At 38.7% G+C, this 576,716-nt stretch overlaps 7 protein-coding genes, 1 long non-coding RNA gene and 1 other non-coding gene across 16 annotated transcripts in view; 5 read left to right on the top strand and 4 right to left on the bottom strand.

Annotated features, from left to right (window-relative positions):
* The first annotated feature begins 137,130 nt into the window (after positions 1-137,130).
* LOC125237727 (KH domain-containing, RNA-binding, signal transduction-associated protein 3-like) lies at positions 137,131-413,084 on the top strand. Of its 2 annotated transcripts, XM_048144892.1 has the most exons (11): positions 137,131-137,385; positions 141,121-141,269; positions 364,465-364,562; positions 380,326-380,442; positions 383,004-383,150; positions 398,518-398,649; positions 401,808-401,897; positions 402,017-402,086; positions 402,421-402,507; positions 408,928-409,081; positions 412,724-413,084. In XM_048144892.1, exons 2-11 carry the CDS (start codon positions 141,173-141,175, stop codon positions 412,797-412,799), a joined length of 1,068 nt encoding a protein of 355 aa, XP_048000849.1. In that variant the 5' UTR covers positions 137,131-137,385; positions 141,121-141,172; the 3' UTR covers positions 412,800-413,084. The 2 variants fall into 2 exon arrangements, with proteins under 2 accessions (XP_048000849.1, XP_048000850.1); XM_048144893.1 differs by lacking the exon at positions 402,421-402,507.
* Positions 260,896-260,967, bottom strand: Trnat-ugu. The gene has a single exon. It is a non-coding gene; the product is annotated as a tRNA-Thr (tRNA).
* On the bottom strand, positions 338,464-339,042 carry LOC125237731 (36.4 kDa proline-rich protein-like). Its single transcript, XM_048144900.1, has one exon. The coding sequence runs from the start codon at positions 339,000-339,002 to the stop codon at positions 338,622-338,624; it is 381 nt and encodes a 126-aa protein (XP_048000857.1). The 5' UTR covers positions 339,003-339,042; the 3' UTR covers positions 338,464-338,621.
* Positions 413,085-427,675: 14,591 nt separating the features above from the next.
* LOC125237723 (myrosinase 1-like) lies at positions 427,676-448,662 on the top strand. Its single transcript, XM_048144886.1, has 12 exons — positions 427,676-427,779; positions 429,880-429,983; positions 430,486-430,633; positions 432,375-432,541; positions 433,383-433,509; positions 439,759-439,889; positions 441,522-441,610; positions 442,806-442,953; positions 444,788-444,951; positions 445,228-445,380; positions 446,067-446,155; positions 448,098-448,662. Exons 1-12 carry the CDS (start codon positions 427,751-427,753, stop codon positions 448,249-448,251), a joined length of 1,503 nt encoding a protein of 500 aa, XP_048000843.1. The 5' UTR covers positions 427,676-427,750; the 3' UTR covers positions 448,252-448,662.
* Positions 448,663-455,583: 6,921 nt separating this feature from the next.
* Positions 455,584-465,631, bottom strand: LOC125237720 (zinc finger protein 665-like). 4 transcript variants are annotated; one of them, XM_048144881.1, is made up of 5 exons: positions 465,135-465,631; positions 464,236-464,538; positions 459,942-461,509; positions 456,026-456,041; positions 455,584-455,904 (listed from the first exon to the last, which is right to left on the bottom strand). In XM_048144881.1, the coding sequence occupies exons 2-5, from the start codon at positions 464,501-464,503 to the stop codon at positions 455,693-455,695; spliced, it is 2,064 nt and encodes a 687-aa protein (XP_048000838.1). In that variant the 5' UTR covers positions 464,504-464,538; positions 465,135-465,631; the 3' UTR covers positions 455,584-455,692. The 4 variants fall into 4 exon arrangements, with proteins under 4 accessions (XP_048000838.1, XP_048000836.1, XP_048000837.1 ...); XM_048144879.1 differs by having other exon boundaries at positions 455,619-456,041; XM_048144880.1 differs by lacking the exon at positions 465,135-465,631 and having other exon boundaries at positions 455,619-456,041; positions 464,236-465,060.
* A 178-nt stretch (positions 465,632-465,809) lies between these two features.
* On the top strand, positions 465,810-483,957 carry LOC125237724 (zinc finger protein ZFP2-like). 2 transcript variants are annotated; one of them, XM_048144889.1, is made up of 9 exons: positions 465,810-465,848; positions 471,397-471,486; positions 472,077-472,199; positions 472,482-472,608; positions 473,031-473,099; positions 473,632-473,688; positions 476,133-476,195; positions 482,636-483,651; positions 483,727-483,957. In XM_048144889.1, exons 2-9 carry the CDS (start codon positions 471,481-471,483, stop codon positions 483,730-483,732), a joined length of 1,467 nt encoding a protein of 488 aa, XP_048000846.1. In that variant the 5' UTR covers positions 465,810-465,848; positions 471,397-471,480; the 3' UTR covers positions 483,733-483,957. The 2 variants fall into 2 exon arrangements, with proteins under 2 accessions (XP_048000846.1, XP_048000845.1); XM_048144888.1 differs by having other exon boundaries at positions 482,636-483,656; positions 483,732-483,957.
* A 26,788-nt stretch (positions 483,958-510,745) lies between these two features.
* Positions 510,746-558,474, top strand: LOC125237722 (snake venom 5'-nucleotidase). Of its 3 annotated transcripts, none has more exons than XM_048144885.1 (15): positions 510,746-510,931; positions 537,087-537,204; positions 540,477-540,584; positions 541,201-541,287; positions 542,979-543,145; positions 544,295-544,393; positions 544,983-545,105; positions 546,012-546,177; positions 547,444-547,622; positions 548,610-548,765; positions 550,877-551,056; positions 552,177-552,301; positions 554,667-554,774; positions 557,102-557,198; positions 558,132-558,474. In XM_048144885.1, exons 1-15 carry the CDS (start codon positions 510,866-510,868, stop codon positions 558,213-558,215), a joined length of 1,863 nt encoding a protein of 620 aa, XP_048000842.1. In that variant the 5' UTR covers positions 510,746-510,865; the 3' UTR covers positions 558,216-558,474. The 3 variants fall into 3 exon arrangements, with proteins under 3 accessions (XP_048000842.1, XP_048000840.1, XP_048000841.1); XM_048144883.1 differs by lacking the exon at positions 510,746-510,931 and adding an exon at positions 512,893-513,106; XM_048144884.1 differs by lacking the exons at positions 510,746-510,931; positions 547,444-547,622 and adding exons at positions 512,894-513,106; positions 547,930-548,108.
* On the top strand, positions 522,707-525,724 carry LOC125237732. Its single transcript, XR_007178367.1, has 4 exons — positions 522,707-523,762; positions 524,225-524,362; positions 524,809-524,945; positions 525,396-525,724. It is a non-coding gene; the product is annotated as an uncharacterized LOC125237732 (long non-coding RNA).
* Positions 558,475-575,776: 17,302 nt separating the features above from the next.
* Positions 575,777-576,716, bottom strand: part of LOC125237729 (protein SYS1 homolog) — a 2,690-nt gene continuing 1,750 nt past the window's right edge. The window contains exon 3 of the mRNA XM_048144898.1: positions 575,777-576,186. Coding sequence (XP_048000855.1) covers positions 576,000-576,186 — 187 coding nt within the window. The 3' untranslated portion in view covers positions 575,777-575,999. The remainder of the gene's footprint in view (positions 576,187-576,716) is intronic.

The following is a 576,716-nucleotide window of genomic DNA, read 5'->3' as shown; positions in this document are numbered from 1 at the left end:
CCAGAGTGGGGTCGTTAGGGCTACATGCCCCAGGGGTGGAAGTGAAAATTTGCATAAGACGCGAGTTGGTACAGTGGCTTAACGGCCACTGGGCAGAAAGCGGTGTACACCTCTCGACACCCTTGAGTTCTCACACCGGTGTTGCCCTTGAGCCATCTTGGATGTCGCTTTTTGTGGGGGCCCATCTTGTGGGGACGAGTCACCGTCTGCCGGAAATAAAATTGGATACCGTTTTATTAGGCAGGCGTCCGGTTTTTTATCCATAGCCCAGTATTTAGTCCATCACTTTCATCAAAATAGACCAGTTCATTTTAGATTCCATTAACTCTCAAATAGTCCTTACACCCTGGCGGGTGTTGCCTCTGCGTGTGTCCCATGATACGGGCAAGGGCAACATCCGCTCGGTGTACCCCTTACATTTCATTAAAGTGTCGAAAGGGCCTCTACGCGTTGGCTTCGGCCCCGCGCACGCCTCCCAAAGGTCCGGAACACCATTGTTCCGTGATGGGAAAGACATACAATAATAATATTCTAATTGAGATTTTTTGGCATTTGGCTTTTACTATATGTTGTAAAATTTATGCATGTTAGATTAATATTTAGATGTAGTACATTCAGACACAATTGTTATTGTTCATGAATAAATAAATAAACAAAAAAATAAAAACACAAGAAAATATTTTGGCCACTTCCAGGCTGCGAAACAGCGCCATCTAGTTTTAAGCCTAACAGGCCCATGCATTTCAGGTACGCTTTTTGTATGGGCTTTGCCTGTCCCGGTATTGTATCGTCCTTGGTCATACTATAGAGCTCCTTAAGACTAAATATCATCAGAACAGAACTGCAACAAATCTTTGAATCAAGATCAGCCCCCTGCCCTGAGCTTTTAGTTTGAACCTCGCCCAGTTGTTGTCCCAATCTCGAACCATCCATCATACAAGTCAAATTGCCCGTTTGACTTCATAACTCGACAGAGATAAAAGTTTTCGCTGCGATAAGACCCTTTAGCACGAGTCTTTGGCGTTTTAGAAAACGTTACGCTCGATAGATTGAACAAAACAAAAAAAAAGTTCAATAGTTCAATAGTTTTATTGAACTATAATTAAAAAAAAAAAAAGATAAATTCGCACACATACCTAAAGCAGGCATCCGTGGCTTATTATTATTATTAAATCTTAAAATTGTATTGTATCCATTTATACATTAATGTTAGCTACATGTGTATGCTTATGTAGTTGGTCAGACCAGCTGGACAGGCAATCCAGAAGATCGCAGGTTCAAGGCCTGTCGAAGATGTGAATTTTTAATTATAAAATTTTCTTTTAATCTAATAATATTATGTAGTCATTATCGCTCGCAGACGATTATGCATGACTAGTTTTTACCCGCGGCTTCGCTCGCATTAGAAAAAGACAAAAAGTAGCCTATGTCACTTTCCATCCCTTCAACTATCTCCACTTAAAAAATCACGTCAATTCGTCGCTCCGTTTTGCCGCGAAAGACGGACAAACAAACAGACACACAGTTTCCCATTAATTTATAATATTAGTGTGAATATAAAATAAGTCGCAAAAAAATGTATGTAATGTTTGGTATGTTATGCACCTAAGTTTAATCATTGAAACTGTTTCTTCAATATATAATTGGAGATATTGCATATTTAACATTTTGTATTAATTTGACGAGTATTGTATATGTATAATAGTTTTTCATACTTATTTGAATATCACACGGATGTCATGTTATACAATTTGTATCTTTATGAAACCTTGATAATTTTGGGAAAGTCCTTAAAATTCAGACAAAAAGATTTCTTGGTCAGATTAAGAACATTTATAAAAGTTATATAAGACAAGTCCTCATTCCGCGCCATAGATTTTTATGGAGCTGAGAAAAATGGACGACATTAATAATGTTTTAATGAGGTTTTATAAGAGCACTAGGAAACCTAGGAACTGTGAAATTAAAAGGGGAAATATCGTTGATATCTTCAGTTGGGATTACTTGAAGAAGCTCCTTCATTTGTGCTCTCTTTATGGATCCTAAATATTCTTACTTCTTCTTCTTCAGGTGCCATATCCTAATCGGATGTCGGCTACCACAGTCCGGAACTCCTCTCTATTTGCAGTTTTTCTGCCTAGCACATAATATATAAATAATATTCTTACTTGCTCACTCGATAATATGCACGGTGTAACATTAGGAAACCGAATAATTTTAACAGCGTATTCCTCGTCATATTAGAAGACTAAAATGTCATATGTATAAACTTTTCTGGATTTCGCCTACTTTCAGAGTTACAAGCTTTAAAAAAATAACAATTACTTAATATTTCTCAAAACGCTATTATATATATACTTTTTATGTGAAATTGCATACACAGCACTTTTTTGGCGAAATTTGTTGACGTCATATAAATTTTATTTTTATTTTGCCCTCAGAAATACGTATTTAAAATCTTTCGGTTCCCTCAAGTTACAACGTGTATTTACAGTACATTGGCGCTATATTACCACACTTGTTAGGTAACGAACTCATTGCACAATTATGTTAAAAGTTTAAATGATCCACTGTGAAAAGTTTTACGATATATGTGCGAATAAGTAATTCGCAACTTGTGTCAATTTAAAACACTCTCTACGTTCGTGTTCTAATTTATCACGACTTGTATCGTAATAAACTATTATGTATATGATTAAATAAATGTTAAAAAGCCTATCCTTGAGCAATTTCCGGCAACTTTGTACATACTCAAGCCACGTCAGCAAATTTTAATTGATCCTATTTTGTTACCAACATTTAGTAATATAAGTCGACTTTCGTAAGATATATACGGGTTAATTGTTATAATTAAGAAAATATAGATACTAGAGAACATTAATGACGAAATAAATCTTAATAAAATCTCAATTCATCAACAAAATCTTGGTAACAAAATAGGAATTGATAAAAACAAATTTAACTTTTTCCTTAATTTTTGTACAAACTTTTCCTTACCTAAAAGTAACGCTCAAGCTCCCTGAGTTATTCTATGGCAAAAGTAACGATTTTTCTACGACACTTAAATTAGAATTACATGTCCATCTTTGGGTCACAGGTTTACATATGTGTGCCAAATTTCAAGTTAATCGGTTTGGTAGTTTCGGAGAAAATTGGCTGTGACAACGGACAGACAGACAAACGAGTGATCCTGTAAGGGTTCCGTTTTTCAACCCTAAAAAAGGGTAGTAAATTCTTAGCCCTTCATATAGTAATAGACATAGCTTTTTCCACATAATGACCCCTTGCACTATAAAGATTCCAAGTAATCTAAGTAGAGCAATAAAACTTGAATGGAGGTAGAGTCGGACGCAATAAACATGTTCCGACATCCTCACACATCTCACGTAGCCGAGTTCTCTCCTCCGTGGACAAGTTGGGACAAGTCATAAGCTATACGCGGGTTAACATAAGCGGTAGCGACTTTATTTTATTTTTATTATAAAATATATTTACCTCATGTATGCAAGTTCTCTCGTTCGTGGATAAGTTGGAACAAGCCATGAGCGATGAACGAGTTGGTATAAGCGGTAGTGACTTGAAATCCATCTATCAGACATCTCACGGTAGTCAAATTCTCTCCTTCGTGGCCAAGTTAGAACAAATCATGAGCGATGAGCGGGTTGGTATAAGCGGCAACGGCTTGAGGTTTACCGTTGAAACATCTCACATAGCCTAGGCATAAGCGACAGCGGTTTGATACCAATCGGTCAAATATCTATTCTCCGGACAAAAACGTACTTTATTTTAAACAATTTTTTTAAATACCTAAAAATAGTAGTGTAACTGAGCTAAAACACCTAAAACTTATTGGGGTGCACTGGGGTAATTTCGAAAGTCGTTTAATTTCGTTTAAAGTCACACAAAAATCGCTATTATTTATCAAGATTGCCCTTTAGAAATTACCAGAGCATTTCTGTGCTTCTAAATTACCCCAATGCACCTTAAGTTGTTATTACCTACAATACCTACTAGTAATTCAAGTTCGTTAAATCTCTCTTAAGGAAAAAAACACAAAATATAGCATTAACAAATAAAAAAAAATATCGAAATGAGATTTGAACTTTTTAGTACAGAAGGCTCACTCCTTTGATGTTCACAAAATGCCGCCATTCTAAATTCTTACCTACATTAACAAACAGACAGAACGCGAGCAGCCGACAAATGTCATTTGATATTTGCCAGTCGCTTTTCGGTGAAAGAAAACATCGTGAGGAAACCAGACTAATTTCAATAAGGCCTAGTTACCCTTCGAGTTGGAAGGTCAGATGGCAGTCGCTTTCGTAAAAACTAGTGCCTACGCCAAATCTTGGGATTAGTTGTCACAGTGGACCCCAGGCTCCCATGAGCCGTGGCAAATGCCGGGGCAAGGAGAATGATGATATAATAGTACAAGTACAGAAGGCTCACTCCTTTGATGTTCGCCGCGCGAAGGATGTCACCACTGAATGGGCCGCGAACTCGCGGCCGCCGGCATGTACTTGTAGCACGGCGATAGAATCACAGAGTGAGCCGCCCCTGCTTAAAATTTCAAATATTTTAAAGACGTTGATAATATACAGTGGTTTAATGTGAATACGTGTGTGGTGAATATTTCCGACATATATTCTTCATATTTCGAAGCCTTGAGTTGAGCGGTTATCATCGAAACTATTCACGTGTGCAACTTTAGCTCTCATATCTGTTTTCCGCGGTCGTAAGTCATGAGCGACAAGCGGGGCCACAAGCGACAGCGATTTAGGTTAAAAAATACCTTTTCAGTACAAATCGTGTTTTGTTTACACACTAGTGCGAGAAGTGGTTCATTATATGCCAGGTCGAAACTTCGGAGGGCCATCTGTACTGAAAAACGTTGTACGATACACATGTGAAAAGGAAATTCGTAACTCGTGTCGATTTAAAACACTCCCTACGGTCGTGCTCGTGTTTTAAACTATCGCCACTCCTCTCTTTCCTTTTTTCGCACTTGTATCGCAATGTTACTATTTTATGAAGGGTGCTTGAATTTGATCTATGTGTATGTAGTATTTTTGGTGAACTGAGTAGTGTGTGTATTTTTATTCGTTTATTTTTCTTTCAAAGATTCAAAGAATTTATTTGCATAGAACACAGTTATAAGGTGTTACAAAATAAATAAATCCGTGCGTTCAGTCTGCCTTCAGGGGGCCGATTTTTGAGTCTCACTGTCACTAAAATACCGGTTGAAAACGGTGAATTGAAAAAATTGTGAACGGTGAATTATTTTCAGTGACAATTTTCTGAATTCGAACGCCGTGAGACTCAAAAATCGGCCCCCAGGCGTGCAAATATTTGGAAAACAGGCAGTTAATATTTAAAAAATCATGTCAATATAATAATTAAAAAAAAACAGCTTCTAGACTAAACTTAAACTAAAAATAAATTAAACAATGTCATGGGTGTCTAAGTTAGAATCTCAAAATCTCTTCTGCAAGATTCCACGATTATTTCAAACCGTTATCAATTCTCAAACCAGGTCGAACTATAACTTAAAAAACCTTCTGAAAGCATGTCCCCCGTGCAACTATAGCTATAATACGGCCAACTTAAACTGGCAAACTTCGCCACTTTGTCCTCAACTAGGGCGGCATTCCGGTCCAAGCAGTAGTTTTTTCATTGGGCTACTTTTTTGTGATTTTAGAAAAAAATGATGGTATGTGACGTGTAAAAGTGCCCCTGTGGCCTATTTACTGAATAAATATTTTGATTTTAGTTTTTTTTTTGTGTTTTCAATATCCGCGTTCTGGACAAAATTAACACAAAATGGGACAATAACCTTATAAAGGTTTCATTATTTCATAATTATTATTTGTCACTAGGATGTACCTATTATGTTAAGAGTGCGGAAAAGAGGAAGTTCGAAATGAGTCGCGATAAATTAAAACACGACGAATTTCCTCTTTGCTCGTGTATTAGTATTGTACAGTGTTTTCAGTGCTTTTCGCCCTATACATTTTCGACATTGACAAGAAATGTACTATTTTATGCACAAGTGCAGAAAAGAAACCACCATATACGGCATATACACTGGAAAAAAGTTAGTTTTCAGCGGGTTATTTTATCACAGTGACATTGACAATAGGCTAGTTTCCTACTAGTCAAATCAGCTTCTTTTTAAGAACTGTCAAAACGATATGGAATTACTATGAAATACTGAGGAGTGACGTCACGGTCAATTCATTTACTTTATATTTTGCTCTTTGACTCTTTAAATGGAAATTATGTTTAAACATAACCACTGTCCATATTTTTCTTCTAATTATGTGGTGCTTTATTTCGTGCTAGCCTATTCCGTGCCTATTTCTGTGTTGATAAGTAACATTGTTACTCAGCGTCAATATTTCCTTTTTGAACAGGCAATGAACAGCGAACTGTCACTGTCGGGCGACAATTGTTAATATTGAGAAATAGACCACAGTTATCGCATCAAATTCAGATTCCTAAAATTCGAAGGCCACCCGTAGTTTTTGCTTCTCCGCCGTAAATTTCAAACTCTAAGTCCCACTTAAATTAAATAACGTGTGTATAATCTTACCGATTTTATCTCACTGCTCTGAGAACAGACAATTGTTTTAAACAAGAAAATACGCTACACAGTTCCAGATGGCCAAGTTTATAGTATCGTTTTAAACTTTAAAGTTTCTCAGTTACTTAGTGACAAAAATATCAAAAGTTAAGGCTACAAATTCTACAATTTACAATTTACAGAGTGTAAATCTAAAACGGGCGAATCTTTTCTCGGTGGTTAGTATAGAACATAAGAAATGTAATAGGAAAAAAATCTTTCAAATCAAGTCACCTTCTGGGCGAGTTCGCTCCATCGTAGGCCACGTCTTCGCCTCGGCTAGTCTGTGGCCAAGAGTAAGCACATTATAATAATAATCCTAACTAACGAAAATAAATAAAGGGAATATAATAATAATAAATACAAAAATAAGGCGTAGGGATGTGACGATGGGCCCACTGGTTTTAGTGCAACGGCAGCTTGTGGCCAGCTTTTGGGGAACAGCGACCCCACGTACCCGAGTGCTCCTGGGGAGTTCTGTTACCCGTAAGGCGGGTGGGTAGGACGGGACTATCTACCTCTGGCTTACCTTGGCTGTCCGTCCAGAGTGGAGTTGTTAGTGAAAATTTGCATAAGACGCGAATTGGTACAGTGGCTTGACAGCCACTGGGCAGAAAGCGGTGTACACCTCTCGACACCCTTGAGTCCTCACACCGGTGTTGCCCTTGAGCCATCTTGGCTGTCGCTTCTTGTGGGGGCCCATCTTGTGAGGACGAGACACCGTCTGCCGGAAATAAAATTGGATACCGTTTTATTAGACAGGCGTCCGGTTTTTTATCCGATAGCCCAGTATTTAGTCCATCATATCACTTACATCCAATAGCCCCGTTCATTTTAGATTCCATTAACTGTCAAATAGTTCTTACACCCTGGCGGATGCTGCCTCTGTGTGTCCCATGATACGGGCAAAGGCAACATGTACTCGGTGTACTCCTTATATTTAATTAAAGTGTTAAAAGGGCCTCGACGCCTTGGCTTGGGCCCCGCGCACGCCTCCGAAAGGTCCGGAACACCATTGTTCCGTGTTGGGAAAGACATATAAATACAAAAATAACATAAAACTAAAATCTTGATGAGAATCTCATTCAAAGATTTTAAGCCTGTAATAAAATCGAACACGGCCGTATCTCCGATAAAAGAGCTTTCTTCGTGGACCCAGTAAATACAGTAACCATTAAAAAGTATTGAAAAAACGCGAAAACGCTTTTTATTAGAAATAAAAGATGAATCGGAGGGATTTGCGGGATATCTTATCTTATGCTGTGATGAATGGCTGGGTTTACACGACTGTCAATAATGTCTGTTTATTCTTAAATAGATTTTCTTTTGTCGCAAATTGGTTTTGTTTTGTTTTCTTTTGTTTTTGAATATGGAACCTTTTATTACTGTATAAAAATTAAATATGTATGTACCAAAATTTGTACACGAGGACTGAAGAGGTTATGTATGTATAATTTTATTCACACAGGCAGTTCACTAATAAAAATAAACACATGTCTACGAGTATTTTATCTCTTTTGAAGCTTTTGTATCAAACATCAATATTTCAACGATATTATTTGACACTAATACCACATTCACAAACCCTCTACAAGTAACAGTGGGTATTTGAATTCGATTCTAATATTACAACTTGTTACAGTATTGATTTATTTTACTACCTACCTTAACCACGAATGTGAACGAAGTGATTTCGTTGTTTTATTCATGTTATAAATAAATATTATAGGACATTCTACACAGATTGACTGAGCCCCACGGTAAGCTCAAGATGGCTTGTGTTGTGGGTAATCAGACAACGATATATACAAATACTTATATAGTTACATAGAAAACATCCATGACTCGGGAACAAATATCTGTGCTCATAACACAAATAAATGCCCTTACTTGTACTTTTCATGACATCCTTAAATTGTGCGTATTTATTTATTTATCTGTGTTTCTGTCATAAGCTGTCATCGCACATAGGTTTACACTCATCACACTTATGTTTACATTTTACATTACATCGGATGTAAGAAGCGCCTGGTATCCGTTGGCTAGTTGAATGGACGACATTCGAACGAAGCGACGGGCACTTCTGGATGAGATTAGCCCAGGACCGGGATAAGTGGCGTACATGAAGGGAGGCCTGTGCTCAGCAGTGGGCGATTAATGGCTGAAATGATGATCATGATGATTACATTACATTGAGCATTTAGAGCCCCCGCACATTGGCCACTTAGTGGCGGCCACTAGTAGCTGCGGACGCGTTTCTCCATACATTTTGTATAGCATCGGCACACACCGAGCGTGTGAGTGGCCGCGTCTGAGCCTGACCAAATCACTGGTGGTCGCGTTTAGTGGTGGCGACTAGTGGCCATTGTGTGCGGGGTCGCTTAAGTTTTTCAAAAATTAATTCAAAACTAACTTGAAACACCTCATATTCATTGATAACACTAATGAATTGTTCGTCTAGTTTTATTTATCGCCAGTATAAGGCTTGCTAGTTGCTACACACTGTATATCCCGGTCAATATCAGGCTATTAAGAATGACGGTAAATAATTATTAGAGAGCGGATTTCATGTAGCGATTTAAATATTAATATGGATATGACTCGCATAATTTATTATTTTTTCTACACACAAAAAATGTATAAAAGTAAAACCCTTTTTGGATGCTTTTGTGAATATTGGGCAAAAATAATAATCATAATATAATGAATAAATAAAAAAATGTTTGTATATTTTTAATAATTTATTTATATAAATTCTTGTGAAAACTTCTATATTACGACTCAAAAAATAGAAAAATTAAAAGAATTCGCTTCCTGTATACAAACTCCTTTATTTAGAATGAAATACTTTTCTTTAAATGTAGATATTTACAAAAATAATTACATTTAAAGAAAATAACATTAATTTAATCTAATTAGTCAGCGAAGTTTGCGGTGTGCGATGTAGATGCGATATAATATAATATAATATAATCCACATGACATGTATTTAAAAAAATGCACTAATCATATCCATATTAATATTTAAATCGCTACATGAAATCCGCTCTCTAATAATTATAAACTCTTTTTGTCCACATTATTTATATCAACATCATTGTAACAAATTTTCAAAGCAGAATTAAGCTCTTATTTTCTACGTGGGTCGAAGTGTGGGCGTCTCGATATCACCCACGCAATGTTAAATTCCTCTCTGTACAAATTCTAATATAGGTTACAAGTCAGGTCCGGTAAAAAGGGACCTAATGAGGGCTTATCAATATTATACGGACATCGTAAGGGTCGTCATGGGAACTAAGAATTTTGACCCCCCCTTTCCTTCCGTGGGTGTCAAGAAGTTGACTGTGGGCTATGAATATGAGTTATGTCCGATAATAAAGAGCTTGATTGACATATCTGTAAGTTTCAATTAGTTTAATAAAGTTTATAATCAACTAGCTTTTACCCGCGGCTTCGCCCGCGTAATAAAAGTATTCATTAAGATTTTCATTTGGATCCTTAGGTTTCTCTGGTATATTTATCTGCGATTATTTCGATTGCACATAATGATTGTAGAAATATTACACATCGACCACAGCGTAGGTAATTCTATATACGCTGGGGAAACCTTTATAAACATCCCACATAGCCCGTATTTCGACACTGTGATCGGTGGGTAAAAAGTACTTTTTTCTATTATCCCTTAAAAATGTTTACATTTTGCTTATACTTATCGCAAACGTAATCTTCAAGCAAGCAAACAACGATCGTCTTAGAGCACATTGATTGTAAGAGACCGCCTACCGATTATCCGTATCCCTCTAACGATACCCCTATTATCCGTATCCGTACCCGTATCGCTATCCCTATCCCTATCCCTATCCCTATCCCTATCCCTATCCCTATCCCTATCCCTATCCCTATCCCTATCCCTATCCCTATCCCTATCCCTATCCCTATCCCTATCCCTATCCCTATCCCTATCCCTATCCCTATCCCTATCCCTATCCCTATCCCTATCCCTATCCCTATCCCTATCCCTATCCCTATCCCTATCCCTATCCCTATCCCGATCCCTATCCCTATCCCTATCCCTATCCCTATCCCTATCCCTATCCCTATCCCTATCCCTATCCCTATCCCTATCCCTATCCCTATCCCTATCCCTATCCCTATCCCTATCCCTATCCCTATCCCTATCCCTATCCCTATCCCTATCCCTATCCCTATCCCTATCCCTATCCCTATCCCTATCCCTATCCCTATCCCTATCCCTATCCCTATCCCTATCCCTATCCCTATCCCTATCCCTATCCCTATCCCTATCCCTATCCCTATCCCTATCCCTATCCCTATCCCTATCCCTATCCCTATCCCTATCCCTATCCCTATCCCTATCCCTATCCCTATCCCTATCCCTATATCCCTATCCCTATCCCTATCCCTATCCCTATCCCTATCCCTATCCCTATCCCTATCCCTATCCCTATCCCTATCCCTATCCCTATCCCTATCCCTATCCCTATCCCTATCCCTATCCCTATCCCTATCCCTATCCCTATCCGTTATCAAGATGTTCAATGATTTCTTATCAAGTGCGAAAATATAAAGTTTCATGGTTTTATCTTTTAAAATTAAGAAATCCCATACAAACTTTCAACCTCTTTTTCAACCCCTTCATCCCTTTTTTTCGAAATAAAAAGTAGCCTATGTTCTGTCTCAAGGTCTAAAGATTGTCTGTTCCAAATTTCATCAAAATCGGTTGCGTGGTTTAAGCGGGAAAGCGTAACAGACAGACAGACAGACAGACAGAGTTACTTTCGCATTAGTATGGATTCAATTCAAAATCAGAAACAAATAAAAAAACATTTATATCATCAACTATTTTACAACATAACACTCGCAGTTTGAGACTTCCTAGTACTTAAGTCTTGTACATATTTATAATACCTGTGACAGGAAGCCCCGCTCAAACACAGTTTTCAATTACATTTATTTGTACACAGTTAGCGATTTGAGATATAAAATAAAAGAATAATAATGGCAAAGTAGTAAAAGAATAATAATAGTAAATTCAAATAGTGAACAAATCAAATTATTTTATTGTATATTTTTGATTTATTCTTTTTCAAGTAGTCACACTACTATATATGAATTGAAATACACATCATACACGAAAGAAAAAACGACAAGGCCCGCTAGTGGCCGAGCCGGGAATCGAACCCGGGTCTTCAGCTTACGCGGCTAACGTCATTACCACTAGACCACCGCTGGCGGCCGGGAGTGTGTTGGCGGACGGGTGGTCTAGTCGTTTTTTCTTTCGTGTATGATATCTATTTTAATTTATAATAAGTTGTTTGACCTAAAATAGCTCCCTCTACCCCCATCTTAAAGATTGGCTGTACAAAAAATGCGATAATAATAAAATATACTCTCATTTTTTAGTCTGAATGTAGGAATTAAAAAAAAGAACAACATTTTAATCCTACTCTTTTATAATAGAGCATCCTACGCATTTCCAGCTCCTTGGTCCGGATATTTGCGAGTCGGTTCGGAAAATGAAACGGACGTTAAAAAGTTATTGTTATGAATTTGCTCAATGTCGAGTCCATTGTTTAAAAATGTATCTTATTTAGATTGTACGTAAAACAGTCTGACCATAAGACTGACACTCTTATGTTTGTTGTCAATTATGTTTGTTGTCATATATAAAATCCGCCTTTCTAAATGAGCGAAAATATTTCACATCACCTATTCAAAAATGGGTTTTCGTCCCTGAAATGAGGGATCACAATGGCACTTTTGCCAGTAAAATATTAGTGAAACGTACATATGTAAACATAAGTATAATGTATAGCAAATTTATTCTTATTTATTATGTTACAAGGACAAAATAAATACCTACATGATCTGTGAAAATTTGAAATGTCTAAGTTATCGGATCGTTTAATGTGAAAAGGCCTCTTTAAGGGTCCTCGTAGCGCTGACAAAGTTAGGCGTGTCAAGGGCCGGGCTAACAAGGCTAAACAATCCGCAGACTGGGCTAAGTTTAGCCCTAACATGTAGAAAGCTGTTTCCAACAGAATCAAGGCGAGCAGTGTTGCCAGGACTTAAGTGCTACAATGCGTTTTGACACGGCACAAATTTAGTAAGGCTCTAAATATTTCGTTTTCAAAATCAAATAAAAGTTGAATTTCCCACACAAAAAAGAAAAAACATAAACAAAAAAAATATATTATACTAGCTTTTACCTCGCATTAAATTCAAAAATTGCGGAATGCTCCATGAAAACTTCCACCCCCATTTTAAGGAAGTGGGGGTTAGAAAGAGATACAGACAGACAAACAGACGGACAGAGCAGTATCATAGGGGTTCCTTTTGTACCTTTTATGGTACGGAACTCTAAAAAAGCACCTATATCAGTCTCCATCCCTTCAACTATCTCCACATAAAAAAATACTTCAATTCGTCGCTCCTTTTTGCCGTGAAAGACGGATAAACGAACAAACAAACACTCTTTCCCTATTATAATATTAGTAAATAACAAAGACATATGTAACTCCGTATAGACGGATAAGGTCTAAGAAAAAAACGTACCTCAAAGCCCTAGAGAAAAAGGTACGGTGGCCTAGATGGCGTTACACCTTTGGGGAACGCTCGCCTAGATGACGCTAATATTAATATTTGACATTTTAACACATATCAAGCTAACAATATGGGCCAACTTGTCAAAACTGAGGTTCAAAAGTTTTAAGCTTGTGTCGAGAGATGGCAGTCTATGCACTGTGATTACACATTTACTTTGTATAATAGTATAACTGTAACTCTCTATAATACTGGATCCTCTTTAGTAAGTACCTAAGTAAAAGTATGGATGGATGTATGTGTGAGTGCAGAGGCTAGTCGCATGTAAGCTGTAGGAACTACAGCGGACTTGCTCAATTTAAACTTTCGCTAACTACCCTCGAAGTTGCGGAAAAACGGCTTTACGGGGGAAACAATACAAAACAATGCTCAGAATATAGCCGCTGGGCGAGTTGAGTAAGTAGGGAAGTTACTGACGTACTCAAATGACTCTTTTTTACTCAAATGACGTTTATTACGTTTATTACTAACCGTATTCGAATAATGTTTACAGAATTCATAGGGATACGATACCAATCTGTCTGAGTTGAAATTTTTTTTTTAAATAAAAACCTTCTTCTTGATCCTGATTACTGACACGTGTCGCTCTGACAGCTTTTCATAGTATTTGATCAGAATAATATAATTCCGTTAAATATTAAAATTAATAATCAATAACTGTTTACTCACACTATGGTGTTTCCCATGCTCACTGTGAATAAACGTAGTTAATAATGAAAATCTAAGGTACAGCGGGACAAATATCGACTGGAGGGCAATTGTAACTAATCCATTTTTAGGGTTCCGTAGTCAACTAGGAACCCTTATAGTTTCGCCATGTCTGTCTGTCCGTCCGTCCGTCCGTCCATCCGTCCGTCCGTCCGTCCGTCCGTCCGTCCGTCCGTCCGTCCGCGGATAATCTCAGTAACCGTTAGCACTAGAAAGCTGAAATTTGGTACCAATATGTATATGAATCACGCCGACAAAGTGCAAAAATAAAAAATGGAAAAAAATGTTTTATTAGGGTACCCCCTACATGTAAAGTGGGGGCTGAATTTTTTTTTCATTCCAACCCTAACGTGTGATATATTGTTGGATAGGTATTTAAAAATGAATAAGGGTTTGCTAAGATCGTTTTTTGATAATATTTTTATTTTCGGAAATAATCGCTCCTAAAGGAAAAAAAAGTGCGTCCCCCCCCCTCTAACTTTTGAACCATATGTTTAAAAAATATGAAAAAAATCACAAAAGTAGAACTTTCTAAAGACTTTCTAGGAAAATTGTTTTGAACTTGATAGGTTCAGTAGTTTTTGAGAAAAAAACGGAAAACTACGGAACCCTACACTGAGCGTGGCCCGACACGCTCTTGGCCGGTTTTTCCATTATTACACTATGATGTTGAGTCTACATGTACCCACTGAACACGCCTACCATATATAACCGTTGGACACTCTATTTAATAATGCAAACATTGTAAAACATGGAAAAATGTACCAGTTATATTTGCCCCCCAGTCAAGATTTGCTCCGCTGTACCTCATATAATTTTGGTTGTGAAAACTTCCGCTGCTGTTGCTCTGAATTGTAATTTTTTTGGGACTTAGTGAATAGAGTTCCTTCTGCGTAAAAATAACATGGAAGCTTCTTTTTTCTTCCTTTTGCAAATAAGCAATAGCGACAGAGACGAAAGAAAATCGCAAGACATTAAAAAAAAGGTTTTTTTTCGTGCACCAAAAGTTTTTCTTAAGAACGGCTATTTTTTGATAAAAGTTATTTAAGTATCACATCAATTTGTGCACAGTTTAAAACCTCACTTGAAGTAAATTTAACGACGCCATTTTGTTTATCGCTACTTTTACTACAAAGTGGGAAGATTTACTACGAGAACCTATCAGTGGTTAAGTAATACTTTTTAGTATTTAGATTGGTAATATTTTAGAGTCCTGTAAAACTTTATAATATGATGTTTTTCGTGACAATAGTGAACCCCCATTTTAGGAAAGTGGGGGGTTATGAAGAGACAAAAAGTAGCCTATCCATCCGTTCAAGTATCTTCACTTAAAAAATCAAATCAATACATTGCTCCGTTTTGCCGTGAAAGACGGACAAACAAACAGACAGTCATACACTTTTCCATTTATAATATTAGTATGAATTAAGATGCCAAAGGCTCTTTGAAAACTGAATAAAACATTTACAATGACAATTTAATCACAAGAAATTTCGTATTTAACTTCTTAAATTTAAAATTCATATTTCACCCTAAACAATACAATAATTATGTTACAACGTAAAGCGAAGGCCTCATAGGATTAATACAACAAATTACCCCAATATCCCAACTGCCTCGCGACAAACGAAGCTGTAACCAGGTAACAGCGTTACCCCATTACCGCGCGCCATATCCCGTATCAAAGCCGGAGTTGGTAGAGTCACCTCCAAGTTGTCACCGAGAGGTTAGTCGTGCGGGGTACGTAGCCAAATGCACAAAAGCTTACGATAATGTTTCTAATGTTTTGACATGCAATTTTGTATAGTATAAAGTGACTTGTATATCCATACTAATATTATAAATGGGAAAGTGTGTGTGTCTGTTTGTTTGTCCGTCTTTCACGGCAAAACGGAGCGACGAATTGACGTGATTTTAGGTGGAGATAGTTGAAGGGATAGACAGTGACATAGGTTACTTTTTGTCTCTTTCTAACGTGAGCGTAGCCGCGGGCAAAAACTAGTATGTAATAACCTAACTTTTAAGCGCTTGGTGTTTACTGTAAGCTTATTTATTTTGTGAATAAATAAATTGAAAAAAAATCTCATTATTGTAGCTACAGTCTGTATTTTTAGGCATTTAAAGAGCGTAAACAAAATCTACTCTCAAAAGGCTCCTTATGCCCGTTAAGGGTACCTAAATTTAAACATTACACGGCTAAATAAGAAAGTTAAAGAAAGGCTCAGTGATAAATCCGCTTGGTTTTTGTATTTGGTTGGTTAATCGATAAATTTTGTAACACTTGCGTATAAACTTTACATATTATTTGTTCACGTTCTTTTAAATACCTGAAAGTACAGAGTATTGCTATTTCTATCTCTCTTCCATATCTCCTACACTTCGGACACTGGCGATCAAATATATGAAAGAGGCGCGTTCCTAGCACACAGTCTAAGCTCGTGTAAATAGGTGAACGCTTACTATGCTTGTATGAGTAAAATACCTCTATGACAGGTCGACTGTTCTCGTTTTTGACATGCGGTAACTGTGAGGTAACCGAGAGGAGGGGGACACTTTCAGCGGGGAGCGGGAGTGGCCATACTGTACGATATAGTACTCTTTATTATACTGTGGTATTGGCGTGACAGAGCCAGCCTGCGTTTCAATCGGCGTCTAGCGTCAACGTTTGTCATTTGGCTAGGCCGGTAGAGAACAATATTTAGTTTAGTCGTGCGGTGAACATTGTGAACAATACATACTTAGTTTAGTTAATAGTAACCGTGAACAATTCGTTTTGTTTGTATTGTTTGTCGGATAAGCTGAGTTGATTAAATGTTTGTTGTGGATTAGAGCGGCAATAATTGTTTGTGTAAGGGTAGTTTAGGGTTACGAGTTAGTTTAAAGTATTAAGGGGTTGGTTAACACATGTGAGACTTGAAAATTAAGAACTGTGTTATTTAATTATGATATGATTTTAGCTATTTTGCAAGACAATTGTGGCCTTAACATCTCTGAGCATTTTCTACCAGTCAAAAAGAATTAATATATTTGCAGTTAGCGAATATTTTGGGAAACTATACGAAAATGATTTTTTACTTGTATTTACGTTTATTGTACAATAATCTGCCATGGAAATTAGAACTTAAACATTGACTTGATTTCATATTGATTGATTACTTGACATATGTATTCCGGGCTAAGTATCGCAAGCAGTCGAATCATAATGTATCAATATCAAAACCGAACGCAATTCAACAACTTTATATCCAATTCTTTCCATTTTTAACCGACTTAAAAAAAAAGAAGGGGTTCTCAATTCGACTGAATGTTTTTTTTTGTATGTATGTATGTTATTCGATATCTCCGAGAATCGTGGACTGATTTTCAAATTTTTTTTTTCAATCGATCAGGTATAACCCCGAGATGGTCCCATTGGCACCAAGTCGGGATCTGATGATGGGATCTTGGAGATATCGAGGGAACTCTTCAAATGTTATAGGCACATGTAATGTGTTTAGTGTATTTTTTCCTGTTATCTTTTTCAGTACCTACCTATTTCATCAACTCTTAATCGACATTTCAAATCACTTCGACAGAAATCCCCAAAGGAACCAAGTATTCTCCTAAATGATACGGGTATGTCGATAATAGAATAGATACAGTATAAAAGGAAGCTGTGATCTCTAGAGGAATTGATTCATGTTAATAAAGTCTTTTCAGATTAAATTTGTTAACGTTTGATGAAAAACATCGAGAATTTACTTGGATCACCTCATTCGCTTTGGCGAAGTTCGTATGCTTAGGCACGGATCCGTGCGTGGGAATTTTAATCTATTGTTTTAAATGTCAAGGTAATTTTTTCAATGATAAAAATTGTCAGGCCGCGTACGAGGGCTTAATTTTAATTTTGAGTATAATGCTTGTATGGCAGTAGAAGTCGCTACAGGTTCCATTGACATGTTACGTTGAAAAATTTGGCTGGTGTGGTTGAAATCTTGGTGGCTGAGTTGGCAGAGCGCTGGAGTATCGATCCAGAGGCCGTGAGTTCAAGTCTCATCCAAGGCAGTACATTTCCGATAACGGTTACTCTGAATAATGTCTCAGAAACTACTGGCTCAGAAATACATATGTACGGGTGCATTGGGGTAAATTCGAAGTACAGAAATGCCCGGGTAATTTCGAAAGGGGAATCTTAATAATAAAACTACCGTGAGACACTGACATATTAAACACGTAAAATCGGGTAACTCACCTAAAATTGTCGAATGTTGTCGCCGAGTCAATTGCCGTTGACTCGGCGCGGGGGTCGGCGGCGGCGGCGTGCTCAATGAAAATGCTCCTCGTTACGGAGCGAAACATGTCGAGCGACCTTCGACAATTTTAGGTGAGTTACCCGATTTTACGTGTTTAATAAAGGGGAATCTTATATTATAATACAACTGATAGGTTCTCGTGTTAAATCTTGCTACTCGGCACTAGCGATAAAACATGTCGTTAAAACTTGCTGGAAGTGCCGTTCGGAACTGCGTACGTGATATCTTAAGTCGTCGCTTGAAAACTGCATTTTATCTTCTAGAGAGGCAAAATAGTTTTATCTTGAATGGATTCTCCAATAAAGACGGATAGCGTTTTGAATAAAATATTTTTTTTAGGTACTTTAGAAATCAAACAGCCATTTACAAATACGGTTTACAAAAAGATATATAAATCTAAGCCTATAGAGTTTCCTACATTACTGGATAATTAAATTCAAGTAAAGTAAAAATAGTAAACAAAATTACACACGCAGTAGTTGAGTACACACGCAAGGTTGCATCTTATCTACTTAATGAAAAAATAATACAATTAACAAGAAAACAGTAATTGCCAATCTTGTTCTTGAAACTGGACACATTAATTAATTATGTCTCCGTTATCTGTTAAATAATCTTTAGTCTTTTTTCTAAATATATAAAAGAAGAAGCTGACTGACTGACATATCAACGCACAGCCGAAACCGCTAGTCCTAGAGATTTCAAATTTGGCACGTAGGTTCCTTATGTAGTGTAGAGGAGCACTAAGAAAGGATTTTCCAAAATTCACCTCCTAAGGGGGTCAAATGGGGGTTCAAAGTTTGTATGGGGAACAAGATTAGTTTGACTATTTTATTCGAAACTTCACAGGAAGATTCCTTAAGACATATGACTGAATACGTGTTTCAGGTTTTTTGAAAATTTAACCCCTAAAAGGGTGATAAGGGGGTGATAAAGTCAAAAAATCAATATGGGTATCGTTTTTATGGTTTATCGGGTCGCTGATCACGATAAATACAACGTTTTTAAAATCTAACGAGGCGGAAGTGAAATACCTTCTCCCCTGTTGTGGTGCAATGGGGTTTAAATATCAAAAATATATATAAAAGAAGATATTAACTGACTGACTGACATATCAACGCACAGCCGAAACCGCTGGCCCTAAGAGATGTCAAATTTGGCACATAGGTTCCTTATATAGTGTAGAGGAGCACTAAGAAAGGATTTTTCAAAATTCGCCTCCTAAGGGGCTCAAATGGGGGTTCAAAGTTTGTATGGGGAAACAAGATTAGTTTGACTATTTTATACGAAACTTCACAGGAGGATTCCTAAAGACATATGACTAAATACATGTTTCAGGTTTTTTGAAAATTTGACCCCTAAAGGGGTGCAAAGGGGGTAAAGTCAAAAACTCAATATGGGTATCGTTTTTATGGTTTATCGAGTCGCTGATCACGATAAATACAACGATTTTAAAATCTAATGAGGTGGAAAAGAAATTTTCTCCCCTGTTGTAGTGCAATAGGGTTAAAATATCCAAAATAGCCATAAGAGGAGCATTAAGAAAGGATTTTTCAAAGTTCACCTCCTAGCATGATAATTTGACAGGGGCAAGGACAGGGACAGGGATAGGGACAGGGACAGGGACAGGAACGGGATAGGGTTACGATTAGGGTTAGGGATAGGGATAGGGATAGAAATAGGAATAGGGGACGGGGATAGGGATAGGGGAGGGACGGGGATAGGGATAGGGATAGGTATAGATAGGTATAGGGATAGAAATAGGGATAGGAATAGGGGACGGAGACGGGGATAGGGATAGGGGAGGGACGGGGGGATAGGGATAGAAATAGGGATAGAAATAGGAATAGGGGACGGGGACGGGGATAGGGATAAGGGAGGGACGGGGATAGGGATAGGGATAGGTATAGATAGGGATAGGGATAGAAATAGGGATAGGAATAGAGGACGGGGATAGGGATAGGGGAGGGACGGGGATAGGGATAGGGATAGGGATAGAAATAGGGATAGAAATAGGAATAGGGGACGGGGACGGGGATAGAGATAGGGACGGGGATAAGAATAGGGATTGGGGTCGGAATAATCGGTCGGCAATCGATATCTAGGCAGTGTAAAATGCAGGTGGCTCAGTGGTAAGGGATTAAGTACGTAGGCATCGGCGAGTATCCTGCATCCGTGATAACTATTATATTCAATGTGCCGTAAGAAGATCGTTGTTTGCTTGCCTTTTATATGTTTACGTTTGCAATAAGTATAAGCAAAATGGAAAAAATTGTAAGCGATAATGCAAGGAAGTACTTTTTACCCTACCGACCATAGCGTCGAGATACTGGCTATGTGGGTTGTATGAAGTTTCCCCAGTATAAATATTTATATAGGTAAAATACATACATATTCGTACCTACTACCTACGCTGTGGTCGCTGTGTAACAATTCTACAATCATTGCAAGAATTTCTTTTAAAACAATAGTAATATGTGTAAGGTACAGTCAGCCAAAAAGCAGTGTAAGGTTCTTGGCTGACTGTACAGAAAATAGATCAGTTACAATGGCCCCCCAGTCAAGAATTGCCCCGCTTTACCTTAATCGAAATAATCGCGGACAGATGTACCTACAAAGAAACCTACGGATCCAAATGAAAATCTTATTTTTTGTAAACGTTTCAATAAGAATACTTTTATTACGCGGGCGAAGCCGCGGGTTAAAGCTAGTACTAGTATATACATCATATACATATAGATTCACACCTGACCCTTTAGCACAACTTGCCTTGTCGCGCGCGAGTCCATACTTGAAGTCGCGCTTATATTATTGTAAAATCTACTTATTTTAGGAACTTCAATATTACGATTTTATGTACCTGAGCTATTTTTTTTTTCAAATTGTTTACCCCACTTTTCTTGTTACATGGGTATTTTTACGCGATTCATACTCAGAATCGCGAGGTATTTCGATCCTGATAAGCGAAAAAAAGTCCCAGGATTTCCATACAGTTTTCGAACCTTCCATTGTTCCATTCCGTTACCGCCATACTAAATATATAAAAAAATGGTAACTGAATGGGAAACAACCTTGGGACACTTTTTTCTCCTATTGGGATTGAAAGAGCTCGCGATTCTGAGTGGAAACCACATAAAAAGTGGGGTGGACGACTTTGAAAAAAAAATGGCCCGCCTATTTTTTCTTAAATCGTTAACAAAAAGTAGATAACTCAAAATAAAACGCTTTAACTAAACTCGCCGTTTCCCTCGCGGTTCGAAAAACAAACTTTTGAATTTAAAATATGGAAGTTGACAAGTTTCGGCCGCGAGTGTACGGAATGCGAAACTTTAGTTTGGCCGCAAGTGTACAGGGAGTTTAAAAATATTGTGCCGGGGCACCGTTTCTCCTTTGTTACTTTTACGAGTTACGGCCCATTTAGATGCTGACTCAATGACTGTCGGTTGCGGGACGTTGGACCTTCAACAGCTCCTGAGGATGCCTCGTAGAGAAGCGAAACACGTATCCAGTTTTGTATTTTTGGTGGCGGTTATATTTTTTTTGAAGTGGCAACGTCTAATAACTGTGAAGCGCTGGTAGGCCACCAGCGGTAAGAGCGTGCGACTTTCGATCCGGAGCTCGCGGGTTCAACCCGGCTATTACCAATGAGTTTTTCTGAACTATTGTGCGAAATGTCATTTGATATTTGCCAGTCGCTTTCCGGTGAAGGAAAACATCGTGAGAAAGACCGGACTAATTCCAATAAGGTCTAGTTACCCCCAGGATCCCATGAGCCGTGGAAAATGCCGGGATAACGCAAGGAGGATGATGACAACGTCTAATAACTCGTTACTGCGGGCTGCATGCACGAAAAAAATTACGTCATAAGTCTCACGCGTCCGAATTCAGAAAATTGTCACTGAAAATAATAAGCTAGTCAGCTAGAAAATAATAAGTAGTGACAAAATCCCGTATGCGAGATTCAAAAATCGCCCTCATTGTCCCGTTCCGCAAGCGAGAGCGCGGCACGGTTCACGTTGTCACGTCAAACTACCGTCCGTAAACCAACATTACACACTTTGTTCGGTTCTCGTTTGTTTCTTTTCTTGTAGTTAATATTTTGATTGCCTATACGATTTTGACTCTTGGAGACCCTATACATCTCTAAGGATAATTAGATTAAGTATAGGTACCTACATGTTGTCTTTAATTGTGACATTTAGAGTCATTTGCATCTCTAAAGAAATTTTAGACTTCTTTTTTTTGTATTTGTACGTTTCTATAATTATTATGTGTAGTTTTTAGTTGAATATCGACGTTTAGAGACCTTATACATCTCTAATCATTGTAGTAGCGTAATACTTTAGTTAGAACTTAGAATTAGTATTATCAATTATAATTTCAGTTCAACTTGTATATTGACGTGTAAAAGTGCCCCTGTGGCCTATTTGCTGAATAAATGAAAAAAAATGAAAATGAAAAATGAAAAAAGTTTATTATATAAATTAACAATTACAGAAAATCGCGACTCTGTGTCCTGAGCTAGGAAACCCTGTGTTACAGGACGCAGTTTCATCGCACTAGTGCCTTAACCTATATTATAAAACTATACTATAATTCGTAGAGCGAGTTGCATAAGGAAAATGATTTGTAATTTGTAACTTATAATTTGTAATTTACACACAACCAATTTTGCGTTATTATTTTTGCGGTGGGAGGGTGGAAAATATTTATTGCATGTATAAAATACGCAAGTAAGTAGAACAGGTTAGCACTGATTGACTTGCAAATTATCTATTCGCGGAGTAGCAAAGGAATGTTCTAGAATTTGATTGACATGGACTTCCGGAAAGTAACGCATGTTTCCATCGATTATTCAAGTGAAAACATCTGTTAAAGATACGACTTTCAAGTAATCATATACGGATCCGGTGCGACTTGAACCTGCAAACTCTGGATTTTGTCCATTGCTCTTAACCACTTGTCCTTTTTCCACTTCTGACTTTCTGACTTTGTTTTTTACAGGTACGAAAGGGACACAACACACAACGCAATGATGAATATTATACATACATTGCACTAAAAACTTGAAGGTAACTAAATTTGAATGAGCTCCCTGCCGAGGTATTCCCGATGAACTACAGTATGGGGTCCTTCAAAAAAGGAGTGTACATGTTTCCAATGGGTCGTCAACGCGCATGTGACACCCTTGAGTTGCAGGCGTCCATAGGTGGCGGTGACCGCTTTCCATCAGGCGGACCGTATACCTGTTTGCCACCGACGTGGTGTAAAAAAATCGTTTCAAGTATTTAAAAGTGATTGACTAAGTTCATATCTAATTAAAACTTAAATCTTGTAATCTAAATGTATAGTGGCCCTACTTTAAAAGGTATAGGAAACTGTTTCTAGTACTCTTAATAAGGAACCCTGTTAGTGTAAGTAAGTAGAAAAGCAATACGGATTATCAGTAAAACTCATTCGCTTAAGCGGATTGGGTGCAAACAAAATGGCCGCCGGGCAAAACAAGATGGCGGCTGTACAAGCTTCGTTGTTAGTTTTTTCCTTATTGCAGGGGTTCTCAACCTTTTTCAGTACGTCGTGGCGCCCGTGCCAAATTACAATTAAAGTCTCTTACGGGTAGAACCACAGATATTATGAAGGAAAGAGATCGGACATGACGGGCGATTTGTATTGAATTCATACGCCTGTCGCAAGTACCAATGAGTTTTTCGGAATCTTGTGCGAAATGTCATTTCGTATTTGCCAGTCGCTTTTCGGTGAAGGAAAATATCGTGAGGAAACCGGACTGATCCCAATAAGGCCTAACCCTTGGGAGTTCAGATTGTGCCTACAGCAAATCTTGGGATTAGTTAAGCATTAAATAAATGTCATATACAAAGTAAAAGTGACCAAGGCCTCCAACGCCATCTCTCTTCGCTAGCTCTTAATCACATGTGTTGATTCAGTTAGGAGGTCGAACTAGTTTCGGTTCTACCTCAGAGATGGCCGGGGGCGCCATAAGCCTCCGGTAATTGTGTCATATACTTGGAAATTTCGACCCTTTGTTTTCGTGGTCCGATGGCCGAGTGGTTTTACAGGCATTCGTCCGGTTAACGGAGTACGCTGGTTCGATTCCAGCTCGGAACACTTGGAGGCCTTTTTCACTTTTTCTTTGTATATGACATTTATTTAATGTTTTATAACTATAACAGAAGTGTTACTACTTAAAAAATACAAATTAAAATATTTTCAAATGAAAATAATTTGATTTGATCTAAGATTTTGGGATTCGTTGTCAAAGCGGACCCCAGGATCCCATGAGCCGTGGCAAATGCCGGTATAACGCAAGGAGGATGACGCCTGTCGCCAGTTCTTGAACCCACGCACTTGCAGATAGACGCTCTTATTGCTCAATACACACTCATCATTTCCGTACCTGTGTGCATGCGAACGACCAGCGAATCATGTCATCACGCTCGCACACAACTCTGTGTTCAATCAGCTAACATGTCATGTGTATAAACTGAAATAAATGTCATATAAGAGAAAAACTGACCAAGGCCTCCAAGTGTTCAAAGCTGGATTCGAACCAGCGTCCTCGGTTATCGCGACGGATGCCTGGAACCACTTGGCCATTTGGACACGGTGGCGAGGGTCGAAATTTTCAAGCATATGACACAATTACCGAAGGCTTATGGCGCATCCCCGCCATCTCTGAGATCTTAAATTATTTTCTATGAGGATAAATTAATTTGTTCTAAGAATGTCATGTGTATGCTCTGTAGACCTAGCACATGATTGCCGCGAGAGTATGTCGCCGCGAGATAGATGCCACGTCTTCTTCTAACAATATTAATGACATAAGGACGGCTAGTCTATCTCGCGGCGACATACTCTCCATGTGCTAATCCTGCTGAGGGTAGAACGCAATTAACTAACAATTTTCAACTTTTTCGACGTTTCAACCTGGACCTCTGGCCGTCACGGGAAATTGACATTCTTATAAACTGACTGTTTTAGTGTGTTTCTACTGGTGTCTACTGATTTCCCAGTCCTCTTTCCGCGTCTATGCTTTTCTTTCTCTATAGAATAAAATGCTATTGTTCTAAGAGTTCCAACACTCCTTCTAATGTATAATTTCCCCTCTCTTGCTTTTTATTCCCATAAGATAGCTCTCCCAACTGATCAAGAATCCGCAAGAAACCGATCACGACCTGCAAAGGATTTCTCTCTACTCTCAACCTTGACACTGGCAAAATTGTCCCAATGGACAGACGCCATGAGAACTAAAAACTGCACTGAACTGGTGTCTATTGGTGCGACAGAGTCAGTTGTGTTTCCTTCGCGACGGATTATGCAAGATTGTCAATTTGTCACTTCGCCTATTAGGCTAGCATGGCGCAAAGTTTGAGAACCCGTGCCTTAATGCATTTGGTTTTGGTAGTATATTTTGTTTTCTTTTGTAAGTGTTGTGCGGTGGTGGGTTTTATTTAGAGGTGAGGCGAACCGAGGTAAATGCATCAGGATTATCGTGTTTGTTTTGTTCTTTCTTGAATACGGTCGGTCCGAATGCTTTCTATTGGTAGTATTCGAACAATTGAAGCTACCATATAAAAACCTATTTTTTTTTCATGAGATGATGGGATTTTTATTCATAATATTAACAGTAAGTACATAATAGAGAGTGTCACATTACCTTTTTAATTAAAACTGTCTTAAAGGGCCTCTGCGCAATTGGCTTCGGCCCCACGCACGCCTCCCAAAAGTCCGGAAGTCCGAGAATTGGCAAAGAAAATCAATAAAATAAGTCCTTAAATAAAGCTACAAACTACAACTAAAATTTTAACTTATAAATAAACTATAAATAAAAAACTGCCCCAAATCGCTGTCCACTGGCAACGTGCCCAGGAGGCTAGCAGCATTGCCACGATGTATGGCAATGCTGATCCGCTGTGCCAGATATGACCCAGCCCTCTGGTCACGTGTTAATTCGACATGCTTGCGGCTGCATTCTTTAAAAACCCTGTGGGCGCCATCCCCCCAGGATCTCAACCCCAAACGGCTCAAATCAAATATATGCCTTATTATTATTTATTTATTATTTAGAGCCTAATGTGTCCCACTGCTGGGCAAAGGCCTCCCCCCTCTTTTTCCACTCATCCCTGTTTGGAGCAACATCTGGCCAATCTTTCAAAAAGGAGTCCAAGTTATCCCGCCATCGCCGACGTGGTCTGCCGGTTCCCCGGTTTGACTCGCCTTATAAATAAATAAGGCCCGAAATATATGCCTTATGAAAAAAAAATGTTTTTCTAAGTAAACCGGCGTGGTACCGGTTTGAAATACCGGTCCAAACTACTTTTTGATTGTGATTAAAACTTTTCAGGTTCTTGGCGCTCCAGGGAGTTAAGGTCGCACAGTTCGTGTCCTGCGTGCGTAGCCGAGTGCACAAACGCTCACGATAATATCTCTTTCGTAGCTATCTATCCCTATCGCTCTTGCGTATTGGCGCGACAGAGCCAGACTACCTTTCGCGGCGTTTCGTTTTCGTTTCGCGTCGTAGAAATGCCATTCGGCTACGGGGCCTGCACAGCACAGTTCAGTCGAGCGCGAAACTTACTGACGCCGCGGTGGCGGGGAAAACAGAATGGTTAACGTAAACGTTTTACCTACCGACTGAGGCACATGTATAAATTTATAAGGTCAATCAGGTATTGGGTGGTAGAAAACTAAATAGCAAGTAGTGTTTAAAGTTAAAACCAGACTTTTTTTTACTAAAAATGTCTTACTCATGGCCACTTGCCGACACTTGACGACGTGTCATATAAAAAGTTTTTCTGTTCGCCTCTGAATCCTTCGTGTGCTCGGATGTTAATTTCTTTAGGCATAAAATCCTAATTTTGTTCCGTAGCAAGACAATAATTTTATTTCAACAACACTATAATTATATTATACTAGCTTTTGTCCGCGGCTTTGCTCGCGTTAGAAATAGACAAAAAGTAGCCTAGATATGACTCCATCCCTTCAACTATCTCCACTTAAAAAATCACGACAATTTGTCGCTCCTGTTAGACGCGCACCTGGCTCACTACACAACGTCATGACTACGTCATCGAGATACGTCACAGCGTCGCATCATCAACACTGCATCACGCCTGCGTATGCGCCGCACGTCACCATGATGTCACCCCGCGCCCGCGCATCGCATCTTCGATATTGGGCAATTGGTCCAACTGTGTTAATAAAACGGAAGTGCAAGCTCACTCTGAGCCTTTTTGACACCTAACATCGGGTCTTAGGACAACTCGTTAGATTAAGTTATAAATGTAATCTTTAATATTTTAATTAAATCTCTTATATCCGACGCAATCTTGTAATTTATCTCCTCCACTGCTGCCTCCCTATATAATTGGCGCAGTCGTGAGTCGAGTCGATTCGGTACGCGAAATCTAGCATCGATATCCCGTCCAGAGCACGAATCTACGTGTATATCGACTCTACCTCTACAAAGAACCGAGCAGCACAGACGAGGAGATCTATCTACAGTTGGCGCTTGAATACCTCTAGAGAAGAAGGAAACGTGAAATGTGGTGGTGAGTACACATAGGGTTTGGTTGCATTCCTGTGTATTTCCCCCTTTTCCGAAATTCTTCGTCCATCTTCCGCCTTTTCTAGAGATAGAGATTTCAGTGCATCGAGCACATTGATTTATTTATGAACTTAGATAGTAGGCTTCGGCGCATCGAGCGTATTGATTTATTTAGGAATTTAGATAGGATTATAGAAGAAGACGAAATGGCAAACAATGATTTTAATGACATTTTTAAAGCCCTTAAGGTTGTTCCAGAATTTGATGGAAACCCTAATGTTTTAGTTAGATTTATAAATATATGCGATCAGATAATTGCTAGGTATGTGAGAGCAGAGGCTGGAAATGAATTAAATAATTTGTCAGTCTTAAATGGGCTATTAAATAAAATCACAGGTTCCGCAGCGAGAACCCTAACAAATAACGGAATTCCCAGCACCTGGGCAGGGATTAGAGATTCCTTAATAAATAACTTTTCCGATCGCAGAGATGAAACAGCACTATATACAGATTTATCTATGATGACGCAAGGTAGGGACACACCACAGGTGTTTTACGAGAAATGTCAGCACATGCTTTGTACGATAGTGACTTATGTCCAATTGCACGAAAATATAGAAACCACTATAACAGCAAAAAGAGATTTGTACAAAAAGCTCACATTAGAAACATACCTGAGAGGTCTAGCTGAACCTCTTGGATCTCGATTGAGATGCATGAAACCCGACTCTATGGAACAAGCCCTCGAATTTGCACAAAAAGAACTTAACGTCATTTATTTACAAAATAAAAATAAAAACTACGAAATTGCGCAGAAATCTTACCCTACTAACAAAAAACACAGCTTTTCACCGAATGCTAATACTTATCCAATTAACTATAATCAGCCGCAGTATCAAAATCAGCAGCAGCAGCAGCAGCAGCATCAACCTAATAATAACACCTATCAATTTAGACCTTCCACTAATAATACTAACCCACAGCAAGCTGGCCCGTCTAGGACCCAGCAAATGCTCCGAGCGTTACCTCGCTCAAATATGTCTACAGGATTTAGGATTCCGCAGAGAACACAAGTTCAGCAGCAAAATAATACTCAACCAATGAGCGGTGTAAGCCACCCCGTAGCTCGCACTCTAGCCCCAACTAGAAACAACTGGAATCAACCCTCTCGTAATAACAATACAGCCGAGACGAACATGCACGAATTACAATCTTACTATGACTACGACTATGACAATAACTATGAGTGTCAACCCCCAGAACAATTTTTGCCATCGGCAGGAAATTTTGAAATAGAACAACCGCAAGAATTTGACCCCCATTCCGATAGTATAAATGACTCGATTTTTTTGCCAGGATCTTGTGAAAAACTCACCAAGATAGAAATTAATATTCAAAATCAACAACAGTTACCTTACATACAGATACGGAACCCTCCTCTTAAAATACTGATCGATACGGGCGAAAATAAAAGTTTCCTCAGCCCCAAAGCCGTCAAACAATCTTACGCTCAATACTCATTACAATACGATCCATTTATTGTTACCAACGTACATGCTTCAACTATCCACAAACACTCAGTAACAATACCTTCTTTCCCGGAACTTAACAATGGCGAACCATTGAAGTTATTTGTGTACAAATTTCATGATTATTTTGATGGTCTTATTGGATCCGATTTACTTGATTTGTGGCAAGCTGATATAAGCTACAGAACCCGTCAGTTGATAACCCCATTGTCTACCAACCCTATACATATGTATACATCCGGAAATGTCAATTTACTCGAAACAATAATACCGGCTAATTCGTCACAATTAATTGAAGTACCAGTAAACATAACAAATGGTGATATATTCGTGGAACAACAGGTACATTGCAATTGCATCGTAAGTAATTGCATAAGTACTGCAAACAATAACATAAGTACAGTCGAAATTTGCAATAATTTCTCACGCGATATGATATTCACGCTAACTCAGCCGATTAGCGTTGAGTTATTCAATTCGGAGACTGAGTGCTACCGTAGCGGTGACTCACAACAATTCTCACGTGTCGACCATGTACTCTCCCGATTGCGCACAGATCATTTAAATACAGAAGAGACAGCTAATTTAAAACGACTTTGCACTAAATATGCCGACGTTTTTTATGTTGAAGATGAACCACTCACGTTTACTAATCAGATAAAGCACCGAATAAAAACAACCGATGAAATACCTATTTATGCGAAGACATATAGATACCCACAAATCCATAGGCAGGAAGTTAAATCTCAAATTGCAAAAATGTTAGAACAGGGAATAATTCGACCATCGACATCAGCCTGGAGTGCACCTATCTGGGTCGTTCCGAAAAAAACAGACGCTTCTGGTAAAATTAAATGGAGATTAGTTGTGGATTTTCGGAAACTAAACGCCAAAACTATAGACGACAAATATCCTATCCCCAACATAAACGATATATTGGACAAATTGGGTAAATGCCAGTACTTTTCAACTTTAGATTTAGCCAGTGGGTTTTACCAAGTAGAGATGCACCCTGAAGACATCCACAAAACCGGTTTTAATGTAGAAAACGGGCACTATGAATTTCTTAGAATGCCAATGGGAACAAAAAACGCTCCATCAACATTCCAGCGCGTAATGGACAATGTTCTACAAGGCCTACAAAATTCCATATGTCTAGTTTACCTGGACGACATTTTAGTCTTTTCCACTTCCCTCCAAGAGCATATTAACAATCTAGAAAAAATATTTCAAAGATTACGCGAATCTAATTTCAAAATTCAAATGGATAAATCCGAATTTATGAAACAGGAAACCCCTTATCTAGGACACATCATTACCCCCAACGGTGTTAAACCGAACCCTGACAAAATCTCAGCAATTGAAAAATACCCCTTACCACAAACAACGAAACAAATTAAACAGTTTCTAGGTTTACTTGGCTATTACAGGAAATTCATACCAGATTTCGCTCGCATAACGAAACCCTTGACACAATGCTTGAAGAAAGGTGTAGGTATAAATATTAATCAGGAATACATAGAGTGCTTTGAAAAATGTAAAACTTTACTCATGAACGATCCTATTTTGACATACCCGGATTTTTCAAAGGAATTTATTCTTAGAAGTGATGCTTCTAACGTTGCGATTGGTGCCGTATTATCTCAGGGACCTTTAGGTTCGGATAAACCTATTTCATATGCATCACGCACATTAAATAGTAGCGAACAAAATTATAGCACAATCGAACGGGAATTGTTAGCAATAGTATATGCAACCCGCTATTTTCGCCCATATCTATTTGGCCGTAAGTTCAAAATAGTAACAGATCACAAACCTTTGCAATGGATGATGAATCTGAAAGAACCGAATGCAAGAATAACCCGATGGAGTTTACAACTCTCAGAATATGATTTTACCGTAATATATAAAAAAGGCAAGTCAAATACAAACGCGGACGCCTTATCACGTATAGAGATACATAATGAAGTTAGCTCCATTATACCAAATTCACCCGAAATACCTAATGTCCATGAACTAGGAAGCAGATCAACTGAGACAAACCACACAAGTGATGAGAGCCCCATCTTAGAAATTCCAATTTCCGATGAACCACTAAATAAATTTACGAAGCAAATAGTCATCCGTATTCTTGACCGTAAACCACGTATATCCGATACTGTTACAAAACCATTTGAGACACATTCAAGAACATATATCGAAATCTATGAAGGGAATTTAGAACAAGAATTAGTCACCTCAATTAAAAAACATGTAAACCCCAAACACCGCACCGCAATATTAGTCCAACCTTTAGAAAAAATGTACGCTATAGTCCCTATAATTCAAAAAACCTTTAAAAATTCATCCATGAAATTAATATTAGTAAAATCAGAAATCGAAAACATTAACAGTTACGAAAGACAACAAGAAATTATCCGGAACTACCACGAAGGTAAAACAAACCACCGTGGTATAAATGAGTCATACTTAGCATTATCACATAAATACTTCTGGCCGAAAATGCGCGAGAGCATTTCCAAGTACATAAATGAGTGTATTGTTTGCGGACAAGCAAAATACGAACGTAATCCAATTCATCCACAATTCCAGGTAGTGCCACCTGCAAGCAAACCTTTCGAAATCATTCACGCTGACACTTTAACTGTTGAAAATATTAAATATTTGACAATTATAGACTCTTTTACCAAATATGCCCAAGCATATCGATTACCAGATGGTACTGCACCCAGTATAGTTAAAGCTCTATTAAACTATTGTACGCACCATGGCTTACCTTTGACTTTAATAACAGACCAAGGCACCGAGTTCTCAAACCAGTTACTAGCCGAATTCTTAAGAGTTCACAAAGTAAACCACCATAAAATCGCAGCTAACGCACCAAACGAAAACGGATTAATAGAAAAATTCCACTCGACTATACTAGAACATTTAAGAATATTGAAGTTAAAAAACCGGGACCAACATTCTAAACATTTAATTCCGTACGCTTTGCTAGCATACAACAGTTCAATACACAGTTTAACAAAATGTAGGCCCTTTGATTTAATTACCGGACATTTTGACCCAAGAGACCCGATAGACATAGACACAACGGAACTGCTAATACAAAACTACATCAACGACCACCGAAACAAAATGAAAACTGTATACGATCTTGTACATGACACTTCCTTAACCCAGAGAGAATCTAACATGGAGAGATTAAACAAAAATAGAGACCCGATAATAGATTACTCCCCCGACCAAGAAATATATATACGAAATCCTGCAGCGGATAGACAAAAGTTAGCCCCTAGATATACTCACGACAAGGTCACAGAAAACTTACCTGTTCATATATACACTTCAAAAAAGCGAGGCCTTGTCCCAAAGTCCCGATTAAAAAAAGTACGTAAATCTCAATTGTTACAGGCCCCTGTTACTGACGTGGACATGCATCAACCTGGCCCTAGCTCAAGAGATCCGACTTGAAAGCTACGATAATGGACCCGGACTAGTACCATTCAAAATGGGACCCACTAAAGTTGTATCCCATTTTCACACATTTTTACAAAATATCAATCTCGACAATTTTCGCGACAACATTGACTTAATTAGAGCCGAACTCACTAATGCAAGTAACTCCCTAACAAATAATACTTTTAATTTATTTAAATTTCACATAAAATATTTGTATGCTAAGCTTGAAAAGGCTTCGGCGCAGTTGAGTACTTTTTCTAGCAAAAGGGTTCGTCGAGGGCTCATCAATCCATTAGGTTCAGTTATAAAAAGTATAAGTGGCAATTTAGATTATAATGATGCCATAAAGTATGATCATGCTATTAAAATGCTCAAAAGTAACGAAGGAAAAATATCTAAAAACTTTAATGAGCACATAAGCTTATGTAAAAATTGGATCCTCGAACAAAAGAAAATCTTATCTACGTTATCTAGTAATCATCAGATTCTAAATAACGAACTACTAAATTTGAAAAACAGTACCATTAAATCATTCAAATTACTACACTTAACGCAATTGTTCAGCATTATTAATGAAAATGTCAACGACTTGTATTTAGAGTTATTACGTATAGAAAACATACTAGCTTTTAGTAGACTAGGTAACGTGCACCACTCGATTTTAAGCATTAATGCACTTAAAGAAATGATTAAAACATTACACGAAATCTATGATAAAAATCATATTTTAGATTTAGATATAAGAGAATATTATAATTTTATTAATATAGGTTCGTATTTTTCAAGAAATGAGTTAGTCGTTGTCCTAAAAGTACCAATTATTTATCAAGGCTCATTCGATTTGTATAAGTTATGTCCTTTGCCAAATAAAAACGGGCGAATCCTTATCCCTCCATATCCTTTCATAGCAACCAACTCTGTAGAATATGTGTACACGGAGGCAGAATGCCCTAAATCTGGCGATTGGTATATCTGCGAACAAAAGCTCAGCCATCAAATACGCACTGAACAAGACTGCATCCAGAAACTTATTCACTCTCAGGAGATAGATGAAACGTGTGTAACCACGCCTATCTCTCTGACAAAGGAGGCTCTGCTAGAGCTGGACGATCAACATTACGCCGTAACTTTTCCGCTTCCCACCAAAGTTAAAACCAGCTGTCAACAAGAACAACACCTTATATTAAAAGGAAGCTATATCGCGACCATACCACAACATTGCTCTATAAGGTCTCCACATTTCACCATAATAAATATAAACAACAAGATCCGTGGGCAACCACTAAAAATAATGTCAATACCTCTGGAGAGTAAACAAGATGATTCCAACACTGTCCTGAAAATGAGCTCCATAAACTTGGGAAACCTCGATATTATTGAACAGAAGCTATCTATGGAGAAACCGATCGAAATTAACGAAACCTTATCCCCAAGTTTCTATCATACTACAATACCATTATACCTCATCTTACTACTCGGAGCAAGCGCAACAGCTTTTATAGTTTATAGAAGATATCGAGCTACCAAAAAGGTGAACATAAATAAAGCAGAAGACTTAGAACTACAGAAAGCCGCAACATTTGCACTAAACCTAGCAAATAGTTGCTCTACTTAGAGGGGAGGTGTTAGACGCGCACCTGGCTCACTACACAACGTCATGACTACGTCATCGAGATACGTCACAGCGTCGCATCATCAACACTGCATCACGCCTGCGTATGCGCCGCACGTCACCATGATGTCACCCCGCGCCCGCGCATCGCATCTTCGATATTGGGCAATTGGTCCAACTGTGTTAATAAAACGGAAGTGCAAGCTCACTCTGAGCCTTTTTGACACCTAACATCGGGTCTTAGGACAACTCGTTAGATTAAGTTATAAATGTAATCTTTAATATTTTAATTAAATCTCTTATATCCGACGCAATCTTGTAATTTATCTCCTCCACTGCTGCCTCCCTATATAATTCTCCGTTTTGCCGTGAAGGACGGACAAAAAAACAGACACACACACTTGATATATTAATTTACAGTGTGCATGCGCGCGTGTGTGCGTGTGCATATTGTTTGTGTGATAAATAGGAAGACACATGAGGTGTTCCCCTTGCGCTATGACATGGGGTTCTTCAAGAAGCAGGTATTTAGGGTTCTCAAAGGTCGGCAACGCATAAGTGGCTCCCCTGATGTTGCTTATGTCCATGGGCGGCGATGACTGCTTACCATCAGGCGGCTCGTCTGCTCGTTTGCTGCCTATTTCATAAAAAAAAGACACGTTTCTTACAATAATAAATCCTTTAGAGAAAATGTATCTTCTACCAATCATTAGAAAAATAAATAAATAAAAGTAAATATTACAGGACATTCTTACACGGATTGATTGAGCCCCACAGCAAGCTCAAGAAGACTTGTATTATGGGTACTCAGACAACGATATTATACATAATATACAAATACTTACATGATAGAAAACGTCCATGACTCAGGAACAAATATCTGTGCTCATCACACAAATAAATGCCCTTACGGGGATTCGAACCCTGGACCACGGTTTAGCAGGCAGGGTCACTACCGACTGAGCCAAACCGGTTGTCACAGACACAATATAACTTTTGATTCCATCAAATAACCGTTTAAGGGTCCTATCAATTCCTCCATGAAATAAATGTCATACACTTTACATAGGTACGTAAGAAACGTATTTCATAATGTCTTTTTTACTCAATTTGCTTGCACCCTCGACTTAATAACATTAATGTAGTCGCCCAGGCAAATAATACAATATATTACGAGCATAATACACTGATGTAACAGGCGGAACATTTATTGTATTAAATTCATTCTATCGTGTAATTTCATAATATTGTGTCGGTAAAATAAACAGGGACGCATTTGTGTTAAAATAGAGATGTACCTGTTATGTATGTATGTATGTGTGTATGCATTGTGTATGTTTGTGTACATGATATTTTATTTTTATTTATTTATTTTTAATATTGGTGTATATAATTATTTAACTTAGTGTATGTGTAATTTTCCTATTCCTTTAATTATTTCTTGCACTACCATTTTCAAAATGTCTATTATTTATTTCCTGCTACCCTAAGGTTGTCTGGTAGAGATCGCTTACAGCGATAAGACCGCCTGTTGCTATGTTTAATGTCTGCTATTTGTAATCTGTTATCCTTGTGGTGCAATAAAGAATATTTACTTACTTACTTACTTACCTTAACATGTTTGTATGAAGCACAGTCACGGTTGCTTTTGGTAGCTCTAGTTACCAGCTGTCACCTTTATTTTACTGGACAATAACGTCAACTGAAAGCTTGTTAAGTACACAGCAAATAGGGAGTGTAGAAGTTCCAAGGAGGGTTTGGGTTGCCGACGACTCAAAGGACAATAGACGGAACAAATTAGTTCCGTACGTAGGTCCTCCCGTCACCAGCACACCGCACCCTCGTTGAGCTCTGGCAGCCTTACTCACTTAGTTTGATAATTTAGACTTAATATTTTCTTCATTTTTGATAATTATGTGTTCCACTCGGTGGCAAAATTTGTTTAACCTACGTGTCTTGAAACCCTCGCAATGCTCAAGATTCCATATTCTGATCCATTGGCTACGCTTAAGGTAAGGTAATGTTGGAATTTTTCGCTTGCCTGGGTGTAAATATTGGCACGGGTGCGGTTAAACAACAACTTTGCCCCCTTGTAAAGTGAAAAGTTGAAAGTTGTTGTTGCCATTGATTCGTAAGTTTCATCTGATTTCATATTATGTATAATTATGTATTTTACATGTATTTGTATTAATATTATGTATGTATTTTGTGTATGTTTATATATTATGCATTATTTATGGTTGTATGTATTGTGTCCTAAAAGTACCAAATTATCTTGTTTTAATCACGTTTTGCACCGCCTACAACTTTTCTGCTTTGCCCAATGGTTGACTGGTAGAGAATGCCTTACGGCATTAAGTTCGCCTTTTGTACGCTGTTTTATTTTGTGCAATAAAGATTAAATAAATAAATAAATAAAGCAAATAATTATTTTTTCACTCCGTAGTTAGGTACTTCTTATGTTATCCCAAAACAGCGTTACATTTATTTCACTAAACCTAGAGGTTAGAACAAAAAATAAACCCTCTCGCGGTCTGGCGATTTAAAAACGTGAGAAATGGCGGGCGTCGAGAGATAAATGTTCTCGACTGTATCAAGAATAAGGTGAAGGAAAACTTAGTGTTTTGAGTTAAGGTATTATTTTACTTGTAGAAATCGGTAATGAGTGGGTTGTGGATTAGATAAAAAGTATCTACGTTAATTCAATGAGTTAAGGCTACTCTGGCCTAGTGGTTAGTGACACTGCTAGTTGCCTTCTAAGCCGCGGTCCTGGGTTCTAATCACGGTAAGAGCATTTGTTTGTGTGATTAGCACAGATATTTGTTCCTGAGTCATGGCTGTTTTCTGTGTAGTTACTCGTAGGAGTGCAAATTGTCTTACCGAAATTAAAAAAAAAAGAGATATGTGGTTGTATTATAATTACGTGAGTAAGTGTTTGACATTACGTCTACGGCAATTTATATAAATACAAGGCAAAAGTGCCGCACTTTAAGAACCTATTTCTTGGCGTTAGTCAATAATATATTACCTCCTTATTATTAGCCTTGCTAAGCTAAAAATTATATCTTAAATGTAAATGTAACCTTAAAATCTTGCTCTAAAAGTTCCGTATCCAAAATAATTTGTTTCTGAGATACCACCTTTTAGCTCCGGAGGGAAGATTCAGGGCCCGTTCATACAAATCAGGGCTGTCGGAAAAGCGCCGTAACTGAGTTTGGGCCTAAATTACTTCCAGAACTAATAACTATAAACGGAGAACAGCCTAGTTGAAGGAAAGAAAACGAGCGTTTCTTCTTTATTTTTGTCTTTAACCCCCGACGCAAAAGCGACGGGGTGTTATAAGTTTGACGTGTCTGTTTGTCTGGCTGTCTGTCCGTCTGTCTGTGTGTGTGTCTGTCTGTGGCTCCCAAACGGATGAACCGATTTTGATTTAGTTTTTTTTTGTTTGAAAGCTGAATTAGTCGGGAGTGTTCTTAGCCATGTTTCATCAAAATCGGTCCACTATGTCTGGGGTTTTTCAAAATTTTAATTTTGTGGTTAGGTTATTATGTCTTTTTTATGATTATTATTATGGCATGGAAGTGACAAGTATTTGTATCTGTATAACGATATTACGGATGTAAACATGAATTTTATTGCATGTAGGTATAAAATACGCAAGTGACTAGGTCTAAGGGGTTAGCACTGATTGCCTAGCACGTTATCTATTCGCGGATTAGCCTTTGCTATCTTCTAGGTTTTGACCAGCATGGATGTCCGCAAAGTAACGTCTGTAAAGGTGGATTTTTTAACGGTGTCTATAACATACGTCTCTAATTATTTTTTAGAAATGTACACGTACTTGTACACATCTTTTAAAAAAGTTGAGCAAAAAACAAATATTCGTATTTTCGTGAAATATATTTAGAGCAGGACCAATGTAACGTTCATTAAAATTAAAACCGAATAATATTGACGAAATGTTGGTTTTTATGTCATTTAATTCCATTTCTTTCACAATGAAAAAAGCGTCAGGCTCAGCCTCAGGCACCAGAGGACTTGGTCACTTTTTCTTTCATATGTGTAATTTATTTCGGTTTTAATGAAAAAAGCGTGTTTCCTTTTTTTTACCCTGTCGGTGGCATTTATACGGCCCGCCTGATGGAAAGCGGTCACCGCAACCTATGGACCCCTGCAACTCAAGGGGTATCACATGCGCGTTGCCGACCCATTAGAAACTTGTACAGTCGACTACAAAGACATGTATCCATTTTTTCACCTTATTGTATACATATCTTTGTAGTCAACTGTACACTCCTTTTAAGAATGTTTTAAATATATTTAATAACAGGGTTTAAAGCCCGAGGTTAACCCACCATTTTCGGTGGTGCAAGTGTCCCTAAGGGTTATTATTTTATTGACATCCTGTGATATCAATACATGCTCTTTGAAATCTAGAATGGGTTAGTTTCGTCAGGGATAAAGACTAGAAACCTGAATAATTATGAATAAGTGTCTATTGTCCTTTGAGTCGTCGGCAACCCGAACCCTCCTTGTACAAGGAGTGTACTTAACACAGCAAAAGGGAATGTACAAGTTTCTAATGGGGTGGCAACGCGCATGTGACACTGTTTGAGTTGCAGGCGTCCATAGGTTACGGTGACCGCTTTACATCAGGCGGGCCGTATGCTTGTTTGCCACCGACGTAGTATTAAAAAAAAAAAGTGTGTGTGCTGTTCTCTCTAGGCAGTTACAGTTCGTCGAAGGAAATCCGACATGTCAGTAAATTACTCGTGACTTGGGGGCGGGACATCTATGATTTGTACTTCTCACATTGAAATGGTTCCCGTGTGGTGTCGTGTTAGGGACCGTCCCCACTCAAGAGACGCATGTCCTGAGGACGCGCAAGAGACGTACGTCTCTTGGCGCGCTCCAGTAGGCGCGGCGCGCGTCAAGCGACGCGTCGCCTGGGGGCGCGTCTTACGTCTTTCCTATCCAAAATGTACTGAGGAGACGTTTTTTAAATTACATTCAGGCGGCGTGGCGCGGACGTCCGTTCCGCGCCTCAGGACATGCGTCTCTTGTGTGGGGATGATCTCTTGAATTTCACCACCCAGTGTACTCTAGTGAGTGTCGTAAAAGTCGACTGTGGGTTATGGGTTCAATATTTTGTGGTGCGGGCGACGGGCTAGCAACCCGTTATTCCAATAATATCATGATTTTTTAGGCAGGTAAGGAAAAGTTTCGAAGGCTCTGCTTGTCGAAATAGAGGCACAAAATAAAGACAAGAAAATATTGAAATAAAGTATTTTCAAGTAACCGCTATTTTGTTACAAAATTGTACTTATTGCCAAATGCTTTTACTCAGTCCCCCTTTTCATTGGCCACGTCGTTCTAAAATCAAAATATCAGGGGTCCTATTTTATGGAGCGCTATGTCACGCTTCAGGAAGTAAATGTCATAAAATTCAAATTTGTCCTTCACTACCAAAATAATAAACTTGTGAGACAAACGAGATACAGAAATCACGACCCATTAAACAATACAGTAAGGTTCTTATTCTATAATCGTGGTAAAATTTTATTCTGGACTAATTTAGAAAATAATGATCCTACGTACATTAAAATTAAGTACAGTTTGGACTTTTTGCGTCCAAAATGACGGAATAACGAGAAATATTCAGATTCCGTATAAATGTTAGGAGTATTTGCTATTGCCCTCATTATAAATTGTTGGAAATTTATTATAGAATAGAGACCAAATGGATTATATTACATTTTTTAGTAATTAAATTAAATTAAAAATTTTATTTCGGGAGTGTCCCCATAATTGTGTTACGTACTTTTTTCTGTTACTAGTAACAGAAAAAAGTCCTACCTACTCTATGTTAGTATTATATATAAATAAAATAATACAAAATATAAATTATAGATTAACATATGAATAAATTTTTACACATCAATAAATCAATATAATTCTTTTTTTTTCATTTTGCAATGAAAAGTATTTTTTTATATACTTTAAAGATTGTTAGGTTAAGAAAATTTGATTAGATTCGATTCTGATAAAAAAAGCTCTCACTTAGGCACTGGTCTCACCGCGAGCTAGTAAGCTATGAGCTATCGGCTATAAAAACGAACAAAAGATAAGCACTCCCGTGCAAATAAAAGAGACACGGCGATTTTGATAGCTCACCGCTGGGCGAGTAACTATAAACATCGCCGTGTCTCTTTTATTTACACGGGAGCGACTATCTTTTGTTCGTTTTTATAGCCGATAGCTCATAGCTTACTAGCTCGCGGTGGGACCAGTGCCTTAAACACTAGTGGCATTCAGTTCGTCTACTAAATGATGACGGTGTTTCTTATCTGCAATTTCTATTTTTCCTCATCAAATGATATCTTTAAACGGTGTCCTTACTTTAAGTGATATCCTACAGGTGTTGATTCTTAATACTTAACATCATATTTTTAAAAAGGAAAAACGGATAAATCCACACCTGCAGGTATTAAACCTGCGACCTCTGGCCTTGCCGGGGCCATCACGCTCCCAACTGCGCCACGGGGGCCTGCTGGATGTGTGCGAACTTATCCGAGTCTTCCCCCAATTCTCAAACGCCTTAGTGCGTTTTCACGTGGTTTTCACATTATCTGGATATGTAGCCGAATGGCACGAAACGCTCTCGAAACGAAACGCTCGAAGATATCTATCTCCATCGCTCGTGCGTATGTCGCGTCAATACGCACGAGCGATGGAGATAGATATCTACGAGCGTTTCGTTTCGAGAGCAAGACTACATTTCTCGGCGTTTCGTTTTCGTTTCGAGTCGCAGAAATGCCATTTGGCTACGGGGCCTGATGATCGGATGTAGGACCAATATACCATACATTACAGGCGCCATCTTGGATTTTTTCCATTTGAAATCCTTCCGACATCCGATATCGGAACGGATAACGTATAAACACACTACGGGTAGCGTATAGCACACATCTACCCAAAATATGTAATATCGCTCGCAGGCGTTTCTGAAAAACAAACTTAATAACACCCTCTATCTAATAAACTAGAGTTGTGCTAGAGTCTACTCTACAGTATATTTGTGTCTTCTATTTACATATTTACTATTCTCTCTCGCAGAGACGTCTCTATGTCAATTAATTATCTTGAAGCAATCAAACTAGTATTTTCCCCGAATATAACGTTTGTACAGGCTCGTTATAAGAGTTTTGAATGATTCACGGTTATTTTCATTAGACTTATATTGACCGGGATATAGACCGTGATTACCTTTTTGATTTTTGTCGAGCTCCCGATATTTCGACGCAGTTGCATGCATCATGATCACGGAAAACTGACGAAGGCGGGTGGATGTTAAAATTGTATAGACAGCGAGCGATCTACCCTCCTTCGCGCGCGTCGGCTGCATTCACTTTCAGCGTTACCACTGGTCGCGTTCACACTCGATGGTCTGTCCAAACACACTACACTCACAGTGTCACTACGTTTGTTCAATTCTGACTTCACCGGTTTTTTACACAAACAAATCACTGGATTCCATACATTAGATAGTTTGAAGCCATCCTCACGATTGAAATTTTTATATTTGTGAATCTCAATGGCTTCTCTTACCAATCTCGGTATGTAGTGGCGTTCCGTCGAAATTACCTTAGGACTATGCAACTCGATCCAATGATTTGCACCCGACTCAATGAGATGTTGAGCAATAGCAGACTTGCGAGTATCGTTCTTTTTGACTGCAGCAATGTGTTCTTTAATTCTAATATCGGGAGCTCGACAAAAATCAAAAAGGTAATCACGGTCTATATCCCGGTCAATATAAGTTATAGTATCGCTGAACAAACATCATGACATACAGATACGTATGTATATTATGTAAAATAGGAATGTTGGAAAAGCGCTGGTGGCCTAGCGGTAAGAGCGTGCGACTTTCAATCCGGAGGTCGCGGGTTCTAACCCCGGCTCGTACCAGTGAGTTTTCCGGAACTTATTTGCGAAATGTCATTTGATACTTGCCAGTCTCTTTTCGGTGAAGGAAAACATCGTAAGGAAACCGGACTAATTCCAATAAGGCCTAGCTACCTTTCGGGTAGGAAGGTCAGATGGCAGTCAATTTCGTAAAACTAGTGCCTATGCCAAATCTTGGGATTAGTTGTCAAAGCGGACCCCAGGCTCCCATGAGCCGCGGCGAATGCCGGGATAACGCAAGGAGGATGATGAGGAATGTTGACTGTGTTGATGTTGAAAGATACCAGGATACAGGCCATATCAGTTGTTTTTTCAACTGCCTGCCTGAATTATATAAATAATAATAATAATAATAATAATAATTTAGAAATCGACTAATTTTAAAGTAGAGACGACGCCTGCAAGCGATTCTATACAATTATTACGGAACCCGAAATGTCGGACCAGGTATCGGAAAAATGCGGAAGTGGAAGTGCTGACATTATCCGATCCGCGATCGGATGTCGGACCGATTATTATTTACGCCGCCATCTTTGATTTTTTACTTTGAAATCCTTTCTACTTCCGATATCGGATAGGATAATGTGAAAACAGACTAAGGCGCTTAAGACCATATTTTGTGCATTAGTAGTGATGATGTATGCAAGTAGTATATTAAATTTCAAGCCGCATTTTAAAGCTTTTTCGATAAATATAATCTGTTTTTCCTATTAAATTGAAATGCTTTGTTTTTCGTATTAATACAAATGCATTTTTAAAGTACTTTTTCAACTGATACGGAATGAAGCTTTCATTTTTTTTCCTGTATTTATTAATGGCTGACTGAGTCACAAAGAGTCTGAATTTTGAAATAAAAACATGGATTATATTATTTAATGCAAACTATCATTTTTAGCTGAAAAATCTGCTTTTAATTCACCGAACAGAAATTCAATTTGGCAATTAATAAAACTAAAAGTCCCGAGCCTAACCACGACATTTTAACGTATTATGATTATTTCTAAAATCACAGATATTACGGAAAATTTAATTTTGGTTCCATTAAGGGCCGGTTGCATCAAACCATCTGTCATCGTTAAAGCGTTCGTTAAATTTTATTGTATGGGAAGTTCCATAGACGTCTGCTGCGTGACGATGATTTGTGTCTGTCAAATGTGGTTGATACAACTGGCCCTAAGTAAGTAATCGTCACAGCCATGGAGTATATTGAAAAGTACGGTATAGAGTTATCAGTCAAGATTTTTGAATGCAGCGCCAAACATATGCTAAGTACATCGGATTTACTATTTCCTTTGACTGAAAACACCGTGGTCACAGCTATATAAGCGTTTTCACATTATCCGATCCGATATCGGATATCGGACCGATATCCCATACTTAACAGGCGCCATCTTAGATTTTTCCATTGAAATCCTTCCGACATCCGATATCGGATCGGATAATGTGAAAACGGACTAACAGTTCTATTTTCTTTCAAGTCCTTTGTGTGATTTAAGTGGCCCTGAATCTTGTTTCATGTACTCTGTCTACCCTATCATTTCAACCTAAAGACGTCCACGGCTGGGCATAAAATTGGGGCAAATATGATTTTGGACACTTCCAGGCTGCGAAACAGCGCCATCTAGTTTTGAAACCCATACATTTCAGGGGTACGTTTTGTCTGTCCCGGTATTATATGGTCCTTGGTGACTAAATATTCTTTATTTGTCTTCTGAACTCTAAAAGGAGCATGATGAACTATCCCGTATACAAACGCATTAATATTTCGTATGTCGCGATTTCTTTTTTCAGCGTTTGAAGCAGGTGATAATTTTTATGGCCATACTTCTGCACATTGTCTTAGAAAATATCCTCATACTCATCCTTTATACAGTCAACCAATTGGAACCCTAGGCCACTCTATAACCATGTCAAAATGACAAGCAGTAACAGATTTCTTACAATCTGATTTATAACTTCACTACTTATGACACAGTTCTACAGTGGCTACAAATAAAAAGCGATGTAGTCATATAGGTATTTTGAGAACGTTTATTTGAATGAACTGTAACATGGTAACTATGTTTTGCAAATGGATGCATGGCTCATTAGTAAGTATGCCGTACACAATCTCGTTAGTGGGGGTTGATTAGGGGCGAATTCGAACATCGATTTTGAATAACAAAATGACATTTTGCTATATTTGTGACGTAAAAGGTGGCTGTGGGGCTTAATAGATCTGAACGATGTCTAATAATTAATTAATTGCATATAAGGTACAGCGGGGCAAATCTCGACTGGGGGACAAATGTAACTGGTCCATTTTTTCCATGTGTTACAATGTTTGCATTAGTAAATAGATTGTCCACCGGTTATATAGGTTAGGTAGGTTAGGTTAGGTAGGCGTGTTCAGTGGATACATGTAGAACTCAACATGAAGTGTAATAATGGAAAATGGATTAGTTACAATTTACCCCGAGTCGAGATTTGAAAACAAATGAAAATGAAAATGAAATATTTATTTTTCAAGTAGGCATATTACAATTTGCCCCGCTGTACCTTAAGGTTGATTACGAATTAAAGTTATACAGTATGTAAACCAACGAAAACCATTTACTGAAGCCTGTTAATATTTAAGTTACACAGAGCAACTTTTACTATGGGACCAACACCCAAAACGCGAAATAAAAATTTACTCTCCCATAGGAAATACTTACTATAAAATAAAACTACCTATGAAACTGTCAGAAGATATTTTCGTGATTTCGGGGTTGATCCCATAGTAAAAGTTTCTCAGTATCACCTGGACATTTACGGGTTACAGTAAATGGTTTTCGTTAGTTTACATACTGTATAGAATTAAGCGTCTTGTTAACAAGCGATAAGGACCCTTTTTAAAGACCTGTAAATTTTAATGACCGGTCGTCAAAAATCGGTTACATGAAAAAAAAAAACCGAATAAAATACTGAACTCAAATAGGTGGGAAGTAGAGTCGGACCAAATTAAGTTGGAAGCGATTTTGAAAGTTTAGCCGTTGCAATTATTATTAAAGTATTTCATTGAAGTTTCAAGTTAAATGTCAATATCTACCTTTTTATCTTGGTCAGGGTTTAGTTAATGTTAAATATGTACAAAATACTTGTAGCTTATACTGGTAGCCTAGCGGTAAGTACGTGCGACTTTCGTTCCGGAGGTCGCGGATTCGAACCCCGGCTCGCACAAATGAGTATTTCGGAATTTATGTGCGAAATGTCATTTGGTATTTGTCAGTCGCTTTTCGGTGAAGGAAAACATCGTGAGGAAACCGGACTAATTCCAATAAGGTCTAAGTTTACCCTTCGGGTTGGAAGGTCAGATGGCAGTCGCTTTCGTAAAAACTAGTGCCTACGCCAAATCTTGAGATTATTTGTCAAAGCGGACCCCAGGCTCCCATGAGCCATGGCAAATGCCGGGATAACGCAATGAGGATGATGATGTACAAAATACTTATAGTGCATGATCTTATTCTCTTATTCTTATTCTTATTCTAGTACTTTTTGTATTGCATGATATGCTCGCTCGTGAGTGTTCGTGAAAATGCGAAGGAAAAACATTTCGCACCACATCTGAAGTGGCCAAACTTACCAACTAATAATACGATTGTGTCGATTGCAGTGTTAGTCATACCTTTTGCAATTTTAGTTTTTAACCCCCGACGCAAAAAACGACGGGGTATTATTAGTTTGACGTGTCTCTGTCTGATTGTCTGTCTGTGTGTGTGTCTGTAGCATCGTAGCTCCCGACCGGATGAACCGATTTGGATTTAGTTTTTGTCGTCTGAAAGCTGAGTTAGTCGGGAGTGTTCTTAGCCATGTTTCATGAAAATCGGTCCACTATGTCGCGGTCGGGGGTTTTTTCAAAATTTTAATCTTGTGGTTATTAAGTTTATCATGAACCAATATTTTGATTGGTTGATTCATAACGCTCCGCTTGCCTCGTCATGGTGACAGCACTACGTGCCACAGATTATACAAATTTTGCACATTCAAAATGTAGTTTTGTACACTAGTGACGACGAGAATTGATCGATCTCCATCCATTTGTATTCCTGGCACGCACGTGGTCGATTCCTGGCCGGGCCGGCAATTTGCACAGCTTAACGACCACATTGCTGCCGCACGTCTTGCGGAATGATTCGAAGCTACATAGAAACTAGTGGCTCTGTGAGTTCAGAGTTTCAGTTTTAGAGGGTCATTCTCAGAATTAGGCGTTCTCAGCCTCAACTCCGTCTTGATTTTGTACAGTATATTTACTGCTATATTATGTATAAAATACGAATCATTGAGCTATTTACATCATTTATATATTTTTGTCCCTCATATTATATCTATTAGTTAACATTTTGTAAGCCATTGTTTTTTTTTTACCAAGACGGAGTTGAGAATGTTGCGACGGAGTTGATATATTTTATACGGAGTTTAGAAATATGATATGGAGTTGATGTGTACAGTGCTTTCAAACCTGAATGGTACGTTATATATTTTAATATGAAATATTAAACACAGTTTGAAAAGAAAAATAACAGCATTGAAATGAAATGAAATGAAATGATTTATTTATGCATGTGGAGAATGGGTTACAATTAGGTTCTATTTGCTACTCAAGTAGTCTCACCAAACTGTACCTTTACAGGCGTACATACATTTTAGGACGATACACACAATTCACACTACAATTATAATACCAATTCATATAACAAGAAAACTAAAACTAACCTTAATAAATAGAATCTAATTACAATGTCATCATAAAATTATTCAACCCTAGAAAATATCATTCAAAAAATCATTTATACAGTAATAACATTTTTGTATGAGCCATTGCTTGACTAATTTCTTAAATTTACTAAAATTATTACAGTCTTTAAACATGTCCGGTAACTTATTATAAATGGTAATACACATACAGTATGCATTTTTGGAGGAGAGTGCTAGCTTGACCGCGGGTTTATATAATTTGTGCTTGTATTGCTCCCGGACTTGACGGGGTCGCAGCTGCTGTACTTCCATGAACTGGCTCTTATACTTATACACGAATAATGCAGCCTCCAAAATGTAAATACATGGGAAGGTAAGAATGTTATTATCAATAAAAATTGGGCGACATGAGTCCAATTGATGCATTCCGAAAATTGATCTAATACAGCGTTTTTGTATGAGGAATAACTGGTCTCTGTTCGTACTATTACCCCATAATACTACACCATAGCGGAGAGTTGAGTCTACGTACCCATGGTATGCAACTATTGCTGCTTGTATAGAGACCGTTCTTGCTATCCTACCTATTGCAAATATAAAACTACTTATCCTAGAGCAGACATTATCCACCTGCTTTAGCCAGTTACAGTGGCAGTCAATTATTATCCCTAAAAACCTTGTATGATGGACTTCTTCAATAGGATTAGAGGAATTAGGATTAGAGACATCTTCAGAGACTATATTAAGATTTTGTGAGATGCCACGGTCAGTATGGAATTGCATATAATTTGTCTTACTTAAGTTTGCCTTTAAATTATTCATATTTAACCATTTAATTGTTTCATCTAATGTCCTATTTATGTCATCATTATATGTTGATATGTCTTTAGATTTGATTATGATAGAAGTGTCATCTGCGAATAAGATGCATTCCTGAGACAAATATTTTGGCAAATCATTAATATATAGCAAGAAGAGTAAAGGTCCCAATATGCTTCCCTGTGGTACGCCATAGTTATTATTAACATACGATGATTTATATGATACTACAGTTTTTGACTTAGGACAATATTTCAGTGTCTCTACACATTGGCATCGATTAGTAAGGTAGTCTCGAATCCAGTCAAGCGCTGGGCCACGAATACCATATCTATATACTTTGGATAAAAGCCGCTCGTGACTCACAAAATCAAACGCCTTACTCATATCCATAAATAGGACTGTAACTGGTACCTGATCATCTATAGCTTTTAATACGCTTTTTATCAACTTAAATGTTGCCAAAGAGGTACATCTAGCTTTTCGAAAACCATGTTGTTGGTCGTCTAGCACATTCTTACTTTCTAAAAATTTTATTATTTTATTATACATAACCTTTTCATATATTTTAGAGAAAATAGGAATGAGCGTCACTGGTCTATAGTTACTCCTTTCGCTTCTGTCGCCCTTTTTATAGAGGGGTTTTACCACAGATTTCTTAAGGATTTCAGGAAAACTACCTTGCATTAATGATAAATTCAGTACATGAGTAAGCGGTTCTGCAATAAGATACATACTTTGTTTAATAATGTCTGTCCGTATGCCATCATAACCTACAGCTTTTGAGTTTTTAAGGTCTTTAATGACTTTCAAAACATCGTTTGGATTTAACGGGTTTAGATATATTGTTGAATCGCAATTAGGAATATTAATGTCATTGCAACTGGTTGTTGTTACATTATACAGTTGTTACAGAGTCTATGAAATATTGGTTGAAACATTCAGCAATTGTTTGTGGATCTTCAATGTGGTTATTATCTATTATAAGTTTTTCCACTGATCTACTACTGTAATCGGAAGTATATTTTTTTATGATGTTCCAAACTGCTTTGCACTTATTGCTGTTATTATTAATATATTTCAAATTTTGTGCCCTCTGATGATTCAAAATACATTTTTTTAAAAGACGAGTGTAATTATTGTATCGAATCTTGCCATGTTTTGAATGTCTACTTAATAAATAAAGTTGCCTTTTTTTTCGGCATGATTTTCGCAATGCCGAAGTTAAATTTTGGTTACATCTATTTGTAATTTTAACACGAATTATAGGAAAACATAGATTAAAAAAGAGTAAAAAGAGATCGTAAAATTTATGAAATGCTTGGGTCGCATCCATTTCATTAAATACGAGTACATCATTGAATCCTAAAGATGACAGGCAGTTCATAAATTTCGCCTGATTATCACGATGGAAGTCCCTCTTCGTTTCATACCACCATTTTAGTGGAGGAACGACCCGCTTTTGTACAGGCACTTTACATAATTGTGCTGTATGGTCAGACAGACCCAGATCATATACTTTTACAGTGGAGTCAGAACCAGAGTGAAACAGACATACACACTTTCCCATTTATAATATTAGTATGGATTATTGTTCTGAATGTTTCTATCGTGATTATTTCTCATTATTTTTACAACAAAAGGGTCATTTGTTTTAATCTTTTGTTTCATTTCAATGTTTACCTTGACTTAAAAGGAAAATTTAACAATATAAAATGTACTTAAAGCTGAAAAGTTAAAAAACCTAATGTGTTTGCTTTAAACCCTTTTCACATTTGATGAGTGGGACCATTTTTAACGTAAGTACACAAAAATATACTTTTACATTAAAATGTTTCGTTTTCTAGTGCGAAGGCTGAAGGGTGGAATTTGCTCGTATATTTTAATACGAATTACCTGTTAAGACCATACAGGAGGGGTCAATTCTCCATACAAACGCTCTCGACTGTTTCCTCCCTGGTTTTTGAAGTTTTTTTCAGCACAGATTACTACTATTTTTATCTCTGTCGGACCGTTTTGATTTTTTTGATATTTTTATTTTTAAAGACGCTAGAGCCAATCAAAAATTTCCAAAAACTGCCTTTTTCATTATGGTGCAAAAAAAGGTTTGATGCTCAAGATTGGTAACAATTAGCCAAAAAATCTAAACGGTCTGACACAGATTATTTCATTGTTATTCAGATTCTCAAATTTCGTTCCGTTGAAATAAGTTTTGAAGTAGGAAACAGACGAAAGCGGAACCTCGATTTTAAAGATTTTTTTGCAATATATTTTAACGGAGTTGTTCTTAATGGACATTTTATTTTCGACAAATCTGGTTAATAATAGTAGTATATTTAACTGAAATTCCCAAATTGAAAGGGGGACTCCTTTCCATTTTAGCATTTTCGCTCCCGTAGCGTGTTAAGCATCCGTACTTTTCCAAGAAAATGAATTCAACTCCGTATTTTTATTTTTGAACTCACTTTTTCGTAGCAAAATTACTCTTAACCTTTGAGCAACTGAGACAGATAAATAGGAAATGGTAGTCAGACACGCATTTAATTCTAAACTATATAGCGGCCCGCCCGCCTACGCACGGGGTTATCATAAACATGGTTATGATCAATTATCCGTAGAAGATAGACATATGCCATTATAAACGTTTTTGCAGATCTATGAGAGAGACACAATTTCGCCATACATTGTTTTGATATAGCTCAAACGGTTCGAGCAGCGTTTTTGATTAAAGCTCTCAGCCAGCGGAATATTGTCCGACTTGATTAGCAAATATTGTGATATTTCAACTAATTCAAACAAAATCACAAGAAATTATACAGCTAAATCTTCCTCAAGAACTACTACATTTATTGGTGAAAAACGCATGAAAATCCGTTCAGTAGTTTTTGAGTTCGCGAACACACACAGACAGACGCGGCGGGTGTAGAGGTAAATTTATCAACACGGGAAATCATTCCCGCGCCATTTCAATTAGGTAATACTATTTCATATCTCCAAAGCAAGTTACGCAATTTCGGGCCCGACCCACCCACGCTCCCAAACGAGCGTGCGCAGACAGAGAGCGGTCTGGAGTTCTGCGTTCCGCGTTCAGAGTTCCGCGTTCTTTAGAATGTACCGAGTATGTAGCAGCAACGCACACAGCGGGCAGTCTGCCCGCGGCGGTCAAAGCGGAACGCCGCGTTCTAGCGTTCTTTTCCCGCCGAGACAGAGAACGCCGGAACGCGGGGATGACCGAGGTTGCAAACACAGAAAAAATAATGAATTTGTTAGGAAAAGGAAGGATTTCTGAGGTCGAATCTACGGATAGTACACGACGAAATGCTGTTATGTTTATTTTATCCTTAATAAATAATTACAATGCCCTAAAAATACAGCCAGCCTTTATTTTTCTGAATTAATTAAACTAGTCATCGACATGCGAATAAAAATATCGAATCGCTGTTCATCTGTAAGGAGAATTTAATAAGTGTAATTTTTGAGCAATAATTCTTCATAGGAAAACGAACTTTCCAGTGACATGTTGCATGTACAAAGACACAAACGAAACCAGAACGCGAGACTTTGAACGCCGCCTGTGTGCGATGGAACTCTCGAGCGGTCAACGGTCACCAGAACGCGGAACTCTGACAGAACGCAGACCGCTCTCTGTCTGCGCAAGTGCTTAAGGGTAAGTGCATTGTGTAGCCATCAAATATATCTGAGCTACCAGAGCTCTCACAAACATCGGAACACGCCTCTATTGGGTAGGTAAAGTTATTTAAGATAGGCAAATAATATATAGGCTGAAATAACAGAAGGGAGATTTAATACAAGGATGAGGTGACTGAATTGGGGCATTTTCAGAAATTGGGGCCCCCCAATTAGAGTAAGTTTTCAACAAAAATTAACTCACTGTCAGTTTTGTGACGATAATTAAGCATGAAATTTCTATAAAAATATTGTTTTTGTGTTAATTACATAAACTTTAAGCAATAATCTACATTCAGAATGTGAAAAAAGTGAATTTTTATACAGATTTTATGCTTAATTGTCGTCACAAAACTGACAGCGAGTTAATTTTTGTTAAAAACTTACGCTAATTGGGGGGTCCCAAAAAAACACAAACACCAATGACAACTAAGTGACGCTGACAGTTGACATCGCTTTTTTTTCCAATTTCATACATTCAGCACGCGCAAAGGCATTGTCACCTCATCTGCTATTAAATATCACAAACGTCATTTCGGTCACTTAAAAAAGATAATACATAAATTATAAGAAATAATAATATAAGACCCACATTTCCGTGATTGTTATAACGTATTCTATCAGAAAAATATATTATTAGCCTGTCTTCAAAAAACTTTACCTACCCAACTGTCAAGACGATGGTGCGTGCACTGAGAGAAATTTGCATTGTGAATTTAACAAGTTCGACTTGTTGCGGTTTATCCGTTTGAATCAGCCAAACGTATGTTTAAAACAATATGTGTCAGGTTGTTTTTATAAAATCGACTTGTTGATTCAAATATATTGCCGACTCAAATGACAAGTAGCTTGTTGTTTGAACCAAAGAGCACGTAGGCGCTATTTAAACCAAAAAACTTGTTGAACGAATATGAAAACTGGTTGTATTTTCTCTCAGTGTGGTCTGAAATTTCTTTATTCTTTCTTTATTGCACCATGGTAATTACAATATGTTTTTTACATGCGAAATAGAGGCCTTACCTCATGGACCCAAGATGGGTATGGCAATTCAAATCTTAAAATTAACTTATGTGCTAATACATATGTACATGTACCTCTATATCATTAAAATTAAATTAGAATTAAAATGAATAAAATTAACATAATTATATTAAAATAAAATTTAAATTAAATTAAAATTATCAAAAATATGAACATAATTATTAAAATACTAACATCATTAGTAATAGCAACATAGTTAATTATTACAAATAGAACAGAATGTGATAATCAATTTCATAGTATTAAAATAGTAATAGGTATAATTAATCAGTGCTCATGCTATGATTGCTCCGATATTTGTTTAGATTAGATGTATTTGATGGTGACTATATAAGTGTACAATGTTACAATGTTCTGTTTAATTGCCTAGCTTACCTTTTGTGCTTTGTATTCCCTAATTTGATACGCGGGATCCATATGAATGACTAATATTTTCAATCTTTTTCATGTTAATTTGCGAGTTCGTAAAACTTTTAGGGGTTGAATTACTTATGTAGGTACTAGTATAATATACATGGTTTACTCCTGTGACGCATGCCCGTATTCCCAGATTAGGTAGACAGTGCACATGAAACTTCTCAGGTTGTTGTTGAAAGAAACCGGAATTGCGATATTGCAGTGACAGGTTGCCGTTTATCGCCACACCACGTGTTTTGAACACATACCCCGCAGCCGACTTCTACGACACCCACAGAAAAAAGGGGTGGTGAAATTCTTAACCCTTCATCACACAAGTTTCCTAATATTGTATCTTCTTAGAAAAGCAAACTCAATTTCGGTGTTAGAGTGACCCTTGTAAATTCGGCGAGGTAACGATATTGACGGAGATTAATTGTGTGGCCGACAGGGGGCGACTAAGGTAGCTTTAACCAAAAAAATATGGGTTTACAGGAAAAATTTCTTGATGGATTTCAGCATTTAACACATTTATAATGGGTGTCCATCTCAAAAACCGCGACATAATGTGATAACTAATGAGATGTCCTATCACCCATTTTCATTTTGGCGTTGGTTTTAGGGACACAGGGTTGCAAAAAAACGGTTTTTTTTCTGACTTGAAAAAAAAATTTTTTCTAAAGGACGAAATTTCCAAATTTGCAAAATAGTTAATACTTTTATACGGTTTTTTAGACTTTATGTTAACTTTTAAACGAATTTAATTTAATAACTTTAATTTCTGGTTTTATAAAACTAACATTTACACAATCTGTAGTTAGTAGTTGTCGCTATTTACTGTTGGCAACACCACCGCCTCTCCACGCTCCACGCCGCATCGGGGATTCCCCAAACAACGTTTGCATACTGAATGTTTATCGAATTAAAATATACTTTACTTTTACTGAAATGTTACAAATCACGAAAAACCTTTATCGTCGTATTATTTGTTCATCTGAAAAAAACCATATTTAGAAAAAAAACCATGGTGCTTGGTTTTTTTTTCATGTTTTTTTTCATACTTCTGAAAAAAAAACATTTGGTTTTTTTTCTATTTGCAACCATAGCTACCATGTATATAAAGCACTAGCTTTTTCCCGCGGCGACGCCTGCGTACTAATCTAATCTTATTTTCCCATACAAACTATACACCCCCATTTTACCCCTTTAGGAGGTGATTTTTGAAAAACCCTTCCTTAGTGCTCCTCTACACCTTATAAGGAATCTCTAGGACCAGTGGTTTCGGTTTTTTTTTTATACTACGTCGGTGGCAAACAAGCATACGGCCCGCCTGATTTAAAGTGGTCACCGCAACCCATGGACGTCTGCAACTCAATCAGTGTCACATGCGCGTTGCCACCCCATTAGAAACTTGTACATTCCCTTTTGCTGTGTTTTAAGTACACAGCAAAAAGGAGTGTTAAAGTTCAAAGGAGGGTTCGGGTTGCCGACGACTCAAAGGACAATAGACGGAACAAGTTAGTTCCGTAAGTCATCCCGTCATCAGCATACCGCACCCTCGTTGAGCTCTGGCAGCCTTACTCACCGGCAGGAACACAACACTATGAGTAGGGTTGTGCGTTGAAATGTCAGTCAGTCAGTTTTTTCTTTTATTATTTATATTAACCCATCGATTATTTGTAGATTGGCGTTAAGTGTCACTTTCGAGCCATAAATCTATGTCAAACGTGACACTTAACGCCATCTACAAGTGTGTCGCTTAACTTCAAACTTGGGTAAGTCAATTCTGTTTGAAGTTAAGCGACACAAGTATAATCGAAAGCTACAAGACATTTATTTGTGGCGCCATCTATGTGTGGTGTAGTATATGCGCGTTCTTAGGCGGTCGCATTTTAATACAGTATGGGATGATACTTCTTATATTTAATCTATGATTAACAAGAGAGATCAGATACAAAGTTAAATGTTAAACTACAACTAACTTGTCAATAAAATTAAACGGAATTAAAACTACAACCACTAAGTAAATACTCTCAAAGACTTAAAGTAAAAAAAAAAGAAACTTATTTTAAAATTTTCATCGTCATCAAAAACCCTAAAGTTTGACAAATACTTTTAAGAACACATACTAAACATAATTTACATTGTACATACATACATACATACAATCACGCCTGTGTCCCACGAAGGGGTAGGCAGAGCACATGAAACTACTCAGGTTTCAGTGCCACTCTTGGCAAATAAGGGGTTGAAAGAAAACGAAACTGTGACATTGCAGTGACAGGTTGCCAGCCTCTTGCCCACGCCACAATTTAACCCATATCCCACAGTCGCCTTCTACGACACCCACGGGAAGAAAGGGGGTGGTGAAATTCTTAACCCGTCACCACACGGCGGATTTACATTGTAATCTATAATTTTAGTAATTTGACCAGCTATCCTACCACTTGGCAACACTGCGGAGTAACAAATAGCTTCAATTAGCGCGTTGAAGCATGAAATAGTCTATTATTGCGTAGACAATACTGACAAGAGACATATAGGAAGGAGATAGGGGGGCAAATGGGAGATATTAGTCTGAGAAAGGGACCATCGCCTTTCTTACCAACTGTGGTCTATTTCAAAACACTGACAATTGTCATGTATGTTTTCTATGTATACAGCGTGTAAACGTTATACGGGCGATAAATATATAAATAAAATAAATATTATAGGACATTCTTACAGAGATTGACTGAGTCCCACGGTAAGCTCAAGAAAGCTTGTGTTGTGGGTACTCAGACAGCGATATTTATAATATAAAAATAATTGTATACATAGAAAACATCCATGACTTAGGAACAAATATCTAAATAAATAAATGGAACCAAGTATATATAATTTTATTCTTTAGTGTTATCATTAATTGAGAGGTGTTTTTGAGTTACTCTTAATTTTCATCCCATAATGGATTTTTGAGACATTTCCCAGCAGCAATGTAACTGCAAACGAGGTTGCGATGACAGACAGTAACAACTGTCAACGTGCGTTTCACGCGAGTGTTTACATTACATTGCCGGCCGAATCATTTTGTATGGATAAAAGAAATATTTCATTTTTAAGTAAAAGTTATCTAATTACATTTCTTTTGTCCTGGGGGGTTACCATGACGTGCTAAAGCCGTTCAGTTTAGGTTGAGAGAGAGGGACGGAGCTATGTAACTGCTATAGCTGTGTCCCTTTCTCTCAACCTAAACTGAACGTCTTTAGTACGTCATGGTAACCCCCCTGTACTCATCACCGTTAAGAGATTCGCCCGTATTAGGTTTACACCCTGTATAAGTATGTGTATATTATGTTATATCGTTGTCTGAGTAACCACAACACAAGCCTTCTTTAGCTTACCGTGGACCTCATCAGTCAATCTACCTCTATGTATGAATGTCAATATTTATTATTTATTTATTTAACCATATTAACTTTTACCATAGGACCTAACATGTACAGGGTGGCTAGCCGAATGGCACAATCGCTCACGAAACGCTCACGAAACGAAGCGCTAGTAGATATCTATCTCTATCGCGCTTGTGTATTGGCGCGACAGAGCCAGCGGCGTATCGCTTTCGTTTGGCGTCGGAGAAATGCCATTCGGCTACGGGGCCCGATCCCCTTTAGTAACTATTGCTCATGACTATACACACACTGTTGACATTACATATATCAAAGTTACAGGGTGCCCTAAGGCGTCAATAGATTGGATAAATATTAGATTTTACAAACACCCCGTAGGCCAAAGTTTACTGAACCGCAATCATATCAACTAGGGATCGATTCTGATGTTCACAATTTGTTAAGGTTTTGAACTTTCTTTCCGATGTTCTTGATATCTTGATATCAGTTGATCACACTAGTGTGCAAAGTGATACTTTATGTGCTTATGTCGAAATTTCAAAGGGCATTGTGTATGTGTACTGAAAAACGTCGTACAATACACGTGCGAAGTGGAAATTCCTAACTCGAGTCGATTAAATCACCATCGAATGGAGTGGAGTGGCTTATTCGCACTTGTAACGTGACTAATTTGTAGGTCATCACGAAATTACAAAAACGGGTTACCCACGTTTTTTAATAAAGTAAAAATAACGCTCACTTACTCTATTATATACATCACTAAATTCACTAACTCTTGTTTTTTTTTTAACTTTCAGGTACTTACTGACCCATTTTAAAAGGTGCTCTTTGGGAATCTTAAAAGGTTGGTCAATTCAGCGAATGTCTTAAAAAATAGCACAAATAATCAAATTTTGCGTGAATCGTTTACATTTCATTTATCGAACAATAAATTGAATTATAAATAATATTGTAAACTTGTACAACAATAATATTGCTGGTGAGTATGGTTGCTAGTGTTCAACTAATCCCTGGGTCAACAATGCAGCAGGTATGACCTCTGTTACAGAGATCCATAAATATAATATATTTTACAAGTAGGCATATTACAATGCGCTTATGAACGCCAAATAAAGCTACGCCGGCTCTAACCTTACGCCTCAGCCTCGAGAAGATTTCAGTCCCCCCTCAGTTGGAGGGGGTATCCACCAATAGGTCTGGCAAGAAAGTCTACACGTTTTAAAATGACACTGACGCTGTTTAAAAAGACTAGCTGTTGCCCGCGGCTTCGCTCGCGTTAATTTTGCGGAAGTAGGGGGTCAGGAAGAGACAAAATAAAGCCTATGTCACACTCCATCCCTCCAACTACTTCCACTTAAAAAATCACGCCAATTCGTCGCTCCACTTCGCCGTGAAAGACGGACAAACAAACAGACACACACACTTTCCCATTTATAATATTAAGTATAGTATAGTATGGATAAATAAATAAATAAATATTATAGGACATTATTACACAGATTGACTGAGGCCCACGGTAAGCTCAAGAAGACTTTGTGTTGTGGGTACTCAGACAACTATATATGTAATATACAAATACTAATATAGATAGAAAACATCCATAACTCAGAAAGAAATATCTGTGCTCATCACACAAATAAATGCCCTTACCGGGATTCGAACCCGGGACCGCGGCTTAGCAGGCAGGGTCACTACGCGCTAGGCCAGACCGGTCGTCAAATAGTAAGGCTATATTAGTATGGATAACATTTCACTCCCGTTAACAAATTCTTATGGTTTGTAAAGAGACTAATAGCCGTTTAGGTCAATAATGGCTATATCGTTGAAGGCCGGAAGCCAAAAGGGCTTTGTGCGGAGCCAATGGGGCTCGCACAATAGGGCCCGAATAGCCATCGGGCCTTGTTATGAGTTTTAGGGTTATAGGGCTTATTTTTGGGCTCTTTTTTATGTAAGCGTATTGAGTACGTTTAGTGTCTTTCATGATTCGGAACAATTCGTTTTAATAAAATAATTTCTCCGTAAAGAGACCTAATAAATAAACGTTCTTAAAATAGGAGTATTTATGGAAGTACCCACTATTTAATACGTTATAAAACCCCCTCCTTAGCCCTGTCCCATTATCACACTTCCTATCTGATAACACTTTCCATTTCAAAACGTCTAAATTACTCACAATGATAATGTCACTTAAGCCCTTTTAATACAATGTCCGTACAGTTTGCATGCAGATGGGGGGAATGAATCGCGTGCAATGTAAGGAAAGTGGTAAAATATTAATTAATCATAGATTATGACTAAATGAAGCCTGGAAGAGATCGCTTTTAAGATAAGACCGGTTGTTGTTTATGCACCCATTCATAAGATAGATAGATAGATAATAGGGTGGATCAAAAAAACACTTTTTTGGAATTCTCTTCTTCTCTTCTTCTTTGTCTTTGCCTTTATCCCATTATTTGGGGTCGGCTCTCCTCGTTCTCATGCGCCAGGACTTTCTGTCCTGGGTTGTCGTTGTTGACAGTTGGGCTCGCTCCAAATCCTTGGACATTGTGGACCACCATGTAGCAGGCGGTCGTCCAGCGCCTCTCTTAGCATTGGGCAGGTCTAATGCTTTTTTCACCACATGGTCGTCATCACGTCTCATAATGTGTCCGTACCATCTCATCCGCTGCTCTGTTAGTTTTTCCGGGATGGGCGCAACTTTAAAACTGCCTCTGATGTATTTATTACGTACTTTGTCGAGTCTAGTTACACCTGCTGCCCATCTCAGCATCTTCATTTCGTTGGTATGAACTTTTGCTTCGTGAACTTTTTTGATCGCCCAACATTCCGAACCGTACATCAAGGCAGGTCTTATCGCAGTCTTGTATACTTTCCCTTTGGTCTTTATGGGCATTCGTCGATCACATAAAACTCCCGTAAGGGCGCGCCATCGTTGCCACGCGACGTTGATTCGATGATTTACATCAGATTCAATGTTAGCATCTGATGTCAGCATGGACCCGAGATACTTAAACTGTGGCACTTTCGGAACTGGGATATCTCCCAGTCGTATAGAGTTTGGACCTTGTCTTTGGGGTTGGTATAGACATTCTAGGTGCTCTGTTTTACTTCTGCTGATTCGAAGTCCGTTACTTTCCAAAGCATATCTCCAGGATTCCAGAGTTGCCTCCAGTTTTTGCACACACTTGTCCACCAAAACCACGTCGTCAGCATAGAGTAGGCACCACGGTAGAGGTGACTGTATGGTTTTAGTGAGGAAGTCCATTACGACATTAAACAGCAACGGACTTAGTGCCGATCCCTGATGTACTCCCACAGTCACCTCAAATGGCTCACTGATTCCTGCCGGACTTCTGACCCTAGTACTGATGCTGTCATACATGTCTTGAACTACTTTGACGAGTGTCTCTGGCACTCCTTGAACTCTCATGGCATGCCAGACTAACTTTCTAGGTACGCGATCGAACGCTTTCTCCAGGTCTATGAATACCAGATGCAGATCTTCCCTGTTGGAGCGATGCTTTTCCATGACAATTCTGACAGCCTGGATAGCGTCAGTTGTTGATTTTCCGGCAGTGAAACCAAACTGATTCTCCGATATAGACACTAAAGCTAAAAGCCGATGGTTTATGATCCTTTCCCATATTTTTAGAGTGTGAGATGTAAGTTTAATGTCCCTGTAATTTCCACATATGCTGACATCATCACCTTTGTTTTTGAAAAACGGTACTAGGAAGCTTTGGCGCCAGGAGTTTGGGATATTTGTGGTGGATAATATTACATTAAATAGTCTTAGAAGCCATTGCCATCCAGTAGGACCAACTTTCTTCCAGAGGTCTGCTGGTATCTCATCCGGACCAACAGCCTTGTGGTTTTTCATTTTGGTAACCGCTATCTGGACTTCATTTATAGTGATTTCTGGGAGAGGTCCCAAGATTGGTGCAATGCATTGCAATGGTTGACTGGGGAATTCCTCGTTCAATAGTTCATTATAATACTGTCTCCATCTGTTTTTAATGTCTACATTTGATGTCAGTAGCTGTCCGTCAGCATTCCGGATGTATTTGTTAATTTTTATGTCCAACGTAGACTTGTTTCGCTGCTTTGCAATTTTGAATACTTCAACATCTGTTTTGGCATCTTCAAGTCTACGGTAGAACTGTTCTTTTGAATCCGCTCTCGATTGAGCCACTTTACGTTTCGCCGAGTTTTTAGAAATTTTATATGCCGACCAATCCTCTTGGAGCCCTGTAAATTGCCATATTTTAAATAGTTCTCGTTTGGTTTTGATTGCTTGCTTAACTTCGTCGTTCCACCATGTGGGGTCTTTAGCTGTGCTCAGCCCACCTTTTGAGATTCCCAAGATGTTTGCTGCTTTTTCCTTACAAAACCTTTCAAAGTTGGACCACATGAGTTCAGCGCTAGGGTATTCGGTGACATCGTTTGCCAGATAAGTTCTGAGAGACTTTTTTGGAATTAGCAAACCTAATAGTTATCAATCAATGAACCTTAGTCTATGAAGCCTTTGTGCAAAATTTCAGCTTTTTTAATCAACATCTTCAGCCCCCGCATTAGGTTTGAAATTTTGAAAATCTCATACAAACCTGAAAATTCAACTTTCAGATTTAAAAAAAAATTCGGCTGTATTATGTTAAGTATATGTTATTGATACATATCAATATAAGAAACTACCAAAAGTTGCGAAAATAGCATCAAAAATCGCCAAAGTTCGCCTAGTTTTAGTACATTTGCCGAAATAGCTACTAAAATACCGAAAATTTGCGATTTCTAACGCTATTTTCGCAACTTTTGGTAGTTTCTTGTAATAATATGTATCAATAATATATACTGAACATAATACTGCCGAAAGTTTTTTTTATCTGAAAGTTGAATTTTCAGGTTTGTATGAGATTTTCAAAATTTCAAACCTAATGCGGGGGCTGAAGATGTTGATTAAAAAAGCTGAAATTTTGCACAAAGGCTTCATAGACTAAGGTTCATTGATTGATAACTATTAGATTTGCTAATTCCAAAAAAGTGTTTTTTTGATCCACCCTAATAGATAAGTCATTTATTTGGCAGACTGCAAACACACACAATACAATACACAATTTAAAACACACAAATTAGGCGCAACATAAAAAAGAGACAGAACAGTAAAATACAATTGAGACAGTAAAAAAAAAACAACAATAACAAAAAAGAGAAAATTAAAAGAAAATACAAACTGTGTGCGTTGCAGCAGGACAAAAGGGTCGCGGCTCAGTGATACGCTTCGCTCTTTCGACAGAAGCACTGATTTTCTGCCGGAATTAAATTGGATAGTTTGTGTGTCTGTTTGTCTGAATTTCACGGCAAAACGGAGCGACTAATTGACGTGATTTTATTAAGTGGAGATAGTTAAAGGGGAAGTGGGGGGTTAGAAAGAGACAAAAAGTAGCCTAATATGTCACTCTCCATCCCTTAAATTACTACCTGCAGGGTTAGCACATGATTGCCTCGAGAGTATGTCGCCGCGAAATAGACTACCCGTCCTTATGTCATTAATACAGAGAAGAAGACGTGGCATCTATCTCGCGGGGACATACTCTCGCGGTCATCATGTGCTAGGCCTACTGCTTACGTTTGTAATTTACATAACCACTCTACACTGGACCGCTGTTAATCTACCTACTACATTGTCAACGCTATATGGGGTTCAGAGATAATACATATCCTGAACAAATCCCTTCTGACAGTCACCCTGTTGTTACTGTAGCAGGCGATTCGCCTCAGAACCAATGAGACGTTACCTACGTTGTGATTCAGACTGATCATCAATTTTGGCGGAATAGGAAGATGATTTTTGTACGAGAACTTGAACAATTATGATTGAGATGATGAAAACATTTCGAACCGAATCCTCCATAGTTCAAAAATCGATGATTAATTGTTTGCCCCGCTAATTAAATTAGCCCCAGTTTACGGTATTGCAACAGTGACATTACATTACTGCCACATTTCCACGTTTTACGAACAACGGTCCGGCTTAGTGGGCCAGACCAGTGATTCTGTCTTCGAAGTTGATGGTCCTGGGTTTGAATACCGATGTGAGGAAGAGTGCCTATTTTTATTAATTTACATACATACATACAATCACGCCTGTATCCCATAAAGGGGTAGGCAGAACACATGAAACTACTAAAGCTTCAGTGCCACTCTTGGCAAATAAGGGGTTGAAAGAAAACGAAACTGTGACATTACAGGTTGCCAGCCTCTCGCCTACGCCACAATTTAACCCATATCCCATAGTCGCCTTCTACGACACCCACGGGAAGAAAGGGGGTGGTGAAATTCTTAACCCGTCACCACACAGGCACAGGCATTTATTAATTTGTAGTAAAATATGTCCAAAGAATATAATACTCATTAGGGGAAGAACGCCAACTTCATACAAAAAATGCCCCCTTCCAGTCACACACACACTTACACAACCTTCACACGTTTATACTAGTGGCGGTCTCAAATAAAATCCAACGGACATTAATGGAACTAAAATTGACAAAATATGTTAACCGTCCAATTACTACATGCGCAATACAAGGGGTCTTATATTTATAAGAGTTAACAGGCCTTGAATATGGCACATTGTCAATTAATAGAGAAATGCGATAAAACTTCTACAATATTCTTGCGACGTAGTGCCAAAAACATTACTGCTACAAATGTCAAAAATCAACGTTTCTATCAACCTACGCACTAACCTACACAAGTACACACAGACAAAAGCTATACCCCTATAATATTGCTTTCCTTGATCAAGTACTCGTATAACAACACTATCAACAGTGTTATTGGCAGTTCTCCAACCCAGCGACATGTTTGAACAACAAACGTTCCACCTGTCACAGGGATTAGGGAACACACTGTACACCTTACATTTTACTGTGACAGTACCACATTTTGGGATTAGCGCGTCTGGTATCGACTCCTTATTAACTTCTTGGGTAAACTTATTGAAGTGGCAGGAATTTATGGCTGCCAATTACATTATTTTAAGAAAATGAAAGTCGTCTATAATATTGACTGACTATTTATTTGTGTTAAAAATGCCACTTGTATTTAAACCTCGACCTCGCGGTAGGTACACATTAGTTTAATTCCATAGAATCAGATTTAGATAGAAGAAACAAGTTCATCTAATTTGTATGGACAAACCGGCGGGTGTATTCTGCGACTTGTCCAAAGCCTTTGACGTTATAAACCATAACTTACTGTTAGAAAAGTTAGAAAACTATGGAATTGCAAATAACACTCGAAAACTATTCAAATCGTTCCTTGAAAACAGACGGCAGACAGTCGAGGTCAAAATAAAGGGCAAAAATGTTAAATCCGATGCAGGTATATTAGAACAAGGTATACCCCAAGGCTCAGCGCTCGGGAATTCCTTATTTTTGGTATTCATAAACGATCTCCCTTGCTCAGTTGCTGAAGGTAAGATGGTGCTATTCGCTGATGACACCACCGTGGTAGTGAAGGCGCAGACGTATTCGCAGCTCGAGGAAAAAATAGGAAACACGTGCAACCAACTGCATGACTGGTTCTCGGCAAACGGTCTCATCCTCAACGTCACAAAATCCAATATCATCCTTTTTTCGGCCAGTCCTTCAATGAATATTCCACAAATAAAATCGCAAATTCCAAGCTGTGATTCGTGCAAATTCCTTGGATTTACCGTTGACGCAAGACTAAAATGGAAAGAACACATAAATAAGCTATGCGAAAGGCTTAGTAGTGCTATATTTGCGATGCGTAAACTCAAGCCAATTATTTCAAAAAAGTCACTACTCCAAATCTATTACTCATATTTCCAATCACTCATGGCGTACGGTATTATCTTATACGGAAATTGTACAGAATCAAACAGGGTGTTTATCTTACAGAAAAAAGCCCTACGTGTACTAGCAGGTGTACATCCCAGACACCCCTGTCGACAGCTCTTCAAGGAATATAATATAATGACGCACTACTCCCTCTATGTATATGAAATTATCATGTTCACACGCCGAAATATCGACTCATTTAAACGCATAAACATGCCTGGCAGAATAACCCGCCAGACCGGCCGATTACAGTCCGTGCCGCGGCGCCTTGCGTTGCTCGACAAAAACCCACGCGTAATAGGCCCGTCGTTTTACGAACGTCTACCCGCCACTCTCAGAAATGAAACATCGGATGATGTATTTGGGCGTCGACTAAAGGAATTGTTATTGAACAAAACGCTTTATTCTGTCAAAGAATATAAAGAATAAAATATGTACAATTATTTATTTTCATTTTAAATAAAATATATATGTAACTTTGATTGACATTACCTAGGAGGTCCTAGCCGAATATAGTTATACTCGTAGTTATTTGTCACTTTTGATATATGATAGGTATTTTGTTGTATATTTTTTATATTTTTTATTTTTTCCTGTATACTTAATTTTACTACTGACATCGAATGATTTAGATTTTAGACCATTATTATAATTTATTATTATTTTGATATTGTGTAATGACGATCTTTTTGTGAATGCATTTTATTTTATTGACATGTAAAATTTAATGTACATTTTCAATGAGAAATAAATTAATCTAATCTAATCTAATCTAATCTATAGTTAGGGGCCGAGTGTGTCAGATTTTGTACTGAAGTTGTTACTTGCCTGTGATTTTAAATATGCCAGGCCCTTGAGTGTTCATAATTTTTGTGTTGTTGCAATTAAATATCACGTAACGAGGCATTTTTTATGTTTTTGTTGATTTCAACTTACAAAAATTGACGCCCGAGAGCTGAAGCTGCGATTAAAGTCCGTCTTTAAACTCAGTGGATTTTATTGAGTTCATTTGACACGCTAAGTAGATACGTTTGCTTGATCTATGGTATATATGATATCTGTGTTTTGTTCGGTTTATTTCGCTTAGTTGTTTGGCCACCAACGAGTGGGCTGTCAACGGCCATTAGTCAAGTAAGCGCTGACATGTCTGAACTGACGTTCATATGACGTTTATATTCATTGTTTGCTTCTTCTGCGAACGACTAAAAATATATTTTAAAACTTGTTGAAATTTAACGTATTACGTACAAAGTAAATGCTAAATAGATAAGTATTTTCAAAGTAAAATATGTTGCCACAGTGTTAACGCAATGCCATCTTTCGACACAGAAAACATAACGTTAGTTTTGACAATTTGACTCGTATCCTACTTAATGTGTCAAAATTGTTAAATGCATATAACGGAGTAAATATGCGAAACATGACAACTACATAGTACCGATGTCTTTGATATACTACTACTAGGTACTTACAATCTTGCTGTTCAGTTCAGATACAGGGATATTATCAGCGTCAGCTGAATTTTGCAATAAAATGTCAACTTTAATGATTAACTTTTTGAGTTGACATTTAATTGCAAAATGCATGTGGGATGACACATTACTTATTGCGTATCAGCATCACTGTCAGAAGCCCCGAGTAAAGTAGCTTAAAAACCACAACATCAGGGGCCCATTTCCCAAAACTGAAAGTTGCAAGTTACAAGCGGAAATCTCTTTCCAACTTGTCATATACTTCAGTCATATTAGACATTGACTACCTACTTGTAAAATTGTAACCTGTAGCTTCGAGAAATGGGCCCCTGGTACGTACCTACGTACGTACCTGGTACGAAACAATTCGCTTAAGTGATTTAATTAGACATTAAAATACTTCTACGATTTATTAATGAAGCCAATCGTATTTTAACGACATTCATTATGTAACAGTCACATAAGTTTTAGCACCCGATTATGTGTCGACAACAATACGACGCATATAGAAACAATTAGTGATGACATGATTTTATATTACAGCAGTTGGCAGACGATCTTGCAGCTGATATATTTAGTATGTTAAATGCTGATTAGTATTCTCAAAGAGGATCAAGTATACACAAACACGGTGTAACATAAGGGAACTGAAAGATTTTAAGTACGCATTTTTGAGGGCAAAATAAAGATAAAATGTTTTATGACGTCAAACTAATTTCTCCAAAAAAAAAATTTTTTGTGTAATTTTTTTTATGTATTTTCACATAAAAAATAAATGTTATTGGTAAAACGGACACTTAAAATAATAATTAACCTTTTCTAAAGAAATATTTCTTTGTAATGCTACTAGTTATTTTTTGACATCTATTAACGATGATAGTTAGATTAGGTCCGATAACGGCATCATCGAAATCAAAATAGCTTTTTGTTCTGAGAATAAAAAGTGTTTTTTTTTTAAATGCTTATAACTCTGAAAGGAGACGAAATCCAGAAAAGTTTATATGATAATTATTTTACTCTCATAATTGTGATGTAATACGCTGTTAAAATTATTTGGGTTTGCAATCTTACACCGTGTATAAAGAATTACTGTCAAAGTAAAACGTATTATGTAGTACATACCTAGTATAAACAAGTATGTCAGTGTGAGAGTGACAGATGTCTTATCCACGTTGATAAGTGATAAAATTGGAGGCATAATACTCCGTAAGCCATAATACGTCTATTCAGGAAACCGTGAATATTTCAACAGTTACCGTAGCCATGTAAATAACAGTTCAAATATAAGATGAAAGTCGCAGCCATCATCGGCCGGTGGGGAAGCGATTTGTACACTTCAAAGAGTTTATATGTAAAAAACTAAATAAATTCGCTTTTGTAACAGTTATGAATTGTTTTGTCTGCAACTGTGAAGCGTAGATGTTTTAATATTAGATGCGTCGTATTTAAAGTTTGACAGTTGGGTCAGTTGGTAATTTGTGAAATGACATCCATTTGTCATCCATACTAATATTTTATATGGGAAAGTGTGTGTGTCTGTTTGTTTGTCCGTCCTTCACGGCAAAACGGACCGACGAATTGTGATTTTTTAAGTGGAGATAGTTGAAGAGATGGAGAGTGACATAGGATACTTTTTGTCTCTTTCTAACGCGAGCGAAGCCGTTCGGCTGTCCCAGATCAAAGCCTAGTTTAAAATATATTATTTTCATAATAATACACATTGGTTTTTCGTCTTCGTAGAGCGTTGTCTCTTTCTTGCTTATGTAACGATAATTTTCTCTTTCCAAATACCTATGTGCATTCTTTATGGCCGTTTACTGTACATACCTGTATTAGAGGACACCTTACACAGATTAACCCAGCCCCAAAGCAAAGCTAATACTATGGAGTATGGATGCTAGGCGACAAATATATAACACATATACTTACATAGAAAACATCCATGACTGAAATATGTATTCAACACACAAAGTTATACCTACCCTCACCGGGTTTCGAACTCGGGACCATCAGCTTAGCAGTCCTTTTCTGTTTTTTTTCAATATCTCAAAAACCATGACATTTTAATTAAGATCAAATTCACTTAATAGAACCGTTTTTCCCCCGAAGGGTAAAAAACGGATATTTAGGTTCCTGCCGAAGCTTGAACCACTAATGAGATTAACACCTTCATAACTCGGCCCTAATCGAGTGAATTCCTCGATTAGTAGCGCCATCTGGCGCGCCAGTCAAGTACTAGTGTCGCCCGGTTACCAGCGCTCGGCTGCTTTTTCCTCAGTACCTTTAGCCGGCAAGGCCCTTAAGGGTGGTTCAAGCTTCGGCAGGAACCTAAATATCCGTTTTTACCCTTCGGGGGAAAAACGGTTCTATTTAGGTGTCCGTGCCTTCGCTTGAACCACTAATGAGACGTGTTTAAACCTCTGCCGGCGCTGGTTAGGGCGTACTGTGACTGATATACTTTATTTATACAGAAATGTCATAATAAGAAATAGGAAGGTATACTAAGGGATGTTTCAAAATTTAGCCACTAAGGTTTCATGAGTTGAAACTGACTCCACACAGCGCAGTACAGTTATCCATTATGACTCCATGATGGTGGTGAATCACTTAATTTATGTATAACATAAAACCGACAGGAAGCCAGTAGTTAGTAGATCGGTATTACAATATTTACGGAAATAAAACCTGTTATTTCAATAACATTTTTGTGAGAAAATATGTGTAGCAACCCAAACTTTGAAGAGCTTCCCCTTCATCAATGGTGTTACATCAACGTCGGCAAAATTTGTCTCACGTTTCCCTTACAACAGTCCCTAGTCAGAACAAGATCATATACATGTTTTTTGTCTTGTAAATTCACCAAGATACTAGTCTTCTTCTGCTTAAGATAACTATAATTATATCATGTAACTATAATACACAATTATATCATAGCACTGCCATGAGCATTATGACATTATGTTGAAATTTTTATTTTTCATGTAAATTGATTACTGTACCATAAGTAATGCGCCTATATTTATCTCCGAATATGCACATATTATTGTTAGTATACTGAGTAATAAGCAATATTGACATAGCTTAAACATTGTCTTACATAGCCCACTGCCAAATGTCAACATTTCCCATTGCATAATGTGTTATGAATTCTGTATATGAAATATACATTTGCCAAAACAATTGAAATGGACGCTTGAGTTGGAAGAAATTGCACGCTATCATATGTTAATTTGTATTGTATACCCACATCACGATAATGTATGCGTTACTGCTGGACTGGTAGCAAAACTGCAAATAAGATGATAATACATTTTCGGCTTCTGACTGAATTGACAATACCATGGCCATGATTAGCTAAGGATCCATATAATAAAAGGTAAGCTCCTACTCAAAGTCTTTACGAGAACGGAAACTATGCAAATTTTTCCTATTAAATTAAAATGGGTCAACTGAGCAAAAAGCTTTGGGATACAAGTGATTGAAACGAATCAATGATCTAATGAGTCACACATACTTAGGCGAAGATCAAATGAAGGCAATCATTTCTAATTAAATTGACTTTGATACTTCCATGAATATTGTGGCTTAAAGCCAGCAGATATTAAAAGATGGGCAATGGACTGTACTAAATATGAAGTAAAAAGTAATGCTGTACTACCGCATATGGAGCTAGTGGGCTTACCTGTGATGCGGCGACAGTTGCGGCGGCAGAGGCCTCTGCTATTTCTGGTTGCACGGATATAATTATGTTAGTATTTTACTGTTTTTGCTTTCTCTCGTATTTTTCACTTGGTGACACTGACTTGACTTGTAGTAGTTGACAAGACATGTGATTTTGATTGACAGGCCAGTAGCCGCACTAAACCCAATGAGGTAGTACAGCGGCATAAATAAAAAGGTTATATACTAAACACCCCCCACCGAAAGCACTATGTGGCTTTCTCATTAAATATAAGAAAAATAAAGAAATAAAGGAAACAGAATTTGCGCATTCTGAGGCGCGAGAAATAGAATCTAAGCAGTTCATGTAAAGAAAAGAGGGAATTTAGTAAGTATAGGGTAGAGGACACAGTTTATTAACAGGCCTCAGGAAAGAATTGTTGGCTTTAGAGCGCAGAGTAACCTTGCGCACAATGCCGTCTAAGCCGGGGTGAGTTTGTTGGACAATTGCAAGCGGCCAACTACAAGGAGAAACTCGATCGTCTTTGACCAACACTAAGTCTCCTACATTAATATTGGGAGGCGAGGTGAACCATTTTGACCTTTGTTGTAAGGTATTTAGATAGTCTTGGCTCCATTTCTTCCAAAACAGTTGGGAACAATTTTGCAAATATTGCCAACGTGATAGATGATTTACAGGTACAGACTGCAAATCATATTCTGGCACCGCTGTAAGACTCTTGCCTATCAGAAAGTGTCCAGGCGTTAAGACATTAAATTCACGGGGATTATCACTAGCCGGTAGTGCGCATAGTGGTCGTGAGTTCATAATGGCTTCAATCTTACAGAAAATTGTCGTGAGTTCCTCAAACGTCAAGGCTTTGTCGCCGACAGCCCGCACGAGATGATATTTCGCAATGCGCACGCAGCTCTCCCATAAACCACCCATATGAGCAGCACTAGGAGGATTGAACTGCCAATTAATCAAGCGCTGAGCACAGCCGTTCAAAATATCATTTTGGTTGCCCTTGTCAGACATAAATTTCTGAACATCGGCAAGATGTTTGCTAGTTGCTGTGAAATTCGTTCCACAGTCGGAATAAAAGCACGCCGAGAGGCCGCGTCGAGACACAAATCGATCTAGAGTAGCCAAAAAGCAATCAGCAGATAGAGATGACAGCGTTTCCAAATGCACGGCTTTAGTTGAAAAGCAAACGAAGACCGCTAAATAAGCCTTCTCTATCTTCGCGTTGCGCCGTAAACTTTCCTTTATGTAGAAAGGTCCGGCCAGGTCTACACCTACATGCTCGAACACTTTATTTGGCAACAGCCGAGTTGATGGAAGATCACCCATTTTAGGCTGAAGCAGAGTTGGCTTACATTTAAAGCAGTTTTTGCACTTTCCGTGAATTGATCGAATAAGGCTACGAGCAGACAAGATCCAATATCTCTGGTTAAGAATATTTTGTAAATTCTGCGGACCCGTGTGCAAATATATTTTATGAAAATATTCAACCAAGAGCTTCGTAAATCTACTTTGCTTCGGCAATAATAAAGGATGCTTCGCATTATATGGTAGGTCAGAGTGCGGGATACGACCCCCCACCCTGAGGAAGCCACGATCGTCAAGGAAGGGTGCAAGCTTCCTTAACGAAGGGATGTACGTGATACCCCTTTTCAAAGAGTCGATTTGCTCTTTGAAGTAAGCGGCTTGTACTAATTTAATCAAGCTATCATGGGCTTGATTCAAGTCTTTAGTCGTTAAGACTTGGTTACAAATAGCAACGTCACCGCGGGATCGTCGCAGTAAACTCAAGATCCAGGCGATGCTCCTTTGCATTCTAGAATAAGAAGAGAACTGATTGCATACGCGATCAACAAATTCCAGTTTGTCTTCTTCTCCCGTTTGTTGGGATAGCAAATTAAACGTATTTGTGTTTGATTTCATCTCTGGGATTTGTATTTCGTTTTTGTTTACGAACGGAGACACAGGCCAATTCTCACGATCGCCATACATCCAGGCGGGCCCTTCAAACCACTGAGAGCTATCAGCCACGAACTGCGACGGAGAAATACCTCGGGAGGCGACGTCTGCCATATTGTTTTCGCTATTCACATGACACCACGCGTGAGGAGGTATGGACTCTGTAATTTGCGTAACACGGTTACACACAAATGTTTTTAACTTATAAGCGTCAGTTTGTAGCCACGTCAAGACAATAGACGAATCTGTCAAAGCTGTGATTTTAGTCACATTAACCCGAGTTAAACTCTCACAGGCATACTTCATAAGTTTTGCAAGAAGAGCTGCAGCCATAAGTTCCATCTTCGGGATAGTTTGAACTTTGACAGGTGCCACCTTTGTCCTTGCCATTAGCAATCTGCACTTAACGTCTGACTGATGTCGTGATATGACATAAATGCAGGCAGCGTACCCTCGAGAAGACGCGTCGCTGAATCCAACTAGTTCGCATTCCGTTACATTTGGAAGCAAGATATGACGCTGAATTTGCAACTCGGATAGTCGGGGTAGGTCTTCAATAAACGCCAACCATTGTTCACATACATCTTGAGGAAGTGGATCATCCCAGCCGAGACCCACCTTCCAAAGGTCCTGAAGAATGCTTTTTGCAACAAATGTGCATGGAGCAATGTATCCAACTGGATCATAAATCGACGCAAGTGTTTTCAATACAGAGCGCTTAGTATTGACGGTATCCTTCTTATTCATAGAAAAGCTGAACGAATCAAACACCGGAGACCATTTCAAGCCTAAAAGCTTTATCGAAACGTCATCTCTGTCCTTCTGGAAAGTGACAGTAGTTTCACGGTGCTCAGCAGGAACGCGCTCAAATAATTGTTCACAGTTGCTAGACCACTTCTTAAGTACGAGTCCTCCGCACTGTAGCATATTAATCAATTCGTCCTGTAATGCACATGCTTGAGAAAAGGTCGCGCATGACCACAGGATGTCATCCATGTAGATGCCTTGACGTACAACTTCAGCAGCGGAAGGGAAACGTTCGCCTTCATCACTGGCTAATTGTAGCAAAGTGCGTATGGCTAGAAATGGACTTGAACTTACGCCATATGTAATTGTTTTTAATTCATATACTTTTATCGGCTCATCGACGGACGATCGATATAAAATGTGTTGATATTTTCGATCAGACTCGCGCACAAGAATTGCGCGATACATTTTGCAAATATCACTTGCAAAACAGTATTCGAATAATCGAAAATTTGTTATAATGGCACCTATATCACGGTATAGGGTTGGACCCGTCAGCTGGGTGTCATTAAGAGAGACGTTTGTAGACGTTTTCGCACTAGCATCAAAGACGACGCGGAGAGGTGTAGAAGTGCTGCTTGGCCTTAAAATGCTGTGATGAGGTATGAGATATTTACTCGGCTCGCGTCCAGTGTACAATTCCATGTGATCCAGTTTTTCATACTCCAGCATGAAATCATTGTAGGCTTGTTGCAGCACTGGAGAGCACGCAAGTTTGCGCTCCGTTGCCAGCAGTCGACGCTCTGCAGCAGCACGAGAGTCTCCGAGTATTGGCGCATCAGGAACAAACGGCAGCGGCACGATATACCTCCCCCCCTCATCACGGGAGTGATCACGCACGTAGATATCTTCAGCTAGTTGATCTTGAGGGCTGAGCACAGGTTTGCACGGCAATTCCTCTACTTCCCAAAAGTCACGCAGCGTTTTGTCCAAAGTCTTCTCTAAAGAAATCGTCAAATGGAAACTCTCCGTTTGTTGTTCGGTGTCGTTGTACAATCTTCCGCTAACGACAAAACCAAAAATTGTTTCAATCACTTTGGGAATGTTCGGTTTGACTGTAGTAGGCTTGTCCATAATCAACTCTGATACGACGCCATTATCCAGTAGAATATCCACAGATGACTTCTCGAAAAACAAAGGATCAGCTAATTCAAAGTCCTTATATTCTTCCACAACTTCTAGTGGAAACGAAACATTTGGCATTTCAGATGACACCTTCTCTACGACGACCATCTCTACCTGGAAACTCGGAACGTCCGATTTACACGGCTGCAAGTCGCATGTCACCATGCCAAAGTTTTTGACAAGTTCACCTCCTAGTCCTGACACAGTGTAAGGACATTTATTGCGAGGTAGGCCCAAACGTTGAGCGCAATTTAATGTAATAAATGAGCTTTGAGCTCCAGTATCTAGAACAGCACGGCAGTTCTGATGTTGACCAGTGACGTCAACAACTAGAGTCCTCGTAGTCCCCAACACTACACCGTAGGAACCTGAATGTTCACTCACGGAATGAAGATTCTCAGTTCCAGTTGGAGCGGGCGTCACACTCACGGAGCGCGGCGGCGTAGACCCCGCTGCATGCACGGCAGCGCGGGGCGTCTGCAGAGTCGGCACGGCCGGCGCCTGCAGAACACTTGCATCCCGATGTAGCAAATAATGATGAGGCTGAGAGCAAACTCCACAAGTCATGTTGCTCTTACAACTTGACGCTTCGTGACCACTTTTCAAACAGTTGCTGCATAGCTTCAAGGCGTTGACACGGTCAATCCTATCTTGAAGTGACAGTTTACGAAACTGTTCACAACGATAAATCAGGTGATTTGAGTTGCAATGCAGGCAAGTCATAAGTTTGTTATGGTTCGAATTATTTTGAGTATCATTACGAGAGACAGCTAATCCAACCTTTTGCGAAGACGAGGTCGCGTTCGAATATTTATAACTGGCAGGCCTATTATTTTGTTGTGTAAAGTTGACAGATGACTTCACTTTGACTTGTTGATTGTTTGTAGTCCGGGAGCTAGTACCAGAAAATATATGTTCCAATACTTTAATTTGTTTGTTCACAAATTTGATTAATTCCGCGAAAGTAGGTAATTTAGTTTGATCACGACTTTCTTCAAACAACTTCCGAGTATGACCGTCTAGTCCGCGAAGTGCCAGATGACAAAACAGATAGTCATCCAAGTTCTCAATCTGCAAGGCGTGAATCGCTTTCAAAGAATGATCGAAAGTTTCCACAAAAGACGTTAAATTCGCGGCACTGTCTTTTGTCAAAGGAGTAAAGTTCAGCATTTTATCAAGATACTTGCCGGTCAACGCTCTGACATCTTGGTACTTATCAAGCAAACTTTGCCAGACTAATGGATAGTTATAAGACGTGATCGGAAGACTCTTGACTATATTCAGTGCTGGGCCTTTGACACAAGACAGCAGATAATGAAATTTATCTATGTTCTCGAACTTGCGATTGTGAACCAAGGACACAAAAGTATCATGAAATGTGGCCCAATTCTCTACCTGACCATCAAATTCGAATAAAGTCAGCTTCGGTAAAAGCGGTCTAGCTAAACAGTCATCCTTCGTTTCAGTGAAATTTCGTGTTGGCTCCTGGACTATGCGGTTGCAGTTTAAAGCTACCTTTTTACATGCGAAATACAACTCGTCGAAACTGTCTAACGAGCTGGTTGAAGGTTTAGCTTTGGGGTTAGCTTGCATTTCCAGCGTGATAATCTCCATGACGATTTTTTCGAAATCGCAACGTGCGTCGTCAAGTTCTGCAAACTGGATCATGTAATTTTGAACCGAGTCGAGACTATCCAATTTCACCGTTTTGGATACATCATAGGCCTTTTGTATTTTGTTAAATAAATATTCTTTTTTGAGTGTCAATGTATTTATTTTCAATAACAATTGCACCTCGCCTTCCGCCATTGTTTTGTCACGGACAAAATATATGACAAATTGGATGCAAAATTGAATTGAATAACGTAAACCACGTAAATATAGGAAAACACAGGGTTAATATGCGAATACGATCCGCAAGGGAAAGAAACCTAGTTAGCCTATATAAGACAGGGGTTTTTGGGGAAAATAATTTTAGAAAAGGTTCAAAATTTTGGGAAAATTTAAAATCCGGCTCGAAGGACCAGAAAATGTGGCTTAAAGCCAGCAGATATTAAAAGATGGGCAATGGACTGTACTAAATATGAAGTAAAAAGTAATGCTGTACTACCGCATATGGAGCTAGTGGGCTTACCTGTGATGCGGCGACAGTTGCGGCGGCAGAGGCCTCTGCTATTTCTGGTTGCACGGATATAATTATGTTAGTATTTTACTGTTTTTGCTTTCTCTCGTATTTTTCACTTGGTGACACTGACTTGACTTGTAGTAGTTGACAAGACATGTGATTTTGATTGACAGGCCAGTAGCCGCACTAAACCCAATGAGGTAGTACAGCGGCATAAATAAAAAGGTTATATACTAAACAAATATACATGAATGTTAATGCGGGAATCCTCTCTACACTGTACGCGTCAACTTTATTTAGTCTTTTACTATGTCTAGCTAGTATGTTTTTTTTTTTTTCGATATTTGAAATATTTAATTTGTGTTTGAATAATTATGAATATGTGATGCATATATTTTTAGGCTTATCATTTTTATGACTTATGTGCTGATTAGCCGAATTTATAAAGGCAAAATCGTACGATTCATGAGCTAGTAATTCTAAAACATTACGACTTATGGCTCTTTAGTCCATTTCGATATTCTAATAAGAATGTAAGACGACAGATAACTCTTCAAATAAGGGTTAATGATGTACGATTACCCATTTATAATTAAAATTCAGTCATCAGCTTAAGATAGTAAATAGTTTTCTTTTCAGAACTTTCGTAATTTATCACCAAATTGCAAAGAAATATACTCTATATTGCTCTTTTGTGCGAATAATATAAATGTCTCACGTTCTTTATAAACTGATGTATACACATAAACATACGGGTTAATATTTACTGTATTCTTGCTTATTTCCCAAAATCCATATGCAGCGGGACTTCCTACCTGATTCTACAATTATACCGAGATGACAATTATTTATTTATCGTATGGCATATAATTAGAATTTTCTTAAAAGTCGTACGTGCGCACGGCTGTAGCATGTAGCGCCACGGACGATGATAATGGTATTTACACTTGCCTGTCATTCGAGACCAATAGGTCAAAATATCGTAGCTATAAGTACTGCGTACCTTAAGCGCTGAGCTTTTATTTTTCATTTAGGTTTAAAGACCTTACTTCCGATAAATATAGTTCATCAATATCTATTTAAACGGCAATAATTTTAAGTTTTCTGTTACCACTAGAAACCCATTTTGTCTAGAATCTGCGCTCCCCTTTATGTGTCCTAACAAATTCTTGTATGTCAGGTATATTAGGAGTCCGAAGTCTTCTAAATTAAGTCATAAGCACAGTAATGTTATAAACATCATATTTCTAGTTCCTTATACTAAATTCAATTGGGACTGGGACTCGTCCTCTGACCTTACGAACCGTTTTTGAATAAGTTGTGGCGTCTCCTCTGTTACTGACAAATAGTCGCGCCGCAAAATTCTAATAAATGGCGCTTAGTAAGCAACTGCGGAAATGTGTATCGATCCTACAACGCGCTAATGGAGTTCCAAAAGTTAATTGTAAATACACAACTTCTGTTAATCTCTCTAGGCCCCAGAAACCTATTCAGAAAACATTTGTCAAATGAAATAAACGGGAACTTTCTGTTAGTAATACCGCAGTAGCGGGTGATAATTTTAGGATGCGAGCGCCTCTTTATTTGTAAGAGGAAACTGTGGTCTAAAATAGAAAGAGATTCATCCTTCAATTTCCGTTTAATTTATTATTTCAGAAACAGGCCTCCACATTCAGTGACTACTTTTCAACATTTTATCCATAAGAGTGCCTTAGCAAATTGTTAAAATCGGCTTCTCTCGGAAAATGTATTGCCCTATTGGTTTTAATGAGCTTAAAGTGTTTTCGATATATCATACTCATACAACAAATAAGCACTTTGAATACAATTTACCTACACGGTTTCTTGCTTTGTTTTGTGTAGTTGTTTAAGTTTAGGACCAATTTCATTTACTTCGATCAAGAGATGTAAGCCATAGTTCTTCGCTGTAAATAGTTTGAGAATATTGTTCGGTCGTATCTTAAATCTAATTCGTTAGTTATTTATAGAAACATAGGATTCGTAACATTACGCCATCGAACTGGCCAACCGACAAATCCTTTTACGACGAGTCCGTCCTGAGTAACAATGCAACAAGGCATACTAAAATGCTACTGTACTAAATAACATATACTTTAAGTCATTTTGCCAAACTATCTACAAAATATCGTATATATTTGGGAGTCAGATTTCCGGTACGAGTTTGTTGTCTTTGTAATTAACCTCTTCAAGGATTGTCTGTAACCTTGGTCTAGTTAACGTTAGTAATAATGCATGATTGAGTATTCTAACCGTTGGTCGATTAACGGCAGTTTGAGGTCAATTTGTAGTACATATATGTATATATCGTACTTAGAAAACTTTCCGAGCTGTAGCTTTTTATTTCTAAATGAATTGGTTCAGAAGTCTCTACTGGGTCGATTGTTACAGAAGTAATACTTTTGTCAATTCGGTATACTGAACAACATATACTGGAACATTATCCGCCATTAGTCCGACTGGATGTTTCAGCCGGACAGCTATAAGTTTGCTGAAATACAGACGAATATCCAGGTTTCACAGAGTAATGAGCCTAGTACAAGAATTTTCCTTTGCGGTAAGTTATTTTGTAGCTAATAGTCAACATTTTCTAAGTACCTGAGTGGTTCTTCTGCATTTCTAAAGTCCGTATCAAGACCCAAGACCATGCGTCAATTATTGACGCCCGTGAGTTGATGAGACTAGAGCTCTAATCATTCATTTAAAAGAATCTGCACTCTAGGAATAGCGTAAAACAGTGGCATAAATCAATGGATTTTCTTTTTCCCATTGGTATCCTCGCCGCCCCCTCTCCCTTTCTGATTGGGCAAGAAGGGCTTTGTAATATAAAGTGGTTTTTCATTCTGTTTAGCATCACTATTATGTATATTTCTTAATTCGCTTAGTATCTGGCAACAAAGTGCTAGTTAATTGCTACCGAAGCTCCACCCACACGTTTTTAGATGTGGAAGTGAATTTTCACAACGTCAAACCTGCTAATAAACCTCTATCATGACGAGCATTCTAAAAGTTGGCATGACAAATTAGGTTGGCAATAACGGCGTTGCTTTACAGTAATTGGATCACACATTCGTCATCATTATGGCCGTTCAGATATTCACGAGTGAGAGAAATTTGGACATTCCTCACAATCATTCATCTGTTGGTCAGGTGACCACGCTGATTATGTATTAGCTAATTAGGCAACTGAGACGACGCCGATGTCGTTCACTTTACCTGTCTAAAACGACCCCACTTATGGGAACCCATCACGTGATGATTTTTGTATAATAAGACAATGACTAAACTGTGTAATTGTGTATGTCTCAGGTTAACACGTACGCTGTGGTTCTGATTCGAAAGACCTTCTACGAAGTACATATGTTTAGAAATACCTTATACAAAGTATGTTTATTTAAGCGTTGTGCTAATTACCGCAAAGTAGATGTTAAAGCGACATAATCTCATTGAGATTCGAGTACAAATACAACATTTTGCCTCGTGATCATAACGCTCGTCTCATGACACGAAAGGTGAATTAGTGCATAGCAATAGGTTCTCACAGGATGTCGTAAATCATCGCATAGGGCAACGAAATCCAAATTCCAAGTCGCTGCAAAGTTTAATCTTTTACGGGGCGACGCTTGTCAATTTATATGACAGTGTACTTTTTTGCACAGCACAACTTTACTCATGTTGTCTCTAATGACGAATCATGTCTGCACAATGAATGATCTCCTTTATCATATCACGAGGCGATGCCCTATCGGATCGTGGGCCCTATCTTTTCATAGGCCAGGTTATCTATGGGACCTCATCTGTCGTTTCAAGACATCTCTTGTGTCCTGTCACCTCACGAGGCGAAGCTATGACTTTTCAAGGGACGAATCTATGTCGTCTCACGGGACGTCGCTCTGTCTCGTCTTACGTGAGCGTGGCATTTGTCCCTTATATTCTTTATGACGGTGCATAGGATTACACTGCGTCCCATCGCTGACAATTTTCTTCATCGTCTCCATGCCACCACACAGGAACAACCCTGTCGTCTCGCGGGACAATGCAATGTCGTCTCATTGGTTGACGCCTGTCGTGTCACGGCACGACGCCATGTCGTTTAACGGGACGACGCCTGTCGTGTCACGGCACGACGCCATGTCGTTTAACGGGACGACACCTGTCGTCTCACGGGACGACGCTTGTCGTCTCACGGGACGACGCTTGTCGTCTCACGGGACTACGCCATGTCATCTCACTGGACGACGTCATGTCGTCTCACGGGACGACGTCTTTCGTCTCGGGACGATGTCTGTTGTCTCACGGGACGACATCTGTCGTCTCACAGGACAACGTCTATCGTCTTACGGGACGACATCTTTCGTCTCACGGGACGACCTCCGTCGTCTCACGGGACGACGTCTGTCGTCTCACGGGACGACGTCTGTCGTCTCACAGGACGACGTCTGTCGTCTCACGGGACGACGTCTGTCGTCTCACGGGACGACGCCATGTCAGTCTCACGTGAGTGAGGCATATGTATCCGCGTACTTATGACGGTGCCTATAGGAGGTCACTGCGTCTCGTCGCTGGGCCAAAGGCACCGAGCGGAATATCACGAAGTTAGAAGTAATCATAATCTTTTCGATGTTTTAAATTTCTCGAACTTTTTAAGACTTGCTTTTGTAAACGTGTTGCTCGGCCGAGTTACAAAAGCGTACTGAGGAAAAAGCAGCCGAGCGCTGGTAACCGGGCGACACTAGTACTTGACTGGCGCGCCAGATGGCGCTACTAGTCGAGGAATTCACTCGATTAGGGCCGAGTTATGAAGGTGTTAATCTCATTAGTGGTTCAAGCGAAGGCACGGACACCTAAATATGATAGCTGATGAGATGTTCTATGACCCCTTTTCGTTTTGGCGTTGGTTGTAGGGACACCCGGTACATTTTATGATTTTACTTTGACAATAATCCATACTAATATTATAAATGGGAAAGTGTGTGTGTCTGTTTGTTTGTCCATCTTTCACGGCAAAACGGAGCGACGAATTGACGTGATCTTTTAGGTGGAGATAGTTGAAGGGATGGAGAGTAATATAGGCTACTTTTTGTCTCTTTGTAACGCGAGCGAAGAGTCGGTTATTTTTGGTTCGAAGTTAGGACTTCCAGCACGTATCCACTAACTCATCTACTCTTTATACTCTCTTTGTGAAACTTGGTACAGAGAGGGTCAAGAAACACATTAGGAGTATCGCCAAGAGACAAGGTCAGGGCGACACTGTTACGATATCTTTGCTACTCTATTGGTATTGCAAGTCTGTAATCTTTACACACACTTAAAAAACGTAGGGGGTAGGGCATAGCGAATGATATTCCGCTTTGTATGGTAGGACACAGCACAGCGGATATCATCTCGCTCGAATCTAGAGCAGAGCCCAATCGGGGTAGTACCTTACAGAAGACCGCAGCCAAATAGCACTAGACCCTACTCATAGTGTTGTGTTTCTGCCGGTGAGTAAGGCTGCCAGAGCTCAACGAGGGTGCGGTGTGCTGATGACGGGAGGACTTACGGAACTGACTTATTTCGTCTATTGTCCTTTGAGTCGTCGGCAACCCGAACCCTCATTGGAACTTGTGCACTCCTTTTTCCTGTGTATTTAACACAGCAAAAGGGAGGGTGATTCTCCGAGACCCTAATTTTCAATGTCTGGAGGCTTATTTCACTGAAAACTTTAGTTTAAAATCCTGTTTTTTTTTCAGAGATACTTTATATCTCTAGTCGACTGGGACATCGATTAGCTTTAGTATAAGGTCATTGTAATTTTTTATATTAAAAAAATATATCCGTTATTCTTACTACTCTGTCGTGTCCGTTCTCCATTTTTCTCTAAACATGTGATGATAACTTCAATTCAGTTAACTTAACGAATATTTTGATTGAGTACATGGATACATTATTAGTTACTACATTACTAAAATTTAACAAGTATTTTTTTATCTATAATTTTGTATTTAAAATTTAGGAAATAAGAGATGTCCGCGACAATATTCTTATTTCTCTGGTGCGGGTTTTATTCGCCTGTATCGTAAACGTATTGAAGATTGTAGACAAACTGCCCCCCCGCGGGGAATAATCAGCCGCGCTCGGAACGTGGTACGAGATGGAAGTTTCGGCTGTTGCACGTGGCTCCGGAATTACGAAGGTAAATATCTTATTCCTCTGTCCGTGGTTCAGGTATCATTCTTATTACTCTGTTCGATTTTTTGGGATTTGTGTAACTTTTAAAAATGTACTTTATTGCTTAATTAATTGCTTTACGTACTATCTATTCATATTATTAACGACAGCCGCGTTGTATATACACATTATGAATCATTGGTTTTTTTTTCGATAATTTCTTATTCCTCTGTCCCTTATTCCTATGGATTTTGGACAATGGAATAAGAATTTTCTAAATTTTTCTTGTTTTTCTTAACTGACTTTCAAAAAGAAGAGTAGTTATCAAGTGATTTCCTATATTTTAAAGTACCTTAATAAAAAAAACTTAGATCTTTTTAAAAATATTAATAAAAAAATTTAGATCTTTTTAGCACCTAGTGCATTTACAGTCTGAATGTTATTAATAAAAATAAATATAAAAATATTCTAGAATACTTTTTTGATAGTTTTGTGAACAAAAGTACAATATATAATTTATAAATATACGGTTTTTTAACATTTTTGTTAACCTATCCTGACTTATCTTATTCCTCTGGGCCTAAATTTCTTATTCCTCTGGACCAAAAAGTTAAAATGAATTTATTTTAAGAATGAGTTCACAAAAATATGGGCCAAAACCATAGTTATGTCTAAAAATAAATCTATTTTCACAAGAGTATGTCCTTATTGGTCAAATTTCAAAAATAAAAAAGGACAGAGGAATAAGACAAAAATCGCTGTCTCGTAGAATGACCCGGGAATGTACAAGTTTCTAATGGGGTGGCAACGCGCATGTGACACTCTTTGAGTTGCAGGGGTCCATAGGTTATGGTGACCGCTTTCCATCAGGCGGGCCGTACGCTTGTTTGCCACCGATGTAGTATTAAAAAAAGTGTAAAATGCAAAATCTACCTTGAAAAGGGTCCTTATGCCAGTTGAGGGTAAATTAAAACATTACACGACCAAATAAGAAAGTTAAAGACTGCTCGGTTGTTCAGTTACATATCCGCTTGGTTTTGTATTTGGTTGGTTAACCGACAAATTTTGTAAGTACCCGACAATGTGCAAATTATTTGTTTACGTTCTTATAAATACCTAAAAGTACAGATGTTGATATTCATTTATAAAGATTGTGAAGGGAAATTGAATAAAAATACCTTCTAATATACATCGTGGGCTTGAATAACCCGAAAGATTTTAACCATACGTTTTTGATGTAAAAACAAGGAAAAAAATATCACATGACTTTTGTGATCTTTGGAGAAATTGAAATTGTTGTTTTGGAGTTTTACTCATATTTTTTTAAGAGTAAATGGATTTCTGGAAAAATCTTTTTTTTTAACCCCCGACGCAAAAACGACGGGGTGTTATAAGTTTGACGTGTCTGTCTATCTGTCTGTTTGTTTGTCTCTCTGTCTGTCTGTGGCATCGTAGCTCCCGAACGGGTGAACCGATAAAGATTTCGTTTTTTTTTTGTTTGAAAGCTGAGTCAGTCGGGAGTGTTCTTAGCCATCTTTCATGAAATCAGTGGTGTTTCGGGTGTCCATGGGCGGCGGTGATCGCTTACCATCAGACGACCTGTCTGCTCGTTTGCCTTCTATCCCATAAAAAAAAAAAAATACGGTCTACTATGTCGCAGTCGGGGGTTTTTTCAAAATTTTAATTTTGTGGTTAGGTTATTATAATATTCCTGACATTATCGTATTCTACTCTTTTTTTAGATTATGAATTTTAAGACTGTCTGTTGATGGCATAAGACAGTGTTTGTTGACATAATGTTCTACCTAAGTACTTACTTTATGTACCTATCCAAAGCTATGAATGCAACTTTAATGACTCATTATTAATGTTGGATGTGCTTTTAGGAAAGGAGGGGGAGGTAAGGATGGGGGGGAGGGACTTTACCAAGAGTGATTAACTACCCTCTACAATATTCACCAAGGTGATACGGCTAAGTTTACTAATGGGTGTGCAGGTATATTATTGTGTGGCTTTCCATGACGATAGGATCCTCGCTCTGTGCTTTATCAGAATTACAGTGGGACGTTTGGCTGAATAGGACCTTAAAACGAAAAAGAGGGAAAATGAAATTGATACCTACTTAAAATATCTTTCTGTAAAAATAAAACATTAGTTATTTGTTTTACAAGGGGGCAAAGTAGTTGTTTAACCGCACGTGCCAATATTGATACCCGAGCATGCGAAAGATTCAAATATTTAACCACGAGTGTAGCGAGTGGTTCAAAAAGTGTAATCTTGAGCGTTGCGAGGGTTTCAAGGCACGAAGGTTAAATAAACTTTGCCACCGAGTGAAACACAACCTAAATCAAATTCATCAATTTATTCAATATTTATGATTCAAAATCATCATTTTATAGGTAAATTATACCAGCCAGCTTAAGACATTAAGTTCAAATTTGTATGAAATTACTTTGCACTCTTGTGGATAAAATGCAATTCTGCTATTTGTTTTCGAATAGCAAAGTAAGCCGTTACCAGTTGGAGCGGTGAAATAGTTATTTGTTTTACAAGGGGGCAAAGTTGTTGTTTAACCGCACGTGCCAATATTGATACCCGAGCAAGCGAAAGATTCCAAAAAGTGGAATCTTGAGCGTTGCGAGGGTTTCAAGGCACGAAGGTTAAACAAACTTTGCCGCCGAGTGAGTGAGTTTTCACCACACCAACACGAACAAAATATTGACTATAAAACATGAAACTAAATCAAATCTATCAATGTAATCAATATTTATGATTCAAAATCATCATCTACACGTAAATTATACCAGCCGGCTCAAGACATCAAGTTAAAATTTGTATGAAATTACTTTGCACTCTTGTGGATAAAATGCAGTTTTGCTATCTGTTTTCGAATAGCAAAGTAAGCCTTTACCAGTTGGTGTGGTGAAAAATAATATAAACTATTTTAAAAAGCCCAGCCTCTGAAAAGTCGCTCAACCTACTCTTTCATACATTATAAAGTTGACATTCTTTGGTTCTACCGGAATCACGAAAAAGGTAACTTTTTAAACTGGAAACCCTTGCACTTAAAGATGTACCCTCTATCAAAGAGTATATAATAATAGAAGATACAACTAGAAGAAGATGTTGCAACTAGCAATTGCCGCTTTAATGTACAGCCATAGTATGGTTCGACCAAACGATGGAACGCTGCGGGTGCGATCTGGTGTACGACACTTTTCCTTTTTTCTATTCAATTAATTTAGTGTGTTCTGTTTGTTATTACTCTTTTATATATATATTTTTAGATCACAGTCTGTTGTTTATTTTTGTAACGTTTTCACTTTTATCTATTCTTTTTAACTGTTTGACCACTTTTCTTGTATATGTTTTGCATTTCTTCTGTGTTACTCTCCGTGAATCTTTCTCACTTGATGGTCTCATCGGAAGATCAGCGCTGGAAGTCACCAGCAACACGCTGAGGTGAGGCCATTTCGTGGCACTTCATTCCTTTCTGTCTTGTTGTTATTATGTGTATTTTGTCTTCCTGTGTTCACGAATAAATGTTTATTCTATTCTATTCTATTTTATATGGTCGTCGTCTAGCGAAATTATTAGACATGTACAGATTTAGTGCGAAAACTTCCTTCGTATTTTCCGAGAAACGTTTATTTGTCATGCTAGTTCAGTCAACGTCAGTACATCTTATACCGAGACTGACTGAAATAGCATGACACGTTCGTACCTTTCCGTAACGATACGAAGGCAAATCTTTTCGCACTACATCTGATTCTGTAAGGCATATTTTTTTTTTTTTTTTTTTTTATTATAAACTGGCCAGTGATTGACCTTAGTCGCACCTGATGGAAAGTGACGACAAGGCCGAGGTTGTAGCTCACTGGTTTTTTCAAAGAACAAGAAGTTTTTAACCCATAAATTGCTAAGGCCCACTTGCATCAACCATTTAACTGGGTTAGTGGGCTGTCATCTGTCAAATTCCATAAAAAAGAGCGGGTTAACCCGAGGGTTCATTTTTCTTTGGTGCAAGTGGCCCTAAGAGTAGTAATGAAACTCGAGAAGTTCCATGTGCTATTCCTACCTCTTTTAAGAATACAAGCGTGAGTGTATGTACGTATAAAATTGACTTAAGTATATATGTAGGTATGTACTAGTTATTTCCACTGGTGATATCAATTTTACACATTTTTATTTTGTCTTTGATTTTTTTTTGTCTGAGACTGGGACCCTTTGCCTCATCATATATTATAAGTTAACGATAGTTCTTAAGTTAAGTTAATAAGTTTAAGTTTGATTTGTTTGTTATTCTTACTTTTAAACTGTATAATGTATTGTATACTTAGTATTAAGATGTGGCAATAATAGTTATTTGTTATACAAGGGGGCAAAGTTGTATGTTATACAAGGGGGAAAAGTTGTATTTTAACGCCGAGTGTGGAATTGAAAAACGAGCAAGTGTAAGTGCGTTTTTACCCGCTGGTATTAAAGGACAAAACACGTGTTTCCGAACTAGTGAGGGGAAAACTTTTTTTTTGTCACCAACAGGGTTCGGACTCTCCCGGTCGAGCGATTTCGGCATGCTACTCGCATATGCTACGTAGCATATTGTTAGGGTTGGTACACCTTTACGTCCTTTTTCGTCCGCGAAAGCACAGTATAATAAAGAGTACTATCGTACAATATGGCCACTTCCGCTCCCCGCTGAAAGCGCCGCCCACCCCCTCTCGGTTACCTCACAGTTACCGCCTGTCAAAAACGCGAACAGTCAACCTGTCATATCTCACTCATACAAGCATGGTACGCGTTCACCTACACGAGCTTAGAATGTGTGCTAGGAACGCGCCTCTTTCATATGATTGATCGCCAGTGTCCGAGATGTGGCGAAAGGGATAGTACCATGCATTGGAAAAGGTCAACACGATGTAGATTGTCGAGGTGTTTTTAATTTAATTACTTTTTTTCTAAGGTACTGGCAGAATACCAGCGATGTGGCTTGCCACATCACAACGCTGAGCCAGCGCCTTTTGTACCACGACACATGTTTATTTATAATTTTGTTTCTTTTTTCTTTGGTTAGTTAAGTTAAGCGGTGTACTCACATTTCTTTTTGCCTGTTTATTATGTAAGCCTTTATATGTTGTGTTGTGGATACGAATAAAGTTATTTATCTATCTATATCAAACTACGGTTTTCTAAAAGTGTCCTTTCTGACCGTACTATTACTTATTCTCTGCCACCAGACACCTCATGAAAGATGTGTACGGAAGAAAGTAGGCCTCTTATTTAATATTGAACGGGGACTTAAGTTTTTTGCCGCGAGTTTAAGAGATATATGTCTGTGGAGCCGGAATTAGAGTGGTCTAGTCAACTGGAATATTAATGAGGTTGGGATTTCGCTTTTAAAAGAAAAATCTGCTTATCTTTAACCCCTGACGCAAAAACGACGGGGCGTTATAAGTCTGACATGTTTGTCTGTCTGTGTGTGTGTGTGTCTGTCTGTATCATCGTAGCTCTCGAACGGATGAACCGATTTAGATTTCTTTTTTTTTTGTTTGAAAGCTGAATTAGTCGGGAGTGTTCTTAGCCATGTTTCATGAATCGTCGGGGATTTCTCAAAATTTTAATTTTGTGGTTAGGTTATTAAAGGTAATATAGTAAAGTAAGTAGTAACGCAACACACACTCACAGTACAAGTATATTCGCATCTCCTCCGTTCGTGTTCTCCGCCAAACTAAGTACTTATTAATTAATATCCCATTTCATCTGGCTTCAAGATGTGGGTTTTAATCAAAACTTGAATAGTCTTGCCGACATTTACACTCACAGAAAGATAGTTAATATTAACTGTTTCACTACGTCTGTTACATCTTGAATATACAAGTCATTACATACAGAACATTACATACATACAGAATTTTGCGTCGGGAGTTAAAAATGGAGCAGTTGATAAATAATCTCTCGCATCGGACACATCATCATCATCCTCCTTGCGTTATCCCGGCATTTGCCACGTCTCATAGGAGCCTGGGGTCCGCTTTGACAACTAATCCCAAGATTTGGCGTAGGCACTAGTTTTACGAAAGCGACTGCCATCTGACCTTCCAACCCAAAGGGTAACTAGACCTTATTGGAATTAGTCCGGTTTCCTTACGGTGTTTTCCTTCACCGAAATCGCATCGGACTTGCATCGGTAATAATGATAATGATAATCATTAAAATAATTATGCATTCAAGGGTCAATATTTTATGGGGGTTCCTTTAATATCACCATTCCAAATAATATTCAACTAAAGGTCATACATTCATATGCAAATTTTAAATGCTGTGTGACTTGCTCGTAAACCTCTCCGTTTATTTATATACAGTGTGTTTTTATTGACTACCAAAAATTTAAGTTAGACTTTACAATATAACATATTACAATGTCATAAAATATGCCTGTATAACTCGTCATTTGCTTAGCATAGCATCCAAATTAATTGTGGTCGACGCAGCATGTATTTTTCTTCCATAAGTATCTCTCTCAAAAAAAAAAACAATAATTTATTCAGCAAATAGGCCACAGGGGCACTTTTACACGTCACATGTATATGTAGATGTAAAGGACTTACATAAACTAAGTAAATACGCAGCCGGCTGGGTGAAGAACTTAGATATTAACCTGTAAAGCGACAAATAAATTCTGATTGATGCCATACGACTAAATAAATAAATATACATATTTAGAAAAGATTTAAAATTAAATTGAAATTATAATTTATACTACTAATTCTAAATTCTAACTAAAGTATAACTCTACTACAATTAATTAGAGATGTATAAGGTCTCTAAATGTCGAATTACAACTAAGAACTGCACTTAATATAAAAAGTACAAATACAACAAAGTCTAAAATTACTTTAGAGATGCAAATGACTCTAAATGTCACAACTAAAGATAAAATGTATACTTAATCTAATTCTCCTTAGAGATGTATAGGGTCTCTAAGAGTCAAAATCATATATTTAAAATATTGACTAAAAGAAAGGAAACAAGCGAGAACCGAACAAAGTGTCCTGATGTAATATAAATCAGAATTAAAGTTACTAATTAGGTATAATAGCCCCAGTAAGCTTAAACAGACCGGTCTTCACAGACAGCACCCGTTCACGAGTATGACGTGTATCTCAGCCATCGCCTCCCTCAACCTTCATTCGGGAAGGTGGCGATCCGATCAACGACGCCACCGGACTCTATCGGACGTCATCTTTTCATTCACTTGCATTCGTTTCATACTTATTATCTATCTCATCCACCATTCTCCGTTTTCCTCTCCCGCTTCCTCCTTCCACATTCATTATTAATACTTTGCTGGTAACATTACTTTTCACCCTGTATGTATATTAAAATGAAATACTCGGTCAGTGGGCGAATGCTATTTTGACCTTTTTAATCGTCCATTGGTTTTAATATGTTTGTTTTCATTGCTGGCTATCACGTAGGAATTATTGCTCGTGAAATTTTTATAAAGGTCGTATGATAGAAGGTTATGATTACAGTTTCGATTAATTGGTATAGTCATATCGATCTTTTGCTCCTGAATGTATATTTCTGTGTCCCTAGATAAGTTTTGATATGTATAGATATTTATTCTATGGACCTTGAGTCTGAAATAAATGATTTTTTTTTAATAGACGTGACTGTACATGGATTCCATTTAAATTTTCAGCTCATTGTTATTATGACTGATAAATTAATAACTATTACAGAACATTCCTACAGAGATTGACTAAGTGAACGATACATTTAAATATTGTAAGTACACCATACTTAAATGCATACTTGCATAGCAAATATCCATGGTAATAAACAACTTTGCCCCTCACTAGCTCGGAAACACGTGTTTAGTCCTTCAATACAGTAATTTGACCTTGAATAAAGTCAAATTTACTGCTTTAAAATTGATAAAAGTAGGTAAATCTAGTAATAAAAATGATTTACCACCTGTGGAACTACTGGAAGCAGTGATAAACGCATTTTTCGCGTTGTAGTTTCTTCGCTGTAGTGAGGGGAAAAATTTTGTGTTACACTCGGGTGCAAATGTATTTTACTACAACTTTGCCCCCTTGTATAACAAATAACTATTGTCCACACAACCGGCTGATGACAATTCCGTTTTTCTTCACCCTTTAAATTACCAAGAGTAGCACTGAAACTTAATCAATGCATGTGCTCTGCCGACCCCGTTTGGGAATACTGGCGTGATTCCGTATGTAGGTATCTATGTACATATATAAGTTTGTGCACGTTATACCTATCCACAGTTGTAATCAGCCTCCTGGATATCAATCTGGCAATTTCCATACCAGTAATTACCACTCGCAACTTCGAGCCCTTGAAGCCTATTCAGATTTATCTCTTTGTCAACAATTTAAACCAAACATAATTTAAATATAAGCAATAATACATTTTAGAAGCGAAAAATTTGTTTTGACACAATTCCTTTAAAATATTTTCCTCGTAAAAGCTCCGCAATAGAATATAAATGAAGTACCCAAATTTATTTTCACCATACCAACTGCTTTCTTTGCTATTCGAAAACAGATAGCAAAATTGTATTTTATCCACAAGGGGGCAAAGTAATTTCATACAAATTTTAACTCGATGTCTTAATCTGGCTGCTAGATTTTACCAATAAATGATGATTTTGAATGATAAATATTGAATAAATTAATGGATTTTATTTATTTTGATGTTTTATATAGTCAGTATTTTGTTCATGTTGGTGTGGTGAAAAATGTTGTGTTTCACTCGGTAGCAAAGTTTGTTTAACCTTTGTGCCTTGATACCCTCGCAACGCTCAAGATTCTACTTTTTGAACCAGTGCGGTTAAACAACTACTTTGCCCCCTTGTAAAACAAATAACTATTTTCAAGGAAGCATATTACGTATGCATGTAATATGGAGACTCTTACGCAGATCGACCGTCCTACGGTCAGCTCAAAAAGGCTTGTGTTGCAGGCACTCGGACAACGATATATTTGATTTACTAGGTACCGTTTAATTTATCAAATAGACCAATCAGCATCAATCATTAATCTTTAAAGTCGTGTCGAAACAAGATCATAACCATATATACATAATTACAATTACATATACAATTACATACTGCAGCATATATAATTATGCTGTATATTATACATATGCTGTATAGTATAATATATATAATCATTTATGGTTATTTAGTAGGTATTCCATTTCTCGTCATTGCGATATTTCCTGCACCTATTAAGCTCTTATAGATCTCTATCTTTAGCCCAAAGGTTAGCTGGTAGAGAATGCCTTCTGGCATTTAGTTCGCCTTTTGTACATTTTTTTACTGTGCAATAAAGTTTAAATAAATAAGTAATCAGAATCGGCCCCCGATATTTGCTTAACGACCTTAATTACAGTTTCTGCTAGTTGAGATACGTTCTGGATATTTGTTCGAAACTTTACACATTTCGGACGGAAACTTAATTTAAGAAATATCGAGATATCGTACACAGTACACACCAACTTGTATATTAAAGGCCAGCACTTCTAGGACAGCACGTCGCACTAACGTATCTATTCTACAACAGCTTAATGTCAAGACTCGCCTCTCTGCTATCTGCCGGGAGAGAATTATAGGCTTCTTTGGCCATTTGGCCAGACGAGAACCTGACGGCCTTGAGAAGGCGTTGATAGTCGGACCAGGGGAGGGCTATCGCAAAAGAGCCGGATTACCCACGCGCTGGTTCAGCACAATAATGAAGGTCACACGCGTTGGGCTCCAGGGAAGGCAAAAAGCCGGCCGGCGTGGAGAGCACTGCAACGTACATCGACTTATGGTGGTCACGATTCTCAGTCACGAGGTTTCGACGAAGAAGAAGAAGATATTAAAGGCGCCTAGCCTTATCAGAGATAACATACACTAGAGGAATTTCGTCGGGTACCACGGCGGGTAGTCTAGTGGTGAAGACGTTAGCCGCGTAAGCTGAAGACCCGGGACCGATTGCCGGCTCGGCAACCAGTGGGCCTTATTGTTTTTTCTTTCGTGTATGATATCTATTTCAATTTGTAACTTTTATATTATTTATTTCAATTTATTCAGCTAAATTAAACCCATAGGCACAGTTGATTTCTACGACACCCACGGCCACGGGAGGAAAGGGGCAAGCAACTCGTTACAGCAATATGACTATTTCGTTTTTTTTAAAAGTGCCACTGGGCCATTTTTGTCTAAGTTGTCCACATCACTTTTTTTGTAACATGGGTATTTTTTACGCGATTCATACTCAGAATTGCGATGTCTTTCGATCCTGATAGGAGAAAAAAAATGTCCCAAGATTTCCATAAATTTTTCAAACCTTTCATTCCCCATACAAAATTTATGGAAAAAAAAATGATAACGGAATGGGAAAAAAACTTGGGACACTTTTTTCTCCTGTTAGGATTGAAAGAGCTCGCGATTCTGAGTGGAAACCACATAAAAATTTCCAAATCCAAAAAAGTGAACAAATTTGAAAAAGTTGGCCGCACTGAAACTTGAGTAGATTCATGCGCTCTGCCTACGCCTTTCGGGAATGCAGACGTGAGTTAATATAGCTATTTTATATCGCAGTCATGAAATTTGTAACTTAGCATCCCACAGGTATATTAAACATGTATGATTTAAAAATTTAATTTAAAAGTAAATTCTAACCGGCCGTCAAGTTAATATTGCCAGAAATTATTTAGCAATCAGATAAATTGCAACTTTCTCATCCGTTTTTGAAGAATAAACATAGCTTTTGCCAGTCGGATGGCACAAAAATATTCTATTATACTTTATGGCAGAAGCCCCGTAGAGATTACCGACCGTTTTGCGGAAATGGAGTTTAGACAACGCTAATGTCTTCTCATTTCCGGTTTTACTTTATTTCAGGACGGGCATTTTGTATTTTAATGAATAAATTTGGCTTATTATAATATGTTAACATACACCTACAGTAGGCTCTTTCACATGGACTGTTGAATAGAAAAATAATCATATGTAAAATTTGCATGTAGGTTTGTGTCAAGAAAACACCGGTAATTTTATGATTATGTCAATCAAAAGGGCCCCAAAAAATATTAACTCATTCTAAAACAGAACTTAACCTAACTGATCATACAAAGCAGAGATGTTTTTTTAGGGTTCCGTAGTCAACTAGGAACCCTTATAGTTTCGCCATGTCTGTCTGTCCGTCCGTCCGTCCGTCCGTCCGTCCGTCCGCGGATAATCTCAGTAACCGTTAGCACTAGAAAGCTGAAATTTGGTACCAATATGTATATCAATCACTCCGACAAAGTGCAAAAATAAAAAATGGAAAAAAATGTTTTATTAGGGTACCCCCCCTACATGTAAAGTGGGGGCTGATATTTTTTTTCATTCCAACCCCAACATGTGATATATTGTTGGATAGGTATTTAAAAATGAATAAGGGTTTACTAAGATCATTTTTTAGGGTTCCGTAGTCAACTAGGAACCCTTATAGTTTCGCCATGTCTGTCTGTCCGTCCGTCCGTCCGTCCGTCCGCGGATAATCTCAGTAACCGTAAGCACTAGAAAGCTGAAATTTGGTACCAATATGTATATCAATCACGCCAACAAAGTGCAAAAATAAAAAATGGAAATAAATGTTTTATTAGGGAACCCCCCCTACATGTAAAGTGGGGGCTGATTTTTTTTTCATTCCAACCCCAAGGTGTGATATATTGTTGGATAGGTACTTAAAAATAAATAAGGGTTTACTAAGATCGTTTTTTGATAATATTAATATTTTCGGAAATAATCGCTCCTAAAGGAAAAAAAAGTGCGTCCCCCCCCTCTAACTTTTGAACCATATATTTAAAAAATATGAAAAAAATCACAAAAGTAGAACTTTATAAAGACTTTCTAGGAAAATTGTTTTGAACTTGATAGGTCCAGTAGTTTTTGAGTAAATTACGGAAAACTACGGAACCCTACACTGAGCGTGGCCCGACACGCTCTTGGCCGGTTTTTTGATAATATTAATAGTTTCGGAAATAATCGCTCTTAAAGGAAAAAAAAGTGCGTCCCCCCCCCTCTAACTTTTGAACCATAAGTTTAAAAAATATGAAAAAAATCACCAAAGTAGAACTTTGTAAAGACTTTCTAGGAAAATTGTTTTGAACTTGATAGGTTCAGTAGTTTTTGAGAAAAATACGAAAAACTACGGAACCCTACACTGAGCGTGGCCCGACACGCTCTTGGCCGGTTTTTACCTTTTTATGAAGCCAGTTCGATTCCCAGACGAAGCAAGTAATTTTTAGAAAATGTTCCAATGCAAAAATACTTATAATTAAATAAAATATAGTCTTCTTTCAGCAAAATACCCTATTTACGATATTTAAGGTACTTTTCCTTTCATGTCCCACAATCTTGGGCCACCCTGTATATATGAAAGGGTAAATTGGTTATTAGAGCCCTTTTCTATATTTATTATTCCATCAAGCGTAGATAAAGGCCCGCTGCTACGTTTCTGTATGAAATATCTTTTATTACTTCGCCATAGAAAGATAAAGTAGCCATTTTATCTCCATCAAACGTTCGTTTACTTTTTTATGAAAAAAAATAACGCAGGTTTCATATAAATCCTAATACCATTTACGTAGCGTATTCTAATTTTTTTTATACTACGTCGGTGGCAAACAAGCATACGGTCCGCTTTATGGAAAGCAGTCACCGTAACCCACGGCCTGCATCTCAAGGAGTGTCACATGTTCGTTGCCAACCCATTAGAAACTTGTACACTCCCTTTTGCTGTGTTAAGTACATAGCAAAATGGAGTGTACAAGTTCCAAGGAGGGTTCGGGTTCCGACGACTCAAAGGACGTCAATAGACGGAACAAATTAGTTCCGTAGGTTCTTCCCTCACCAGCACACCGCACCCTTGTTGAGCTCTGGCAGCCTTACTCACCGGCAGGAACACTGCTATTTGGCTGCGGTCTTCTGTAAGGCGGAGGTACTTCCCCAGTTGGGCTCGGCTCTAGATTAGAAATGAAATTAAATATCAAAATCTCATAATCAAAGACATGATGAAGCCCAGTATGAGTGTGCACTCAAGCCTAAGTGCGTTTTCACATTATCCGACCCGATATCCGATCTAAGACCGATATCCCATACATTACCTTTTTTTTTATATACTACGTCGGTGGCAAACAAGTATACGGTCCGCCTGATGGAAAGCGGTCACCGTAACCTATGGACGCCTGTAACTCAAAGAGTGTCACATGCGCGTTGCCACCCCATTAGAAACATGTACACTCCCCTTTGCTGTGTTAAGTATAAGAACACAGCAAAAAGGAGTGTACAAGTTCAAAGGAGGGTTTGGGTTGTCGACGACTCAAAGAACAATAGACGGAACAAATTAGTTCCGTAAGTCCTCCCGTCGTCAGCACCCCGCACCCTCGTTGAGCTCTGGCCTACAGGCGCCATCTTGGATTTTTTCCATAGAAACCCTTCCGACATCCGATATCGGATCGGATAATGTGAAAAGGGGCTTACACTCAGTGTAAGACGAAATCGTCCTATTCCCACCCATCGATTAACATTTCCATTGTAAAGAGGTGAACGAGTGAATAATGAGTATTAATGAGTGATTATAAAAGACCATTATGTCTTAATGGGGGGTTATCTCTACGATTACCTTAATGGGGGGAGATTCATTAGCGACTAAGCTTGGTAGATTGTGAAGAATTATACGGAGTGTTTCATGTAACACGAGCAAAATTAAAATACTGGTATATTTTTTAAAGGACCTTTATAAAAATTACATATCGGCCCTGTCAGTCTGCTTTTCATGGCCTCAAACCTCAAATTACATTGTTCAGAATAGCGTCCGACAACCTATACACCATATTCGCTGTGTCTGATGTTGGTTTACTCAAAATGTGTATAAAGGCGCCCTGGTATTGTCTTGGATGATTCCGTTTTTTGTGAACTTAAATTCGTCCCACACTCGGTTTGTCATCCGTCCGTCCGTCAGTCTTTTTCGTATTTCGGCTTAAATCAACGCGAGAAAACTGGCCTAATCTCAACAAGGCCTAACTTAACTACTAAGTTCGAAGGTAAGATGGTAAGTCATTTTTGTAAAAACTAGTGCCGACGCCAAATCTTTATATTAATTGCCAAGCGAAGCCTGAGGTTTCATAAACTGTAAAAAAAACCGCAGTAACGCCGACTATAATAACAAAGATATAATCAAATTAATTTTCACTTATTACATTTTCGGTGTGTGTAACAGCATCCAATATTCGCCACCAAAATAATCAGCCTTTATCTGATCGCCAAATTAAAATTTAAAATCGTTCATTATTTTCAGAACCGTTACCATGGGTTTTTTGACTTGACATTAAACCTCTCGGAAATACATAGTTTATTTATTTTACAAGGGGGCAAAGTTGTCGTTTAACCGCACGTGCCAATAGGCGAGACGACTAAAAAAAACTAATTAGTCCGTCTGTTAGATTATCAAAGAATTTTAGACACGTATTTTTTTTTTCTCGTAAACGAAAAATGACGAATCACGTACAGTGCGTTGAAGTTTCGCGTGACGTCACGCCTAGGTACAATTTTTACTTAGAAGTGACGTCACAGGCCCCCACTCCGGAACTTTGATGCTTTATATCTTTGTATTTTTTCATTAATTAGAAAAAGCGAAAAATATGTGTTAAGTATTTTTGGACGATCTAACTGACGGACTAAACCGAATGCCATTTTTAGGGTTCCGTAGTCAACTAGGAACCCTTATAGTTTCGCCATGTCTGTCTGTCCGTCCGTCCGTCCGTCCGTCCGTCCGTCCGTCCGTCCGTCCGTCCGTCCGTCCGTCCGTCCGTCCGTCCGTCCGTCCGTCCGCGGATAATCTCAGTAACCGTTAGCACTAGAAAGCTGAAATTTGGTACCAATATGTATATCAATCACGCCAACAAAGTGCAAAAATAAAAAATGGAAAAAAATGTTTTATTAGGGTACCCCCCCTACATGTAAAGTGGGGGCTGATTTTTTTTTTCGTTCAAACCCCAACGTGTGATATATTGTTGGATAGGTATTTAAAAATGAATAAGGGTTTACAAAGATCGTTTTTTGATAATATTAATATTTTCGGAAATAATCGCTCCTAAAGGAAAAAAAGTGCGTCCCCCCCCCTCTAACTTTTGAACCATATGTTTAAAAAATATGAAAAAAATCACAAAAGTAGAACTTTATAAAGACTTTCTAGGAAAATTGTTTTGAACTTGATAGGTTGAGTAGTTTTTGAGAAAAATACGGAAAACTACGGAACCCTACACTGAGCGTGGCCCGACACGCTCTTGGCCGGTTTTTTTTTATATAGTCGTGATCCCTATTGATACCCGACCCGAGTAAGCTAAAGATACCAATATGAACCGCGAGCGTTGCGAGGTATTCGAGAAGTGGAATCTTGAGCGTTGCGAGGATTTTAAGTTACGTTGAAACATGAATAAATAAAATGTAAAACATCAAACTAAATCAAATTCATCAATTTTTTCAATATTTCATTCAAAAACATCATGTTAAAATTAGTATGAAATTGCTTTGCACTCTTGTGGATTAAATGCAATTTTGCTATCCGTTTTCGAATAATCAAGAGAACGCGCGTCAGTTGGTTGGTGATAATGACAACTTCAGCAGTTTTATGTGCTCCGCTTACCCTGCTTGGGAATACAGACGAGATATGTATGTATTTGATGAGTAACTATCACGCTTTCTGAAGATAATAATATCTTAATACCTTTAAACGAGCAATTATTGCATATTTATTTATTTATGTATACCGACGATCTCGGAAACCGCTCTAACGGTTTCGCTGAAATTAGTCATGTGGGGGTTTTCGGGGGTGAAAATCGATCTAGCGTAACCTTAGATCCAGGAAAACGCCAATTTTCGAGTTTCCGTGCGTTTTTCTTTCGCGTTAGTAAACGTAAAATATGGTCGTTAATTTCGTCGACCGCGCAACGGTTCCGCGTAGCTCAGTCGTAAGAGGTCGGTATAATGAATAGAATAGAATAGAATAGAATAGAATAGAATAGAATAGAATAGAATAGAATAGAATAGAATAGAATATTTATTTGTATTAATTGTACATCGTCACATTCATCTTTCATACACTATTTACAATTATTTATTTATACATACATACATACATACATACAATCACGCCTGTATCCCATAAAGGGGTAGGCAGAGCACATGAAACTACTAAAGCTTCAGTGCCACTCTTGGCAAATAAGGGGTTGAAAGAAAACGAAACTGTGACATTGCAGTGACAGGTTGCCAGCTTCTCGCCTACGCCACAATTTATACCATGTCCCTTGCATGTCCCACAGTCGCCTTCTACGACACCCACGGGAAGAAAGGGGGTGGTGAAATTCTAAACTCGTCACCACACAGGCTCACCAGCCAGGCCAGGCAGGTTATTTATTTATTTATTTTATTATTGTATTTTATTACAATGTTCGCATGCAGATCGCAGGTGTCAGGGTTTCAAATCCCAGCCAGGAATTAGGTTTTTTTTTGTATTTATAAGAGTTTTTTTTTAATCTAAAGACGTGATATAATAAAATAGAACCCAGATATTTACATTTTATTATGAAATGCGAAAATCTCGTGGTATAGGTTCCGCCTATAATGGCATTTTAATTAAGGGGTATAATGGTAATGTTCCCACATTAGGACAGTGTGGACGCCATCGCCATGTTTGCTGCTAATGCAATGTAGAGAGAATTAGAGGGGAAATGGATAATAAGTAGTACCAAAGACATATACATATAACTCTGTATAGACAGATAAGGTCCTTAAAGGTCCTTTGGAACTTGTCCACTCCTTTTTGATGTGTATTTAACACAGCAAAAGGGAATGTACAAGTTTCTAATGGGGAGGCAACGCGCATGTGACACTCTTTGAATTTCAGGCGTCCATAGGTTACGGTGACCGCTTTCTATCAGGCGGGCCGTACGCTTGCTTGCCACCGACCTAGTATTTTAAAAAAAAGTTCTAAAGCAATAACGTACCTCAGTGCCATACAGAAAATAGTACGGTGGCCTAGATGGCATTACACCTTTGGGGTACGCTCAGCTAGATGGCGCTAATATTAATATTTGACATTTTAAGACATATCAAGCTTATACGCCAAATTGTCAAAACTGAGGTTCAAAAGTTTTAAGCCTGTGTTAAGAGATGGCAGTTTATGCACTGTGATTACACATTTTACTTCAACTCCTCTCTATAATACTCGATCCTCTTTGGTAGTACTTAATATTTGTGATGTTTGCTGCTAATACAATGTGGATGGAGAGAATTAGAGTGGGAAATGGATAATAAGTAGTACTTAGTATTTTTAATAATAATTCTTTAATTCAAAGTACTGAGACTCCATAGATGTTAGTCACAAATGTACTTAAAAGCTATGTTAGTTATCTTAACTATATTTACAAACAATAAATTACTACACTACAAACTAAATTACTAATTTAAATGGGGGGCTGAGTGCTACCTGTTTGATCTGCCCAATCCAGTACTTGAGGATAGGGCAGTCAAATCTTTCAGCAATCACATTTAGAATGCTGTTGGTACTCTGTCTGACCCGACCCAACAGGGATACGATTTTTTTCCGCATGATTGTTTTGATGTAGATGGGAGTGTACATTCTCACCAAGGACAATATATACCGGGACTGACAAAGCCCACATAAAAAAGTGTACCCCTGAAATGCAGCAGGAAGTTACAAAAATCATATTTTCCCCAAATATTTTTGCGTGTTTTTATTTTTTAAGAACAAATGAAATATTTCTTTATTGAACCTGCTCATTCCTAACTTGGATAATTTGATAAAGTTAGGTAATTTTTTTAATATGATGATATGACGTCAAAACACATTTTGAAAAATAGTAGGTACATTGTGCAACAAGGGGAGGAAGTTGAATATTACCAACGAGGGTAAGTTAAATCGCGACGGCTTGCCGTGTTGCCGGAGCGATTTAAAGACTCGAGTTAGTAATATTCATACTCCCCGAGTTATACACAATGTTTTTCATTACACTCGCAATGTAAAAAATATGTAAATAGACGTAAAAAAGTTAAGTACGGTACAAGAAATTTCATTATTCCCTTGGGAGAACGATTTTTCTATAACTCACGCTCCGCCTGCGTGCAATATCACATTTAAAGTGCGGGTGTGATGAAAAATAAATTTTGTAGGTATCATCAGTGTAGTTATGATATAATGTAATAGGTGTCGCAAAAAAAATGAGGTACGATTCTTATGTAGATTGTCAATCCTAAGTATATCATCCTGTTAGATTGATTCTCACATTAACTGAAACACATATTTCATACTCCGTTATTACCATCCCACTATATTATGCCGCAGGAAACGAGTTTGTCACAAGACGGTCATACAAAGTCGTACAATGTATTATATTGCGGCAGTTTGACGCACAGTCCGACGACTATTTGGTCACTTTTGGTTACAAAGTGACAGATTATTCAGGTTTTACCTAACCCTTTTCTTCACAAGTTGGCTATGTATGCATAAGATAAATAAGTACCTACTTATTTATACCTACCCTTTTATGTTTATTAGAGCTTGAACTATGATGTTTATCTCACATTTGCTGTTTAAAGGTATCATTTCATCTACGGTTACTAAAGAATAATGTACTATTTAGTTCCCAAGGGAATAATGGATTTAGTTTTAAAAATGAATTCCTATATCCTTAAAATACTTCTGGCATAGAATTTCGGTTGCACGACCAAAATTTGACTATTAAGCTATAAAAAGTATTATATGGTATTAAAAGTGCATTTTATGTTGCTTGTGTGGTGACGGGTTAAGAATTTCACCACCTTTCTTCCCGTGAGTGTCGTAGAAGGCGACTATGGGATATGGGTTAAATTGTGGTGTATAGGCGAGAGGCTGGCAACCTGTCACTGCAATGCCACAGTTTCGTTTTCTTTTAACTCCTTATTTGCCAAGAGTGGCCCTGAAGTTTCATGTACTTATTTATGTAACATTATGTTTTACAATAATTTCAGCCCATTCTGAATTTATTTAGTAAATTTTATTCCGATAAATCGTTATAATTTACAATCTGGCAGTATAACATGTCACGAATTGGTTTTCTTTTATTTCCTGTCGTATAATCTTCAGAATCCACTGAAATGAATAGGAAAGTGTGTATGTGTGTGTGTGTCTGTTTGTTTGTCCATCTTTCACGGCGAAATGGACCGACGAATCAAAGTGATTTTTTTAGTGGAGATAGTTGAAGGGATGGAGAATAACATAAGTAGGCTACTTTTTGTGTCTTTCTAATCCCTAAAACGGGAAGTGGAAGTTTGTCTAACTTTTGAACCATATGTTTAAAAAATATGAAAAAAATCACAAAAGTAGAACTTTATAAAGACTTTCTAGGAAAATTGTTTTGAACTTTATAGGTTTAGTAATTTTTGAGAAAAATAATAAAGGCAAAGGCGCAGACAAGAATATTTAATAAAATTCTTATTGACTATCCATCTTCGCATAGCCCGGCTGGCACAAACTTTTCTGTCCTGTCACAAACATTTAACTAAATAACTTGCAACCGCTACCGTCTCGAAATTCTCGGCATCTCGTGAAAATAGCGCGGTATCTCATAAAGACAATTCTTTATGCCGCTATACAAAAACTATTGGAAACAGTATGTTATCTACAATTAAGGTAATTCAAACAAGTAAACTATTTTTTTACCGTGCAAAGTCTGCGAGTGATACTAAAAACCTCTATGTTTAAGAAAAATAAGTCGTGGTCCAGGTCGTAGATTCAAGTACTGACGGAGGTGGGAATTTTTATTTTTTTCCTTATTCCTTGAAATTTTGTGCCGGAAGTAACTTTGACACACAAGAGCAGGAAACAGGCCAAGTTTTAGTGCGTTATTATATTATAGTGACACTGACAGGTTTACCAATCGCCCACATCTCAATTGATATATATTATATTTATAACAGAGTCGACTTCTACAACACCCACGGGAGTAAAAGGGGTGGTGAAATTCTTAACCCTTCACCACGTAAGACACTGACATAGATTACGTGTACTTATCTCTGAAGGCTAGGCGCCTTTGACCAACTCTAAGGGCGAGCAATGTGTGCTTGCACCTCCTATATGAATCGTTTGCAGGATTAAATACGATATAGTGAGAGAGATGGTGCTGCCATTTATCGAAGTAGGACACTTCGACCGATTACGGGGTTTAGTTATTATACTGGCAAATATAATAGAGCTGTGTCCATTTGTTATTGTTGCGATGTCGCACAGAACTGGATTAAGTTCATATTAATGTGAGCGTTTAGATACAGCTGTGGTAAAAGAAGTTAATCATTTGTAAAAACGATTCTTGTGTATAAAATGAAAAAAAAAAAATATTTCGTAAATTATTTCAATAAATAATATATGTCTGATTATTTGTTTATTTGTTTATTTGTTTATTAGGATCACCAACAGAAGATACAATATACATACTATTAATTACAGATTATAAAAAGCCCATTCATAATTGATCCCCCACTTATAGGTAATCACAGCATGCAAAAACATAATATTAAGTATGACAATAATTCCTATTGCCCCAAGGGCTATATATAAATTAACTAAGTTTACACATTTAAACTATTACAAAATTACAAATTAACACAGAAATTATCAATAAGTAAACAGAGTTAGCAAGATCCGTCAACAGATAGTAATTTGTTTTTAAATGAGGATTCGCTGTCGCTAAACACATCCAAAGATGGGTCCCTTTTAGTAAATTCGTTGTACAGGCGAGCCAGGCGAGGCAAAGGCGAGTGCGCTAAAAGGTTTGTCCTACTAGGAGGCACATAGAGTAAAGAACACGGGTAACGTGGCAGGCGGGACGGAACTTTCAGACTTATCTGACTAACCATTTCCATGCAGTCAATCTTATTGTTTAGAAGCTTATGCAAAAACATTAGGTCCAACATACTACGCCTACTAGTAAGAGAAATAAGATTAAATTGTTTAAGTCTAGAATTATATACCTGGCTGCCTTTTCCAAAACGATAAGATAAGTGTCTAGTAAACCGTTTTTGCAATCGTTCAATTCTTTCAATATGTATTTTGTAACTATGATTCCAGATCACACTACAATATTCTAATTTACTCCTTACGTAACAATTGAATAGGGTAATAATTGTAGAACATTCCTTGAACTCCTTACCACATCTCAACACAAACCCCAGACATTTGAATGCAGCATCAATTGTCTTATCTATGTGACTTACAAAGCGTAGCTTGCTGTCCATAATGACACCAAGATCTCTTATTTCGTTGACCTCTTGCAAATTTTCGTTTAGTATTACATATTTCGATGGTATATGATTTCGTTTTCGACTGAATTTTATATGGTTACATTTACTGGGGTTCAGAACCATTCCGTTAGACCTACACCATTTTACCAACACGTCTACGTCATCCTGTAACCGATGGACATCAGATTGATTTTTTATCACACGGAGCATTTTCAAATCATCTGCAAATAGCGTTACAATCGAGTGATTAAATTCAAGAGTTATGTCATTAATAAATACGTTGAAAAATAATGGCCCCAGATTAGATCCCTGTGGTACGCCAGAGAGTGCAATAAAACTGTCAGACTCAGTGCCTTCTATCACCACAGTTGATGGCCTGCCTTGAAGGTAAGTTTGGCACCAGTTAAGTAAACTACCTGCAACACCGAAGTTGTGCAATTTATAAACTAAGATTCTGTGATTAACCTTATCGAAAGCCTTCGAAAAGTCGGTGTATACCGCATCTACCTGGTGGCCTCCATCGACAGCTTCTGCGATGTTACTTACATAGCTAAAAAGATTTGTACAAGTCGATCGCTTGGGCATAAACCCGTGTTGATATGGAGAGAGCTTGTCTTTTACATGATCAAATAGTGCAGCATAAACCAGCCTCTCGAAAACCTTGGCCATCGAAGACAGTATGGAAACGGGCCTATAATTTGAAACAAATTCGCGACGGCCACTTTTAAATATAGGTATAACTCTGGCTCGTTTCCATGCTGATGGGAACACCCCTGACTTCAGAGACGCATTGTATATAATCATAAGTGGCACAGAAAGTGGCTTTGCACAGGTTTTCAGAAATACTGGAGGAATGTCATCGGGACCCCTACCCTTTGTAGCATTTAATTTTCGCAATTGTAATTCAACCTCGACCCGTGTAAAAGATAATCTTACAAGTTGATCTGCCGTGTATGTCACGGGTAGCTCCCCGCTACTTGAATTTGGTTGGTTTACAATATTATCCGTATTTCCGTCGTCATACACTGAGCTAAAGTGGTCTGCAAATAGGTTACTGATCTCTCTAGAATCAAGCTTGCCTGTCCTCATACAACATAACTGGTGGATAATTTGAACTATTTTTACGCATATTTTTAATATGGGTCCAGAAGTATTTACTAATTTGTTTTTCTATCGAACTTATGTAACTATTATAGCACTCACAATCTACCCTCAAGTACTTTTGTTTAAGTCGTTAAGGCGAAAAACACTCGTTTTTTGAAGTCGGAAATCGCAATGGAAAAATCTGAAAACGATATATGTTAAATTTCAGGATCTGGTGAGTATGTTATGGAGTTGAACAACATGAATGTTACAACTTCGCTCGATAGAAAATGACTCCAAAGTTACCTCTCCTTTAAACAATAAATCGTTCCCATAGCTAGGATAAAAACTTTTTTGACTTGTTTTTTACTTAAATATATAGCTAATAAGATTATCTAGACGAATCTGATGAGTTTGTGCCGGTAGCGTCATTAAAATAATATAATATTTACCAAATACTACCAAATCCGCAACGGAAAGATGGAACAACTATGAACCCAATTTTAAGACCTGTTACTAATCCTGTTTTTGCAAAAAAAAAAAAATTTTCAAATTTTTTTGAAATTCAAAACATTTTCGATGGCACTTATGGCCTCTTCAGTCGCGCGGCGGCGCTTTCAGAGGACGGACCTGTGTCATTTTTCTCCGCGTGGTCACGTGTCATTGAAACAATGGGAAACAAAGCTTTGAGGAGGCAGAAAAAATAATTGCGTGCTAGAAAACAAATAAATAAAGAAAATTCTAATCAAAGACTGTGAAAAGGGAGGAAAATGATAATTTATATATACTCGTAAATATTTCATTTTCATATGATGTTATCAAGTGACATTTATGATATCTTTACATCATAGATTAATGAAACCCCTAGATGACGCGTCTGTGACGTCATTACAGCACAACTTTTCTACTTGGAAAATATATGACTGATGTCCAGCTAGTGAAGAAACTTAAGTATAATTTTCATAAAAATATTGAGTAGTTCGAAAGAAAAGGCGGCGGTAGGTACAGTACTGATTGAAGATCAGGTAGGGTAGGTATTTCTGTCTTTCAAATTTTGGTATAAGGTTAATTAGATCGTGCTACCCTCAGTCTATATTTTTCCTGTGTCTATGCCAAACATGTGGCCAGCTTGACAGAAATTTTGTTTGACAACTGTCGACATTTTTCCACAATAGTTAAGAGATTTCAGTATTTTAACTTCTCAATAAATTTTGATGAAAATCCATAATCATACATTGATAAAGCTGGACAATTTTTTTTATTTTTATTTGGTGGGTTATGATTACGGTACTTTATATTTACAGATATTTGTCTAATTTGCAAGATTATATAAATCCTTCAACAAGCTGACTCCTTTGGGGCCGTCCATAAATTACGTCATTCTAAATTAGGGGGGGGGGGGTTTGGTCTGCGGATGACGGTAAATGATAGATGGGGGGGGGGGGTGTTTCGAAATTGACGTCATTCTTATTTATTTATTTATAGTTTATTTTTCACGTACAAAAAGATTATTTCTAAAAAGAAATTTCTTCCAGCACACCTAGTAAGTGAGACTGCAAATGTGAGAGGCGGCTAAGGCGCATACAATACTAAAATAACTCATAATAAACATACATAAGTAATGCAACATAGATGTACACAAATACAGTAATAACTACAGATAAAATACTCTAACAATAATATACATATAATACTAGCTGCCCGCCCCGGCTTCGCCCGTGGTACTTAAATGTATTATACATATAAACCTTCTTTAAGAATCAGTCTATCTATTTAAAAAAACCGCATCAAAATCCGTTGCGTAGTTGTAGTGTAAAAATAATAAAAGATGATTCTATAACCAAGTGTTTTAATCATATAATACCCTATTTTTCTCAAATCTGCAATGTTTTATTTTGTCAAACTGGTAATGACGTCAATTTTGGGAGAAGGGGGGGGGGGTCATTAAGATATGACGATAGGATGATTATAGGGGGGGGGGGGGGTCTAAAATCTGAAAAAATCGATGACGTAATTTATGGACAGCCCCTTTGACAACAGTTGATACTTGATATGAATATACTTGAGAATTCAAGGTAGGCATAGAATGGTATTGATACTTTATCTTGTGCTGGGTTGTATTTTATTTGGAGGTACGGGAGTGGCGGTAGTGCCCTTGCCAACACGAGTCAATCGAAGAGAAAAGCTGTTTTCTTGAAGCATTTTGTCGGTCTTCTGAATCCTCGAATTTTGGGTCTGGTTTAAACCAGATAAATATAATTGTCAGGATATGATATCAATAGCAACTTTATTAAATAGACAAAGTTTCACTTGCATAGTTTTCATACTTTAGATTTTATTCATATCTTAATATAAATAGCATAGATTTCGTCAGTGACTGGATGAGTGATTTCATCATGTTTGAATGATGGTCATCAAAATATACAAGTAAGTAACCTGCTATTAGTAGTTTCATAAATAACAAGAATAAAATTCGAAACTTTGGCATGTATACAGCTTAAGAGCTTTCAAAATGAAAATGAAAAAGCGTTATTTATTCACGACTGACAAATTTAATGTGTATTTTTAAACAACACTGACATGCCATAATAATCTTTTTACATAAAGTCTATGGTCAAAGAAGCTGACGGTTACTGTGTTCTGTTAACAATATGTTAATAAGAAAAAACTTCTACATGAAGTAAAAAACTCGGCGAGATGTTAATCTTTCCCCTCCTCCCTTCAGTTTTTCATAATTATATTCATTTTCAGTTTTTTTTATATATTCAGGAAAACCGTAAAAGCTACAGTTATGATATTTAGGGGAAGTAGGTATATTTCCATAAAATTCTCTACACACATCTTTGCAGGTAAATAGTTGTAACTCGTAATTTTCAAATTGTGCTCCTATTTACTATGGGACTAATGCTGAAAACGCAAAAAAAAATATCTTTGACTGTCATGATACAGCTCATTTCTATGGAACATCCAATTTTTTTCGTGGTTTCAGCATTGGACCCTTAATAAAAGTTGTTCATAATGACCTCATAAGTCACTATGCAAAGTTTGAATGGTCCTTTTTATTTCACCCTGTCGATCTGTAGCTAAGTGCGATTACTAAGAAGTTTTGACGATGGCAGTTGGAGAATCCGAAAAAATCGATAAAATTGATTTTAGTTTAGGTACGTCACGAAAATAAAGGCAGTAATCGGGCGGTGATCAGGCGATAGGTACAGCTACTCATTTGCCTCCTATTTCATGAAAAAACTAAGAAAGCCCAGTTAAAATACGGCGATCATTACCTCACTGCGATCCGTCTGTGCCATGCTGCCGCGCGAATTTGAGTTCCCGTGTGTGACAAACGAACAGAGCCGCGCGGGCGGGGCTGCCCGGTCACCGCGCACCTCACCCCCTTAGATTGGTTAGTTTGACAGATCATCTCGCCTTAAATCTAACGTGATATTTATGTTTTCTATTTAAAAGATAAATTAGGTGAGTGGAGTACCATACGGGAAAGGCACGATTACGATTGTGTTTAGTCATAGGCACATTTGTTTTAATAATTTCACGCAATATCTCGTAAAATCGTTCTACCATATCATCTATATCATTATATTTATCGAGCATATGGTGCCATGAGATTTTATTCAAGTCGTTTACAATACTTTCATAGTCAGCTTTATAAAAATTCAAATTGGCACATGATTTATTTTTCCTAGGTATTATTTCGTCAGGTAATTCAATATTTAAATCTAATGGAGGGTGATATACATCTATATGTTTAATCGGACATAAGCTTTCCGTGACTTTGATAACGTTTTCATTACCTACACGGGTTCGCCACCGTATTAAATTGTTTCAAATTGTTTAATAACATAAAATCAATTAAGTAGATTACTTTTAAGCAAACAGTTATTGTAATCAGAAGGCCTAGTATACGACGCATCAGCAGTCCACGTAATACCACTCATGTTGAAATCCCCCACTATTACGTTGTATTTACATGAAACTTCCATAACGTTGTTAACTTTATCTAAAAATTCGTCCAGAGTTCTTTTCGACACTGGTGGTGGAAAATAAACTGCACATAACCTTAAGTGGTCCACCCGCCCGCCACTTTTTATCTCCAGCGTGACCCACAAATCCTCGCACTCACTCTCCCACCTCTGCTCTCTTCTCGACACAAATTTATTATTGACCGCTATAAGAACACCACCGCCCATTTTTTTTGCATTGTTTAAACTAGAGCTTTCACGGTCTCGCCTATACACCGAATATCGAGTGTCAAATAGTTCACTATCAAATATGCTATTATTCAACCATGTTTCTGTTAGTATAATGATATCATAATTTTTACTTAAAATCTGTCGACGAACCTCTGCCGTACTCGACCTGAGGCCCCTAACATTTTGATAATAACATAGCAAAGACGATCTAACCATTCACAAACTAAGCAAATAAATGAGAACTACATTCAGGAAATAATATCCACTCTTGTATGAAATCAAAATATTTATAAAAAACCTATAGAAAGTAATACTAAAATATCATGTTATAATATTTACATTCGTTTAACTATTTAAATAATATTTATCAGCCAAAGTAAGTAATCTGCATCCTAGGCAGTAAAAAAGACTAACATATGGCCCAGATTTGAAAAATTAATGTTTGACCATAGTATTATGTTATGACATTTATGTAGTAATAAAGAAAAAAATGGCCTAATTTGAAAAAAAAATTATTAAGTAGGTACTACATACACATTTAAGATGAAATTAAGTGTGAGTGTACTATAGATAAAAATAAAATTTAATTTACTATTATGATATTTAATTTGATACTATTCGAGTGGTAAAAATACAAAGTTACATGCGTTACAAAAAACGTTGTTTACAATATATCGGCCGCTCAAGATAACGACAGTCTACAGAGTCAGAACGCACTAACGACCGCGCGCGGAGGACCTTTCTACATTTTAAACCTTATCACTGAGCAGTCTACATAATTAGTAATTACTGTCTACTTGTGGTAGGTGCTTTTCGCACGCTGTCAAAGGTACTAGTAAAATAGGTATATTGTTCATGACTTAGGTATAATTTAGGTATTAGGTACATACATAGGTTAGTTATGTTTATATTATATTTTTACCTAAAATAAGTGTGCAATGTGCATTGTTACAATTATACAGTTATGAGTTTCAATGAATGATGGTAACATAATTTGCATTTAGTGATTATTATCTATTTCTCCAATATTATTTTTTCAATAATATCCATACAATAATTGTCATTCAAACTGCACCGGCATAATTATTTTCAGATGTACTTAGTAGGTATTGATTCATTCAATAAATTTATTACAAATAAAATACAAATTCCTGTTATTTTCTTAAGTACTGAGGTTGATGTACATTAAACATGCACCTACCACTCATAAATAATAACGTTACCTTATCTTTTTAGTTATCTATGCCAGGTTAACTAACGTATTTTTATTTTTAACTAAGACATAATTAGAATTCTCAGATTTACGCATAAAAATTTGTCCCTGCGACACCCAAACAAACTTGTAGTTCAGCTCCTTGGCCCTGGCACGCGCCGCAGCATGGAGATCCTTCAAGGTCGCAGACAGGTGTTCCATTACGTATATAGGTCTCCTGTCGCCAGCCATTCCGAGATGACTAGAGTTCAGTTTCTCTGATGAAGATGATGCCTTTTTATTGAAAGATTTAACAGCAGCTAAGAATCCATCTCTCACTCTTTGGCAGCCAAATTTAACAATGACTGACCGCGGTCGCTGGTTCTCTCTATTTAATTTGGCTATGCGCGTACATACCTGAATATCAGATTCGTTTATAGTGTAATTCGTTATAGATGCGATTTGTTTTACGGTACTCACTAGATTTTCTGCCCTATGTTCCGGTATGCATTGAATTTCAATGTTGTTTGACCTTGAGTGTTGTTCTAACTGGGTCAACCTGGTGCTGAGGTCCGTTACTGTAGCGTGTAAGGATCGGTTTTCGGTCTCCAAAGCTGTAATGGTAGCAGTCTTGGTGGCTACATCTTGTTTGACTTCCTCATAGTTTTTTTGGAGGTTGTTAACGGTAGTCTGGACCCGGGTAAATAGGTCTAACATGTCATTTATTTTTTGATTTACCACTTTCATAACGCTTGCTTTAAAACTTTCAAGGATTAACTCCAATTCCTTTTTCATCGATGCCCCTACGGAGGCCACGTCAACTGGGTCTGGCTTGCTCTCGCTGGTATTGAACTTTTTTCTAAACGTAATGTTGGCGGGGCTTGAGCTGTCACCCTGAGTGTAAAAATAGAGAGAACTGGACATGTTTCTGATGGGAGTGTTACTGTTGTCCGTCTTGGGTTGCTCGCTGAGGCAAGTAGGGCAAGTCCATGTCGATTTAAATATTTCACTCAGCTCCTCGAAGGGTGTCACAGTCTTGATGACAGTTATGCAGTTGTAGTGAAAGTTTCTGTGGCACGTTTGACATAACAAAATATCGGTAGCCTCTGTTTGACTGGGGCAGCATCCATAGTCAAAAGACGACGCCATTCTATTGTTCCGTTGCACCAAATAACAAATTCACAAACTCTGAATATTAAATAATCACTGACGTACAGTGGGTAGATTCGACACTCGCGAATGTAGTCCGCACTTATTTCGCTTGTAAGGCACTTGAAATCTTTATAACATGTTCCAATAACAATGTCCGAGACTAGTTATAGATAACTCTCTATAAATAATAAGAAATGACCACTTATATATTTCAATCGAAATTAATAGACGGCGTAAATTCGGCACTCAATGTTTACGCCGCGCCCGCCTACCCGCAAATTGATTATACACGTTAAACTTCCGTGAGACATATTCAAATAATTAATTGAGATACGGTTGTACTCACGTTATTATATCGCTATTGCTGCGACATGTTTCGGGCAAACCGCGGAGTCTAGCCGTCGCGTGAACTCCTATACGCCTGAAGAGGGGCCTCCGAATTGGCCCGAAACATGTCGCAGCAATAGCGATATAATAACGTGAGTACAACCGTATCTCAATTAATTATTTGAATATGTCTGATTGATTGATTGGATTAACTCGATTTGCGTTTTTTAAGGTTCTGTATCAAAAAGGTATAAAAGGAAGTGAACAAATCGCGCAGGTACAGACCTACACACACAGAGCCATATAAAGTAAGATGACCTATCCATACTTCCATACTAATATTAAAAATGTGAAAGTGTGTGTGTTTGTTTGTTTGTCCGTCTTTCACGGAAAAACGGAGCGACCAATTGATTTGATTTTTTAAGTGATGATAGTTGAAGGGATGGAGAGTGACATAGGCAACTTTTTGTCTCTTTCTAACGCGAGCGAGGCCGCGGGCAAAAGTTAGTAATATAATAATGCACAAAATCAACCCATCCTTTATCGTTCACTTTCCAACAAAAGTATTTTTCTTCGTACATTTACACCCCTGTGGTGACGGGTTAAGACCCCTTATTCCTTAGAGCGCTCATCAATTTCACGAAACGGCCATCGATAGATGGCGTTGGCGCTCGGTACGCGAGCACCGGCAACTCAACGCGCGTTTCAACGCAGACACGAATAATCTTGATAGTTTTGAATTAAATTGCTAATAACATAATTTTCAATTTTATATGGGGACTCTTTATTTAATTTCATATTCATGGTATGGTAGTAGTAAATAAGGTATATGAATGTAGTAAAAGTATAGTATTAGTCTACATGTACATATATAAATTCAGGTTTCCTAATTGATTGATTCAACAACCAACACCGCTGAGCCGAAACTACGAAAGCTAGAAAGTCGAAATTTGTATAGATTGCATTAACAAAATTTCGAAGAGATAAGAATCGATTATGAAAATTTACACCCCTAGTAGAGGGAAAAAGGGGGTGAAAGTTTGTAGCGGGATCAATTTGTTTTTTTTTTTATTAGGAAAATTTTAGTTAGGAACTTGAAATTAGAGAATAGTTTAATAGTGATTTCTGTTTTTTAGGGTTCCGTAGTCAACTAGGAACTCTTATAGTTTCGCCATGTCTGTCTGTCCATCCGTCCGTCCGTCCGCGGATAATCTCAGTAGCCGTAAGCACTACAAAGCTGAAATTTAGTAACAATATGTATATCAATCACGTCAAGAAAGTGCAAAAATAAAAAATGGAAAAAAATGTTTTATTAGGGTACCCCCCCCCCCCCCTATATGTAAAGTGGGGGCTGATTTTTTTTTTCATTCTAACCCCAACGTGTGATATATTTTTGGATAGGTATTTAAAAATAAATAAGGGTTTACTAAGAGTTTTGAATGATTCACGGTTATTTTCATTAGACTTATATTGACCGGGATATAGACCGTGATTACCTTTTTGATTTTTGTCGAGCTCCTGATATTTCGACGCAGTTGCATGCATCATGATCACGGAAAACTGACGAAGGCGGGTGGATGTTAAAGTTGTATAGACAGCGCGCGATCTACCCTCCTTCGCGCGCATCGGCTGCGTTCACTTTCAGCGTGTCGCGTGTCGTTTCACTGGTCGCGTTCACACTCGATGGTCTGTCCAAACACACTACACTCACAGTGTCACTACGTTTGTTCAATTCTGACTTCACCAGTTTTTTACACAAACAAATCACTGGATTCCATACATTAGATAGTTTGAAGCCATCCTCACGATTGAAATTTTTATATTTGTGAATCTCAATGGCTTCTCTGAATGGCTTCTTTGGCCGGTGAAGTCAGAATTGAACAAACGTAGTGACACTGTGAGTGTAGTGTGTTTGGACAGACCATCGAGTGTGAACGCGACCAGTGGTAACTAGGGTTGTAAATAGAAAAAAAACCAAATGTTTTTTTTCAGAATTGTGAAAAAAAACATGAAAAAAAACCGAGCACCATGGTTTTTTTTCTAAATATCGTTTTTTTTCAGATGAACAAATAATACGACAGTAACGGTTTTTCGTGAGTTGTAACGTGTTTCAATAACAATAACGTACATTTTAATTCAATTAACATTCAGTATACAAACGTTTATTGGGGAATCCCCGATGCTGCGTGTAGCGGTGGTGTTGCCAACAGTAAATAGTGATAACTACCAACTACAGATTTCGTAAATGTTACTTTTATAAGACCAGAAATTAAAGTTATTTGATTAAATTCGTTTAATAGTTAACATTAAGTCTAAAAACCCGTATAGAAGTATTAACTACTTTGCAAATTTTGAGATTTCGTACTTTAGAAAAAAAAACATACTCCAGAAAAAAAACTGTTTTTTTCACGGTTTTTTTTCATGTTTTTTTTCAAGCCAGAAAAAAAACCGTTTTTTTGCAACCCTAGTGGTAACGCTGAAAGTGAACGCAGCAAACGCGCGCGAAGGAGGGTAGATCGCGCGCTGTCTATACAACTTTAACATCCACCCGCCTTCGTCAGTTTTCCGTGATCATGATGCATGCAACTGCGTCGAAATATCGGGAGCTCGACAAAAATCAAAAAGGTAATCACGGTCTATATCCCGGTCAATATAAGTCTAAGGGTTTACTAAGATCGTTTTTTGATAATATTAATATTTTCGGAAATTATCACAGTTATAGTGACTTTCATATTTTTATAAGAACAGCATGCACTTACGTCCAGAACAGTGACATTTGGTGCATTGGAACTGCTCATGATGTGTCACTTTTTAGGTTCTCAATTCGTCTGTATGTTTATTTATTTTTTTAATTTTTTTATCTTTGTTCCTCGATATCTCCGTTGTTACTGGACCGATTAAAAAAAATTATTGAATGTATATGAATACAGATAAAAAAAAGTAGTAGATAAAAAAAAATATCTGTCCCCTCTTTACATGTAGGGGTACCCTAATAAAACATTTATTATTATTAACGACCTTCCACATATTTATAATGAGCCCAAACATGATGGGGTTATGATGAGGAGAATAGCAGTTCTGTTGACCACCTCCTGACTCCATCATGAGAACTTGGACCTCGTCTAGTTCGATGGTGCTCGTCAGCCCAAATCTAATGAGCCCGAACATGATGGGGTTATGATGAGGAGAATAGCAGTTCTGTTGGCCACCTCCTGACTCCATCATGAGACCCTGGACCTCATCTAGTTCGATGGTGCTCGTCAGCCCAAATCTAATGAGCCCAAACATGATGAGGTTATGATGAGGAGAATAGCAGTTCTGTTGACCACCTCCTGACTCCATCATGAGACCTTGGACCTCATCTAGTTCGATGGTGCTCGTCAGCCCAAATCTAATGAGCCCAAACATGATGGGGTTATGATGAGGAGAATAGCAGTTCTGTTGACCACCTCCTGACTCCATCATGAGACCTTGGACCTCATCTAGTTCGATGGTGCTCGTCAGCCCAAATCTAATGAGCCCAAACATGATGGGGTTATGATGAGGAGAATAGCAGTTCTGTTGACCACCTCCTGACTCCATCATGAGACCTTGGACCTCATCTAGTTCGATGGTGCTCGTCAGCCCAAATCTAATGAGCCCGAACATGATGGGGTTATGATGAGGAGAATAGCAGTTCTGTTGGCCACCTCCTGACCCCGTCATGAGACCTTGGACCTCATCTAGTTCGATGGTGCTCGTCAGCCCAAATCTAATGAGCCCAAACATGATGGGGTTATGATGAGGCGAATAGAAGTTCTGTTGACCACCTCCTGACTCCATCATGAGACCTTGGACCTCATCTAGATCGATGGTGCTCATCAGCCCAAATCTAATGAGCCCAAACATGGTGGAGTTATGATAAGTAGAATAGCAGTTCTGTTGAACATCTCCTGCCTGACTCCATTCATCATGAGAACCAGAACCTCATCCTGGTCCCAAAATATAATAATAATTCAAACTCTCAACAAACTTCACGTATAACTTAAAATCCAAAATCATATGAAAAGCATGTCGAATGCTAAAATTGCATAAGGTGTAAAAAGGATCAAGATTTGTTTAGTCGCAGTTTACGGCACTTCTCGGAACTATCGCGCTGCTTACGAAAGCTAGGTGCGCCGGACGATCAAACGCAGGTCCGTTGTCTTCGAGCGCTCGGCGCAGACTGAGCGGGCTCGCGTTAGCACAGTGTCTTTTATTCGAATTTTAGGTGTTTTAAAAACATATCTATCGACAGAAAGGTATGTCTTATATGTATGATTTTTTTTTTATAGGTCAATAAGAAGTTCTAGTTTAGGATAATATTATTTAAGAGTTACAAAAAATGCAGGAATCGCAGGAAAAATACATAATGTAAACCTCTTTTTATCGAAAAAATGGGGAGGATACGGAAGGTTATTTATCCACCATTTCAAGTAAATCTTAAAATGTCAAAGTATTAGCTAACTCGTACAGGATATAACAAATAGGATTGTGATCATTTATTACCCCAAATAACATTTTTAACAGCACAATCACGATTCTAAACGAGCTATTCCACTACGAAATTTGAAAACGTCTTCCGAAAAAACTGATTTTTCGGAAGTATAAAAAGACATATTTTAAAGTAGTACCAATTGACTTTCTAGCTTAAGATATGTACTTTTAGGAACATTATCATTTTTTTAATAATCATTTATAGTTTCTTTATAATTTTGAATGAAAAAGGTTCTATTTTGCAAAAAACGCTCGTCTTTAGGAATAAGGCCTCTTAAGAATTTCACCACCCCCTTTCTTCCCGTGGGTGTCGCGGAAGTTGACTGTGGGATATGGTTAAATTGTGGCGTAGGCGAGAGGCTGGCAACCTGTCACTGCAATGTCACAATTTGGATTTCTTTCAACCCCTTTTGCCAAGAGTGGCACTGAAACTTAGAAATTCATGTGCTATGCCTACCCCTTTATGGGATACAGGCGTTATTTTATGTATGTATTTACATAAATAATTTAACTGCAGCAATGATTATTGATTTATACACCTAACAAAAGTTCGACGACCTGAAATGCTTATAAAACGCACACTATTAATGCACAGAGTTTAATTAGGTTCACAAGTGGTCGCGCTGCATTAAGCTGTGTTTCTGTTTGGGAAGCAGCCAACTCACAATTTACGCAGAACCGGAAGGAGTCGCTTTAACAGATGGTGCACTTCGAAATTAGCTAGGCGCGTCAGATTTTTGTAAATTAACCCTTTATAGGGCAAGTGCCAAATTTGGTCGCACGAGCGACCGTTTATCTATAGGACTCAAATTTGCTTGTATTCATATACTATTATAATCTATACAAAACCTTATTATTTAATGGATAGATAGTGAATGAACTTCGGTCTCTATGGCGACCGATTATAAAAAAAATAAAACGCAAGGAATTTATGAACGCATCCAAAAGGTGGTCTCAGCGGCGACCGATGAACGCGTCGTTAAAAAAAAAAGGTGCAATGTCAACTCCTCTGTTTACAAAATCAAATTTGCCGTATTTTAGTGAAAAACTAATAGTTAAAGGTATGTAATATGCTAAATTATAATGTTTACTATGGTTTAGTTTAAATATTTTTCGTGTTACAGTAAAATCTTAAGTATAGTTTGTGTTCGAATATTGATAGTAAGCAAGACTAACCTTAAAATCAAATTTTACATGTCTTTATAATTTTCCGTATTTTTATAAAATTATACAAAATAGAGGTTTGTCAATTTAACTAAAGAAAGCTAAATAAGTGTATTATAATATCACATCATCAAATGTTCGAAGAAATTTGCAGCTTAGATAATTTTTCGTCACAAATGTCAGTTTTGTGCAACTATTTGTTAATATTTCTCCTTCTACTTTTTAGATGCCTCCAAGAAAGAAGTATAAGCTATCGGAATTGTAACAATTTAAAGAAACTGACTGGGAGAATATTTTTGAGGGAATCACAGACGACGAGCAGGCTGAAAATTCCGACATCGGGGGTGATGACGATGCTGAAGATGACATGCCAGTTTCATTTAGACCTGTGGTAACAGTACCTACCAAGATTTACCAAGTCCTGAAGCTATTAATGGGGCCAGTTCTGAGAAGAGTACATCTTGCAGTAATGAGAAGGAGAAATCAAATATATTGCATAGCAGGGTGATCAAGCAAGGATCTAGGAGAGGGTGAGCACCCACAGAAAGTTGGAGAATTTGACAGTGTTATGGACGGTTCTGTGTTGGTAACCAAATGGATGGATCGAGGAACAAAATCAGTGATTATGACTTCTAATATGCATAGCCCTGCAGAAATGGAAACTGTCCTACGGACAGACAAGAAAGGTGAGAGGGATAAAATAGTCTGCCCTAAAATGATATCAGACTACAATCATTATAATAAATATGGGAGGCGTAGACCGATTTGACCAGTTGATGTCTTCTTATGCTGTAGCGTGGAAAAGTAGACGGTGGTGGATGAAAATATTTTACTACTTATTTAGATGCTGCTATAGTCAACTCTTATATTATCTGAGGTTGACTATATGTGTACCTAGTTTTCAGTTCCTTTTTGTATGACTAACTAGTATTCTGCTGTGATTAGTTGTAAGACAAAAATAATGATTGTGATGGTTTCTCTATTTTTTGTATTAGATTTTCAAAGTCTATTTGTGTCGCTTGACTTCGGGACTGGGTAGGTCCATTCTGCTATAGGGTTGATTATCTTTTAGATCAAATTATATTTTTTAAATATTCAACCTTAAAGCAGAATGGATTTATCCAGGTTTGAAATTAGGCGACACATTTGGATGTAAGAAAAGTATGTTACTAGGATGTGTAGTTTTCAGTAAATATTTAAGTATGTAAGATTAACTACTATCCTGCTGTGATTAGTTGTAAGACAAAACCTGAGAATTTTAAGATTTCTATGAAAGACTGAAGATTTAATTGAAGGTATAAAGATAGTATACTAAGATTTCCCTGAAAGACTGAAAGTCTACTAAAGCTCATTTGTGTTTAAACTATAATTAATTATTATGTGATTATCTCCAGTGAAAGAAACGGATCTATATAATGTTACCTTGTTTTTTTTTTTATAATTGCCCCAAATACTTAAAATAAACAGAATGCTCATCGGTCATATGGTTGACCGCATTTATAATGTGTTAAATGCTCACTGGTCAAATGTATGACCGCAAGCATTTTGTTCTAGATGGTCACTGGTTGACCGTCGATTTTCTCGCTTTTCCGAAGTTTTCCAGTAAATTTGAGAAATTAGTTTTTTCGGCTAACCGTAAGCTACAACATAACCAAAAACTATAATGATTGGCTCAAAAAAAAGTCTTGCCCTATAAAGGGTTAATAAGTAAACATATTTTTCCGTCATTCTTTTAGTTCTGTCACAGAAAATATAACTGATAGGTAGTAAGGGTCTCCCCAAACCTATTGAATCTCCGGAAATCGCTCTTTAGTATGAAGACGCTTGCGCGTCGTCATCGCTGAACACCTTAATTAGGTACAGCGGGGCAAATCTCGACTGGGGGTAAATGTAACTGGTCCATTTTTTTCCATGTTTTACAATGTTTGCATTATTAAAATAGCGTGTCCACCTAAAAAATCACGTCAATTCGTCGCTCCGTTTTGCCGTGAAAGACGGACAAACAAACAGACACACACACTTTCCCATGTATAATATTAGTATGGATTATCTACTTGAACGTCGTATTAGCGAAAATAAATGGATTCAAAGAATTTTTAAAATTTAAATATAAAAATTGCTATATGTGTATATTTAAAAAAAACATTAACTTACCAAAGGTACCTATTGAATCAATATTTCTTTCCTAGAATTATAATAAGTTCGGGTTAAAGTGTGGCGTAGGCGAGAGGCTGGCAACCTGTCACTGCAATGTCACACTTTCGTTTTCTATCGACCCCTTATTTGCCAAGAGTGGCACTGAAACTTGAGTAGTTTCAGAATGTGCTCTGTCTACCCCTTCATGGGATACAGGCGTGATTGTATGTTGTATGTATGTATGTATAATAAGTTCTCGAGTTTTGATATAAATTTAGCTTTCAATATATTGAGATAGTTTCACGTTTTCATATTTTTAACTGTGTTATCAATTTGATTTTACAATTATATGTATTTAAAAAAAAACACGAAATAGTGGTTTCATAAAATTCGGTGGTAACTATTTTGCACTAGATTCAAAAATATTTCTTCGAAATATGTATAGACTTTCAATAACCTACTTAGGGTGAAGTCACATCTATCAGCATTGAGTCGCATTTTATTTGTGAGAATTCGCTCGTTAGGGCCTTATCGCACTTGCGATTTGCAGACGATTTGAAAGCGAAACGAATGCGCAGCGAGTTCGGCGCGTCTAGAGTCGAGACGTCATGCTGTATTCGTCAGCAAAATTAATTTCTATCCACTTTAGTTTATGTCGTTATTTGTAGTAGTTCATTATCTACGAATGTGGGCAAATGGACAAGCAATAATAATGGCACCGTCGGAAGATTCAAACACTGTTGCAATGGATATCGCGGCGAACACGCCGCGCACTCGCTTCGATTTCAAATCGCCCGCAAATCACAAGTGTGATAAGGCCCTAACGAGCGAATTCTCACAAATAAAATGTGATGTGTGATAAGGCCCTATGACGTTTACGTATCGGAAAGCTGAAAGCATGAGTACGCATGTTCATACTAACGAGCGATTTCTCATACACAATATGCGGCTCGATGCTGATAGATGTGACTTCACCTTTAAGTTTGTACTCAGATAAAATGCTAAAGTGCGGAAAAATAGCACTTTCTACACACTTTTAGAAATACAACGACCCACATTTACAGCACGGAATGAAATAGATTAAACACTAGGTACATATTAGGAAACTACATTTCAAAACCGATTTCTCTTAAATGCGGTTTAATCAGCTTTTTATATTTCGTGCATTTGTCCCCTTCGCGAATCTGTGGACTTCTGACCGTTCACAGACCAATATGTTAACTAGACATCACAAGTGCTAAAATAAACTAGGCAGGCAAGCATGGTGGCGCGATAAATGATAAAACATCAGGTCGTCCCTATTACCTACTCGTCGTTACTATTTGTAAGTGCGATAGTGACGATTATCATTTATCGCGCGACCATGCTTATACTCTAGGATAGGGTATCAGGTAACGGTTATCATGTTAGAGTTACGCAATAAAACTGAAACGTAAAAGATTCGGAACAATAAAGAAACTTCGAGCTTCGTCCAAGTCTACGGTTACATACTTTTCTAATATAAATAAATAAATATTATAGGACATTCTTACACACGTTGACTGGGTCCCACGGTAAGCTCAACAAGACTTGTGTTGTGGGTACTCAGACAACGACATATATAATATACAAATACTTAGATATATAATATACATAGACAACATCCATGACTCAGGAGCAAATATCTGTGCTCATCACACAAACAATGCCCTTACCGGGACCCGAATCCGGGACCGCCACGTAGCAGTCTAGTTATCTCGGAGACTTATATGTCCGTGGCTGTTCCATTATTATTATTCGAATGCAATTTTCATTTCGCTTGCGGGAAATTTTCATTAATGCGCTTCATTTGTTCATCACGACGATTTCCGATCGTTCATTGTCTCTGACTGTTATTATAATGATAAAGATGATTACCATTTCCTATTTATTATTATTAATTTATATAATACTAGCTTTTGCCCGCGGCTTCGTTTGCGTTGGAAAGAGACAAAAAGTAGCCTATATAGCACTTTCCATCCCTTCAACTATCTTCACTTAGAAAATCACGTCAATTCGTCGCTCCGCTTTGCCGTGAAAAGCGGACAAACAAACATTTATAATATCAGTATGGCTTGTACGTCCCAGAAGGTAATGTCGCACTTTTGACGGTTTATTACATCCCAGTTATAATGAATTATTATTACTTACATTTATTTATTTATTTAATCTTTATTGCACAAAGAAAATACAAACTTACTTAATGCTATGAGGCATTCTCTACCAGTCAACCTCCACACATTTACATTGAATATGAATACAACGGATTTGTAACTGATCTGTGAACATTTTTCATCTCGGTGCATTAGGCAAAATACTGAGCGTTGCGAGGGTTAAACGAATCTTTCCAACGAGTGATACACTTTGTTTTTCATTATAATCAGTTCAAAGAAAATTAATAATTGAAACATCCGTCATTCACGGCAAAACGGAGCGACGAATTGACGTGATATTTTAAGTGGAGATAGTTGAAGGCACGGAGAGTGACATAGGCTACTTTTTGTCTCTTTCTAACGCGAGCGAAGCCGCGGGAAAAAGGTAGTATTAACATAAAATCGAATGTGGCATTCAGTATTTAATATAATAAAACATCATTTTATTTATAATTCAGTTTGATTTGTGTTTGACCCACATGTGGATAAAATGCAACCTTTTCATACATTTCATTTTATATTTAGACGATACAGGAGCGAAAGTGCTAAAATGGAAAGGGGGCTCCTTTCAATTTGGGAATTTTAGTTAAATATAACTAGATTTATCGAAAAAAAATTGTCCATTAAGAAACTCAGTTAAAAGATATTGCGAAAAAATCTTTAAAATCGAGGTTCCGCTCTCGACTGTTTCTTCCTTCAAAACTTAATCTTTCAGAACGAAATTTGAGAATCTGAATGAAATCTGAATCGGAAAGAAATGAAAATATCAAAAAAATCAAAACGATCCGACACAGAACCGAACTTAATTATGTATAAATAAAATAAAGAACAATTCATATGTAACTAGACTCCTTAACTCAAATAATCTTTTCAATTTAAGATTAGCAGTTAAGTATATTATAAATGCATGCACGTTTCTTAGAAATAAACAGATTAATTTTTTTTTTTTTTTCAGATAAAAATAATAATAATCTGTGTGGAAAAAATTATTGCTCTGTCTTCAAAAACCAGGAAGGAAATAGTCGAGAGCATTTGTATGGAGACCCCTCCTGTATCGTCTTAAGGGACGTTGCTGATATAAAAAGAACCCAAAACCATAATAATGTAATACTTTCATTGATTGTATTTTTGGTTCTATTTAAAATATCGACTTGCAAAGAAGTTGGCAATGCTCCAAACTGCCGCTATTGCATAAAGTCGTATCTACGAATGTTGTACAACTTGTACATAATACGAGACTTGACATCATCTTTATTTTGCGATTATTTTGATATTTTCCACGTGTATTTTCTTTTGTGTCATAACCAACCAACAAGTTTTTAGAAATATAAAAAAACATAACCTAACCACAAAATACAATTTTGAAGAAAAACCCCGACCGCGACATAGTATACCGATTTTCATGAAACATGGCTAAAAACACTCTCGACTAACTCAGCTTTCAGACAAAAAAAAAACTAAATCTAAATCAGTTCATGCGTTCGGGTGCTACGATGCCACAGACAGACAGACAAACAGACACGTCAAACTTATAACACCCCGTCGTTTTTGCGTCGGGGGTTAAAAATCACATTTATCACTTAAAGACTTGCTTAATTCAAAAGACCTATTATTATTCAATCCAAGAGTTTATGGAAGACATAAAAACATAATATAATTTTACAAATTTCCGCTACCGTAAGGTTGTCTGGAAGAAATCGCTCCTTAGCAATAAGACCGCCTTTTGTTTACCTTTATTCATTTTGCTTCTTTATTTTATATCGCTGTATTTTTCAAGGTGTACAATAAACTCACTTTTAATTATTAATTATTAAATATTACTTGTTTAATTTTGTTACTAACATAGATAATAAGCGACTTAACTAACACATTTCTTGGACCATTTGATGTCTGAATTGAATAAATAAATTAAATTAAATTAAATAAAGAGTAATTGTATTGTATTGAATAATATGAGTTATATGAGTTATATTATTATCATTTGGCTGTTATCATAATTGTTTTATTTTACTGAAAATATTACATACATATTATAGTAAGAGTTTTGAATAATTCACGGTTATTCAGACTTATATCGACCGGGATGTAGACCGTGATTACCTTTTTGATTTTTGTCGAGCTCCCGATATTTCGACGCAACTTTGACATCCACCCGCCTTCGTCAGGTTTCCGTGATCATGATGCATGCAACTGCGTCGAAATTTTGGGAGCTCGACAAAAATCAAAAAGGTAATCATCTATATCCCGGTCAATATTAGTCATATTATAGTAGATTTTGTAACATACAAATTACTCTGCAAGTATTTATCAAGTATGTAAGTAACTATTACGTAAAAGTTTTCAAAATTTTGTCCCTATTTAACTCAAACATCCTTTTTAACCTCCTTGTCAAACATCTACACTGTCTTCATATTTAGTGACATTGTAAACCCAACATCTTAGTTTGTATTTGCAGACCACGGGAAATGCACGTTTGCATTAAATTGTACTCTCAAGAAAATTGGTCTCGCCAAGTTTTAAATTTAAAGTTTCTTCACAAACCGCTGACAGGCGAGAATGTATCGTCTGGTATGGCAATGCAAAATGGAGGAATAATTATCTAAGTACGTGTACATTTTCGTGAAAATCGATTTCGGAGATAGGGGGGGATTTTTTGCCTATTTTCTTAAATAAAAATTATTAAAAAAATATTTTTGAAATTCTTACAAAAAGCTCTTTCATTTGAAACACAATATAAGTACTTAGTTCAAAAACTTTGATTTTTAATTTCCACTTATACCCCCAAAAGTGGCCCCTATAATTAAATTTTCTTACATATGTGTGCGCATCGAGAACGCCTGGAAGAGCTTCTGGTCCATGAAGACGCTAATGAAGGGCAACCTTCCACTGACACTAAAGCGCAAACTCGTCGACATGTGTATCCTGCCTATCCTAACATACGGCGCCCAAACTTGGTCATTGACGGAAGCCCAAAAGTCCCGACTCAAGATTTGCCAGCGAGCAATGGAGCGCAGCATACTCGGAGTCCGCAGAACCGATCGGGTTAGGAACACCGAACTGCGCTCCAAAACTGGTATTGTAGATGTGGGTGTTAAGTCTGCAAGGCTCAAGTGGGATTAGGCAGGACATGTCTGCCGAATGCATCCAGATCGGTGGGCCAAATTGGCTACCGACTGGACACCACAGATTAGCCGGGGCAGAGGTAGGCCAAAGAAAAGATGGCGGGATGACCTCGACGCATTTTGCAGCGACTGGCCGGAGCAGGCGGCAAATCGTGATGAGTGGCGGAAGAAAGGGGAGGCCTTTGCCCAGCAGTGGGACACAATTATAGGCTAGGAAAAAAAAAATGTGTGCCAAATTTCGATATAATCGATAAGTAGTTTCGGAGAAAATTGGCTGTGACAGACGGACAGACAGTCGCACGAGTGAGGGTTTTCCGTTTTGAAGTACGGAACCCTAAAAAAGCGACATATTTGAATAATGTAGGGCTCACCGGCTAATTGTCGGTGTCAAGTGTCAATGGGCATTTTCGCGAAAAAAGATTCAAAAACTTTTTTTTCTAAATTAGGTAAATTTAATGTTTTTCCTAGAGAATTGTCGTCAGGCTTTGCCCATACAGTTGGCCCGACGCGACGCTCGCGAGACGCTAGATGTGGGGGGACCCTTACGAGCTCTTTTCATCCTACTAGACGGAAAAAAGCGTCCCAAACTTTTTTTCTACTTCGTTTTCAAACACTTTGTACAGCGGTTACAAAGTGGAAAGTATGCAAAATAATAGATAATTTTGGGACCATTTTTTTGTCTCTTCTTTTTTGTCCAAGATCGAAAGGGCTCGTGATTCTGAGTAGGAAAAACATAAAGTTAACCTACCTTAGAATACCCCAATGCATGTCACTGTCCGCCAGCTGCTTGGCGACCAGTCTGGCGTAGTTGGTAGTCACCCTGCCTGCTAAGCCGCGGTCCCGGGTTCGAATCGCGGTAAGGGCATTTATTTGTGTGATGAACACATGTATTTTGAAGGACAAACTTGTTTGGGTGAATTGCAAAATTGTAACTTTAGAATAAATAGGCATTAGTGTACTAGTAATAAGTGTAGTAGTTATTAGTAAGTAATAAAAGTTATTTTAGTTGTATGGAAAAACCTGACGGACATAAGTGTATCTTGCATACCTATATGGGAAATAAATAAAAAAATAAAAATAAATTTATTTGGTTCCCGAGTCATGGATGTTTTCTATGTATATAAGTATGTATATCGTCGCCTAGCACCCATAGTACAAGCTTTGCTTAGTTTGGGGCTAGGTTGATCTATGTGAGGTGTCGCCCAATATTTATTTATTTATTTTACTTACTGTAGTGAAATAGCCCACAGACCGGTCGTCAAAAACAGAGATATAGTTTAACAATGGGAAAATATATATTTTGCTATCCTAGATTTTCTCGTATAAGTACCTGTAATAATAGGAGCGATTTGTTTGCTGCGAAGTGCGATGCTTCATGTCTGACAGTATTTATAGCGAGGGGTATAGATTCAGACTGGGAGGAGTATATTTATCACCTATACCGAAATAGTAAACAACTATCTATACTTATCCATACTACTATTATAAATGGGAAAATGTGTATGTCTCTTTGTTTGTCTGTCTTTCACGGCAAAACGGAGCGACTAATTGACGTAATTTTTTAAGTGGAGATAGTTGAAGGATCGAGTGACATAGGCTACTTTTTGTCTCTTTCTAACTCTCTACTTCCTTAAAATGGAGGGTGGAAAGTTTGTATGAAGCATTCCGGAATAGTATTATACTAAATACTATGGTGATAGTTTAGCGTACTAGTGCGAAAAGTAATACTTTATGAACCCACATATGTCGAAACTTTCAAAAACTGTATAACGTCATATAATACAAATAGGAACATTTTTTGTAACTCGTGTCGATCTAAAACACTCCGCTTCGGTATTTCTTTATGTATTAAATTACCAATCGTTTCGAAATTTCTCTTTTCCGCACTTGTATTGTACCTAGGTATTATTTATATTATAGTTTGCTTTTTGTGTGTGTGCTTTACACTAAAGGGTAAAAATCTTGACGAGCCTTTTAGAAAAAGAAACTTTTCATAAAATCAGTTTAATTTATTATGAAAGTCAAATCAGATAAATAAATAGGCATAATGACCTGAAATAAACAACACGTAGCCGAGCCGGGAATTGAACCCGGGTCTTCAGTTTACGTGGCTACGTCATTACCTAGTCCTACTCACGTGTTGTCGCCCTAGTGCAAAACGCTGTACATCATGTCTAGACCAGTATTTATTGCCGGAGGTATCGAAACAGTCAGCTATATATCATACCTAGGCCGAAATTCCCAGCCTAGGGTAAAATATTGATACTATAATAAGCGTCTGAATTTGTACTTGCGTTGTTGTAGTAGCGTAATACTTTAGTTAGAACTTAGAACTTAGAATTAGTATTATCAATTGTAATTGCAGTTCAACTTGTATATTGACAAGTAGGTAATTGCCCCTGTGGCCTATTTGCTGAATAAATAATTTGTAATTTGTAATATGACAGGTCGACTGTTCGCGTTTTTGACAAGCGGAAACTGTGAGGTAACCGAGGGAAGGGGTGGGCGGCACTTTCAGTGGGGAGCAGAAGTGGCCATACTTCACGGTTGTTAAGAAACGTTTGTATACGTATAACGGTAGTACTCTTTATTATATTGTCCTTTTGGTCGACTAATCTTGGTTCGCATTCTTTGTAAAATACCGCGTACTGAAAATCGGCGTACCTATTTTTTTTCGGAAAATCAATCAGTCTGAAAAACTAATTTCAAATCGTGCCATTACATCTGAGCTTCTGCGAAATCCTAGAGTATTTTTCTATTTACGTTAGCCTCTAAAATTATAAAATATGTTGTTTTTGCACAAACAACTTTTATATACCAAGATTTCCCCGGAATCCGTCAAGTATTTATCGTCGACTCATTAATCTGTAACTAAATATAAATGTGTGCCACTTTCCCGTCCTAGTCGGCATTGCCTAGCCAACGTCCTAATCACTTTACGCTCTGTAATCCTATTGTTCTCTGCCTAGCGCTCGTGCCGTAGCCGAATGGCATTTCTGCGACGCGAAACGAAAACGAAACGCCGCGAAAGGTAGCCTGGCTCTGTCGCGCCAATACGCAAGAGCGATAGAGATAGATATCTACGAGCGTTTCGTGAGCGTTTGTGCTATTCTGCTACGTACCCTAGTGGTTGAATGAACCTATACTTAACTTTCAGTGGGGCCATTTTTTTCAAAGTTTTTACGCGATTCATACTCCGAATCGAGAGCTCTTTCGATCCTGATAGGAGAAAAAAAAATGTTTATCAAGATTTCCATACATTTTTTTGAACCTTTCATTCCATTACCGCCATACAAAATGTATGAAACAGTGGTAATGGAATGGGAAAAAAACCTAAGGACACTTTTTTCTCCTATTAGGATTGAAAGAGCTCGCGATTCTGAGTGGAAAACACATAAAAAATTCCAAATCTAAAAAAAAGTGGGGTGGACAACTTTGAATAAAATGGCCCAGTGCTACCCTTGGCAAAGTGTTGAAACAAAAATAATTGTGACATTGCAGTGACAGGTTGGTTGCCTAAGCTACAATTTAACCGGTATCCCACAGTTGACTTCTATGACACACACGGGAAAAACGGGGGTGGTGAAATTCTTATCCCCGTGTCCACATTGGAATTCATAAGTGTGACAATACATATTTTTTCATTATTGATTCTAAATATAGTTCTATAATTATATGTATTTACAACCATAATAAATAGTATATTAATCTTTCGTATGCACTGTCAAAAATTTGCCTTTTATTTATATCATCATAATAATACATTTATGTTAAAGTTGAAACATTTGACGACCGGTCTGGCTCAGTCGGTAGTGACCCTGCCTGTTAAGCCGCGGCCCTGGGTTCGAATCCCGGTAAGGGCATTTATTTGTGTGATGAGCACAGATATTTGTTCCTGAGTTATGGATGTTTTCTATGTATATAAGTATGTATTTATCTATTTAAGTATGTATATCGTCGCTTAGCACCCATAGTACAAGCCTTGCTTAGTTTGGGGCTAAGTTGATCTGTGTAAGGTGTCCCCAATATTTATTTTATTGATTTTTTTGAAACCATATGGAGCAGATTTGCTACTAAGCATACGAGAGGTTAATTTTAGTAAAAGGGTTCAGAAAGAATGAAAATGTTTTCACCCCTACTTAGTGTTAAAATATATTTCATCATCATCCTCTTTGCGTTATCCCGGCATTTGCCACAGCTCATGGGAGCCTGGGGTCCGCTTTGACAACTAATACCAAGATTTGGCGTAGGTACTAGTTTTACGAAAGCGACTGCCATCTGACCTTCCAACCCGAAGGGTAACTAGGCCTTATTGGAATTAGTCCGGTTTCCTCACGATGTTTTCCTTCGCCGAAAAGCGACTGGCAAATATCAAATGACATTTCGCACATAAATTCCAATAAACATTGGTGCGAGCCGGGTTCGAACCCGCGATCTCCGGAACGAAAGTCGCACGTACTTACTGCTAGGCTACCAGCGCTGTTCAGTGTTAAAATCGATCTCAAAACCCCAAAATGTTTCCGACACTGCGTTGAAAATCCTAAATGGACCCCAGAGACTGGTGTTCAGTACTTATTCAGCGCTCGTGCGAAAAGCACTTTCCCGCACGCGTGTTTCATATTCACGAACTCGTTTGAATAAGTATGTGTGGGACAGAAGTGTTTTGGTATTTTGGAATATGCTTCGATTTTGAGGTGACCAAGAAAACCGTTCGATTATTGTGAACTGGCATTGCCCCGGCTTCGCGTATTATACATATAAAACATTCTCTTAATTCACTCTATTAAAAAACCGCATCAAAATGGATAAGCCTACATAAGAACAATAGACAGATGATGTGGGACTTTGTTTTGTTGGTTATTTGCATGATTGTTTTAATATACTGTTTCACCACAGGGCATAGTGGCAATTGTCGCCCGACAGTTTATTGCCTGTTCAACAACGAAAAATTGACGCTGAGAAATAATGTTACTTTTCAACCCAGAAATAGGCACACCATTGTCAATGTCAATGTGGTGAATTAGGCCACTGGGATGAAAATATGTAATAATTTTATAGAATTAACTATCCTTTTCCCACCGAATGAATCAACAGGCTACTTAACTTGCCTCCTAGTCAAACCAGCTTCTTCTTAAGAACTGTCAAAACGATTTTGAACGACTTGCTAATACCTATGGAATTAATATGAAATCGAATTGAGTGACGTCACGGTCAACTGATTTACTTTAAATATTTCTATCTGATTTATAAAATAGAAATTGGAGTTAAAAATAACTTCTGTTGCTGTTTTTCTTATAATTATCTGATGCTTTATTTCGCGCATGGTATAAAATATCTTATTTTAAGTACAGTCAAGTTGCCTATACAAAATGCCACAATCTTGTGTGAGCCTATACAAAATGCCACAATCAGGTGACGGAACATCGGCCGCAGTTAGAACACGGGACGGGAAACTTCCGCTTGGCACCGTTTAGCGAAATGACTCCGTTTTCTGCGCGGGAGTGGATACAGCGGAAAACAGCGAGGGCAGTTATAACTAACTATGACAGTGGCATAGTCGAATTGTTACAAATGACATAAGTACCTTCATTTATTTAATTTTAAAACTAAAGGAAAAACTGACACATCACATGAAAAATACTATTCTGGCTGTCTGAAAGTTATATATTTTTCTCTATTAGACCTTTTGAAGTTTACCTCTTATTAAGTTGTTTATTCATTGTATTAAGTATATTCCCGAGTTTTAGCGAACAATAAAGACTATTTGTATTCCTGATAGTTCCCCAAAAAATGCGCATCAACTTATAAAAAGCAAAATAATCACTTGTTAAAAATAAAATTGATATTTATCCTCTCAATTTTTTTTATTGAAGTGAACCATCGTAGTTTCATTAAATCTGGTGACAAAATTCATGAATTAAATAGTTCCCAATCAGAAATTCCACCGGACGCCGCAACATAGTAGGTATTTATATCGATCGTTTCATATTTGCAGAGCCACCTTTAGTGACTATTTTAATTTAATTTAATAATGGTAGGTATTCATTAATGCCGATATCGTTTAGCTCGAAACCTTTAGTGCTTGGTTAAGTTTGTTCATTATGATTTAAATCTAAACGTAGGCATAGCTAAAAGACAATTATGCTATAATTTAATCATTTTTACTAATTACTGGCACTAGGGTTCCGCTAGAGTATTTTGTTCTTAAGATAGACACCCTTAAAAAAATATACCCACAACTTTATAGCCATAATAGATAACAAAGTAAGGTACAGCCGGACAAATCTCGATTGGGGGGCCATCGTAGCTGATCCGTTTTTTCCATCATTACACTATTAAGTTGAGTTCCACATGTATCCACTGAGCACGCGTGCCATATACTCGTATTACGTAAACACTGGACACTCAAATTAGTAATGCAAACATTGTAAAACATGAAAAAATGGATAAGTTGCATTTGTCCCCCAGTCGAAATTGTCCCGCTATACCTTACCTCGTCTGTTCATTTTTATAACACTTTATCTGTGTCCATATTTTTAATATCTTGACTGTACCAGATAATTATAAAAAATACTATACTACCATAGATTGACTGAAAAAAATATATTAAGAAAATATGTGAAGATGAAAGTTTATCATCGATTATAAAAAAAAATAACCAACATTAATAAAAACTAATGCGTTGCCGTAAAAATAATCATTATACCAGAATATCTTCAAAGAGCAACGGATGCATCTATCGCAGCAACATGGTTTTGCGAGTCATTCGGTGAAAAAGCTTTGCAATTTTACGATGCTCGAGTTTAACAAGCTCTCCAGTATCGATAGTGATGAGCTATGAGTATCGGAAACTATTCCTGAGTCTAAAAGTTCATCACATAAAGTATTTTTTTAATTATAACTATTTAGAACTAGCGAAGATCGCAGGAGTCCGCTGGATGCGGGTGGCGCAGGACAGGTCATTGTGGCAATCTTTGGGGGAGGCTTATGTCCAGCAGTGGACGTCTTTCGGCTGATATGATGATGATGATGATGATGATGATGATGATGATGATGATGATGATGATGATGATGATGATGATGATGATGATGATGAATATGAACGATGATGATGGTGATGGTGATGATGATGAAAACTAGTGAGCGATCCACCCTAGGTTCGTACGGGGAGTAAAACATAAAAATGGACATGGTAAGATTGAAAGTAAAAATATAAAAGAAGGAAAATTAAATCCTAGAAGATTAATTTGCTAATCCGCGAATAAATTACTAAGTCAATAAGTGCTAACCCGTTATATGTATGCGTACACGTGTTTTAATATGTACATGCATTTAATATTTCCACCCTCTCATCGCAAACATACTCATAAATACGCAATAAATGTATAACAACCCACTATCAAAAATATAAAACTCGACACGTTACTTTCATTAGGTACGCTAAGGCGTGTTTTCATATTATCCGATCCGATATCGGATGTAAGACTCATATCCCATATATGTATTGAAGCAACCATCTTTGATTTTTGCCTTTGAAATCCTTAGGTACTAAATCCGATATCGGATCGGAAAATGTGAAAATGCACTTATTGTCGTATTTTATACTTATTGGCATGTTAAAACCTAATTCTTTGAATTTGTCACAACAAAATCTTAGAAAAATCAAGGAGAGGCATCGAATCCCTCTATTAAAATAAAATAAAATTTTAAATTGCCATTCTTCGGATATTAAATACGTAAAATCCCGTCGCTCCTAATTCCCATCCCTATTTAAAGCTTTGATCTTCGGCAGTCGTTTTAAAAAATGGAGCTAAAGATGGCCGGAGGTTCGATCGCTCCGCCAGTTAGTCTTAGAAATGCTTTTGAAAAGTAACGTCGTTCAGAAACTGACTCACCGTTTTGTCTTTGCTACAAATTACTTTGGTTTGAAGGTGGAATTGGAATAGGTATATATCTATTACCTATTCTAATTGCAGTTTACTCCGCCACATTGTTGACGACTGAATTACCGCAAATATCAAAGATTTGTGCAGAAACTTTTGAAGTTATGTAAGTTTTTCGACACCTAAGTACCTACCTACGGAGAATTTCCTATTTATACCATTGGCACATGGTGATCAAATATATGAAAGAGGCGCGTTCCTAGCACACAGTCTAAGCTCGTGTAGGTGAACGCGTACCATGCTTGTATGAGTGAAATGTGACAGGTGGTAACTGTGAGATAACCAAGAGCCCACCCACCCACAACCCACCCTGGGCGGCACTTTCAGCAGGGAGCGGAAGTGGCCATATTGTACGATAGTACTCTTTATTGTACTGTGCCATTGGCACATAATAGAGAATATGTATTCCTTAGATGAAGAAATATGTCAATGAAAACTTGGATCCTCCACCAAAAAAATTCAAAATATATAAGAATCTCGAATTAATAAATTATCATATTATATTATATTGATAACTTGGCAAGATATCGCTATGCTTTAAGAACAATCCAATATCAATTTTCAGCACTCCTCTCAGTTCTTCAAACCGGGTTGCTGTCCAATTTATTTGAGATCCTCCAAATATCGTGCTGCGAGAAAATTGCATTCAATTTGACGCCATACGAGATTTGAAATAAATGGAGTTGCTGAACAATCTATGAGATTGGATTTCTAAGAAAAAGCTCGTTTTTAAAATGGTAGAAAATTGTGAAGTGTTGTTCGATATCTTGTTAAAACGAAACACTGCGCAAAGGGACTAAGGTGAAGTGGGGCAAATCTCGACTGGGGTACAATTGTAACTATAATCCATTTTTTCCATTATTACACTATGATGTTGAGTTCTACATGTATCCACTGAACACGCCTACCATATATAACCGGTGGACATTCTATTTAATAATGTAAACATTGTAAAACAGGGAAAAATGGACCAGTTACATTTGCCCCCCAGTCGAGATTTGCCCCGCTGTACCTTATCTTTAACATCCATATCGATACTAATATTATAAATGGGAAAGTGTGTGTGCCTGTTTGTTTGTCTGTCTTTCACGTATCGACGTGATTTTTTAAGTGGAGGTAGCTGAAGGGATGGAGAGTGACATAGGCTACTTTTTGTCTTTTTCTAACCCCCCACTTCCCTGAAATGGGGGTTAGAAGTTTCTTTGGGGCATTTCACAATTTTCGAATTAAACGCGAGCGAAGCCGCGGGCAAAAGTTAAGTAGTATGTGCATATATTATGTTACATACATACAACATCTCAACATCATTCTGTGTAAGTAGAAGCGTATCGTTATTTATGTTGAGTCCGCAAATAACTTATTGCCAGAATAAATAGTTAGTTGTGGTCGTTACTGAGACGAATTGCCGACAGCACTAGGCCACGATGTCTATAAAATGTAATGTGCTAGCTTTGATCATTGACAAAATGATTTTTCCCCTCACTAGCTCGGAAACACGTGTTTTGTCCTTTAGTACCAGCGGTTAAAGACGCGTTTTATCCACTAATGGGTAAAGTAATTTGACCTTGAATAAAGTCAAATTATCTAGTGGGTAAAGTAGTTTGACCTTGAATAAAGTCAAATTTAACTGCTTTAAAATTGATAAAAGTAGGTGAATAAAGTAAAGTAGGTAGGGTAGGTGAGGTAATAAAGATGATTTACCACCTGTGGAACTACTGGAAGCAGTGATAAACGCATTTTTTGCGTTGTAGTTTCCTCGCTACAGTGAGGGGAAAAGTTTTGTGTAACACTCGGGTGCAAATGTATTTTACTTCTCGTGTGTTCCACACTCTACACTCGGCGTTCAAATACAACTTTGACCCCTTGTATAACAAATAATTATTAAATTTAGAAAATACTTTTATACAAAAGAGGAAAAATGCTTATAAAGCGTGACCAGAAATACATGATTATTGTCAGGAGGGCGCTATTATTCTGATGTATGGGTTGACAGTTCAGACACACCTCGGACACTGGCGATCAAATTTTTATGAAAGAGGCGCGTTCCTAGCACACAGTCTACTCGTAAGCTCGTGTAGATGAACGCGTACCAAGTACCATGCTTGTATGAGTGAAATATGACAGGTCGACTGTTCGCGTTTTTGACAGGCGGTAACTGTGAGATAACCGAGAGGGGGTCGGCGGAACTTTCAGGGGGGAGCCGGAGTGGCCATACTGAACGTTGATAGCGCAACGCGCCTCTTTCATATATGATCACCAATGTCCGAGATGTGTCTTTAGTCTGTGCTCAATCAGTTTTCCTATAAAAATTTTTTGCTCCCGCGTTACGGATAATTCGACATATCTACTAGATATAAGGAAATAAAATAGAATTCAATAAGCAGGTAATATCTAACGAGGCAATAGACCGAACGACGGGAAGTGACGACATTACAATAAAAACATTAGGAAACTGTTTCTGAGTGCGGGACCAGTGCCAAGTGGCGGGAGGTGAGACGAGATAATTGACGTAATTTCTGTAGTTAAATATTGCAAAACATTAAATGAGATCGTTTAAGAGAGGCCTGAGTTCACGCTTATATTGGGCGGGCAGCGGCATAATCAAAATATTTATATATTATTATATAATAATCAAAATATCTGAATAAACCTACAAACTATACATTTTGCAAAAGGTATTACTAAAACTACAAATGTACAAAGGATTGGTAAGTTTTTGGCGAAATGGTCCCGCCTCAGCATAATGCTAGCTCGGAGGTCAGCGCTGATCTTCCGACGAGAACATTTGTGTGACCACGAACGCAGCCGTGCGGTACGGCCCTATTGTAAGTTGAAAGCATCCTTACTGAATTCGACATTTTGTCTACTGTCAGCATGTCAGGTGTTTCCCTTCCACCATGACATGGGGTTCTTCAAGAAGCATGTATTTAGGGTTCTCAAAGGTCGGCAACGCATAAGTGGCTCCCTTGATGTTGCTTATGTCCATGGGCGGCGATGACTGCTTCCCATCAGGCGGCTCGTCTGCTCGTTTGCTGCCTATATTGGTCAGTTTGATCATGAAATCTGGTTTAGTTATTAGACTTATTAGTTCTTATTACAGGGAGCACATATCTGTATGTATGTAAATATGTACCTAGGTATAAACACATTTTTATTTTTAAATCGATGCGCCCGCCACATTGTGGCGTAATTTTGTAGGCACATTATCCGTAACCGGTGGGGAGATAGCGTTATAATCGTCAAGTTAAACAGGGTAGCGTAAAAAGTACAAGCAGTAGCAAAATCGCGGAGATTATGAGATACATTTCCGCTTGCCTGTGTGTCGGTGAGTTGGTCAAACATTGATGTTGTGGCAATGTCACTACGTACTTACTTAACCATAAAATTTTTACAATAATTAATTCTCGCCAGTACTTATCATAGGCGTAAAAATAAGTATCGTCAACTTATTTTTTCCAAATTTGGATCAATTAAAAAGATCTGGTTGTGACCATTATGCCACGAGAATCGATTTAAAATTGTAACACAGTCAAAAATAGACTGTTTACTGTAAAATCTTCGAGAGGTCGACTGTACATTGAAGTTTTTAGGTCCCAGCTGCGCCTTTTACGGACCTCTACCGGCTAAACAAGCCCCGTAGGCTGGTGCTCTTTCATTTTATATGCCAGGCTTAGCCTGAGAATGAGAACTCGTGAAGTTAGGGATCCCTGGGACATTACTTTAAGAAAGGTTATCTAAGATTCTGTAAAGGATAACATTTGGGAGACCGAATTTATAACCTACATAATCTCACGCTTGTCTTCTAAAATGGGTAGGCAGAGCTTTTGAAACCATTTTAGTGCTACTCTTAGTAACAGGTTGAATGGAAACGGAATTGCGATATTGAAGTAACAGGTACATAACAATTGAACTATGATCATCCCATATCCCTCTGTCGACTTCTACGATAACCATGGGAGGAAATGGAGTTTTAAAATTCTTCACAGGTCTTACGGGTGAAAATTAAACAATAAATAAATACGCGTTTTCAGAGATAAAACCTAGAATAATATATTACAAAATGTAGTACATCTCATCCATCAAAATTGTTGCTGGCGTGTCCGAGATCAGTCGTCATCAAGACATATCACACAAATAAGTGCCCTTATCGCGATTCAAATCCAGAACATCGGGCTAAGCAAACAGGGCCGCTATCCACTAAGCCAGACTGGTCGGCATTTTTCTATTCACAACCCAAAATAACCATGTTTTCCGTTTCAGCCAAAAATACTCATAATCAGCTTGTTTTTCCGTTTCACGGTTGTGTAACGTCACATTCCCGACACTCTGACCCACTTCCGCGATCAAAACGCGATTAGAAAAATCGCTGGCATAAATTAAAACGAACGAAGACGAACTCCCGAAACCGGTATTTCATACAAACGTTTGTCTAATTTTTACTGTATTTAATTTTTTTTTGTTATTCAAATAAGTTACACAGCATAACAGTAAAAACTAAGGCACTGTGAAACTAAAAATGATAAAAAAGAACAACATATAGAGCACATACTCAAAAATACAAAACAGAAAAAAAAACAATATTCTATTTAGGCGACGACGTAACAGCGTCTTCGGTTACCGCGATAGTTATTCATGAAATAAAACTATGGAAACGGATTATACGCGTAACTATAATGAATTTACAATTCATCCCGACGTTTCGAACACTTTACAGCATTTCATTTTTTTTCCTGTATATATTGGAAATATTTTTATAAATTTTTAATGTTCCTATTTACAGCATTTAATTTTTTTTCCTGTATATATTGGAAATATTTTTATAAATTTTTATTACCATGTTCCTATTCCTTTATTATTCTGAATATTAAGGACGAAAAACCTTGGTTGGTTGCAGTGGTAGCGAACCCCTTTGCTTGGTTGCAGTGGTAGCGAACGCCTGACATTAAACCTTTTGTGGCTTTTGTACTTTTTTGTTTTCTTAAAAAAAATATTCGCGGATATCATGACTAAGTTTGTACGGAGATTCCTTCGTCCCCTTTTCTCTAAAGATGATTTTTGACGCCGACTCCCGGTCCACATTCGCCACTCGTAAAAATAGTGGACGAAAAGACGTCGCGCGCGCCGCTCGTACCGCTGACATACATCTGTTTCGATTCGAATTAATACGAATAAGAAAGTAATTTTTGAAGTCTAGTATTTTTAGTGTACAATTGAAGTGAATAATTAGGTTAATTACCTGCTCATTGACATTGAAGATTTAAAAGATAAATATTTTTTAAATTATAAACAGTTTTTTTTTTTGGATTTCCTTTTGTGTTACAGTTAAAGTGTTGTGTTGTGTTGTTTTTGTGAATAGTGGATTTGAGAAATAATTTTGAAAGGTTCGTTTCTTTTCAAGTACTTAAACACGTGTATTTTTAAAATGTGCATTTGCACCTATGAACATAATAGGCCCCAATTCTAGTTCCATTTATTATTGAAGACATCCAGCGCCTCTACTTGGGATTGATGAGAGATAAGCATAAAAAATAAAAATGGGTACCTATAGTAATAATTTCTTGAGTATTTCTATAATACATTATGTCTACTTTTTTCACTTGTCTATATTTTGATGCGGTTAAATATCCACTTAAATCCTAAACCCAAATGTGTTTTTAATTTTTCAATACGTCCCAGATTCCACATTTATTTAGTTAAAACAAGAATACATGTACAAAAATTACACTTCCAACCTTAAAATAAAACAGTACTTTAACACTACTCCCATGCGAAAATTCATCCGCAACGCAGGCATCGTCATGTGGCCACAAATCCAAATCAACAACATGCTTCGTCAAACAAACCAATGATGATATCCCAGATTGTAAGTACGTGCGACTTTCGTTCCGGGGGTCCAATGAGTTTTTCGGAATTTATGTGCGAAATGTCATTTGATATTTGCCAGTCGCTTTTCGGCGAAAGAAAACATCGTGAGGAAACCGGACTAATTCCAGGTCTAGTTTACCCTTCAGGTTGGAAGACCAGACGGCAGTCGCTTTCATAAAAACTAGTGCCTACTCCCATGCAGACTCCCATGAGCCGTGGCAAATGCCGGGATAACGCAAGGAGGATGACGACGATGATTAATATTAAATATAATTTCATGTTAAAAAGTGAATCAATAATCATAGCTAATCGGGAACTATTCATAACCTGATATTATAATCCCGCCAGATTGTTAATATCAAAACCATCTGATAGTGTCAAATAACTAATCAAACAATTGAATTTCGATATTGTGCCTGCCTTTGAGCTTCATACCAACAATATGCTAATATTGCTAATGTTAGTAGTTCAACCAAACAACAATGTATGTATTATAACATTAATATACCTACTAATAGATACCGTGAATGGAGGTGATTTACCTACCATTTACTAAATAGGTATCTACCTACCAGAGGCGGCTGGTGAAAATTTCAGCTAGGCAACATTGAGCAAAGAGAAACCTACCTTTACATTAGGTACTTTACTAGTAATCAATTTTAGGCAAGCCGGTGGGAATCGGCTTGTATGGACCAGCCGCTGCTGCAGTACCTACACAAAGTGTATCATAAGAATTGCTAATTTTAATCGGATGTTACAACTTTTTGAGTTTTTTTTAATCGTTTTGGAGATTTAACCCCTAAAAAGAGTCTTCTTCTTCTTTGCCTGTCCCTCTTCCCAGTTCATCTGGGGTCGGGTCTCCTTGTATTTCTGCGCCAAAGTGCTCTGTTCTGGCTTGTCTGCGTACTCAGGTTCTCACTCAGAATCTCTTTTTGCATGTCTGACCACCAGGTATCGGGTCGTCTTCCCCTTCCTCGGGATTGGTTGGGTATCTTTAGGGCTTTCTTAACAGAATGGTCCTCATCCCGTCTGAGGATATGGCCGTACCAGCGCAGCCGGCTTTCCTTCACCTTTTCAACTATCGGTGCTACCTTAAACGATCCTCGGATATGTTCGTTTCGGACCTTATCCAGTCTGGTAACTCCTCCCGCCCATCTCAGCATTTTCATTTCGCTGGTGTGGAGCTTTTGTTGGTGTACTTTCTTAAACGTCCAGCACTCTGCACCATATGTCATGGCTGGTCGAACCACCGTTTTGTAAACTTTTCCTTTTACTCTAACAGGCATTTTGTGATCGCAGAGGACACTAGATAGTGATCTCCATTTAAGCCATCCGATGTTGACACGGTGATCTACGTCTTTATCGACTTTTGCATCCGAAGTAAGCACCGAGCCTAGATACTTGAAACTGTTTACTTTGGGTAGTGCTTGATTGTCTATATAAATGTTGCATCCAGTTTCTTCTGTACCTCCAAAGTTACATTCTAAGTATTATGGTTTTACTCCGACTTATACGTAGCCCGTGACTTTCTATGCGTGTTGTCCACTGACAGAATATTTCCTGAAGGTCTGCTGCATTTTTCGATAGTAAGACGATATCATCCGCGTAAAGCATACATTCTGGTGTTGGCTTTTGTATGTCTCTGGTGATGTAGTCCATGCACATGTTAAACAGTACAGGGCTTAAAGCTGATCCTTGATGGACCCCTACTTCTACGCCGAATGCATCGCTAAGGCCGGCAGGGCTTTTTACATGTGTTTTGGTGTTTTTATACATATCTTGGACTATAGTTATGTAGTACTCTGGGATGTTTTGCTTTCTCATCGCCTGCCATACTAGCCTTCGAGGGACTCTATCGAAAGCTTTTTCTAAATCGATGAAAATGAGATATAAATTTTCTTTATTCAAACGGTGTTTTTCCATCACAATCCTGAGTGTTTGGATAGCATCGATCGTCGATTTGCCAGGCGTGAAGCCATACTGGTTTTCGGTTATGAGGATATGATCATATAAACGTGAGGCAATGACTCTTTCGAAGAGTTTTAACGTGTGTGATGTGAGCTTTACTCCTCTGTAATTGCCACACTGTGCAATATCGCCTTTTTGCTTATAAATAGGGCACAGTGTGCTATTACGCCAGCCTTCAGGGATTTTGCCATCTTTGATAATGCAATTGAACAGTTTAGTCAACCAGGGTAGTGCCGTTTGGTCCGTCTTCTTCCAGATGTCCGCTGGTATCTGATCCGGCCCCGTGGCTTTGTGATACTTCATTTTGGTTAATGCCTTCTTTACTTCTTCCACTGTTATGCAGTATATGGGTCCCTGGGTGGCAAGCTCATGTAGCATAAGTGCGTTAGGGTATTCCTCGTTCATTAGTTGTTCGTAATATTCCTTCCAACGGTTCGTAATATTCCTTCTAACCCCTAAAAAGAGTAAAGAATAAATAACTAAAGGGATTAAAAAGAGCATGAAAGTACCTACACAAAGTGTATGATAACAATTTCTAATTTCAATCGGATGAAACAACTTACTGAGCTTTCTTTTTATTTAAAAAAAATCGTTTTTGGAGATTGATCCCCTAAGGGGATTAAAAAGAGCATGAAAGTTTGTACGAGGAAAAGTTTTATTGTAAGCTAGGAACTTGATAGTTTAAAGTAGGTAATAACAACGATAATTATTTCAAGATTGTCTAAGTTTCATCCCCTAAGAGGTTTAAAAAGGGGATGAAAGTTATAGGTACTTTAATCAAGTAGATAACTTGAAATTTCGTAAAACGTATGTTTGGAAAATCAACAATTAAAATAATAAAAAGGGGGATGAAATTGGTATAGAGATCCAATTTTATTTAAAGTAGGTACTTAACTTATTCTATTCGGTTGTATCGGATATTTACACAAACAAACGAAGCATTATTATTCGGGGTACGTTTTTTCTTGGACTTCATTAAAATTTGTCTTGTAAGAGTATAATTATGTGTTCGGTATGAATATAACTATGCCTATATACTTATATTTGCACATGCCATGCTATTTGTAAAGGCCAGGTGGCTTCAATCTCAGTGACTGATGGATTTCCAACGAAAATAGGAGTTTGGCCAAATGTTATCTAGAACATGTGGTCTGGCGCTATCTAGACATGCAATCAGATGTAGGTAGTTTAGGTAGTACTTGCCAAATGATGATAATTTCAAAGAATCGACCAACGTACGTACGTACAACCAAAAAATAACCAAAACCTCTCTTTATTTCCAGATAAGTGTGGTGCAGTGCAGTGCAGTGCGAGTGTGATGTGGGAAGCCTGAGCATGGAGAGTGGCTTGCCTGCCTCGGACGCCGACGACGGCCCGCCCGGCTCGTCCGGCAGCGGATCCTCGTCCGGCACCGGCTATTATCATAAAAACGGTAAGTTACAACATATCTACAGGCTACGGTGACCGCTTACTACCAAGCGTGGCGACCACCATAAGAGTATATTGAATGTAACTTTCGAATGCAGCGCCAAGTTTAAGTTACGCCAACTTTTCATGTGACTTTCCATGCCTAAAGGTTCCTTATAGCACATAAAGCATGTGGACCCTTTAAACCAAGTCCAAGTTGCCAGAGTTGCGACTGAGTACTCGTGATATATATACGTCGCATAAACGTCTGCGTCGTAAATAACTCGCTGAATGGAGTTAGATGACGCGTAGTTGATGAATGTGCCCTATTTTACTGTCACTCTTAAATTAGCTCTAGTTTTAGTTTAATTCAATAGTTTAGAGACCTGTATTTAAAAGATTATTATATGATTGATGTTACACCTGTATTTCTGAAGGGGGTAGGCAGTGCACGTGAACCACTGAGCTTTTAAACCGGTCAAACTTCAGTGCTACTCTTGGGCAATTAAGGGGTTGAAAAAAGAAGGAATTTTGTAGTAACAGGTTGCCAGCACTACACACCACAATGGAACCTCATATCCCATAGTCCACTTCTACGACACCCACGGGAGGAAAGGGGGTGGTGAAATCTTAACCAGTCACGTAGCCATTACAGGAGATTGTGTCTTTCAAAATGATGATAAAATTGCATACTAAAAGTATTATTTTTCAAACTTTGGACCCCCATTTCACCCCCTTAGGGGGTGAATTTTGAAAAATCCGTTCTTAGTGCTCCTCTACACCTTATAAGGAACCCAATTCGCAAGGAAAGACCTAAGCCCTCCTACGTGTATACGTAGCATAGAACACGACCGGTCAATTATACTGTCATGATTGTGACCGAGTCTTTAAAAGTAAATTTGGCCTGGCCAGCCATATTATAAGAGCTCATATGAGAAAACAACTTTGATTGCTGAGGTCGCCGGCAGAGGACTTTAATATAAGGAACCTGCGTACCCAATTTGAAATCTCAAGAATCAGTGGTTTCAGCTGTGCGACTGTGCGTTGTTATATCAGTCAGTCAGTCAGTTCCTTCTTTTATATGTATATTTAATAAACTGGCAAAGTTTTAATACTTCCAAAATAACATACCATTTTATTTGAATGTAGGCTCAGTTTTTAACCGACTTGAAAAAAATGAGGTTCTGAATTCGTCGGGATCTTTTTAACCCCCGACGCAAAAACAACGGGGTGGTATAAGTTTGACGTGTCTGTCTGTCTGTCTGTCTGTCTGTCTATCTGTCTGTCTGTCTGTCTGTGTGTGTGTCTTTCTGTGGCATCGTAGCTCCCGAACGGATGAACCGATTTAGATTTAGTTTTTTTTGTCTGAAAGCTGAGTTAGTTGGGAATGCCGAGTGTCCTTAGCCATGTTTCGGGGGTTTTTTCAAAATTTTAATTTATGTACCTACGCTCCCCGCCTGGACTGAATTGGAAAATTATACCTTGTTTTCTCAAAAACATGTCTCGTAGGCCCTGTGTTGTTTGCTATAAGGTTCATATTTATGTTTATAAATATTTGTCCCATGTATAGGTACTGTACCTATATAAGTATATGTTTGTGTGTGTACTGGCCTGAAATAAAGCTTCATTAACATAATAAGCGTTATGAAGTGAGGTGATGATGAATGGAACGTAGCACGCATTGTTTACGTTGATGGAGAACATTTTACTACGACGTAACGATACAGCCACGGGTACACTACACCTGCCAGTTGTGGTCGTGTTTGCCGCTCCCGTATTGGCTTACACAGCCACGAAAAACGTTGTTGCCTCACTTGACACTGCTTGAATAGTCTGTTAGAGACTTGAAGGCGGATGAAGACGATAATGATGATGAACGATACAGCACCTATGTATAGTTAAGTACCTATAAGTAAGGTCAATTCACCTTTACTTGTCTAATCATAAACATTAAATAAATGTCATATACAAAGAAAAAGTGACCAAGGCCTCCAAGTGTTCCGAGCTGGAATCGAACCAGCGTACTCCGTTTACCGGATGGATGCCTGTAAAACCACTCGGCCATCGGATTTCATTCATAATTTATTATTTAGATTTTAGTCATATTTAAATATCCAAATATGTACAGTGCTGGACAAAATTCTTCATACACCGACATATAAAATAAACTTTCTATCATAATTTCTTTACCCTTAAACTTAACATCACAGTTGTGTTGGAAAACTTTTAGCTAATTTCATGGTGTACAACATACAGACAATAACATATCAATGATTGTAAAATGATTGTTTTACATGGGTATAAATATAAATATTAGTACTTTTGGCTCTGGACAAATTTGATCATACAGTAATTAAAATATTTACGAATGAAATGCAATGTATGTAGTAGTGTGTATGGCTTTCATCTGCTTTAGATATTGCTGCTTGTCTCGGAGGAACATTTTCAGTTACAAACTGAAGGTATTTATCTAACCCAAGCTTTTTCCGTGTGCCTACTAAAGTAGGCAAAGTGGGTATAATTCAGAATGACATTTGATATTTTCTTTATTTTTCCAAAAACTTCCTTAAATTTTGGCTTGGATTGATTACATGAGACTATGTTAGCCATTCAAGTTACTTAATCATATAAATCACAACGAACGCATGAAATAGACATACTAGTATTTTCTTTCAGTCATCTTTATTAAACACATCATATATATATTCAGACGGGCGATGGCTGCAGTATTCCTGCCGAATAATCGGATTGTTTAATTGAATAGTCTGGTTTACTCTCACGGGAGTTTTATATAGTTAAATTCATTGATGTCTGTTGGACTTAACCAGACGAGTATGTTTGTACCTACATTAAATTCTGAAAGCGAATGAATACCGTTTGAAAGATTTATGAGGTAGGCGCCGGTGTTATGTAAATTTAAGCCTACTGCGACACGGCCGATCGCGAAATTAATGAGGGTGGACGGAAAAGTACTGTCGACGCTTGAAGCATTGGACGTTTCGTAAAGCTACGGTGAATAAGTTTTTTGCAAAAATTTCATTTTTGGCACAAACTTTTATCGCTGACTGTACCTTTCTTTCAACAGTCATCTACTGCTCTGAGACGTTTCTAAAAACCCCTTACTCGATGGGGATACGACGTTTCTAAACATAGTTCCTATGACCACCTTTCTGCTCTATCATCAGATCAGCTCCATAATACCATAATATTGCATTGTCACGTGATTTACATATGTGTGCAAATTTTTAGCTCAATCTGAAACCGGGAAGTGGGTCAAATTTAGCTTCTACGTTTTGACGCACACTAACATACTAACAAGACAAGTTGAATAAAAGCTTGTAAAAATGTTGTTTGTGTGTTTACTTGTAATTTTCTCTTTATCGATCTCTCACGATAAAACCAGTACGGTCGTTGCACGTTGTGTCAATTTCAATCGAAAACGTTAATGTTTCTGTTATGCTCATGATGGGATTGAACAGCTGTTTTTTTAACCCCCGACGCAAAAACGACGGGGTGTTATAACTTTGACGTGTCTGTCTGTCTGTGTGTGTGTCTATCTGTGGCATCGTAGCTCCCGAACGGACGAACCGATTTAGATTTAGTTTTTTTGTCTGAAAGCCGAGTTAGTCGGGAGTGTTCTTAGCCATGTTTCATGAAAATCGGTCTACTATGTCGCGGTCGGGGGTGTTTTCAAAATTTTAATTTTGTGGTTAGGTTATTTATTCGTCACTTTCGTTACCTGTCTTTGTAGTCTTAATATATGAGTTGTTGGAATGGGATCTTGATTAAGAACTTGACTAAAACCACGACGTGGAATCAAGACTCTCTCGGTTACCTCACAGTTACCGCCTGTCAAAAACGCGAACAGTCGACCTGTCATATGTCACTCATACAAGCATAGTACGCGTTCACCTACACGAGCTTGGACTGTGATCTGGGAACCCCCTGACTATACTATGATTTAGTTGGCGAAGTTTTGTACGATGAAACCGCTCTAATTTTATTTTTTTAACATTGTTTGTGTATAACGCTAGCCGTAATCGTGGATTACGGCTAGCGTTTGATGGATTGGACATTCAGGATTCGGAAGTCTCCGTCATATTTTACAGTCGATGTAGATTGTCGCAATCAGCAATCCGCACGCTATGGTGCATAGTAATGCTAAATAAATAAAACAGATAATTAAGATCTATTCTTACGGGTACCTAGATGTTTGCTATAACGCCACTCTAAAGCGGTTGAGAATTGATGGAAGGCATGGATAAATTCGCACACATCCCGCAGGCCTCCGTGGCGCAGTTGGTAAGCGCGATGGCCCCGGCAAGGCGAAAGGTCGCAGGTTCGAGTCCTGCCGGAGGTGCGAATTTTTCCATTTTTCCTTTAATTTAAAAATATGTAAACAAAACAGTTTTATTTCGGATAAAAATCCGTAGCTGTTAGGAACATATACATTAAATTTAACTTATATAACCTAACCACAAAATTAACATTTTGAAAAAACCCCGACCGCGACATAGATAGTAGATCGATTTTCGTGAAACATGGCTCAGAACACTCCCGACTAACTCAGCTTTCACCACTTCTCGCACTAGTGGGTAAAAAAGTACCATCTGTACTGAAATAGTAGGTACATTACAAATACAAGTGCGCAAAAAAAGGAAGTTCGAAACGAGTGGCGATAAATTAAAACACGACCGAAGGGAGTATTTTAAATCAATACGAGTTACGAATTTCCTTTTCACACGTGTATCGTACGACGTTTTTCAGTACAGATGAGCCTCCGAAGTTTCGACTTGACAAATAATGAACCACTTCTCGCACTAGTCTGAAAATAGTTATTTGTTATACAAGGGGGCAAAGTTGTATTTTAACGCCGAGTGTGGAATTGAAAAACGAGCAAGTGAAAGGATTCTATAGTTGAACCACGAGCGAAGCGAGTGGTTCGAGAATAGAATCCTGAACTTGCGAGTTTTTTAACAAACGAGAAGTAAAATACATTTTGCACCCGAGTGTAACACAAAACTTTTCCCCTCACTATAGCGAGGAAACTACAACGCAAAAAATGCGTTTATCACTGCTTCCAGTAGTTCCACAGGTGGTAAATCATCTTTATTACTAGAATCACCTACTTTTATCAATTTCAAAGCAGTTAATTTGACTTTATTCAAGGTCAAATTACTTTACCCACTAGTGGATAAAATGCGTGTTTACCCGCTGGTATTAAAGGACAAAACACGTGTTTCCGAGCTAGTGAGGGGAAAAAGTTATTTAACTTTCGGTTCTAGTAAGTATTAGGTAACAGTCTCGCATTGCTTACTTTGTCCGTGCAATTAATATAATTTTCTTGCCTGTGTGGTAACTTCAGAATGTTTCCTTTACCGAAGAGCAACTGGTAAATGTGTAACTGTACATCAACATGTCATTACCGTTCTCGGACCTGAATAAATAATGTTCGCAGTCGACTCGCTAATAGACGATACTATTCAAACAGGTACTAAGCTACAAACGAAGGCATAGTACAGAAAAAAGAAATAGGGTAAGGTACAACGGGACAAATCTCGATTGGGGGGAAAATGTAACTGGTCCATTTTTCCATGTTTACAAAACAGTGTCCACCGGTTATATAGGTATGGTAGGTGTGTTCAATGGATACATGTAGAACTCAACATCATAGTGTAATACTGGAAAAAATGGATTAGTTACAATTGCCTCCCAACCGAGATTTGCCCCGCTGTACCTTATATGGTAATGTGGTCACTGTAAATCAGATCATGATAAAATGTGTCGCTTAACTTCATACTCGAGTAAATATGCTATAAGGTTGATTATTTTTCAGATAATATGTATTTTTTATACATAATCATCCTTAAAGCAGAATGGAATTATCCGAGTTTAAAGTTTAGCGACACAAATTTCAGTTTAGACAATCCACCCCTTTTCCTCCCGTGGGTGTCGTAGAAGTTGACTTTGTGGTATGGGTACAACTTTGGTGTGGGCGATTGGCTGGGAATCTGTCAAGTGTCTGTTAATTGCTGAAAGTGGTGCTGAAACCTGAGCAGATCCAATGTACTCAGCCTACTCTTTTTGGAAATATAGGCGATAACTGTAGTAGGTAGGTATGTTTACCATTTTAGACATTAAAATTTCGCATAAGCTAGCGCTTGTGCTGCCCCCTACAATAAACGCTCGTTATAAACCAACATGTCATTACCATACCCTAATTTCCTCAATCGGGAGTTTAAACTTGACATTAACATTCCGGATAAACGAGCTCTCTTGTGCTGCTCCCTGCAGTTCACGCACACTATAAATCAACATGTCATTACCATCCCCTAGACCTGAATAAATAATGTTTCGGCTTTCGACTGACTAATAGAAGCCACTTCAGATCCTGTGTAATGAATGAGTTCACAGTGCTAAGAAAACAGGTAAGTTTAGTTTTGACCCTATACTATTTTTAACCCCCGACGTAAAAACGACTTGTGTTATAATTTTGAGGTGTCTGTCTGTCTGTGGCATCGTAGCTCCCGAACGGATGAACCGATTTCGATTTAGTTTTTTTTGACAGCTGAGTTAGTCGGGAATGTTCTTAGCCATGTTTCATGAAAATCGGTCCACAGCTATGTCGCGGTCGGGGGTTTTTTCAAAATTTTAATTTTGTGGCTATTAAAAAAACCAGATGGCGGCAAACAAGCATACGGAAGCAGACCGATTTTCAAGAAACATGGCTAAGAACACTCCCGACTAATTCAGCTTTCAAACAAAAAAAGCTAAATCTAAATCGGTTCATCTGTTCGGGAGCTACGATGCCACAGACAGACAGACAGACACGTCAAACTTATAACACCCCGTCGTTTTTACGTCGAAGGTTAAGAATTGATTTTTTTGTTCTAAAAATGACATTAATTTTTGCATTTCCAAGTGATTATTTCCTAAACTGTTTTTATTGTAGTAATTTATGTTTCATATTACGTTAGATTAAAAAAAAACTAATTTTTGTAATTTTTCCTCACAAATTGTTTTCCTCACAAGTTGTGCTGCTGCTATCTACAGTTGAACCTCCTTATAAATCAGCATGTCATCACCGTGCTCGTCTGAATAAATAATGTCGGCAGTCAACTGGCTAATAGAAGCGACTATCTAAACGCTTATGAATGGTAATGAAAATTACACAGTTAACTCAAACTAGTAGTTTCTTCATCTTTAAGAATTTTTTGCTTTATATGTAAATAAAAAGGTAAAGTTAAAATTTCGTGGACCGTTTCGTGGTATACTACTTTATCGTTTTTTTTCTTTAACTGTTAAATGTGTATTGTTGTAGGTATTGTTTTAAATTTGATTTGTATTGTAGTGTATTGTACATTACTATACCAGTGCGGAAAAGAGGAAATTTGAAACGAGTGGCAATAAATTAAATCTCAATTAAGGCACAGTTTAATGAAGAGTAATATCGTAAGGGGTTAAAAAATAATTTGTTATACATACGTACATACCTCAATGCAATATATACATATATACACCCCTTACATTTCAACCCCTTAATAGGCGAGACGACTAAAAAAAACTAATTAGTCCGTCAATTAGTTTATGAAAGAATATTAGAAACGCATTTTTTATTTTTTCTCGAAATTCGAAAAATTACGACTGTACAGTGCGTTGAAGTTTCGCGTGACGTCACGCCTAGGTACAATTTTTACTTAGAAGTGACGTCACAAGCCCCCACTCCGGAACTTTGATGCCCTATATCTTTGTATTTTTTTATTAATCAGAAAAAGCGAAAAATATGTGTTCAGTATTATTGGACGATCTAACTGATGTACTAAACAGAATGCCATTTTTTTATGTAGTCGTCATCGCTATTGCTAAGGGTCACTGGCACCACTGAAAATGGCCAACCTCGGGTTAATCCTCCATTTTTTATTTGACAGTTGACAGCCAACTAAGCTTGAGTTTAGCGGGTGGTGCTAGTGGCCCTAAGAGTAGCAATGAAACTTGATTAGTTTCATATACTCTACCTACATCTTTTGGGAATACCTACATGCGTTTTAGTTTATGAATGCTCATTAACCATGTCAAAATATCTCCAGTACGTTATCCTACTTGATTTACTCTACTAAGGTAAAGCTGAGAAGGGCATAATTAATGGTTCGCAGTAAAACGCACCTGTTCTTGGCTATTATTTAACAGATATTATTATTTTACCTGAAGCACGGTCCATCGCAACTACAGATCACAAGAGCCGGAACGAATAGCAGGCATATATTATGTTTCCGTAGTTTTTTTATTTAACATGAGAACGCAACCGCTTGATTCAGTTGCGTCAACGTTTTAGAAAATTAATGACCTAACCACAAAATTTAAATAAAGGACCGATTTATATGTAGCATGGCTAAGAACGCTCCCGAGTCTCCCGACTAACTCAGCTTTCAAACAAAAACAAACTAAATCTAAATCGGTTCATCCGTTCGGCTACGATGCCACAGACAGATACATACACAAAAACAGACAGACAGTTTTTTAAAATAATTTACATCGTGCATAAGTCAAGAAATTTCAAATAGGTAACAATAACGCTACGATTTTCAAGAACCTTTACACCGGAAATCCTTTACTGACAAATTACTGAAACCTATATTAATATATTAGTCTTATCTCTGAAACAGACCAAACTTTATACTTGAGAATCTTGAGTCACATCTGCATGAAGCTGAAGCTGACTGAATAATTACTTGGTTTACTTACCCGAGGCACTTATTCACAAGGATTAAGAATTTCAGCGGAACGTGGTTCGTCATAAGAATAAAGTTTTTTTTCCCCTCACTAGCTCGAAAACACGTGTTTTGTCCTTCAATGCCTGCGGGTAAAAACGAATTTTATCCACTAATGGGTAAAGTAATTTGACCTTGAATAAAGTCAAATTAACTGCTTTAAAATTGATAAAAGTAGGTGAATCTAGTAATAAATATGATTTACCACCTGTAGAACTACTGGAAGCAGTGATAAACGCATTTTTTGCGTTGTAGTTTCCTCGCTATAATGAGGGGAAAAGTGTTGTGTTACACTCGGGTGCAAGTGTATTTTACTTCTCGTGTGTTAAAAAACTCGCAAGTTCAGGATTCTGTTCTCGAACCACTCGCTTCGCTCGTGGTTCAACTATAGAATCCTTTCACTTGCTCGTTTTTCAATTCCACACTCGGCGTTAAAATACAACTTTGCCCCCTTGTATAACAAATAACTATTACAATAAGTAATATTGTCTTCGGTTACCGCGATAGTTACTCATGAAATAAAACTATGGAAACGGATTAAATCGCGTATAATGAATTTAAAATACATCCCGACGTTTCGAACTCTTTACAGCGTTCGTGGTCAACGGGTGACTGAGGAAAAATTAAAATGTGCAAAAGCTACCCACTTACAAGAAATATTAACGAACCATGACCACAAATAATATAGATTTCTAAGGCAGGTTCACACACTATTAATAAAGCCAGTTATACAATATTCAAAAAAATTTTACCATTACTCTGTTAAAAAATAATTAACCAATTAATCTACACAAAATTGACAAAGAAACAAACTGCAAATGTCCAACACCATACAACACAAATGCCTCACAGCCTTCGTCGTGCTTGTTCCATTATCAGATGTACTACTGGATCCCAAGCCGGTGGTAAAGTAAAGCCATCCTCTCTATTAAAGTTTGGATATTTCTTGATCTCAATGGCCTCTCGCAACATTCTGGGTATATATCGCTTCTCCTTAGCGAGAACCAGAGGCTTGTCAAACTTTATAGCATGATTGACTTTATCCATGACATGTTCAGAGACTGCAGACCTTTGCCGACGGTGCTTGACATCCGCTATGTGTTCCTTCACCCGTGTGGAAATGCTTCGTTTCGTCTGTCCCACATATGACAGCCCGCACTCACAGTCTAGCCTGTACACTCCCGCGCTTTGTAGAGGAGTTTGACATTTCACAGGCCTCAGGAATTGGGACATCTTCTTCATAGGCTTGAAATAAGTTTTAATAGAAGCCCGTTTCAAGATGTGGCTGATCCTATCTGTGACCCCTCTAACAAAGGGGAGAATTGCAGGCCGGCGCTCGACTGTAGGGATCTTCAAACGGGCCTTCTGCTTGACACGCGGTATCTTGAGCTTGTTCGCCAACAGCGCCTGCCTGGCTGCAGTCTCTGAACATGTCATGGATAAAGTCAATCATGCTATAAAGTTTGACAAGCCTCTGGTTCTCGCTAAGGAGAAGCGATATATACCCAGAATGTTGCGAGAGGCCATTGAGATCAAGAAATATCCAAACTTTAATAGAGAGGATGGCTTTACTTTACCACCGGCTTGGGATCCAGTAGTACATCTGATAATGGAACAAGCACGACGAAGGCTGTGAGGCATTTGTGTTGTATGGTGTTGGACATTTGCAGTTTGTTTCTTTGTCAATTTTGTGTAGATTAATTGGTTAATTATTTTTTAACAGAGTAATGGTAAATTTTTTGAATATTGTATAACTGGCTTTATTAATAGTGTGTGAACCTGCCTTAGAAATCTATATTATTTGTGGTCATGGTTCGTTAATATTTCTTGTAAGTGGGTAGCTTTTGCACATTTTAATTTTTCCTCAGTCACCCGTTGACCACGAACGCTGTAAAGAGTTCGAAACGTCGGGATGTATTTTAAATTCATTATACGCGATTTAATCCGTTTCCATAGTTTTATTTCATGTATTACAATAAGTATTGTACATAATTATAAGTTCCCTGCCGAGGTATTCCCATGAACTACATATATGAGAGTATGGGGTTCTTCAAAAAAGGAGTGCACAAGTTTCTAATGGGTCGACAACGCGCATGTGACACCCCTTGAGTTGCAGGCGTCCATAAGTTACGGTGGCCGCCTTCCATCAGGCGGACCGTATGCCTGTTTGCCAATACGTGTTTCGCATACTCTCTATTCCGCACTTGTAGTGTACTTTCCCGTGGGTGCAAAATGGTAATATTATTCGTGGGTGTAGTAGAAGTCGACTGTGGAATGATAGATATTATAAGATATTATAGGTACATACGAGTAGGTACACATTTCATTTCGTACTGACATGATTTAAAATTTAAAAAATGTTCGCTTTTTTTGGTATTTTTCTAAGAAGTTGGCTAAATTAAAGTTGAATCCGATAAACAAATGTCACATCAAGTTCGGATTTTGAAAATCGCAATACCATCGCCAGCGTCCGTGGGTTTTGCATCAATTTGCATTTTCGCTTTGAGACGAAACCGCTCGTGAAAGCAGGAGAGCTATTAATATGTATATAAACTGTCCTAAATCTATAAACGCTGTGTTTTTAACCCCCGACGCAAAAACGACGGGGTGTTCTAAGTTTGACGTGTCTGTCTGTCTGTATGTGTGTCTGTCTGTGGCATCGTAGCTCCCGAACGGATGAACCGATTTAGTAGTAGTAGTAGTAAAACACTTTATTGTACTAGAAAATAATACAACACACAGGAAAAAGAGCTTATTACAATTACAAAGACGAACTTATCCCTTTAAGGGATCTCTTCCAGTTAACCTTAGATTTAGTTTTTTTTTTGTCTGAAAGCTGAGTTAGTCTGGATTGTTCTTAGCCATGTTTCATGAAAATCGGTCTACATATCGCGGTCGGGGGTTTTTTCAAAAAATTAATTTCGTGGATTGCAGGACTAGATATGTTATCCATACCATACTAATATTATAAATGGGAAAGTGTGTGTCTGTTTGTTTGTCCATCTTTCACGGCAAAATGGAGCGATGAATTGACGTGATAGTTGAAGGGATGGAGAGTGACATAGGCTACATTTTGCCTCTTTCTAACGCGAGCGAAGCCGCGGGTAAAAGCTAACTAGTTTACTATAAAATATTCGTGTCGGCTTCATTAAGAGAAACCAATCGTGATTAATCTTAATTATCGCACGTGTATTTTCGTTATAACCCGGTTTTGACACGTGTCATGAAATTAATCGAAAATCGATACTAATGATCTCAAAGTTAATACTGTATCCTTGTTAGCGAAGAAACTTGAGTAATTAAGATTTTGTTTAATTAAATATTTGGAAGGCGGCCATTTTGTTTCTGATCACTTGATTGGATAACAATTTGTTAAGGTTGTTAATATAAATTGGTATAATATTTTGTATCAGCACAGTATAATAAAGAGTACTATTGTATCAGGATACTATATTGACATTATTCTGTTGATTTTATTTATAACTTGATATGATACTATATTGATTTTAACTAAAACGATTTTCATTCATCACGACAACATTGAACATATACATATAATGAATGAATGAATGAATGACTTTATTGCCATAAACATAATTTAGGAGGGCGATTTTTGAATCTCGCATACGGGATTTTGTCACTAAAATACCGGTTGAAAACGGTGACTTGCTTATTATTTTCAGTGTCAATTTTCTAAATTTGAACGCGTGAGACTCAAAAATCGGCCCGCAGTATAATGTGCAATTGGCACTATGTAGGTACATAAGTACATATTAAGTTATGTAGAGTAGTAATCATGTTGGTGGTACAATCAGGCGGTCAGAATGCCTTTGTGCCCGAATTAGTACGGCAAACGTACGCACAGTGCCGTTATTGGTAGTTATTAACGTATGCATTGGTTTGGTTCAGGAATGTATTATCACAGAATAATAAAGAGTATAATATACAGTATGGCCACTCCCGCTCCCCGCTGAAAGTGCCGCCCATCCGCTCTCGGTTACTTCACAGTTACCGCCTGTCAAACGCGAACAGTTGAGCTGTCATATTTTACTCATACAATCATAGCTAGTACGCGTTCACCTAGACTGTGTGCTAGGAACGCGCCTCCTTCATATATTTGGTCGCCAGTGTCCGAGGTGTGGTATTGGTATTACCAGTGTACAAATAATTAAAATTAAAATTTTGAAAAAACCCCCGACCGCGACATAGTGGACCGATTTTCATGAAACATGGCTAAGAACACTCCCGACTAACTCAGCTTTCAAACAAAAAAAACTAAATCGAAATCGGTTCACCCGTTCGGGAGCTACGGTGCCACAGACAGACACACACACAGACAAACAGACAGACAGACAGACAGACAGACAGACAGACAGACAGACAGACAGACAGACACGTCAAACTTATAACACCCCGTCGTTTTTGCGTCGGGGGGTTAAAAATAACCTGTACGTCTAAATGTTAACGAACGTAGTTTTTGACGTTTTTATAGTACATTTTAAGGGCGGAAAGTGTTATTAAAGAGTAACTAGGAGTTATTAAAACCTTCGGCGTCGGGCTTCGAACAGCCTCTTGTTCGTAATCCTTCCGCCGCCCGTGATACAATGCTTTTCATCACACTTGCTAAGTAATAACCAAATATTAAACTTGTATTGAAATACCTACGCTGACGTTTCGAGCATTCGTCCGCCATCTTCTAATTTTTGACAGGTCGTGGAAGGCCCCACCCAGGTATTCACTTTACTGCCCTAGGGCGGTAAAATAGCTCATTACGTATCAATATGCAGGCTTGTAATAACACCGTTTACAAGCAAGTGTGATGAAAAATAAGTTAATAGAGTCAACGTTACGAATAATGACAGTTTCTGTATGGAGATCAATCAAAATTTAAATAAGCTTAAAAATAAACACTTTTTAGAGACAATAAACAGCGTCCACAAACGACTATGCGTCATGGAATAATTCTCTTTTTTTATTATAATCACAATTATAATCTTCTTTAACAATCATCTGTTCCTTGCCACATTAAAAAAATATTTTTGAAATTAAATTTTTATCCCATGAAATTGTCAACACAATTTCATTATTTATTTATTTTCACTGTGATTTATTTATTTTAATTGTACTGTTATTTTAATTGGACCATATGTTGTCTGCAATAAACGGATTTATTATTATTTGTATGTCTTTCCCATCACGGAACAATGGTGTTCCGGACCTTTGGGAGGCGTGCGCGGGGCCGAAGCCAACGCGTAGAGGCCCTTTTGACACTTTAATGAAATGTAAGGGGTACACCGAGCGGATGTTGCCCTTGCCCGTATCATGGGACACACGCAGAGGCAACACCCGCCAGGGAGTAAGGACTATTTGAGAGTTAATGGAATCTAAAATGAACTGGTCTATTTTGATGAAAGTGATGGACTAAATACTGGGCTATGGATAAAAAACCGGACGCCTGCCTAATAAAACGGTATCCAATTTTATTTCCGGCAGACGGTGACTCGTCCCCACAAGATGGGCCCCCACAAAAAGCGACATCCAAGATGGCTCAAGGGCAACACCGGTGTGAGAACTCAAGGGTGTCGAGAGGTGTACACCGCTTTCTGCCCAGTGGCCGTTAAGCCACTGTAGCAACTCGCGTCTTATGCAAATTTTCACTTCCACCCCTGGGGCATGTAGCCCTAACGACCCCACTCTGGACGGCCAGCCAAGGCAAGCCAGAAGTAGAGAGTCCTGTCCCACCCACCCGCCTTACGGGTAACAGAACTCCCCAGGAGCACTCGGGTACGTGGGGTCGCTGTTCCCCAACAGCTCGCCACAAGCTGCCCTGGCCCCGTAGCCGAATGGCATTTCTCCGACGCCAAACGAAAGCGATACGCCGCTGGCTCTGTCGCGCCAATACGCAAGCGCGATAGAGATAGATATCTACTAGCGCTTCGTTTCGTGAGCGTTTCGTGAGCGATTGTGCCATTCGGCTAGCCACCCTGCGTTGACTGATTGCACTGGTAAAACCAATGGGCGATGGGGTCGTCACATCCCTACGCCACTTACATCCCTACGCCACTTATTATTATTATTATTATAACAGCCAAATTTAATCAATTGATATCCCGTACATTTTTCATTTTCCTTAATAATATTAAAACATGGGATTTTATTACTTTATTAGATATTAACTCAATGGGATTTATTAAACGTTCAAAATGTTTAATTTGTTTTAAAAATCGTATTTAACACCAGACTAAAAATGCCTTCTTGCCATCGATTAAGTACTTGTGTTATATTGGCGTTAGTGTCACTTCCGAACCGTAAATCTATGTCACAAGTGACACTTAACGCCATCTACAAGTTTAATCGATGGCAACAATGCATTTTTTGTGCCGCCATCTACTTTTTGTACGTTCTTAGGCTGTCACATTTTCATGTATGTGATGGTCGGATGGTATAATCTTCTTATATTTAATCTATGATCTCACAAAAAGGCGAAAGTGCGTTGGAGATGGTCGCAAATTCGTCAATGAGACCTGGTTTGCGGCACTTGCTGACAAAAGGGAAAGAAGACACCATAGCGGAACGTCGCAATCAGTTGCAAGCTTCCCTTGTCAGCTATGTGGCAAAATATATCGCTGTCACATAGGTCTCTTCAAGCTGTGTGGCTTTGGAATTCCCTACCCCTAAATATTAGACGCGCTCAATCTCCTACTTCTTTTAAGATACTTCTCAAGCTTCACTTTTTATCTGATCATTGATCAATGATACCTTGATAGACTTATGTCCCCTATAGCTGGCATGTAATTTGTTATATATATATATGTATTTGTATGTTTATGTATTGTATTTTATTTTTATGTGTGTAGTATATTGTTTTGCGTAGTATAGTTTGTGCTAGATTTCCTCTAAGTCTACATTTAGTACACCTACTTACAAGGTTAAATTTATTATTCTCCACTACCTAGGTTGTCTGGAAGAGATCGCTCTTTAGCGATAAGACCGCCTCTTGTTTTACCTCTTAAGTTGTTGTTTATACTTGCTATGTTGTTTCGTGTATTGAGGTGTGCAATAATAGTTATTTGTTATACAAGGGGGCAAAGTTGTATTTTAACGCCGAGTGTGGAATTGAAAAACGAGCAAGTGAAAGGATTCTATAGTTGAATCACGAGCGAAGCGAGTGGTTCGAGAATAGAATCCTGAACTTGCGAGTTTTTTAACACCCGAGAAGTAAAATACATTTGCACCCGAGTGTAACACAAAACTTTTCCCCTCACTATAGCGAGGAAACTACAACGCAAAAAATGCGTTTATCACTGCTTCCAGTAGTTTCACAGGTGGTAAATCATCTTTATTACTAGATTCACCTACTTTTATCAATTTTAAAGTAGTTAATTTGACTTTATTCAAGGTCAAATTACTTTACCCACTAGTGAATAAAATGCGTTTTTACCCGCTGGTATTAAAGGACAAAACATGTGTTTCCGAGCTAGTGAGGGGAAAAGAGTATTTGTATTGTATTGTATTGTCTCTTTAGTCATCAAAAACGTTGTCTCTCGGACATTACACCATAAATCGTCTGAAATAGACGTTAAGGCCAGTAGTAGTAGATCTCACTGTTAAAAACCGGCCAAGAGCGTGTCGGGCCACGCTCAGTGTAGGGTTCCGTAGTTTTTCGTATTTTTCTCAAAAACTACTGAACCTATCAAGTTCAAAACAATTTTCCTAGAAAGTCTTTCCAAAGTTCTACTTTGGTGATTTTTTTCATATTTTTTAAACATAATGGTTCAAAAGTTAGAGGGGGGGGGGCGCACTTTTTTTTCCTTTAAGAGCGATTATTTCCGAAACTATTAATATTATCAAAAAATGATCTTAGTAAACCCTTATTCATTTTTAAATATCTATCCAACAATATATCACATGTTGGGGTTGGAATGAAAAAAAATATCAGCCCCCACTTTACATGTAGGGGGGGTACCCTAATAAAACATTTTTTTCCATTTTTTATTTTTGCACTTTGTCGGAGTGATTGATATACATATTGGTACCAAATTTCAGCTTTCTAGTGCTAACGGTTACTGAGATTATCCGCGGACGGACGGACGGACGGACGGACGGACGGACGGACGGACGGACGGATGGACGGACGGACGGATGGACGGATGGACGGACGGACGGACGGACGGACAGACAGACATGGCGAAACTATAAGGGTTCCTAGTTGACTACGGAACCCTAAAAATAGGTCAAGTAATTTGTTACAAACTAAAATTATCTCCAAAATCACCTAATAACACCACAATGTCAACAACTAAATAAATTTACCCTAATGAGTGTTGTTTGTTCTGAAAAGAACAAATAAAATTGCCGCTAAACTTTACGAGAATTGAAGAAAGACGGCCAAGTCTGAAACTATGCGGAGTTTGGATTGTAGCTGGTTTGAGGTGGAGAAATATAATTAAGAAGCAATTAGTGCATGACTGGACAAATAGTTTTACACGGTTTTGTATAGTTTTGGAATTTGGGAGCTATTTATAACGCCGTGGCTTGCGTGGGCGACGGTCGCGCGATGGTCGCGCGACAGCGATGCAACGCATACGAAATCAAACCTTATCGATATGGAAGCATGAGACGCGACGGCGACGGTCGCGCGACCGTCGCCCACGCAAGACACGGCGTAAAAAGTGTAAATAATATTTCAGAGCGCAGAAACAATTTGAGCACCAAAGATATACCTTACTTGCCTTGTAAAAATCTATCTGATAATAACCTAACCACAAAATTAAAATTTTGAAAAAACCCCCAACCGCGACATAGTGGACCGATTTTCATGAAACATGGCTGAGAACTCTCCCGACTAACTCAGCTTTTAAACAAAAATAAAATCAAATCTAAATCGGTTCATCCGTTCGGGAGTTCAGATGCCACAGACTGACACTCAGGCAGCCAGACATATTGGCAGGGTGCAAAGCGGGTGGAGGGGGTAGCTAAAACGATCACAGCGCTCACTACGGCCAAAATTGTCATCTTAGTCGCTGACTTGCGCTGTCAAATCCATATTGCAGTAAACATTTTCATGTCGTTTTTGAGATAAATTTAATACGGGCCCAGTAAAATTTGTTATGGCGAACTGTAATAACTCCAAGAAAAATAGCGACTAAATTCTAGCTATTTCCAAGACCGTGGTGGAAACGAAACCACCGTTTAAGTGAATAGTTGCCGTAAGAAGAAAAGTGTCGTCCAATCTCTGAAGTTTTACTTCAAGTGCGTAATCATTTGATACAAGTATTGAATTGAATTTACGGTGAATTTATAGTGCAAATTTTATTGGAGGTAGAAAAGCCGACGTGGAAGCCAATCCCAGTTATGTTCGAAAATCATTTTATTTGTTTCCTCATGTGTGCTCCTGTATACAAATCGAAACGGATTGACGAAAATGCTTAAATATCGAGGTTTCAATGGGAAGAAGGAGCACGAGAACAATAGAAGCAGAAGCAGTCCATCGACTGAAGGCTTATCACATTTTAAATAAAATTCCTGAGAACTTATTTCATCGCATTCATGATTGTATTTGATGTGATATCTGGTAAACCTACAATATTTTCAAGTAAATGAAACAAGTTTTTGTAATGTATATTATAATTAAACGTTATTACTTATAGCTAGTTTGTTTTTATTTTACAATAAACCCTGTACCCTGCAATGATATTTATAATACCTATAGTTAGCCTATGAAAATGACAGGATAGCAGTGAACTGATCAACTATTTCAAAAGCCAATGATTTATTTATACTTTATTGCACATAGGTACAAATGGTGGAATAATGTCTTCAATCTGTAGAAAATGCCCAGCTAGCACCAATTTATTGCATTTATTCATCGACTCAGGTCGGAAAATGATTTCGTGAGCGATGGCACGAAACCCCGTTTTAGTCACCAGTTTGTTAATTTCTCACTGAAAACAACGATTTTAATGTTATTGGCGATAATGTTGTAACCACCATCGTCCAAAATTGTCTAATGTAGTAAAATAGCACAAGATTTCATTAATTTTGTCACAATGTTTACTTATTTCTCGCTTGAGAGCGGTTACAATGTTGTCACTGTCACGTGGCGTTGTCGTCGCGCACGGTCCCAATAGACAGGCAGACAGACAGACACGTCAAACTTATAACACCCCGTCGTTTTTGCGTCGTTATAAGTTTGACGTGTTTGTCTGTTTGTTTGTCTGTCTGTTTGTCTGTCTTGTGTCTGTCTGTAGCATCATAGCTCCCTAACGGATGAACGGGTTTAAATTTAGTATTTTTTAAGCTGTTTTAGTCGGAAGTAGGTACCTCTTCTTAGCTATGTTTCATGAAAATCGGTCTACTATGTCGATTTTTTTTAATTTAAATTTTGTGGTTAGGTTAGTTTATTTTTTAGTCTGCACTTTTAAAAACTTGGCCATTTTTACAATAAACCTTTTGACCACCCAAATTTACCTAAAACCTGCCTACTCGTAATCTCACAGTCGCGGCTGAAGTTGTTCCGATCGTATCACGGACGTGATTACACGTCGTCGACGGATAATTGCAGTGACGGATATTTACGTCAGCGGGTAATGACGTTGAAATGTATCGCAGTTTTACAAATTACTCTAGTGTGCTCGCGTTTCATGATGAAAGTTTTTCTTAAATTTTTCTTGCTTTTTGCAAGAATTGCCCATACTTATTATTAGCTCTACTTTTGTGAGTTTTAACCTGGCCATCGTGAATAAAGATCCTTATTTTTATTTTACATTAAGGGAATAGTTAAAAAAAGAAATATTTACAATTAAATCTATATGTGAGAGACACTTTTTTCATACAAAAGTGAGGGACAGCTATGTCCACTGGGTCACTGCTCGAAATAAAGTAATAAAATAGCAAATCCTATAAAAACTTGATGTATTGCATAGCTTAATGTATATCTGTTTTTAATATAATAAGTATAAACTAATTACACTAAATACAAATTAAATTTTCTGACCACATATAGTCGAAGTATGCGTAATTTTACTGGCAAAGAAAAGTTGATTCACCCTTAATGAGGTTGAAATGTCAAAGTATGTATTTATCAATGCCTCGTCGAGTCGTTTTTAATTAGAAAAGCTTCTCTGGAAAATATGTCCTGTCTTTATTCTGCATCAGTTGCCAATATATAGAAAATCCATACTAATATTTTAAATGGGAAAGTGTGTGTGTCTGTTTGTTTGTCCGTCTTTCACGGCAAAACGGAACGACGAATCGACGTGATTTTGTAGGTGGAGGTAGTTGAAGTGATAGGGAGTGACAAAGGATACTTTTTGTCTCTTTCTAACGCGAGCGAAGCCGCGGGTAAAAGCTAGTTAATATAATAAATGGGAAAGTGTGGGGTGTCTGTTTGTTTGTCCGTCTTTCACGGCAAAACGGAGCGACGAATCGACGTGATTTTGTAGGTGGAGGTAGTTGAAGTGATAGGGAGTGACATAGGCTACTTTTTGTCTCTTTCTAATCCCGCACTTCCCTAAAATGGGGGGTGGAAATTTATATGGAGCATTCCGCAATTTTCGAATTGAACGCGAGCAAAGCCACGTGCTATAGCTAGTAATAAATAAAGCTCGGCTGTGTGATTTTATTTGTTATCCACGGATATCTTCAATAGGCTAGTTTCCTACTAGTCAAATCAGCTTCCTTTTATTAGGGTTCCGTAGTCAACTAGGAACCCTTATAGTTTCGCCATGTCTGTCTGTCCGTCCGTTCGTCCGTCCATCCGTCCATCCGTCCATCCATCCGTCCGTCCGTCCGTCCGTCCGTCCGTCCGTCCGTCCGCGGATAATCTCAGTAACCGTTAGCACTAGAAAGCTGAAATTTGGTGCCAATATGTATTTCAATCACGCCGACAAATTGCAAAAATAAAAAATGGAAAAAAATGTTTTATTAGGGTACCCCCCCTACATGTAAAGTGGGGGCTGATATTTTTTTTCATTCCAACCCCAACGTGTGATATATTGTTGGATAGGTGTTTAAAAATGAATAAGGGTTTACTAAGATGGTTTTTTGATAATATTAGTATTTTCGGAAATAATCGCTCCTAAAGGAAAAAAAAGTGCGTCCCCCCCCTCTAACTTTTGAACCATATGTTTAAAAAATATGAAAAAAATCACAAAAGTAGAACTTTATAAGGACTTTCTAGGAAAATTGTTTGGAACTTCATAGGTTTAGTAGTTTTTGAGAAAAATACGGAAAACTACGGAACCCTACACTGAGCGTGGCCCGACACGCTCTTGGCCGGTTTTTTACTGTCAAAACGATTAGCTTACTATGGAATTACTATGAAATACTGAGGAATGACGTCACGGTCAATTCATTTACTTTATATCTTTCTCTTTGACTTATTAAATATATATTATATTTAAATGAAAAATGAAAATGAAAATGAAAATGAAATATTTATTTTTCAAGTAGGCATATTACAATGCGCATATGAACGTCAAATAAAGCTACGCCGGCTCTAACCCTACGCCTCAGCCTCGAGAAGATTTCAGTCCCCCCTCAGTTGGGAGGGGGGTATCCACTATGGGACCGGCAAGAAACTCGGCGGGCAACTTCTTTTCAAAACATTACATCTTATAATTAACATGCATTAAATAACAACATACAATTTAACATGCAAAAGTATTCATCAAAGAATATGAACAGACTAGGTACTCTATGGAAATCAATTTCAATAAATTATATTATTGCTTAATAATACGTCGTTCTTCTTCAGAGAAAACATATCAAATTGTCATAGAAGAAAAAGATAATATGAATCTCAATATCATTAAATATGTAATTTACCTACACAACATAAAATATAAAATATTTGATGTGCTTTCTTATCTGAACTGTGTCCTCTATACATAATACAATTATTTTAATTGCTATTCGTTTTTTGTAGTTTCTGGTTCGGGCCATGCATGTTTGTCTGTCAAATAGTCCTCGACTCTGTAATAAGCCTTTAACATCAATGATTTTTTTAAGTAGTTCTTAAGAGCTGGGAGGGGTAATCTCAAAGCAGTGTCAGGTAACTTATTATAAAAATGAATGCATTGCCCAACAAATGACTTCTGTACTTTACGGACACGAAACTTCTTTATGGCAAGCTTATTTTTGTTTCTAGTGTTATAATTATGGATATCAGAATTCTTAGTGAAACAGTCTAAATTCTTAACAACATAAATTATACTATCATAAATGTATTGGGAAGCTACAGTTAAGATATTAATTTCTTTGAAGAGTTCTCTTACTGATTCACGTGTTCCTAAGTTGTAAATAGAACGAATGGCTCTCTTTTGTAATACAAAGATAGTCTGTATGTCAGCTGCTTTGCCCCAAACCAGAATACCGTATGACATTACACTGTGAAAATAACTATGATACACTAGGCGAGCTGTCTCAACATTAGTCAGTTGCCTGATTCTCCTAACGGCGTATGCGGCTGAACTTAATTTGCATTGCAATAAACATAACTACTGTCCATATATTTCTTCTAATTATTTGGTGCTTTATTTCGTGCACTGCATCAAATATTTTAAGTATAGGAAACTAGCCAATTGTATTGACAGCTAATATTTGCAGTTGACCAAGATAGATATACTTCAAAACAAGAATGAATGACAAATGACAACATCAGTGACGTCATCACACAGGCGTGGATGTCGTTATGCAGTGTCCCAAATTGACAAAGCCGCGGAGTGGGTCCTCGTATTGAGCTCCGATACTGCCCAGTCACGATCATTAAGTACTCATGTGATGTAGGTAATTTAATTACTTGTCATTTGCGAAATAAAGAAGTTTTCAAAAGAGGTTGCTCGTAATGTCGAAATTATGGAACCGAAGATGTATGGACTTAAAAGTGATGTTTTTTCATGTACCCTCGATTGTCTTAAAGAGTCTTATGAGGGTAGATTTTATTTACATTTATCCATACTAATATTATAAATGAAAAAGTGTGTGTGTCTGTTTGTTTGTCCGTCTTACGTTTCGTCGTAATAATTTAAGTGGAGATATTTGAAGGGATGGAGAGTGCCATAGGTTACTTTTTGTCTCTTTCTAACGCGAGCGAAGCCGCGGGCAATAACTAGTACATATATAACTAAATATACAGTTTATACTTGTGTGATGAACACAGATATTTGTTCCTGGGTCATGGATGTTTTCTATGTATTATAATAAATTTGTATATTATATATATCGTTGTCTGAGTACCTGCAACATAAGCCTTCTTGAGCTTTCCGTGGATCTCAGTCAATACGTGTAAGAATGTCCTATTAAATATATTTGTATTAATAGCCTACGTGGTGTCCCACTGCTGGGCAAAGGCCTCCGCCATAGATCTCCATCCGTCACGGTCTTGAGCAATCTCCGGCCAGTCGCTAAGATATGCGTCTAGGTCATCCCGCCATCTCCGCCTAGGTCTGCCAGATCCTCGTCCGTCTTGCGGCATAATATTTATTTATACATTTGTATTGGGAATCGGAACTTTCCCTCTAAAATATTACAATACAATAATAAATACAATACAAAGCATTTATTCATGGTAAACACACATAAAAAAAAAATACAAACAAATGGTTATAAAAAAAACAGTATAAATGTTGTTTACCACGAAATGGTCCCGCCTCAGCATATTGCTAACCATAAGGTCAGCGCTGATCTTCCGTCGAGACCATTTGCAATAATTTATTCATTGGTATTCGTTGATTGGTTGATCAAAGCTCTCATTAACGCTTATCACGGTTGAGTTACAATTTGTAGTTTAATTTAAATGTGTTTAAGCTTTAAATGACAATGTCCGTAGATAATTACTTGATAGTCTTGATACTTTATGTAGATTTATGTTATATTTACTTTACAGACGTATATATAGGTACACTCTTGCCTGCATTCAAAAGAGGATAGGCAGAGCATATGAAAATGCTCGTTCCAGTGATTTTCTTAGCAATTAACCCTACAACTGCCTTATTCCAGATCTGTCTCAGACAATTTAAACTGTAATTAACAGACTGAAGGTTATTAATTCAGTAGCAAATTTTTGACAACGGCATTCCAGGGGTTATAAGAGATTGACATAATTATATAAGAAACTAAGACTAAACTTAAAAGCTAGCTAATGTCTAAAATAGGCCCTTGAGGCATTGTACCAAGGATACTGGCGACATTTCCTCGCTGAATTGAGATTGATAGAAAACGAAATTGTGATACTGCAGTGACAGGCTGATTCTGATTAGGCCATTGTCCAAATCACAAGACTTCATAATTAATAATTGATTGCATAATATAATAATAGTATTGTGGTACAAAACAGGTGTTACAATATGGTAGGTTCTCACATGAACCCTAGCTGTTAGGGCAGTGCAAGTAGGGACTCAATTACAACTAGGAAGTGCAGGGGCCCATTTCTCGAAGCTACAAGTTACAATTTACAAGTGGTAGTCAATGTCTAATATGACAAGTTGGAAAGAAACTTACGCCTGTAACTTGTAACTTTCAGTTTTGAGAAATGGGCCCCAGGTACATTATGTCCGAAGCATAAGACTAAAAGCTGCATTTATATAATTTTAGTAAAATTATAATCTTCTACGGGGTGGTGAAATTCTTAACCCACACGCACGGGAGCTTAATCTTAAATCGCCTACAAAAAGGACAAATCATTGAAATCTGCGTATGTTCGTGTCCTTCAGTGGCTAGTCCTCCAAGAAGGGCTATATCATTTTATGAGTAGTTTTATTGCGTACACAGACGGGGTCGGCCGTAGCGCCTTAAGTGCCAGTCTGCCAGAGTTCCTTAGGCTAAAGGATTACGCCGTGGCTTGCGTGGGCGACGGTCGCGCGACCGTCGCGCGACCGTCGCCGTCGCATCTCATACTTCCATATCGATAAGGTTTGATGTCGTATGCGTCGCATCGCCGTCGCGCGACCATCGCGCGACCGTCGCCCACGCGAGCCACGGCGTTAGTACCTGACCCTAAAGATGTATGTAGTATGTACCTATTTCAGCTTTCTACCTACGTAGGTACTTAGAAAGTGTATTTTTGAAATTACGCAAAATATGACAACCGATCTAACTTAATTAGCCTTATCAAAGAGGATCGAATATTATAGAGAGTTACTGTCAAAGTAAAATGTGTAATCACAGTACAAGCACTGCCATCTTTCGACACAGGTATAAAACTTTTGAACCTCAGTTTTGAAAATTTGGTTTGGCCCATATTCTTGGCTTGATATGTGTTAAAATGACAAATATTTTTGTTAGCGCCATCTAGCCGAGCGTTCCCCAAAGATGTATCGCCATCTTGGTCACCGTACCTTTTTCTTTATGGTTTTGAGGTACGTTTTTGTTTTAGACTTTGGCCTTATGTCGGTCCCGGAAAATGCGAATTTTCGAGTTTTCGAACTCTGAGCTATCTCGGTCGCCCAGGTACTAGTAATTTTAAGAAAGATCTTATAACTTTATACTTGAAAACTTTATAGTCTCGGATGGTCTTATTTGTTAAGTTTTTAAAATTTGTCCCATTTTGCTATCGTCACTGATTTTACATTTTAACCTTTGTCAGTAGTATTTTTCGTCTTTGACTACATGTATATTGTTTGTCTTTTTCTTATTTCGACTTAAGTATTCGTTATTCGTCATGGTCTCTTTTTCACATTTTCGCTGTTTATTTTTTTTTTAAATCTTAGGTCCGTCTATAAGACCAAGTTATAACACCTATGCTAACAGGGCAAGGTGGTAGAAAAATTGGTATACCGAACCCTTCACTTAGCCAGCGGTTTGACGTCTTTAGTTTACGATCATACGTAATGTCAGCGGGGTGATTAGGACAGACAGACGGGGTCAGATTGAACACACTTGAACGCTTGATTGAATTGTGTCATAGTGCCCTAATTATATGACATGTCCTCTGTTTTCATTACGGGCATATTAATTTTAAGTATGAAATGAAATGAAATATTTATTTTCCAAGTAGGCATATTACAATGCGCTTATAAACGTCAAATAAGGCTACGCCGGCTCTAACCCTACGCCTCAGCCTCGAGAAGATTTCAGTCCCCCCTCAGTTGGAGGGGGGTATCCACTATGGGACCGGCAAGAAACTCGGGACCACTATGAGACAGAAGTATGTTTTGATGACCCTGTACAGTTATACACGGTGTAACATGAAGAAACCGAATGATTTTAATTTATTTACTGATATTTTATTATCCTCCTGTACGATTGGAAGGTTTAGCTGTTGTTAATGTTAATTTAAAGAATAAATATGGAATATTCCCTAATTCATCATAATGATCATGACAATAATCGGTTAGTTTAATCGATATCTTAAAATTGATATCGTTGATATAGATGGGTTTTTTTTAAACAATATTTTAATAAACATAAAAGGAATCCCTTAAAAAAGTTTGATTTTGCCTACGGCCACTTTTGAAACAAATAACCAACCTAAAACCTTTATAATAAATTCATGAATCATTAATTTCTCATTTTTGACAAGGAATTTCCGGTCCCGAATTAGGGAAACCCGTATTTTTTTCCAATGAATGAATTCCAAATTGGCATTTATAAATAGCCACAGAAGGTTTGGTCTACCAGAAATGTGCGAATATATTGGCATACCGATCGGTATCTATAATCATAATTATAAATGTTCTTATTACTTAATATTATAATATACCTATGTTTAATATTAGCTACGTTTTAGTTTAGTGTCATTTTAGCACTTTTAACATGCTCAAAAAAAAAGACATTCTTGACACCAGATTTTTTTTTAGAATTCCTCATTGCCATGACTGATAGATCTATAACAAACTTCTACGACAAAAAGATATTTCCCAGACCCCCAGTCTCAAGCTAATCATGAAATAAATACAAATTAATTATAAGGAAAGAGAAACCGAATCGTCGAAGCTATTTGGCGAGCGGCCAACGACACGTTAAAATTGACGCTAATGTATCATGATACCGCTTAATCTATTGGGATTATATTTATATTTTTGCTTGTATTATTAGTTATTACTCGGGACCCAGGAATTATTCTCTATATTATAGGTAACGAATTACCAGACATCGTAACTTTTCTCCTCCCCTCGTTTCTTCAATCCTGTCACTTGTGTAATCCTGCCAACGCGGACAGAATGCGTCCAAGTCATCGCGCCATATCTTTTTCGGTCTGCCTGAATCCCGGCCTTTTTTTACTGACGGAGTGGAAATGCAGTTACGCACGATGTGTGGGACCCGCCGTTTCTTTCCTTGCCTGAATCCCGACCTGCACCCTGACCTCTAAGGCGTTCCGTGGGTCCCACTCGGTTATTATGGCCCACCGTTCAGGGTGCACGCGGCAGGCATGTCCAGCCCAGGGTACGCAGCCGAATGGCACAAACGCTCACGAAACGAGACGCTCGTAGATATCTATCTCTATCGCTCGTGCGTATTGGCGCGACAGAGCCAGACACCTTTTGCGGCGTTTCGTTTTCGTTTCGCGTCGCAGAAATGCCATTCGGCTACGGCACCAGTTCCACTTAGCGAAGCGGTCTTGACACCTACATCTGCAACTCTAGTTCATACATACCTCACAAATACAACTCCCCCCCCCCCCCCTTCTTCCCTACTTGGGATATTGGTTCAATTGTGGCGTAGGCAAGAGGCTGCCAACAACTGTCACTGCAATGTCATAATTTCGTCTTCTTTCTCTGAAACCTGAGCAGTTTCGTGTGTTCTGCCTTACCCCTTTATGTGATACAGGCGTGATTGTATGTAGGTACATATAATAGGCCCCAAACGACGCCCAAAGGGTTAATGACCTTAACCTAAAAACCCTTGCTACCAACGACTCGATGACGGGTGTCATCAACGGCCATCAGTCACGCTCGAGCGCGTTTCGATTCGATTTATATCGATTACATTTATATCTGTCAATCGATGAGAGCCAAGACGCCGGCGTTCGTTGGCAAGCGATTTGGTAGGCTGAGAGACGACGGCAATTTTCGTAGTTCAGTATGTTCTTACATCGTAGGCCACGTGGCCAAGAGTAAGCCCATTTAACATTAAATATAATACGTTTATTTCCAAGAAAATGGTGTAGGTGTGTAATTGTGTAATTAAGATGTCAACATTTTTGTGTTACAACACACTTTAAGACAAAACACACTTAACAAACTTTAAGATTTTTAATGATTCACGGTTATTTCCGTAGACCGTGACTTACCAAAGCCCGAAATATTAATATTTAATAATGTCGTTTAGTCATAATGATACTTTTCAGCACGGATGGCGTTTTTTATCGCAATAGTTCTAAAAAGGGGTCATTTTTGTCAGGTGGAAACTTCAGAGGGCCATGTGTACTGAAAAACGTCGTACGCTACTCGTGCGGACAGGAAATTCATAACTCGTGTCGATTTAAAACTTAATTTTATCGCCACACTTTTCGAACTTCATTTTCTCGGCACTTGTATCGTAATTTACTATTTTATATGAGTTGTAATCACTCTGAAATGCCACTAAGTATTTCGAACATAACTAACAAGTGCTGAAATTTGTAGCGGTCTCCCAGCCTACAGTGTGACATTGCTTGTATAGCTGAAATGATTTAGAGGTGTTACTGATATTTCAAATGTCTCATTAAAATACTTAATGGCTATTTCAACGATCGGTCTGGGCTAGTGGATAGTGACCCTGCCTGATAAGCTGATGGTCCTGGAATTGAATCCCTGTAAGAGCTTTATTTGTTAGTTTCTGAATCGTGGATGATTTCTATGTTTCTTTTAATATTGTATAATTATGTAATTGTCTGAGAATGTCCTGTAATATGTATTGTTTTCTAATGTACAATAAATAGTTATGTGCACTTCCGGTCATTTTCCTCATAATAATATTTCTTCAACAGAAACTGTCTCTATTGACATGACACTGAGCATGTGATCTCCAAAAGGTATCTTTAAAATATGGCCCTAAACTTGTATTATTTTGTCCTAAATCGGCCTATGAGAGCCCACCGCAATAACCTCATTCATCCCTAAGCATAAGCACATAAATGCACACACTCATACCTACACAGTCTGTGGTCCGGTTAAGGTACCAGTTCAATTCTAACCATACGATTACAGCTGCACGGCCGCACGACTTCTTAATGCACAGTTTTTTATCATTATGAAAAAAATCTATTGTCGTTGGTTTAGCACTGGAAGCGCTGGTCGCCTAGCGGTACGTGCGACTTTCGTTCCGGAGGTCGCGGGTTCGTACTCCGGCTCGCACCAATGAGTTTTTCGGAATTATGTGCAAAATGTCATTTGATATTTGCCAGTCGCTTTTCGGTGAAGGAAAACATCGTGAAGAAACCGGACTAATTCCAATAACTAATTCCCCTCACTACCTCGGAAACACGTGTTTTGTCCTTTAATACCAGCGGGTAAAAACGCATTTTATTCACTAGTGGGTAAAGTAATTTGACCTTGAATAAAGTCAAATTAACTGGTTTAAAATTGATAAAAGTGGGTGAATCTAGTAATAAAGATGATTTACTACCTGTGGAACTACTGGAAGTCGTGATAAATTAATTTTTTGTGTTGTAGTTTCCTCGCTATAGTGAGGGGAAAAGTTTTGTGTTACACTCGGGTGCAAAAGTATTTTACTTCTCATGTGTTAAAAAAACTCGCAAGTTCAGGATTCTATTCTCGAACCACTCGCTTCGCTCGTGGTTCAACTATAGAATCCTTTCACTTAATACGTATTATACTATTGAACAATGTTACTAACAGCAAAACCCTTAACTAACCATCAGTAGACTTTTTGCCATTTTAATAAGGATTACAAATGTAGGTACAGCCATAGATTAAATACAAGAAGATTCTACCTTCCCGCCGCAGATGTGGCGCCATCTATGTGTGGTGAAATGTATGCGCGTTCTTAGGCGGTCGCATTTTAATGTATGGGATGGTATGATCTTCTTATACTTAATCTATGGTACAGCTAACATTGTTGCAGATGGTACAAAACCCATGGTAGGAGCTCTGCCAGTGCCCCAAATACAGATAAACATGTACGGACTGATTAGCGGTCACTGGGTGGGTCTAATGATGTGGTCGGTCACCGCATCTTCAATCGACTGTCGCTAGTGCCTACTCCATGTAGGGGACGCATGTTTACAACACACTGCCATTATTAGGAATTCATTAGTATGCATATTCAGACGCTCAAAAAATCTCTGTCATTGCTTGGGAAATATAAATACTTATACATACTTATATACATAGAAAACATCCATGAACACTGATATTTGTTCCTGTATATATTTATCTATAAAAGTATATCGTCACCTATTTAGCAGTAGCACCCATAGTAGGTACAAGCTTTACTTAAGTATGGGGCCAGGTTTATCTTTGTAAGATGTCCCCCAATATTACAAACATATATAATCACGCCTGCATCCCATAAAGGAGTAGGCAGAGCACATGAACTACTCAAGATTCAGTGCCACTCTTGGCAAAAAGGGGTTGAAAGGGGCAGGTTGCCAGCCTCTCACCTTGGCCACAATTTAACCCATATCCCACAGTCGACTTCTACGACACCCACGGGAAGAAAGGGGAAGAAGGTGGGGTGTTTGTTGAATAGTATTATTGTTATTTATTTATGTAATTTTGAGATGATATATATTTACCAAGCAATCTAACGGCCTAGCCACGACAATGGTCTAAGGCGGCGAGCGGGGCGACCGGGCTGCGCGGGAAACGCGCGCGGGCGCTAGCCATGCCACGTACTTTTAGAAGCGGCGGCAGGGCCTAGGAGCGGCCAGAACGTTTTCATATTTAAAAACTTGTTTTTTACTGTCGAATATGACTCTAACGTGCATAGAATGCTTTAATTAGTCAATTACGTCTTGTACAAGAGAATATGTGTGATGACTAAGTACATGGAATTTATTTTATGGCTAGTTAAATGATACTTAATATAAATAAACACTTAGAAAAAAATTAACAGTAAATACGAATAAATACTATACAAAAATATGTTTGAAAACATTATTACATACTACATACGCGAAAGTACAATTCAATTTTCATTAAATAAAGGTTTTGGGTTCAAGACGCTCATAATAAAAACAAAATATTTTGTTTCGCGCGGAATCGCTAGCCCCATCTAGCCGCCTAGGCCGGTCGCGCCGCTGTAATGTCGTGGCGGTGCCCGCGCGGCGCGCTACAGTTGTTTGAGTCGCGCGCCGCCCCGCGCGCCGCTCCCGCGGGTAGGCCCGTAAAAACCCGCGCGCGATTTCGAACAGCGGCAAGGTCGTGGCATGCCTCGCGCGCGCTGCGTTTTTGTTTTTGTGACTTACCGCTTGCCGCTGCCGCAAGACGCCTTAGACTTGTCGTGGCTAGGCCGTAAGTCCGGACAAGACATTAAATAATTTATCTTCGACGAAATCATTTTATACTATTAATTAATGTTTTAATAACGGTCTTTAACACTCAGCCAAAATACAGCGCATTTTGGCTGAGAAATAATTCAATTAATCAACGTTTGTGCCGAAATCTACTAATTAATTGGTATTTAAAATTTTGATTGAATAGTTAAGAGTTAAGAGGCGACTAGATCGCATACGTAACGAACACATCCGTGGCAGCCTCGGAATCCGTGACGTGGCGGATAAGCTGCAGGAAAGTCGCCTCCGATGGTATGGCCACATAAGCCGCAGACCGGTAGACTACGTCGGAAACAGATGCCTCAACCTCACCGTCCAAGGCCCTAGGTCACGCGGCCGCGGTAGGCCTAAGAAGCGCTGGCTGGACGTCGTGACAGCGGACATGGAAGAGAACAATCTCTCACCTCAGGATGCCGAAGACCGGGCAAAGTGGAGAAGGCTGAGCAGGAAAGCGGACCCTGGCGCTAGGTCGGGAAAACGCTAGGTTGAAGAAGAAGTTAAGAGGCTTTCAGTAATGTTAATGATAAAAGGGATAACGTTAAGAGTCACACAAAACTGTCACTAAAAAACCCAACCTTGTTAGACGGAATGAAGAACAAAATTATATAATTGAATCTTGAGCGTAGCGAGGAAAGCAAACCCATCAATTAATTGACACAAACACTTATGTTCGAAGATCATTATCCATACTAATATTATAAATGGGAAAGTGTGTGTGTGTGTTTGTTTGTCCGTCTTTCACGGCAATACGGAGCTACGGATTGACGTGATTTTTTAAGTGGAGATAGTTGAAGGGATGGAGAGTGACATAGGCTACTTTTTGTCTCTTTCTAACGCGAGCGAGGCCGCGGGCAAAAGCTAGTAATATATAAATGTCTATAAATTTCTACCAGCTGGCTTAGGACATGAAATTGACATTTGTATATTACTTTGCGCTCTTGCGAATAAAATGCATCTTTCTCATCCGTTTTTGAAAAATAGAGAGAGCCTTTACCGGTCTGGTGAATATTATATTACTTCGTAATGCGATTAAAACGAAAGTAATGGAAAACTAAATGATCCAAATATAAATGGAAAGCCGAAATATTCCCAGAAAAGAAAATTAAAGAAAAAAATTAAAATATAATTATTTCTGATTAAAATTTTACAGCTCATAAATAAGGGCCTAAATACTACTAAAGATCGCTCACTTTGATTTTTTCTTGTAAAATTAAGAGGAAAAAATAGAGCGTGGAATCCCTTCACGCGGAAGAAGTCAAACTTCGTAATGTATTGTTTATCAAAATTCGAGTTGGCAACACTTAAGCGTTCAACTTTTAACGCTATCAGTTGGAAGTCGCATCAGAAGTTTCACTTCAATTATTTCACGAAGACATTTTTTATTGAGAAACTCGTATTAAAATCAGTTAAAAACAGTATGCGTGTCGTGATTTATTCTATGTTGTCGTGTATAAATACATACATGTGTTCATAAAAATCACTTGTTAAAACAATATGTTAAATTCAGAACATTTTTTTTTTAATGAGTTCGGTTAGCGCGATAGTTATTACTTATGAAATAAAACAGTTGAAAACATTCATTTTGTGTACCTAGACGAAGATGGGCTCTTTAAACTTTGACGCTTTGGAACTACCGCAGGTTTCATTAAAAATTTTAGCAAACCTAGTAATAGAGTGGGGATTTTATTTTTGTAACCGTCTGGAAACGTTTTTTTATATTTGAAACGGTTACTTTGTAATTTGAATTTAATAACAACTGAATATAACAGAATTTGTTTTTAATAAATATATTCATATCATATATTGTTATAAAAATGTACATACATGTTGTTTTTATTCTCCTCACTTTTGCCATTTTGAGATCCCTTAAAAATTATATATTGTTCGCCTTTTGTACTAAATAATGAGCGGTTTTCTTTCTGAATTGTCTATTTTTGTACTATGAAGTAACTATAAGTAGTTAAGTACTAATACTCTAAATGACTTAAAACCGTTATATAAACCGTTTTTCAGAACGTTTCTTTTACTCGGATCTCCGCACTATCCGGTGCAAAAGTAAAATAAAACTGGGTGCAAACATTCTGGCCGCCATTAAAGTGAGGTGCCGTTCAACAGTTGGTGTTGGCACAGTTGGCATAGTTGGTGCAGTTGGAATAGTTGGCACAGTTTACAATGTTAGCATTGGGGGTTTGCTTAGGATACGAATTGGACTGTTTCTGTATTTATTTAATTTTATAGTATGTGCGACCAGCTCATTTCTCAAAACTGAAAGTTACAAGTTACAAGCGGAAGTCTCTTTCCAACTTGTCATATTAGACATTGACAACCACTTGTAAATTGCAACTTGTAGCTTCGAGAAATGGGCCCAAGTTACAGGTTACAAAGTTACAAGTTACAATTGGTAATCAATGCCTCATATGACAAGTTGGAAAGACACTGATTTAAACTTTCACGATTATTACACATCATTATAAAAATCAGTATTAAAATAATATCGACAGTCGTTAAATCAAATATCGTCAGTGTTGTATGTCGACAGAGTAACATCCCTAGTGCGCAAACAGTTCAAGTTGATAATCAAAACCAAGTGCGGGTAGTTCGAAAAACTCGCGCGGCTGTCAGAAGGTGTTGATGTCATTTCAAGCCAGTCTTCTCCGAGACCACGGGGACAACGCCGTCCTTGAAACGTTGGAGGTCAGTTTAATATGTAGTTATACGCGATTAAGTCCCGATTTTAAAAATAATGAAGTTGGAAAGAGACTTCCGCTTGTAACTTTCAGTTTTGAGAAATGGGCCCCAGCAGTGGGCTATGTCACCACAGTGTTGTTCACTGTACACATAAAAAAACTTTGTATAGTGTCATCGTTAGTATTTTATAAATCCACATGTACTGAATATAAAATAATACTTATCGTTGAAATATCAAACACGACAATATACTAAATTTTGCACGAAACATAAAAATGACATAGAACAAACATTACACAGACAATTTAAGAACTGTTCATAAAAAAAATATTCACACTTTTATACTTTAATACCTGATATTAAAGACGAAGCTTGTGTAGATATTTATGTTAGTAATCGTCCATAAATCAACGTAAGTTTCAAGGTCAGAACCATTGAAGAAAAATTAACTGCGACCCGTCTTAGGTGGTATGGACACGTAATGAGAAGGCCCGAGGATCAGATGACCAGAAAAGTCCTCAGTATAAACACCGGCACGAGAAAACGAGGCAGACCCCCTCAAAATTGGATGTCCAGTATCAACAAAGACCTGAAGAAAGCCCAAGTCAATGACACGACGACCCAAAACCGAAGAGAGTGGCGAAGATTGACGAGGAGAGCCGACCCCAAGTGAAATGGGATGTGGCTAGGCAAAGAGAGAGTCCATAAATCACAGAGAACCTCCTATAGAGTGCCAATATATACATAGTAAATTTTGTGCGCGCTACAAATCACCAGTGCTTGGGGCGCGAGGAGCGGGAGGGGAATGTGTTTAGCGCGCTGCGATTGGTCGTTTCAAAAACGGCAGGCAGTCGCGCCAGATGAAAATGGAGTCGCATAAGTAGCCAGTATAAGTTGACCTATGCCGGCTCTGAATAAATTATAAATATGACTTATTTGTGAAATGTAATACCGTCCGTTTTTAAATTTGAACTTCTTGTTACCTTTCCACACCATTTCACACTACAGGTGGACATCTTTAAGGCATCAAAATACCCTTTTTCAATTTTTTTATTGCGAAAAACACGAGCTGCTTTCGGGTCGGTTACTTGGTCGCTACTGATCGGGCACTGCGAGCGCCCGCGCTTATATCATGGCAAATACAAGTAAGGCTGGTGACCGCGAGTCGTCTTGTAATGGATGTCTATAGGGGTTGGTCTGTGCCATAAATCAACGTCGATAGCTCGAGTATTTTCGGGAGAGGACAGGGTACGTAGTGGGTACACAAACGCTTACGATATTTATCGTTGTCGTAGCTAGATCTCTATCCCTCTTCCGTATTGGCGCGAAAGAGTCAGGCTGCGTTTCGGTCGGCGTCTAGCGTCAACGATTGTCATTTCGCTAGGTCACCAGGCCCCGTAGCCGAATGGCATTTCTCCGACGCGAAACGAAACCGAAACGCCGCGAAAGGTCGTCTGGCTCTGTCGCGCCAATACGCAAGAGCGATAGAGATCTAGCTACGATATTATCGTAAGCGTTTGTGAGCGTTTCGTGAGCGTTTGTGCCATTCGGCTACGCACCCAGTTCATAGTTAACTACATAATTATGTAATTGAGCAATTCCCGTTAAGTTTGTACATTTGGATCACGTCTCCGATTTTGGTAAAAATTGGTAGGCTGATAGAGTCCATGATGCTGAGCAAGATCCACTAGGTTTTTCAAAATATCCTATGTAGTTTGTATGAAACCTTCCTTTTTTGTTACCAGATTTCGATACATTTTAGGTAACAAAAATTAAAGTTTCATACAAACTACATAGGAAATTTTGAGAAACCTAGTGGATCTTGTTCAGCATCATGGACTCTATCAGCCTACCAATTTTGATCAAAATCGGAGACGTGATCCAAATGTACAAACTTAACGGGAATTGCGGAATTATGTATCTGTTATAGGTACATTGCAATGTGTGAAATGTTTGTAAAACACTACACAAATTACTAAAATTAAACCAACATGAAGCCAGAAAATAACAAAATACAATTTGAGTTTTGAATGATTCACGGTTATTTTCATTAGACTTATATTGACCGGGATATAGACCGTGATTACCTTTTTGATTTTTGTCGAGCTCCCGATATTTCAAAAAGGTAATCACGGTCTATATCCCGGTCAATATAAGTCTAATGAAAATACAATTTAAAAAAAAGAGCCGATATTAAATAACTTTTCGTGCAGAGCCCCTCGTTAAGCTCTAAATGCACGGGCACAAAATGATATTGCAGTAAGCCTAGTATTATACATGCCACTGAATATTAATGTGTTGCCAAATTTATGAACGAATTTTATTCTGAGCATGAATTTTATTTGGCGATGTGTCACGGTGAATTTTGTTTTTGTTTCATGAAATTGTTTTGTCCTATCAGGCATAAAAATACCTAAATTTCGTAAGGTGTTTTTGTAAATACTTAATGAAAGATTGTGTTTACCCGTGCGGTGACCGGTTAAGAATTTCACCACCCCTTTCTTCCCGTGGGTGTCGTAGAAGTTGACCGTGGGATAAGGGTTAAATTGTGGCGTAGGCGAGAGGTTGACAACCTGTCACTGCAATGTCACAATTTCGTATTCTCTTAACCCCTTATTCCCCAAAGGAGACGCTCTGAAACATGAGTACCTACCTAGTTTCATGTGCTCTGCCTACCACGTGAAATTACTGTAACATTTAACCAGAGGAGATAATAACGGAACAGAACAAAACGAAATAAGCAACGAGTGTTGAATACAAAAACAGAAGCGAATGGTCTTATTAAGAGAATATAGCATAGTAAATGGTTGCTGAAAATTATATTACGGAAATTTACGAGTTTTCGCGGTAATTTAGGACCATTTGCTTTAATGATTGTAATAATTGTCTGAACGAATTATTGCACTTTTTAATCGTTTAGTACATTCCGATCGGAGCTTTACAGTTTTTATTGCTTGTACTTTCAAAATCGTAAATTTTCACGCTATAATAACGTGAAGATTTTACAAATTTTCTTATCTCACTTGCGAAAATAAAAAAAGCAATAAACGAATATTCGATGTTCGTTCGAAGTATGTAAGTAAACAAAGATTTTCACCGCTTGAGATAAGATTTTCACCAACCCCTTTCTTCCCTAGGGTGTAGTAGAAGTCAACTGTGGGATGGCTACATATAGCAAGTAGCAATCACGATTTTGTTCCTTTCTAGCACAGAAACTTGAGCAATATCAGGTGGTCTGCCTGTTTTGGAAACACAAGCGCAATTATATATGTTGTTATACATATAAAATTGCGCGTATGTATGTACAAAACTTTTAATAACCTAACCACAAAATTAAAACCCCCGACCGCGACATAGTATACCGATTTTCATAAGACATGGCTAAAAACACTCCCGATTTACTCAGCTTTCAGACAAAAATACTAAATACAAATTGGTTCATCCGTTCGAGTGCTACGATGCCACAGACAGACACACACACAGACAGACAGACAGACATACAGACACACACACACAGCCAGACACGTCAAACTAATAACACCCCGTCGTTTTTGCGTCGGGGGTTAACTGTATCACAAGAAACTTGTTACATCTAAACGACTGAAGTACGAAGACTAAACTAAAAACAAGAAGTCAACATTACATTGTAGTTTTAGTTGCACGTGCCTCATAAACACAACTAAACACAAGATCAATAAAAACGGGTCGCTTTGTATAGAAACTTACCTGTTTTCAACTGAAATCTTGAATCTTATTCTGACACGTGTATCATAAATTATACTACACCTAAATGTCATAAAAACGTCTTTCGAAGACATATACTTTTATATAAGGTACAACGGGGCAAATCTGCGGGGGCTGCGGCGTTTCGGTGGCGTTTCGCTTCGCAGTTTCCATTCGGCTATTACGGGCAAGGCTCGGAACCGGTTTATTTTTTACCGGTTTATTTCGATTTTACTCCGAACTTTTTAAAGAACGGGAACGTTATGAGAACTTTATTTTAACCGAAATAACCGGTTTATTCGACTAGCGGCAAGACGCACCTAAAAACCTACGTTCACGCAGCGAGTTTTTTATTTGGTTAGAACAGTATTACCTACCTATCATGCTGCGGAATAAACCGGCTTATTTGGTTCTAAACAGGTTAATCGAACGAAACCTTTATGAAAGAGTTCTCCTAAAATCCGGTTTAAAAATAGCGGTTTTTCGAGCTAAAACGAAATTTAAAGGTTTGTCCGCAAGTACATGATAACGGTTTGAAAATTTAATCGATATCCAAGCCCTGATTACGGGGCCTGAAGAGACAGATGTAGCTACTCTACTCGGTCATCAATATAGACTGTTTTTTTCTCCGACAACTAAATATTTTTGTGAAAATCATTTGAATAAATATTTGATGACGGATATCAGTCCTATAGTGTCGTAATCGAAAGTGGTGCTGTGATGATAATGACACATACCCCATCTAGGTGTTTTTAACTTTATACAATCTATAGGAAGACCCCTTTTTATTTTTTTGAGTGTATAAACACAATGTTGTCAAGTTTAAAATAGCTGTCAAAAAAAGCAGTTGCACTAGGATCTTGTTACCTTTTGTGCCACTTTTCTACAGAAGTTTATATAAGGAAGTAGGTTCCTCGCTTTTTTTTCTGGGTAAAGTAATGATATAAACTTTTAATCAATCATTGTCAATATTTAGTAGTAGTAGTAGTAATACACTTTATTGTACAAAGATAAGAACACACACAGTAAAGAAAAAACAACACACACATCATTTGTACAAAGGCGAACTTATCCCATTAAGGGATTTCTTCCAGTTAACCTTAGAGCAGTTAAAGGAGAATTGGAGACGGTAGACGTTCCTAAGCTAAACCTATACCTAACCTACAAACTATAGCAATATAGACGTTAAATCATATAAATAAATACGATATACATAATTATAATACAGTTTTATGACTACCCTACATACATACACAACCTACCTAACCGCAAACATCTTTTAGAATTTAAGATGCGTCCGAAAGCCATAACTTTTTATCTATCTTTGATTTCTAGGGTTCCTTAGTCAACTATAAACCCTTAGAGCCGGCGGCTATATTTCCGAGCTCATATAACCCGACAACCTTCAAATAAAGGGTGAACAGGCACCTTCAGTTCTGGGCGAGCTCACTCCATCATAGGCCACGTTTTCGCTTAGGCTAGTCTGTACCAAAACCCATTCATATTTAAGTACTTCTTAGGCACCTACTGGCTCAGCGACCCGCCTAATCTTTTGTGATGCGGACTGCAAAGGAATAGAATGTGCTCCCACCATCGGTATTCCCAGATAAATATTTACGACCTCGGTCGAAAGAAAGAGTGAATAGGCTATTACTGAATCGGTGAGCTCCATCTTAGACTCTGTCTTCACTTTCCATCAGGTGTGACCAGGGTGGACGACATTCGAAAAACTGCGGAGCACTTCTGTATGAAATCAGCCCAGGACTGGGATAAGTGGCGTACACGAAGGGAGGCCTACCCATATAACCATAATCGGTCGCCGTTCCTACGCAAATCCTCCTATTTTGTGTACACACAGGTCTTCGGGTCTCAATGCTTAGTCGCAGTACGGTCGACGTTTAGTCGCGGCGACCCAAATGGGGACGATTGGTAACAGGCACAAATGGTCACAAAAGTGACAGAAGTGTGCACTACGCGTGCACACATTGTTACAGTTTGGCGACTACTTTCCCAAAATCATTCGTTCATTTCATTCTTTTCAAATGGCGACTGTCAGAGACGTCAAAGTAAAAAAGAAATAAAATCATTTGACATTAAAATGTAATGGCGTAAGAATTTGTTAAAGATAAATATTGTTTGCATTTGTAATATAATGTGGGCTAATTACCATGGCCAATTAAATTGCTCGAGTGATTTCATAAAATAAGTCTAAATTTATCAACGCGCCATCAATTTACCTCAGTTTAACCAGTAATAATATTATTGACTACTCGGTGTTTGCGTGTTATGTATATTGATTGGTGAAGTTTTAGTGCTCCGGTGCATATACTATACTGAAATAATAAAAATAATGCCTAGAAAACCAATAAAGTTGTTAAAATATGGATTAAGACGGTAATATTCCATGTAAAAAACAGTCGCCAAACGGTCACCAAACGGTCGACAAACGGTCGCAAAATGGTCGCAGCGTACACGCGTGACCGAAAGCAGTGAATATTTATTGGATTTTCAAAATGGCTAATGTTTTCATTTTTTCCAGGTATCCTCAAACTTTATAAACAATTAAATATGCCGTCGTACTCAGTTGTCCTCACTAAAGAAGATTAAAAAAAAATTGTAACGTGCGTACCGAGCTGCTGGGTTGTAAAGGATCGGGGATCATATTATTATGGTCTTCTATAGAGCAACTAGTATTTTGCGGCATTTCACAATTGACACTTGTTGAAGTAGTCTTCATTAATATTACTATCAACATTCATTTCAGCGATCTGTACTTCTTTTGTCAAGATTTTTGTATAGCACTTATCTATACATCTACAAATTTGTAATGTTAAAGAGACATAAATAAAACGTAGTAGAGTAAATAATGTGTTTTTTTTTTGTAACCCAAACAAAATACTTGTAGATACGAGTGCGGAAAAGAGGAAAATCGATACGAGTAGCGATAAATTAATACACGATCGAAGGGAGTGTTTTAAATCGACACGAGTTGTGAATGTCCTTTTCGCACGTGTATCGTACGACGATTTTCAGTACCTAAATCTAAGCTAAGAGTTTCGATCAGACAAGAAATGAATCATTGCTTGATTTGCTCGCACTACTGCGTTAAAAAAAGCAGCATCTGTACTGAAAAAAACTATCATTGCGCAACAGAAATTCTATTAATATCACAGTAAATAGGTACTCTATTTCATTTGATTCCTACTTTTATTGTGTAAAGCAACACTAAAAAAATGGCTCATAGAAAAATGTTTCTACAGTCATAAAGAATTCATTGAATATAAAGATAATACTAACAATGTATATGAATAATCCAATTTAATAATAATCAAATATTAATGATAATAAATAATAATGTTATATGTAAAGAATCGCAGACTATATAAAAATGTATAGTTATTGAACAAATGTATAAAATGTAGATAATGTGTATAGATGTAATTACATAAATATGTGCAATAATCTAATATGGTAAAAGTTATGACCTGTAATTTTCATTACCAATAAAGAATGTCTATGTCTATGTCTACACTTCATTTTTATCAATAAGAATTAAAAATTATATATTTAATACATTAAGTAACTATAAAGTGCTTATCTATTTGTATTATCATTTTGCACTTTTCTTAACTTTCCCACATTTCTATAAAATGTCGAAGAGTGCTTAAATGGTCGTCGTCGTTTATTATTATTTAATTCGCTCATATTTAAATGATTCAAAGCAACCAGTCCACAACTTCACAAGACAGTTTGAGAAACCTTCGTATTTCAGATTGTCATTTGCGTATACAGTGGTTTAGGAGCAGTTCGGTAATCAGACCTACACATGTGTGTACAAATTCTGTCAATGTCACTGTCAGAAACCGTTCTGACAGTGACAATGACAGCCACAAATTCGTCCACATGTTGTTACCGTAATGTGTGCAAACGTCGACTAATAAAGTGTCGTTAAAAGTCATTCTGACAGTGACATTGACAGCCACAAATTCGTACACATTTTGTTACCGTAACGAGTGCACACGACGACTACATTTTGTTATTGTATCAATACGGTCGCATTGTTTGCACGACGTTACCACGCGTCATGTCACATTTGACAGTTAGTTACTGATTTGAAGATTTTGCGACTGAAATGGTTGTATGGGTATGCTCAGCAGTGGGCGATTAATGGCTGAAATGATGCTGATGATGTGACTAGGGTCAAACGTCTATAATAAAAAAAGTGGATCTTGACCTCCGACACTAGACTCCGCTATTCGCTCCTAATATTCTGTGCGATCTGATGCCACTTGGTCACTTCAAGGTCACACAGGTCTATCTGAACATCATCGATCCATTTATAATTTAAAAAAAAAACTAATGAGTCTAATAGAAACTAAACCAATTCAACCAACGATTGATTCCATTTAAAATTTAATGAGCCAATCACAGCCATTTATTTTAAAACAGGCCATCAAATATTCACGGTCGGAAGTGTCACGGCTAACAGGACTTTGAACTTTCAGTTTCCAAGTCTTTGTATTTAATTATTAACTTTTGTTTCATTCGTTATTTGAAAGAACTTCCCTTTTGAGTTTATTTGTAATGGTTTTGTACAATATTAATATTTAGTAAAGTAAAAGTAATTTTAACAGCACTTTGGAAAAGTTACAATTGATCAATATGACGTTTTTGAGTGTACATTTTCTCACAAAATAGATACCTATCTAAATTTTTTTTAGCTCACAAAACAAGTTACAGACATTAATAGAAAAATACATTACAATTTTACTTAAAGTACTGAGCTGGACTATAACTCTAAACATGTGTGCACAGATAGTATTTAAGTAAACAATATGCGCTAGGGAGGTGATATGTCATCTTTTATAATTGCTGTGTAACATGTAATATTTATTTATGTGTCTCGTGCCTAATGAGATGCATTAAAACACGAGCGTTATTTTATGGAACGAGCCGAATGACAAGTTACATAATAGAATAACATGTGTTTTAATGCCTAATTTATGTACGTCGCACCTACATAAATTTATCTACATCCATATGTTTCGCAAATATGATTATTTCGTCTGAACACGTTCTAAATTAAGCTTGGAATTAAAGAATCTGCTGCCGATATCGTAAAATAAAAATTATGATGCACTAGCAAATACAGATTTCTTAATAAAAAATGATTTTCTTATAACTCTTAAGCATATTATTATAATTATGTAGAGAATTTGCTAAAAGTAATAATTTGCATACTAAATAAAAAATTCCCGTGAAACTCAGACATACGTACCTATTATAGTATTTTATGCAACAGGCGTTTAAAGGAGGTCTAAAAAGACGAGTGGCGTGAGTAACAATTTGAGGCGAAGCCGAAAATTGTTATTAAGACAATACGTGAGTAACCCGCTTAAAATATTTTTTTCTACTCCCGAACTGTAATTCGTCATTTACTCGTTATTTTATTCGTTATTTAGTCTATTCCCCAAAGCCCGCGTCCGCCGGATTTCTGCGCGTGCGCGCAGAATCGAAAAAAAACTGAAAACGCCTTGTTTGGCGCTATAACCATGGCAACGCATTGTTATAACGATACTGCGCGCGTGCGCGGGAAGGCTTTGGGCAGCTGAGCTGACAGTGCAAACCTTTGCGTCAAAATACAGGAAACAGTGTGAATTTCAAGAATTCAATAAAACAATTAAAAACTAAGTGCACGTTGAAAAATAAATTAAAATTCAATAAAACAATTAAAAACTAAGTGCACGTTGCATATAATACTTTTTCTACGAGCATGCTTTTAGCATGATCGTAGAAAAAGTATTGTATGCAACGGTGTTTAACCGAGTCAAAAATACTCGTGGCGTCTTACTTTTTTGTCCACGCCACTCTTCTTTTTTGACCTCCTTTAAACGCCTGTTGCATAAAATACTATTAAATAATTTGCATTGTTAACATATAGCTTAAAAGCTGTCAAATTCAGCATACAGATAGTCAGTACATATTATGAGCGTTCGACATAGTAGAGCTTAGGTACTTGACGTAAACACAAACGTCGTTTATTTGTAGAACAATAAAACGGGACGTAAACGTTAAACGTTATTGCAACAACAAATTTACGGACACTACGAGGTGCATCTAAGAATATACGTTATGATGTGTTGAAGGGCAAATTGGCATTTAAGCCTCCGCCACACATAAAGCGTTTTGATAGCGTAGCGTTAGCGGAGCGCAGTGATAGCGGTGCGCCGGACGAACGCTGGCGTTCCGCTCGCAACCCGCGCGCATTCCGCTCGCAATCCGCACTTTGTTAGTTTAGTTTCCGCCGTTCCCGTCCGCTGGGCGCAACGCCAGCGTTCGTCCGGCGCACCGGCTATCATTGCGCTCCGCTAACACTACGCTATCAAAATGCTTTATGTATGGCGGAGGCTTTAGTGATGTTTCAAAACATTAAAATAGAGGGAAAATGGTAGCTGCAATTATATTTGTTTTTAAACGTAAATATGATAAATAGGTACCATAGTAATTTAAAACTTGCAAGTACTATAAGGTAAATGTACGCTAAACTGTGCAATGAACTGTCAAATTGTTGTATTTGTGGACGAATACATCCTTCAAGAAAAGGCATACTTAGATAGATATACTTTTTATTGGCACACCTCACTAACCTAACCACAAAATTAAAATATTGAAAAAATCCCCGACCACGACATAGTGGACCGATTTTCATGAAACATGGCTAAGAACGAAGCGGCTTTCAAACAAAAAAAAACTAAATCGAAATCGGTTCATCCGTTCGGGAGCTACGATGCCACAGACAGACACACACACAGACAGACAGACAAACAGACAAACAGACAGATAGACAGACAGACTTAATAATGCATACATACATTGTAAAACAGAAAAAAATGGTCAAGTTGTATCCCTCAGTCCAAATTGCCCAGCTGTACCTAACATCAATTATACACGTAGATATACAAGCGTGTTAATCTCTGATTGGATGCACTAAGCTTTGTCAACATTAAATGTTAATACACAATCCATTAGGCAGATATTTACATCAAATTACATATGCATGGATATCTGGATGACGTCTGATTTGGATAAAAATTGGTAGGCTGATAGAGTCCACGATGCTGAGCAAAATCCACTAGGTTTCCCAAAATGTCCTAGGTCGATTGTATGAAACATATATTTTTTGTTCAGGAAGGTTTCATACAAACTACATAGGAAATTTTGGGAAACCTATAGTGGATCTTGCTCAGCATCATGGACTCTATCACCATACCAATTTTCATCCAAATCGGAGACGTGATCCAAATGTACAAGCTTAACGGGAATTGCTGTTACCATGATTGGTACCAAAAATAATATTGCTCCGTACGTTGATTTTTGTCTAGATATATATTATTATTAATATAAAAAAAAATGAAACACATAGGAATAATGAATATTGGTTAAATGATCAAAACTGATGTTCCCAACTGATGGAGGACTGAAATCTTCTCGAGGCTGAGGCGTAGGGTTAGAGCCGGCGTAGCTTTATTTGACGTTCATATGCGCATTGTATTATGTACTTCAAAAATAAATATTTCATTTTCATTTTTTTTTCGAAATGTTTTAACCCTGTGTCGAGAGACAGCAGCAAATGCAACTTCACAAAATAGCACATTACGATACAAGTGCAGAAAGGAGGAAGTTCGAAACGAGTGGCGATAAATTCTCCCTTCGGTAGTGTTTTAAATGGACACAAGTTACGAATTATTTTTCCTTTTCAAACGTGTATCGTGCAACATTTTTTCAGTACAGATACTACAGATAGCCTACTAGTGAGCACTAGTGCATTCAAAAAACTCCATCTGTATTGAAAATGTATTAATTTACAAAAAATCTTTCAGTAAACAGCTCAGTACTTTTTTTTGCTGTGATGTGGTTAGTAAGATTTTAGGATGCCGTTTACCGCCATATAGCTACTTTTTTAACCAATCTCACAAAAGATAAATGTAGGGTATACTCTTGTGTCGACATGTTTGTTTTTCGTCACGTTCCTAAATTTATTCGAGTCTGCTTTCGTCAGCCATTCTTTATTTTCATTTCATTTCTTTATTAGCATTCACACACTATACATAATATACAATACAGCACATGAAACCCCTTGAGGTGTAGCAAAAGATAAAATTAGAGAATATAAGTCAAGTAAGATTTATAGCGATACATAGTCAAAAAGAGAAGAAAAAAAATATTAAAAAAATTAAAAAAATTAGTTAAAAATTATGCAATGTCAGATTAATAAATAGAACTAGGGTCTTTAAATATGTCATTAATATTATAAAAGCAACCTTTTAGTAAAAACATTTTGAGGGAATTCTTGAAAACACGGTAGTCTTGTATTTCCTTTAGTTCGCAAGGTAACCTATTGTACAAATCCACTGCTTGGTAGCGCACAGAGTGTTTAGCCACTTGTAAATTCGGAAAAAAAGTGTTGCAAAAATTTTTCTTACGTGTTGATAAACGAACCTGTCTATCCTCAGTTTCATGCAAATTCTTAACAAATGACGTAAGAAGTACGAGTACAATACAAACTAGGTAGTGTAAGTATTCTTAGCTTAATAAAAAGCTCTCTACAAGAAACCCACTGAGGGGTGCGCGTCATTGTTCTTATTGCCCTTTTTTGTAAGATAAAAGCTCTATTAAAATTGTCATCATTGTTACAAGATCGAGTGTGGCATATTGCTAAAGGCGCCCCAGTGGAAACCACCAGTTACCCAATCATACAAGCCAACCTCCAGCGAAGCAAACAAGCCACAAACGAAGTGCTCATCGAGGCTCAAAAGAAGAAAGCAATCGCCATCCTAATACAAGAGCCATACGTCGGAAACATAAAAAAGATGAGGAGCTACCAAGGCGTGAGGATATACCAAAACTCTACTGTCGGAGACGGCACCGTCAAAGCATCAATAGCAATATTAGACAACAGCATAGACGTAGTGCAGTGCCCGGAACTGACCACCAATAACATCGTGGTGGTCAAGATTCGAACCAGAGCATGGACGGTAGCCCTCACGTCATACTACTTTGAACCCGACCAGCCCATTGAGCCATATATTGAGAACCTCAAAGAGATCTCTAAAGCCGCAAAAGGGCGACTTATCATCGGAGGGGACGCTAACGCCAAAAGTTTCTGGTGGGGCAGTAGACAGGAGGACCTCAGAGGAGAGTTGCTAACCGGCGGACTGTCTGAGATGGGTCTGCAGATCCTCAACAACGGGGACACTCCCACATTCGATACCATACGCGGAGGAAAAAGGTACAGTAGCCACGTTGACGTGTCAGCTTGTTCGGAAGACATCTTGGACATAGTCAGCGGGTGGAGGATCCTCGAGGGCCTCACCTGTTCGGACCACAACGGAATTACATTCAACATAAATCTAATAAAATCATCAGGGATAAGTATAGAAAGAACAACAAGGATATTTAACACAAAGAAAGCAAATTGGGAGCAGTTTCATAGCAAATTGCCCCAATTTATGATTGAAAATAAATTAACAATAGAGAACATAGACAAAATAGAAAACACAATAGATTTAGAGACCACAGTACAAAAATACACGAAAGCAATAACAGACACGTGTAAAGCGACAATCCCCGAAAAGAAGAAGAAAGAGACAATTAAAATCCCGTGGTGGTCCGAACAGCTGGCAGCACTGAAAAAGGAAGTCACCACCCGAAGACGAAGAATCCGCAATGCAGCACCAAATCGCAGACAGATGGTAGTAAGACTGTACCTGGAAGAAAAAGAAAAGTATGAACTGGCAATAAAAGAAGCTACAGAAAAAAGCTGGAAAGAGTTCTGTAGCAAACAAGACAGGGAAGGAATGTGGGAAGGGATCTACAGAGTGATCGGAAGAACGTCCCAGAGGGAAGAAGATCTACCACTAATAAAGGAAGGCAAAACGCTGGACGCAGAGGGATCCGTAGAATTGCTGGCAGAGACTTTCTACCCCGGGGACACAACGGAGGAGATAATGCACATCATCGGTGCATCAGAGACACGGCTAAAAATGTAAATAAGGAGAGTCATGATGACGAACATGACCCACCCTTCATTTACGAAGAGCTTAATTCAGCAGCAAAGTCGTTCAACCCGAAGAAGGCTCCCGGGGTAGACGGCCTCACGGCAGACATCTGCTCGCAGGCAATTAACACTGCCCCAAAACTCTTCCTGGCGATACTAAACAAATGCCTGGCACACCACTATTTCCCAAAGATCTGGAAGAAAGCAACAGTGGTCATTCTGAGAAAACCGGACAAAGAGTCATACACCACTCCAAAGTCCTACAGACCGATAGGGCTCCTTCCTATACTGGGGAAGATCTACGAAAAGATGCTGATCAAGCGCATCAAGTATCATATTTTACCGTGAATCAGTACTCGTCAATTTGGTTTCATGCCCCAAAGGAGCACGGAGGACGCACTGGTCACCCTCGTCAGGCGCATAAAGGACAAACTCCAGGAGAGAAAAATCGTCGTAATGGTCTCCCTCGACATAGAGGGGGCCTTTGACAGTGCCTGGTGGCCGGCCATTGAGACCAGATTGGCTGAGGAAAAATGCCCGTCGAACTTGAGGCGCGTGATCAGTAGCTACCTTAGTGACAGACAGGTGGAGGTCAGATATGCTGGAGAAAAGTGCACGAGAGAAACGGAAAAGGGATGTGTCCAGGGTTCCATCGGGGGGCCAATATTATGGAATCTCCTTCTGGATCCACTTCTAAAGGAAATGGAAAGTCGGGAAATATACTGCCAGGCCTTCGCAGATGACGTGGTGCTAATGTTTGATGGCAAGGAAGCCTGTGAAATCGAAAGACGGGCAAACGTCGCCCTCGAACACGTTCGGGAGTGGGGCGTCAGAAATAAGCTTAAGTTCGCGCCACATAAGACAAACGCCATGATACTAACAAAAAAGCTTAAATTTGACGCCCCACGCCTGAGCATGGGAGGGGTCGACGTCGGAATGTCCTCAGAAATCAAGATTCTCGGGCTCACCATAGACCACAAACTTACATTCAATGCCCACATCTCCAACGCGTGTAAAAAGGCCGCGAACATATATAAGCAGCTGACAAGAGCTGCCCGCGTCAGCTGGGGCCTGAGTCCAGAAGTCATTCGGACAATTTACACCACGGCAGTAGAACCCGTAATATTATACGCATCGGCAGCATGGGCACCAGCGGCTGAAAAACTGGTGATCGATCCGGACACCATACTCACTTTAGTTTAGGTATATATTTAGGTATTTTTGAATTCATGTCCTTTCTCTTATATCGTAAAATGGAACGCAAATCTATTAGCGACAGTACGTAGGGTAGTTTCTTCGAATTAATTTGACATTTATAAAAGCCAGTTGAAGGTAGATCGATTTGATGGCTGCTCATTGCCCTGTGCGCAAGCTCGTTCGTCGCGAAAATCAAAAACTCGCTAAAATTGTCGATTGAGGTGATCAAGGCCCTCCCCGCGACGTCTCCAGCACCAGCCCGCCATCGAGGAGAGTCGGTACCGACCAGCTGTTCGCCGAGCGGAGACAGGGTGAGTTGGCCTTTCGATTTGATTCGCTTTCACTGGCATAGATCGTTAGATTTTCTCAACTACAATTTCCCTACTCGAGGGCGATTGTACATTTGTTCCTTCGACCGCGGATCCTCCTAAAACTGAGAACAGCTAACCTGTCTCGGGGCCAGGAGTGACGTAGAACCACTTTCGTTTCGTTAAAACTGTCGCTAATTTCGTTTCGTTACCATAATATCGTTAGTTTCGTTTCGCTCATATACATACATAGATACATCGCAAAATTACATACTTAATCTTGGCAATCGATCACTTCGCTTTCGTACCTACCTAGCTTCCAAAGTCCGACAATAAGTAATCATTCATTTCAACTGCTTTAGACATAATTACCTCAAAACAGGAACTTTCTGGATACTAAGTTATTTCAAATTTCGATTTTCGAACGATCAAAATTGATGATGCAATCATATTATATGACCAAATAAAGTAGGTGTTAAATTTGTTGTCATAACCCGTTGAAATAGAATACTTCGTAATTTGGTCGGATAACACTGCACCGCGTGCTATTTTGTGATTACGTAATAATTACCAACCTACATAGTGTTGAATTGGGACTTTAAGAATAGCGATAATTACATTTAGTTATTGTTATTTTGTAAAGTGGATAATACATAATAGTTAGACAAATATAATTTACATAATAGTACGAAAACATAGATAAATTAGTAATATTGTTTACCACGTATTTAGTCTATACATATATCGTGCATTATTATTGAATAATGACCACAGATAGATGTCCATTATTATCCACATAGGCAAATCACATAGTTTTTAATCCTAATCAATTAACTACTTTCTGCTAAATATTAATTACGTTACGTACTCATAATCGGCACAAGCCCACAAAGTATTCGCGGACTTAACTCCTATCCATTAGGGTCTATTTTCCAACGGCAGCACATATCACTGCGAACCGAACTGCTTGTTTTTCTAATTGAAATAATTTACCTAACTAGTGTTTTTTTGTCTTCCCTTTATTAAACTCATTTAAAAATAATACGTTAGTTTAGGCACTCATCGTTATAAATAATTACTCTCACTTATCAATTGAAAGAAATATTTTTCTGTAATAGTGTCGTAGCTGGTGGACCTTACACCATAGTAAATAAGGTTGAAAATTGTTTGTACTACAAGTTGTTTTATATGTCGAATAGGTTACATTTACATTAGATTAACGTGGTTATTACATATTTGAAGTGACAATGTCTAAGGCACTCGCACGTCGTAATTTGCAATTAAAACGTGAAATATCGATCAAACGGATCGATGAATGTTTAGCGGCCGGATTACAGGCTAAGGTGGATTCCTCGCGATTACCGTTGTTTATGTCTAGATTTAGCAAAATAGACGGCTATTGTTCTAGTTTTGAAACCCACCACATGAAACTCATTTCGGAAATAACAGATGCGAACGAGTTAGAACAGGAGGATGTCGTGCGTCAAGAATTTGACGACAAATATTTTCAAATAATTGAAATTCACACTTCGTTGTCCTCCGCGACCACTACCGAGGGCGAGACAAATAGAACCGATTTGTCCGTCAAGTTGCCTCGCCTGAATCTTGTCCACTTCGATGGCAATATTAAATCATGGGGAACATTTTACGATATGTTTAACACAATGGTACATCAAAACAAACGACTGTCAAATATTGAGCGGTTCTCAATTTTGATGACACTTCTTTCGGGTGAACCATTGCAATTGTTAAAAGGTTTTCCTTTATCGGATAGCAATTATTTAGATGCCTACGCGGCCTTGATCGATCGATACAACAACAAACGAAAATTAGCTTTTCGTCATTGGGAGGAAATTCAGAACGCTTCGTTGAAATCTAATTCTCCCAGTGAATTACGTCGACTGGTAGACACCTTCAAAGAAAACATCGCGGTTTTGAAAAACTTAAGATTTCCCGTCAACGATTGGGACTTCCCATTGTTCTATTTGTTGATCAATAAATTGGACCAGGACACCCGCCGTCGTTTTGAGTTGCAGAACGACAGCAAGGATGTACCTTCTTTCGAGTCGTTGTTGGAATATGTGAATAAGGCCGGTCAAGCTTTGGAACTCGCCTCGCTCACAGAGAGTGTCGCCGCTTGGCCGCCGCGCGCGCCCGCCGCCGCGCCCGGGCGCCCCGCGCGCGCGCCCGCCGCGCCGCGCGCCGCCGCCTGGCGCGCGACACAGGAACGTACTCCTGCGGCCGCCGTCTATAAAACGTTAGTGGCCACTAGCGCCGCTCCGATTGAACCGTGTTGTGCGTTGTGCAAGTCGAATCATGATCTTGCTAAATGCATTGAATATCGGAACAAGACTCCTCACGAGCGTTTTTCTGTTGTCAAGGACAATCGGCTCTGCGTCAACTGCTTACGCTCGGGACACGTAGTCAAAACTTGCCCATCGAAATCTCGTTGTTTGAAATGTAACGTCGCCCACCACACTACTATTCATTTCGATGTCGATGGTGGTAAGCCCAAGGTCAGTGTCGGCTCCTCGGCCGCCACTAGCCCTGGCGCCGCGACTTGCTCGTCGTCTTCGCTTCTCGATACCCCGACGCAGGTGCCTGATAAACAGGTGACCATGATTGCGTCTGGTTCAGCACCTGTGGGTCAAATTTCGCTTTTTGCCACAGCATACGTGGAGGTACTCGATAATTTCGGTAGTTATCAAAAAATTCGTCTTGTCATAGACAATTGCAGTCAGCCCAATCTCATCACGCGACGTTGCGCCCAGCGACTTGGACTTCCGATTCGACATAAATATTCCTCGATCGAGGGTGTATGTGAGGTGTCAACATTGTCGACCTCCTATACCACTCTTAATATTCGCAGCATGAAGTCTGACTTCGAAATGTGCATCGAAGCCATTGTCGCACCCAAAATCTGCAGCGATCAGCCTGCAGTAAAAATTGACATCGACCGTTTGCCATGCGTCAACGCATTCGATCTCGCCGACTCTAACTTTGACAAACCTGGGGGTATCGACATCTTAGTGGGAGTAGATGTTTTTTGTAAAATCTTCATGGGTAACCGCCACGAATGTGATAACGGACCCACAATCTTTGAGACCAAACTTGGTTGGGTAATAGTCATGGGAAGCGCTCCTTCCGCCACTCCCCATTCGCAAACTTCGTTGTTTTGCTCAATTGAATCGCTCGATTCCCAAATTCGAAAATTTTGGGAGATAGAAAGTCTTCCGAAGGCTTCGCCTTTAACTGACGACGAAGTCATGTGTGAGAAAATATTCGCCTCGACTCATACACGTGATCCGAACGGACGATATATCGTAAACTTACCGTTCCGAAACGTCGATCCGCATTTTGGTGACTCGCGCGCTCTTGCCGAGCGCCGCCTAAACTCTCTCGAAAAGAGACTCTCTCGTGAACCGGAACTTCGGACAGAATACAATAACTTTATGCGTGATTATCTCGATGCTGGACATATGGACCCGGTCGCACCTCGATCGGATGGCCGAGCTTACCACTTGGCACATTTCTGCGTGCTTAAGCCCAGCAGCTCCACTACCAAATTGCGGGTAGTCTTCGACGCTACTGCTCAGCCTGCTGGAGGTCCCTCGTTGAATGATCAGTTGCTGGTTGGATCGAAACTGCAATCTGATCTCGTTTCGATATTACTTCGTTTTCGTTTGCATGCGGTTGTCTTCACAGCCGACATACGTCAAATGTATCGACAAATCTTAGTCTCTCTTAGTGATCGAGACTTTCAACGCATTTTGTTCAGGTTCTCACTCGATGAACCTATACAAGAATTTCGCTTAAATACCGTGACATACGGTATGTCTTCATCTAGCTTTCTCGCAATTCGTGCATTGATCCAATTAGCCATCGACGAAGGCAAAGAATATCCTCGTGCAGCTGAAGTCCTTAAACGGGACATTTACGTCGACGACGTAGTGACAGGCGCTGAATCTGTCGAATCAGCGCTCGACCTTCAGTCTCAGGTCATAAAGATCTTAGAGAGGGGATGTTTTGAACTCCGTAAGTGGTCGAGTAACTGTCCCCGTCTGCTCGAGAGTCTCGACCCAGCCCATTGTCATAATAAGACGCTCTCTTTCGATTCGGAACCGACATCTCCTGTTAAGGTGCTCGGTATGGAGTGGAACCCGTCCACAGACGCGTTCACCTTCACTGTCAATCCGCTTCATGAAAAGTGCACCAAAAGAAACATTCTTTCAGAATTGGCGCGCATATTTGACCCTCTTGGGTTTCTTACACCCTTGACACTCTCGTTTAAACGCATAATACAAGATCTTTGGACTCTTGGTCTGGATTGGGACGTGGTAGCACCCCCAACATCAACCAAAGCTGGCTTCGTTATCGTACAGATCTCGAGTTATTGTCGTCTCTCGAGATACCTCGATTCATCCTATCGACGAAGTCCTGCAGTGTTCAACTGCATGGCTTCTGTGACGCTTCTGAAGCAGGATATTCAGCGGTCATTTACTTTCGCATCGAGCACGGTGATGGTAGCATCACCACCCATTTGATAATGTCACGCTGCAAAGTCTCGCCTTTGAAACGCACCTCTATTCCTCGACTGGAACTTTGCGCTGCAGTTTTGCTGACAGACCTCGTTGTACACGTAAAGGAGATCTACGACAGAGACATCAAATTTGAAGACGTATTCTGTTGGTCAGATTCTACCGTAACACTCTCTTGGTTACGCTCGCCATCGCATCGTTGGAAGACTTACGTCAGTAATCGCGTAAGCCACATACAGGACAAAATACCGGCTGGTCATTGGCGCCATGTCACGTCAGAAACCAATCCTGCCGATTGTGCCTCTCGCGGAGTAACCGTCCGAGAACTTGTAAACCACCCTTTATGGTGGACAGGCCCCGCTTGGTTAGCACTTGACAATAGCTGTTGGCCAAAGCCACCATCAACCATCGAATCGCAATCGGATCTATCGGAAGAACGAAGTGTTCTCAAGCAGACCACACTGTTCATTGCTGTCAATCAGCTTGACGATTTCTTATCCAGACATTCAAGTCTGAATAAAACTAAGCGCGTCGTCGCTTACATTCTTCGTTTCGTAAATAACTGTCGCTCTCCTAACAGTAGACGTTGCGGCCCGCTTGTTCAATCGGAACTCGACGGTGCTCTTACACATCTAGTAAAACTAACTCAAGAAAAGTCATTTTCTGACGAGTTTAATGCCTTAAAAACAGGTAAAAAATTGCCCAAGCAATTCAAAAAACTAAGCGTCTTTATCGATAGGTCAGGCTTGTTGAGGGTGGGCGGTAGACTGGTTCACTCCGAACTTGATTATGATTGCAAGCACCCCTTACTTCTCCCCAGCCAGGACCGTATGACGCACCTCGTTGTCGACCAAGTACACAATGATAATCAACACCCGGGGTTACGCACACTCCATTTCCTGATCGCACAAAATTTTTGGATCCTCGCATCTAAACGTGTAATTAGTTCTCGCCTATCGAAATGTATAAAATGCTTTCGCGCTAATCCAAAACCTTTGGTGCCTCGCATGGCAGATCTCCCTAAGACTCGAATTTCGCAAGTAAAGCCTTTCTCGTGTATAGGTGTCGACTTCGCGGGTCCCTTTCCCACGTACATTAAACGTTATCGTGGAGCCAGGCCCTTTAAAACACACGTATGTTTATTCATATGTTTCGCGACTAAGGCCTCTCATATCGAACTTGTTATAGGACTAACCACAGAAGCCTTTCTCGCTGCCTTGCGTCGATTTATCGCTCGTCGTGGCCGTTGCCAGCGCATACATTGTGACCGGGGTACGAATTTCGTAGGAGCTTATAACGCATTGCTGCCACTCATGCAAGAGGCGGTTTCTCGTGAGAATATCGAATTCTCTTTCAATCCACCAGCCGCATCCCATTTCGGCGGCCTGTGGGAATCTAATATTAAATCATTTAAAACACATCTCGCTCGCGTTGTAGGAAACCAAATCTTAACTTACGAAGAATTTCTGACGGTGGCAGCTCAAATCGAGTCAACGCTCAACTCACGGCCACTCTGTGAGATGAGCTCTGATCCTAATGACATGTCCGTGCTAACGCCGGGACATTTTCTCACCTTAGAGCCCTTGACTTCGCTCGTAGACACTTCAACCATCGAAACGAATATGTCCATCTCAAATCGCTGGCAGCTAGTACAGAAACTTCACCGCGATTTTTGGAAGCGATGGCATTTAGAGTACTTGCATACGTTGAATCAACGCGCGAAATGGCATTCAGATATTGATGAGCCCAAGCTCGGTGCATTAGTATTAATTAAAGATGAACAACTGAAACCGCTTCATTGGTCACTTGGTCGTATAGTATCGTTGCATCCGGGCAAGGACGGAACCTCCCGCGTAGCCACACTTCGGTCACAGTCAGGTCTAATACAACGACCTCTGGTAAAGGTGTGCCCTTTACCCATAGACTAGCTTATTCTTAAAATACTTCGTATTTGGTGGGCGGAATGATCGATCCGGACACCATACTCACTTTAGTTTAGGTATATATTTAGGTATTTTTGAATTCATGTCCTTTCTCTTATATCGTAAAATGGAACGCAAATCTATTAGCGACAGTACGTAGGGTAGTTTCTTCGAATTAATTTGACATTTATAAAAGCCAGTTGAAGGTAGATCGATTTGATGGCTGCTCATTGCCCTGTGCGCAAGCTCGTTCGTCGCGAAAATCAAAAACTCGCTAAAATTGTCGATTGAGGTGATCAAGGCCCTCCCCGCGACGTCTCCAGCACCAGCCCGCCATCGAGGAGAGTCGGTACCGACCAGCTGTTCGCCGAGCGGAGACAGGGTGAGTTGGCCTTTCGATTTGATTCGCTTTCACTGGCATAGATCGTTAGATTTTCTCAACTACAATTTCCCTACTCGAGGGCGATTGTACAACTGGAGAGCCGAAAGAAACTCAATGCCATCCAAAGAGGATACACGCAGAAAATGTGCAAAGCATACCGAACGGCATCCTTGAACTCTGTTCTCCTGCTAACAGGGACGCTCCCCTTAGATCTCCGAGTCCGAGAGGCAGCCTTGCTATACGAGGCTAAGAAGGGAGCACCCTTTCACCAACTAGCTGATCGAGAGACGGAGAAAATGGCACCGAAAATGCAGGCTCCACACCCAGCGAAACAAATAGACCTGCAGTTCATCTGCTTGGGAGACGAAGAGCAGTATCAGCAACACAGGGACTACCCTGTGCGCATCTTCACAGACGGGAGTAAGATCGAGGGCAAAGTGGGGGCGGCGCTATCAATATGGAATAGCACCGCGGAGACCCGGGCCCTCAAATTCACGCTATCATCATACTGCACCGTCTACCAGGCAGAATTGCTGGCTCTATGCAGAGCAACCGAGGTCGCACTTAAACATAAAGAGGCCACCTTTGGAATATATAGCGACTCGAGAGCAGCATTGCAAACAGTGGTAAACTCTGACTCCACCCACCCACTAGCAGTCGAAACCAGGAGCAATCTGAGTCATTGCAGAGCCCAAAATAAGAGTGTATCCTTATTCTGGATCAAAGCGCATGCGGGACTGGTGGGGAACGAGAGAGCCGACGAGCTCGCGAAAGAGGCAGCCCTAAAAGGGAAGAAGAAAGCCGTACCGTAAAGTACGACAAGTGTCCCATCTCGTTCATCAAACGTGCTATTCGCACTGAAACAATAGATGAATGGGACACAAGATACAAAAAAGAAGACACGGCCGCAACAACAAAACTCTTCTTCCCAGACCCAAAAACAGCTCACAAAATCATCCGCAAGATAAAACTGGACGGCATAACGACCCAGCTACTCACAGGTCACGGAGGGTTCTCTTCATACCTTCAAGTGTAAGGAGAACCCATCATGTATCTGTGAACCAGAAGCAGAAGAAACAGTCCAACACATTGTCCTGGAATGTCCCGTATTTGCCATGCAAAGATTTAATATTGAACAGCTTCTGGATATAGAACTTAGCCCAATGGGCCTTGCAGATATTATAAAAAGTAAAAACAGAGACGTATTTCTAAAATACTGTAAAGAAATAGTAAGTAAGGTAATAAATAGGAATAAAGTATAAGAAAGGGTATATAACTATATATATTAATATATATCAGCATTATATACCAGTTAAAAAGTTGGAAAAATATTGTAAGAATAGAAACATTGTAAGAACATGTCCCTACAAACCATAGATTTTAAGTCACACATTGTAAATTAATAAAAAACAGCGTGTAAAAGTTATTCCCCCCATTTCTTTTGGAAATAAATAAAGAAAATTTTAGAATAGATAGAATGACCTAGGTGGGAGTCCCACCCACAGATAGTACAAAAGATGAAGAATGACAGAAAGAAAATGTATGCAGAAAGAAAGTGCGAGAAGAATACAAGAGAGAACTGGCATGAAAGAAACAGCTTAGCACAGGCTCCGACAACGTTGGAGGTTTCCGATTAAAAAAAAAAAAAAAAAAAAACATAGGGACAGAATGCCTATCGAGAAAATGCTCTGTTATACAGATGTAGTGTAATTTATTGTCTAATCCGTCTAATTATATTTCAAAATCATTTATTTTATTACTAATGCCACATACGTTCTGATGAAATATATTTAGTCCAACAACTGGTTCAACGAAAACACATTGATGTATTGGCTATCTGATCCTTCCGTGTTGCTGTAGAACAACTGGTTGCTGAACCCTTTTTGAAGGAGGATAACTGGTTATAAAAAGCCTTATTAACAGCAATTAGAACATTGTTTATGGTGCATGCTAGTTTGTATTTTCCCTTATAATTTAATTGATAGCCCTTAGAATTATATATTCGTCAACTTAGTCTGCTCTCATTATCGTCTTTGACCACAATGAGTTGTTGGCCACTTGGCCTTCTTATTTCGACTCAACTGCTTTTCGTCATTTCGTATTTGGTCATATTCTAAGTTGGTACCGACCTAAGACTACAAAAAATATACGAAAAATATAGATTGAACAGCGAAGGTACCGAAAGAAGATTATAAATAAATAAATATTGGGGACACCTTACACAGATCAACCTAGCCCCAACAAACTAAGCAAAGCTTGTATTTACTATGGGTGCTAGGCGACGATATAAATACTTATATAGATAAATACATACTTATATACCTCTACATAGAAAACATCCATGACTGAGGAACAAATGTCTGTGCTCATCACACAAATAAATGCCCTTACCGGGTTCGAACCCAGGACCGCGGCTCAGCAGGCAGGGTTACTACCGACAGAGCCAGACCGGTCGGTCGGTCCGGTCGGATTACGACGAGTAAATAACGAGACGGATTAAGATAAAGATGAACAACGAAATTGGCCGTAGTTGAGAAAGACCATCGACGATCGTGACGAATAAAGAATGGCTGACGAAAGCAGAATCGGACAAATTTAGGAACGTGACGAATAACGAACATATCGACCCAAGAGTATACCCAAATCCATACTAATATTATAAATGCGAAAGTGTGTGTGTCTGTTTGTTTATCCGTCTTTCACGGCGAAACGAAGCGACGAACTATTGTGATTTTTGAAGTGGAGATAGTTGAAGGAATGGAGAGTGACATAGGCTACCTTTTGTCTCTTTCTAACCCGAGCGAAGCCGCGGGCAAAAGCTAATCTAGCACTAAACCTTATAAGTCTCCCTCTGAGTCTGTCTGTGTGTTCGATTTTCGTGTAGTTTTCATCCATAAATACATAATACGTACTTGCTCTTATATACGTAGTACACATAAAAGGCATCTACAACGATCTTCAAACAACTTTGCCGGCCAGCAACTGGACAATGGAATTGAAAATGAATGTGTACAGAGCCTACCAATTCCACGTGACAGTAGGTTTGTGTAGCCCCGGGGCCTGATTTATTCCTTAGTGAATTTGAACACAAACCAAATGTCAACGAGACGACCTCTGGCTATTGGAACTTGGAACCGAGTCGGGTAGCGGAAAATTAACTAGGAGTACCGAATAAGGGTGTATAGTCAACCAATCCTAGGCCACTGTAGAACCCTTTCACAGTAAAAGTCAAACTGACTTCTATATCAAATAAAGCACGCTGTCAATACGACAGGGTTCTAGAGTAGCCTAGGATTCTAATTGGTTGACTGTACTACGTGTATATTGATTTTAAACTATTTTTAAAACAAAACGGGACTTAATCGCGTACGATTTATATTTACATTACGTCGGGCCAAATATAAACGTACATCTTACGATTAAGTCCCGTTTTAATTTACTATTTTTACTACACGGTGTACTATAGGTACCTATTATCTCTTAATATCACTGCTGGATATTTTTACGTTACCTACATGTTTTTCTGTTAACTTAAAGGAAAGGTTCTTTAGGTAAAATTTAAATTTGGCAGAGCACACGAAATCGCTCAAGACGTTTCAGAGATAGTTTAGTTTTTTCATTTCATGCAAAAGTGCAAACCATTTTAAGTAAAATGAGCCCAAAAAGTCAATATTAAAAATAAATTCTGTCAAACAAGTCTGTCAGTAAATACTTAAGAACAAAGAAAACTATATACATCCTTTTCTTTAGTGCGTTTTCACATTATCCGATCCGATATCGGATGTCGGAAGGACTTCAAAGGTAAAAATCAAAGATGGCGGTTTAAATGTATGGGATATCGGTCCTACTTCCGATATCGGATCGGATAATGTGAAAACGCACTTAGGGTGCTAGAGGAAAGGATACCTATAGTTTTCTTTGTTCTTATTTATGGACAGACTTGTTTGACAGAGTGTAGTGAATGTAATGTAGGTAAGAAAACTTGGGATGAGATTGAAAGCCGCCATGGTGCTTGATTAAGGAATATTTTTTACCTGACACATCAAGAAAAACGCTCCTATCGTACCCCTTGTGACTGTTAATACCTATAGTTTACATTGGTTTACCCCATGTTATCTTACACATTTTTGAAGACGAATCTCTTTTACCAATTCTATTTACAGATATAACACAGTGTTTATTGATTCCGTGTTCAGTGAATAAGAGATTGTGTGAAGTGTTTATGTGCCATTGTATCGTTTCCAATAGGGACGAGGACGCGGTCGATAAATTGTACATACAGCATTTATACAGTACTAGCTTTTTCCCGCGGCTTCGCTCGCGTTAGAAAGAGACAAAAAGTAGCCTATGTCACTCTCCATCCCTTCAACTATATATCTCCAAAATGAATTTTAAATATGCGATTTAATCCGCTTCCATAGTTTTATATATCTCCACTTAAAGAATCACGTCAATTCGTAGCTCCGTTTTGCCGTGAAAGACGGACAAACAAACAGACACACACACTTTCCCGTTTATAATATTAGTATGGACTAGCTTTTGTCCGCGGCTTCGCTTGAAAATTGCGGAATGCTCCATAAAAAATTCCAATTTATTTATTTAGGTATGATATTAGTATGGATTGGATCGTCGTGGTTTAAAGTAGGTTTTTATTTACCATAAGTATTATAGAACCCGTTAAGAGTTAAGAATTTCACAACTTTCCTTTTGTGGGTGTCGTAGAAGGCGACTGTGGGATATGGGTTAAGTTGTGGCGTAGGCGAGAGGCTGGCAACCTGTCACTACAATGTCACAATTTTCGTTATCTTGCAACCCCTTATTTGCCAAGAGTGGCACTGAAACTTGAGTTTGGGCTCATTCTTCTCAGAATCACGATCTGATTCGATCCCGACGTTACGATTTTAATATGAACTTACTACGAGCGTGACGTATTGGAAACTCGAATTTTGTATGGAAAATTTGGGACCCATTTTTTTATCGTTTGGATCGAATCAGCTTGATTCTGAGAAGAATGAGCCCAAACACGTCCAGATCTGCCAAAATTCGATTTTCGGTATTTATTTTGGAAAACGCCCTTTTACAATATTTCTGTAAATTGCAAGCGAAGCAATTAAAACCAACTGCCAATCATAACGAATGACGAATGAATATAGATTGATCCGCTTACTCTAGTAACGTTCGTTTTCTCGTTAAAATAACTTTTATCCAAAAAGCTGCGTGTTATTTTACGAAAACAGTTTTGTTTCTACCCCCGAATACCTAAATATATTATACCCGAAAGATATTTGTACGCCAGTCTGTAGGCACAATGTGGAGATCTGTAGAAGTTACATATTGTAAATAGTTTTAAGACCATTTTTGTAAACCCACTATTGACAAATAAATTCATTCATTCATTCATTCATTCACATTAGGTATCCGATGCTATAACGGATGTATGGCCGGTATCCCATACATTTAAGCCGCCATCTTTGATGTTTGTCTTTGAAATCCTTCCGACATCCGATATCGGATCGGATAATGTGTAAACGCAGTCAGCCTGAAGGGAAAAATGAATAAAATATCTGGCCGTCCCTATCGCACTTACAAATAGTGCGATAGGGACGGCCAGATATCTGATCATTTATCCCGCGACCATACTTGCCTGGCTGTAGTCTTCTATGGAAGTGAGTGCTGGGCCACCAAGACGAATGATGAGAGAAGACTGATGTGAATGAAATGAGAATGTTGCGATGGATGTGTGGTGTGACAAGACTGGATAGGATTCGGAATGAGTATATAAGAGTAAGCCTGAGAGTAGCGCCAGTGACAGAGAAGTTGAGAGAAAGTAGATTAGCATGGTATGGGCATGTAATGCGGAGGGATGAAATCAATGTTATAAAACGAGTGGTAAATATGAAGGTGGATGGATACAAGGGTAGTGGATGACTTAAGAAAAGATGGAAGGATTGAGTGGACATATATAACAAGCTTTTTTGAAAAGGAGTGTACAAGTTTCTTATGGGTAGGCAACGCGCATGTGACACCCTTTGAGTTGCAGGCGTCCATAGGTTACGGTGACCGCTTTCCATCAGGTGGACCTGTTTAATTAAAAATTAAATTAAAATTTATTTATTTCAAGTAACACAACTCATAATTTACAATAAAATATAAAAATACACAGACACAACACACATACTAAAAAGTCAAGCAGCTGTGATTGACACACTGATAGGATAACCCTTATCTATAGTTATTCCTCACTGTGTCAACCACAGGTGCATGAAGCCCACAACAAAATGCGACATAAGGGCAAAACCTGTTCGCAATCATTGACATGTTTGCCACCGACGTGGTATAAAAAAAGCTATGCTTAGTTTGGAGCTAGGTCGATTTGTATGAGTGAAATCAAACTCGTCTGTCTGTCTGTCTACCCCTCCGTCCTAACCCCTTGTACTACGAAAGCACACCCCACCATGGGGGAGGATTCAAATTTACAGAATTTAACTTGATTTGATATTTATTTGGAACCACTGTAGAACTATGTCATAGTGACGTTATAAATCAGATTGTAAGAAATTTCTTACTGCTTGTGATTTTGACATGGTTGTAGAGTAGCCTAAGGGTTCCAATTGGTTGACTATGCCTACCTAAGTACTCAAGTTTTTTCTACTTTTCACGCATTACTAATCTTTTAAACACTCTGGCGACGTTCTGCTTCATTCTTATCAAAATCTCATAGAATACCTACATAAATAAATACCTACTTCACATAGAATATATAGACAAATGCAAATTTAAATGAGTCCACGAAATATCTGTGTTCGCACAGAAATGAACACACATTTTTAGGGTTCCGTAGTCAACTAGGAACCCTTATAGTTTCGCCATGTCTGTCTGTCCGTCCGTCCGTCCGTCCGTCCGTCCGTCCGTCCGTCCGCGGATAATCTCAGTAACCGTTAGCACTAGAAAGCTGAAATTTGGTACCAATATGTATATCAATCACGCCAACAAAGTGCAAAAATAAAAAATGGAAAGAAATGTTTTATTAGGGTACCCCCCCTACATGTAAAGTGGGGGCTGATATTTTTTTTCATTCCAACCCCAACGTGTGATATATTGTTGGATAGGTATTGAAAAATGAATAAGGGTTTGCTAAGATTGTTTTTTGATAATATTAATATTTTCGGAAATAATCGCTCCTAAAGGAAAAAAAAGTGCGTCCCCCCCTCTAACTTTTGAGCCATATGTTTAAAAAATATGAAAAAAATCACAAAAGTAGAACTTTATAAATACTTTCTAGGAAAATTGTTTTGAACTTGATAGGTTCAGTAGTTTTTGAGAAAAATACGGAAAACTACGGAACCCTACACTGAGCGTGGCCCGACACGCTCTTGGCCGGTTTTTTTTGTATGAATAGGTAGACGTTTGACCACGATCACACCTGACGGCAAGTGATGATGCGGTCTACGGTGGAGCACGCTTACCTATGAGGTACCTATTTACTCTTGCTTTAAAGAGACCTTAGAGACCTGGATTGTACTCATGTGGAAACACAGACTCAAGCAGGGCATTCCACTCAATTTTAAGCCTGAATGCCGCCATAGGTATGGGTCTTATCGAGTTAGGAGTTAGATATTGAGTTAGCGAAGTTTCATGTGAAGATGTGCGTTGAAATGTCTTTCGTTTAGATTTCGGGGCGGTGTTTCTTTGATAAGAATGTCTTTGATATTCTTTTAGTTGGTAGAAATTTTAATAGTATTTTATGCAACGGGCGTTTAAAGGAGATTTTTTTGTTACTGCGCGCAAACGCGCAAAGCCGGCGAACGCTGGCTTTGGGGAATAGACTTTTATGTAGGGTTTTAAAGATCTATGCATGACCCTGTAAATGACAAATAACAGTTCGGGAGTAGAAAAAGGATATTTCAAGTTAACTAAGTTTTTTATAAGTTGTGATACTGTAGTTTTTTTTATAGTGCAAATGAGTGATGGATAGCAACCTGTCAATGCAATGTAACAAACAATTTAATTTTCTGTCAACGACACTGAAACTTGAGCAGTTTTATGTGCTCTACCTACCCCTTTAGGTCATACAGACGAAAGTTAATGTATGCATGTCTATCTCTGTCGTTTTCTCTACAATATCTACATCTTATGAAGTTCCCAAAAGCTGAAAAATGTATAATTTAGTAAGATGCGAGATCGTTTCAGTCAATTGTATCAAAAAAATTCGTATATTTTCCTCTTTATCCCCTGTCAAAATATAAGAATTACCTCAGCTCAGCGAAATTGAATATTTTTAATGAAAACTCGTTGAGCAGCCGCGGCTTACGCCTTAATCCAAAATGGCGCAGACTGTACGTGTAATTAGATGACGCAAGCGCACCCAATTTTAAATTTAAACATTTATTCCAAAACATAATTAAACGAAAAGGTTGGACTTTTCTTCCTTGGACGCTTGTTTTTAAATAACTGTTTTTTTTTAAACCTGTAAAATCGGGTAACTCGCTTCAAATTGTCAAAGGTCGCTCGACATGTTTCGCTCCGTAACGAGGAGCATTTTCATTGAGCAGGCGCGATGCCGATGGTATCCCGACGCAGACTGCGGGCCGCAGCTCGCTGCCACCGTTGGCTCGGCGCGGGGGTCGGTGGCGGCAGGGGCGGTGCGGTGTTTTTTTAGCTGGAAGTTCAAATTATAATTATTGACAGTTTACGACTCGCACATCGCAGTAACACCCAACCAATTGCAATGCCCCATGACCAACTGGTTATTAAAATGTAAAATATGAATACCTAATAGCGCCATCTTGCCGCGAGTCAACCAAAATAAATGTTTAGCCCCTTCTAGTTGACCGTAGAGTTTTCTTGATGGTTTCAAGGTCACCTGAAAAAGTGGATGGCGACTTTATCAATTAATTCGTTCATAATTTCTCCATATACTTTTGCAGCTGATAGTACGTTGTATCTTTAGACTATCCGTCTATACGGAATATGTCTTTGACAAAATAAACCGACGCAAAACAGCCGATCAAGTCATATTTGGATGACAAATAAAAACACAGCATTTCACGTGTATTTTGTTAGTCTAGTCTCAAAAAGGTCTGTGGCCTCGAGCGTCGCGGTATTAATAACAATATTGTTTTAGGAGCCGAGTTTTTGCGAGTCCTCTACAAACACGAGGCCAACTTGAGAATGTCAGGGGAATAAAATATACACAGAGGAGGATAAATGTCACTGCATTGCACCACGAACATGTCCAAGTTAAGAATACAATAGTAGGTACATTACGATACAAGTGCGGAAAAGAGGAAGTTCGAAACGACGGGCGATAAATTAAAAAAAAAAACATCTAAGGGAGTTTGTGCTTCGAAAATAAAATAACCTAACCACAAAATTAATATTTTGAAAAAAACCCCGACCGCGACATAGTAGACCGATTTTCATGAAACATGGCTAAGAACACGCTGACTAACTCAGCTTTCAGACAAAAAAAACCGGCCAAGAGCGTGTCGGACCACGCTCAGTGTAGGGTTCCGTAGTTTTCCGTATTTTTCTCAAAAATTACAGTTAAATCAACCTATCTCAAAAACTATAAGAGATACTTTGATCAAACCAAAAATCGTTGAAAGAGTTAATTAGCATGCATCACCTCTATTTTTTTTAGAATTTTATACCTCGTAGTTATAAAAATAGAGGGGGGGGGGACATACTTTTTACGACTTTGAGAGCTGATATCTCAAAAACCGTTCACTTTAAGAAAAATGTTTTTTAGAAAACTTTATATCATTTTAAAAGACCTTTCCATTGATACCCCACACGGGTATGTACATCGAAAAAAAATTTTCATCCCTCAGTTACATGTATGGGGGCCCCACCCCCAATTCTTTTTTTTTTTTACTATTTAGTGTCATAATTTTGTAGCGGTTCATACAACACATATTCCCATCAAATTTCATCACTGTAGTACTTATAGTTTCCGAGTAAATCGGCTGTGACAGACGGACAGACGGACAGACGGACAGACGGACATGACGAAACTATAAGGGTTCCGTTTTTGCCATTTTGGCTACGGAACCCTAAAAAACGAAATCTAAATCGGGTCATCCGTTCGGGAGCTACGATGCCACAGACAGACACACACAGACAGACAAACAGACAGAAAAAACAAACGTTACATCATCCTTGCGTTATCCCGGCATTCACCACGGCCCATGAGAGCACTGGGGTCCGCTTTGACAAATATGTAATGCCAATAGGTAACTAGGCCTTGGATTAGTCCGGTTTCCTCAGTATGTTTTCTTTTACCGAAATGCGACTAGCAAATATCAAATAACATTTTGCACAGAAGTTTCGAAAAACTCATTGGTACGAGCCGGGGTTCGAACCCACGGCCTTCGGATTGAATGTCGCACGCTCTTACTGCTAGGCCTCCATCTATTTAGTTATGTCTATGTGTGGGTTCGGAGGTTAGGAGGCAGAAAGATAAACAAACGTGCTCGCTCATTGAAGTCCTGTATTCGACTGACAGACCGCCGTTGGACGCAGCCAACCACAGATGTCATATAAACCATAGATCAAGCAAACGTATCTACTTAGCGTGTCAAAATATTAACTCAGTGAAATCCACTGAGTTGTCCGTCTTTAATCGCAGCTTGCAGCTTTCGGGCGTCAATTTTTGTAAGTTGAAGTCAACAAAAACATTAAAAATGCCTCGTTACATGATATTTAATTGCAACAACATAAAACTTATCAACACTCAAGGGCCTGAGACATATTTAAAATCACAGGCAAGTAACAACTTCAGTACAAAATCTGACACGCTCGGCCGCCATACAAATAAATGAACTCGTTTCTTCTATCTAAATCTAATTCTGTGCAGCCAACGGTATAATACTTAACCTGTGCGCAGGGGCGGCTCACTCCGCGATTCTATCGCCGTGCTACAAGTACATGCCTAATCAGGGGTGGCGCGCGTTCTCACGGAACGCACGTTCGCACTTTCTATTGTTATTTTACGTCGCGATTTTTTTTAAGGTTCATATGCTATGTCCGCGTGTAGAATGGCTAACAATGCTAAGTTAAATAGACATCATGAATAAAATATGTACCATAGGACATTCTTACACAGATCTACTATTAATTAAGTCCCACGAAAAAGTTCAATAAGGCTTGTGATGTTGGAACTTAAACCAAAATACTGTATATATACCTAGAAAGTACCCAAGACTTAAATATAATTGTATAAAATTTTATCTGAGTAATTAATTCGTTTTAATCCATAGACAACCCTATCATCCGACGCTGCGCACGTGCGGCTGGTTTCTTTGTAAAAAAATTGTAGGCATTTAAAAAGGCGGCATTTCGTGAACATCAAAGTAGTGGGCCTTCTGTACTTGTACTATTATATATTATGTGCTATGAGTACATATGCATACTTACAGGTACAACACTATGACTATGTCTATATGTCCCCCAAACAATCTTCATTTTCCGGTCAGGGCAGGCAATAAATAACTACACTCTAAAAAAAATTTGGTTGTTCCTATCAATATTTTGATAGTCGTAGTCATGGGGTCTCATCCGGAACATCGTATAATTAATGTCAAACCAAAATCACAGATGGCGCTACGTGCCACGATTAGCCATTATGACCTATTTATTCAATACATTTAAAGGTCTCAAAGGTATTATTTTAGTCTCATGCATTAAGAATATCATTAATTGAATACACAAATCCACAAAAACACGAATTCAATGCAATATTTTTCAAAATTCGAATCTAAAATTTATTACACGACTGAATACAACATCAGCAAACTCGCATTGAACGTTATTGAGTCGTCTAAGTATTATTACCTCTCGTCACTAGATGGAGTGACTGTGCATAAGGTACGTGATATAATTAGAATAGCCACTTGAGTGCGGGCTAGTCATACGCTCAAAAAACCAGTGTAAGGGCGCTCTCCGGAACCATGATCTTCTTACGCGTCTGGACGGCACATTTTAGACTGGTTACGTAGCCGTATTCAACTCGTGTGCACTCCGTAACCACATGGTATTGTTAATGAAACTTATGAATGAATGGCGTTGTTGGTAAAACGAAAAGCAATATGTGAAGCCTGGCGTCCACTAAGCGATTCGTCACTAATGCACGCACTTTCATAACAAATTCAGAAGGCGAATTAACCCTTAAGAGGATACGATACCGAAGCACGAATTCAAATTTGAGATTTTTAGGTCTTTATCGCCGTCGCGCTGACGGGGGTGGAACCCACAGAGAGGCCCTGTGTGCGTGCGCGTGGCGCAAGTAGCTACTCGCGATCGAGCGCTCTCTATATTTCTCTAGTTTCGGACTTCTGGCTTTCTGCGGGCAGCCGAGCGGCACCGCTCCCGACTGCGCGATGGCAATAAACACAAAAATCACAAATTTGAATTCGTGCTTGCCTACCTTATCGTGTTAGTTCTTCATTATCAATAAATCATTTTAATTGTTGAATGTTGATTAGAACTGTTATCTGGGACATTTTTATTTTTGTCAAAGTTGTACGTCCACCCGACTTTTTTTGAATTTGGAAACTTCACTCCTAATTTTCACTCCTAATAGGAAAAAAAGTCTCCCAAGTTTTTTCCCATTCCGTTACCATTTTTTTCATACATTTTGTATGGCAGTAACGGAATGGAAGGTTTGAAAAATGTATAGATATCTTAAGACATTGTTTTTACTTCCTATCAGGCAGGATCGAAAGACCTTGAGATTCTGAGTATGAATCGCGTAAAAAACACCCATGTTACAAAAAAACAGGGGTGAACAACTTTAAAAAAAATGGCTCATCTGGCCGGCAACCATAAGGCCATAACATAACAGATAATAGTAATTATGTGTTGAAATGAAATGAAAATGAAATATTTATTTTTCAAGTAGGCATATTACAATGAACATGTGAACGTCAAGTTTCAGTAAATAGTCGTCTAGCTACACTACCTTTTATTTTTTATATTAAGTACATGTATTTGTTTACTTAATAATATACATTTCCATATTTATACATTGAAATAGATATCATACACGAAAGGAAAAACGACACCGACGACGGTTTTTTTCCCACATTTCTAATTAACTACGCGCCTGCTTTCGAGTGCTTTAAATTTTAATAAACCAACGCATTCTTTGATTGGGGGCTCGGGCCTCTCAAGGTCAGTGCAAATGTGATGCGTAGAATAGGTACTAGTATAGGTAGGTAGGGGCGCGGGGCGCGGGGCCGCGACTAAATCTTGTTCATTCACACGGAAGTATAACTAAAGCATGGAAGCCATGCTAAAATAAGAGCATGGTGACATGAATCTTACTCACAACACATTGTTACGTTTTGTTTATGAGCGAATGCAACAAAAATCCGGAACTTCTTTCGTTTTCCCGAAGGTGGTCACTAAACGATTGCCAAGTGGTTGCCTTTTAGTAGTTACAATGCGGCTAAATTAAATATGTGTTTAGCTTTCACAGTCGGTGTCCACCTTTGACAACTGTACATAGTCGTATTATATTAAGTCAAATATCTCGGCGGTCATCTGGCCGATTTTTAATTATATTGTGTTTATTCCTAATAGATAGTTGATTAACCTGCTATGTTACTATTTGTGATGTGTTCAAGTTCCTTACGTGACTGTGGCCTGTGTGATTAAGGACTGTAATTCACGTACATGGTGAAAAGAAAACTGCCAAGAACATGTAACCTTTCATTAGTGAATTTCGTTCAATTAACGATAATATTATTTGTAGGATCCAAACGGAACATAAAAAACGACATTGATAGTTTATATATAACTAATGCCGTATTAAATTCTGCATAGTTTTATTCATGTTTTTTCGATATTTCTTCAAACTACTTTTAGGTTATGTTTATATCATAGTGATGTGTAAATTGTGTAATTTTTATCGACGTCAGGGATAATAACCCTATCGACATTCATTCAATAAAAAGGACATGAATGTTTATTGGTAGGCATCACGGACCTGGTAATGTAATAGGTCTAGCGAACTCAACCATTAATATATTTTAGTTTTTCCAGATATTCTCATAGATGATTAAAAAAAAACTATTGGGTTGGTAAGAAAGTAATGAGCGAATCATAACCAATATTGTAATTTTTATTTAATTTATTATTTTAATCATTTATCAAAAATATAACGGCCTTCGTTATCTACTACTTGTCTCCATCGTTCTGGTAAAGAATGAATAGCATCGGCGAAGAAGTTCTTAGGTTTAGATTAAAAAAACTCAGCTATGTACTGTCGTAGATGGGCTTGATCATCGAACTTTTTTTCATTCAAGGCAGTGCTTAGCGATCTGAACAATGCGTAATCCGTAGGTGCCAAGTCTGGAGAGTACGGTGGATGAGGTATCACTTTCCAACCTAGCTCGAATAGCTTTAGCCGAGTCACTTTTGCAATGTGTGGGCGAGCATTGTCGTGTAAGAAAAAAACTTTAGCATGCTGTGGACGATTCTGACAGATTTTTTGGTTTAAATTTTCAAGCTGATTACAGTATACTGATGCGGTGACAGTCATTCCACTTGGTAGTAGTTCCCAGTGAATAATACCATGAATATCCCACCAAACGGACAGCATAACTTTTTTCGGGTGAGGCTCTGTTTTTGGTGCCTCTATTCCTTTTTCGTTTGGAGCTAGCCACTGACGTTTGCGTGTGCGATTTATATATAAGACCCATTTTTCATCTCCAGTGATAAGATGGTCCAACCAGTTGAATGTGTGGCGAAAAGACAGAAGTTGTATGCAGATATCGGCACGGCGGTTTAGTTGATGTCTATCAAGTTCGTGCGGTATCCAAACACTGTATTTGTAGTTTTTCCCAACTCGTGTAAATGTGTTTCTATGGTGACATGAGAGCAGCCTAACTCGGTAGCAAGAGTACGACTCGTTAGCCTCGGATCTCCTTCAATTAAGGTTTTTAATTTGGCTACATCAATCTTCACCGGTCGACCAGACTTAGGTTGATCTGATAATGAAAAGTCGCCACTACGAAACCGCTGGAACCATCGTTTCGCCGTGGCCTCAGACACAACTTCAGGAGCAACACGCTGACATATATTACGCACTGCTTCGGCGGCTGAATGGCCAGAATGAAATTCATATAGTAAGCAATGCCTTACATGCACTTTTAATTCGTCCATTTTCTTCCTTATATTAGCTCGGCGACAGCTAGTGAATGACTGACGAGAAACTGTGCGACTCGCCCTTTATATACTTTCGACCATAGAAGATTCTAGAACTCTCTCAAAAATTGTATGTGGAATTCAATCGATCGCTCATTACTTTCTTACCAACCCAATAAAAATAGTTGAAACTATTGAAATAATAAATTATGTCACCTACACTGCCGTTTGTTTTATTTTCCATTTGATAGAGAAGATATTATTGAGGTAGGTAGATTCTGAGTGGTGGACTCCGTGGACTTCACATAAGATAGATGCTAAATAAAAGTATTTTACTTAGGTCTTTGCGTAAAGAGAAGAGAAGAATGTATTGATTTCTCATATACTCGTATTTTTTACACATACTATTTAGGCCGATATTGCACTATCATAAAAATCACATGATCACAGACAACATGCCGTCCTTTTTCTTCGCGTCAAAGAAGAAGGGAGACATACATCTATGATGAAATATATATGATAATGTGATATGGGCCTTAGTAAGAGAAGAATAATGAGCGGTTATGTATGTATTAAGTACATAAACAAACCATTTATTTGCAATCCGTAGGTATGATTAGATGGTTAGCCAATACAGTATGAATATGTAACTTTCATGGTCAAAAAGCCATAATAATCCTAATGAAATATTTATAAGTAATAGATATTGTATGTTTTCGTTACTTTTATATGTGAAAGTTTATATTATTTTTAAGGTGAGAATATAAGTAAGTGTGTATTTTATCGATAATCGAATCGACAAAGTAGCATCCTTAGCAAAACAAGAACCTACTTACCACCTACCAAAAAGAGAAATAACTAGCATATATTCATCCCTTTTCAATACATTATCTAATTCATAAAGAAGTCAAGGATGAATATATGCATTTCACAAGCTTTGTTATTAGGGAGGCTTGTTCATTGAGTTCATTCACATCTGCTTGCATGTGTCGCGGATAGAGCGAGTACGTAAGCGGCGAGCACACATACTAACCGCGCGGAGGCCGTTTGCCACCCTGATGTATACCTCTATGTACCTAAATGAATTTATTAGTGTGAGAGACCCTTACGAATAACATTCAAGTTAGTGTCAAGTGATTGACTGCACATGTCAAAACAAAAAACATTAGGAATTGGTCACACACGTGTTCAGTAATTATCTTTGGTAAAGGCAGTCACACACATGTTCAGTAATTATCTTTATTTTTTTAATAACTCGATAACCGTAAGAGTTAAGTTTCTTAGAGACATTAAATTCATTTGATCTTCCCTTAAAGTTAACGGAATTCAATAAAAACAGTGTGTATAACAAATAACAATTTTATTTACATGATTTATTTTAACTTGCATTAATATGTTGTTCTCGAACATATTGTATCGATAAACTACCCTCTCTAGTCGATCTGTGTCGATACTAACCCAACGAAGTAACTTTTCTAAGACATTCCACGGTCACCACGCGTCCTTTTCTTTAGGGTGCTATAGAAAAGGATACCTATAGTTTTCTTTGTTCTTATTTACTGACAGACTTGTTTGACAGATTATATCAATTTATAGAGCAATCAATTTGATTAGTGAAACTAAATAATTTGTTATTCATGTTACCTACTTAAAACTGGAGTTTTAACATTTGGTTTAACGAGACGTCCTTACGAGGTTATATAAACAACAATGTGCCACAGGACTCATAATAAAAAGGCTCAACATAATTTTTAAGAAAAAAAAAACAGTCGCCTTTCGGGTTCTGGTGAAAGCTACTTGCGAATGTTGGATTATGTAGAAATGTGTAAGTATTTTTTAAAACTGCTTTTAATGCTTTAATTATTAGATGGCAACACAAATTAATATACGTATAACGTTAAGGTTTGAGGAGTTTCCTCAATTCCTCATCAATCCGATTACATTATAAGAAATCGAAGCTTGACAAACTTTGACTTGAAAACTGAATATGCATAACAAACATAACTAAATAAATGTCACTGTTTTGGACTTAAATGCAAGCTTTTCTTACAAAAATACCAAAGTCACTATGAGTGTGCCGTTCAGATTTGAGGAGTTCGGTTCTGACTATCATCAGCAGTTCCACTGCACCAAATGTTACTGTTCTGGACGTAAGTGCATGCTGTTCTTATAAAAATACCAAAGTCACTATAAGCGTGCCGTTCAGATTTGAGGAGTTAGGTTCTGGCCATCATCAGCAGTTCCACTGCACCAAATGTCACTGTTCTGGACGAAAGTGCATGCTGTTCTTATTAAAATACCAAAGTCACTATAAGCGTGCCGTTCAGATTTGAGGAGTTCGGTTCTGACCATCATCAGCAATTCCACTGCACCAAATGTCACTGTTCTGGACGAAAGTGCATGCTGTTCTTATAAAAATACCAAAGTCACTACAAGCGTGCCGTTCAGATTTGAAAAGTTCCGTTCTGGCCATCATCAGCAGTTCCACTGCACCAAATGTCACTTTTCCGTACCTAAATGCATGCTGTTCCTTTAAAAACACAAAAATCAGCATATGTATGCCTTTCAGATTCGAGGAGTTCCCTCGATTTCTCCAGGATCCCATCTTCAGAACTGGGTTCTGAGAAAAATGGGACCAATCTGTATGCATATACATTCAATAAAAAAAAAATTTTTCAAAATCGGTCCAGAAGCGACGGAGATATCGAGGAACAAACATTAAAAAAAATAAAAAAAAACATACAGACGACTTGATAACCGTCCTTCTTGAGAGATGAGGCGACGGTTAAAAAAATAATACCAATAATAATAGGTGCGTGCTATATTTTACTCAGCAGCCGGCGTAGCCGAATGGCAATTGTCGACACCATATGCCGACAGAAATGTAGTCTAGCTCTGTCGCGCAAGTACGCAAGAGCTATAATTAGAGGTAGATAGATACAACGAAACAAATATTATCGTGAGCACGTGTGCATTCGACTACGCACACTGATGAGCGGGCCCAGCGCGTACGTACATTGCGCATCACCTGCACGCACACATACAAACCGCGCGGCATACAATCCACTGGTAGGCTATGTCTACAACGCCATCTAGTAATGTCTGACTTTAAACGTGCACATGACGTTGTATGTTTAGTGCGTGAAAGCTAAAACAGATGTCGCAAGATGCTGCAGTTTGATGACTATTTCGACGTAGGATACTGATAAGAGTTTTGTTGGCCACGCGTGGCTACTGGCGCCATCTAGCTCTTTGAGTGTGGATTAAATTTAGTACACAGGTCTAGAATACTTAGGACGGCGCCCATTTTTAGTATGGGGTTAAGTATCTGTACTAGTATTATTTGATCTGTGGTCGTAGTCAAGCATCTTGATTCCATACGAGCCTGATAAGATCTTAGACAAATCAAATAAGGTAATCTTGATTGCTCTTACTTTTGCAACGTAACTGAATCGATTAAGATCTTGTTCAATAATTCCATGAAAAATAATTATGCTAACTAAATTACCTTAGTAAGTTCAACTAAGGATTGAATCAACCTATGTTACATAGTTATGCCTAACAAGTTAATAATTGATTTAAGGTGTACAATGGTTAGGAATAACAAAACACCTAAGTAATTAGTTCAATCATACATTCCCTTGTTGTGTTTAGTAATCAGCTTTATTTGAATTATATAAGATCGTAATTGTAGTGATTAACTTAACGTCAACTAAGAGAAAACTGCTCTTAGTTGGTCTTCATTTTTTAGAGTGTAGGCTATATTTGAGCCCCTTGCCCAATAAACCTGTTTCCGGTCTCGGTTGTTGACAGAGGCGACATCTGATATAATCGGTAATGTAGAGGAAACTCTACCTACATTTGATCTACAATTCAAGATTGTACATGAACAGGCACGGCGATTACAAGTATACCTTTAGTTGCCGTCGATCTTATACCACTAGTTTTACACGGAGACACTAGAGACGTGACGTTCCTAAGACGCGGTCCTATATACATACATACATACAATCACGCCTGTATCCCATAAAGGGGTTGGCAGAGCACATGAACTACTAAGTTTCAGTGCAACTCTTGGCAAAAAGGGGTTGAAAGAAATCCAAACTGTGACATTGCAGTGACAGGTTGCCTGCCTCTCGTCTACGCCACAATTTAACCCATATCCCACAGTCGACTTCTACGACACCCACGGGAAGAAAGGGGGTGGTGAAATTCTTAACCCGTCACCACACGGGAACCTCCTCCTCCTCCGCGGTCCTCTGGGTTCAAATCCCGGTAAGGGCATTTATTTGTACAATGAGCACAAATATTTGTTCCGGAGCCATGGATGTTTTCTATGTATTTTATTTGTATTATATATATCGTTGTTTGAGTACCCACAACACAAGCCTTCTTGAGCTTACCGTGGGGCACAGTCAATCTGTGTCAGAATGTCCTAAAATATTTATTTATTTATACTGTCGACATTACATTTATTCAAAAATCAGTTTTGAAACTGGCATCCTATCCATATCATTTCTAGAGCAAAAATTTCACGTGCATTAAATTCGAATCAGGCTGTCAGGCTGAAGCGTGAAGCTAGGAACACACTACGCGGACGTCCGTCGTAAATCGACCGCGGACGGGAATCTGGGCAATGGAAATACACATAACCGTGCAAACTATCGGTCGACGGACGCGGACGTGGCCTTGAGCGCACGGACGTCCGATCGAAATCTGGCTCTCTGGATGTTTTGTTCCGTGCACACTGATAGGTCGCGGTCGCGGTCGTTTTACGACGGACGTCCGCGTAGTATGTTCCTAGCTTGAGATGTCAGAATTTATTCTTTCATTTTATATAGCAATACATTTATACGAGTTTTACATGAATCTCCTTGATACGTCACATATGTTAGGAATTTAAATCAAAACCTCCCCTCCCCTCCCTTTCATGCAATATGTATACATTTTTGTTATGAATTTAAATAACAACAGACATATTCTTCTTTTACGGCAAAAAACGACTGTTAAAGATAAAAAAAGAACTTGAGTTTTGCTACATTGTGTTAAGACCCATATCTACGAGTTAAAGCACGCATGAGAAATAGAGATGCGAATATTTGGTGTGACCGAATAACGAATGCCAAATTTTCGGCACCCATAATGGTAATAAAGTTATTTTTTTATTTAATGGACATATACATGGATTTACTTTTGGCCAACTAGCCAAAGACAAAGATGTGGCCAACGATGGAGTATGCTCGCCCATAAAATGTCTGTTCACCCTTGATTTTAAGGATATTATGAAACGGTCTTCTACACAGTAGGTATAAAGTTTACGCCAATAGGCCCAATAGCTGACTTAAATAGTAATATTTATTATTAGAAAATAAAATGTTAACACTACTTAAGTTCTCGCGCTTTGTACATATGTTTAAAGTCACATACAGGTCGAACGCGATCAATTTATATTATTTTACCTTTTAAGTAAATATTTTAAAATAAATCTTGTATCTTTTCACAATACAATCCTCTGCGAGCAATACTAATATTATCTTTTTAACATTAAATAATAGGTACAAAGATTTAACTGAAGTATGTTTTAGTGCAAATTTTCTTAATAAGTACCTATTTGTAAATAATGTTCGTTTCCGGCCAAACACTGCTTACCATTGGCCAAATATGATATACATATTTATAGCTCTTAAATATGTATAATATGCAATATTCGGCCAAAAACCAAATATTCAGTACCTAAAGCCGCTGAATTTTCGCAACCTTAACATGCTGAAGTAAGACGTGTCATCCGAATCACATTAGGTCGCGCCGCATAAAAGATGATGAGACGTTTTAGGGTTGACTTCCTTTGTGCTTAGAGAGGATCGGTTAAAGAATGGAAAATGTTTTTTGCCACACCACCTTTACCGGCTTACTTTGTTCTACGAAAATACATAGAAAAATTGCATTTTATCCACCATACTACAAAGTAATTTCATACAATTTTGAATGATACAATGTAGAATTTATCTATAAATGACGATTTCGAAGCATTTATATTGAATAAATTGATGGATTTGGTTTGGTTTAATGTTTTATACAACAACTTTAATACAATATTATAACTATTTGGCATTCAAAAATCCTTCAAAAATTAACTACATAGATATCGATACCTTTGGGTTCAATTGGCGTAAAGGACAAAATGCAGGTTTTCAGGAGAAGCAAAAAACTAATTTTTTTTTAGAAAAATGTTTATATCTTTTTTGTTTTTTGACCTATATTTGTGACGTATATAGAAAAATATGTAGATTTTTAGTATCCTTCACCTAGTGTAGCAACCGTAGTGATAAACTAAACGGTTTAGAAGTTAGATGGTTGTAAAGGACACGTCAAAATGCTATGGACGTCCTTTACATCCATGATTTTTTTGAACAATTAGAGTTGATAGGGTCGTAAATGACGGTCTTAGATGATTTTTATACAAATTCGGGGCGTAAATGTAACCGGAATGGTACAAATGGCAACTGTTTTTAGCTTAGTTTACAATTGAGAAACATGAAAAATGTATCAAAACGTAGTTAATATGGCATAGAATAGCCACATAAGTGTTACAGTGTATATTTATCTAAATATTTAGCAGAGACAAAGAACAAGACTATTTTATATGCAGTTTTGCAATAAAGAAACAACATTTGCTTAAAAACTATCTAATATTATGGAAAGTTATTATTTTAGTACTTGCCGCTCGGCTGTCTCAATAATTACGCATTCAGTATTTAATTCTAGCAGGGAAACGCTTTCGTAGTTTAAGTAAATATAAAAACACTAATGATAATCATGTAAATCTTTATCAGCAACTGTGAATAGTAGACTATATTAATACGACAGTAATTTTAAGTCTAAAAAAGAAAGAAGTTTTAAGAATAACTAAGAGTTAAGTACTTATTTATAAACGCAAGTTAGGACTCGTATACAAGTTTTAGTCAAGACTACCTACTATGTTGATTCATATTTTTGATAATTTTAAAACAGAAGATTATTATTTAGTCTTAAACCTGTTAAATAAGAATAATCTTAATTATGAATTCAATACTAGAAATATTATAGTCAATGCTTTAAATACCTGGGTACATAGCCAAGTCACCAAACGCTAACGCTCATTCGCTAGCGAAACGCACCTGTTATTGTCGCACTAAATGTTAGTATAGTCTACTGTTAAAGTTTACTGCCGGCGTAGCTGAATGGCAATCGTCGACGCCAGACGCCGACAAAAATGCAGTCTGGTGCAATACGCAAGAGCGATAAAGATATATACTTAGCTACGAAATAGATATTATCGTGAGCGTTTGTGCATTTGGGTACGTACCCTGATTACCATAATGTTTTTTTTTAATTACCTACATCTCGCCGCAGTATAATAATACTACGAAAGCGTTTCCCTGCTAGAATTAAAACCTGAATGCGTAACCTACTGACTATTCAGACAGCGGCGAATACTAAAAAAATAACTTTGAATTAGTTGCCAAAGTATTAGATAGTTTTTAAGCAAATATTGTTTCTTTATTACAAAACTGGATATAAAATATTAGTATTGTTCTTTTTTGTTGCTAAGATAGCTTAGATAAATAATACACTGCATTAAACTGATGTAGAGCTATTCTATGCCATATTAAGTACGTTTTGATACATTTTTCCAGTTTTTAATTGTAAACTTAGAACAACATTTGTACCATTTCGGTTACAATTACGCCCCGACTTTGTATAAAAATCATCTAAGACCGTCATTTACGACCCTATCAAATCATGGGTGTAAAGGACGTTATAACATTTTTACGTGTCCTTTACAACCATCTATCTTCTAAATCGTTTAGTTTATCACTACGGTTGCTACACTAGATTAAAGATACTCGTAATCTGCATATTTTTCTTATACACGTCACAAATATAGGTCAAAAAAACAAAAGATAGGGTTTATCTTTCTCTTGGAAACCTGCATTATATGTCCTTTACGACAATTGAACCCAAAGATATCGATTACAGTTGCGGATAAAATATTTTTAGTGCTGGCCGTAAAGGACGAAGAACAGAAAAACTTGTCCTTTACGCCCAACTTTATCACACTACTATAGAAAGTGATCCTTAGAAAGTAAGGGCTTAAAGGGCAACAATATATATCAAGGTGACTTACGACTATATTTTTATTTGTAGATTTCCTTTACGACACAAATAATAATTTAAAATTAATGACTTGATATTTACGCCCCTTCAGAAAAGCTATTTTTGCAAGTCCATAGTAGAAAATCTTGGTCGTAAAGGCAACTTTTTAAGAGATATCGAAATTTTAACTACACAGATCGATAGAGCTTGAAATTCTGAACAAAACTGTATATATAACTCATTTTCGCCAAAATGTCCTTTACGCCAATTGAACCCAGAGGTATCGATATAATTGTAAAGTGCTGTGTATTAGGTATGTTTGTTTAAATTAAAGGGTACAAAAATAATTTTAGTGGACAAAAGCATAAAAAAAATAAAACACAGGTTAATAAATATTAGAAAGGTACTTAAAATGGCCACCGTCTCAGCGGGCGTGTCGCAAATTGGCTTCGTCAAAGAGGCTTCGGAACGAAACTGAATCATTTATTCAAATTTATAATTAAAACCTTTGTACTTTTTTTACCTATAATATTAAATTTCAATTGGGTTTATTTTCTGGTACTTATTACCGCATTGTTTTGGATCCATAATGTCTAATAATGGAAGTAAACTCATTGAAATAATTTAAAATAATAATTATCATTTCGATAAAATAAATACTTTTATTAGAAATTTTTTGCAAAGCCTTATTATAGGGCTTATTTTGTGTAAAAAGAATATCTGGAAGGCTACTCGACAAACTGCCGCATTTAGTGTGGAAATATACATTAGGTACCGTTTCTTATATAGATAAATGACACATCTCTATATTGACAATCCTGCACTAACTAAAGTTTCTGTTTGATCCAATGGTTGACTGGTAGAGAATGCCTTAAGGCATTAAGTCCGCCATTTGTACAATTTTATGTCGTGCAATAAAGTTTAAATAAATAAAATAAAATAAATAAATGACGCATGTTAATAGTAACAATATTTCAGGACCCTTTTTTCAATTGGAATATACCATAGGAGAAACTACTTCATGTCACCTTTGAGGTCGTAATCGAGTTGAATTGAATGCTTTTCGGTCTATCTACTGCACCAGCAATTTTAAAGACAATATTTCCCTTCAAGTTAGTTAGTGGCCGAACCCAATATCGTCGGCGAAACGAAAGCCCACAGACTTAGCTGGCTCACTTACTTAGAATGGGAAACGATCGGGCTGTCAAGAAAGTGTTCTTGGGCCGACCGGCTGGTGGCCGTCCGGCGGGTCGACCCAGGTATCGCTGGGAGGACAGTGTGGTGGTGGACCTGAGTCGGCTTCAAGTCAGTGACTGGCAAGAGCCTGCGCAGGATTTAGACAAGTGGCGATCTCTCGTTTCGGAGGCCAAGATATACTTTGGATCACTGAGCCAAAATTGTTATTTTTTTCCCCTTTAAAAGGCATCTGAATCTACCGCCACAAAAGAAGCTACCACAAAATGTAATGTACCCTCTCATTTAAAAACGTTCATTGCTATAATTTATAATGTGAATAAATTTAATCTGATAAAGTGATATTTTATATGACATATTTAATTAATTGATTTTTAAATTGGAATATCACTTCTTCTTGTCACTTTCTCTAATTTAACCGATTTTTTCCTGCTGCGAGGACTTTTGAAAATTTCGGGGACGAGAGTAGCACTCAGATATTTATTTTATGTTGGGTCTTATTTAAATACGATTGTAACACCTTTGACAAAAAAAAAACAGAAATACTTTTAAAAGCCCCTTGTCGTTTTATGCAAAGTCGTGTTCTTTCGCATAACATTCATTTTAACGCTTTTTCGACATTTTACAGTCCTTCGTGACAAATTAATTCAGAACGCTCCAAAAATGTTAAATTCTTTCTTTCGCGGGAAAGACCCTTAATTTGAAAGGTCTTAAGAAAGTATTATGATTGTGCGTTTTTTGCCTCTGTTTTAAAATTTTCATTATTTTCATTAACTATTAGGTACTGCTTAGTTCTAAAATGGTGTAAAATTTCATATTACTTGATTATTTGTTGACCTTTTTAGGGTTCCGTAGTCAACTAGGAACCCTTATAGTTTCGCCATGTCTGTCTGTCCGTCCGTCCGTCCGTCCGTCCGCGGATAATCTCAGTAACCGTTAGCACTAGAAAGCTGAAATTCGGTACCAATATGTATATCAATCACGCTAACAAAGTGCAAAAATAAAAAATGGGAAAAAATGTTTTATTAGGGTACCCCCCCTACATGTAAAGTGGGGGCTGATATTTTTTTTCATTCCAACCCCAACGTATGATATATTGTTGGATAGGTATTAAAAAATGAATAAGGGTTTACTACAATCGTTTTTTTATAATATTAATATTTTCGGAAATAATCGCTCCTAAAGGAAAAAAAAGTGCGTCCCCCCCCCTCTAACTTTTGAACCATATGTTTAAAAAATATGAAAAAAATCACAAAAGTAGAACTTTATAAATACTTTCTAGGAAAATTATTTTGAACTTGATCGGTTCAGTAGTTTTTGAGAAAAATACGGAAAACTACGGAACCCTACACTGAGCGTGGCCCGACACGCTCTTGGCCGGTTTTCTATTTTAGGTTTCTTTCAGAGGGGACACTGTTGCTCAGTTGAAGAAAGTCTTAGTGGTCAATGCTTTGGTACGTTTTTCCACATTTTTTGTAGGGTAGGTGTATATTTCACCCTTTTACAAGATAATGAATAATGCAGGTTGTTATAATTTATGGCTCGCTGTTTCTTGGAGTTTAATTGCAGGGGGCGTGTCGGGAGACAATATTCTTGATGATTGCTGCGTAAGGTTTTTGGAGCATTTCAAATATTTTTTAAATGTATTTTTCCTTGGTAACTTTACATTACGGTGCGAGTTTTTGCGTCTCCTTCCTTCAACGTTTTACAGAAAAATTATACAGCTATTTATTTTTAGGAAAAAGCTAATTTTCTTAGCTTTAGTTAGCGAAATAAGTACTCATAAAATTAAATTATAGAAACGTATTACATCGCACATAATGAATTTACAATACACCTCAACGTTTCGAACCTTTTACAACGTTTGTGGTCATCAGATGTAGGTAGTTATTGTATATTATACTATTGTATAATACGTTTGCATAATTGTATATGCATTAAAGTAATAAATACCTATTACATATTAATCTTTGAAAAGCTTATTAAATTAACTTAAATAAGTATAATCTTGAACAAGCAAGCAATAGTTTTGAATCAAACTTCAGATCCCAAAGTTGCCAGCGTACCGATAAGCCCCTTAAGTAACTTGCGAAAGCCGACGAGACCCCGACCAAGGCCGCTACCCACACAAATACAACCAATACCTTTGCAATATGAAAAGTTGAGAACGCAAAAATTAAACCACTTATATCTTCTAAACATCTACTTTTATTCTTAATCAAATACAAACGTTATCGTCACCACTTCATTAATTCCTAACATGATATTAAAATTAGAATTGCAGAATAAAAAATCTAAATAAGTATTTCGCCACGTTATTTTGCTACATACCTAATTCATTTGTTATTTTTTCCACTCCGGAACTATTCGTCATTTACAGGGTCGTAAATAGATCTTTAAAACCCTACATAAAGGTCTATTCCCCAAAGCCAACGCCCGCCGGCTTCCGCACACGCGCGCAATAACGAATAAATTGAAAACGCATTGTTTGGCTATGTAACCATGGTAACGCATTGTTATAACGATACTGCGCGCGTGCGCGGTAAGCCGGCGGGGGTTGGCTATGCTATGGGCAGCTGCGCTGGCAGTGCAAAATACAGGAAACAGTGTGAATTCGGAATTTATTCTAGAAAACTATTAAAGATTAAGTGCACGGTCGTTAAAAAGGAATTATATGCAACGGTGTTTAACTGAGTGAAAAAAAAACTCGTGGCGCCTTTGTTAACAATTTTCGGTTTCGCCTCAAATTGTTACTCACGCCACTCGTCGTTTTTGATCTCACTTAAACGCCAGTTGCATAAAATACTATTATTACAAAATTTCATGTATAGTTGAAGTTCCTTATTATAAAATCGTTTGTAGGGAAGCCTCCTTCACGGACTCAAATAAACTTGTGTCGCTAAAAACATGCTTAAGTAAACTTTGAAAGTTTGTACCGCTTCGGATTACAAATACAAGTACAAAGTACAGCTACCTACAACATTATATTTTATTTACTTTTTAATGTAAACCTTATATTTTCTTAATAGATTTTTAGCAAAAAACAGTTTATATCGCTAAAATAACAGGAGTGTACAAGTTTCTAATACCTATTTTATTTAAACATACGGATGTACTCACGTTAATTGATCGTGATTTGCGACATATTTCGAGTCAAATGGATACTCTTCGTCAGACATGAGTGGTCGCTGCGGCTATAATACACTCCCTGCACTCACGAAATTTTCTAATACATGTACATTACGGTACTTTAGTGCGAAAAACAGGAAGTTCGAAACGAGTTGCGATAAATTAAAGAGTTACGAATTTCCTTTTTGGGCGTGTATCGTACGACGTTTTTCAGTACAGATGGCCCTCTAAAAAACGCCGTGTTATACACGTGCGAAAAGGAAATTCGTAACTTGTGTCTATTTAAAACACCACTACACGCCTTCACGCCTTCTTCAGTCGTGTTTTAATTTATCGCCTGAACTTCCTTTTTTCGGCACTTGTATCGTAAAGTACTATTTTGTACGAAGTCGGCTAAAAGCAATAACGTTCCAACTCAATACGCGTGAAAAACAGACATAAAACAAAATGACACAGTTATCGCCTAACAAATCATACAAAATGATAAAATAATCTTCCCGTCCCTTTCACACCAGTATTTTATTACGGTCGTGTAAGGGAGAAAGACTGAAATCTCTCTAATTTATTTTCACAACTCTATCTCCTTCTGGGGTATTCCAAATTGGACTTTATCACATGAGAATACACGGTTGAAATTGGCATGTGAGTGATGTGAGTGTTGAGGGTTGTAATCATAGACGTGTCGTAGACTAACTCATTAGACTCCTCATTGTGTTACAACTTGTAACTTACTTATAACCATAATTTATTATAGGACCAAGTTACACAGAAACTTATATAACATAATAATATCTATAAAATATTTGTTTATAATATCTAGTCTATATGTGGGAGGGCAGCACCGTCGTCAAAGCCGAGCCAACTTGTAACTTACTACCTTGCAAGGGTACTTGCTATCAAAAATAATTGTGTATAATGCTTTTGGATATTTAAAAGGAGAAAATGGAAGACTTAAAAATCAGTTGTCTCTTTGCATATCAATTTCTTTTTCAATTTTCAGTTTTCATTTTGCTCCGAAACTACAGGGTGGCTAGCCGAATGGCACAATCGCTCACGAAACGCTCACGAAACGAAGCGCTAGTAGATATCTATCTCTGTCGCGCTTGCGTATTGGCGCGACAGAGCCAGCGGCGTATCGCTTTCGTTTGGCGTCGGAGAAATGCCATTCGGCTACGGGGCCAGGGTAGTCACAAGCCGATTGCACAAACGCTCACGAAACGAAACGCTCGTAGCTATCTATCTCTATTGCTCTTGAGTATTGGCGCGACAGAGCCAGACTACCTTTTGCGGCGTTTCATCTTCGTTTCGCGCGACGTGAGCGTTTCGTGAGCGTTTGTGAATTCGGCTACGAACGCTAGACTGCTAATCCTAATGGCTTAATCTTTCTATTCCTTTTTTCTAATTTGTCGAAACCCTGGCACAATAATGAAGAAAACAGTAGGTTTCATTAGACTTATATTGACAGGGATATAGATAGACCGTGATTACCGTGACCGTGGTCAATATAAGTCTAATGAAAATAACCGTGAATCATTCAAAACTCTAACAGCAGGTTTATTTATTTCTTGGTTTATTTTATTTAAACAAAAAATTCACTCACTCAGGCCTTGGCAGAATAACAGCGTTGCATTTCGCCTCTCCTGCCTCTTGCGACAAAATGCTGAGTCAAAGCCTTTTCTCCATTGCACACATTGCTGGACACACAAGTGTAATTTTCTGTTTGTGTGTATATAATTTTCTTAAGATATTTTTGTGTATTTGTTTCTTTTTTTTATTTCACCATTTTGTCCTGTGTATATGTGTGCTGAATTGAATAACATGCATACATACATACATACAATCACGCCTGTTTCCCAGAGGGGTAGGCAGAGATCACGGATTTCCATTTACTACGATCCTGACAAATCACTTTCGCTTCATACACTTTCATAACGTTTCTAATACACGCTCGTCGGTTTCGAGTACTTCTGACCTGGCCTTTTTGCAATATTTCCCCGATTTGAACAAGAAAAGTTCGCCTACGTCTTTCACTTCCAACTGACCCTTCCACTCTTTTGTACTGAACTTTGTTGTTCTTGAATAAATGTCGTTTTTTTAGGGTTCCGTAGTCAACTAGGAACCCTTATAGTTTCGCCATGTCTGTCTGTCCGTCCGTCCGTCCGTCCGTCCGTCCGTCCGTCCGTCCGCGGATAATCTCAGTAACCGTTAGCACTAGAAAGCTGAAATTTGGTACCAATATGTATATCAATCACGCCAACAAAGTGCAAAAATAAAAAAATGGGAAATAATGTTTTATTAGGGTACCCCCCCTACATGTAAAGTGGGGGCTGATATTTTTTTTCATTCCAACCCCAACGTGTGATATATTGTTGGATAGGTATTTAAAAATGAATAAGGGTTTACTAAGATCGTTTTTTGATAATATTAATATTTTCGGAAATAATCGCTCCTAAAGGAAAAAAAAGTGCGTCCCCCCCCCTCTAACTTTTGAACCATATGTTTAAAAAATATGAAAAAAATCACAAAAGTAGAACTTTATAAAGACTTTCTAGGAAAATTGTTTTAAACTTTATAGGTTCAGTAGTTTTTGAGAAAAATACGGAAAACTACGGAACCCTACACTGAGCGTGGCCCGACACGCTCTTGGCCGGTTTTTTTTCTTTCTTTTTTCTTTCTTTTTTGAATTGTTTGTTTTCTGCTCTCTTTTTTTCTGACTCTATATGTGGAAGTGATCTGTGAATGTAGAGTATATTGAAATGCGTGTGTCAGCCGGATTTCCCGTCGTATTTCGTCTTTGTTTTCAATACGCAGCAAGTAAGTCGGTGTGAATATTTCGTCGGCTTTACTTTATCCGGCCCGTTTTTACGACGAGTCTTTTGTAACATTTTATTTAACATTATTCTCGTAGACAGGTTCAATATAAATAATTCTAGACCGTATACATATGTACAAAGAACTGCGGCTAGCTTATACAGCGTGTTTTTATTGCGTTCCGCTATCTTTAAGGGCAGATTCTTTAGTTCAAATACAAGCAATTTCTCTAAGAAACAACTAGCCTCTTTACTCTTACGGTTATCGAATTATAAAAAAAAAAATGTAATTACTGAACACGTGTGTGGCACCCTTTAGCTTCCTAATGTTATTTGTTTTGATTTGAAATGTGCCGTCAAACACTTGACAATGACTTTAATGTTATGATTAACGTCCTCTCACACTAATTAAATTTGCCATTATTTATTATGTATGGAAACTTTTTTTTTTCGAATTTAACAATAAGCGATATACAGGATGGTTCCTGATGATGAACCTAACTGCGTGTCGAATTTAACGGAAAACAAAAAAAAACGTTGTATCTATAAATTGTTAGCTAATAATGTCTAAATATCCGAAAAATATAATGTTTTCGATAAATACAAGAAATACGAGTAAAATAGTACCATTTTTTTTTCAGGTAAGTGCGACCAACTAAGGCTCCAGTTTTTATCAATGGGTAAGCATTTAGGCATTTAAAAACCAGATTTTATACTATTTAATACAAAGGTAGGGTGCATTGGGGTAATTTCGATGGTCGTCTCATTTCGAAAGTCACATAGAAATCACCGTCATTTCCATCATATCAAGATTCCCCTTTCGAAATTACCCGATCATTTCTACATACATACAAACGCCTGTATCCCATGAAGGGGTAGGCAGAGCACATGAAACTACTCCAGTTTCAGTGCCACTCTTGGCAAATAAGGGGTTGACAGAAAACGAAACTGTGACATTGCAGTGACAGGTTGCCAGCCTCTCGCCTACGCCACAATTTAACCCATAACCCACAGTCGCCTTCTACGACACCCACGGGAAGAAAGGGGGTGGTGAAATTCTTAACCCGTCACCACACGGGCATTTCTGTGCTTCGAAATTACCCCAATGCACCCTATAGTGGACCAATAACAATAAGTAAGTAAAATATCAAATGGTCCCTTTGGAGCAGTTTTGTAGTTGCAGTGCTTTATAAGGAACATTTGAACTCGCTGCAATCATTCTAAAGTTGTTCTGGGACAGATATTTACTATGTTTTGGCTTAAATTCTGTTGTTTTGATGGGAAAGTATACCTATTCTTAGTTTTGTAATATTTGCGACATTCAAGTTGGAATTATATATAAATAGTAACTAATACGTATAATTTTCATTGACGACCCTGCCTGCTAAGCCGCGGTCCTGGGTTCGAATCGCCGTAAGGGCATTTGTTTGTGTGACGAGCACAGGTATTTTTTAAAATATTTTAAGCGGGTTACTCACGTATTAAGTCGATATAGCGTTCGACATGTTTCGGTTCAATTTCGAGAACCTTTCTCAAGAGTACAAGAGCTTACAAGAGTAGCGACCCCGCCTTTACATGTCGAGAGCGCGACGCATACTGACAGGTATTTTTTCCTGAGTCATAGATGTTTTCTACGTATATAAGTATGTATTTATCTATTTAAGTATGTATATCATCGCTTAGCACCCATAGTATAAATACATACAAGCTTTGCTTAGTTTGGGGCGAAGTTGATCTGTGTAAGGTGTCCCCAATATATTTATTTATAATCATAGTATAATATTTTTAATTTCGACAGGGAACATTTTTTTTATTTTTAGATTTAGATAACGAGTGAGATATTCGACTGATATAATTAAAAATCCACCGGATCAGTTAGTAATGCTAAAACATATTGTAAAACAAAGTCGCTTTTCACTGTCTGTATGTATGTATGTATAAGCTTTATTGTACATAAAGGAAACAAAAGAGACACAGTTGCAGAGTCAGTAATATACAATTTAGGCGGACTTATACCTTAATGGGATCTCTTCCAGTCAACCTGTCCCTATGTATGATTAAATCTTTCGAACTTCTTAACTAATCCGCCAAAGCCAAATCTTATTATATAAAAATGACAAATACCATACAAAGTTAGTTGACCCGATTTTTTTTTCATAAAATAGTCCCCGGGTTAAACTAGACTATGACTGAATCGCATTAACTACACTCCAATATTGCCTTGTTCCGTGGTGCAGTGATTCCGCACACTAGATCTAACATACTAACAAAACCAAAAAGCCCAAAAGAAAGCATGTGAATTTGTGAAACTAAACGGCCTTTCAAGTTTGTTTTGATATAAGGGCCCGAAATTCACACTTTTATGGGACATTAGATTTTTAAAATTTGTCGCGTTTTTCTAGTGACGAAAACGGCATATTAGAATATAAAAAGATAAGTTCGCCTTTGTACTGAAACTTTTTATTTTAAATATTATGTGCTGTATTATTTTCCTGTACAATAAAGTGTTTACTTACTTACTTAAAAATACATATGTATATTAACAGCTATTCTTGCTATTACTAAAAAAAGCTACAACGGCTCTTTCATTTTTCTACTCATAAAGAATGAGGGTCAAAGTTTGATACCAAATGATAATGCGTAGTCTATTGTGTTTGGTCTGTGCGTTGGCGGTTTAAAATTCAAACTCGTTGGAATTCCGAATGTGCTCTAAATTCAAATGCTGACCAACGAACCGTTGCGTTATTTAAATGACAGACTATGTAACAACAGGTTTTTATATAAATTAAATGATACTAGTTTTAGCCTGCAATTTTGTAAAACAAAATATGATGATGATTGATAAAAACTATCCTGAAGCCTCATCCTGCGAAATTAATTCTACAAAATTTAACAGCGCCCCCAATCGGTTACTAACGATATACATTTTCTTATCGAGTAACGTATTCTACACTACTACCTTACAAATGCAAAAAAAAGAGTAGAGATGGAACATTTTTTTTAAATATAAGTAGCAACACATTTTCATACAAAAGTGACTCAATAGTATATTAATTAAGTAGTCTATATTATTAATATATTTGTATGCCAAATAGGCACGACATAGTGACACTGAAAACAATAATTGAACATCTTGTAACTTACCTATGTTGATCAAATAAAAATCTTTGAATAGTTGCCACGTGCCAAACGGTTAACATAGACGGTGGCGCCACTATTAATTTCTACTCTTTTTCCAAGCTGCAAACGTCAGAAACGAAAACGGTTACCTATAAATGCGTGTGTACAATATGTGACAAAATGCAGCACTCGCAGTAATGTTCTCCACACTTTCAGCGCAGAATTGCTAAAAAATGAAAAAGTGCGAAATGGCGCGACGCAAAACGTGGTATGTCGTACCTAGCCAACGTCACAATCGCTTACGCTTGGCAAGCGTATAGCTAGATCTCCCTATCGCTCTTCTGTAATGGCGCGATAGAGCCAGACTGTGTTTAGATCGTCACGTAGCGACAACGATTGTCAACTTCGGCTAAGCCGATTTGTAAAATGAGCCAAGTTGATCCAGAAAACAGTTGTGGTTTCCAATAGATATTTTATTTTTATAAGTAGGTATAAAGTTTCGAGCGGTTGTTTTTTGTAATAACCGTATATTTTTAAATTTTTCATTGCAGATAAAAATAAAATTGTATTGTAGTGTTTGCAATCCTGACAGGGTCTCGCCATGTAGTGTTGTGTTGGATGTTAATGAAACGACTGTTTGGATTGATGTGGCATATATAATTTGACAGTAAAATTATTATATAGACTTAAGATACAAGAGTGTGAGTGAACACGTAGCTCACACACTACATTTTACAGTATAAAAAAGTTGCGAACTCTTTTTAGCATAAACGTGAGTTAATGACTTCATAAAACGTATTTTTTTATATACAGAAAGAGAAACAAATTCAACAAAGTTTAAACTTAGCCAAGGGACTTGAGGCGTTGCCCTGATTTCTAAAGACCGCGGTTTGGTTAATTTATTAAATAATTAAATTTTTCCCAAAATTGCGTTAATCAACATATTTTTATCAAAACCAACCATTTCTCAAATTCTATTCTAAACGACTACATTTATTCAAAGAGAGGCTTAAGTCGTGTAATGAAGTAAAAGTTAAATTTTCCAGTTGAATTACTAAATAGAACGTTGCAATATAAATTACAAATTATTTAAAGATACATACATACATACATACAATCACGCCTGTATCCCATACAGGGGTAGGCAGAACACATGAAACTACTAAAGCTTCAGTGCCACTCTTGGCAAATAAGGGGTTGAAAGAAAACGAAACTGTGATTTAAAGATAGATTTTTCAATTTAGTAATGCTGTTTCTTAGAACGAGCTCTTTTGGCACTAGAAATAACATTGTGTTAGATACTTTTGCGGGCTTCTTTTTAGGTTTCGTAGTAGTAAGGAATCCTTATGAATCGCCATGTCTGTCTGTCACATTTTCAAACACATTTTCATCTTGGCGCTCTCTGCCGTGCACAATAATTTTTCCCGCGCTGCAGTGAAGGGTTAACCCGCACGGGTTAATGTTTTAGCGAGCGGTGTTGACGCTCCGTGGAATATTAAAATTGGGCCGGGTAAAGGTTGATGCTCACAGTTTGTGAACGAATAACGTCGCTGCTGAATAATATTTTTCCCCTCACTAGCTCAGAAACACGTGTTTTGTCCTTTAATACCAGCAGCACGGGAAGCATGGTCGCGCGATAGACGATAAAATATCAGGCCGTCCCTATCGCACTTACAAATAGTGCGATAGGGACGGCCTGCTATTTTATCGTCTATCGCGCGACCATGCTTCCCGTGCAGGTAAACACGTATTTTATCCACTAGTGGATAAAGTAATTTGACCTTGAATATAGTCAAATTTTCTGCTTTAAAACTGATAAAAGTGGATGTATTTAGTGATTTACCACCTGTGGAATTACTGGAAGCAGTGACAGACGCGTTTTTTTGCGTTGTAATTTCCTCGCTATAGTGAGGGGAAAAGGTGAGGAAACTGAGCTGTTGATGTCATTTCAAGCCAGTCTTCTCCGAGACCACGGGGACAACGCCGTCCCTGAAACGTTGGAGGTCAGTTTAATATGTAGTCATACGCGATTAAGTCCCGATTTTAAAAATAATTATGTGTAATAATCGTGAAAGTTTAAATCAGTGTTTTTTAAAAATAATTAATAACAATTATGTGGGTTCAAGAACATGAAACAGGCGCATTCATTACAAATCACCCGGCATGTATGTAACTATGTACGTTCTCCTCCTTTTTTAGGGTTCCGTAGTCAACTAGGAACCCATAAAGTTTCGCCATGTCTGTCTGTCCCTCCGTCCGTCCGCGGATAATCTCAGTGACCGTTAGTACTAGAAAGATATAATTTGGTGCCAATATGTATATTAATTACGCCGAGAAAGTGCAAAAATAAAAAGTGGAAAAAATGTTTTATTAAGGTAACCCCCCAACCTCCCTCCCCCTACACGTAAAGTGGGGAGTGATTTTTATTTTCATTTCGATTCTAACGTATGATATACTTTTATAAAGACATTCTATGAAAATTAGGTTGAACAGTTTTTGAATAAAATTCGGAAAACTACAGAACCCTACCCTGAGCGTGGCCCGACACGCTCTTGGCCGGTTTTTTTTACGTGATAGTTATTGTACGTCATCAGCACAGCGGAGATTATGAGCAATTTCGTTAGCGTGTGTGCGGTAACCTTTACCCGCACTATGTGAACCGCCACGTTGCACTAATATACGCAATTTCGCATCGATTGCGATTGGAATTCGCCGCTTGTATAACTTTATTTCTGCAAATTGATTTCAGTTATGATTTGGAAATAAATTAACTTTAGTGTTCCATATTTGGGACATGGTATACTTTTAGAAGTTTTTCTCACAACTTGTGCCACTTAGTATTTTTAACCCCCGGCGCAAAAACGAAGGGAAGTTTGACGTGTCTGTCTGTCTGTCCGTCCGTCCGTCCGTCCGTCCGTCCGTCCGTCCGTCCGTCCGTCTGTCTGTCTGTCTGTCTGTCTGTGTCAGTCTATGTCAGTCTATGGCATCGTAGCTCCCGAACGGATGAACCGATTTAGATTTAGTTTTTTTTTTGGAGTTGTGAGTGTTCTTAGTCATGTCTCATGAAAATAGGTCTACTAAGTGAACTATGTCGCAGTCGGGCGTTTTTTCAAAATTTAAATTTTGTGGGTAGGTTATTAATTCCGATTTTGATGAACAAATATTGATAGTTGGTAACTTAAGTTTAGCAAGTATCTCAAAACCGGTTCCATTTAATGTCACGCTGAGCTGCTCTAAATTTATTTCGTCGAATTATTTGGGCAGTGATATTTGGGTAAAGTGATCTACAATAATTAGTAACCAAATTTTGTCACGCAATCAGCAGTAGGTAAGCGAATTATTTCATTTTGGATTACAGTTTAACAGATTCGCCAAAATTGTAATCTAAAAAAATTGTGGATTTGAAAATTAGCGGCATTTTGGTCGAATTTTTTTATTATTTTACACCCTTAAACAAGACCGAAGGGAGTGTTTTAAATCAACATTAGTTACGAATTTTTTGTTTTCGCACATGTGTAGTACAGCATTTTTCAGTACAAAGATTTACATACTTAGTTTGAATGCTCCATCTAGTAGTAGTTGTGGTCTGTGAACCAATCACATTAAAAGTTCACAGGCGAAGTGGGGGGAGGCGAGCGGGGGCGGAATGGACAACGAGGTTCCATTGTAACTTCCGCCTTCATAGCTTTCGCGAACGTAGCTTTTGGTCTACGAACGTATGTGTATTTTGGGTTTTACAATAAACTAGTAAAGATCAGGTATCCTTTACCTAGATTTAGAAAGAAAGAAAGAATCCGAGCTCATATTATTATAACCCGGCAACTTCAATTTCAAATCAAGAGTGAACAGGCATCTTCTGAGCGAGCTCACTCCATCGTAGGCCACGCCTTTGCCTTTGGCTAGTCTGTGGTCAAGAATAAGCCCATTTATAATATAAATAACCTAACCACAAAATTAAAATTTTGAAAAAACCCCCGATCGCGACATAGTAGACCGATTTTCATAAAACATGGCTAAGAACACTCCCGACTAACTCAGCTTTTAGAGAAAAAAAACTAAATCTAAGTCGGTTCATCCGTTCGGGAGCTACGATGCCACAGACAGACACACACGCAGAAAGACAGACACGTCAAACATATAACACCCCGTCGTTTTTGCATCGGGGGTTAAAAAAGAAGACATTTATTCATAAAACTCTTAAATTAGGTATTACATAGACAGTACGACAAATTTTTTGCTAAGCGTCACTGATAGGGTGTCCACTGAGCTCACAGAGAACCTCCTATAGAGTGGCAGTCTTGTATATTTGGTTCGCGATACGAGTCACCAGTGTTTGGGGTGCGAGGAGCGGGCGGGGAATGTGTTAAGCGCGCTGTTATTGGCCGTTTCAAGGACGGCGGGCAGTCGCGCCAGATGAAAAGGGACAGAAGTATGACTGTCCCTCTACTGACGCGTAAGTGGCCAATGTAAGTTGACCTATGCCGGCTCTGAATAAATTATAAATATGACTTATTTGTGGAATGTAATGCCGTCTGTTTTTAAATTTGAGCTTCTTGTTACCTTTCCACACCATTTCACACTACAGGTGGACATCTTTAAGGCATCAAAATACCCTTTTCCAATTTTTTTGTGCGAAAAACACGCGCTGCTTTCGGGTCTGTTACTTGGTCGATACTGATCGGGCACGGCGAGCGCCCGCGCTTATATCAGTGCAAATACTAGGAAGGCTGGCGACCGCGAGTCGTCTTGTAATAGATGTCTATAGGGGTTGGTCTGTGACTGAGCTTAATTTCAATTTTCTAATATTTCTGAAGTATATTTTTCTGCTAGACTTTATTTATATCTCATACGGAGTCAGTCCAAGGCAAGTTAGCAACGATTGTCACAACCTTTTTTTTGATATTATAACGTGACGTTTAATTAATACAGAATTAGTAATAAATATATTAGTAAAAAAAAATCAGGATGTCGCCGTCGACGGACACGTCTGGGAGAAAATCATTAATACATATATCATTGATATGTAAATAAATAAGAAGTCCTCGTTTTGTTTTATACCCAGAAGTGATGTGCTGTCTAATTGGTAAGTGATCCGTGTCCTGTATTGCAGTTATGGCCGGCACTGGGCATACCTCTCTTATTGCGTTGCATACCTTAAGGTATAAGTCAATTATTATTCAGATATTGATAATATATTATACCATTTGGATTAACCTAATACAAAGAAATGTAATTAGATAACTTTTACTTAGACTTTTTTAGGGTTCCGTAGTCAACTAGCTTGGAGACAAATAGTTATTATCGATAACTGGTTACCATTAGCTTGCAACAAATCTTAAACTTTAAATATATGTAATTAAGATCGCTCTGTCTTTGCATGTTTGTATATTTGTTTGGAATGAAATTAGCTTGTTTCTACATTTTACGTATACTTTTGTAGTGCTACCTACATTCTGCATTGTGTACTTACTACTATACCTACAAACTATGACTATGTACAAACTATGACAAACTATGACTATGTGATAAAAAGTTTAGTGTTATTTTTAGTTAGTTATTTTTGCGATGTTCTTTTTTTTTAATTGATTTCTTATAGGTATGTATACTTTAAGATGCTCACTGATTTACTGATGTATTCTTAGTATAAGTATAACGTTATTCTCATTAAGTGAAAATGTAAATTTTCTTTTGGGAAATAAAGTTCTTTAAACACAACTAGGAACCCTTATAGTTTCGCCATGTCTGTCTGTCCGTCCGTCCGTCCGTCCGTCCGTCCGTCCGTCCGTCCGTCCGTCCGTCCGTCCGCGGATAATCTCAGTAACCGTTAGCACTAGAAAGCTGAAATTTGGTACCAATATGTATATCGATCACGCCAACAAAGTGCAAAAATAAAAAGTGGAAAAAAATGTTTCCTTAGGGCACCCCCCCTACATGTAAAGTGGGGGCTGATATTTTTTTTCATTCTAACCCCAACGTGTGATATATTATCGTTGGATATTAGGTATTAAAAAATGAATAAGGGTTTACTAATATCGTTTTTTGATAATATTAATAGTTTCGGAAATAATCGCTCCTAAAGGAAAAAAAGTGCGTCCCCCCCCTTCTAACTTTTGAACTATATGTTTAAAAAATATGAAAAAAATCACAAAAGTAGAACTTTATGAATACTTTCTAGGAAAATTGTTTTGAACTTGATAGGTTCAGTAGTTTTTGAGAAAAATACGGAAAACTACGGAATCCTACACTGAGCGTGGCCCGACACGCTCTTGGCCGGTTTTTTATATTCAAAGTAATTCGGCCCGCAATGTAACGCTCGCGTTAAAAACTCGTCGAAGAAATATATTTTTCACCACACCAACTGTTAAAGGCTTACTTTGCTATTCGAAAACAGATAGCAAAATTGCATTTTATCCACAAGAGTGCAAAGTAATTTCATACAAATTTTAACTTGATGTCTGAAGCTGGCTGGTAGAATTTACCTATAAATGATGATTTTGAATTATAAATACTTATTGAATAAATTGATGGATTTCATTTAATTTGATGTTTTATAGTTAGTATTTTGTTCGTGTTGGTGTGGTGAACAATTTTGTGTTTCACTCCGTGGCAAAGTTTGTTTAACCTTCGTGCCTTGAAACCCTCGCATCGCTCAAGATTCCACTTATTGGAATCTTTCGAGTTTCGCTTGCTCGGGTATCAATATTGGCACGTGCGGTTAAACAACTACTTTGCCCCCTTGTAAAACAAATATCAGGCCCCGTAGCCGAATGGCATTTCTCCGACGCCAAACGAAAGCGATACGCCGCTGGCTCTGTCGCGCCAATACGCAAGCGCGATAGAGATAGATATCTACTAGCGCTTCGTTTCGTGAGCGTTTCGTGAGCGATTGTGCCATTCGGCTAGCCACCCAGCTCTCAAACTTCGGTTTTTAACCCCCGACGCAAAAACTAAAAGGGTGTTATAAATTTGACGTGTCTGTCTGTCTGTCTGTTTCTCTGTCTGTCTGTGTGTGTCTGTCTGTGGCATCGTAGCTCCCGAACGAATGAACCGATTTAGATTTAGTTTGTTTTGTCTGTTAGTCGGGAGTGTTCTTAGCCATGTTTCATGAAAATCGGTTTACTATGTCGCGGTCGGGGGTTTTTTCAAAATTTTATATATATTACAGTGTATTTTCCTGTCCGTAACGCCGTGTCTTGCGTGGGCGACGGTCGCGCGACCGTCGCGCGACCGTCGCGCGACCGTCGCCGTCGCGTCTCATACTTCCATATCGATAAGGTTTGTAATTTTAGAACAAAACGGGACTTAATCGCGTAAACACTTACATTTATATTTGGCCCGACGTTTCGAACATCACATTATGTTCATCACATTGTGTTCTATGTAAAATTATGAGTGCAAATCGTGTTAGTCTAAATCGATAAGGTTTGATTTCGTATGCGTCGCATCGCCGTCGCGCGACCATCGCGCGACCGTCGCCCACGCAAGCCACGGCGTAAGTACTATTATGTATTATGTGGTAAAGACTGAGTGTCATTACGGAGAGATGGATGCCCTTGTGACATTGCCGTCTGCAGAATTGATGACTCTGCGAGGACACGAGACATAAATGTTTGTAACTACATAGCTTGTGCTTAATGTTGTAAATTTAAAATGGTTTGAAGTTTAAGATTTATGTATTTACAAATTTATTGCAGAATATAAGTAAATAATAACCTACACACAAAATTAAAGTTTTGAAAAAAACCCCGACATAGTGGACCTATTTTCATGAAACATGGCTAAGAACACTCTCGACTAATTCAGCTTTCAAACAAATAAAAACCTAAATCTAAATCGGTTCATCCGTTCGGGAGCTACGATGCCACAGACAGACACACACACAGACAGACAGACACACACGTCGAACTTATAACACCCCATCGTTTTTGCGTCGGGGGATAAAAACGTATAAATGGTGCACTTACTGCGTAAAGGAATTCTCTACCATACCAATCAACTATAGGGTAAAACAAACACCTGATGTAAATTGAGATAATTGTAGGTGTTTGTAACAAACATCTGAGAAACACAATAAACTACTTTGTACGAGTATTTTTTAAAAACACAACTAAAAGTATCTCGCACAAAACTGTTTTTTTTTTAATTTCGTTCTTCAATTTATTCTTGGTTTACAAGCATTGGTTAGGTACTAATTAAATATTGAATTAAGCCAAACAATCGAAAACTACAGGGTGGCCCAAAATTACGTTGACAAAGAATAGGGAAATGTTGAAATAAACCAAAATATCGAAATTACCGATAATATTTTTGGGCCTATATATATATTGCAGGTATATTTCTACATTCACCATGGATATTTCAACAGCATTAATGTCCATTTCGCAAGGTTTGCAATGTAGACCAATTGTGTAAAGACATATTTTCCAGATTCATAAACTAGTAACAACCTAGTAACCTAACCTGCAAGGTACTCGCTCACCAGAATCCTGGAAAACTGCCACAGTCATCATTTTACATAAAAAAGGAGATATTTCGAAACTCAGTAATTATCGCCCCATAAGCCTCCTTTCTCATACGTACAAACTCTTCGCAAAAGTCTTATGTAACCGTCTAACCCGTAACCTCGACGAATGCCAACCTCCCGAGCAGGCTGGTTTCCGGAGCAGATATTCTACGATCGACCACATCCACGCAGTAAAACAGTTAATGGAGAAGAGCCACGAGTACAATCGGACCCTGTGCATGGCTTTCGTAGATTACGAAAAAGCCTTCGACAGTGTCGAGCACTGGGCCGTGTTTGACTCTCTCCATCGCTGTTCAATCGATAACCGCTACGTGAATGTTCTCCGGGAATTATATAGCTCGGCAACAATGCAAGTTCGGCTTCACAGACTCAGTGACCCAATATCCATCAAAAGGGGGGTGCGACAAGGGGATACCATTTCACCCAAGCTTTTTACGGCGGTACTGGAAGACGTCATAAAAACGCTTGCATGGGACAAAACTGGTATCGATATCCATGGTGTCTTCTTGTCGCACCTGAGATTTGCCGATGACATTGTATTGTTTGCCGAGTCCCTGGAAAATCTCCAAGACATGATTGAAAACCTATATCATGCTTCTATGAAAATAGGTCTTAAGATGAACATGTCCAAGACCAAAGTTATGACGAACATCTCTGGTGAATCGATCCCAACTATTATGGTGGGGAACGAAGCGCTAGAGATGGTCAAACAATACGTGTACCTTGGACATGTTATATCTTTTGACAAAACACTTCAAGAAAAGGAGATCTCCAGGAGAATCCAGCTCGGTTGGGCGGCATTCAATAAACTTGCGGATATCCTCAAACCCACTGACATTCCACAGTGCTTGAAAACCCGTCTCTTTAATCAATGTGTCCTGCCCACCATGACCTACGGTGCCGAGACATGGACGCTCACTAAGAAGGCTGTGCATAGGATACAAGTAGCACAGAGAGCCATGGAGCGCGCCATGCTCGGTATTAAGATGCAAGATCGAGTAAGGAATACCGAGATCCGTCGTCGCACTAAGGTGCAAGACGTAGGTTTCGTTATTACTAAACTAAAATGGAGTTGGGCGGGACATGTTGCTAGGCAGAGTGATGGCAGGTGGACCAAAATGTTAACGGAATGGTGGCCGCTAACAAATAGAAGAAGTGCCTGGCATCCGTTGGCTCGTTGGGTAGACGACATCCGAAAAACTGCGGGTCACAACTGGATGAGATTAGCCCAGGACCGGGAGAAGTGGCGTACTAGAAGAGAGGCCTATGCTCAGCAGTGGGCGATAAAAGGCTGATATGATGATGATGATGATGAACCTAACCTAGTAACGTAAATTCACCTAACTTAAAACTATAATTTATAGTTTGTAATCAATCTTAAAACCCTAGCCCGTATATTGGTTACAAAAATTAGGATATTTTACAAGCGATACGTGCAATAAGTTAGACGAAATTCGTACTAGAGGTGCAGGGGCATATCGTTAATTTCTTGTTCTAATATTTACGTTTATTAGGGTGTCCCTTATTTTAATCTTTCGAAAAATTAACAACGCATACCCTCTTAATATGATCATATTACCCCAAAATACCATGATAAAAAAATTCAGTTCATTCCTGTAAGTGGAACCCGTGCCGACTTGCACCTGAAGTTCCCATACAAATTACTATGGAGAAATTTGCTTAAGACACTAAGTTGATATTTTTATTTATTTCGCATTGTTTTTTTGTTCGCATCGAGATGTTTATGTGAAATATTGTTTATACGGCAGTACTATACTCGGTAAATGTCAAAAAAAATATGAAAATTAAAAATTTATTTTTTGGATTTTCATACAATGTATGGGAAATTGCATGAAAGTCGGCACGGGTTCCAGTTATAGGGATGAGCTGAAATTTATTTTGAGGGTGTGTTGGGGTAAAACGAGCCCATTTAGGGGGTATGCGTTACTAATTTCTGTAAATCGTAAAATAAGGGACACCCTAACGTTTATACTTCAAAGCCAAAGGAGGATATCAAGAAGACGATTCGATCTAATTTGTTCAAAAATTATTAAGTTTTTATATTTTAATTTGTAGGACAATCATTCGTGTACTTATAAGGACAGAAAAATAATCATACAATGTATGTACCTAATAAAATCGTCCGAAGTAGAACTTTGGTTTTAAACTATTGAAGTGTGTTTAGTTACTCTATTTCTGTATGCCATAACCTTCTAGACCACATGTTTTATAAATTAGGTAGCCTACCCGTAGTGTACAGTTTTGCCGCCGCTGCAGGTGAATTCTAAATTCAGGCACGTAAAGGCCGAGACACAAGATGGACAGCCTGGCGAGACATTTACAACCTCACTTTTTAGGTATAACAAAAAAGTATCGGTTTCCTAATGCATTGAATAACACAGCTGCATAATATCTTAAAAATAGCTTCATAGTGTTGTGTTTCTTGCGTGTAAAGTTGCGAGGGCTCAACGAGAGTACATTTGGTATTAGGGCCATTTTTTTCCAAAGTTGTCCACCTCACTTTTTTGGAACATTCATACTTTTTACTCGATTCATACTCAGAATCGCGAGGTCTTTCGATCCTGATAGGAGATAAAAAATGTCCCAAGATTTCCATACATTTTTTAGACCTTCCATTCCGTTACCGCCATACAAAATGTATGAAAAATTGGTAACGGAATGAGAAAAAAAAACCTTGGGGCACTTTTTTCTCCTATTAGGATTGAAAGAGTTCGCGATTCTGAGTGGAAAGCACATAAAAATTTCCAAATCCAAAAAAAATTGGGGTGGACAACTTTGAAAAAAACATGGCCCATTAGACACCTCTGGAGTTGGCGTCTATAGCCTACTACGATCAAACGAGCCGTAAGCATGTTTACCAACGCCATGCAACGACTTAAAAAATAGTACCAAAGAAATTAAACAAATACGCTGAACTAAGCTTGACTTTACGACACTGTTACTGTTTAAAAAAAAAATAAAAATTATTTTAAGCTTCACTTTACGACACTGTTACTGTTTTGCTACACTACAGCCGGCTTAGTCAAATGACTGAAATTTTCTAGGGAAGTGACGAAATTGATTCGCCGTTTTGACATCCTGCGTGATTTGATCATATCCCTTAGAGATTTGATCAAATCTCTGTTTTGACCATTTCCCTGCAACATATATATAGTAGGGGGAAATTAGCTAAAATTACGGCATAATTAATGGAAGGTTTTTTTTAATTGAAATATGTACGTTATAGACTGAAGTTATTTTTCATCAACCCTCCCCACTCCTCCCCCCTCTGCGTCACCCCTCTACCCTCCCTTAAAGTGCCGAAAATGCGGTTTTTCTCGATTTCTGACAAAACTGTTGAAGATACAGAAAAAGCGCGTAGGAACGAAGTAATCCTTAATAAATTTACTACAAATTATTCATTAACACTTTGGTTCTAGCACTTATAGTTTTCGCGTGATCCGTCACGAAAGTTGGTCCTTTGCTGCAATTTTCATTAATGAATGTTAAGTTTTCGCCCAAAATGCTTACGAAATCGTCGAAATTTGTTTGATATGACTAAAATATTGTAACCCATGACTAAAATAAAATTAAGGGGGAAAAATCACTACCATGGGTGGAATTTCCAATATGTCTTGGAATTCCAGTAACTTTTTAAGACGTAATATTCTCACGGTAGTAGTCGCTAGGAGTACCATTGATCCATATAGTATATCGATGATTGGGGATGAGCTTTTGGTAGCTGTTGGTAGAGCCCTGGAGTTTCAATCCAGAAGCTGTGAGTTCAAGTTCCACCCATGGTAGTGATATTTCCCCTTAAAATTCATTTTCAGTTTATAATATTTTAGTAACATCAAACAGATTTCGTAAGCAATTTGGGAGAAAACTTAACATTCACTAAAGAAAATTGCAGCAAAGGACCAACTTTCGTGATGGATCACGCGAAAACTATAACTGCTAGAACCAAAGTGTGAAAGTGTTCCTGTCGGTGAGTAAGGCTGCCAGAGCTCAACGAGGGTGCGGTGTGCTGATGACGGGAGGACTTACGGAACTAACTTGTTCCGTTTATTGTCCTTTGAGTCGTCGGCAACCCGAACCCTCCTTGGAACTTGTACACTCCTTTTTGCTGTGTACTTAACACAGCAAAAGGGAATGTACAAGTTTCTAATGGGGTGGCAACGCGCATGTGACACTGTTTGAGTTGCAGGCGTCCATAGGTTACGGTGACCGCTTTACATCAGGCGGGCCGTATACTTGTTTGCCACCGACGTAGTAAAAAAAAAAAAAAGTGTCAATGAATGATTTGTAGTAAATTTATTAAGGATTACTTTGTTCATACACACTTTTTCTGTATCTTCAACGGTTTTGTCAGAAATCGCGAAAAACCGCATTTTCGGCTATTTAAGGGGGGGAATAGGGGTGACGCAGAGGGGGGAGAGATGGGGAGGGTTGATGAAAAATAACTTCGGCCTATAATGTACATATCCCAATCAAAAAAAAATCTTCCATTAATTATGCCAATATTTTCATACATAACTTTCCAGAAGCAACGTACTAATAAGGGTCCCCCACGTCTAGCGTCTCGCGAGCGTAGCGTCGGGCCAACGTATAGAAAAAGGCTTTGCCATACAGTTGGCCCGACGCTACGCTCGCGAGACGCCAGATGTGGCCGACCCTAAGAATGACTATAATCGATGGAATCAGGCGTTACTTTGAGGATCATAATTAAAACATTACTCTCCGGCTCGCTAGTATTGTATGTGTGCTATTACTTGAAACATTGTTCGACTCGTTCTCCATAAAACCCACGAAAGATGTAAAAGCATCTCTTGAGAAATTATGCAAAGTGGACCTTTTGTAAGTTTACCGCGGGAGAGAAAACACCTACGCGCTCAGGAAGGGAGTAAAATCTTTTATACATGCGAAATAAAACCATATGGGAAATTTTGTTTAAAATTGTACAATAAACTTTTACTGCCCTCGAATAGAACTTGGCTTCAGGCAGAAGACATCGTTCTCCATATATTAAAATTTTTCCATAAAAAAATCTTCTCTTTCCATATAAAAAAAACCCCGACCGCGATATACATAGTAGACCGATTTTCATGAAACATGGCTAAGAACAATCCCGACTAACTCAGCTTTCAGACAAAAAAAAACTAAATCGGTTCATCCGTTCGGGAGCTACGATGTCACAGACAGACACACACACAGACAGACATACAAACAGACAGACAGACAGACAGACAGATAGACAGACAGAGAGATAGACAGACAGACAGACAGGCAGACAGGCAGACAGACACGTCAAACATACCCGTCGTTTTTGTGTCAGGGGTTAAAAATAAAGATATTTTTTTCGTTATTTTTATTGTTCTTCTTGTTTGTTTTTGTTTTTAATGGAACAATGTTATAATAAGGCGTTGTTATTATTAAGTAAGTATACGATAAAGTCCTACAACAAACTTAGAGGGCTTAAAAAATATTAAGTATTGCCTTGGTCCTGCACTTCTTGTCGCCAATTGATGATTATTATCTTGCTGTAATAGTATATTACGATACAAGTGCGGAAAAGAGGAAGTTCGAAACGAGTGTTGCTAAATTAAAATACGACCAAAGGGAGTGTTTTAAATCAACACATTTTTTTTCTTTTCTCTCATTTCTCTCACGCTCCAAAGGCTCCAAATTTTCGACTCACTTAACCAGAAATTACCCACTTCTCACGCACACCACTGCGGAAAAATAGCACCATCTGTACCGAAAATGTCTCACGATTATGATTAAATTATAATTATTAATATAGATCGCCCAACGGTTAAACTTAACTACATACACGGATCTCCATGTAAGGCTAACACGAGTTTGAATCGCTCCGGAATACAAATGCCCCGTTCTAATTGATGCCCCTGTCTCGTGCCCCAATCTTGCCAACTAGTCCAACTACAATTAGTTCGCCCCCTGAGCCCAACGGTCCGGTTGAGCGGTTGAATACTTAGTTCACAGAAACTATTCAAACAATACTTCCAACACATCTAAATAAAATATATTTGTGGATATTTGTAAAAAAAATGTTTAGGGTCAAATATGAATACATATATAAAAATTACAATTCCAATATTATAAAACAGTTCTTAACACTACTCCCTTTGTGTGCAAATTCATCCGTAACGCAGGCTTCGTCAGGTGGCCACAAGTCCAAATCAACAATGCTTAGTAAACAAACCAATAATGATGTCAGCAACAAGCTTCGTCATATATTATGAAATAATTACTTTGAACTAAATGAAACCGTCCCGAATCGTACCCGGCTCAAATGTCCCCATGACACCGGCCGCGTTACCACGCTGAAAAGCCAATGAGATCTGTTGGACCAGGTACGATCGGGTCCGAGGGTCACACCCCTTGTCCCTTTAGCCGCCGGCCCAAATCCCTTATCCTTCACCTTCAGAGACCAAGATCCCGCAGTTTCGACTGCGACTAGCACAAAGTCGTACATTGGTTCCATTGGTTCCATGGCATGATTTGTATAATAAGTCGCGGGTCCGAACCCGGGCTCGTACCAATGAGTTTTTCGGAACTAATATCCGAAATGTCATTAGATATTTGCCAGTAATTTTTCACTGAAGGAAAACATCGTGAGAAAACGGAACTAATACCAATAAAGCCGAGTTACCCTTCGGGTTGGAAGGTCAGATGGCAGTCGCTTTCGTAAAACTAGTGTCTACGCTAAATCTTGCGATTAGTTGTCGAAGCGGACCCCAGGCTCTCACGAGCCGTTGTGAATAACAGGATAACGCAAGGAGGATGATGGGGCTAAAAGTTGGTAATACACTGGACAACTTGCAAATAATGTACAAAGTGTTTTGAGAATAGGAACATTGAATAAGTAGAGCGCCCTGTGTGTCTGGTTTAATGAATTCTTGACCTGCAAATGTCAGGGTAATTGGCAAAGTGATGTGAGGTATTGTTTATCAATTTTGACGACCGTTCTGGCTTACCGCGTAGTGAACCTGCCTACTCAATCGCGGTCCTGGGTTCGAAATCTTTGAATCTCGGTAAGGGCATTAATTTGTGTGTTACTGAGTCATCGATGTTTTCGTCGTCGTTCAAAATTGTTTTAATTTTTTTAGTTTAAGATTCTATTGATACTGTGTATCCACTACTGCATGGATTTGTCCTTATTTGCAATGAAGCTTTGAGTATTGAGAATACTTTCATTTGGTTAATTCATCGATAAAAGAATATTTGAATTTTCGTCCGATAAATCCGTCCGTCAAATAAAAAACCAAGTACAATTTTATCCATTTTCCACCACAATAGCTAACAGGAGACTTTCAGTGCGTCCCAGAAAAAACATATTCAGTGTTCAGGTTTCCTTTGTGCTACCGAATAGCTTGTGTTTCTGCTATTGTTTGTAGTCAGAATTTAGAAATTTTGAACTAGACACGACTGAATGGAGAATAGTTTCAAAACTGCGACTACTTTTAATAGCACTTTCTCAGGTGTTTAAAACAACGTATAAATGTAGATGCAACTTATTTTGTGTGAAACACTGAGTTTGATGCTAACTTGATCCTATTGAATTTTGACAATAATATTTACTAAACCTTTTTTCTAGAATGAACATCATAGACATAGAACATTAAAGAGTACTATCGTACAGTATGGCCACTCCCGTTCCCATCTTGAAAGTGCCGCCCACCCCCTCTCGGTTACCTCACAGTTACCACCTGTCAAAAACGCGAACAGTCGACCTGTCATATTTCACTCATACAAGCATAGTAGTTAAGTAGCTTAGACTGTGCTAGGAACGCGCCTCTTTCATATATTTGATCGCCAGTGTCCGAGGTATGGCTACAACAAAAAATATTCAATTTTAGAAATATTTCGATCCCGCTAAACAACAACAGAGCAGTTGTCATTCCTGTCATTTCGTAGCTCTCCCGGTTTTGACAGTAATGGCATCACACGCCACCGTCTATAATGGCCGTCATCGCTGACGTGCGAGTGAAACTAGAATACAGTTTGATAAATAAGCCGGCACTGAATTAACTGGGTTAGGTACCAACGTCACAATCGATATCGCTATCTCTATCGCTCTTCTGTAGAGCGACAGAGCCAGACTGCGTTGTGATCGCCACGTAGCGTCAACATCTGTCACTTCGGTTAGGCGTTGGCTGTGTGCCAACGCCATCTTGTAGCGTATATGAATACTATTTATATTTCTATCAATTTTATAATAGTCTCGCTCTCGTCTTTTATAGTAATCTCATTTTCAAAACCTTTTATAGGTGAGTTTAAAAAATGGAGCAGCCAATTATAAGAATACGGTCTTAGGAGATTTTTTAAATGGAAAATTACTTGATAACTATATCGATATACACAAGTTATCGATGTATTGCCATGAATTTGAATGACATTTTTGTCAATTGAAGTTAACATTGTAGGATTTGAAGTTAACATTGAACTTCGCCTCCGTATGTGTGTTCTATCGCCTGTTCAATGGGTTATGTTCTGAGGAAGTGTTTGACATGATGCCAACGTCCACTTTTCATCATCGCACCGCTCGCCATCGACAGGGCGCTCATCCACACACCTTGCAACCTAAATGGTCGCTCACCGTGTGGTTTCAGAGGAATTTCCTGCCGCGGACGCTCCGGCTGTGGAATGAGCTCCCTGACGAGGTATGCCCGATGAACTACAGTATGGGGTTTTTCAAGAAAGGAGTGTACAAGTTTCTAATGGGTCGGCAACGCGCATGTGACACCCCTTGAGTTGCAGGCGTCCATAGGTTACGGTGATCGCTTTCCATCAGGCGGACCGTATACCTGTTTGCGACCGACGTGGTATAAAAAAGGATTAGGTATTATAAAATTACATATTGTTGACTACAAAATATTTTCTTTATTAATATTTTTATTTTCAGAATCAAACAAAAAAGTCACAACTAAATAAAATGTGAATACTTTACGAGCAAAACATTTTTTTCCTGCATGTTTCCTCTTGTAAAATTATCTTTTTCTCAAACATGCAATGAAATATTGTCTTTACGTTCCTTAAAATGGGCTGGGAAGTATCGCTTTTTGGGCGCAACAACTCGAGAGGACTGTAAAGGGATTTCATATTATTTTTCAGGCCTAGGCCTGCAAAGTAACTTTTTTTTATAAAATATTGTCCTTTAGAGCATTTTTTTTTATTTCATTGTATGTTTGAGAAAAGCACTATACATACCTCGGCGTGAAAACGGATTCCCGGCCTCGTATCCCTATCCGGCCTCGCTCGCACGCTCGCTCGGCCGTATATACCCACTTGGCCGGAAATCCTCATTTTCCCGGCCTCTGATGTAATGTACTATTGCCAGAAATAAAATGCAGTAATAATTTTACGACCATGAATATCATGATTTTGATAGTTTATGGCACTGGTCCCACCGCGAGCTAGTAAGCTATGAGCTATCGGCTATAAAATAGTTATTTGTTATACAAGGGGGCAAAGTTGTATTTTAACGCCGAGTGTGGAATTAAAAAACGAGCAAGTGAAAGGATTCTATAGTTGAACCACGAGCGAAGCGAGTGGTTCGAGAATAGAATCCTGAACTTGCGAGTTTTTTAACACACGAGAAGTAAAATACATTTGCACCCGAGTGTAACACAAAACTTTTCCCCTCACTATAGCGAGGAAACTACAACGCAAAAAATGCGTTTATCACTGCTTCCAGTAGTTCCACAGGTGGTAAATCATATTTATTACTAGATTCACTTCCTTTTATCAATTTTAAAGCAGTTAATTTGACTTTATTCAAGGTCAAATTACTTTACCCACTAGTGTGTAAAATGCGTTTTTACCCGCTGGTATTAAAGGACAAAACACGTGTTTCCGAGCTAGTGAGGGGAAAACGAACAAAAGATAATCACTTCTGTGCAAATAAAAGAGACACGGCGATGTTTATAGTTACTCGCCCAGCGGTGAGCTATCAAAATCACCGTGTCTCTTTTATTCGCACGGGAGTGCTTATCTTTTGTTCGTTTTTATAGCCAATAGCTCATAGCTTACTAGCTCGCGATGGGACCAGTGCCTAATACCTAGCGTTATTTATAACAGAGAGACAACATTACTTTGTAAATTATATTCTGTATTATTATATATTGTATTAGTGCCTACATGTGCAGACAAATATAACTAGCTACGTGTTAATGTTATAACATTTTCAATGTGCACGACACGTGGAACAGGGTACGTCGCCGAATGGCACAAACGCTTACGAAACGAAACGCTCGTAGATATCTATCTCTATCGCTCTTGCGTATTGGCGCGACAGAGCCAGACTAACTTTCGCGGCGTTTCGTTTTCGTTTCGCGTCGCAGAAATGCCATTCGGCTACAGCACCAGATGAGCTCAGAAGATTCATAATAATTATTATAAGTAAATATTTGTAAATTGTAAACTAAAATAACCACAAAATTAAAATTTTGAAAAAACCCCTGACCACGACATAGTGGACCGATTTTCATGAAACATGGCTAAGAACACTCCCGACTTACTCAGCTTTCAGACAAAAAAAAACTAAATTGAGAATCGAGATCTTCATCTGTTCGGGTGCTACGATGCCACCGACATACACAAACAAAGACAGACAGACAAACAGACAGACAGACAGACACACAGACAGACAGTTTTGACCCGTCGTTTTTGCGTCGGGGGTTTAAAATGGAAAAGTGTGTGTCCGTTGGTTTCTACAAACCAGAGCGACGAATTGACGTGTTTTTTTAAATGGAGATATGTGAAGGGATTGAGAGTAACATAGGCTACTTTTTGTCTCTTTCTAACCCCCCATGTCCCTAAAATGGGGGCTGGAAGTTTGTATGGAGGATTCCGCAATTTTCGAATTAAACTAGCCATGTCTATATTTTAAGGAGGTACACTTTTATACTTTGGTGCGAAACGAAAATGCTCGAAAATGTCTACTTGAGATGCTGCGATCTCAGGCGTGAAGCTTAGGGCACGCGTCACGCCTCGCGGAGACATCAAACGATCCTCTTAGAGCGGGTTAGGTATACGGTATACGGGAAAATGTAGGAAATTATGCCTTTAAGAATATATATTTTACAGTACAGATGTGTCTTTTTTACGCACTAGTGCGAGAAGTGGTTCATTATATTCCAGGTCGAAGCTTCAGAGGGCCATCTGTACTGAAAAACGTTGTACGATACACGTCCGAAAAGAAAATTCGTAACTCGTGTCGATTTAAAACACCTTCGGTCGTGTTTTAAATGTTTTAATTTATCGCCACTCGTTTCGACCTTCCTTTTTTACACACTTGTATCGTAATGTACATATCCCAGATATAAAATAAAGTTTTAAGGAAGATGAAATCTTGAAAAGTACCCCCTCAAGTGTTGCGAGCCACTGAGCGTGATGTGTCACGTCACATCAACGACGCCGCTCATAGAGAGAGCGAGCCGAGCAGTGGCTTGAAGCTACAAGTTACAATTTACAAGTGGTAGTCAATGTCTAATATGACAAGTTGGAAACAGACTTCCACTTGTAACTTGTAACTTTCAGTTTTGAAAAATGAGCCCCAGGTCTAGGAAAGTATGTATTTATATTAGACCTTTAACATGAGAGAGAGAGAGAGATTCAAACGTTACGAGGCATTGATCAAGGAACATGTGGATTTACGTAGGGTATATCCCCCCAAAAACATTCTGTAAAAAAACTAGCCAACTCTCGATGGAGCTGCTTGTTTATCTGTAAAAAGTAATGAAATCTACACAAGGTCGAGCCAAGTCTAAGGTTCCTTACTACGATTTTTAACCGACTTCAAAAACAGGAGGAGGTTCTCAATTCGACTGAATGTTTTTTTTTTTGTATGTAAAGCATCCAAATTATAAACAAATCAATTATTTTTGTAGTCGGGGCCAGCTTGCGTATGGTTGGGTGGGGCAAACAGGCAATAGCAAGACGAGGAACAGGGGTGGTACCGACTACAAAAATAATTGATTTGTTTATAATTTGGATGTTTAGATTATTGCAATCCAATAAGAAATCTGAATTCAAAGGTTTATTATTTTTTGCTTTTTAGTTTCTCCGTGTTTTGTAATGCCCTTATTTTTGAAGGCGGTTTTATTTTTTGAAAAAAGGTTATTTAACTATAAAACTCCCGTGAGACTCAGACATATTTAAAGATATTCACATAAAAATATTAACATATCGGGCGTTATATCGACTTAATACGTGAGAATGCACAAACACTCACAAAACGCTCGTAGATATCTGTCTCTATCGCTCTTGCGTATTAGCGCGACAGAGCCAGACTACCTTTCTGCGGCGTTTCGATTTCGTTTCGCGTCGCAGAAATGCCATTCGGCTGCCTGTATTTAGATGTCAGCGCTGCAGCTCCTATTATTCTTTAGATTGTTATGGTTAAGCGCGCTTTTAACTTTTGACGTGTACATAATTGAATGTCTAGTGCAGTTTGTGGCAGCCAGTATTTTCTTTTATAAAACTTCTAATAGTTATTCATCTTACATACATACACATACATACAATCACGCCTGTATCCCATAAAAGGGTAGGCAGAACACATGAAACTGCTAAAGCTTCAGTGCCACTCTTGGCAAATAAGGGATTGAAAGAAAACGAAACTGTGACATTGCAGTGACAGGTTGCCAGCCTCTCGCTTACGCCACAATTAAAACCATATCCCATAGTCGCCTTCTACGACACCCATCATAAATAAATAAATAAATATTATATGACATTCTTACACAGATTGACTGAGGACCACGGTAAGCTCAAGAAGGCTTGTGTTGTGGGTACTCAGACAACGATATATATAATATATAAATACTTATATACATAGAAAACATCCATGAATCAGGAACAAATATCTGTGCTCATCACACAAATAAATGCCCTTACCGGGATTCGAATCCGGGACCGCGGCGTAGCAGGCAGGGTCACTACCGACTACGCCAGACCGGTCGTCAAAAATATAAATATATAAAGATTGGGGACACCTTACACAGATCTACCTTAGCCCCAAACTAAGCAAAGCTTAATTGTACTATGGGTGCTAAGCGACGATATACATACTTAAATAGATAAATACATACTTTTATACATGAGAAAACATCCATGACAGGAATAAATATCTGCGCTCATCACACAAATAAATACCCTTACCGGGATTCGAACCCAGGACCGCTCTCTATATTTATCTCTATCGCTCTTGCGTATTGGCGCGACAGAGCCAAACTATGAAACTACCTTTCTGCGGCGTTTCGATTTCGTTTCGAAATGGCATTCGGCTGCCTGTATTTAGGTGGTAGCGCTGCAGCTCCTATTATTCTTTAGATTGTTATGGTTAAGCGCGCTTTTAACTTTTGACGTGTACATAATTGAATGTCTAGTGCAGGGTTTATGGCAGCCAGTATTTTCTTTTATAAAACTTCTAATAGTTATTCATCTTACATGGGGGCAAAGTTGTTGCTTAACCGCACGTGTATTCAAAAAGTAGAATCTTGAGCGATGCGAGGGTTTCAAGGCACGGAGGTTAAACAAATTTTGCCACCGAGTGAATCATATATTTTTTTACCACACTTACACGTGGAAAATATGAAATCTTAAACGTGTAATTAAATTAAATTCATCAATTCATTGAACATTTCAAAATCATCATTTAAAGGTGTCGATTCACTCTCGATTCTATCAGACAGCTTTGGACATCAAATTAAAATATGTATGAAATTACTTTGCACTCTTGTGTGAATAAAATGCAATTTTTTTCATCCGTCTTGGAAGAATCAAGAGCATCTTTACCAATTCGTGTGGTGAAAAATATGTTAGATATAGTTATTAAAGAAAGAAATGTCAACTCAACATAAATTGGACTTTACCGACTAACTTTTCGCGTAGCCGAACGCACAAACGCTCACGATAATGTCTCTTTCGTAGCTATCTATCTCTATCGCTCTTGCGTATTGGCGCGACAGAGCCATACTACATTTCTGCGGCATTTCGGAGGTGTTTCGCGTCGCAGAAATGTCATTCGGCTACGGTGCCTGTTTCCTAAACTACTAAAATGAAAATCACTGTGCAACCTTACTTCAGTAATATCATTACATTAAGTTTTAAAAACCGGCCAAGAGCGTGTCGGGCCACGCTCAGTGTAGGGTTCCGTAGTTTTCCGTATTTTTCTCAAAAACTACTGAACCTATCAAGTTCAAAATAATTTTCCTAGAAAGTCTTTATGATGTTCTACTTTCGTGATTTTTTTCATATTTTTTAAACATATGGTTCAAAAGTTAGAGGGGGGGGACGCACTTTTTTTTCCTTTAGGAGCGATTATTTCCGAAAATATTAATATTACCAAAAAACGATCTTAGTAAACCCTTATTCATTTTTAAATACCTATCCAACAATATATCACACGCTGGGGTTGGAATGAAAAAAAAAACAGCCTCCACTTTACATGTAGGGGGGGTACCCTAATAAAACATTTTTTTTTCCATTTTTTATTTTTTCACTTTGTTGGCGTGATTGATATACATATTAGTACCAAATTTCAGCTTTCTAGTGCTAACAGTTACTGAGATTATAGACGGACGGACGGACGGACAGACAGACATGGCGAAACTATAAGGGTTCCTAGTTGACTACGGAACCCTAAAAACTACCAAAAGTTATCTCAACAACGGTTTTGCCAAACTAAATTTTTAGTGGAATAGTTCCAAACTCAAACAGGTTGAGGAAACCGGAAGCGATTTAACCCAATTCGGAACTTCCGGGGCCTAATCTAGTTCCGCAACTGTCCGCAACTGATCGCAACTGGTTCGCAACTGGTGGCGATTGTTTGCAACTATTGGAAAACTGAGAGCACGTAGGAGAATGTGAAAGGCTAGTTTTAGTCTGCATTTCTGTGATACATTATAAGGATCACTATGGAATTTCATTATTTTCAATAATGTATAAGACAACGTATAGGTACATATTATGGTGAATTGTAACATTTAATGTATTTAGTTTTTATTTACAATTTTTAAATATTTTTGTATTGATTAACATTTGAATAAGATTCTTATAGAATTGATAATAATATTGTGTGTATTGCTTGTATGGTGCAGTGTTAAGAATTTCACATCTTTTCCTCCCGTGCGTGTAGTAGAAGTCGACTGTGGTATATTGATTCTTTTGTGGTGTATACTAGCAACCTGTCCCTGCAATGCTGCAATGCAATGTCACAATCTCGTTTTCTATCAATCAACCCCTTGTAACTAAACCTCCGCTCACCTTACTTATCTACTTACTTACTTGACTAACCAACATTATAGCTAACCCCCCTTTAAATATACCCCTTAAATTTGGCCTTGTGATCGTCTAGCGTGAATAAGTAGAACCCTTCGATGTGAACCGCGATAACCTAGATCCTTTAATGAGTATCAGCTGTATTTTTGACTAATTTTTAAAATTTTATTTATTTATATTTTGGAGAAGAATAAAGGTTATTGTAGCATAATAATATAGTGTTATAGAAGAGTATTTTATCAGGTTTAGGCCTAGAAAGTTATGAGTGAGAAAATTAATGACGTGATGAAGGAATTTTAGAATAAAAGTTAGTGAGTGAAACATACATGAAATAAATATTAAAAAATATTTTAGAAAACATCGGCTACGCTCTATTTTCGATTCCGGTTTGGGGTGAGAACTTGCGATACCGTCTGGAATCCTTAGGCCCAATCAAACCACATTATCGGGCATCCTAAGCAAGTAAGCCTTAAGGGCTATCTATCTACAAACTAACCCCTTTTTTATTTTGTTTCTTTTCCCTAGCTAAACCCCCCTTTTCCCCAATACTGCTAATAGACCATAACTTCTCGATCCTTCTAATGTATCATCAAGGCTCCGAGTAGTTGCTACCACTGAGAACGAAGTATGTAAGTCTAGTAACTCCTTGAAGCTTTTGACTTGTCATCAGTGGACGGCGCTCGCATGCCACTGGGCCCTATAACAAACTTATGCTTTTTATTCCAAAGTATAGTTTGTTTCCCTAACCAACTTGATAGAATTTACCTTGAAAAACTAGTTAGCAACACTCACTGGCTCGATGCTACACGAAGAATCAGAAATTGCTACCACAATTATTAATTTCACTCAAATAAATTAAGTAATAAGAGGTTTTATAAATTACCAGTTTTACCACATATATTAAGATAATAAACACCACATTTAAAGTCCATTTAAACCATATAAATAGTAGTAGTTAAATTATTTCTCCACAATACACGTTGACCAATTATATTCCAAAACCAATCATAAAAGAACTCTACTTTCATAGAAATAGTGTGTGACTTTACCCTAGTCCTATCGTTTTCCCTATTCTAGCATATCTGAAACACAGACCGTCACTTACCATAGATCTTGTGTTCAAAATATGCACAAGTTTATCCCTACCATAAGCTGTACAGTTCAGCCAGCGAAGCTGAGATAGGCAACCTATAGGCTTGAGTTCTGATCCCCCCCTCTGCTTTTGCCCGCGGGCTAGGGTAGCAGAGAGTAGATCGCCCTATCCGTGTATATATCCAGTATTCTAGGACGCACCAGTACCAGCCACATGAGAGACCCAGCTGCGATCAACTTTACTTAGATGTGGATCGATCACAACCGAAATCCCCAGCGACCAACGCCAGCATGGACTAGAGCACCGAGTAAATAAATATAAATATATATAGGACCCCAGCCTCAAATACTGCCGACTTCTGTGAGCAAGGATTACTCCTAATGTCTTTCGTCAATCGTGAAAGTCCTCACTTCCATCTAACAGTTGGACTCTTTGAGACCGGTGAGAAAATACGCTTTTGTAAGTAAATAAAAGCGCCCAAGCCCTCCACTTGGAACAAAAAGACCCCTAAACGCCTTATGTTTAACAGCCGCAAGGTATAAAGCGCTTAGCTGGACAACAGTCTGTCACAAACAATGATCTGGCTTACAACTTTCACAAAATAACCCCATAGAAAATTACTAAATTCAATTTTACTGACCAACTAAACAAACGAGTGAAGTTTCCTTTACGTGCTATAATCTAAGCTTAGTTTTGCAAGAATTACTCCCTACAAAACCAAACACAGACTTATCTCCAAGCACCAGCCATACATCGACCCAGTCTTTGTATTGCTTAACGGCACTCATGAAACAAAGCACAGAAAACTTCACTATACACTTAATTTAAATGTAACACTACACTATAAATAGAACACTAAAATAACCCCACAACTGACAGTAAAGCAATTCCACCACAGGTCTAAGTCCAACTGTACGACGATATTGTCCCCGCACAATCAAACAAAGACACAATTTCAAAGTTTACAATCACTTAGAATAATTTCCAAGTAAAAACAAACAGAGAAATAATAGCAGAACAACTTCACTTAGCAGTATAATACACGAAAGCCAGAGACACTGTTAGTCTTGTAGATATTTTAAGAATGCCGCGCGTCGGCTCCTCCCGACCCTTTTATAACTTCAAACATCGACATACCATCGACACAGTATCGACGCTTCATCGACACAGTATCGACATACCATCGACACAGTATCGACACACAATCGACATAACATCGACACAACATCGACATAACATCGACACAACATCGACTATCGACACAGTATCGACATAACATCGACATACTATCGACTATCGACACAGTATCGACATAACATCGACATACTATCGACTATCGACACAGTATCGACGTACCATCGACACAACATCGACAGAAAGCCATTAACTTGCGCACATAAGAAAAAGATCACAAGTGCTTTGTTTACACTCATACGCTCTACGCAATAAAGTTCACGATCATCACGCGGATGTTTGCTTATTAACACGTGCAGATTGCAGCTGTTTTAGAGAGAGACAGAGCTATTGGTATTGATACCTATGTAGTCCAATAGTGGAGTGTTCCGTAAATATTTTTACGTAAATATTATTTTGTGAAAGATTGTTTAAATCAATTTAGTAAGTAACTTCGCAATGAAAGATCACACCTATTCCTAATTGTTACACTGAATGATATATTAAGAAAGTATAATAATCAATATCAGTGATTATTACCTCTTTGACTTGTAAATGAAACCAAGACACAATATCGGAACGTTACGCAGCTGACAACTGTCAGTGTCAGTATTCCGTCCATGTGAACGTAGTTTGTTGATAAATATGTTTTTCCAACCTGTTTTGCATCGAATAACAGTGAATTTTATGAGTGAAGACGTGACTATACATGTGATAAAGCTTCAAAGATATTATTTGTCAAAATATCCAATGAAATCCCAAAGGAAATATGCACCAAAAAGTTGGTCAAAGAAAAGTTGATTCGTCGTAAGTTTTATATGTAATAACGAGTCAATTTCCTCGTCATAGACGCTTGTTCTGTTACACCCTTAATTGTTAAGAGTGGCACTGAATTTTGAGATGTGTCATGTACCCTACCCCATATGCCTACCCCATATGGGAACACAGGCGTAAATTTATACTTATATTTTAATACTTATATTTTTTTATGTACACCTATGTTGGACAAATAAATGATTCTGTATTCTGTAATATATTTAAGATTTGTCTATATAGGAAGTAGTGGCAATGTTATGATTTTTTTATTTACGAGTATTTAATTTCGTCTTTTGGCTCTCCGGAAAAGTATAAGTTTTTCCCTAATGGGATTTGAAATTTCCAGTGTCAATATTTAGCTGTCACAGAATATTTGATCCTGACTGTACTAGGGTAACTCTCAGTAGGCGGAGCACACAACTGAGATGAGCGTTGTATGAAAACAAAGTTGGAGCGAACACAAACATTCAGTGTTTGTGTTGGAAATGATGATAGTTCCACGGAATAATTGAGTTTCTAAAATTATACGGTCGTACGTAAGAGAACTTTTGTTTTGTCTGGCCTAGCACGTAGTTACCCTGCCTGTTAAGCCGCGGTCCTGGATTCGATCCCGGTAAGAGCATTTACATTTGTGTGATGAGCACAGATATACACCGTGTTTCACTTAACACTAAAAACCTGAAAACCGTTTGTTCAGAATCGAGAGTAGAATGGATTGAGCTATATCTTGATGGGGGTAATATTTTTATTTAAATTAGTATTATTAGTTATTTTTTACGTGCCTATTCTATTGTATTCGTAATACAACATTGTGTATATCGCATTGCTAGAGGTTGTTTACCTTTTTCAGTATTTAGGGGTATTAATACTGGCTGGTTACTTGGGCGATTATTTTTTCCGCTACGAGTTTGACGTTGTTTGTCAGTTTAATCTTAATGTTTATCATAAGTCATAACAAATTGAACTCGTACCTAATTACAACCTTGTCATTCTGAATATTGGGTTTAAATTTGCTTACTGCGATTACCTGTCCAATTTGAAGTTTACTGTGACAAAGCTTTAAAGTATTTTACAATGACATCTTAGCTGTCTATTGGTAAACCTTATGTCGTTGCAGTAACGTACACAAATAAATAGTTTTATGGTTTGTGATAGTAGTTAGCAATTATTTTATTGAGTGTAGAGCTAAAAGTCAAGTAGAGCTGTACAGAAATCTAAAAATTCAATTTAAAAAAAAAGTAACCATCAGATTAAAAGATGAATACTCTAGATGAGTTTAAAAAAATAAAAATCTGTTGGGGTGTTTGAGGTTTTGAGTGATACCGGAAACACGTTGTATATTTGTTCCTGTCCTGAGTCATAGATGTATTAGTATTTTTGTTATATTATAATACATATACACCGTGTTTCACTTAACACTAAAAACCTGAAAACCGTTTGTTCAGAATCGAGAGTAGAATCGATTGAGCTATATCTTGATGGGGGTAATATTTTTATTTAAATTAGTATTATTAGTTATTTTTTACGTGTCCATTCTATTGTACTCGTAATACAACATTGTGTATATCGCATTGCTAGAGGTTGTTTACCTTTTTTCAGTATTTAGGGGTATTAATACTGGCCGGTTACTTGGACGATTATTTTTTCCGCTACTAGTTTGACGTTGTTTGTCAGTTTAATCTTAATGTTTATCATAAGTCATAACAAATTGAACTCGTACCTAATTACAACCTTGTCATTTTGAATATTGAGTTTATTTGCTTACTGCGATTACCTGTCCAATTTGAAGTTTACTGTGACAAAGCTTTAAAGTGTTTTACAGTGACATCTTAGCTGTCTATTGGTAAACCTTATGTCGTTGCAGTAACGTACACAAATAAATAGTCTTATGGTTTATGATGGTAGTTAGCAATTACTTTATTGAGTGTAGAGCTAAAAGTCAAGTAGAGCTGTACATAAAATTAAAAATTCAATTTAAAAAAAAAGTAACGATCAGATTAAAAGATGAATTCTCTAGATGAGTTTAAAAAAATAAAAATCAGTTGGGGTGTCTGAGGTTTTGAGTGATACCGGAAACACCGTGTATCATTGTCTGAGTACTCACGATACAAGCCTTCTTGAGCTTACATTGGGACTGAGTAATCTGTGAAAGAAGTCCTATAATATTTATTTATTTTAAACATTTTTATTTGTTGCAGGTAACTACGATGATATTGGAATAACGATGGAATGTCGAAAGGTTGCTTTATTACTTATTTACTTATAATACTAAAGGATCTTCATCATATCAGTCCTTTCACCCACTTTCCAGTCCGTCGCCCACTGCTGACGAATGGAATCGATTGGCAATATTGGCATCATAAAAGCACAATGTGAAAAAAAAATGTTTTCATACAAATTGCATGGGAAAAGTTTTTCGCGATTTGTGACTTTTCAGCCGGAATTTTTTTAGTCCCATACAAACTTTTGATCCTGTATAGGAATGGGATCGATTGGCGTCAAAAAAAAAGTTTGTCAAGAATGCCCTTTTTCTCGCACCCTGTACGTTTTTTTCCAAAATCTGTGCCAGGCTATTTCTCATCAATTTGAAATCGAGGGAAAGTCTCCTAAGACCATTTTTTCGTAGGACCACGGAATCTCATAACTGCCGTTACTGACCCACTATCAAAATACACCCTGTATGTAGGTACTTGTTTTCAACTACTACGCAAGACCATATATCAATCTTAACCGACGTAACCTGCGTTTAAATTTTAACCATGATATTGTTTAAATGTATCCATTATATTTACAAAGACATCCATTTACAAAGATTTAACCTTTCATTCAAATGAAGAAGAAGTCACATTTTTCAAGTTTATTAAAGTGAGTGACAAAGATGCTTCTGAACCCGAGAGCTTTCTCGAGACGCTTGTGCTTCCCTCTGTACATTATTCAAGACTTCCAGCTGAACGTTTTAACGATATTTATAGAAGGAGTTTTAAAACCTGTAAGTGCTTGTGAAATTTAATCAAGTTTTATGAAGCTGTATTTTAATAAGAGTATCGGAGGACTGGAGATTTACCGGGCGGCTCAGTGTTAAGAAGATTAACGTGTTGGACAGAAAGTTAAGAGTATAGTTTAAATTATAAATTGAAATAGATATCATACACGAAAGAAAAAACGACAAGGCCCACTGGTGGCCGAGCCGGGAATCGAACCCGGGTCTTCAGTTTACAGAGCTAACGTCTTCACCACTAGACCACCCGCCCGCCCCCGCCGCCGCGTAGTATAGTTTAAAATAAAATATAATTTAACATCAAAAGACGATGTGACTTAAAATGGTAATATTACCTTTACCCTACCTATTACGATAAATTATCTCTTAAAGTGACCGGTACACACATACCTACATTATATTCCTAAATTTTACAGTTCGACTTATCCACTGAATTGAAAGCAAAGAACAGCTTCACAATACAGCACGATTTTTGCGAATCTTACCAGTTGCTTTTATGTCTGTAAACGCACAAGAATTGAGAACGGTAAATTACACGTTACAGCCATATAGTTTCTTAGGAAACCTACACATAATAAACAAACACCTCTTGACCTCTCACAGTTTGGCATCTGTTAAACTGTGGTAGAACTACAAACAACTTTAAACTTTAACTGTTTGATGTGACCAGGCGCCGTAGCCAAATGGCTTTTCTGCGATGCGAAACGAAAACGAAAAGCCGCGAAAGGTAGTGTACGAAAAGAGCGTTTGTGCTACGTACCCAGCACCGAATGACCAACTTTCCAACGCCGTGCGACCTTTACGAGTTGTACCGAATGCCGTTCGGTCTGCAAACGCGCCCGAACCGTAAATTGTTCACTGCGGTTGGCCTTTTATTTATCGCCGACGAAAACTATAAATCGGGAAGGCGGTAAACGTCGCAAATATTTGTACGTGTTGTTTGTTCAAGGTTTTTGGAGTACTTTTACAGATTGGAATTATTTTATTGGCATACATTATTTGAAAAAAAAAGTGAGGTGAGAAATGCTTAGGGCTTACCGGGACTAAATAAAGGAAAAAGTGAAAATCTTGCCGTATCAGGCTGCCAAGGAAAAAACGAAAGAAAGATAGAACTGGACCACAGTATAATAAAGACTCCTTATCGAGCACTATGTTAATATCAGGTTGCCAGCCTCTCGCCTACGCCACAATTTAACCCATATCCCATAGTCGCCTTCTACGACACCCACGGGAAGAAAGGGGGTGGTGAAATTCTTAACCCGTCACCACACAGGCCAACGAGCGTGGCGTGTGGCGTAGGCGAGAGGCTGGCAACCTGTCACTGCAATGTCACAGTTTCGTTTTCTTTCAACCCCTTATTTGCCAAGAGTGGCACTGAAGCTTTAGTAGTTTCATGTGTTCTGCCTACCCCTTTATGGGATACAGGCGTGATTGTATGTTGATTGTATGTTGTTGTTGTTAATATCAGAGACGTGGCGCAATTTTAAGTTTAGCCAGATTTTTTGATAGAACACAGTCGAAATAATTATGTGAGTTTTCGGAGTAAGCAGTCGCAATTTTTTTTTGACACCTTTTACAGATCAAACTAGCCCCAAACTAAGCAAACTTTAGTACAATACAATTACTACTACTAGCAATTTACTTTTTATAAGCTTTACAATCTAATTTTACTTGATCAAGCGACTAGCAGTAGTAGTGATGATACAATAGTACATTACGATACTAGTGCGACAAAAAGTAAGCTCGAAACGAGTGGCGATAAATTAAAACACGACCGAAGGGAGTGTTTTAAATCGACACGAGTTACGATGAGCCTCCGAAGTTTTGACCTGACATATAATGAACCACTTCTCGCACTAGTTAGTGCGTAGAAAAAACAACATCTGTACTGAAAAATTATTTTTCTTCACAATACATTCTTTTTAACCCCCGACGCAAAAACGACGGGGTGTTATAAGTTTGACGGGTCTGTCTGTCTGTGTGTGTTTCTGTGGCATCGTAGCTCCCAAACGGATGAAACGATTTAGATTTAGTTTTTTTTTAACCCGCGACGCAAAAACGACGGGGGTCTTATAAGTTTGACGGGTCTGTCTGTCTATCTGTGTGTGTTTCTGTGGCATCGTAGCTCCCAAACGGATGAACCGATTTAGATTTAGTTTTTTTTGTCTGAAAGCTGAGTTAGTCGGGAGTGATCTTAGCCATGTTTCATGAAAATCGGTCAACTATGTCGCGGTCTGGGGTTTTTTCAAAATTTTATTTTTGTATTGGTTATACTTGATCAAGGTAGGTACTACCAGTGGTAGTGATGATACAAAATAATTTTTCTTTACAATACATTCTTATTTTTAACCCCCGATGCAAAAACGACGGGGTGTTATAAGTTTGACGGGTCTGTCTGTGTGTGTTTCTGTCTGTGGCATCGTAGCTCCCAAACGGATGAACCGATTTAGATTTAGTTTTCTTTTTGTCTGAAAGCTCGGGAGTGTTCTTGGCCATGTTTCATGAAAATCGGTCCACTATGTCGCAGTCGGGGGTTTTTCAAAATTTTAATTTTGTGGTTAGGTTATTACATAGAGTCTGACGAGGTTGCGGAGGAGTGCCGAAACGTGCCTGCGACCTCGTCCTAAATATAAGCCCTGAGGCAGCAATCGAGGGGTTTTAGTGGGTACACCATGGGTCTCATTAGCCTATATGGGAGTCCCACATAACCATCCCAGGCCGGTCCCTGCGCCTGGGATGGTATGCGTAACGAATTTCCCCTCATGAAATAAAACTATGGAAACGGATTAAATTTTTTCCTCAGTCACCCGTTGACCACGAACGCTGTAAAGAGTTCGAAACGTCGGGATGTACTTTAAATTCATTATACGCGATTTAATCCGTTTCTATAGTTTTATTTCATGAGTAACTATCGCGGTAACCGAAGACAATATTATGAATTTCCCCTCGTTAAAAAAAAAAGGTTATTACATAGAGTAAGTTACATAATCCTCACTCATAACTTACCCTCAAATACCTCGTGCAAGTCACGGACAGTAAATAGCTCCGGGGGCGGAGAGATTAATTGAAAAACCATTTCATTGATCTCCGCGCGGACGGCACTCCCGCGATGAAATTCGTACGTTCGCTGCATCACGATTGTAGATCAGGATCCATCACTAGATGGCGCCACTAGATCGCGCATCTATCCTTCTTTAACAATTCGATTAGATTCAACTTTATTTTATTTATTTCAGACATGATTATAAGTCCATATTTTATTAGTACATACATTTCTATCACTGTGGTTAGTAACATAGTATTTATATTTTATTGAAAAACACGTTTACATGACCTTACAGATATCCAATGCGTCACGAAACTTAGATTAACATTGTATTGTAATACAAGTAAATAATTTGTTTTAAAAACAAACGCTAAACTCCTATCCGTACAAACGAAACAGTCTCTTTCAGCGTCAAATCGTCATCGTCTAAGATTAGATTATAGACGAAACGCTGTGATGGTCTTCTTAAGACGTCAGTTTTGGAGTCTGGATTTTATATACATTGACGCTGAAGTAGGTATTACATGTCAACTTCAAGGTAAACTGACATAAATTTTATGACAACAAATATCAAAATCACCAAACTACCTTCGGCATCGTGCATTTTGCTCCTAAGTGGCTGATCAAACATTCACTACAGACTCATCTTTAAAATGTCGAAAACCGACACATTTACGACACATTTTTCTAATGACGACATCTGGTATAAAAGAGACATATTTTATATCCCATTTCCTTCATTTCTAATGGTCTAATGAAAAATACGTACCTACAGCATTACATACATAAAGTTGTGTAGTCGCTGAACCCTTTAAATTATATTATTTTCCTCATTGAGGTATTTGTTTTCTAAGGTTAGCTGGAAGAGATCCCTTAAAGGGATAAGCTCGCCTTTGTACATAACCGTTATAATTATTCTCTGTACATGTAATTTGTTCTGTACAATAAAGTGTTTACTACTATACTAATACTTGTTTTTATACATACAATAATGTAGTTTTTGCTCGATCTACAGTGAGGTAATCCGTCGATCAGCACTCCCTCTAATGGGTCGAATATTAAAGCAGTCGTAAAACACATTCACTCGTTCACGTCTTCCGTTCACGCCGATCTCCGCTACCAGGTCATTCGTTCTCGGTGAAATATCGATTCATTCGATTGCTCTTGCTTTTGCTTGCTAAAATCAGCCATGAGAATTTAAGGAAAGTTAGTGTAAAAAAAACCTTATAGCAAAAAAATGGCCGACGGGCCGAACTAGGTTTTTTTTTGTTTTATACTACGCCGGTGGCAAACAAGCATACGGTCCGCCTGATGGAAATCGGTCACCGTAACCTATGGACGCCTGCAACTCAAAGAGTGTCATGCGCGTTGCCATCCCATTTGAAACTTGTACACTCCCCTTTGCTGTGTTAAGTATAAGTACACAACAAAAAGGAGTGTACAAGTTCAAAGAAGGGTTTGGGTTGCCGACGACTCAAAGGACAATAGATGGAACAAATTAGTTCCGTAAGCCCTCCCGTCATCAGCACCCCGGCCTCATTTGCAGACATTAAACATCAATACGAACTGTACATTATCCCAAAGTTTTATCCTTGAGAAAATGAGGAAGGTCTGCTCTGGCTCTGGGCTCTTAGTCTATGAGTAATGCCACGATGATACCATATATCTCATCTAGAGGTCGCTTCAATCTTTGGATGGCACGGATAGAAGACAAATGACACACGTTCATTCGTTAGATTGGCTGTTTGTTTGATCTGTGACACTTTAGGTTTATTTCCTCCCATTTCATTTAGAGCCACCGCACAAAGTCTTAGTAAAAAAAAAATTAAAAAAAAAATTGGGGACACCTTACACAGATCAACTGACTGTGACCAACTGAAAATGACCCCCCCCCCCTGGAGCCTAGGTTGGCCATACAAATAGACCACGTGACCCCCCCTGGGCACGAAGCCGGATCCGCGCTTGGAGAACACCAGTTGTATTTTTCCTTTTTGGATTGTTTTGAACGTCATCCACAACTACTAACATGATAAGCTTTTGTGAAAAGTTTGCCCGGAAAACATTGTTTGAATCTGAGTGATAAGACTTTTATTATACTCTTGGTGGAACATCTTGTCTCACTGATAACTTAGATACAGCTAAACGATACATAGTCCCCTCATATAAACTTTATTAAGAGCCCCCAGTCTTGAGCAAACAACGCAAGCAAATATTTGCGACGTTTACCGCCTCCCAGATTTATAGTTTTCGTCGGCGATAAATAAAAGTCCAAGCACATTGAATAATTTACGATCGAGGCGTGTTTTCAGACCAAATGTCATCCGAAACAACTCGTAAAGGACGCGCGGCGTTGTAAAGTGGTTCTTGTTTCGTTTCTGTGGTCAAATCAAACTGTTAAAGTTTAAAATAGTTCATAGCGCTACGACAACCCAGCAAATGATAAATTTTGTAAATTCACCTAGTGTATCAAGTTGAGGTTTTGTAAGAAAAATATGACTTGGTAATCGTAAACATTTGAAATTAAACAACAACTTCACAACGCCTTGCGAACTATACGAGTTCATCTGGATTACTTTTGGTTTAAATAAAATAAATAAAAATGCGCCTAATTAATTTATGACATAAAGGAATAAGTAAAACAAGAGTTGTAACTCCATACATCAGTAAATGCGGGTTATTTGTATAGGCATAGTTAAGTGGCATCTAGCGACAATCACGCGTCAATCACGCTTCAAATGGCGTGAATTATCAGTACCACTACTCGATACTAGGTGGCAACTGTGTCTCGTCCGCCAAAAATCAAATATTAGAACAGTTTACAACTTATATTTCAAGCAGAAGGGATTGAAAACAGAATACTGATTAATACTATTGTAATATTAGCTGAAAATTGGTGAGCATTAGCATATAACTGTTATTCAGTAGACATTTTAATTTAATTTAATTTAGTTTTCATTTATTTTGTTTTAATTTTACATTTCATTTTAATTTAATTTGTGTTATTTGTTGTATTTTAATATGGGCTCAAGGTCTGAAATAAATGCTATTTTATTTTATTTAATTTTTTTATTAGACTTTTCGTTCGTCGCGACATCTATTGACAAGTAGCAGTACTGATAATTTACGCTGGTTGACGCGTGATTGACGCGTAATTGTCGCTAGATGTCACGTAACTATTCCTATACAAATAACCCATATTTACTGATGTATGGAGTTACAACTCTTCCCATACTTATTCCTTTATGTTGTAAATTAATTGGGCGCATTTTTAAACCAAAAGTAATCCAGATGAACTCGTATAGTTCGCAAGGCGTTGTGAAGTTGTTGTTTGGTTTCAACCCGGTTGTTTCTGTGGTCAGATCGAACAGTAAACTTTAAAACGGCATGAAATGTACGCTAGAACTGTTGCTGAGCTTTTGTAACTTTGTTTGTTTAGTAAGTTTTGTTGGAATCCGTCCGTAGCAGCTCTGCAATATACAAAGTAAGAAATCCATACTAATATTATAAATGGAAAAGTATGTGTGTCTGTTTGTTTGTCCGTCTTTCACGGCAAAACGGAGCGACTAATTGACGTGGTTTTTTAAGAGGAGATAGTTGAAGGGATGGAGAGTGACATAGGCTACTTTTTGTCTCTTTCTAACGCGAGCGAAGCCGCGGGAAAAAGCTAGTACTTTAATAAAACCTAAATAAAAGCTGTTTATAACTTCTAATAAACTCTTTCAAGTGAGATATATTATGTCAATTAAAATATACTTAACGCTTATTTGGCGACCTCTATACAGCTAGCTTGAAAGGGTTAACTTTATAGGGCAACATATAAGATACTTGCTAAATAACTGATTTTACTTTAAATATCTGTGCGACCGAGCTTCGCTCGGTTCTATTGTAATATATCACGTCTTTAGATAATAGAAAATAAAAATAAAAAAAAAACTCTTATAAATACAAAAACAAAAAAAAAGACAAAAAACAAAAACTTAATTTCTGGCCGGGATTCGAAACCCTGACACCTACGATCTATCTGCGTACATTAGACCGACCTCGTATGACTGAGCTAAGCGGAATCGATGCGCGCGCGGCGAAATTAACGACCATATTTTACGTTTACTAACGCGAAAGAAAAACTCATGAAAACTCGAAAATTCGCGTTTTCCGGGATCTAAAGCTACGCTAGATCGATTTTTCACCCCCGAAAACCCCCACATAACAAATTTCAGCGAAATCGTTAGAGCGGTTTCAGAGATCGTCGGTATAAATAAATAAATATACAAGAATTGCTCGTTTAAAAGTATAAGATATAATGTCCAATTTTGCTTGCTTCTAGCCAGCTTAGGGTCCCCCCACATCTAGCGTCTCGCGAGCGTCGCGTCGGGCCAACTGTATGGAAAAAGACGCCGCGTCGACGCGACGTCGACGTGGCGTCAGGCTTTGCTCATACAGTTGGCCCGACGCGACGCTCGCGAGACGCTAGATGTGGGGATTGTGGAGGGACCCTTAAGGCACTGGCCTCACCGCGAGCTAGTAAACTATGAGCTAACGGCTATAAAATCGAACAAAAGATAATCACTCCCGTGTACATAAAAGACACACGGCGATGTTTATAGTTACTCGCCCAGCGGTGAAATCAATATTACCGTGTCTCTTTTATTTGCACGGAAATGGTTATTTGTTCGTTTTTATAGGCGATAGCTCATAGCTTACTAGCTCGCGGTGGGACCAGTGCCTAACAACGATGGTAGCCGTTAGCAGTACAACTCAATTTGGCTTCCTGATTCTACGCTGGCCAATGGACAATACTCAAATGTCCTAACAACTAAAACGTCCTAACCACCAGAAATTCCCGCGCGACATACAACATTTTAAAATTGTATTACTCAATTTCAAAGCAGAAATGTCAAAGTGTCACAACAGCTTTGAACTTTGTTGCGTGGGTGTAAAGGTTAGTTTGTTCTAATGTGGATATAGGTCGTTTTTCGTTGGAACTGTGAATGTTTGTCAGCGATGTGGATTCAACAAGTCTATCTAACGAGAGCGCTAATTGGCCACAAACTAAATGTTTGTACTATAGATGTAGTAGCTATACAACAAATAATTAAATATATTATGTATTACATAAGTGTAGGTACCTATGATTATCAGTATTATAAGTATTCAATATCTAAATATATAAATGAAAATGAAAATGAAATGAAAATGAAATATTTATTTTTCAAGTAGGCATATTACAATGCGCATATGAACGTCAAATAAAGCTACGCCGGCTCTAACCCTACGCCTCAGCCTCGAGAAGATTTCAGTCCCCCTTCAGTTGGGAGGGGGGTATCCACTATGGGACCGGCAAGAAACTCGGCGGGCAACTTCTTTTCAAAACATTACATCTTATAATTAACATGCATTAAATAACAACATACAATTTAACATGCAAAAGTATTCATCAAAGAATATGAACAGACTAGGTACTCTATGGAAATCAATTTCAATAAATTATATTATTGCTTAATAATACGTCGTTCTTCTTCAGAGAAAACATATCAAATTGTCATAGAAGAAAAAGATAATATGAATCTCAATATCATTAAAATGAAGAAACTGACTGACTGACTGACATATCAACGCACAGCCGAAACCGCTGGTCCTAGAGATCCCAAATTGGCACGTAGGTTCCTTATAAGGTGTAGAGGAGCTCTAAGAAAGGAATTTTCAAAATTCACCTCCTAAGGGGATGAATTGGGGTTAAATTTTGTATGGGAAAACAAGATTAGATTAGTACGCGAGCGAAGCCGCAGGAAAAAGCTAGTTATAAGTATTTATTGACCGCAGTGACAGCGTAGGTCTACGGTATTACTCGATTTGCATTTTGTATATCCGGATGATCTCCTCTACGGGTCGCAATTCTCAACCGATTCTCGTGAAATTTTGTGATTACATTCTATGATTAAGTGTTTTTTGTCGATCCAGTTTTTGGAAATTTTCTAAAATGCGGAAATTACCTTAATAACGTTTAGTAACGTGAATGGCGCTTAAGGCTAACGTGACTATTGTCTGTAATAATGACTTGAAGAAGTAAGTAAGTGTTCAGTCGCTGCAGTCAAAAATTCCTTGATACGCAAATGAATTGCATACTTTATTTTGAAATAAAATTACCCACAAATACTGTGACAAAATAACATTCAGCACAGTACAAAATAGTAAAAATTCAGCACATTTATAAACGCACGACTAGCCCGAAGTGTTTCGCAATAAACCGGTTTTTCCTTGTTTCATCTGTTTATTTTTGGCGGAAAAACTTACGTTTGCTAGTTGATGAAAAATACTTGCTAGATTTAGGGTCCCCCCACATCAAGCGTGTCGCGAGCGTAGCGTCGGGCCAACTGTATGGCAGTCTGACGCCGCGTCGGCGCGACGTTGCCGTGGCGTCTTTTTCCATATAGTTGGCCCGACGCTACGCTCGCGAGATGCTAGATGTGGGGGGGACCCTAACGTGGCCCAAAAATTGTAGATTTTCTGTTTATATTTCTATTCGCTGTAAATGTTCAAAACTAATTTCATAATTCTGCCGAATTCCATAAAAGTCCCATAGTAAAAGCTGATCGTAATCATGAATAGATCACAAAAATATTATTTTGTACTACCAATTTTATTTCACCTAGTATAGGTATTAGTCCTAAATTCAGAGAACTACTCGCAGCTTGTCACAGTATCTCCTAGTTAGCTGTTAATTTGGTCCCAGAATTACTCTTCTCAGTTTACGAGTTCTTCAGCGAAGATCTTGGCTTAGTGCGTCTAGAGATGTAACTATTTATTTATTTAATCTTGGCACAATAGAAATACATCGTACAATAGGCGAACTTAATGCCATAAGGCATTCTTTACCAGTAAACATTTAGGCAACGGAGAAAATATAGGGTAGTTGCATTGAGTTATTTCGAATCACAGAAATGCTCGGGTAATAGGCTAGTTTCCTACTAGTCAAAACAGCTTCTTTTTTAGAAATGTCAAAACGATTTGCTAATATGGAATAACTATCAAATACTGAGGAGCGACGTCACGGTCAATTCATTTACTTTATATCTTTCTCTTTGACTTATTATTATAAATAGACATTAAAATTTATGTTTATTTATATTTTTGAACATAACTACTGTCCATGTTTTTCTTCTAATTACGTGGTGCTTTATTTCGCACACTGCATAAAATATTTTATTTTAAATATAGGAAATTAGCCTATTTCGAAAGGGGAATCTTGATATGATGGAAATAATGGTGATTTTTTATGTAACTTTCAAAATTAGACGACTTTCGAAATTGCCTCAATGCATCCTATCTCTGTATCGAGTCTACATTCTGATATTTTTTTATTATAAATGGGCTTACTCTTGGCCACAGACTAGCCAAAGGCAAAGACGTGGCCTACGATGGAGTGAGCTCGCCCAGAAGATGCCTGTTCACTCTCGATTTGAAGGTTGTCGGGTTATATGAGCTCGGAAATACAGCCGCCGGCAAGGAATTCCACTCCTTGGCAGTGCGCATTTTAAGAAGAAGCAAAGCGCTTTGTGCGAATGCGCGGAATATCTACCAAATAAGGATGGAAACCGGCCGTGCGTCAGAGTCCCATGGTAGAATGGGGACGGTGGCATACAGTATATTGAATAGTATGGTATAGAGTTATCAGTCAAGATTTTCGAATGCAGCGCTATCTATTATTAAGTGACAACTTTTCGTGTGACTTTCCATGCCTAGAAGTTCCGTATAGCATATAAAGCACGTGGACCCTTTTTAAACCTGCAGGGTTAGCACATGATTGCCGCAAGAGTATGTCGCCGCGAGATAGACTACCCGTTCTTATGTCATTCATACAGTTAGAAGAAGATGTGTGATCTATCTCGCGGCGACATACTCTCGCGGCAATCATGTGCTAGGCCTACTGGAACGCCACATATTTATGGCGGGATTTTCAAATACGTTTGATGTAATCATTCACCAACCAGTCATAAATAACTATTATACTAACTATATTCCTACACGGACTTCCTTGCCAAAAAAGACGACAATAATATTTACAATTTAATTACATATAAATAACCATAGAATGTCGTTCGCTAGTTTGCAAGTGGTACAGCGACATCTAGCAAACAATTTGGACATCAAAAAATACTTATACATTTTACGACAAGGAATCCTTAGCCAGTTTGCGGGGGTAACAGTGACATCTAGCGAACAACTTGCACTAGGGCATATAATTGTTTTTCACGTCCTCCATCGTTGAGTTTCCTAAATATATCCTAAGTACATCGGATTTACTATTGAACTGAAAACACCGTGGACAGTGGGATAAGCTGGTGGAGTTTAGATATTTTATTACTGTAACATAAAACATCATGCATGCAATTAATTGCTTCAATGATTTAATGACATGGAGTATTTTTATGAGCTCATATACTAGCCGTCCGACCAGGGGCGTATTGCAGTTCAGAAAATACGATGTAAATATTATAACAGTAAATACATTACGATACAAGTGTGTATTTATATATATTTTCGGTAGTATTTTACGTCGACAGGTCTTTAAAAAAAAATGAAGTACATATTCATTGGTCATTTCAATTTTTGACATAGTTGTGTAATGAGCTCATTACCTTACTAGTGCAGTAATACACCCTGTTTTTATTGAATTCCGTTAACTTTAAGGGAAGATTCTTTAGATCAAATACAATTAATTTCCCTAATAAACTAGCGTCTTAACTCTTACGGTTATTGAGTTATTAAAAAAATTACTGAACATGTGTGTGACGGCCTTTACCAATTCCTAATGTTATTTGTTTTGACATGTGCCGTCAAACACTTGACACTAACTTGAATGTTAAGGGTCTCTCACACTAATAAATTTATTTATTGTGTATGAAAATGATGAATTTTTTTTGTGAATTTAACTAACAGTGATATACAGTGTGGTTCTTGATAATGAACCTTGCTACGTGTCGAATTTAACGGAAAACAAAAAAAACACGGTGTATAGCTCCATATGTACTGTAAATGTTATTTAATGCATTATTAAATAACATTTACAGTACATAACAAACTTATAACATAGTTTTGTGGAGCACTGTATATTTATACCATTGTTACCTTTTATTATAATAACTAGCTTTTACCCGCGGCTTCGCCCGCGTAATAAAAGTATTCATTAAGATTTTCATTTGGATCCGTAGGGACCGTAGGTTTCTCTGTAGGTATATTTATCTGCGATTATTTCGATTGCACATAATACTTTTGCTTGCAATGATTGTAGAAATATTACACATTGACCACACGATGGTAATTCTATATACGCTGGGGAAACCTTTATAAACATCCCACATAGCCCGTATTTCGACACTATGATCGGTGGGTAAAAAGTACTTTTTTCTATTATCCCTTACAATTTTTTACATTTTGCTTATACTTATCGCAAACGTAATCTTCAAGCAAGCAAACAACGATCGTCTTAGAGCACATTGATTGTAAGAGACCGCCGACCGATTATCCGTATCCCTCTAACGATACCCATATTATCCGTATCCGTATCCGTATCCGTATCGCTATCGCTAACGCTATCGCTATCGCTATCGCTATCGCTATCGCTATCGCTATCGCTATCGCTATCGCTATCGCTATCGCTATCCCTATCGCTATCCCTATCGCTATCCCTATCGCTATCCCTATCGCTTTCCCTATCGCTATCCCTATCGCTATCCCTATCCCTATCCCTATCCCTATCCCTATCCCTTATCAAGATGTTTAATGATATAACACTTTAAACATTGTATCCATTCTATTCTAATATTATATAATGCTCAATGGTCCTTAAGAGGGGGTAGAGCAGGAAGAATTTTCAGAATCTGTCAAATTACCCCATTACACACACAAACACCCTTCACTCACACTACCTCAATTTACTGTGAAAGGTCAGTGACCCTTAATTTTTTTCAAGAGTGTTATTTTGAGTTTGTAGTCAACTACTTACCTCCTTTGAGAAATTAAACTGTAAAAAAGGTAGCATACAAGAAGACAGAGAAAAAATTCGCATCATCTAGCTTTCCTTCTCTGTTCATGTCTCATGTGACTTAAATTTACCTAAATATGTAGATAACGTTCCTTACTCAGTTGATTGTTTATCTAGGTGTATTTCAAATTACTTTGCACTTCATTTTGCGTTACTTTTCTATACTTACTTAGATTAAAAATCGTCAGCCTGCCTATCCCCGCAAACATTATTCAAAGTCGTATGTGAAGGCCGATACCTCCAGGCAGACAATTATGGTCGCGTGATAACTGATAAATGATAAAACATTCAGCCCTATCGCACTATTTGTAAGTGCACTAGGGACGGTCCGATGTTTTATCATTTATCGCGCGACTATGATTGCCCTGCAGGTCTTCAGAGGCCTGTGCTGTGCATTACAATAACTCACTCAATAACTCACAAATTAAGGAGGTCGATGTTGTAAAATTCTTAGGCATCACCTTAGATATGCACTGTAGTTGGAAAAATCATATAGACATAGTGTGTGATAAGCTCGTAAGATTTGCATATGTACTAAAACGACTTCGCAATATATCTAGTTGGAATACAGTAGTGATGGCTTATCATGGATACGTAGCGTCTCAGCTAAGATATGGACTCCTTGTATGGGGTAACTCTACTGACACAATTAGGGCTTTTATAGCGCAAAAAAAGTGTGTAAGGGCAATGTGTGGAGTACCCCAACGAGAATCTTGTAGGCCACTGTTCGCAAAGCACGAAATTTTGACACTGCCTTGTATGTATATTTTTGAAGCTGCTGTGTTTGTAAAAAAATATCCACATTTGTTTGTCAAGGCTAATCAAGTATTCCATAGAAACACAAGAAATCCTAATAGGCTTGTAATTGATTTTGTTCCTAATAGTGCCCTTTTTATGAAAAGCAGTTATAACATGTGCATACAAATATTTAATGCTCTCCCAGATACAATAAAAGATCTTACCCTTAATTCATTTAAGACACAACTCTATCGTTGGCTAAAAATTAAAATGTTTTACTCTATTGACGACCTGTTTTGCATGTAATAGTATTACTTTAAGTATTTAGTTAAGTTTAGGTTAAGTGTATTTGCATGCTGAATCAGCAAAATATGTATAGCTCGATAAATGTATATACCTACCATCTCATTGTACCATATTTTAAGCGAATAAAGAATTTATTATTATTATTATTATGTCTTTTCCATATCTCGGGACCATGGGGTCCCGGACCTTTGGGAGGCATGCGTGGGGCCGAAGCCAACAGCACAGAGGCCCTTTTAGACATTTTAATCTAAAGGCAAGGGATACACGTGGCGGATACCATCCCCGAGCGCACAATATGATACAAACGGAGATGGTCCCCGCCAGGTGCAAAGACTATTGCAGTGCAGCACTTTTCTGCTGCGATGGGAGCTAAGGTCATGGGTTATTGTTTTGAAAGTTGGATGAACTGGTTAAAGGGCTATGGGAGGAGACTATCGGACACCTGCCGTGACAATTAGTCTCACAATTGTAAAAGGCAGGCGGTGACTCGCCAACTCATTGAGTGGGCCCTGCAAAACGGCCGCACGCACGGTGCGACAACAGAGCAACACTTGAGAGTGGCTAAAAGGTTGTCGAGAGGTGAGTCTGCGGTAGCTTGGTTCCTGGTGTTCCATTCAGCAGGCCGCCGGCGTTATGACATTTTACACTTCCAACCTGGAGCATAGGTCCCGCTCTTGCGAATCCACTCTGGCCGGCCGGTTAAGGCAAGTGCAGAGGCGAGGGCTAGATGGAAGTGCCCTCTGGAATAGGGGTCCGCGGTGTCGCCACTCACCGTCAGCTCGCCACAAGCTGCCCCCGCGGGCTTATTATTATTATTATTACGTATATGCGGGTTGTATTAAAGACTATCAGATATTTTCTTTATTCTTTTTGGTCGTTAGGTTTTTTTATCATTTAGGTAGTTTGATACAAAATAAAGTATGTGTATAAAATAAAAACCTAATGAATAGAGTACAGCTAGCAGCAGTCAAGTCAGAGACACAAAGAAAGACAGGGAATATCGACGCATATCTTATCTTATCCCAATACCGCCATCGCCATCTGCATCAGACTCTTTATCTTACCCAATTTCCGAGTCTCTTCTCTAAATTTCAGTTTCTTGAGTTGAAAATGTTGAAACTCATACTTAGTAATAAATAAAACACAAAAAAAAACATATAAAAATCACAATATAATTTTAAATTATAGCTAAGGCCCTGTACCAGTTGCAGTCGCCACGTCTGTAAAGTCCCTTGTAGTTTCTTTTAAATGGCTAAATACCTAGATGTTATGTCATAAACATCTGTGACGTGACTGAAAATTAAAAAACATCGCTCAGAGATAAGGTTCAAATTAGCATGGCAAAAAATACAACAGTGCAGTCAAAATACGAAAAAGCAAATGTCAATGTCAATATCACTGCCGTATTTCAGGCAATAAGGGCTGTTTTCTCAAATATGAAAAAATCTCAAAAGCAGGACTTGTAAAGACTTTCTAGGAAAATTATTTTTAACTTGATAGGTAGACCAATTTATAAAAGTTGTACGAAAAAAAATTCTGAACTAAGTTTGTAACTATACCTATATGAAAAGCATTTTTATCTTAGATTGCATATTTTAGTATCGTAACGATTTTTCTTTCAAATAAAAAAAGAATTATTAGAATAGATTCACGGTGTCTACCGTAAACTGGGGTTACATTGACCAATTTGGGAATTTAAACTTCTCTAGCTTCTACATGTAATGGGTAGCTATAGCTAGCTTCTACATTTAATGGGTATTTTTATCCATTAAATGTAAAGAAAGAAAAAAAATGGGGCCATCAACTTTTTTAGTCTTTTCCTGCTAAAAATCTAGAAAAGTAACAAAATAATGTACGCAGACAAAAAAAACTATGAGATCAAACTTAAACTGACATTGGGGTTACTTTGATACCCTATGTTTTTTTTAAATGGTAATCGAATGTAACCCCTTGCAAAAGTATTTTATCTCAAGAAAAGATAAAAGAACGGTTCGCACAGTCAAATATTAGAACTCTTTAACGCTATTTTGGGGTTACTTTGATAAAAAATAAAAATTACCTACCATCTTCGAAAAACCAACTTTATTTGTAATTGTTTCAATATTTATCACACGAAGAGATCAAATTATCTGCCTCAACTCAACAAGTACCGTGACATAATCAGACAATAATCAACTATGTGTCATTATGGTCAATGTTACCCCATGCAAGTGATCAAATCAGTGTTGGGTGCCCAACAGAGTAAATCATTAGTAATAAATGCCTAGTTTGACTTTCTGATACAAAACTCAATACTTACAATGGTAGGTATAGCTAAGCAGAAACACATTTCTGGCAAGCTACTTAATATTCACTGTGAACCTTTTACTTGAATACCACTACGTTAATTTAGAAGTTATTTAAACATGAAAAATAGCAACAAACTATGCTTATATTTTAACACGTTATCCGCACTGCCCACGACCATACTTACTTGTTCACTGCATCAGAGCACCATTTATAAAGGTTGGTTTAAGGTTATCATATGTGGGGTGCAGGGCTGGTAGACCTCCTCGTGGTGCACCCTGGGAGGGGGAGAGTAGCCGCTCAGTTGCGCGTTCGCTATTCTCCCTCTGCGAACTACCAGTCGTGGGGCGCGCAGTTGAGCTTATTGCTCCTGCGTTGACTTCAATGTCGTGTTCGTAGCTGCTCTCGTCTTGTCTCAGTCCATCTGAGGTGATAGAGGATGCAGACGTTGGAGATTGTGCGATGCTGTGTGTGCGTCGCCTATACCGCAAACTTGGCCCGTGGGTGCCAGGAGCGGGGGCCGCCTCCCCTCGGGGTGGGGGCTGCGAGGAAGAAAACCTCTATAAAAAATTACTTGCTGTGAGGGCGGTGGTTGACCCAGGTCGGCCGTCGGCCAACTCGTAACCCGGCCCGTGGGGCCGGCACGAGGGTCGCTGTCTCGGACAGGGATCGCGAGGAAGGACACCTCTTCAAAAACCACAGGAGGGAGTAGGTTGACCTCTAACACCTCAGTCACCTACCTGTGTATGTCCTGCACAGTGTGAGCCGTACGTGGGGAAGACGGGATCCTGGAGGGTTGAGCCGAGCGGAGTCGGGTCAGTTACTCTCGCAACGCAACACGCCCTCTTCGGCCCTTATTTCTCGCCAAACGGTAGCCCTGCAGCTAGCCACTGCAGGGTATTTGGACACGCAATGATCATGGGATGAGACGGCGTGAGTTGCAGGCTAGATGCGAGGGGGCTGTCTGGGACAGTGGAATTCTTCCATGCTGACGGGGCAAGGGCGTGTGGAACAACTGGAGGAATAAGATCGATTCTTCCAGCCACACGTCTGTAGCTCCCGATGTCGCGTAGCAATTCCAACCCCTCGTGTCTATACTTTCTGGGTAGCCTTGGTGCACATTGTGTGCATCCCCAGTGTGGGCTCCGTGGTGGGTGAGGAACACAGGAAGCGAAGTTAAAAAATTTATAAACATGGCACCAAAACGATCAAATAAAACTAGGACGAAGAAACAGGAGAAAGCAGGAGGGTGCTTCAATGACTATTGGAGCATTCTTAGACTGAGGGGCGGCAATCCACCGCCACGAGATACTAAGGGTCGATTCGTGTCTGGATCGGCACCTGACGAATCCACGGAGGCCTCAACAGAAACCTCTACGAGGTCTCAGATGAAAAAGGAGAACCGGGGATCACTGCCGGACCTACGGGTGTCGCTCACCAGATGCGACGAGCGACCCGGACTGGAGTCTGACTCATCAGCTGCCACTATGGAAACAGTGAGTTCCCGAGAAAACATAATTGTGGGAAAATACTGGCGGAAGGGTGAAAAACGGCCCGCTGATGACGGTATCTCGGATACTGACAGTGACGTGGCGCCCGTAGACGAGATGCTGGCTAAGAGAAAGCCATTCTTAAAGGCGATGTCTAAACGAGGCAGGGGTCGGCCACCGACCACAGGCGAATATGTAGGCTTCGGAAAGCTGCAGGCCGAGCTGGCTGCTGAAAAAGCTCGCTTGGAACAGCTCAACACAGAGCAGGCGTTGGCGGCTTTCCTAGCCTCATCAGAAGAAGCGGCGAGAGACAGGAGTGCTCGCTTGATGAACCGACAGTCCCAGTCTCCCGACTGCAGTGTGGAAATGGAAACTGCAGTTGCGATTGAGGACAAGGTTCGGGCCGCCCTTAACGCGGTGACCCACGTGATGAGCAAGTCAGGGCACTTAAAGGGCACATACCAAAAGCTTCTGAAGGACTCGGTTACCACTCTCGGTGGAGCCTTCGCAGAGTTGAGGTCACGCACTACGTCAGATGAAGTTGCGCGCCTCGAAGCGGCGAATACGCAGCTCAAGACCCAGCTAGCGGAGCTGCGGAGGCAGGTTCAAGAAATCCGTAACCAGCCTGCCGTAGCAACTGATGGCGAAATAAAAAAGATCGTGGAGGAAGCGCTGCGTAGTAGCACGGCGCAATTTAGCAACATGCTGAACGCCAGGCTGGAGGGCATTGAATGTCGCCTCCTCCCCGAACCACGGTTGCGCCCACCTTTGGCTTCGGACCGGCGTGAAGAACAGGACGTGTCTGGCCACCCTGAATTGGATGACCAATCTAATCGTGCAGGAGGAATGGCAGCGGCTACCCAGCCTGCCACATCAGGTGTGAAACAAGGTGCCAAATCCAAAACAAGGCGCAAGAAGGCTACTCTAGCTGCTAAAGAAGCTGCTGGCGCTAGAGAAGTTCAACAGGAATCAACAGCTGCTGCTGCGGCTCCAACAGCTTCAGCAGCTGCTTCGGCAAATCCTCCAAGTGGGAGCTGGAAAGACGCACTAGGCAGGAAGGCCAAAAAAGCCAAAAAGCCGAAAGCTCCTGCAACACAGGCGTCCAAGCCGGCACGTAAGCGTAAACTGCAGCCCCCGCGCACCGCTGCAGTTACTCTTACGCTCAAACAGGAAGCTGTCGACACCGGCGTTAAGTACGAAACGATCTTAGCTGAAGCTAAGAAGAAAATAAAGTTGGAGGAAATAGGAATCTCCTCTGTCCGCTTCCGGACAACAGCTACCGGAGCACGCATGCTGGAGCTTCCTGCTGACACCAAAGAGATTGAAGTTGCGGCGGATGCTCTGGCTGCGAAACTGAGGGAGGTTCTGGATCCTAACATGGTCCACATTCAGCGACCGATTAAATGCGCTGACATCCGCGTCATGGGGCTGGATGATTCAGCGACCGCTGAGGAAGTCGTAGCGGCTGTGGCTGAGCTCGGCAACTGCACTGCTGAGGCCGTCAAATCCGGCGTGATATCGCGCAGCCAGAATGGCTCTGGGACGCTCTGGCTGAGTTGTCCAGTGGCTGCCGCCAAAAAGGTCGTAGAGGCAGGCCGACTCAAAGTAGGCTGGATCTCGGCGCGAGTCGTACTGTTAGACACCAAACCTCTTAGGTGTTACCGCTGTCTGGAGACAGGCCACGTTGGAGCCAAGTGCGAAAAGGGCATCGACCGGAGTAACATCTGTTATCGCTGTGGGGAATCCGGTCACAAGTCGCGCGAGTGCAGTGCCCAACCGAGTTGTGCCGTTTGCAAGGCAGCTGGGAAACCGGCTGATCATCCGATTGGTGGCAAAGGGTGCCAGAATAATAAGGTTCGCCCGAATAAGCAAGCCGTGAAGAAGACAGGAGCAGGTCAAGAAACACCTCCGCCTTCCCAGCAAAATGCTGTGCCGGAAACCATGGACACCGACCAATAAAATGGCTATAAAGTGTATCCAGGCGAATATCAACCACTGTGCCGCGGCGCAGGATCTATTGCTCCAGTCCATGGTTGAGTGGGACATAAAGGCGGCGGTAGTTTCGGAACCCTACTTTATCCCAAACCGAGACGACTGGGTGTCGGACCAGGACAAGACGGTGGCCATTATTGTCCCTGCTCTAGCCAGATCGCTAGCCATCGAAAACTCTGTGAGGGGTAGTGGGTTTGTGATGGCTGTCACAGGTGGCTTAGGCATCATCGGGATATACTTTTCTCCCAATCGTGCCCTTGCCGAGTTTGAACGGATGCTCACAGAAGTTGGAGCCTTGATAGGGCAAATGTCTCCTATCCCGGTGTTAGTGGCTGGAGATTTCAATGCAAAGTCAACGGCATGGGGATCTCCAGCAACAGACATCCGGGGGGAGATATTAGAAGAGTGGGCAATCTCGCAAGGGCTGACTGTCCTCAACACCGGGTCGGAGAGTACATGCGTGCGGCCTCAGGGTGAGTCCATCGTGGACGTTACCTTTGCGTCCAACGCCCTGGCTTGCCGCGTTCGTCACTGGAGGGTGGAGACTGGCGTGGAGACACTATCGGACCACCGATATATACAGTTTGAGGTCACAACTGTACCCGCCACTCCAAGACAAAACCGACCCGCTGCAGGGGACAGTCCAAGATGGGTGCTGTCAAAACTTGACAGACAGCTGGCAAAGGAGGCGGCCATAGTCGAGTCCTGGGGGGCTCATAATGAGCCAAACCAGGTCGACCACGAAGCGGAGTTTCTCGCTGCCGCTCTAACCCGAGTATGCGATGCGGCTATGCCAAGGGCCAAGCCTTTCGTGCCCAAGCGCCAAGTGTACTGGTGGCGACCTGAACTCCGCCAACTGCGGAACGCGTGCGTGGCTGCGCGCCGCCAGTACACCAGATACAGGAGAAGGCGGAATCGAGACGAGGCTGAGGAAGAAGCGCTGTACGGTACCTATAGGGAGTCCCGTGCAACCCTGCGGAAGGCTATAGCGCAAGCGAAGGAGGCGGCCTGGGAGGAATGGCTTGAGATTCTTGACAGGGATCCTTGGGGCAGGCCGTATCGAGCTGTTAGGAAAAAGCTTCGACCCTGGGCGCCCCCCTTGACAAGCAGCCTCCAGCCAGACCTCCTGGAGCGAGTCGTCGGTGCCCTGTTTCCCGAGAGGGGAGAGTTCGTCCCTCCAGCTATGGCACCTAATACCAGACCGCCGGAAGTGGAGAGGGAAGTGCCGCCAGTCTCCGAAGCAGAGTTTGACGTTGCCGTCCAAAAGCTTCGGTCGAAAAATACGGCTCCCGGGCCTGACGGCATACCCGGGCGCGCATTGGTGGTCGCACTCAGCGAGCTAGAAGAGGAAGTCAGAGGCCTGTTCACCTCGTGTCTGACTCAGGGGCGGTTCCCCAATAGGTGGAAAACGGGTAAGCTGGTACTCCTCCGAAAGGAGGGGCGCCCGCCCGATCAGCCGTCGGCATACCGCCCTATAGTCCTGCTCGACGAGACGAGCAAGCTCTTCGAGCGGGTAATAGCGACCCGCCTCGTCAGGAGCATGAACCCGGGCCTAAGCGACTGCCAATACGGCTTCCGCCCGCAGCGCTCGACGCTGGATGCGATCGCCCGTGTAAGGGATTTTGCGGAGGAAGAGGTTTCTCAGGGTGGGGTGGTGATGTCTGTGTCGCTTGACATCTCTAACGCCTTTAACACCCTGCCCTGGGAAACAATCAAGGCGGCGCTTAAATACCACAGCGTGCCAGACTACCTGCAAAGCATTGTAGCTGACTACTTTGCCGGGCGCGCTGTGGTGTTCCCCACTAAAGACGGCTGGGGGCGAAGGGTGATGTCGTGCGGTGTTCCACAGGGCTCGGTGCTGGGGCCGCTCCTGTGGAACATCGGTTACGACTGGGTCCTGCGCGGGGCCACTGTGCGGGGGATCAGCGTCACGTGCTACGCTGATGACACCCTCGTGTCAGCCCGTGGCAGGACCCACAGAGAGGCGGCCCATCTCGCCACAGCAGGGGTGGCATACGCCGTCCATAGGATCAGGGCGTTAGGCCTCGAGGTGGCCCTTCATAAGTCCGAGGTCCTGGTATTCCATGGGCCTCGAAATAAGCCACCAGACGGGGCGCATATCATAGTGGGAGGAACTTCCATCGCCGTCGGGTCGACGATGAAGTACCTGGGACTTGTCCTCGACGGTCGATGGAAGTTTGAGGAGCACTTTAAGCGCCTGGCGGCCAAATTAATGGGTGCAGCCGGAGCGCTTGGGAGGATTCTCCCGAACCTGGGTGGGCCAGGAGGAGCCTGCAGGCGGCTCTATGTGGGTGTGGTACGCTCGATGGCGCTTTACGGGGCGCCAATTTGGGCGGACACCCTGAGAGCTCGGAGTGCGGCCCTATTGCGTAGACCGCAGCGGGCCATAGCTCTCAGGGTGGCTCGAGCGTACCGCGATAACTCGCATGTGGCAGCCTGCCTGTTAGCCGGGAGCCCGCCATGGGACCTTGAAGCCAAGGCCCAGTCGGCGGTCTATTGGCGGTTGCTCACGGCACGGAAGGAGGAAAACTGGCCTGCCCCTCGAGAGATCCGGCAGTGGCGAGAAGAGGCGCGAGACGTCCTGTACCACCAATGGACAGAGCGCCTGGAGATCCCGGGAGCTAGCCGGGACTTGGTGACCGCCGTTCGGCCCGTTCTGAAGGAATGGGTCGAACGGAAACATGGCGCACCCTCCTTCCACCTCACACAGCTCCTGACGGGGCACGGCTGCTTCGGGTGGTACCTGTGTGAGAGGGTTGGAAGAGAGCCGACCCCAGAATGTCACCACTGTGACGGGGGAGCCGTGGACACGGCCAAACACACGCGCGAAGAGTGCCCTGCGTGGGCGGAGCCTCGCGCTGCCATGTCCACGGTCGTGGGAGGAGACCTTTCACTGCCGGCATTGATCCGCCGCATGGTCGGCAGTGAAGAGGCATGGGCCGCTGTGGCCTCCTTCTGTGTCACAGTCATGACGCAGAAGGAGGCAGCAGAAAGAATGCGTGAGGATGACGCGGATAGCCATCCTCAGCGCCGCAGAAGGCCGGGCAGGCGGCGTAGAGCCTATGCAGGCAGAATGCTGCCGCCCTAGAGAACCTGCGGGTGATGGGTCGGGAGTCCCGTCACTCGCCTGAAGAGGTTCGGGCTGGAAGGCCCTCTAGTGTTCCGAGGGCCTTCAGCGGAGGAGACTTCTCAAGAAGCCTGTAAAACGACGGGCCCGCAAGGGCAACGCTGACGGGGTATCGGAGGCCTAAAACAAGTGCCCGAAACCCCGTCCAAAAAGCGAGCGGCGGAACACCCCAGGGGGTTTAGTCGGTGAGAGTCCGACATACCCACTGGCTGCTCCCGGGCCAGTGGGATCCATAACGGATTCCCCCTGGGTCAACAAAAAAAAAAAAAAAAAAAAAAAAAAAAAAAAAAAAAAAAAAAAAAAAAAAAAGGTTATCATATGTGTAGATTTCGATAAATTTATTTTATTAATACATAACCGACTACTCACCAAAAGGGTCAACACTAGCACTTTTCCCTATTCACCCCAACGTTAGGGTGAGCGAAAATTACTAAATAAAACGACATATTTTCAAAGACAAACCGAAGTTCACACCGCTGGAAGATTTTTTGTGTAAAAAATTAGCATGGAACATATAAAAAAGTGCTATCGACGTTCAAAAGTCGGTTTTGGTCCTATTCAGCACAAATTACGGTAGTTCATACCCGTTCCGACCCCATGTATCCAAAATCTTTAGAAAACGATGTACTAAGTAGCCCAAATTGCAGCGCCGTCTCTAGATGAATTGGGTTACTAATTTATGCAAACTACTTAAGTCGCAATAGATGTCATTTCATTTAGTATTTTAGAGGTAACTAGTAAAGATAATTTAGTTTTACAATTGTGCGAAAAAAGATTCTAATTTGGCCAGATTTTTTAACCGACTTCCAAAATTCAAAAGGTTATAAAATGTAAAGTTTTTTTTTAATATCACTTCTGGTCCAATTTCAAACCCCACAAATATTAACGGCAAACTGATAATGACATTAAGTTTTTTTGAAATAAATTTGTGACATATGTGGGTAGTTTAGTAATTATAGGCACCGACTGATTGTGGGTAGGTTTATATTTTCGCTCTCTGCTAATAAATCTTGTATGGAACGGACGTGTTTTCTTTGGTGCCTCTTCATCAGTGCTGATCTTCGGCTGGGAGCATACCTTACAAAATTAAATGCCAAAAAAAAGTTTATCAGTAAAAATTACTTATTTGAAAATAAAGTCATAACCGTTTTCATGCTTATACATTGAAATAGATATCACGCACGAAAGTAAGAACGACAAGGCCCCTTGGTGGCTGAGCCGGGAATCGAACCCGCCATGTCTCTCGCTATACCGTAATCCTCTAAGTGCCACTTGCACCAACGAAGATGGAGGATTAACCTGAGGGTTAACCCACTATTTTACATGGAATTTGACAGTTGACAGCCCACTAACCCTGAGTTAAGTGGTTGGTGCAAATGGACCTTATAAGATTCATATACGAGGTGGTCAAAATGTGCCTATCAGAGATAATATACACTAGAGAAATTTCGTTGGGTACCACACGGCGGGCGGGTGGCCTAGTGGTAATGACGTTAGCTGCGTAAGCTGAAGACCCGGGTTCGATTCCCGGCTCGGCCATCAGTAGGCCTTGTCGTTTTTTCTTTCGTGTATGATATCTATTTCAATTTATGTATGTATGTATGTGAACACTTTATTGTACATAAGACAAGTTAGGACATATAAATACAGTATAGTTATGGTGTACAAAGGCGAACTTATCCCTATAAGGTGTCTCTTTCAACCTTTGAGCGAATTGAGAATTTATTATTTATATAAACTTGAAAAAGAACAAATCAAAAATTATTCAATAAAATAATTTTATTTCTTCCATAGTTGTATAGTTTCATACTTATGATTTTTATTTTAAGTAATCCATTTATATCAGGGAACGGCCCGCTATCCCTTATACGGGGTTTTGTATGGGTATTTCGTTAGGCTTAACTTACCCTACCCTTTTGACGCGATACCCTTTCATTTTGCTTTTAAAGCCCTAACGAAAGCGCTTACCTAAAATAGCCCAATACCCTTTCAAAACCCTTATCATCGGCTCAGCCTAACGCCATAAGGGTAAGCCTTATATTGGGTTTTATTTGCTTTCCCTTATAGAGCATATCGTGCGAGTTTAAGTCCTGTACCTCGCTCATAAAGCACACATTACTCCGAACGAAATAACATACAATCGTTACCTACGGCGGCACTGTGTGTGATATTTGCGCGTTTCTGTTTGATGGAAATGGCTGTAAATAAAATAAGGTTCAATTTTCAATACCAAATACTTATAGTTATGATAGGCTCCTGCTTTGCTCAGGTGTAACATAGGCAAACGCTGCTTTTTAGGGTTCTGTAGTCAACTAGGAACCCTTATAGTTTCGCCATGTCTGTCTGTCCGTCCGTCCGTCCGTACGTCCGTCCGTCCGTCCGCGGATAATCTCAGTAACCGTTAGCACTAGAAAGCTGAAATTTGGTCCCAATATGTATATCAATTACGCCAACAAAGTGCAAAAATAAAAAATGGAAAAAAATGTTTTATTAGGGTACCCCCCCTACATGTAAAGTGGGGGCTGATAATTTTTTTCATTCCAACCCCAACGTGTGATATAAGGATAGGTATTTAAAAATGAATAAGGGTTTACTAAGATTGTTTTTTGATAATATTAATATTTTCGGGAATAATCACTCCTAAAGGAAAAAAAAAGTGCGTTCCCCCCCCCCCTCTAACTTTTGAACCTTAAGTTTAAAAAATATGAAAAAAATCACAAAAGTAGAACTTTGTAAAGACTTTCTAGGGAAATTGTTTTGAACTTGATAGGTTCAGTAGTTTTTGAGAAAAATATGGAAAACTTCGGAACCCTACACTGAGCGTGGCCCGACACGCTCTTGGCCGGTTTTTTTTATCGGACTTGTCTTTATGAGTACCCGAAGTCAAGGTGATGCTGAACCCTGGCTGCACCTAGGGGAACTCGGGTTTAGTGTAACACAGGCAAACGCTGTTTTCGTCATCGGACTTGTCTTGATGAGTACTCGAGTGAGCAGTACCCGAAGTCCAGCTGATGCTGAACCCTGGCTGCACCTAGGGGAACTCGGGTTTAGTGTAACACAGACAAACGCTGTTTTCGTCATCGGACTTGTCTTGATGAGTACTCGAGTGAGCAGTACCCGAAGTCCAGCTGATGCTGAACCCTGGCTGCATCTAGGGGAACTCGGGTTTAGTGTAACACAGGCAAACGCTGTTTTCGTCATCGGACTTGTCTTGATGAGTACTCGAGTGAGCAGTACCCGAAGTCCAGCTGATGCTGAACCCTGGCTGCATCTAGGGGAACTCGGGTTTAGTGTAACACAGGAAAACGCTGTTTTCGTCATCGGACTTGTCTTGATGAGTACTCGAGTGAGCAGTACCCGAAGTCCAGCTGATGCTGAACCCTGGCTGCATTTAGGGGAACTCGGGTTTAGTGTAACACAGGCAAACGCTGTTTTCGTCATCGGACTTGTCTTGATGAGTACTCGAGGGAGCAGTACCCGAAGTCCAGCTGATGCTGAACCCTGGCTGCATCTAGGAGAACTCGGGTTTAGTGTAACACAGGCAAACGCTGTTTTCGTCAACGGACTTGTCTTGATGAGTACTCGACCAAGCAGTACCCAAAGTCCAGCTGTTGCTGAACTCTGGCTGCATCTAGGGGAACTCGGGTTTAGTGTAACACAGGCAAACGCTGTTTTCGTCATCGGACTTGTCTTGATGAGTACTCGATTGAGCAGTACCCGAAGTGTAACTGATGCTGAACTCTGTTTGCACCTAGGGGAACTCGGGTTTAGTGTAACACAGGCAAACGCTGTTTTCGTCATTGGACTTGTCTTAATGAGTATTTGAATGAGCTGTACCCAAGATAGAGCTGATGCTGAAGCCTGGCTGTATCTAGGAATAGCCAGGGTTCATTATCAGCTCTACCTTGGTTACTGCTCACTCAAGTACTCATCAAGACAAATCCGATGACGAAAACAGCGTTTGCCTATGTTGCACGAAACTCGAGTTCCCCTAGGAGTAGCCAGGGTTCAGCATCAGCTCTATCATGGTTACTGCTCACTCAAGTACTCATCAAAACAAGTCCGATGACGAAAACAGCGCTTGCCTATGTTACACCAAACCCGCGTTCCCCTGGGAAAAGCCAGGGTTCAGCATCAGCTCTACCTTGGTTACTGCTCACTCAAGTACTCATCAAGACAAGTCCTATGACGAAAACAGCGTTTGCTTATGTTGCACGAAACCCGAGTTCCCCTAGTAATGGCCAGGGTTCAGCATCAGCTCTACCATGGTTACTGCTAACTCAAGTACTCATCAAGACGAGTCCGATGACGAAAACAGCGTTTGCCTATGTTGCACGAAATCCGAGTTCCCTTAGGAATAGCCAGGGTTCAGCATCAGCTCCTCCTTGGCTACTTCTCACTCAAGTACTCATCAAGACAAGTCCGATGACGAAAACAGCGTTTGCGTATGTTGCACGAAACCCGAGTTTCCCTAGGAATAGCCAGGGTTCAGCATCAGCTCTACCTTGGTTACTGCTCACACAAGTACTCACCAAGACAAGTCCGATGAAGAAAACAGCGCTTGCCTATGTTACTCCAAACCCGCGTTCCCCTGGGAAAAGCCAGAGTTCAGCATCAGCTCTACCTTGGTTACTGCTCACCACAGAGAACCTCCTATAGAGTGGCAGTCTTGTATATTTGGTTCGCGATACGAGTCACCAGTGTTTGGGGTGCGAGGAGCGGGCGGGGAATGTGTTAAGCGCGCTGTGATTGGCCGTTTCAAGGACGGCGGGCAGTCGCGCCAGATGAAAAGGGACAGAAGTATGTCTGTCCCTCTACTGACGCGTAAGTGGCCAATGTAAGTTGACCTATGCCGGCTCTGAATAAATTATAAATATGACTTATTTGTGGAATGTAATGCCGTCTGTTTTTAAATTTGAGCTTCTTGTTACCTTTCCACACCATTTCACACTACAGGTGGACATCTTTAAGGCATCAAAATACCCTTTTCCAATTTTTTTGTGCGAAAAACACGCGCTGCTTTCGGGTCTGTTACTTGGTCGATACTGATCGGGCACGGCGAGCGCCCGCGCTTATATCAGTGCAAATACTAGGAAGGCTGGCCACCGCGAGTCGTCTTGTAATAGATGTCTATAGGGGTTGGTCTGTGCTGCTCACTCAAGTACTCATCAATACAAGTCCGATGACGAAAACAGCGTTTGCCTATGTTGCACGAAACCCGAGTTCCCATAGGAATAGCCAGGGTTCAGCATCAGCTCTACCTTGGTTACTGCTCACACAAGTACTCCTCAAGAGAAGTCCGATGACGAAAACAGCGCTTGCCTATGTTACTCCAAACCCGCGTTCCCCTGGGAAAAGCCAGGGTTCAGCATCAGCTCTACCTTGGTTACTGCTCACTCAAGTACTCATCAATACAAGTCCGATGACGAAAACAGCGTTTGCCTATGTTGCACGAAACCCGAGTTCCCCTAGGAATAGCCAGGGTTCAGCATCAGCTCTACCTTGGTTACTGCTCTTTCAAGTACTCATCAAAACAAGTCCGATGACGAAAACAGCGCTTGCCTATGTTAAACCAAACCCGCGTTCCCCTGGGAAAGGCCAGGGTTCAGCATCAGCTCTATCTTAGGAACTGCTCACCCAATTAACTCATCAAGGCGAGTTGGATGACGAAAACGGCTTGTTTTTATGTTGGCAATTAACGTTTTCAATGTGTAATTGTATTGATTTTCGGCCAACACTGTATATTTAAATGCATACATACATATTTACATAATTATATTCATACATACATACATACCTACATACATACATACATACCTACATACATTCATACATACCTACATACATTCATACGTACGAACATACATACTGATCTATGGGCGACGATGATCATTTACCAGTCATCAGTCCCTTGTCTCCCAGTTCATTAAAAATAATTTCTAGCCGTGTTCTACTTTTATCCAACGAAAACGTATTTCGTTGCTAAATTAAAAATGGGGCGCATAGTGCGGAGTGGCAACAGCGCATTTTCCTTCCTGTTCTTACAATAGCTTAGATTCATAATCCTGTCTCTTTCACGCAAGGCTCGACTACGCTTTAACAAAAGGGAAAGCCTTATAAATAGCGCTTAAAATAAGGGTAACCCTTATTAAAGGATTGCAAGCCGTATCGGATAGCGGTAAGCCAATGCACAGGGCTAGCTTTATTGTTTTGCTGAGTTTTTTGTAAGGGCTAGTCAAATGAATGGGCTTGCAGTTCGAAAGGGAGAGTCTCACGATTGGGTCGTCCTTACGTTAGGGATTCCCAATGAAAGGCTTGTAGCGCGGAAGGGGTTGTCCGGTCCCTGATTTATATTATAGCAATCATGGGTGAAACGTGGAGGTTGACAGAAGTGTAATTAACATTTCTAAATGTTGATTTCTTGTATCTAGTCTAACTACGAAGCAATACATTGACTTATAAATTGCATCCATATACAGAGAGGTCATTCATAAAAACATCACTTTAGGTAAGTTACGAGTATATATCTTTTATACAATTTGACAACCATTGACCACACATCCCAATTCACCCCTCTTCCGACCCTAATCACCCCCTTCGTACACCTATTCACCTCCTTTGCGACCCGATTCCCCCCATTCCTGATCCTATTCACCCCTCAGGCCGCGGATATTTATCCATCAAATTGAAATTGAAATCGTCTGTCAATAAAAAGAAAATTGTAGTAAGTATGTATGGAACATAAACTTTAGAAGTGTAGGTATACACTACATTCAAAAGGATAACGAACAAATTCTGAGCAAAATTTTGCACAAAAATAAAGTTAAAATGAGTAAATAATACAATAAATTTAAATGCCAACTTTGACAGACATTTTCATGCCCCTAACTAAATATATTATTTTCCCTGGAACTACGGAACCCTACACTGACCGTGACCCGACGCGCTCTTGGCCGGTTTTTCTTCTCAATGAAATGCAGAGATAATAAAAAATTACACCTCCCAATTTATAATAATTTTTTTTTTGCAAAAAATTCATTTTTGGCACAAGCTTTACCTTAGCCGACTGTACCTTTCTTTCAACAATCATCTTTTGCTCTCCGAGATGTTTCTAAAAACCCCTTACTCAATGGGGATACGACGTTTCATAACAGAGTTCCTCTGACCACCTTTCTGCTCCATCATCAGATCACCTCCATGATACCATAATATTGCATTGTCACGTGATTTACATATGTGTGCAAAATTTCAGCTCAATCGGAAACCGGAAAGTGGGTCAAATTTAGCTTCTACGTTTTGACCCAAACTAACAAGGCAAGTTGAATAAAAGCTTGTAAAAAGGCTTCTGCCGGCGTATCATGCTTCTAATTTTATCACTTATCCACGTGGATAAGGCATCTGTCACGCTTTAGCAAGTATGTCAGTGCTTATCCACGTGGATAAGTGATAAAATTGGAAGCATGGTACGCCGGCTGATATCAGATTTGTAATAAGTTTAGTTGTCATAGTTTAAGAACAGATGAGACAGACATATGCAATGACAATATAATACTGCACGTGTTTCGTGAGATGTCAAATCACCTCATACAATTTACCGCTCTAAGGCAACTAAGGTAGGGTTTGTTATTGCACTTTAATTACATATTAATGATTTCTAGCCCGTAAGATATATATTTGCTTTAACAATGGATAGATATTTATGCGAGTGAGAGTGTAATTTAGATTTTTATAAGGAAACAAATATTTTTAAGCGACCCGATCAGATATTTATACAAATAAGGACCCTCCCACATCTACCGTCTCGCGATCGTAGCGTCGGGCCAACTGTATGGCTAAGCCGCGCCGACGCGATGCGGCGTCTTTTTCCATACAGTTGGCCCGACGCTACGCTCGCGAGACGCTAGAAAGAGAGACTATGTTTTTGCCGGTCACGAAGCATCACAATTTTTTGCCGGGATTATGTCGTCATATACTTATGGCCTTTATAGAGAATCGGATATATTGTCACGGCCGTTCATAGTCATATACGTATGCTGGTGACTGTTCCATGAACATCTGGTCTAGTTGAATGGAGAAGTGCCATTCAAGACGAGCGTTACTTTCTAAACAACGATGAACTTACGGTTACTTACGTGTTCGTGGTATGCACAGGGTAATCTTTAATGAAATTAAAACATTTTTTTATATAAAAATTTGAACCAGAAGCACACCATACGGAATATTGTATTTAATAAATAGGTACTTATATACCCGCCCGCATTCCCTTTCTTCTATTCTAAGTAAGAATCGATTAATAAGTATCTAAATATGTAAAAATAAATTAAATTATAATTGTTTACATACAACCTGGTTGACAGAATTTGACGTAGGTGCTGTCATATATATTTTTAAAATGACGTACTGTTAATACCAGCGTAATGAAAATTTATTCCAATGAGTAAAAGAAAACATGAAACTCTTTTCAATTTAACCGAACTAGAATGAAATCATTTATACTCATTCGGTTGTGTTCGTTATTTTCTTTAATAATGTGATATATTTTTATTTATTTTTGATGCACAAGCCATGCACCTTTACACTTTAAATGAGATTGGATCTCCACCTGACATTATCGACTTACCCTATTTATTTTGAGCACAGTTTTACACTGGTATGGTTTTTCGTGTACGTACACGATTTTCTGTCAAAATATTTGTCAAATTTAATTGTCAACGCGGAGCGACCGGCGACACGTCTGCCTCCGATGAGCCGCTCACGGCATCTAATCGAAAGGAAAATTCTGACAGCAATGGCGAATGTATGGAAATTTTACGATAGTTTAAATTTAAGGTAAAATTTCTTTGTTGCCTTTGAGAGGAAAAATATAAAAAACCTCAAAACTTGTAGTCCATTTATCTGGCTTTCAGAATCACATAATGTTATAACTAGAGTATTGATTTTTTTTAACAAAGTTTACTAAACGGCGACATACGTTTTTCTCATTTTAGGTCAACTTTGTGTGGGTTTAATTATTACACCGTTAATAATTGGAGATTGTGAATAGTCAAAAGTTGTAGACACACTCTTTAAGATAATAACTACATTTATTTTATTTATTTTATTTTTATTGAGAAATGTGAGCAGCATTTGTTAAACGCCGAATGCACTTTTCGAGGATTTCGTACGACCCCCTCTTAATGTAATTTAAAAATGTATTACCATATTTCGACATATCAAACTACGAATACTAATATAATAATTTTAATTTTAATATACCATATAATAACTATGTACCTAAATCAATTGTGACGTGTAATATGTAACAATATTATAAATAAATGAGTATGAGTATGAGTAAGTTCTCGCGCTTTGTACACATATTTAAAGTCACATACAGGTCGAACGCGATTAATTAACATTATTTTTACCTTTTTTCCCAACGTTTCGGCCAGGTTGCACTGGCCGTGGTCGCGGAAGACTGACGTCCCGGCAAAATGTCACCGGAGATGTAAACAACACAAAACTACCCGATATTAATTTATATAAATGTTCGGGGTAGGCAAATAAATATAATCTACCCGCTTTTAGTTAATGTTTATTTCCCACCATGTTTATTTTAAAGGTAAAAATAATGTTAATTAATCGCGTTCGACCTGTATGTGACTTTAAATATATGTTTAATGATTTCTTATCAAGTGCTAATATATAAAGTTTCATGGTTTTATCATTTAAAATTAAGAAATCCCATACAAACTTTCAACCTCTTTTTCAACCCCTTCATCCCTTTTTTTCGAAATAAAAAGTAGCCTATGTTCTGTCTCAGGGTCTAAAGATTGTCTGTTTCAAATTTCATCAAAATCGGTTGCGTGGTTTAAGCGGGAAAGCGTAACAGACAGACAGACAGACAGACAGACAGACAGACAGACAGACAGACAGACAGACAGACAGACAGAGTTACTTTCGCATTTATAATATTACTAGCTTTTACCCGCGGCTTCGCCCGCGTAATAAAAGTATTCATTAAGATTTTCATTTGGATCCTTAGGTTTCTCTGTAGGTATATTTATCTGCGATTATTTCGATTGCACATAATACTTTTGCTTGCAATGATTGTAGAAATATTACACATCGACCACAGCGTAGGTAATTCTATATACGCTGGGGAAACCTTTATAAACATCCCACATAGCCCGTATTTCGACACTATGATCGGTGGGAAAAAATTCCTTTTTTCAATTATCCCTTACAATTTTTTACATTTTGCTTATACTTATCGCAAACGTAATCTTCAAGCAAGCAAACAACGATCGTCTTAGAGCACATTGATTGTAAGAGACCGCCGACCGATTATCCGTATCCCTCTAACGATACCCATATTATCCGTATCCGTATCCGTATCCGTATCCGTATCCGTATCGCTATCGCTATCGCTATCGCTATCGCTATCGCTATCGCTAACGCTATCGCTATCGCTATCCCTATCGCTATCCCTATCGCTATCCCTATCGCTATCCCTATCGCTATCCCTATCGCTATCCCTATCGCTATCCCTATCGCTATCCCTATCGCTATCCCTATCGCTATCCCTATCGCTATCCCTATCCCTATCCCTATCCCTATCCCTTATCAAGATGTTTAATGATATAACACTTTAAGTTCTCGCGCTTTGTACACATATTTAAAGTCACATACAGGTCGAACGCGATTAATTAACATTATTTTTACCTTTTTTCCCAACGTTTAGGCCAGGTTGCACTGGCCGTGGTCGCGGAAGACTGACGTCCCAGCAAAATGTCACCGGAGATGTAAACAACACAAAACTACCCGATACTAATTTATATAAATGTTCGGGGTAGACAAATAAATGTAATCTACCCGCTTTTAGTTAATGTTTATTTCACACCATGTTTATTTTAAAGGTAAAAATAATGTTAATTAATCGCGTTCGACCTGTATGTGACTTTAAATATATGTTTAATGATTTCTTATCAAGTGCTAAAATATAAAGTTTCATGGTTTTATCTTTTATAATTAAGAAATCCCATACATCAAACTTTCAACCTCTTTTTCAACCCCTTCATCCCTTTTTTTCGAAATAAAAAGTAGCCTATGTTCTGTCTCAGGATCTAAAGATTGTCTGTTCCAAATTTCATCAAAATCGGTTGCGTGGTTTAAGCGGGAAAGCGTAACAGACAGACAGACAGACAGACAGACAGACAGACAGACAGACAGACAGAGTTACTTTCGCATTTATAATATTAGTATGGAGGATAGTATGGATAGTATGGAATAGTATGGAATAGTATGGAATAGTATGGAATAGTATGGAATATGGAATAGTATGGATTAAATAAATAATAAATAATTTATTAATCATTGATTATTAATCATATTTATTAAGCGTATGGCGTATATTTGCAGACAATTAATATTATAAGTCGACATCCAGGTTACGCAACCAACCGATCGCGTCAGGTGTCAAATTGGTATAGAGATCCACTGGGCTGCCTTGGAAACGTCTCTTAGGGCATCATAAGAAATTGGCGTATATAAAATACACGCCAATATTTTTCTAACGAACAGAACAAGACGCAAAAAAATATCGTTAGTATAAAATTTATAAATTCGGAATAATTACAAGACCAAGCGTTGGCCATAAATCTACGTGTACGTGGAATTAGACGGTACTTTAAAACGTCTAATTTTAATACATCTAGCATCTCACTTGCACACTCTATTTAGAGCTCTGTCTCTTTCTTTTGAAATTTATACGTTTTGTAAATCTTAAATTAACGACATAATTATATGTTATATACCTACCTACATACATACTAATTTTTTTATTTATATTCTTCTTTGCTTCATAATAAAAGTAAACAAAAAAAATCCTTTAACGGTCCTCTGCTATTTTTATACACCATGTTTATTGCTTAAACCAAATATATGTTTATAATTAGTTGATATTGGATCAAAATTTTTTTGGTTGTCTTATTTTTAACCCCCGACGCAAAAACGAAGGGGTGTTATAAGTTGACCTGTCTGTCTGTCTGTCTGTCTGTCTGTCTGTCTGTCTGTCTGTCTGTCTGTTTGTCTGTCTGTCTGTGTGTGTTGTCTGTCTGTGGCATCGTAGCTCTCGAACGGATGAACCGATTTTGATTTAGTTTTTTTTTTATCTTAAAGCTGAGTTAGTCGGGAGTGTTCTTAGCCATGTTTCATGAAAATCGGTCCACTATGTCGCGGTCGGGGGTTTTTTCAAAATTTTAATTTTGTGGTTAGGTTATTTTGTCCATAAGCGTGGCGAATTGGAGCTTATTGAATGGGGTAGTTTTTAATGTGGTATCATATACACCGTGATACATCATAAAGATACACCGTGGTCCAGAATAACCCGAAAGATTTTATCGACGAATTTTTTATATAAAAACATGCAAAATATACTTCCTGTACCTTTGTATTTTTGAAAGATGTAATTGTCTTTGAATATAAGCCAAATCCAGATATTTCACAATGAATTATCGAATCTTTTTTTTTAAATTTATTTACTCACAAAAAGTGACACAGTATTATTCTAATTATAGTATTGTCGCCAAACTGTATGACAGTTTGTTGGCGAATGCAAGCACTCACTATTATTTCCTTATCGTCTAAATAACTGTGTAACGTAGGTAGTAACAATCTAAATGTGGTCAGGAAGACACTGGTTAAATCTTCCGGATTATTCAGGCCTACCGTGTATAATATAATTTTAATGTAAATATTATATATAATATAACTATAATACTACATGTACAAATATAAGATAAAGCATACTTTTTTGTTAATTATTAGGAACGTGACAGAGTGGTCAGAAATAAGACAACAAAGAGAATTGATTCAATTCTTCGTTTTCCCCTTTCGTTTCCAGAAGCTCTAGGACAACATTGTGAGTGCTATGAATTACCCCTCCCCCCCCCCTGTGATCTCCCCCTACGTGTTGTGACAGAGTGTCGACATTGTTTACTTCACATGGTTCAAATGTCGCAGAGTGAAGGGAGTAAAGTTATCTGAGTAACCTGAAACATTTATATTAATTATTGTTTGTGTTGTGTTAATGTTTTATTTTATTTAAATTAGTCTAACATAGTTATTAAGTTTAGAGCTACTAACCATATGTGAGTGTGTTCAGTAAAACGTCCCATCCCACTGTGTCGGTTACCATTAAGGCGAGATTTACTTGTATCTTTATATGAATAAACTGACAAAGCCGCTTCATAGCAATCGACAAACTGGGACGTTTTCCTGTTTTTACATATTATGGAACCTGTAAGTGCAATAAATGTTTTTCCATCCTTTTTGGTGGCAAATTATTATCACATGGGGCTTAAAATGAGTACAATACGCGAGATGTTAATGATTTATTTATACCCTACTCATTTCTCTATGCACTGCATGTTACAATGTGTATGTGGGTAGTTTAGAATAGCAGCAGCGGCGTGCCAAGTCGTAACTCCGGGGTAAAGCCCAATTTAATAGGTAGCTCACGTGCGATGCAACCACACTTATAATAGAAATTAGTAATAACCAGACATCGCAACTTTTTTAGCAATTTTCGTACAGCATTGTCGCCTTAGTGCGTTTTCACATTATCCGATCCGATATCGGATGTCGGAAGGATTTCAAAGGCAAAAATCAAAGATGGCGCCTTAAATGTATGGGATATCGGCCCTACATCCGATATCGGATCGGATAATGAGAAAACGCACTTAGGGCCACTTGCACTAACGAAAACGTTAACCCACCATTTTTAACCCCCGACGCAAAAACGACGGGGTGTTATAAGTTTGACGTGTCTGTCTGTCTGTTTGTCTATCTTTCTGTGTGTGTCTGTCTGTGGCATCGTAGCTCCCGAACGGATGAATCGATTTCGATTTAGTTTTTTTTTGTTTAAAAGCTGAGTTAGTCGGGAATGTTCTTAGCCATGTTTCATGAAAATCGGTCCACTATGTCGCGGCCGGGGTTTTTTTCAAAATTTTAATTTTGTGGTTAGGTTATATGTATATGGAATATGGAGTTTGACAGATGACAGCCCACTAGCCATGAATTAAGTGGCTGGTGCAAGTGGGCCTTAAAGGAAAATACAGGATGAAATAAAAATACCGTTTATATAGTGTTCATACTTTACAGTTTACATAGTGACTTTTGAGGTTATAAAAAACAAGATTTATTATGTCACCATTGCTGAAATCTCGAATAATATCCATTACTCAGGAACAAATATTTGTGCTCATCATACATACAGTCAAGTGTAAAAATATGGGTGTACACATCTTACTCAAAAATATGTCCCATAGCACCTTAGTTTGGTGTAATAAGAGCGTAGTACCATATTTTTGAGTCGATTTTTTCGATACTTATTTTTGCACTTGACTGTACAATTACCCGTACCAAGATTCGAACTGAGGACCGTGGCTTTGCAAGTTAGCAGGCAGGGTCTCTTTCCTTATCAAGTGAGAAATGTATTTTATTTTATTATCACAGTACATCCATATCATATAATTATATTATAAATTACATAACAAAACATTTAACAGGTAGAAAAATTAAGTATAAATAATAATAAATAAATATTATAGGACATTGTTACACAGATTGACTGAGTCCCACGGTAAGCTCAAGAAGGCTTGTGTTGCAGGTACTCAGACAACGATATATATAATATATAAATACTTATATACATAGAAGACATCCATGACTCAGGAACAAATATCTGTGCTCATCACACAAATAAATGCCCTTACCGGAATTCGAACCCGGGAACCGCGGCGTAGCAGGCAGGGTCACTACCGACTGCGCCAGACCGGTCGACAAAGTATTCTATCCAATCCAACATCCCATATCGAATTCTAACCAATATAGTCCGAGGGCCGCCCGCTCAACCCGCCGCGTCATCCATCATTTCTGTCGTCTCATTGCACCGGGGATCAGGTGAATTATTCCAGATATACGTTATCTGTGGCACTTCCATTTAGTTGAACGATGTATTATCTTATGTTCGAGAATGTGAAATATGATGAGTTTAATAATAAGTTTTAATGCAAAAATTTCATTTTTGGAACAAGCTTTTATCGCCGACTCTACCTTTCTTTCAACAGTCATCTGCTGCTTTCCGAGGCGTTTCTAAAAACCCCTTACTCGATGGGGATACGACGTTTCATAACAGACCACCTTTCTGCTCCATCATCAGATCTGGGGGGTTACCATGACGTACTAAAGACGTTCAGTTTAGGTTGAGAGAAAGGGACACAGCTATAGCAGTTACATAGCTCCGTCCCTCTCTCTCAACCTAAACTGAACGGCTTTAGCACGTCATGGTAACCCCCCAGTTCCATGATACCATAATATTGCATTGTTACGTGATTTACATATGTGTTCAAAATTTCAGATCAATCAGAAAACCGGGAAGTGGGTCAAATTTAGCTCCTACGTTTTGACCCAAACTAATATACTAACAAGGCAAGTTAAATCAAAGCTTGTAAAAAGAAGATAAATGCAAAAATTTAAATTTTGAAAAAGCCCCCGACTGCGACATAGTGGACCGATTTTTATGAAATATGGCTAAGAACACTCCCGACTAAGGGCCCATTTAGACGTACGAGAACTCGCATACGAGTTTTATTACATTGCGGTATTTGATGGCGGTGCAAAATTGTATGTAATGTACCTACCCTCAACAGCCCGCAATGTAACTAAAATCGCATACGAGTTCGCACGCCGTCTAAATCAGGTCTAAGCTTTCAAACAAAAAAAACTAAATCGAAATCGGTTCATCCGTTCGAAAGCTACGATGCCACAGACAGACACACACACAGACAGACAGACAAACAGACAGACAGACAGACAGACAGACAGACAGACAGACAGGCAGACGGACAGACAGACAGACACGTCAAACTTATAAGACCCCGTCGTTTTTGCGTCGGGGGTTAAAAAGAGAAAGAGGCAATTTTGTAAGTACCTGCTCATTATTTTTTCCTATTATTCATATTATACTATGTATGTGTACTATGTGTGTGCCTGCTGCGCCGCGGTCCCGGATTCGAATCCCGGTAAGGGCATTTATTTGTGTGATGAGTACAGATATTTGTTCCTGAGTCATGGATGTTTTCTGTGTATGTAAGTATTTGTATATTATGTATTACCCACAACACAAGCCTTCTTGAGCTAGCTTACCGTGGGACTCAGTCAATCTGTGTAAGACTGTCCTATAATATTTATTTATTTATTTATTTATGTATTATTTAATTCAAAAATAACTCCTTAATGTTTATTGACATTATCTGGGTAAAGGGACCTTATTGTCGATGGCGCTTACGGCGTTATGAGCGATGTTCGTGTACAAATATGATGCCGCCTGATATAAGCGTATGTGAATATTTATTGTAAAAATATGTTTTTACCTAGAACATGACTTTTTAGGGTTCCGTACCAAAATGGTACAACAGGAACCCTTATGGTGCGACTCTGTACGTCTGTCTGTCCGTCTGTCACATTCCTAAATATCTCGAGAACTACTAATGCTATCAACTTTAAATTTGGAATAGTTGTGAACATTGTAAACCTCTACAAATAGAAAGTATATTTTTTTTAAATATATTAATTTTAATTGTAGAAAATGGCCAAAATGAAAGGGGGGCAAACTGTAAATTTCAAGTTACTAGGTCAAGTGGGGTATCGTTGGAAAGAGCTCAAATTGAACGTAAATAAGCTATTTTTTATATTTTTTTTGTTGTGGAAAAAAATGAATTTTGAAGGAAAATGTAAAAAAAAATACCGTTCCCCCCCCTTATCTCCGAAGTTTACCAACGAAAAATTATGAAAATTTTAGTAAACATTGGTTTTATGCTAAATATTACAGGAAAAATATAATCGTGTTTGTATTTTGAATACTTTTTTTATTCACAAAAAACTTTTCAGATTTTTACTTTCAATTTACCCACCCTTGCGGATGCACATCGTACTTCAAATTAATACGAGATGTTACGTAAACCATCTTCTGTCCAATAAAGTAAAAACTGTTTAAATCGGTTAACATTATAAAGAATTATCCCTGAAAAACCAGGTCGCGCAAATTAGTTAGCAAATTGACCGGTAGATGGTGCTATACCCAATAATACTCATTAGTGCCTATACTTTTGTCTTCTAGTCAAGTCATTAGAGTTATATGAAAATATGAGATTATTTTTACTAGGTAGTTTGAAAGAAAGTTTGTACGGAACCCTCGGTGGGCGAGTCCGACTCGCACTTGTTTAAATTTTACTTGGACGTAGTTTAAGGAAAAGGGTTCGATCCTTAAAAATCTGTCAAAAGTATATAGTCGTTCTTTCCAATGGAAAAATTTAGAGAATGGATCTTTTTCGCGAAAGTACGCTACGTCCAAAAATGCTGGCGTTCTTCGCCACCCCCTAATACTGAAAGAACATTATTGTTATACAGCACATCTAACTCCGGCCGTAGAATCTTCATATCCCTAAAGTGTCCCTAAATATTAAATACCCTTATTACTCGCGCCTACCAAGATTTTTTCGAACTACAACCAGTTTAATGTTGAATTTGGATAATAAACTAACTTTGAGTGGTCGGATCTCAAGCTATACTGGTCGTGAAAAAAACGTATTGTGTTGAAAACTGAGACCGTTTACAGAGAACGTAAAAAGTAATTTGTTTGAAAGTTTGGCAATTGTCAGTCGGAAGGAAATGGGGCGTATAAAATGTGCGTAGGTCTTCTTTGCTATTATTCGACCTACGGGAAAGAGGGTAATGATTTATTTATTTATTTGAAAACATATTTCAATGACATTACAGATAAATCCAATGCGTCTTAAATTAAAAAAAAAACAGTAAGTAAATAAGAACATGAAAAAAAAACAATAAAACACAATTTACAAGTGTCAGTTAAACAATTTGTCTCTATATACCTGTCGCAGTAAGATAGATAAAGCCGTAGACGTAAACACGCGATTAAGTCCCGTTTGCAATTTTAAATACCGTATTATAATTATATTCCTAGTAAGATGGTAATCGCTTTTGTTTAGCTATGTTACGGCATATAATTATATCCCTAGGGTTATAACTATATCTCCGCCGCACCGCCGCACTCCTGCCTACAATCATTTCACTAAACTGAATCCAGTCATATAACTATATGACTAAACTAGTAACGTATTATAGTTATATTCCTAGTAAGATAGCAATTAATCGCTTTCGTTTAACTATGTTACGACGTATACTGCCCTCATAAGGCAATTGGCGGTATCCCAAATAAAAATTGAATGCAAACATGTACCTTAAGTTTTCTAAATGACAGTTCCATTTTCAAATGCATTTGATTTTGAGATACCGCTAATTGCTTTATCGGGGCAGTATAATTATATTCCTAGGGTTATAATAACTATATAACGGCTTTATCTATCTTACTGCGACATACCCATTACCTTATCTTATTTTGGTTCAGTAATACACTTTTTAAGAAATTGAGTTTTTAATGTCATTATTAACCCCCGATGAAAAAACGACGGGGTGTTATAAGTTTGACGTGTCTGTTTGACGTGTCTGTCTGTCTGTATGTCTGTGTGTGTGTCAGTATGTGGCATCGTAGCTCCCGAATGGATGAACCGACTTATTGTAGATTAAGTTTTTTTTTGTTTGAAAACTGAGTTAGCCGATAGTGTTCTTAGCTCTGTACATGAAACATAAACTGATTTCCATTGCATGAAAAGAAAACGTTAAATAATATTATACATATATGTTACAAGTGTTACAACACACCTGTCTGAACTAAAAGACGAAGCTGTAAAGTGGATTAATTCTCTGGAGTTAGATTTATGAATTCTTGGTATTGTATATACAGAGTGGGGCCTGTAACAAAGGCGAAGAATTGAACTCTAGTCTATTCTCCTTATACTGATCAACATTTGTTCGGCGACTTTTAAAAATAACTTGTATTTTGATTTTTATCACCCTTGAAAGTTTTTTCTAAGAGGTAATGTATTGCGAAGTCTAAAGTGTGACAGACAACGTCAATGACAACAATGAAAATGAAAATGAAAATGAAATGAAAATGAAATATTTATTTTTCAAGTAGGCATATTACAATGCGCATATGAACGTCAAATAAAGCTACGCCGGCTCTAACCCTACGCCTCAGCCTCGAGAAGATTTCAGTCCCCCCTCAGTTGGGTGGGGGGTATCCACTATGGGACCGGCAAGAAACTCGGCGGGCAACTTCTTTTCAAAACATTACATCTTATAATTAACATGCATTAAATAACAAGATACAATTTAACATGCAAAAGTATTCATCAAAGAATATGAACAGACTAGGTACTCTATGGAAATTAATTTCAATAAATTATATTATTGCTTAATAATACGTCGTTCTTCTTCAGAGAAAACATATCAAATTGTCACAGAAGAAAAAGATAATATGAATCTCAATATCATTAAATATGTAATTTACCTACACAACATAAAATATAAAATATTTGATGTGCTTTCTTATCTGAACTGTGTCCTCTATACATAATACAATTATTTTAATTGCTATTCGTTTTTTGTAGTTTCTGGTTCGGGCCATGCATGCAATAATGGCGTTCATTGATGCTAATATTTATTTTGTATGAAAAATTAAAAATTTAAAGACTTCATAATTTTTAAAAGTCACTGAACAAATGTTGATCAGTATAAGGAGAATAGCCTACAGTTCAATTCTTCGCCTTTGTTACAGGCCCCACTCTGTATATTGCCATACGATTAAATAAATAAATAAATGTAACAACAGCTAATAACCTGGGTAAACATTTCATTCACCTTCAGAAAATAAAGAATCAAAATACAAGAACTCAATTGTTGTCGTATTTATTTTCTACATTCAACAACTGAAACGTGCTTAATTGACATGTCATGTTCTTTCAATTTCCACGGAAGAAACAGCGGTCCGTTCGAGTTTAGTTAGAAATGTTGTAGCACAATTACCGCAGAGTCCAGGTTCCAAGATGGCGGAGAAAATGGCCGCGGACAAGATGGCGGCTCTAATTGGACATTGTTAGTTGTTAGTATTGGTACCGACAGGACACCGGAACACGATTCGATTTACCAACTTCTCAAGTTTCAAAACTCTTTATAACTGCCACGCGTGTGGCAAACAAGCAAAAATCCTAGCCTATTTTAACATATCTCCGTAGCCTATAGAAGTTGTATCTCTTGTTCTTTTTAATAATACCGGGTGTCACTAAAACCAACGTCAATAGGGGAGATAACACATCTCATTAACTTTGTCTTAGATTAATGTTCAGTATATCGTCACTACTTTTACAAAATCGTATCTCACGCTGTTCCTCAAAGTTAAAACGCAGTAAGTCTATATGCATTCCATATATACTTACTACAATTTTCTTTTCATTGACAGACGAAGATACAAGTTTTTTTAAAAGTAGTGACGATATGCTATTATAGAGTTTAATCCATACTAATATTATAAATGGGAAAGTGTGAATCTGTTTGTTTTCCGTCTTGAGGACGGACGGACAATATTGACGTGATATTTTAAGTGGAAATATTTGAATGGATGAAGAGTGCCATAGATTACTTTTGTCTCTTTCTAACGTGAGCGAAGCGGCAGGCAAATGTAACTAATAAATCACTATTTTCGTTTTGTAGTTATCTTTAAGAACTTGTATTTATTAAAAGTCACCCCTTTTCCAAAGCTAGCACTTCCTGAGTCTGTGGCTTGGTGCACACTGCATAGTTACCCATGTCCAACTCTACGAACACTGCTCTATTGTTTGCACCGCTCTCGGGGCCGCTTTATCATCTCGAATCAATTAGCCGAGACGGGCGCATCCGATCCATATCTGTAACCTTTATAGAGGTAGCTCTACCTCTATGCTATAGTGCGCAAAATTATGCAATGCAATACTAGCTTTTGCCCGCGGCTTCACTCGCGTAAGAAAGAGACGAAAAGTAGCCTATGTCACTCTCCATCCCTTCAACTATCTCCACTTAAAAAATCTCGTCCATTCGTTTCGGTTTGCCGTGAAAGACGGACAAACAAACAGACACACACACTTTTTTTTTTTTTTATTATAAATGGGCTTACTCTTGACCACAGACTAGCCAAAGGCAAAGACGTGGCCTACGATGGAGTGAGCTCGCCCAGAAGATGCCTGTTCACTCTTGATTTGAAGGTTGCCGGGTTATATGAGCTCGGAAATATAGCCGCCGGCAAGGAATTCCACTCCTTTCCCATTTATAATATTAGTATGGATGCAGGTAGATCAAAAACTTATTGTGACATTTTGGAATTTGGATTTTGATGTATCTCTATTAAACATTCAGTCGCAATTGTTAATATTGCGCGTTAATATTTCACTACTTTCCAAACTTCCTTTTTTCCGGTCTATTTACCTACAGTGAGTTGCACGATTGCATGGAAATATTATGAATGAATTCGTTGATAAATTCGCCATGCACTTTTGCAGCTGATAGTAGGTAGTGATGTGCCGACGCAAACTTTCTGAAGTTGCGAAATTTTAAACATAAAAATAAATTCTGAAGGTTCATCCGTTTTGTGTGGAGGTTGAAACTTTCCATTTCATAAATTTAAATTTCCTATGTTTTTTGTGAAACTTTCATGAAATATTATTTTTTCTGAAAGGTTCCGCAACTTGCACCTCAGTAGTCATATGTACAGTCAGCCAAAAAAGTGGTTTACCACTTTTCGACTCTATTTGAAACACATAAGGTCGAAAAGTGGTAAACCACTTTTTTGGCTGACTGTACCTACCAACTGTAATAGTTTTTTTATTATTATTACATATTATAAATGGGCTTACTCTTGGCCACAGACTAGCCAAAGGCAAAGACGTGGCATACGATACGATGGAGCGAGCTCACCTAGAAGATGCCTGCCTGTCCACTCTTGATTTGAAGGTTGCCGGATTATATGAGCTCGGAAATATAGCCGTATCATCTTTTTGTTCTCCGTCCATTTCATCGCATACTCTGTGGTCACTCCAAACCCCGTAGTCATTAATCCGTGTTTGACAGCTGTCTACCCCCCTCCCCTTTCCCCCTTTCAACCCTCGTCCCACGTCAATACGTCATTTCAAAGAGACAGGTACGTGTCATCCGAGAAGTCGTTCCAATTGGACAAATATACACTTTAATGGCGTGCCAATGTGAACGAAAGCTCGCGTTATTGTGAATGACATTTTGAGGCGACAGGTATTATTGGTTGGATTTTAATGGAAATAAAAGATGATTTTCGAGTACTCTTGGCTGAGATACGGATTGAGTGTCGTGTCGTTTGTTTTCTGTGTTTGAAGGATATTGACATATGGAAGCACAAAAAAATTAAATTTTGGAAAAACCCCCGTCCGCGACATAGTAGACCGATTTTCATGAAACATGGCTAAGAACACTCCCGACTAACTCAGCTTTCAGACAAAAAAAACGAAATCTAAATCGGTTTATCCGTTCGGGAGCTACGATGCCACAGACAGACACACACACAGACAGACAATGGATGGATGAGGATGAAAGCAGAAAAAATAACCTCTTTGACATAGATAAACATGCTCTTTTGAAAAGACGCTCCTACATTTCCAGAAGAATACTTCGAAAATTATTACACATGACCTGTATTAAATACCAAAAGGGGTAGACAGAGCACATTAAACTGTTCAAGTCTCAGTGCCACTCTTAACAATTTAAAGGGGTTGAAAGAAATTTAAATTGTAATATTAAGGCCCTCTTGCACCGACCACTTAACTCGGGGTTAGTGGGCTATCATCTGTCAAATTCCATATAAAATGGTGGGTTAACGCTCGGGTTAACCCTGCATTTTCGTTGGTACAAGTGGCCCTAAGTGCTAGGTCATGGTGATGACGTGCATCACCCACACTACAATTGAACCCATATCTCACAGTTGATCCTCTTATCCCCCACCAATTTACCCACTCTTTGGGGTGGTGAAATTCTAGACCTATCACCACACGAAGGAATAACGTAAAACTTGTTCATCTGTGGTCTCACCACGAGTTAAACACAGAAACTTCCTGCCCCGACAGCTAAACTGTGGAATGAATTGTCGCCTGCGGTATTTCCGGACCGATACGACCTTCAAATCTTCAAGAAAAGAGCGTACACCCATCTTAAAGGCCGGCAACGCACCTCTAACACCTCTGGTGTTTCGGGTGTCCATGGGCGGCGGTGATCGCTTACCATCAGGCGACCTGTCTGCTCGTTTGCCTCCTATCCCATAAAAAAAAAATCATCTCTAAAACCATTACCCTAGTACGCATACCACAGGAAACTACCTCTCTAAATAGGTTATCTCTCTCTAGCAAAGCTAGTAATACGCTGTTAAGGCGAGGTACGCTTCCGCACCTGCGATATCGCTCCGGAAGCCACAGAGCACTGCCGATAGATGCTGGATCTTGGCAACGTGGCAATCGAGTCGAGTGTTTGGTAGGAGGTAGGGCATAGCGAATGTTATTCCGCTTTGTGTCAGCACAGCGGATATCATCTCGCTCGAATCTAGAGCAGAGCCCAACTGGGGAAGTACTTCCGCCTTACAGAAGACCGCAGCCACTACTACGCAGACTAGACCCTACTCATAGTGTTGTGTGCCTGCCGGTGAGTAAGGCTGCCAGAGCTCAACAAGGGTTCGGTGTGTTGGTAACGGAAGGACCTATTGAACTAATTTGTTCCGTCTATTGTCCTTTGAGTCGTCGGCAACCCGAACCCTCCTTAGAACTTGTACACTCCTTTTTGCTATGTACTTAACACAGCAAAAGGGAGTGTACAAGTTTCTAATGGGTTGGCAACGCGCATGTGTCACTCCTTGTGTTGCAGGCGTCTATAGGTTACAGTGACCGCTATCCATCAGGCGGACCGTGTGCTTGTTTGCCACCGACGTAGTATAAAAAAAAAACCAAACACTCTGAACAATGTAGTGCTCACCGGCCAGTTGTATTTCTAAAAGGATGCTGATAGGCAATAATGTGTCATCTCACATGCATTTCGCAATAAAATGTCAACTCAAAAATTTGACGATTAAAGTTGACATTTTATTGCAAAATTCATGTGGGATAAACACATTATTGAGTATCTTATTAAACGAGTGCCTTACTATACCGTGACCAGTATGGCCGCTCCCGCTCCCGCCTGAAAGTACCACCCACCCCCTCTCGGCTACCTCACAGTTACCGCCTGTCAAAAACGCGAACAGTCGACCTGTCATATTTCACTAATACAAGCACAGTACGCGTTCACCTACACGAGCTTAGACTGCGTGCTAGGAACGCGCCTCTTTCATATATTTGATCACCAGTGTCTGAGGTGTGCTGTGCGTTGGTGGAATCATCAACGAGACATTCCACTTCAAACATATATTATAAATGAAAATTTCAAATTCGCGCATCGTTTAAGTGCCAACATTTGGTTCACCGTTTATATATGAGCCGCAAGTGTTCCGAACGTCAATTTTATGTAGGTTGTCGGTTAGCCTTCGATTGCAGAATCTAGTGAACTGTAATCTGTGCTACCAGTGTGTGTCGCCATTACGGAAGCTATAGGTTATCTCACCGGCAGGATGCCACGTGTGTGAGTGAGACGGATGCATGTAACGCCATCTCGCTTGCACTGTACTTCATGTATTACACTATTGTGATAAGAATGGCAGCACTGACAAGTTTGCCATATAGATTCCTAACTTTTGCACGCGGCTTCGCTCGCGTTAAATTCGACGATTGCGGAAAGCTTCGTACAAACTTCCAACCCCCCTGCCCCCCATTTTAGGGACGTAAGGGGTTACAAAGAGACAAATAATAGCCTGTCACGCTCCATCCCTTCAATTATCTCCACTTAAAATATCACTTCACTTCGTCGCTCCGTTTTGCCGTGCAAGACGGACAAACTAACAGACACACATACTTTCCCATTTATAATACCTATAAGTATGGATAATTGGATACATTGGCACTTTTTTACTTTACGTTTTATTAACCACGAGTTTTATTAAACGGCCAATATCTCAAAAAAAAGCGCTAGTAGAATAGCGGTAAGTACTTGCGACTTTCGTTGCGGAGGTCGCGGGTTCGAACCCCGGCTCGCACCAATGATTTTTTTCGGAATTTTTGTGCGAAATGTCATTTGATATTTGCCAGTCGCTTTTCGGTGAAGGAAAACATCGTGAGGAAACCGGACTAATTCCAATAAGGTCTAGTTTACCCATCGGGTTGGAAGGTCAGATGGCAGTCGCTTTCGTAAAAATTAGTGCCTACGCTAAATCTTGGGATTAGTTGTCAAAGCGGACCCCAGGCTCCCATGAGCCGTGGCAAATAACGCAAGGAGGATGATGATCTCAAAAACCATGACATTTTCACCAAATTCAAATTCGCTTAACGTGACAGCAAATGAAATGTCATAATTTCCCTTTTCATTTTGGCGTCAGCTTTAAGGACGCCTTGTATACTAACCACTGTCCATTGAAGAAACCCATATTGAATATATTCACAATAAGGTTTCTATAAACACTCGCATTTCCATATACATTGGAACGACCCTTTGATCCCGCAACCGGAATTACCCCAAAGTACCCTCGGCGCCCGTATTGGCCTCATCAATTATTCCACCTCAAGAGACGAGTAAAGAATAAAGACATACAATAGCAAGGATGATTTATACAAGGTGCTCGCGAGGAACCCATATAACTTTAACGGCATATTCTTGGTCACATTTTAAGACTAAAATGTCATATAAACTTTTCTAGATTTCGTCTAGTTTCAGAGTTATTGCCAATTAAAAAAAAAACATTTCCGTATTGTTACTCAGAAAAGGTCGCTGATGCGCAGTTGTGGAGCATAGTCTCACAGTAGTCATTGATAGATGTCAAAATGTGACAAGAAAAACTTCCAAAAAATTTGGTTTTTAGAAAAATAAATTAAGGAACTCATTTTAATTGCCAACTTCATGGATAAAAATTACTTTATATGTGAAAATACGTCCAAAAAAGTAAAAAAAAAAAAACAAAAAAAAATTTTTTTGCGAAAAATTTTAAAATTCATATAACATGTTTTCTTTCTTTTGGCCTCAGAAACGCGTGGTTCAAGTTATGCGGGTTCCTCGCGAGCACCTTGTATAGGACTAGCTTTTGCAAGCGGGTTTTCTCGCGTTAGAAAGACAAAAAGAAGCCTATGCCACTTTCCATCCCTTCAACTATCTCCACTTAAAAAATCACGTCAATTCTTGTCTCCGTTTGGCCGTGAAAGACGGACAAACAAACAGACGCTCACAATTTCCCATTTATAATATTAGTAAGTGTGGATTAAAATTGTAAAAAATTATGTGTGATGGCTGGTTAAGAAGTTAACCACTCCCTTTCCATGGGTGTCGCAAAAGTCGACTGCGGGATTTGAGTTCATTTGTGTCGTAAGCGAAAAGCTGGCAACAGATTACGGCAAAAGCCAAAAAAATATCTCAGAAAATTCATACTATACTGCAATATTATTATGCGTTTTCTTTTATTTCTTCTAGTCCAGCGGTTCTCAAACTTATTTTCCCATGGAACCCTTTTAGAAAGTAAAACATCTGACGGAACCCTTAAATTTTTTTTTTATTGCAATCTTTATTTTAATAAGCAATCATGATAGTAAAATCTAATCACTAGATTCTAATGTGAGGTATTACATGAAACTGTTTTTTATTTTTTATCAATTGGTGAATATTTGGTTTTATGGAAGAGAGTTGAAGTTGCATATCAGGTACCCAAAATTCACACGGAGCCTCCAGAGAGGCTTTGCGGAGCCCTAGGGGTCCGCGGAGCACACTTTGAGAATGGCTGTTCTAGTCCTTAATCGCAAAGAGTGATTCTTTGTGCGAAACCGCTCCTACGGGCGACTAGGGCCCGTAAACATTAGCAGTCTTTACTTAAGACTTGTCTTTACTATCGGTCTTTGTATACACACATATGCCTACTCTATCTTTGTTCCGATTTCATAAATATTTGACGGATTTTCGAGAATGCGTCAAATCGTCAATTCAAGATGATTCCCGCCAAATTATACAGAAATATTTACTTCAGTAGAGAGAAGCGCTGGTAGCCTAGCTGTAAGTACGTGCGGCTTTCGTTCCGGAGGTCACGGGTTCGAACCCTGGCTCGCACCAATAAGTTTTTCGAAACTTATGTGCGAAATGTCATTTGATATTTGCCAGTCGCTTTCCGGTGAAGGAAAACATCGTGAGGAAACCGGACTAATTCCAATAAGGTTTACCCTTCGGGTTGGAAGGTCAAATGGCAGTCGCTTTCGTGAAACTAGTGCATACGCCAAATCTTGGGATTAGTTGTCAAAGCGGACCCTAGGCTTCCAGGGATTAACGCAAGGAGGATGATGAGGATGATGATTAATTTCAGTTCACCTTAAAATTACAGAGTAGGACTGGTGCAGGCAGTAAAGGGGTTAAAAGAGAAATTCCTGATGATTTTAAAGTCGCCGTCAATAGAACTTGTGAACAATGTAAACAAACCTTGTAGTCAAAATGTCTTTAATTTCCATTCTAACTCATCAGATACTGAATCCATGTGTAATTTAATCAATTCATATCACATATTATGATCCTCAACCTTCAAAATAATGAAATTGTGCTAAAATATTGATATTTTATATAATGGTTTGTTTACATTGTTGACAATTTCTATTGACAACGATTTTATTTGGCTTATTTTGCAGCAAATATTTCACGCCGCACTTATTGCGGGCCGAGTGTACTCGACACCATTTTACGAGATACGAGGACGACCTAAGTAAATGGAAACTGCATATCGTCACTAGGTACTTTGAAATAATCTCGTATCTCACGCTGCTCCTCAAAGTTAAAACGCAATAAGTCTATATGCATTCCATACATACTTACTACAATTTTCTTTTCATTGACAGACGAAGATACATGTTTTTTTAAAAGTAGTGACGATATGTATTAATACATACATACAATCACGCCTGTATCCCGGGGTAGGCAGAGCACATGAACTAATACTCAAGTTTCAGTGCCACTCTTGGCAAAAAGGGGTTGAAATAAAACGAAATTGTGACACTGCAGTCACATCTCGGACACTGGCGATCAAATATATGAAAGAGGCGCGTTCCTAGCACACAGTCTAAGCTCGTGTAGGTGAACGCGTACTATGCTTGTATGAGTGTAATATGACAGGTCGACTGTTCGCGTTTTTGACAGGCGGTAACTGTGAGGTAACCGAGAGGGGGTGGGTGGCACTTTCAGCGGGGAGCGGGAGTGGCCATACTGTACGATAGTACTCTTTATTATACTGTGCTGCAGTGACAGGTTGCCACTGTTGCCAGCCTCTCGCCTACGTCACAATTTAACCCATATTATCCTACAGTCGACTTCTACGACACCCACGGGAAGAAAGGGGGTGGTGAAATTTTTAACCCGTCACCACACGGGAATGTATTAAATAATTCCAAAAGTACAAAATGCATTCAAACCGTACTTATGCCCTAAATTACATTTCTAAGTTAAAAGTTAAAAATCTGGAAAGCTACAGAATTTATTCATTACTTACCTTACTTATTTATCTACTTGTTTTTTCTTAGGTAAAGTAAATAGGCAAAACAGTCCGATACTGATGGCATAATAGTTATGTGCTGAAATAGTAAGTAAATTGTGTCACAAAGGGACTACAATGACGTAATTGGTCATTTTCAGAATTTGGGACGGCCCTTAGCGAAAGTTGTTAACAAAAATTAACTCACTGTCAGTTTTGTAACGATAACTAAGCAAGAAATTTCAATAAAAATATGGTTTTTGTGTTAATTACATAAACTTTAAGCGATAATCTACATTCAGAATGTGAAAAATGTAAATTTTTCGACAGATTTTATGCTTAATTGTCGTCACAAAACTGACAGCGAGTTAATTTTTGTTAACAACTTTTGCTAATTGGGGTGTCCCAAATTCTGAAAATGCTCAATTATTAACGGCAAGGGCGTAAATTGAATCCTGACCGAAGCAAAGGATTCTACAAATAATGATTCTGATATGAAATCTAATCTCCTTAAGAGTTTTGAATGATTCACGGTTATTTTCATTAGACTTATATTTAAAAAATCTACTACTTATATTACTTATAAAAGACTTATATTATAAAAGGTAATCACGGTCTATATCTCGGTCAATATAAGTCTAATCTCCTTAAGTCTAAGGAGAAACTTCGCCTCCTTATGTATGTCCTATCGCCTGTACAATGGGTTATGTTCTGAGGAACTATTTGACATGATGCCAACGGCCACTTTTCATCATCGCCCCGCTCACCATCGACAGGGCGCTCATCCACACACCTTGCAACCTAAATGGTCGCGCACCGTGCGGTTTGAGAGGAATTTCCTCCCGCGCACGCTCCGGCTGTGGAATGAGCTCCCTGCCGAGGTATTCCTGATGAACTGATGATATCTGACTGTTAACCTTAGAGGTATTTGATTTCTTGACTCTACAGTCAAACTTATAACATAGTTTTGTGGAGCACTGTATATTTATACCATTGTTACCTTTTATTATAATAATTAAATAAATAAATAATAACTACATTATGGGGTTCTTCAAAAAAGAAGTGTACAAGTTTCTGATTGGTCGACAACGCGCATGTGACACCCGTTGAGTTGCAGGCGTCCATAGGTTACGGTGACCGCTTTCCATCAGGCGGACCGTATACCTGTTTACCACCGATGTGGTATAAAAAAAGATCTTGCCCGTAGTAACATTACACTATAGTAACAGATTCAAGTGTTAACGCCAAGGTCGAAATATTTTTGCTACCATGTGACACGTGGCAAGTGTGTTTTTGAAATGTTCTATGAAGAAAGAAACAAAACATAGATCAAAGAAGATAATAACCTAACCACAAAATTAAAATTTTGAAAAAACCCCCGACTGCGACATAGTAGACCGATTTTCATAAAACATGGCTAAGAACACTCCCGACTAACTCAGCTTTCAGACAAAAAAATTAAATCTAAATCGGTTCATCCGTTCGGGAGCTACGATGCCACAGACAGACACACACACAGACAGACAGACAAACAGACAGACAGACAGACAGACAGACAGACAGACAGACAGACAGACGGACAGACAGACACGTCAAACTTATAACAGCCCTTCGTTTTTAAGTCGGGGGTTAAAAAGGTACCAATTTGATCTCTGTTAGCGTGAAACCTCTTTTTAACCCCCGACGCAAAAACGACGGGGTGTTATAAGTTTGACGTGTCTGTCTGTCTGTCTGTCTGTCTGTCTGTTTGTCTGTCTGTCTGTCTGTCTGTTTGTCTGTGTGTGTGTCTGTCTGTGGCACCGTAGCTCCCGAACGGGTGAACCGATTTCGATTTAGTTTTTTTTGTTTGAAAGCTGAGTTAGTCGGGAGTGTTCTTAGCCATGTTTCATGAAAATCGGTCCACTATGTCGCGGTCGGGGGTTTTTTCAAAATTTTAATTTTGTGGTTAGGTTATTAGAATAGTTCTGAATCAGTTATCAGTTATAGTTAAAACCGAAAGTACGGGCAGTTTGAAACAGCTCAGGCTGCCAACTCTAATTACCTCAGTTCCTCAGTTTCTCGCTCAAGTTTCGCGCAGAATGTACACAGTAGTTATACATGTACAGTAGTCTACCTGACCATATTCATTTAAATAAATAAAATAAAGGACATTCTTACACAGATTAACTGAGGCCCACGGTAAGCTCAAGATGACTTGTGTTGCAGGTACTCAGACAACGATATATATAATATACAAATACTTATTATAGAAAATATTCATGACTCAGGAATAAATATCTGTGCTCATCTCACAAATAAATGCCCTTTACCGGGATTAGAACCCGAGACCGTGGCGTAGCAGGCATATGTATAAATTGAGATAAAAATACGTATAAATTGAAATAGATATCATACACGAAAGAAAAAACGAGAAGGCCCACTGGTGGCCGAGCCGGGAATCGAACCCGGGTCTTCAGCTTACGCGGCTAACGTCTTTATCACTAGCAAACCCGGCAAAGCGAACCCGGGCATGATCTAGTCAAGACGTAATAATTTATATATAGTAGTGTAGACTACTTGTAAAAAAGAACAAATTAAAAAATATTCAATAAATTTGTTCCCTACTTGTATAAAATAATTTTTAAGAAAAAAAAACCGCCTTCCTTTGGGGTTCTGGTGATAAATACTTTTAAATGTTCGATTATGTTATCAATTCGTCTGTATATTTTTTAATGTTTGTTATTCGATATCTCCGTCATTTCTGAACCAATTTTGAAATTTGGATGATTCTGAAGTACTTACAGATGATAATGATTATCAGAACGGAACTCTAACCAGGGGCGGCTCACTCTTCATCAGCAGTTCCACTGCACCAAATGTCACTGTTCTGGACGTAAGTGCATGCTGTTCTTATAAAAATACCAAAGGTACTATAAGTGTGCCGTTCAGATTTGAGGAGTTCCGTTCTGACCATCATTAGCAGTTCCACTGCACCAAATGTCACTGTTCTGGACGTAAGTGCATGCTGTTCTTATAAAAATACCAAAGTCACTATAAGTGTGCCGTTCAGATTTGAGGAGTTCCATTCTGACCATCATCAGGAGTTCCACTGCACCAAATGTCACTGTTCCGTATGTAAATGCATGCTGTTCCTTTAAAAACACAAAAATCATCATATGTATGCCTTTCAGATTTGAGGAGTTCCCTCGATTTCTCCAGGATCCCACCACCAGAACTGGGTTCTGAGAAAAATGGGACCAATCAGTATGCATATACATTCTATCAAAAAAAAAATTTCAAAATCGGTCCAGTAACGACGGAGATATCGAGGAGCAAACATTAAAAAAATTAAAAAATATAGACGAATTGAGAACTCCTTCCTTTGAGATTTGGAAGGCGGTTAAAAAACGTCATAAGTTTTAAACTTCAATAAATGTGAACAAAGACACCCTAGCTAGCCAAAGACTAACAACAACTACTACTTATTGTTACTACTTACTACTACCTCCGACACGAGTGTACGGCAATTATATTTATCTTGAGCGATGTAGTAGTAGTAGTAGTAGTAGTAGCACAGTATAATAAAGAGTACTATCGTACAGTATGGCCACTCCCGCTCCCCGCTGAAAGTGCCGCTCACCCCCTCTCGGTTACCTGACAATTACCGCCTGTCAAAAACGCGAACAATCGACCTGTCATATCTCACTCATACAAGCATGGTACGCGTTCACCTAGACGAGCTTAGACTGTGCTAGGAACGCGCCTCTTTCATATATTTGATCGCCAGTGTCCGAGATGTGGTAGTAGTAAACTCTTTATTGTACAATTAATAACAAAAAACACAGTAATTACAGTAAAGAACAGTACTTACAAAGGTGAACTTATAAGGGATAAGTTAGGGATTTCTTCCAGTTAACCTTTGAGTGAATGAGAGGATAAAAAGAGATGAGGGCGACAAATGCAGCAACATGTACAACAAGGTACCAGAAAGACAAATAATTAAATAAATACACACATAATTTATGGGAATAAACAAATATTACATTTAAAAAAAAGGAATGGAGATATTACACTAAAAATGGGAAAAGAACAATTGAGAATTTAAATAATACAGACATTGAGACAGTGAGACAACACAACTCGTAACAGTCATAACCGATCGCTTAGATTAGCTAGCCACAATCAGATAGCCACAGATTTTTCAATTTCGACTTGAGCGATGCAACCGACTGTGCTTGCCTGATCGAAGTAGGCAGCTCATTCCACAGTTTAACCGCACGCACCACGAACGACTTGTTGTAACCACGGGATTTATGAGGAGGGATGGCAAGCGATAAATTAGCGCTGGAATCGATGTACCGCCAGTTATCTACTTGGAGATCCTCCAAATCCGCTTTCACGGCATCGCCCCAATGACATCTAGCTCGGCCTCTTGGCCTCCACCCTGCTGAGAAACCTAAGTACTTATGCCTTTTTCGTACCGCGATCATCCTTCCTTCTTAAAACTTTGGCCGAGCCAGCGGAGAAGTTGGGCTTTAGTTTCGCCGATAATGTTAGGTGTAGCCAAAGTCATGCTACTGTATTTCACTATATACTATACTCTGCTAAGTGCACATTACGCCGCGAAACTTGCCATAACTAATACTTCTAAACCTGTCTCTATATGGCTTCGACGGTGGTTTTTACGACACAATCTCTTCCTTCTTAAAGCACCGTAAACAAAGCACATGCGTCAAAAATGTAAAGTCTCTGTTAGAACCAGGAGGCGGCTGCGCGGTACCTCAAGGCTCGAGCATGGGAAACAATCTGTTTCTCATGCTCATCAACGACATTACGTCTGCCTCGTCCGACTCAGAATTTGTCATTTGTGCAGATGATACATGTATGATAGTGCACGCGGAAAACATTGATGATCTGGAATCAAAAGTTAGTAATACCATGATTGAGATAGATAGATGGTTTTTGGCAAACGGAATGCTTCTCAACGTAGAGAAAACTAACCTTATACACTTTAGGCTAAGGCGTCCCGACATATCTCAGCTGAACATTAAAATAAATGATGTTGAAGTCCCACAAGTAAACCAAAGTAAATATCTTCGTAATAATAGACTCCGGACTTACATGGTCCCCTCACATCGATCAGTTCTGCAACTCGCTTTCCTCGGCGTGTTTTGCCTTGTCTAGGCTTGCGCCTACCCTATCGACGGATAACCTAAGAAAAGCTTATTATGGATACTTCCACTCGATCCTAATCCGCGGTGTCGATCTTTGGGGCTGGGCAGCGGGTCGGGACAGGGTATTCAAAATACAAAAGCGGGCGCTGCGAATACTATCTAGAAAAGTTCATGACCACCCTGCTAAAGAATTATTTGTACGAAATAAGGTGTTAACTCTACCTTCGGTATACATATTAGAGGCGTGCAAGTATGTCAGGTCAAACCTCGCTGCGTACAAAACTAGTAGCAGAAAATCGCAGGAAAATACTTTTTTTTATACTACGTCGGTGGCAAACGCGGTCACCGTAACCTATGGACGGCAACTCAAACAGTGCACATGCGCGTTGCCACCCCATTAGTCGCTGTGTTAAGTACCCCGTTAAGCGACTCAAAGGACAATAAACGGAACAACTTGATAAGCTCAGGAGCTCACTCGGTGTCATTGGGGCAAAAATCTATAACTTGGTTCCAACTGAGATAAAGTCAGTGGAAAGCGACAACGAGTTTACTAGGAAGCTTAAATTGCTCTTAATCGAAAAGGCTTACTATACTGTAGACGAGTTTCTTCGTGGAGTCAATTAATTGTGTGCTGTATTATGTTCTAAATTAAATTTTATTGTGAATTTGTTATGATTATAAATGTAATTCTAAATAATGTGTAAGCTATTACCTTGTAAATATTTTTAGTATTAAATTAATTGTGTAAATATTGTTTATAAGATTGACCTGTAAAACATTTTTATCAATAAATAAATCAATCAATCAATCTGGTGTAATTTATAAACACACAAACGTAATTTTGGACCCAAATAAAAGATCTAGCTCCATCGTTTACAGAACTCACGAGTTCTAGGCTCTTACTCAAGTAACAAATCCAAAAAAAAAAACAAAACATTAATAATATATAATTTTTCAAACATAATACAGGCTATGCTCAAATATTTCATGGAGTTCCAGACCGTAATTAGGTCCTAAATGATAGCTGTGGCCCTAGACTGTACAGAACAAAAGAGTTCTAGGTATTCAGGACCCTTTTAGAATTTTTTTTTAAATCTAGTTTGAAATTTCGATTTTGTCAAGTTACAGGTGTGATCTGCTGAAAGATTTTCACGAGTTCCAGGAGAGAACTAGGTCTTAAATGATAGCTGTGGCCCTAGACTGTACAAAATAAAGGAGTTCTAGGCATTCAGGATGCTGTTAGATTTTTTTTTTAAATCAAGTTTGAAAAATCGATTATGTCAAGTTACAGGTGTGATCTGCTGAAAGATTTTCACGAGTTCCAAGAAAGAACTAGGTCTTAAATGATAGCTGTAGCCCTAGACTGTACAAAACAAAAGAGTTCTAGGCATTCAGGATGCTTTTAGATTTTTTTTTAAATCAAGTTTGAAAAATCGATTATGTCAAGTTACAGGTGTGATCTGCTGAAAGATTTTCACGAGTTCCAGGAGAGAACTAGGTCTTAAATGATAGCTGTGGCCCTAGACTGTACAGAACAAAAGAGTTCTAGGTATTCAGGACCCTTTTAGAATTTTTTTTAAATCAAGTTTGAAATTTCGATTTTGTCAAGTTACAGGTGTGATCTGCTGAAAGATTTACACGAGTTCCAGGAGAGAACTAAGTCTTAAATGATATCTGTAGCCCTAGACTGTACAAAACAAAAGAGTTCTAGGCATTCAGGATGCTTTTAGATTTTTTTTAAATCAAGTTTGAAAAATCGATTATGTCAAGTTACAGGTGTGATCTGCTGAAAGATTTTCACAAGTTCCAGGAAAGAACTAGGTCTTAAATGATAGCTGTGGCCCTAGACTGTACAGAACAAAAGAGTTCTAGGTATTCAGGACCCTTTTAGATTTTTTTTTTAAATCAAGTTTGAAATTTCGATTTTGTCAAGTTACAGGTGTGATCTGCTGAAAGTTTTTCACGAGTTCCAGGAAAGAACTAGGTCTTAAATGATAGCTGTGGCCCTAGACTATACAAAACAAAAGAGTTCTAGGCATTCAGGATGCTTTTAGATTTTTTTTCAAGTCATGTTTGAAATTTCGATTTTGTCAAGTTACAGGTGTGATCTGCTGAAAGTTTTTCACGAGTTCCTGGAGAGAACTAGGTCTTAAATGATAGCTGTGGCCCTAGACTGTACAGAACAAAAGAGTTCTAGGTATTCAGGACCCTTTTAGAATTTTTTTTAAATCAAGTTTGAAATTTCGATTTTGTCAAGTTACAGGTGTGATCTGCTGAAAGATTTTCACGAGTTCCAGGAGAGAACTAGGTCTTAAATGATAGCTGTGGCCCTAGACTGTACAAAACAAAGGAGTTCTAGGCATTCAGGATGCTGTTAGATTTTTTTTAAAGTCATGTTTGAAATTTCGATTTTGTCAAGTTACAGGTGTGATCTGCTGAAAGATTTTCACGAGTTCCAGGAGAGAACTAGGTCTTAAATGATATCTGTAGCCCTAGACTGTACAAAACAAAAGAGTTCTAGGCATTCAGGATGCTTTTAGATTTTTTTAAAATCAAGTTTGAAAAATCGATTATGTCAAGTTACAGGTGTGATCTGCTGAAAGATTTTCACAAGTTCCAGGAGAGAACTAGGTCTTAAATGATAGCTGTGGCCCTAGACTGTACAGAACAAAAGAGTTCTAGGTATTCAGGACCCTTTTAGATTTTTTTTTAAATCAAGTTTGAAATTTCGATTTTGTCAAGTTACAGGTGTGATCTGCTGAAAGTTTTTCGAGAGTTCCAGGAGAGAACTAGGTCTTAAATGATAGCTGTGGCCCTAGACTATACAAAACAAAAGAGTTCTAGGCATTCAGGATGCTTTTACATTTTTTTTCAAGTCATGTTTGAAATTTCGATTTTGTCAAGTTACAGGTGTGATCTGCTGAAAGTTTTTCACGAGTTCCTGGAGAGAACTAGGCCTTAAATGATAGCTGTGGCCCTAGACTGTACAGAACAAAAGAGTTCTAGGTATTCAGGGCCCTTTTAGATTTTTTTTAATCAAGTTTGAAATTTCGATTTTGTCAAGTTACAGGTGTGATCTGCTGAAAGATTTTCACGAGTTCCAGGAGAGAACTAGGTCTTAAATGATAGCTGTGGCCCTAGAATGTACAAAACAAAAGAGTTCTAGACATTCAGGTAGCTTTTAGATTTTTTTTAAAGTCATGTTTGAAATTTCGATTTTGTCAAGACACAGGTGTGATCTGCTGAAAGATTTTCACGAGTTCCAGGAAAGAACTAGGTCTTAAATGATAGCTGTGGCCCTACAATATACAAAACAACAGAGTTCTAGACATTCAGGATGCTTTTAGATTTTTTTTTAAATCATGTTTGAAATTTCGATTTTGTCAAGTTACAGGTGTGATCTGCTGAAAGATTTTCACGAGTTCCAGGAGAGAACTAGGTCTTAAATGATAGCTCTGGCCCTATACTGTACAGACCGAAAGAGTTCTAGGTATTCAGGACCCTTTTAGAATTTTTTTTAAATCAAGGTTGAAATTTCGATTTTGTCAAGTTACAGGTGTGATCTGCTGAAAGATTTTCACGAGTTCTAGGAGAGAACTAGGTCTTAAATAATAGCTGTGGCCCTAGACTGTACAAAACAAAGGAGTTCTAGGCATTCAGGATGCTGTTAGATTTTTTTTAAAGTCATGTTTGAAATTTCGATTTTGTCAAGTTACAGGTGTGATCTGCTGAAAGATTTTCACGAGTTCCAGGAGAGAACTAGGTCTTAAATGATATCTGTAGCCCTAGACTGTACAAAACAAAAGAGTTCTAGGCATTCAGGATGCTTTTAGATTTTTTTTAAATCAAGTTTGAAAAATCGATTATGTCAAGTTACAGGTGTGATCTGCTGAAAGATTTTCACAAGTTCCAGGAGAGAACTAGGTCTTAAATGATAGCTGTGGCCCTAGACTGTACAGAACAAAAGAGTTCTAGGTATTCAGGACCCTTTTAGATTTTTTTTAAATCAAGTTTGAAATTTCGATTTTGTCAAGTTACAGGTGTGATCTGCTGAAAGTTTTTCACGAGTTCCAGGAGAGAACTAGGTCTTAAATGATAGCTGTGGCCCTAGACTATACAAAACAAAAGAGTTCTAGGCATTCAGGATGCTTTTAGATTTTTTTTTCAAGTCATGTTTGAAATTTCGATTTTGTCAAGTTACAGGTGTGATCTGCTGAAAGTGTTTCACGAGTTCCTGGAGAGAACTTGGCCTTAAATGATAGCTGTGGCCCTAGACTGTACAGAACAAAAGAGTTCTAGGTATTCAGGGCCCTTTTAGATTTTTTTTTAATCAAGTTTGAAATTTCGATTTTGTCAAGTTACAGGTGTGATCTACTGAAAGATTTTCACGAGTTCCAGGAGAGAACTAGGTCTTAAATGATAGCTGTGGCCCTAGAATGTACAAAACAAAAGAGTTCTAGACATTCAGGTAGCTTTTAGATTTTTTTTAAAGTCATGTTTGAAATTTCGATTTTGTCAAGACACAGGTGTGATCTGCTGAAAGATTTTCACGAGTTCCAGGAAAGAACTAGGTCTTAAATGATAGCTGTGGCCCTACAATATAAAAACAACAGAGTTCTAGACATTCAGGATGCTTTTAGATTTTTTTTAAAATCATGTTTGAAATTTCGATTTTGTCAAGTTACAGGTGTGATCTGCTGAAAGATTTTCACGAGTTCCAGGAGAGAACTAGGTCTTAAATGATAGCTCTGGCCCTATACTGTACAGACCGAAAGAGTTCTAGGTATTCAGGACCCTTTTAGAATTTTTTTTAAATCAAGTTTGAAATTTCGATTTTGTCAAGTTACAGGTGTGATCTGCTGAAAGTTTTTCACGAGTTCCAGGAGAGGACTAGGTCTTAAATGATAGCTGTGGCCCTAGACTGTACAGAACAAAAGAGTTCTAGGTATTCAGGACCCTTTTAGATTTTTTTTTAAATCAAGTTTGAAATTTCGATTTTGTCAAGTTACAGGTGTGATCTGCTGAAAGATTTTCACGAGTTCTAGGAGAGAACTAGGTCTTAAATGATAGCTGTGGCCCTAGACTGTACAGAACAAAAGAGTTCTAGGTATTCAGGACCCTTTTAGATTTTTTTTTAAATCAAGTTTGAAATTTCGATTTTGTCAAGTTACAGGTGTGATCTGCTGAAAGATTTTCACGAGTTCTAGGAGAGAACTAGGTCTTAAATAATAGCTGTGGCCCTAGACTGTACAGAACGAAAGAGTTCTAGGTATTCAGGACCCTTTTAGATTTTTTTTTAAATCAAGTTTGAAATTTCGATTTTGTCAAGTTACAGGTGTGATCTGCTGAAAGTTTTTCACGAGTTCCAGGAGAGAACTAGGTCTTAAATGATAGCTGTGGCCCTAGACTATACAAAACAAAAGAGTTCTAGGCATTCAGGATGCTTTTAGATTTTTTTTCAAGTCATGTTTGAAATTTCGATTTTGTCAAGTTACAGGTGTGATCTGCTGAAAGTTTTTCACGAGTTCCAGGAGATAACTAGGTCTTAAATGATAGCTGTGGCCCTAAACTGTACAGAACAAAAGAATTCTAGGTATTCAGGACCCTTTTAGAATTTTTTTTAAATAAAGTTTGAAATTTCGATTTTGTCAAGTAACAGGTGTGATCTGCTGAAAGATTTTCACGAGTTCCAGGAGAGAACTAGATCTTAAATGATACCTGTGGCCCTAGACTGTACAAAACAAAAGAGTTCTAGGCATTCAGGATGCTTTTAGATTTTTTTTTATCAAGTTTGTAATTTCGATTTTGTCAAGTTACAGGTGTGATCTGCTGAAAGATTTTCACGAGTTCTAGGAGAGAACTAGGTCTTAAATAATATCTGTGGCCCTAGACTGTACAAAACAAAGGAGTTCTAGGCATTCAGGATGCTGTTAGATTTTTTTTAAAGTCATGTTTGAAATTTCGATTTTGTTAAGTTACAGGTGTGATCTGCTGAAAGATTTTCACGAGTTCCAGGAGATAACTAGGTCTTAAATGATAGCTGTGGTCCTAGACTGTACAAAACAAAAGAGTTCTAGGCATTCAGGATGCTTTTAGATTTTTTTTATCAAGTTTGAAATTTCGATTTTGTCAAGTTACAGGTGTGATCTGCTGAAAGTTTTTCACGAGTTCCAGGAGAGAACTAGGTCTTAAATGATAGCTCTTGCCCTAGACTGTACAGAACAAAAGAGTTCTAGGTATTCAGGACTCTTTTAGAATTTTTTTTTAATCAAGTTTGAAATTTCGATTTTGTCAAGTTACAGGTGTGATCTGCTGAAAGTTTTTCACGAGTTCCAGGAGAGAACTAGGTCTTAAATGATAGCTGTGGCCCTAGACTGTATAAAACAAAAGAGTTCTAGGCATTCAGGATGCTTTTAGATTTTTTTTAAAGTTATGTTTGAAATTTCGATTTTGTCAAGATACAGGTGTGATCTGCTGAAAGATTTTCACGAGTTCCAGGAAAGAACTAGGTGTTAAATGATAGCTGTGGCCCTACAATATACAAAACAAAAGAGTTCTAGGCATTCAGGATGCTTTTAGATTTTTTTCAAGTCATGTTTGAAATTTCGATTTTGTCAAGTTACAGGTGTGATCTGCTGAAAGTTTTTCACGAGTTCCAGGAGATAACTAGGTGTTAAATGATAGCTGTGGCCCTAGACTGTACAGAACAAAAGAGTTCTAGGCATTCAGGATGCTTTTAGATTTTTTTTAAAGTCATGTTTGAAATTTCGATTTTGTCAAGTTACAGGTGTGATCTGCTGAAAGTTTTTCACGAGTTCCAGGCGAGAACTAGGTCTTAAATGATAGCTGTGGCCCTAGACTGTACAGAACAAAAGAGTTCTAGGTATTCAGGACCCTTTTAGATTTTCTTTTCAATCAAGTTTGAAATTTTGATTTTGTCAAGTTACAGGTGTGATCTGCTGAAAGATTTTCACGAGTTCCAGGAGAGAACTAGGTCTTAAATGATAGCTGTGGCCCTAGACTGTATAAAACAAAAGAGTTCTAGGCATTCAGGATGCTTTTTGATTTTTTTTAAAGTCATGTTTGAAATTTTGATTTTGTCAAGATACAGGTGTGATCTGCTGAAAGATTTTCACGAGTTCCAGGAAAGAACTAGGTCTTAAATGATAGCTGTGGCCCTACAATATACAAAACAACAGAGTTCTAGTCATTCAGGATGCTTTTAGATTTTTTTTACACTATGATGCTTCGCAGTTACAGAATGTGTACCAAGAGTTGGTAAGCGGTGAAACACAATTGAGTAGGGACTCCAAACACATAGTATTCTTTAATAGTAGTAATAAGTTAAAAAAGTACATTAAGATTAATAGGTATATTAGGAGAACCCAAAAGCTGATCAAAGGCCAGGCATGTATTAAAAAATATAGTAAATTAAAACACACGTTAACAGTTATGAAAAACAGGGTTCAAGACTGTCATTCAGAGCTGGAAGTCAAGGAATCAAATTTTCTGAAATTAAATGCCGACATTAACAGGCTGAAAGATGAGCTTTTGGCAGTATCCACCATGTATGAGACCACTAAAAAACAAGTTGAGGAGCACATACAGGCTTTTAATAAATTGCTACTAGAAAATAGAGATTTGGAGGAGCGGTGTAAAGCATTATTAAATGGAAAACATTGTAATTGTGGCCAAATGCCACCAGCAAAGATTATTTAAGCCGATGTGGCCCACGACACAACTAGGCATGCGGCAGTAGTTAAACAGCCCCCTAGAGCAGTCAGTAAGACTGTTGTTTTTTCAGATCAGATTGGGTTAGGAATGGGCCCATTATTAAGCTACCAGTTAGAGCAACAAGTGACAAATTACTGTTATCAAAACATTACTTTGTCTCATTTATGTGACCTTATTTCAAAGGGATGTTATGATAGCAGTACTACATTAGTAATTTTATTAGGAAATAGTCTTAATGTAGATAAGCTTAGCATAGATAAATTGATGTCCACTCTAAATGTTATTGAAAAATCTGGTGTGGGGAAAATTATATTATGTGCACTACCTTATGCAGAAAATGTATCATATGACTATAATTGTAAGATAGCTTACTACAATTCTTTAATGTACCATGCCATAGCTGTTATAGTCCGTTGCTTCTGGAAAGTTATGTATGAAAATATTGGCATAATTAATGGAAGATTTTTTTTGATTAGGGTATGTGCATTATAGGCCGAAGTTATTTTTCATCAACCCTCCCCATCTCTCCCCCCTCTGCGTCACCCCTCTTCCCCCCCCTTAAATAGCCGAAAATGCGGTTTTTCGCAATTTCTGACAAAACCGTTGCAGATACAGAAAAAGCGTGTAGAAACAAAGTAATTCTTAATAAATTTACTACAAACCATTCATTGTCACTTTGGTTCTAGCACTTATAGTTTTCGCGTAATCCATCACGAAAGTTGGTCCTTTGCTGCAATTTTCTTTAGTGAATGTGAAGCTTTCTCCCAAATTGCTTACAAAATCTGTTTGATATTACTAAAATATTATAAACTGAAAATGAATTTCAGGGGAAAAATCACTACCATGGGTGGAACTTGAACTAACGGCTTCTGGATTAAAACTCCAGGGCTCTACCAACAGCTACCAAAAGCTCATCCCCAGTCATCGATATACTATATGGATCAATGGTACTCCTAGCGACTACTACCGTGAAAATATTACGTCTTAAATAGTTACTGGAATTCCAAGACATATTGGAAATTCCACCCATGGTAGTGATTTTTCCCCCTTAATTTTATTTTAGTCATGGGTTACAATATCTTAGTCATATCAAAAAAAAAAATCGACGATTTTGTAAGCATTTTGGGCGAAAACTTAACATTCATTAAAGAAAATTGCAGCAAAGGACCAACTTTCATGACGGATCACGCGAAAACTATAAGTGCTAGAACCAAAGTGTTAATGAATGATTTGTAGGAAATTTATTAAGGATTACTTCGTTCCTACGCGCTTTTTCTGTATCTTCAACAGTTTTGCCAGAAATCGAGAAAAACCGCATTTTTGGCACTTTAAGGGAGGGCAGAGGGGTGACGCAGAGGGGGGAGGAGTGGGGAGGGTTGATGAAAAATAACTTCAGTCTATAACGTACACATTTTAATTTAAAAAAACCTTCCATTAATTATGCCGTAATTTTAGCTAATTTCCCCCTACTATTAATAAAAAGTACCATTTCTTTGACTTAAATAAATTCATTGAGCGCTTCACGCTAGCTCCACGGAAGGTATTTTTGCCAAAGAAATTTTTTGTATATTTAGTGGAGTTATTGGCCTTCAATATTGAGCCAAATAGATGTAATAGTGTTATATATAAGTCTCAGTCAGCTGACAAAGCCAAGGACCCCATGCCTCATTTAAACTAGATTGTAAGACAGCGGAAAAACACCTGAGTATGAACATTGTTCACCAGAATATTCAGGGTTTTTCCAGCAAAGAATTAGAAGTAGGATTATTTTTAGATAGTAATAATGTTGAAGTTATGTGTATTACTGAACATTGGTTGAAACAAGAACAGTTGATATTTGATTATGTTAATTTTAATTAGCTAGTTTTTTTGCCAGAAAATCTGCTGTTCATGGTGGCTCCCTTATTATTGTTAAAAATTGTATGAAGTGTAAAGAGCGCAAAGATGTTGTAAAATATTCCATAGAAAGAACTATAGAAATTTCATGTGTTGAATTAGACAGATATATTATTGTATGTGTTTATAGACCACCATCAGCTGACTTCAGCATATTTGAATCTACAATGGAAAATGTTCTGAAGTTAGTGTGCAAGGGCCAAAAACATGTTATTGTATGTGGAGATTTTAATGTTAACTTGCTCGAGTCATCTAGTAATACTGTTAAAATGCTCTGTTTGTTTAAATCATTTAATTTATTTAATTTATTTCTTGAACCTACCCGGGTAGGTGTGACTAGTGCAACATGCCTAAATAATATTTTTTGTGACTGTGAATGTATAGATAAGAAATTATTTAACTGTTTTCATTCCGATCACAGCGGCCAAAGGGCAGCTTTCTTAAACGTTATTCATGATACTCCACAAACAATAACATATAGACCCATTACTGGATCTCGCTTGGAATCATTCAAAAATGAAATTCAATATAGTTTGTCTATAATACCATTTTCGCATTATGACTGTAATCATTTGTATCAAGAAGTTTTCAATGTAATTCTGAATCAATTTAATAACAATTTCAAAGTGAAATCTATTAGTGGGTCAAAAGTTAAAACAAAGTTTAGTGAATGGGCTACTGTAGGTATTCACAAAAGTAGAAAAAGACTTTATGAACTTTATGGTGAGAGAGAGCTGAACAAGAATTCAGAATTCCTGGACTATGTAAGAAACTACTCAAGAATCTTCAAGAAAGTGTGTTTAACTGCCAAGAAAAACTTTATTAGTTCTAAATTGAAAGTGTCGGACAACAAAGTGAAAACAACTTGGAGTATTATAAATAAAGAAGCTGGTAAATGTAAATCACGCGATTGTCAAGTCAACATTGTATCAGATAATCAACAAATAGTGTCGAACAGCGATGTTGCCTCGGCATTCGAAGATTATTTCTCAAACATAGCCGTTAACACCACAAAATGTTTACATTCTTCTGCGGCTCAAGCCCATTCATTACTTTGTGCTAATGTTAAGAAATGTAATAATTCATTTGAATTTAGTCAAGTAGACTCTGTAAATATTGTTAAAACATTCAAGTCACTCAATTTAAAGAAAACGGAAGACTTATGGGGAACATCAGTTAAAGTAATTAGTCATGTCATAGATATAATAGCACCTTACTTGGCCGTAATATATAATATTTCAATTTCACAAGGCACCTTTCCAGATCTTATGAAATGTAGCAAAGTCATACCGCTTTTTAAATCGGGTGATTCGAGTGATATAACCAATTTCCGTCCCATATCAATACTTCCTGTTCTAAGTAAAGTCTTTGAGAAGCTAATGTTAAATGATCTACTGGGACACTTCAATAGACATAGATTACTTACAAGCAAACAGTTCGGTTTCACAAGGGGCCGTTCCACGACCGATGCTGCTTCGGTACTCATTAAACATATATATAATATTTGGGAAAATTCTTGTGATGCAATTGGCATATTTTGTGATCTTTCAAAAGCCTTTGATTGTGTGGATCATGGAACGCTCATTTTGAAATTAGAACACTATGGTTTGTCTATAAATGCCCTAAACTTTATGTCTTCTTACCTTAGCAATAGAACACAAACAGTAGTTGTTAACAAAACTCGCTCTAGCGGGACTGTTGTCCAATTAGGAGTGCCACAAGGCTCAATTTTAGGTCCATTCCTGTTTTTGGTTTATATAAATGATTTGCCATGTATAGTAAAAAACTTTTGTGAAATAGTACTTTTTGCTGATGATACATCACTGCTTTTTAATGTTGACCGAAAATCTACGGATTACAATGTAATTAATAGCACGTTAGCTGATGTACTGCAGTGGTTTACTGTCAACAATTTACTTCTTAATTCTAAGAAAACCAAATGTATTCGATTCTCTCTGCCGAATGTTAAACCAATCGATACAAAAATACTTTTCAATGATGAATGCTTAGAGATGGTAGATACAACACTGTTCCTTGGCTTAACATTGGACAAAAATCTACAATGGAGTCCTCATATAAGGAAACTAGCAAGCAAATTAAGTTCAGCCGCATACGCCGTTAGGAGAATCAGGCAACTGACTAATGTTGAGACAGCTCGCCTAGTGTATCATAGTTATTTTCACAGTGTAATGTCATACGGTATTCTGGTTTGGGGCAAAGCAGCTGACATACAGACTATCTTTGTATTACAAAAGAGAGCCATTCGTTCTATTTACAACTTAGGAACACGTGAATCAGTAAGAGAACTCTTCAAAGAAATTAATATCTTAACTGTAGCTTCCCAATACATTTATGATAGTATAATTTATGTTGTTAAGAATTTAGACTGTTTCACTAAGAATTCTGATATCCATAATTATAACACTAGAAACAAAAATAAGCTTGCCATAAAGAAGTTTCGTGTCCGTAAAGTACAGAAGTCATTTGTTGGGCAATGCATTCATTTTTATAATAAGTTACCTGACACTGCTTTGAGATTACCCCTCCCAGCTCTTAAGAACTACTTAAAAAAATCATTGATGTTAAAGGCTTATTACAGAGTCGAGGACTATTTGACAGACAAACATGCATGGCCCGAACCAGAAACTACAAAAAACGAATAGCAATTAAAATAATTGTATTATGCGTTAGAGGACACAGTTCAGATAAGAAAGTACATCAAATATTTTATATTTTATGTTGTGTAGGTAAATTACATATTTAATGATATTGAGATTCATATTATCTTTTTCTTCTGTGACAATTTGATATGTTTTCTCTGAAGAAGAACGACGTATTATTAAGCAATAATATAATTTATTGAAATTAATTTCTATAGAGTACCTAGTCTGTTCATATTCTTTGATGAATACTTTTGCATGTTAAATTGTATCTTGTTATTTAATGCATGTTAGTTATAAGATGTAATGTTTTGAAAAGAAGTTGCCCGCCGAGTTTCTTGCCGGTCCCATAGTGGATACCCCCCTCCCAACTGAGGGGGGACTGAAATCTTCTCGAGGCTGAGGCGTAGGGTTAGAGCCGGCGTAGCTTTATTTGACGTTCATATGCGCATTGTAATATGCCTACTTGAAAAATAAATATTTCATTTTCATTTTCATTTTCATTTTTTTTAAATCATGTTTGAAATTTCGATTTTGTCAAGTTACAGGAGTGATCTGCTGAAAGATTTTCACGAGTTCCAGGAGAGAACTAGGTCTTAAATGATAGCTGTGGCCCTAGACTGTACAAAACAAAAGAGTTCTAGGCATTCAGGATGCTTTTAGATTTTTTTTAAAGTCATGTTTGAAATTTCGATTTTGTCAAGATACAGGTGTGATCTAGAGGCCACAGCTATCAACCTAGTTCTCTCCTAGAACTCGTGAAAATCTTTAAGCAGATCACACCTGTAACTTGACAAAATCGAAATTTAATACCTAAATTAAAAAAAAATCTAAAAGCCACCTAAATGCCTAGAACTCTTTTGTTTTGTACAGTCTAGGGCCACAGCTATCATTTAAGACCTAGTTCTCTCCTAGAACTCGTGAAAATCTTTCAGCAGATCACACCTGTAACTTGACAAAATCGAAATTTCAAACATGGTTTAAAAAAAAATCTAAAAGCATCCTGAATGCCTAGAACTCTTTTGTTTTGTATATTCTAGGGCCACAGCTATCATTTAAGACCTAGTTCTTTCCTGGAACTCGTGAAAATCTTTCAGCAGATCACACCTGTAACTTGACAAAATCTAAATTTCAAACTTGATTTAAAAAAAAATTTAAAAGGTTCCTGAATACCTAGAACTCTTTTGTTCTGTACAGTCTAGGGCCACAGCTATCATTTATGATCTAGTTCTTTCCTGGACCTCGTGAAAATCTTTCAGCAGATCACACCTGTGTCTTGACAAAATCGAAATTTCAAACATGACTTTAAAAAAATCTTAAAGCATCCTGAATGCCTAGAACTCTTTTGTTTTGTACAGTCTAGGACCACAGCTATAATTTAAGATCTAGTTCTCTCCTGGAACTCGTGAAAATCTTTCAGCAGATCACACCTGTAACTTGACAAAATCGAAATTTCAAACTTGATATAAAAAAAATTCTAAAAGGGTCCTGAATACCTAGAACTCTTTTGTTCTGTACAGTCTAGGGCCACAGCTATCATTTAAGATCTAGTTCTCTCCTGGAACTCGTGAAAATCTTTCAGCAGATCACACCTGTAACTTGACAAAATCGAAATTTCAAACTTGATTTAAAAAAAAATCGAAAAGGGTCCTGAATACCTAGAACTCTTTTGTTCTGTACAGTCTAGGGCCACAGCTAACATTTAAGACCTAGTTCTTTCCTGGAACTCGTGAAAATCTTTCAGCAGATCACACCTGTAACTTGACAAAATCGAAATTTCAAACTTGATATAAAAAAAATTCTAAAAGGGTCCTGAATACCTAGAACTCTTTTGTTCTGTACAGTCTAGGGCCACAGCTATCATTTAAGACCTAGTTCTTTCCTGGAACTCGTGAAAATCTTTCAGCAGATCACACCTGTAACTTGACAAAATCGAAATTTCAAACTTGATAAAAAAAAATCTTAAAGCATCCTGAATGCCTAGAACTCTTTTGTTTTATACAGTCTAGGGCCACAGCTATCATTTAAGACCTAGTTCTCTCCTGGAACTCGTGAAAATCTTTCAGCAGATCACACCTGTAACTTGACAAAATCGAAATTTCAAACATGATTTAAAAAAATTCGAAAAGGGTCCTGAATACCTAGAACTCTTTTGTTCTGTACAGTCTAGGGCCACAGCTATCATTTAAGACCTAGTTCTTTCCTGGAACTCGTGAAAATCTTTCAGCAGATCACAACTGTGACTTGACATAATCGATTTTTCAAACTTGATTTAAAAAAAAATCTAAAAGCATCCTCAATGCCTAGAACTCTTTTGTTTTGTACAGTCTAGGGCTACAGCTATCATTTAAGACCTAGTTCTTTCTTGGAACTCGTGAAAATCTTTCAGCAGATCACACCTGTAACTTGACAAAATCGAAATTTCAAACATGACTTTAAAAAAAATCTAACACCATCCTGAATGCCTAGAACTCCTTTGTTTAGTACAGTCTAGGGCCACAGCTATTATTTAAGACATAGTTCTCTCCTAGATCTCGTAAAAATCTTTCAGCAGATCACACCTGTATCTTGACAAAATCGAAATTTCAAACTTGATTTAAAAAAAAATCTAAAAGGGTCCTGAATACCTATAACTCTTTTGTTCTGTACCGTCTAGGGCCACAGCTATCATTTAAAACCTAGTTCTCTCCTGGAACTCGTGAAAAACTTTCAACAGATCACACCTGTAACTTGACAAAATCGAAATTTCAAACATGACTTTAAAAAAAATCTAAAAGCATCCTGAATGCATAGAACTCTTTTGTTTTGTACAGTCTAGGACCACAGCTATCATTTAAGACCTAGTTCTCTCCTGGAACTCGTGAAAATCTTTCAGCAGATCACACCTGTAACTTGACAAAATCGAAATTTCAAACTTGATTTAAAAAAAATTCTAAAAGGGTCCTGAATACCTATAACTCTTTTGTTCTGTACAGTCTAGGGCCGCAGCTATCATTTAAGACTTAGTTCTTTCCTCGAACTCGTGAAAAACTTTCAACAGATCTGATCACACCTGTAACTTGACAAAATCGAAATTTCAAACATGACTTTAAAAAAAATCTAAAAGCATCCTGAATGCCTAGAACTCTTTTGTTTTGTACAGTCTAGGACCACAGCTATCATTTAAGACCTAGTTCTCTCCTTGACAAAATCGAAATTTAATACCTAAATTGAAAAAAAAATCTAAAAGCTACCTGAATGTCTAGAACTCTTTTGTTTTGTACATTCTAGGGCCACAGCTATCATTTAAGACATATTTCTCTCCTGGAACTCGTGAAAATCTTTCAGCAGATCACACCTGTAACTTGACAAAATCGAAATTTCAAACATGATTTTAAAAAAAATCTAAAAGCATCCTGAATACCTATAACTCTTTTGTTCTGTACAGTCTAGGGTCACAGCTATCATTTAAGACTTAGTTCTTTCCTGGAACTCGTGAAAAACTTTCAACAGATCACACCTGTAACTTGACAAAATCGAAATTTCAAACATGACTTTAAAAAAAATCTAAAAGCATCCTGAATGCCTAGAACTCTTTTGTTTTGTACAGTCTAGGACCACAGCTATCATTTAAGACCTAGTTCTCTCCTGGAACTCGTGAATATCTTTCAGCAGATCACACCTGTAACTTGACAAAATCGAAATTTCAAACTTGATTTAAAAAAAATTCTAAAAGGGTCCTGAATACCTAGAACTCTTTTGTTCTGTACAGTATAGGGCCACAGCTATCATTTAAGACCTAGTTCTTTCCTAGAACTCGTGAAAATCTTTCAGCAGATCACACCTGTAACTTGACAAAATCGAAATTTCAAACTTGATAAAAAAAATTCTAAAAGCATCCTGAATGCCTAGAACTCTTTTGTTTTATACAGTCTAGGGCCACAGCTATCATTTAAGACCTAGTTCTCTCCTGGAACTCGTGAAAATCTTTCAGCAGATCACACCTGTAACTTGACATAATCGATTTTTCAAACTTGATTTAAAAAAAAATCTAAAAGCATCCTGAATGCCTAGAACTCTTTTGTTTTGTACTGTCTAGGGCCACAGCTATCATTTAAGACCTAGTTCTCTCCTGGAACTCGTGAAAATCTTTCAGCAGATCACACCTGTAACTTGACAAAATCGAAATTTCAAACTTGATTTAAAAAAAATTCTAAAAGGGTCCTGAATACCTAGAACTCTTTTGTTCTGTACAGACTAGGGCCACAGCTATCATTTAAGACCTAGTTCTCTCCTGGACCTCGTCAAAATCTTTCAGCAGATCACACCTGTAACTTGACATAATCGATTTTTCAAACTTGATTTAAAAAAAAATCTAAAAGCATCCTGAATGCCTAGAACTCTTTTGTTTTGTACAGCCTAGGGCTACAGCTATCATTTAAGACCTAGTTCTTTCTTGAAACTCGTGAAAATCTTTCAGCAGATCACACCTGTATCTTGACAAAATCGAAATTTCAAACATGACTTTAAAAAAAATCTAACAGCATCCTGAATGCCTAGAACTCCTTTGTTTAGTACAGTCTAGGGCCACAGCTATTATTTAAGACATAGTTCTCTCCTAGAACTCGTGAAAATCTTTCAGCAGATCACACCTGTATCTTGACAAAATCGAAATTTCAAACTTGATTTAAAAAAAAATCTAAAAGGGTCCTGAATACCTAGAACTCTTTTGTTCTGTACAGTCTAGGGCCACAGCTATCATTTAAGACCTAGTTCTCTCCTGGAACTCGTGAAAATCTTTCAGCAGATCACACCTGTAACTTGACAAAATCGATTTTTCAAACTTGATATAAAAAAAATCTAAAAGCATCCTGAATACCTAGAACTCTTTTGTTTTGTACAGTCTAGGGCCACAGCTATCATTTAAGACCTAGTTCTCTCCTGGAACTCGTGAAAATCTTTCAGCAGATTACACCTGTAACTTGACATAATCGATTTTTCAAACTTGATTTAAAAAAAAATCTAAAAGCATCCTGAATGCCTAGAACTCTTTTGTTTTGTACAGTCTAGGGCTACAGTTATCATTTAAGACCTAGTTCTTTCTTGGAACTCGTGAAAATCTTTCAGCAGATCACACCTGTAACTTGACAAAATCGAAATTTCAAACTTGATTTAAAAAAAAATCTAAAAGGGTCCTGAATACCTAGAACTCTTTTGTTCTGTACAGTATAGGGCCACAGCTATCATTTAAGACCTAGTTCTCTCCTGGAACTCGTGAAAATCTTTCAGCAGATCACACCTGTAACTTGACAAAATCGAAATTTCAAACATGACTTTAAAAAAAATCTTAAAGCATCCTGAATGCCTAGAACTCTTTTGTTTTGTACAGTCTAGGGCCACAGCTATCATTTAAGACCTAGTTCTTTCCTGGAACTCGTGAAAATCTTTCAGCAGATATCACCTGTAACTTGACATAATCGATTTTTAAAACTTGATTTAAAAAATAATCTATAAGCATCCTGAATGCCTAGAACTCTTTTGTTTTGTACAGTCTAGGGCTACAGCTATCATTTAAGACCTAGTTCTTTCTTGGAACTCGTGAAAATCTTTCAGCAGATCACACCTGTAACTTGACAAAATCGAAATTTCAAACATGACTTAAAAAAAAATCTAACAGCATCCTGAATGGCTAGAACTCCTTTGTTTAGTACAGTCTAGGGCCACAGCTATTATTTAAGATATAGTTCTCTCCTAGAACTCGTAAAAATCTTTCAGCAGATCACACCTGTATCTTGACAAAATCGAAATTTCAAACTTGATTTAAAAAAAAATCTAAAAGGGTCCTGAATACCTAGAACTCTTTTGTTCTGTACAGTCTAGGGCCACAGCTATCATTTAAGACCTAGTTCTCTCCTGGAACTCGTGAAAATCTTTCAGCAGATCACACCTGTAACTTGACAAAATCGAAATTTCAAACATGACTTGAAAAAAATCTAAAAGCATCCTGAATGCCTAGAACTCTTTTTTTTTGTACAGTCTAGGGCCACAGCTATCATTTAAGACCTAGTTCTCTCCTGGAACTCGTGAAAATCTTTCAGCAGATCACACCTGTAACTTGACAAAATCGAAATTTCAAACTTGATTTTAAAAAAATTCTAAAAGGTTCCTGAATACCTAGAACTATTTTGTTCTGTACAGTCTAGGGCCACAGCTATCATTTAAGACCTAGTTCTTTCCTGGAACTCGTGAAAATCTTTCAGCAGATCACACCTGTAACTTGACAAAATCGAAATTTCAAACTTGATAAAAAAAATCTAAAAGCATCCTGAATGCCTAGAACTCTTTTGTTTTGTACAGTCTAGGGCCACAGCTATCATTTAAGACCTAGTTCTCTCCTGGAACTCGTGAAAATCTTTCAGCAGATATCACCTGTAACTTGACATAATCGATTTTTAAACTTGATTTAAAAAAAAATCTAAAAGCATCCTGAATGCCTAGAACTCTTTTGTTTTGTACAGTCTAGGGCTACAGCTATCATTTAAGACCTAGTTCTTTCTTGGAACTCGTGAAAATCTTTCAGCAGATCACACCTGTAACTTGACAAAATCGAAATTTCAAACATGACTTTAAAAAAAATCTAACAGCATCCTGAATGCCTAGAACTCCTTTGTTTAGTACAGTCTAGGGCCACAGCTATTATTTAAGATATAGTTCTCTCCTAGAACTCGTAAAAATCTTTCAGCAGATCACACCTGTATCTTGACAAAATCGAAATTTCAAACTTGATTTAAAAAAAAATCTAAAAGGGTCCTGAATACCTAGAACTCTTTTGTTCTGTACAGTCTAGGGCCACAGCTATCATTTAAGACCTAGTTCTCTCCTGGAACTCGTGAAAATCTTTCAGCAGATCACACCTGTAACTTGACAAAATCGATTTTTCAAACTTGATTTAAAAAAAAATCTAAAAGCATCCTGAATACATAGATTTCTTTTGTTTTGTACAGTCTAGGGCCACAGCTATCATTTAAGACCTAGTTCTCTCCTGGAACTCGTGAAAATCATTCAGCAGATCACACCTGTAACTTGACAAAATCGAAATTTAATACCTAAATTGAAAAAAAAATCTAAAAGCTACCTGAATGTCTAGAACTCTTTTGTTTTGTACATTCTAGGGCCACAGCTATCATTTAAGACCTGTTTCTCTCCTGGAACTCGTGAAAATCTTTCAGCAGATCACACCTGTATCTTGACAAATTCGAAATTTCAAACATGACTTTAAAAAAAATCTAAAAGCATCCTGAATGCCTAGAACTCTTTTGTTTTGTACAGTCTAGGGCCACAGCTATCATTTAAGACCTAGTTCTCTCCTGGAACTCGTGAAAATCTTTCAGCAGATCACATCTGTAACTTGACAAAATCGAAATTTCAAACTTGATTTAAAAAAAAATCTAAAAGGGTCCTGAATACCTAGAACTCTTTTGTTCTGTACAGTCTAGGGCCACAGCTATCATTTAAGACCTAGTTCTCTCCTGGAACTCGTGAAAAACTTTCAGCAGATCACACCTGTAACTTGACAAAATCGAAATTTCAAACTTGATTTAAAAAAAATTCTAAAAGGGTCCTGAATACCTAGAACTCTTTTGTTCTGTACAGTCTAGGGCCAGAGCTATCATTTAAGACCTAGTTCTCTCCTGGAACTCGTGAAAATCTTTCAGCAGATCACACCTGTAACTTGACAAAATCGAAATTTCAAACTTGATAAAAAAAAATCTAAAAGCATCCTGAATGCCTAGAATTCTTTTGTTTTGTACAGTCTAGGGCCACAGCTATCATTTCAGACCTATTTCTCTCCTGGAACTCGTGAAAATCTTTCAGCAGATCACACCTGTAACTTGACAAAATCGAAATTTCAAACTTGATTAAAAAAAATTCTAAAAGGGTCCTGAATACCTAGAACTCTTTTGTTCTGTACAGTCTAGGGCCACAGCTATCATTTAAGACCTAGTTCTCTCCTGGAACTCGTAAAATCTTTCAGCAGATCACACCTGTAACTTGACATAATCGATTTTTCAAACTTGATTAAAAAAAAATCTAAAAGCATCCTGAATGCCTAGAACTCTTTTGTTTTGTACAGTATAGGGCTACAGCTATCATTTAAGACCTAGTTCTTTCTTGGAACTCGTGAAAATCTTTCAGCAGATCACACCTGTAACTTGACAAAATCGAAATTTCAAACATGACTTTAAAAAAAATCTAACAGCATCCTGAATGCCTAGAACTCCTTTGTTTTGTACAGTCTAGGGCCACAGCTATCATTTAAGACCTAGTTCTCTCCTGGAACTCGTGAAAATCTTTCAGCAGATCACACCTGTAACTTGACAAAATCGAAATTTCAAACTAGATTTAAAAAAAAAATCTAAAAGGGTCCTGAATACCTAGAACTCTTTTGTTCTGTACAGTCTAGGGCCACAGCTATCGTTTAGGATTTAATTACGGTCTGGAACTCCATGAAATATTTGAGCATAGCCTGTATTATGTTTGAAAAATTATATATTATTAATGTTTTGTTTTTTTTTTGGATTTGTTTCTTGAGTAAGAGCCTAGAACTCGTGAGTTCTGTAAACGATGGAGCTAGATCTTTTATTTGGGTCCAAAATTACGTTTGTGTGTTTATAAATTACACCAACAGAGCATGTGTGAAGTTAGCATATCAATTTATTTGAAAATAACTGTTAAATGCTGGTGATGGTCAGTGCTTTGGTTTATTTTTGTCAGGAACTCCTGGTTTTCGTGTGGCGGAGCTGTGTACTAAATTTTAATCCATTCGGGAACAAATGATATGCTGGAGTGGGAAGTTAGCATATAAATTCTGGACAAACTACTGTTGTGGAATTGAGGTCAGCGAAGACGGGGCTCTCAGTGATGATCGGGGCATCGACGACGACGGGGGCATCCACAATGATGGGGAGCTCAGCGAACACAGGGCTCTCAACGATGGGGGTGTCGACAACCACGGGGCTCTCAACGATGGGGGTGTCGACGACGACGGGGCTCTCAACGATGGGGCTCTCAACCAGGGCGGGTCCAACGGAGATGGGGCTCTCAATCAGGGCGGGTCCAACGGAGATGGGAGCATCGACGATGGGCGCGGAGCCACCACCGGGGGTGACCAGAGCGCGGGTCGGGCCAGCGACGGCCACGGCGACGACGGAAGCGACGATCAGCAGGAATTTCATGGTTGCTGCAAACAAAAGTGTGTTTTACTTGCAGGCGTGGAAAAGACAAGGTTTCATTGCAAGTTGATTATTTAAAACAATCTTTTACTTAAAGATGTTGCAAGCACAACGATGATTTTAGACGAAAACAGACACATTTAGACACATTTAGACAGATTTTAGAGGTTTATTTGTATTGGTACTTACTATGAAGTAATTACATAATAGTACATGAAGCACCGAGCTCAATAATTTGAATTCGTTTCAAGTATATTATAATTTTAATAACAGTATTTTCCCGGTATTACGCGATCTCGAATAGCGGATTGAATAGGAGATTGTGAAATACGGATATTTGATTGAAATACTAATAATTTTGTATGTATTTGAAACTCACCTGTTTGGTTTGATGTTTTAAACTATGCTTTTGCTAAAAAATATCCTAGTTTTATACCAATTTCTTATCATCGTCTGGAACTACTGCATATCGTAATCGTTAAGTAATCTTAATATACTTTAATCCAGTTGTTTACAACCATTTATACCATTTATTTACTTTTTTTACACAAGATTTGCTTACAAACACATGAGTCATCTAGACTACTAAAAGATTACACGGCCTTATCACAGAAACGCGTCTTTAACCTGCCCACCCCAAGAGTTAACTCAGCTTTTGGCAAACGCTTTGGGGATCGCATCCGTGCGTCTACATACAACGCAATTAATAAATTATGTAACCTTAGGGTCTGTAGTCTAAAGGAGGCAAAAGTATTACTCTGGAATTTTTTGCATTCACAGAAATATGCTGAGACAGAAGATTTCGTAGCTTCAACCTTTTAGTTTCAACTTAAGCCTTGGTTGTATAAATTTTACTTTTAAGTATAGATAGTTTTATTTAAAATTGTAACTAATTCAGTAACACAATGTAAATGGTTCCCCGCGACACAGGCACAGCCTAGTGCGAGGACCCCTGGAAATGTAGAAACCGAACTCTGTTAATAAACTTTCTTTCTTTCTTTCTTTCTTTCTTTCTTTATTTATGGTTAAATTTGAGGTGAAGATTAAATTTTGGCAAATTGTATAAGTAATCAGCCGCTATCTTTTTCTAATCCTTAGATTATTGAGAAATGAGGGAAACGTTTGAAAATATTTCAATGAAGTTATTCAATTTTATCTTGTGCAATAGGAGAAATAAAATTTGGACTATGACAAGAGCACTTGTGTGACCTTCAAGTGACTGAGTGGCATCAGATCGCACAGGATAGGAGCGAATGGCGGAATATTGTGTCGGAGGCCAAGATCCACTTCGGGTCGCTGAGCCATCGCAGTAAGTAAGTAAGTATGACAAGAGCACCAAAATTCAAAACCCTTTTTGAGGTTTGGCAAAAATAAACGCATTTATCATTCATCTTCATAAAATATACATATCTACATATTTAGAGACCACATGAAACTGCTCAAGAGGTTGAAAAAAAACATAATTGTGACATTGCATACTCTTGCCAGCCTCTCGCCTACACCACAACTGAACCCATATCCCACAGTCGACTTCTACGAAACTCAATGGTGGAAAGGATTTGTGATATTCTTAACCCTTTCCCTAAATGAAAAAAATACGGATGTATGTCCGTGTAGTAGGTCCTTTGTACTACATTTAGAATTTCATGTAGGTACATATTCTAAGTTTTTTGCAAATAAATTATTGTTTGTTTGTTTGTTTGTTTATTGATAATTTGTATTTAGTACTTGTACTTGGTTTGGTCTGTGGTGTCTTAATTGACAGATTAAAGTCGACGAGTAGAAAAAAAGCTTCTTTTGTACTTTGAATAACCACACTACTTTCGGTGCTAAAATAATTTTGTTGTGGCGCCGACATTTTTTACGAGTGAAAAAGGTAAACAAACACGGCCAAAGAAACTATTCTACGAAGTGCCCGCTATAGAGCTAGGAATATCGACGAATGCGTTGCTTTAATCGATCTGCCGTGTTGTTTATCAGACACATCGTGATATTCCTGGAGAACTTTTAGGCATTTCATGATTTGGTGCCGTTTCTCGATATGCCTAGGAATCTCGTGATCTGGCGGATTGTACGATCGGTCGTCGACATACATATTTAATTTGGACTATGTTGATCAAATAGTTACTAAGAGACGGCCATTCAAAGGTTTGCACAATTTCTACAAAAGAAAAAACAAAGCCAATTATGACTAAATCGATTATGCATAATAGAATTATTCATAAAAAAATTATGCCACAACAGGGTGAACCGGAAGATTCACTTCCACCTTGCAAGCAATATAGCTCTGGCACCACATTTTGGACGGCCGGCGGCCAGCAAAGGTGAAAGTCCTGCGGCCCGTTCCTACTCCAACCGGTCAAAGAAGGTATGCTGGAGAAAGGTTCCTGACGGACTAATGGAGGCATGGAACCCAAGGGACGCCACTTTACATTCAGCTTGCCACAAGTTGCCTTGCCCTATAATTATATTAAATACCAAATATTTATTATTTATTTATATTGTTACCGTTTTATTTTATATTACTATGTTCCACAAACTTGGCTTAATTTAGGGCTACGTCTGGGGATAGGATATTTTTAGGGTCCCGTAGTCAACTAGGAACCCTTATAGTTTCGCCATGTCTGTCTGTCCGTCCGTCCGTCCGTCCGTCCGCGGATAATCTCAGTAACTGTAAGCACTAGAAAGCCGAAATTTGGTACCAATATGTATATCAATCACGCCAACAAAGTGCAAAAATAAAAAATGAAAAAAATGTTTTATTAGGGTAGCCCCCCTACATGTAAAGTGGGGGCTGATTTTTTTTTTCATTTCAACCCTAACGTGTGATATATTGTTGGATAGGTATTTAAAAATAAATAAGGGTTTACTAAGATAGTTTTTTGATAATACTAATATTTTCGGAAATAATCGCTCCTAAAGGAAAAAAAAAGTGCGTCCCCCCCCTCTAACTTTTGAACCATATGTTTAAAAAATATGAAAAAAATCACAAAAGTAGAACTTTATAAAGACTTTCTAGGAAAATTGTTATGAACTTGATAGGTTCAGTAGTTTTTGAGAAAAGTACGGAAAACTACGGAACCCTACACTGAGCGTGGCCCGACACGCTCTTGGCCGGTTTTTTTAATCATATGCTGTCAATTCTACTAGCCAAGTAGATGTCGTACAGTAAAATGGCTCCAATATTATTAAGGTTATCTTTTAACGTGATTAATTAAACAAAGTCTTACTTAATAAACAATTTATTAAGAATATGTATCACTTATCACAGTTTATTGACACTGCACCAAAGGTAAAAGGTTGGTTAGCTTATGTATATAAATAAAATAAAAGCGCCGTTTCCGGTTTAGTTAAGGATGTCGGGGAGGGTGATCAAGGGGCGACCTCGACTTTGATAATCGTCATCGCAACCACGTTTACAGTTTATTTCTGTTGAGAATTAAAAAAAAATTGGGTTAAAAAACTATGAAAAAGGATTTTTTCATGATGAAAGTATCGCGCTAACCGAAGACAATATTAATTATTAGGTGAAAATGTAAATAACTTAAAAACACGTCTGAATTAATGATAACATTAACGATTTCTACGTCTGGTTTATTTTCGCCCATATAATATTTTTCATTTCAGCCCTTTTTAATTGTGGAACATCCCACATTACAATAAATAATAATAATAATAATAATAAAAATGTTACACCCGCGCTCGTCTGTTATGAGATTGTACATCCCACGGAAGTGCGGAGGTCGAGGCTTCCTAAACGCCAAAAATCTCCACAACCGTGAGGTGTACAATCTCAGGAATTACTTCCTTAACAACGAGTGCGGGATGCATCGTGATGTGGTGGCAGTGGACGGAAACCTCACGCCGCTCTCCTTGGCGAAAGAGAACTGGCGCAAACCTGTGGTACTAAGTACTGCGGACCGCAGGGCGGTATGGGAGAGCAAGCAGTTACACGGGCGGTTCTACAAGGCCCTCACGGGACCCGATGTAGACCTGCTCGCATCGGTGAACTGGTTACGATTCGGGAACCTCTTCGGAGAAACCGAGGGTTTTGCCTGTGCAATTGCCGACGAAGTTATGATGACGAACAACTACCGGAAATATATCCTGAAGGACGGTACGGTCGACATTTGTCGGGCATGCCGCCGTCCCGGAGAGTCACTCAGGCATATCATCTCCGGTTGTTCTCATCTAGCTAACGGTGAGTACTTGCACAGGCATAATCTCGTAGCCAGGATCATTCACCAGCAGCTTGCTCTTCAATACGGCCTTGTGGAACGCGAAGTACCGTACTACAAGTATATACCTGCGCCAGTTCTCGAAAATGGTCGTGCCATGCTCTATTGGGATCGATCTGTTATCACTGACAGGACTATTGTAGCCAATAAGCCTGACATTGTCATAATAGATCGATCGCAACGCCGGGCCGTGCTCGTCGACATCACCATCCCCCATGATGAGAATCTCGTGAAAGCCGAGAAGGACAAGTCCAGTAAGTACCTAGACTTGGCTTACGAGATAACCGCCATGTGGGATGTTGATTCGACGATCATTGTCCCGATAGTCGTTTCAGCGAACGGTCTCATAGCGAAGAGTCTCGACCAACATCTCGAGAGACTCTCGCTAGGTGGATGGATCAAGGGCCAGATGCAGAAGGCAGTGATCTTGGACACAGCGCGGATAGTCCGACGGTTCCTCTCTCTGCAGCCCTAACCACCGGCAGCTTGGGCCCTGCCCCGCTGCTGGCGGCACCCTAGGTTAGGTTTTTTATAATGTGTTTATATAATGTGTTTATATATTTTGTATTGTTTTGTATGTGGTTTTGTATTTTACTTTTATAATCATATTATAAGTAACCTAACTTAAGAAGAAAGATAAATAAAGAGAATAATAATAAAAAATGAAAAATGGTTCTTGAAAATGGTCGTGCCACGCTCTATTGGGATCGATCTATTATCACTGACAGGACTATTGTAGCCAATAAGCCTGACATTGTGATAATAGATCGACCGCAACGCCGGGCCGTGCTCGTTGACATCACCATCCCCCATGATGAGAATCTCGTGAAAGCCGAGAAGGACAAGTCCAGTAAGTACCTAGACTTGGCTCACGAGATAACCGCCATGTGGGATGTTGATTCAACGATCATTGTTCCGATAGTCGTTTCAGCGAACGGTCTCATAGCGAAGAGTCTCGACCAACATCTTAAGAGACTCTCGCTAGGTGGCTGGATCAAGGGCCAGATGCAGAAGGCGGTGATCTTGGACACGGCGCGGATAGTCCGACGGTTCCTCTCTCTGCAGCCCTAACCACCGGCAGCTTGGGCCCTGCCCCGCTGCTGGCGGCACCCTAGGTTAGGTTTTTTATAATGTGTTTATATGTTTTTTATATTGTTTTGTATGTGTTTTTGTATTTTACTTTTATATTCATATTATAAAAAGCTTAACCTAAGAAGCAAAATAAATAAAGGAATAATAATAAAAAAAATGACGCTGTCAACGTCAGACGTGTTTTCGAAATTCTCTTCTATAATTTTTTACATTTTATGTTTACATGTTGCTTTTTAATCTTATTTATGTGGAAAATATTGCCCCGGACATGACATGATGCCATCACGAAATTGGGCTTGAAGCTGCAAAAGAAATAAGTTCAACATGTACATAGAACAGAAATGATTACGAGAAGTAAAACACGAGCTCTACAAGCGTCACCACGAGTAAACGCACGCCCACCACCCTCGCCCGCCTCGTCCGTCTCCTCGCAACCGCCGTCGAGTGACGAGTTCGCCACCGCGGCCGACACCAGCGAGTCGAGCGACGAGAGCGGGCCGCCGCCGCCGCCGCCACGACCACCAGCGCGACGAGGGCGGCCACCGCTGCCGGCACGCTTGGGGCCTGCGGGACATCCTGCCCCGCCCACGGCTCCCGCTGCCGGTGGTGTAGTGCGTCGCATGACATGGACTCGAGAAATAAACGAGAATGTCATGCGCGCCTATTACGGGGCCACAGAGGGGGGAACCCGGCTATCCGCGTACCGTTCGAGAATGCTGCCTCTGTTTCAGGCACTCGAGCCATCCACCACCGTATCGGAGCAGCGGCTATCGGATCAGGTGCGCGTCATTCAGCGGTCAAAGCGGTTGGATGACGCCACACTTGATCGGCTCCGCCAGGAGGCTCTCGCTACTCGCGCGGACCCTGCCTCGGGGCGGGATTTGCCCGCCATGTCGCCGGACCCGGTGCCCGAACCCGACCTGGCACCGGAGGCGCCGCGGGTTGATTCCGGTAACGACGGCGGGGACTTCGCGAGTCAGAGCGAGAGTGAGCCTGCCAATGAGCAACTGAGGAGGTCTTTGGAAGAGGCGATTACGCAGTATCGCTCCACAAGCAATCCTAGGCCACGATTACCACGTCTGCCCATGAATAGACGCAATCTAGCGCTAATAGGAGCCTTAAATGCTTTACTAGATCCATATATGCGGACTAGTAAAGATCTAGATGATACACACTCGATCATGTACTGCGGGGCCATCGCGGCGTGCCGTGTTGCTCGAGTCAAGTTTCCGGACGCTGACCGTGCAACTAGGACCGCCGAAGGTGTCCCTGCATGGCAAGTACGGATCGAACGTCGTATCAACTCGTTTAGGACTCTCATTGCAAAGCTGATCTGCTTCAGAGGGGGTAATAATCGCCCCCGAGTAATGCGCTTTGTGAACCAGGCGTTCGCGGGGACGGACATCAGGCCCCGCGACTATTTGGCCAATGTCACAGAGCGCATCGACTTCCTGAAGCAGAAAGTCTATGCATGGGCAAGCCGTATTCGCCGCTACAGAAAGCGTGTGGACCGATTCCAGCAGAATCGTCTTTTTCAAAGCGACCGAAAGTATACCGAAGGTGGGAGGAAACCGACCCTCGTGTGTCTGACGTGCGGCTGCCGGATGCTACTGCCATGTCTGATTTCTGGCGTAGCATCTGGTCGGTGCCCGTCGAACACACGGAGGGTGAGTGGATGACCGTTGTCGAACGCGAGTGCGAGAGCATCGAGCCTATGGGGGCTATCACCATCAGCCCCGACGACGTAAGTTGTGCTACCCGTACGGCCCAGAACTGGAAAAGTCCTGGACCGGACGGATTGCACAACTTCTGGCTAAAATGGTTTCGATGCTCGCACTCGCGTTTGGCAACGCAATTTCAACAAGCCCTCGATCTTGGTTCTCTCCCACCTTCCCTAACAACTGGTGTTACTTTCCTGCTCTATAAGTCCGGTAGTACCACGGAAGCAAAAAACTACAGACCCATCACGTGCTTGCCTACACTTTACAAGCTCCTTACATCCATTTTGAGAGCAAAAATTAACGCGCATATTGTCGCTAACAACATTCTGGCTCCCGCTCAAAATGGATGTAGGGTTGGGTCCCGTGGTACTAAAGAGCTCCTCCTCATAGACATGACCATCTGCCAACAAGTTCGGCGGAACAAGGGGGCCATTTCGGCCGCTTGGATTGACTATAAGAAGGCCTATGATTCGGTGCCTCATTCATGGCTGAGAAGGGTATTGGAGCTGTATAAACTTGATGCAGCTTTAATATCCTTCCTGGCTGCATGTATGAGGCAGTGGACCACAGTCCTTCGTCAACCAGGAGGCAGGGATGGCCCCCTGGCCTGCAGGACTTCATAAGGATTGAGCGAGGAATATTCCAGGGTGACAGTTTGAGTCCATTATGGTTCTGCCTAGCTCTGAATCCCCTCAGCACGCTGCTGAAGGATTCTGGGCTAGGTTGCCGGCTTCGGAGAGAGGGTGAAGTCATCTCTCACCTTCTGTACATGGACGATCTCAAACTATTTGCACCGAACACCCAAGACCTGATGGTGCTATTGAAAACGACAGAAGTTTTCAGTACCGCCATCAGAATGGAGTTTGGTGTCGATAAGTGTGCGGTTATGCATGTACAGCGGGGGGAGGTTGTAAATTCAGAAAATTTACAACTTTCTGAGACGATGTCGTTCAGATCTATCTCTGAATCAGAAACCTATAAGTACCTTGGTATGTCACAGTCGTTGGGTATTGAGGATGTTGGCATTAGACGGTCGGTGATGGAGCGCTTTTTCAGTCGGCTGACAAAAGTCCTTAACAGTCTTTTATCAGGAGGCAACAAAGTGCGCGCCTTTAACGCCTGGGTAATGCCTCTACTCACATACTCCTTTGGCATACTACGGTGGACCCAGACTGAGCTGGACGCCCTGGATCGGAGGGTCCGCTCACTGCTTACCACACACCGTATGTTACACCCGCGCTCGTCTGTTATGAGATTGTACATCCCACGGAAGTGCGGAGGTCGAGGCTTCCTAAACGCCAAAGATCTCCACAACCGTGAGGTGTACAATCTCAGGAATTACTTCCTTAACAACGAGTGCGGGATGCATCGTGATGTGGTGGCAGTGGACGGAAACCTCACGCCGCTCTCCTTGGCGAAAGAGAACTGGCGCAAACCTGTGGTACTAAATACTGCGGACCGCAAGGCGGTATGGGAAAGCAAGCAGCTACACGGGCGGTTCTACAAGGCCCTCACGGGACCCGATGTAGATCTGCTCGCATCGGTGAACTGGTTACGATTCGGGGACCTCTTCGGAGAAACCGAGGGTTTTGCCTGTGCAATTGCGGACGAAGTTATAATGACGAACAACTACCGGAAATATATCCTGAAGGACGGTACGGTCGACATTTGTCGGGCATGCCGCCGTCCCGGAGAGTCACTCAGGCATATTATTTCCGGTTGTTCTCATCTTGCTAACGGCGAGTACTTGCACAGACATAATCTCGTAGCCAGGATTATTCACCAGCAACTTGCTCTTCAATACGGCCTTGTGGACCGCGAAGTACCGTACTACAAGTACTTACCTGCGCCAGTTCTCGAAAATGGTCGTGCCACGCTCTATTGGGATCGATCTATTATCACTGACAGGACTATTGTAGCCAATAAGCCTGACATTGTGATAATAGATCGACTGCAACGCCGGGCAGTGCTCGTTGACATCACCATCCCCCATGATGAGAATCTCGTGAAAGCCGAGAAGGACAAGTCCAGTAAGTACCTAGACTTGGCTCACGAGATAACCGCCATGTGGGATGTTGAATCAACGATCATTGTTCCGATAGTCGTTTCAGCGAACGGTCTCATAGCGAAGAGTCTCGACCAACATCTTAAGAGACTCTCGCTAGGTGGCTGGATCAAGGGCCAGATGCAGAAGGCGGTGATCTTGGACACAGCGCGGATAGTTCGACGGTTCCTCTCTCTGCAGCCCTAACCACCGGCAGCTTGGGCCCTGCCCCGCTGCTGGCGGCACCCTAGGTTAGGTTTTTTATAATGTGTTTATATGTGTTTTATATTGTTTTGTAAGTGGTTTTGTATTTTACTTTTATATTCATATTATAAACAGCCTAGCCTAAGATTTGAAAGAAATAAAGAGAATAATAATAATAATAAAGGGCAGGGCAGCTTGTGGCGAGCTGTTGGGGAGTGACGACCCCACGGACCCGAGTGTTCCCGAGAGTCGGTCAGGATCTCCGTCTCCGGCGTGTCTTCGCCGGCCGGAGTGGAACCCCAAGGGGACCCGCAGGACTCTCAGCTCTGGCTTGCCTTCATTGGCCGTCCAGAGAGGAACGTCTGAGCTGTCGCTCCAGGGGTGGAAGTGTTAAAGGGCATAACGCCGCGAGTAACTTCGGAGAAAGCGCAGCATCACCTCTCGACACCCCTGAGCCACTCATGCCGGTGTTGCGCCTGGCCGTCTTTAAGATGGCAAATCAGGTGCCCATCTACCGAGTGGCGAGTCACCGCCTGCCTCGATAACACTGTATTTACAATGTTATGGTAGGTGTCCCGAACTCTTAGCAATAGCCCAGTCTTATTTCCATCCAAATCTAAACCATAGAACAGGCATCTTTCCATTTTCTACAATAGTCCAATGCCTGCTGAAACCGGTTCACGGGTATCTATTCATGTACCCGTGAATGGGTTCCAGCAGGCGTTCTACATGACATCAAAGCTCTCCAAATGGCCTCTACGTGTTGGATCTATATCCCCACGCACGCCTTATAAATGACCGGGCTCGAAAGACCCGAGAGTTTTAAACGGAGATACAAATAATAATAATAGCCTTTTATTTCATGCAACTATAGATTACATTAGATGTGTAGATACATTGTTTTTTTTTTTTTTTTTTTTTTTTTTTTTTTTTTACATTTGATCGGTAACATGCATTTACCTACTTTAAACATATTTCAATTGAATAATAATATCGCGATAACAGACTGCTCATGAAATAATTATTTATACTAATTGATTTGCGAATTATTGTTTACTAATTAATTTCTAAAGGATAATAAATTAATGAATTGATTACATACTTAATAAATAAATTAATTAATTAATTGCATGGCGCTTTTCGCACAAAGGCCTCCCCCAAACGTTCCCATTCTTTCCTGTCTAGAGCCGATCTCCACCAGTATTTGTCGTGGCTTTTCAGGTCGTCTCTCCATCTAAGTTTAGGTCTGTAGTTTTTCCTTTTACTATATCTGGGCAGCCACTCTGTCGTAACTTTTGCCCATCTATCGTTTGGCATTCTACACACATGACCTGCCCATGCCCATTTAATTTTTTTGGCTGCGTGTATAACATCTTCTATGCCTGTTTTTTCCCTTATGGCTGTGTTTCGCATCCTATCTTGTCTGGTAATTTTGAGCATCGACCTTTCCATCGCTCTCTGGCATACCCTTAGTTTTTCCGCTTGTTCTTTTGTCAAGCTCCATGTTTGAGCTCCATATGTCAGTGTTGGGAGGATAGCAGTAGGTATTGAAGGTTGTTCGTTTTATTTTTAAGGATAGGTCGCTTTTCATGATAAATTTTAATGCCCAGTACTTTTTCCAGGCTTTACTTATCCTGTTCTCTATCTCCTTATCTTGCCTGTCGTTAAATGAAACCAGTTGTCCAAGATAAGTAAAGTTTTCTACATATTGCATCTCTTCTTGTCCAAGCTTAATAGGCGTCTCTGGTCCATTAGTCATAATTTTACATTTATTCTGGTTCATCTCTAGACCTGCTTCTTGCATGCCTCCTTAAATTCTGTCATCATCGTTTCCAGTGATGCGGGGTCATTTGCAAATATAATAACGTCGTCAGCAAATCTTAGATTACTTAGGAATTTCCCGTTTATTTTTAGGCCTCTTTTTTTCCAATGTAGGTTTCTAAATATCTCTTCCAGACTGGCGTTAAATAGTATTGGTGAGATAGGATCGCCTTGTTTGACGCCTTTTTGCAGTGCAAACGAATCTCCCTGCTTATCAGTTCTAATAGATGCCTTACTATTTCGGTAAATGTATTTTAATATGTTTATATACTTTTTTCTATATTTTGGCTTTCTAGGGTCTTAAAGAGGAATGTGTGATCCAGGGAATCAAAGGCCTTAGAGAAATCTATAAATGCTATATATATACTGCGATTGTATTCTATACACTTCTCTATAATTTGGTTTAAGCTGTGGAGGTGGTCAATTGTGCTGAATGAGGATCTAAATCCAGCTTGTTCCACTGGTTGTTGTTCTTCTAAAGATCTTTCTATTCTTCGTCTTAATATTGTCATAAAAAGTTTGTACATACAGGATGATATGCTGATCGGTCTGTAGTTATCCAAATTGTCCTTGTTTCCCTTTTTATGCAGTAAAGTAATTTTTGAGATGTTCCATTGCTCGGGAGTAATTTCTTCTTCTAATATTTCATTAAAAATCGACGAAATAGCTTTGTGTAGTTCGTAACTTGAATATTTTAATAACTCGTTGCTTATTCCGTCCGGACCTATAGCCTTTTCAGATTTCAATTTCACGATGGCTGAAGAAATTTCATCGACAAGGAACGGTTTCGGTGCTTCACATAAGTTTCTGTTATATATGCTGTAGTCCAAGTTTTTTGCAGAATATAGTTGTTTGAAAAACTTGGTTGCTGTAGTAACTATGTCTTTTCTGCTCTCTGTATTGCCTGTCGGATTTGTTAGGTTTGGTATTAGCTCCTTTCCAATAGACACGATTTTTTCAGCCTTTTTAATTCCACATACGTTGGTTAGTACATTCTCTATTTCTTCCATCTTTTGATGTTCTAGGTCTCTTTTAATTAGTTTTCTTATTCGTTTATTAATAGCCTTTAATCTATTTTTTTCTGCTCTAGTTTTGTTTTGTTTTTGTCATGCCACATTACAATACAACTTACAAACTAAATGCAGAAGTCAAAATATTGCAAAGAATTTTTTTATTGCACTGCAATGGACTTTTGCATTTACAATTTCTGTCAACTAAATTAAACTAAAATGTTCCTTTTGGCATTAACAAATGATGTCACATAAAACAAAAGACTGCGGAACAAAACATTATAATCGCGAGATAACGAATTCCTCGGACTTTAACTCGTTTATTGGCGTTGTAAATAAATATAAAACCGTAATAAATGTAAATTCGGCCGCCGATACGCCGCTGATAACTTGTGTTTTGACACGTGATCCTGATAATGTTGTGTCACTATTGTGTGTTAATTTTTGAAGACTGTAAAAACAAAAAAATCCAATCGTCTATGTTTTCCAGCTCATATAGCCCAACAATCTTCAAATCAAGGGTGAACAGACACCTTCTGAGCGAGCTCCATCGTAGGCCACGTCTTATGTGTCCATCATTAAGCCCATTTATATAAATATAAAAGAGACAAGAGTCATAAAAATATTCTGTAATATAGCCCAAAAAAACGTAACAAATCATTGGATCACGGCTCGCCGTCACTAATGATGTTTTAGAACGAGACTATCTTTGACTGTACGGTTACAGTTTAGTCTACACAGACACAAGACCGCAGCTAAATAGCACTAGACCCTACTCATAGTGTTGTGTTCCTGCCGGTGAGTAAGGCTGCCAGAGCTCAACGAGGGTGCGGTGTGTTGGTTACGGAAGGACCTATGGAACTAATTTGTTCCGTCTATTGTCCTTTGAGTCGTCGGCAACCCGAACCCTCCTTAGAACTTGTACACTCCTTTTTGCTGTGTACTTAACACAGCAAAAGGGAGTGTACAAGTTTATAATAGGTTGGCAACGCGCATGTGACACTCCTTGAGTTGCAGGCGTCCATATTTTGGTTACGGCGACCGCTTTCCATCAAGCGGACCGTGTGCTTGTTTGCCACCGACGTAGTATAAAAAAAAAGTCTCTGCAAGATGTTTTTGTGAAACCAATACTGAAATCGCGAAAAAAAATTTTGCTGTCCCATATCATGACAGTCGAAATGTAAGAAACAGCCAACTTTTTTTGCGAATTCAGCATTGTTCCCATAATAAAAGTTGTTCATTATGACCTCAATAGTCACTATGCAAAATTTGAACGGTCCGTTTTGTTTCACCCTGTATAGCCTGTATTTTCATCTAACTGTGTTGAGTAAACTAAAAGGGCTAGACGAAGAGTAATTTTATGCAAAGATATTTCAAAGGCCACTTTCCTTACAAGTTTCAAGCACTGGTCATTTGCATGGAAAAGTGCATCTCAGGGGTAGTTTTTATAACGTGTTTATGTTTAAGTACATGAAAATATAAAAACCGGCCAAGTGCGAGTCGGGCTCGCGCACAAAGGGTTCCGTAGCAGCAAATATAATAAACTTATTATGTCAATTTATACACCTGCCAAAATTACAGTTAAATCAACCTATCTCAAAAACTATAAGAGATACTTTGATCAAACCAAAAATCGTTGAAAGAGTTAATTAGCATGCATCACCTCTATTTTTTTTAGAATTTTATACCCCGTAGTTATAAAAATAGGGGGGACATACTTTTTACGACTTTGAGAGCTGATATCTCAAAAACCGTTCACTTTAAGAAAAATGTTTTTTAGAAAACTTTATATCATTTTAAAAGACCTTTCCATTGATACCCCACACGGGTATGTACATCGAAAAAAAAATTTTCATCCCTCAGTTACATGTATGGGGGACCCCACCCCCAATTCTTTTTTTTACTATTTAGTGTCATAATTTTGTAGCGGTTCATACAACACATATTCCCATCAAATTTCATCACTGTAGTACTTATAGTTTCCGAGTAAATCGGCTGTGACAGACGGACAGACGGACAGACGGACAGACGGACAGACGGACATGACGAAACTATAAGGGTTCCGTTTTTGCCATTTTGGCTACGGAACCCTAAAAACCAAGGACGATATAATACTGGGACAGACAAAGCCCATACAAAAAAGCGTACCCCTGAAATGTGCCTTTTAGTCTTAAAACTAGATGGCGCTGTTTCGCAGCCTGGAAGTGGCCAAAATCATATTTTCCCGAAATATTTTTTTGCATGTCTTTATTTTTTATAATAACAAATGACATGCTTCTTTATTTTAATATCACGTCAATACACATTTTGAAAAAAATAAATTTGTAGGCATCATCAGTGTAGTTATGATAGTATTTAATAGGTGGCGCTAAAAAATTTAGGTACGATTCTTAGTATGGAGATTCTCCTCCTTCTTCCTCCTACCCTTATCCCACGTTATGTGGGGTCAGTACAACATGTCTTCCTCTTCCATTCTCCCCTATCTTTCGTCATCTCAACACTCACATCTTTCTTTCTCATGTCCTTTTTCACACAATCCATCCATCGTTGTTTGGGTTTACCCCTCCCTCTCCATCCAATAACATTCATCTCCAACATTCTTAGTATGGAGATTGTAAATCCTATATAAAATATAAATCATCCTTGATAAAACTAATTTTATGGTGTATTCTTTACAAAATGAGGCTAGAAGTACCAAGCTGGGTTGGCACCGATGAAACGTAAATGTGATGTTACTGTGACAGGTCACAAGCCCTTCGCGGGGATTATGAATTTTCATAAATGTTCCTTTTTTAAAGTACCTACCTAATTCAAAAAATAACCCTTTATTTTTTTGGTTTAATACTTTGTTTTAGCTTTTTGAAAAACTGCTCAATTCAGCAATCTCTAGAATGGCTAAAAATGCGATCTCATGGAAACTTTATTCATAAAACCGTAGTTCATAAAAACTGCAGTTCATACTTCATTGCAACCGCGTTTTAAGAGCAACAAAAACAAAAGACGGATGCTTGCAAACCGAGCCAGTTGTTCCCGATGCTTACAGAGCTATTTATTATTACTTATTGTCCCGGATTTATAGGTTCACATTTTTGACACATTTGTTTTGAAGTATGTTGCGATGTGGCTAAGACGTATTGTTTGCCAAATCTAACGATTAATTTCGAATTGGTTGAATCGATTAGGCTCTATGTACAAGGAGGCGCTTAAACAAATATACCATTTCTATCAACTTACTGAAATGTCATTTGAATCGAAATGACAGACTCTGCCACAGCACTAGTTTAAAAATAAAAATGAATGATAAAAATGACGTAATAAGTAAATCCTGCGAGATAAATTAATATCGTAATTAAAATACTCACTAACGAAGATCCGCAAAAATGTAACATGTGTTAGATTATGTTTAAAGTAAGCGAAATATTGTTTTTAAGTGCTTGATTTTTTTAAATATTATTACAGGATTTTATTTAAAATTTCATTAGGTTGCGCGAGTTTACGTTTTGTGGACGCTCTTTTGTTTTGTACAGTCTTGTACAGTCTAGGGCTACAGCTATCATTTAAGACCTAGTTCTCTCCTGGAACTCGTGAAAATCTTTCAGCAGATCACACCTGTAACTTGACAAAATCGAAATTTCAAACTTGATTTAAAAAAAAATCTAAAAGGATCCTGAATACCTAGAACTCTTTAGTTCTGTACAGTCTAGGGCCACAGCTATCATTTAAGACCTAGTTCTCTCCTGGAACTCGTGCAAAACTTTCAACAGATCACACCTGTAACTTGACAAAATCGAAATTTCAAACATGACTTTAAAAAAAATCTTAAAGCATCCTAAATGCCTAGAACTCTTTTGTTTTGTACAGTCTAGGACCACAGCTATAATTTAAGACCTAGTTCTCTCCTGGAACTCGTGAAAATCTTTCAGCAGATCACACCTGTAACTTGACAAAATCGAAATTTCAAACTTGATATAAAAAAAATTCTAAAAGGGTCCTGAATACCTAGAACTCTTTTGTTCTGTACAGTCTAGGGCCACAGCTATCATTTAAGACCTAGTTCTTTCCTGGAACTCGTGAAAATCTTTCAGCAGATCACACCTGTAACTTGACAAAATCGAAATTTCAAACTTGATAAAAAAAAATCTTAAAGCATCCTGAATGCCTAGAACTCTTTTGTTTTGTACAGTCTAGGGCCACAAGTATCATTTAAGATCTAGTTCTCTCCTGGAACTCGTGAAAATCTTTCAGCAGATCACACCTGTAACTTGACAAAATCGAAATTTCAAACTTTATTTAAAAAAAATCTAAAAGGGTCCTGAATACCTAGAACTATTTTGTTCTGTACAGTCTAGGGCCACAGCTATCATTTAAGACCTAGTTCTTAAGAACTCGTGAAAATCTTTCAGCAGATCACACTTGTAACTTGACAAAATCGAAATTTCAAACATGATTTAAAAAAAATCTAAAAGTATCCTGAATGCCTAGAACTCTTTTGTTTTGTATATTCTAGGGCCACAGCTATCATTTAAGACCTAGTTCTTTCCTGGAACTCGTGAAAATCTTTCAGCAGATCACACCTATATCTTGACAAAATCGAAATTTCAAACATGACTTTAAAAAAATTCTAAAAGCATCCTGAATGCCTAGAACTCTTTTGTTTTGTACAGTCTAGGGCCACAGCTATCATTTAAGACCTAGTTCTCTCCTGGAACTCGTGAAAATCTTTCAGCAGATCACACCTGTAACATGACAAAATCGAAATTTCAAACTTGATTTAAAAAAAATTCTAAAAGGATCCTGAATACCTAGAACTCTTTTGTTCTGTACAGTCTAGGGCCACAGTTATCATTTAAGACCTAGTTCTCTCCTGGAACTCGTGAAAAACTTTCAACAGATCACATCTGTAACTTGACAAAATCGAAATTTCAAACAAGACTTTAAAAAAAATCTTAAAGCATCCTGAATGCCTAGAACTCTTTTGTTTTCTACAGTTTAGGACCACAGCTATAATTTAAGACCTAGTTCTCTCCTGGACCTCGTGAAAATCTTTCAGCAGATCACACCTGTAACTTGACAAAATCGAAATTTCAAACTTGATATAAAAAAAATTCTAAAAGGGTCCTGAATACCTAGAACTCTTTTGTTCTGTACAGTCTAGGGCCACAGCTATCATTTAAGACCTAGTTCTTTCCTGGAACTCGTGAAAATCTTTCAGCAGATCACACTGTAACTTGACAAAATCTAAATTTCAAACTTGATAAAAAAAAATCTAAAAGCATCCTGAATGCCTAGAACTCTTTTGTTTTATACAGTCTAGGGTCACAAGTATCATTTAAGATCTAGTTCTCTCCTGAAACTCGTGAAAATCTTTCAGCAGATCACACCTGTAACTTGACAAAATCGAAATTTCAAACTTGATTTAAAAAAAATTCGAAAAGGGTCCTGAATACCTAGAACTCTTTTGTTCTGTACAGTCTAGGGCCACAGCTATCATTTAAGACCTAGTTCTTTCCTGGAACTCGTGAAAATCTTTCAGCAGATCACACCTGTAACTTGACAAAATCGAAATTTCAAACTTGATTTGAAAAAAATTCTAAAAGGGTCCTGAATACCTAGAACTCTTTTGTTCTGTACAGTCTAGGGCCACAGCTATCATTTAAGACCTAGTTCTCTCCTGGAACTCGTGAAAATCTTTCAGCAGATCACACCTGTAACTTGACATAATCGATTTTTCAAATTTGATTTAAAAAAAATCTAAAAGCATCCTGAATGCCTAGAACTCTTTTTTTTTGTACAGCCTAGGGCTACAGCTATCATTTAAGACCTAGTTCTTTCTTGGAACTCGTGAAAATCTTTCAGCAGATCACACCTGTAACTTGACAAAATCGAAATTTCAAACATGACTTTAAAAAAAATCTAACAGCATCCTGAATGCCTAGAACTCCTTTGTTTAGTACAGTCTAGGGCCACAGCTATTATTTAAGACATAGTTCTCTCCTAGAACTCGTGAAAATCTTTCAGCAGATCACACCTGTATCTTGACAAAATCGAAATTTCAAACTTGATTAAAAAAAAATCTAAAAGGGTCCTGAATACCTAGAACTCTTTTGTTCTGTACAGTCTAGGGCCACAGCTATCATTTAAGACCTAGTTCTCTCCTGGAACTCGTGAAAATCTTTCAGCAGATCACACCTGTAACTTGACAAAATCGATTTTTCAAACTTGATTTAAAAAAAATCTAAAAGCATCCTGAATACCTAGATTTCTTTTGTTTTGTACAGTCTAGGGCCACAGCTATCATTTAATACCTAGTTCTCTCCTGGAACTCGTGAAAATCTTTCAGCAGATCACACCTGTAACTTGACATAATCGATTTTACAAACTTGATTTAAAAAAAAATCTAAAAGCATCCTGAATGCCTAGAACTCTTTTGTTTTGTACAGTCTAGGGCTACAGCTATCATTTAAGACCTAGTTCTTTCTTGGAACTCGTGAAAATCTTTCAGCACATCACACCTGTAACTTGACAAAATCGAAATTTCAAACTTGATTTAAAAAAAATTCTAAAAGGGTCCTGAATACCTATAATTCTTTTGTTCTGTACAGTCTAGGGCCACAGCTATCATTTAAGACCTAGTTCTCTCCTGGAACTCGTGAAAATCTTTCAGCAGATCACACCTGTAACTTGACAAAATCGAAATTTCAAACATGACTTTAAAAAAAATCTAACAGCATCCTGAATGCCTAGAACTCCTTTGTTTAGTACAGTTTAGGGCCACAGCTATTACTTAAGACATAGTTCTCTCCTAGAACTCGTAAAAATCTTTCAGCAGATCACACCTGTATCTTGACAAAATCGAAATTTCAAACTTGATTTAAAAAAAAATCTAAAAGGGTCCTGAATACCTAGAACTCTTTTGTTCTGTACAGTCTAGGGCCACAGCTATCATTTAAGACCTAGTTCTCTCCTGGAACTCGTGAAAGTCTTTCAGGAGATCACACCTGTAACTTGACAAAATCGATTTTTCAAACTTGATTTAAAAAAAAATCTAAAAGCATCCTGAATACCTAGATTTCTTTTGTTCTGTTCAGTCTAGGGCCACAGCTATCATTTAAGACCTAGTTCTCTCCTGGAACTCGTGAAAATCATTCAGCAGATCACACCTGTAACTTGACAAAATCGAAATTTAATACCTAAATTGAAAAAAAAATCTAAAAGCTACCTGAATGTCTAGAACTCTTTTGTTTTGTACATTCTAGGGCCACAGCTATCATTTAAGACCTAGTTCTCTCCTGGAACTCGTGAAAATCTTTCAGCAGATCACACCTGTAACTTGACAAAATCGAAATTTCAAACATGATTTTAAAAAAATCTAAAAGCATCCTGAATGGCTAGAACTCTTTTGTTCTGTACAGTCTAGGGCCACAGCTATCATTTAAGACCTAGTTCTCTCCTGGAACTCGTGAAAATCTTTCAGCAGATCACACCTGTATCTTGACAAAATCGAAATTTCAAACATGACTTTAAAAAAAATCTAAAAGCATCCTGAATGCCTAGAACTCTTTTGTTTTGTACAGTCTAGGGCCACAGCTATCATTTAAGACCTAGTTCTCTCCTGGAACTCGTGAAAATCTTTCAGCAGATCACATCTGTAACTTGACAAAATCGAAATTTCAAACTTGATTTAAAAAAAAATCTAAAAGGGTCCTGAATACCTAGAACTCTTTTGTTCTGTACAGTCTAGGGCCACAGCTATCATTTAAGACCTAGTTATCTCCTGGAACTCGTGAAAAACTTTCAGCAGATCACACCTGTAACTTGACCAAATCGAAATTTCAAACATGACTTTAAAAAAAATCTAAAAGCATCCTGAATGCCTAGAACTCTTTTGTTCTGTACAGTCTAGGGATACAGCTATCATTTAAGACCTAGTTCTCTCCTGGAACTCGTGAAAATCTTTCAGCAGATCACACCTGTAACATGACAAAATCGAAATTTCAAACATGACTTGAAAAAAAATCTAAAAGCATCCTGAATGCCTAGAACTCTTTTGTTTTGTACAATCTAGGGCCACAGCTATCATTTAAGACCTAGTTCTCTCCTGGAACTCGTGAAACACTTTCAGCAGATCACACCTGTAACTTGACAAAATCGAAATTTCAAACTTGATTTAAAAAAAATTCTAAAAGGGTCCTGAATACCTGGAACTCTTTTGTTCTGTACAGTCTAGGGCCAGAGCTATCATTTAAGACCTAGTTCTCTCCTGGAACTCGTGAAAATCTTTCAGCAGATCACACCTGTAACTTGACAAAATCGAAATTTCAAACTTGATAAAAAAAAATCTAAAAGCATCCTGAATGCCTAGAACTCTTTTGTTTTGTACAGTCTAGGGCCACAGCTATCATTTCAGACCTAGTTCTCTCCTGGAACTCGTGAAAATCTTTCAGCAGATCACACCTGTAACTTGACAAAATCTAAATTTCAAACTTGATTAAAAAAAATTCTAAAAGGGTCCTGAATACCTAGAACTCTTTTGTTCTGTACAGTCTAGGGTCACAGCTATCATTTAAGACCTAGTTCTCTCCTGGAACTCGTGAAAATCTTTCAGCAGATCACACCTGTAACTTGACATAATCGATTTTTCAAACTTGATTTAAAAAAAAATCTAAAAGCATCCTGAATGCCTAGAACTCTTTTGTTTTGTACAGTCTAGGGCTACATCTATCATTTAAGATCTAGTTCTTTCTTGGAACTCGTGAAAATCTTTCAGCAGATCACACCTGTAACTTGACAAAATCGAAATTTCAAACATGACTTTAAAAAAATCTAACAGCATCCTGAATGCCTAGAACTCCTTTGTTTTGTACAGTCTAGGGCCACAGCTATCATTTAAGACCTAGTTCTCTCCTGGAACTCGTGAAAATCTTTCAGCAGATCACACCTGTAACTTGACAAAATCGAAATTTCAAACTAGATTTAAAAAAAAATTCTAAAAGGGTCCTGAATACCTAGAACTCTTTTGTTCTGTACAGTCTAGGGCCACAGCTATCATTTAGGACCTAATTACGGTCTGGAACTCCATGAAATATTTGAGCATAGCCTGTATTATGTTTGAAAAATTATATATTATTAATGTTTTGTTTTTTTTTTTGGATTTGTTACTTGAGTAAAAGCCTAGAACTCGTGAGTTCTGTAAACGATGGAGCTAGATCTTTTATTTGGGTCCAAAATTACGTTTGTGTGTTTATAAATTACACCAGCAGAGCATGTGTGAAGTTAGCATATCAATTTATTTGAAAATAACTGTTAAATGCTGGTGATGGTCAGTGCTTTGGTTTATTTTTGTCAGGAACTCCTGGTTTTCGTGTGGCGGAGCTGTGTACTAAATTTTAATCCATTCGGGAACAAATGATATGCTGGAGTGGGAAGTTAGCATATCAATTTGTCAAAATCCATAGTAACGATTTTTTGTATAAATATGCCAGAACTATTGTTATAAAGTATCAGGAACTCTAGAACTATTGTGCATGCTAATAGAACTCCAATAAAAACTTGATTTGCTAGACTTTGATATGCCAATTTCACAGACATATAGTTAAGTGACATAGTGTCAACCACGCGTCAACTAGCGTTAATTGATGTACTGCTACTTGTCAATAGATGTCGCGACGAACGAAGTCTAATGCTCACCAATTTTTAGCTAATATTATAATAGTATTAATCAGTATTCTGTTTTCAATTCCTTTTGCTTGTAATATAAGTTTTAAACTGATCTAATATTATTTTCTTGGCAAGACAATGTTGCCACATAGTATCGAGTAGTGGTACTGATAATTCACGCTAGTTGACGCGTGATTGTCGCTAGATGTCACTTAACTATGCCTATACAAATAACTCGTATTTACTGATGTATGGAGTTATAACTCTTCCCTTACTTATTCCTCTATGTCCATGATCCAAATATTCGTTGTGTTTTATGCGGTCCTGGTAGATACGAGTAACAATCCAGTGTTCCTGGGTTCAAATTTCATCAAAGATAGTGATTTTTTCCACTTGATCATCGTCATCCTCATTGAGTTATCACGGCATTTGCCACGGCTCGTTAGCCTGGGGTCCGCTTTGACAACTAACCCCAAAATTTGACGACGGCACTAGTATAACGAAAGCGACTGCCATCTGACCTTCCAACCCGAAGGGTAACTAGGCCTTATTGGGATTAGTCCGGTTTCGTCGCGATGTTTTCCTTCACCGAAAAGCGACTGGCAAATATCAAATAACATTTCGCACATAAGTTCCGAAAACTCATTGGTGCGAACCGGGGTTCGAACCCGCGACTTCCGGATTGAAAGTCGCACGCTCTTACCGCTAGGCCACCAGCGCTTTGGTGGCAGACGGTTCTGCTTAATACAAAAATAAATGTAATAACCACAAAATTAAAATTTTGAAAAAACCCCCGACCGCGATAGACCGATTTTCATGAAACATGGCTAAGAACACTCCCGACCCGACTTACTCAGCTTTCAGACAAAAAACTAAATCCAAATCGGTTCATCCGTTCGGGAGCCACGATGCTCCAGACAGACACACACACAGACAGACAAACAGACAGACAGACAGACAGATAAACAAACAGACAGACAGACAGACAGACAGACACACAGACTGACACGCCAAACTTATAATACCCCGTCGTTTTTGCGTCGGGGGTTAAAAAATAAATGTAATAAAACAGCCGCAGTAATAGTTATTTGTTACACAAGGGGGCAAAGTTGTATTTTAACGCCGAGTGTGGAATTGAAAAACGAGCAAGTGAAAGGATTCTATAGTTGAACCACGAGCGAAGCGAGTGGTTCGAGAACAGAATCCTGAACTTGCGAGTTTTTTAACACACGAGAAGTAGAAAACATTTGCACCCGAGTGTAACACAAAACTTTTCCCCTCACTATAGCAAGGAAACTACAACGCAAAAAATGTGTTTATCACTGCTTCCAGTAGTTCCACAGGTGGTAAATCATCTTTATTACTAGATTCACCTACTTTTATCAATTTTAAAGCAGTTATTTTTACTTTATTCAAGGTCAAATTACTTACCCACTAGTGGATAAAATGCGTTTTTACCCGCTGGTATTAAAGGACAAAACACGTGTTTCTGAGCTAGTGAGGGGAAAATAAATATAAACGTAGGTATTTGCATAGTGTCTTGGAAATTATTCCAATATTTAAATAGCAGAAAACCAAACAGATTGCATTTCGGTCCGCCCGTGTCGAATCCATAACACAACAAGAGGCCTATTTAGAATTTAAAAACTTGTTACGGTTTTGATTTGATATTGATAATTATTTAATAGTTATACCTACTTACTTAGCTTAACTTTGGGTTGGGCCAGCCTATTTCACAATAATGACAATTGTCGCCTGACAGTGACACTTAGCCGTTCATTGCCTGTGGCCGGCGTTGGCCAAGCGTTTAGAGGGCTACTTGGCCGTATGTTGGCAGTTGACGCTAGCGCTGGCCGGCCAACCGACTAGTGTCGGTTTTTTGTCCACACATCAAAGGATCTTGGCGCCAATGGCCAACTGCGTTTACACGTTGGCGCCTCATTCAGTTTGTCGTCAGCCGTCAGAGAGGACAGTAGTGAAATATTTACGAAAACAATAAGTTATCTATGCCAATAATAGTGTAGATTTTGGGAAATACAATACCCTTGCAAATATTTAATATATTGCCTAAAAAAGATAAATGTGCTTATCAGAATATTCATAAAATTGTTAATATTTCAGATAATTTCATTTTACCACGAGGTTATTATTTATTTATTAAATTTTGCTGACAACGTGAATGACCTAGAATTACCTAGCCTTTTCCATTCTACGTCCATCTTTTATGAAGGGCCAATGCCAAGTGATTGGTTCACCAATGTGTAAACAGCGACTCTTATCTCGGCCAAGGGGTTCCACCAAGGGTTGGACCAACCGTTGGCCCCATGTGTACAGCGGCCATTATGGACAACACACTAGGATATATTGACGATGAGTAAAGAACTTATCAACCCAGAAATAGGCTCAGAATTGTGAGTGTCAACTATCAATGTCACTGTAGCGAAATAAGCCACTGGTATAAAAATATCAGAATGGATCCCTGTCGCTTCCATAATGAAGTAGATTTATGCAAAACCCCACAAAAAGCGGTTTGAAAGTCAAATCTTGACATAGTTCTAAATCCGCGGGATTTCATCATATTTGAATATCTCGAGGGCCAATTAGTGCTCGCCTTAATAAATATGGTGGAATAAACGAATACGTGCGGTGAGACCTGGGTAAATGGGATCTGAAGATTGTCTTTGAGGTATACCTAGAGATATAAAAAAATTGAATTGAAATGTTTGGTAAAGACTGTCAGAAGAGCGTGAACTTATAACCTAACCAGAAAATTTAAATTTTGAAAAAACCCCGACATAATGGACCAATTTTCATCAAACATGGCCAAGAACACTCCTGACTAATTCAGCGTTTAAAAAAAAACGAAATCTAAATCGGTATATCCGCTCGGGGGCTACAATGCAACAGACACACACACACACGCACGCACGCACGTACGCACGCACGCACGCACGCACGCACGCACGCACGCACGCACGCACGCACGCACGCACGCACGCACGCACGCACGCACGCACGCACGCACGCACGCACGCACGCACGCACGCACGCACGAACGCACGCACGCACGTATCGCATCGGATAATGAGAAAACGGACTAAGGCCCACTTGCACCAAACACTTAACAGTGGGCTGTCATCTGTCAAATTCCATATAAAATGGTGGGTTAACCCTCGGGTTAACCCTCCATTTTCGTTGGTGCCAGTGTTATGCAATGCACGCAGAAGTAACACCCGCTAGGATATAAGGACTATTTGAGAACTGATGGAATCTAAATTGAACTAGGCGATTGAAAGTGATGAACTAAATTATGTATATTTAAAGTCACATACAGGGGGCCGATTTTTGAGTCTCACTGTCACTAAAATACCGGTTGAAAACGGTGAATTGCCTATTATTTTTAGTGACAATTTTCTGAATTCGAACGCCGTGAGACTCAAAAATCGGCCCCCGGTCGAACGCGATTAATTAACATTATTTTTACCTTTTTCCCCAACGTTTCGGCCAGGTTGCACTGGCCGTGGTCGCGGAAGACGAGCGAAAAAAGGTAAAAATAATGTTAACGTTCGACCTGTATGTGACTTTAAATATGTGTATAAAGCGCGAGAACTTAAAGTGTTATAAATTATGTATGCTTTATAAAAAAAAATTGAGTGAAAACTACTTTGGTTGTTGCAGGTGAATGGCGCGGTGAGCGTCGACTACTGGACATTACGAGAGACAAACCTGTGAAACTGTGCGTTCGAGTCGCGGTCCCCGTGAGGGACCACCCTAAGGTGAGATCATAATATATAATAACTAGCTTTTGCCTGCGGCTTCGCTCGCGTCAAATTCGAAAAATGCGGAATGCTCCTGTTGCCACGTGTCTGGGGGTCGAGGGTCTTGGGCAGGTATCGGAGAGAAAACAATGCTGCTTGGTTCAGGTCTATATTAAAAGTGAATGTACTTATTCTAGTTATACAGTTTTAAGGAATTAGCATGACGTTATTACTATTGATAATACCGCCATCTATCGGCGGTATTGGGAACTACATAACTCTTTAATGACCTATATCGACTGGGAACATGCGATCCTTTGATTTGTCGCTCCGTTTTGCCGTGAAACACGGACAAACAAACAGACACACACACTTTCCCATTTATATTATTAGTATGGACATGGACATACTTATTGCACACTACAAAACATACATTACATAGAAATTCAAAGGAATTAACCATGTCGGTAACAACAGACGGACTTACCGCTAAACAGCAATTTCTTCCAGACAACCTTCGAATAGCGAAACGGCGAACATAGTTAAATGTACGTGTGCAAAAATAATTTAATACTCGAAGTAAACAAACTGTATACAGAATGTCTACGTTACATCGTCTACAAACATAACAAATTCTAAAATATGACTAGGTAACTATTATCCATACTAATATTATAAATGGGAAAGTGTGTGTCTGTTTGTTTGTCCGTCCTTCACGGCATTAAGTGGAGATAGTTGAAGGGATGGAGAGTGACATAGGCTACTTTTTGTCTCTTTCTAATGCGAGTGAAGCCGAGGGCAAAAGCTAGTTGAATATAAAAGAAGAAACTGACTGACTGACTGACATATCAACACATCCGAAACCGCTTGTCCTAGATATTCCAAACTTGGCACGCACTGAGATAGGATTTTTCAAAATTCACATCCTAAGGGGGTGAAACGGGGGCCCAAAGTTCAACGTTTGAATAAGATTAATTTTAGTACACGGGCGAAGCCGCGGGAAAGGGCTAGTTATTGATAAAAAATAAAGTTTCGGGTGATGATGATGTAATAATAGTTTTTTCAGCACATTTTTTATTGTATGGCAAAACTTTTTGTAAGCCGCCACACGTCACGACGTAAAAAAGAAGGTTATCCTCATATTAAACGGAGCAAACCGCGTCTAGGGATTGCAAACCGGATTAGATTTTAAGCAGGCCGGATCCGGACCGATTTTGTCTGTGACCTGGACGGATACAACCTGAAAACATTCGGTTTTCTATAAAAATATCATAGATCACAGATTAATAATATATTTTTTCTCTGTCACACTGCAATGTCACAGTTTCGATTTCTTTCAACCCCTTATTAAATTTGCCAAGAGTGGCACTGAAGCTTTAGTAGTTTCATGTGTTCTGCCTACCCCTTTATGGGATACAGGCGTGATTGTATGTTGTAACATAGTTTTAAAAATTTTGTGAGTACCATATAATTTTTGGAGTTACTTATTTGCAAAATGAAATTAAGCTAAGTATAAAAAGTGTAACATTGAAACTTCACTTGAAAGTTAACTAACGAATAATTTGAAATTTGAGCCATTAGGCACCTAATATCACAATCTCAATTAAAAATAAATGTCTTCAATTTACAACTTTTCCTTTCTTTCGTTCGTCGCCTTTATGTCGATGTATATTACCAGCCAGCCTAGCCGAAGTGACAAACCATTGACAATGATACGTAACAATCGAAACGCAGTCTGTCTCTGTCACGCCACTGCAAACAGGGAGAGATAACGATACTCTTACGAAACGTAAGCGATTGTACGTTGGGTAGCCAGATCCGGCGATTTTTAGCCGGATAATACCAAAATATTGGCGGATCCGGTCCGGTGTAATTTCAATCCCTAGCGTCCACTTCACATCACAAAGGAGCCCAAGTGTTATTAATAAGGGAAGAAAGGACACAATAACTTGTACACAATAAGGAATAAAACGTGGATTTACACTGACAGGCTGTATTCACATCGCTTTTTAAGGGCATTGTGAAACGTTGTGTCAAAAAAGTAAATTAAAATAGTGAGCGATTTTTTTTCTGTATCCCGGCGGGAAAGCGTCAAATTCAGGCCACTGCGCTATACGAAGTTACCGCTTGTCGGCCCTGCCCTGTCGAAAAGAAAAATAGTATACTTACCTTGTCCAGTAATTCCTTAATAAAGCTGAGATCACAGTCATGTTAACAATTACATATTATAATTTGAGAAATTTAATCTACTATTCATTAGAGTGCCTTTCAACCAGAGATGTACTACGCTACGTTGCTATGGATGCGTCTGATATCCACCAAGCAGCTTAGTCGAACCCGTTCCCACTAGCATTAAGCCACAATATAATAAAGAGTACTATCGTACAGTATGGCCACTACCGCTCCCCGCTGAAAGCGCCGCCTACCCCCTCTCTGTTACCTCACAGTTACCGCCTGTCAAAAACGTGAACAGTCAACCTGTCACATCTGATTCATACAAGCATGGTACGCGTTCACCTACACGAGCTTAGAATGTGTGCTAGGAACGCGCCTCTTTTATATATTTGATCACCCGTGTCTGAGATGTGGTTAAACTAAGCGGTTCGACTTAGCTGATTAGTGGATATCAAACACATCTACGTATAGCGCATCTCTGTGGTGGAAAGGCACCCTAACAGTTGCCTGTAACATGTAACAGAGAAAATGCCAAGAATTTTTTTTACAAATAACGAATGAGCTAAAATAAGAATGACAAAAACTCATTTGATCAAAGATATGTTAGTCTAGAGCCAATTTGGCCACAAGTCGTCTCCTTCACGATTTTCGTCGACATCTCTTCTAAATACCTAAAACAGGTATGGATATGTTCCTCGTTCTCTCCAGATTACGAATTGACCTGTTTTAGTTTAAGGAGGGGGGACGGGTCGAGAAAAAGGGGGGAAAGATGGCGACCGACCATCATAGATATTTATTCACATCTCGAGTCCTATGGCACCAATCTGTTCGTGCGAGGTGTCATTTGAAAGCTTATTAAACTTACTTTAATTGTTTTCAAATAACTATGCTCATAAAAGTAACCGTTTAGGAAATATTTGAAAATATGTGTTTTTTTATCGCGCATGAATTGCACAAGTACTAGTAAAAAATGCGTCTAACTCAATAAACAATAACTTTACCGCAATTGATGTTATTATAAAATTTTCGCGTCTATTCATGTTCTTTCTAAAAATATAAGTTTCATTGGTATATGATAATATATAACCATATAATTAAGAATTTTGTTTGGCAGGGGTTATCCTCCAGGTCGCATAAACGGGCGCTGACCGTAGTAAAGTATTCAATATTTTTGAGGTCTTATTTTACGGATCCATATGTGAGAGGTATCGTTTGAAAGATAATTAAACCTACTATAATTGTTTACACATAACTATAGTATTTAAGGTAGCTGTTTACATAATATTTGAAAATATGTGTTTTTTATCGAGCATGAATCGCACAAGTACTGGTAAAAAATGCTTCTAAGTCAATAAACAATAACGTTACCGCAATTGATGTTATTATAAAATTTACGCGACTATTCATGAGCTTTCTAAAAATATAAGTTTTATTGGTAAGTGATAATATAACCATTAAATTACGAATTTTGTTTCGTAGTGGTCACTCCGCCGGTCGCATAAAAATGAGCGCTGACCGTAGTAAAGTATTCAATATTTTTAAGTTCTTATTTTACGGATCCATATGTAAGAGGTATCATTTGAAAGCAAATTAAACCTACTATAATTATTTTTGAATAACTATAGTTATAAAGGTAGCTGTTCACAAAATATTTGAAAACATGGGTTTTTTTTCGAGCACGAGTTGCACATATACAGATAAAAAATGCTTCTAACTTAATAAACCATAACTTTACCGCAATTAATGTTATTATAAAATTTACGCGAAATTTCATGCGCTTTCTAAAAATATAAGTTTTATTGGTGTATGATTATATATGACCAAGTAATTACGAATTTGGTTTAGCAGGTGTCACTGCGCCCTGTCACGATATTGGGTGCTGACTGACGTCGCCAAATTTTCTACGTTACTCAGATCCTATTTTACTGATAAATTTGTGAGAGGTATCATTTGAAAGCATATTATGCGTACTATCTTTATTTCTAATATTTCAAGTCGAAACTGTAGAAGTTTACAAAATATTTGATTAGTAATATGTGTATTTTACTGTGCATGAATAGCATTGGCATTGATAAGACACGCTTCTAGCTCAATAAATTATAGTTTTCCGCAATTGAAATAATAACAAAATAAACGGAAAATGTATGACTTACACAAAAAATAAGTTTGGTTTGTATTGCATGAACAATTAATTTGAATTTGTTCAGCTCACCTACTGCGCACCATCATATAAATGGATGTCCACCGTCGTTGCCTTTTTTCATGATTTTTCAGATTTTATTTCACTAATCGTATATTCATAATAAATATAATCTATCACGTATCGAATTTACTTATATACTTAATTGATCAGTAAAATAAAATCTGTAAAATGATGAAGAAATTAAGGCAACGGCGGTGGACATCCGTTTATATGACGATTGACCGTGCGCAGTGGGTATGGTGGACAAATTAACATTAATTGTTTAAGCAAATCTAACAAAACTCATTTTTTGTAAAGGCCATACATTTTGCGGTTCATTTCGTTATTATATCAATTGCGGAAAAATATAATTTATTGAGCTAGAAGCATGTTTCACTCGTATCAGTGCGAATGCTATTCATATACAGTAAAAATACACATATTGTCAAATATTTTGTAAACTTCTACAATTACGACTAACATTATTAAAAAGTAACGATAGTACGCATAATATGCTTTCAAATGATACCTCTCACAAATTGATCGCTAAAATAGGATCTGAGAAATACATAAAATTAGGCGACGGTTAGCACCTATTTACGTCACGGGGGTGCAGTGACACCTGCTAAACCAAATTCGTAATTACTTGGTTGTATAATATCATACATCAATAAAACTTATATTTTTAGAAAGCATATGAAATGTCCTGTAAATCTTATCATAACATTATTTGCGGTAAAGTTATTGTTTATTGGTCATGCACCAAGATACAATCTTAAAAATTATGAAAACGGCAACGAAAATGGTCATCCATGTATATGACGGTGCGCAGTGAGTATGATGGATAAATTAACATTAATTCTTTATACAATACTGACAAAACTTATTATTTGAAAAGGTCATACATTTCGCCGTTTATTTTGTTATTATATCAATTGCGGAAAAAATATAATTCATTGAGCTAGAAGCATGTTTTACTCACATCGGTTCCAATGCATATTTTCAAATATTTTGTTAGCTACTACAGTTACAACTAAAATTATTGAGAACCAATGATAGTACGCATAATATGCTTTCAAAAGATTCCTGTTAAATAAAATAGGATCTGAAAAATATAGAAAATTTGGTGACGGTCAGCATCCATACGTGGCCGGGCGCTGTGGCCCCTACTTAACCATATTTGTAATTACTTGGTTATATAATATCATACACCAATAAAACTTATGTTATTAGAAAGCACACAAAATTCCGCGTAAATCTTATACTAACATCAATTCCGGAAAGTTGTTGTTTATTGATTAAGAAGCATTTTTTACCAGTAGGTACTTGTGCGACTCATGGTCTATAAAACACATATTTTCAAATATTTTCTAAACAGCTACCTTTATGATTATAGTTATTTATAAAAAAATATAGTAGGTTTAATTAGCTTTGAAACGATACCTCTCGCATATGGATCCGTAAAATAGGACCTCAAAAATATTGAATACTTTACTACGGTCAGCGCCCATTTCTGCGACCGGGCAGAGTGACTCCTGCTAAACCAAATTCGTAATTACATGGTTATATATTATCATATACCAATGAAACTTATATTTTTAGAAAGAGCATGAATAGACGCGAAAATTTTATAATAACATCAATTGCGGTAAAGTTATTGTTTATTGAGTTAGACGCATTTTTTCTAGTACTTGTGCAATTAATGCGCGATAAAAAAACACATATTTTCAAATATTTCGTAAACGGTTACTTTTATGAGTATAGTTATTTAAAAACAATTAAAGTAGGTTTAATAAGCTTTCAAACGACACCTTGCACGAACAGATTGGTGGCATAGGACTCGAGATGTGAATAAATATCTATGATGGTCGGCCGCCATCTTTCTCCCCCTTTTTCTCAACCCGTCCCCCCTCCTTAAACTAAAACAGGTCAATTCGTAATCTGGAGATAACGAGGAACACATCCATACCTGTTTTAGGTATTTAGAAGAGATGTCGACGACTTTTTGTAAAAGAGGTCGTTTGGTCCCTGACTATACATTCTATTCCAGTCTATTCTATTCTAACTATAACTAGAACTCCCTCGCGCTATCATCGCGTATTTTTTTTACACGGAAGCGACTGTCATTAGTTTAGTTCTATCGCTGTTAGCTCATCGCTCTCACTCGCGTCTGGTGGGACCAGTGCCTTAGGCCGTTTTCACATTATCCGATCCGATATCGGATGTCGGAAGGATTTCAATAGTAAAAATCCAAGATGGCGCCTGTAATGTATGGGATATCGGTCCGACATCCGATATCGGATCGGATAGTTAATGTGAAAACGCACTTACGCGAATAGAAAACGTTTTCAACAGCCCGTTATATAAGCTGAAGGGTAGCGGTAGGTAAACACGTGCTTGAACCCGTGAACGTCTGAGAGGTACTTTACAGAGCTTGACAGCCAATCGACTTACATTTTATTTTTATCTTGTTGGTTTAAAAGTACAGCCCTTTGACAGCCGGTTGGCATTTATTTCATTTTTATTTTTCTATCAAATACGAAAACATATTTATTTAAAATATTCGTATGAAATGTTTTAGTCCCGTGTGATGACGGATCAAGAGTTCACCCCCTTTCCTCCCGTGGGTGTCGTAGAAGTCGACTGTGGGATGTAGGTTAAACTGTGGCGTACACAAGAGACTGATTTTATCCTGCCACTTGGAATGTCATAATTGTATGGGAAAACAAGATTATTTTGATTTTTTTTTCGAAACTTCACAGGGGCATTCCTAAATATATATTACTAGCTTTTGCCTGCGGCTTCGCTCGCGTAAAATTCGATGCTCCATACAAACTTTCACCCCCCATTTTAAGGGTTAGAAAGATACAAAAAGTAGCCTATGTCACTCTCCATCCCTTCAACTATCACCAATTAAAAAATCACTTCAGTTCGTCGTTCCGTTTTGCGGTGAAAGACGGACAAATGAACAGACACACACACTTTCCCATTTATAATATTAGTATTGTAACACGATAGATTCTGCTACTCTTACGGGACGTTACCGAGTACACAGACAGATAGGTTCACAGACTGTCCCTTGGCTTTTTGCACCTATAGTGGTTGAGCTCAACCTTGCCGGCCACTGTACGGTTTTCCGTAGCTAGGAAGTACCTACCAGTTGGAATGACCTGCTATGTATGAAATGTACCTACAGGGTGGGGCCTGTAACAAAAGCAAAAAAAAAATAACTGTAGGCTGTACTCCTTAAACTGACCAACATTTCTTCCGCGACTTTTAAAAATTATGAAGTCATTAATTTTATAATTTTTCATACAAAATAAATATTAGCTTCAATGGACGCCACTATTGTTGTCATTGACGTTGTCATCACACTTTAGACTTAACAGAATTCGCAGTACATTACCTCTTAGGAAAAACTTTCAAAGGTGATAAATACAAGTTATTTTTAAAAGTCGCTGAAGAAATGTTGGTCAGTGTAAGGAGTACAGCCTACAGTTTAATTTTTTGCTTTTGTTACGGGCCCCACCCGGTATACCTAAGTACCTATCTGTAATAAATATACACGTTGACATTGGCGTTTTGTCTTACCTCCTGGTCGCCTACCCACACAGTATTCATTATGACGATTTAAGTACGCGGGCGGAAAAAAGCTAGTATTCATATAAAGAGTACCTACGGCTACGACAGCCAATGACCAAGTGTGTGCTCGTGCTCAACGTGGCCGCGTGTTTGCAGTCCTCTCCAACATCCATCCTCGTCTAGGTACAATCGCCATCACATAATAAATAAAATAAATAAATAAATAAATATTATAGGACATTCTTACACAGATTGACTGAGTCCCACGGTTAAGCTCAAGAAGGCTTGTGTTGCAGGTACTCAGACAACGATATATATAATATATAAATACTTATATACATAGAAAACATCCATGACTCAGGAACAAATATCTGTGCTCATCACACAAATAAATGCCCTTACCGGGATTCGAACCCGGGACCGCGGCGTAGCAGGCAGGGTCACTACCGACTGCGCCAGACCGGTCGTCAAATATACCAAAATATACCTATCGGAGCTGCCAGAGTTCTCACAAAAATGTAGTCTTTTTGATTATGTTTTTTTATTCCCGCTATCCAAAGGTTGTCTGGTAGAGATCTCTCTTTAGCGATAAGACCGCATGCCTCTAATATTTATATAGTCATTTGTTTTGTCTATCCAAGTATCCACTGTATCTTTTGCTGAGGTATGCCAATAAAGAGTATTCTATCCTATCTATATCGGAACAGGCCCCGTAGCCGAATGGCATTTCTCCGACGCCAAACGAAAGCGATACGCCGCTGGCTCTGTCGCGCCAATACGCAAGCGCGATAGAGATAGATATCTACTAACGCTTCGTTTCGTGAGCGTTTCGTGAGCGATTGTGCCATTCGGCTAGGCACCCAGGCCTATAAAAAAAAAATGAAAAAACCCCCGACACAGTGGAGCGATTTTCATGAAACATGTCTAAGAGCACTCCCTACTAACTCAGCTTTCAAACAAAAAACTAAATCTAAATCGGTTCATCCGTTCGGGAGCTACGATGCCACAGACAGACAGACATACAAACAGACAGACAGACAGACTGACACACATATAGACAGACACGTCAAACTTATAACACACTGTCGTTTTTGCGTTGGGGGTTAAAAAGTAGCCTATGTCACTCTCCGTCCCTTCAAGTATCTCCACTTAAAAATCACGACAATTGGCCGCTCCGTTTTGCCGTGAAAGACGGATAAACAAACAGACACACACTTTCCCATTTGTAATATTACTTAGTATGGATAGTACATTGTGCAACGAGGGGAGGAAGTTGAATATTACTAACGAAAGTTAACATTGCGACGGCTTGCCGGAGCGATTTCAGACTCGAGTTTGCAATATTACACAATGTTTTCATCACACTTTCAATATAAGTATATGTTAAATACGGTACTAGAAATGTCATAACTCCCTTGGGTGAACGATTTTCCTACAACTCCCGTCCCGCCTGCGTGGAAAATCACATTTAGTGTTTGAGTGTGATGAAAAATAATTTTTCCAAAATTCTTAGATTCAATTCAGTTTCATTGTTTACAGTTTCTTGTGTTAGTGTGATGATAAAGTTTGAGTTTTACCCTGTAAAGGGGTTTACAGGCTTGAGTGGGGGGTGCAAATGACTAGTGCATTCGCTAGGGGGCGCCTGAAGGTCTGGAGAGCCCTCGAGCCGAGAGCGACTGCTCCTGCTTGTTAGTGCAATGGCCGCTCTAGTCTAGTCACACCATAAGGTTCCTTTTGTACCTGTTTGGTACGGAACCCTAAAAATCAAGAGAGAAATGAGGGCCATTTTTTTTTCAAAGTTGTCCCACTTTTTTTTGTAGTGTCCACTCAGAATCGCGAGTTCTTTCAATCCTAATAGGAGAAAAAAAGTGTCCCAAGGCTTTTTTCCCGTTCCGTTACTATATTTTCATATATTTTGTATGGCGGTAACGGAATGGAAGGTTTGAAAAGTGTATGGAAATCTTGGGACATTTCCTATTGGGATCAAAAGACCGCGATTCTGAGTATGAATCGTGTAAAAATACCCACACAGCCAATACCCGTACAAAATATTTTTCCCCTCACTAGCTCGGAAACACGTGTTTTGTCCTTTAATACCAGCGGGTAAAAACGCATTTTATCCACTAGTGGGTAAAGTAATTTGACCTTGAACAAAGTCAAATTAACTGCTTTAAAATTGATAAAAGTAGGTGAATCTAGTAATAAAGATGATTTACCACCTGTGGAACTACTGGAAGCAGTGATAAACGCATTTTTTGCGTTGTAGTTTCCTCGCTATAGTGAGGGGAAAAGTTTTGTGTTACACTCGGGCGCAAATGTATTTTACTTCTCGTGTGTTAAAAAACTCGCAAGTTCAGGATTCTATTTTCGAACCACTCGCTTCGCTCGTGGTGCAACTATAGAATCCTTTCGCTTGCTCGTTTTTCAATTCCACACTCGGCGTTAAAATACAACTTTGCCCCCTTGTATAACAAATAACTATTAGTGTATGAATGTGATGAAAAATATTTTTTCCAAAATTCTTAGATTCAATTCAGTTTAATTGTTTACAGTTTCTTGTTGTAGTGTGATGATAAAGTTTGAGTTTCACCCGGCGGCCATATTAAAGGGGTTTACAGGCATGAGTGGGGGTGCAGATGACTAGTGCTTTCGCTAGGGGGCGCCTGAAGGTCTGGAGAGCCCTCGAGCCGAGAGCGACTGCTCCTGCTTGTTAGTGCAATGGCCGCTCTAGTCTAGTCGCACCATAAGGGTTCCTTCTGTACCTGTTTGGTACGGAACCCTAAAAATCAAGAGAGAAATGTGGGCCATTTTTTTTTTCAAAGTTGTCCACCCCACTTTTTTTGGATTTGGAAATTTTTATGTAGTTTCCACTCAGAATCGCGAGTTCTTTCAATCCTAATAGGAGAAAAAAAGTGTCCCAAGGCTTTTTTCCCGTTCCGTTACCATCTTTTCATATATTTTGTATGGCGGTAACGGAATGGAAGGTTTGAAAAGTGTACGGAAATCTTGGGACATTTCCTATCGGGATCAAAAGACTTCGCGATTCTGAGTATGAATCGTGTAAAAATACCCATACAGCCAATACCCGTACAGAATATGTTGTAGACCTTTATAACACAGGTACATATATGGTTCGCCATAATGTGAACAGGTTGATACTAAATTTCCAACAGTAGGCCTTTTCACAGTCTGAATCAGAATCTAAATTAATTAACTTTTGAATTTAGGAGCTTTGCCTCACATATTCTTAAGGCACTGGTTCCACCAAAAACGAGTTAGTGATGAGCTATCAGCGATAGAGAGGAACAAAAGATAATCGCTCCCGTGTAAGTAAAAGAGAGAGCTAGTGATTTATAGTAAACTAACTTTTGGCCGCGGCTTCGCTCGCGTTAGATAGAGACAAAAAGTAGCCCATGTCACTCTCTATCCCTTCAACTATCTCCACTTAAAAAATCACGTTAATTCGTTGCTCCGTTTTGCCGTGAAAGACGGACAAACAAACAGACACACACACTTTCCCATTTATAATATTAGTATGGATCACTCGGCGACTAACTATAACTCGCTCGCGCTATCTTCGCGTCTCTTTTAACCCCCGACGCAAAAACGAAGGGGTGTTATAAGTTTGACGTGTCTGTCTGTCTGTCTGTCTGTCTCTCTGTCTCTCTGTCTCTCTGTCTCTCTGTCTCTCTGTCTGTCTGTCTGTCTGTCTTTTTTATTATTATTATAAATGGGCTTACTCTTGGCCACAGACTAGCCAAAGGCAAAGACGTGGCCTACGATGGAGTGAACTCGCCCAGAAGATGCCTGTTCACTCTTGATTTGAAGGTCTGTCTGTGTGTCTATTTGTCTGTCTGTCTGTGTTTCTGTTTATGGCATCGTAGCTCCCGAACGGATGAACCGATTTAGATTTAGTATTTTTTTGTCGGAAAGCTGAGTTAGTCGGGAGTGTTCTTAGCCATGTTTCATGAAAATCGGTCTACTATGTCGCGGTCGAGGGTTTTTTCAAAATTTTCATTTTTTACACATCAGGAGCGACTTTTGTTCGTTTCTACCGCCGATGGCCCATCGCTTACTCGCTTCCGGTAATACCTGAGCCTTAGGGGACATACCCAAAGTTGGGCAAGTCAAACCAACCCAACCCGAAACTCGAACCAATTTCAACTCAAACACACGCGGAGTATTTACTGAGGGTATTTGGCTTATTATGTGTGCACAACACTCGAAACTAACTCAACTGATATAGCATAATGCTTTTATTGAAGTTGGAAATTTTAATTAAGTAAGTAACTAGGGAATAAAACTATGGAAACGGATTAAATCGCGTATAGTGAATTTACAATTCATCCCGACGTTTCGAACATTTTGCAGCGTTCGTGGTCAACGGGTGACTGAGGAATCCTTACCTGCCTTAGAAATCTATATTATTTATAGTCATGGTTCGTTAATATTTCTTGTATGTGGGTAGCTTTTGCACATTGTAATTTTTCCTGTCACCCGTTGACCACGAACGCTCGAAACGAACGTGTTCGAAACGTCGGGATGAATTGTAAATTCATTATACGCGATTTAATCCGTTTCCATAGTTTTATTTCATGAGTACCTAACTATCGCGGTAACCGAAGACAATATTAAGAACTAGGGAACAAATCAAATTATTTTATTGAATATTTTTTGATTTGTTCTTTTTCAAGTAGTCACACTACTATCATCATCATTCTTGCCCGTTATCCCGGCATTTGCCGCGGCTCACGGGAGCCTGGAGTCCGCTGTGTCAACTAATCCCAAGATTTTTCATAGGCACTAGTTTTTACGAAAGCGACTGCCATCTGACCTTCCAACCCAAAGGGTAACTAGGCATTTGAATCAGTCCGGTTTCCTCATGATGTTTTTCCTCACCGAAAAGCGTCTGGCAAATATCAAATGACGTTTCGCACATGAATTCCGAAAAACTCATTGGTACGAGCTAGGGCTCGAACCTGCAACCTTCGGATTGAAATTCACATTACTATATGTAATATATATTTCAATTTATGTAACTTTGTTTTTAAAAAAACCGGCCAAGAGCGGGCCACGCTCAGTGTAGGGTTCCGTAGTTTTCCGTATTTTTCTCAAAAACTACTGAACCTATCAAGTTCAAAACAATTTTCCTAGAAATTCCTTATAAGGTTCTACTTTTGTGATTTTTTTCATATTTTTTAAATATATGGTTCAAAAGTTAGAGGGGGGGGGACGCACTTTTTTTTTACTTTAGGAGTGATTATTTCCGAAAAAATTAATATTATCAAAAAACGATCTGAGTAAACCCATATTCATTTTTAAATACCTATCCAACAATATATCACACGTTGGGGTTGGAATGAAAAAAAATATCAGCCCCCACTTTACATGTAGGGGGGGTACCCTAATAAAACATTTTTTTCCATTTTTTATTTTTGCACTTTGTTGGCGTGATTGATATACATATTGGTACCAAATTTCAGCTTTCTAATGCTAACGGTTACTGAGATTATCCGCGGACGGACGGACGGACGGACGGACGGACAGACAGACATGGCGAAACTATAAGGGTTCCTAGTTGACTCCGGAACCCTAAAAAACGTCAAACTGTGATGTTAATCCTAGCCATAATCAGATAACTCTTGCTACTTTGCAAGTTCAAGAATTAGTACATCATGATACAAGTACGAGAAAAATGAAACGAGTGGCAATAAATTAAAACAATACTTAAAGGAGTAAGAGTTTTGAATGATTCACGGTTATTTTCATTAGACTTATATTGACCGGGATATAGACCGTGATTACCTTTTTGATTTTTGTCGAGCTCCCGATATTTCGACGCAGTTGCATGCATCATGATTACGACAAAAATCAAAAAGGTAATCACGGTCTATATCCCGGTCAATATAAGTCTAACTTAAAGGAGTGTTTTAAATCGGCACGAATTACGAATTTCTCCTTCACATGTGTAGTACGTTTTACAACTTTTACAGTGCATTTGACCTTTTGAAGTTTCAAAATAACAAGAAATGTACTACTTTGCGTACTAGTGCAGAAAAATCAACATTATGTACTGTAAAGGATTATTTTATCAACATTTGCTACAACCCGCTGGATCCGCAGTGATTGCGACACTTGTCCCGTGATTGGCCGGGTCGCCATTTTGTAAATTGCTTTAGGTACGTTCGAGCCATAGAGGAATAAGTAAGGGGAGAGTTGTAACTCGATACATCAGTAAATGCGGGCTATTTGTATAGGCATAGTTAAGTGACATCTAGCGACAATCACGCGTCAACTAGCCTAAATTATCAGTACTGCTACTTGTCAATAGATGTCGCGACGAACGAAAAGTCTAATTCTCACCAATTTTTAGCTAATATTACAATAGTATTAATCAGTATTCTGTTTTCAATTCCTTCTGCTTGTAATATAAGTTGTAAACTGTTCTAATATTAAATTTTTGGCAGACGAGACACAGTTGCCACCTAGTATCGAGTAGTGGTACTGATGATAACTCACGCTATTTGACGCGTGATTGACGCATGATTGTCGCTAGATGTCACTTAACTATGTCTATACAAATAACTCATATTTACTGATGTACACAGACCAACCCCTATAGACATCCATTACAAGACGACTCGCGGTCACCAGCCTTACTTGTATTTGCCATGATATAAGCGTGGGCGCTCGCCGTGCCCGATCAGTAACGACCAAGTAACCGACCCGAAAGCAGCTCGTGTTTTTCGCAATAAAAAAATTGAAAAAGGGTATTTTGATGCCTTAAATATGTCCACCTGTAGTGTGAAATGGTGTGGAAAGGTAACAAGAAGATCAAATTTAAAAACAGACGGTATTACATTCCACAAATAAATCATATTTATAATTTATTCAGAGCCGGCATAGGTCAACTTACACTGGCTACTTACGCGACTCCCTTTTCATCTGGCGCGACTGCCTGCCGTCCTTGAAACGACCAATCGCAGCGCGCTAAACACATTCCCCTCCCGCTCCTCGCGCCCCAAGCACTGGTGATTTGTAGCGCGCAAAAAATTTACAATATTAGCACTCTATAGGAGGTTCTCTGTGCTGATGTATGGAGTTACAACTCTTCCGTTACTTATTCCTCTATGGTTCGAGTGGAGAAACACTACGTCTAGCGAACAAGAGGGATGATTTTCAATGTTTGTGTTTATTGGAAATAGAATTAAAGTAGGCTACTAACACAATAAAAGTTAAAGATAAACATATACACTTTTAGAAACAATTGTCTGGGTCCGTTTCAAGACATTATAATTGTTTACTAATTAGTAAAGCCTTGCATACAACCTTGCATACAACGGACAAAAAAAAACGCTTCAAAAATAATCCTCTATTAGTTTTCCTAATCAAAACATCGATGTTCTATACCATATAAGTAGTCATAACACTAGAGGTTGAATGACACATGATATATAGAGGTAACTACCCTAAAAATTATTAATTTAAATATGTAGACTATATAAACTAAAGAAAAGCTGACGAAATCCACCAGTAGTCGAGCCAAGAATCGGAACTGGGTCTTCATCTTACGCGGTTAACGCCGTTACCTCTATTCCACCCAGCCGCCATGGTACCCGTCGAATACAACTTGTAGACAGCTTCTAGCTTTAATAACCTACGTGCCTTGAAACCCTCGCAAATCTCACTTTTTGAACCACTGGCTACGCTCGCAGTTCAATGATGGAATCTTTTGCTTGCTCGGGTATCAATATTGGCACGTGCGGTTAAACAACAACTTTGCCCCCTTGTAAAATAAATAACTTTACTATATACTTAAATGACTAAATGTTTTGTTCGCAGTTCAACTTCGTTGGAAAACTGTTGGGCCCCAAAGGCAACTCCTTGAAGAGGTTACAAGAAGACACGCTGTGTAAAATGGCCGTGCTCGGCCGTGGCTCTATGAAAGACAGACAGAAGGTACGTCACATTCATATAGGTCTTAAATAAATAAATAAATATTATAGGACATTCTTACACAGATTGACTGAGGCCCACGGTAAGCTCAAGAAAGCTTGTGTTGTGGGTACTCAGACAACGATATATTTAATATATAAATACTTATATACATAGAAAACATCCATGACCCAGGGACAAATATCTGTGCTCATCACCCAAATAAAGTTAATGCCCTTACCGGGATTCGAACCCGGGACCGCGACACGCTAGGCCAGACCGGTCGAAAAATAAAGAACAAAACTTTATTAGGTACTTATGGGTATAATTAATTGAAATACGGTTGTACTCACGTTATTATATCGCTATTGCTGCGACATGTTTCGGGCCAATTCGGAATTAATTATTTGAATATGTCTCACGGAAGTTTAACGTGTATAGTTATGGGTATTTTCAGAATCAAACTGACAGCGAGTTAATTTTTGTTAACAACTTACGCTAATTGGGGTGTCCTAAATTCTGAAAATGCCCTTATATCTACCGTGCCGCCAAAAAGAGCCAAACGAAGCGCAAGGGCACTACCTACCTTTTCTCTGTTTTGTCGTATTTTTTCAACCCTAGAAGCTGAGCTCTCGCTTATTTACTTCATTGGTTTTGCTACTCAAAATTAGACTTGGACTCTGACTGTATTACGCCTCTCACAACGTCAAATTTTTGGTCCTGCGCTTCTTGTCGCCATTTTTTTTTAATTATGAATGGGCTTACTCTTGACCACAGACTAGCCAAAGGAAAAGACGTGAGACGTGAGTGAGCTCGCTCAAAAGATGCCTGTTCACTAGGGATGTACCAACTATTGATTTGGCCGACTAGGCCGACTACCGACTAGTCGGCGCTTGGGTGGCCGATTAATTAAAACGTAATTTTCGACTAAATTCACATTTTGAATGTCATTTTTGGTCCTTCGAACGCGCTTTTCATGATTTTTTGCAAGTTCAAAGGTTCATGACAATGTTTATATACATTTTCCATTTTTGACAACCGGCTTGACTTAGTGGGTAGTGATCCTGCCTATGAAGTCGATAATCCTAGGTGGGATATTTATTTATGTGATAAATACAGATATTTGTTATTTAGACAAAAAAAATAGGAATTACGAATAGTTACATAATACAAGCATAATTTTCATATGGTAATTCAAAAATCAAAATCAAAATCAAAATAATTTATTCAGCAAATAGGCCACAGGGGCACTTTTACACGTCACATGTACATAGGTATTTAAAAAAATATTTAAAATTGAGTTGAAATTACAATTGATACTATTATATACTAATTCTAAGTTCTAACTAAAGTTAACTCTATACAATTAATTAGAGATGTAGAAGGTCTCTAAATGTCGAATTACAACCAAGAACTACACTAAATTTTAATATAAAAAGTACAAATACAAAAAAAAAGTCTAAAATTACTTTAGAGGTGCAAATGACTCTAAATGTCACAACTAAAAATAAAATGTATATCTACTTAATCTAATTCTCCTTAGAGATGTATATGGTCTCCATGAGTCAAAATCATATATTTAAAATATTCACTAAAAGAAAGGAAACAAACGACAACCGAACAAAGTGTCCTAATTTAATAAAAATTAGAATTAAAGTTACTAAGTTATAACAGCCCCAGTAAGCTTAAACAGACCGGTCTTCACAGACGGCACCCGTTCACGAGTATGACGCATATCTCAGCCATCGCCTCCCTCAACCTTTATTCGGGAAGGTGGCGACCCGATCAACGACGCCACCGCAGCAAAGACTTTTAAGTGTGCATGACATGTTTAAGCTGCCAGGCTAAATTAAATATTCAAATAATAAAACATAGCTGTAAGACACTATATTCTGTGCTCGTATGTTACAAAGGAAGGAAATATAGATTTATACAATAAAATTAAAGTAAGATAAACATTAAACATTAAACACATAATCTTGGAGATGTATAAGGTCTCCAAGTGTCCACAACTAAACTTTTTAAACTTTAAAAATTTAATTTTGTACTGTTTTTCTATCACTAATGAAGTACCGACTAATCGGCCCTTTTTGCCGACTAGTCGCCAACTAATCGCCGACTACAAATGTGGCCGGATAGTCGGCTTTCCCGACTAGTCGGCGACTAGTCGGTACATCCCTACTGTTCACCCTTGATTTGAAGGTCGCCGAGTTATATGAGCTCGGAAATATAGCCGCCGGCAAGGAATTCCACTCCTTGGCAGTGCATGCGCATAAGAAAAGAAGAAGCAAAGCGCTTCGTGCGAATTCGCGGAATATCTACCAAGAAAGGATGCAAACCCGCCGTGCGTCTAAGAGTCCGATGGTAGAATGGGAACGGTAGTGGTGTTGACGATTGTGGATTGTTGTATTGAAATTGGAATCCGCACAGATCCGCCAAATTGAAACTCATATTTGTCATGAAAAATGTCTATAATTTTTAAATACCTATTTGAAACTTTTCCATGGCCAGGAACCGTGCTATTTTTGCTTCATTATGCAATACAAATATAGTTTCTGGCCTAATACTTCCCTCCATTTCTCCAGGAAGAAGAACTCCGAGTGTCAGGTGACCCGAAGTTCTCACATCTGGCAGAGGAACTTCACGTGGAAGTCAGCGCGTTCGCGACGCCCGCCGAGGCGCATGCGCGAGTGGCGTATGCTTTAGCTGAACTGCGGCGGTTTCTAGTACCCGTGAGTAAACCTTCTATTCTGTAAGCTTTCAGCTCTTCATCTTTGTACGTTTTCACACTATCCGATATCCTATACTGGAGATGGGCCGAATATTCGGCAAATATTCGGTATTCGGCATATTAGGCAATTTTTTCAATGTTCGTATTCGGCCGAATAGTTCGGTTACATTGCCGAAAATTTAGCGAATAAACAAAGTAAATAAATAGAGCGAGTAATGACTTCTTACATACTCGTATTTCAGCACTCTAAGAAACTACCAAAGGGAGTTGATGTGTTAAAATATAAATACAATAATTTTGTAAAAAAGTAAAAATAACATAACTTAAAAAACAAAGAGCAAAATTTCCTTATGCACTAAATTATAGGAACATTAAGAGCCTTAGTAAGATACATGTAACTAGGTACCAATCATTGAAAAGTTTTTAAATCTAAGCCAGGATTTAAAATATGGCGGAACCGAATATCGGCCGAATTTTCGGTTCGGTAACAGCTGAACAGAATGTTCGGCCGAATATTCGTATTCGGCAAAGTCCGTATTCGGCCCATTATCTTATACTTTAAAGACGCCATCTTTGATTTTTTTGCGTTTGACATCCTTCCGAATTCCGATATCGGATCGGATAGTGTGAAAACTCTGGGTCTCCCTAAACGTATCGACGTGGAGTCGGCTTTCGACGACCAAACAACGCTCGTTAGTATAAATATGTGTACGGATGCGTTGAGAGACGACAATGCTTAAGCATATTCATACTATCGAGCGATATTCCGTCACTACTTTGAAAAAATCTCATATCTCACACTGCTCCTCAAAGTTAAAACGCAGTAAGTCTATATCCGTTGCATACTATTAAAAAAAAATCAAAATTATTTATTTGTATACATTTTTTTTTTACAAAATCTTACAGTTGCTGGTGTCTCCTTGTAAGTTATTTGCGAAATAACCTGTGCTAGGAGGCACCGCTCTTCATAACTGTACAGAGTGGGGCCTGTAACAAAGGCGAAGAATTGAACTGTAGGCTATTCCCCTTATACTGATCAACATTTGTTCAGTGACTTTTAAAGATTATGAAGTCTTTAAATTTTTAATTTTTCATACAAAATAAATATTCGCTTCAATGTACGCCATTATTGTTGTCATTGACTTGTCTGTCACACTTTAGACTTAACAGCATTCGCAATACATTACCTCTTAGAAAAAACTTTCAATGGTGATAAAAATCAAAATACAAATTATTTTTAAAAGTCACCGAACAAATGTCGATCAGTATAAGGAGAATAGCCTAGAGTTCAATTCTTCGCCTTTGTTACAGGCCCCACTCTGTATACATACTTATGACATTTTTCTTTTCATTGACAGAAGAAGATACAAGTTTTTTCAAAGTAGTGATGATTTGGTCGGCTAGAGCCCGGTTCCGCGTAGGTTTGGGGAAATCCTTAATTTCCTCGTGGCTGAGAATCGTGACCAATAGTATCGAGCCATTTGGCGTGGTCTGCCAAAAAAAAGACAGAAAGAGACGGAATTTAAAATGACTATGGTTCACGTTCAAAATTCACGCCTACAATTTTAAAGGCGCTTTTTCTAGCGACGGTGTTGGCTTGACAAGCTCTGTTAGGTGGGATGTTGTTATGCTATCTTAGGAAGGTTCCTCTTAAGTATTACCATTCTCACGCCTAGCAGAAGAGCTTCACGTAAAAGTCGGCGCGTTCACGACGCCCGCCGAGGCGTATGCGCAAGTGGCGTATGCTTTAGCTGAACTGCGATCATACCATCCCATACATTAAAATGCGACCGCCTAAGAACGCGCATACGCTACACCACACATAGATGGCGCCACAAAAAAACGCCTTGTTGCCATCGATTATTTGTAGATTGGCGTTAAGTTTCACTTTCGAGCCATAAATATATGTCAAAAGTGACACTTAACGCCATCTTCAAGTATAATCGAAAGCTATAAGACATTTTTTTGTGGCGCCACTGGCGCCATTTATGTGTGGTGTAGTGTATGCGCATTCTTAAGCGGTCGCATTTTAATGTATAGGATGGATCTTCTTTTAATTAATCTATGCTATAGTACAGTAAAAAGATACCTCCAAAGTTGTACGTTATGTACCTAAACGACTCTTAAAATACCTTTTCACATAAATGGGAGTAATATCTAACTGGCGCAGTCGGTAGGATCATAGAAGAGGCTCTCTGTGATCCCCGGACAATTGTTTTGTTAGGGTTCCGTAGTCAACTAGGAACCCTTATAGTTTCGCCATGTCTGTCTGTCCGTCCGTCCGTCCGTCCGTCCGTCCGTCCGTCCGTCCGTCCGTCCGTCCGTCCGTCCGTCCGTCCGTCCGCGGATAATCTCAGTAACCGTTAGCACTAGAAAGCTGAAATTTGGTACCAATATGTATATGAATCACGCCGACAAAGTGCAAAAATAAAAAATGGAAAAAAATGTTTTATTAGGGTACTCCCCCTACATGTAAAGTGGGGGCTGAAATTTTTTTTCATTCCAACCCTAACGTGTGATATATTGTTGGATAGGTATTTAAAAATGAATAAGGGTTTGCTAACATCGTTTTTTGATAATCGCTCCTAAAGGAAAAAAAAGTGCGTCCCCCCCCTCTAACTTTTGAACCATATGTTTAAAAAATATGAAAAAAATCACAAAAGTAGAACTTTATAAAGACTTTCTAGGAAAATTGTTTTGAACTTGATAGGTTCAGTAGTTTTTGAGAAAAATACGGAAAACTACGGAACCCTACACTGAGCGTGGCCCGACACGCTCTTGGCCGGTTTTTTTTTGAATTTAGAACTCTTTGTAACACAATAAAAGTTCAAAATAGTTTTTTGAATATGTATAAAAATTTGTACATGTAAACTAATTTAATTTTTAACCCCCGACGCAAAAACGACGGGGTGTGATAAGTTTGACGTGTCTGTCTGTCTGTCTGTCTGTCTGTCTGTCTGTATGTCTGTCTATTTGTTTGTCTATCTGTGTGTGTGTCTGTCTGTGGCATCGTGGCTCCCGTACGAATGAACCGATTTAGATTTAGTTTTTTTTTTTTTGTCTGAAAGCTGAGTTAGTCGGGAGCGTTCTTAGCCATGTTTCATGAAAATCGGTCTAAGACTATGTCGCGTTCGGAGGTTAATTCAGAATTTTATTTTGCGGTTAGGTTATTAACAGGAATAAAGCCATACGACATAATAGTACACGAGAACTGAGGAGGTTTATAATCCCGCATTATACAGGGTACATAGTACAAAGAGGCTTTATTTACAAACATTTTCTTCATTCAATTTACAAAACAATATGCTTGATAAGATGCGTAACTTTATCTTAGGAAAGAAATAATAAATGTTTCTTATGAGACAAAATAATATAGGTACGAACAACCGGCCAAGAGCGTGTCGGGCCACGCTCAGTGTAGGGTTCCGTAGTTTCCCGTATTTTTCTCAAAAACTACTGAACCTATCAAGTTCAAAACAATTTTCCTAGAAAGTCTTTATAAAGTTCTACTTTTGTGATTTTTTTCATATTTTTTAAACATATATGGTTCAAAAGTTAGAGGGGGGGGGACACCTTTTTTTTCTTTAGGAGCGATTATTTCGGAAAATATTAATATTATCAAAAATCAATTTTAGTATACCCCTATTCATTTTTATAAATACCTATCCAACAATATATCACACGTTGGGATTGGAATGAAAAAAAAACATCTGTCCCTACTTTACATGTAGGGGGGGTACCCTGACAAAACATTTTTTTTTCAGTTTTTATTTTACCACTTTGTCGGCGTGATTGATATACAGATTGGTACCAAATTTCAGCTTTCTAGTGCTAACCGAACGGTCACTGAGATTATCCGCGGACGGACGGACGGACAGACGTCTTTCACGGCAAGACGGACGAATGACACAGGATACTTTTTGTCTCTTTCTAACTTAATTCTCTATACAAGATGGGCTAGAAATCTAGCAAAAGTAGGAACCGCTCTGGGCTTTCTATTTGAGCCCTTCATAATATGACAAACGGTCGTAACATTATGCTGCGTTCGCACGAACGAACATTACACGGGTCCACACTGCCCGAGCAGCTTCGCGAGGGAATGCCTGCACGTGTGCAGACCTACTCTGAACACCTGACTGAGAGCCGTCATCTTGCGGAGTAGCTTTGCGCACACGATTTTCGCGCGAGGCTGCTTGGTCAGTTTGAACCCGGCTGTTTGAATACGGCTTGGTCAGTTTGAATACGGCTGGCACAATCAACTTAGTTTTATATACCTATTTCAAATATTATATTTTTAAGTTGTGATGTTCTGCCTGTGCAGGACTCACATATCCTCCATGCCTGATGGGCCTGGGAGGTTTTACCGAGCTAGTCTCAGATGTGGGAGAAAGGGGGTGCAAGGCGAATAGAGAGAAACACTGGAGAAACACCGGTTTCACTTAACTAATCGGGCTTTTATGCCGTTTATTCACACACACACAATAAACTTAATACTATCGCGGTAACGCGGCTTATCCTATGCGATATCTAACCTTCCCCGGCCGGCCGGGGTTAAACGGAATCAATCTAGGGTGCGCCGGAAGGGCCTACAACTACAGGGACCTATCGAGGGTCAGGAGGTAGGAACCGTAACCCGGCCTAGGCGCGTAATGGTCACCCCGGCCCTGATCACGGGGGAGATAAAATAAGGTAGGAGGGTTTCAGAGGGTAGGAATCGTAACCCGGCCTAGGCGCGTAATGGCCACCCCGGCCCTGATCACGGGAGAGATAGGATATATAGGTAACCCGGCCTAGGCGCGTAATGGTCACCCCGGCCCTGGTTTGGGAATTCGCTGGTGATCGGATATCAACCCGGCCTAGGCGCGTAATGGTCACCCCGGCCTTGGTTGTTGGAGGATAAGTGGATGGGAGCGTCGCCGTGAAGCGACGGGGACGGAAAGGGGCGCTGCACTGGCTGCGCGCACTTAAATATGGTCGGCCGGCGATCCCCTCCACTGCGCCGTGCGCTGCCGGTGGGCTCGATTCCGCGCGGGGCGCGCCGCTGTGATGACATGGCGCGCTGGTGACATAGCTATGTCACATAGTTCATCAACTTTGTTACCACCTTTGTTACCAGAGTACTTCAGCCCTCAGCCAACTTCTGCAAGGTGAAAAGAAGCTAGTCTACTGAGCAATTTTTTTGTACTATAGGACCAGTAGGCAATTGAGGATTTTTGGTTTCTTTAACATATGGGTGAATCAACTTTTTCTTGCTTTTTGCAAGAACTGCCCATACTTATTATTAGCTCTACTTTTGTGAGTTTTAACCTGGCCATCGTGAATAAAGATCCTTATATTTATTTTATATTAAGGGAATAATTAAAAAAAATTAGACGACCGGTCTGGCCTACCATGTAGCCTTAGCAGGCGGGGTGCTAAGCAGCGGTCCCGGGTTCGAATCCCGGTAAGGGCAGATTTGAAAATGAAAAAAATGAAAATGAAATATTTATTTTTCAAGTAGGCATATTACAATGCCACTTCACTTTTGTTTGTGTGATGAGCACAGATATTTGTTTCTGAGTCATGGATGTTTTCTATGTATATAAGTATAATTATATATATCGTTGTCTGAGTACCTGCAACAAGCCGTCTTGAACTTACCGTGGGGCTCAGCTTAGCCAATCTGTGTAAGAATGTCCTATAATATTTATTTATTATTTATTTAAATCACTTAATGCCTGCAAGTAATATAATATCTTTCATCAAGCACAAGACGCCTGAAATGAGGTAATGTATCACGGGATGCATATTTTGGGCACAAATCGAGTGTGCCGGGGCAACAGGCGCCATTCGGACTTGAGAATTATATTCTTGATTTGATGTTGGAGGGAAAGACTTGACTTCAGTCACAGTATAATACAGTATGGCCACTCCCACTCCCCGCTGAAAGTGCCGCCCTCGGTTACCTCACAGTTACCGCGTGTCAAAAACGCGAACAGTCGACCTGTCATATTTCACTCATATATGCATAGTTCGCGTTGGAAGCGCTGGTAGCCAAGCGGTAAGAGTAAGAGCGTGCGACTTACGATCCGAAGGTCGCGGGTTCAAACCCCGGCTCGTACCAATGAGTTTTTCGAAACTTATGTGCGAAATGTCATTTGATATTTGCCAGTCGCTTTTCGGTGAAGGAAAACATCGTGAGGAAACCGGACTAATTCCAATAAGGACTAGGTAGTTATTGATTTAAAGTAAAATCCATAATCCTACGGACCAAATTGACAAGTAAGTGTGAACGAATGTTGCCACAGTTTGGCCAGTGTCGTTCTTATCGATATTAAAATTATTATTACATCGTAGATTTAAGGTGCACCCAGACGGGACAATGAAATTGGCAATTTGATCGGCTAATCAATATACCAACTTTTTCTGTGATTTCGACAGATCAAAAGGTCTGTAGACCGCTAATTAGAGATATTTTTTTTTATTTCGAAGCAGCAATAATATTATTCGAAAATTATATAGATATTTATGATATACTTGCCATAGCGTGACAGATAATTTATTATCGTTGGACATGGTATTTTATTTTTTACCACAGAACTAAATCAAGATAGAAGGAAAATGCTCGGCGATTAACAGCGAAACCGAGCGTGTAACGTTTTGTGTCGAGCCTATGACGTCACGAGTGTACTTTAGTGATGGGAACGTTGTCGCCGCGTAACCCGCGTGGAAACGATTTAAAAAGATTGCGTGCGGGCTGCCCGCCGAAGTTAAAAATATCGGATATTCATCTTCGTTGTGAAATGAAGTAAGTATATACCTGTATTCGTGTGACGACAAACAATTCACTAGTAGGTATATAATTTGCCTAAGGCCAGGAACAAAGATTTTAGTAGGTAGGTCAGGAACAAAGATATTAATACTAGTTAATATTTCGTAATATTTTTAAGAAAATCGACCATGTACTCACAGCATTATCCTCATGTTATTTGTTACAACTTTTAGTAATATATAAATATAATTAACCATTAACACATTTTTAGAGTTATTTTTATTCATAATAAATATAGAGCGTATTATGTTTGTATTTGTTTTTCTGCCGACCACAAATTCAACGTTAATACCGTAACTGTAACCTATTTTAAAGTTAAATTTACTTTTCACTCGTACTTTATATATATAGTTTCATAACAATATAAAAACATAATTATAATTTCCACTGCTTCGCAAAATCGATTTAAATCGAATAAGGAAATCATACATGACGATATAGCATCAGCATACATGACGATATAGTTCCGTGGTGCACCACTATTCTTAAGTTCGACGTGAGTTCGACGAACAAAATAACAAATCTACCTTCACTTTGTCTCGACAGTTTGAATAGCCTATTTTTATATCGCTTGTTTTAAACGCACGCTAAGTCGGACTCGTCAAATTAAAGCCGCAATGGAAAACTAGTTTGACGGCCGTACGTCAGCTAATGTTTTGATGATAAAAATAGGAAAATCGTGTTTTTTATTTAATAAAAAATATTTTAGGACAAATGGTACTTACCGATGATAGGAAACACTTTGTTTAACACCCTTGCTTTTATTGGTGGTGTTTGAACAGTTAATTATCGAATACCGACCCATTTTGTATTTTTCACTGTATGTCACTCGCGGGCAGCGGTCGGGAGCAGACTGACTTGCGCGGCGAACAATGTCGCTCGCTATTTAACTTTTCCGCACGCGAAGTAGATACACTTTTTCCTTCTATCTTGATTTAGTTCTGTGTTTTTTACCTACAGGCTCGGAAACCTTTTTATGTTTTAAAACTAGTGGGTAAAAATGCATGGTATCCATCCACTACCTCGAAGATACATAGAACAAACCAAAATGTGTACCTCTTATTTGAAACTCATATACTTATTCTTGATTTAAACTTGTCTGTTGTATGTACTTTACAACTTGTCGATATATTGTTATCGACATATACCCTTCCCTATTTTAATTTTGCTGTTCCTGGTATCATTTTACCTGTCAGTCATTTGTCAATTTAGTCCGTAGGATTATGAATTTTACATCTAACATGATCTTCACTCATATTATAAAATTATAAAAAGGGGTTGAAATAAATCCAAATTGTGACATTGCAGTGACAGGTTGCCAGCCTCTCGCCTACGCCACAATTTAACCCATATCCCACAGTCGACCTACGACACCCACGGGAAGAAAGGGGGTGGTGAAATTCTCAACCCGTCACCACACGGGACTAAAAAGATGAATGTAAATTTTGTGTCACATCAATTTTAAATTCAAAAAGCTGGAATGCCTCTTCAGAGCTCATTACGCGATGTCGTCAGGCAAACTGTAGTCGTTTAGGATGCGGGCCGCGGGGCAGGGAGGATATCTGTAACAGCTTGCGGCTAAGGCCCATATTTTTACTGTGTTTATTACTGTTATTCTCAAAATCAACTCGTAGTTTTGTCGAAAGAACAGTCGACCATATGAAAAAAAAATATAGCTTGCAAGCTTTTTTAATGGAGGTACTTTTGTACCAATCAAGACTTAGTACACACATTTCGTCACTACTTTGAAAAAATCTCGTATCTCACGCTGCTCCTCAAAGTTAAAACGCAGTAAGTCTATATGCATTCCATACATACTTACTACAATTTTCTTTTCATTGACATACGAAGATACAAGTTTTTTTTAAAGTAGTGACGGTTTGCTCCTTCTGACCGGATAAAAATTTGAAATCTAAAATGTAATTAGCATCAGCTATCAATAAAAAAAAAAAAATCTTTATTTCAGACCAAAGTCCATACAGTGAGCAAATACATTTTATAAAAACTTATTCTAATTATAATTCTAATTAAAGTGCCTTGGTAACAGCCACATACACTCAGTTATATGTGTAGGTGACCACCACCGAGTGCATTCTAGTCCAATGTATGAGGAGCTGACTATCCCAGCGATCAGCTAAGACGGCCAGAAGGCTAAAGCAAGCAGTTAGCGGTATAAATTATAGTCGCCATCAGATATATCTGAGCGGCTGGGGCGCGCAAAAATATCTCAACACTTTTTTATTTTGATTTTTTTAGGGATTTTAGGTCAATTGTACTCAGAATCACGAGTACTTTCAATCTCACTGGGAGATAAAGTGTCCCAGAATTTCCATACATTTTTGTTACTTTCCTCTTTTGTTACCCCACACAAATTGTACGGAAAGTGGTAACGAAACAAGAAAAAATCGTATGGGACAAATTTATAATATACTTATTATAGCATATTTTTTTTCAAAAATATCACATTTTCATAAAAATGGCGAAAAAAAAAGAAATGCTCACCTATGGGTATTTTCAGAATTTGGGACCCCTCAATTAGCGTAAGTTGTTAACAAAATTTAACACACTGTCAATTTTGCACTGACGATAATTAAGCATGAAATTTCTATAAAAATATTGTTTTTGTGTTGCTTAATGGTCTACATAAACTTTGAGCGATAATCTACATTCAGAATGTGAAAAAAGTAAATTTGTAACCCTGCCGTCCTATCACTAAAACCCATCTAACCCACAAATGATAGTTTTGAGATATGGGCAAAAAACATAAAAACCCATATCTCTAGGAAATGTGTCGATTTAGTCCAGATTTCTTTTATTCTTAAATTAAAACTAAATTCACGCTAACATTATTTAAAATCAATTTAATTAAATATTGTTTAATTTATTAGAAATTCGCCATTTTGTGTTTAAGTTATGCAAATAATTCCTAAAATATGTATGATTTTACTGTTAAAACACGGTTAAGTATACTTTAGCCGTTTTTTAGGATTGAATAATACATAAAACATGGCTTAATAACGGCAAAGTAAATTTACGTGTTTATAGTAATCGTAACTGAGCAATGCATAATAATCTAAAAACATAGCTTAATAACCGCAAAGACACTAAACAATTTTATACTATCGTATATGCTCTAAAAAAATGCTGTAACCGTTTTTAAGCTATGCAATGACTACTAACATCGAAATAATTTGTATGCATTCCTAATCTAAAAGCCCGCTATATGACAAACCAGCGACGATTACTAGGTTTTAGCATTGTCATTCTTTTTAAAAGGAGTTTATCATTTTAGCAATGTCCCGTTTACCTGCAGTACCTGCACTAAGTTTCAAGAGCAATTCAATTTGTTAAATGAATAAAAGACAACTGTATGATATTGTAACCATTTATTTGCATGCATAAAAAACCTCGTTATAAGTTATGTTACAAATCAACATATTTAAACTTAATATAATATTCTAACATTAGTGAAAACTAACATAACATTAATATGAAACAATAAAATTCGCTTTTTACATTGCAACAAATCAATTTGCTATACCGACACGGCGAAAGGTGTCGCTCTTGGATATCCAAAGTTATTCGTATTATTACTATAATACACTATTAAAATAATGTTTTTATTACCGAGTTATATAAGGTTAAAAACGGTTGACATTGGCAGTTCTTACAAAAAGAAACACGGATTTCATTTATTATTCGCCAAGCAAGTGAAAATAGCAATCTTTATTTATTTAATATTTATTTTTATTTTATTATTTATTTAATACTTCAAAAATTCAAAATACATTTAGGATTGTTTGACATAATAATTTTCTCTCTTTCCGCTTGATTCCGTTCTTCTTAAAATTTATTTTTCTTTTTTTGTGCGTTTGGTTTTCGACAGTTGTATTATTAATATTACGAGTGTAGTGCTCTATATCGACGGTGGTTCTACATCGATAAATGGTTATATTATGTACTTATGTGTAGGTCAGTCCTCCTTTTCTGTATGTAAAACTTCTGGATTTGAAGGGTCTGAATGAATTGGTACAGCAGAATACTTATATATCATACATTTTTTTTTTCTTTAAACTAGAATCAATATAGAGATCTTTGTTAACAATTTCTGGTAAAATCAGGTGCATCATTGCTTAAAATTGTATTAACTAGGTTAAATTTAAGTCTATTTCTCTGTTGTTTGTATGAATTGGAGCGGTTAAATCAAGATAAAGCTTCATTTTGGATGATACATATGTTGTCATTTTACAATTTTTACATGCTAGGTATAGAGTTCTTCTTCTTTCGAGTCATCACTTGTAGTTTCAATGCGTCTGCGACGGAATAGTCAAAAACCTTCTTTCCTTATATCAAGATGAGAAGCATTTTACGAATGATTAAAGAAGTAAACGTTGTTCGATTTGGTTACAACGAAGGATAAACCCAAATTCGATGATCGTCAGCAACGGTTTTAGCTTGGACCAGTAAAAGGGAGTTTTAAAATTGATGTATTTTCGTCAGCATTGAAAATTAAAGCAGAAACGTTGGACATGGCTAAGCTAGGCAAAGAATTCTGAGGTATCAATCTCAAAAATTCTTGAAACAATACACAACGATAGAATGTTCCTTGGTAAAGATCGAGTTGAGCAATCCCCTTCTGTTCTACATTTACTAAACTTACTGCTGGTGTGATGACTTGTGGTCGGTTTTTCGGTATTCATTTTATTCGCAGATCTCTGTTATCATTTGTATCCTGAAGTTCGTAATAAGCCTAAAAGAAATAACATTAATTAATTTGATTTTTGACTGCATTATTAAATCAGCTTGACGGTAATATAATGTTGCGCAAGTAATCCATACCTACATAGGTACTAAAACATTGTAAGGTAAATAAATGCTTACAAAATGTATGTGGCTATGGCAATGCCTACATAGCAATAGGATGGTACAATGTAATTTCTTGACTTTTTTGTTTACGCTTTATTTGTACACAATAGTTTTAACTGGGCTCTTGATCGAATAACTTATGAGTTAGGTATTTACTTGTCGCGGCAAACGTGTGATAATACGTTAGCAAAACGCAAGTTGTGCTTGAAAAAAACACTTAACACTTACCTGGTCTTCGGTTTCTTAACATTTTAAGGAGAAAATGTTCATTCACCGGTCACTACAGCCTTCGCACAACCTTCTGCGCGCGAGCCGCTCGGCCGACTGTCGGACTGGCGCAATAACTTTGGAAGGTATACTTTTACAACTAGCGGGGTTTTAGCGTAGCTTTGCTGGTTTGTCCTGTTTCAGTGTGGCATTATGAATATTTTTTAGTAATAAATTCACCGTAAAGCGCAGTAACTAGGTTTTAGTGATGTATTTGTAACCGAAATTACAATGAAAGTCTTTAAATAGACGGTTAAAGGACTTTAGCCGTGTTTAAGCGTAGTATTTTATTTAAAAAAGTGAATGTTATAAAATGTAATAACGCAATTAAACGGCTTTAATGGGAATTTATGAAGCTTATGTCAAGTAACGTTGTTATAGTTATGTATCGTGTGATAAAACTATGAAGATAAACAACTGCTAAGCGCTTTAATATAAGTTATAGAAGACAAATGTGGGTTTGCGGTTTTATACTATTGAAAAGGGTTATAAAATAGTGCACTTAGCGAGGTATGTCGACTCTATATCTCGGTAACTAAAAATGATAAAAATATGATTCCAAGACCAGTCGATGGGGAATTCTTTCCTATTTAAGAATATTTATCCAAATGAAAACTGGTAATATGCAGCTTAGAGGGGTTTTAGTGATCGGACGGCAGAACAGATTTTATGCTTTATTACTTAATTGACGTCACAAAACTGACAGCGAGTTAATTTTTGTTAACAACTTACGCTAATTGGAGTTTCCCAAATCCTGAAAATGCCCCTATATTATTTTGTCTGATAAAAAACATGTTTTTTTATAAGATAAACTTATCAAGAATAAAACTTTTCTCAAAGGTGTAAGCGTACTGAAAAGCTGCCATAGAGTATAATACAATCTTCCAACATTCTGTGTGAAAAGGATTTTCTCATCGGTTGATCGCGAGTTATGGCGGAAAGGCCCCGGTTCGTAGATGACTTCCTATAGATACCGCGTTACAAATTGTCAGGTGACTACTGGCATAAATATATGAAATACTGGTTTCGTCTTGCTGGGCTAGCATATAATTAATAGAAAAAATAATGTTTGTTTGTTTTTGTCAAGTTCTTCAATTCGTCCCATTTTGCTTTAATAGACTATTCTTTACTGGTCACTTTCGTCAGTAGTGTTTGTAGTCTTAGATCATATAAAACTCATAATTATAATCAAAGACGACAAACACTACTAATTTTTTTGTTTTTATTTCTACTCATTCATTATTCGTGATCATTTTCTTAGGGCATCGGCATTTCTGCTGTTTAATATGTACATATATTTACTGAGACTAACCCCAAATACGATAAGACACATTTACAAAATACAATTGTATTAACATAGTACTTAAATTGGTACATATTTCAATTTTGAATTATGTACCTACCTAGTTAACTTTGGTACTGAATAATATTTCAAATCTGAATCCTTACGAAAGCTCCATCTAGCGGACATGATCTGTGCGGGGGCATATTTCGCACAGATATGTCCCGGTTTTATGACTAGACGTCGTAAAAATAACTACGTGTATTGTACTCGTAAATATGTCCACACATACCCAAGACCTTGTTCGTGACGTTGTAATATGAACTCGCGACATGGCCATTTAGATTTAGTTTTTTTTTTGTCTGAAAGCTGAGTTAGTCGGGAATGTTCTAAGACATGTTTCATGAAAATCGGTCTACTATGTAATGTCGCGGTCGGGGGTTTTTTCAAAATTTTAATTTTGTGGTTAGGTTATTTGACATAATTTTGTTTATAGGTAGGTACATTAATAGATTAAAGTCGTCATCAGATATATTGAAGCTATTAAAGCACTCACAGATATTGGAACACGTACTCTTAACGTCTTGATAATACGCGCGTTTCAATATTTTTGAGAGCTTTGGCAGTTCCGATATATTCGATGGCGACTGTACTAGGGCCACATTCAAAGTTGTCCACCCCACTTTTTTGTAACATGGGTATTTTTTTACGCGAATCATACTCAGAATCGCGAGGTATTTCGATCCTGGATAGGAGAAAAAAATGTCCCAAGATTTCCATACATTTTTCAAACCTTCCATTCCGTTACCGCCTTACAAAATGTATGAAAAAATGGTAACGGAATGGGAAAAAAACCTTGGTTTTTTTCTTCTATTAAGATTGAAAGAGCTCGCCATTCTGAGTGGAAACCACATAAAAATTTCCAAAACAAAAAAACCCTACTCCTTTTAAGTGCATGCAATTCACGCCTGCTTCTCACAGCGGTAGGCAGTTGTCAAGAATTTGCGTTTGCTACTCGCTCCACTCATATTTACACACCCCTTTTATAATGTCGAATATAGTCTTATCTCCGCTATGTCTTGAGGTGCGAGGGGCTAAGGGGGGGGGGGTACCTGAGATTTTACGACGTCGTCGAAGACACTCGGGGAGTTACGAGCGACGTTTGATCGGATTCCTGTACTAGGGGCATTAATAATTTAAAGGGCAACTTTATCCGTTTTATAGCACGTTTTATGGGTTTATAATACTTACATACATAAACTGACGCCAACCGGCGTAGTCGAAGTCACGATGTTTTCAGTCAAAGAAATAGTAAATCTATTCCGTAGTGCAGTTGTTCGCTAGATGTCACTGTTACCAAAGAGGATTTAGTATTATAGAGAGTTACTGTCGAAGTAAAATGTGTAATCACAGTGAATAGACTGCCATCTCTTGACACAGGTTTCAAACTTTTGAACCTCAGTTTTGACAATTTGGCCCATATTCTTAGCTTGATATTTGTTAAAATGTAAAATATTAATATTAGCGCCATCTAGCTGAGCGTACCTACCCCAAAGGTGTAGAGCCATCTAGGGCTCCGTACCTTTTTCTGAATGGTACAGAGGTAGAGCGTTTCGTTTCGTGAGCGCTTGTGCCATTCCGCTATGTACCCTGAGCAGCGGTATGGGCATGCGGGGCACGTCAGTAGGTGCGCCATGGTTTGAGTTGAGGTGCTGTGGCGCAGGCATTGGGTCAAGGGGCTGCGGAGCAATCCCCGTTTGGCCATTGCCACTCTTAGCAATTAAATAGTCGAAAGAAAACGAATCAAACTAGGTTATAACAATCGAATGACAATCTGTTTAATTAAGGGATTAACAAAGTCGGAATATAAAAGTTTTTCCGGCGAATAGATATCAAATTTAAATGTATACACTATGTAACATAATTGCCGAAGATAAATCCTACGGCTTATACATTACCTTCTATAGTACCTTTAATTTTCATGGTGTTTATTTTAAAAAAAGGAAGTGGTATTCGTAACCGCTATTCGATACCTGTTATGCTCTTAAATGGATCACCAGCATTAATGTTACACCCTGTATAATATTGAGAAAAGTGGACTAATTTCAAAATAAATAAAGAAATAATGTTGTATTGTTGCAGGATTACAACGACGATATCAGACAAGAGCAGATGCTGGAGATGCAGCTGCTCGCGCAGGCGCCGCGCTCCCCGCCCGCCGCCTCCCCGCGCCCCACGCGCCTCAGCCCCGCGCCCGAGGAACACAAGCACAGGGTCAGTGACACACACACAGGGGCAGTGACACACAAACACAGTAAATCCTACATAAAAGCAAAATTTAATAAAGTATAAGAGCACACGAAAGTACTCAAGCTTCGCCCGACGGTGTGCGTCGGGCCCTCGGGCCTCGCCCGACTCTTTAAGTGTGTTAACGCCTAACTCCGTTTTCACATTATTCGGTTCGATATCGGAAGTCGGAAGGATTTTAATGGAAAAAATCCAAAATGGCGCCTGTAATACATGTACGGGATATCGGTTCTACAGCCGATATCGGATCGGATAATGTGAAAACGCACTAAGGCGCCCGTTGCATTTGCATGCTTATTCAAGTAGAATGTACGCACTTCTTGTATCCTTACACTTAAGAACTCACTGTAATACTACATTTTTGCAAATAAATATTGATTGATTGATTGATTGGTGTGGACCGTGTGCGCTGGGCTTTGCCCGACTCTTTAAGTATGTTATCAGTTATCGCCTGAGGCCACCCCTTGGAGATGGACGCTAGATTTGGGACATTTTTTTCAGAGTTGTCCACCCCACTTTTTTTTGGATTTCGAAATTTTTATGTGGTTTCCACTCAGAATCGCGAAGCTCTTTCAATTCTAATTAGGAGAAAAAAAAAGTGTCCTAAGTTTTTTATCCCATTCCGTTACCATTTTTTCATACATTTAGTATGGCGGTAACGGAATGGAAGGTTCGAAAAAATGTGTGAAAATCTTGGGACATTTTTTTTTCTTCTATCAGGATCGAAAGAGCGCACGATTCTGAGTATTAATCGCGTAAAAAATACCCAGGTTACAAAAAAAGTGGGGTGGACAACTTTGAGAAATATGCCCCATTTAACAATTAGGATTTATGACTGCAGCATTTAAGGTTAAAAGATAAAAAGTCAAAACTTTAAGTCTCTGATTATTGCGTTATAAGTATTATAATAGCATACATAACAAAAATCTCATTATCAAAACAAGAAAAATAAATGAAACGCGAATCCATTGTGACCAGTTTCTTTATTTATTAGAAACTAAAAACCCTACATATTATTCCAGACAATATGTCGAATCCACGTGTTGTGTCCGAACCTTAGATGCCAATTCAAACTTTGGAAATTGCATCTTAATCTGTTATTTAATTGGGTCACATTCACTACTCACTGAAATAAATTTCATGTACACATTAAATGACCATAGCATTTAAGAGCGTTTTCACATTATCCAATCCAACATCTTAATGTAGAATCGATACGAGTATCCTTTGTAACAAAACTAGCTTTTGCCTGCGGCTTCGCTCGCGTTAGAAAGAGATAAAAAGTAGCCTATGGCACTCTTCATCCATTCAAATATCTTCACTTAAAATATCACGTCAATTCGTGCCTCCGTTTTGCCGTGAAAGACGGACAAACAAACAGACACACAGACTTTCGCATTTATAATATTAGTATTGATATTAAAGGCGGCATCTTTGACATCCCTTCAACATCCTTCCTAACCTAACGCGCGCTCAAACGCTCTATGTTTTCACAGCTGGGTGGCTAGCCGAATGGCACAATCGCTCACGAAACGCTCACGAAACGAAGCGCTAGTAGATATCCTATCGCGCTTGCGTATTGGCGCGACAGAGCCAGCGGCGTATCGCTTTCGTTTGGCGTCGGAGAAATGCCATTCGGCTACGGGGCCTGGACGGTTGCTATTCCGTTCATACTAAATAAGGGACTAAAACATCGAGATTTCCAGTGTTCAAATATAATCGTGATACAATACACAGCTTTTCAGTCGAGTCGAGTACCATGTTTAGGCCACGAAGCTTGCTGAGTGGCCTAATAGTACCGTACGAAAGTGAAAAGCTTAATTATATCATTATTGTATACAATACTTTTTCTGTGAGTCATCATCTTCATCATCAATGGACGGAAAATATCATCATTCAAGTTAATAAAATTGATGTTAATAGCGTCGTTCACCGTTGTATCAACATCGAATTTCCTGACAACCAATTGTTACTAATAACAGACAGACAGATTAAAGTCGACGAGTAGAAAAACCAAATTACGGTAAAGTTGTTGAAGTATGAATAGGCCTCTGTGTGGACAATGCCTCGCGATTGCTCTGTGTGTCGCCCCGGAGCAAACCTCCTTTCAATAGCTGACAGATTTTTCTTCCGCTGCAGCGGGGAAAAATAGCCACTCGGTTTATTTCATGAGGCAAAAACATTCTAGGTTTATAGGCACTGGTTCCACCGCGAGCTAGTAAGCTATGAGCTATCAGCTATAAAAACGAACAAAAGATAATCACTCCCGTGTAAAAAAAAGAGACACAGCGATGTTTATAGTTACTCGCCCAGCGGTGAGCTATCAATATCGCCGTGTCTCTTTTATTCGCACGGGGGTGGTTATCTTTTGTTTGTTTTATAGCCGATAGCTCATAGCTTACTAGCTCGCGGTGGGACCAGTGCCTTAATATTTATGTTTGCCTAAGTAAATATGTACTCATAGTTTAATATTAGGTTCTTCTATACCTATTGTTATTATTTAAGATGAGTATTGAGTATCATTTTAGCCCGGTACTGCTCAACATGATTTTTGGATTAATTAAATACCTAACTAGATTTTACCCGTGGCTTCGCTCACTTGCGGAATTCTCCATATGAACTTCCACTCCCCCTTTCTAACCCCCAATTTGCCTAAAATGTGGCGTTAGAAAGAGACAAAAAGTAGACTATGTCACTCTACATCCCTTCAACTATCTGCACTTAAAAAATCATGTCAAGTTGTCGCTCCGTTTTGCTGTCAAAGATGGACAAATAAACAGACAACACACTTAAGAATCTCAAGATGTTGGTCGAGACTCTTCGCTATGAGACCGTTCGCTGAAACGACTATCGGGACAATGATCGTCGAATCAACATCCCACATGGCGGTTATCTCGTGAGTCAAGTCTAGGTACTTACTGGTCCAGTAGCCTAATGGTGTTTTTGCGACGCCATTGCTCTTGCGTATTGGCGCGTCAGAGCCAGACTACCTTTCGCGGCGTTTCGTTTTCGTTTCGCGTCGCAGAAATGCCAATCGGCTACGGCTTGTCCTTCTCGGCTTCCGCGAAAATTCTCAGAATCGGGATGGAGATATAGACTGATGAATATAATTTTGATTATTACAGGCAGCAGGTTTGGCGTGCGCGCCGCTAGGTGGCGCCACTCGCGACTACTCGCCCCCGCTGCCCGCGGCGCCCGACCACCAACACCATCAGGTAACCAATAATTCCACCTCTGGGCAACAGATGGCGCTTAACATTGACGACTTTTGATTAGGTACTAAGTACCTACCTAATACTTTGAATTTTGTTTGAAATGACCTGTTTTTCCGCAGCTAGCGGCGAGCCACGGAGTTCTGATGGGAGGAGTGCTGCCGCCGCATCTGCTACACAACTCTATACTAGGTAACTGTCGATAGTTTTCACCCTCGACGATAGATGGCGTGTAGTAATAACTGGGTGTAATAAAAATGTGTAACTGGCAATATTTTCTGGAGATGATTTAACTTTGAACTGTGACCATACTAAAAGGTTACGGTGGCGCCACCTGGCATGATCTCATCAACTTTTGAATGATTTCGGTTATTTTTATTAGACTTATATTGACCTCCCGTTGAGCTCCCGATATTTCGACAAAAATCAAAAAGGTAATCACGGTCTATATCCCGGTCAATATAAGTCTAATAGCAAGTTTCATTAGGATCTTCATTATGTGTGTGTGACTAACTCGCATGTGCAGGTACTAACGGCGGGGAGCTGCTGGGGCTGGGCTCCCCCGTGCTGCGGGGGGTGCTGCGCCCCCCCGCCGCCGCGCCCGCGCCTCAAGGTCGGTACGTCGCATTTTATAACAACCTACTCATACCTCGTCTTCTCTAGTATTTTCATTCATTGACGACCGGTCTGGCCTAATGCGTAGTGAGTACTATCAAACCCATAGAGGAATAAGTAAGGGAAGAGTTGTAACTCCATACATCAGTAAATGCGAGTTATTTGTAGTGACATCTATCGTCATTCACTCGTCAATCACGCGCCAACTAGCGTAAATTATCAGTACTGCTACTTGTCAATAGACGTCACGACGAACAAAAAGTCTATTGCTCAACAATTTTTAGCTAATATTACAATAGTATTAATCAGTACTTTGCTTTCAATTACTTCAGCTTATAATATAAGGTGTAAACTGTTTTAATATTACATTTTTGGCAAACGCAACACTGTCGGCACCTAGTGTCGAGTAGCAGTACTGATAATTTACGCTAGTTGGCGCGTGATTGACGAGTGAATGACGATAGATGTCACTACAAATAACTCGCATTTACTGATGTATGGAGTTACAACTCTTCCCTTACTTATTCCTCTATGATCAAACCAACTGAATCATAGCTACACCTGGATATATTTCTGGCACGACCGTCAAGTTGACAAAATAAAAACATCCTTATATCGATAAATAGCCTTACATAAGGTTATTCATTACCTTTAATAATAATCTCTAAAATCTTGAATTATCATGTAAGAAGTTATGTAAACTATTAAAATATGGTTCGGTTTTAACTACCGACGCAAAATCGACAAGGTGTTATAAGTTTGACGTGTCTGTCTGTCTGTTTGTCTTATAATGTAGGAAGTACCGGAGGTAAATAACACGACAAGACTGTGGTTAACTCTGTATATTTGACTGAAGATACATCGTGTTTATATAGTAGGATATTATCTAATTATCTATTAATAATGTGGGAGTTATCATGGTATCTATTCCATGATAGTATGTGCTCATATTTCAAAGGTTAATTGGTACTTGATACTTTATTATCTTATTGTTAATCTAATGTTCTCTAAAGGTTATCTATCTATGTGTGAGTGTATGACGCTGCTATGACTGTGACCTCACTACAGTCTGTCTGTATGTGTGTCTGTCTGTGGCATCGTAGCTCCCGAACGGATGAACCGATTTAGATTTAGTTTTTTTTTTGTCTGAAAGCTGAGTTAGTCGGGAGCTCGGGAGTGTTCTTAGCCATGTTTCATGAAAATCGGTCTACTATGTCGCAGTCGGGGGTTTTTTCAAAATTTTCATTTTGTGGTTAGGTTATATTATTACTGTCTATTTATTTTGAAATATGTGACATTTGTATAAAATATTAATGTTATATACACATAAATTCAAGCCCATATTCCCTAAACGGAGTAGGCAGAGTACATGGAACTACTCAAGATTTAGTGCCACGGCAATAATTAATGACATAATTATAATTATTAAAGGAAATCACTAGTGTCACTTCGTTCGTGACAAATGTTTTCTAGAAAAATATCTAGCCAAACCGTCTTAATGTAATTAGATCGAAATTCGCTTGCAGATAGGGTTTTCTTAGTGACGAACTTGTTATGTTTTGGATTACCATTATCTTGCATTTTTTCTATTCCCGAACTGTTATTCGTCATTTACAGGTTCGTGCATAGATGTTTAAAACCTTACATAAAAGTCTATTCCCCAAAGCCAGCGTCCGCCGGCTTCCTGCGCATGCGCGCAGTATCGAAAAAACTAAAAACGCATTGTTTGGCTCTTTTACCATGGCAACGCGATGTTACAACGATGGAAGGCTTTGGGTAGCTGAGTTGACAGTGGAAACCTTTGCGTCACAATACAGGAAACTTGTGTGAATTTCACGAAAGTTATTCAAGAAAACTATTAAAAACTAAGAGCATGGTCGTAGAAAAAGTATTTTATGCAACGGTGTTTAACTGATTTGAAAAATACTCGTGGCGTCTTAATAACAATTTTCGACTTCGCCTCAAATTGTTATCCCCGCCACTCGTCTTTTTTGACCTCCTTTAAACGCCTGTTGCATAAAATACTATTACCTTCGCATAACAACGCTTGGCAGACTCCTCTTTTCGCAGAATGACTTCTTGCATAAATTTCTTGGCATACTGTCATTTTGCAGAATTATTTAAAGCAGAGTAATACAATGGCATAATGATAAATTGTATAATAGTCGTATAATCGATTAATTGTTTTGTCGAAAATTCCATCGCATTCTATTGACTTGGCATTCTGTCATTTCGCACAATAGGCTACTTGCCTCTTAGTCAAATCAACTTCTTTTTAAGAACTGTCAAAACGAATTTGAACGGCTTGGAATTAATATGAAATCGAATTGAGTGACGTTACGGTCAATTCAGTTACTTTATATATTTCTACCTGACTTATTAAATAGAAATTAGATTTAACAATAACTTCTGTCCATGTTTTTCCCATAATTATCTGATGCTTTATTTCGTGCATGGTACAAAATATTTTATTTTAAGAACAGTCAAGTTCAATATTGTCTTAGGCAGAATAAAATACATTGGCATAATGTTGTTGGATTGGGATTAATTATCTGCCGTGGGTCATGAATCAGTTGGTTCGATAGTACATAGGTTGGTGCCTCATCCCTTTTTCTCCGTTCTCAATTTTCCATAGCATTTAGCTTCATTTTCATCGCAAAAATGAATTCCCTTTGACATGTAACATTTCACTAGATAATGTAATATTGCATGTGCATTCTTGGAACAATATTCTTACAAACTCTTTTTCTACATTGCAATATTTTACCGGTTTTATCTACTGAACTTCAGCGTTAAAATACCTAAATTCCGAAACACAAAAGACTGCAAAAGCTACCAATACTCCGTCTCAAGGTGCCTAGCCAAATTCACAATTTGGTTACGCTTCGTAAGCGCATCGTAGCTAGCTTGGGAGACACCAAAACGCTCACGATAATATCTCTTTCGTAGCTATCTACTCGTATCTCTATCGCTCTTGCGTATTGGCGCGACAGAGCCAGACTACATTTCTGCGACGTTTCGGTGGTGTTCCGTGTCGCAGAAATGCCTTTTGGCTGCACAGGGTCAGAAGTCTGGCTTAGGCACTAATTCCGCCAAAAGCGAGTAAGTGATGAGCAGGGAGCGTACTTTTCATGCCGATGACATTAATCTGACGTCACGCTCCGTATAGGGTGATCCCAAATAGTTTTATTGTAAATTATTAATCATCAGTCGTCAATCATTTTAATCGTATACAAATTACTTCAAATACAGTAGTCCATTTACATGTGGCATAAATAATACCTATTTGAAATGTGAAACGTGAATAAAATTATTTGATTTGTTTTTATAAATAAATTTAATTAAATAGTATTGTTAACAACACATTACAATAAATACGTAGAAAAGAGAATTTTTCTCTAACGTAAAGCACACCATCCTTCTTGCATTCATTACCATTAGGGTTTCTGATTTCTCGACCTATTAGAAGTCTCGAGTTTCGAGAAATCTCGAGCCCAAAGTCTCGAGTCTTCTCGAGTCTCGAGTCTTTTTTTATAAATGCTAAATTTTGATAAAACAATAAACAACAATATGATTAGTAGTTTTTATTGCACCACACTATCATAAAAAATGCGTAAGAGCAATAAAAATCTTATTTGAAATAAACATAAATCAAATTTTTACAAGAAAACTACAATTATAGTCTTGAAAATAATACCTAATCCTTTAACTTCCCCGCCTGTGCACGGGTTAAGTAAATTAAAATGTCATGTATTAAATCATAATGTTTCGTTTCCTCATTGCCGAGGTTCGCGACCACAAGTAGCGTGTCTCCATTGAACGCGGTCATAAGCCATGTGGACTGCACAGTATACGCTGTCGCCACACGATTTCTTCACACAGTCAGACCATCTCTTACGAGCCCCACCCCAAGAATGTTTACCATTAATTCGCCATATTATGCATTGGTGCTCTCATAATGTGTCCGAAAAATCTGAGGGTCGCTCTTGGCATATTTTAGAGAGCCGTGTGGTGATATTCAGTTCTTGCAAAATAGAGATGTTTGTTAGTTCTTCTAGCTTTTCAAGTTATACTCGTAGCAGTCTTCGCCAGCACCACATTTCAATAGCGTCAATCTTAGCCACATCAAAACTTTTCGGGGTCCAAGTCCATAAGTACATAAATATCGAGATTATTGAAATAATCGCACTTTATTTTGACGTCGGATTCCTCTGTTCTTCCAAATCTTGTCGAAGTTAGCCATAGCACTCTTCGCAGGTTATCAATGACCCAAGATACATAAACGCGCTGACTTTTTTGTAATGACGAATTGCTTTTAAATAACATGAGGCTGTCAAAACTAGCCAAAGTCGCTGCCAGCTTACGTTGGAATGAGAGGTTAGATCGCTTTATCTCGTTATAATTTATGACCGCCGTTCGACACCGTCCCCACCGCCTCGCGATGAGACCGGGCAGAAGGTAAAAAGTTGCATTTCACTTCAGGTCGTACTTTACATTCGGGCCTCGAGACGTCTCGAGTACCTGTCATTTTTTTCTCGTCTCGAATGAAGCCGAAAGTCTCGAGAAGTCTCGAGTTCGAGACTCTCGAGCAGAAACCCTAATTACCATGCAAAGAAATTCATAACTTAAAATGATTGATGACTAATGATTAATAATTAACAATAAAACAATTTGTGATCACCCTATATGGAGCGTGACGTCAAATTGATGTCATCGGCACGAAAAGTACGCTCCCTGGTGATGAGCTATCGCCGATGGTAGTTCTGCGACGCGAAACACCACCGAAACGCCGCAGAAAATGTAGTCTGGCTCTGTCGCGCCAATACCCAAGAGCGATAGGGATACAAAGCTACGAAAGAGATTATCGTGAGCGTTCGCCACGATACGATATACGATACTTCGATCGCCACGTATCGTCAACTATTGTCACTTCGGCTAGGCCAATCCTAGCTCGGTTTATCTACTTTTCTAGAAACTGCACTTGAGACTCAATATTTCTGTATCACAGTTTCACACAAAGAATTCTATCCGCCGCAAGAGAATATAAGAACGGGGTTTTGTAAATGAAAACACTAGAGTTTAGCTTAGCGAGCGAAAACAGTTTATCGAAGAAATTGAATGGAGAATTCTTGGGAAAGAGAAACTGTGGCGAGACGACTTTATGTCCAGTCAAAGTCATAAATATAGATGCGGACAATTTGCTTCTACATTAAGGTTGTAGATTAGAAATCCACGCCCCACGCCGCAGCCTAAGCTACCATCCACACTCATAAGACGCATGTCTTGCGGCGCCCAACGGACGTCTCCGCCACGCCGCCTGAATGTAATTCAAAAAATGTCTCTTCAATACATTTTGTATAGGAAGGACGTAAGACGCGACCCCAGGCAGCGTGGCGCAAACGTCCGTTGCGCGCCGCGAGACACGCGACGCCTAAGTGGGGACGCTGCCTAAAACACCCGCGGCGGCGCGCCGGCATTATCAGCCAGCGTGGCGCGGCGCGGCGCGGCGCCGCCGGTGTGAAGGTCATTGTTTTGAAAATTGAATATTCAATAGGTTTTTCCAAATGGTACATAGAAATTCAATATCAGTAATTATTTAATAGATTCCATCAAATACGAGAGAAAAATAATGTTACTTTAAATAAACAATGTATGAAATGAAACATCCGCCCCTAGTATTTTCCGTTTCATGCATTGCTTTAGTTAAAAATAATATTATTTTTCTTTCATTTATATGTAATTTAGTTACCAGGCCTATGTGCAATCCAGAATTTCTGGTAGTGTCACAAAACTCATCTACTTATAAGGTGAAAAATAGTATACATATTTGGATGGAAACATATTATTTTATGGCACTTTGTCCTCATTTAAATTTAAATTCCTTGACTGTGCCACCAATTAATTGGATATTGTATACTGAATCATTTTCTTGTGTTGTGGTTGTTTTGTACGATGTCTAAGAAGAATCTAGAAGACTAATTGAAGAAATTTCTATTGAACCCTTTAATTTGTTGAAAACGTTTGATGTCGGTTTCTTTTGGAGATTCATTGAACGAAGCAGCAATCTTAGTTATGGTTTTTGTTTACAAGGGGGCAAAGTTGTTGTTTAACCGCGCGCTCCATTATTGATACTTGAATTAGGTACTTGAGCAAGCGACAGATTCCAATATTGAACCGCGTAGCGAGTACCGAAGGTTAAACAAATTTTGTCACCGAGTGAAACACAAAGTTTTTCACCAGTTTCAGTTAGTATCATCAATATTGGCTGTTGTCAAAGGGTTGTCAAAGTTGTTGTTTAACGTCCAGTTAAACAACAACTTTGCCCCCTTGTGAAACAAATAACTATTGAATTCCTTTGGTTTCGACTGCAATCTATTAGTGATAGATATCATTAAAAATAAATAAAATAAAATTGCAGGTGCGGCTGGGGCTGCGACGGGTGCGGTGGGGCGCAAGCGCCCCCTGCTGGGCGCCGCGCGCACTAACATGTCCCCCACCAAGCGCGCCGTCATCACGCTGTTGGCTAGAGCCCGCGCCGCCGCGCACCGCCGTCCGCCCGCGTGGCGCCACGAGTGAGTAACATGTCTCATACTAACATGTCCCCACCGAGCGAGCCGTCATCACGCTGCTGGCTAGAGCCCGCGCCCGCGTGGCGCCACGAGTGAGTAACATGTCTCACGCTAACATGTCCCCACCGAGCGCGCCGTCATCACGTTGCTGGCTAGAGCCCGCGCCCGCGTGGCGCCACGAGTGAGTAACATGTCTCACACTAACATGTCCCCACCGAGCGAGCCGTCATCACGCTGCTGGCTAGAGCCCGCGTCGCGCCACGAGTGAGTAACATGTCTCACACTAACATGTCCCCACCGAGCGAGCCGTAATCACGCTGCTGGCTAGAGCCCGCGCCCGCATGGCGCCACGAGTGAGTAACATGTCTCACACTAACATGTCCGCACCGAGCGCGCCGTCATCACGCTGCTGGCTAGAGCCCGCGCCCGCGTGGCGCCACGAGTGAGTAACATGTCTCACACTAACATGTCCCCACCGAGCGCGCCGTTATCACGCTGCTGGCTAGAGCCCGCGCCCGCGTGGCGCCACGAGTGAGTAACATGTCTCACGCTAACATGTCCCCACCGAGCGAGCCGTTAACACACTGCTGGCTAGAGCCCGCGCCCGCGTGGCGCCACGAGTGAGTAACATGTCTCACGCTAACATGTCCCCACCGAGCGCGCCGTCATCACGCTGCTGGCTAGAGCCCGCGCCCGCGTGGCGCCACGAGTGAGTAACATGTCTCACACTAACATGTCCGCACCGAGCGAGCCGTCATCACGCTGCTGGCTAGAGCCCGCGCCCGCGTGGCGCCACGAGTGAGTAACATGTCACAAACTGGGTAAGGCCTGAGTACACAATCAATCAATCAATCAATCATTTATTGATAACAGGAGTTACACGTCATTTTAACATTTTCTGCTTACTTAATTTAACATAGCGTAATTTAACATATTGCGTGCATGTCAAACTACTGAAGCTCATACAAGTATCCCGACACGACACTAGATAGGGTGGACGCCTGTTCGCCTGCGCGACCCACCGAACGCTCCGTTTCGAGTTTCCACTCAGGTATCATGTTTCCACCAAGCGTCATGAGGTCATTTCTCAAAATTTTGCCACCCCCACCTGTCAGTACGTTTATGTTAGAACTTTTTTTTTAGTATACAATATCTTCATAAATAAATTATCAATACATATTAAAAGACAGTTTTTACATAGAGGCCTGATGCTTTGAAATGGATTTATTTTATGTTAATGAAATAAATAATAATTGTAACTAAGTTTTGTCGTTCACCTTCCGTGTCCCAACGCGGAGTACTCATGTTTCGAGTTGTTAAAAGTACACAAATTATTAACTTTACTTACCTTTATTGCTATGATTTATTTGCATATATCCTTAACTTTTAAAACTAGAGTATCTGATAGTAATATTACACTTATGTTCCAAGTTATTTGGCTTTAAAGTTTGTCCACGGCCGTTTTTGTCGTTGACCTGTCGAGACAAACTCGCAAGCACTGTGCGATCCCTACTCCACCTCTGCCGCCCCACCCCGCATGAATCGAAGCCGCCAGTATCGGCCATCACCTGTAAGCAACGGCACGTGCTCACTACGCCTTGATTAGAAAATATAAATTTTTAATTACCTCGAACGGGAGTTTGTAACGGGTAAGTAGTCGTTATTCTGTCAATCATAAACTGGTTATTGTTTGAGATAATGCATTAACTGTAACATATGTTTCGTATTTTGTTGCTTATTTTTAGGCGCCTAAATATTTAGTTCGTTTGGCAAATACTTTTTGAGTTTTGGCGAAATAACTGGCATTTTGTCGGTCACCTGTGCATCGTTCACCTGGCTAAAATAGGCAAGTGAACGACATTTTGGGACAGGGTGATGACAATAATGATAAATTTACCAATCGTAATAATACTTTTTTACACCTTCAATGTTTGTTTTGTGCATTAAATGAGAAAAGTATTACTGTTATATCGGTTTAGGCTGCATTTCTCAAAGGATTGTTGTTTTTTTGTGGTGTGTGTCCTTCACCTGTGCGATAAAGCCAGGTGAACGACTCAGTGACAGGAAACCGACACGTCGATTACTTGTCATAAGCCAGATGAACCATTACGAGGGGCGATCAATCGGATCAATAAGTAATGATAATGAGTATTAAAACATAAGCTAGAATATGAGTATTATGATAATAATAATAATGAGTATCCTTATATTTTTATAATTAAAAGTAACTCTTCTGTGATTTATTTACATATTTTAATTTTTTCATTTGTTTTTTGCCCCCTTTAAAAAATATAAAAAATGAAATATTAATTATAGTCTAAATACCGTGTAAGTACCTAAGCAAGTGATTGCTTGAAGTGAAGTCACTTCATTATACTTCAGAGTAGCTATTTTAATATAATTTTATTTAAAGGTCGGGTATAAAATATTAATGACCCCCTTCCTTGAGGTTTGGGCGGCGGTTAAAAACTATTATAATGCTGATGGGCAGGTGAATGACGTCCATATCAGGTGAATGACCACCAAACTACAGGTGATCGACTACGGACGCAGGTTAGCGACGCTTGTCGTTAACTTGTCAAATGTGTCATACAAATTTGTACTAATTTGTCGTTAACCTGCTGCTGTTGTCGATAACCTGTGTATATTTATCCTTCACCTGATCATGATGTCGTTCACCTGAATTTTAATCGATTATAACTTCTAAAATAATTAATTGATATCGGTGCCTTTGACATTTTTGAAATGTTTGAGACGCATTCAATCGATCCCTAAAATATTTTTTTTAAAAATGCGACATTTAAAAAAAAGCAAATCTTTCACCTGTCGGTGCCAAAATTTTGAGAAATGGCCATGACTTCTTGCTGTTCATTCTTATTTTCCTTGTGGTGACGGGATAAAAATTTCACCACCCCGTTTTCTTCCGTGATTGTCGTAGTCGACTATGGGATACGGATTCAATTGTGGGTGTAGGCAATGGGCTAGCAACCTGTCACTGCATCACAATTTCATTTTCGTTCAACCTCTTAATTGAGCGAGCGATTAAGGAGCGGCGAAAACTTGAACAGTTTCATATGCATTTCCTACCTCGTTTTAACTTTTACGACACCCACGGTAGAAAAGGGGGGTGGTGAAATTACACACAGAATATGATGATGAGCAAGGCCCGTAACTTTCATGCCGATGACATAAATTTGACGTCGCGCTGCGTATAGGATGATTGAAGAGTTTTATTTTATAATTAATCATTATTCATCAATCATTTTAATCATGACTTAAAAACTAATCTATTCATACGTGAAATAATTAATTCCTACTTGATACGTGAAAAGCGAATTAAATGATTTGTTTCTTTTTATACAATTTCGTTAAATAGTTTTGTTATCATATTTCAATAAATTATTAAAACAAAACATTTTTTTTCGTTTTACGTATCAAGTAGGTATTAATTATTCCACGTATGAATAGCTTACTTTTGAAGTCGGTACATGATTAAATTGATTAATGAATAATGATTAATTATTACAATAAAACAATATGATTCATCCTATATGCAGCGTGATGTCAAATTGATGACATTGGCATGAAAGTTACGGGCCCTGTGATGAGTTTAATTGTTACTGTATAAATTCTCCTTGTTTTCAGACACGGCGCGTTACTGCCTCTGCTGCGCGAAGAATTCGCAGCGGCGGCCGGCGCGCCGCGCGTCAACCTCGCGTAGTTGACGCGGCACAACCGCAACATTGACGCTGAAACCATATAAAATGTACCGGCTATTTCCATACGAAGTATGGAACGGTTAAATCCACGTAAACGTAACGCGAGTCACGACTTCATTGGGTGTTTATTTGAACTACGGCTGTAGGCCTAGCACATGATGGCCGTGAGATAGACGACACGTCTTCTTCTAACTTTATTAATGACATAAGGATGGGTAGTATCATAAGATAAGTTCACCTTTGTACTGAAACTTTTTATTTTAAATATTATGTGCTGTATTCTTTTCCTGTACAATAAAGTGTTTACTTACTTACTTACTTAGTATCTCGCGGCCATCATGTGCTAACCTTGCAGCAAATGAAAGGATTTATATGTATGTATAGGGAACGTAACACTTATTCAGAGGTAGATTATCACGACCTTGCGTCGTGAATAAATAAATGAAAAAGGTCATCAAATCGTCACTCATGTTAGGAAGAGTCTGACCAGCGAGTCGCTGCACAAGTATTTTTTCAGAATTCTATATAATTATGGCAATAAGATCGCCTGTTGTCTGCCTCTATTTATAACCATTTATTTTGTCTCCACTGTATATTTTTTGTGTATCTTTTGCGTGTGCCATTATAAAGAGTATTCTATCTATCTATCTATGGCAACAATTTTACATGTAAAATTGACTGTCAATCTCTGTTCGTACATAACCTGCAACCTTTGTCTCAGTGCATTTATTACGGATGTTATAATGGCTAAATCGATCAGGAGCAGTGTGAGAAACATGCTATTTTCGATAATCTGTAACTGGAATCTGGAGGACGGTTTTTGAATCTCGCATACGGGATTTTGTCACTAAAATGCCGGTTGAAAACGGTGACTTGCTTATTATTTTCAGTGACAATTTTCTGAATTCGAACGCGTGAGGCTCAAAAATCGGCCCGCTATTCTTCAAAATGATGAAAATGAACGAATAATGAAAAAAAAAACGAATATTATGCTTCGGGTTGCCAGCTAAATATTGTTTTGAATTTGCCGGTTTTTTTTGTGCAACGATTCGATGGTTAGTTAGACTCTATTCTTGCTGCGGATTGACCCGAACCGGTTGCTATATGACGGCACTTACCCTAGGAAACCACTGCGTAATTGTAGCGCGAGTTTCGTGTTGACGCGTTTTCCAAAATAAATCTCGAAAATCGAATTTTACCAGATCTGGACGTGTTTGGTTTCATTTTTCTTAGAATCACGAGCTGATTCGATCCCGACGATAAAAAAAAATTAAATTATTTTGGAAAACACCCGTCAATATCTCGTTGACGTTAGGGTTTCACCAAAACTTTCGACGCGGAATTGGCTCTAGGCGACCAATAACCGCTTTTTAATATGAAAATGCTTAAGTGTCTTCATTTCTGAACGCATCCATACGCATTTACATACTAATAAGAGATTTTTGGTTGACGAAAGACGATTTATCTCTCTTGAGTACTACTTCACTCATGGTAGACTCTTCTAAGTGCGTTTTCAGATTATCCGACCCGATATCGGATCGGATGTAAGAAGGATTTCAAAGGAAAAAATCAAAGATGGCGGCTGCTTAAAAATATGGGATATCGGTCCTACATCCAATCTCGGATAGGATAATGTGAAAACGAACTGATTAGTCTAGTTGGGTAAGTAGCCAAATGGCACTAACGCTCACGAAACAAAACGCTTGTAGATATCTCTATCGCTCTTACAGAGCCAGACTACCTTTCGCGGCGTTTCGTTTTCGTTTCGCGTCGTCGAAATGCCATTCGGCTACGGCACCTGATCACTAAACTCAATCAAAACTTTGAAAAGCACATTACGACAGCCAACATATTTGTACTATATTGTTTAAATTTTATATTTATACGTCAATATGTGCTTCTCGAAGCCTTTACGGCTGCAACAGACAGCGCTCACTGATTTCTGTCTGTTTCATCCTTTATTTTCAAATTAATAGTGCAATTTTGTTATAGTAATGTATTATGTCGTTCAGTGGCGGCACGTAAATATTCGAGCCAAAATTATTCAAAAAAATCTAAGTTTTATAGGAAATATTAGGCAAAAATGCGCAGAGGGCGCCACTGGTATATTGAGGACGGCTTACAGTCAGCAGCAGAAGTTCCGTAACGGGCAAGGTGTTCACAATGATCCTAACACGCACTTATTGCCTTAAAAATAAGATCGTGTCAAGTTCATTTTGAACACCTTGCCCGCTACGGAACTTCTGCTGCTGACTGTACCAAGAACCATGCTCGGAAATTTTCCCTCTTTGTCGCACTTGTAAACAACAACGTCGAATGCGGTTCTACCAAGAGCAAATGTTTGAGCTACACGCTGAAATACCTCAAAAGTCACTATGCAAAGTTAGAACGGCCCTTTTCATTTCACCCATATAATCCAAACCATGGGCAGGCAAGTATGGTCGCGCGATAAATGATAAAATCATAAAACATCTGGCATAGGGACGGCCTGATGTTTTATCATTTATCGCACGACCATACTTACCAGTCAGATCAATACTCTACGCTAATCTTAAAGCCTCCGCCACACATAAAGCGTTTTGATAGCGTAGCGGAATGCGCGCTGAATGCTCCGCCTACGCTCTCAAATCGCGCATGTGTGGCCGAGCTTTGAAAACTTCCACATGTTATGCGCCGCCACTGTTAGTTAGAAAAAAACCCCAAAGCTTATATTTAGGCGTAATTATGGACCATGTGTATTTCGGGATATCCTCTGCCTTGTAGGAATGTAAATAAGACGTGTATAAACGTCGCTATTGGTGGGGAAAAGGGTAGTGTAAACATTTTAACTTACTAAATACCTAAGTACATATTTTTAAATTAAAGGAAAAATTAAATTATTCATACCTCCGGCAGTACTCGAACCTGCGACCCATGGCTTTGCCGGAGCCATCTCTCTCACCACCTAAGCTACACTACTGAGGCACAGTATAATAAAGAGTACTATCGTACAGTATGGCCACTCCCGTTCCCCGCTGAAAGTGCCGCCCACCCCCTCTCGGTTACCTCACAGTTACCGCCTGTCAAAAACACGAACAATCGACCTGTCATATTTCACTCATACAAGCATAGAACGCGTTCACCTACACGAGCTAAGACTGTGTGCTAGGAATGCGCCTCTTTCAATATATTTGATCGCCAGTGTCCGAGGTCTGACAGAGGCCTGATATGCAAATTTATCCATGCCTGTGCATACACCACCCTAAGTGCGCGTTCGTAGGAAGGATTTCAAAGGCAAAAATCAAAGATGGCGGCTTAAATATATGGGATATCGGGTCTAAACCCGATATCGGATCGGATAATGTGAACACGCACTATTCTTAAATCTCTTTCTTGCTCGCGCTCTGTCTGTATAATTATAAAAGACTAGCTTTTGCCCGCGGCTTCGCCTGCGTTAGAAAGAGACAAAAAGTAACCTATTTCACTCTCCATCCCTTTAACTATCTCCACCTAAAAAATCACGTCAGTTCGTCGCTCCGTTTTGCCGTGAAAGACGGACAAACAGACAGACACACACACTTTCCCATTTATAATATTAGTATGGATAAAAGTGACGAAACAAACCCTCAATACAAGTCATTCTAGATGTTATGTTAGAGGCCATTGATGATGATGATGATGTTGATGATGGTGATGGTGATGATGATGATGATGACGATGATGGTGATGAGTAAAATGTACGCGTTTAATGTAGGTATTATTTTGTTTTTATCCAACCAATAGCGACGTTCGATGAATGTATCACTATTTTAAGTAAGCGACGGACGAATGTCCCGATATTAATCAGAAAAAGCTATATTTATTATAAATATTAGTATCCCGGTGATGGAGACGCGACTGTAAATGACGCTAAATATTATAATGGCAATAATAAACGAAACTAAAATTAATTGAAGCTATATTAAGTGTGTGTCTTTCACAAATCGAAACATACATTATATATAGGTAGATTAGGTAGATTGACTTGAAGATTATAACCCATATAGAGGGGTTGATAAAGGCACTGGTCCCACCTAAAGCGAGTAGATATATAAGCGATAGAAAAGAGAAAAAGATATTCGCTCCTATGTAAATAAAAGAGACAGAGCTATTTATAGTTTATGGCTCGGTGACGAAATGACCTATTATAAGTCCTATAAACTCGCTCGCGGTATCATCGCATATCTTTTATTTACCGTGTGAGTTATCTTTTGTTCATTTCTATCGCTATAGATTAAATATAAAAAGATCATACCATCCCATACATTAAAATGCGACCGCCTAAGAACGCGCATACACTACACCACACATAGATGGCGCCACAAAAAACGCCTTGTTGCCATCGATTATTTGTAGATTGGCGTTAAGTGTCACTTTCGAGCCATAAATCAATGTCAAAAGTGACAGTTAACGCCATCTACATCTACAATTATAATCGAATGCTACAAGACATTTTTTGTGGCGCCAATTATGTGTGGTGTAGTGTATGCGCGTTAAGCGGTCGCATTTTAATATATGGGATGGTATGATCTTATATTTAATCTATGCTATCGCCGATAGCCAGATGAGCCATAGACCACGCCATTTAAATAATATTTATCTTTAAAGTATTTATTTAATAACAGTCGGTCTCCATTGCCGGGCTTAAACACCGCAACCATACATTCTTAATAAATCACTTTATTATAAACTTCATAATAATTATCAAATAATACTCACGGCACCTTCAACCAACGATCGATTAAGATAATAAATGAATATATTTAATAATAATGTTTTAACTATTAACTTAATCTAGGTAAGATAATAATAGGTATAACAATAAGATAAAATAGAGAAAAAAGCGTTAAAAGCTTTCTATAAATTATAATAATTGTAAGATAATAAATGAATGACTCTTTAAATTAAACACAAAATTGAGGTTACATTAACATCCATAATTGCTATTAATTAACCATGTCTTAAGTTTTATTATAAATTCTATAATTACCACCTAATGTAAATTGTAATTATATGTTGGACCTCTATACAAGGTGCTCGCGAGGAACCCGCATAACTTGAACCACGCGTTTCTGAGGCCAAAAGAAAGAAAAAAATTTATATGAATTTTAAAAAATTTCGCAAAAAAAATTTTTTTTTGTTTTTTTTTTACCTTTTTGGACGTATTTTCACATATAAAGTAATTTTTATCCATGAAGTTGGCAATTAAAATGAGTTCCTTAATTTATTTTTCTAAAAACCAAATTTTTTGAAGTTTTTCTTGTCACATTTTGACATCTATCAATGACTACTGTGAGACTATGCTCCACAACTGCGCATCAGCGCCGTTAAGAAGACCTTTTCTGAGTAACAATACGGAAATGTTTTTTTTTTAATTGGCAACAACTCTGAAACTAGACGAAATCTAGAAAAGTTTATATGCCATTTTAGTCTTTAAATGTGACCAAGAATATGCCGTTAAAGTTATATGGGTTCCTCGCGAGCACCTTGTATAATATTGATTATAAGATTTTGTATCGTTACTTCAGAAGGGTCCTCCCACATCTAGCGTCTCGCGAGCGTCGCGTCGGGCCAACTGTATGGGCAAAGCCTGACGCCGCGTCGACGTCGCGTCGCGTCGACGCGGCGTCTTTTTCCATACAGTTGGCCCGACGCGACGCTCGCGAGACGCTAGATGTGGGGGGACCCTAAATTTCAAATAAACAGTTACCTTTATAACACCAATTTTTAACATTTTACAAATTATAACGCGATCACAAAGAATGAATAATATTATATAATTATGTATAATAGGCATCTCTTTATTTATACAAATATATCGAATATTTATATTATACATTATGTACTTATATACTATGATGTTGAGTTTTTGAGAATATAACATTGTTTTGGAAGCAGGACCTCTCTTAGTACTAAGACTAACTTGCAAAATAAAACAAGGCATTGTCGCGAAAATTGAAATTTTTTTTACCTAAGTGTCATGCATCACGTCACCTAGAAGGAAAGGGGGTTTTTCTTTCCCGCTAAGGGCATCCAATGACAATTCTATTTCCTTCTAGAGGAATAAGTAAGGGAAAGGGTAAGAATAAGCTTCCTCTTCGGGTTATTTGTAGTGACATCTAGCGACAATCACGCGCCAAATAGCGTAAATTATCAGTATTGGTACTTGTCAATAGATGTCGCGACGAACGAAGAGTCTAATGCTCACCATTTTTTAGCTAATATTACTATAGTATTAATCAGTATTTTGTTTTCAATTCCTTCTGCTTGTAATATAAGTCGTAAACTGTTCTAATATTAAATTTTTGGCAGACGAGACACTGTTGACACCTAGTATCAAGTAGTGGTACTGATAATTTACGATATTTGACTCGTGATTGACGCTTGATTGTCGCTAGATGTCACTACAAATAACCCGCATTTACTGATGTATACAGTTACAGCTCTTCCCTTACTTTTATTCCTCTGTGCTACTAGGAGGGAAGAACAATGCATTTTTCTATTCTAGTAGAACTCAATTTTGGAACATAATAAAGTACCTATTCCTCGTAGGTGGTAAGTTGAATTTGTTCAGTTCCTCTGGCCCCAGTATATGCGATATCATAGATTAAAATATAAGAAGATACCATCCCATACATTAAAATGCAACCGCCTAAGAACGCGCATACACTACACCACACACATATAGCGCAACAAAAACTTCCTTGTTGCCATCGATTATTTGTAGCTTGGCGTTAAGTGTCACTTTCGAGCCATAAATCTATGTTAAAAGTGACACTTAACGCCATCTACAAGTATAATCGAAAACTACAAGACATCTTTTTTGTGGCGCCATCTCTGTGTGGTGTGGTGTATGCCCGTTCTTAGGCAGTCGCATTTTAATGTATGGGATGGTATGATCTGTTTATATTTAATCTATGGCGATATGGAAAGGTATTCTATAATAATTTCACTGGTGAAGAGAGATTCTGCTTCCACAACACCAGATGTATGGCAGCGTGCACTGATCTGTAGAATAAATATAATGAAATAGAACAAGAGGTTTTATTTTACCCATACCACAGTATAATAAAGAGTAGATAGTACAGTATGGCCACTCCCGCTCCACGCTGAAAGTGCCGCCCACCCCCTCTCGGTTACCTCACAGTTACCGCCTGTCAAAAAACGCGAACAGTCGACCTGTCATATTTCACTCATACAAGCATAGTACGCGTTCACCTACACGAGCTTAGACTGTGTGTAATAGGTTTAAACTTTACGTTCTGAATAAACGTTTTATTTATTTATTTTTTTATTCATATATTTGATCGCCAGTGTCCGAGGTGTGCCCATACGGTAGTAGTAATAGTTATTTGTTATACAAGGGGGCAAAGTTGTTGTTTAACCGCGCGTGCCAATATTGATACCCGAGCAAGCGAAAGACTCCAACATTGACCGCGAGCGTAGCGAGTAGTTCAAAAAGTGGAATCTTGAGCCTTGCGAGGGTTTCAAGACACGAAGGTTAAATAAACTTTGCCACCGAGTGAAACACAACATTTTTCACCACACCAACTCAAACAAAATAATGACATAAACAAAACATGAAACTTAATAAAATCCATCAATTTATTCAATATTCATGATTCAAAATTATCAATATATAAAAGGAAAAATCTACTAGCCAGCTTAAGACAAGTTAAAATTTGTATGAAATGAATTTGCACTCTTGTGGATAAAATGGAATTTTGCTATTTGTTTTCGAATAGCAAAGAAAGCCTTTACCAGTTGGTGTAGTCACAGATTATTAATAAGTTACTAACGTACAAATCCTTCACTTGCCCTCAAAAAGAGAAATACCTATGCTTTATTTAACTAATATAAGTTACTACGTAGAACTCAGAAGAATATGGGTACACAAACACATGCCACGCGACTACAGAGGCGGGCGCGTGGCGCCCCTTGGCCACTTGTTGATCCGAATGAACGGTTAGCGTGTAGGTACTTAACGCGCGACCGCGAGCGAGTGACGTAGGCCTGCGTGCGTAGCCAAATGGCACGAACGCTCACGAAACAAAAGCTACGAAAAAGATATTATCGTGAGCGTTTGTGCATTGGCGACCGGTCTGGCGTAGTCGGTAGTGACCGTGCCTGCTAAGCCGCGGTCCCGCGTTCGAATCCCGGTAAGGGCATTTATTTGCGTGAGGAGCACAGATTTGTTCCTGTCATGGATGTTTTCTATTTATATAAGTATGTATATGTCATATACATAATATATATTATATACGATATATATACGACATATAGGTATATCGTTGTCTTAGTACCCAGCTACCCACAACACAGGCCTTCTTGAGCTTAACGTGGGACTCAGTCAATCTATGTAAGAATGTCCTATAATATTTATTTATTTAGATTTATTTGGCACACTGATATACTAGTACCTATTCTACCTAGAGTACCTACCTAAAATAGGTAAAACCAAAGAGGATCGAGTAATGTGTAATCACAGTGCATAGATAGCCATCTCTCGACACAGGCTTAAAACTTTTGAACCTGTTTTGACAATTTGGCCCATATTCTTAGCTTGACAAATGTCTTGTGTTAAAATGTCAAATATTAATTTTAGCGCCATCTAGCCGAGCGTCCCCCAAAGGTGTAACACCATCTAGGCCTCCGTACCTTTTCCTATATGGTCCTGAGGTACGTTTTTTTCTTAGACTGTAGCTGTCTATACGGAGTTACATATGTCTTTGCTAGTACCTATCTACCTACACAGCTGACACCGTTAGCAACGTTGGTAAATACATAGGTACCTTATTCCACTAGCGCCCCGCGTCGGTTCGGAAGCGTCGGCTATCGCATCCGGCGCTCGCGCTCGTTCACGCGAGGGGGGGAGGCTGTAACACAGGTTCAGGAGGGGGGGCAGTAACACAGGTGGCTGGAGAGGGGGGGGGGGGCTTATCGGTAATGCCTGTGCTCGCCCTTAATACGACTGGGTTAGTGGCACTTGTTTCCGTGTGTAGGATAAAGTACCTGTTACTTTGACCTATTTGCACACTTCAGCCGATGCTTATTTAGACGAATGGCATAGTGCGTGCAGACCAGTAGCGGCTGGTCCATAAAAGCAAATTTCCACCGGCTTGCCTAACATTTATTACTAGTAAAATACCTAATGTTAAGGTAGGTTTCTTTTTGCTTTGGTGTTGCCTAGCAGAAATTTTCACCAGCCGCCACTGGTACAGACACAGTCTAATAGAGAGTAACTATCGTACAGTATGAAATTTCCTATGGCAGTATGTATTTCCATGAAATGTAATATTTAGCGCGATAATGTATTTAAATTATATAGAACACATTTATAAATTTTATAATTTAATTCTTAGAGTAATAAGAATTACTTAGTTATAATGAATGTTTATGTTTCTGACGTGTAATGTATATGTGCAATATGAATAAATATGAATATGAATATGAATATGGCCACTCCCGCGCGAAAGCGCCGCCCACCCCCGCTCGAATACCTCACAGTTACCGCCTGTCAAAAACGCGAACAGTCGACCTATCATGTCTCACTCATACAAGCATGGTACGCGTTCACCTACACGAGCTTAGAATGTGTGCTAGGAACGCGCCTCTTTCATATATTTGATCGCCAGTGTCCGAGATGTGGTACAGATGTAGTGCGAAATGAATTTCCTTCGTATATTGACGGAAACGCACGAACATGTCATGCCATTAAGAGTTTTGAATGATTCACGGTTATTTTCATTAGACTTAATATCTGGGCGACCGAGCTTCGCTCGGTTCTGTTAATTTCGTATCCTTGACATGTGTCGCCATCTAGTTCAAAAATCAATAATACCTACATCGAGCGAAAAAATTCTCAGCCTTAACAACACAACGACTCCACACGAGATGGCACGCATTTCGCCACAAAAACTCAAATAGTGTATTTTTCTATTCGTTTTAGCCTTGACCTGTGTCGCCATCTAGTGTTTGCAATAAATAGTACTTACATCGACCGAAAGAATTCTGTCTTAACAGTACAACTACTGCACACGAGATGGCGCGCGAAGAAAAACGCATGAAAACTCGAAAATTCGCGTTTTCCGGGACCTAAGGATAAGTTAGACCGATTTTTCACCCCCAAAAACCCCCACATAACAAATTTCAGCGAAATCGTTAGAGCGGTTTCCGAGATCGTCAGTGTAAATAAATATATAAATAAATAAATAAATAAATATACAAGAATTGCTCGTTTAAAAGTATAAGATATTGACCGGGATATACACTATGTAACATAATTGCCGAAGATAAATCCTACGGCTTATACATTACCTTCTATAGTACCTTTAATTTTCATGGTGTTTATTTTAAAAAAAGGAAGCGGTTACGACGCTATTCGATACCGGTTATGCTCTTAAATGAATCACCGGCATTAATGTTACATCCTGTAGACCGTGATTGCCTTTTTGGCGCGCTGTCTATGCAACTTTAACATCCACCCGCCTACGTCAGTTTTCCGTGATCATGATGCATGCAACTGCGTCGAAATATCGGGAGCTCGACAAAAATCAAAAAGGTAATCACGGTCTATATCCCGGTCAATATAAGTCTAATGTCATGCCATTTTCATCATTCTCAGTAAGTACGAGACGTACTGACAGTGTCTGGACAAAACATAACAAATCGTTTCCGGAAAAATAACGAAGGAAATTTTTTTCAAACTATATCAGGCCCCGTAGCCGAATGGCATTTCTCCGACGCCAAACGAAAGCGATACGCCGCTGGCTCTGTCGCGCCAATACGCAAGCGCGATAGAGATAGATATCTACTAGCGCTTCGTTTCGTGAGCGTTTCGTGAGCGATTGTGCCATTCGGCTAGCCACCCTGTACTGACCTTCCATTATCCCCGGTCCGGATCGAATCCCAGTAAGGGCATTTTTTGTGTAGAGAGTTATTCCTGAGTACTCACAACACAAGCCTTCTTGTGCTTAGCGTTGGACTCAGTCAATCTCCATCCAGTCTAAAACCCGGACTGTAATAAATGGATGATTGACGGGTTAAATTGTGGTGTAGGCGAGAGGCTGGCAACCTGTCACTGCAATGCCACAATTTCGTTTTCTTTTAACCCCTTATTTGCCAAGAGTGGCCCTGAAGCTTTAGTAGTTTCATGTGATCTGCCTACCCCTTTACACTTTATACAGGCGTGATTGTATGTATGTATGATAATTATTATTACTTACTAAAAGTTGTCCTTGTCGCTCGATGCAAAACTAACCTAAACAACACTGTTGAAATGAAAACGAATAGGGGACTGGGATATGCAGGGGGAAGTAAAATGTGTTATTTATTGGTTCTATCCCCTTTTTTGCTCGTTGTCGCACTCGAAACATTGGACTAAAAAACCGACCAAGAGCGTGTCGGGCCACGCTCAGTGTAGGGTTCCGTAGTTTTCCGTATTTTTCGCAAAAACTACTGAACCTATCAAGTTCAAAACTCTACTTTTTACAAGTTCTACTTTTGTGATTTTTTCATATTTTTTAAACATATGGTTCAAAAGTTAGAGGGGGGGGGACGCACTTTTTTTTCCTTTAGGAGCGATTATTTCCGGAAATATTAATATTATCAAAAAACGATCTCAGTAAACCCTTATTCATTTTTAAATACCTATCCAACAATATATCACACGTTGGGGTTGGAATGAAACAAAATATCAGCCCCCACTTTACATGTAGGGGGGGGGTACCCTAATAAAACATTTTGTTCCATTTTTTTTTATTTTTGCACTTTGTTGGTGTGATTGATATACATATTGGTACCAAATTTCAGCTTTCTAGTGCTAACGGTTACTGAGATTATCCACGGACGGACGGACGGACGGACAGACATGGCGAAACTATAAGGGTTCCTAGTTGACTACGGAACCTTAAACAAACGACCATTTCATATTAAAACGTGCCAAAGGTTTTTATTTAACCAACTTCTGGGGATTCATTTGGGTCGTACCCGCAAAAACGCAATTGGTAACCTAACTACAAAATTTAAATTTTGAATTAACCCCCGACCGCAACTTATTAGACCGATTTTCATGAAACATGGCTAAGAACACTCCCGACTAACTCAGCTTTCAGACAAGAAAAACTAAATCTAAATCGGTTCGTTCGTTCGGGAGCTACGATGCCACAGACAGACACACAGACAGACAGACAAACAGACAGACAGACAGACAGACACGTCAAACTTATAACACCCCGTCGTTTTGCGTCGGGGGTTAGTGCGTTTTCACATTATTCGATCCGATATCGGATGTCGGACCGATATCTCATACATTACAGGCGCCATCTTGGATTTTTTCTATTGAAATCCTTCCGACATCCGATATCGGATCGGATAATGTGAAAACGGTCTAAGCTTGACGTGTCTGTGTGTGTGTGTGTGTGTGTGTGTGTACGATGCCACAGACAGACACACACAGACAGAGAGACAGACAGACAAACCGACAGACTGACAAACCGACAGACAGACAGACATACACATCAAACTTATAACATCCCGTCGTTTTTGCGTCGGGGATTAAAAAGGTCGAAATGGATTTATCTAAAGTTAAGTACACACTTCAGATAATAAAATGAATGACGACCTAGCGAGATAAACATTAAACAAAAATACTCGTTACGCAACTCACACACATGGTGCAAAATATAGGCACGAGAGATAAACAATCAGTTCTTGTAACCTTTCGAGATAAATAATCATAACATAATACTATACGAGTAACTACATCCAAATATGGTGGAAACTAGCTGTTGCCCACGGCTTTGTTTGCTTCAATTTGTTTCGCAGAATGAATTGCTTTTCAGGCCCTGTAGCCGAGAAGCACTTACTACGACGTGAAACGAAAACGAAACGCCGCGAAAGGTAATAGTCTGGCTCTGTCGCGCCAATACGCAAGAGCGATAGATTTACGACCGGGATAGGGGTTTGACAACCGGTCTGGCGCAGTCGGTAGTGACCCTGCCTGCACGCCGCGGTCCCGGGTTCGAATCCCGGTAAGGGCATTTATTTGTGTAATGAGCACAGATATTTGTTCCTGAGTCATGGATGTTTTCTATGTATATAAGTATTTATATATTATATATGTCGTTGTCTGAGTGTGAACACAAGCCTTCTTGATACCGTGGGCCTCAGTCAATCTGTGTAAGAATGTCCTATAATATTTATATTTATGGATAGCTACGAAAGAGATATTATCGTGACCGTTTGTGCAATCGGCTACGCACACAGGAACTCACGGTAACCACGTTGGCAATACGTACTTTATATACCCATTGTTTATTTATAACCAATTAATGATTTATTTAAATGCTTGTGAAAGATCGTTGAGTATGCGAGCTATTTATCAGATATATAATTATATTTTCATCACATTTGCTGTTTAAAGGTATCATTGCGTCTACGTGTACTGAAGCATAATGTACTATTTTATTCCCAAGGGAATAATGGATTTAGTTTTAAAAATTAATACAATCCGTACAATACTTCAGGCAAAGGATGTTTCAATCTGCCAAGGATTTTTATTGCACAACCAAAATTTTACTATTTAGCTATAAAATATATTATACGATATGAAAAATGAATTTTATTTATGTTTTACAATTATTTCAGTGTGTTTTGCATTTATTTCGTAAACTCAGATAAATTGTTATAATTTACAATCTGACAATATGCTCTCTACTCGCGCTTGACCGCGTGCGTACGCGAGGCACCCACCGTTGCCTAGCAACGGAAAGTACAACAGATATTTAAATGAAATAAGTACAATTTTAGTTTAATTTTATGATTTATATGCTTTTTTGAACGTTGCATTTAATTTATATGCAGTATTATCGTGTTTATTTTCGTTCAAAAAGTGTTTGTTGTCAAAAACAATGGATTTAATATGAATAATCTGATGTAGATCAAGATACACTACTGTTCGCAACGCCACCGGTTGAAGGTTTTGCCTTATGACTGTTTCCTCTGTATTTTACTCTCAAATGTATGAAAAACATTGTGTGTAACTCGGGGAGTATGAATATTACTAACTCGAGTCTTTAAATCGCTCCGGCAAGCCGTCGCGATTTAACTTACTCTCGTTGGTAATATTCAACTTCCTCCCCTTGTTGTTGCACAATGTACTATTAATATCTATTTACGAAGTAATAACCGTCGCTGGTAATTTTAAAGGCAGATACAGGGTGTAATATTTATACATACCTATAATCACGCCTACTACTCAAGTATCAGTGCCACTCTTGGCAAATTTATGATCGGCAATATCATGTATCTGATTCAAAACTCAAAACAATAAAAAGTGTACCTTATTTTGTCCCGATATTTTCCTAAATTTCCATAAATCATAGAATATAGTATAAAATCGCCCGATTAACTCGCCTCGCGCGGAAATTCACCATTGCGTGTGCGCACACATTAGAGACTTTTTGAGAAGGCTAAAGTGTCAATTTTAACAGAATATGATATTTAATGTAGGTATTTTTTAACCTAGGGCATCATAACCAGAAAATATTGTCGGCTATAAAAAATTACATCCTGTATTTCAGTCTGACTCCGCACCTGTCGGCGATTTTTTGATGTAAGGTAATAAATTAAAATAGATATCTCGCCGACGCGCGGCGGCGCCGGGTTAGTGCTAAAGTTAGCCATGTAAGCTGAAGAACTTATTATGTGTTTAACCCCCGACCCAAAAACACTATATAAAAAATCCACTCCACTTACTCGTAATAATCACGTCAATTCGTCGCTCCGTTTTGCTGTGAAAGACGGACGAACAATCAGACACACACACTTTCCCATTTATAATATTAGTTAGTATATATTATCGGTATTATGTTTTGAATGTGATTTGGTGATATATATAATATAATAAGAACAGAAGGATTGTTCAGTTAAAGACATGACTTGGATGCAAGCGGTGATTATCTGGTGAGTACATATTTGCCGTTTTCTCTATGATAGATTTAGTACATATATATTTTTTACATTGTATAGTTTGACCAGTGATTACTCAGAGTACATCTGAACGTCTGCCAAGTTACACCAGTTCGACAGGACTGGCTTGGCAGCCTGTGGTGACGGGTTAGGAATTTCACCACCCCCTTTCTTCCCGTGGGTGTCGTAGAAGTCGACTGTGGGATATGGGTTAAATTGTGGCGTAGACGAGAGGCTGACAACCTGTCACTGCAATGTCACAGTTTCGTTTTCTTTCAACCCCTTATTTTCTAAGAGTGGCACTTAAGCTTTAGTAGCTTCATGTGTTTTGCCTACCCCTTTATGGGATACAGGTGTGATTGTATGTATGTATGTATGTATATTTTTAAAAGCAATAGATCTTATGTAGGTATTTCAAATTTGATTAATTTATAATGTAACGAAAGCACTAAGTAACAATTAAACATCAAAGTTTTGTTACAAATTAATTAAGTAGCAACTTTTCCCGGCTATCAATTTTATAGGTTTAGCAATTTACAGTGGGGCAAACCTCGACTGGGGGGCAATTGTAACAAACGCCGTGGCTTGCGTGGGCGACGGTCGCGCGACGGCGATGCGACGCATCATACGAAATCAAACCTTATCGATATTGAAGTAGACGATGCAATGAGACGCGACGGCGACAATCGCGCGACGGTCGCGCGACCGTCGCCCACGCAAGACACGGATTGTCCATTTTTTCCATTATTACACTATGATATTGAGTTCTACATGTATCCACTGAACACTCCTACCATAATGTAACAGGTGGACACTCTATTTAATAATGCAAACATTGTAAAACATGGAAAAAATGGACCAAGTTCCATTTGCCCCCCAGTCGAGATTTGCCCCGCTGTACCTTATACATTCACTCGTTTTAATCCAATGTCAATTGCCCTCAGGGCCACTTGCACCACCCGCTTAACTCAAAGTTAGTGGGCTGTCAACTGTCAAATTCCATATAAAATGGGTTAACTCACCATTTTCTTTGGTGCAATGGGCCCTAAGAGAGTTGGGACAATACTGACTTTGAAACCTCAACATTTTATTTTAACATTATTAATAAAAAAAATTTTTTTACTGAAATAGAAGCATTTATTCAAAAGTCATCGGTACATGTAAAACTAACTTAAAAATACTAATTAATAAATTATAATACATAATTGAGCTTTTATACGTCCCACTGCTGGGCACAGGCCTCACGTTATTATTTTTACATAATGCGCACTAAACGCTGTGCGAGTATATAAGGTGCTAACAAATTAGTCAAGGATATTTTAAGAGATAATAAATTACATTAAAACAATTAACTTTTAACTATAATTAAGGAACCTTTGTATACCATTTTTTTGTTTTCATTTTCCGAACAAAAAAAATATTATAATTAATTTTTAAAATAATCACCCCTATTATGTACCTGTCAAGAGGTTTAACACTGTCTGTCGTGTCACGTCAAAAGTACTTATGTCCAGAGAGGTCTCATTTAATCATCTTATTAACAGGTTGTTTTAACGTAGCAAATTTGTTTCCTATTTTTCTCCAAAAAACCATAACAAAACCAATGATGTTTCATACTTAAATGTATTTCGAGAGCCGAGTACTATCAGCTGTAAAAATATCCGTGACTAATTTGTTAGCACCTTATATAATAAGTGTACCTCACGATTTTTTTGTTGTTGTCAACAACCAAAAATCGTCTTTCGGAATAGTGTTTTCAAATTTGTATCACTGAAAGGTGTGTCACCGATTGAGGAGAGTTTACCCTACGCGGTAGTCGGTGGCAAACAAGCATGCGGTCCACCTGATGGAAAGCGGTCACCGTTGCCTATGGACGCCTGCAACTCCAGGGGTGTCACATGCGCGTTGCCAACCCATTATGTAGAAAGTTGTAGACTATTTTAAATTGGAATACATAATGTCTCCAGCAGTAGCTTCAAAATCCCATCTTACCCCCTCTGCCATGCATCACTTATCTCCTTATTCATTACCCAACTCCCCCCCGCGAACCCTACTCACCCCAAATTACGGTACTGGTTAACTTGTGTGTAATAGTGCGGCGGTGTGTGTCGCGGCGGCGGAGCGACGCTTCCCTGAGGGGTTCAAGTTCGGTGCGGCCACCGCCTCCTACCAGGTCGAGGGAGCATGGAACGTCAGCGGTAAGTCTCTGTTTACATAATTATATTACTAGACTACGATTGGGTACCGGTTACTAAGCCAAAAATCTAGATTCTGGGGGCACGGCAGTAACCCTGCCAAGTCTAGCAAAAAAGCTGCTCGACCGTACCATCCTTTTCTCGAAGCAATTCAGACCATTTTCAACTCCCTGTTACGTGAAGCACATTACCAGCACTATCCTTAGGCAGTACTTTCACCCTTGAGTAGGCGGCTATTAGCCATTAGGTAGAACTGGAAATGCACCCGCCGGGCATCATGAATTTGTAAAGAATCTCTGTAGTTTAAAGACCACATTGCTCGAATTTTGGCACACATTGCTAGCACTAACTCCTGACGTAAGTACGAGTATATCGCAATTATCGCAGCTCGATATATTGAGGTACACCCGCCATTAATCCTGACGATCGCTAACCCAGCTTCAGATTGACGCGAGTTGACTCGACCATGCGTTCTATAACCTCCGCTAATCGTGCGTTCTTCCAGACAAGGGCGAAAACATTTGGGACCGCTTCGTGCACTCGCGGCCAGAAGCCATAAGCGACCGCAGCACCGGCGATGTCGCGTGCGACTCTTATCACCGCTGGCAAGAGGACATACAGCTGCTTGTGGACATGAATGTGGACTTTTACAGGTGGGTGCTAGGCACTTAGACATTCCAGGTTATCAACAACAGCTGCAGTAGCAACGAGGCCTGGTATTCTTACCACAAGTGGTGAGAGACATTTGGTAACTTGGCACCAAGGTCCAAGACATTCCAGTAGGTCATCAACAACTAAAGCAGCGGAGAGGTCACCTGCGACTCCTACCACCGCTGGCAAGAGGACATACAGCTGCTTGTGGACATGAATGTGGACTTCTACAGGTTGGTGCTGGCACTTAGACATTCCAGATTATTAACAACAGCAGCAGTGGCGACATGGCCTGGAAATCCTCCAACAAGTGGCAGAAAAACATGCAGATATGAATGTGGACTTCTACAGGTTGATGTTAGGCACTTAGACATTCCAGGTTATCAACAACAGCTGCAGTAGCAACGAGACCCTGGTACTCTTACCACAAGTGGTGAGAGACAATGAGGTCGCCTGCGACTCCTACCACCGCTGGTAATAGGACATACAGCTGCTTGTGGACATGAATGTGTACTTCTACAGGTGGGTGCTAGGCACTTAGACATTCCAGGTTATCAACAACAGCTGCAGTGGCGACGTGGCCTGGAAATCCTACCACAAGTGGTGGGAGGACATACAGCTGCTTGTAGATATTAATGTAGACTTCTACAGGTGGGTACTAGGTACCTAGATATTCTAGGAACCAACAGCAGCAGTAGCGACGTCGCCTGGTACTCTTACCATAAGTGGTGAGAGAAATACAACTTCTGCAAGACATTAATGTGGACTTCTACAGATAGTAAACTTGGCAAGTTTGCACCTAGACACTCTAGTGGGTTATCAATAACTACAGCAATGGATATATCACCTGCAACTCCAAAAGAAAATGGCGAGAGGACATGCAGCTGTTTGTACTTAGACATTAATATTATGGAGTTTTTCAGGTAGTTCATGGTTATCAACAACAGTAACAATTTAAAACCGGCCAAGAGCGTGTCGGGCCACGCTCAGTGTAGGGTTCCGTAGTTTTTCGTATTTTTCTCAAAAACTACTGAACCTATCAAGTTCAAAACAATTTTCCTAGAAAGTCTTAATAAAGTTCTACTTTTGTGATTTTTTTCATATTTTTTAAACATATGGTTCAAAAGTTAGGGGGGGGACGCACTTTTTTTCCTTTAGGAGCGATTATATCCGAAAATATTAATATTATCAAAAAACAATCTTAGTAAACCCTTATTCATTTTTTAATACCTATCCAACAATATATCACACGTTGGGGTTGGAATGAAAAAAAATATCAGCCCCCACTTTACTTGTATGGGGGGTACCCTAATAAAACATTTTTTTCCATTTTTTATTTTTGTATTTTGTTGGCGTGATTGATATACATATTGGTACCAAATTTCAGCTTTCTAGTGCTAACGGTTACTGAGATTATCCGCGGACGGACGGACGGACGGACGGACGGACGGACGGACAGACAGACATGGCGAAACTATAAGGGTTCCTAGTTGACTACGGAACCCTAAAAACCTGCCCCGCGACTCCTACAAAAGAACGGAGGAAAACCAGCGGGCGTAGCACACTAGTGGCATAGAAATATTACATAGAGTTATTAATCTAAGACTAGTGGTATAAACTTTATCGCATCGGTGCATCCCTATCGCGCACAAATAGTGCGAAAAGGACGGCCTGGCGTTATATCGTTCATCGCGCGACCATGCTTGCCTACCAGTACTTGCTAATTTTATTTTACTTTTCCAGATTCTCAATATCCTGGTCCCGACTGCTGCCGACCGGGTTCTCGCAACGGGTGAGCGCGGACGGCGCGCGTTACTATGGTGACCTAATCGATGGGCTGCTGGCGAAAGGCATTGAGCCCATTGTGACACTGTACCATTGGGACCTGCCGCAACCTCTGCAGGACTTGGGTGAGACTTTAAAGACTAACCTAACTTTACCACAGCAACTTAGTCAACGGGCTGCTTGGGAAAGGGATTGAGCTTGTAGTGACACTGTACCAGCCATGACCTCTGCAGGACTTGAGTAAGATCTCAATTAACATAGACGACATTCGAAAGATTGCTGGTCATTTCTGAATGAGATCAGCTCAGGATCGGGACAAATGGAGCCGGTACTGGGCTCTAAGACGTGCAACGATTATGAACATTATGATAATTAACCTTTGAAAAATCTCTAGGCTGTTGCAGATCGACAATGCATCTGTAGACACTGTGTACTGCCTGCCTCTGATTTAGGTTAGGTCACGCAAAAATCTTAGCCAAGATTTAAAAGTCCTCCTATGTGCTTGACTTAAAGAATGTCTAGATGGCCCAGTTAAGCACAGCGTATAATTATGCTGCATATGCTTCATATTGTTTTTAGATTTATAATTGTATTTGCATGCATTTAGTTATGTTTTATTGCAAATAAATAATGATTGATTCAGTAAGCGTTTTTAAGTACTTACAAAGTATTTTTGGTATCCCATGAAACCAATTTCCTATAGCGCAATTGTCTATCGCGTCGAATTACTACGTTCCCGCTGATGATACCGATGGTCAATTTCACTATGCTTGGGAAATTTACTGTTGTCTCTGATTTAGTGCGTTTTCACATTATCCGATCCGATATCGGATGTCGCAAGGATTTCAATAAAAAAATCCAAAATGGCGCCTGTGATGTATGGGATATCGGTCCGACATCCGATATCGGATCGGATAATGTAAAAACACACTGGCTGAAGTGTTTTAAAACCATTATTATTTGCAGGTGGCTGGGCTAATCCCATGATCTCGGACTGGTTCGCGGATTACGCTCGCGTGGCGTACAACCTCTATGGAGACCGCGTGAAGACCTGGGTCACCATCAACGAGCCTACCGTCATCTGCGACATTGGGTATGTAAACATGACGGACCAAGATAAAAGCGGGCGCAGCGGCAGAAAGTGCCGAAATTTTAAAACTTATTAAATACAAAAGTCTTGTCAAAGAATACCTTTTTGTACCTTTTGGCGTAGAAACTCTAGGTCCATGGAGTTCCAGCGCGAACAAGTTGTTCACAGAAATCGCGAAGCGTCTGGTTGAGGTAACTGGTGACCGAAGAGCTGGCGACTTTCTCGCACTACGTAACAGCATTGCGATACAGCGAGGAAATATCACCAGTATCTTTGGTACAATGCCTCAAGGGCCTATTTTAGACATTAGCTAGCTTTAAATTTCAATGTCAATTTCAATTTCAATGATTTAAAAAGTAAAGTAAAGTTTAATCTTAGTTTCTTATACACCGTGTTTATTTTCTGGTTTCCTATAAATGCGACACGCAGCTAGCTGCTGATGAACCTAGGTTCATCTTCAGGAACCACCCTGTATATCGCTTTTTGTTAAATTCGAAAAAATATTTTTTTTTCGTTTCCATACATAATAAATGGATTAATTAGTGTGAGAAAACCTTAATCATAACATTAAAGTCATTGTCAAGTGTTTGACGGCACAAATGTCAAAACAAATATCATTAGGAAGTGGTAAGGGATGCCACACACGTGTTCAATAATTAAATATATTTTTTAAATAATTCGATAACCGTAACGCCGTCTCTTGCGTGGGCGACGGTCGCACTACCGTCGCGCGACCGTCGCCGTCGCGTCTCATACTTCCATATCGATAAGGTTTGATTTCGTATGTGTCGCATCGCCGTCGCCCACGCAAGCCACGGCGTTTCTTAGAGAAATTGACTGTATTTGAACTAAAGAATATTCCCTTAAAGTTAACGGAACTCAATAAAAACAGTGTGTATATTGCTTGAGAAACTGTGAGAAGTCGAAAGCTTTAAGGAGTTAGTAGACTTACTTACTTACTTCGTTCTCAGTGGTAGCAACTTACTCGGTGCTTTTGTTGATACATTTAGGATCGAGAAGTTATGTCTATTAGCAGTATCGGGGAAAAGGGGGTTCAGCTAGGGAAAAAGAAACATAAAAAGGGGTTAGTAGATAGATAGCCTTCCGGCTTGGCATAGGACTCTCAATATAGCAGTTTGATTGAGATTAAGGGATTCATACGTCATCGCAAGCCCGAATCCATTAATAGAGCGTAGCCGATGATTACCAAAATATTTTTTATATTATTTACCTTTTAAAAACCAAAATTATGAATAAAATATCTGACGCCTGTAGGTTTTTTTCCTGCTCAAGTTCGTATGTTACTTTGCTCGCACATTTTTCGCAGGCGTTAAGTAGCGTTAACATAATCTCCATGTCTTTTGCCTTTTTGTCCAAGTTAATGTAATTTTCACAAATATTATGCTGAGTTCTAATTAGTGGGTTAATTTATAAGTAATCATATGAGTCCAATAGTCGTTTCTACTTCGCATTAAAGAGCAAATGGGTTGCTATGGTTCACATCGAGGGGTTTTCCGGTACCACTATCTAGTGACCTATCTAGTACCAGTATCTGATCACAAGGCCAAATCTACGGGGTATTTTTAAAGGGCACGTATTTAACCGGGCGACTGAATAACCATAGAAATGGGTATCAAAAATAATAGTTTGGCGACTAAAATGGGGCCTCAAAATATTTAAATATGAGGTAGCATTTTAATGTCATTACGGCTACGGTTTATTCAGACGCGAGTACCAACTATTTATTTGGCAACTGAATTATTATATTGGAAACAATTTAAGAGATACAGTTTAATAGGAATACGGCTGTCTATTAATATAAAATATACAGTTCTTTTAAAATATTTATATAGCAAATTAATATAAAAACTACATTTTAAATTTATACATCGGCACTCATCACCTGAGCTGTCAATTTAATAAAGAAAAGGATTCTTATAAAATATAATGGTCGACAAAATATTATACTTATGGGTAAGAAATTAGGTGTTTGGGAGTGCAGGCAACTTCGTCTATACAATTAATTTAACTTTTCATGACGTTTACTCTATCGAATCTAAGGCTGGCCTTACGCAGTCTTAACATCACTCTGAAAGATTATTTTTTTTGGCAGGAAAACCTTAATATGCTTTGACATAAATCGTTCCGCAGATTTTATAATATCGAATCTTATGCTGGCATAATGTTAAAGAGCAAAATAATCTTCTACATTAAGAGTACTTCCGTAGATTTTTGATTGCATAATATTTAGGCGGTAAAAAGTTGTCCATTTTCTTCCTATTTCTGTTTTGATAGCAAGTCATGTGTGTTGGGGATGCAAGATACCTAACACTCCTCCTCGCTTCGCTCGTCGTCGTACCTAACGGTGCCTCTGGGACTGTATTTCATTTCCTTTTTGCTATCGTTGTTTTGTTCATACAAAGTACCTGAGAATATGACATAGCAAATTTGGTAGGACTTATACGCAGACGTTTCTGCATGATAAAAAAACAGATTTTATATGTGTTTAAAAAAAACCTACTTCCCAATAATTTTTTTTAGTTGCCTCCGCCATTTAAATACTACTTTAAACGATGAGCTAAGTATAATTATTTAGGTGCTAACATCTATATGCCTACAAATATTAATAATCTTACGCTTTACAATACTAGGTGCCAATTATTATTTTAGTCGCCAAAGTATTGTTTAATGTTCCTCGGCAATATTTTTGTCGCTTGAAATTTGCTGCCGTTTTTTCAATAATAATGGTGCTTAGTATTTGAGGCTCATATATTTTTTTTGTCGCCACAATATTAAAACACAGCCAAATTATATTATTGTATGCCCGACATAACGACGACGCGACCTGTTGGCCGTGCCGCCGGCGCGTACCGTATCGTACAGGAACTCGCCGCTGCCCCGCGCCCTCTCACAGCTCAATGCGCTCCTGACATCGACACCTGAGTGCGACTTGTTTGCGTGGCGATGGGCGGCAATATGTAGTGAATGCTTGAGATTGTGTGAGGCGATGGATGCGAGGTGTTCAACTGTTCCTATATAAAATGTCTGTTAGGTGTATGCCTATTATTGTAAATGTATATGTCTACTTTGTTTTTCTTGTTATGTCAGCCTAAGATATGTGACGCAATGGTTAGCTGTAAAGTCATGTACCTAATCATGTTTACCAATAAATAAATAAATAAATAAATAACTTCCCGTTTAATATTTTAGTTGCCCGGTTAATTATATGCCTTTTTAAAGGGCGGTTAGTTGTAAGAATGTTTAGTCAAATAAGTAAGTAAATAAGCGAGTGGGTGCGGGAGATCGGTACAATTTTGTATAGGCCATGACCAGGATGTGAGGTATTACCATAGGGTTTCCTTTAATTACATAACATTGAGGTATATTTCATATACATTACAATACTACACAGTAGCCTTTTAGTTATAATTGTGAGTGTGTTTGGTGGGGCGTCTCACGTTGTCGTTTGGTGGGACGCTTTGCTGAGGATATTCACAGCTTGCACACTTTCACTGTAATTTTAAATAACAGTTTTTTAGTAATATATTGTGTATAACACATTTCAATGAACGGATAACTGGTATTGTCCTAAGACTATGTAAAAATACTTATGTAAGTTGAATATTTACGGCTGTTGTTGTCCTAAATACCAATAAATAAAATAAGTCAAATTTGGCGGCCGAAGCTCTCAAACGCCGCAAAGATGCCGGTCTCCTGCACACAGGGCCGGATTAAGGGTAGAGCGAGTGGAGCGGCCGCTTTAGGCGCCACATGGTAAGGGGGCGCCAAAATCGAGAATGTGGAAAAATCCATACAAAAAAATTACACATTGCGTGGGCGCGCACATATCACATAATGGCAAGCGGAGTCGGGAATGAATCCAGCTATTGAAAATCTAGATCTGTAATTCAGATTAAGTGGATAGTTGCACCACATTGCCAACATATATCAACACTCATAAGGGTGTTGTTGCTAGGGCGCCGTAAAAGGAGGATTCTCCCTTGATGAACCACATTGTTGTGCGGCCGAACGACAAAGTTACGGCGCTATCCAAATGCAAAAATATGAGTCTATCCGATAGTTCAAAGCGGAGTTTCTCATAAAGCCAAAGGCGCAAAACGTCTCAGAGAGGCGCAATTTTGTGAGTCACAAGAGATGATGAGCGAACTTCAAAGCACTAAGATCCCGAAGGGCACTTAGTGGCAAAATACCGAAATGGGCATCCCGACGGTGACGATCGAATCCGCAGTCAATCTCTTATTAACTCTTAGTATTATAAAAATAGTAGGGATGGCGAAATATAATGCCTAAAAGTCGGGAACATAGGCGCCCTGTGAAGTCAAAATACCCCAAAATATGCCAAAGACGCAGCTCTGCAGGAGATCAACGCTTAATTCTTAATAAATTGCGTCAATTGAAAAAAAAATCGCGCTTACTATTTATATCAGTTCTCTTTTAGTTACTAGGAAAAATTCCGCGCTCGCGTTTTCATTTCAAGTCTGCTTTCCTGACTTGGTGCTCCATTTTGTTTGTTATTTTATGTAGGTACAACGTTCAGCCCCACGTAACTATACTAGGGTGCGACTGAGAAAGTTCAACCCATTGTCCCTTTCGTACTATGTATGATGAAATCCATAAAATTTTAATCTTCAAATTACGGCGTTTGCAGTGGAAACTGTGGCCATGGAGCGGCGATGCCCTTAACCTTTTCCGCGTCTTAAGGTGGCCACTGACGAGCCTTCCAACAGTCCAAATGGCGTGGTTGCATTCCAAAATCGACCCGTGAATGTCAAAAACGTATAATGTGTGTTTTAAACGGCATCCTGAACGTGGATTTCCATTTGGATTGAAATCCACCACGCCACGCCATTTGGACGTATCGGCGTGGCGACTTTGGAGTGACCGTCAGTGCTAGAAACGTACACAAAATGCGCACCACGCCATCTGGACGCACTCCAAACGCTCCGTGAATGTGCAAAACTACGTCCATTTTTATTCAGTCTGCACGACGCTGCCGCCAAATAAAGACACGAACACGATAATAGGTAAACATGTCAGGCCGAAATTTCGTTTTATCTATACAAGAAGAGTATCGTAATAATCCATGTTTATGGCAAGTTACAAACTAGCGATTCTGCGATAACTTTTGAATTTTCGATAATAATCATGTCGCTTATTTTTTGTATGTAGTTTTTAGACTATTGATCGAATATAATAATAATATTTCTGGTACTTGCTTGGCTAGAAATTTAGGTATTTCAATAACACCTCTGGACTTATGAAATGGATCGATCGTCAGTGTGCTAAATAATTGGACGCCTTCCATTTGGATGAATCCATTGTAACGGCATCCATTTGGAAGGTTCGTCAGTGGCCACCTTTAAAACAAAAACTCCGGGAGACTTCAGGTGACCCTAGGGCTGGCTCATCCTTGGCCAAAGAATTGGCATTGCTATTCAGCTAGGGAATGTAGCCAGCCTCATGGGCACACTTCCACAGGGGACGGACTTGACCTCACATAGTTTTTATTTATTTTAGTTATTATTTTTTTTTTTTTTAATTTATTGAAAACAAAGATTACAGTTATACAGTTTCTAGTTTTTTCGCCAAACTTACGTTTAACGGCGAATTGAAGCACTCATTTTCAAAGTTAGTACCTTAAATTATATTAAAAGACTTATTCTATGAATGAATGAATGAATGAATGAATGAATGAATGAATGAATGAATGAATGAATGAATGAATGAATGAATGAATGAAATATTTATTTGTATCAAACAAGCGTATATACAGGTCTTACATAATAGTGGTTTTTCATGAACGATTCTTGTTTTGCCATTCTAGTGTTAATAGATAATAATATCTTATGAATAACTAATGGCGCTTTTCATTAACGCTTTAAAAACCTGAATTAGCCAAAAAATCGCTGTCCCTATCTGTCATGTTGACTTATGTATATGTGAGAAAGGGACCAAGCACCCCTTTAATTAATCAGTTCAGTAACTATTTTAAAAATGCGAGGGTAATTTTTCATTCAGGCTTTGTACCTAATATTTAGCAACTTCTTAATATTTGATTTAAAGATGTTTTTACTTCGACATTTCATTTTGTTAGTTTGAGATTAAGTTTAATTTAGATTCGTTTTTGATTTAATTGCATTCTATTTATTGTTTTTTGCTTTATGCATAACTTATTATAGTTTATAACTTGTCAAATCTAATTTGGACTAAAATATTTACTTTGTATTCTAGGTACAACAACTTGATCGCACCGGGACTGGAGTCAGAGGGGCGGGGCTCATATCTCTGCACCAAGCATGTCCTGCTCGCGCACGCCAAGGCCTACAGGCTGTACGAGAGAGACTTCAAACCTAAATATCAAGGTATGTATGACGACCTGTGTGCGTAGCCGAATGGCACAAACGCTCACGAAACGAAACGCTCGTAGATATCTATATCTATCGCTCGTGCGTATTGGCAGATATCTATATCTATCGCTCGTGCGTATTGGCGCGACAGAGCCAGACTACCTTTCGCGGCTTTTCGTTATCGTTTCGCGTCGTAGAAATGCCATTCGGCTACGGCACATGTGTGCGTAGCTGCACAAACGTTCACGATAATATTATTTCTTTCGTTGTTATTAGGGAATGCAATAACCGACCAAATTTCATAACCGGTTATGGTTTCGGTTATGCCCGAAAAATAACCGGTAACCGGTTATAATTGGTTACGGTTATTTTCAAAAATAAGTGGTTTTTTTTACAAAATACAAATTCTTTATTTGTCGAACATAGGTGTATTAATTATGATGGTTACAGGTATATATTCTTGTTTCACTATATCGTACCCGAGGGCATACGAATGTTTCATTCGAATAATCGAAAAAATACAATAATAAAGCGAATAGAACGTAAGTAGGTATAAGTGTTTTTCTAATAAAACCCGCGAATGAGAAAAAGTGAAAATCGTTCGAATCACATGTACTTAAGGGAAGAAATTTGTTATAAGTATTTTCGTTACAAAAGTACAAGAATGACTAAAACGATAGTCACAGGAAAAAAAACAGTATTTCCTAGTCACTAAAAGATGAAATTCATCTAATTTCAGACATAGAATAGTAACCGACAATAACCGTAACCGGTTATTTGAGCTTCAAAATAATCGGTTATGAAAATTTTGTCTAATAACACAGAATATATTTATAATAACCGGTTACGGTTATAGATAACAGTTTTTCATTCCCAAGTAGCTATCTAACCCTATCGCTCAACTTGCGTATTGGCGGTGGCGCGACAGAGCCGGACGTTTCTGCGACGTTTCGATGGAGTTTCATTTCACGTCGCAGAAATGACATTCGGCTACGCCCCCCGGCCTAGTGCGTAGTGACCTTGCTTGCCGCGGCCCTGGGTTCGAATCCCGGGCAGGGCATTTATTTTGTGCTTACCGTGCGTGGGAGTCAAGGGATGTCAATCTGTCAGGAACAAAATATCTGTGAACAAATAAATGCCCTTATCGGAATTCGAACCGAGGGCTAGAAGGATAGTAATTTTGTGATACATCTATTTTGCGTTATCTATTTAGACATATCACAACATTGTTTTGGAGTATATATTTACAGTAAACATGTAAATTATGCAATAAACTGAAACTTGATAAACGCATGTCACAGTTCAATATTTCGATACTTAATCTTGTTTTATTTATAACGTTTACAGTTCACAATAATACGCCTGTAGTGTAGATAATAATAAAATTACTATCGTTCTTTGTCAATATTGTTATCAACACACGCGACCAATTATTCTGCAACATATGTATTACTAGCTTTTGCCCACGGCTTCGCTCGCGTTAGAGGAGACAAAAAGTAGCCTATGTCACTCTCCATCCCTTCAACTATCTCCCCTTAAAGAATCACGTCAATTCGTCGCTCCGTTTGGCCGTGAGAGATGGACAAACAAACAAGACACACAGTTTCCCATTTATAATATTAGTATGTATTTTGTGTTGTGTTGCAGGACAGGTGTCCCTGACCAATCACATGATGTGGTTTGAGCCCGCCACGGAGCAAGACGTCGAGCTTACGGAACTCGTCAAAACTCTTTCGGTAAGCTGCCCAAGTGTACAAGGCACTAATAAATTTACAAAAACCGGCTAAGAGTGTGTCGGGCCACGCTCAGTGTAGGGTTCCGTAGTTTTTCGTATTTTTCTCAAAAACTACTGAACCTATCAAGTTCAAAACAATTTTCCTAGAAAGTCTTTACAAAGTTCTACTTTGGTGATTTTTTTCATATTTTTTAAACATATGGTTCAAAAGTTAGAGGGGGGGGGACGCACTTTTTTTTAATTTAAGAGCGATTATTTCCGAAACTATTAACATTATCAAAAAATGATTTTAGTAAACCCTTATTCATTTTTAAATACCTATCCAACAATATATCACACGTTGGGGTTTGAATGAAAAAAAATATCAGCCCCCACTTTGCATGTAGGGGGGGTACCCTAATAAAACATTTTTTCCCATTTTTTATTTTTGCACTTTGTTGGCGTGATTCATATACATATTGGTACCAAATTTCAGCTTTCTAGTGCTAACGGTTAATGAGATTATCCGCGGACGGACGGACGGACGGACGGCCGGACGGACGGACGGACGGACGGACGGACGGACAGACAGACATGGCGAAACTATAAGGGTTCCTAGTTGACTACGGAACCCTAAAAACGACTTGATGTGGCTGATGACATGGAAATAATACCAGTGTAATACTTACCAACCAATTCATCACCATCATCATCATATCAGCCCTTTATCACCCACTGCTGAGCATAGGCCTCTTCTAGTACCCCATGTATCCCGGTCCTGAGCTAGTCTCACCCAGTTGTGACCCGCAATTTTGCGGATGTCGTCCACCCAACGAGCTAACGGATGCCAAGCGCTTCTTACATCTGTGAGCGGCCACCATTCTGTTAACATTTTAGTCCACCTGCCATCACCAACAAAATTACACAAATCTAATTTTATGTACATAATTATAAACGCCAGTGTTCTGACTGACCAACATCTTCATTACTTATCTTCATTAGGTTAACTGGAAGAAATCCCTATCAGAGATAAGTTCGCCTTTGTACTTCCTCCTTCTTCTTCCTTTTATATCTGACGTCTTGTATATTGTATCTTAATGCTGGTGGTAGTAGGTATTTCCTGTTAGTTAACCTAACGACGTGTCGAATTTAACGGAAAACAAAAAAAAATACGTTACTTTCTTTGCTCAGCTTCTTTTCCTTCTTATTTATCCCAGATCCAACGGTACTGCCACCCCATCTTCTCTTCTGAGGGAGGCTGGCCGCCGGCGCTGGAGCGGTACATAGCAGAGAAGAGCAGAGAGGAAGGCGAGCCGCGCTCCAGGCTGCCGCCCTTCACGCAGGAGGAAAAAGAGATGCTTAGAGGTAAGAATTTGCTGATTAGCTCTTATGACAAGGGCTACTGCGGTTAAAATCAATGTATAGGATATCTACCTAATTATAAAATCTTGCGAATAGAATCCTGGTACCTAAAGGTGTGAGGAGCAGAAATATTTCTTTCGAAGTTATGGGTATTTTTTGTGTAGCTGAGCATTTCTTTTTTTTTCTTGCCAATATTTTTTTTTAATTGTTTTAGGGAATTTTAGGTTAATTGTACTCAGAATCACGAGTACTTTCAATCTCACTGGGAGACAAAAAGTGTCCCAGAATTTCCATACATTTTTGTTACTATTCTCTTTTGTTACCCCATACAAAATGTACGGAAAATGGTAACAAAATAAGAAAAAATCGTATGGGACAATTTTTTAACTACTAGGATTGAAAAGACTAGTAATTCTGAGTAGAAATAGCTTTTTTTTTTCCAAAAATATCATTCATAAAAGTGGCAAAAAAAAAATATGCTCAGCTGTTCTATTTGTATAATATTCCTATATACCTTGTATCTTTCTATGTCAGAAATCTCATAGATCCTATCAGTGGGACTTACTTTTAGTGCCTATATGATCAAATAGGGAAGACAGATCACATGAAACTATTCAAGTTTCAGAGCCACTCCATATCCGACAGTCGACTTCTACGACAGCCATGGCCGAAAAGTGGATGGTAGAATTTTTAGCCCGTCACCACACGTGGGGTTAATAAAATAATATAAAAAAAATAGAAATCATTTATTTACAGGTTCCATAACATATTATGGAACCTGTTTTCTGAAATGTCTGAATTAAATTAGTCTAACATTCATCATCTTCATCATCTTCCTTGCGTTATCCCGACATTTGCCACGACTCACGGGAGCCTGGGGTCCGCTTTGACAACTAATCCCAAGATTTGGCGTAGGCGCTAGTTTTTACGAAAGCGACTGCCATCTGACCTTCCAACCCGAAGGGTAAACTTAGACCTTATTGGAATTAGTCCGGTTTCCTCACGATGTTTTCCTTCACCGAAAAGCGACTGGCAAATATCAAATGACATTTCGCACATGAGTTCCGAAAAACTCATTGGTGCGAGCCGGGGTTCGAACCCGCGACCTCCTGAACGAAAGTCGCACGTACTTACCGCTAGGCTACCAGCGCAAATTAGTCTAACATTAAGTTTAAATAAAATAAAACAGTAAGTAAAAATAAAGTAACACAGGAACACAACACAAACAATAATTTCACGGATCCCTCACGTGCAGATCCACGGACCGACCAAGGACGGGCGAGTCCAGCCTGTCTGCTATCATCCGCAGGACGCTGTTGCCGCTCTCTCGCACACGTCACATTACGGACGCCGACTTTTTGCGCATTACCTATCGCATAAAATCATCGACAGCGGCGTCCGCAAACATGCCCGACGCGATTCAACGGCGAGGGAGCCTCAACAATGCCCTGAAAATGCATTATTATACTGCACTCTAAGTGCATTGTACCGATTGTACGCCCGCTGCGTAAAACCAACCCATAGACCACACGTGTAGAAGCTTTGGCGATAGAAGCTTTGGTAATAGTGTATTCGTCTAATCGTTTATACAGTTCAATCGTTTTCGTTTTCTTTTAACCCCTTAATTGCCAAGAGTGGCACTGAGACTTTAGTAGTTTCATGTGCTCTGCCTACCCCTTTAAGGGATACAGGCGTGATTTTATGTATGTTGTATGTATGTATATTTATAAAGTGCAATTAAACTCCTGGTTTAGCGTTTAACCCGAATTATTTAGCTAATCCTGCAAGTAGACCTAAGAATATCCTGGAACCGTGACAAATAAAACATTCCTCACAGGCTCGTACGACTACCTCGGTTTGAACCACTACACGACGCGCACAGTCCGTCCCGCGGCGCCGGGCGAACACATCGGCACTCACCTTTTCGATGGGTTTAAGGAGCTGGGCGTCGTTTTAGGAGCCAAGCCTGAGTGGCCAACTACAATGTCTCACTGGTTTATGGTAAGGACATCATCTTACTTCCACTTCCATACGTTTGAGGAGCAGCTTGTTAGCGTATCGTAGCTTAAGTGATTGTGACTCTGGCTAGGTAACCTGTAGGGCAATCATGGTCGCGCGATAAATAAAAACATCGGGCCGTCCCTATCGCACTTACAAATAGTGCGATAGGGACGTAAGCTGAAGTTCCCGGCTCAGCCACCAGTGGGCCTTGCCGTTTTTTCTTTCGTGTATGATATCTATTTCAATTTTTTCAAATATCATTTGTCCGACACACAGGTGCACCCTGAGGGTTTACGCGCCCTGCTGGTTTCCATGAAGCAGCAATACGGAGACGTGCCCATCTTCATCATGGAGAACGGGCTCTCCGACACGGGAGCTGACCTTGATGACCAACCCAGGGTGGACTACTACAGGAGCTACTTGGAGCAGGTGAGGATACACTCGACACTGTACCGAAGCAAAAATGATCAAATCCATAGGTGGCCGAGCCGGGAATCGAACCTCTGTCTTGAGTTAACGTCGTTACCTCTAGCCGGGTGTTCTAGAGATAGACTTTTTCGCGTAAGTTAAAGATCCGGATTCGATTCCCTGCCGGCCACCGGTTTAATGTATGGTCTTATATTGACCGGGATATAGATCGTGGTTACCTTTTTGATTTTTGTCTAGCTCCCGATATTTCGACGCAGTTGCATGCATCATGAATATCATGATCACGGAAAACTGAAGAAGGCAGGTGGATGTCAAAGTTGCGTAGACAACGCGCGATCTACGCAACTTTGACATCCACCCGCCTTCTTCAGTTTTCCGTGATCATGATGCATGTAACTGCGTCGAAACATCGGGAGCTCGACAAAAATCAAAAAGGTAACCACGATCTATATCCCGGTCAACATGTCTAATGAAAATAACCGTTAATCATTCAAAACTCATAATGTATGGTGCCTATTACAGACGGAATAATTAATGTTTTGCATAGTACTAGACCTAGGTACAATCTGAGATTTGTGTGACAAGGTAGATTGGCTCACTTTATTGTAAACTAGCACCTATGTATACCCTATCTTTCGCAAATAAATGACTTATGATTTATGACTTTGACTTAAAAACGTATACAGGTGTTGCTGGCGATAGAAGATGGAGTGAGAGTGGTGGGCTACACAGCGTGGTCGCTGCTGGACAACTTCGAGTGGATGGACGGCTACCAGTGAGTACTGTCTGTGTGTGTGTGTGTGTGTGTGTGTGTGTGTGTGTGTGTGTGTGTGTGTGTGTGTGTGTGTGTGTGTGTGTGTGTGTGTGTGTGTGTGTGTGTGTGTGTGTGGAGCAGGATGGAGTGAGGGTGGTGGGCTACACCGCGTGGTCGCTGCTGGACAACTTCGAGTGGATGGACGGCTACCAGTCAGTACAGCCCGGAGCTAGCAATGTACAGATGTATTGCAATAGTTATTTGTTATACAAGGGGGCAAAGTTGTATTTTAACGCCGAGTGTGGAATTGAAAAACGAGCAAGTGAAAGGATTCTATAGTTGAACCACGAGCGAAGCGAGTGGTTCGAGAATAGAATACTGAACTTGCGAGCTTTTTAACACACGAGAAGTAAAATACATTTGTAACACAAAACTTTTCCCCTCACTATAGCGAGGAAACTACAACGCAAAAAATGCGTTTATCACTGCTTCCAGTAGTTCCACAGGTGGTAAATCATCTTTATTACTAGATTCACCTACTTTTATCAATTTTAAAGCAGTTAATTTGACTTTATTCAAGGTCAAATTACTTTACCCACTAGTGGATAAAATGCGTTTTTACCCGCTGGTATTAAAGGACAAAACACGTGTTTCCGAGCTAGTGAGGGGAAAAAAGATTTGTCTTCGTATTGTTACGGAAGGAAACGTACGAACGTGTCAAGCTATATCTATCAGTCTCAATACAAATTGTAGCTACTAACATTGACTGAACCAGCATGACAAATACGAACGTTTCCAGAAAAATACGCACTACATCTGTACAAGTTGTCTCAAAATTTTCGTCAATTGCTTACTGAAAGTTTTCATGAGAAAAGCCTCGTGCAAGTTGCCATTGAAAACATTTTCTTTAAGATTAGAATGTATTTATTACGTAATGTTTCCAACAGTTGACGATCGCTTCATTTGATCTTTGAGTTACACACTGGCTTTAATACATACCAGTGGCGGCTGGTGAAAATTTCTGCTAGGCAACACCGAGCAAAAAGAAACCTACCTTAACCTTAGGTACTTTACTAGTAATCAATTTTAGGCAAGCCGGTGGGAATCGGCTTGTATGGATCAGCCGCTGCTGATACATACAGATGTAGTGCGGAAAGGGTTTCCTTCGGAAACGTTCGTATTTGTCATGCTAGTTCAGTCAATGTCAGTACATCTTGTACTGAGACTGACTGAAATAGCATGACACGGTCGTACGTTTCCGTAACAATACGAAGGCAACTCTTTTCGCACTACATCTGTACATACATACATATAATCCCATAAAGGGGTAGGCAGAGAGCACATGAACTACTAAGTTTCAGTGATACTCTTGGCAAACTTCCAAATTGTGACATTGCAGTATTTGCAGTGACAGGTTGCCAGCCTCTCGCCTACGCCACAATTTAACCCAGATCCCACAGTCAACTTCTACGACACCCACGGGGTGGTGAAATTTTCAACCCGTCACCATACGGGGGCTTTATCAATTCTTCAAATTTAGATGCAAAAACGTGACAGTCAATTGACAGAATGTTTTTAAGGTATGTTACGAAGTTTCACTTCTTCCGTGCGGAGGGGCTTCACAGACTCGTCGTCATCCTTGCGTTTTTTGCCACGGCTCATGGGAGCCCGGGGTCCGCATTGACAACTAATTACAACATTTGGCGTGGGCAGTTTTGCGAAAGTTACTGCCATCTGACGTTCCAACCCGAAGGGTACCTAGGCCTTATTGGAATTATTCCGGTTTCTTCGCGATGTTTTCCTTCACTGAAAAGCGACTGGCATATATCAAATGGCATTTCGCACATGAGTTCCGAAAAACTCATTAGTACGAGTCAGGGTTCGAACCCGCTACCTCCGGATCGACAGTGCCAGCGCTTTATGAGGGACTTGAGGCACTATTTTTATTATCTTTTTCTCTCAGGTCCCGCTACGGACTGCACCACGTGGATTTCTCGTCAGAGCTGCGCACGCGCACGGCGCGCCGCTCCGCCAGATACTACGCAGCCGTCGCGCGCACTAAAGACATCCATGCGCAGTACCAGTTTAACAAGACGAACACTGTGAAAGGCGTTTGATTACGACATCCATTTACGTGACGAAAGGGAAAAAAACCGCACCACTATAGAACTTATAGAGTACTATCATACAGTATGGCCACTCCCTGCTTCCCACTGAAAGTGCCGCCCGCTCTCGGTTACCTCACAGTTAGCGCCTATCAAGAACGCGACCAGTCGACCTGTCATATCTCACTCATACAAGCATGGTACGCGTTCGCCTACACGACCTTAGACTGGTGCGTACTAAACGCACTTCTTTCATAATATACACAGTGAAATACAAACTTTGCACAGTGAGTTTTAAGGTCATAATGAACAACCTTTATTATGCCTCATTTGCCCGAGGTGAAGTGTGACTATAGTGTCGTCCCACTTTTATTTTCTAGTCTTATCCAGCCTGTTTTCTCTAATATATTTTAGTGTATTCTATGTTTCATTTGTTTAATTCTAAGATCTGTCTCCGGAGGCCGATCTCGATCTCACCAAGGGCCACCTGCACCAACGAAAATGGAGGTTAACCGTCGGGTTTACCCACCATTTTATATGGAATTTGACAGTTGACAGTCCACTAATCCCGAGTTAATTAAAAGGTTGGTGAAAGTGCGCCTAAAACTCCTATATAAGTCATCGCGTGCATTAAAGACATCCACGCGCGGTACTAGTTTAGCTTGATGATAGCTGCATTGTTACTCATACATTTTCAATATCAGGCCCCGTAGCCGAATGGCATTTCTCCGACGCCAAACGAAAGCGATACGCCGCTGGCTCTGTCGCGCCAATACGCAAGCGCGATAGAGATAGATATCTACTAGCGCTTCGTTTCGTGAGCGTTTCGTGAGCGATTGTGCCATTCGGCTAGCCACCCAGTTAATTTAGTATGGAGAACGACAAATCAGAATCTAATTCAAAATATGTATTAAATAAATAAATAAATAAATATTATAGGACATTCTTACACAGATTGACTGAGCCCCACGGTAAGCTCAAGAAGGCTTGTGTTGTGGGTAGGTACTCAGACAACGATATAGATAATATACAAATACTTATAATATACTTTATTTAGTTAATACTTAAAAAAAACAACAATCGTTTATGAAAATAACCTACTTACAAAATAAAACTTAAAGAAATAAACTAAAACTACCTAAAATAAAACTTAAAATAATAAACTAAAACTACCTAAAAATAAAACCTAAAATAATAAACCTTGCCCACGTGGCAAGGTACCCATCACGCAGGCAGCATTCCCGCGCTGTATTGCGATTGCAATCTTTTGCGCGAGAAAACTGCCCGCGCGAAGGTCCCCCGTTGACTCCCTCAACCGCCTGCCCAGTTCTCTGCAGAGCCCGCGCGCACCGCCACCCCACGGACCGAGTGTCTCGACACCAAAAGCTACAAATTCGTAATTGGTGCCGAGACAGCTATATTTATTTCTTTTAAAACGCTCTCGGGCGTCAGCCGCCGCCCCGGCATTTTTAGTGGTGGCTGAAATGTAGGACGCTGCCAGCGTATCGGTGCAGGTAGCGTCCCACACCAGCGCACGACCCATCCTCCAGGGAATCAACGACATCCCATCAGGGCGCTTGCCGTCGTCCCGCGCGATCTGGGGTTCTAAAGCAGCTGGGACGCCGGCGCTGACGAGCGATCGCCTTAAGATGTCGTTGAGTGCCGCGTGACGGGACAGCCGACCGGCGCCCGAAGAGCAGGATAGTCCGTGGTGCCCGAGACGATCAACTGCGGCCCCGCAAGAGGTGCAGCTGTGGTCAACACACACATCAGCCCCAACTCGGAGTCCTGCTGCGATTCGGAGGGTTTGCGGGTCGATGAATGTGCCTGTGTTTGGTGATGGGTATGCATGTAACCATTGTCCAGACTCGGGCCGGGACACTGCCAGGAGCCTTGCGCGGTCTTTACCCGAGGACGTATGGAGTAGGGCTTTCAGGACAGTATCACAGGCTATGTTATCCCAAGCTCTCTGCCCTTTAGGTCCGGAAGGTATTTTTAAGTTTAGTCCAGCTACCCAGGCATCCTTGGCCTCCTCCATGCACGCGATCTCCCAGTTTGATGCCGCTGGGGCATTGAGGATTTTACCTGCGAGATCAGACGTGCTATGGATTGAGGACAAGAATGCCGGCAGAGCGACACTAGATATTTTGCGTGTTCCTAAACCGCCGAACCTAATGGGCAAAGACGCCTGAGTCCATGACTGGTCACTGAAGCGAACATTAAGAATTGATTCAACTTGTGCCTTAAGGAGACTGTCAATAGGTTGAACCAGATTTGAGAATTTCCAGATCGGGCAGCAACGAAGCAAATATGTAAATTTGGGAACCATCAAGCAAAATTTCAAAATAAATAACGCCGAATGACTACTAATTTTCACCAAACGATCTGAGTTAATACGAAATTTGGAAATAGATTTTGCCAATATAGATGGAATAGCTTTATCGAAAATAGGGGACCCGAGTAGATGGAGATTGTCCTTTGATAGAATTTTAATATTTGGTGCTAAATTTGAAAAACTTTGAAGTGTCTGGGACGCTAAAGAGGAATTACAATTTTCGGAAATGTATAATTCACATTTATCAAAGTTAAGTTTTAGGCCAATGTCACTAAACTTTTGTATAACTACGGATAAATCCGTTAGAACGGATTGAGTGTCTCCGCCGATGGTGCCATCGTCCAAGTAGCAAACGTTCAGCTTGGATGTAAGATTGTGAATAACTGAGTTAATAGCAAGGCTAAAAATGGCGGGGCCTAAAGGGTCGCCCTGTTGGCATCCCACGGCAGAAAGAATTTCGCTATCCTTATAAACTAATTTCGAAGGACCATGATAACATTGGAGTAGAAAGTTGTAAATTTCTGGCACGTGATTTTTGATTACACTAAGCAAGGTATCTCTGTTGACTGAGTTAAATGCATTTTTCACATCTATTTTTAAAAGAACTTGACATGCATCTAATTGGACAAAGGTACGCACGGCGTGCACGGCGGCTTCGCAGCCTCCACAGGTTCCAAAACCGACTTGCACGGGCTCGAAGAGTTTTTGTAGCTTAGCTCGTGTATGCCGCACGCACACTTTTGCGGCTAGCCGCCGGAATGTGGAACCAACAGCAATGGGGCGCACTCCACCATCCTTCTTTGATAGGGCTATAAGGTTAGCTCCGTAAATTATGGCAGTCACATCTTGGCACACATCTCCTGCGAGCATAAGATTTATTAGTTTTGTCAGGCTTTGGGAAAGTTGTTCGCCGGCTACACCAGTGCCATGACTAGTAAGATCTATGAGGTGTTGGGCGGAGATACCATCCAATCCTGAAGCCGACCCTTTAGAGAAAGATGATAAAGCTGACATGATGTCTGTGCTTGTGGCGAGTAGACAATCCGAAGTATCTGTGGGAGAATCAGCGAAGATTGGGGTGGAAGGGCCTGGAGGATGTTTAGCTTGTAAAGCGGCCGTTGTTTCTGGAGTGTCAGGGGCTAGAGAGTCGGTTGAAAAGAGGAGCCGTGCAGCTCCTTTAAGGTCGCCGTCATGCACTTTGTCTTCAACTTTTTTGCATATATTATAGTTCCGGTCTTGGCGGTTTGGACAGGCGACCGTGATAGAAGGCAAAACAGAAGCACGGATGTTGTTTTTAATTTTTTGTGTAAGACTAATATTATCATTATTTCTAGACACGTGTAAAATTTTGAATGAAAAAGTGAACAGTTCACGCCAGGAATCTAAGTTATTATAATTTATGCATTTGTCTATAATACCAGCTAGTGCTTCCGCCACTGCAGATCTGGCACCACGTGGAATGCGTTTTATTAAAGGAGTTGTCAGTTTAAGCTTGCCGAGAAATGTATGGAGAGGAATTTCAGGCTGAGGAGGTGTGGATGAGCAGAGTGTTGTTTGGGGACTCGGAGCGAGAGGAACCAGACACACGCGAACATGGTGGATCCGAGTCTGATGTATGTGAAGGCCCTTTGGTGTAGTGAAACATTTCCTACACACGCAGCATTCCATTTACAGATCAGTTAATAATATAATAAAGCAATACTACTAGAAAAACATAGGTAACAACTAAGTACACTAATAAGAAAATAGGAAACTTACAGTATAAGTATGAAAGGTATAAAAATAAATAATATGTAGCACAATAATTGTCCAAACGGCTCGTTCAACGGATGTAGGGTCTATTTCGTCCAAGGTAGGTTGGCTCCGAGTGAGGAGTAGGAAATGAGTGAGTTTGCCACTCTTCTTACTGGTCGCCTTTAGGGTGGCAAAAATGCACTTGCACTGTAATTTACTTGGTAATCACATCGTGTATCTACATGTATTTCATAAAACCACTGAAAATTGTCTGAAAATCATGTTGTTTATATAAAATTTTCATTTTGACAATCAGTTGTCATTCAGATCAAAGCAGCTCAGAGGTATATTACGCACTGTGGGAAAATCTTAGTTGAGTTGTGTTATAGCTGAAGAAATTTCCTAAATATGGTAAAACATTATTAAATTTCAGGAATACTTTAAGTTTTCGTGTTTATCCGTTGCCAAGGGTTTGACATCATACTTATATACTTACATAGAAAACATCCATGACTCAGGAACAAATATCTGTGCTCGTCACACAAATAAATGCCCTTACCGGGATTCGAACCCGGGACCGCGGCGTAGCAGGCAGGGTCACTACCGACTGCGCCAGACCGGTCGTCAAACGGTATTCATGATTAACTTAAAATACAGCAAGAACAGACTACAAAAGCTAAAAGCATCAGGATCACTACAGTGCCCCCAGATTAGAAACACGTGGCGTTAAATAAAAACACGATCGAATGGAGTGTTTCAAATCGACACGAGTTACGAATTTCCTTTTCGCACCTGTATCATACGACCTGTTTCAGTACAGATGGGCCTTTGAAGTTTCGACCTGACAACAAATGTACTACTTTGTGAATTAATGCGGAAAAACTACTTCTTCTGAAATAGTCCCGTTAAGCAAGCAGAACTTGCGGTAACATTGCTCAATGCTACATCTGGCAGCGGTTTAGGCCCATGACTACATATTCCCAATCCTACAGATTCTCTAATCTACAGAGTCCCAATTTAACAGAAACCAATTATACAGATTCCCAATTCAACAGATAACCAATTACACAGGTTCCCAATTTAAGAGATAACCAATTATACAGATTCCCGATTCCACAGATTCTCTATAATACGGATTCCCAATTTAACAGATAACCAATTACACAGGTTCCCAATTCTACATATTCTTTATTCCACAGTTTCTTATCTCTACAGTTTCCCAATTATACAAATTCCTAACTGCACAGATTCTTTAGTTTATTTATTATCTATTATAAAACAGAGCCGCTTTCTTTGTAGTCAGAGGTTTAGGCCCAGTTCTACAGATTTGTATTACAGATTTCTATCTCTACAGACTCCCAATTCTACATAATTTAAATTTTACAGAATCTTGATTCTACATATTCACAATTCTACAGATTCCCAATTTTACATAATTTAAATTTTACAGAATCTTGATTCTACACATTCACAATTCTACATAATTGGTATTCTACAAAATTTTAATTCAACATATTCGTAATTATACAGACTCCCATTTCCACAAACTCCCAATTCTACAGATTCCCAGTCCAACAGATTTCCAGTCCTACAGATTCCGAATTCTACAGATTATACTATTAGTACGGCCATATTTGAAAATATGTATACTATTTTCAATTTTACTCTAATACATATATTTATACAATATTATTAAATATTATAATAGCACCATAAAAATATGATATGTTATTTGAGTATGTTGTATCAAATTAGATAAAAACTATTTCTTAGGTAGGTCTTGTTGAGTGATTAAATAATAAGTTTAAATTTTATTCGCACTCGTTTTATTTGTTGTAAACTAAAATTGTCCATAGGCAGAACCTCCTGTTAGAGCATGTTCAGATGACAAGCGCTCAATGCGCGTTTTGATAACGCGCGTTTACAACTACATAACAACTTATTCAGGCTGTACACATGCTAACGCGCGTTTTATTAATACGCGCGTTGAACGCTGCGCTAGCGCTCGACTGTTGTCAGCGCGCGTCAACGTGCGCTTTGAGATCATTGGTTTTCTATGTTTCCGTTCAGTTGAGCGCGCGCTTTCAACGCGGATGGACGTATTTTAGGGTTCATCGGGTCGTCCAGAAATCGTCCGAAATGGAAACCGAAGCTTTTGATACGGAATTATTTATAGACGAAATAGAGAAACGTCCTGCGATATGGGATATGACAAGTATGACATGGCTTTCAGTCAGCGTGGTTGACAAAATTGGGTGGACCGAATATCTCCGTCTTCTGGCGCGTCGTTTCAACCGTCGGTATAATATCACCGTTAAAACTGTTCCTACGTCCATCTTCGACAAATGTAAGAAATCTACTGACTGAACCATAGTGGTCGTGGCAACGCGCGTTCAACGCTCGGCAAGCGCGTGTCATGTGAACACTATATAAAAATTTTGCGCGCGTTCAACGCGCGTTGAACGCTTGTCATCTGAACGTACCCTTACTGTAACGGTAAAATTGGTCATTTTGAAGGATGCTAATCTGTAGAGTTTAAAAATTTAACCAAAGTTTTTCATCAGGACTACAAAGAAAGCGGCTCTGTTTTATAATAGATAATAAATAAACTAAAGAATCTGTGCAGTTAGGAATTTGTATAATTGGGAAACTGTAGAGATAAGAAACTATGGAATAAAGAATATGTAGAATTGGGAACCTGTGTAATTGGTTATCTGTTAAATTGGGAATCCGTATTATAGAGAATCTGTGGAATCGGGAATCTGTATAATTGGTTATCTCTTAAATTGGGAACCTGTGTAATTGGTTATCTGTTAAATTGGGAATCTGTATTATAGAGAATCTGTGGAATCGGGAATCTGTATAATTGGTTATCCGTTAAATTGGGAACCTGTGTAATTGGTTATCTGTTGAATTGGGAATTTGTATAATTGGTTATCTGTTAAATTGGGACTCTGTAGATTAGAGAATCTGTAGGATTGGGAATATGTAGTCATGGGCCTAAACCCTGGAGAGGAATAAATAAATAAATATTCGAATATTGATATTTACATACATACATACATACATACAATCACGCCTGTATCCCATAAAGGGGTAGGCAGAACACATGAAACTACTAAAGCTTCAGTGCCACTCTTGGCAAATAAGGGGTTGAAAGAAAACGAAACTGTGACATTGCAGTGACAGGTTGCCAGCCTCTCGCCTACGCCACAATTTAACCCATATCCCATAGTCGCCTTCTACGACACCCACGGGAAGAAAGGGGATTGATATTTACAGCACAATTACTATCGTGAACCGTTTTTATTAAAGAATAAGGCGACGTAGTATAAAAAAAACGCATAGATGGTAAACTTGTACTTGAAATTATCATTTGCATCTCTATTTTAATGCCGGATTATTGGACGTCTCGGACCACCGAAGTGCCGGATTATCGAGATTGTACTGTAGGTACTTTGACCTTATGTACTGTCTGACGGTGTCTTTGTAAGTATCTTTTCCGACTGCATTTGTAATCACAGTCATCGCACCGGTAACGTTTCTCGCCTGTGTGCGTCCTCTGGTGAGCTCGCAGGTTCTGTTTCTGTCTGCACCTGTAGTCACAAACACTGCATTTAAATGGTTTCGCTCCAGAGTGTATCAACAGGTGTGTCTGTAAGTGATGTTTGTGTTTACATTTATAATCACATTCACTACAATGAAACGGTTTCTCACCAGTGTGTATCCTATACCAGTCTGCTTTCGAAGGATACCGACAAATTCGCTAAAGTGTCTACAAACACCGAAACCATCGTTGCATCTATTCCAACAACACCGCACAATGTGTCGACTCCGATCAGCCGTCCCGCTCCCGCCTCCACACATGCGCCTCCGCGAGCGCGGAGACCAGCCGCTGCGCAAACGAGACAGAGAATCACCGAGCAGGCAAAAAAGCCGATAAGAGCGAAGCGTAATAACCAGCCGGTGAAGCAGCCAACTACGACCGCTAAAAAAAGTACGACGACCGTCAATGATGATGCTAAATTAACAACAGATAAATTGCCGGACCAATTTATTGATAAAAATGATACTACAACAGTAATCACTGACTGTAAACAGCCGCGTTCCGACGAATCAGCTGATGACGATTTTAAACTTGTCATAAATCGCAACAACCGTCGAAAACTTCGAAAATCTAACGTATTAATAAAAGGATCTGCAACTGATGCGTCAGTGAAAGGTATTGTAGTATACAAATATCTGCATGGATGCTATTTTAATAACGACACAACTCCTGATAGCCTAATAAAGCATTTAAACAGCATTTACCATGGTGCCCCTTATACAGTGGAAAGGATACAGTCAAAACGAGATACCTATAATTCATTTAAAATAGGTATTCCAACATCTGTATATGAAAACTTTCTCAAGGAATCAGCCTGGCCTGTAAACAGCAGCATCTCCGAGTGGCGGCCCTTTCTCCGCCCCAGGGAGACCCGGTCTCCCGCCGACGGAACCACCCCGACCAAAACAAAAAATAGAAAAGGACTAGTAAATGTACTCCATTTAAATATTAACCGGTTGGCAAACAAAACGTACAGATTAGAGAGCGAACTCCAATTTCTAGACGAAATTGACGTTTTGTGTCTGTCGGAACACTGGCTCGAGCCAAATCAAATAAGCGCAGTAAATATACTCAACTACCAACTTCGAGCTCACTACTGCCGACCCTCGCGGAAGGGTGGAGGAGTCTGCATATTCGCCGGCGCCGACATCCTGACCGTGGACCGCAAGGAAGTCGCCGACCTGTCCGTCGAGATGCAGTTCGAAGCGTGCGCCGTCGAGTGCATCGGCCTTGACCTAATTATAGTGTGTGTATATAGACCCCCCAGTGGTGACATCGCATTATTTTTAAATAAATTAAATGAATTGTTAGATTTTATTCCCATTCAAAATAATAATGTAATTATATTAGGTGATATTAATATTGACATTTTAGCAGATTGTAATACTACAAATCAATTAGTAGATAAAATTAAATCGTATGGATTTAGAAACCTTGTAAATAAACCGACCAGAATAACAAGTACCTCTAGAAAATGTATCGACCACGCCTATTCGAATATATTTAAGTCCGATATAAATAAAATAAACTGTAATGAATTACATCTATCTGATCATTTATCTTTGATTATTAGTATTAAGGTAAATCAACATCTTCAATCTAAATGCCATGTTTTGAAAAGAAAGTTTTCACTTTGTAATAAGCAAGACTTCACTCGTAGTCTAAATTTCCAAAATTGGGACGAAGTCTTGAATAAAAACAACTGCCCTAATGAGAAAACTAAATCTGTTATCAATGTCTTAAAACATTATTTCGATGTACATTTTCCTGTTAGGTATCATCCTGTTAAAAACGCTGACGATGTCTGGGTCAATGACACCGTGAAAAAACAGAAAAATAATATTAGAAAACTTAAAATAAAACTTAGTAAAAACCCAAATGATTCTGTAACGCGCTCGAATCTACACACATTAGAACTTTCATACTGGTCCCTTATAAAAAATGTACGTAAGAATCACATAAATAATCAAATCTCAAACAGCGGTCACAATATGTCGCGCAGCATATGGCGCATAGTATCAAATGAAACGTGCAGAGGTACAAATAACAAGAGCAGAGCGATCGACATACTTGTTGCCAGGGCGGCGGGCGACTGCCTGGACGCGCGGGCCGCTGCCTCCGCCGCCTTGTTAAACAAGTATTACGTCGATGCAAACGTAAACAATGCGAGACCATGTACCAGTACAGCTTTAAAATATCTGCACAGTTACCTAGACCACACTCCCACACCATTAATATTTATACCGTTCACCGTGAATGAATTGTTAAAGGTATTCAAACAAATAAAACGTAAGACATCTAAAGACGTAAACGACATGTCAACGTATATTTTGGACTTATTGCCTCCTTGCGTTATATCCCTCCTACTATCACTATTTAATGAATGCGTTAGTACAGGTGTATACCCTGACGTTCTAAAATTAATAAAAGTTATGCCAATTTACAAGGGCAAGGGTGAAGTACACTTACCTAAGTCTTACAGACCAATCTCACTGGTCCCTGTAATTTCCAAGGTCTTTGAAAGGTTACTTAGTGATAGGCTTATGGAACATTTTAGTCGCAATAGATTACTGAACAGTCAGCAGTATGCCTATCAGCCGGGCCGATCGACAACTGATGCTGCGCGCGAAGTGGTGGGGCGAGTGCGGGCACATCTCGAGGGTTCGCGACAGGTAGCTGCTATTTTCTGCGACCTGTCGCGCGCCTTCGAAATGATAGACCACTCGCTCCTCCTTAATAAACTATCCCACTACGGAGTCACCGGTACCTTCCTTAACATAATAAAATCGTTTTTATATGAGCGGAAACAATGTACGTATGTACTAAACTCGAAATCTGACATGGAATCTATAGGTAACTGCGCCGTGCCCCAGGGGTCTGTGTGTGGAAATAGCCTATTCCTGGTCCTTGTAAATGATATCACCACTGCTTGCCCGGGCCAGGAATATGTTATGTTTGCCGATGATACCTGCGTCATTGTAAATGCAGATGATTACTATGGTTTAAAATCAAAAATTTGTCATGTCATTAATCAGTTGGTTAAATGGTTTTCTGCCAATGGGATGGTTTTAAACTTAGACAAAACAAATATTGTTCATTTCCAATTAAGAAAGACAAATAAACCGGGATTGAATATCTCATTAAATAACGTTCCAATTCCCCAAGTCGAAACGGCTAAGTACCTGGGCTTTCATATTGACGCCGGCCTAAAGTGGGCCCCACACATACAGGCGACTTGTGATAAACTGGCCGCAGCGTGCTTTGCACTCTCCAGGTTGGCGCCCAGTCTATCTATAGACAACATGAAAACTGCCTATTATGGATATTTCCACTCGATTCTCACGCAGGGTGTGGACCTCTGGTGCACAGCAGCAGACCGCGACAGAGCATTTAAAATACAGAAACGAGCCCTGCGTATAATCGATGGAAAACCTTTTGATCATCCTGCCCAGTCGTTGTTTCAAAAATATGAAATTTTAACGTTGCCATCTGTATACATATTGACTGTGTGCATGTATGTAAGGTCCAACATAATCAACTTTAAATGTAGCTCAAAAATATCCTGCACTCAGTCGCGTAGACGACCACGATTGCAAATCCCAAAGCAACGACTTGCGAAGTCTCGACTATCGCTTGACGTCATGGGACCGATTGCATACAATTCTGTGCCTAATGCCATCAAAGACTCGACAAGTGATGCCATATTCAAAAAGAAACTTAAATCGTTTCTTATAGATAAGGCATACTATCGTATCGCCGACTTTATAAATGCTCCGGTGAGTAATTGACCCAGCACCGTCTGATAATCAGGTTTTTGTAGTAACTACCTACACTTTTCCCAAGTTTATTTATAAATAATTTAGTTCTGTGAATCTAATGTATAATGTCCTAAATTTGTTTTAATTCATTTAAAATGGACGAATTTAGTGTAATTGTTTGAACTAGTTTTAAGGCTATGACGTGTAATATGTATATTTTATATTTACCAATAAAGTCTGTATATCTGTATATCTGTATATCTGTATAGTGATTTCGTAGGTGTGATTTTTGTCGGCATTTGTATTCGCAGTCGCTACATTTGTATAGTTTTTCCTCCTTGTGTACCGACTGGTACAATTTTAAATGCCGTGTCTTTAAGTGTTTTCGCAACGTGCGTTTACACCGACTCGAGTACTTGCAGTGGTGACACGCGTAAGGCTTCTCATCGGAGTGCACTCTCTTGTGCCTGCGTAAATTAGCTTTGTCCCAACACCAGTAGTCGCAAAGACTACATTTGTATTGCTCCTCTGCTGGATGTATCCTTCGGTGATTGCGCAAGTCTACAATCTGATGACACTTGTAGTTGCAAGTACCACATTGATATACTTTGACAGTATGTACAGTCTGACGGTGTCTTTGTAAGTTTGTTTTCCGTCTGCATTTGTAATCACAGTCATCGCACCGGTAAGGTTTGTCGCCTGTGTGCGTCCTCTGGTGAGCTAGCAGGTTCTCTTTCTGTCTGCACCTGTAGTCGCAAATACTGCATTTAAATGGTTTCACTCCAGAGTGTATTAACAGGTGTGTCTGTAAGTGATGTTTGTGTTTACATTTATAATCACATTCACTGCAATGAAACGGTTTCTCACTAGTGTGTATCCTATAGTGTCTTCGTAGTTGTGCTTTTTGATGGCATTTGTAATCGCAATCACTACATTTATATAGCTTCTCCTCGTTGTGTACCGCCTGGTGCAATTCTAAGTGCTTTTTCCACCGGCTTCTGTAATCACACTTGTCACACACATACACTTTATTTTTCCATGTGTGTAACATTTGGTGAACTTGTAGGTGCTCCCTCCGCCGAGTCGTGTAGTTGCAATCGCTACATTTAAATACATTATGTCCAGTATCTGCCATTACATGATTCTGTAGGCTTTGGTTTTGATCGTATTCTAAATCACCATCACTAGACTTTACACCTAAGTGTATCCTGTAGTGATCTTGTAAATCTTTTTTACATCGACTTGTGTGACTGCAGTGACTACAATGCAAAGGTTTGTCCACAGAGTGACTCTTTAAATGAGTACGCAATTCTTTCTTGTACATTGTTGTATACTCGCATTCGGCACACATAAAATTAGTAACACCGTGTGCGCTTTTCTCGTGCTCTGCTACCAGTAACTTATTTTGAAATGTAGATTTACAAAAATCACAGGCAAAGAGTTCAGGCCCCGACAAGTGCAGACTTTGAATGTGTTTTGTTAAATTAGATTTGTTTTTATAACTTTCGCCGCAGTTATCACAGGTGTATGTTTGATTTTCACTTTGATCGCGAAGGCGCTCGAGTCTCACGGAGCAAGTCATCGCGAGCTGTCGCATGACTGCTAACGGAGGCTGCGACGGCGAGTGTGTGCGTTCAGAGTTGCCGGTGAAACGTTTGCCGCAGTCGTCGCCAGTGTATGGTTTGTGTCGTGTAGTGCTTTGTACGGCTCGGCGCTCGAGCCTCACGGAGCAAGTCATGGCTCGCTGCGGGGGTGCGGGGGCCGGCGCGGGCGCGGGGCGGGCGCAGGGCGGGCGGGTGCGGCGCGGGGGGGCAGGCAGCTCCGCGCTCGAGACAGCTGCAAAAAACATTCATCTTTAGTTAAGTTTATTAGTGTGCTACGTTTTACGTAACCTTACCAGTGCGTCTACCATAGTGACCGGCCACACCAGAGCGTCGCGTGTCTCGGGGCGCGCAACGGGCGTCCGCGCCACGCCGCTTCAGTGTAATTCAAAAAACGCCTCCTCAGTACATTTTGTATAGGAAAGACGTAAGACGCGCCCCAGGTGGCGTGGCGGCGGCGGGGCGCGCGCCTTACGTCCTTCCTATACAAAATGTACTGAGGAGACGCTTTTTGAATTACACTCAGGTGGCGTGGCGCGGACGCCCTTTGCGCGCCCCGAGACACGCGACGCATAAGTGGGAACGCTGCCATAGACAGATAGTACATCAGACAGCATAGAAGACACCAAAACTGACATACATCATCCGTGGTAAGATATTTCTAAAACTCATGGTAGAAGTAAATAGCTTTTGAGAACAGGGGCCTATTTCTCGCCCCAGCTGGTTTCGACTCCCGGCTCGGCACCAATGAACTTGATTGATTTTGCTTTAATATAAATGGTATTCAGTTTATCTAGTCTGCTGTTTCTATAGCTAGTTGCAGATTGATATATACATACAATAAATAAGTAATAAAAATATATCCATACTAATGTTACAAAAGTCTAATATTCTCTTCATACATCAACTGCTGAACTAGAATATTTAGGTGAAATTTGGCTTTTTTTTTTGTGATATATGCATCAAAACAAACAATATAATAATGTATAGCAAAATTATGAAATGAAAATGAAAATGAAATGAAAAATGAAAATGAAAATGAAATATTTATTTTTCAAGTAGGCATATTACAATGCGCATATGAACGTCAAATAACACAGGCTAACACCATGCTGAGTCGGGACCATATTCATGGCAACTATGTGTACTTACTTACCTTTTGTGATATGTGTGTAAATAATTCTCTGTTGTTGATCTGTATTTGTGTGTGTCTTTTATGTATTATTTTGCCATGAATAAAAATATTTCTATTCTATTCTATTCTAAATAAAGCTACGCCGGCTCTAACCCTACGCCTCAGCCTCGAGAAGATTTCAGTCCCCCCTCAGTTGGGAGGGGGGTATCCACTATGGGACCGGCAAGAAACTCGGCGGGCAACTTCTTTTCAAAACATTACATCTTATAATTAACATGCATTAAATAACAACATACAATTTAACATGCAAAAGTATTCATCAAAGAATATGAACAGACTAGGTACTCTATGGAAATCAATTTCAATAAATTATATTATTGCTTAATAATACGTCGTTCTTCTTCAGAGAAAACATATCAAATTGTCATAGAAGAAAAAGATAATATGAATCTCAATATCATTAAATATGTAATTTACCTACACAACATAAAATATAAAATATTTGATGTGCTTTCTTATCTGAACTGTGTCCTCTATACATAATACAATTATTTTAATTGCTATTCGTTTTTTGTAGTTTCTGGTTCGGGCCATGCATGTTTGTCTGTCAAATAGTCCTCGACTCTGTAATAAGCCTTTAACATCAATGATTTTTTTAAGTAGTTCTTAAGAGCTGGGAGGGGTAATCTCAAAGCAGTGTCAGGTAACTTATTATAAAAATGAATGCATTGCCCAACAAATGACTTCTGTACTTTACGGACACGAAACTTCTTTATGGCAAGCTTATTTTTGTTTCTAGTGTTATAATTATGGATATCAGAATTCTTAGTGAAACAGTCTAAATTCTTAACAACATAAATTATACTATCATAAATGTATTGGGAAGCTACAGTTAAGATATTAATTTCTTTGAAGAGTTCTCTTACTGATTCATGTGTTCCTAAGTTGTAAATAGAACGAATGGCTCTCTTTTGTAATACAAAGATAGTCTGTATGTCAGCTGCTTTGCCCCAAACCAGAATACCGTATGACATTACACTGTGAAAATAACTATGATACACTAGGCGAGCTGTCTCAACATTAGTCAGTTGCCTGATTCTCCTAACGGCGTATGCGGCTGAACTTAATTTGCTTGCTAGTTTCTTTATATGAGGACTCCATTGTAGATTTTTGTCCAATGTTAAACCAAGAAACAGTGTTGTATCTACTATTATATTATTACTATTACGTATTAATTTTAATAGCAAAAGCCATTTGTCACGCAACTGACTACACTAAGTCAAATGGAATAGATAAATTTAAGGTCTCATTGTGATAATTTTCATTCAGATATTTTAAGTTTTCATCACAGACATACGAGTACTTATATATGAAATTAAAATAAGAAACCCTTTATTTCTCACAGGTAGGTACTTAACAAGCTGTTTAGGCAAGAACGATATAATACGGAACTGACAAAGCCCATACAAAAAAGCGTACCCCTGAAATGTATGGGTTTTAGGCTTAAAACTAGATGGCGCTGTTTCACAGCCTGGAGTTCCCAAAATATTTTTGCATGTTTTTATTTTTTACAAGAACAAATAACCTGCTTTTTAATTTTAATATCATGATATCACGTCAAAAAAAAAATTCGTAGGCATCATCAGTTTAGTTATGATTAGTTTTTAATAGATGGCGCTAAAAAATCCAGTGATGACCAGCACTCTCTGCTCAGCATCTCTTAGCCACAAGAACTTTAAAAGGATGTTTATTACGAAAATGAGCACATTAACCCTATGATAGTATCATACTCATAATAAAATTGATACTGTTACTGTATAAATTACCTTGTGTCCTAGCAACTTGCGGGCGGTGCCACTCCTCGGGGCCCAGCACGAGCTCGTCCTTGACCTCGTGGCCGGTGTACAGCCCGGCCCGCGCGGCCGCCGCGCTCACTCCGCGCGCGCTGTCCTCGCGCTCCCGCTCCTCCTCCGCACACGCCTCTCCGGACTCCGTCTTCACACACGCCTCTCCGAGCTCTGTCTTCACACACACCTCTCCAGGCTCTGACTTAACACAAGCCATCCCTGCCTCCACTGATGTAGCTAGTGACATATTTTGTTTGCTAAAAAGCTGGTCACAGTTAGAACCTGCAATGAAAGTAATAGGTACCTGATTATGGAGTGTCCGAACAACCACCACAGATCAAGAAGTGTTGTGGAAGTGGATTTGAATCCGCATTGGAAGTATATTAGGCTAGTAAGGCAATTATAAATATCCAGCTAGCAGTTGCAGCATTACTTGGGATTCAGGTTATCAAATAAAGATACAAACAGGGCACCTTACCTATTGGTCAATAGACCGGTCCACACAGAGCAAGCAGTGTTACAGGCCATTGTTGCGCGAGGGTATTGCTCCGCAAGACTGCGTGCTCTATGTGGATCCGCCTAAGGGTGCGGACATACAAAACATTGTTATAAGGCCTCAAGTACATTTCTATTCACACACCACAATAAACCATATCCTTATACCGAATTAAATTGTTGCTAGTTGCACAGGGGCCTTCATAACAACCATGTTACTTTAGTGTGTTCTAAGGACAATGCTACAGGTAACATTAAAAGAGATTTTAACAGAATTACAACTTGGAAGGAGACGTTATAAGAGCAACAATCTATTAACCATTGATATATAATACACGTAATAAATGAAGCGCATAACCATATTATAAGAGCAGAGCACCTACCTTTCAAGTCGAACAATCAACGAAAATTGTAGAAACGACGTGCTGGTAAAACTTAAAACTATATCATTTAAAAGGAAATTAACACACAAATTCTTGAACACCAAGCGATAATCATAAAGCTTAACAGTTAACAGTTAACTGACTTGACAATGACAGTGACACTGACACTGACAAATAACGGACACGGGAGTTCGTTCAGAATTTTTTTAAAGTTTGAAATCCGTAACAGATTGGCGTACGGATCGTAAATTTATCCGAAATTTGTTTGATTGTGTAAAATATGTTCAACTATTCTATTTTTAGTTCAGATTGATCCAACCAAAGAATATAATACTCACTAGGAGGATCCAACCCTGTTCGACTGCATCCCCTGGTGAATGGGATGGACCGTAGTGATATTGGATGGACAAGCCAATTTCATTTCTAGACAGTTTTAGTACCCGCAAGCGCGGATCCAGCTTCGTGCCCAGGGGGGGTCACGCGGTAAAGGCCCGGGGCCCCAGGGAGGGGTCACGTGGTCTATTTGTATGGCCAACTTAGGCTCCAGGGGGGGGTCATGACCCCCATGACCCCCCCCCCCTGGATCCGCGCATGAGTACCCGAGTTTACAATGGAAACTGAACGTGCCCTTTACTTTTGCCTTCGGTATTTGTCAGAGTCACTGTCAAATGAAAATTGTCAAGGCCACGTCAAGACTGAGCCTAATCTAAATAAATAGTCTTTTTATGTGGATGGGGGTTCGCCATCTTGGTTTTGTTGGTAGCAAGTCCGGGAAATTTAAATTAATTAATTGTTTTATTTTGTTTCAGACCTGTTTTGTTGTATAATTTATTTAGTTTTTCATTAATTCTATCTAGTTATCATAATATATTTATTAGATCCTGTATATAGGGTAAGTTTTTATAGTTTTCAAAAATGAGTAACGACCCGCCGGACCCTGGCGGGGGCATTTTTGATGTTGATGCCATGGATACTTCGCCGGTATCTTTAAGCGGTGGAGTAAATAATGCAGGCGTTTATAATGGTGGTGTAACGCGTTCTTTGAAACGTGGGGCTGACATAACTTTAAATGTCGAAAATTCTAATATCAAAAAGGCCCCTATGAATCAACCGTCTGATTCTATCCAGTCCACATACACGCACCCAGATTTTGAAACTGTAAGAAGTAAATTCTCGGATACTGATATTGCTCCATTTGTTTTGCATATCCAAAAAATGTTAATGACCCTGCCTCAGGCGTTGTTTTAAAAGCGATTAACTTCGGACATTTTTTATTTAAAAATAATATTTCCGGGGTAGTGAAGGATGGAGTCAAGCGAATTGGCCGTAATCGATTCTCGGTTGAATTCGATTCTGCTCAGCATGCAAACGATTGCTTGTTGCATCCGGCGTTAGCGAGAGCAAATTATTCGGCTATTATACCGTCATTCTATCTTACGAGGATGGGTATTATTCGGAATTTGGCAACAGATTGGACAATGGAGGAGGTAGTGAATAACATTCAAGTGCCTACTGGTTTTGGGCGAGTAATTAAAGCTCGCCGATTGAGTAGGAAGGTCATTGGTGAAAATAATGTCCCTCAGTGGATTCCTACTCAGTCTGCGGTGGTAACATTTTCTGGCCGTTCATTGCCGCCACATGTATACTGTTTTTATAATAGCCTTCCAGTTGAGTGCTATTTGTATCCTACAATCCAATGCAATAATTGCTGTCGTTTTGGACATGTTCAGGTCCAGTGCCGTTCAAAATCTCGTTGTTTTAAATGCGCAGGAGACCATGAAGGAGTAACGTGTAATAAATCTACCTTTACTTGCCTATTTTGTTCAGGGGACCACTGTGCTACAAATCAAATTTGCCCAGAGCATCATAGACAACGTAACATAAAATTAGCCATGTCTCAGGAAAATTTGCCCTATCTGGAAGCTGCTGCCCGTTACCCAAATGTACGAAAATCATTTGCTGATGTTTCTCTTTCTCCTTCCCCTGTTGTTCAGTCTGATGGTATTTCTGTATCTCAACATTCGACTTCTGTTCCTGGTGCGTCTTCCAATCAAAATATATCTCAATCTTACCGCAAAACTGTTTTTTTGCCGCGTAAACCTCCATCTGTGCCCAGCCCTGGTTTCGACAGGAGGGCCCATGACTACATTGTTAGGGAACCTGTATCTTCGCAACCTAATGGATGTGCATTAAACAATGAACATGTTAATAAAAACGATAATTTAATTAAATTCGTATTTTCTCTCGTTGATATTGTCGTTAACAATTCGAACTCTGTTGAACCGAACATCATGCGTCAAAAGTTATTTAATCTCATATCTCTATTTTTCTCAGATAATGGCTCTAACCACGATAGTTCAATGGAACTGTCGCAGCATCCGTAATAAAAAATCTGATATAGCTTATCTTGTTAATAAATTTAACCCATTTCTTTTTGCTGTTCAGGAGACATGGTTGAAGCCTGGTTCTATTTTTAGAGTTCCGGGCTTCGCATGTCTTCGTGATGACAGGAATGATGGGCATGGTGGTGCAGCTATCTTAGTTGCACGGTCTGTAAAATTTTCTCAACTTCTTATTCCCTCTCATAGTAACTACTTGAATGTGGTGGCTGTGAGGGTGAATAACATTTCATTTCTCTCAGTTTATATTCCTGATCCACACCCTGCTATGATTCCTGAACTTTTGCATATCTTATCATCAGTTCCTTCCCCTTTAGTAATACTTGGTGACTTTAATGTTCACCATACGTCTTGGGGTTCTCATCATTGTGACTCTGTTTCTCATCATTTTCTACATCTATTTGACTCTCTGAATTTATGTGTTCTTAATGATGGCTCCCCTACAAGACGTGTGTCTTTTTCACAGAATCCTAGTAGCGCTGTGGATATTTCTGTTTCTTCTTCTTCACTTTCATCTAGACTCTCGTGGCGTGTTCTTCCATATTCTTTTGGAAGTGACCATTTTCCTGTCCTGTTATCTTTCCCTGATCCTGTGCCTTCTATTTCTTTCTCTCCTAGATTTAAATACCAAACAGCAAAGGCTGACTGGCCTATGTACAGTTTATTGTTGGATAATGAAATTGCTCGAATTTATGATCATGGTAACGAGGACGCTGCTGCTAGATACAACAAATTTAAGAATGCGATTATCTTAGCAGCTAATGGCTCTATTCCACAAAAGAGACAGTGTCCTAGGAAAACTCCTTATCCTCCGTGGTGGGACTCGGAATGTTCTGAAGCTGTAGGAAAACGGAAAAGTGCAGAGCAATTACTAACATTAAATTTTTCTAGGGAGAACTACGATAATTACTTAAAGATTGCTGATGATTGTTCTAAATTTCTCTTAGTTAAAAAACAAAAAGGATGGCAATCGTTCTGTGAAAGTCTTTCTCCGTCTACTTCGTCTTCCTCAGTATGGAGAAAGTTGAACCGATTTCGCGGTGCTTTTGCATCCGAATCAAAAGTGCAATCAAACGATCCTTCGGAGTGGGTCGAACCATTTGCAGATAAGCTTGCTCCTCCCTCGGTTCCTATTCTGGAAGAAGTTTCACCTGTTCTCCCTTCTCTACAGTCCACTTCAAATAATCAATTTGATGAACCTTTTTCTTATGAAGAATTTTTGACGGCCATTAGTCATCTTAAGGACTCCTCTCCTGGTGTGGATGGAATTCCTTATTCCTTCATCTTGCATGCCAGTCCAGATTCAAAACAGTTCTTTTTGGAAATTCTTAATAAAATATTCTTATCAGGCATTCCTCCAGATGATTGGAAGACTCAGATTATAGTTCCTATACTTAAGCCAGGAAAGTTAAGCAACGATCCATCTGGGTATCGTCCTATTGCTCTTTCATCAACGTTGGCTAAAATTCTTGAGCATCTTATAAAAAACCGATTGGAATGGTTGGCGGAGAGCAGAGGATTGTTGCCTAAAAGTCAGTTTGGTTTCCGCAAAGGTCTCGGCACGTTGGATAGTCTTGCCATATTTTCAACTGACATTCGAATTGCATTTTCCGAATGCCATTCCGTGGTGGGGGTCTTTTTGGATGTAGCATCTGCCTATGATAATGTACTTCTCCCTCGTCTTAGGCAAAAGCTACATGATTTACACTTTCCAGAAAGGCTTGTAAATTTTACAATAAATTATCTTTTATGTAGATCCATTCTTGTTAGTTCAAAAAATATATGTCTTTCTCCTAGGTTAGTATGGAAGGGACTTCCCCAGGGTTCGGTCTTAAGTCCACTGTTGTACAGTATTTATACTTATGATTTAGAACTCTCAGTTAATTCGTTTTGTAATGTGTTACAGTATGCTGATGATATATGTTTGTATGCTTCAGCTCCCAATATCCTAGATGTGGTTCCTTTACTTAATTCAGCTTTAAGTTATCTACATATTTGGCTAGAAGATCATGGGTTATCCCTCTCTATTACTAAGAGTACAGTTGTTCCTTTTACCCGTAAGTTACGTATTCCAGATTTTACAATCGCTTGTAACGGAATTCCAATTCCTCAGTCAGATAAAGTTAAATTTCTAGGTTTAATTTTTGATACAAAGCTTACTGGAATCCATCATATTAATTATACAGTTAAAAAGTGTGAGAAGAGTATTAACATTATACGCTCCCTTTCTGGTGTCTGGTGGGGTTCACATCCTTACTGTCAAAAATTAGTTTATAATGCGCTAGTGCGTAGTAATCTTGATTACGGGTCTTTTCTCCTTGAACCTTGTAATAAAGTTGCATTAAACTCTTTGGACAAAATTCAATCCAAAAGCCTTCGTATTGTTATTGGTGCAATGCAATCTTCTCCTATTATAGCCCTTCAAGTTGAATGTGTTGATCCACCTCTTCATTTAAGAAGACAGTACCTCTCAGATAGATTCCTCTTTAAAATAATGCAATCGTCTGCTCATCCTCTCCTTTCAAAACTGCATGTTCTTTCTGAGTTAATTAAATCATCTAAGTTCTGGTCTCACAAAGATCCTCCTTGTTTAATAAAAAGTTATCTCAAATTTACTCACCTCCCTTGTCCCGTTTTTCAGTGTATTCGTAATCCAATCTTTGAAACCCCTTATAATGCAATCATATTTAAACCCATTATATTACTTGACATTGGAATTGATAAAAATACGACGGCTCCACTCTCACAGTTAAATAAAGCTATCGCTGAGTATTGGCCCAACTGGGTCACCATTTACACAGATGCTTCCCGATTGTCGGTTCATGGTTATGTAGGATCTGCTGTGTGGATTCCTAGGTTTAATGTTATCCTGAATTTTAAATTACCTACTTACTCGTCTATCTTCACAGGTGAAGCAGTAGCTATCTTGGAATCTCTTAAATATATAGAATCTCATAATTTAAATAAATGTGTCATATTCACTGACTCTAAAAGCACTTTGCAGGCTATTTTAGCCAATCAGTTTAGATCTAAAATGAAATTCCCGGTTATTTTAGAGATAAAACGCCTCTTGTTGTCGCTTTTTCATAAAGGTATCATGGTTGTATTAGTTTGGATACCTAGTCACGCTGGAATTCCAGGAAATGAAATGGTCGATCGGAGCGCTAAGGATGCAATAATCAATGGATGTCTTTCATCATTTAGGTCTTATACACATGATTTACTCTCGATAGCTAAAGATAGTCTTAATGATGCATGGCTTGTTGAGTGGTCTCGATCTAGCCAATCCATAAAATCACATTACCCCGAAATTCAAGAAAGAATCCCCGTAAAACCCTGGTTTTTTCGATATCGTAATGCTAATAAGAAAGTTACTTCTACTATTTGCAGGTTACGTTTGGGTCATGCGTGTTACCCGGTATTATTATGTAAACGTCGTATTAAGGATACGTCGGTGTGTGAATGTGGATTGGATGAGGGTAATCTAGATCACATATTTTTTGAATGTAACAAATTAACCTCTTCTTTGTACGATTTGCTCCCTCCATTTATACCTCGCCCGACGAATATCACATCTTTACTTCGATTAGTCTTTACACCGTTCATTTCCATTTTATGTCATTTTATCAGTCATAATAACATTAAATTATAATTATACATATATATATATATATATATATCCTAATAACAAAACAGGAGATAATAGTTCTTCATAATTCCGTATTTCTTATTTATAACTTGCTGTTGGCATTCCTGTTAATACCCGAATAACTAAAAACGCCTCAACTGACTTTGGCAAAGGCCCTCGAGGCTGCCATTCCCAAAAAAAAAAAAAAAAAAAAAAAAAAAAAAAAAAAAAAAAAATAGTCTATGTTGTGTTGTGAACATTGCAAATCTTTTTAGTTGTGTATATTTAATTATTTATCTATAATAACGTGGACGAATATATGGACGTGACGCGCAGTGTTGTCACATCTACCTATTTATAGGTAGATCTACCTATTTTGCCTCCCGTCTACCTGTCTACCTATTTCGGTCCTAAATCTACCTATTTTCTAAAATATTACTATTGTAGAAAATTCTCCATGCGTGTTACGAAATTAAGTTTTACCTGTCTTATAATTACAGCATTTTACTTAAATCGGAACGTGTTTAGTGAATAATCTGTGGCTGTCAGCTTGAAAGTCTTGATGTTTGACAGTTTTGACACTGACAGCCTGGTAGTGACAGTGACAGTGTCATTTGACAATGACATGACACTGACACTTCTGACAGCCTGACAGTGGCAGCTCTCGGAGACGTTAGCTTGTGTTTAAAATATTTTAACAAAAACATGTATAAACACCATAAAGAACTCACCAAGTAAACCAATAAATATATATTTTTAATGGTTTAGAAGCATTTTTAATCATTAAAACTGGACTTACCTTAGATGGTATTAAAACAGGTAGATCTACCTATTTTTCGTTTCTAATTCTACCAGTTTCTACCTATTTTTTCACCCTGGTCTACCATTTTGTTCAAATTGTATGTGACAACACTGGTGACGCGAGCGTGTCGCTGCTGCCTGCGGCGTCCTCCGGACAAGGACCTGACGACGCCGTACACACTTCTCGGGAAAACAGAGATATATGCCAACATGATGAAGGAGTGCTTTGATGTACAAGTAAGTACGACTATCCGGTAAATGTTGCTAAACCTACACAAGTCAAAAATGGTGCCTATTCGGGATATTAAGCAAAACACTGCGTTTAGGGTAGCGCTAGCACGTTATGGAGGGCCTATCGCGTACCATGTTCGAAAATTCGCAATCAGGACAGGAGATGCATCAATGTCAATTATCAAAACTTTTCAATAAATATTTCCATAATAGTCCCTGTTTTTATTAAGGTGTTTTTAATACATGACCTTATGAAGACACTAGCAAATATGTTAGTCTAATTTGCAGCTGGCAATGGATGGCTCGGGCTCGTGCGGCATCTGCTCTGCGTGCGTGGGCCGCCTGCGAGACGCGAGCGACTTCAAGCTGCAAGTGCAGCGCAGCCAGGCGGAGCTGCAGGCGCTGCTTGATAAAGGTTAGCTTAAACAACTCAATTTGTCGATGTTGACATATTATTATTATAATATTTTCTATGAAAGTAATTTAATTTGTTCTTAGAGTAGGATGTTGACATGTCGAATTAGTAGGAAACAGGTCCCCACTACGCCCGGGACCAGTCTGAAAACCAGCGCAGAGCCGTTGGCGCTGCTCCACGCTGAGACTGGGACCCTTTGCCTCATCATAGATATAATTTAACGATAATTCTTAGTTATAAATTGAAATAGATATCATACACGAAAAAAAAAACGGTAGCAAATGATTTATAAATAATGTGACACTATTTAATTTATCTCCACTCGTATCGAACTTCCTCTTTTCTTTTGTAATGATAATGTTGTGCGTTTTTGCAGTGTTTTATTTGTCAATATGTTAAACAATATGTGTTTTGTTGTTCAGAGTCTGCGGTCAAATTGGAGCAGGCTGATGAATGTGCGGACGATAACTCTGAGTTTGTTGATGTGTTATGTGAGTACTTTCATTGTTTGTATGTTCTTTGTTACCTCTCTTAACCACCATAACATTTAATAGTTATTTGTTATACAAGGGGGCAAAGTTGTATTTTAACGCCGAGTGTGAAATTGAAAAACGAGCAATTGAAAGGATTCTATAGTTGAACCACGAGCGAAGCGAGTGGTTCGAGAATAGAATCCTGAACTTGCGAGTTTTTTAACACACGAGAAGTAAAATACACTTGCACCCGAGTGTAACACAAAACTTTTCCCCACACTATAGCGAGGAAACTACAACGCAAAAAATGCGTTTATCACTGCTTCCAGTAGTTCCACAGGTCACAATCATCTTTATTACTTGATTCACCTACTTTTATCAATTTTAAAGCAGTAAATTTGACTTATTCAAGGTCAAATTACTTTACCCACTAGTGGATAAAATGCGTTTTTACCCCCTGGTATTAAAGGACAAAACACGTGTTTCCGAGCTAGTGAGGGGAAAATAAATAAAAAACTGACATAGTTTACATAGTAAATTTTTGCTTCAGGTGAAGACACACAGGTAAAGCAGGAGGAAATTTGCCGAGACAAGGAAGAACTCACGGGTTAGTTCATATTTTCCTAAGACTATTTTTAAGCTCCTAAAGCTCTTTAATTATCATCCTAACCAGTCACCCCAAATAATTTGTTCAATGAGATTTTATTGTCTAATTTCACTTGAAATTGAATATTTTCAATAACTCCCAAGTACGTAAACTCTAGACAGGCTGCATGCCCGTACAATCAATCAATCAATCAATCAAAATATTCTTTATTCAAATAGGCTTACAATAAGCACTTTTAAATTGTCAACAATGTACAATATTCATCTTATTCTAAATATCAGAGCAATTTATTGGTGCAATAAAACAAAACAATATGAATAAAACCTTTCAAAGAATTCAAACACTCTACAATTAGGTAGGTAAAGTTTTTTGAAGATAAGCAAATAAAATATTTTTCTTATAGAACGTTATAACGATCACGAAAATGTGGCTCTTTTATTTTTATTTCGTATAATATTCTAATTTAATACATTCAGCACGCGCAAAGGCATTGTCACCTCAACAAATTTCACAAACGGCATTTCGGTCACTTAAAAAAAGATAGTAAATAAATTATACGAAATAAAAATAAAAGAGCCATCTTTTCGTGATCGTTATAAAGTATTTTTAACCCCCGACGCACACACGGGCGGTGCAGATTCTGTCTAGAGTCTGATGAAACGCCCCTGCACATCCTGGCAGAGTGCCCCTCTCTAATGCGCACACGTAACATGATTCTGGGCAGCTACCAAATACACCCAGAGGATGTGAGGTATCTCGATCTCAAAAAGGTACTACAAGTCTTTGAATTTGTAGGACTTGATCGAGAGTTGTAGTAGGTGGCGATCACAATAGATCAGAAATGGTCGCAGTGATACATAAGGCGCTCTGAAGCCTTACAAAGCCCCTAACCAAGAAGAAGAAGAAGAACCCCCGACGCAAAAACGACGGGGTGTTATAAGTTTGACGTGTCTGTCTGTCCTGTCCTGTCCTGTCCTGTGGCTAGTGACATTTCAATAGTACAGTCAAGTGTAAAAATATGGGTGTACACATACTACACATCTTACTCGAAAATATCTCCCATAGCTAGTGTAGTGGTGGCTACCGTTGTGGCTGAGAGGTGGGACAGTGGCCTAATCAGACATTGGTCCTCACTTCATTTAGGATTAGGTACTAATATAGTTATTTAAGATGTCTTGTTATTGTTACTAACAAACTATGGACACATGTTAGTCTGAAATAAACGCATTTTATTTTTATTTTATAGCATTCTGAGCAACAGCATTCTGAGGATGATTTCTGAACGGACAGACTGTGTTTATCTGAACCGATGTTGTAATATACATCTAAACCGCGATGTCAAATATCTACACTGACATCCGTAAAATTTGTAAGGTGATGTATGAAAGGAGGAAGTGAGATTTTATCAAATTTGACATTTACATTTTTATACCTCGGAACTTATTATTATTTTTAATATATTTTATTTTATTCTACGTGAATTAATTTACTAATATTGTTTTACTGACATTTATTTTAGTTATATTTGATTTAATTTCGCTTCCATGGTTTTCAATTAATTTATTTATTCTAATTTTGTAATGACATTGATAGATAATTTAGTTTTGTAGAATACTAACCATATATTTAATTATTATGTAATTGCGTACTAACAACAATGATCTCAGTTGGTCCTTGAAATAAATGAATTGAATTGAATAGCATCTTAGTCCGGTGTAATAAGAGCGTGGTACCATATTTATGAGACGATTTTTTCGAGACATATTTTTGAACTTGACTGTAAATGTTATTATTTAATTACCATACAAATTGTTATAAAGTAGTACGTAAGGTTGAACTGTTAGTGCCAATTGTAAATAAATAATATAAGTGGTTGTCGTTGGAAAGCATCGTGAGGAAACCTGCATAGGGTAAACTCGCCTCATTCGATGACACGCCTGATACAAGCTTTGAAGCACTATTCCGAAAGACGGTTTTTGGTTGTTTCACCGAAATCACCGAATTAGACGTGTCGCCGAATGAGGCGAGTTTACCCTACATATTCGAAGAAATTCAAAGGTGTATGTAAAGTGAAGTCCCCAATCCGCATTGGGCTAGCGTGGGGACTATATCCCGAGCCCTCTCATGCGTGAGAAGCGTGTGCCCAGCAGTGGGACGTATACAGGCACACAGTAGTGCGAAAAGGGTTTCTTTCGTTTTTTACCGGAAACGTTTGTATTTGACATGCTAGTGCAATCAATGTCAGTACATCTTGTACTGAAACTGATTGAAATATACGGTCCGACCGAGATTTTAGGCGCGAATTGTATGAAGTCTCGGCCGAGAATCTCGGTCGGACCTTATTGGAATAGCATGACACGTTCGTACGTTTCCGTAACAATGCGAAGGCGAATCTTTTCGCACCACATCTGTTATATTGTTATTAATATAAGTTGTTGTTCTAGATGAAGACCCCCTCGTAAATTTGGACAATGATGATGCGGCGAGCGGCGGCTCGCCAGCGGCGGGTTAGTGTCGTTATGTTATTTTTTTAACCGACTTCAAAAAAGGAGGAGGTTCTCAATTCGACTGAATGTTTTTTTTTTTTTTTTTTTTTTTTTTTTTTTTTTTTTTTTTTTTTTTTTTGTATGTATGTTACTCGTTATCTCCGAGAATCATGGACCGATTTTCAAAATTTTTTTTTTGATCGAACGGGTATAACCCCGAGATGGTCCCATTGGCACCAAGTCGGGGTCTGATGATGGGATCTTGGAGAAATCGAGGGAACCCTTCAAATGTTATAGGCACATGTAATGTTTTTTGTGTATTTTTCAAAGGTACACCAGTATTTGCGCCTGGTGGTAATAATTTTATGTGGCTGAGCTGATGATGGAAGGTCAACTCCTCAACGGTTAGGAGTTAAAGGACAATTCTTTCACTACTGGACATATATTCGGACTGATACATATAATATCACTAGGAACCACTAAAAATCAACAAATAAATTAACTTTTTAACAAAAAAATAAAACCGCCTTCAAAAAAAGCGTGTTACAAAACACGGAGAAACTAAAAAGCCAAAAATAATAAACCTTCGAATTCAGATTTCTTATCGGATTGCAATTATCTAAACATCCAAATTATAAACAAATCAATTATTTTTGGAGTCGGGGCCAGCCTGCGTATGGTTGGATGGGGCAAACAGGAAATAGCAAGGCGACGAACAGGTCTGGTACCGACTACAAAAATAATTGATTTGTTTATAATTTGGATGTTTAGATAATTGCAATCCGATAAGAAATCTGAATTCGAAGGTTTATTATTTTTGGCTTTTTAGTTTCTCCGTGTTTTGTAACACGCTTTTTTTGAAGGCGGTTTTATTTTTTTGTTAAAAAGTTATTAACTAGCCTAGTGTAGTGAACCCACTGCTGGGCAAAGGCCTCCCCTCGCTTCCACTCAACCCTGTCTCGTGCATAATCCTGTCAGCGTGGATAGAATGCGTCCAAGTCATCCCGCCATCTCTTTTTACGGTCTTTTGTCTACGGTGCTCCGTGGGTCCCACTCGGTAGCCATTTTGGCCCACCGTTTATTATTTATTTATTTAAACTTTATTCGCTGACGGTAGACGCCGATTGAAACAGTCGATGTAACACACTGATTTAAACTTTCACGATTATTATACATAATTATTTTAGTCTTCTCCGAGGCCACGGCGACAACGCCGTCCCTGAAACATTGGAAGTCAGTTTAATAAGTAGTCATACGCGATTAAGTCCTGATTTAAAAATAATTAGTCGATGTGATGGCCTAATTAGTCGATTTTCTTTAAAACATAAAATATTTCTAATATTTATATCCCGTGGAGTAAGACATAAAATATTTCTAATATTTATATCCCATTAGTTATGGACACCGTCTGTCTATAAGACGCTCCACGGGATATGGTCGCTACAAGATGGTGTTAGGATAGCTATAAACTACGTAATAACTTATGGCAGAAGGTCCTTTATAATAGAGGAAAACCACTTTAATTAGGTAAAAGTGTGTTTATTCCGTGGATGACATAATAAGAGTGAAGTAGAACAGTCAAAAGTAATTTCAAAAATACGTTGCTATACAAACAACCAGTAGGTAATATCTATGATATAGAACATGTAGTTTACATAGGTTCCAACACCACCCCTTAAACTATATGTTCATAGTAACATAATATCTAATACACATTACTATAAATTACCTACTAAGTACGAAGCATATAGAAGTCTCTAACGAAACGCTGGAACCTTTCTATACATAGAGGCTTTGTTAAAGCATCGGCCAGCATGTCGTCAGTACGCATGTACTTAATAACTATGACACCATTTTCAACTATCTCGCGAATGAAATGATGTCGGACGTCGATATGCTTTGTCCTTGCATGAAACATGTGGTTCTCAGACAATTTAATCGCAGATTGATTGTCATTGTAAACCACCACTTTGACATCTAACTTCAAACATTCAGACATGAATGCCCTAATAAACAATGCCTCCTTACAAGCGTCGGATAAAGCCATGTACTCACTTTCCGTGCTGCTCAAGGCAATTGTACGTTGTTTACGACTTTCCCAGGAGACCAAAGAATTGCCTAATCTAAATACATAACCGGTATAAGACCGACGATCGACTACACAAGCCGCCCAGTCTGCGTCCGCTGACCCTGTCACGTTCAACCCACTCTTCTCATATTTGATGCTGTAGTCCAATGTACCCTTCAAGTACCGAAGCACTCGCTTCGCAGCCTTCCAATGAGCTTCCGAGTAGCAATCGTTAAACTGACTTAACATACTTACAGCATGCGCGATGTCAGGACGCGTACAGACCGCGATGTACATAAGGCAACCGATCAAGTTTCTATACTCGTAGTCTCCAGTCTTCTCAGCTTTCTCAAGTTTTAAGCCAACTTCCATCGGTGTCTTGGCAGGTTTACAGTCACTCATCTTAAACCTTTCCAAAACCTTCTTGATGTAACCAGACTGATCTAGAATAATTTTCCCATCTTTCCGGCTGATGTGTATTCCTAATACACATTTTGCAGGCCCAAGATCTTTCATAACAAACTGTTTCATCATCTCCTCTTTCACCGCCTTTTTCTCAGTTTGATTATTGCTGAATATCAAAATGTCATCAACATAAAGGCCGAGAATGACAATTCCACTGTTATTCGATCTAACGTATACACACGGCTCGGACGCCAGCCTCTTAAACTTCAACTTTTTCACAAGAACGTCGTTTATCTTCTCATTCCATGATCTACTCGCTTGTTTTAATCCGTAGACAGCCTTCAGCAAACGAAACGCTTTCCCTTTGCCGCTCTCTACCCCGAAGCCTTCAGGAATTTCCATATAAACCTCTTCTTTCAAATCTCCGTTAAGAAAAGCTGTCTTGACGTCCATATGATCAACTTCCATATCATATTCTGCCGCCAGTGCCAAAAGTAATCTTATTGTGGAGTATCTCACGACGGGTGAGAATGTTTCGAAATAATCTACTCCATACTTTTGTGTAAATCCCTTCGCAACTAATCGAGCCTTGTATTGCAGGAGCTCTCCATTCAGACCTCTCTTTTTCTTAAATATCCACTTGCACTTGACAGGTTTCTTTCCCTTCGGCAAGTCCACAAGCTCCAGACATTTATTATCTATGAAAGACTGATACTCATCTTGCATAGCTCCCTTCCACTGCGTAGACTCAGGACCGTCGAGTGCCTCGCGCACGGTAGTGGGCGTTTCCGCGCCGCAACTCGCGTCAGTGGTGAATACCGCACAAACCCATTTTCGAAGTCGCTCCGTCCTCTCGATTCCTCCGAATCCCAAGATGACGAACCAGGAGCGTAATCTTCATCAGATGTACTGGATTCTTCCGTGTCAGTATCTTCCGTGTCCTGATTCTCGTTCGCAGGCTCTGGCTCTTCCGCGACGTCAACGCGTTCCGCCGTCTGCACTCCTACATTTTCAGATTCATTAGTAATGATCATGTACGGTGTCGGCTCGTTGACCACAGGTTGCTGAACCCGGTCTTTGTAGAATTTGTCCTCTACAAACACGACATTACGCGAAAATATGCACTTCGAAGGATGAGCGGGATCTATGAGCCGATATCCTTTCGTATTCTCGCAGTAACCAACAAAAATGTACGGTTTACATTTCGGATCAAGTTTCTTGCGATCCTCCACGACAGAGTAAGCAACACAACCAAAAATTCGTAAATGGTTCAGATTTACCTTCGATCCCGACCACTTCTCCTCCGGAGTCACGCCTAACACGGCCTTGGTTGGCGATCTGTTCTTCAGGTAAACAGCGGTGTTCATTGCTTCTGCCCAGTATTTCTGATCCAAGCCAGCTCCCTGCAACATACACCTAGCAGCCTCAACAATCGTGCGATTCGCCCTTTCAACTACTGAATTTTGCTGAGGGCTATGTGGAACTGTCAGCTGGTGTCTGATGCCATGCTGCTTCAGAAATACATCGAACTTTTTGTTCACAAATTCACCTCCCCGGTCACTACGCAGAATCTTAATAGTTTTATTCGTTTGATTCTCGACTAGGGCCTTGAATTCCAAAAACTTACTAAAAACCTCGTCTTTTGTTTTTATAAAATAACTAAAAGTCTTACGCGAAAAATCATCTATAAAAAGTAGCATATATCTCGAACCTCCGTACGAAGTTTGCGGCATAGGCCCGCAAACGTCAGTGTGTACTAGCCCTAAGACTTCAGTCGCTCTCGTAAACGATTTCTTCGGAAAAGGTAACTTAGGGGCTTTTCCCTCAATGCATGTGACACATTGTTTAAAATCCGAGATATTGAAATCAATGCCGTTGGCCATACCTGATTTTAGTAGGTTCATGCTCCTTGAATTAAGATGTGCGAGACGACGATGCCATACATCTTGAGAAATCGCACGCCCAGTCCCCACGTTCGCCGCGACATGTTCAGCGGACGCAGACTCAGACGATCTCGGTTTACTATTACGCGAATCCGACACGGTTTGTAATTTGTATAAACCATTTTCACATTTCGCAATAGCAAATAAAACATTTCCAAAATAAATATTACAAACATCAGAAACAAAAACAATTTTAAAACCTTTTGACGCTAAGACACTGACAGATATCAAATTACATGACAAGCTCGGAATATTAACTACGTTACAAAGAGTTTTTATACCGTCTTTAACATGCAGTTCGGTACTGCCACGACCCGCACTACAAATTTTTTCGCCGTTCGCCACCGTGACTTCCAAGCTCGTATCCGGAACGAAGTCATCCAGGATGTCCCTCCGGTTGCAGAAATGGCTCGACGCACCCGAGTCGACGTACCAGAAGTCCCTCTTCACGTCCACCGACAGCGCGCTCAGCATATTTGCCATATCTTTGGCAACGGGTCCCTTTACCTTCCTGTTCCCTGGACAATTCTTAGAAATGTGGCCCAGCTTTTTGCAGCGGTAACATTTTATCGCCTTTTCGTCACGTTTCGCCACCATCACGGAACCACCGCCAGTGTCCGTTCCGTTGGTCCGGCGCTGATGTTCTTGCAATAACTTTTGCTTTACCAGCTCGCTCGACAATTTCACACTACAGTTCTCTAGCGCCATGATCAGTGGGTCGTAATCGGATGTGAGCCCACTTAACATTATCACTGCTAGGAACTCGTCGTTCAGCGGAGCTTCGATGTCGGTCAATTGCTGTGCGACATCACATATCGTCGTCAGATATGCTTCCATACTGGAATACTCTTGCAGCTTCATCCCAAACAACTGCCGCATCAAACCCAGTCTCCGGCAAAGACCCCTGTCTTCGTACGCAGCCTGAAGACTCACCCACGCCTCCCGTGCGGTAGTTGCGTTACGCACGTGCGTGATCACTGCAGAGTTTATGCTCAGGCATATGCGAGCCAGTGCTTTCTGTTGTTTCTTCTTGTCTTCGCATTTTGGTGTCTTACCATCGTCACTCTCTACGCACTCCCATAAATCTTCCTGGATCAGGATCATCTTGATCATGAATTTCCATGACCCGTAGTTCCCCATGCCATTTAGTTTCTCAATAGCTGGAACTATAGCCGCCCCCGAACTGGACGTCGCCATCTCGATTTTGGGATATCGTGCGCGTAACTTTTTGCGATATAAAGAACAACGCACACAAACACTCCACAGACGCTTCCTTCACATAAAGCGACTGTAACCTAACGGTATGCTACCATAATAGAGGAAAACCACTTTAATTAGGTAAAAGTGTGTTTATTCCGTGGATGACATAATAAGAGTGAAGTAGAACAGTCAAAAGTAATTTCAAAAATACGTTGCTATACAAACAACCAGTAGGTAATATCTATGATATAGAACATGTAGTTTACATAGGTTCCAACACTTTAAGGACTGAATAAATTAAACGATGAATATTGGATCGTGAATCTCACAACTTTTTACGCCAAAAGAACTAAGTGGCAAAGGTTTGTTTTGGATGGGATATTCTTTATCTATAGTACAGTACATCAGAGGCCGGGAAAATGAGGATTTCCGGCCAAGTGGGTATATACCGGATAGGGATACGAGGCCGGGAATCCGTTTTCACGCCGAGGCATGTATAGTGCTTTTCTCAAACATACAATGAAATAAAAAAAAATGCTCTAAAGGACAATATTTTATAAAAAAAAGTTACTTTGCATGCCTAGGCCTAAAAAATAATATGAAATCCCTTTACAGTCCTCTCGAGTTGTTGCGCCCAAAAAGCGATACTTCCCAGCCCATTTTAAGGAACGTAAAGACAATATTTCATTGCATGTTTGAGAAAAATAGGTTTAACTACAGCACTTTTAAATTCAATCCGCTTCTTCTTTCATGTATCATTTCTATTTCAGTGTATAATGTTTGAGAACCCCATATTTTTAATTCGCGATAAACCGGTTTCAATTCTTTCTTTATTTATGTTGCAGCGTGTTCAGACGGCGGCGCCGCCCGCGGCAGGGAGCAACTCTCGATGGCTTGTTCCGTGGTGCTCGAGCGCCTCCGCGGCGACGCGACTGCTCACACTGGAGGCAAACCATGCGCCTGCGAACACTGTGGCAAACGCTTCAGAAACAAGTATCTTGTAAGAAAACACATTCAACACACGCACGCCTCGATCGAGAAAAAAATATTTACTTGTGACGTTTGTAGTGCAACTTTTGAAACTGAATTGTTAGTATTAGAGCACGAGAACAGCGAACATGGTTTTCCATACTTCATGTGTGCTGAATGCGAGTACACAACGGTTTACAAGAAAAGTTTGGTAGCCCATTTAAAATCTCATACTGGAGACAAACCTTATAGTTGTACTCAATGTAATTACTCAAGTTTATTTCAAACTAATTTAATCAGACATCAAACGAGACACACGGGTGACAAACCTCACCACCGAACACCCCGAAAGATATCCACAGGAGGTACTTTTTATCAATGTAACTACTGTGATCACAAATACGATAGAAAAGGTCGCCTTAACAATCATCTAAAAAAACACGCTGGCGACAAACCTTACATATGTAAGTTTTGTCATGACAAATTCAGTCAGAAATCAAGTTTAGAAGAACACATGTTGATACATAGTGGGTCTAAGCCATTTAAATGTAGCGAGTGCGACTACAGATCCAAGAGGAAAGAAAACTTGCGACAACACCAGAGGATACACACAGGGGAGAAACCGTACGAGTGTGCTCAATGCAACTTTAAGTGCCTTTCTCGGTCTTCCTTAAGTAATCACGAATTGATACATGAAGAGAAGCGTTTTCAATGTAGCCAGTGTAATTTGAAATTCAGTCAGAAAGCCAATTTAAAGAGACATCAGACGACACATGGTGATACGAAACCGTTTGAATGTAGCGTTTGCGGGCACAGGTGCAAACGGAAGGATGTCTTGATTAAGCATCAGAGGAGGCACTCATTGCGAAAATATAAACGTTTATATGAAAAAAATTGTATAAAACCCAAGAACAATACTAGTGATGAACCTTTGTATGAGGCGGGGCGCGCGGCATGCATGTCAAACAATTGAAGCTCATCACAAGTGTCCTGACTCGACGCTGCGTACAGTGGAGGTGGCGCACAAATAAAAATTACAAGCAACGAAAATTGTTGGAAGTATTAACTATACATATACTACGACCGGTCTGGCGCAGTCGGTAGTGACCCTGCCTGCTACGCCGCGGTCCCGGGTTCGAAACCCGGGCCGGAAAGGGCATTTATTTGTGTGATGAGCACAGATATTTGTTCCTGAGTCATAGATGTTTTCTATGTATATAAGTATTTTTATATTATATATATCGTTGTCAGTACCCACAACACAAGCCTTCTTGAGCTTACCGTGAGCCTCAGTCAATCTGTGTAAGAATGTCCTGTAATCTTTATTTATTTATATACAGGGTGGAAAAATCGAATGCCATATGGGTGGCAACTATATAGTATATACTGAGTATATACCTTGAATATTGTAAATAGCACATTTTGTGTAAGGGAGACTTTCCTTTGTTTTTAAAAAGAATAAGTTCTGCATTTAAGGAATTATAAAAAATCGCTTGCCTCAGTCGGGACTCGCACCGGTCAAATGTGACAAAAAATAACGGGACTCACAAATGAATATATTTTCATACCATATAATATCATTAGGTACATAAATACAAATAATATATTGTAAAAACGTTCATATCTAATATTTTCTTAAAATATAAAATTTGTATAATGAACATTTTTTTTATTTATATGCTTCTGTATTTCCAGGCATTACCAGTGTGCGTAGCTGAATGTACACACGCTCATGATAATATCTCTTTCGTAGCTATCTATCTCTATCGCTCTTGCGTATTGGCGCGACAGAGCCAGACTACATTTCTGCGGCGTTTCGGTGGCGTTTCGCGTCGCAGGAATGCCATTCGGCTACGGGGCCAGCAGAGCGTATGCGGTGTCGAAACCTTTGCCTCGTAAGCGTAATCGTCAGGGAAAATGTATGTATTTTTTTAGAGATGCAACGAATATACGGTCACTCACTATGCGGTATCCGGCCTATCCGACAACTTTTTCCTATTCGGCTGTATACCGGGCAGTTAGCGAAGTATCCGCGGCTGGATACCGGATAGTGTTTTAGTACCAAATTTAAGGAGAAAACTTGAGTAACATAAGTAAGTAAGTAAATATTCTTTATTGCACCATTTTACATGTTATAAATATACAGAATGTTGAATGAGAGTATAACTAGGTAACAACAGGCGGTCTCATAAATATCAAACCACAAAGTAATCAAGTGCTAAGGCCACTTCTCAAAAATCATATTCAAAAGTAATTAAAAACTGTAGAAAGTACAAAAATTTTATGAATTCAATTTATTTTCTATCAAAAATTGTCTACAACTAGACTAGAAATACGTTGCAACCTGCACCGCAGATCGCGCCCGCGCGCCATCAAGTTTACTCCATTTAGGTAAAAATTCTAGACCGGATATTTGGTGGCCGGGTTATGGATATCCGGCCGGCTGCCGTGTCGGCGCTAGTAGAAGAGCGATAATAGATAGGTAGCTACGAATTATACATTATCGTGAGCGTTTGTTAGCACAAACCCTAGCGGGTTGCAAATAGAAAAAAAAACTAAGGTTTTTCGTGAGTTGTAACATGTTTCAATAACAAAAACGTACATTTTAATTCGATTAACATTCAGTATACAAACGTTTATCGGGGAATCCCCGATGCGGCATGCAGCGTGGAGAGGCGGTGGTGTTGCCAACAGTAAATAGTGATAACTACCAACTACAGATTTCGTAAATGTTACTTTTTATAAGACCAGAAATCAATGGGTGTCGTAGAAGTCGACAGTGGGATACGGGTTAAATTGTGGCGTAGGCGAGAGGCTGGCAACCTGTCACTGCAAGGTCACAATTTTCGTTTTCTTTCAACCCCTTTTTGCAAAGAGTGGCACTGAAACTTGAGTAGTTCATGTGCTTTGCCTACCCCTTTATGGGATACAGGCGTGATTGTATGATTGTATGTATGTAGAAATCAAAGTTATTTGATTAAATTTTTTTAATAGTTAACACTAAGTCTAAAAAAACGCATAAAAGTATTAACTACTTTAAAATTTTCGAGATTTTGTACTTTAGAAAAAACCATACTCCGGAAAAAATCTGTTTTGTTTCTCGGTTTTTTTTGTTTTTTTTTTTTCAAGCCAGAAAAAAAACCGTTTTTTTGCAACCCTAGTTTGTGCATTCGGATACGCACACAGGAACTCACGGTAACCACGTTGGTAATACGTACTTTATATACCCATTGTTTATTTATAAGCAATTAATGATTTATTTAAATGCTTTTGAAAGATCGTTGAGTATGCGAGCTATTTATCAGATATAATTATATTTATTATCTATTTACGAAGTAATAACCTTTAAGTGTTATAATAACCGTCGCTGGTAATTTTAATTACATACTTTACGTACATTTTCTCGCTACTGAGGAATGTATAAGAACTCTTGTTAGTGCCACTGTGTATTCGATGACCGGTCTGGCTCAGTCGGTAGCGACCCTGCCTGCTAAGCCGCGGTCCTGGGTTCGAATCCCGGTAAGGGCATTTATTTGTGTGATGAGCACAGATATTTATTTGTTCCTGAGTCATGGATGTTTTCTATGTATATAAGTATGTATTTATTTATTTAAGTATGTATATCGTCGCTTAGCACCCATAGTACAAGCTGTGCTTAGTTTGGGGCTAAGTTGATCTGTGTAAGGTGTCCCTAATATTTATTTATTATTATTATTTATATTCCTTTCACAGTATAAAGGCAGATACAGGGTGTAATATTTATACATACCTATAATCACGCCTACTACTCAAGTATCAGTGCCACTCTTGGCAAATTTATAACCGGCAATATCGTATATCTGATTCAGAACTCGAAACAATAAAAAGTGTACCTTATTTTGTCCCGATATTTTCCTAAATTTCCATAAATCATGGAATATAGTATAAAATCGCCCGATTAACTCGCCTCGCGCGGAAATTCACCACTGCGTGTGCGCACACATTAGAGATTTTTATTTTTTTTATAATGAGTGTGGTTGGAGTAAAAAAAAAAAAAATCTCTAATGTGTGCGCACACGCAGTGGTGAATTTCCGCGCGAGGCGAGTTAATCGGGCGATTTTATACTATATTCCATGATTTATGGAAATTTAGGAAAATATCGGGACAAAATAACATTTTGAGATGGCTAAAGTGTAAATTTTAACATAATATGATATTTAATGTAGGTATTTTTTAACCTAGGGCATCATAACCAGAAAATATTGTCGGCTATAAAAATTACATCCTGTATTTCAGTCTGACTCCGCACCTGTCGGCGATTTGTTGATGTAAGGTAATAAATTAAAATAGATATCTCGCCGGCGGCGCCGGTCTAGTGCTAAAATGAGCCATGTAAGCTGAAGACTCGGGTTCGATTCCCGGCTCGACCGGCGGTGAACGTATCGTAGTCACTTATGTTTTTAACCCCCGACGCAAATACTTTTCACAATTTGAACCATATTCTTAACTTAATGTGTTAAAAATGTATGTTTTTATTTATCATACAGCGAGTAAACGTAATAAGGGCGATAAATGAAACCAGGCATATAATTCAATATTGTTATCACCAATTAAGAGGTGTTTTTGAGTTAAGTACTCTTAATTTTCACCCCATAATGAATTTTTGAAAAAATTCCCAGCAGCAATGTACTGTAAATGTGGTTGCGATGACAATCAATGACAACTGTCAACGAGCGTTTAACACGAGTGTGTTTGCATTACGTTGCGGGCCGAATTAATTTGTATGGATAAATAAAATATTTAAATTTTAAGTAAAAATTATCTTTATTCAATTTTTTATGTCCTATACTCACCACCGTTAAGAGGTTCGCCCGTATTAGGTTTACACCCTGTATACTTACGAACAAAGTTACAAATCTTTTCAAAAACTTCATAAAAAATATTATGACTAAAAACGTGCATAACTATCGTGTCACGGCGCCGCACGAAACAATTTACTCGTAAAATCTACTGTAATGGTCGGGGGTTTTTTTTTTTCAAAATTTTTATTTTGTCGGTAGGTTATACACCCTGTTTTTATTGAATTCCGTTAACTTCAAGGGAAGATTCTTTAGTTCAAATACAATCAATTTCTCTAAGAAACTAGCCTCTTAACTCCTACGTTTTATTATTAAAAAGAAATACTGAACACGTGTGTGGCATCCCTTACCACGTCCTCATGTTATTTGTTTTGACATGTACCGTCAAACACTTGACAATGACTTTAATGTTATGATTAAGGTCCTCTCACACTAATTAATTCATTTATTATGTATGGAAACGAAAAAAAAAATGTTTTTTGAATTTAACAAAAAGCCATATACAGGGTGGTTCTTGATGATGAACCTAACTGCGTGTTGAATTTAACGGAAAACAAAAAAACACGGTGTATAAGGTGTAGAGATAACAAACAGTGTGGGAGAACCATTATTCAAGTCGGCATAAACATCAATGTCTAGTGGTAACCGTACAGTATTTATTCTCAAGTAATATTTATTTCAGTTTTCACCATGTGTTGGCCGAAGACAGGTGTGCTCTGGTGAGGATAATATATATTTACTTTATTAACAATGAAAATATTGTATTGTAAGGTGCAGCGGGGCAATTGCGACTGGGGGACAAATGCAACTGGTCCACTGGCCACTGGTTATAAAGCATAGTTAACATAGTATTGGCACGCGTTTAGCGACGAATAAAAAAAATATATTTAAAAATTAAAAAAAACTGATAATCACATCTTAATTTTAATACGTTGATAACTCTATATTAGAAATTTGGTTGATCTAACTTTTTGCGTTTGTAAGTTATTGATGATGGACGTTGACCGGCGAAAATGCACTGTGAACAAATACGTGAAAAATCCCCTTGGTCTGGGTCAATGATTGCTAAATTGTTGAATTTCCAGAAAACTACTAGGCAATAATTATTGCCCAAATCATTATTTCATTAAAGGACAATTTAATAATAGTGGCAAAATAATTCAAAATATCCACTCCTTGCGGTCCACACGGAATCAACGGACAAAAAAGATGGATGAAAATCTTGTTCAGAGGATGATGAATACTATTTTCAGAAAAGTCCGTAATTTTGTGCATAAACATCAGTGGCGGCTGGTGAAAATTTCTTCTAGGCAACACTGAGCAAAAAGTAACCTACCTTTTCATTAGGTACTTTACTAGTAATCATTTTTAGGCAAGCCGGTGGGAATCGGCTTGTATGGACCAGCCGCTGCTGATAAACATACTGAATGATTGAAATATATGTGACACGCTATAAATTAATAAACGATCTTTTATATTCTGCAATAAAAAATATTGTTTACTTTTTTCTTTTCATCTAAAAATTAAATTCCTCCTATCGCGTACCAATTCTAAATTAACTATGCTTTATATGGCACGCGTGTTCGGTGGATACATGTGGAACTCGACGTATTTAATAGTGTATTATATGGCAAAAACGGATCAGTTACAATTGTCCCCCCAGTCGGGATTTGCCCCGCTATAGGTACCCTCTTTATTTATTTCATACAAACAGTCATAGTGAGTGTAGTGAAAGTAATATTATTCTTGTAAAGAATTGTACTTATGCATATTTTAATTTTATTATAACAAGTGTTTATTTGACATTCAGTAGATGAGTCATGACCATTAGGCCGTTTTCACATTATCCGATCCGATATCGGGTGTCGGACCGACATCCTACACCCGATAAACGCTTCCGATAGTGTCGGATGTCGGTCCGATAAAACGCATTGTTCCAAATCAATGAAGTATGATTTTGTATCAAAAAATATTTTTAAATTTATTTATATTAAGCTTCTGTACCGTTATTTGAAGCCTATTTAATATATTGAGACAGCGATACTGCTTGTAGATGCGTAGCGGTTCACAGCAGGTACCTACAGCTGAACACCTGTAAACAACTTGCAACTCCAGTTTTACGATTCAGGTTTCCCCTTCCACCAGGCGACCCGTGCCGTAGGGACGGCAACGATGTTTCATCATTGGCGTTCTGTTTGTCGGAACGTTCGGTTCACTACAAAAAATTCTTAGAATTCTTTAATTCTTGGAATTTTTTGTAAGTTTAATCAAAAATATCGTTTTAGAAAACGGTTTTACCGTTCGTTTACTATTATAAATTAAATGTTTTAGAAGCTGAGCACCTGATCGATTCACTTTGAGCGCAGCGTGTCGCGTAAGTAAGCGATTTTTTATTTCTTTTTCAGTTATTATTTTCAGTGAATCGATTCGTCTTAAGCACGGAACAGGTCAAAAAAGTAAAAATTGAATAATGATCTCCTTGTCCTCTTTGAGACTAAAACAGTCCTAATTAAAGTCGTAATTGACGCGATTAGTGTTTGTTTTGCCTTGCGGCCGAAGATGAGCCTGTGCTGTGACCTGATAATTTCCGTGCGTGCCCATTGTGGTAGGTACTGTGCTGCGGGATAAAATTCCTTTACAATCTCTTTAAATAGATCGATATTCTGTAACGGAATTCAGAAATAGATCAAAAGTCGAAAGTTAAAGCCTATAGCTGCCGGACTTGGCAAGGGCGTCAATAAATATTTATTGATTCTAAGTATCATGTTGGCTTTTATATCCGATCCCTGTGTGCCTTAAAATCGAGCTTTCCGCTCTAAAGAAAGGTAACTAACAAACCTATATCATTAGCGTCTTTGGGGAACATGTTTGTGTAATCCGAAAAATGTTCCGTAAATAAATATGGGCAATTTTAAATGCACAGTACGGTATCGTCAGGGATACCTCTGAAAAATGTAGTTTGGTAATGTTCTTATGCCTTAATCAAATCTAAGCCGCTTGGCTTGCCAGTGGAAGTAAAGGATTACAAAGTGAAACTCAGGTATGTGGAGAGTTGTATTAATTACCAAATATAAGTTCCGGTTAAAGATAATTGAGAAAATCCGCATACGAGAGAGTCACTCTTTAATCCTTAACTATAATAATAGCGTTTAATAACGCAAGGCGAGCGTATTTGATTAATTTGATTACTTGGTTACTACTTGCACTAGCTTACTAAAAACTTCTTACCTGCGCAAGGTGTGAAGAAATTTACAACCAGTATGTTTTTATTTTGTGTATAGTCCGCTTAAGGATATTAAAGGCTAGTATAATAATTATTATTCTGTGGAAGCAGGCATTAGTGGAAAAAATATCAAGTGTTAAGACGGTGTAAAAGCACTAGTCTAACACAGTAGGCAGTGACCCTGTCTGCAGAGCCTATGGTTCTGGGTTCGAATCCCAGTATGGGAATATGTTTGTGTGATGCACACAAATAGCGGGACGTAGTTGAACGAAAGAGAGCCATCCTCTGAAAATAGCCTTTTATTTGAATGGCTTTTCCCTTTTTACGTTGAGATTATATTCAAATAATTATGTTTATATGAATTGGATCTTTTTCCTTTTACTACGTCCATTTTTTCCCGAGTTACGGTTGAGTTATTATGTATTTAAGTATACATATGTCTATAATAAGAGTAATATGTCGCCTTGCTACCATAGTACAAGCCTTCCTCAGTTTTTGGCAAAATAGATTCCCCAATGTCTATTTATTTTGGTACCGATAATAAATTTCCCGCTTATTAAGGCTTATGTGTATTACTATTTATCTAGATAAAAACCAGCCGTCTGCGCAAGACGTGCATCTTCCCATTTTCATATTTCCCGCCTGCGCAAGGTGTGTGAATAATATGATTGTTAAGACAGCTGAAAATTTTGCAGTCTGCGCAAGGCTTGCAATTTTCGTGACTCAATTTTCTGCCTGCGCAAGGCGATTAAATATTTTATTTAGCCTGCTGAAAACCTGCCGCCTTCGCAAGGCGCGTGTTTACATATCCTGCGTCACAAGCAGATCAAGCAGATGTGGTATAGGTATAATACAATTAGCATGGTTCTAAAGCGGTTTTTGTCGGCCTACGCAAGGCGTTTTGAAACTTACGTGTGATGGAGGAAACAACACAATATGATAACTCCTCCTAAGCTTAGTACCAAGTGCTTACTTTGTTAATTACAAAGTCATTTTGACAGGGGTTATATATTTCTACTGCGGAATCACTTCCCAGTAATCATTAAATAGTCTCGAGAAGACTTGTCAAAGCGGACCCCAGGCCTTCACAGGCCGGGGCCAATGCCGGGATAACGCAAGGAGGATGATGATGAGTCTGGTGAAGACTAAAAAGACTATCACAGTTATTGCTGGCGACTTGATAAACGTGGTTTCTTTTTTTGTGGAAACTTTTTCCACTATATAGTTATCTACTACATATTTTATCTTTGTCGCTAACGACGTTTGAAACATCTAGCTCACGCTGACGCGGAGTGAGTTGACACGATAATATTCAAAATTAACCACGGTTTTATCAGCCTACTTATTTAGGTTTTAAAGTGGGATTTGAGGTCATTTAATCATTTAAGTAAACCTGTTGATAGTGTTGATGCATATCAAGGCCGCAGTATGCTTTGGTTCAGGATATTAACCGTTTCCCAAACATCTTAAATGGGTTATTTATTCTATTATTTTAATCAAATAGTTATCTAGCCCGCTGGCCGCTCCGGCGCCACATGAGGCCAATAATCTAAAGATCAGATTGCTTTGGACTGTTTTAGGTCATTAATTTGTTCAGTTAAGCCCACGTGGGCTGAACACATTTTAAGGAATTGGCTATGTGGATGAAATAGCAAACATTTTTGCATAGTTTTTCGCTATGTAAGAATGCAGTTGTGATATGCTATTACATATGTTGAGGCTCCAGGAACGACCTAAACAATGTTACAAAGAACCATTACATTAAAATGTGTTCACATCCTCATAAAGTAGCACGGGGTGACTCGTCTACTCATTATTTAGTCCGAATGAAACAATACGTATTTAAATTATGAGTTTTAGGTTAAGATTACCGCCATAACACGTTTTTAAAAATAAAAGAGGGGAAAAGAACACCTACGTAAGAAGTGATGAAATGTACGGGTTAATAAACCCAACTACAAACTTAAAACGCTGTCATATTACAGCTTTTAATCTGTTTTTTAAATAAAGTAACCTCTATGGTTAATAAATATATCACATTCATGGGGTATTCGGAAAACTATTTTTCATACCTAATCATTGTTTTTGGTAACAATATTTTGCAAGATAAGTACTTGATGTGGTTTCAAAATGATTTTAATACTCATATAAAAATGGACCGTCAAAACAATTTTAAAGCTATGCCGAAATAAGCCCATGACCCATGGGGTTTGATGAGTGTCTCAAAATTTTGTTTGGAGCTCAGATCTCGGAACTACAGATCTAGGTACCTTAACCTCAATATCATATTCTTCATTACAAAACCAGAAGGCTACGTCATGCCATATAATGGAATGATTATATATCTTTATGCTTCCAACGAAAATCACGGGTCTTACCCGCATACATACGTATCCTTAAGGAGAAAAATATTTGATTGTAACATCTTGCGCTTTCATAAGCTGGTTACCCAAAAGAAAAAGGCATTTATATACGAAGAAAATTCTATCATCAGCATTGGCTTAACATGTGTACAAATTACAAATAAAACGCTTCGCACATGTGCGTCTAGCCGCCTAGGCGTTGTTAGCCTATGCCAATCCTTGGCTTAACAGAAAGTACATACATATTGGGTAAATAACTAACAAAAAATATTAGGGAACTGGGAGAGAACTCTCCAGACAAAAAGTCTAAGGTTAAGTTGTAGCCTGTTAACCAAGGCAATTAAAAGTTGAACTGTTGTAGTACCACTACTACCAATTGCACAGGAGGTATTTTGTTTAGGACTGTATTCATACATGGATTCAATGACCTTAATACGTATACTCATAATGTATAACGAATGACTAAGTTATACTTATACAAAGCCTCAATAGTCTTGTTACTTGATATACTTACACTTCCTTCCTGGATGATAGATTCGTTTACCAAAAGAGTATCTTATGCTTAGGAGTTTTCAATGATGAAAAATTCACAAGTGTGCTTATCCTCAATATATGATAATAAGACTTTTTAGAATGATTAGATTATTTTTTTTAGCACTTACCAAACGTGCCCAGATTATTATTTCCGTTAATAAAATTGGAACCACGTTACACATGGGTTCAGTATGGGCCAAGAGACCAAGAATATTTCCGGCATACTAGAATGCTCGGGAAAATTACTAAAATTAGATTTCATAAAACGAATTAAGTACATCACGAAAGAACCATGATTGTCGGAACATTAGTCATACCATGGGTATTAACACTTTCGAAACCGGGCTCTACGCGGCGCTACGACATTTTCGCTACATACGGGGAAACCCATGTAATCGGCTACGCTTCTACGAGCGGTGTACCCGACAGTCGGGTTCTTGGTAGCGAAAGTGTTAAGGTTTTCAATAGCTGCGCACATTAGTGTTATACACTTTTAAAGTTGTAGCCGATTGAGCGAAATTTTTCTTCGCGACCAAATTTTGCCATGTCATAGCCATAAGGCAGTAATTATAATATTCACTGTCTATTATGTAATGCTGTAATTGCCGGAAATAAATAGTGACTATTTGGAGAAGGCATTAATGAATGGATCAGTTCCTTAACTGTTTTCTATAATATCATATGTAATAATATCATGTCATGCAAATCAATATATCAATATAATGTACCTATGTCATGTCGATTATTCTATGATACTGAAAAGAGATAAACGAGTTGCGAGGAATTTGACACACAATCCAAAACTTAAGTTTTTCGCTTATACCCTAAAAGTAATGATACTGCAATAACCCTACTTACTGGCAATTGCAGAGTCGGGGTCAAAACATTAAAAACATACTAAGTGTATTAAATTGAATATCATAATGAAATAAACGTAAACATAAGTCATGACCTGACCTTGTTAGGGGGATGAAATAAAAAAGTAACAGGTTTTTCATAATTTATTTTAATATCATTATGGGTATATACATAATAGGTATATACATAAAATTTAAAAATGTTTCAAACTTTCCTTACCGACGAATAATAAGTTACAATAGAAAAATAGGTCACTGTGCACTTATCAATTCAGTCACTGCAGCTGCTGTCAGCTGCAATTAACATTCCTCCATATAGGTACACAAGGTATCTGATGTGTGAAGTGCACTTGAAGTTGTTATTTCCATTGGCGATTCAATTAATCACATTGGCGTTTCTTGACCACCAGGCGAATACAGACACGTCTCAATATATTAAATAGGCTTCAAATAACGGTACAGAAGCTTAATAGCAGCGTTTTACCTTACAATAAAACGCATATTAAGCGAAATACCTTATTTGAAGCCTATATTTTTAACTACGCCTGTGGCTACAACACTCAGTTGCAATAAACCAAGGCACATTTATTTTTCCATTTGAGGGTATTTGTTGTTCGCTGCTAGTAAACAACATTTTTAGACTATTCAGTTTCGAAGATACGTCTTTATTTCATTTCACATTTGAATTCATAAATGATGCAACCGTTTGGTAAGTGGTATATTGCAACTTCGGTTAAATTAATATTTTGAGAACCAATGATGAAACATCGTTGCCGTCCCTACGGCACGGGTCGCCTGGTGGAAGGGGAAACCTGAATCGTAAAACTGGAGTTGCAAGTTGTTTACAGGTGTTCAGCTGTAGGTACCTGCTGTGAACCGCTACGCATCTACAAGCAGTATCGCTGTCTCAATATATTAAATAGGCTTCAAATAAGGTATTTCGCTTAATATGCGTTTTATTGTAAGGTAAAACGCTGCTATTTAATAATTATACGCACTACATTTCAAATATTTTATTGTAAAATTTAAATAACGATCATAAAAATACTCAAGAGTGGCAGCTAAAATAAATAATTTTACATTTAACTATATCTACAAAAAGATGAAAAAAATAGTATCCGCAATTCGGACCGATGAATACCAATCTTTTTTTTTCAACAGAAATTCATCATTTAACAACTGTTTAATAGACGCCATTTTTGTCACGCACACTACTACAAACGTATACCTACATTATATACGTACACATACAAATATTATCGGCCGACAGCTGGCGGGGGGTCCGGCATGCCAAAAATGTCGGAAGCGTCCTGCCGATATCGGCAGTTCGATGGTGCCTCGGACAAAAACTGTCGTAGGATAGTGCCATCTGGATTAAATCCGCAATTTTTGCGTTTTATATCGTTTTTTAGTAATAATGATCTATCAAATACATAAATAAAGACCTGGAAGCGCATAAATCTTACATTTTACATCCTTCCTACATCCGATATCGGATCGGATAATGTGAAAACGGCCTTATATTGTAATAAAATAATTGCAGGAAATAGTAGGTAACTATGAGCAATTCCTGTTAAGTTTGTACATTTGGATCACGTCTCCGATTTTGATAAAAATTGGTAGGCTGATAGAGTCCATGATGCTGAGCAAGATCCACTAGGTTTCCCAAACCAGATTTCTATACATTTTCGGTAACAAAAAAGGAAAGTTTCATACAATCAACCTAGGACATTTTGGGAAACCTAGTGGATCTTACTCAGCATCATGGACTCTATCAGCCTACCAATTTTTATCCAAATCGGAGACGTGATCCAAATGTACTGAGAGAAAATACAACCAGTTGTCATGTTCGTTCAACAAGTTTTTTGGTTAAAATAGCGCCTACGTGCTCTTTGGTTCAAACAACAAGCTACTTGTCATTTGAATCGGCAATATATTTGAATCAACAAGTCGATTTTATGAAAACAACCTGAAACATATTGTTTTAAACATACGTTTGGCTGATTCAAACGGATAAACCGCAACAAGTCGAACTTGTTAAATTCACAATGCAAATTTCTCTCAGTGATACAAACTTAACGGGAATTGCTGCTATGTAATCATTATGGATGTAATCATTAGAGACATATATTTATGTACTTGTATGTCTTGGTATACCTAATAGGCTGCAGGTTCTAATTATTACTGGGGTAGTAGGTAATTGAACTATAACTTTTTTTTTTTCTGTAGGTAAGTACATAGTGTTCGTTTGTCTATCGTGTTTTAAGTAGTTTTTCCTCTCAACTCGCTCAAAGGTTGACTGAAAGAGATCCCTTATAGGGATAAGTTCGCCTTTGTACACTATAACTATACTGTATATTTCTATGTCCTAACTTGTCTTATGTACAATAAAGTGTTTACATACATACATACGAGTAGGTATTATAAGGACATCACTAGTCGAACGTCCCCTTCACTAGCATCGCTGTCAAAAATGGCGGCAGACGGACTCAGAGCGTCACTTGAAGATAGCTTGTCATTGAACTTGTATTTTTGAGATTCCGTTTAATAAACTGTATAATTAATAGTGGTATCCTGGTGTTTTTACTCTAACAGTTTCAGAAGCGAGATATTAAGTTACCCATATACGCCCGTACTATGAAATTTGTCCGAAATTGACAATATCATTCTCGCGCCGCGCTCATAACCATTTATTGTCGTCCAACAGTATTTAATTAACACCAGTCGATCTGATTCAACGAGTAAAGACACTAGCACCATATAATACAGTTAAAAGTGTAAGAGGCAAAGTACGTGATCAAATAGTTGTCCGTAATTGTGCCAACAAAGAGATAGAACATGCCTAGTGTGCTGGCGTGTCTTGTGTTGTCTTTCAGATTCATTGCAGTTTACGAGATATTCACACTTTGGAGTAATAATTTATCATAATGAGTGTGAAATCGGAAGTAAAAGTGATCCAAACACAGTGCTCTGGGGCTGAAATTATCAACATCCACTATAGTAGCCTGTGTTGTGTTTCTTTCTTTCAGATCAACTTAGTTATGTACATGTTGAAGATACTAATACTTTTATATACTCACAAAATGTATCACAATAAGTACCACAGTAAGTCATGGACGGTGAGATGCTAACCACATCCAAGTTGTCATTCACATAATGCTCCGGGCAAAGAGTATTACCAGTATATATAGAGGGGCTGCAGTAATGAATAATCATTAGCTCACTTGTGTGTTGTGTTTTTGTGCTTCCAGATATGTTTCAGAATACATAATACATATTGAACCTACTTGTGATATATTGACAATTGTCACAGTGTCACAGTGAAACAGAGTATAAGATACTTACTTAAGGTACTTAGATCTAAATTACACCTAAATGATTCCTTATAACAGGTGACTTTATGGGTTTAATGATCTACAAAGAGAGATGATCATTATCTTGCCCTATTTGTCATATTAAATATAAGTTTGTCCGGAATGACATGGAATAAGGTATTTATCCTACTCAATAATATTGTACCATTGCATCTGGCTTATGTAAGTATACTGACAGTAAATACATTTTAAATTCACTACAGGTTGGTATAAAGGGATGAGTAAATAAGCATAAGAAAACTTTGACAACTGTCTTGTCTTGTTTGTGTTTTGTTATAAGTTCACTAACACTTCTCCGGGGACTGTATTTTGAAATCTGTCTTAGTGACATTCTTATGCATATAAACTCTGTATGATCTTGCATTTTTCTAAATGAGGAAACATGTTGCTATATTACATGGCACAAATTCATCAAAAATGTTGATAAAATAATAATAATATTTTGATGAGGTTAATTATGCATCTTGTTAAAACCATAATGTGTGTTAAAATTAAGGGCATAGCACTGAAGTATAGTGTATTGTTGATGCTGTTTTGTTTATAATAATGCTGGTTTAGCATTGCAAACATTTTTGACAAGAAATGTAATCAATGTAATCATGTTCTAAATTGAACCAAAGACAAATATATTACCTAGACAGACATTTGGAACATTTATTATCATGACATAGTCCAGTGTCCATTTAATGCATTATCAGTGATATAATTTGTTCCTTAATTACATTCCTTTCCAGATTAATTTATTGATTACAGTAGTTGCCTGCCGGTAACCTGGTGAATATTGACCATAAGTTGAAAATACTTGCATTGGTAAGGCATGATTCCAGAAGTTCCTGAGGTTAAATCTTGCTAAAAGCTGGAAACACCAAACTGGATATCTATTGAACTATTTATGACACTGGTAAAATTTGTCATAGCTAATGGTAAGAGATTTTGATATTTATAGACCTGATGGACTTTAACGGTCTACATGCTATACTTGTCTGTTACAACAAATCAGTTTGATTTGGAATTGGGCTTGAAACATGCCAATCAGTTAAGTTTTTAACAGATGTGCAATAATCTGAGGTAAATAACTTAATTGGAGCTTCTAATAATTTTAACCCTTCACTGCGAAGGAATGTTTCTGAACCGAAGCATGACAAACAGGTAACGTTTGAAGTTGACAAGTATTGTCTACTTTTAATATGTTCTGTTCCTTGAAATATAAAAAAAAATAACTGTACACTTCTATTGCTTCTTGATTTTACAAGAATATATATATTTTACATGTTTTGTGACTTTTGCAAGAATCAAAAATAATGATATTTTGTTATAAAAACTCAATCACCTGTACTAAGTATTCTTGCATATGCATAGTATTAACACAACTAACAAAATTATGTAGTTGTGCAGGTGGCAGCTATATGGATAATGTTGTGCTTTAAATTGCACATATACCTACAGCTGGAGCACCTCTCTAGTGTGTCTGGCAAGCTTGATGGTTTAATTATTAAGCTTATGCACCATGCCTGATGATGATATATAAATACCTTTGTCAAGAACCATTTGGTAAGTGAACAATGATAGATAAAATATTACATTATTTGAATGTAGTGAAACCTCGATAAGTCAAGCCAAGTGCCATATGATTATTCTTGCTTGACTGGAATGTGTTTCAATAATGGTATATATAGTAAGCGTGTTACCTTAGGGGCACGGGAAAAATAAGACAAGTTGCACGCCGGATTGAGAACCGAGTTGTGTTTTGTCTTATTAGTCTCAGATTAAGAACTGAGTTGTCATTACATATATGCACGCCGGATTGAGAACCGAGTTGTGTTTTGTCTTATTAGTCTCAGATTAAAAACTGAGTTGTCATTACATATATGCACGCCGGATTAAGAACCGAGTTGTGTTTTGTCTTATTAGTCTCAGATTAAGAACTGAGTTGTCATTACATATATGCACGCCGGATTAAGAACCGAGTTGTGTTTTGTCTTATTAGTCTCAGATTAAGAACTGAGTTGTCATTACATATATGCACGCCGGATTGAGAACCGAGTTGTGTTTTGTCTTATTAGTCTCAGATTAAGAACTGTTGTCATTACATATATGCACGCCGGATTAAGAACCGAGTTGTGTTTTGTCTTATTGGTCTCAGATTAAGAACTGAGTTGTCATTACATATATGCACGCCGGATTGAGAACCGAGTTGTGTTTTGTCTTATTAGTCTCAGATTAAGAACTGAGTTGTCATTACATATATGCACGCCGGATTGAGAACCGAGTTGTATTTTGTCTTATTAGTCTCAGATTAAGAACTGAGTTGTCATTACATATATGCACGCCGGATTAAGAACCGAGTTGTGTTTTGTCTTATTGGTCTCAGATTAAGAACTGAGTTGTCATTACATATATGCACACCGGATTGAGAACCGAGTTGTGTTTTGTCTTATTAGTCTCAGATTAAGAACTGAGTTGTCATTACATATATGCACGCCGGATTGAGAACCGAGTTGTGTTTTGTCTTATTAGTCTCAGATTAAGAACTGAGTTGTCATTACATATATGCACGCCGGATTAAGAACCGAGTTGTGTTTTGTCTTATTAGTCTCAGATTAAGAACCGAGTTGTGCTTGTCTTATTACTTTCAGATTAAGAACTGAGTTTCCATTGCATATATACACGCCGGATTAAGAACCGAGTTGTGTTGCCTTTACATGATGTTAATAATATATTCTGTTCACAGGGTTTCCTGATAAGCACATTGTACCTGAATCTTGTGGTATCCATGGTAGTGTAATTAATGTGATATCCACAAATGAAGTGATTTCCGTCACTTAAAGTGTGAGTCATAATTATAATGATTACTTTAATGTCTGCTATACATTTAGCACTTTGATTATTGTTTCTTAAGTAGTTCTGTTTATGCAATGCAGGCCTAAGGAGGCGGACCATGTGCATAAGACCTATTATTGTGATGCAGGTCTTTGGAGACGGACCATCATGTGTTATATAGACTATCCTTGCGAGGTTAGTTCTGTTCTGGTATTTGTGGTGCAGGTCTTTGGAGACGGGCCATCATGTGTTATATAGACTATCCTTAAGAGGCTAGTTCTGTTTCTGGTATTTGTGATGCAGGTCTTTGGAGACGGACCATCATGTGTTCTGTAGACTATCCTTAAGAGGCTAGTTCTGTTTCTGGTATTTGTGATGCAGGTCTTTGGAGACGGGCCATCATGTGTTCTATAGACTATCCTTAAGAGGTTAGTTCTGTTTCTGGTATTTGTGATGCAGGTCTTTGGAGACGGACCATCATGTGTTATATAGACTATCCTTAAGAGGCTAGTTCTGTTTCTGGTATTTGTGATGCAGGTCTTTGGAGACGGGCCATCATGTGTTATATAGACTATCCTTAAGAGGCTAGTTCTGTTTCTGGTATTTGTGATGCAGGTCTTTGGAGACGGGCCATCATGTGTTCTATAGACTATCCTTAAGAGGCTAGTTCTGTTTCTGGTATTTGTGATGCAGGTCTTTGGAGACGGACCATCATGTGTTCTGTAGACTATCCTTAAGAGGCTAGTTCTGTTTCTGGTATTTGTGATGCAGGTCTTTGGAGACGGGCCATCATGTGTTCTATAGACTATCCTTAAGAGGCTAGTTCTGTTTCTGGTATTTGTGATGCAGGTCTTTGGAGACGGACCATCATGTGTTCTGTAGACTATCCCTAAGAGGCTAGTTCTGTTTCTGGTATTTGTGATGCAGGTCTTTGGAGACGGGCCATCATGTGTTCTATAGACTATCCTTAAGAGGCTAGTTCTGTTTCTGGTATTTGTGATGCAGGTCTTTGGAGACGGACCATCATGTGTTCTGTAGACTATCCTTAAGAGGCTAGTTCTGTTTCTGGTATTTGTGATGCAGGTCTTTGGAGACGGGCCATCATGTGTTCTATAGACTATCCTTAAGAGGCTAGTTCTGTTTCTGATATTTGTGATGCAGGTCTTTGGAGACGGACCATCATGTGTTCTGTAGACTATCCCTAAGAGGCTAGTTCTGTTTCTGGTATTTGTGATGCAGGTCTTTGGAGACGGACCATCATGTGTTATATAGTATATCTTTAAGAGGTTAGCTTGAGACCTTGTTTGTCAAAAGCATGTTTTATGACCTTAAAGAGTAGTGATCTCAAGGTTACCTTGAAAGGGTTGCTTGCACTAATACTTTCCAGAGGTTGCTGGTGGAATTACGGTTTCCAATAGAGTGCATGCTACAGGCTGCGCGACAACCTTGTCATGAAGGGCCAACGTCTGCGGTCGTTGCGCCGCCAGCCTCGAAAGCAGCCGTATCACCGTGGCTTGCGTATGAAGCTTTGATATGGTAATGTTTGTTATCTTATAGCAAAATTGGTGGCTAGTACACATTGATTATTACCTTTTATTAATTTTATCATGTTGATAGATAAATAATTAGCAGTTGTTAAAGGTCCTGCCAAGGAGCAGCCATGTATTCTGCTTAATATATTTTCATAAAAAAAGATTACATGACAATATTTTCTAATATCTTCATTGTCATTGTTTATTACTAAATTATTTTACGGCTATGTAAGCCGGATCTGTAATTGAGAGCATCGACTATGCCAATTGTACATTAATTTCTCGTAACCTTATCATGTTACTTGAACGACAGTTGTGTTGTACTGATTCTATCACCTACTGGCTTAGTTCCAAGGAAAAATTATCACGTTCTCGTTACTTTAAGGAACTTAGTATTTCCCATGTATGTTACAGAGCTTTCTTGCTGCTTGCTGTGTTAGAAGGCGGCTATGCTCACGCATGGAGTGTGTCATGTTCACCTCTCACGAGTTTGATGTACGCGTTGTTGTGCGTGCGGGGAGCTTCACAGCCTACAGTGACGGAGCCAACTGTGAGTTTGTTCCATGTATTTGCTATTTAAACGACGCCAATCATCATTATTATATTGAGCGGGCATAAATGGCATAATACTTACCTGAAAATAAATGAAATGTATTGATGGGTGAAGTTATTTACAAGCAAATATTAGATGGTGTTTTGTACACCAGTAATTACCTGCCCGCCGCTAGATGTCATCTATTTTACATAATTAATTTGACTAATATATAGTATCGATCATGGCGGTAAAACATGTACACTCGCGACCATAGCAGCATGGAAACCACTAGGTCGATTATCGCATGCACGTGCCTGCGGTCGGATTGAATAAGGTGTTCAAATATTTACCTAGATGGCGTTGCTGGCCAAACGGACTTATTTAACGAATTAAAAATCAAATTTTCGTTTCTGAATAATAATATAAATGGAGTACATATAACGTAATATTATTTACCCAAATAATAATAGTTATATACCATTAGAAGTCATCTGTAATATCTTATAGCAAGAGCTGTTATAATCTGTGGTCTTACGTAGTACTTATCAACCAGTGTAGCAACTTTTATGACTTAGTGGGTATGTGACCACTTGCTCACTTATAATAGTCTTAAGTGCCATTGACTCATTGAGACTTATATTTACTTATAGACTTATTTATACCAATTATCGGCATCACTAAATTCTCGAAACAAACATCACACTGATAAAAATATTCTTCACAATTACCTAACCTAACCTTTAGTAAAAAATGCATGATAATATTGATAATTGCAGCGGTAAAACTGGTCAAGCAAAGTTCGTTGTGCCGGTTGGAAACAATAATAATTTACTAAGTTATACAATACATATTATTTGCTGCCCGTCATGTGCACGGGTATTTGTGGGTTCGCACCAACGAAATAGATGGTCGGATGGATGGTTGAGGTGGTGGTGATTGAAACAGTCGCCGTGGTCGAAATCGGCCAGGAGAGTAGTATCGTATTATTAAGTTAGAAAAGTGCCTTATCAATAGCCGATAACGGGCACAATGGGTTTCTTAAATACTTCGAGTTTTAGCATTAGACCATTAAATGCGCCGAAATGTGACTATTACCGTTCTTACTATTACCTATTATATCAAATAGGTATTTTGCTTTTACATTTATAAATAATAGTTAAATTTTTGTCGTAATCGTGTTTCGATTATTAGCCATGTCAACACTGTTTATCATTAATTCATTATACGATACTAGTGATAAAAATAACCAAGAATTAGGTAAATAAAATCACTTTCACGGTTATTAAATACTTACTTATTGGGTGTACTCGTATTTTGGATTCTCCTTAGGAATTCATAAACATTAAACCACTTATTAATCTTATTATTATTAATCCTTTATTTAGAAGTCATTTTAATTATACTTAATGGCATAATTATTTATATTATTACATTACATCTATAAATATTTTACTAGTTGAATATTTTTAAACCGACAGAAGGAATCTAACTTAACAATATAGTATGTTTACCTTGCTAGTCTCTGTGTATTACACATGCTGACAATCAATTGAAGAAATCAGTTTATTTGATTAGCAAAATTATGCCATCAACTATCTATAATAGGGCTGTTATTTAGTTCTTCAAAATGGCAAGCACCTAACATTTTATTGAGATTAAAGCTTAAGTAGCATTTCCGCAAAACGGAAAAGGATTGAAGCTTCACCACAATAAAAATAATAGGTATTAAAATAGAAGATCGGACTGCTATGTAACAAAGTATTATAACAGAATATTGATTAATAAAAGAAGCAATTTTAAATATTTACTACGAAGGTATTTGCCTGAGCGTAGTGAAAGATTCAAAAGCCCAAGGTGAAAATATATTTACTACCATGTGCACTGTTGACGTCAACAGAACTAAACAAATTATTGTGTATCAAAATTATTTTTAAACTTAGAAAAACACTTACACAAGGAAAAAATGGAATTCCGCGCCTAAATAGACTTGGTGATGTAAATGTAATAAGGTCCTTTTCATCTAAAATTTTAACAGAAATTCAGACCTTACTGCACATGAAGCATAATATGGACCCTTCTCTATAGAAAGCCACATTAGAAAATTGTGACTTTCTCCTTATAGCAGGGAACAAACAGAGTTGATGGTGATGTAAAAAAGATTATTTGTATTATTGAAAAATACAAAAAAATGCTTTGAAATTAAAACAAGTTATAATTATATGATAAATCGAGAATCCGATCTTCTATATATCTTACGTATTTGCCAGCTGAAACCTCGAAAGTGTTATATTACTGACCTGATTAAGTAAAGTATTTGCTTATCTATATCATAACGACATAACTTCACTGCAGGTTAAATAGAGAAATAAAAAAAACTATGCTGTAGCGTAGATAACAATTTATACAGAGTGGCCTTGGATGGAATGCGCTCATATAAGTAGATAAACTCAGTTTACCTAATAAAAATATTATTTTATTTTAGAAAACGAACAAAACTGGGTAGTTTTTCCACACTGTATAAATTTGAATTCTACTGTCGTGACTCGTGACATACTTACTTAGTTAAGATTTTGATAAAATGACACTTTAATTACATTATTATCCACAATTTTTTTTTTATTGTTATTGATCACTTAACACGGAATTCACTAAACACTACTTATAAGATGATACACTAATACTTTGTGTAACCTCCCTCGTTATTAATAACTGCCTGTAAACGGGATCTCATTGACGTAACTAGGTTTTGACACAAATCGGTACCGCGAATATTGTCCCAAATTTTTAAACAATGTGCTTCCAATGCTGCCGGTGTTCTTTCGTTTTGATTGTCCCATCGTTGGACAATGACACCCCATAAATTTTCTATTGGGTTTAAATCGGGTGACCTTGCAGGCCAGGGAATGTCCTTGATGTCATTTTTGTGTTGACCAAACCACTCCTTTACAGTACGCGAACAATGTATCGGGCAATTATCTTGCACAAACGACAATACCGGCAATTCAGTCTCAGGATACACGTTTCGAACTGTAGGTAACATCGTATTTTCCAACACGTCCACGTAATTGTCACTATTTGCGCGGCTAGGTATCCTGACTAGTTCTCCCGGACCGGCTGCAGTCATCCAACCCCACATGTTCACGGTGATGCGACCTGACTCCATATTGGGCACGACATGCTCATTATCATACCGCGTATTGTTTCGACGCCACAAATTCAACCGTCCGTGTTGGCTCGATTTAAATGTCTTCTCATCTGTAAAACAGTCATTTGATTTACAAGGGGCAAAGTTGTTGTTTAACCGCACGTGCCAATATTGATACCCGAACAAGCGACAGATTCCAACCGCGAACCACGAGCGTAGCGTGTGGTTCAAAAGTGGGATCTTGAGCGTTGCGAGGGTTTCAACGCACGAAGGTTAAACAAACTTTTCAACCAAAAGACACACACAAATTTTTACCAACCCAAACAAAATCCTAACTGTAAAACATGAAACAAAATGAAATAAATTTATTTCAGTATTCAATATTTGTGATTCAATATCATAGGTAGTTAAATTCTACCAGCCAGTTTAGGATATCAAGTTAAAAATTGTATGAAATTACTTTACACTCTTGTGGATAAAATGAAATTTTGCTACCTATCTGTATTAGAAGAATTAAAAGAGCCTTTACCAGTTTAATTTGATTTTACCATAAAATGGAGAAATAAACAAACACAGACGTAATAAAAAACACTAAATAGTAGGTAAATTATTAACCTGTAAAAATAACGTTAGTCCAGTCGTCGTCTAGATGTTTTCGAGCAAACTGTAACCTAGCAGTTTTATGTGCAGCAGTCAACAAAGGTTTGACGGCATGTCTGCGATGATGGAGACCCTCTTTATGAAGCGCACGCCGAACAGTGCGCGCACTCGTGCCAAACAATCCTGCGTAATGCCTTGTGGGCCTGAAGCCATCTTGCTCATACTCCTGCACCATTAGCTGACGTTGCTCAGTGTTTATTAGGCATGGTCTACCTGATTTAGGCCGATGCAACAGAGATCCTTCCCCTTGATACCTGTCAACCCACAGGCTAACAGTTTTACGCTGAAACAATGTAACAATATTTATACTTATTATCATCACATAATAATGTCTAGCTCGAGTTGATTTTACTAAACTCAAATGTTTTAGCAAAACAACAATATAAAATGGCGAATACTAATTTTGCATTTATACATTAATTAAAGGAAATGGTCTAAAATAAAAAGAAATATGTTATTATTTCACAAAATGTTAAGTAGGTAAAAGGTTTCCTGTTTCATAATAAAAATAAGAAAAGTATAAAACAAAGAAATGCCATATAACTCATGTATTGTAAGGAAAAGTGAATATTAAAAAAGTTACTTACGTTTACACCCATTTCTCTTGCTATCTCTGATTTATTAAATCCTTCTTTGTGCAAGGCAATTATTTGCGATCTCATTATCATGTCGATGTTGGAATGAGAACTCATCGTTATTATAATATGAGTAAACCTAATATAACTCAAAACGCAATTAATTCGGACGTAAGCGGCAACGAAGGACGAACAACGAAAAAGTCTGATAGAAAAATAATTTTGTATGGTGTGAATAAAATTTAAATCTACCCTCTTAACGTTTTAATACTAAACGGAATACTAGTAAAATTAAACGTATTGCCAATTTACAGTAATGAGGCATGCGTCAATTTGGGGGTTGTTGCATTCGGATAAGGTTCTTATTCCATTGGCATGTTTATCGAATGATCTTTAAGTGGTAGTAAATTTCGCCGGCTTCGTTAATGATGCCATGGCCCAGTGGCGAGACTGCAAGGCGCAAACGAGTCGGGCGCTCCTAAGTCCCGGGTTCAAATCCCAGCCATGATAATGACGTGATTTTGTGTTTTTTAGCGTCTTGGCTTGAAATGGCACTCCGTGACACCAATTTGAACTTATTCTCAGACTGATCCTGATAGAAATGAAAAGAAAAATGTGGCTAAGAAAAAAACTCAATACTTCAAAAACCGGTTAAAGTGTCTTTGAAATAATTAGGATGGAAGCGAAATTAGCAAATGAAAGATTGCAATCAACACAAAAATGTATTTTTCTGTATTCAATGACGCCAACGCCATCTAGTGACAGCTAAATATACCAGTAAGGTTCGTGTATAGGAATAATAGCATAATTATACAAAGAACGCATAGATGGTGCTCAACTTCGCTGCAAGCGACTTTTTCGCTGAGTTGACCATCGTCTTTAGGCCGTATCTTTCTTTTCGTACCATCGCACCTTAATAGTTTTAAAGCCTTACTGGCTGTGGAGTTGTTAAATAATGACCTGACTTACTTGTACTAGGCTAGTCTGGTCATGCAATCTTGAGTTTAGTTATGTCATTACTATGATTCGACTATAAAATGAGACCAATTACATATCTTGGTGTAAGTTAGTCTTAAACTACACCGGCCGTTTCCAACGGTACTCGAGTTAATCACTTCAAAGGACCAGGGCCTGAGTGTATAGCTGGAGTATACAAAGTTCTTGTTCACTCCGCAGAAAAGAAAAGAACAAATGAACAGATGAAGTCTACCGCCACCAGTTGGAGGCGCAGCCTGCTTCGGCTGTGTTGACTGCGGCAGTCATCAGTAGCAGCATGGATAGCAGAGACTTTCGGGACGAAAGGTCAAGGTCAGAATGGTCGAGTATAAGGACATCACTAGTCGAACGTCCCCTTCACTAGCATCGCTGTCAAAAATGGCGGCAGACGGACTCAGAGCGTCACTTGAAGATAGCTTGTCATTGAACTTGTATTTTTGAGATTCCGTTTAATAAACTGTATAATTAATAGTGGTATCCTGGTGTTTTTACTCTAACAGTATGTATATCGTCGCCTAGCACCCATAGAAGCCTTGCTTAGTTTGGGGCTAGGTTGATCTGTGTAAGGTGTCCGCAATATAATTAATATTTTTTCATACAAAACCGGGCATCCCGTAAACCAACGCCAAAATTAAAAGGGTTGATATAGGACGACATTTCATTAGCTTATTTTTTTTGTATAATTAGTAGGCCGACTGAAAGACAGTCTGAAAAAATTCATAATCTGAAAAAAAGATTTGTATGAACTGACAGGTCGCTAATTTTAATTTATTGCAAAGTACAAATTGAGTCTTACATAATAATACATGTGTCATTAGTATTAAAACAAAACTTAGAATAAAAATTAACCTAGAACGAAGTACAAAACTAAAACCTACTACCTACCTTACTTACCTAAAAATAAAATTATTTAAAAATAAAAATAAATTTAAACCAACTAGGCAAGGTCACCGAGGTCTGAACCCGCCGGTAGGGTTCCCATAAGGCTAGCTGCGTTCCCCCTTTGGATCGCAATGCCAATTCGTTGGGCGAGGAACGAGCCAGCCCTATGGTCCCCGGTGACATCACAGATTTTTTTTTGAAAGCTCCTGACAGGTTGCATACAATATATTGATTTAAACTAACACGATCTTCACTCATATTATTAAATTAAAACGGGACTTAATCGCGTAAAACTTACGTTTTATATTAACTTACGTTTTAGTTTTACGCGATTAAGTCCCGTTTTAATTTAATAATATGAGGTTGCATACAAATCCAAATTCAGATTATGAATTTTTCAGACTGTCTGTTGCCGGCCTAAATCATCAAAAAAGTTCCCTTGTATTATCGCCGTAATAGTATAAGTTATCGAATCGGGTAGGACAGGAGAAATATATTTTATTATTTTGTGCTCCTTATTATACATACGGCTATCATACGGCTACTACAAATCCGATTAAATGAGTAATCATCCCGATTACATCAAGCCAGGCTACTCCTTAAGTAATTAACAGACGATCGCTGTCAGTATGAACACGCCATCTATCGAATTACAACCGAACTCCGGCCTACCCCTACCACCACAGTATAAGGATATATCAGTAGTTAATCTCCGGCAGCGGCGGCGCGGTCGTTACTACTGCGCAAGGTCACGCAGGGTTGTACAACGTTACTATAATCGACTTCGTACAATGTAAGTTGTTGTAAATCTAATAGGTACTATTAACTGTAAGTAGGTTTTAGTATAACAATACCACGTCATGACACCACATTAGTCAGTATTGAAGACACAAAAAATCATTATAAATATATTACTCTCATACGCGCAATAGTAGATTGTGTAACAATAATTGCAAAAGCGTTAATTTAAGTGTTCATTTTATATGTTTTCTCTAGAATACACCCAATCCATCACAATAAAAAAAAGATTCGTTTGAACTAGAAACGTAGGTACCTACTGTCCTACTCGTATTAGTAACTGTGTATGGCGCTATGCTAGTACCAACGCTCTTTCTACCTTTTTATCTAATAAAGATTCAAGTACGTATTTCTTTCTTAAATACTGACGAAATCATATTTACATAAAATGTTTGAATAGATGTTTGCACAATATTTAAGTAGGTACCAAACTTTCGAGCTAGATAGATCGCAGCATCTACCTAAATGTCGTTACAGATAAATCCTTATTGATTTTAATGTGTCATTCTAGCTTTAAATCTCACTTTTACGCCATTTACGTAAGCAATAATGTACCTAACACTGCAAATATATAACAACCACTTACTTTTCTGGGTGTCTAGGAATTCTAAAGAATGACATTTCCGCATTTTGAGAACTTTCCATACACCCATAAACACTACAGTAACGAAAATATGTCTTCGGTGCTGACGTCATTTTCTCCCGAACTCAACACGTCAACACAGCGCGCAAACGCGGCCCCGACTGTCCAGCCCAATAATCACCACTGTCCTGCCCTGCCAGACGTGTAAAATTGCGTGAAACGAAACGCATATTTGACAGATGTGGTATCATTGACAGCTGACAGGTGCACTCCGTGACACTAGAACACTCCCGTATTCCGTTCATGGGTGTGCTTTTACAAATCTATTATTCCATCCAATTTTCGTAACAGTAAATAGGGGATTAAACCAAGGAAACCTCAATATCGTGAATGAAAACGTCCTTTAAACTGCTCAAGCAATCAATCAGTTCACTCGTCACTAGCCCAGTTCACACGGTAAGTCCTATTATTATAGGTACATTATTTAGTAATTATTGAAATAATATATTTTGCGAAAAGGAATGCAGTTTACACGTAATAAGTGATAAAAGTAAACAAATATTCTCAGTTGTGTTTATATTTAGACGTATTGTAGATAAGATTGTGGTTATGGACGGAAATAGATTCAAGTGTATACCTTGACCTAGCTACTACATTGGTATTCCGACTGCGGTACTGCGCAGACCGACTTTATTCGAAATTCGAAATGTAGACAATCGAATCGAGTGTTTTTTTTAAATCTAAGTGCGTGATTTGTTTTTGTGCCAGATACATTTAAAAATAACAAAAATGAAGTGAACCTGTATGTGATGTGTGATAATTATACGAAAGATATGATAGTGTAATGAGATCCAATATTATTAAACATCAATGAAAATATTTGACATTAGCAGATTTTGTTTCTGGATCAAGGTCATTCTAATTTAAACCAACGTGACCCTGTCAATAAAGTCTTGAATGTTATGTTTTTGTATATCAATAGCCTCTTTTAAATTACATAACTTTTAGCCCATTCTCAAAAAGAGGGGTGTTAAATGTGTATGGGGTGTGTTACGAAAAATCACAACCACTTTATTACTTATGAGAAATAATTAACAACCCCCTTCCCCAACCCTTCGGGTTGGAAGGTCAGATGGCAGTCGCTTTCGTAAAAACTAGTGCCTATGCCAAATCTTGGAATTAGTTGTCAAAGCGGACCCCAGGCTCCCATGAGCCATGGCAAATGCCAGGATAACGCAAGGAGAATGATGAGAAATAATTAATAAATCATAGAAATACACATTAGTAGTGAAATTGTGTCCAAAACCTTCTATAAAAATTTGTTAAATATTCTTATAACATCTATGTGTAAGGTTTTACCTAATTGAACAAAATAGTTAACAGCAGCAAGAATCTTATAAAAAGAATTGTAAAAGTATAGATTTTTAAAGTGGTCTATTGTGGTTAGTTCGTCCTAGCAGTTTGTATTTTATAACTTTCCAAAGCTACCACAGATAATTATGACTATTTCAACAAGTCTAAATATTTGAAAAGAATATTGCCATGAACATAATTATTCAACCTTAAATTGCTCCTGTAAAGCTCCTTAAAGTGTCCTTTTTGTATTGTGTTAAAAGCTCTTAAAATGTTTGATCAAAAAAGGTAGAGGTTACTTAGTTGAGCCTAGATAAGCATGTAAAGATTCCAAATGTACCAGGCATGCATAAGTTAAGCAACATGACAACAGTTCGAGGAATGGCCATGACCCCACAAGATAGGGGGGCAAATAGCAAAATCTAATGGTCGCTGTACACATGGGCCCAACAGTTGGGCCAGCCCTTGGACCAGCCCCTTGGCCAAGCGTGTAGAGGACTACTTGCCCGTATGTTGGCAGTTGGCGCCAGCGCTGGCCGGCCAACCGACTGGTGTCGGTTTTTTGTCCACACATCAAAGGATCTTGGCACACATGGCCACGTGGCACACGTTGGCGACTCATTCAGTTTGTTGTCAGAGAGGACAGTAGTGAAAGATTTAAGAAAATAATAAGTTAATCTATGCCAATAATAGTGTTGATGTTAGGAAATAAAATACCCTTGCAAATGTTAAATCTATTGCCTAAAAAAGATAAATTTTCAGATGATTTAATTTTATTATTTATTAATTAAATTTTGCTGCCAACATAAATTACCTAGCCTTTTCCATTCTACGTCCATCTTTTATGAAGAGCCAATGCTGTGATTGGTTCACCAATGTGTAAACAGCGACGCTTATCTTGGCCAAGGGGCTTGTCCAAAGGCTGGCCCAATCGTTGGGTCAATGTGTACAGTGGCCAGAAAAGATAGTCCAAGGGCCAACACAACACAGTGTGAATAGTTTACCCCAGTGACTTAACAGCTTATGGTGTTATCATGCAAGTTTTATGACATTTTTCAATAAATGCAAATATATTGAGCCTTGAAAAGCGTGTCTCCAAAAGTACCAGGCTTGCATGAATCACAAAGAGCTAACATGATGGCAGTGCGCGGTATGGCGTCGTTCGCGGCGCAGGCGGCGCTCCGCTCGCGGTGGTCCAGTCTGATCGAGTCCACCAGCGTGGATGTGCCCGGGGAGGTCACAGATGGCGTTCGCTCCGTCGTCGGATGGCTGAAACAGGCCTGTTGATTCATCTAATTTGTATTTATGTTTTATTTCAGCCGCACCTTTAGCTATTTCTTATCATAGAGTTTTAGTACTTGTATATACTTCAGTATAAGTATTTTATTTGCTGCAGTTTTTGATGTTTATGTTTTTTTTACTGTTTAGCGGCACACTGTTTAGGACTGAGCCAGAACGGTCATTTAAAGAGCATTTTTACTAGTTGTACTTTAAATATGTAGCTATTATACTCTGTCAACCAAGTCTGTCAGTAAATAAGAACAAAGAAAACTATATTCATCCTTTTCTTTAGGGTGCTAGAGAAAAGGATACCTATAGTTTTCTTAGTTCTTATTTACTGACAGACTTGTTTGACAGAATATAGCTATATATTATAGTTGTAATTTTATGTTTTTTCTCGATGTTGTATTATCTATTATTATGAGAGATCGGATTTTTGTGCGTCATCTCATACTAAAAGTCATTAAAATGACGTAAGTCACTAAGAATTTTTTTTTTGTATGAATATTGAATAGGTAGACGTTTGACCACGATCACACCTGATGGTAAGTGATGATGCGGTCTACGGTGGAGCACGCTTACCTATACCAACCTTACCTATGTCGCAAATCCGTCCGATCTCTGATTATTATCGATGTGCATGATTTAGTTTACTTAAGTAGTCTAAATTCCAACTTTAAAACATCGTCAAGTGATAGCTTAATATTATGGGCCATTTTTTTGGATTTGGAAATTTTTATGTGTTCCCATTCAGAATCGCGAGCTCTTTCAATCATAATAGGAGAAAAAAAAGTGCCCCAAAGCTTTTTCCCATTCCGTTACCATTTTATCATACATTTTGTATAGCGGTAGTGGGAGGGCTGAAAAATGTTTGGAAATCTTGCACATTTTCTTTCTCCTATCAGGATCGAAAGCCCTCGCGATTCTGAGTATGAATCGCGTTAAAAATACCCATGTTACAAAAAAAGTGGGGGGGGGGACAACTTTGAAAAAAATGGCCCATTCCGAATCGGTGTGGCCAAAGTGTTCACAATAAGTACATTGTGTCACAAGGGAGCAAAATGAGGAAAGGCGTATGTGTGTCGCTCTACGAATGTTACTGTTAGGCCCCGCGCACACGGAGGCAACAGTTGCTCGGCGACTTTCGTATTTGTATGAAAAGTTGCGTCGCCTCGTGTGCGCACTTTCATACTAAGCCATGGTCGCGACAAAAAAATCGCCGGCAACAGTTGCCCGTGTGCGCGGGCCCTTAATGGGCAGTTCAGGATCCTGACAACACGCAGACATGAGTCAGGGTTGTCACATGCGAATAGGTCATATAAAATATATATTTCCCGAAAAAACATGTAAAAACTAATAACTCACCTAACCACAAAATTAAAATTTTGAAAAACCCCGACAAAGTGGGCCAATTTTCATGAAACAAGGCTAAGAACACTCCCGACTAACTTAGCTTTCAAACAAAAAATACTAAATCTAAATTGGTTCATCCGTTCGGGAGCTATGATGCCACAGACAGGCACACACACAGACAGACACGTCAAACTTATAACACCCCGTCGTTTTTGCGTCGGGGGTTAACAATCCAGACTTACCCAGTATTTTTTTGGATGGAACTTCGAACGAACTTCGCTCCCGTTAGAAAGAGACAAAAAGTAGCCTATGTCACTCTCCATCCCTTCAACTATCTCTACTTAAATATTCACATCAATTCGTCGCTCCGTTTTGCCGTGAAAGACGGACAAATAAACAGACACACACGCTTTCCCATTTATAATATTAGTATTGATTATAATACCAGTAGGCCTAGCACATGATGGCCGCGGGAGTATGTCGCCGCGAGATAGACTACCCGTCCTTATGTCATTAATACAGTTAGAAGAAGAGGTGTCATCTATCTCGCGGCGACATACTCCCGCGGCCATCATGTGCTAGGCCTACAGGTACTCTAAGATTCAAGTCTTCTGTCTCTATTTTAAAGACACTTTTTTTGAACAGTTTTTCTTATTTACCAATCGAAACCTGTTGCCAACCCTAGCTCCTGAATGGGTGTGAACCGCCGTCTGCGGACACCAATAACTCGACCTTGACAACCCTTGTCTACTCGCACTTGTCACAGTTTTGACGACCGGCCTGGCCTGGCGCGTAGTGACCCTGCCTGCTAAGCCGCGGTCCCGGATTCGAATCCCGGTAAGGGCATTTATTTGTGTGATGAACTGATGAACACGGATATTATTAGTTCCTGAATCATGGATGATTTCTATGTATATAAGTATTTGCATATTGTGACAATGTGCAACTTCCAACTACCCATCCCGTTCCGAAATCATAACTCACGGCCGTCATTCGGGAAGGCTCGGCAGAATGCGATCTGCCTCCGAGCACGACACATCGCGCGTGTGCGTCCCGAACTGCTCAAAACCGAAACCTTGGAAGGGTGCCGTTTTACACCCACCAAGTCGCGAGTGGCTTCCGAGATCAAGCCCCGAGACACGAGTGAAGAAGTGAACAGTGCACTGTTATATGGACAATTACAAGGACTTGCTGTGAGTACCACCCCAATTCCTATCTCTCATCCTCAACACATTGTCACAATTGGTGGAGGTGCGAAACCCCGAATTAGGTATATTTTCTGTTTGGCATTATTTAGGGTTAATTAGTAATAAGATGTCCGATACGGAGGAAAAATATGAAAAAACCGTTACTCGGGTGTCGGACATGTTTAAATATTTTAAATCGTTGAATTTGGAAAATTTGAACCCGGCTCTGAATCAATTACAGGAAAAGATTGATTCTCAAAATAGTCAAATTTTAGAGTTAAAGGAACGAATTAATACGATTGAGAGTATTGAGACCTGTCTCAATCGTATTAATTCCAACACCCCGGGGAACATCCCGGGGAGATTCTCTGAGAGCTAAACCTTTTCGTCGCAAACTGTATTACTTATGTTTAATCGCTTAGTAGGAACAGAAATAACACAAAATACCATAGAAACTTGAACACAAATACTTTGTAATTTTCATGGTAATATTAAAAAGAAATTGATATCCATACTATATACTATACTTATTATTTATACTAATATTATAAATGGGAAAGTGTTTGTCTGTTCGTTTGTCCGCCTTTCACGGCAAAACGGAGCGACGAATTAGCGTGATATTTTAGGCGGAGATAGTGGAGATGGAGAGTGACATACCTAATAGGTATATGCTACTATTTGTCTCTTTCATAGTTTTCTAACATCCACTTTTTAAAATGGGGGGTGGAAGTTTGTATGGAACACTCAGCAATTTTCTAATTTAACGCAGGCGAAGTCGCGGGCAAAAGTTAGTTGATTATAAAGACCTGCAGTATAACCAGGGGCGGCTCACTCCGTGATTCTATCGCCGCGCTACAAGTACATGCCGGCGGCCGCGAGTTCGCGGCCTAATCAGGGGTGGCGCGCGTTCTCACGGAACGCCCGTTCGCACTTTCTATTGTTACTTTACGTCGCGAGTTTTTAGGGTTCCGTAGCCAAAATGGCAAAAACGGAACCCTTATAGTTTTTTTAAGTTTTATATGCGATGTCCGCTTGTGAATGGCTAATAATGCTTAGTTAAATAGACATCATGAATAAAACAGGACAATCTTACACAGATCTACTATTGAACATAAACTTCCCACTGAGCATGAAACTTACAATAACTTGCAGTAAGTTTACATACCTCACATTTGTAAGTTTAGAATGTAAGGTCGGAGAAATATGACAACAACATTCAACTTATTGGTAATTTGAAAATTTCAGAAAATTAGTAGTGCTATATTATTGTAACATGACAAATGAAAACTAATATTATAATATTGCAAGGATGTTTTGATTACAAGTTATTTAAATGTTCATTTATTACATTGCTGCAACAAGGTATTAGCTATATTACATATGCAACGTTACAGCAACATTAACTTTTAAACATCAAGTTTTCAATGTTACTTCAATGTCTAAACTTAAAGTTTCCCAAATGTTCAAAATCAATATTACTGCAACTGACCACTTGAAATATTGGTTTTATGCAGTTGCTGCAATATCACAAATTAAGATTTACTTCAATAAAACCTTTTGATATAACCGGTATATTTATTTTATAACATTACAGGTAATTATAAATACAATGTCACAGCAATTGCTTTTTTTAAAGAATTCATTTCTCAATGTTGCACCAATTTGTAATATTTACGTTTATTGAACATTTAACATCAACATTACAGTCATTGACCGTTTTAAATATACGTTTTATAATTTTGCTGCGATATCACAAAATTAGCTTTCTTTCAATGAGTCTATTTATAAGGGCATAACATTACGGTAAATTATAAACAGTGTAAATGTTTAAGCTAGATTTTTTTACATTGTTTTTCTACTCCTCTTTTGGAGATTTCACATTCGGTTATTCTCGAGAAAATTCAAAATTGTTATTTCTTGATTAAACTATACCTACTCTGTCAAACAAGTCTGTCAATAAATAAGAACAAAGTAAACTATATGCATCCTATTCTTTAGGTGCGGTCGCTAGACGGCGGACGCAGATCTGGACAATGAATATACACTTAACCGTGCAAATTATCGGTCGACGGTCGCAGACGTGGCCTTGAGCGCATGGACGTCCGATCGAAATCTGGCTCGCTGGATGTTTTGGTCAGCCGAAGCCACGTCCCGAAGACCGTGCACACTGATCGGTCGCGGTCGCGGTCGCTCGACGGCGGACGTCCGCGTAGTATGTTCCTAGCTGTAATAGTTTTCTGTTCTGAGATTAAAGCTAGGAACATACTACGCGGACGTCCGTCGTCGCGCGACCGTGGACGCGGATCTGGATAATGAATATACACTTAACCGTGCAAACTATCGGTCGAAGGTCGTGGACGTGGCCTTGAGCGCATGGACGTTCGATCGAAATCGGGCTCGCTGGATGTTTTCATCAGCCGAAGCCACGGCGTGATACTCTGCAGCCGTACCACCTCGCTTTATTGTGCTCAGATTACCATGGTGGAATGTACCTCTGACGTACCTCTTGTACCTCGTCGGAAATTAAATGTACTGTACATGTAGTTTACCAGAAATATGGGTTTAAAAGGGGTCCGACTGGGGAGTACTACTCCCCAACTTGAAGTTAGGTTCTGTAGACCCTGATGAATAGGTCAGATGGAGAAGGCGGTATTCCTAGGCATGGCACACATAGTGTACCCTTGTTTCGCCGATAAACTTTTCATCGACAACAAATCATCGAAAATTTTGTTCGAGTAATTTTGTTTCAACTACTATTTATTTGAAATTTTCTTAGGTATTATAAATACTATTCCAGTATTCAACTAATATTTCGTCATCACCCAGCAGCAGATGGTTGCTCAAGACAGAATGGCGTGAAAGAATCTTGTAGGGGCTCTGCACCTCTGGGGTGTCCTTAGGATAGGCAACATAATATATGACTACTACTTTACTTTAATTCCCTCTTCTAAATATTTTATATGTACAAATAAAAGCCTAACACATGTCCCTCATTGACTAAGTTATTTATGATTCAAAAATTAAAGAAAAAGAGAAAAACGAGACAATGATTCATGGTTAAATACAGCATTATCAAGTTGTTGATGAAAGCCAAATATATTGCGACATGTCCTTATTCTCATAAGTAACAATAACAACCAACCTGTCTGGCCTAGTCGGTAATACTCTTTATAATACTGTGTCGGTAGTAACTTAGACTGCTAAGCCACAGTCCTGGGTTTGAATCCTGGTAAGGGCATTTATTTGTGTGATAAGCACAGATATTTGTTCCTGAGTCTTGGATGTCTTCCAAGTGTATAAGAGTTGTATATAAGTACCTACACTACAACACAAGCCTTCTTGAGCTTATCATGGGACTCGGTGAGTCTGAGTAAGAATGTCCTATATTTATTTTTTTAGATCTGGCTGTCCCCGACTTGTGCAATAAGGTTGAAAATAAGATTGCTTTTAATGATATTGAAAGCCATTCAATCATAAAGTAGTCACTATATTTAGAACTTTTAGAAGAGATGTTAGAGATGCAATCCTTTATACAAATAAAACTAAAATATATTTAATAAAATATTTAGAATTTATATAGATCCTGTGGTTGAACAATGATGGTACTGAATTTGAAGTCTTCTGCTTGTGATGGTTCTACCTGATTATTACAAATATACTCTTGCCAGGAATGCCAGGGGAGACTCACTCAACTTTTCTTTCATACATTCCGGCAGCCGCAAGGTCCTGGCTTAGAGTTTGATGACCGTCTCCCTGCACAATAGAACTCAAAGTTGCATGCAGTCCGTTGACAGGTTGATGATGATGACAGTGCAGAGCCTTCTGTACTTGTACTTTTATAATTATGTGCTCTTGCTTCTGTCTCAGAACTTGCTTCCTTCAAATGATGGGAGGATCCACTGTAAAATAGAAGAGGTAGATTAACTAACAATAAATAATTATTATATTATTAGACCTGTGGCCCGTCTTTCGAGAAACGGGCCCCTGGTATTTAGCAATATAAACAATTCATACTAAAAGAAAGAATATGGTTTATACTTACATAAGGTTTTCTTTGGTGGACAAACAGGTGTTTCTTTAGCTTTCCAGAATGGTGAATTTACCAATACTGAAACAAGTCTTCTTCTTGTTCTTTGATTCTTTCCACTTCATGTAGGGCTGACAATTCAAACTGACACTGACAGATCTGTATAATCACTACATTTTGAGTTACGTTTTGATCCACATAAAATTTCATAATATATTTTAAAAAGTATTTTTGTGTCATTAATAATTGTTGTAGAAAGAATATACATTTAAAGTGAATCGATACTAAATACAATGTGATGGTAAAATATGCACTTTAAATACTTTTTAACATTCTAGAGTGTAAAATCTGAAAATGAGTTATATGGTTTCACATATTCCGTCAATCGAAACGAAACGTCAAGGAGTTTTTGTTATGCTGACAGCACTGTAACGTAATTATAGCACGACCAGTGTTGTCAGTTCAGAGATTTTTCTCCGATTTGCGGAGAATTTGAGCCTCTAGCGGAGATCAGATACAATCGGAGAATTTCGGAGATTATGAAAAGGTCTCTAATTTTTTGAAGTTAAACCGCTCGGTAAACCTGAATGCATGAATTAAAAATATCAAAATATTCTCAATGTTCTGTGCATTTCTGATATAAAAGCGTTAATTAATTAAAAGTATGGCGTCATCCATATATTACGTCACAGTGTAAGGGGGGGGGGGGGAGGGGTCATACTAAATGTGACAATCCCTGTTAAAGGGATACAAAAAAGCGTGACATAGGGGGGGGGGGAGGGGTCCAAAAACCTGAAATTTGGTGTGACGTAATATGTGGATGATCCCTATTAATTCACTATAAACATTTTTCTTTGTTTAAAGACGGTCAACCAAATCTCGGCAGTAAAAAAGCCGGCAATGTAGAAAAATGTATCCTAAACATTGAAGTTGGATGAACGGAATCATCGAGGAGCCATAACACTTAAATTGACCGTCTCGAAAGCCTGCTGGCGTCCACCGTCTGAAAAATTCATAATCTGAATTTGGATTTGTATGACAGATCTAGTGCACGGATTTCCATACAATTCGCAACTGTCCGTGTTATTTTTTAATATTATGTTTTTTTTTTCAGATCGATCTGACAGATTGCGAATAATCTGAATTTTCATTGCACTCGATCTGATTTCATTTTTTTTATACTACGTCTGTGGCAAACAAGCATACGGTCCGCCTGATGGAAAGTGGTTACCGTAACCAATGGATGCCTGCAACTCAAAGAGTGTCACATGCGCGTGGCCACCCCATTAGAAACTTGTACACTCCCCTTTGCTGTGTTAAGTATAAGTACACAGCAAAAAGGAGTGCACAAGTTCAAAGGAGGGTTTGGGTTGCCAACGACTCAAAGGACAATAGACGGAACAAATTATTTCCTTAAGTCCTCCCGTCGTCAGCACCCCGCACCCTCGTTGAGCTCTGGGAGCCTTACTCACCGGCAGGAACACAACACTATGAGTAGGGTCTAGTGCTATTTGGCTGCGGTCTTCTGTAAGGCGGAGGTACTTCCCCAGTTGGGCTCTGCTCTAGATTCGAGCGAGACGATATCCGTGTGCCCTACCACAGAAAGCGGAATATCATTCGCTATGCCCTACCTCCTAGCGATAATATTATGACTTTTTAAGATTATGAAATGAAGACTGTATGCATAACTGACAGTTCAAACGTACACTGACAGATTTGTCAGTGTCAGCATACAAATCTTTTTTCAGATTATGATTTTTTCAGACTGTCTCTTTCAGACTCTGTTGCCGTTCTTAGTGCCCTTAGTGGATGCCAGGCTTAAGGCGGAATCGAACTGTGTCGAATCGAGTTCTCATATGCGATTCGACGCGTCGCTGATGGACGCTGTTTAATAAGAAATGCAGATGAGAGATCGCTCACGAAGCGACGCAACTTTTCATACAAATACGTAAGTTGCCGAGCAACTTCGACGACCGTGGGCGAGCTGCGCACCCTTAACAGATATGTTGTAAATAAAAATAAAAAAATTCAGCTCTGTAGGTGGCGCATTCATAGCACAGGCACTAGTTTTCATGTAAAACCAATTAAACTTGAACTCATTATTTTTATGACTTAGATACTACAGTGACAGCTTAAAAAACTACTTGCTAGAAATCTGCCTATTCTGCTGCACGTATTAATTAAGGCACACCACGCCACAGTGTGGAAAAAAAAGGTTTTTATGCAACCTTTTTTTTGTATGCAACCTGTCAGTTCAATCTGAAAATTCTGTCAGTATGAACTGACAGGTTGGATGCAAATCTTTTTTAAGATTATGAATTTCTCAGACTGTCTATGGCGTGCTTAAGACTAGGGAATGCAATAACCGACCAAATTTCATAACCGGTTACAATTTTTTATTATGTGAAGAATAACATTAAGTGTTCACATAAAAAAAAAACACTCACGATATTTTGTACCCATAGGAACTTGAAAATATTATAGAGAATTTATTTGCATACCTCATTCATTCTGTACACCCATGGGCCCACATACATATGTACATACATGGACCCTGATACGGGTGTAGCAAAGTGTAAATGTGTCACTTATTAATATAAATATCTGGGTGACCGAGCTTCGCTCGGTTCTGTATCGTATCATTGACATGTGTCGCCATCTAGTTCAAACAGCCTTAACAACACAACTACTCCACACGAGATTGCGCGCGTTTCGCCACTAAAACTCAAATAGTGTATTTTTCTATTCATTTTAGCCTTGACCTGTGTCGCCATCTAGTGTTTGCAATAAATAGTACTTACATCGACCGAAAGAATTCTGTCTTAACAGTACAACTACTGCACATGAGATGGCGCGCGAAGAAAAACGCATGAAAACTCGAAAATTCGCGTTTTCCGGGACCTAAGGATAAGTTAGACCGATTTTTCACCCCCAAAAACCCCCACATAACAAATTTCAGCGAAATCGTTAGAGCGGTTTCCGAGATCGTCAGTATAAATAAATATACAAGAATTGCTCGTTTAAAAGTATAAGATTGTATTATATTCCATGTACGGGCAGAAAGTTTCAATTTCTAACTAAATGTAATGTACTCGTATAGCCTTCCCATCAGTTGCTCATACCAAGCGGCAAGCGCCCCAGTCTTATAAGATGTGCTTGAATTTGATATAATTATTATTGTTGCACAGCTCAGCACATAATATGTGCAGTGCAGTGCATTCCAACTTTCATTATCATTTAATATGTTATCTTTTATTCGAGATACCGTTAGTACAAACTCCGTGTTAAAAAAAATTGAATAAATATGAAAAAATTAAAAGTATCAAAACTATTTGTCAGTTATTTCTTAATTGCATTGCATGCATATTTTACGTAAATGAATACTTCTTTAAATATACTTACTAATAAATGAGACTAATTACTAGGAAATCAAATCAAAATAGGCAATTTCGTATTAAATACCACACAAATAAATGAAATAAATACCTCGTTCTCAAAGTATTGCTTTTATACAATTTTGTAAGGATTGTAGCGAAAACGAAAAAGTAGTGGTAAAACATTTAAGTTGGTAACCCTGACGCCCCTTGTGACGCCACGAACAGCCGCACGCACACCAGTCCGCCATCTTTCTTACCTTTTTGATTGTTGACTTCATGACTTGTAAATTTTGTAATTAGTTTTTGCCGACGTCCACCGTGCCGTTTTTTAAGTAATTTTTGGTATTTTACAAATTGTGTTACTTTAGTGGACACGTGGAGACATGGACGCTGACTGTTGGAAGAATTCGTCAATTCAGACTGGCGCAAAGAGCTATCAGGGCGCGATGCCAGGAATTTCATTGCGAGACAGAATTCGAAATGAGGATATTCGCCAACGCAATAAAGTTACCGACATTGCAAAAAGGATTAACTCAAGTGGGAATGGACCGGCTATATTTTTCGCAGAGATGACGATCAATGGGGTCGCCTAGTATTGCTGTGGAGACCTAGCCTGGGTGGCCGAGGTGGCGGGAAACCACGAGCAGATGGTCGGATGACACATATAGAACGGAGTGGAAACCCACGGAATGCAGACCAGGATCATATAGTAAGTATTTTGTTTCTTAAGTTTTGTTTGGATTATTTGAATGAAATGAGTTCTATCGAGTTAACTGCACTTTGCGTTAGGCGTCCATGTGTTTTATTCTTAGCGCCAGGCAGGCAAGCATGGGATGGCCTAATGTTTTATCATTTATCGCACGACCATGCTTGCCTGCCAGTTCTGGTTATTTATTGATTTAGGTCGAGTTTGTTTGTTTGGTTTAGTTTTTAGTTATTTAAAAAATAAAATGCCCTAGGTATGCTGATCTAGGCCTAATCAAGCCAGCAGCAGTGGTACATGTTGCCCGCTCTAACGTTATCCTGTTAATTAGATTATATGAGATAGATTAGATAGAATAAATTTTATGGTATGAGGAGAAAACCATTCAAATCTAATTGAAACTAACTACTTCTACTTGTGTAAATATATTAATGATGCTGATTTATTCAACTAATTTTATATTTTCAGCTTTAGGTATGAGTTTGTTACTTTTGCTCATAATAACATGGAGTATGTCACAGCTGCTCCACGGGCTGCATTGAAGGGCAACAGGAGCGAAAATGTTAAAATGGAAAGGAGCTCCCCCTTTCAATTAGGGAATCTTAGGTAATATACTATTGTTTTTTATTTGCATACCATATAATTTTTACAATATGTACATATTTGGACCCTGAAAAGGGTATAGCAAAAATCTCTTACTAGTTTGTGTTATTAACTAGATTTATAGTATAAAAATTGAGGTTCCACTCTCAACTGTTTCCTCCTCTAAAACTTAATCAATCAGGATGAAATTTGAGGATTTGAATAATAATGAAATAATCTGTGTCATACCGTTTGGTTTTTTTGGCTAATTGTTGACCCATTTTGACTATCCTACGACAGTCCGACACATATATAAATGATAATAAATATTAATAATCTGTGTTGAAAAAACCAGGGAGGAAATAGTCGAGAGCTTTTGTATGGAGAATTGACCCCTGCTGTAGTAAATCGCCCGTTTCTGCTGAAGTAATTATGGATTGAATAACACTGACTCTCTTTTCTCTTTTTAGGATATGCTAAGGCAAACAGAAGGAGGCAAGGAACGGGACTGCATCAATTGCTGTCTGGAACCAATCTTGTGGGATGACTTCTGGACAGGGAAAAACAATTTCATCATCTACCCTAATACTGACGAATGTTCTAAAACGTAAGTACTTATGAACCTTTCATAAAGGGCAATGTCCATCTTTTATTACAAGCTTTTATTCAACTTGCCTTGTTAGTGTGTTAGTTTGGGTCAAAACGTAGAAGCTAAATTTGACCCACTTCCCGGTTTCCGATTGAGCTGAAATTTTGCATGCATATGTAAATCATGTGACAATGCAATATTATGGTATCATGGTGCTGATCTGATGATGGAGCAGAAAGGTGGTCATAGGAACTTTGTTATGAAACGTCGTATCCCCATTGAGTAAAAGGGGTTTTTAGAAACATCTCGGAGAGCAGTAGACAACTGTTGAAAGAAAGGTACAGTCGGCGATAAAAAAGCTTGTGCCAAAAATGATGTTTTTGCAAAAGACTTATTCATATGCGTTTAGTACAAATTGATTTAAAATAATATATCTAAAGGTTTTCTAACATTTTATAAATTTTACAGGTGCTGTAAGGCAGACATTTCCAAATGTAACGGAGGAAAGTTTCGAGACATGTAATGGTTTCAACATGCTGCTGAGACCCAACTCAAGAGACGTCAGTTTGTACTGTTTAGTCCATTCTCTATTGGGCATGCTTGTATAGAGAGGTATATATATATATATTGGAGTACAGACATGGTGTTTGGTATGAGTATTATATACATCCTTTTGAGTCAAATAGGACCGGTAGCCACTTTGAACTCCGTGTCCGAAAGGGTCAAAGTATGGAGCTCCCGGTACTCAGAAAAAAAATTCTGGCCTATTTTGAACTTTCGAGTCAAGTTTGGTGTCATTTTTAAACTGTTCGCTTCGTTTCTAAATTGAAGAAGATTAAAAATCACAGTAATATTATAAAGGCAAGTTTGTGAGCATACCGTGTTTGTTACTTCCTCACGCCACGCCCAAGTGCCTTAACAAATATTATTTATAAAATTAAGTATGGAGGAAGTACGATATACCCTAAGTTAACACGTCGCTTCTTCTTGATCGTGGGTAACACTCGGGGCGCAGTATAATGATTATTAAAAATCTTTATGCTGTCCCCTATGCTGCGATGGCGATCGTTGCAGTACTTTCAATATTTTTTTTACATCAAATATTAGAATCATCAAAGATTACTAATAAAATAGGCTTTTTAGAAATATTTTTAAAAATCATGATTAGTATAAAAATACGGAAATATGAGGATTTGTTTGCATTTCGTGGCTACTAAAAATTCATTATTAATAAATATTGTGCTATATTTTGCTATGGAACCCTAAAAAAGTAGTTACATAAAAATGACACTAAAATTGACTCAAAGCTCAAACTAATCGGCCAGAATTTTTTTCTGAGCAGCAGGAGCTCCATACTTTGAACCCCTCTCCCCCCTTCGGACACGGAGTTCAAAGTGGCTACCGGTCTTGTTTGACTCGGGAGGACGTGTATAATACCCATGTAGATGTAGATGTAGTGTAGGGACGCCTGGCCGGATACAGGCGGGCTGTCGATCGCTGGTGCGTTCATTCAGCCCAATTCCCTGGAGTTGGAGCTGCAGGTTACTGTCCCGGCTGCCCTCCCACACTTCTCTCCTCAAATCTTCTTGTTTTCCTGCAGAACATAATACCCATACTAAACGCCAATGCTCTACTCAAAAATTCACTTTTTCCCAATAGAGAACGGACTGTGTTAGACAGTGCATGTTGTTACACGGTAAATTTTTCTAGAAGACCAAATTTATAAGTTCCTTAGTTATTCTATTTTTAACTAAATAAGTTCTTGTACTATAAGCAGTAATCGGAATAGGCAGAGTAGATATATTTATTTTTAAACGAAATGACTTCCTTGCGATAGTATTTTTTCAGTACAGATGGTATTTTTTACGCACTAGTGCGAGAAGTGGTTCATTATACGCCAGGTCGAAACTTCGGAGGCTCATCTGTACTGAAAAACGTCGTACGATACACGTGCGAAAAGGAAATTCGTAACTCGTGTCGATTTAAAGATTTTTATCGCTACTCGTTTCGAACTTCCTTTTTTACGCACTTGTATCGTAATGTACTATTTTTCCATATTGGAATCTTTCGCTTGCTCGAGTATCAATATTGGCACGTGCAGTTAAACAATAACTTTGCCCCCTTGTAAAACAATTAACTATTTTTTCAGTACAGATGGTGGTTTTTTTACGCACTAGTGCGAGAAGTGGTTCATTAATATGCCAGGTCGAAACTTCGGACTCCGAAGTTTCGTTCGGAGGCTCATCTGTACTGAAAAACGTCGTAAGATACAAGTGCGAAAAGGAAATTCGTAACTCGTGTCGATTTAAAACACTCCCTTCGGTCGTGTTTTAATTTATCGCCACTCGTTTCGATCTTCCTTTTTTACGCACTTGTATCATAATATACTATTTTAACAGCCTATATTGTGTCCCACAGCTGGGCAAAGGCCTCCCTAGCACACTCAACGAAGCCTACCTCATCGGAATTAATTCGTGTATAAGCGAATTTTGGTATAATTGTAGGGAATGGTGTCTAAATCCACATTCTCAAAGTACTCGGGGGTTTGGATGGAGATAACGGGTAGAGGGGGGGGGGTGGAAAAAGTCCCTTTTTTTTAGTTTTTCGTGAATACTTCTTAAACTGTGCCACGTAGCAAAAAATGTTTCAAGACACAAGTAATCTTCAGAAAATTCTCTACAAAAAAAATATGTTCACTTTTTATCTGGGATCATGAAATATGGAGAGGAAAAGATGGACAGAGAAGATTTTTTTTTATAATGCAAGTGTGATGAAAAACATTGTGCGTAACTCGGGAAGTATGAATATTACTAACTCGACTCTTTAAATCGCTCCAGCAAGCCAACTTACTCTCGTTAGTACAATGTACTATTATTGTCCGTCTTTTCCCCTCCATACCACCATTACCACCCCGACCCAAGAGTACTTTGAGTATGTGAATTAAGACACCATTCTCTACAACTATGCCAAAATTCGCTTATACACGAATTATTTCCCCCGACAGGCAGTTAAAAGTTGGGCGTGCTACCCTGTTTTCCGCCACTCGTCAATGGTTTTTAAATTTCTTTAATTAACTATTTATCTGTTAAAAAGTTAGTGGACATTAGTTTAACAACGTTTTTTTTAATATTTTATTTTCGAGTTAGGTCAGTTTGCAGTGTATTTTGACCTATTTAGAACTATATTAATTACGGTAGGTTCCCGGGACGTTAGTTACGCAAAAAAAAATGTCGTAAGGAAGTCTACTTTTTATATGTTCTACCAAGTGTAGGTAAATGTACTCTGCCTATTCCGATCACTGACTATAAAGCTTATTAAAACTCCATCGAGACTAGACTTCAATCATTTTTAAGAATTAACTTAATTGCGATTATAATAGAGTTTATACTAATAACATTCACCAGGATAATGTGTCATATTTTTATCAAAATGTGCGTGTGTACTGACAAAAATCTTTTTCAGTACAGATGGTGTTTTTATACGCACTAGTGCGAGGTCGAAACTTCGGATGGCCATCTGTACTGAAAAACGTCGCACGATACACGTGCCAAAAGGAAATTCGTAGCTCGTGTCGATTTAAAATACTCCCTTCGGTCGTGTTTTAATTTATAGCCACTCGTTTCGTACTTCCTTTTTTACGCACTTGTATCGTAATGTACTATTCTGCGTGTGTTATTTTCTCACCCCCGTGAATTTCGGCAGACTTTTTTGTAAGCAAAGGAGGAGCAGCTTATAAGTAGTATAAAAAGCTATTCGCTAGGTGCATGACTGGTGCTGTTCTCAATTTTTTGGGCTTTTCCATATTAAATTAAATTCTATGGTTTAAAGTTAGTTCCAATCCAACGGCCGCTGCTGGCATTGATGTTGGACAAGCCCATGATGACGTGTATTTATAACAATCAGCGCCACTCTGTCACGCACGTTGCCAATACTTATTAGGTTATTACGATTTAATAAGCTTGTAATCGTCACTTTTGTGATATAAGCATGTAACGATCAAAGTTTTCCTTCCCTTGTCACATCCCATAACAATTTAATTTTTATTATTATTCTCAGTATTTATTTTCTTTCTTAGGTTAGGTGTTTTACAATATGTATATAAAAATAAAATATAAAAACATTTACAAAACAATATACAATAAAAACATATAAACATATTATAAAAAACCTAACCTAGGGTGCCGCCAGCAGCGGGGCAGGGCCCAAGCTGCCGGTGGTTAGGGCCGCAGAGAGAGGAACCGTTGAACTATCCGTGCTGTGTCCAAGATCACCGCCTTCTGCATCCCCTTGATCCAGCCACCTAGCGAGAGTCTCTTAAGATGTTGGTCGAGACTCTTCGCTATGAGACCGTTCGCTGAAACGACTATCGGAACAATGATCGTTGATTCAACATCCCACATGGCGGTTATCTCGTGAGCCAAGTCTAGGTACTTACTGGACTTGTCCTTCTCGGCTTTCACGAGATTCTCATCAAGGGGGATATTGATGTCAACGAGCACTGCCCAGCGTTGCGGTCGATCTGTTATCACAATGTCAGGCTTATTGGCTACTATAGTCCTGTCAGTGATAATAGATCGATCCCAATAGAGCGTGGCACGACCATTTTCGAGAACTGGCGCAGGTAAGTACTTGTAGTACGGTACTTCGCGGTTCACAAGGCCGTATTGAAGAGCAAGTTGCTGGTGAATAATCCTGGCTACGAGATTATGTTTGTGCAAGTACTCGCCGTTAGCAAGATGAGAACAACCGGAAATGATATGCCTGAGTGACTCTCCGGGACGGCGGCATGCCCGACAAATGTCGACCGTACCGTCCTTCAGGATATATTTCCGGTAGTTGTTCGTCATCATAACTTCGTTCGCAATTGCACAGGCAAAACCCTCGGTTTCTCCGAAGAGGTCCCCGAATCGTAACCAGTTCACCGATGCGAGCAGATTCGGGATCGGGTCCCGTGAGGGCCTTGTAGAATCGCCCGTGTAGCTGCTTGCTCTCCCATACCGCCTTGCGGTCCGCAGTACTTAGTACCACAGGTTTGCGCCAGTTCTCTTTCGCCAAGGAGAGCGGCGTGAGGTTTCCGTTTACTGCCACCACATCACGATACATCCCGCACTCGTTGTTAAGGAAGTAATCCCTGAGATTGTACACCTCACGGTTGTGGAGATCTTTGGCGTTTAGGAAGCCTCGACCTCCGCACTTCCGTGGGATGTACAATCTCATAACAGACGAGCGCGGGTGTAACATACGGTGTGTGATAAGCAGTGAGCGGACCCTCCGATCCAGGGCGTCCAGCTCAGTCTGTGTCCACCTTAGTATGCCAAAAGAGTAAGTGAGTAGAGGCATTACTCAGGCGTTAAAGGCGCGCACTTTGTTGCCTCCTGACAAAAGACTGTTAAGGACTTTTGTGAGCTGACTGAAAAAGCGCTCCTTCACCGACTGTCTAATGCCAACATCCTCAATACCCAACGACTGTGACATACCAAGGTACTTATAGGTTTCTGATTCAGAGATAGATCTGAACGACATCGTCTCAGAAAGCTGTAAATTTTCTGAATTTACAACCTCTCCCTTTTTATTAGTATTATTAAGTACAGAGACTACATTTCTGTTTTTGGTTTATTTTTGAAGATTATTATAAATTTAAAGTGTACCCAGGTATTGGCTGTTGTATTTATTTATATCTGAATGTTTTTCATGTAATGTAATGTAAATGTTTATCATGTATTTCAGTCTGAAAGTTTAAACATATTATTATGTATATTTCATGTGCTGTGGCTAGTGACGTGTATAAGAGCCCTTGTGGCCTACTTGCTGAATAAATGTTTGTATTTTGTATTTATGATTTAAAAAACATGTTTTCATGAAAACTTATGTGCGTATTAGTTAAGAGGAAACAGGAATAGTCATTTCTTCATACAAATATTCTCGACTGTATCTTTCATTGTTTTTTTTAAGTTAGAGCTTGGTTTTTAGTGCATTCCACGAGAATATCCTTTACGAAATACGTATACATATATCGTATACATACAACTCCAATCAAGTCAGTGAAGCTCGAGAAAATACTCTTAAGTCATGAAAGATGGTCAGGCACAAAATCGCTTTCTTAGCGTTGTCAGAAGTATTAGAATAATTGTATTTTGCTAAGGACATTCTCGTGGAATGCCCCTTTTACCAATACTTCATATTGTGTCTGACTGTTTTGCTTCTTTTGATTTTATTTTGACACAGCTGCAAAGATAGGCGTGGTACCTATTCAAATCTGACATCGACTATCCAAAAAACTAAACAGTCCGACACAGACAATCATTATCATCCAGATTTTAACATTTGATTACGATTGGTTAGGTTTTGGAGAACGAAACAGTGGAGAACAAAACCTTGATTTTTTCGATTTTTTAGGCACTAAATAATAGTAGTAGTATTCACGCACACTGTTTTAAAATGTGTTTGTGTGTATTATAATAGATATGTCATTGTCAATTCAAATATGTAACACCATTAGTATAAATAAGTATTATCACTGTACATTAGTATGGTGCTGGTTTTCTGGTCTGAAGGGTTAAAAGAAAAAAATGAAATAAATTATGTTGGCTGTATATCCATGTTTTTGTTTTATAAACATCAATGATTTTTGTGTGTGGTATTTTTAAAGTTTGACTTTATTTGTTTCTAGTTATTAAGCTGCACACGAACAGCAGCGAGCCTGGGCGAGCCCGCCCGCCCGCCCAGGCTCGCTGCGGTCCGCACGCAGCTCGCAGAGCACCTTGCGTGCATTTGTATTTGCGACGTCCTATCAACCACAAAAATTAATTTCCCTGCAATATCCCTATGAAATGTTGTGCGAACGATTCACGAGTTACTTACTCATGACGTGCAATTAGCAAGTTCTAGCAATATTATTTTTTGACTAAACTAGTAAGTTGCCAGTGATTTATTGACACAACATACCAAATGGTTATATACCAGAAACATTATGAGCGCTACTTTTAGGTACATTACAAGTGTAACTTGCAAGGAACTTCACTAGAGTTGTTAAAGCAATGTTACATTTGTAACTTATTAAAAGGTGCCAGTGAAAAAATTATATAACATACAATTTCAAACTTTTTGGTTTATTACAAATGTAACCTTGCCGTAATGAATAGCGTGTAAGTTACGCACAAGTTGCATATGTGCTATTGTTGCAATGTACAAAAATGAACTTCTTAAAAGTTTTCGTCATAACTTTCTAGTAAGTTTATATTTCAATGTATCAGCAACATTGCTATTCAAAGTTATAGAAAGTTGTAAAAATCCGATCTGGGAAACTTACAGGGTTTATCTACAGCGCGGCCGAAAGCGTTTAACATCAATATGGCTCAAACATTGCCCAAACGTTGCAAGCTTGCAATTGTAAGTTTCAAGCTCCCAGATGTAGCATTGAGCAATGTTACCGCAAGTTCTGCTTGCTTAACGGGTTGCTGTGACCGCCCACCGTCTCCGTAAGGTTGGTACGTCTTTCGTCGGGAACTGTACACGTTTTTATAACAAAGTACCAACCGATATAGTGGATTTGCCATTTGACAAATTTAAGGCACGCATTAAGCGTTTGTTGTTATGTAAGGCGTACTACACTGTGAAGGATTTTATAGATGACTAGCTTTTACCCGCGGCTTCGCCCGCGTAATAAAAGTATTCTTATTGAAACGTTTACAAAAAAATAAGATTTTCATTTGGATCCGTAGGTTTCTTTGTAGGTACATCTGTCCGCGATTATTTCGATTAAGGTAAAGCGGGGCAATTCTCGACTGGGGGGCCATTGTAACTGATCTATTTGCTGTACGGTCAGCCAAGAACCTTACACTGCTTTTTGGCTGACTGTACCTTACACATATTACTATTGTTTTAAAAGAAATTCTTGCAATGATTGTAGAATTGTTACACAGCGACCACAGCGTAGGTAGTAGGTACGAATATGTATGTATTTTACCTATATAAATATTTATACTGGGGAAACATCATACAACCCACATAGCCAGTATCTCGACGCTATGGTCGGTAGGGTAAAAAGTACTTCCTTGCATTATCGCTTACAATTTTTTCCATTTTGCTTATACTTATTGCAAATGTAAACATATAAAAGGCAAGCAAACAGCGATCTTCTTACAGCACATTGAATATAATAGTTATCACGGATGCAGGATACTCACCGATGCCTACTTACTAATCCCTTCCCGCTGAGCCACCTGCCTGCACCTCCCTCCCCTATCCCTGTCCCCGTCCCCTATTTTTATCCCCATCCCCATCCCCATCCCCATCCCCATCCCCATCCCCATCCCCATCCCCATCCCCATCCCCATCCCCATCCCCATCCCCATCCCCATCCCCATCCCCATCCCCATCCCCATCCCTATCCCTATCCCTATCCCTACGGCATATTTAATTGTTTATAAAGTTTGAGGATACCTGGAAAAAATTAATACAAGAAGCCATTTTGAAAATATAATAAATATCCCTGTCCCTGTCCCTGTCCCTGTCCCTGTCCCTGTCCCTGTCCCTGTCCCTGTCCCTGTCCCTGTCCCTGTCCCTGTCCCTGTCCCTGTCCCTGTCCCTGTCCCTGTCCCTGTCCCTGTCCCTGTCCCTGTCCCTGTCCCTGTCAAATTATCATGCTAGGAGGTGAACTTTGAAAAATCCTTTCTTACGTTACGTTGTTGTTGTTGTTGTGTCTTGTGTTGTTGTTGTTGTGTGTTGTGTTGTGTCGGTGTTGTTGTTACGTGATCAGCGACCCGATAAACCATAAAAACGATACCCATATTGGTTTTTTGACTTTATCACCCCCTTTTCACCCTTTTAGGGGTTAAATTTTCAAAAAACCTGAAACACGTATTCAGTCATATGTCTTAAGGAATCTTCCTGTGAAGTTTCGAATAAAATAGTCAAACTAATCTTGTTTCCCCATACAAACTTTGAACCCCCATTTGACCCCCTTAAGAGGTGAATTTTGGAAAATCCTTTCTTAGTGCTCCTCTACACTACATAAGGAACCTACGTGCTAAATTTGAAATCTCTAGGACCAGCGGTTTCGGCTGTGCGTTGATATGTCAGTCAGTCAGTCAATATCTTCTTTTATATATATTTTTGATATTTAAACCCCATTGCACCACAACAGGGGAGAAGGTATTTCACTTCCGCTTCGTTAGATTTTAAAAACGTTGTATTTATCGTGATCAGCGACCCGATAAACCATAAAAACGATACCCATATTGATTTTTTGACTTTATCACCCCCTTTTCACCCTTTTAGGGGTTAAATTTTCAAAAAACCTGAAACACGTATTTAGTCATATGTTTTAAGGAATCTTTCTGTGAAGTTTCGAATAAAATAGTCAAACTAATCTTGTTTCCCCATACAAACTTTGAACCCCCATTTGACCCCCTTAGGAGGTGAATTTTGGAAAATCCTTTCTTAGTGCTCCTCTACACTACATCAGGAACCTACGTGCCAAATTGGAAATCTCTAGGACCAGCGGTTTCGGCTGTGCGTTGATATGTCAGTCAGTCAGTCAGTCAGTCAGTCAGTCAGTCAGTCAGCTTCTTCTTTTATATATTTAGATAGGGATGCCTTTAAGGTGGTTGCTTGTCAATAGATGAATGAAGTCGTATATATTTTTTCATTTTCTCTGCATTGTGTAATTAAGCATACTAGTGTTCAATTGACGTATGAGAACATATTCTCGTCTGATTATATTGTTTTTATTTAAGTTTAGTTGTGGACACTTGGAGACCTTATACATCTCCAAGATTATGTGTTTAATGTTTAATGTTTATCTTACTTTAATTTTATTGTATAAATCTATATTTCCTTCCTTTGTAACATACGAGCACAGAATATAGTGTCTTACAGCTATGTTTTATTATTTGAATATTTAATTTAGCCTGGCAGCTTGAACATGTCATGCACACTTAAAAGTCTTTGCTGCGGTGGCGTCGTTGATCGGGTCGCCACCTTCCCGAATAAAGGTTGAGGGAGGCGATGGCTGAGATACGCGTCATACTCGTGAACGGGTGCCGTCTGTGAAGACCGGTCTGTTTAAGCTTACTGGGGCTGTTATAACTTAGTAACTTTAATTCTAATTTTTATTAAATTAGGACACTTTGTTCGGTTGTCGTTTGTTTCCTTTCTTTTAGTGAATATTTTAAATATATGATTTTGACTCATGGAGACCATATACATCTCTAAGGAGAATTAGATTAAGTAGATATACATTTTATTTTTAGTTGTGACATTTAGAGTCATTTGCACCTCTAAAGTAATTTTAGACTTTTTTTTTTGTATTTGTACTTTTTATATTAAAATTTAGTGTAGTTCTTGGTTGTAATTCGACATTTAGAGACCTTCTACATCTCTAATTAATTGTATAGAGTTAACTTTAGTTAGAACTTAGAATTAGTATATAATAGTATCAATTGTAATTTCAACTCAATTTTAAATATTTTTTTAAATACCTATGTACATGTGACGTGTAAAAGTGCCCCTGTGGCCTATTTGCTGAATAAATTATTTTGATTTTGATTTTGATTTTTAAGTCCCACGGAAAAATTCAATAAGGCTTGTGATATTGGGACTTAAACAAAAATATATAAATACTGTATATATACCTAGAAAGTACCCAAGACTGGAGTATAATAGTATAACATTTTATCTGAGTATTAATTCATTTTAATCCATAGACAACCCTATCGTCTGACGCTGCGCACGTGCGGCTCGTTTCTTTGTTAGAATTTTGTAGGCATTTAAAAGGCGGCATTTCGTGAACATCAAAGCAGTGGGCCTTCTGTACTTGTACTATTATATATTCTGTGGTATAACCTCACAAAATCCCCAAACATTAGAAGCAAAGGATGTAAACTAAAGGAGAGAAAATATGATAATTTCAACTTAAAAGAATAAGATACGAGTACCAACCGCACTGAATTTTGCAGAGAACGAGAACGTTCTCGAAAAGTTTGAAATTTTCTCTTAATTTGTTCGGAAAGGAATTCTGAGAAACGAGAACGTAAATTATCATCGCCACATCACTAGTAAGGTTAAATATTGTATAGATAGTTTTGACCTTGAGCACACTGGGGGGGCCGTAATTTGCACGGTTGCTATTTGTGGCGTTTTACGCCTGAAGGGGACGGATTTAGATAGTCACTTTTTATTTTTTAAACCCCGACGCAAACGGGGTGTTATAAGTTTGACGTGTCTGTCTGTCTGTCTGTCTGTCTGTCTGTCCCGAATGGATGAACCGATTTAGATTTAGTTTTTTTTGGTTGAAAGCAGAGTTAGTCGGGAGTGTTCTTAGCCATGTTTTATGAAAATCGGTCCACTATGTCGGGGGGGGTTTTTTCAAAATTTTAATTTTGTGGTTATTAGGTTATAGTTCTAGAAATGTCCTGTTTCTGGTCTCTGAATGTGTAGTATATTTGTATGGGTATGCTCATCGCTTCGCAGGCCTACATGGATGTGAAGTTTTCGTGAGATATATTAAAATATTACGGATGTACTCACATACCTTTCGGCGACTTGTTTCGAGTCACGTGGAAACCCGTTATTGAGCATTTCTTTTTTTTTGCCATTTTTTTTTACTTTTTTTTTTTTTGGGAATTTTAGGTCAATTGCACAGTCGACTACAAAGAGATGTATCCACCTTTTCACCTTATTGCATTGTAGTAAGGTGAAAAAGTGGATACATCTCTTTGTAGACGACTGTACTCAGAATCACGAGTACTTTCAATCTCACTGGGAGACAAAAAGTGTCCCAGAATTTCCATATATTTTTTTTTTAATTTAATTTATTTAAAGATTTATTGTTAATTTCCTCTTTTGTTACCCCACACAACATGTACGGAAAATGGTAACAAAATAAGAAAAGATCGTATGGGACTTTTTTTTTAACTACTAGGATTGAAAAAGCTAGTGATTCTGAGTAGAAATAGCATATTTTTTTCAAAAATATCACATTTCATTTATAACTATGTGAGGTGTGCAATAAAGTGCATTGTATTGTATTGTGTATTTCATAAAAGTGGCGAAAAAAAAAAAAGAAATGCCCTACTAGGCACGGTAAATGCCTAAATTGATGTTTAAAAGGACTAGCTGCCCTTATTAAGTGAGACTAACTAATTTGTGTGCTTTCAGGCGTCGCTAGAAGTCCGTCAGGTTGGGAGGCGAGCGGTGAGCCAGCTCTCTGGTCGAGGCATGGATGATGTGCTCATCATACACTACAACGATGTCTACAACATTGAACAGACCACCAGTAAGTAAATAAGACGGCTCAGGAACAGTCAATTCTCCACACAAACGCTCTCGACTATTTCCTCCCTGGTTTTTGAAGATAGAGCAATGTTTTTTTTAACACAGATTATTATTGTTTTTATCTGTGTCGGACCGTTTTGATTTTTTTTAATATTCTTACTTTGAAAGACACTAGAGCCCATCAAAATTTTCCAAAAACGGCCTTATTGATTATGGCGTAAAAAAAGGTGTGGTATTCAAAATTGGTAACAATTAGCCAAAAAAACTAAACGGTCCGACACTGATTATTTCATTGTTATTCAGATTCTCAAACTTCGTTACGATTGATTCAGTTTTGAAGGAGGAAACAGTCGAGAGAGGAACCTTGATTTTAAAGATTTTTTCGCAATATCTTTTAACTGAATTATTCTGAATGGACAATTTTTTTTTGATAAATCTAGTTAATGGTACTACTATATTTAACTAAAATTCCCAAATTAAAAGGCTTTTCAAACCATGTATGGCATAAATGAGGGTTCTGTACCTTCATATTGATAACCAGTCTGGCCTAGCGTGTGACCCTGCCTGCTAAGCCGCGGTCCCGGGTTCGAATCCCGGTAAGGGCATTTATTTGTGTGATGAGCACAGATATTTGTTCCTTATTCATGGATGTTTTCTATGTATATAAGTATTTGTATACTATACAGGGTTATTTTTTAGTCACCTTACAAAAAAAAACCCTGAATTCAGTATCGTTAATAGAACCCATTTCAATAAAAAAACATTATTTTTAAGATTTATTATTTTTTTATTTTGATTCCTCATAATTTTTACAAATTACGGACACCCTACACACAGCTGATTTTGGGTTCATTTGAGTTCAGCGGCGGCCGGCGCATGATTGGGTATGACGGGGGTGTGCGCGCGGCGGGGGCGGGGGAGCGCGCGCGCCGCTCGCCGCTTTACAAAAGAAACACCGCCCCTCAGTCTCACGCCGCGCTCTCTTACGGACAGTCGTTTTATGTTTTCCTCGCACGCCAGTGAGCTAACGCGAAACGATGTACTCAAACCGCGAGTTTTATGAAATGGTGAGAGTGTACGCCAGGGCTAATAACAATCTGCGAGCGGCTCGTAGGTTGTACGAGGCAGAGATTCTGCCTGTGTTAAGAAATACCGGTTTGCCTAATGCTCGTCTCCCATGTCTGCAAACAATTTTGTCGGCGAGTCAGAATCTACTGGACCATGGACAGTTTGCAGTGCCTGCGCATGCTCAAGGTCGTGGAGCACCACGTTTAGCTGTGGAAATTGAATTATTTTAGCATTTAATGAAGTGAAAAATGAACATCTTGTTTTAAGGAACATTAGTGGAAATGTCCTAAAACGCGCTAGACTGTGCTTGCAGCAAAATGGACTGCATTTTGAACAATTATTAAAATACAATTAGTGTAAGTGAGTTAAGTGAGGAGAAATGGACTCCATTTGTAAGTACCTAAATCAAACGTCCAATTTTTAAATACGCCTAAGCACATGTCGTTTTTTACTTTATCGACTTCTTCTGTGAATTAATTTGTCTTAAAATGTTAAATGTTTTTTATTGACTATCGACATGGGCTTTGACGGTCCTAAGCCCGTGAAAGTATGAAGGAAAATTTGGAATCGCTGTAAAACCGGCGCGGCTAAGAACAAAAGCTGCCATCTTTGAACCCTGCCGACGCCGCTCAGCTCCCCGCCCACCCGCCTCTCCCCACCCCTGCGCAAGCGCTGCCACTGGCCGCGCGCGAGTGCCCCGCTCACTCCTCGCCTCCGCCGCTGCCGTCAGTAACTAGGGTGACCAAGTTTTCTACTGTTTTTGTGGAATAATTTGGGTGCAATTTTCTTTTTTTTTATTTGAGATGGGATAAAAATAAAACAAAACGTATATTTCATTTACCTTAGCGATCATTTATACGAAGTTTGTTAACTGACTAAAAAGTAACCCTGTATATATCGTTGTCTAAGTACCTGCAACACAAGCCATCTTGAGCTTACCGTGGGACTTAGTCAATCTGTGTAAGACTGTCCTTTAATATTTATTTATATAGTATAAAACGCCGCCGCCGTAGCCGTACAAGGAAAAGACCACTGATTTCATATAAGGTACAGCGGGGCAAATCTCGACTGGGGGGCAAATGTAACTGGTCCATTTTTTCCATGTTTTACAATGTTTGCATTATTAAATAGAGTGTCCACCGGTTATCCGCCGACCGCCGCCGGTGACGACCGGTCTGGCGCAGTCGGTAGTGACCCTGCCTGCTACGCCGCGGTCCCGGGTTCGAATCCCGGTAAGGGCATTTATTTGTGTGATGAGCACAGATATTTGTTCCTGAGTCATGGATGTTTTCTATGTATATAAGTATTTATATATTATATATATCGTTGCTGAGTACCCACAACACAAGCCTTCTTGAGCTTACCGTGGGCCTCGGTCAATCTGTGTAAGAATGTCCTACAATATTTATTTATTTATTTATATATGGTAGGAGTGTTCAGTGGATGCATGTAGAACTCAACACCATAGTGTAATAATGAAAAAACCTATCAAGTTCAAAACAATTTTCCCAGAAAGTCTTTATAAAGTTCTACTTTTGTGATTTTTTCATATTTTTTAAACGTATGGTTCAAAAGTTAGAGGGGGGGGGGGGACGCACTTTTTTTTCCTTTAGGAGCGATTATTTCCGAAAACATTAATATTATCAAAAAACGATCTTGGTAAACCCTTATTCATTTTTAAATACCTATCCAACAATATAATATATAAGCGAAACTATAAGGGTTCCTAGTTGACTACGGAACCCTAAAAATGGATCAGTTACAATTGTCCCCTAGTCGAGCTCTGCCCCCCCTGTACCATAGACCAAGCGAACGTATCTACACTAATACTTAGCGTCAAAAAAAGTCAAATCCCTGGTTTTATCGCTGGAAAAACGTGCGTTTTTAAGGTATTATGTGTTTTTTGTGCAAAATCGGTCTCCCAGACAATTATTTTTTAACCCCCGACGCAAAAACGACGGGGTGTTATAAGTTTGACGTGTCTGTCTGTGTGTGTGTCTGTGTATCTGTCTGTTTGTCTGTCTGTCTGTCTGTGTGTGTGTCTGTCTGTGGCATCGTAGCTCCCGAACGTATGAACCGATTTGGATTTAGATTTTTTTTTCTGAAAGCTGAGTAAGTCGGGAGTGTTATTAGCCATGTTTCATTAAAATCGGTCTACTATGTCGCGGTCGGGGGTTTTTTCAAGATTTTTTATTTTTATTTCAGAAACGGAGCCGGTGGGCGGAGCGCTGCGGTTCAGCACGGCTGTCAAAGCCATGCAGCATCTGAACCCACTTGTTCTGTTTAGTGGTGACGCCTTCTCGCCTAGCATGCGTAAGTAAAGACCCGGGTTCGATTACCGGCTCCACCACCAGACTTGATCGCTTTTTCTTAGGTGTATATTTCAGTTTATAATGTATAGTACAATATTTATACTACATGTAGTATATTTATACTACATGTATTTAAACTTAATTGCATTATGTATTTATTTGAATATTATATTATATCGCTGCGTACTCACAACACAAGCGTTCTTGAGCTTACCGTGGGGCTTAGTGAATCTGTGTAAAAAATATTTATTTATGTAGGGAACAAATCAAATTATTTTTTTATTAAATATTTTTTGATTTGTTTTTTTTTTAAGTAGTAACACTACTATATGTAAATTATAAACAGGCGGTCGAGATGGTGTAGCGGTTTATCACGTCAGCCGCGTTAGCTGGAGACCCGGGTTCGATTCCCGGCTTCGCAACCAGTGGGCTTGATCGCTTTTTCTTTAGTTTATGGTATCTATTTCAGTTTTTAAATATTTATTTGTTTAAAAAAATAATAGTAGTGTTAATAATTTACAACATAATAGTAGTGTTACTACTTAAAAATACAGGTTAAAATATTTTCTATGAAAATAATTTAATTTGTTCCTAGAGTATTTATTTGTTTGTTTCAGTAAGTACATACACAAAGGGCGAACAGATGGTACCAGTTCTGAATGAAATCGGAACTCATTGCGCTGTGTTTGGCAACCATGATTTCGGTAAGTAAATTACGAGTAACAACAATACAAAATAACACTCTTTATTGTACACATCACATAGTTCACAAGTTAAACACAAGAAACACATCAAATAAACATAGGGAACAACAGGCAGTCTTATATTATATATTAATTACTTTTATTTTATAAAAAAAAAAACATTTTATCCTATGAATTAGAGATGGGCCGAATATTCGGCGGTAAATATTCGGCATTCGGCAAGTTTTTCAATGTTCGTATTCGGCCAAATAATTCGATTGCATTGCCGAATATTTACCGAATAAACAAAGTAAAACAAAGAAAACTTCCGGTCCCATACCATCGGATGTCGTGACTCGTGAGTGTTGTATGTAGGCAGAGTGGCAACCCTAGCGTAAAGGTGACTAATGACAATCAAGTGCGGGTAGTTCGAAAAACTCGTACAGCTAGAAGATGTTGATACAACTCCCAGCCAGTCTACCCGTGACCACGGACGTAATGTCATGTCCGAAACGTCGGGTTAAATATAAACGTGGGTTTTACGCGATTAAGTCCCGTTTTAATTTAATAATCTTATACTTTTAAACGAGCAATTCTTGTATATTTATTTATTTATATATTTATTTACACTGACGATCTCGGAAACCGCTCTAACGATTTCGCAGAAATTTGTTATGTGGGGGTTTTTGGGGGTGAAAAATCAGTCTAACTTATCCTTAGGTCCCGGAAAACGCGAATTTTCGAGTTTTCATGCGTTTTTCTTCGCGCGCCATCTCGTGAGCAGTAGTTGTACTGTTAAGACAGAATTCTTTCGGTCGATGTAAGTACTATTTATTGCAAACACTAGATGGCGACACAGGTCAAGGCTTAAACGATAGAAAAATACACTATTTGAGTTTTTGTGGCGAAATGCGCGCCATCTCGTGTGGAGTAGTTGTGTTGTTAAGGCTGAGAATTCTTTCGCTCGATGTAGGTACTATTCATATTTGAACTAGATGGCGAGACATGTCAAGGATACGAAACAGAACCGAGCGAAGCTCGGTTGCCCAGATATTATATATATAAAAGAAGAAACTGACTGACTGACTGACATATCAACACATAGCCGAAACCGCTGGTCCTAGAGATCCCAAATTTGGCACGTAGCTTTCTTATAAGGTGTAGAGGAGCACTAAGAAAGGATTTTTCAAAATTCACCTCCTAAGGGGGTCAAATGGGGGTTCAAAATTTGTATGGGAAAACAAGATTACGTACTTGGGCGAAGCTGCGGGAAAAAGCTAGTTTAATAATATGAGTGAACGTTAGTTAAAAGGTTTACTTTAAATCATACATACTATATAATATTATACATATATGTATAGTAGTATGTGTTGCATTTGAGCATAATTAAAAAAAAAAAGCCATTTATTCATCTTTTTTTTTACATGTCTTGTGTTCTTGTCTGTTCTTCTTCTGATGAACCCCTCATTGGGTGAAGGCCTCCTCCATCTCTTTCCAGGTGTCCCTATCTAGGGCTAGCGTCATCCACTGTTTCCCTGCTGCCTGGGTTACATCGTCGGCCCATCGTCTGTTTGGGCGACCTTCGCCCCGCTCTCCTGGTGGACCTGAGCATAATTATTGGACGTCAACACTCGAATCCCTCACTCCACTCTAGATGTAATAAACGCGCTCGCCTTAAACGGTGAAGATAACTAAGTTCTCTTGTGTTACAGATTTCGGCCTAGAAGTCTTATCAGGACTAGTAGCTCAGTGCAACTTCCCCTGGCTAATGTCCAACGTGATTGACAACGAGACAGGCCGTCCCCTGGGTGACGGGCGGATCACACACGCTTTACTCTGTAACGGACACAAGATAGGTCTTATAGGACTTGTTGAACAGGTATGTCCCTTAGGTGACGTATTTTTTTTATTTTTTGTAGAACAGGTATGTCCCCGGAGTGAAGATAGACACCGAGACAGGCCGTCCCCTGAGTGACGGGCGGATCACACACGCTTTACTCTGTAACGGACACAAGATAGGTCTTATAGGACTTGTTGAACAGGTATGTCCCTTAGGTGACGTATTTTTTTGACTTTTTGTAGAACAGGTATGTCCCCGGAGTGACGATAGACACCGAGACAGGCCGTCCCCTGGGTGACGGGCGGATCACACACGCTGTCGTGTGTAACTGACACATAGGGCTTGTGTAACAGGTCTCCTGTGTGACGTTAGACGACGAGACAGTCCCCTGGGTGAAGGCGTAAAACACATGCTCTCCTGTGTAATGGACATAAGATCAGACTAATAGGACTTGTGGAACAGATGAGGATGTCTCCTGGGTGACGTATTTTTTTTTACTTTTTGTAGAACAGGTATGTCCCCTGACCCCTACGTGACGATAGGCAACGAGACAGGCCGTCCCCTGGGTGACGGGCGTATAACACATGCTCCCCTACAAATACAAAATCGGACTCATTCTTGAACGGGTCAGAATGTCTCCTGGATCACGCTACATGCCGTGGCAAGTGTGACAATTTTTAATAAACACCAAACATTTTTCTATAAAAACTTGGAGGGAGTAAAAGGGGTCAATAAAACTCAAAATTTGGTTTGAATTTATAATTATAACTGGCATCATCTGAGTGGGTTTTCAGTCGATTTTTTTTTTATTTTATAAATGGGCTTACTCTTGTCCACAGTGAGCCAAAAGAAGAATTTTTTATTTCAATAACCTAACCACAAAATAATAAAACCCCCGACTGCGACATAGTGGACCGATTTTCATGAAACATGGCTAAGAACACTCCCGACTAATTCAGCTTTCAAACAAAAAAAAAACTAAATGTAAATCGGTTCATTCGTTCGGGAGCTACGATGCCACAGACAGACACACACACAGGCAGAACGGCAAGTCAAACTTATAACACCCCGTCGTTTTTGCGGTCGGGGGTTAAAAAATGTATTTTTTGTAATAAAGAAATATACTCGTCTGTTGTTAAGCGATCACCGTAGCCTATGGACGCCTGTAACAGTTATCTTTGTCCCCAGGAGTGGCTGGAGACGCTGGCGACAATAAACCCAGAAGAAGTGACGTTTATAGACTTCCTGCAGGCCGGCGCCAAACTGTCCGAGCAACTCAAACAAGAGGTAAAATACTACATTTCGATACAAGTGCGATAAATAAGAAATTCGAAACGATTCCCCTTGTTTTGTCATAATTAACCTTTCGCATAATCTGTTACGCATACTTTTTCTAGGAATATTTATTTAGGTTTGTCCGAATATAATTCGTGAATAAATGTTATTCGCCGAATGGTTTTTATGCATAAATTATTTATTTATTCGCACATGTGTCGTACAACGTTTTACAGTACATTATGGGAATTTCAATTTTTGACATAGGTTGCATATTGCACCTAACAAGTGCAGTAATATAGCGCCATATGTACTGTAGTAAGTACATTACGATACAAGTGCGGAAAAGAGGTATTGTTTTATCGGTCGTATAAATTTGATGATGATTGATGATATTGTAAAATAATTGTATATATATTATGTTTGTCGTTGTAATTTTTTTTTGAAATTGTATTTTTTTTTCCATGTTAGTTTATTCGGTGTATTAGTGTTTTATGCTGTGAAGCCGTGTAAACTTATTAAATAAATAAATAGAAAAAAAACCGTTTTTTACCAGGATTTTTTTTCAAATTTGCTTTGAAAAAAGGTTTTTTCTCAACAGGGTTGCGAGTACGTGATAGCCCTCACTCACATGCGGACCCCGAACGATATAAAACTGGCGGAGGGCAACACGGAGATAGACCTCATACTGGGCGGCCACGACCACGTCTATGAAGTTATAGAGGTGAGCAATAACCTGGCAGGCAAGTATGGTCGCGCGATAAATGATAAAACATCTGACCGTCCCTATCGCACTTACTAATAGTGCGATAGGGACGGCCTGATATTTTGTCGTCTATCGCGCGACAATGCTACCCGTGCTGACTACAATTTTTTGTGAAACTTTACGGCTCAGCCACGACATTGGTCTAAGCGCGACAGCGGTGAGCGGCGCCCATACATCAGAGCGAGACACAGTGATGGGACTTTTCATTCGCACGTATGGCTGTCGCTCACCGCTGTCGCGCTTAGACCAATGTCGTGGCTGGGCCGTTAGGTGAACCTATTTAAAAACCCGTAGTGGAGCGGCCTTCGCTGTGTTTCGAAGCTCAGCGTTGGGCCTCCGGCCCGCCGCTTCGCAAAAACGACGGGGTGTTATACCTAAGTTTGACGTGTCTGTCTGTCTGTTTGTGTGTGTGTGTCTGTCTGTGGCATCGTAGCTCCCAAACGGATGAACCGATTTCGATTTAGTTTTTTTTTTTGAAAGCTGAGTTAGTCGAGAGTGTTCTTACTTCTTAGCCATGTTTCATGAAAATCGGTCTACTATGTCACGGTCGGGGGTTTTTCAAAATTTTAATTTTGTGGTTAGGTTATTAGACACTTTTATGATTGTTCTGCGTGGGAGCACTGTCTGTCCGGAGCTCGGCATGCGGCCTCGCGTGCTTGGGAGCCTCTCAGTAACGCTCCGGGCCTTCGGCCCTACGCGGAGCTCGGCCTTCGGCCTTCGCTATTTAAGTTACTAACTATGCCCTCCTCAATAGCGATAGTCCACAGAACGTTTCACGTTATCCATCGCGGCTATGTCCCTGACGCAGCCTACCTTAATTTTATAAGGTGGAGGGTAAAATTAACTAATTTGTCCTTTCATCAGGTAAACAACAAATACATAGTGAAGAGCGGCACAGATTTCCGTCAGTTCTCGAAGATCAACATAAGCTTCGGGCCCGATTCGACTCGTGTCGATATCGCCGACGTCCATGTCACCAGCTCTTACGCAGAGGACCCCGTGCTTAAGGCTAAGACTGACAAATACTCTGGTAAGTGTTTGTGGAATAAAATTATCCGACTACGGAACAATTTTATTAGTTTTTAGGGCTTTGCGCCTCAAAAAGGAAAAATTTAAACCTCATAGTCACTCGTGCATGTCTGTCCGTGTGTCACAGCAAATTTTTAGTAAAAATTGTTTGTTTTTAGGGTTCCGTAGTCAACTAGGAACCCTTATAGTTTCGCCATGTCTGTCTGTCCGTCCGTCCGTCCGTCCGTCCGCGGATAATCTCAGTAACCGTTAGCACTAGAAAGCTGAAATTTGGTACCAATATGTATATCAATCACGCCAACAAAGTGCAAAAACAAAAAATGGAAAAAAATGTTTTATTAGGGTACCCCCCCTACATGTAAAGTGGGGGCTGATATTTTTTTTTTCATTTCAACCCCAACGTGTGATATATTGTTGGATAGGTATTTAAAAATGAATAAGGGTTTACTAAGATCATTTTTTGATAATATTAATATTTTCGGAAATAATCGCTCCTAAAGGAAAAAAAAGTGCGTCCCCCCCCCTCTAACTTTTGAACCATATGTTTAAAAAATATGAAAAAAATCACAAAAGTAGAACTTTATAAAGACTTTCTAGGAAAATTGTTTTGAACTTGATAGGTTCAGTAGTTTTTGAGAAAAATGCGGAAAACTACGGAACCCTACACTGAGCGTGGCCCGACACGCTCTTGGCCGGTTTTTAATATTTAAATCAACCTTAAGAGACTTATAGACCGGGATTACTTTTTGTTTTTTGTCGAGCTCCCGATATTACGACGCAGTTACATGTATCATGGTCACGGGTAACTGAAGGCAGTGGGTGGCTAATCCATACAAGCCGATTCCCACAGGCTTGCCTAAAATTGATTACTAGTAAAGTATATAGCTAATGTAAAGGTAGGTTCCTTTTTTGCTCAGTGTTGCCTAGCAGAAATTTTCACCAGCCGCCACTGATAGCTAGTAGATACCTAATACCTATGCACATCCATATCCATATTAATATTATAAATGGGAAAGTGCGTGTGTCTGTTTGTTTGTCCGTCTTTCACGGCAAAACGGATCGACGAATTGTCGTGATTTTTCAAATGGAGATAGTTAAAGGGGTGGAGAGTGACATAGGCTACTTTTTATTTCTTTATAACCTCCCACTTCCCTAAAATGGGCGGTGGAAGTTTGTATGGATGGAGCATTCCACAATTTTCGAATTTAACGCAAGCGAAGCCGCGGGAAAAAGCTAGTTATTAAATAACACATTCAACCCCCCACAGCGATGATAGAAGGAAAGATGGACGAGGTACTGGGCAAGTTCTGCGTGCCTTTAGAAGGGCGGTTCTCGTGCATCCGGCGGCAGGAGTGCAACCTCGGCAACTGGGTCTGCGACGTGCTCCTCGCCGCCACCGGCGCCGACCTCGTGCTGCTCAACTCCGGCACCTTCAGATCTGACCAGGTTCAAATAAATATAGTCTTATTAACCCTGTCTAAAAGGTTTCACTTTGTACCGCTGAATGTAACAAAAAGCGAGTTCTACGCACTTGAATGTCGGGTCGCACCCGACTCTACAAAGTCAGGTGTACTGCTGAATGAATGAGCTGTGCGCTGGAATTTCGGGTTGCACCCGACTCTACAGAGTCAGGTGTACCGCTGAATGTAAGAGCGAGCTGTTCGCGGTTGAATGTCTGGTTGCGCCCGACCCTACTGGGTCAGCTGTACTGCTGAATGTAAGAGCGAGCTGTTCGCGCTTGAATGTCGGGTTGCGATGATAGAAGGCAAGATGGACGAGGTGCTGGGCAAGTTCTGCGTGCCGCTGGAGGGCAGGTTCTCGTGCATCCGGCGGCAGGAGTGCAACCTCGGCAACTGGGTCTGCGACGTGCTGCTCGCCGCCACCGGCGCCGACCTCGTGCTGCTCAACTCCGGCACCTTTAGATCTGACCAGGTTCAAATAAATATAGTCTTATTAACCCTGTCTAAAAGGTCTCACTTTGTACCGCTGAATGTAACTAAAAGAGAGTTCTACGCACTTGAATGTCGGGTCGCACCCGACTCTATAGTGTCAGGTGTGCTGCTGAATGTAATAGCGAGCTGTTCGCGCTTGAATGTCGGGTTGCACCCGACTCTACAGAGTCAGGTGTACCGCTGAATGTAAGAGCGAGCTGTTCGCGGTTGAATGTCTGGTTGCGCCCGACTCTACTGGGTCAGGTGTGCTGCTGAATGTAATAGCGAGCTGTTCGCGCTTGAATGTCGGGTTGTGCCCGACTCTACTGGGTCAGGTGAACTGCTGAATGTAAGAGGGCGCTCCACTCGCCTAAATATCGGGCTGAATTCCATTGCATAATTTACTGTTTTCATTTAAGTATCTATATGGTGTAAGTAGTATCTATTCTTCTGGAACGCCTCAAAACCATTTTTCTGATAGCTAATTTGTTATTCTATTCAGGTGCATGCTGCCGGGGACTTCACTCTTCGCGACCTAGGCTCCATCATACCCATGAGAGACCCTCTCGTGGTGGTGGAGGCGACAGGGGCCACCATCCTGCAGGCTTTGGAGAACTCCGTCAGCCAGTACCCGAGCCTGGAGGGGCGGTTCCCACAAGTAAGTCTATAGGGGACTAGGGGTTGACCTAGGGTCCATAAGACCCACTAGTTGTGACAGGGGCCACCATCCTGCAGGCTTTGGAGAACCGTCAGTCAGTACCCGAGCCTGGAGGGGCGGTTCCCACAAGTAAGGTTATCTATTTTATAATATCAAAGACATATGTAACTCCGTAAAGACGGATAGTCTTAGAAAAAAACGTACCTTAAAGCCCTAGAGAAAAAGGTACGGTGGCCTAGATCGCGTTACACCTTTGGGGAACGCTCGGCTAGATGGCGCTAATATTAATATTTGAAATTTTAACACATATCAAGCTAAGAATATGGGCCAAATTGTCAAAACTGAGGTTTAAAAGTTTTAAGCTTGTGTCGAGAGATGGCAGTTTATGTACTGTGATTACACATTTTACTTTGACAGTAACTCTCTATAATCTGTCCAATTCAAAACTATTGGATCGGGCAAGTCAAGCCTGTTTGGCAGTATATCAAATAAATGAAAATATACAATGCTAATGTGACTGTTAATTGTTTCTAATTTTATTTTTAAAATTTTATATGAATTCAAAATGTTTTAATTTTTTAAAATTTTTATCTGATGTATACATCAGATAAAAGTTAAAAAAAAAAAAGTACTTTACTTTAATTATTCTATTGTAATCTAGTGTATAATTGTATGTGCCTAGTCTATAATAAATAACCTAGTTTTAAGCTAAATGTATTATTAACAAAAAATATGGGTCGATAGACCTGAAATAAAGAATTTCAATTTCAAATAATAGGCTACTAAACTCATACCGAATTTGGCACAAAAAATGGTTGTTTCCTGTAATATTTGACATAAGAAACCAATGTTTATAAATTTTGGGTATTAAAAGTGTATAATAACTACGTATTTTCGATTGAAAATGTGTGTAATATTTTTTTTTAACTTTGGCCACCGAATACGCTGTCAGCGATGTAATGAGTGTAATGACGTCATAGAACCTAACTTTATGTCGAGTCAATCACTGACATGATGAACTTTATGCCTTATAAGGCTTATAAATGTCAGAAAATTTTGCGTTCAATTCGATTGACATTATGCACAGACAATCTATAGATTAACATGGCTAATGTTGTTTTTGCCTGATTAAGTGAAAGTATTTATACTTTAAAAATGTTATTTTCTATATGATTAAAAAAGGGTCAAGTAGCCTATACTCGATCCTCTTTGATAATATGAAATTCCAAAGACGATTTCCTTCGTAACATCCAGTTTTGACCATCATATGCGATGCAATCGCTTTATTTACCTGTTTACAACCCCCCCAATGGCGAGAATCCACTGTTCGACATTTTCTATTGTAGAACTAGGGAAAACATTTTTTTATATGATATTTTTTTTATGATTTCTTATCAAAGGCGCGTCAAAAGTGCCTAGCCTTCAGAGATAACCATACACTAGAGTATTTTCGACGGGTACCTCGGTGGTAGGGTGGTGTAGCGGTTTAGCCCGTCAGCCGCGATAGCTGGAGACCCGGGTTCGATTCCCGGCTTCGCCACCAGTGGGCTTGATCGCTTCTTAACCCCCGACGCAAAAACGACGGAGTGTTATAAGTTTGACGTGTCTGTCTGTTTGTCTGTCTGTCTGTCTGTGTGTGTGTGTCAGTCTGTGGCATCGTAGCTCCCAAACGGATGAACCGATTTAGATTTGGTTTTTTTGTCTGAAAGCTGAGTTAGTCGGGAGTGTTCTTAGCCATGTTTCACGAAAATCGGTCTGCAATATGGCGGTCGGGGTTTTTCCAAAATTTTAATTTTGTGGTTAGGTTATTCTTAAGTGTACGTATGATATCTATTTTACCTGTGTGGTGACGGGTTAAGAATTTCACTACCCCCTTTCTTCCCGTGGGTGTCGTAGAAGGCGACTATGGGATATGGGTTAAATTGTGGCGTAGGCGAGAGGCTGGCAACCTGTCACTGCAATGTCACAGTTTCTTTAACCCCTTATTTGCCAAGAGTGGCACTGAAGCTTTAGTGGTTTCATGTGTTCTGCCTAGCCCTTTATGGGATACAGGCGTGATTGTATGTTGTATGATATCTATTTCAGATAATAATTTTTCTATTGTGTTACAGGTGGCAGGTATATCGTTCGCCTTCGACCCAACTAAGCCACCTGGCTCCCGCGTCGCCGAGCAAGTGGTGAAGATCGGAGATGAATACTTACAGAGAGAACAGCGGTACAGATTAGCTGTTAAAGACTACCTGTACAGGGGAAATGACGGGTTCAATATGCTGCCTGGATGTAGATTACTGGTAAGACTTACTTTGAATATTCTCTGTCAAATAAGAACAAAGAAAACTATATGCATCCTTTTCTTTAGGGTGCTAGAGAAAAGGATACCTACCTATAGTTTTATTTGTTCTTATTTACTGACAGACTTGTTTGACGGAGTTTAAAACTATGGAAACGGATTATATCGCGTATAACGAATTTACAATTCATCCCGGCGTTTACACTTTAGGCATTTGTGTTGTACGGTGTTGGACATTTGCAGATTGTTTCTGTCAATTTTGTGTAGATTAATTAATTAATTGTTTTTTAACATAGTAATTGTAAAAAAATGAATATTGTATAACTAGCTTTATTAACAGTGTGTGAACCTGCCTTAAAAATCTATATTATTTGTGGTCATGGTTCATTAAATTTCTTGTATGTGTTATCCTCTTGCCGCCTAATGTGCAATAAGATGTACCTACATTCGCGTTTAATGGAATTTTAACTCTCATGTAAATAAATAAAGTAGCATTTCTTTTGTCTCTAAAATTTTTTGTACAAATGAATATAGGTTAGGTTAGGTTTATTTTTTGGCAATCCTGAAAAATTACGCGTTTCTAAGAAAAATCTAATTATGACTAACGAAACTGTGAACAAACAACACATTATATAAATAAATAAATATTGGGGACACCTTACACATATCAACGTAGCCCCAAACTAACCAAAGCTTGTACTATGGGTGCTAAGCGACGATACACACTTAAATAGATAAATACATACTTATATACATAGAAAACATCCATGACTGAGGAACAAGTATCTGTGCTCATCACACAAATGCCCTTACCGGGATTCGAACCCAGGACCGCGGCTTAGCAGGCAGGGTCACTACCGACTGAGCCAGACCGGTCGTCCGACTTCTGACCAGAGATCGGACGGATTTGCGACATTCTTAGTGACTTACGTCATTTTAATGAGATTTGCCAAGACTGGCACTGAAACAGTAGTTCAAGTGCTCTGCCTACCCCTTTATCGGATACAGGCCTGATTATATGTATGTATGTAGGATAGTATGAGATGACGCACAAAAATCCGATCTCTGCTTATGACTTAAGAGTTTATTGGAACCAATAGAGACCCCATTTTAATTCATAGGTGTCCGAAGACTTGTGTCCGGAGATCGGGCTGGCGGTGCAGAACCACTTCGCAGCTATCAACGTGCGCTCCGGGCGAGCGAGGGCTTCCAAGCATCGCCAGTCGCTGGTCACTCTCAGTCGCAGGTAATCTACTAATCTTCTGTACAGGCTAGTTTCCTACTAGTCAAATCAGCTTATTTTTAAGAACTGTCAAAACGATTTGCTAATATCAAAATATATAACTCCGTATAGACAGATAAAGTCTAAGAAAAAAACGTACCTCAGTACCATACAGAAAAAGGTACGGGGGCCTAGATGGCATTACACCTTTGGCACACCTCGGACACTGGCAATCAAATATATGAAAGAGGCGCGTTCCTAGCACACAGTCTAAGCTCGTGTAGGTGAACGCGTACTATGCTTGTATGAGTGACATATGAAAGGTCGACTGTTCGCGTTTTTGACAGGCGGTACCTGTGAGGTAGCCGAGAGGGGGTGGGCGGCACTTTCAGCGGGGAGCGGGAATGGCCATACTGTACGATAGTACTCTTTATTATACTGTGCCTTTGGGGTACGCTCAGCTAGATGGTGCTAATATTAATATTTGACATTTTAACACATTATCAAGCTAAGAATATGGGCCAAATTGTCAAAACGGAGGTTCAATAGTTTTAAGCCTGTGTCGAGAGATGGCAGTCTATGCACTGTGATTACACATTTTACTTCGACAATAACTCTATAATACTCGATCCTCTTTGCTAATATGGAATTAATACGAAATACTGAGGAGTGATGTCACGGTACTATAAGTTTCCGCACACTGTAATCATAAGCAGAATAAACCTGTATTCAGTATCATCGATTTCTTGCCGCTAAGCCACCAGCGCTTTTTAGACCGTAGCAGGATAAGGGAAGAAAAACCGGCCAAGAGCGTGTCGGGCCACGCTCAGTGTAGGGTTCCGTAGTTTTCCGTATTTTTCTCAAAAACTACTGAACCTATCAAGTTCAAAATAATTTTTCTCTAACATGCAATGAAATATTGTCTTTACGTTCCTTAAAATGGGCTGGGAAGTATCGCTTTTTGGGCGCAACAACTCGAGAGGACTGTAAAGGGATTTCATATTATTTTTTAGGCCTAGGCCTACAAAGTAATTTTTTTTTATAAAATATTGTCCTTTAGAGCATTTTTTTTTATTTCATTGTATGTTTGAGAAAAGCACTATACATGCCTCAGCGTGAAAACGGATTCCCGGCCTCGTATCCCTATCCGGCCTCGCTCGCACACTCTCTCGAGTGTGCGAAAGTCTAGAAAGTATAGAAAGTCTTCATAAAGTTGTACTTTTGTGATTTTTTCATATTTTTTAAACATAAATGGTTCAAAAGTTAGAGGGGGGGGGGGTCCACTTTCCTTTAGGAGCGATTATTTCCGAAAATATTAATATTATCAAAAAAACAATCTTAGTAAACCCCTATTCATTTTTAAATACCTATCCAAAAATATATCACACGTTGGGGTTGGAATGAAAAAAAATTTCAGCCCCCACTTTACATGTAGGGGGGGTACCCTAATAAATAAAAAAAATCCATTTTTTATTTTTGCACTTTGTCGGCGTGATTGATATACATATTGGTACCAAATTTCAGCTTTCTAGTGCTAACGGTTACTGAGATTATCCGCGGACGGACGGACGGACAGACAGACATGGCGAAACTATAAGGGTTCCTAGTTGACTACGGAACCCTAAAAATGCCCTCTCATGATTAGAAGTTGTTTTTATTCTATAGTTACTTTACACTTAGTAGTACGATTGTGGAAAGTTTTGTTAAAAATTTCCCAGTGGTTCTTAAATGACTGATGATTATGACTTCTCTAAAATTATTTAACTTTATCATACAATCTTTCCTTCATTTTGGTTAACTAAATAGTACTTATAATCTGGAAGAATTTTTTTATACTACGTCGGTGGCAAACAAGCATACGGCCCGCCTGATGTAAAGCGGTCACCGTAACCTATGGACGCCTGCAACTCGAACAGTGTCACATGCGCGTTGCCACCCCATTAGAAACTTGTACATTCCCTTTTGCTGTGTTAAGTACACAGCAAAAAGGAGTGTACAAGTTCTAAGGAGGGTTCGGGTTGCCGACGACTCAAAGGACAATAGACAGAACAAGTTAGTTCCGTAAGTCCTCCCGTCATCAGCACACCGCACCCTCGTTGAGCTCTGGCAGCCTTACTCACCGACAGAAACACAACACTATGAGTAGGGTTTAGTGCTATTTGGCTGCGGTCTTCTGCAAGGCGGAGGTACTACCCCAGTTGGTGTCGAATCGGGTTGGAGCTGGTTGAATTATAAAATATATAGATAGATATTTGCCTATCTTTAAAAAACTTTACCTATCCAATTGGCGTGACATTTTGGCGCCCTCTTTCCCCTCGTGTGATTCAGCTGAATCACTGCCCCCCTCTCTTCCGAAGCCGCCGCATAATAAAGAGCCGTGTTGTTGCAGACACAGCCTGGTGAAGATGCTGGACGTGACGGAGCTGGACGGGCCGCCGCCGCTGCGCCGCGCCTCCTCCGCCGCGGAGCCGCCGCCGCCGCCGCACCCGCACCACCGGTAAGTATGCTCATATAGGCTACTTGACTCTTTTTAAAAGTTTATTTATGTATAATATTGTCTTCGGTTACCGCGATAGTTACTCATGAAATAAAACCATGGAAACGGATTAAATCGCGTATAATGAATTTAAAATACATCCCGACGTTTCGAACTCTTTACAGCGTTCGTGGTCAACGGGTGACTGAGGAAAAATTAAAATGTGCAAAAGCTACCCTACTACTTACAAGAAATATTAACGAACCATGACCACAAATAATATAGATTTCTAAGGCAGGTTCACACACTATTAATAAAGCCAGTTATACAATATTCAAAAAAATTTACCATTACTCTGTTAAAAAATAATTAACCAATTAATCTACACAAAATTGACAAAGAAACAAACTGCAAATGTCCAACACCATACAACACAAATGCCTCACAGCCTTCGTCGTGCTTGTTCCATTATCAGATGTACTACTGGATCCCAAGCCGGTGGTAAAGTAAAGCCATCCTCTCTATTAAAGTTTGGATATTTCTTGATCTCAATGGCCTCTCGCAACATTCTGGGTATATATCGCTTCTCCTTAGCGAGAACCAGAGGCTTGTCAAACTTTATAGCATGATTGACTTTATCCATGACATGTTCAGAGACTGCAGACCTTTGCCGACGGTGCTTGACATCCGCTATGTGTTCCTTCACCCGTGTGGAAATGCTTCGTTTCGTCTGTCCCACATATGACAGCCCGCACTCACAGTCTAGCCTGTACACTCCCGCGCTTTGTAGAGGAGTTTGACATTTCACAGGCCTCAGGAATATTATATATTATATTATTTGTGGTCATTGTTCGTTAATATTTCTTGTAAGTGGGTAGCTTTTGCACATTTTAATTTTTCCTCAGTCACCCGTTGACCACGAACGCTGTAAAGAGTTCGAAACGTCGGGATGTATTTTAAATTCATTATACGCGATTTAATCCGTTTCCATAGTTTTATTTTATTTATGTACTTATAAATTCCTTAAAATTAACACTAACAGACAAGCTAATAGGAGGGTAGCCTACATATTAATAGGAGGGTAGTTTTAGAGACTCATACAAAAGGGTACACACTTATGGTTGACGACCGGTCTAGCGCAGTCGGTAGTGACCCCGCCTGCTACGCCGCGGTCCTGGGCTCGAATCCCGGTAAGGGCATTTATTTGTGTGATGAGCACAGATATTTGTTCCTGAGTCATGGATGTTTTCTATGTATATAAGTATTTATATATTATGTATATCGTTGTCTGAGTACCCACAACACAAGCCTTCTTGAGCTTACCGTGGGCCTGAGTCAATCTGTGTAAGAATGTCCTATAATATTTAATATTTATTATTTATTCATACAAGTGTCCTCAGTCCACGCTTACTGCGAACCCCGCCTCGCTGCACACGAAACCGAATTCTATCGTAATATTATAGCTATTATTCATCATAATATTATTTATTTATTTATTTATGTTATGGAGAACCAACAGCTATATAACAACAAAATTAAAATTTTGAAAAAACCCCCGACTGCGACATAGTTGACCGATTTTCATGAAACATGGCTAAGAACACTCCCGACTAACTCAGCTTTCAGACAAAAAAAACTAAATCTAAATCGGTTCATGCGTTCGGGAGCTACGGTGCCACAGACAGACACACACACAGACAAACAGACAGACAGACAGACAGACACGTCAAACTTATAAGCTTATAACACCCCTCCGTTTTTGCGTCGGGGGTTAAAAACTAGAAGTATACAACATAATTTGATTCAGAAAGCCAATTACAGGATCTCACAGATAGATACAAAGTAATATTAATTAAACTAATGCTAGCACCTATACCATCGCACACACATGCTCACAAAAGTGAAATATAAAGAAAGAGAAAACAAAACAGAAAATTAAGTAAGATGAATGCACTAATAGTCAACATAAGTATTCAATTAAAAAGAAAAAATAATAATAATCACTCACAAAGAACACCGCTTAACCAATAATTGCCTTACATTCGAAACTTTACAGTTAAAAATATCAAAGTCAATTTCCTTCGACAACTCATTTAGCCGACGACTCGCTCGAATTAGGAAGCTATTCTGTCTATACCTGGATGATGCAGTCTTGACAGATAATGGGGGATAGTACCTTTTAGAACGAGAGGGGGTATAGGGGTATAGATTTAGATATTCTGTAAATGTTAAGGATTGTAAGAAACGCGGCAAACAAAATTTAGCTCTCAAATTGTATCTAATGGAGAACCTGCACAAAAACTATATTCCTATTTAACACATAATTTAACGGTTACACTTGTTGGCAGGTTGACCCGACGCGCGTCGCTCGACGACCTCGAGCAGCAGTCTTGCGAGCTGGCGCCCAAAGTTGAGAACCGGATCATACTCATCGACAAACCTGAGGTAACATTTACAATACAATACAATACATGATGTAAACTGACTCGCGTCGCTGGACGATCTCGAGCAGCAGTCGTGCTAGCTCGCGCCTAATGTCGAGAACCGAATCATACTCATCGACAAACCTGAGGTAACATATATACAGTACAATAAAAATATATACAATACAATACAAATCATTTATTCGTGCTAAACATGAACATAACACAACAAACTCATTTAGTAGTGAAAAACATAGTATAAATAATAATTTAATACGAATAGCGATATGTAGACTTCAACTGTGTGGAAAAGATACGAAAAAAAATACAATCTTAGGTATACATATAGACATAAAATAAACTTATCTGTAATTCTTAAGCTGTAATTGTTAATATTTTGTATGACATGTCAAAAGTGCTTATTTAATTAAGCCTACCTACTTGAATAAATATTTGAAATTGAAATTGATAAATATAGGCGCAGTTATTCGAATCCGCTCAACTTGAGAAGCTCTTAAATATTATTAATTTATTATGACCAGTCTGGCTCAGTCGGTAGTGACCCTGCCTGTTAAGCCACGGTCCTGGGTTCGAATCCCGATAAGGGCATTTATTTGTGTGATGAGCACAGATATTTGTTCCTGAGTCATGGATGTGTTCTATCCCCCTTATTCATAAACGTTCATTAAAGTTATCAAGCCGATAAAGTTCGTTTGTCCCTTTCTATCACACCAATATGTTGGAAAGGGACAAACGAACTTTATCGGCTTGATAACTTTAGTGAATTTATGAATAAGGGGGTATGTATATAAGTAAGTATTTATATCGTCGCTTAGCACCCATAGTACAAGCTTTGCTTAGTTTGGACTTTGGGGCTAAGTTGATCTGTGTAAGGCATCCCCAATATTTTATTTATTTATTGTAAAAATTGTCTAAAATACAATATTGTCGACAGACTCTGCAGGCGTTGATCGCGGAGCGCGCTCGCTGGGAAGCCGACACGGTTATCGCGGAAGTCGACGATGAGAACTCGCCCTAACCGCTCGGTCAATTTACACCTCATCTTCGTTGTACACCGATTTATATACCCGGTTACACGGTGCTACTCGCAAGCGAGTTCCATTACTCTTGCTGAAGCACAGAACACCTCAATAACTATACGGAAAGCATTCAAGATTAAGTGGTACAGTCAAGTGCAAAAATACGTATCGATTTTATCCGCTCAAAAATATGTACCGAGACCTTATTCCGCCGACATAAAGTGCTATGTGACATATTTTTGATAAGTTGTACGCACCCATATTTTTACACTTGACTGTACCATAATTATAACACTTAGGGCCAGTTGCATCAACCACATTTGACAGACACATCATCGTCATTTATATGGACCTTCTCATACAATAAAATTTTACGAACGCTTTAATGGTGCCAGACGATTTGGTGCAACCGGCCTTTATAATTAAATATAGCCAACCGGGGTGAAAAGGGATCGCTGGGGCGAATAGGGACAGAACATAAAATTTGTATGTACCCCACTATTTCTAAATTAAAATTACTTTTTTTTATTGATTTTTAAAGTATTAATTTTCTTTATTACTTACTTTTTAATTGTTTTTATGTCAGGTAAATAGAATTTTAATATTCCTCCCTCTACACCCAACCAAGTTATTCCTTTGATCACTTCGTTTGGTGGTACTTTTAATGTTATAGACCAAACCTATTAAAAAAGAAAGATTTCCTCATCGAATCTCTTTAATATATTTTGATCAAATAACTAATTTCGACAGGTTATCGCCATATGGGCATATTTTTATTTTCTTGTCTGTTTTACTTTTTCTTCCAAATGTGGGATTTTTTGTACTTTTTCTACTCAGAATTATGAGCTCTTTCGATTCCGCAGGAGAAAAAAATTGTCTCACAATTTTTTTTTCTACTGAGTTACAATTTCATACAACTTGTTTGATTGTATCTCAAAGGAAGACAAAAAAATGTATGGAAATTTTGCGGCATTTTTTGTTTCCTAGTAGAATCGAAAGAGCTCATAATTCTGAGTAGAAAAACTTCAAAAAATTCCAGACAAAAAAGTGAAATCGACAACAAAATAAAAATATGCCCATTGACTTTAATAGTGATATCGTCAACTGGGGTGAATAGGTACGAAACTTACAATCGGATGCTGACCTACCAATTTCTAAAAAAAAACAGAAATTGTATCATTTTATTGAAACTAGTACCTTTTGTATGATACAATTTATGTAAGCAGATATTAAGAAACTGCGAGGCAAATCACATTTTGAGCTGTGTCCCTAGCCAACCCTTTTCACCCCGGTTAATGGTATTTAAGAAATAAAAGTATTAATTTACATATAGTTACCATTGTCATATCTCAAAAGTTTTATTTTTAAAGATATTTATTTTTATGCAGAGTATTTTTGTCTCTGTCTACCTCAAAATAAGTATTGTAGCTCTTTAAAAGACAACGTGAGATTATGTTATATTAGCGCTTGTTATATTGTTTTGAATTGTTATTTTACAATTTTTACATCGACGTTATAATAGGTCTTATAAAAAAACTACGATTTAAGTTAGTATTTATCGAAAAGTTTACTGTTATTATGATTAAATGCAATTGTGGCAAACAAACACATTTAAAAGGTACTGGAAAGCGATTACAGTAGCCTATATACGCTTTTGAATACCATGGTTGTAACTTACGCGTTGTCTATCCGTTATTTTAGTTGATATTAGATAATTCTTTACATATTTTTGATATTGTAACATTTGAAATATAGTTTTCAGTACAGATGTTTTTTTTTGCGCACTAGTGCGAGAAGTGGTTAATTATATGCCAGGTCGAAACTTCGGAGGACCATCTGTACTGAAAAACGTCGTACGATACACGTGCGAAAAAGAAATTCGTAACTCGTGTCGATTACTCGTTAATTTATCGTCACTCGTTTCGAACTTCCTTTTTTCCGCAATTGTATAGTAATGTACTATTTTAACACTTTCGCTACCAAGAACCCGACTGTCGGGTACACCGCTCGTAGAAGCGTAGCCGATTACATGGGTTTCCCCGTATGTAGCGAAAATGTCGTAGCGCCGCGTAGAGCCCGGTTTCGAAAGTGTTAATGGTGGCCTATTAGTCAATGATTTAATATAACTATAGATAGGAGCTATAGACAAGAACAATAGACGTTAAATGTGCCGTTATCTGGGTACAGGGACTTTATTGTCGGTGTCGCTTACGTCCTGAGGTGTCGTATTTGTATACGAACATCGCTCATAACGCCGTAAGCGCCATCCCCAGATAACGTCAAAATTTTCACGAAATATATTCAAATATTTAACTATACGGGTTGCTTGGACGGAGTGTAGCCGCCGCGAGCACTCGTGGCTGATGACGGGTCTCCATATGGTCATAGACTAAATACAAGATGACCGCCTAAGAACACGCAAAAACTAGATGGCGCCACTAAAACAATGCCTTGTTGCCATCGATTATACTTGTAGATGGCGTTGTGTCAGAAAGTGACACTTAACGCCAATCTACAAGTAAAAGATGGCAACAATGCATTTTAGTGGCGCCATCTAGTTTTTGCGCGTTCTTAGGCGGTCGCATTCTAATGTATGGGATGCCGGATGGTATATTTTTCTTATATTTAATCTATGATATGGTACCAATTAACCAAAACGCGATGTTAACGAGAATACATCCGTATAGTTAAATGTGAGAGGTATGTACAAGAACTATTTACTTCCATGTTTTATTTTTATATCCCACTATTTTTATTCCCCACTATTTTCTATTTCCCACTATTTTTATCGTTGTCATTCATAATCGTTGTTAAAATAAGCTTTCATATTGATTTCATCGAAAAGTCATAGACAATATTTATTTTGAACACAGTATATTTTATATAAAACTGTCATTTAATAATAATACATCCAAATATATTTTGAAGTATGCGATGCCGAAACGAGTTAGACTCCTTTTTGAAAGAAGAAACACAGGGAAGAATGGAAGAAGCGGGGGGAGGACTTTGCCCAGCAGTGGGACGTATAACAGGCTCTCGATAATAAAAAAGTCTATAAGAAAAATAGATTTCCATCGCTTATACCATACGATCTGTTGTACAATAAAAACATTTATTTCTCTAAAACTTAACGAAGTTCCATTGTATTTGTTAACTGAGTATCTACTAACCGTTAGTTTTTGACGTTTTACAATATGTTACGTTAGCGTTAACGTAACGGAAGACGTAAAAATATAATATAATAAAACGTACAAGTTAGATAGCACGAAATACGAGATCATACTGTTAAGAAATGTAAAATGCACCACACTAAGTATTAGTATAGATATCTCTGTGTATGTGAATAACTATCATTCCCCTTCATACTTAATGTTTATTTTCAGGCAACTCGTAAACCGTGGTGAATTGGGACGAAACGTAAAATGTGATTAATCTGACAAATGCTTCAAAAATAAGTGATGGAATCAGGGGTTACTTTGCGGAAATCAAAAAGATCAATAACAGCAAAGTAACGTTATTATCATGGTTTACTTCAAAAAACTTAGTACAACAAATGTTTCAGACGTTGTCAGAACCATATATTAAACGTTTTGTTTCTATTCTCCCCAGTTATCCCCATCCACCCCACGATATATACAACGATTCAATTAAGGAACTGGACATTTTAACTGCGATGCCTTCCTAGGCCCCGCAGCCCGCTGCGTCGTACAATGTGCGTTGTTTGGATTTAAGCACTAAGTGTAAAGGGGTCTCAATTACTTATATGCTTTACAGTGCCTTCCAAAGCTTATAAATGTATTTGGTTTCGTTGTTGTGATGTGTATATATCATAAATGTCCTTTTCTGAAAAGGGGACGTATAAAGATGTTGTTTGGAGCGCTTGATGTTGGCCATATTGGTTCGTTTTTTTATTTGATTTTTTTTAAATATATATCTGTTCTTTAATTTTAATAAATGAGTATTGAGCAAAGTGTGGAAAAATCGAAATAACTTATTTAATTTACTATTGGTCATGGAAGATTATTTGAAGACTACAAATATTATGGAAAACTGAATGTAATTCAAGTAAGGGCTTACTTTTTAGAACGACACCAAAAAGTGAGATTTAGCAAATTTTACTTTTTTATATTTTATCAAACGCTTTTTCCGTGACAGATAACACTTAGTAGATTTTTTTTTGCGTAATGATGATATTTCAAACTATTGACATAAAAAACTTAAATACAGCAACAATATTAATATGGCGATTTTTTTTACTTTCATTACACCTATTCAGTTTCGACCTACTACTTATTTCACGTCGTATTATAGTAATTTTATTCTTTGAAATTTTTATGGAAGGAAAAAGTCGGTTCCATTAAAAAAAAAACACTTTCTAAAATCTAAACTTTTATTTATTCAGAAATCCTATGAAACGATTCGAGATTCAAAGAATTAGATATAAAGTACAGAACCACATACATATCTAGTGCTTACGCCTTATTCCTTGAGCAATAAGATTGCTTATGCTTTGCGTGTTAGAAAACTGTCCTTTAAGGTGTTCAATTGTGTCATTCCGTATAAAAGGGAACTTCTACAAATAATGTACAAAAAATAAGGAAGCAAATAATTAATCATTATTCGATTAAATATAATAGATATATAAATATGGCACAATCTCAAGTGATTTTGATTTTTTTAAGTGAATCTCATTTGAATGTTTGTCTCTACTCACCCCAGCCATCCGTATTCACCCCAATTTATATCCATCGTTTCGAGAACATGAAAATATAGTATTGTTATTGTTAAAACCACAGAATATATAAAAGTACAAGTAAAACTAATGTCTCTGGGGTCCCGTTTTGTACGGAACGACACAAATTAGTGTCCAAGGCTAAGAAATTAAGAATGTATTTATATGTACAATTGTGTGTCACAATGAGAAGGAATTTGGTACTTGCTAGAACTTTAGCTTATGTGATTTTTGTTTTCTTTTGTAGGAAGTGTCTGTGTGTCTTAGTATTTACAGGCTGGCAAAAAGGAGTAGAAATGATTTTATCTTTAGCATCACTTAATTTTCTCATACAAAAGTGACTCAATAGATGCAAAACGGAGTCTTAATAGATACGTACACGGTGGCGCCCCTATTGACACAGTATAATAAGGAGTACTATCGTACAGTATGGCCACTCCCGCTCCCCGCTGAAAGTGCCGCCCACCCCCTCTCGGTTACCTCACAGCATAGATTAAATATAAAAAGATCATACCATCCCATACATTAAAATGCGACCGCCTACACCACACATAGATGACGCCACAAAAAAATGTCTTGTAGCTTTCGATTATACTTGTAGATAGCGTTGTCACTTTTGACATATATTTATGGCTCGAAAGTGACACAAAGCCAATCTACAAGTAATCGATGGCAACAAGGCATTTTTTGTAGCGCCATCTATGTGTGGTGTAGTGTGGTATTCTTAGGCGGTCGCATTTTAATGTATGGGATGGTATGATCTTTTTATATTTAATCTATCACTCTTACCGCCTGTATAGTATGAATTTTCTGAGATGCACTTTTCGCTTTTGCCCTAATCTGTTAAACAAAGGCCATACCACGCGACCCAGTCGACCTGTCTCTCACTCACACAAGTATGGTACGCGTTCGCCTACACGAGCTTAGACTGTGTGCGTAGGAACGCGCCTCTTTCATATATTTGATCGCCATTGTCCGAGCTGTGGTACTGATTTCTACTCTTTTTGCCAGGCTTATTCTGTAACGAAGTGAGAAAAGTTCGGTTGGTATGAAAGGGCCTATATTTGCCTGTAAAATATTATTTTGTATGTAATTTCAACCGACTGTTAAAATAGAGGTTGTGATTTACTTCATGGCTAGTCTCTGTGTTATTTTGTATAGAAACAAATATTAAGTGTTTGAAAGAATCTGTTTTCTTTTTACAAAAAAAGACAATGTACACTTTTTGATTTCGGGTAAATTGCCAATAGGCTAGTTTCCTATACTTAAAATAAAATATTTTATGCAGTGCACGAAATAAAGCACCACATAATTAGAAGAAAAATATGGACAGTAGTTATGTTTAAACATAATTTCTATTTAATAAGTCAAAGAGAAAGATATAAAGTAAATGAATTGACCGTGACGTCACTCCTCAGTATTTCATAGTAATTCCATATTATCTAATCGTTTTGACAGTTCTTAAAAAGAAGCTGATTTGACTAGTAGGAAACTAGCCTATTACTGGCCAGCGTCCAATAACTGGTTAATCTATACTAAAAATGAATTCTCTTTACCTATAAACAGAGTTCATTTTTACACAAAATTTCAATTATTGGCCACTTCTCAGTAACTGGCCAACGTTATGGTAAAATGAATTCAGACTACCGTTATACCACAGTATAATAAAGAGTACCTACTATCGCACAGTATGGCCACTACCGCTCCCCGCTGAGAATGCCGCCCACCCCTTCTCGGTTACCTCACAGTTACCGCCTGTCAAAAACGCGAACAGTCATATTTAGTGTCATATTTCACTCATACAAGCATAGTACGCGTTCACCCACACGAGCTTAGACTGTGTGCGAATAGGAACGAGCCTCTTTCATATATTTGATCGCCATCAGTGTCCGAGGTGTGATTATGCAGAGTTAATTTTTAGTACAAGGTGGCCAGTTATTGGAAGGGGGTCAGCTACTGGCAATCTACCCCCTATTTATTAAAATAAATTATTAAGAATAGCACAAAATTATAATAAATGATACTAAAGCACAATATACTATCTCTTTCACTCTCAAGCCATTTCCATTGGCTAGAAAGGAACAACTAGTGTGCTTCTTGCATGTGTAGTTCTATATGAAAAGGTACCTTTGATCATCGCACTTTGGTTGTGAATCATATTGAATCGACGCGTGCCACTTTGAAGTGCTCCTAATTTATAGATAACAAAATTATAAATGGGAAAGTGTGTGTGTCTTTTGTTTGTCAGTCTTTCACGGCAAAACGGAGCGACAAATTGTCGTGATTTTTAAGTGGACATAGTTGAAGGGATGGAGAGTGACATAGGCTATTTTTTGTCTCTTTCTAACCCCCCACTTCCCTAAAATAGCGAAAGCGGGCAAAAGCTAGTTTGTTTTAAGCCTACTAAGCTAAATAGTCAAAGGTCCCTTTTAATGCGGAACGACACATTTTATTTTTAATTGCTGTCATGTGAGAATTTGTGATATCAAGTGTTAAGTTGCTACTAAGCTATAAGTTCTGTTGTGAATTAAGTTGAATAAAATAATTGTGGACTATTTTTTGTTTTTACTTTTCCTCATCATCATCATCATATCAGCCGAAAGACGTCCACCGCTGGACATAGGCCTCCCCCAAAGATTGCCACAATGACCTGTCCTGCGCCACCCGCATCCAGCGGACTCCTGCGACCTTCACCAGGTCATCAGTCCACCTTGTTGGGGGCCTACCCACGCTTCGCCTTCCGGTACGCGGTCGCCACTCGAGAACCTTTCCGCCCCAACGGCCATCGGTTCTACGTGCAATGTGCCCCGCCCACTGCCACTTAAGTTTAGCGATTCGGAGGGCTATATCGGTTACTTTGGTTGTGTTGCGGATGGTCTCATTTCTGATACGATCTCGCAAAGAGACTCCTAGCATAGCCCTCTCCATTGCCCTTTGGTTGACCTTGAGCTTTCTTATGAGGCCTTTCTTGAGCTTTTCCTAGTTCAAAGTATTTAGCAGTGACATGTAAATATATTGCCATACGTTAAAATAAGTTCAAAGTATTAAGCTACAAGTATAGTATGAATTTTCTGAGATGAACTTTTCGGTTTTGCCCTAATCTGTTAAACAAAGGCTTTTGTTTCTATTATTCGCGGTGGTTAGCTCCCGTTTCCACAGCACGTGCTAAAGTCTCAGTGTAGTTAAAAAGCAACTATCATGATAGCAATAAGGTTCAAATTTATTAAACAGTTTGCAGTGTGCAGGTAACTTTTTTTGAAGATGACAAAACGTGTTATCTCCGAAAGGGCTTTTTATGGATTTGAACCTTATTGCTATCATGATAGTTGCTTTTTAACTACACTGAGACTATAGCACGTGCCGTTTAAACGGGAGCTAACCGCAGCGAATAATAGAAACAAAGGCCTTTGTTTAACAGATTAGGGCAAAAGCGAAAAGTGTTCATACTATACATGTCGACGGCCGCGCATTCGCGGCCCATTCAGTGGTGACGACCTTCGCGCGGCGCAATAAAATTCAATGTCAGCTGCTGCTTGAGTGCGGTACGCTTGTTAATGTAGGTAAGAATTTAGAATGGCGGCATTTTGTGAACATCAAAGCAGTGAGCCTTCTGTACTTGTAGTACTATTATATATTCTTTGGTATTAAATAAATAAATAAAAAAAAATAAAAATTGTTTATTTTCAGACAATTTACAGTCCATAGTTGTTAGTGTACACTTACATGCTATGTTACGTTCTTATAATCTACTAACATATTTTAATGACTACAAAGTGAATTGAGTGATTTACCGAATCACATGCTTGTACACATGTAATTCGATATATCGCCCCAAAATGTCAGAGTCGAAACGCTCTGCTATCATCTTCAGGATCCCATTGCCGCTCCCCCGCATACGGTGCACCACTGAAGCATTAGACTTTCGCATAATGGCATAAAAGTCGTCTACATGCGCATTCGCGAACATGCCAGAGGCACTACAATATCGGGGAAGCCTCAACAGGGCCCTGAAGATGTTATTATATTGAACCCTAAGAGAGTGAAAGGTTTTCTGCTTAAAGTTGGTCCACAGGCCGCTAGTATAAAAACATTGGCAATATGATCGGAATAGAGTAATTTTTACCTCAATGCTACATTTAGCGAACCTGTGCGCCAACATGCCACCTCTAACAGATAAAGCCCTTCTCTCCCTCTCCATGTCCATATCATCTTTTAAATCCTCAGTCACTATGTGACCTAAATATCTGAAATTGGTAACACGGTTCAAAGCAGTTCCATTTAAGATTATAGGAGGCACAGTCGCCGGACCCTTATTTTTACCTGTAATTACCATAAATTCACTTTTCTTCTCATTGTACTTTAAACCATGTTCCACAGCATATTCTTGGCACACTTCCAATAATTTACGTATACCCGCTACCGACGGACTCAGCAACACCATATCATCAGCATAACTGATATTATTAACACTTGTGTTGTCTATTCTACATCCAACATGCATGTTACTGAGTCTGCCGATGAGCTGGTCAACATATAGATTAAAGAGCCTAGGCGAAGTTAAACCGCCCTGTCTCACGCCACAATTAAGTGTATATGGATCAGAATAGGCATTGGCCCACTTAACTACATTAATTTGAGTTTTGTACCAATGTGACAATATACCTATTAATTCAGGTGGAATGCCTCTCTCTCTTAACTTCGCCCACAGTATATCGTAAGACACTAAGTCAAATGCCTTAGTTAAATCTAAGAAACAGGCATAGATGGGCGTTTCCCTCTCAACATAATAGCTGGCGGTATGTTTTAATGCTAAAATAGCACTTTCTGTTGATAATCCTTCTTTAAACCCGAACTGAGCATCATTTAATTTAATTTGCCGGCTTAAATACACATCCAATATTCTATCAAGGACTTTTGCCAGTACTGTTGCCAATGATATTGGCCTGTAATTAGTTTTATCTGACAGGTCACCAGTACCATTTTTAACCAGTGGTATAACTAAAGTTTTAGTGAGATCTGATGGCAAATATGCGTGTCTTATGCATGTGGTGTATAACATTGACAACAGTCTGGCAATATGAACACCTGCATATTGGAGGTGCTCAATACTGAGCCCGTCATGGCCAGGCGATTTACCTCTTTTCATGTTCTTAATGGCATCTACAACCTGTTCGCTAGTAATTTGGATAGGTATATAACCAGAGTTAAGCGTGTCTCCGACCACATTGTGTAACGATGGGCATGGCGAGAATACTTTAAAATGATCTTTAAAAACATTTGCAACATCTTTTTGGTCGCTTATCCCATCGACACTTGCAGGCAGGCCCACCCTCCCATTCAAGTTTTTTGTACTCTTCCAAAACTTCCTAAATTGTTTTTTGGAATGTTGCGAGGCAAGTATATCAAAACGGATTTGTTCTTGATTATTTTGACAAAATTTCAGTCTAGATTTGAAAACCTTACGACTCAAACACATTTTTTCATACACCACCCCGCAGTTAGGTTTTCCATAAAGTACAAACATTTTATAATCTAGTCTGGCCTGTCTATGTGCGTCAGCGACATGCTTATTCCACCCTAAGATACATTTTCCTTTAACAGCTGCCTTGTGAGTCCGTGCCCGGCTGTCCACGGCTGCACTCTTTAGAGCACATATAATGTCAGAATATAATTTATCAATAACTTTTTTATGTGTTATGTTGTGGCACATTCTATCAGCACATTGATTTAACTCATAAGGAAAATGTATTTGTTTAAGATACTTATTACATAATTCATGGTACTGGTCTGATTCCTCTGTAGTCCTAAGACCCCATACAATATTATTTTGTGATTCGTTTTGTAAACTTAATTTATTTTTAATAATTTTCATATTACACACAATTTTTAATGGATAGTGGTCCGACCAGTATATGTCATCAACTACTTCAATATTTGCTATGGTAGACATTGCTGAGGTACTTACCACACAGTGGTCCAGCCATCTACGGCAACCATGCGCTTCACTTACATATGTATGAGTGTCAGACGATATACCTAATCGCACCACATCTGCACATATCCAACTCCTTTCGTGACAAAAATTGAAAAGTTCTTCACCAAAACATGCTGACGGATGGGCATTAAAATCCCCTAACATATACACATTTTCGACACTGTTGTCCTCAATAATAGCGTTCATTTCTCCTAAACACTGCGTGAAAAGTGGAAGATTACACGATTCGTCAGTCGGCATATATACGCACATAACTATAATCTCACGTGAATCAGCTGTTGCGGCCTTAATTGCTACTACGCGCTCACTGGTACACTTTAACACTGATACGTTACGGAACGCACTGCTTCTCCAAAGAATAGCTACGCCACCGTGCGGTCTTCCGCGGAGTACGCCACTGGAGAGATCTATTGAAGACTTGCCCGTGAAACTGAATTGGTTGTCTATTTGTCCTAAGATATTTATATCATGACTGTACAGCCAAGTTTCTTGAAGCGCCACGATGTCTGCTTTTTTGCATAGTTCCCGGACGCAGTGAAAGCTTCTTTTAATATTTTTACAATTATAACTGATAAATATGATGTTATCCTGATTCATTTAGAGGTATTATATGTATTACTTTAATCCTAGCAGCTAGGGAAAAGATTAGACTTTGAACCTTCTCAGCAGAGAAAACAGATAGCTGGTAGGTATTTGATTTTAAAAAACCGGCCAAGTGCGAGTCGGACTCGCCCACCGAGGGTTCCGTACAAACTTTCAATGGTTAAAATAATCATACTACTCATACTCATATTCATTTATTCATTCAACGCCACTTTACACGTCAAGATTTGATTTAAAAAAATAATATTCATACAACAATAATACTTAGAGAATAAATAGACAGAAGATTGAAATTACAAAAAGTTAGGCAATATTCACATAAAAAATGCACAAAAATATTTTTCTAATTAGGTAAATAAAAAAATTGTCATAAGTGTAGAACGGGTGCTCGACCAGCCAATTTTTTAAGCGATAGGTACTTAAAGTTCGACACACTTAGGCGCTTCAACCACATATTGCGGCAATTTATTATAGACGGCAGGGTCCATCACATGTGTTAATTTGACCGTAAATTGGATTTCGCCAATTTACGGTCGATACCTACTAACTTTCCGGCATTTTGAATGTTGTACTTGGAACACATGTTGTTAGTTTTGTCACAGAATATATGTATAATAGTACAAGTACAGAAGGCTCACTCCTTTGATGTTCACAAAATGACGCCATTCTAAATTCTTACCTACATTAACAAACGGACCGCACGCGAGCAGCCAACATTGAATTTTTCCCCTCACTAGCTAGGAAACACGTGTTTTGTCCTTTAATACCAGCGGGTAAAAACGCATTTTATCCACTAGTGCTTTAAAATTGATAAAAGTAGGTGAATCTAGTAATAAAGATCATTTACCACCTGTGGAACTACTGGAAGCAGTAATAAAAGAAAATCTTGCAGTACAAAAGGCGGACTTATGCTTTAAGGCATTCTCTACTATGTTGATCTTTCTTTTATGCGGGGGGCTTCGCCCCCCGAGCCCTCCTTTATGTGCTCTTAAGGGTCTCAAGAAAACCCTATCCCAACTTATTTTAAATACTACGTTGATCTTTCTTTTATGCGGGGGGCTTCGCCCCCGAGCCCCCCTTATTCATGCTCTTCAGGGTCACAAGAAAACCCTATCCCAACTTACTTTAAATACTACGTTGATGTTTATTTTATGCGGAGGGCTTCGCCCCCCGAGCCCCCCTTTATTTCCTCTTAAAGGTCTCAAGAAAACCCTATCCCAACTTATTTTAAATACTATGTTGATCTTTTTTTTGTCCCCGAGCCCCTCTTTACTTGCTCTTAAGGGTCACAAGAAAACCCTATCCCAACTTATTTTAAATATTACGTTGATCTTTCTTTTTTGCGGGGGCTTCGCCCCCCGAGCCCCCCCTTTATTTCCTCTGGAGGGTTACAAGAAAACCTTAACCCAACTTATTTTAAATACTACGTTGATCTGTCTTTTTTGTGGAGGGCTTCGATCGCCCCTGAGCCCCCCTTTATTTGCTCTTAAGGGTCTCAAGAAAACCCTATCCCAACTTATTTTAAATACTACTTTGATCTTTTTAGTAGTTCCAGTTCATATCTTCCGGCTCCATCATCAGACCATGAAACCTAATCGTAGTCAAAGTTCATTACAAGACTTTTCTAAGAAACCCAAAAACTACTATGATACGATGTTCTATCATGTAGTTCCAGTTCATATCTTCCGGCTCCATCATCAGACCTTGAAACCTAATCGTAGTCAAAGTTCATTACAAGACTTTTCTAAGAAACGCAAAAAAAGCTATGATACGATGTTACATCATGTAGTTCCAGTTCATATCTTCCGGCTTCATCATCAGACCTTGAAACCTTATCGTAGTCAAAGTTCATTTCAAGACTTTTCTAAGAAACCCAAAAACTGCTATGATACGATGTTCCATCATGTAGTTCCAGTTCATATCTTCCGGCTTCATCATCAGACCTTGAAACCTAATCGTAGTCAAAGTTCATTACAAGACTTTTCTAAGAAACCCAAAAACAGCTATGATACGATGTTCCATCATGTAGTTCCAGTTCATATCTTCCGGCTCCATCATCAGATCAGTTCAACAGTACCATATTATTGTACTGTCATCAGAACTACATACAGCTGCCAATTATCATTACGCTACGATCCTTGGAAGATGGTTAAATTAGCCTCCGTAGATTCCATTACATAGTTACATACACGACGACCTAATAAAAGCGTGTTAATATTAATATTAGCGCCATCTAGCTGAGCCCTTCTTCTGTGTGGTACTGAGGTAAGTACGTTTTATTCTTAAGGCTCCAGTACACTATGTCCTGTGATGGGCCACGCTTTGCAATGCACAATTGTAGGCCACGATCAGTTGGTGTTCACACAGTGGCGCATGTCTCATTGCTGGCTGGCAAACCACTTGCGATGGACATAGAAGTAATTACGGCTGTGGCTATTTATTTACAAACTGTTTACAAGTATTACAGGCTCAGATTGATATAAATCAATAAACTTTAAAAGTTTCTTCATTGCTCCACGGTACTGATATCTTGGGCGATCAAAAATTCTAGTTCTAGCAACAAAAAAGTGCACAATCCCGGTCAGGCGGTCGGTGACAAACTAAACAATGGCCGATTGTGTGAACACCACAGGCCACGCTACGCCACGATTCCTTTGAAGTGTGCCCAAAAAACCGACAACTCCCCGATTGCGCACCACGATTGACAATTGTCCGCCATCATACACCATTACCCCCTGTACACAATGGCGATGGCCTGTAGTGGGCCAGCATGGGCCATTGTGTACTGGAGCCTTTAGACTTTATCTGTCTATACGGAGTTATATATGTCTTTGACTAGAAGTATAGGTACTCTAATGAGTATTATTGTATTTAGCGCCGTCTCTCGGCAAAATTTACTAAGTAATTTACGCGACTTGAGACTTGTGCGAACCTTTAGGCATGGAAAGTCACATGAAAAGTTGTCGAAACTAATAATAGATGGCGCTGCATTTAAATTTCTTGACTGATAACTCTAATACTAAATTGAATATACTCTAAGGTAGAGCAGAGTCTAATACCTCCGCTTTACAAAAGACCGCAATCAAGTAGCACTAGACTTTACTCATTGTTGTGTTCCTGCCGGTGAGTAAGGCAGCCAGAGCTCAACGAGGGTGCGGTACTCCTTCCTTCCTTCCCCCTCCTTCCTTCAGTCGTCGGCACCCAGGCCCCTTCTAAGTACAGGTTTGTACAAGTTTCTAATGAGTCAAGTCGGCAACGCACATGTGCCACTCCTTGAGTGGCAGGCGTCCATATGTAACAGTCACCGCTTTCCATCAGGCGGACCGTATGCATGTTTGCCACCTACGTGGTACAAAAAAGAACTCTCGACGAATTCACCTTAAACATTAAAAACTAAATCAAAATCGATTGATTCGTTCGGGAGCTATGATGCCAGACAGACATGTCAAGCGTCAAACCTATTATTATTATAATATTTTTGCGTTGGTGGTTAAAAACAAGAAACCTCCTTCAAAACTATAATAAAACACAACTTTCTATGAAAATCGGTAAAGTGCGAGTCGGATTTCGACATTTCCATACAAAAAGGTCATGAGCGCCTGACTACACTAGATTTGTACTTTAAAGATTTTGCGTATATTTTGGAAACTATAAGAGATAGAGCAAATAGACTTCAGATTTTGGTTGTCGGTGGCACAATTTTTTTGTTTTCGTATATATACACCATTTTTTGGACCTATTAGGGCAATATTATGGTCAGTGCAGTTCTAAACAGTCGTAAGCGCCTCTTTTTTAGTAGGAACTTAAGTCATTTTGGCAAATGCTTAAAATTTTTAACAATTTCTAAACAGAAATGAATTTCTTTCTACCTGTCCATGGCGCTCACAAAATTTCAAAACATTTAGTAAGTACTTGCAGCGGCAGTGAGTGAAAAATCTCAATTTGAGTTTTTTCTCTTAAGTCCGACTTACGCTTGACTGTAGATTTCAAATAGGTTTTCCTGTAATCTACAGGTAGAGGGCTATCTCGTGTATTTTTTTGAAAATTTTCCGCTAAGTAGTTTCGGAGATAAGGGGGGGGAATGGTAATTTTTTGCTTATTTTCTTAAATTACTTCTAAATTACCAAAATAAAAACTATAAAAAAATATATATTTGAGATGCTTATAAAATGCTCTTTCATTTGATATGTAGCACAATATAGTTCTAATAACTTCGATTTTTAATTTTCAATTTTACCCCCCAAAAGTGGCCCCTATGATTAAATTTCGTTTAATTTCATTTAATTATATTACATGTCCGTCTTTGGGCCACTTGTTTACATACATGTGCCAAATTTCAAGTAAATCGGTCTAGTAGTTTCGGAGAAATCGGCTGTGACAGAGGGACAGACAGACACGCGAGTGATCCTATAAGGGTTCCGTTTTTCCTCTTTGAGGTACGGAACCCTAAAAAGCATGTAATATAGGCTTGTGTAGGACATGTACTAATAGTACAAAAGACACGATTCCCTGCACTGTACTAGACCGAACTACTCTCAAATGATTCTGCTCTCTAGTACATTTCGTACACTCACACACGCGCAATAGAATGAGAGCGAAACGAGCGAAGAGCCGAGGAGCGACAATGACAGCATTTAAAGCGATCCGTGTGATCCGATCGCAACCGAACTAAAACCGACTGACTCGGACCGAGAGCGCGCGAAAACGGCCGATCAGCTCTCGGCTAGTACGAGCGAGCGTTACTATACGCCATATGCACAATTAGTCTCTCGCTCTCTCGGTGTACTACTGTCCTAAATGTCCTAAACGAACGAACTAGTACACTTCGGAGATCGCACTAGTTGGGAGCGATCTTTTCAGTGAACGAGCAGGCACTACTCTAATGTTTGTCTTTTTTGTGTGTATTATGTTGTTTTCCATAATTTTGTTCTTGTTATATACCTACCTGTCGTGATTGTTTTCCACCGGATGGTGGTTTAACCGGAAGATCAGCGCTGGAAGTCGCCAGCAATATGCTGAGTTTAAACCATTTCGTGGCACCTTCTCGTTTTTATGTGTTCCTATTTGTAATATTTTTCTCTTTTGTGTGTTTACGAACAAAATGTATTCTATTCTACTTAGGTGAAATAAATGGATTACATAATAAAAAAGTTTTTACTTAAAATATTATATTATTTACACTTTAATATCTACCGCAGTTATTTTGTCATACCACAATGACAACGAATTATGAACAAAAAAATAGAAAACCAAAATTTCAATAATAAGTTAACGCACAACTGTTAGCCTTCTAATTATAAGAAACAATCTTCTTTGAAGTATAATAATAGATTGTGATACAACCATAGAGGAATATGAAACGGAAGAGTTGTAACTCAAAAATCAGTAAATACGAGTTATTTGTATAGGCATAGTTAAGTCACGAAAATTATCAGTACTGCTACTTGTCAATAGATGTCGCGACGAACGAAGAGACTAATGCTCACCGATTTTTAGCTAACATTACAATAGTATTAATCAGTATTCTGTTTTCAATTCCTTCTGCTTGTAATATAAGTTGTAAACTGTTCTAATATAAAATTTTTGGCAGAAGAGACACTGTTGCCACCTAGTATCCAGTAGTGGTACTGATAATTCACGTTATTTGACGCGTGATTGTCGCTAGATGTCACTTAACTAGTCCTATACAAATAACTCGCATTTACTGTATTGAGTTATAACTCGCTTCCCTTACTTATTTCTCTATGGATACAACGGAGCAAAATTAAACATTAACGAAGGCGTACATTGAAATTTAATCCTTCACGACGCTCGGGATTCTGTAGAATATAAATTCATTTAACAACAATCATAATCAGCAATCATAACAATTTGATCAATCAATAACGACATTGGCAACACCAAAGTAACCTAAAACCTCACCAGAAATATACGTCCTGATGCAGTTACTTGTGTTTGTATGAAATATTTTTTATTTGTTTTCTTATACACCCTGTTCTTATTGAATTCCGTTAACATTAAGGGATCAAATATAATTAAATTTCTCTAAGAAACTAGAGTCTTAACTCTTACGGTTATCGAGTTATTCAAAAAATAAAGATAATTGCAGAACACGTGTGTCACAGCCTTTACCAATTGCTAATGTTATTTGTATTGACATGTGCCATCAATCACTTGACACTAACTTGAATGTTATTCCTAAGGGTCTCTCACACTAATAAATACATTAATGTATGAAAATTATGATTTTTTTTTGCGAATTTAACTAAAAGTAATATATAGGGTGATTCCTGATAATGAACCTAACGACGTGTCGAATTTAACGGAAAAAAAAACACGGTGTATAAGCTGAAGATTAGGTTTAGATTCCCAGCGCGGCCACTTGTGGAGTTGGTCACTATATTCTTTAATGTACAAAATCTATTTAACCTATTTTTAACTTCACAACATGACTCATAAGTCAACCTTAGCCCCCATGCTCAGCGGTATGGCCTGCAGCTCGGTGCGGAGACACAGGAACTCCCCGGTGACGCAGGTGATGGCTGCGCAGACCACGTTCAGCGTCCACCAGGAGAAGGTCACGGGGAAGGCTCCGTTGTAGCACCAGCAAATGAAGAGGTGGATGAAGTGGTATGTACAACTGAAAAGGTAAAGTCTCATTTTAGTCATCTTCATATCCTCATGGCTGAGGGACGTGACGACTGCGGACGACTCACTTTGGTAGTGGGGGGTGGCTCACCCCGCGATTCTATTGCAGAGCTACATGTTGTCGGCTGCGAGTTCGCGGCCTAATCAGGGGTGGTGCGCATTCTCACAGAACGCACGTTCGCACTTTCTATTGTTACTTTACGTCGCGAGTTTTTTTAAGGTTCATTTGCGATGTCCACGCGTGGGATGGCTAATAATGCTTAGTTAAATAGACATCATGAATAAAATAGGACAATCTTACACAGATCTACTATTGATTAAGTCCCACGGAAAAGTTCAATAAAGCTTGTGATGTTGGGACTTAAACAAAAATATATAAATACTGTATACACCTAGAAAATACCCAAGACTTGTATATAATAGTATAACATTTTATCTGAATATTAATTCGTTTTATTCGGCTCATGTTAGAATTTTGTAGGCATTTAAAAAGGCGGCATTTCGTGAACATCAAAGCAGTGG

This window comes from Leguminivora glycinivorella, chromosome 22, assembly GCF_023078275.1.
Source record: "Leguminivora glycinivorella isolate SPB_JAAS2020 chromosome 22, LegGlyc_1.1, whole genome shotgun sequence".
In the NCBI taxonomy this organism is placed as follows: domain Eukaryota; kingdom Metazoa; phylum Arthropoda; class Insecta; order Lepidoptera; family Tortricidae; genus Leguminivora; species Leguminivora glycinivorella.
The sequence above is the reverse complement of the archived record's forward strand: the minus strand, read 5'-3'. Positions and strand labels throughout refer to the sequence as shown.

Bases quoted from the DNA above. Each gene is read 5' to 3' on its own strand.
- LOC125237727 (XM_048144892.1), top strand. From the start codon at position 141,173: ATGGAGAGTGGCTTGCCTGCCTCGGACGCCGACGACGGCCCGCCCGGC. The intron at 383,151-398,517 runs GTGAGTAAACCT...GTATTGTTGCAG, and splicing joins TGCGGCGGTTTCTAGTACCC to GATTACAACGACGATATCAG. The intron at 409,082-412,723 runs GTGAGTAACATG...CCTTGTTTTCAG, and splicing joins CCGCCCGCGTGGCGCCACGA to ACACGGCGCGTTACTGCCTC.
- LOC125237731 (XM_048144900.1), bottom strand. From the start codon at position 339,002: ATGAAATTCCTGCTGATCGTCGCTTCCGTCGTCGCCGTGGCCGTCGCT.
- LOC125237723 (XM_048144886.1), top strand. From the start codon at position 427,751: ATGACTTGGATGCAAGCGGTGATTATCTG. The intron at 439,890-441,521 runs GTATGTATGACG...GTTGTGTTGCAG, and splicing joins CTTCAAACCTAAATATCAAG to GACAGGTGTCCCTGACCAAT. The intron at 442,954-444,787 runs GTAAGAATTTGC...CATTCCTCACAG, and splicing joins GGAAAAAGAGATGCTTAGAG to GCTCGTACGACTACCTCGGT.
- LOC125237720 (XM_048144879.1), bottom strand. From the start codon at position 464,503: ATGTCACTAGCTACATCAGTGGAGGCAGGGATGGCTTGTGTTAAGTCA. The intron at 461,510-464,235 runs GTAATTTATACA...TGTTTTTTGCAG, and splicing joins GCAAGTTGCTAGGACACAAG to CTGTCTCGAGCGCGGAGCTG. The intron at 456,042-459,941 runs TATACAGATATA...AAAGCAGACTGG, and splicing joins AATCACACCTACGAAATCAC to TATAGGATACACACTGGTGA.
- LOC125237724 (XM_048144889.1), top strand. The intron at 472,200-472,481 runs GTAAGTACGACT...TCTAATTTGCAG, and splicing joins AGGAGTGCTTTGATGTACAA to CTGGCAATGGATGGCTCGGG. The intron at 476,196-482,635 runs GTTAGTGTCGTT...TTTATGTTGCAG, and splicing joins CGGCGGCTCGCCAGCGGCGG to CGTGTTCAGACGGCGGCGCC.
- LOC125237722 (XM_048144883.1), top strand. From the start codon at position 512,963: ATGATGGCAGTGCGCGGTATGGCGTCGTTCGCGGCGCAGGCGGCGCTC. The intron at 545,106-546,011 runs GTGAGCAATAAC...TCCTTTCATCAG, and splicing joins ACGTCTATGAAGTTATAGAG to GTAAACAACAAATACATAGT. The intron at 546,178-547,443 runs GTAAGTGTTTGT...AACCCCCCACAG, and splicing joins TAAGACTGACAAATACTCTG to CGATGATAGAAGGAAAGATG.